The sequence below is a fragment of the Bubalus kerabau genome, chromosome 19, assembly GCF_029407905.1.
Source record: "Bubalus kerabau isolate K-KA32 ecotype Philippines breed swamp buffalo chromosome 19, PCC_UOA_SB_1v2, whole genome shotgun sequence".
NCBI classification, from domain to species: Eukaryota; Metazoa; Chordata; class Mammalia; order Artiodactyla; family Bovidae; genus Bubalus; species Bubalus kerabau.
Genome location: NC_073642.1, coordinates 65,621,608 through 66,145,595, shown reverse-complemented (window position 1 = coordinate 66,145,595; position 523,988 = coordinate 65,621,608). Strand labels below are relative to the sequence as shown.

General features: G+C 52.7%; 7 protein-coding genes, 6 long non-coding RNA genes and 1 pseudogene across 22 annotated transcripts; 10 read left to right on the top strand and 4 right to left on the bottom strand.

Annotated features, from left to right (window-relative positions):
- The first annotated feature begins 178,392 nt into the window (after positions 1-178,392).
- On the top strand, positions 178,393-186,851 carry BEGAIN (brain enriched guanylate kinase associated). 4 transcript variants are annotated; one of them, XM_055556062.1, is made up of 5 exons: positions 178,393-178,594; positions 181,602-181,668; positions 182,122-182,229; positions 184,536-184,619; positions 185,493-186,851. In XM_055556062.1, exons 2-5 carry the CDS (start codon positions 181,618-181,620, stop codon positions 186,849-186,851), a joined length of 1,602 nt encoding a protein of 533 aa, XP_055412037.1. In that variant the 5' UTR covers positions 178,393-178,594; positions 181,602-181,617. The 4 variants fall into 4 exon arrangements, with proteins under 4 accessions (XP_055412037.1, XP_055412036.1, XP_055412039.1 ...); XM_055556061.1 differs by having other exon boundaries at positions 185,475-186,851; XM_055556064.1 differs by lacking the exon at positions 184,536-184,619.
- A 6,606-nt stretch (positions 186,852-193,457) lies between these two features.
- On the bottom strand, positions 193,458-340,817 carry WDR25 (WD repeat domain 25). Of its 3 annotated transcripts, XM_055556676.1 has the most exons (8): positions 340,709-340,817; positions 332,940-333,787; positions 291,118-291,225; positions 249,901-250,048; positions 236,327-236,457; positions 197,797-197,967; positions 194,446-194,586; positions 193,458-193,929 (listed from the first exon to the last, which is right to left on the bottom strand). In XM_055556676.1, the coding sequence occupies exons 2-8, from the start codon at positions 333,744-333,746 to the stop codon at positions 193,708-193,710; spliced, it is 1,728 nt and encodes a 575-aa protein (XP_055412651.1). In that variant the 5' UTR covers positions 333,747-333,787; positions 340,709-340,817; the 3' UTR covers positions 193,458-193,707. The 3 variants fall into 3 exon arrangements, with proteins under 3 accessions (XP_055412651.1, XP_055412652.1, XP_055412653.1); XM_055556677.1 differs by lacking the exon at positions 291,118-291,225; XM_055556678.1 differs by lacking the exons at positions 193,458-193,929; positions 194,446-194,586; positions 197,797-197,967 and adding an exon at positions 232,528-234,230.
- LOC129634449 (ATP synthase subunit g, mitochondrial-like) lies at positions 253,845-254,941 on the top strand (annotated as a pseudogene).
- On the top strand, positions 319,931-324,406 carry LOC129634450 (uncharacterized). Its single transcript, XR_008705684.1, has 3 exons — positions 319,931-320,188; positions 322,742-322,888; positions 324,253-324,406. It is a non-coding gene; the product is annotated as an uncharacterized LOC129634450 (long non-coding RNA).
- A 7-nt stretch (positions 340,818-340,824) lies between the features above and the next one.
- WARS1 (tryptophanyl-tRNA synthetase 1) lies at positions 340,825-369,587 on the top strand. 2 transcript variants are annotated; one of them, XM_055556680.1, is made up of 11 exons: positions 340,825-340,950; positions 347,078-347,255; positions 352,787-353,000; positions 354,133-354,241; positions 360,255-360,374; positions 361,265-361,447; positions 362,257-362,357; positions 364,198-364,310; positions 364,477-364,650; positions 367,088-367,228; positions 368,318-369,587. In XM_055556680.1, the coding sequence occupies exons 2-11, from the start codon at positions 347,142-347,144 to the stop codon at positions 368,477-368,479; spliced, it is 1,431 nt and encodes a 476-aa protein (XP_055412655.1). In that variant the 5' UTR covers positions 340,825-340,950; positions 347,078-347,141; the 3' UTR covers positions 368,480-369,587. The 2 variants fall into 2 exon arrangements, with proteins under 2 accessions (XP_055412655.1, XP_055412654.1); XM_055556679.1 differs by lacking the exon at positions 340,825-340,950 and adding an exon at positions 341,077-342,026.
- A 3,474-nt stretch (positions 369,588-373,061) lies between these two features.
- SLC25A47 (solute carrier family 25 member 47) lies at positions 373,062-379,403 on the bottom strand. The gene is made up of 6 exons (XM_055555904.1): positions 379,343-379,403; positions 375,951-375,994; positions 375,602-375,673; positions 374,782-374,964; positions 373,670-373,997; positions 373,062-373,342 (listed from the first exon to the last, which is right to left on the bottom strand). Exons 1-6 carry the CDS (start codon positions 379,401-379,403, stop codon positions 373,062-373,064), a joined length of 969 nt encoding a protein of 322 aa, XP_055411879.1.
- Positions 379,404-389,041: 9,638 nt separating this feature from the next.
- SLC25A29 (solute carrier family 25 member 29) lies at positions 389,042-403,578 on the top strand. 2 transcript variants are annotated; one of them, XM_055555871.1, is made up of 4 exons: positions 389,042-390,545; positions 395,646-395,689; positions 400,643-400,726; positions 401,561-403,578. In XM_055555871.1, the coding sequence occupies exons 1-4, from the start codon at positions 390,512-390,514 to the stop codon at positions 402,293-402,295; spliced, it is 897 nt and encodes a 298-aa protein (XP_055411846.1). In that variant the 5' UTR covers positions 389,042-390,511; the 3' UTR covers positions 402,296-403,578. The 2 variants fall into 2 exon arrangements, with proteins under 2 accessions (XP_055411846.1, XP_055411845.1); XM_055555870.1 differs by lacking the exons at positions 389,042-390,545; positions 395,646-395,689 and having other exon boundaries at positions 398,791-400,726.
- Positions 403,579-413,207: 9,629 nt separating this feature from the next.
- YY1 (YY1 transcription factor) lies at positions 413,208-438,544 on the bottom strand. Its single transcript, XM_055556796.1, has 5 exons — positions 437,756-438,544; positions 424,262-424,424; positions 417,024-417,084; positions 415,180-415,338; positions 413,208-414,393 (listed from the first exon to the last, which is right to left on the bottom strand). The coding sequence occupies exons 1-5, from the start codon at positions 438,435-438,437 to the stop codon at positions 414,211-414,213; spliced, it is 1,248 nt and encodes a 415-aa protein (XP_055412771.1). The 5' UTR covers positions 438,438-438,544; the 3' UTR covers positions 413,208-414,210.
- Positions 438,545-439,085: 541 nt separating this feature from the next.
- LOC129634215 (uncharacterized) lies at positions 439,086-453,877 on the top strand. The gene is made up of 3 exons (XR_008705480.1): positions 439,086-439,217; positions 440,922-441,048; positions 453,327-453,877. It is a non-coding gene; the product is annotated as an uncharacterized LOC129634215 (long non-coding RNA).
- A 5,925-nt stretch (positions 453,878-459,802) lies between these two features.
- LOC129634045 (uncharacterized) lies at positions 459,803-468,105 on the top strand. 2 transcript variants are annotated; one of them, XR_008705388.1, is made up of 3 exons: positions 459,820-460,771; positions 464,850-465,023; positions 466,389-468,105. It is a non-coding gene; the product is annotated as an uncharacterized LOC129634045 (long non-coding RNA). The 2 variants fall into 2 exon arrangements; XR_008705389.1 differs by lacking the exon at positions 464,850-465,023 and having other exon boundaries at positions 459,803-460,771.
- Positions 468,106-485,237: 17,132 nt separating this feature from the next.
- On the top strand, positions 485,238-500,561 carry LOC129634274 (uncharacterized). Its single transcript, XR_008705504.1, has 3 exons — positions 485,238-485,916; positions 486,469-486,596; positions 500,083-500,561. It is a non-coding gene; the product is annotated as an uncharacterized LOC129634274 (long non-coding RNA).
- LOC129634276 (uncharacterized) lies at positions 496,601-498,143 on the top strand. The gene is made up of 3 exons (XR_008705507.1): positions 496,601-496,680; positions 497,334-497,414; positions 497,911-498,143. It is a non-coding gene; the product is annotated as an uncharacterized LOC129634276 (long non-coding RNA).
- A 35-nt stretch (positions 500,562-500,596) lies between the features above and the next one.
- LOC129634275 (uncharacterized) lies at positions 500,597-502,934 on the bottom strand. Of its 2 annotated transcripts, none has more exons than XR_008705506.1 (2): positions 502,848-502,934; positions 500,597-501,851 (listed from the first exon to the last, which is right to left on the bottom strand). It is a non-coding gene; the product is annotated as an uncharacterized LOC129634275 (long non-coding RNA). The 2 variants fall into 2 exon arrangements; XR_008705505.1 differs by lacking the exon at positions 502,848-502,934 and adding an exon at positions 502,473-502,612.
- A 710-nt stretch (positions 502,935-503,644) lies between these two features.
- Positions 503,645-522,653, top strand: DEGS2 (delta 4-desaturase, sphingolipid 2). The gene is made up of 3 exons (XM_055555503.1): positions 503,645-503,784; positions 519,601-520,343; positions 522,178-522,653. Exons 1-3 carry the CDS (start codon positions 503,703-503,705, stop codon positions 522,322-522,324), a joined length of 972 nt encoding a protein of 323 aa, XP_055411478.1. The 5' UTR covers positions 503,645-503,702; the 3' UTR covers positions 522,325-522,653.
- The last annotated feature ends 1,335 nt before the right edge of the window (positions 522,654-523,988 follow it).

Genomic DNA, 523,988 nt, shown 5'->3' with positions numbered 1-523,988 from the left:
AGGCAGTGTGCACAGCAGGAATGCCACGGAGGGGCCCAGCCAGGGGTGAGGGAGGCGGCCACGGGGCCTGGGGACCCGGAGGCCCAGGCCTCCCCCTGGATCGGAAGTCGGAGTCAACTCCCGACTTCCGGGGGGGGGACCTCCCCCCCACCTTTGGCTCCCTTGCCAGCAGGGCTCCCTCCCTAAGGGCCTTCATCCCACCACCCTGCTTTCCTTCCACGGGATCAACGGGGAGACGTGGCTGGAGAAGGCTTACATTTGCCCGAGGTTCCGGAAAGGCTGCGTGGCGTGGGCGGGTGAGGGCGGGGTGAACCAGGAGGTGGGGAGGGCCTGGAAGTTTCCAGAAGGTTGGCTCCCCTCCCTGCACATCTAGCCGGCCACAGCCAGCCAGCATCCCCCTGAAGGTCAGGGCCCCACCCCAGTCTCGGCAAACCCGCGGCGCCCCCTGCTGGCGCCGGTTGGAGGACTTAGGGGGGCCCCCCACCCCCGGGGGGCGAAGGGCATGCGCCTTCCTCCTCCCGCCAGCCAGCTGCCCTGTTTCTCTCGTCAGCCAGCGCGTGTCTATTTCCTAAAAGGACGGTACGTGCGGCAAAAAGATAAGGGGGAAGCCATTATTAATGAAAACAGGTGAGGGGAAGATATTTATTATCATTTTCAGCCTAATGAAGCCTGCGGAAGGCTCTCTCCGGAGTGATCAATCCGTCCGAGGCCCGCGTGCTCCCGGCCATGGAGCCACAGGCCTGTCATAACTCATGTCGCAGAAGTCACGGCGCTCCTCTGCGAGTCCTCAACGCGGCCCCCTCGCTCGAGGGGAGGACAGAGCGTGCAGCTGATAACAAATTTTGGAAACGCAGAATTTCACACCTCATTGGGCGAGCGTTAAGATGACAATGCCCTAGGATTTTTTCTCTCCCAGTCGCCCATCTCTATGGGCCCAGTGGTGGTGGAGGCCGGTGGAGGGGAGGCGGCGAACGGGTGCCTCTGGAAGGTGGGAGGGCGCTCCTGTGGGCACCCCCTGCCCCGTGGACGCTGGGCAACAGACCCGGCCAGAGGGGACCCCCAGGTCCAGGATGGGAGGGTGAAAGCAGAGGTCTTTGCGTTCTGAATCACAGAGTTCGGCGGCTCCATGAAGCCGGAAAGCGCCCTGGGGCCGCAGAGCTCTTCTCCCTCTGCCAGGCCCCATGGAGGCCCAGGCCTTCCAGGCCATCATCCTGACGTCCGTTCCCAGCAAGCTCGGCCTGGTGGCTGGATGCTCTCACCCCTCCTGGGAGCCCACACAGACAGCTGCGTCAGACGAAATCCAGACTGCAGGGCCTGGTCAATAAAACTTCCCATCAGGCCCCGCAAAGCCCGGCCAAACGGCTCCCCTGGCGTCACGATGGCCCCAGGTCCGGCCACTCTGGCGTGAGGGTCGCCGGGCGGGTCCCAGTTGTGCTGGGTGTGTGGGAGGACGGGGAGGGGAGAAGCTGGGGGCCATTCTGCAGTGTGGGGACAGGGATGGGGGCCAGGGGAGGAAGAGAGGAGGCCACTGCCTGGCCTGGGATCCACTCCCAAAGTGAGCGGAAAATCTCCCCACCTTTCTCCAGCAACCCCCTCCCCACCCCCGTGACACGTGTCCCAGACTGCTGACCTTCTCTGCTCAAAAGCGAACACGTTTCCAGCCCATGTCCCAGCACGTGGGGATTTGGGGTGCACAGGGATCATCCCATGCCCCCGCTGGGCCACTTTGAATGGAGTAAGGAGAGATGTTTCCAGGCGCGCCCCTCCACCCACCGGCCCCCATGGCTCTCAGGCCCTCAGCTGTCACCGGGCAGGCAGGACAGACGCTCCACATTCCAGGAGGTGCGCCTGGGTGGACGGGCAGGGACCATCTCCCAGGCTAGGGCAGGTGGAGCCACCCAGAGGCCTCGGCCAGTAACTGACGCCCGCTCTACCTCGGGGAGTCTCCTACCAGGTGACCAGGTGACCATGCGAGGGCAGAAAGGCCCAAACGCCCGGGGCGCTCCTGGAAGCCACGTCCTCGGGCTATGCCCTGAGGTTCCGTGACATTCGGAGACGGTCCCAGTGGGGGCAGTCACCTCTGGTTCCACTGGCTGTCCCTGCAGACAAAAAGCCTGTGCAGGCAGGAAGGAATGAATCCAGACCCTCCTGACTCCCTGTGTACCTGTAACACAGACAGGACAGGATGCCTTTGGGTGTGGGGCTCAGGACATCTTCTAATGGGCTTTGAAGATGGGGTAGGAGTTTTAAAAAATGAAGTAACTTGGGGTTGTTTTTCTTTCTGAAAGGAATATACATTGCTTAAAGAAAAAGTTAGAAAAGGCTGAAAATCAAGAAGAAGAAGAAAAACAAACAAATGCGTGGTTTCTCTACACAGAAAATACCACCACTGAAGCATTTCCTTCCAGTCTTTTTTCTGTTCATTTTCTCTTAGGTTGGCTTTGCATGCCAGGAATCCAACTTCATCTGTAATCTTGTTTCTTGACGGTTCCCATGCAGAAATATTTCCCTCTGTTTATATAAATGCAACCGAGAGAAAGTATCCATGGCTACATAATGGTTCATTGTGTGGTTTGCAGAACAGTTGGCTGGTAATTTTTTATTGGAGACATTTAGGATTGAAATTTCCACTCCTGATTAGTGGAAGCGGTTCTGCCACAATGTCAGTGTGTCTAACTGTATTCTCATTCTGCAGATGAGTTCCTTTCAAAAGTACACTCTCCACATTAAGATGATAGAAGTCTTTTAAAGGAAAAGAATAGGTCTTTTTGGGGGGTTGGTACAATATGTATTCATTTTAGAAAACTTGGAAAATAGAGATGAGTATGAAGAGGAAAACACAAGACACCAGGAACCTCGTGAATATTTATTTGTGAGCCAGATGTGAGTGTGTGTGTGTGTGTGTGAGTGCTCACACACTTATGGAGAGAGGAGACCGCCTTGAGCTTTGTCAGCCAGCATTTCACATGCCACGTGCCCGTGGCTTTGTTGAATCTGGAAGGCTGAGCCTTCCGGGTACCTGGGCTTCCGATGGCCCTCTGGGTGCCCACAGGAAGCGCCACCATCACCCGGGAAGCTGGAGGTGAGCTGGGCCCAGCTCGGCCATCACCATGCCTCCATGACCCCCTCATGACCTTCATGGGCCTCCCTGGTGGGGGCCCCACCTCCACACTCCTGTTGCTCTGGCCAGAAACCCCAGAGCCATCCTGACTGCCCTCCCCTCACACCCAGATCCAAGCCATCAGCAAGTCCTGATGGTTTTATTTTCAAAATGTGTCCAGAATCCAGTCACTTCTCCAGGCCCAGGTGGGTGACCTGAGCCTCCAGCGTCTGTCACCTGCAACCTGGCCACAGCCTCTCAGGGTCTCCCCTGCAGGGCAAGCCTGGAAAAGCCAGCACACCCGGACCCGCTACGAGCTGGCTGACCCCCGGCCGTCCCCAAGCCCTTCTGTCCTCCCTCCCTCGCCTCCAGCTGCACTGGACCCCCTGATAGTGCTCAGGCTTCAGCATAGACCCCTAACCCTGTCCTTCTCCAAGATGGCCACACAGCACACGCCTTCACTTCTTCCAGGTCAGATTCACTCTCTCAGCAATCTGTCAACATCCTTGTTTTATTTGCCTCTGAGCGCTTCTAGTTTATCTAATGATTCACTCATTTATTTAGCGCTTTGCGGCCAGCAAAGCTTCGTAGCTCACCAGACACCCACAGCCATCACGTCGGCAGGCAGGGCCGGGGTTTGTTCCCCCTTCCTGGGAAGGAGGAGGGGCCCCCAGGTGCCAAGCCCCTACCTTCGTGGTCCCCATTTTTCAGCAGAGGAAAGAGAGTCAAACCCCATCCTCCCCCTGTCTTTTCTCCCAGGACTCTGGGGGAATTCCAAAAGGCTGGGGTAGCCATGCCCCATCAGCTATACAATATTTCAAAGCCTCCTCCTCCGGCTCCCCCAGGGAGGGTGCCAGGGACTGTGCAGACACCTGAGCTCCAGGACTGCCCAAAAGCTGGTCGGCATCTCGGGTGCCCAGCCCACCGCACTTAAACAGACTCGATCCACCATGTAGACTCGGCCTGCGGTGAGAAGCCCATGTGGGCCCTGGCCCCTTGAAATCCATCCACACCAACGGCTTACAATGCACCACCCGATGGCCTCTGCACCTCGAGTCCGCCACGGGCAGTCCGCTCTTCCGCCTCAGTCAATGCCCACATGAGGTGAATCTGCTCTGTTGGATCAAGACTGACGCTGTCTCCAGCTTACAGACTGGGCTCGACACCCAGCTTTTTTTGTCCCTCGGAACCACACTGCGGCATCAGGAGGAGCCACCGGCAGGGCGCCCGGGGAGCATCAGCTTGGGGTTGGGATTTCCTATCCACCCGCTGACCCCGGGTCCACCCCCAGAGGAGCCCAGCTCCAGGAAACTGCCAGGACCCTCCTTCCCTGAAAGACCCAGGCCAACTCCTTCTCCCACTGCCCACCCCACACTAGGCTTACAGCTTGATGCTGGCACTGCCCCAAAGCTGCCCACACTGAACACTTACCACGGACTCCCCCATGCCAGGCTCACCTGCCCTGTCCCCTTACAACCGCCCTGCCTCATAGCAGCTCTACGTGTCCGGGACTCACAGGCTCAGAGAGGTTAAGAGCTTCCCTCCAGGACACACAGGCCAGTCCGTGGGGCAACGGCCCCTCCCTTGGAAGTCACCCTGCCTTGGCGGATGGAGGTGGACAGTCCAGCCTTTCACTGAATGCCACCTGCCCGAGAGGCCAAATCTCCGAGGTCTTAAGGGGCTGCCTCTCCAGGTGCCTCCCCCTGCCTCCCCTGGGCACTTTGGGCAACTGTGACATGCGATAGAAATCAACCCAGAAATAAGCAAATGGGACGCCCAGGCGCCACACTCAGGAGGCCCGGGTGAGGCTGAGGCAGTCCTGGGGCTTCTGCAGACTCGGCCTTGCTCCCTCTGGGCCCAGATTCAGCCCAGCGGCCCCCCGATTTTGTCCCCTGAGGTTCTGAGAAAGCAGCTGGCCTGCACCGGCCCCACCCTTGAGGGTGACTCATGGATGAAAGAGACCAGATCCCTTAGGCCAGGACGTCTAAAATCCTGCTGCGGTCAACGTGGGCCCAAATGGACGGACAGGCAGCCTTTATGAGCCCCCCCACCCCACCCTGCTCTAAACGCCCGGTCTTGCCTCCACCTGACCCCCAGGAAGAGGGCTATGGCGGGACAGCCTGAGACCGTCTGGCCCCTACAGCAGCCCTCCTTGTCTGGGGCCTGGGCCGCCTCGGGGGCCGTGTTGATCTCACAGGGCTTGCAGGCACTCACGAGACTCTGAGAGAGGCGTTCCACTGCCACTTTATGGAAATTATTTTATGGTCCATGTAGGTGTTGGGCAACTCCCATCCTGCAAATATTTCCAGGCTAAAAATACTGTGGTCACGCTCCACGGAGGAGAACTTTGGGGCCCAGGGTAGCAGTATAGATCTCAAGTCACAAGATTAGGCATGCAAGAAAGATAAGTTTGTTTTTCTACAGCTCAGTTCTTCTGAGGACCCGTCCAGTTGGTGTTAAAAACCAACCCTCAGGTCAGTGCTGACCCCCTGCCTCCCACACCCCATTCCCAAGGTTGGTATGGTATACCTGGCCTCGGCTCGTTCCACCTCCTCAAGTGAACCGCAAAAGTCTACTCTGAATTTCAAAAGTTAAGACTGAACTTCTAAGCAGTACAACAGGTCTCCTCAAAAATCAGATCATAGAGTTACCGTGTGAGCTAGTAATTCCACTTCTCAGTATATACCCAAAAGGACTGAAAGCAGGGACTTGAATAGATATTTTTCCACCCCTGTTCACAGCAGCGTTATTCTCAACAGCCAAACGGTATCTATCAGTGGCCTTTGATGGACGATCGGACGAACAAGACACAGCGTATCTATACAGTGACACATTGTCGTTCAGCCACTAAGTCGTGTCCGACTCTTTGTGACCCTATGGACTGTAGCCCGCCAGGATCCTCGGTCTATAGGACTTCCCAAGCAAGAATACTGGAATAGCTTGCCCTGCCCTTCTCCAGAGAGTGGAATATTATTCAGCCTTAAAAAAGAAATGAAATTCTGACACGGGTTACAACCTTGAGGACATTGTATTAACTGAAAGAAGCCAGTCACAAAAAGACAAATATTACATTCATTCTGTTATTTTCCCAACTCTATTGGTATGTAATTGACATATAGCATAGCATGGCTTTAAGGTGTACAGCATGTTTGCTTGACACACTTACATATTGCAGTGTAATTACGGACACAGTGTTAGCTAACATGTCCACAACGTCATGCAATTACCATTTCTTTTTTGTGTTGAGAACATCTAAGATCTACTCTCTTAGTAACTTTCAAGTATATAGTACCAGAATGGTTATCTATAATCAACATGCTATACATTAGATCCCCAGAACCTTTTCATCTTTCTTTCAATTTTTTTAATTGAAGTATAGTTGATTTACAACATTGCATTACTTTCTGCTGTATGGCAAAGTGATTCTGTTGTATACATATATACATTCCTTTTTAATATTCTTTCCATTACAGTTTATCATAGGATATAGAATATTGTATATCCATTAAATATATATATATGGCTCCCCTGGTTGTTAGCTGGTAAAGAATCTGCCTGCAATGCAGGAGACCCCAGTTCAATTCCTGTGTCGGGAAGATCCCCTGAAGAAGAGACAGGCTACCCACTCCAGTATTCTTGGGCTCCCCTGGTGGCTCAGCTGGTAAAGAATCTGCCTGCAATGCAGGAGACCTGGGTTTGATCTCTGGGTTGGGAAGATCTCCGGGAGAACAGAACAGCTACCCACTCCAGTATTCTGGGCCTGGAGAAGTCCATGGACAGTATAGCCCATGGGGTTGCAAAGAGTTGGACACGACTGAGCGACTTTCATATATATATATGTATGTACATAAATGAAAGCTTACATCTTGTTAGTTACATCTGCTAATCCCAACCTGCTCCTCCTTGGCAACCGTCAGTCTTTTCTCTATGTCCATGAGTCTGTTTCTGTTTCATAAATAGGTTCCCTTGTGTCATATTTAGATTCCACATATAAGTGATACTGTATGTTATTCGTGTTTTTCTTCTTGCTTGTTAATGCTTTACTCGGTATGATCATCTCTAGTTGCATCCATGTTGCTGCAAATGGCATTGTTTCCTTCTTTTTATGGCTGACTTGCTGTTAGTTGCTCAGTCGTGTCCAACTCTTTGTGACCCCATGGACTGCAGCACGCCAGGCTTCCCTGTCCTTCACTATTGCTCGGTGCTTGCTCAATCTCATGTCCATTGAATCGGTGATGCCATCCAGCCATCTCATGCTCTGTCGTCCCCTTCTCCTCCCGCCTTCGATCTTTCCCAGCATCAGGGTCTTTTCCAGTGAGTCGGCTCTTCACATCAGATGACCAAAGATTGGAGCTTCAGCTTCAGCATCAGTCCTTCCAGTGAATATTCAGGATTGATTTCCTTTAGGATTGACTGGTTTGATCTCCTTGCTGGCCAAGGGACGCTCAAGAGTCTGTCTCCAGCACCACAGTTTGATTGTGGGCCTTTTTTATGGTCCAACTCTCACATCCATACACAGCTACTGGAAAAACCATAACTTTGACTAGACAGAACTTTGTCAGCAAAGTGATGTCTCTGGTTTTTAATACGCTGTCTAGCATATTTGTCATAGGTTTTCTTCCAAAGAGCAAGCGTCTTTTAATTTCATGGCTGCAGTCACTGTCCACAGTGATCTTGGAGCCCAAGAAAATAAGCTATGTCATTGTTTCCATTTTTCCCCCATCTCTTTGCCATGAGGTGGTGGGACTGGGTGCCATGATCTTAGTTTTTTGATTGTTGAGTTTTAAGTCAATCTTTTCACTCTCCTCTTTCACCTTCATCAAGAAGCTCTTTAGTTTCTCTGTGTTTTCTGCCATAAGGGTGGTGTCATCTGCATATCTGAGGTTGTTGATATTTCTCCCAGCAATCTTGATTCCAGCTTGTGATTAATCCAGCCTGGCATTTTGCACGATGTATCTACAAGTTAAACAGGGTGACAAGATACAGCCTTGACGTACTCGTTTCCCGATTTTGAACCAGTCCATTGTTCTAATGTTGCTTCTTGACTTGCATACAGATTTCTCAGGAGGCAGGCGAGGTGATCTGGCATTGCCGTCTCTTTAAGAAGTTTTCACAGTTCGTTGTGATCACACAGTCAAAGGCTTTAGTGGACTCAGTGCAACCAAAGTAGATGTTTTTCTGAAATTCTCTTGCTGTCTCTATGATCCAACAAATGTTGGCAATTTGATCTCTGGTTCCTCTGCCTTTTCTAACCCAGCTTGAACATCTGGAAGGGTTCAACAGAACCCATATACTGTTGAAGCCTGGCTTGAAGGATTTTGAGTATGACCTTGCTAGCGTGTGAGATGAGCACAACCGTCCCGTGGTTTGAGCATTCTTTGGCATTGCCATGCTTTGCGATTGGAATGAAAACGGACCTTTTCCAGTCTTGTGGCCACTGCTGAATTTGCCAAATTTGCTGGCATACTGAGTGCAGCACTTTAACAGCATCATCTTTTCGGATTTGAAACAGCTCAGCTGGAATTCCATCACCTTCACTTGCTCTGTTCATAGCAATGCTTCCTAAGGCCCCCTTGACTTCGCACTCCAGGAATGTCTGGCTCTAGGCTGAGTAATATTCCATTGAATATATGTGCCACATCTTCTTTATCCAGTCATTTCTCCGGGGACATTTAGGCGGTTTTCATGTCTTGGCTATTGTGAATAGTGCTGCTATGAACATAGGGGTGTGTGTATCTTTTTGAATTATAGTTTAAAGCAAATGCTGTATGATTCTGCTTCGATGAGGTACCTAGAATAGTCTATAAAGACAGAAAGTAGAATGGTGGTTGCCAGGGGCTGGGAGAAGGGGAGTTAGTGCAGTGGGTACAGCATGTGTACAGAATGGGTACAGTTAGTGTAATGGGTACAGACCTTCTGGTTGGCAGGATGACAAAGTTCTGGAAATGGGTAGTGAGTGATGGTTGTATCACACATGAAAGTACTTAATACCACTGAATAGTACACTTTAAAACACTTTATTTAGGAGGACTTTAGGTGGTTCAGGGGTTAAGACTCTGTGCTCCCTCTGCAGGGGGCACGGGTTTGATCCCTGGTCGAGGAGCAAGATCCGCATGTTGCACAGTGCAGAACAACAAACGGAGCTGCAGAAGTTGAATGCCTCTGTGCAAAAAAACAGCAACAACCGACCGTGCCTCACACCACACACAGAGACGATCTCAGAATGGATCATAGACCTAAATGCAAAACCTAAAAGAATTAAAAAAAAAAGAAACTTAAAACAGCAAAGTTTATATTATATATGCATGCTAAGTCCCTCCAGTCGTGTCCAGCTCTGTGTGACCCCGTGGACTGTAGCCCACCAGAGTCCATGGGACTCTCCAGGCCGGAACACTGGAGTGGGTTCCCGTGTCTTTCTCCACCCAATCTAGGCATACTTCATGACAATAAAAAATCACACATACAGAAAAAATTAGCTTCTTTCTTTTCTCTTTTCTACTCTAGCTCCTGGTGTCTGTGCTGTGAATACAGGAGTCCCCAGGACAGAGGGGCTCAGCCGCGCAGTTTTGCTCCCCTCCTGGGACATTTGGCAAGGCTAGAGGCGTCTTCAGTTGTCATAACTGGGAGCAGGGAAGAACGTCCCTGGCATCCAGTGGGTCGAGGCCAGGGATGCTGCTAAAAGCCTCACAAGGCACAGAGCAGCCCCCGCAACAAAAGATGGTCCAGACCCAGATGTCAAGAGAGCCGAAACGGAGCAATCCTGCTTTGAGGGAAGGACCAAAGAGAGCTAAAAACAAAACATTAATGCTTTGAAAATGTCTAGATTCTCTCCTTCTCTGTGTCTTGCTAAAGAGACAAGATATTTTCTTTTTTTTTTTTTCATTTTATTTATTTAATTTTATTTTTTAACTTTAAAATATTGTACTGGTTTTGCCATATATCAAAATGAATCCGCCACAGGTATACATGTGTTCCCCATCCTGAACCCTCCTCCCTCCTCCCTCCCCATACCATCCCTCTGGGTTGTCCCAGTGCACCAGCCCCAAGCATCCAGTATCGTGCATCGGACCTGGACTGGTGACTCGTTTCATATATGATATTATACATGTTTCAATACCATTCTCCAAAATCATCCCACCCTTTCCCTCTCCCACAGAGTCCAGAAGACTGTTCTATACATCAGTGTCTCTTTTGCTGTCTCGTATACAGGGTTATTGTTACCATCTTTCTAAATTCCATATATATGCGTTAGTATACTGTATTGGTGTTTTTCCTTCTGGCTTACTTCACTCTGTATAATAGGCTCCAGTTTCATCCACCTCATTAGAACTGATTCAAATGTATTCTTTTTAATGGCTGAGTAATACTCCATTGTGTATATGGGGGAAAAAAATCATATTCTTTAAAAAATTTTTTAAATTGGAGGATAATTGATTTACAGCATTGTATTGGTTTCTGCTATACAACAACACAAGCCAATCATAGCTATATATATATGTAGCTCCCCTCCCTCCGGAGCCTCCCTCCCACTAACCCTAACCCTAACCCCATCCCGCCCTCTGGGTCATCACAGTGTTACACAGCAACTTCCCCCTGCCTACCCTTTCTGCACATGGTGTATATATGACCTTCCCAGGTGGCTCTGTGGTAAAGAATCTGCCTACCGATGCAGGAGATGCAGGAGATGTGAGTTCAATCCCTGAGTCAATCTCTGGGTCGGGAAGATACCCTGGGAGAGGAAATGGGAACCCACTCCACTATTCTTGCTTGGAGAACCGCATAGATGGAGAAGCCTGGCGGCCTACAGTCCATAGGATCGCAGAGAGTTAGACATGACCGCGTGACTGGGCACATGCGACGGACACGCATATATACCAATGCTGCTTTCTCAATGCGTCCTCCCCTCTCCTTCCCCTGCTGCATCCACAAGCTCATTCTCTACGTCTGCGTCTCCAGTCCGTCCCTACAGACAGGCTCATCAGTACCGCTTTTCTAGATCCCATATAAAAACTCATATTCTTGTTTCTGCACTAGCTAGCCTCCCCAGCCTGACTTGGGAGGAGAGGGGCCCACTGTTCTGGTGGGGTCTCCGTGACCCTTGGCCGCTGGCCTGTGAGCCCAGAGGGCAGCATCTGTCTGTTGTTGTCCTTACAGAGGGGCCCCTCCCCAAAGCTCACCTGTGTAGTGCCTGGCGAACAGCCAACCATCGGCAGTACTGACGCCAGGGTAGAATCAGCAGTGCCAGCCCCATTATCTGTGGAGTGAGGCCGATGATAGACCCGTGAACCAGTTTGTGGAGCAGAGCCAGGCCCCACCACAGCCCAGTCACCATGGAAAGTGTGGATGAGAGAAACAGGAGTTAGTAGTCACCCAAAGAGAATGTCTCCCTCACCCCTGTTCCTCTCATATCAGGTACTTGTCTGAGCCCAAGCTGCTACTGGCAAGAGAAAAATCTGTGTAAGAGAAATTTTTGAGGACTTGTTGACCCACTTAACTGGGAGGTCTGGGGCAAGATAATGGATGTCAGGCATGGCTGGATCCAGGAGCAGGAGGCATGTCACTGGGGCTCTCTTTACCCGATCACCCTTCCTTTCTGCTCAGCCCTGCTCTGCCTTGGGCCCTAGTCTCGTTGCTTCTTGAACCAGGTGGCCACCTCCTGGACGTCCTGACAGACAGATGGGCCAGCCCACTTACACTGTCACCGTCGATCACAGTCCCCCCTCGCCCCACGTGTGACGGCTCGTCTCTCCCCTCACCCTGGGCTCTGATGGGTCCCTCCGGTCACACCCTCATTCCTGCAGGCAAGGTGGGGCTTCAGGATGGGTAAGGAGAGCCTCCCAGAGGGAAAGACAGTAGCAAACACAGAAGGGACCATTCGTCCCCCATCCCCAGGCTAGATTTGGCTGCTCTCGCAGCAAGAAAGGGTCCAGCTTGAGGCTTTTTGTCCCAAGCAGCGCTGTGGCCCACACTCCTTTCCAGCTCCTGGACACAGCCCCACGTGACTCACGCCGCTTCCAAGTGCCCACTCCCTTCCCCACCCCACCCCGTTTCCCGGCCTCCCAGCCTCCAAGTGAACTTGCTATGTGGGTGTCACTGCTTCCCAAGCCACTTTACAGACATCTGGAACTGAAAGAAGGGAGGTGGGGGTAGAGAATAAAACAAGGCCGTCGAGGTGACGCTGCTGTGCCAGCTGGGCTCCCTCTCACTTCTTAGGCTCTCAGCACCAAGGGCAGCCTGAGTGACGGTCCTGGAGTCTGGGGGCTGACAGTCTGGAAGGGGCTCCGGCGGGCACGTGGGCTGAGGCTGTCGAACCAGGGCTGGGGGTGGCCGGAAGGGCCGGGGGCGACTGGAAGGACAGTTTGGTCCAGGACGTCGCTCAGGCTATGACCCACGAGCCCGTGGCCCCCTTGGGATCTCAGCAAATATGGAATGAATGAGTCATGTGATCCCAGGTTCCCCACTCAAACCAGCAGGAAGTCCCATTGCCTGGCCCCTGGAGGAAGCCCCAGTGCCCCCCACCCTCCCACTCCCCTCCTCCACATCCACGGCCTTCACCGCCAGCCACCAACCCTGCCACCCTCGGTAAGCGGATCCATTTCCTGTGGCCACCGTGACAAACCCCACAAACATGGTGGCTGAAAACAACAGAAGTCGATTCTCTCACAGCTCTGGAGGCTGGAAGTCCAAAATCAAGGGGTCGGCAGGCCACACTCCCTCTGGAATCTCCAGGGGCAACTCCTCTGGGGGTTCTTCCACCATCCAGTGACAATTGGAGCCCTTGGCTCATGGCTGCATGACTTGAACCTCTACCTCCTCGTCTGTGTCTCTCTCTGCGGGTCTCTATAAGGACCCTGTGGGAGACTGAATGCCCGAAGGGGCAATGAGCAGACCATACCTGGAAACAGACCTCTGAGAACCCACCGCTTGCAGCCACCAGCCTGGGGAGCTGAGCCGTCCCTCCAGCAAACCGCCCAGGAAGCCCACCTGCAGGAGGTCAGAGGGCAGAAGGCAGGGGGCAGTGACCCTGAAACCATCGCCGGGACTTGATCAATAACTCACTGCTGCCCCGATTTCTGTTCCTGCTTCCACCGTGGGGCCCGGCAGAGAGAGCCAAGTGCGCCCCTAACAGGTCCCCTAGGAATCCCCCTCCCATGAGCCCCCCACCATCCCAGACCAGCAGCCCCATGGGTCACGAGCCCTCCTTTCCCACCGTGAAGCCCCATCCATGAGGCTCCCCAGGGGTCAGTGGGGCACCACCTCCCGGCTCCAGCGGCTCTGAAGGAACAGCCTTGCCTTGACCCATCTGCTCGGTCTCCTTTATCTCCACGGCTGCCATCAGATTCGGGGCCTACCTGGATAATCTCCCCTCCAGATCCTGGCTGTATGACGTTGGCAAACGAGGCTACAGTCATGGCTTCTGGGGGTTCCGACGTGGACACAGCTTGGGGGGGAGTACCCATTCAAGCTCCTACAGCAGGGAACTCAGGCACACCCCTACCTCCGCTTTGGTGGGTGTGAGTCAGGGATAACAGGACCTGCTCCGTATGACCGCCGGGACAGTTACCACGTGTGTCCTCGGAAAGCCCTCGGAACAGGACCCGGCAGGCGGTACAGTACCCACCGAGAGCCTGTCATTATTCAGAGCGGAGAGGGTAGCCCCCGACAGTGAAGATCAGAAACGAATTAGAACTCGGTGTTTCCATTCGGTGATGGAAATGTTCTAAAATTAGATGCTGGCGACGGTTGTACAACTTTGCAAATTTACTAAACACCATTGAATTATGCACTTAAAATGGTAATTGTTATGATACATAAATTCTGTCTCAATAAAGCTGTTAAGGAAACAACGTAGGCCTCCAGGGACTGGAAAGTCTCCCCGCGTGATTCTAGGTTCTCTGAACTAATGCAGCCCGGGGGAAGGGGGAAAAAGGAGGGGCGGGGGGTGGGGGTGGGGGTATCCGGGGAAAGAAGCACAGCCAGGCCCCCCAGGCAGGAGGCTGGGCAGGACTGGGCTGGGAACTTACCTTCCAGAACGTCCTTCACGCCAAGGCTCAGGGAGAAGAAGGTCGTGACGCCATGCTGTTCTAAGCAGTGAGTCATAAGCACAGCAGACCCGGTGCCCGCCTGCTCTTCACGTGACCCAGCCCTGCGCTCTGGTCAAGGCCGGAAGGACTGGAGAACACGGGGCTCCCATGGGAGAGGGAACCCGGCTCTCAGTCGCAGGTGATGCCGTGGATCTGGCCGGTCCGCCAGCTCGGACTGGAGCCAGCCTCCTTGTCAATGTCCTACAGGAGCCTACGCGGCCCAGGATGCTTCTGAAAGACAGGGTTGTCATCTGGCCCTGCCGCCTCTCATGGACCAGGGGTTCCCCCATCCCCTGGCTCCCATGCCCCCAACTCCATTCTCACCCCAGCTGCCCCTATCTCAGCTCTGCCCTGAGCTGCTGTGTGGCCTGGGGTGAGCTGCGACATTTGTGCCTCGTTTTCTCAAGGAGGAAATGGGAGGCTCGTTCTTAGCCATCTGTCCAGAGTCTGGGGGGCCCTGCCCTCATTGGGCCTTACTCCAACAGGCAGCCTCTGTCACTCTTGCTGGCTGGGGCTGTGCCCACCCAAGGAGGAGCCCGGGGTGACCCTGCCCCCAGGACTGATCGTGGACTCCGTGGCCTCCGGCTGGGAGCATCGCTACACTCCTGAGGCCCCCGGCAACCCGGCTCCCATTCCCACCACCCCCAGCATCCTTCATCAGCCTCTGGGACTCACACCTTCCTGCTGAGGGTCAACCCCGCCAGTGAGACACATCAAAGACACAGGAGTGCTGACAGGAGGGGATTTGGAGACTCTCCAGCATGCCTGGTCTACCCTTCAAAGCGCACTAAGTCTTAGATGGTGTTTCTCGTGGGAACCAGGATCACAGCTTGGAAATGGAATGTGATGTGAAAGGCTGAAAGCAGGGAGAACGCCATGCATGTGATGAGGACCTTCAGACTCACAAGGCCGGGACCCCCATCTCCGTGGTGACCCCCAAAACCATCACTCTCCATGCAGGTCCCGTGCAGGTAGGGTGAGTCACGGGACCTCTTAGGACCTACCTTGGTCTTCTCATCTGCAGAACGGGGATGATGGGGAATAGCCCCAAACTAATACGTGTGCAAGCATCCTCGTGGCAGCCCTCTTCACAGGAGCCAGAAGAAGTGAAAGCGTGAGTCGCTCAGCCGTGTCTGACTCTGTGCGACCCCATTAGACTGAAGCCCACCAGGTTCCTCTGTCCACGGGATTCTGCAGGCAAGGATACTGAAGTGGGTAGCCATTCCCTTATCCAGGGGATCCTCCTGACCCAGGGATTCAGCCCGGGTCTCCTGCATTGCAGGCAGATTCTTTACCATCTGAGCCTCCAGGGGAGCCTTAGCAAGCAGATGGAAGCAACCCAAATGTCCATGGACAGAGGCTTGGATTAACGTAATGGGACCTATCTGCTCAATGGATGATTCCTCAGCCGTGAGAAGGAGTGAAGTTCTGATACAGGCTACAGCGTGGACGGAACTTGAAGACACATGAACTAGGAGAAGCCAGGCACAAGAGACCACATGCTGTATGATTCCAGTTGTATGTAAATCCACAGAGACAGAGGTAGACTGGTGGTTGTCATGCCATGGAATTGTTCCTTTTCAAAGGGTTCATTGTATGTTATGTGAATTTTGCCTCAATAAAAGAAAAAGTGGTCCCCTGCTGATGGGATTTTTGGAAGAACCAGGTGAGTTCCTCCCTACAGCTTTGGGAAGGGACTGGACACAGTTGGTGCAGGCTAAGCGCTGCTCTGGGAAAGAGCCGTCCTTCCAAACATGACCGAGTCCACAGGCGGCTGCCGCCACCTGAACGTGGAAGGCAGTCTCGGATGCTCGTTTAAAACCATTCAAGAAATCAATCCAGTACTTGGTTAAAAACAAACAAACCAACGTTGGGTGATTTCTCGAACAAGAAGCTACAAGAAACCAACCCCTTGGCGGTGACATTTACAAGCGGGTCATGCACGTTGGAAAGGACCAGCACTAGAGACCAGAGAGCACAGAGCGCCCTGCTCTGCTCAGCCCAGCGGAAAGCACAGTCTCTGCGCAATCAGATGGCAGATCAAAGACCACTGCCTTCAGGGTCATTTCCACAGTCTCCGGGGAGGGTGGGGCAGCGTGGGAACCCGCTGAGAAGCCGTGGACGCCAGATTCATACGGCTGAATGTGTCCCTGAGAGGTGGCGAAAGCCGCAAAGCCACCGCGGTTAACACCACCTAACTCTCCACTAAGCAGTCCAAGTGTGCCTTCACTCTGGTTGTTGATGAGAGGGTGAAAGAGATGCCAGTGATTCTGGGCCTTCTTTTTGATCTTTGGATCTTAGGTCCATGGCTGTGTTTAGAAGACGCTGATTTGAGGGACGCTCGATGGTAAAATAAGTAGGGGTTGAATTGTCAGTAGCAAGAGTCCAGGTTTATTTGGCTTGTTTGTTTGTTTGTTTAGTATTTATTTGGCTGTGCCAGGTCTTAGTCACAGCACACAGGGTCTTTGATCTCCGTTGAGGCATGCAGCATCTTTTAATTGTCACATATGGGACCTAGTTCCCTGCCCATGGATGGAACCCAGGCCCCCTGCATTTGGAGTGTGATGTCTTAGCCACTGGACCATGAGGGAAGTCCCTCGAGAGCTTTTTTAGGGCATATAGATGGTCTTGGACTAACCTTCCCTTGAATCCATCAAGAGACCCACTGCAGCCTCCCTTGGGAAGGGTGGGCGGGTAATCAGTTTTCCCAACTGTCAGAGTTTAGAACCCTCATCATTTAGAAAAATCTGGAGAGAAACTGGACACAGTCTTGGAAGTTGCTCTGCATTCAAGATGTGAGCTGGGGGTGGGGGCGGGTAGCCAGGGGTGGTGGGGGTGCCCCTTGCTCTCTAACCCAGGGTCAAGTGGCGCTTTTTATTTGGAGAGAGTGGAGGGGAAAATGCTATGCAGCAAAGGACAAAAATACAGATAAGATGAATGAATTCCCTCTTCATCTTAATGATGGAGAGTGGCTCAGAAAGCCAGTCGACGCGGAGGCCAGTTTCTCAAGGCTGAACACTCTTGTTCAACAATTTGACTTCCTCCACCACGTATATTTGTTTTTATTCGGTTTGGCAAACTTTGCGGGGCAGAAGAGGTGAGCTGTGGATAGGGATACAGTCTCAGTCCCCCGGCCACAGTAGAAAAATCGAGCCTCAGCTTGATTATGTTCTGAGTTTTTCTGGTCACCTTCTGGGCAGATGTGCCTGGGGTTGACGGCAGTCCCACTGGGCCGAGGCTGACGGCAGTGATGTTATTTATCCGCACTTCATTCTGCAGAGGCTTTAGGAGGGCTTAGGAAGTGACACCACAGCAGTCAGATAAATTAGAAGTGGGCGAGAGAGATGAGACAAGGGAAAACAAAGTCTGAGGCGGGTGAGTCTGGGCCACAAGGGTGTCTGAGCCTGCTCCCCTCCACTGGCAGTTTAGCTCTCAGCCTCCCCCCAGACAGAACAAAAGAGATGCTTCGTTTTCCGGCTGTGTCTCAGCCTGCCCCTCTCCTCCTTGCCCACAGGCTCCCAGGGGCACTCTCTCATCACGCCACTGGCTTCCTGGAGCCCGATGTCTGGGTGGCAACGTGAGCAAGGGACATGCAGTGTCTGAGTTATCCCTGAGTCCCCAGCGCTCCGTGTTCACTTTGTTTGGTGAAGGAATGAATGAATGGGTGGATGAACAAATGAAGGAATACAGATGGCTGAGAGAATTCACTTCTCTCCCTCACCAAGGGCTTCCCAGGTGGCACCGTGGTACAGAACCCACCTGCCAAAGCAAGAGACACGGGTTCCATCCTTGGGCCCGGAAGATCCCCTAGAGCAAGAAATGGCAACCCACTCCAGTCTCCTTGCCTGGAAAATTCCATGGTCAGAGGAGCTTGGTGGGCAACAGTCCGTGGTGTCACAGAGTTGGACACGACTGAGCACGCACGCAACCAGCATCATCAGGCCAAAGGGCTGGCTGAGAAGAAAGCTTCTGTCTCTGCCCCAGCACCCCTGGCCACCCTCCCCTTGTCAGAGGCATGTGGGGACAATTTCAGCCTGTTCACCCACATCTTGAACACTCTTGGGTCCTCTTCCCCCAGGGTTTGAACCCCCGCTCTGCCACTCCCTGGCTGTGTGACTTTGGCCAAGTTGCTAAACCTCTCTGTGCCTCCATTTCTCCATACATAAAACAGGGATACTAGCAGCCCCTTCCTTGGCATTCAGGAGTTTGCATACACGCAAAGGTGCCTGGACAGGTGCCTGGCATGTAGTAAGCCTGAGGTCTGGGTCGATTTGCAACTGTGTCATCATGACCTTGAGCAGAGGGAGGAGGCAGAGATGAACGGGCGTTCCCTCCAATCCCGAGCCCCCTGTTCCGGGCCCACCTCCATCAGTTACACGTGTTCCTGGCCTCATTTCCCATAGAGGTCCTAGACACGCACCATCACAGTGCTGGGAGCAATGGCCGGTGATGGGACCCCTTGTGGTTACTGCTGCCCTCTGGGGCCCCCACATGCTCTGGATACCTGGACGCCCCAGGCCCCCTACCTGTGCCTGGACCAGGCAGCTTCCCAGCCCAGAAGCCCATTCCTCAGACATCACAGCAGAGTCACCAGCCACCATGCGAACCCTGAGGATGCCTGCCCTTCCTGTCCCCCTCCACCCAGCGGGGCTGACTGTGAGAACTGAGGCGCCTGGCACGGAGGGTCTTCAGAGAAGCCCCCAGAAGCGGCAGAGGAGGAGACAGGAGGGGAGGAGGGGACGGGAGGAGGAGGCCGGGGAGCAAGAACAGGGCGCCGGCGGGGCAGCGGAGGCCACAGCAACCGAGGGCCCTGGGACCAGTGATGGGGCCTCCTGCAGGGCCTGGCCTGACGTTCTGCATCCGCTGCAGGCACCAAGTCAATGTTTGTTAAGTGGATCGAACCGAATTGTATCAACAGAGAGCGCGAGGCTCACCGCCCGGAAGCTTCCGGGCTCGCTGCACATGTCCTAAGGCAATGCTGCACCCCTGTGCATCTTGATGGGGTTTGCTGAATGTACAAGTGGTACCCCATTACCCAGCAGTGCCAGCACTGGGCTACCCTGGTGGCCGCTCCATCCCAGAGGTCGCGGCCCTGCTCTTGCCCTGCTGGTGCCTGGGGGCGGGGGGGTGGGGAGGGGTGGCGCCTGGCTTCGCAGGCTGGTGGGACAGTGGCTAAGAAGCCGCGGTGGCCTGCGAGTCCAGTGGAGGGGGCAGAGGGAAGTTGGGATGGGTGGTGGGTGGGGAGGCACCCAGGGTCCCCAAATTTCCCTCTGGACCATGGGGTGGGGATGATGCTGTTGGAGCAGGTTAGGAGGCAGGGGCAAGAGAAGGAGATTTTAATTTGACTTGAGTTATCCCAGGGATAGCCAGGGGGGCTGTCCCAGGGGAACCGGTGTTCGGAAGGGGAACATGAAATGGAAGTTTCCAGAAGAGAATCACGAGGCAGGGGCATGGAGAGCAGGCGGCTGACTGTGCCCATGTCCACACCACACATGACGAGGGGCAGAGGTAACAGGTGGGACAGGTCGGATGGGGGCCAGCGTCCAGCTCATCAGGTGGGGGAAGACGTCACCATAGCAAAAGAGCCATGGTTGGAAGCCTTCAAATGGAGCCGAGAGCTCGACTCCGTGATGGGCAGGGGGCAGGGGGCAGCCCTTTGGAGAAAGAGAGATGTTTCTTTCATATGCTCATTCATTCATTCCCCGCGTACTTCCTGAGTGCCCACCGTGTTCCACGGGACATCTAGGGCACACTGCAGGGACCACACAGACCCCGCCCCCAACTCCCTCCCACTCTGTGGCTCTGACATCTCACTGGTGGAGACTGGTACTAGCGGAAGTGCTAAGGGGGAAGTATAATATCAGAGAAGGTGATGAAGGAAGACCTGGGTTCAGACCTGGGAAGGGCATGTAAGCGTGGCTGGCTGTTTGTGATGGCTGCTGTGGAGTGAAGGAAGCGACGAGTATCAGGCCAGGAGGGGAGGCACAGGCACTCTGGAGGGTTTCAGAGACAAGTGGGTAACCCAGGAGACTTTGTGGCTTACATGTGCAAAGGAGTCCTCCAGTTGGGCTGAGATCAGGGCAGTGGTGGGGGAGGGCCACGGACAGAAGCAGGGAGACAAGGTAGGGACTCCCACAGTCTTCCAGATGAGGTGGGGCAGGCAGGTTGGGCCCAGAGACACGGCTGGAACCTGGTTGGTCTTGGGAGGCAGGCCCCGCGGGGCTTCCCAACAAGCTGGACGTGGGATGTGAGAGTCGGAGGAGAGTTCAGAGGTAACTTCCATTTCCAGCCTGAGCTGTGGGAAGCACCCCAGGTAGATCTGGCTGCCCCTGGATGCGGCTGGTTTGCGAAGATGCCCGTTGGACATGCTGGTGGAGATGCAGAGTGGGCCTTGGGATGGCAGGGTCTTCAGCGAGGAGGTCCTGGGCTGCAGATGTAAATTCTGGACTTGTCAGCAAGCGAGTGGGATTTACAGCCACGTGCAGAATGAGATCACCAAGAGTGAACGCAGACACTTGTCCCCGAATCTCCTCCTCACTTCACTGCAGCCCCTGTGAGTGACACCACTTCTGGGCTGCTTGGCACCCTTGGCCCCAGCCCGGCGCCCAGCAGGGACAGAGCAGACCCCCCACCCCTGGCTGACATGATGGATGACTCACTCAGGAGACAAATACACCAGGAAGTAATTGGGTCCGAGCTGGACACAGAACATCAAGGCTAGACTGCCTGCCGCGTGCCCTCTCACGCCTCTCTTTCCACTGGACCCAAACAGCCTTTATTAGCTTAACCGACACCGAGGCAAAAAGATCCCTGTGAGAAGCATGATTATAGAGTTCAAGGAATTGATTGCTTCTTCTGGTGGAGTTGTCTAAGTTAATGAATTTTAAGCAGATCTGTTTTGAAAGGATGCATTTGACTCCATCCCTATGGCGACCATATTTCCCAAACCCAGGGCCAGAGACACTGCCTGACACACGGGCTGATGGATGGCCGAAGGACACGACAGAATATTTGCAGTCAAGGCTGTCTCGCCTCCGTCCCTCATTTATTCCTCCTGCATGCCGGGCAGGATATTAAGAACTCACAGGCTTCTGTTATCTGCAAGCGTGTCCGCACTTGTAATGGGTTGACTTCAGTAAACCTATTTGGGAAGGTGTTATCTGCGGCTTGTGTTTCGGTGGTGGGGGAGGAGGAGGGGGACCCTAGGAAAGTAATATGCTAGTTTGACGAAGTTTTTCAATTTTCTGCTCATCACTGTGCTGCCGGAGAAAAAAGAGCTTCCCAGGGAAGGTGAGGTGGCTGCAGAAGAGGCTGGTGCTGCAAAGCGGGCGAGCCTGCCCAGGGCCGCGTGCCAGTCCCAGCCCTGCCACTTTATAATCACCACCGTGAACCCTGATGGAGCATTTAAAAGGGGCCAGGCCCCGTGCCAAGAGTCTTCCACGAGCCACCTAGTCAAGACCTCCTGAACACCCTGGGAAACGTTATCACAGCTTTGCAGACAAAAAACAGCGGTATCTCAGAGAGGCAGAGCTGCTTGCCCAAAGACACACAGTGAGCAAGAAAAAAGCAGCATCACAGCACATCTTTACCAAGTGCCTCCTCTGTGTCGGGCCCCGGGCTCAATGTACACATTCTCTTACTCAGCCCTGGAGGAAGGTGGTGACTGTGGTCCTTGAAAGGCCTGAGAAGTGCTAACGGTGAGAATACATGATGCTCAGCTATCACCAGGAGCCCCGCTTGCAGCAGTGGACGCGAAGGCACTCTGTTTGACCAGCTCTCCCCAAGTCATGGAGCGAACAGAGGGCATCACACCCAGTGACCTGAGAGCCCAGGGTCTGGGAAATTCATGCTCTGACCTGCTTGGTCCCCACGCCGTCCCTGGGAGGCAAGGGAGGAGGCCTGGGCCGAGGCGGCCGCTGTCCCTCTCCCTGGGCTTGCCCCGTCTGTGCTGTCGATGGACAGTACACCTAGACAGTGCGTCTAAAGAAGGGAGTCAGAGAGGAGAGGCAGGAGGTCCATGAGGTGTGGACAGTCATGGCAGGCAGTCAGGGTCCTGAAGATGATGCGTGCAACCCAGACTCTCGGAGGCCCCTTGATCGTTCTTTTTCTCATCTCCTCCCTAATGAATGCCAGGGTTCTATTGGGTCCATCTTGGAGGCATGTCCTGAATTTGACCACATCGTTCTCTCCTCTGCCATCACCCCAGCCCGACCACCTGCTCTCAGCCTCCACTCCTCGGATGCTTCTTCCAGGGCCTTCCTGCTTCCTGCAGCGTGTTCAGATCTGATCTCTCACGCCCCACCTGCCACAGGACAACGGTAAAAGGTCCAGCTTCAAAGGTCCAGCCCTTGTCCACCTCTCTAACTCAAGGGGGTAACCGAAACTGGGAAATCAGACTGCAGCCACTGGCCTGGGGTTGTAACCCCACCTTCTGTACCTAGAACCTGTGTGACTACAGGTGGGTCACATAACCTCTCTGTGCCTCTTGGCTACCCATCTATAAAATGGGGTGAAAATACCCCCTCATACCTTAAGCCCCCCGACACGTGGGGGCATACACCCCCTCTTGGCAGCCCACCACCCCACTGGAGGAGTCGTGATGGACAGGTGGACGGGCCAGAGCCTCATCCTGTTTCTGCAGCCCCGGGCCTCCTTCCTGGTTGAATTTTGTGTTTCCTGAGGCTTTATCCTTATTATGCGCTGTTCCTGGCATCCTGGGGCGGTTAAGTAACTCGCCGAGGTCACGAGGCAGGTGGGAGCCGAGCTGAGACTCGAGTCCCACCCGCGCCCCACTGCAGGTGAGCCAACAAAAGACATTTCTATTATGATAAACAGAGGCTGTGGCAGAGCCGCCTTCCCCGCAGAAAGAAAGGTCTAGAACAAGGAATAAAATCTCCATTGCTTAGTTTTTAAGATTCACTGAACCTTCCCACTTGCAGCAAAAACAGCTTACTTTCAAATTAGTCAATCAGAGGGTGAGTCATTTCTTTGCAGGCGCCTGTGCTGGGAATACTAATGCCAGCCGCCCTGGGGGTGGGTCCCTGCGTGGCTCACGGGTACCTGGCAGAAGCAGGGGAGGGGGAGCCTGCAGTGAGTGGCCCTCCTGCCAGGGACACAGCCCCCTGTCCCCAAGTGTCTTCAGGGCCCCCCGGGGGAGGTGACACCAGGTCACTCTCCTTGCAGCTCCTCACCAGCCATGAGGCCCCATCCTTCCTCCAGAAACAGGGCAATTAATCCTGGCCCCCCTCCCGGAGCCGGGGCGGTGCAGCCTTCAGGCCCACGCTGACAGGACGAAAGGGAAAGGGCTGGAGCCTTGGCCTTGCTGCAAGCTCCAGAGGCCTCACTTCCACTTTCCACTGGGGGAGAGGGGCTCCAGGGAAGGAGGCAGAGGCCAGTGTGGTCATGAGGGACCCTGGGGAGAAAGGCCTGGGGGCTGCACCCTCGCACCCCCAAGCCCTGCGGAGGCACCTCTAAGCTCAAGCATCCACATGATCATTCCCTCATTCATTCATTCCCTCACCCATTCATTCATTCACTCATTCATTTGTTCACTTGTTCACTCATTCATTCGTTCACTGCCACCTGCTCATCCTAACTGACTGCTGCTCCGAACTAAACTCATTCAGACTGGGGTGGAGGTGGGGTCACAAGGGGAGAGGATGAGGAGTTTTATGAGGATGGTGGTCAGAGAAGACTTTCTGGAGGAGAGGACAGGTGAGCAGAGTTTCTGGAGGATACAGGTAACCAGGCAGGGGAGGGTAGCGTGGGGTGGGGGATGTAAAGGCCTGAATGTTTGGATGACAAGAGGAGCCACTGATGCAGCTCGAGGAGGGGGCAAGTCAAGAGGGCCGTGGACACAAGCCCCAGGCCCGTACCCTGTGGCTGCTGGGTCAGGGGGCTGTGGGCAGGGCAGAGGCATGGTCAGAGTGGAGGTCTAGGCAGCTTGCCCAGGCTCAGAGTGGACCTGAGACCTGAGCTTGGTGGCCACCTGGGAGGTGGTCCAGGTGGGAAAGGATGCGGCCCCAACCGGAGGATATGTCTGCGGGGCTGGAGAGGCAGATGGTCAGTGGCACCCTGGAGGAAGGAGCTGATGGTGCTGTGCCTAACAAGCCAGAGGCAGGGACGTCTCCAGGTGTCCTCAGGGCTCCGGGCCTGGACAGGGGCCAGTGGAACCAGAAATGTTCCTGGGGAGCTTTTGGAACTAGTCACCCAGGCAGCCCTCGGAGCTGGCCACATCGAGGTCACTGGAGGCCACTGGAAAATCTCTCTGGCGCCTGCCTGAGAGAGACCCTTCATTCCTCACGGCTGACGATGAGCTCAGGCATGTCTGCAGCTGACAGGTCCTAAGGATTCCGTGTGCCGGCCTGGCCTCCCTGTTCTGCAGCCCTGAGACACACAGCGGCTGCTGCCACGGCTCCAGACACGGTGTCACAAGGGAGTGGGGGGCCTGTGGGGATCCTTCGCTGGGGGAGGCCCAGAGCAGCACAGAGAGCTCCCCGGATCTCAGTCCCTCCTCTCCCCCATCCTTGGCAGCCTCTCGGGGAGCAGCCCCCACAGAGGTCCTTTCTATTTCTCCCTTGGGGCTAATCCATCTCCCTTAGGATCAAAAAGGCATCGAATGTCAGATCCAGAAGGGAGGCCCGAGAGAGAGCGCCCGTGCCTGAACCCACCAGCCCACCCCGGGCTCCGGGACCCTGGGAAACGACTGGTCCAAGGCATCCAGGGAGGAAGAAGGGCACCCAGGACCTCAGGACCAGGAGGAGGCTGCCAGCTGGGGGCAGTCAGCCCACCCCTCCCCACAAGGAGCTGCAGGCCTGGAGAGGACGGCTGGCGGGGAGGAGACACAAGGTGTCACTGGCACAGGTAGGGGAGACAGCGCGTCCCGACCGTCGGGGGTAATCTCTGCACTCCAGACGCAAGCCCCAGGCCCCTCTGGTAGGCCCTCTTTCTCCCTCTGTCCCCTCCCCCGACGCCTGGTGGGGTCACGGCAGCAGTGGGGGGCACTGAGGCAGAAGGGGGCAGCAGCGTTCGGTCCCCTCGAGGCTCCGAGAGGTCCTAGGAGGGATCCCAGGAGCTCTGGCAGGGGTGGGAAGTATGAGGCCACTCCACAAGTCAGCACAGAGTGGCTGCAGCTTTCTTTTTTGTTTGTTTTTCACCTTAAAAAAAGAGTTATATGAGCATCAAGCACGAAAGTCAACTTTGACAAGAGGGAGAAGCAGCGGTGTGAGCCCCGCCCCAGCCTCCACCGCCTCTGATCCACTGCACCCCACCCGCCTCGTCTGCGCTCTGCCCTCCGTAGTCAAAGGCACGACCACGCCTGCTCTCTGCTTTTTCATCTTGTCATGTTTCATTAGCCATCTCCATTTTCTAGTTTATAAAAAAGTGTGCGGGCACACACACATACACACGCATACTGGTCTAATCCCTGAAGCTTCCAGTCTGGAGTAGAGAAACTGACGTATTTTAACTGCAGGGCAACCAACCCAAGTGACATTCTCTGGAGGAAAACCTTCCCGTGCCAGGGTCACCGAGGGTGGTGTCTTCCCTCCCCAGGGGGCTTGGGCACCACCCGGCTGTGAGCTGAAACACACCAGCGTCTGCTTCCCTGGGGCTCATTAGGGGTTCGCTTTATCCCCCTGCTTTTGGAAGTCAAAGTTGATGTCTGTTTTTTCCAGAGCCTGACTCACATTGCAGTGAACATCTTCATGAGAATGCAGTTCTGATTCTCTTGGGTGGTTTTCCTTTTTTTTTTATTGAAGTATAATTGATTTACAATATTGTGTTCATTTCAGGTGTATAGTGAAAGGATTCAGCATTTTTGCAGATTATATTCCATCATAGGTTATTGCAAGATAATGGCTATAATTTCCTGTGCTATACAGTAGATCCCTGTTACTCGTCTATTTTATATACAGCAGTTTGTATCTGGTAATCCCATACCCCTGTTTCTCCTTCCTTTCCTTCCAACTTTGACAATCACAGTTTGCTTTCTAGGTCTGTGCGTCTGTTTCTGTTCTGCATACACATTCAAATGTATTAGTTTTTACATTCCACATGTAAGTGATATTCTATAGTATTTGTCTCTGTCTGGTTTATTTCACTAAGCATAATATTCTCTAGGTCAACCCACATGACTTCAGTTGGCAGTATTTCATTCTTTTTTATGGCTGAGTAATATTCCAGTGTGTGTGTGTGTGTGTGTGTGTGTGTGTGTATGGCACCTCCTGGTGGCTCAGATGGTAAAGAATCCGCCTGCAAGGCGGGAGACCTGGGTTCGATCCCTGGGTTAGGAAGATCCCCTGGAGGAGAGCATGGCAAACCCACTCCAGTATCTTGTCTAGAGACTCCCGTGGACAGAGGAGCCTGGCAGGCTACAGTCCATGGGGTTGCAAAGAGTCGGACGTGACTGAGTGACTAAGCAGACGCAGCACACACAATATTCCTGTGTGTGTGTGTGTGTGTGTGTGTGTGTGGCGGGGGTGTGTGTGTGGCACATCCTTTTATCCCAATCATCTGCTGATGGGCAGCTGGGCTGCTTCCATGTCTTGGCTGTTGTAAATAGTGCTGCTATGAACATCGGGGTGCATGTATCTTTTCAAATTAGTGTTTTTGTTTTTCCCAGATATATACCCAGGAGCAGGATCGCCAGGTCAGATGGTAGCTCTATTTTTAGTTTTTTAAGCCATCTCTATATTGTTTTCCATAGTGCATGCACCAATTTACCTTCCCACTAACATAGTACGGGGTTTCTTGTGTGGGGGGCTTGTCTCTTAGGAACACATTTCCAAAAGTACAATCTCAAGACCAATAGGCATCAGCATGTTTATAACTCTTTGTACATATTTTCATATTCATCTCTATAAGGGCCATGTTAGTCTCACATTTCCTGGTGCCCTTCTGACAAGTGTGTCTCTGAGGTTGTCATTAAATGTATATGCAGTTAACCCTTAAACAACACAGGTTTGACCTTCGAAAGTCTACTTACTGGGTTGGCAAAAAAGTCTGACCAGAAAGTTCATTCGGGTTCTTCACTACGAGCAGAAAAACCCAAGCGAACTTTTTGGCCAACCCAGTAGATGCAGGATCTATTGACGTGTGAATGTGCTTAGGGGCTCAGTCATGATCAACTCTTTGCAACCCCATGGACTGCAGCCCGCCAGGCTCCTCTGTCCATGGACCTCTCCAGGAAAGAATATTGGAGTGGGTTGCCCTTCCCTTCTCCAGGGGATCCTCCCAATCCAGGGACTGAACCCTAGTTTCCTGCATTGCAAGCAGATTCCTTACCATCTGAGCCACCTCGGACGCCCCCTTTTTCAATAGTAAATACTATTTACTATGTGATCTGAGGTTGGTCATATGCTCTGATGCAGAACCTCAGATACAGAGAAACCATGGATACGGAGGGGCCACTAGGAGTCATATGCAGATTTTGCATGAAGGGTCGGCACCCTTAACTCTTGTGTTGTTCAAGGATTGACTGCATTTGGCTAATTCACTGGATGCAAAATAATCTATTGTGAATCTCAGGAATACTGCATCCCCCAGAAAGTAGATACAGAGGTATTTTTCTACCTTTTTCTCTGGCACAATATGCTCATAGTTATTTTGAATAGATAGAACCATATAAAATTGCCTAGAGTCTATCATCTCTGCGCTACTGAGAAGACAATTTCATACATTTCATCCCCAAACTAAACATTTGAGTGCAAGCTGCAGCAGGCTATCAAGACCTAGCAAGGACCAAATGGCCATTTCTCCTTCTTCCCTGGCAAGAGATCCTGAGGTGACTTGGCGACATAACTTTCAATTTTAGGAAATTAATTCCATCCTCCGGCTTGCTTGTTCTCTGAAGGCTGGTGTCAGCTGAGCAGAGGGACAGCAGAGGTCTCAGAAGCATCTGATATTGTTGGGGCCGATGAGACTGCATGACTCGGTCCAGCCAATGACTGTCTGGTTTGCACTGACCTGGGCCAGGTGGATGGCCATCCGAGAGTTCTGTGCGGTTTTCCGGCTGGAAGCGTGTCGCCAAGACCCCTACCTACTGCAGTTTCTCCCCAAGCCAGTCTCAGCCGGCCACTTCCCAGGATGTCCTGGATGCCAGGACATCCGAGCTTCGTTCTCAGACCACTCCCTAAGGAAGAGGTTTTTACCGGCAAGCGTGAAGGGAGAGGGCCTTCCCAGGTGGTGCTAGTGGTAAAGAACCCGCCTGCCAAGGCAGGAGACAAAAGAGACGCGGGTTCGATCCCTGGCTTGGGAAGATCCCCTGGAGGAGGACACAGCAACCTCCTGCATGTACTTGCCTGGAGAATCCCATGGACAGAAAAGCCTAGCGGGCTGCAGGCCATGGGGTCCCAAAGAGTCAGACATGACTGAAGCAACTTAGCACGCATGAATGGAGGGAGGAAAGAATGATATGCACACCGTGAGGCTCTCCGGACTGTGAGGTGCGCTGGTTTAATCAACGCTTCATGAAACACAAATCTTGATTTTTTTTTCAATTGTGGAGAAATATACAAATCATAAATTTCGCCATCTTAACCACTTTTACGTGTATGGGTTAGTGGCTTTCAGTACATTCTCATGGTTGTACAACCATCCCCACCACCCAACCCAGAATGTTTTCATCTTCCCAACCTGGAACTTGGTCCCTATTAAACAGCGACTCTCCACCCTCCCCCCCCCCCGCCCAGCCCCTGCAAACCACCTTGCTACTTCCTGTCTCTAGGAAATTGCCTGCCCGGTGTACCTCATGTAAGAGGAATCCTACAACATGTGTCCTTTTGTCTGCTTTATTTCACTGAGCATCACGTTCTCCAGGTTCATCGAGGTTGCAGCCTGCGTCAGGATTTTCTTCTCTTTTTAAGGTGGAACATAATGCACTGTGCGGATGGAGTACATTTTGTTTATGTTTATCTGGTCGATGGACGTTGAGCTGCCTCTGCTTTTCAGCTGTTGTGTATTCATAACAAGTGCTGTTGTGAACACAGGGATACAAACACAAAAGCGGGTTTTTACAATAGGTCTGAAGCTGCGAGCAGAGTCGAGCCTCTCGCACCGACACCCCTCTTTGATGCCGGAGAGAGGTGTCCAAAGGAGAAACCGAGGCACGGCGAGCAGTGACACCCAGCGAGGACAGGAGGTGGGGCCCCAGCTCCTTCCCTCTGGGCGGCTGTGCCGGGGGTCCCAGGGTCCTGGGGGGCCTGTCTTTGAGGTCGGCTGCAGGAAGACCCTTGCTTGGGACAAGACTCCCCAGAAGTCTTGGCAGCAGGCAAGGCACTACAGACACCCCCCTACCAAGATTCGGGGGCACGGGCCTCCAGTCCTGCTTTCCCATACCCAGAGTGCCCATTTACAGATGGTCACACTGAGGCCCTCCTGGAGGCCCGCTCAGCTTCCGCTCCAGCCACCCTGCAGGTGGGAGGGGAGGAACGTGGCTCCCAGCCCCTCAGGCACGTTGAGCCTGGGGACAGCTGCCAAGAGACTCAGGTAATTGATGGCTCCTCCAGCCTCCGGCACTTTTAATTTGATTGAACACGCACTTAGAGAAGGGCCAGAGCCGCGTGCACCGAGGGCCAGGCCCATAAATCAGGCTCCCGAAGCGGGCCTCCCACGCCGGAAGCGCTAAGTCCCCATCTGGAGCTATGGGGCAGCCCCCCAGGGTAGGGGTCCCTGACCACCTCCCACAGGCGCAGGGAAAACTGCGGGTGGGTCTTCACCACGCCTGGGGAGCACAAGCTGTTCTCCCGTCCTGCAGGGGACCATAGCACCCCCATCCAAGACCCCATCTGCCTCTGGGTCCTTCTGGGACCTCTCTGGGTCCTTCAGAGACCTGAGCCCCTGACAGAGAGTCCCTGGCAGTGGCTGGAGGGGCCAGGAGGGGCCGGAGTGAATCTTCCCCCCACAGGGGCTCATCTGAGAGTCAGGGTTACAGGGTGGGGTGCTTACCCCTCCTGGCCCCATTCTCCTTTCAGTGTTGCTTACACACCCTGTTGCCCCCCAACAAGGACGCCCGTGACCCCAGAGTCTGATGGATACCCCTCATGGCTCCTGTCATTGCCCACCCCCCAGGGGCTCACTCCTGCCTGTTCAAACACTCTCTTCTCTTGGCTTGGGGACCCACTCAGCTCTCCTCGGGCTTCTCTGGAGACCCTCCAAGACTCTCCTCAAGGGTCAGCCTGGTGCCCAGCCCTCTCTTTGTGACAGGCATCCTGCCCAGCATTTAGCCCCCACCAGGCTGTGTGCTGAAGAAGGCAATGGCAACCCACTCCAGTACTCTTGCCTGGAAAATCCCATGGACGGAGGGGCCTGGTGGGCTGCCGTCTATGGGGTCGCACAGAGTCGGACACGACTGAAGCTACTTAGCAGCAGCAGCAGCAGTAGCAGCAGACTATGTGCCCAGGAATCTCAGACTTCATCTGCGGCCCAGGCCCAAGCTTGCCCCGGGGCCCACCTACCATGTAGACCCTTCCACCACCAAGCACCGCAGAATCACACACCCAGCACCTGTGAGTCAGGACGCCTCTCTCCTAGGATCAGGGACCAAGCCTCCACTTACCCATCTCCCTCATCCCTCAGGTCCAGGCAATCCCTTTTGTTGTTGCTCTTCAGTCACTCAGTCGTGTCTGACTCTTTGTGACCCCACGAATTGCAGCATGCCAGGCTTCCCTGCCCTTCACTATTTCCCAGAGCTTGCTCAAACTCATGTCTATCACGTCGGTGATGCCATCCAACCAACTCATCCTCTGTCGTCCCCTCCTCCTCCTGCTCTCAATCTTTCCCAGCATCAGGGTCTTTTCCAATGTGTTGGCTCTTCTCATCAGGTGGCCAAAGCATTGGAGCTTCGGCTTCAGCATCAGTCCTTCCAATGAATATTCGGGGTTGATTTCCTTTAGGATTGACTGGTCTGATCACCTTGCAGTCCAAGGGACTCTCAAGAGTCTTCTCCAGCACCACAGCTTGAAAACATCAACTCTTCGGTGCTCAGCCTTCTTTATGGTCCAACTCTCACATCCATACATGACTACCGGAAAAACTCTAGCTTTGACTATATGGACCGTTGTTGACAAGGTGATGTCTGTGCTTTTTACTACGCCGTCTAGGTTTATCATAGCTTCTCTTCCAAGGAGCAAGCGTCTTTTAATTTCCAGGTAATCTCTAGTCTTGAAAATTCTGCCTCAGCAATCTTCCTCCAGCCCACCCACTCCCCCATCCCACCACCCTGCCTGACTCCCCTCCCTGCCTGTCTGCCCACCCCCTGCCCAGCCCCCATCCCTCCATCAAGGAGCAACCCCTCCCCTTAGCTCCCGGGACCGTAGGGGTGCTCGACCTTAGGGGCTCCAGGCATCCACGCTGCCTTCCTTCTCACCTCAACACCCCTTCCCCTTGTCTGGAGGCCGTCGGGGCACAGATGGATCACATTTCCCTTCCTTCAAGACCCCTGGGCATGAGAGACCCTCTGGGATGAGGTCAGGGCACCATCTCCGCATCCCTGCTGGCGGGAGGGAAGGGTACTGCAGACAAGGAACAGCACATACAGAAAGGCCTGTGCTCAGCAGAAGGCGCTCAGGGATGGGTTACAGGCAGCTTCCAGTAGGGAGCCCAGAGCTCGAGGTGGGAGGGCATGGGGGCGCCACAGAGGAGACCTTCCTGGGCCGCTTAGCAGGGCAGCCTTTCTCCGGAGAGCCATGAGGCGGGGGGACGGCCTGGGGCTGCAGCCTGAGGGACTGAGAGGGAGTGCAGGCAGGAAGCGGCCTCTGGCCGAGATCGCCGCTCCCCAGCCTCCATGCCTCCACTCTCCCACAAGGCTCCCGGCCAAGATTGTTCAGGCCACTGTGCACTTTTTTACGAGGCTGGAGGTTTGTAAAAATTATTAGTTGGTGGAAACTCAAGGGCTGCCGGCCAGGCCTCTGTGGCGGCGGCGGCAGCCTGCCCGTAGGACACCCGCACGGCCTCTGGCAGGGGCTTGGGGGGGGGGGGGGTGGCGGCCAAGCTGCAGCTTCGCACCGTGGAATGTTCTAGGCCGGGACTAAGGCCTGGGGGGTGGGGGTGTGTAGCCCCCACACCCACTGCCTCCTCGCGGGGAGCCTCGGGCCGGGGACCAGGCTGGTGGCAATGCAGGAAAGGCGGTCCCTCCCCAACAGAGTGGCCCTCACCCCCGACCGTGGAAGTGCTGCCCTGGCTCACGGACTCGGGTTCAAATCCCAGGCCTGCCAGTCCCTCGCCCTGGGGCTGGGGACGCTGACAGCGGACTCAATGGGCACCCACGGGCTCTGGGAGCTGAACTGGGCCCCTCTGTGACTTAAGTCTTACGTGGACAGTCCTGGGAGGAGGAGCCATCGTCACCCGCTGCCTCAGGTCACCGCCCCTCCCCTCGCCCCCAGCAAGGGAAGGAGAGCGTGGTGCCCACTTCCCCAGGTGGCACAGGAGAGACCCCCACCCCACCACCCAGGGGCACCTGGTGCACATTAGCGCCCGACGGCCAATGCGAGCTGCTTTCCTTTTCCCACCACAAACCCTCCTGGAGCTGGCCGGTGCCTCGCCACGCTTGCCGGGAGTTCCCTCAGCAGAAAGGAATGTGCAGGCCCAGCAATCTTGGAAACACCCAGAGCTTGCAGAACAAGCTGGACGGGGTCAGCTGTGCAGGACCTCGGCCCCCAAGCCCCTCGGCGCCACTGATTCCCTGGAACAGGGCGCAGGCCGTGGGGCCCGGGCCCCTTCTGCCCTGCGCTCACCCCTCCATCCGTGATCATGAGCATCTGAAGGCCATGGGCCTCACCTTCTCTGGCTCAGCCAAGAGGCTCTCAGGAAATGGGGGCGGGAGCAGGGAGGAAGGCGGGAGGCAGTTGGGGGTGGATGGAGGCCCTTTTGTGTCTCGATGAAGGACAGGCGGGAGGCCTTGTCCTTTCCCCAGTCCTGTCGCTGATGCCGTAAGGGGGCATCTGAGCGGGGGCCTTCTTCTCTGGGCCTCAGTTTCCCCAAGCAGCACAGGGAGGCCCCCTGCTCTGTCCACTGTCACCAGCTGAATGACCGATAATACTCTGCAGGACTCAACAGAGTGATGTGTCCATCAGACACACATACCGAGGGTTTCGTTAATAGGAGTATGGTCTTGCTAGCTAGGGAGGTTAGAGTCTGCTGCAGACTGTAGCTGGGGTACTAACACTCAGTCCTGGGAGAAGCTGACAGAGGACTCCTGTCCAGAGGGAGGCACCAACAGGCATCATGCAAGGAGCAGATAAAAGAAGCCTGGAGACTTGGTCTGGAGGAAAGAGGTCAGGAGGGTCAGGTTGCTGCTCCCAGATGCACTAGGGCCCAAGCGCAGTTCTGGAAAGTTCTTTCCTAACCATGAGAACTCTTCCAGGAAGGAACCGGCTCCCCAGTGAGGTAGTGAGCTCTCCATCCCGGCAGGCAAGCAAGTCTCTGTGTGGGCTTCTGGTCTGCAGAACCCTTGGTCCCCAAGGGGTCTGGAGGGAGTGATTGATTGGACCCTTCAGCCTTGTGGTTCCTGAGGCCTGGGCTATTGCTCTCGGAGAAGGGGCCATTCGTGGCCACGGAAATGCCTGGTGCACTTCACAGATGCTTTCATGGGCCACGTAGGTTGCTCCGAGCACCACATTCCTGGTTTCCAAGAAGAGAGGAGGCCCCAGATCATCTGCCTTTCCGGCCTGGGCCTTGTTTACTCCTCAGCCCAGCACAAACCCTGACCGCCGCCCTCATCCGGATCACTCCTGCCCGATGAGGCCCCAGTGACGTCTCCACTCGCCCTTCCCCGAGTGACCCGAGCTGCTCCCCGACCCTCAGAGCCGTCCCCCAGCCCCTCTGTGTGGGCCTGGGGGCTGCTGCGGGTGTAACCACCGGCTCCAGGGTCCCACAGACCGGCGAGAGGACCCCACCTCCCTTTCGAGATGGGATGCCCGCGGCCCAGGGACGCAGCACCCTACCAGGGACCACGTGGCAAGGCTGGGCCAGAGAGGCCCAGGGCCCCGCTGTCTGGGCCCCCGGCCTGGAGCCCCCCTGCTCCCCGGGCCCCCGCCCCCGCCCAGCTGCCGGGGCCTAATCCAGGCCTGTGGGAAGCAGGCCGGGTGCGGAGGCGGATGGGGACCAGGAGGCCCCCCGGTACCGCTGGGACGCCTTGATGTCACAGATGCGGCTCTGGGCCCCTGCCTCGGCATTTGACGAACTTGCTAAATTGCAATTCTCCGTGGCACGGGGGGGGGGAGCTGGGCGGGGGGCCAGGCCTCCTTCATTAACCTCAGCAGCTGCAGCTGTGGGGAGCCAAGGGGTGGAGGCCTGGCTGGGCAGGGGGCTCTGGGGCCTCAGGACCCCCACCCCAGGCCCTCCGCCCAGGGACCCAGCAACTGGAGGGAGGGGTAGCATTCCCGGGAGGTGCTGAGCAGAGCCACACAGGAAAGAGAGGGGCCCCAAACCCAGCGCGGGGAAGACACAGCCAAGGAAGGATTTCCGTCCAGAATGTAACTTTCCCAGGATTCTTCCACTGGAGTGGAGGGAGCAGGCTAGGCCCCGATGGGCGGAGGAGGAGCGGGGTGAGGGGGGTCTCATCTGGAGCCACGTGGTGAACCGAGGTGTGGGTGCCAGCATATGAACCCAGCTCTCCCTGCGAGGGCTGCGCCCATCCTGCTCTGGGATGTGCCCATGTCCCTAAGCTGCACACGAGTTTCCTTGACGGTGCCTCTAGTTCTAAGGTGAGGGGGGGCACCCCTCAAGCAGCAAGCTAAGAAGGAGCTGCCACGTAAGACTCCAGCTGCGAGAAGGCAGGACTATGCTTTGCCCCGGGGAGTCCTCTGTGCTGCAGGACGAAGGCCCGAGGACCCGAATCCAGCAGGGGTGGGGAGGGCACAGCCCATCAGCCCGGGCGCCTCCCAGGAGAGGCAGACCTGGTGGATGTCACCAGACTGGTGGGCCCTCAGGAGAACCATTTCCCTAAAAAAGCAAACACTGGGGGAAGCTTGAGGGTCAGTGAGCACAGACATGGACCCTGCTGGGCGCACAGTAGGTCTGCAGCAGGGGGCGTTCCCTGGGCCGGGGTCGGTACCCCCGAGGGAGCCAGCAGGAGCTTTGGCACAGGAGCCTCAAGCAGAATTCTGTGCTCCAGACAATAAATTTCCACACACGTACACAGAGAGCAGCGTCTCTGCTTCCGGCTGCCTCGTCTCCTGGAATAGCTGCCTTTTAATTACATGGAAAGGTCACCAGATAAAAAAAAAAAAAAGAAAGAAAAGAAAGAAAGGAAAAGTCAGAGTCGCTAGAAACTTCCTCTTCATGCCCAGAACTTTGCAACAAGGTAGCTTAGAGCCACGGGGTGAGCAGAGGCCCGCGGGTCCAGTGGGGCAGGGTTCACAAGTGCCCAGCCCCCAACCCTCTCTACTTCTACAGTGGGTAGACAGGTGGTGGAGACTGTGAACTCTGTTCTTCAAGCACTGGCCTCCTTGCAGGTAGGCACTGGGCTTGGCGCTGCGGACCATGAGCAAACGAGCCCCAGGGCCATGGGCTTAGAGTCTAGTGGTGGGGATAGCGGGAGAGACACATGTGAACCAATCAATCACGTGGCTCGGGCATCTCAATAGCGGTGAGTGCTGCAGGCCTGGAGTAGGAGAGCTTATCTCGGTCTGAGAAACCAAGGAGGGCTTCCTGGAGGAAGTGGTACTGGCGCTTGAAGGAAGAGTGGGCAGTCATCCTGGAAAACAAGTCTTTTTTCCTTCAAAGAGGGAGTTGGGCACACAAGATGGAAAACACCAGGGGAAAAAAAAGCAACCTGGGTTCCCAACCAGCTGGACTAGGGGCAGTCAGGCCTCCATGCTTTTGCTTAAACTGTCCCCCCCACACCCAGCCACCCCCAACCCAGAACGCCTTTCCAGGACAAAGGCATCACAAACCTTCGGCATGCCCCTGCCTTTCTAAGTCTCAGAGAACCACAGTTGGAAGGGAGCGTCCAGCTCTACCAGACCCTTGCAAGTCCCAGGGACCCTCAATGTTCCCACCAGCACTGTCTCTGCATCTCGGGACTCTGGAGCCCAGGGTAAGATGGGTCCTCTCCACGGCTCCCGGTAATCAACCCAGCCTGAGGGGCTCCTGCAGTGCACCCAAAAGGTCGACCTCCCCAGGTTTGGGGCCAGGGGTCTATAATGATTTTCTCTGTGTAAACTCTTTTCCTATCTCCCCTCATATATTGGATTTACTGGTCAAACGGACAGAATTTACATGATCATTCCAGCCCCACATCTGAGACTGGTCACTTACTTCAAAATACGTATTAAAAATGTAATGAATCATCTCCATAGCGTAAAAACAACCCAAACCAAACAGACAGCCACAGAGCTGTGGGGAGAAAACCACTGCAGAACATTCACCCCCGTGATCTGCCTCTGGATGGGGACTCAACAGGATTTTAATTTTCTTCTTTGTACTCGTACGCTTCCCACTGATTCTACAGTGAGCCGATCCCCTATTGCAATCAGAAAAAGAAGATACAATTTTTAATAAAAGGATGAGGCATCAATGTTACTAAGCACGGTTTTGAATTGTTCAAGAGCCCCTGCCTGTCCCCTCCCATCCCCACCTTGGAAGTGGCAGTTCTCCTGCGCACCCCCCACCCCTGTTTCCGGGCAAGCGTCTATGCCCATGGCTGTGCGCACACAGGCAGGGCATCTGGTCTCCTGCTCTGCTCACTTAACATATACGATAAGCATCTCTTTCCATGAAGACTTCATAATCATGGCGGTTAAGGGCTGCGGCATCCTCCCGCCGCCGGCGGCCCACACCCTCACTTTAAATTCGGAGGGGGGAGCAACAGCCTGCAGAGCTATTAGGGGCCGTGATTGATGGTTCCGTCCGCCTTCGGCGAGGCTAGCTTGGCTGCGCCCCCCCCAGGGAGAGCGTGTCGGCCTTATTAATCCTGTGTACCTGTCTGGCCTGGGGAATGGCTGTGTTCGTGTGCCCAGGAAAACAGCCTGGAGCTGGTCTTCTCACCACCCCTGCACCCCCCAGCCCCAAATGCAGGGTTGGGGGGCGTGCATCTCCGAGCCCCGCCAAGGGGTCCCGGCCAAAGGGCCCCAGGTTGCTCACTTTCAAACCCATTTTTCTCCCTGATATTCAAAGTCCTCTCAGCCTGGAGCTGTTCCGTGTCTCTGGGCTCCTGCATTTCCTAGCTGGTGTCAAGGGGGTACTCTCCCAGCACCCCGGCATGCTGGGACCCTTCGGCTCCCCCTCCCCTCACTCACACACAGATCCCTCCAGCACCTATCTGATCAGTTTCTCACTCATTTCCCTTCGAAGCAGATGACAGGCTATGGTCCTGAAACAGAACTTCCCAAGGGGAGAAGCCAGGAGGAGATGAGGGCCCAGGCAGGCCAGAGCTTTCTTCTTTCCCCCAGATCTTGCTCCTCCTCCCATTTCCACCTCCCATCCGCATCTTGGAAGAAGGTACCAGCATCCACCCAGGGGCCAGGCTGGCTGACCCTCCTGCCCCGCCCCAGCCGTGCCTGTCGTGGTCCTGAGCCTGCAACACAGCCATCTCAGTGACGCAGCCTACGTCCTCTCTCTCCCTCAGCCACGGCGGGCCACGGCCTTCCTGCCCCCCCTCCTCTCTGCACTCGGGGGAAGCTTATTAAAATGCCAATCTGCCGGGGCCCCACTTTAAAAGAAATAGCTTCACCTTGCCCTTGGTACAAAGGCCAAGCGCCTCTCTGTATGGGCACTGCCCACCCCCTGCACCCCTCTCCTCCCAGTCTTCATCACAGATGTCCAGACTCCCCAGGTCCTCCTTCTGGGAGTGACACCCTCCCCATCCTCAAGCCTCTGCCAGGCAAAGCTCCCTTCTTCTGGAGTCTCACTGGAGTTGTCCCTTCCTTCCTTCAGGCTGTCCTAACTGTCTCCGCCAAAGCTAGAGCAGGAGCCCCTTCTCTGACCACTGTGTCTTCCCCATCGAAGTACAATCATTCACGTCTATTGAATGGTTGTGCTGTTTCTATGGACGGGACCATCTGCCCCACCAGAAGAGCAGGTGATTAATACCTCTACCAGGGGACCAGCTCCCAGAGAACTCCTGAGAGGCACTGGTGGGGCCTCGGAAAACGCTTGAGGAGAAAAACGAAGACAGAGGAAGGGAGGAAACACGAGAAAGGAGGAAAGAATGGAGGGAGGGGAAGAAGGAAGGAAGGGAGTGGAAACGAGTTGTGTGCCAAAGCTGGCTTGTACTGGCTTGCAAGAACCAACTGTTAAATTTTCAAGCAATTTTGTGAGTTGGTGTTTGAACATCTGGCAGTTTGAAACTGGCCGTGGTGGGAGTATTTATACCAAGGAAATTGGCAAATGCTACACGTCAGGGCCTTTCATTCCCCAGGGGACCAGCCTCCTGGCTCATCACCAGCTGAATTCCCAACTTTGCCGACACTATCCCCAGTTTCAGCTAAGACTTACAGACTCCCAGGATGGGAAACGATGATCCCGTGCATTCAGGCACCTCATCCAGTGGTTCAGACAGCCTCTGATCTCCTCCCCACGCTGGCTCCGTGCTGGGCCCCAGGGCTCAGGAGCTCACAGCCTGATGGGGTGCTACACGAGTATATAGCAACGGGGTGAACTGGTCTGGGCAAGGGATGGCCAAGGTCAGGAGAGGGGACACGGAGGAGGCAGTGGTCAGTCCTGGGCCGCCTGAGGGCACCTAGGAGAAGACCTGCAGTGCTTAGGACATGGCTCAGTGCTTTAACTTCTACAATGTGTTCAGATCTCTTCTGTGGGCCAGTACATGAGCTTATAAATTAGGAATGATCTTGGAGGCAAGTTACAGCAAACCCAGCGAACATTGTCTACAACAAATGAGGCATGTTTGTTTTCTTCTCACTTAGCAAAAAGCCTGGAGGTAGATGGTACTGGTGTTGGTTCCACTGCTCAGGGGGGCCCTGGTGGACCCCAGGCTCTTTCTGTTTCCGCTCCCATCCCTCTTGACTTGCAATCTTTGTCACCGGATGACAGTTACGGTTCCCAGCTCTGAGCCTGCTGGAGGGAGCGGGGAGGGGTGGGCAAGCCCTTTCAGCGGTGACTAGGGGTCTTTGCTGGGGTCTCTCCTGTCTGCTAGGAGCTCTCGGAAAGAGCTGAACTGCTTCTGAGCCCCGCTCCCTAGACCCAGCCCCAGCCAGGCACAGAGCAGGTGCACCGCGCGTGCACATGAGCAGAGCCAACAGCAAAACAACACAGGTATGTGCAGAGCTGGCAGGGTGGCCTGGGGCTGCTTCGCGGCCTGAGAAGTGAAATAATGCCGCCTGCTCACCTACCTGCCACCTACCTAACGAGCTGCAAGTGGCGGCCGCCCCAGCTGCTCCCTGGCAGTTGGCCGGGAGCCCGCAGAAGCCCCATTAACCTTTTCAGCTCCTTCAAAGAGCACGTTTACAAAGGATGAGGGATCTCTACTCCAGATGGGCCAGCCCAGGACCCAGGCCTGCGAATCCATCTCCATTGTAGGCAGAGCGGCGCCTGGCAATGATGGAGGCTGGTGCCCAGAGCGGCGTGGGCCGGTGGGCCCGCCCTGAGCCTCTGCGCCCCCGCAGGTGAAAAGGCCACGATGAGAATGAGGGGGTCTAGAGATCTGCCAGCGTTCTCCATTGCCGGCGTCAGAATCCACCCTCGCGAACCTGATCAGGAGGGGTTCTTTAGGCGGGATTAGAAGTCCCGTGGAATCTCAAGGCAAGAAAGGCTGATCGTACCCACCAGGGAACCAAAATAGAGGGCAGATATGAAAGAGTTCTTTGGGGCTTGCAGAAGCAGACCAAAGACTTGAGGGCAAATCGTTTATTTGGGGCGGGGGGGTCGATGGCAGGACTTGTTGGGACAGGGAAGAAGGCAGGGAGGCCAGGAGTCAGCACAGCACAGGGGGTGGCAAGGGTCCCCCAACAGCGACCATGGCGAGCCTGCACTGGAGAGAAGGTGCCGCAGTGTCCTGCCAGGGGGTACCCTGGGGTCGGTGGCTGATGGAGGGCTCTCCCTGGGGCACTTGGACCCGCCCTGAGCACAGGACAGCTCAGGTGAAGCCCCGCTGAGACTGGCAGGGAAAGCCCACGTGCGGTGGGCTGTGGCATCCCCGGCCCCCACTGTCACGGCAGGACCCCCTGCTGCCGCCTCTCTCCATCCGGCACCCATGACTCTTGCCGCAGGCCTCCCAGAAAAGCCCTCCTCTTCCTTATCCTGTGCAGGAGCACCTTCAGGTCCCACGTACTCAACCTCATGCTCCGTCGTATCCGACTCTCTGCGACCCCATGGACTATATAGCCCTCCAGGCCCCTCTGTCCATGGGATTCTCCAGGCCAGAATCCTGGAGTGAGTTGCCATTTCCTCCTCCAGGGGATCTTCCTGACCCAGGGGTGGAATCCAAGTCTCCCTGCATTGCAGGGGGATTCTTTACCTGCTGAGCCATCAGGGAAGCCTTCAGGTCCCAGCTAGGACCTTAACCCCAGGACCTCGAAGAAGCATTGCTTCAGCTTTCCAGGCTGTATGGCACAAGAGGGCAAAGGGGTGGGGGGCAGTGGCAAGTGGGAGGGCGTCCTGTAGGGTCTGCTGTGCCCACCTCGGGGCCTTCGCAGATGCCATTTGCTCCACCTGAATGCTTCTGCTGATCTGCATGCATCTGGGTAACTCCTTGTCTTTCAGGCTCCACTTGGTTATCACATACTCGGAGAGGCTGTCATGATGATCTCTCTGTCTCACTGTACCTCTCTCTGGCCACCATCTGCAACCTCATCCTGTCTTAATTTTCTCCAAAGCAGCCACCCCCTCATTCCCTGGAACGATCTCATTTGTTTACATGTTTATGCTCTCTCTGTGCATCCTTCCCTCTCTTGTTCATCACTGCGCCCTCCATGCCTATAACCATGCTGGGCACACAGTAGGGCCTCAGTAATACTTGCGAGTGCATTGCGGATGGCCCTGCCCCTCAGGCTGCTGTGGCTTTCTCACCATAATGCACGTGAAGAGCCTAGCGTGGTGCCTGGCACACAGTATGTGCTCAACAAGAGGTCAACTCAGAAAAGAGTGATATCAGCATCGTTCTCTTGTCCAGTCCCTCCAGTCTTTGGGTAAGGTGACTGCGGCCCAGAGAGGGGCAAGACCACTCGGAAGGTCACAGAGCGTGCCCTGGCCCACAGAACCCAGCTCTCCTGCACCACAGCCCCTTCCGTTTCTACTTTTGCCAGCTGCAGCTCGGGCCCTGGGAGAGTCAGTCTGGCGGCTCTGAAATAATAGAAGGGAAAGTTACAGCTCTCCTATTCCTCAAGAAAAATTAATTCCACCGCCAGGCATTTGTCCCCGAAGCTTCGGAAGCTGGGGATCAAATCATGGCCCTGTCTTTGTAGCTGTCGCACTTCAATGTTTCAAAGGCGGATTCCCAGGTAAAATATTGCCGTCCCAGTGGCCCTGCACACAGCAACGCTCAGAGTAATCTCGCCCGGCACAATACAAATGGGATACAATGTCGCCCATACGGGTTTTAAATGAGAAAGTTAGAAAAACAAAATGCGGAGGTAGGAAGCGGTTCTGATTACAGGGAGCTCAAAGTAATTGCCTTCCCGCAGAAGCCAAGACGGCTCTGCCACCAAGGTGGGGGTGGGGGCAGCAGGGAGGAGGGGCTGCCTCCCCACCCCCCATCCATCATCCCATCACAGGGACTTTGAATATTAAGTAAAGTTTTATTTATGATTCTTCTTGCAGGCTTATGACTCTCCAGCGAGACAGGGATAATAACAAACCGTCTCACACAAAAGTTAGGCTATAAAAAAATAATTAAGGAAAATTTTCCCCACAGTCCATGCGGCTGGGAAGCTGAGTCCTTCTGCAAACATACTCGCGTGGCCTTCGTAATGAAAGCAAATTGCTTCTGGGCTGGAAGCGGCGGGCACAGCAGGCAATGGAGAGCCAGGCTGGTTCTCTGGTTCCAGCCTCCCTCGTGGAGACGGGGCCTCGGGGGGAGGTAGCGGGCAGGACCCTCCCCACCCCCGAGAAGAGGCCCACCTCTGGGTCCCGCCCACCTCTGCCCCTCAATGAGCCAACCGGAAAATGCCAGGAAGCCAGGAGATTGATTTCTTCTTTGCAGAAAATGAAAGATGGACTTGTAACAGATGGCCATAGAATCGCAGGCTGTTTGTTGGCAAATGTCAGCCTGTTCAATCGGCCCCAAATTACCGGGTGAGAAATCTGAGCTGGGGGTGGGTAAGAGTGATCAGGTGAGGACCAAGTGGCCCAAGAGTGAGCTCAGGATGACAGGTGCTGGGGGGAGTCCAGGGGTGGGCAGGCAGATTTGGGCTCAGAACCAAAGCCTGGGGCTGCAGGACAGTCAAGGTGGCCTGGCAGAGGTTTACCCCTATCTCCGAAAGAGAATGGCATCCCTGATTCCAGGTGGGTGTCCGCCCCCATGGCAGTAAACACTGCCACCACTTCTAGACCCCCTATTTGCCTGGGTCATCCTCACAGGGACCCTATGTCTGCATGGGGACCCTCTGCAGCACCCTCGTGCTGCAGATGAAGAAGCGGAAGCCAAGGGGTAGCTCAGAAAAAGGGCCAAGAAGCAGAGAACTCTGCAGGCTTACGGCGGCAGCCAAGGACCATTTCTCCAGATTTCTCAGCCTTGGAAGCTGGTTGCTAACCAGAAACACTGCATTTCCCCTTAGTTTGTCCCTCTCCTTGTCTCCCAACATCAGCCAGGGTCTCTGTGTGGGTATTCACACACCTACGCATTTCTAAATCTTTATTTAATACATGGTATTAAACATCTACTTCTGGGTATTGGCCACACGAATGAAAGCAATAAATATTGACCAATGGACAGCTCTGTACTTGGCCAAGGGGACACAAGGGGACCAAGACAGACACAGTCCATTATGAAGAATGGCAGTGGAAGTGGAGTGTGGAACAGCATGATAGGCAGAGGAATATGCAAAGATATGCAAAGTATATGCAAAGATCCTAAGGCCAGAAGGAGTATTTTCTCCCAGTTGTTCCTCTTTGTGTATCAGCCAGCATTCAACATTCTACTTTTGTGAGAGTATGTAGTACGTGTGTGTGTGTATGTGTGTGTAAGTGTGTGTTTGGGGGTTTGCATATTCATGTATTCAACTGATACTTCCTAAGCCCCACTCTATACCGGGCACTGCACCAGGCAGGAGAAGGCGGCAGTGAATACGTGGAAGTGTTTCCAGCCGATCCTCCTGAATATTAGCCCTTATTAGGGCTAGAAAAGGTTTCCCGTGTAGTTCAGTCGGTAAAGAATCTACCTGCAATGCAGGAGTAAAGTGAAGTGAAAGTCACTCAGCCACGTCCACCTCTTTGTGACCCCATGAGTTATACAGTCGATGGAATTCTCCAGGCCAGAATACTGGAATGGGTAGCCTTTCCCTTCTCCAGGGGATCTTCCCAACCCAGGGATTGAACCTAGATCTCCCACATTGCAGGTGGATTCTTTACCAGCTGAGCCACAAGGGAAGCCTGCAATGCTCAGGAAGATCCCCTGGAGAAAGAGATAGCAACCCACTCCAGTATTCTTGCCTGGAGAATCCCATGGACAGAGGAGCCTGGCGGGCTACAGTCCATGGTGTTGCAACAGTCGGACACGACTTAGCAACTAAACTATCACCACCAGGCCTAGAAACCCTCAATAGTCCTCCACAAAAGAGGCTGCATTCCCAAAGCTCCAGGGCTGTAGGCCTGCCTTCCTCTTTACCCTAATGCACAGTTTCCTGTGTCTGAAAGCCCTTTTCCACCTTGTGTGACCAACGGAGTCCTCTTCACCTGTCAGGAATCAACTCCAACGTCACTTTCTCCAGGAAGCCTTCCATCAGCTACCTGGCCTAAGTACTTGCTCTTCCTCTGTCTGCTCCATCTGGGTAAGATGTCTTATGGCTTCCTCCCCTGGGACTCTAGGGTGACAGGTAGAAAAAGAGGAATAGAGGCCTGTAGCAGGAACATAGCTTGTGCCAAGGCAAGCACGTGGCCTCACTCATCAGTGTAAGAGCTTCATGGCCGCATAATCCCTGGCACCTAATGGGTCTTAAATAATTATTGCTGAGGATGGGGTATATGCATGAGCCAAGACCCAGGAAGACACATCCCCCCAAACACTTTGCTTTGCAGCAAGGACCTTCTGCCGGGAATATGCTCATTCACATGGGCCTCTGCAACAGGCTTGGACTGCCTTTTAAAAAAAAAAAAAAAAGCCATTAGAGGCAGCCATGGAGGCCTCAGCCAGGCCTGTGCAGCACAGCCAGTTCTGAGACAGACTGAGATTCCAGGAACCGGGCGCAGACGGGGCAAACAGGCTGAGGCCAGTGGTCTCGTGTTCGATATCCAGGTTGTTACCCCGTCCTCACCTGAGGCCTGAGTAGAGTGTTGGGGTGCAGCCAGCACCCCTGGCAAGATCCCCTCCTCCCCAACTCATTGCATGTCCCGATGCATGAGGGGATGGGGTCTGCACCGTCCATGGCTCTAGGCCAGGCTGATTCCAGCAGTTTTCTCCTTGTCCACCCATCACCCCTGCTTCTGCACTGTCTTGGTCCATGACCCCCTTCCCCTTCCCATCAGTTGCCCCCCTGCCCCCTGCTGAGCAGTGCTCTCCAGACACCTTGACCGGAGTCTCCACCCGGGAGGCCGGGGCTCAGCACCCCTGCCTGTTCCCTGCCTCAGGCCCTGGGTGAGGCTCCCGGCCCAGACCCACTGGGGATGAGACCTGGGTGCGGGCACAACTGGTGGTCCGAGCAGGCCACGTAGGCCATGGGAAGATCCAGCCATGGCTGCCCTGGTCCTGCAGGCCAGGAGGCCCCCTCCGTGAGAGCCCAGCTGCCTGGCACTGCAACAGGGAGCGTTTTTTCGAGATGAGACAGGCACTCGGGGTTCAGGGGACAAGGGAGCACTAATCCCCGTGTCCGCCCGGCCCGGGAACACTTGCTCTGTTGGCGAGGAGCGCGGGGAAGCCTCCTGCCCGCCCCCCGCCCCCCAGGCACTCCATCTGCGCCGTGGCGAATGGCTGTGCCCCAGGGAAGGCCTGGAGAATCCGGTCCTGGGCCCGGTCGCCTCCCGGAACATGAGTGGTTGACCAGGGATAGTTCAGGCAGGGCAACTGTCCATCCCTTCCTAACACTGTGCAGACAGTCACGTCTGGTCCAGGCTGAGAGGGCCAACCCCACCTTCTCTATGGTCCAGGAAGGCTCCACACAATGAGAGTCTAAGTCTGACGACTCCCAACCTTTTCACTTTAGAATGTAATTTTTCAGACACGCTTTTACACACATGCCCCGAAATGCATAAAACAGATCAAAGTGGCCCAGGGGACCAGGGCCACACAGAGCCCCGGGTGGGTGCTGGGGGCCAGGCTCCTGCCAACCTCCTTGGGTGAATGGCTGAATTTCTCTTAGCCTCAGCTTCCCTCCTGAGAAATGGGCTGACATCTCCCTCCTGCTAGGTGATGTCCTGGGTCACACACACGTCCCCTTTTCCGGCGTCTCTCAGGTTTGACTGTGTCCTTGGACCCCCTGAGCACAGGTTCGTCATCTGTCAAATGGAGAGCCTCAGACACCAGCCACCTCTGTCACTGACACTGTGCTATTCAGATCCATGATGGTGGGTTCTGTCCGTGTAGGCTGCATGGAGAGAGGGGGCCAGGTTCGGGGTGAAGGAGTGGGCTTGGGAGGTGTCCCCACAGACTCCTTGAGACCCAGACTCTTCATGTTTGGCACATCTGCTTACTCCCCCAGTTCTTCCAAGTCTGTGAGGAAGTTCAGCCCCAGGAGGAGGTCAGTCTCACATCCTCAAGGCCAGAATGTTGACGGGGGCCTCTCTGACCTTGAGGTCTTTTTCTCCAACAGTAACACAAGGAGGACGCCAGCCTGTCTGATCCCAGGATCTATCACTTGGCAATTTCCCCTGAGTGGCTGCTATCCTTCACTCTGAAACACAGGGCTGTTGAGATAACAGGACCAACATGAACAGGGAGGAAGACATAGGCCTCTCCTCTACAGGACATAGTGCACAGCACTCTGGGCCTTGGACGGGGGTCCACAGGCTCCTTGGGCAGCACATGCTGCTCCAGAGCCTTGGGTACCCCTTGCACGATGGGAATCCCTGGTCACCAGGATATGCCGGGGGAGGGGCTGGAGAGTGGAAAGTGCGGGCCTCAGCCAGGTTAGTTCCATGACACCCATGTCTGCCCCTGTCTGCTCTGCCCATCTTGACACGACTGGGCACCCGTGTCGCTAAAGCACTAATATTTACAATCATTTATAAAGCGGACGGTCCGCACTTGCCATCCCCAGCCCTCCAGGACATCAGAATCACGGGCAGTTGTCCCAGAGAGCGAGGCAGGGCCCCTCCTGCCTCTCCCTAACCCAGGACGTCTGGGGCTGGACCAGGAGAACTGTACTTTCTTTTTCAAACTTTCCAGGTGTGATTCTTCTACAGCAGTGGTCCCCAACCTTTTTGGGACTAGAGACTAGTTTTGTGGAAGACAATTTTTCCGTGAGTGGTGGGTGAGGGGGACAGATGGTTCAGGCAGTAATTTGAGTGATGGGGAGCGATGGGGGGGCCACAGAGGAAACGTGGTTAGATCACCCCACCACTCACCTCCTGCTCTGCTGCCCAGTTCCTATCAGGCTGGGGACTGGTACCAGTGAGCAACCCGGGGGCTGGGGACCCCTGTTCTATAGCCAAAGAGAAGGATCCATACTAGGCTCCACGTCCACACTCCACCAGAAACACCTGGGAGAGGGTAGCAGGGAACCCACAGGCGTTAGAGTCAGAGGGCAAGCCACACAAGCTTCCTCACTGGGAGACTAAGTCACCTCTCTGAGCCTTGGTCCCTCCACTTTAAAAGCCTGCTGCAGCATCACCCTCTCTGCAATGGATCCATTCTGTCTTTCTCCCTCCATCCCCATCACCTCCGGAGAAGGCAATGGCACCCCACTCCAGTACTCTTGCTGGAAAATCCCATGGGCGGAGGAGCCTGGTAGGCTGCAGTCCATGGGGTTGCTAAGAGTCGGGCACGACTGAGTGACTTCACTTTTACTTTTCACTTTCATGCATTGGAGAAGGAAATGGCAACCCACTCCAGTGTTCTTGCCTGGAAAATCCCAGGGACGGCGGAGCCTGGTGGGCTGCCGTCTCTGGGGTCGCACAGAGTCGGACACGACTGAAGCGACTCAGCAGCAGCAGCCCCATCACCTCCAGCTCACACCCTGTCTACACAGACAAATCTCGTTTAATTTTCATTGCAACCAGAGCAGATGCTCCATATCATTAGGCCCACTTTCTTGATCAGTAAACTGAGCCTCATCGAGTGGAAAACCTGGAGGGTTGCAACTCTGCACCCCAGACTCTGACGCTGGGCATGTCTAGACCGTGTTACCCGCTTGAAGGAAGCTCCCTGGACCTCAACCCCTCACCCTTCTCCCTCCCCTCTCTTCCTCCCACGAACAGTTGTTCAAGGTCCTGTGTGTGCCAGGCATTGTCCCCAGTGCCAGGGGTGTGGAGACAAATTGGACACAGCCTGCCAGGGAAGACAGATGCTGAAGCAAATGGTTGCAGGACAGGGTGGCACGAGTCAGAACAGAAGTGGATTCAGGATGATTCAGATGATAGGAGGGTGGGGGGACGGGAGAGGCCACGGGAAAGACACAAAGGTTCAGGCGGGAAGCAGGGGCTGCCAGAAGCCCGAAGGACCATGCCGAAGCCTCTGGCCTGATCTTTGCTCATCTCGGTTTGTTGAAACCCATAACCTCATGACTCCACGGGCCCTGCATCTGTTTATGCGCTCATTGGAATCCGAGCTGACAATATATTTGTTTAATTTCCAGCAAGAGGGGGAAGATTTGTCAGGGTCAGGGATACGTCTTGCATAAAACATTTTGATTAAACTCTGTTGGCCAGAGAATTACTTTCCCCATCATACTCTGAGAAGGCTGGTTGTTTCCTAATTGGAGTCCCTGCCTCGCTGGCGCGTTCACCATTTACCGTTCGTTTCCTGCCAGATGTGGCTAGATGTAAATTCCTCCCTCGCAAAAAGACTAGGGGTGTCTTGGGAGAGATGTTAACCGGCACGGGCCTCGGGAGATGGTGCGCGAAGCACTTCGCTGGAAGAGAGCGGCATCCCACGGGGCGGCTGGGGATGGGACGTGCTTGTCTACAGTGGCCGGAAGGGAGTAATTAAAAGCATGGGGACTGGCAGAGTGTCTCAGCGCCACCAATCTTCTGATGGGTGTGGAGGCCCCCACTTGGAGCCGGCAATGGCGAGTCTGCCCCTGGAACCCAAGATACTGGGGCTCCTGTGCCGAGCTGCTGAGAGCTGAGGCCATCCTTGGCCTTGAAAGAGGGGCCATCCTAGGAGTGAGCATGCGGGAGGCCTCACTGGGTCTTGGGTGGGACAGAAAAATCTCTGGGCAGGTGCAAGAAGGAGCTGTGTGCCTCCCAAGAGGGTTTCAGGTGGGAAAAGAATGGAGGGCAGGGGGCACGGAATTAAAAGAAGGGAGACCAGGGAAGCTACTTTCTACTCCACACTTACTGTGCACCAGCCCTTCACACACTCCATGTCCTTTAAGCCTCACCACGGTCCTGCTAAGCAGAGAGGTTGCTAGGCCCATTTTCCAGATGTGGATGTTGAGGCTCCAAGAAGTAAAGTAGTTCCTCTGGAGTCACACGGCCATAAAGTAGACGTGCAGGGATCTGGGCTCGGAACCCAGGTTGTATGCATAGAGCCTGACCCGAGGCGGACAGTCAAAACCGTAGGCAAGCTGAGAATGGGGCCCTTATCAGACAACCCTCTGTGTGTGTTCCCTGCGGGCCTGCCCGAGCATGGGACCGCAGAGGTAGGTGGGCTCACTCCCCATCAGTAGACAAGAGGCACAGGCCCCTCTGGAGGTCCCTTCCGTGTTCACGGCAGGCATTGCTAATCAATCACAGCATTCTTCCTCACTGAATCCCGGCACTGTCTCAGTATCCCCCTGAACGCAGGCCTCCAGGTCGCTGGCATCGACAGTCAGGGCTGGCCGATGGGATGGACCAATTTTCCAACCCAGGCTAGTTTTTTTAAGTTCCCAGGTTCTGGGGCCAAAGGGTCCAAAAAGGTAACCACTAGCCACACTGAGCTACTGAGTACTTAGAATGTGCACAGTACCTTAAGAAGATGTGTTCTAAGTATGAAGAAGACACTAGATTTCAAAGATGAAAAGTGTTAGTCTCTCAGTTGTGTCTGACTCTTTGCGACTCCATGGACTGTAGCCCTCCAGGCTCCTCCGTCCATGGGATTCTCCAGGCAAGAATACTGGAGTGGGTAGCCATTCCCTTCTCCAGGGGATATTCCCGACCCAGGAACCAAAGCCGGGTCTCCTGCACTGCAGGGGGATTATCATCTGAGCCACCAGGGAAGCCCAAAGATGTAGCATAGAAAAGAAAAAAACAAGTGTGAAATATCTCATTATTAAGTTTTATGTTGACTACATGTCTGGATGGTAATATTTTGGATATGCTGAGTTAAAGAAAATATATTAGTAAAATTAATGTCACCCTTGTTTTTTGCTTTTAAAGATTGTGACTCCGTTCTTTCTATTGGACAGCGTTGGTCCAAGGCTTCAGAGGCTGTGAAGAGCGCCCCTGGTGGCTGGATGAGGACGTTCACCTCACAGAGGACCTGTCTTACTAGTTGTGACCGGGGCAAGTTACTTAATGGCTGCACCTGTTTCCTTATCTGTGAAACGGAGATAATAACATTAGTATCTCATAAAAGTGAGATTGAGAAATAGATGAACTAATGCGTGTAAGATATACAGGGCGACCCGCACAGAAATTTAAGTGATAAGCGAGGATTAGCTTTTTAACATCTAATTGACTGGGAAGTGGAGCCCCGACCTTTTTTCTCTCCTGGGCCTGCTGACTTTGGTCCCATGCCAGGGTGGCCTCCACTCTTTGCAGGAAGGGACAGACAGGTCCAGCCAGCCCCCAGTAGGAACAGAACGGCTTCCTGCCATGTACTCCCCAAAGTCTTCCCCATCCGGGCAAAGGTGTGAATGGAACCGATTCCTGTGTCACGCTGGCAGAGCTACCTGTGGCCCCCTCATTTGAGTTCCTGCCTTCCAGGGCCCTGAACTCGCACACCCTCAGCTCAGTTTCTAATTTTTCACAGTCTCAAAGCATTCTCCGCCCCCCTCCCCGGTTCTTCTCTGTCCCCCAGCCCCGTTCGCACTGCACGGCTGGCGACGCTGCCACCCCAGGGCAGTTTAGTTCCAATTCCCAAGGAGCCCTGGAGTTCATTAAACAATAGTAGCTGGATTATTACAGCAATGAAAATCAAAACTATAAGGAGGTAGCACCTCACACCGGTCAGAATGGCCATCATCAGAATGTCTACAAACTGTAAATGCTGGAGAGGGTGTGGAGAACAGGGGACCCTTCTACAGTGTTGGCAGGAATGTCAACTGGTGAAGCCGCTGTGGGAAACGGTATGAGGGACCTTAAAAACTAAAAATGGAGTGGCTGCATGACCCAACAATCCCACTCCTGGTCATGCATCTGGATACATCAAAAAGGTACATGCACCCCAGTGTCCATAGCAGCACTATTTACAATAGCCAAGATAACCTAAATGTCCGTCAACCGATGAATAGATAAAAGTGTGGTATCAGTTCAGTTCAGTTGCTCAGTCGTGTCCGACTCTTTGCGACCCCATGAATCGCAGCACGCCAGGCCTCCCTGTCCATCACCAACTCCTGGAGTTCACTCAAACTCACATATGCATACATATGTGTATATACATATATATGCCACATATATATGGAGCTTCCCTGGTGGCTCAGTGAAAGACCTGACTACGATACAACCTGAGTTCAGTCTTTCGATTGCAAAGATCCCTGGAGTAGGGAATGGCTATCTACTCCAGTATTCTTGCCTGGAGAATTCCAAGGACAGAGGAGTCTGACGGGCTACAGTCCATGGGATCACAAAGAGTCGGACACAACTCAGCGACTAACGCTTTCACTACTGCTTTCATATATGTTTATAGAGACACACACACGATTGAATATTACTTGGCCATAAAAAAGAACGGAATATCACCATTTTCGGCAACATGGATAAACCCAGAGATTATCATACTAAGTGAAGTAAATCAGACAGAGAAAGACAATTACCATGTGATATCACTTATATGTAGAATCTAAAAAAAAAAAAATGATACAAATGAACTTATGTACAACACGGAAACAGACTCACAGAGAGAGAAAACAAACTTTTGGTTACCAAAGGGAAGATGGGGGAGGAATAAGGTAGTTATTTGAGATTAACAGATACAAACTACTTTATATGAAATAAACCACAGGGCCCTACTGAATAGCACAGGGAACTATGTTCAGTGTCTTGTAATAAATCACAATGGGGGACTCCCTTGGTGGTCCAGAGGTTAAGAACCCTTCTCACATTGCAGGGGGCACGGGTTCGATCCCTGGCCCAGGAAGATTCCACAGGCCGCAGGGCGACTAAGCCTGTGCACCCACAACTTCTGAGCCCACAGGCCGCCACGAGAGAAGCCACTGCAAGGGAAGGCGTGAGCACCGCGACAGAGAGCAGCTCCTGCTTGCCGCAACTAGAGAAAGCCCGCAGGCGACAGCGAAGACCCAGGGCAGCCAAAGATGAAAGAAAAACTGAAATGGGAAAGAATGTGGGAAGAAGGGGTGGTGTATATATTGACAACGGAATGTTACTCAGCCGTAAAAGAGAATGAAATATTGCCATTCGTAGCGACACGCGTGGACCTAGAGACTGTCATGTTGAGTGAAGTAAGTCAGAGAAAGACAAACACCACGTGATATCACTTACATGTGAAATCGTAAAAAAATATACAGAAATGAACTTATTTATGCAACAGAAACAGACTCCACAGATATAAAACACAAATTTATGGTTACCAAGGGGAAAGAGTAGAAGGGATAAATTTAGGGGCATGAGATTAACAGATACCAGTGTATACGAAATAGACAAATAGCAAGCATTTACTGTATAGCACAGGGACCTGTATTCAATATCTTGTAATAGCCTGTAATGGAAAAGAATCAGAAAAATATATGCGTATGTATAACTGAATCACCTTGCTGTATTGTTATCATTGTTTAGCTGCTAAGTGGTGTCTGACTCTTGCGACCCCAAGGATGGTAGCCCACCAGGCTCCTCTGTTGATGGGATTTCCCAGGTAAGAATACTGGAGTGGGTTGCCATTTCCTTCTCCAGGGGATCTTCCCTGATGCAGGGATGGAATCCATGTCTCCCGCATTGGCAGGTGGATTCTTTACCCATGAGTCACCTATATGGCTAATACAAAATTGTAAATCACCTATGCTTCAATTCTTGCCTGAAAAATCCCATGGACAGAGGAGCCTGGTGGGCTACCGTTCAAAGCGTTGTGAAGAGTCAGACACATGACTGAGCAACTAAGTTTACACTTCAATTAAAAAAAAAAAAAAAACAAGAGTGGCTGTGGCTTTTGGCGTTACATAAAGCAAGACTGGCTAGTTTTGAAGGTTCTGCAAAAATTAGAAATTACAAAAAAGCATAAAAGAAGAAAAAAAAGTACTAAAGAAAATAAATTTGTGATTCCACCGTAAGTCAGTGGCTGTTAATATCTTCCCAGGCTCCCCTCTACAGCAGCACTCCAACCGAGATATAAATCAAGCTACGAATGTGAGCCACATGGGTAATTTAAAATTTTCTAGTGTGGCCACTTTAAAAAAGGAGTACCGGGTGAAATTAATCTTAACAGTATATTTTATTTAACCCAGTGTATCCAAGATATTATCATCTCAACACATAATCAATATAAAAAATGATTAGTGAGACAGTTTCCATTCTTCAAATGCCCTGAGTCTTTGAAATCCAGGGAGTCGTTTACACTCACAGGGCATCTCAGTTTGGACCAGCCACATGTCAACTGCTCCATAGTCCCACGAGGTTCGTGGCTACTGTATTGGACCACAGGGGTCTAGAGGGTTTCTTAAAGCAAATGGGAGTGGATGGAGCTCGGCAACATTGGACTGGCTTGTTCTGAAGGGTTTGGGATCCTGCGGGGCCACACTTGACTCTGAACAGACTTGCAGTCACAAAACTCTTCCTCCCTCTGGGCAGGCTGCTCCATGCATCATTCCAGGTGCATCGGATGCCAGGAACAATCCAACACCAAGGGAAGGAACGGGGCAAGATGGCTCTGCAGTATTGAGGGCCCCCTGGGGTCCTCCAAGATGAAAAACCTGGAGTCCTCAGAGTTCCTCCATCACCCTCGTTAGTGGTGCTCCCGCCCCGTTGTCCACACTTTCTGAAGCTTCCTCGGTTCTGTACTCCAGGGAGAAGCTCCAAGATGCCCAGTACTTCAGGCTTGACATCCTGCCAGCTTGGGCTCCCCGCACTTTCTGAACCGCAAGTCTCCCAAGATGAAAGACTGTAAAAGAAGATAAAAATAGTCCCGAGGAAAAGGACTGCTTCAGCTGGCCCAGTTTGCAGAGTCCCCGTTTCATCTCCGATGTGAATAATTCATCCCTGCTAAAGCATCGCTGTTAAGTCGGAAGCATCATTATTGCATCTTCTTTGATGAGGCCCTTTTTTAAAAAAACTATAAACACCCAGAACATTAGCAGGAGAACCCGAAAAGCATCGCTTCGACTTAACTCCACTGGCAGAAAGTGGCACCCCTGACCCGCTGTGACCTGCTTGTTCCCCAAGTCCACATATCAAAACTGCCTCTGGTTCCCTCCCTGGCCCGCAAGGAGGTATGACCTTGTTTCTTTTGAAAGGTCTGCCAAGGTGGCCCCAGGGAAGGCAAACAGCCTAGACCGGGAGGCTGGCAACCCAAAAACCTGCTCCAACTCCACCATCCAAAGCACTGTCCAAAGTTCAGTCATGTCCAACTCTTTACGACCCCATGGACTGTAGCCCACCAGGCTCCTCTGTCCATGGGATTTTCCAGGCAAGAATACTGGAGTGGGTAGCCATTTCCTTCTCCAGGGGATCTTCCTGACCCAGGGATCGAAGCCACGACTCCTGCATCGGCAGGCAGACTCTTTACCACCTGAGTCACCAGGGAAGTCAAAGCGGTAGGCCAAGGGATCTCCCCTCACAGCCTCCTGTTCTCAATATCCCCAAAAAGAAGAGCCCGAGGATCTCTGTAGTGAGGCTAACTGAGTCCTTGCAGAAGCCAAAGGACGCCCCATGGAGCTCTGGGGACATCAATAATGATGTGAATAATAGCCAGCACCCCGCCACCATTCACTGAGCACTTCCTATGTGACTGTCACCTACACCAAGAACTTTAGGTCCATTATCTCCATCCTGCAAGCCTATAAGATACTCTTATGATACCCATTTTCCAGATGAGAAAACTAAGATACTGAGGAGGGTGAGTCCTCTGCAGGGCTCTCTGCCCTGTCCTGCCCTTCATCTCTCAGGGGGCGCCCTCAGTGTTGACGGCCACTCCATTCTGATCTCTGGCCGTCTTCGCACCCCAGCCAGGGCCCAGGATGTATAGATCTGCAAGGAGGTCGCTGAGCTGGGTGACAGAGGCTAAGGGACATCCCTGAAACCAGGCTTTTCGTACCAAGCCAAGCTGCCCTCCCCTCGCAGACCGCTGGGCTTCTGCTCAAAGAGCAGACTTGGGGCAGGACGGCTGTGGGTGGCTACCCGCTGCCCGGCCCTCGGGGCCGAGACTCTCCCGCGTCATCCTGTGGTTCCCGCGGGCTCCCCCAGCTCCCAAACCTGGATTTCCGGGAGGCGGAGGTCAGAGGCAGGATGCAAACTTGCTCATACTCCCAGGCCCACAGCTGGGCCATCCCAGGCTGTCTCCTCAACTAAGACGGGCTTAATCTTCCATCTCCGTGATAGCTGATGGGTTCCAGATTTGCTGCTTGGTAGGAAAACAGAACCCAGAGCTTTGGTTTGGCTCCCCCACTCCACCCCTACAGAAAACCCTGAAGGCGGGAGGAAAAGGGGATGACAGAGGATGAGATGGTTGGATGGCATTCCCGACTCGATGGAGATGAGTTCGAGCAAGCTCCGGGGGGATGGTGAAGGACAGGGAGGCCTGGCATGCTGCAGTCCATGGGGTCGCCAAGAGTCAGACACAACTGAGCGACTGAACGCCAACAACAAACCCACCCTGCTGTTTGGCTGGCGTTGGTGGGGGCTGACTGGGAACTGCCTGCCTTGGCAGCCTCCCATCCAGTTACGGTGGAGCCTGGTGCAGGGAGGCCCAGCACATTAGGAGGCTCGGCAGGACCCAGGCTGGGCAGCGTGGCCCCCGGCTGCAGCCCAGGCCTGCCCCACAGTGGACGCCAGGCCCAGCTCAGCCCGGTGGGAAGCAGATTGGAGACTCTTCGCGAATCTACAGCCCAGATGAGTTCACTTGCGCCCCCTGTGGGAGGGGAGCAGAGGGACAGTGTGTCTCCTTACATGGAGCCAGGGTCTGGTCTGGGGTCCTGGAGCCCCTGTCTTGGCCACACTGCCTCCTCCATTTTGAGTCCTCTGTCTTCTTCTGAAGGCAGGTCAGCCCTTCCTGCCTTGGCCCTTGGATCTCAGACCACGGGCCAGAGGCTCCGTGTACAGGGCTCTCTGGCCGTCCTGAGCTGTGTGGGGCCTGGGTCCCAGCAACACTGAGAGGTGCAGGCGTGCTAAGTCGCTTCAGTCATGTCTGACTCTCTGCAACCCCATGGACCATGCCCGCCAGGCTCTTCTTCCACGGGATTTCCCAGGCAAGAATCCTGGAGTGGGTGGCCATTTCCTTCTGGAAGAGCTGAACAGAAGATTGAGTGATTTGGTCCTCGGCTGGCACGTGTGAGCTGTGCTCCTGGGGCAGCTAATCCTCTCAGGAGCTCCCTGCAGAGCTGGCCCCACCCCCCCAGGGAGTTGGGGTTGGCCTTAAGCTGGGTCCCCTGGGTAGCGGTCTGGGTGAATCTGAGGGCACGTCCCCACAGCAGGAGTCCTCCCCCCCGTCCCCACTGCCCCCACTGCCCAGGTCTAGACGTGCTGCACCCATCCAGCCCTCAGCCTCTCAGCCTGAACAGCGGCCGGTGGGCTCCAGCACCCACGTGTCTGCAGGCCTGCATGGCTTCCCCGCAGTCTGCACTATGACAGGTCTGCAGCCAAGACAGAAAACCCAGAGAGGAACATCCATGGTGTCTGGGCTCAGCTCTGAGGGCTGTGTCCTGCTTCCTCCCGTCCCTGCAGAGAGTCACTGGGTGCCCAGGCCTGGGAAGAGGCACACAGGTTGTCTGGGGTTCAGGGCTCCGCAGGAAGCCCCCTGGGCTGGAGGGAAGGGGGATAGTGGCAGACCCCTGCTCCTGAGGGAAGAAGGGAAGAAGGACTTTTGCTGTGGAGGGCAGGGGAAGGGGAGAAAGAAAGGGGAGGGAAGGCTGGAAGGAGAGAGGGGGAGAGGGAGGAATAGGAAATGGAGGAGGGAGGGCGGAAGGGAGGAGGGAAGGGAGGGTGCAGGAGAGGAGGGAAGGACAGGAAGGAAACCCTAGAAGCCTCCAAGCAGAGGCCGGCCAGTTCAGGAGCAGCGTGGAGCCTCCGACCTCTCCTCTCCGCCTTGACCCAGAGACCTCCTCTCTGGCCTCAGGCTCCAGCTCTTGCTCCCCACCTTCCCTGAGCCACATCATGAATGGAACTCTGTCTCCCAGCCAGACCCTCGGGCAGCTCCTCATCATCCAGGGGCTGGCCCCGACTTCTCCCACAGGGACAGAGCCCCAAACGGCATGACCTAGACGGCCCACCTGCTCCTTCCTGACACTCCGGAACACGCGGGGCACCTGGCCAAGCCGTCAGACCTGGCTGAGCCCCAGTGCCGGGGGCTCCGCACTCAGCTTCAAACCTGGAAGGATTTCCCGCTTCCTGTCCACCCCCAGGTCCTGTCTCAGTGTCCGTGTCGGGCTCCTCTCCACCCTGCACCCACCCCACGCTGGGCTTATCCACAGAAGCACCCCTCCCCCGCCTTGTCAGGTCCCACCCCAGACTGGACTGTCACACCCAGGATGGTGGCTTCTTGGGGGCAGGGACAGCCCCAGTGATTTTTTTTGGAGCTTTTCTGGGCCCAGCATAGGATATGTGTCTGTTGAATGAATACATGACCTAGAAAGGGGGTGGCTTGCCCTTTCACACCCAGAGCAGACACATTAACCCCCTCCGGGGCCAGTTTGCCTCAAATGCCACCACCACGGTCCTCCTGCCCGCCTCACCTCCCACTGTCCCCTCGGAGCGTCCACCTTGAAGTCAGCCTCACTCCAGACCAAGGGAACCCCAAAGGCAGCAAGAGAGCCATCAGACTCTTGGCTTCTGACTCAGCACCCCAGCGCTCCTCCCCAGGGCCCAGGTGCCCCCGCCCCCCTGTCCTGAGCTGGCACAGGGCCACCTGGCTGGACCCACCTGCGTTCCCAAGAGCATGGCCTCCTCCAGCACCAGGCTCCGCGTTCCTCCAGCTGCCCTGCGGCCCCTGCCCTGCCCCTGGGGAGTGGGCTGCCCACCCTCACCTCCCGGGGAGGAGCCCCGTGTTGCCATCACCTGGTTTCACTACTTAGCAGGACACGGCCCCCAAAGCTTCAAAGAGGTTTCCGTTTTTCCACGAAGGGCCTGCTCCCTCTTTCCCGGGGTCTTCTCTCCTCCCCTCTGTGGCGGCGAGGACCACCTTTGTTGTAAAATAACCGAGGGTACCTTCATCTCTCTGTGTCCCATTTGCCCTCCTCCTTGACGCAGGCTGTACAGGCTATTCCCTCCGACTGACTTTGATGTCGCAAAACGCCATGAAGCTTTATCTGCCTGGGGGAGCCGTGCCTTTCAGGAACCCAGGAAGGGAGCCCTCGACAGTGAACAGAAGCGATATGTAAATGGGCACAGAGCTCAAGAGGCTGTCTCGTCCCCCCAGATCCGCCCACCCTGTCTCCAAGCAAGAGCGATTCTGCCTCACTCCACTCCCCAGACGGGGAAGGCGCTGTGGAGGCAAGCAGGGCAAAACCATTTTGAAAGCCTTATCCACATCTTTGGTTCATTCCAGAGGCGAAGAAACTCATTCACAGAAAACTGAGTGCCGTACAGGGAGCTGCTGCAGCGGGAAGAGCACTAGAGAAGGAGTCTGAGATCTGGGTTGGAGTCACTGCCAGGATGATTTTGTCCTGGTAGGGAGGGCCTAGCGGTGTTGAAGTCTGTGATAATTGGCAGACTTCTAAAGTGGACCACTTGTTGGCATTTCTCTTTTTCTTCTGAATATTTGCCTTTCACTTGACTTTGAGGGACCCCCAAATTGCATAAGCTGAGTTGCCCCCAAGATCTGAGCTGCAACCTGAGCCTGCTGTGTGGCCTCAGGCCACGTGTCTCCATTTCTCACTTGTCCCCTCCCCCAGAGCACTGTGAGTTCTGAGTTACATCTCAGACACCGTCCTTCACGGAGCGTTACCGTCTCTAAACGAGTTCAGCATCATTGATTTGAATTCCCGTGAGAACACGCCGAGGTCGGCGGTCTCTCATTTCACCAACAAACCATCAGGGGCATCGGCAGTTCGATCGAGACCCGTGCTGGGTCGCTGCTTCCCTGGGAAGCCTGTAGCAGGAGCCCCACGGCTCAGGATAACGAGCCCCTTCTATTTCAAAGGAGCTGGTGAACCTACGTGTCTGCTTCCACGGAGCAGCTGCTCTCCTCCAAGACTCCAGTTGGGGAGGGAAAAAGGCCCCCATCTCCTTTCACCGCCCCCAGGCTGAGGGGCGCTCATCTCTGAGTCGGCTGCTCACAGAGATCTTCACCTTTCATCCTCACAAAAGCCCATTTCACAGATGAGGAAACTGAGGCTCAGAGAGGTGAAGTGACTTTCTCAAGGTCACACAGCAGATAATGTCTGGTCTGTCTAGTGAAACTCTTTCTCAGTGACACAGCACACATGGCTGTCTATGTGGCCCGTGATCATCCCCACTCCACTCTTTTTGGGCTGTCTCTCCATCTTGTTGCTAGATGCAGAGGGCTGGGGCGGGTGATCTAGACTCTGCTTCTGACCCTCCTTACTCTTCCCCGTGCCAGCAGATGGGCAGAGAACCTTCCAGTAGACAGGAGGTTCTGCACCTGGGAGGCAGGAAACTAGCCAAGCAGAGCGAGGGGCTGACCTCTGAACTCCCAAGGGCATGACCCATGGACATAGGATGTAGGCATCACTCTCTGCCTTCCCTGCACTCCCAGAGGTGGTCCCCGGCCACGACCACCTGGATGGGCCAGGATCCCTAAGGGGCCTTCTGAGGCCACATCCTGTCCCATACTATCCCATCCCATTGCCCAGCAACCCAGCACCTAGGTGAGCGGCAGGATGAATGGAAGCTTCCAGAAGCTCTGGGTGGAGGCAGATGCTCCTCCCAAAAGGTCAATATCCAGTAGATTCAATATTTTTCAACCAGGGAGGCATCTTATATGTATTTTTTAAATAAAAGGAAGGCCGTCCAAAGGCCTGTTTCCTGCGTGGAGCCACTGGCAGCTCACGGCTCATTTCTCCCGTCTCCTCCGGCTATAATTAAGCTCACAATACGGAGCATTTCTGCCTGCTCAGCTCCAGTTCCGGCACAATATTTCAACCCACAGTTAAATGAGGTGGATAAATAAAGACGCCCCGGACTCCTGCGAGGACAGCAACTGCCCCTGCCCACGTGCTCTGCGGACCCCACAACGCCCAGTCAGCTTGGACACAGCGACCATGGGCTCGAGACAGACAGAGCTTGCAGGGCCTTCTCAGTGGAGAGGCCATAGAAATGCCGGAGCGCTGTCAGGGCCTCAGTTTTTCCATCTGTAATATGGCAGAGAGACGAGTCCCTCTGGGCTCAGCCCTACCGGCTTTAGCCTCTACATCCTAACTTCTAAGTCAGACTCACAGAGGCAAGCGCGAGAATATGCATTCCCCCGGAGCCCAGGGGGCCCCTAGGTGAGACCATTTTTGGAGGCCAGCTGCCCAGAGACCGGGGGTGCAGGGCCAGTTTCAGGGTGATCCTAGGGTCCCTCTCTCTGCCTGACATGACTCCAAGCCAAAGGCCCAGCGGCAGGAGACCAGCCCCAGGCCGGCAAATGCTACGGTGCTCTCGGGCCACAAGGGGGCAGAGGCGCCCGGACCCAGCACCTGCCTCTGCTCCAGGGAGTCAGGCCGCCTGTCCGTCCATCTTTTTGAGGAGGGGACCAGGCCCCGGGCAGAGGCTGACCTCGCCCCCGTACCCCAGGTAGCCCTCAGGCCTCTGCCCACAAACTCATGTGGAAAGCTCATTAAAACTCAACCAGATTCCCGGCGTCCATCGGAATTCTGGCTGAGGGCCCAGGAGTGAGAATTTCACACCAGTCCCCGCCCGCACTTCTGATGTGCGCGAAGTTTAACCTCCACTGATTCCGAGCCAATCCTCAGCCGCCCCATTTTAAACTGAGGCCCAGGCATGGCAGGGGCCTTTAGCCGAGACCCTCCCCTCCCAAGCAGCGCTCCCCGCATTGGGCAACTTTTTGTTGTGGTGGGAAATGCTGCTGAGAATTTCTTAATTCCCTTTCTCGAAAAGACAGGTTGTGCTTTGTGCAGAAATCGTTATTCAAAAATTACAGACTCTGGTTGTTTCTATGGAAACATTTTTCACCTTATGCAAATGAGGCAAGAGGCATGAAAACAACGCCTTCCCTCTCTGCTCCGCCCCCCCTCCACACACACATGTCTTTCTTTTTGGAACCTTGAAAAGCAGTGGCTGAAAGTTTAGTCCTGGGCAGGCCAGACACAAGGTGGTCCTTCACCTTCCCAGCAGGCTGGCCCCTGATTGCTCGGGCCTCCACCCTTCCGGGGCCACCCGGGCTCCGAGCCTCCTGGTCACTTACTCCTGCTCTGGTCATTAGTGGACACAGACTGGCAAAGTTCTCTCCACGGTGTTCCCCAGCCTGCTGCCCGCCCAGACCCTCACAGGACACCCACCCAAAACGTAGTTTGCAGGCAGCACCCAACTTCCAACCATCTCCCCCCGCCCCCCTGCTTTGAGCATCTACTGTTTGCTGAGTCGGGACTGGCATTCCCTTGAGGGGCTTTTCCTCTGCACCCCTCCTGCCCCCAACTCTGCCTCCAGGGGGAGAGTGGTTGGGGGTCCCCAAGGCCAGGGGTGGAGGTGGCAGGCCTATCTTTTCTCTGACATTAATTCAAGTCCCAGCGCCCTTGCCTGCCGACCGTGTGGCCTTGGGCAAGTGTCTTGGCCTCTTAGAGCCTCATTTCCTCCCCCGCCTAGAAGAAGGGTGAGGGCCCCCATCTGGCAGGGTTGTGGTTCGGGTGAGATGAAGGCACACAGTGGGGTCTTTATCCACAGGAATCCCAAGCTGCTCCTTGGGAAGAGGGAGCCAGGATGAGCGTAGACCTCTGGGGGAAGGGGGCTTCCCTGGTGGCTCGGCTGGTAAAGAATCTGCCTGCAGTGCAGGAGACCTGGGTTCGACCCCTGGGTTGGGAAGATCCCCCGAGAAGGGAAAGGCTACCCACTCCAGTATTCTGGTCTGGAGAATTCCATGGACTGTATAGTCCATGGGGTCGCAAAGAGTCAGACACGACTGAGCGGCTTACACTGCACTGCAGGGCGTGTCGGGTGGGGTGTGGGCACCCCAGGGAGAATCCCCTCACCAATTGCTCCTGGCTGAGGAGGCCACCAGGAAGCAGGGACACCGAGTTTGGAGCCCAGACATCTGGGTTTGAGTCCCGACTCAGGGGTGTCCTCACAGCGTCATCTGAAGATCACTGGGCCTGCTTCCCCATCCACAGGGGGCCTTGTCCTCTCGCCGGCCGCCCCAAGGGCTGTGTGGGGCCTAGATGGCTGACCTCTGTGGGCGAGAGCTGGGGGAGGATCAGGTCCAAGGCCGGATGTGACCATCCGTCCTGAGCATGAGACACTGCTTTGCGGCCATGATCCAGCCGTGCAATCCTGACTCCGGGGCCGCTGAGGACACCCTGACCCTTCCTCTGCTGGCTTCTCACCCACCGCCTCTCCTGACCAGGCAAGCCTGGAGCCTCTGCAGCACGTCCGCTCTGTGTGGCTCCAGCAAAGCCCTTGTGTAAGTGAGTAGGTGTGGAAGCCTGGCGTGTGGGTACTGTTGCCATCCCTCTTCATGGGTGAGAGAACTAAGGTACAGAGAGGCTGAAAAACTTGCTCAAGGTCACACAGCGAGGGCACGGGGCAGGGGACTAGAAACAGCGAGTCCACCTTCAGCGGTCACGTGCGTCACCACACGATCCTGACCCTGTTTGCACTCAGGGGTTGTAGCAGTTTCCTGGTGTTGCCATAGCAACAGACCAGCAACTGAGTGGCTCCAGCAATAGAGATGCATTGTCTCACAGTTCTGGAGGCTGGAAGTCCAAGACCAAGGTGACGGCAGGGTTGGTTCCTTCTAAGGCTGGGGGGCGGGGGATGGGGGCTGTCCCGGGCCTCTCCCCTCGGCTTCTGGATGGCTGGCTTCGTGTTCACAGGGCCATTCCCTCTACGTGGGTCTCTGTGACCAACTCCCCCTTATGAGGGTACCAGTCTGATTGGGGTCACCCTGATGACTTCTTTTCAACACAGCACCTCTGTAAAGACCGTGCCTCCAAATCAGCTCATAGTTGGAGGCCCTGGGGGTTAGGAGGTCAACATAACGAATTTGGCATGGGGGACACAGTTCAACTCCAACAGGAGTTGAAACCGTCTGAGGTACAGGACCTAGAGGTTCAAGGGTGGGCGAGGATGGCGAATGAGGACTTGTCTCTCCTCTCAGAATAAGACCTTAACCCCCAAAGTCCAGGCAATTAGGCTGAGGGCCCCCATCTTCTAAAGAAGCCCCCTAGAAACAGCCCAAGGGGACTAGCATGGGGCGGGGAAGGAAGGATACATAGCCCCTCTCCTGACCCTTTGAGCAGGGCTGCCAAGTCCACGGCCAGAGAATCCTGTGTTCCACTGAGTTCAGCAGTTCAATATACCAGCTATAAGAACGTCATCTAGAGGAATAGAAGAAAACCCGTAGGAAAAATGAAAAATTATAATATCATGAACGAAACTCAGAAATGGGTGCAGAGGGAGACATGAGAGAATGCCAGTTTTCCGGCTGGGTGGGGAGGGGGCAGGGGCTGGTTATCACCTCACTGCCTTTCAGCTTCAAAGCCACCTTGATGCCTCTCCAGGTGAAGGAAGATGAGCCCCCGAGTCTTCCTGGGAGACTGGCACACATTGAGCTTGGTTCCAGAAGGTTCTGGAGTCTATGTGGGAGCGGGGGGACACCATCACCTCGCGGGCAGTGGGGCAGGTCCCACAGTGTGCCTGGCTTCCCTAGCATCAGCTGCGCAGTCTGGTCACGAACCATGCTTCTCCATGGACAGTTTCCCTACACCTTAGAGGGCAGATTTCCGGCAAGTCCCCTGTGATGGATTTCCAGCTTCTGCCAGCCTGGCAACACAGTGGCCCCTTTGCCATTCAGTGAAATATAACCACTCCCCCGACAGTAATATCTAGAGCTCAGTCCAAGAGTAGGTGGCATCTTCTCTGGGTGCCGTGTTAACCCTTAGAGCAGTGGTTACTCCTTATACTGGGTTGGCCAAAAAGCTGTTCAGATTTTTCCATAAGACATCTTAAAGGAAAATTCCTAATGAATCTTTGGGCCAATCCAATATCTACCATTCCTTAGAGGTCTCTTGATTTCTAACCAGCCAGTCTCTCAGGACTCCAATCCCTTGTTATAGGTAATAATTCTGTAGGATAGAATTTCCCTGTTCAAACGAATGTGTCCCCTCTGCCTCCTGATTGGACCCTGACGGATTCAAAACCTGTAATAGGAGTGCTCCCAGGTGGTAGGTGGGGATGGGATTGGTCCTGCCTCTGGGGGAAGCACACAGCGCTGAGGAGCAGGGCCACCATTAGCCAAACCGTCACCTGTGGGATTGCGCTGAAGTGGCTGGTACCTGAGGACTGTGAGTAGAGGTCTGAACTTGACCCTCACGGTGACTGGGAGGATGCAGATGAGCTTGGGATTCTCACGGGTGCAGCCGAGCACTTGCAAAGAGCAAAGGACAACCTCAGCCCCGTCAGCTCAAGGCACAGCCTGGGAACCAGCCCACTTCCATGACAGCTCCGAAGGAAGCGCGAATGTCTTTTTAGCTGCAAGCCTGATGTCGCCAGGAATCAAATACAAAATCTAATTGTGCAGGTTGCTGAAACATATCAATTGAATTCATAGTCTCAACAAATTTCTCATGGGACAGGTAAGGGCATTGATTAGCAAAGGATAGGATCCTGAACCCTGGAATGAGGACCTCGGATTGGATCCGAATGACACTGTCGGTCTGGAACCGCATCAGGCGGAGCCTCCCTCACCAGGGGAAATAGCTTTCCTTTCCGTGTCCTGAAAGACTAGCCTTCCTCCGCCTGAAAATGCTGTGAGAGCTCACCTGGGGCCCCGAAAGGGGCTGCTCCTTTCCCTCCAGACCCATCACAGCCCCTCCCTGTTGCCACTAGACACACACCGAGGGCCCATTTTCAATATCCTCCAGGAGCACAGGGCACGCTTTGGCCATGAAAAGCTTGCCTGGCAGAAGAATCACAAGGCTTTGCGGGTACATATTGGCAGAAACCCGGGGGACCATTGTGGGAATGGATTCTAAGGGGATTAGGCCAAGAAAGGAGCCATACAGGATTGTATCAGCACACATATGGTAGGCATGGCTGCATTCACTGAAGACTGAATTTAATGTGTTAGCTTATGTAACTAAGTATTAATTATATAACCAAGTACCACAAACTCAGAGACTCAAAACAATACATTTTTATTATCTCACAGTTTCCATGGGTCAGAAATCTGAACATCATGACTTCCGCCACGGTCCAGTGGCTAAGACTGCGCTCTCGATACAGAGGACTGGGGTTTGAACAGTAGTAGAGAATCCTCCTGCAATGCAGGAGACCCAGGTTCGATCCCTGGGTCAGGAAGAATCCCTGGAGAAGGAAATAGCAACCCACTCCAGTATTTTTGCCTCCTCATGGACAGAGGAGCCTATTGGGCTACTGTCCTTGGGATTACAAAGAGTCAGACATGACTTACCGACTAAACAGCATAGCAGCAGGGAACTAGATCCTACATGCCGCAACTAAGCGTTTGCACGTCACAAATAAAGACCCTGCATGCTGCAACCAAAGATTCTGAATGCTGCAACAAAGATCAAAGACCCCACGTGCCACTGCTAAGACCGTGCACAGCCAAATAGATAAAGAAATATTAAAAAAAAAAAAAAAAGAAATTTGGACCTGGCTTAGCCAGGCCCTCTGCTTCAAGGTTTCTCACAGAGCTCTAATCAAGGTGTTGGGCAGGACTGCAGTGTCATCTGAAAGCTCGACTCAGGAAGAATCCACTCCTAAGCTCCCATAGATGGTGGCAGAATTCGGTTCCCTGCAGGCCCCTGGGCTGAGGGCCTCGATAACCAGCTGGCTGTTGTCCTCATAAACCTCTTCAACGTGGTCACGTTATCCAAGCCTGCAAGCTGAGGAGGCACAGACTGAAGTTCCAGTCTTTTATAGCCTGATCATGGGCGTGACAGCCCAGTGGCTTCCTCATAGTCCACATTGGTTCTAAGTTTGTCCCAGGCCCCATCCACACACGAAAGGAAGGAATCTCACAAAAAGGTGAATGCCCAGAGGCTAGGGTCCCTGGGAGCCTTCTCAGAGTCTGCCCACCACCAGCTGAAGTGGCTGACAGCTTCTTTAGTTGGTTGACTGGAGCTTGGTCTCAACGGTCGTCCATGGCTCCTGAGGTTGAGATGCCAATGCCGCCCAGAATGATGTGGGGCGGGGGGGAATGCAGGGCTAAGTGAAAGTGTTAGTTGCTCAGTCGTGTCTTACTCTATGCGACCCCATAGACTGTAGCCTGCCAGGGAATTCTCTAGGCCAGAATACTGGAGTGGGTTGCCATTCTTTTCTCCAGGGGATGTTCCCAACCAAGGGATCAAACCCCAGTCTCCTGAATTTCAGGCAGATCCTTTACTGTCTGAACCACCAGGGAAGCCCTAGGCTTAAGGCGGTGGATCTCAAATATGAAACCTGCTGGTTGAAAAGATTAACTGGGTATAGCTGATCTTGTGCCTGACCCTGGGAAGCTAGTCAGAGAAGTTTAATCACAGCAGACACAGGACTTCCCTGGTGGTCCAGTGGTTGAGAACCCACCTGCCAATGCAGGGCACTTGGGTTCTATCCCTGATCCTGGAAGATTCCATACGCCATGGGGCAACTAAGCCCCTGTGCCCCGGAGCCTGTGTTCTGCATCCGGAGAAGCCTCTACAATGAGAAACCAACCAGAGAAAAAGTGAAAGTGAAGTTGCTCAATAGTGTCCAACTCTTTGTGACCCCATGGACTGTAGCCCACCAAGCTCCTCCATCCATGGGATTTTCCAGGCAAGAGTACCGGAGTGGGTTGCCATTTCCTTCTCCAGGGAATCTTCCTGATCCAGGGATCAAACCCAGGTCTCCCGCATTGTAGGCAGATGCTTTTGCCTTCTGAGCCACCAGGGAAGTCCAACTAGAGAAAGCCCACACACAGTAATGAAGACCCAGCGCAGCCTAAATAAGTAAATAAACGGAGCAGCCACAACAAAACCCAGTGAGACAGGCAAGGCAAGAATTCCTCCAAAGTCCATTTAAAAGAACAAGACCAAGGTTCAGAGAGGTCAAGCAAACTGCCCAGAGTCACACAGCACACACTGGTTCTGACTCCAGGGTGCATGCCTTCTCTGCTCCTCCTGTTGGGGGGCAGAGGGACCGAGGCAGAGCACATAGCCCCCTGCTACTGCAGCTGAGCCCCGGACTTTGATCAGCCAGCCCGGGGAGCATGGACCTCACATGCTTGGGGTGGTGCGGGCGGGAGTGACCAAGCGCTGGGCTGGACTGCCAGGGAGGGGGCAGCCAAGCTTTCGCTGGCCGAGAGGGACGCAGAGCAAGAAAAAATCATTACAGGTAGATGAATTATTCACAGCATCGTTGACCTCTCAGGCCCCGGACAGCCGGGAGCTCGCCAAACAGCTTAGCGCATCTTATTACCCAAGTGTAATGGCCTCTTTTTCTCTGTCTCAGAAGAAAACGGTTCAACATCATCAAATATTAACGCAGGGCGGCTGACGCGGTGGCTGCTCACACACTGGCCCTTCTGGGCTGGTCCAGAGGTCAGGGATGACGCCAACCTGGGGCCCAGAGACTCGGCCGGAAAGGGCCCGGGTGGCTGTGACTTCCCTCCTAAGCCCGCCGAGTGAGGCCTCACACAGCAGCCTCCCTCTGCCCCATAACCTCAGGTGCACCAGAAATGCTACACTTGGTCTTCCTGAAATGGGGGTGAACGTTCATTCTGCACACTGTCCCCACACTCAGTGGGTTTGGGGTCCCCGGGAGGAGGGGGGTGTCTGCCCTCCCAAGGCTGAGGACCTCGGGGTTTGTATTAGTGTCCCGTGGCCATTGTAACAGATTACCGCAAACCGAGGGTCGTAAGATAACAGATATTTATTCTCTCCAAGTTCCAGAGGCCGCAAGTCTGAGATCAAGTTGTCTGCAGGGCCACGCTCCCCCTGAGGCTCTGGGAAAATAGCCTCTTAGCCTCTTCGGCTTCTGGCGGCCACGGGCGGTCCTCAGCGTGCGGACACGTGGTTCCCATCCCTGCCTCGGTCGCCACGTGGGCTTCTCCCGTGGGTCTCTCCTCCTCATCTCATAAGGACACCAGGCGTTGGATTCGGGGTCCGCTCTCCTCCAGGGTGACCTCATCCTAACTGATACACCTACAACAACCCTGTTTCCAAGTGGGGGCACGTTCTGAGGTTCCGGGTGGATACGCCCAGGAGGACACTGTTCAGTCCATCACAGGGGCCTTCACGGCCACATTTCACCTGGGTTCTGATTTTCAGGTCCACAAGTCAGGCAGGCGAACCAACCCCAGAGTTTCTCCGAGTTCCTTCTTCCTCTCTTGTCCACATCCACACCCCTCCCACTGTTTCCACAGCCCCCCCTAGGGATGGGAAAGTTCAGAGGGCTTGTCCAAGACCTGTCCAGGCACCCCTCAGCTCACCCCCATCACTCAGAGGGACAGGGTCCTCTCAGTCCCCCAGACTGTGGCAAGTGCCAGGACCCTGAGCTCTGAGTTCTCAAGTTGGGGTACAGCCGATGTGGTAGACACCCTTCCAACACGCCCTAAGCCCTGACCTTCCCGACGCCCTGACCCAGCAGATTCCAACTCCGCACACCTAGGCCCTTCACCTGTGGCTTCTCCAGCCATCATAGTCCACCTCGCTGCCGCATGCGGTGGCCCAGAGCCAGGAAGACCATGTTCCTCCCGCCAGATCAGCCCTCAGCGGGCGGCCCCAGAGCCCTCACCCCCAGACTGGTCTGTTTGGCTGCTTGTTCCACGCTGTCTCAGAGACCCCCGGGGGCACAGGCCCCAGCACCTGCCTCCTGGATGACTCTGCAGCCGCCCCGCCTTCGCACCCAGTGCTTCACTCATCACCTCCCAGAGAAGCTCTCACTCGCATCCTTGCATGGTCTGCTGCTGAGGAAATCCGCCCTGAGACACAGGGTCTAACATTTTCCCTTGCTAGCTCAGCCCAGGTCCCACTCTGGAGACCCTCCATGCCCCAGCTCTTCTCTTCCTGATTCGATCGCCTCTCCTGCCTCACCAGGAAGTGGCTTCATTCATTTAAAAACCAGAGTCTGAATGTGAACTCACCAGCAGCCCCCAAGCAGGCCACCCACCCTCCCCGCAAACCGCTGTCACCCTTCCCCCAAACTGTTTTCACCCGCCCTGCGTCTGCCCAGGGCGATCCCAGGATCATGCCACACCAGCCCCAGTTCAGTCTGGCCCACAGTCTCCCTCTATTCTTTAGCTCAGGAGACCCCCACTTTGCAGGCACCCCCAGGAATCCCTCTGTCCATGCCTCAAGGCCAGCCCCAGCAACCCTCCTGCAGGAAGCGTCCCCACACCCTCCAGCCAGACAAGCCACACCCCCACCCCCCAGGCTCTGTGCAGGCACAGCCGATGGCCTTCACTGGTGTGTCCCCTCCACCAGCCAGAGACCTGAGCCACCCCTGTATCCCCGGCACCCTCAGAAGGCCAACCTGGGGCATCCTTGGGTATTTGACAATATGGATGGCCAATGCCCTAGTCTTAGTAGAGGAAGAAGGTGCGAGCAGACGTGCTGGCCTAGAGAAACTCTCCCGCAAACGTTTGCCGCGGCTCCCACGCTCTTTCCAGGCCCTGGGCTGTAGAGCACGTGCCAGGCCCGCCTACCCCCCAGGTCTGCGGCAACACACCTCTGAGCCACCGCGCAGGCTGATCCTTGCGCCTGGAACCCCACCTATCATCCAGGTCCCTCCAGAACCTTGGCCGGGGATAGGGACTCCTCCGCTGCCCCCCAGGCCCCAGGCCTTGCCCCATCACCGTCCTTGGGCCTCTGGATTGGAACGGGCCTGCTAACCAGGCTGTCCTCTCAGGGGTCAGCTCTTTGGAGCGGTGAGATCAGCCAGCAGTCAGCAGTGTCTCCCAGCCCACTCTCCTCTCCCCACGGCCCCCCACCCTGCCCCCTCACCCCCCCACCTCGAGCTGCCCGCGTCCCCTCCGTCCTCACATCATCTTGCCCTGAGTCCCCAGAGTACAGCCCATTTCTGCCTTGATGCTTCCTGGCTTCTAAACAGTAGTATCCACCGCACCCTCACCTCTTGCGCAGGACACCTCGATCCCACCCTGGGCCTGGCCTGGGCAGGGTGACCTGGTGACCAGGACACAGCAGGAGTCTGGAGCTGCTCCCAGACCAGTGGGAGCAGCCAATGCATAAACAGCCAGCACAGCTCAGGGCGCTGGGCGGTGGGTCCCTGAACAGTGTGAGACAGTCTGAGGTCTCCAGGGGTGACACCTGAAAGCTGGACACAGTCAGGCATGAGGGAGGTGTTGGAGGACCAGGGAGTTGTGGCTGGAGGCAGAACCACGGCCAGTGGTCCGGCTGTGAGCATTAGGGCCGAGGGGGGAGGCCGGGAGGGTGCAGGGCCTCCCGTGGGTCTGCCTGTACCTGGGAGGCGATGGGAGATGCTGCAGTCTGGGCCACGTGGTGATTCTCAGGAACCTGAGGTGTTTTTGCCTTTGTGGGCTCCTTCCAATATTAAAAGCTTTTTTAATTATATTTTACAACTGCACTGTATAAAGACAAATATAATCCAGGCTGGATTCATATTATTATATTTATCTTTTTCCTTTTGATTCTAAAAGAAATTAAAATGAAAACATGTTTGCAGGCCCTGGAGCATGACGAGGCCCTTGGTTCTGTTGCTTTTGAAGGGACGGGCCAGTCTGAAGTGCTGCGCCCAGCCCCTGCTGGAGGGTCCACTGCCTGGAGGGCTCACTGGAGCTAGGGGCGCAGGGGGAAGAGAGTTGAGTTCCTGCAACTGGAAGTCACCTTGAGGAGGGGAGTCTAAAGCCAGACCTGAGGCTGGGGGGCTGGAGGGGTCCAGCTCACCCACGGCTCACGGGACTGCTGCTTGGTCTCCCGTCTCGCCGGAGGGGCTGGGAGCTGGCAGCGAAGCTCAGCTGCCCAAACCCCCAGCTACTGGGGAAGTGTCCCCGTCTGTAACATGGGACCATTCAGGGGGTGTGAGCCACTCTTGGTGCTTGGGGAGTCCTTGACAAGTGTCAGCACCTTCCATTCTTGTCTCTGTTACAAATAGTTACCTGAAGGCTCTCCTTGGCTCCCAGCAACCCCCAGGATGATCGTCATTATCCCTACTCTATGGCTGAGGAAGCTGACCAGCAGAGGACAGGGAGCCGTCTGGGGCTGCGGGCTGCAGGAGCTCCAGTGAAGACAGGGATCTCAGTCCCCAGGGGACCGTCTAGACGCAGAGGTGCCGGGCAGCCCCCACCCCTCCCCGGCCACGGCACGCGCACCACACCACCCACCTGGCCGCCAGGGCTGCACGGGCCCCCAGGCCTCCCACCGCGTCCCCGAAGCTTCCGCAGTGGGATCTGTGGCTTGTTTTCTCTTTAAGTGGTGACTCATGATCTGGAGACATCATATTGCAAGAACAGTACATTCTCTGGGGCCCACACGGGAAGGATGTATTTATCAGGACAGCTCAGGATTGACTGAGCCTCGTGCCTGAGGGCCTCGCAGCTCTGCAATTCCCACATCCCCCGGAAGCAGCCAAGACCCTCAGAGCGAGCAGGCAGCAGGGAGGTCCTCGGGGCTGCCACAGCCGCTGCCTGCCCCGGAGGGACGGATGGGCTATGAAAGCACAGCCTGGCAGCCCACAGAGCAGCCAGCCCTTCACCGCGGAGCGTCAGCGTGCTGAACAGCACCCCAAAGGGTACGGAAGAGCCTTCCGCCCTGGGGTCTCCACCGGGTGATTTTAGCCACAGTCTGGCACAAGCCATAATCCGTTTTACCTATTATAGTTCAACATTCATTCCTTTACTTAAGTTTGCCGTGTGCCTATGTGGGGTAAGCATCCCTCTAGATACTGAGAACAGAGATGTGGACTAAACAGATCAGGTCTAGTGGGCGAAACAGAACTGAAGACATCATCACACACTTCGTTAGTTAACGATAGGCCGTGAGGGACAAGGAGCGCGGGGAGGCTCACCCAGGGCGCTTACCGGTGATGCCGAAAGCTTGGTTCTCTGTCCATGGGTGCCGAATCGAATCTCAGAGACAGAGTTTTGGGGGAAGCAGAAAAAGAATAGCTTAATTGCTTTGCCAGGCAAAGGGGGACGCAGTGGCTGGCTCCTGCCCCGAACACCTATGTGTCCCACCCTGGGAGGGTTTGATAAGGAGTTATATAGCTTCAGTCCATGGGGTCGCGAAGAGTCGGACACGACTGAGCAGCTGAACTCAACTCATTCAACTTCTATAGCCACAGTTCAAGAGTGAGGTTGCTGACAAGATTAGGGTGTGTGGAGGGTCTTGAGGGGTGGCTCTCCTAATCTTTATGAACTTCCCTGGCCCCTTTAATCTGGCCTTAGGCAGTTTGCTGGACAAGAGTGTGAGCAAACTCCAGGAGATGGTGAAGGACAGAGAAGCCTGGTGTGCTGAGTCGCAAAGAGTCAGACACAGCTGAGCGACTGAACAACTCAGCTGCTCCTCCTTTGAGCAGTAACTGTTGGAATCTGCCCTTTGGAACTCAGGGGAAGTCGTGGAGGCTGGAGTCTTGCCTACAAGAAATGGAGGACAGAAGGGCTTCTGTGCCCAGAAGCCCCACAGGGGCCTTGGTTTCACCGGGGAGGCCCCAGAAGGCTTCTCGGGCACAGAAATGCCTAGAAAGGGGACCAAGCAGAGTAAGAGATGATGGGTGAGGGAGCAGCGCGAGATGGGAAGGAGGCTTCCCATTTCCGTTCCAAGGCCAGTGATGTTCTAACAGCGGGCATGTTTGCTCTAGGACTCTGCCCCAGGCTCTGCCCGAGGCCCTGAGACACGCAGGTACACCCCAGTCCTGCCTCCAGCTGCCTGGTGTCGTCAGGAGAGGCAGACGTTTCTGGACCATCTCCAGATGCACCCACTCCCTTTTCCCTTCCTCTCTTAGGTGCCCTCCTGCCACACAGCTCAGCCGCGAGGATTCTTGCTTTAGGAGGGGTGTGGGGACCCCTGAGAACAAGGGCATCCTGGGGCCTGGGAGAGGGAGCACCTGTCCCCAGGGCTTCCCACCTGACCAGACGAGGGAGCTGAAAGCCAGCGGGGAGCGGTCACGGTGAGGGTCCCTGAATCCCCCAGGGAATCTCAGGAATGTGGCCAAAGCACTGGAAGATGTCCAAGAAGCTGCTGGGTGGGTCTACAAACAGCAGAGGGAAAATCCCAGGTTACCCGGCAACTGTCCCTCCCCTAGACCCTCCAAGAGCCCCTCACCACTCTGCCCACCCGTGCTCCACCCCATTCTCCACCCCAAAGCAGGGATGCTGTTCAAAACCCAATGTACACAATGGAATATTACTCAGCAATAAAAAAGAACGCATTTAAGTCAGTTCTAATGAGGTGGATGAACCTAGAGCCTATTATACAGAGTGAGGTAAGTGAGAAAGAGAAAAACAAAAATCATATATTAATGTACACACGTATATATATGGAATCTAAAAAGATGGTATTGATGAATGCAGGGCCACAGTGGAGACGCAGGTGGAGAGAACAGACTTGTAGACATGGCAGGGGAAGGAGAGGGTGGGACGAATAGGGAGAGTATCACTGAAACATATGCATTACCATGTGTAAAATAGACAGCCGGTGGGAATCTGCTGTGTGGCAAACGCTGGGAGCTCAGATTCAGTGCTCCATGACAACCTAGAGGGGTGAGATGGCCTTGGAGGTGGGAAGGAGGTTCAAGAGGGAGGGAACATGTGTGTGCTGGGCTGATTGATGCTGATGTAAGGCAGAAATGATCACAATATTGTAAAGCAATTATCCTCCAATTAAAAATAAATCATTTAAAATGGCAAAAATAAACAGATTAATTTTTTTTAAGTACAGAAAATCACACACACACACACACACACACACACACACACCCCCAGTCCCAGACTTTCGGTTTCTAGTCCAGCACAGAAGCGTGGAGGCTGCTGCTCCAGTCCTAACAAGTAAAAACCTGCACAAGCTGAAAAATCAACAACTCTTGTTAGATCTGCGAAAGAAGTGAGGCCACAGGGAAAACCGCTGTCCCCGCTTGGGAGGCAAGAGCAGGTGAGCCCAGAGAAGAGCGGCTCCCAGGAGCAGAAAGCCACCCAGGGCCCAGGACGGGGGAGGGAGCCCGAACGGAAGCTGATGGAGCACTAGGGCCTCAGTGGCCCTATGGCTCAGACAGTAAAGAGTCTGCCTGCAACGCAGGAGACATGGGTTCGATCCCTGGATCAGGAAGATCTTCTGGAGAAGGGAATGGCAGCCCGCTCCACTATTCTTGCCTGGGGTACTCCCATGGACAGAGAAGCCTGGCAGGCAACAGTCCGCAGGTTCACAAAGAACTGGACATGACTGAGTAACTAACACTCCACTCAGGGTGAACAAGACCCAGAACTGAAGCTCCAGAAGGGCCGGTGCAAGAGGGATCCTCACCTGTCTGTGAACTTCGCCTCCAAGAGCCCAAGCTGCTCTCACAAGGGAATATTGGAGGAAAAATCTCCGTGTCCTTCCAGCAGAGGAGGGGGAAAGGAATCATTGTGGAATATGCCAGAATATTCCATTCTTCACAAAGCCCTAGGGGAAACTGGTTTAACCTAATCTATCAGATTTAATCTATCAAATTATTTAATCTGTTAGCAGTAGTAGTAGTGTTAGTCACTCAGTCGTGTCTGACTGTGACCCCACGGACTGCAGCCCGCCAGGCTCCTCTGTCCATGGGATTCTCCAGGCAAGAGTGGTGGAGTGGGCTGCCACTCCCTTCTCCAGGAGATCTTCCCCACCCAGGAATCAGACCTGAGTCTCGAGACCTGCATTGCATGTGGATTCTTTGCCATCTGAGCCACCAGGGAAGTCCAATCAGAGCCTAACAGAGTGTTAGAGAGAAAGGAGCGTTATAACACAATTTCAAACCACTCTAGATGTCCTGTCCCATCTAAGGGGGAAGGGATGAGAAACATCCATGAAATTCACGTCCAAAGGCACGGGCTCACTGCAGGACTGAGACCTGGAATGCTGCCTTACCTCCACATTATTGAAGTCCTATTTCTAACAGTTTCTTTCTTTTATCCATCATGCTGCAGCTATCAAGAAAACATTACACTGCACACTTTAAAATTAAAAGGCAAAAGAACATAGTTTGAAGACACAGGACAAGCATCAGAATCAGATTCTGATACAGCAAGGAGGGCAAGAATCCCTTAGGAGAAATGGAGCAGCCCTCATAGTCAACAAAAGAGCCAGAAATGCAGTACTTGGGTACAATCTCAAAAACAACAGAATGATCTCTGTTCGTCTTCAAGGCAAACCATTCAACATCACAGTAATCCAAGTCTATGCCCCAACCACTAATTCCAAAGAAGCTGAATTTGAGCAGTTCTATGAAGACCTCCAAGACCTTCTAGAATGAACACCAAAAAAAGGTGTCCTTTTCATCATAGGGGATTGGAATGCAAAAGTAGGAAGTCAAAAGATACCTGGAGTAACAGGTAAGTTTGGCCTTGGAGTACAAAATGAAGCAGAGCAAAGGCTAACAGAGTTCTGCCGAGAGCGCACTGGTCATAACAATCACCCTCTTTCAATGACATAAGGGACCAGTCTTCACATGGACATCACCAGGTGGTCAATGATGAAATCAGATTGATTATATTCTTTGAAGCCGAAGATAGAGAAGTTCTATACAGTCAGCAGAAACGAGACTTGGAGCTGACTGTGGCTCAGATCATGAGCTCCTTATTGCAAAATTCATGCTTAAATTGAAGAGAGTAGGGAAAACCACTAGACCGTTCAAGTATGATCTAAATCAAATCCCTTATGGTTGATTATACAGTGGAAGTGACAAATAGATTCAAGGGATTAGGCCTGATAGAGTGCCTGAAGAGCTATGGATGGAGGTTTGTAATACCGTACAGGACACAGTGGCCAAAACCATCTCTAAGAAAAAGAAATGCAAGAAGGCAAAATGGTTGTCTGAGGAGGCCATATGAATAGCTGAGAAAAGAAGAGAAGCTAAAGGCAAAGGAGAAAGGGAAAGATACACCCACCTGAATGCAGAGTTCCCAAGAATAGCAAGGAGAGATAAGAAAGCCTTCCTCGGTGATCAATGCAAAGGAATAGAGGAAAACAATAGAATGGGAAAGACTAGAGATCTCTTCAGGAAAATTAGAGATAGCAAGGGAACATTTCATGCAAAGATGGGCTCGATAAAGGACAGAAACAATAAAGACCTGACGGAAGAGACTGAAGAAGAGGTGGCAAGAATACACAGAAGAACTGCACAAAAAAGGTCTTAATGACCCAGATAACCATGATGATGTGGTCACTCACCTACAGCCAGACATCCTGGAACGTGAAGTCAAGTGGGCCTTAGGAAGCATAACTACAAACAAAGCTAGTAGAGGTGATGGAATTCAAGCTGAGCTATTTCAAATCCTAAAAGATGATGCTGTGAAAGTGCTGCACTCAATATGCCAGCAAATTTGGAAAATTCAGCAGTGGCCACAGGACTAGTAAAGATCAGTTTTCATTCCAATGCCAATGAAAGGCAACGCCAGAGAAGGTTCAAACTACCATATAATTGTGCTCATTTCACATGCTAGCAAAGTAATGTTCAAAATCCTTCAAGCTAGGCTTCAACAGTATATGAACCGAGAACTTACAGATGTACAAGCTGGATTTAGAAAAGGCAGAAGAACCAGAGAGCAAATTGCCAAAATCCACTGAATCATAGAGAGAGGAAGGGAATTCCAGAAAAACATCTACTTCTGCTTCATTGACTATGCCAAAGCCTTTGACTGTGTGGATCACAAAAAACTGTGGAAAATTCTTAAAGAGATGGGAATATCAGACCACTGTACCTGCCTCCTGAGAAACCTATATGCAGGTCAAGAAGCAACAGTTAGAACTGAACATGGACCAGTGACCGGTTCCAAATTGGGAAAGGAGTATGTCAAGGCTGTATATTGTCACCCTGCTTATTTAGCTTCTATATAGAGTACATCATGCAAAATGACAGGCTGGATAAAGCACAAGCTGGAATCAAGACTGCTGGGAGAAATATCAATAACCTCAGATACGCAGACTATTCCACCCTAATGGCAGAAAGTGAAGAGGAACTAAAGATCCTCTTGATGAAGGTGAAAGAGGAGAGTGAAAAAATTGGCTTAAAACTCAGCATTCAAAAAACAAAGATCATGGCATCCAGTCCCAGTACGTCATGGCAAATAGATGGGGAAACAATGGAAACAGTGACAGACTTTATTTTCTTGGGTTCCAAAATCACTGTGGGTGGTGACTGCAGCCATGAAATTAAAAGACACTTGCTCCTCAGAAGAAAAGCTATGACAAACCTACACAGCATATTAAAAAACAGAGACATCACTTCGCCAACAAAGGTCCATATAGTCAAAGCTATGGTTTTTCCAGTAGTCATGTATGGATATGAGAGTTGGACCATAAAGAAGGCTGAGTGTCAAAGAATTGATGCTTTTGAACTGTGGTGTTGAAGAAGACTCTTGAGTGTCCCTTGGACTGCAAGGAGATCCAACCAGTCCATCTTAAAGGAAATCAGTCCTGAATATTCATTGGAAGGACTGATGCTGAAGCGGAAGCTCCAATACTTTGGCCACCTGATGAGAAGAGCTGACTCATTTGAAAAGACCCTGAGGCTGGGAAAGATTGAGGGCAAGATGGCATCATCAATTCAGCGGACATGAATTTGAGCAAACTCTGGGAGCTAGTGGAAAACAGGGGAGCTTGGCCTGTTGTGGTCCACAGGGCTGCAAAGAGGCAGACATTCAGACTGAACAACACGCAGGATGACTGGAATGATGAGACCAGGAATTGAAGACAACGATGGTGGATATGCTGGGGATTTAATGAGTAAAGTCGACAGCATGCAAGAACAGATGTGTGGTGTAAGCAGAGACCTGGAAATCCTGAGAAAGAACCCAAAAGAAATGCTACATATCAAACACACTGGAATGGAAATGCCTTCAGTGGCTTATTAGTAGACTGGACATGGCTGAGGGAAAAACCTCTGGGCTTGAGAATATCTCAATAGAAACCTCCAAAATCGAAAAGCCAAGAGAATAAAGGCTGGAAAAAAAAAAAAAAAAAAAAACAGAATATCCGAGGAATGCAGGACAACTACAAAGGCGAAACCCATGCATAAACGGGAATTCCAGCAGGAGAAGAGAGAGAGGCAGGAGAAACATCTGAAACAATTTCCCCCAGTTAACGCCAAACACCAAATCGCAGGTCCAGGAACCTCACAGAACACCAAACAGGATAAATGCCCCCTAAAATTACACCTAAGCATTTCATTTTCAAACTGCAGAAAAGCGGAAATAAAGAAAAAAAATCATAAAAGAAGCCAGAAGGGGGAAAAGCACATTGTCTATAGAAGAGCAAAAGTAAGAATTACTTCCAACTCCTCAAGAATGGAGTGAAGTATTTAAAGTGCTGAGAGAAAAAACCCCACAAATTTAGAATTCTGTACCTTGTGAAATTACCCTTCAAAACTGAAGGAGAAATAAAGACTTTCTCAGACAAACAAAAACTGAGGGAATTCGTGGCTGGTAGACTTGCCTTTCAAGAAATGTTCCAAGTAGTTCTGTAAAGAGAAGGAAAATAATATGGGTCAGAAACATTGGAACAGTGTAAAGAAAGGATGAGCACAGGGGAAGAAATAAGTGAAGGTAAAATAAAACCTTTAGTTTTCTTCTTCTTTTACCAAACAGATAACAGTTTGTTCCAAATAATCGTGCCGACAATATATTTGATTTTATACACAAACACACACGCATGATATAGGCTTATGAATATTTATGTATAAATAAAATGAGCGACTTCCCTAGTGGTCCAGTGGACTTTACCTTCCAATGCAGGAAGTGCAAGTTCAACCCCTGATCAGGGAACCACATGCCTTGTGGCCAAAAAACATAAAACAATATTGTAACCAATGCAGTAAAGACTTTTTAAATTTTTTAACTTAAAAATTAAAATGAATGATGGCAATGACACAAAGGCTGCTGCTGCTGCTGCTGCTAAGTCGCTTCAGTCGTGTCTGACTCTGTGCAGCCCCATAGACGGCAGCCCACCAGGCAAGAACACTAGAGTGGGTTGCCATTTCCTTCTCCAATGCATAAAAGTGAAAAGTGAAAGTGAAGTCGCTCAGTCATGTCTGACTCTTCGCGACCCCATGGACTGCAGCCCACCAGGCTCCTCTGTCCATGGGATTTTCCAGGCAAGAGTACTGGAGTGGGGTGCCATCGCCTTCTCCGGACACAAAGGCTAGGAGGGAGAAATTAGGATTATTTTCTTATTATAAGGGATTGGTACAACCCAAGAAATGATACAGTGTTATTTGAAAAGGATTGGATTAGCTGTAAATGTATATTGCAAACTCTAGGTCAACCACTAAAAAAAAAAAGAAAATACTGATAGGATAAGAAAGGAGAGGAACTGGAATCGTCTAAAATGCTCAACTGAACCACAAAAAGCAACAACAAGGATGAACCTTGAGAATATCGTGTTAAGTGAAATAAGTCAGACAGAGAAAGACAAGTACTGTGTGAGCTCACCTATACGTGGAATCTGAAACAGTTGAAATCATAGACACAGGACACAAGGCTGTAAGCTTTCGCGTGTAAGCTGAACAAGCTCAGGGGCTCCAACACACAGCTGGTGAGTCAGAATAACAACACTGTACCGTGGGGTGAAAGTTCTCAGCACAAGAAAAAAAGTGACTCAGTGAGGTGACGGATGTGCTAACCACCTTTATTGTGGTAATCATTTCACAATATATAGTTATACATCAAATCATCATTTTGTACCTTAAATTGATACAATTTCTTCTGTCAGTTATACCTCATTATAGCTGGGGGAAAAAAGAGAGTAGTTACTCTAACACAAAAATCTCCAAGTATCAAGTGCTTAACAGATATTTATTTCTTACTCAAAACACACACACACACACACAAAAGGCAGGAAAAGTAGAAGACAAAAATAGTAACAAAGAACAATGATAACAAATATAAAACAGTGACGAATGTGGTAGGCATTCATCCAACCACATTGCTAGTCACTTTGAACGTCAATAGTCTAAACTCATCAATTATAATAAAAGACAGAAATTGGTAGAGTGGATCAAAAAACAAGAGCCAGCTACAGGCTGCCTAAAAGATATTCACTTTCATATAAAGGTGCCAGCAGATTAAGCGTAAATGGATGCATGGGGAATTTCCTGGTGATCCAGTGGTTGGGACTCAGCGCTTTCACACCTGTAGCCCTGAGTTCAATCCCTGGTCAGGGAAACAAGCTCTCACAAGCTCTGCAACAAAGGCAAAAGAGAGTAAATGGATGTGGGGCTACCCTGGTGGCTCAGTGGTAAAGAGTTCTGCCAAGGCAGGACACACGGGTTCGATCCCTGGTCCAGGAAGATCCCACATGCCTTGGAATAACTAAGCCCATGCACCACAACCACTGAGCCCATGCACAGCACCGACTGAAGCCCGAGCACCTGGAGCCCATGCTCTGCAACGAGAGAGACCACCACAATGAGAAGTCCACACACCACAAGAAAGAACAGCTGGAGCCAAAGCCCATGCAGCAACAAAGGCCCAGCACAGCTAAAAATAAAGAAAGGAATAAATTTTAAGTAAATGGATGGATAGGGAATTTCCTGATAGTCCAGTGGTTAGGATTGGGCACTTTCATTCCTGTGGACAGGGTTCAATCCCTAGCCAGGGAACTAAGATCCCGCAAGCCAAAAAAAAAGTAAATGGATGGAAAAAAATATACCACACTAACACTAATCAAAAGAATGCAGGGATAGCTAATTAATTTCAGACAGAGCAGACTTCAAAGCAGAGTTTTATCAGGGATGAAGAAGGGTGTTGCAAAGTGATAAAGGAGTCAATTTTCCAAAAGGACATATCCTTAATGTACGTGCCCCCAACAACAGAGGATTACAATATATGAGGAAAAAACTAATAGAGTTTCCAAGAGAAATAGATGAATCCCCTATCACGGTTGGAGACTCCAACTCCCCTCTATCAGAAATGGGCAGATACAGCAGGCAGAAACTTAGTAAGGACATAGTTGAACCTAGCAACACCATCAATCAACTGGATAAAATTGACACCTATGGACGACTTCCTCCAAAAAGAGCAGATGAGATACTCTTCCCAAGCTCACACAGAAAGTTCACCAAAGAACAGAAAGCATACAATGTCTGCTCTCCAGACCACAGTGGAATTAAACGAGAAATCAATAATAAAAAGAAAACTGGAGAATCCCCAAACACTTGGAGATTAAGCAACTTCTAAATTACACATGGGTAAAAAGAGAAATTATAAGAGAAATTTTAAAATAAAGTTGACCATTGAACATGTGTTTGAACTGCACAGATCCACTTAAATGTGGAGTTTTTCAATAAACACGTCCTATAGTACTATACAATCTATGGCCAGCTGAATCTAAGGATGTGCAACAGCTGATACAGAAGACCAACTGTAAAGTTATATGCAGATCTCCAACTGAGGGGATCAGCACTCCTAACCCCTGCATTGTTCAAGGGTCAACTTTATTTGGAACAAAATGAGAGTAAAAGCATAACTTATCCAAATGTGTAGGATACAGCAAAAGCAGTACTTCAAGGGAAATTTATAGCATTGAGTGCATATATTAGAAAAGAAGGAGGATCTAAAATCAGTCATCTACTCTCCCTCAAGGAACTGGGAAAAGACTGATTTAAAACCAAAGTAAGAAGAAGAAAAGAAATAACAAGAATTAGAGCAGAAATCCATAAAATTGAAAATAGCTCAACAGAGAAAAATCAACAAACCTGGTTTGTTGAAAAGATCAAACTTGGTTCTTTGAAAAGATCAATAAAATCAATAAGCCTCTAGGCAGGCTAACTAAGAACGAAGACTCAAATCACTAGTACTAAAGATGAGAGGGGAAACATCACTATAAATCCCACAGACATTAAAACAAATACCGTGAACTACGAATCAGGGAGTTCTATGAACAACTCTGTACCCACAAATCTGATACCTCACATGAAAGAGATCAGTTCCTCAAAAGACACAGTCTGCCAAAACTCTCATAAGAATACACAGACAATCTTAAAAGTACCATATTAAAGGTTATTTTTGTGTGTGCTTAGTCATGTCCAACTCTTTGCAACACCACGGCCTATAGCCTGCCAGACTCCCCTGTCCATGGAATTTTCCAGGCAAGAATACTGGAGTGGTTGCCATTTCCTTCTCTAGGGGATCTTCCCGACCCAGGGATCAAACTTGGGTCTCCTGCACTGCAGGCGGATCCTTTACCACTAGTGCTACCTGGGAAGTAACAATTAAGAACCTTCCAAACATAAGACACCAGACCCAGGTGGGTTCACTGGTGAATTCTACCAAACATTTAAGGAAGAAATTATACCAATTCTCTACAATTTCTTTCACAGGAAGCAGAGGAAATCCTTCCTAACACATTCTATGAGGCTAATACCAAAGCCGGACAAGGAATTTACCAGAAAAGAAAACTACAGATCAATATCTCTCATAAATACGGCTGCAAAAACCCTCAAAAAAAATATTAGCAAGCCAAACCCAACAGTGCATAAAAAGAGTTGTAGACAACCAAGTGGAATTTATCCCAGGTATGCAAGGCTGGCTCAATATTTGAAAGTCAATTAATGTAATCAATCACATCTACAGGCTAAAGAAAAATCATGATCAAATTAACAAATGCGGAAAAATTCCTTGATAAAATCCAAAATCCACCTACAATTTTTTAAAAAAATCTCAGTAAACTAGGAATAGAGAGGAAGTTCCTCAGTTTGATAAAGAATATCTACAAAAACTCTACAGCTAACATCATACCTAAAGGTAAGAAACTAGAAGTTTTCCACATAAGATCAAGAACAAGGCAAATAGGTTCCTTCTCATCACTGCTTTTCAACAATGTACTGGAAGGTTTGGCTAATGTAATAAGATAAGAAAATTGAAATAAAAGGTATACAGACTGGGAAGGAAGAAATAAAACTGCCTTTTTCAACATGATTGTCCAAGCAAAAAATCCAGAAGAATTGACAAAAACAAAACAAGACAAAAACAGAAAACTGGAACAAGTGACCGTGTACATCAAGCCTGCAAGATACAAGATTAACACAGGCATTCCTCAGAGACATTGTGGGCTTGGTTGCAGACCACCAAAATAAGGAAAATACCATAATAAAGCAAGTCACACATTTTTCTTTGGTTTCTCGGTGCATATAAAGAGTTATGTTTACACTGTACTGTAGTCTATTGCATGCAATAGCATCATGTCTTAAAAAAAACAAATGTACCTACTTTAATTTAGAAATTCTGTATTACTAAAAAAATGCTAACCAACAGCTGAGCCTTCAGTGAGTAGTAGTAACATCAAAGATCACCAATCACAGATCACCATAGCAAATACAACAATAATGAAAAACTTTGAAATATGTTAAGAATTACCAAAATCCAACAGAGACACTGAGTGAGAAAATACTGTTTGAAAAATGGTGCCAACAGACTTGATCGATCCAAAGTTGCCTCAAACCTTCAATTTGGGGAAAAAAAAAATGCATTATCTGTGAAGCACTACAAATAAAAGAACAATAAAATGAGCTGTGCTTGTGTACAAAAATCAATTGGTTTCTTATATTCCAGTAATGAACAAGTGGAATTTGAAACAGAAAGTACAAACCACTTATATTAGCATTCCCCAAAATGAAATACTTAGATGTGAACCTAACAAGATATGCCTAAGACTTACATGAGGAGACCCTGATGAAAGACACTTTTTAAAGATTCTAAATAAAAGGAAAGATATTTCATAGTCATGGGTAAAAAAACTCAATATTGTCCAGATGTCAGTTCTTCCCAATTTGATCTATAGATTAAATGCAATCCCCAAAAGTAGAAACCCCAGGAGGTCATCCTGTGAACATCAACAAAGTGATTCTAAAGTTTATGGGAGGATTTCTCTGGTGGTATGGTGGATAAGAAGCCACCTGCCAATGCAGGGGACACAGGTTCAATCCCTGCTCCTGGAAGATCCCACATGCTGCAGGGCAACGAAGCCCGTGCACCACGATTACTGAGCCTTATCTCCAGGGCTCTCAAGCCACAACTACGGAGCCTGTGCAACACAGTTACTGACGCCTGCACACCTAGGGCTTGTGCATCACAAGAGAAGCCACCGCAGTGAGGAGCCGGCCCGCCGCAAGGAAGAGTAGTCCCTGCTTACCACGACTAGAGACAGCCTGGCAGCCACAATTTTTTAAAAGAAGCAAAATCATAAATTAGAAATAAAGTTTACGGGAGTTCCCTGGTGGCCCCATCGTTAGGACCCATGGCCCTGGGTTCAATCTCTGGTCAGGGAACTAAGATCCTGCAAGTCCCACAGCACAGCCAATAAACAAGCAAACAAACGAGTAACTAAAGTTGATATGGTGAGAGGAAAGACTCAGAATAGCCAACACAACATTCAAGCAGAACAAAGCTAGAGAACTGGCATTACCCAAATTCAGGACATGCTAAAAATCTACAGTATTCAAGACTGTGTTACTGGTGAAAGGGAAAGCACGTGAACGTTGCTCAGCCGTATCCAACTCTTTGCAACCCCCTGACTATACAGTCCGTGGAATTCTCCAGGATAGAATACTGGAGTGGGTAGCCTTTCCCTTCTCCAGGAGATCTTCCCAACCCAGGGAGTGAACCCAGGTCTCCCACATTGCAGGCACATTCTTTACCAGCTGAGCCACCAGGGAAGCCCAAATAGATCAATGAAACAGAATAGAGGGCCCAGAAACACACCCTTTATGTAAATAGAGTCAGCTGACCTTTTACAATGGGACAAAGACTGTCTCTTCAACAAATGGTGCTGGAACAACTGGACCTTCACATGCAAAAACATGAATCTAGACACAGAGTCTACACCTTCACAAAGGCTAATTCCAAATGGATCACAGACCTGAATGTAAAATGCAAAACATGAAACTCCCAGAAGCTAACATAGGAGAGCATCTGGATGACCCTGGGTTAGGTGACGACTTTTTAGACATCAAAGGTAAGATCCATGAAAGAAAAAAAAAAAACCTGATAAACTGGACATTATTAAAATTTTAAAGTTCTTCCCTATCAAAGACACTGTCAAGAGAATGAAAAGACAAGCCACAGACCAGGAAAAAATATTTGCAAAAGACAAATCTGAAAACAGGTTATCCAAAATATAAAAAGAACTCTCAAAATTCAATGATAAGAAAGTAAACAGTTGGATTAAAAAATAGGCCCAAGACCTTAACAAACACTCCAGCAAAGAAGATACACTCATGGCAAGCAAACATATGAAAAGATGGTCCACATCATATGTCATCAGGGAACTTCTAATTAAAGCAACAGTGAGATACTGTGCATGCTCAGTTGCTAAGTTGTGTCTGACTCTTTGCAACCCCATGGACTGTCACCTACCAGGCTCCTCTGCCCATGGAATTTTCTAGGCAAGGATACTGGAGTGGGTTGCCATTTCCTCCTTTAGGAAATCTTCTGGACCCAGGGATCAAACCCATGTCTCCAGTATCTCTGGCCCTAGCAGGCAGATTCTTTACTACTGAGCCACCGGGGAAGCTGCTAGTGAGATACCACTACAACGCTTTTCAGTTCAGTTCAGTAGCTCAGTCGTGTCCAACTCTTTTAAACCCCATGGACTGCAGGACGTCAGGCCTCCCTGTCCATCAACAACTCCCGGAGTTTACTCAAACTCATGTCCATTGAGTCGGTGATGCCATCCAACCATCTCATCCTCTGTAGCCCCCTTCTCCTCCCACCTTCAATCTTTCCCAACATCAGGGTCTTTTCCAATGAGTCAGTTCTTCACATCAGGTGGCCAAAATATTGGAGTTTCAGCTTTAATATCAGTCCTTCCAATGAACACTCAGGACTGATCTCCTTTAGGATGGACTGGTTGGATCTCCTGCAGTCCAAGGGACTCTCAAGCGTCTTCTCCAACACCACAGTTCAAAAGCATCAATTCTTCGGCGCTCAGCTTTCTTTATAGTCCAACTCTCACATCCATACATGACTACTGGAAAAACCATAGCCTTGACTAGACAGATCTTTGCTGGCAAAGTAATGTCTCTGCTTTTTAATATGCTGCTAGGTTGGTCATAACTTTCCTTCCAAGGAGTAAGCATCTTTTAATTTCTTGGCTGCAGTCACCATCTGCAGTGATTTTGGAGCCCAAAAAAGTAAAGTCTGCCACTGTTTCCACTGTTTTCCCATCTACTTGCCATGAAGGGATGGGACCAGATGCCATGATCTTTGTTTTCTGAATGTTGAGCTTTAAGACAACTTTTTCACTTTCCTCTTTCACTTTCATCGAGAGGCTCTTTAGTTCTTCTTCACTTTCTCCCATAAGGGTGATGTCATCTGCATATCTGAGGTTATTGATATTTCTCCCGGCAATCTTGATTCCAGCTTGTGCTTCTTCCAGCCCAGCGTTTCTCATGATGTACTCTGCATAGAAGTTCAATAAGCAGGGTGACAATATACAGCCTTGATGTACTCCTTTTCCTATTTGGAACCAGTCTGTTGTTCCATGTCCAGTTCTAACTGTTGCTTCCTCACCTGCATACAGGTTTCTCAAGAGGCAGGTCAGGTGGTCTGGTATTCCCATCTCTTTCAGAATTTTCCACAGTTTGTGGTGACCCACACAGTCAAAGGCTTTGGCGTAGTCAATAAAGCAGAAGTAGATGTTTTTCTGGAACTCTCTCGCTTTTTTGATGATCCAGCAGATGTTGGCGATTGATTTCTGGTTCCTCTGCCTTTTCTAAAACCAGCTTGAACATCTGGAAGTTCACAGTTCACATATTGTTGAAGCCTGGCTTGGAGAATTTTGAGCATTACTTTACTAGAGTGTGAGATGAGGGCATCACCCCTTTTAGAATGACCCAAACCTGGAACACTGACAACATCGAATGCTGGTAAGGATGAGAAGGGACAGGAACTCATGTTCATTGCTGTGAAGAATGCAAAATGGCCATATGATCCAAGATCACCCTCCTTCGTATTTACTCAAATGAGTTGAAAACTTACATCCACACAAAAACCTGCACTTAGGTGCTTATGGAAGTTTTATTCAAAATTGCCAAAAGTTGGAAGCAACCAAGCTGTCCTTCAGTAAGTGAACAGGTAAATCAACTGTGATCCATCCAGAAAACGGAATATTACTTAGCAAGAAAGAAGTGAGCTATCCAGCCATAAAAAGACACGGAGGAACTTTAAATGGATATTACTAAGTGAAAGACGCCAGCCTGAAAAGGCTGCAACTGCTTGATTCTAACCATACGACATTCTGGGAAAGGCAACACTATGGAAGGAAACAATAAAGAGCTCACTGGCTTCCAGAGGTTAGAAGGGAGGGAGGGGTGAATGGGCAGAGCACAGTGGATTTTTAGGCCAGTGGAAGTACTCTGAATTACACCATATTGATGGATACATGTCATTTCACATCTGTCAAATCCATAGAATGAACAGGGCTTCCCCGGTGGCTCAGACAGTAAAGAATCTGCCTGCAATACAGGAGACCCAGGTTTAATCCCTGGATTGGGAAGATCCCCTGGAGAAGGGAGTGGTTACCCACTCCAACTTTCTTGCTTGGAGAATTCCATGGACAGAGGAACCTGGTGTGCTATAGTCCATGGGGTCGCAGAGGCAGGCACAGCTGAGCGGCTAACACATGCAGAATGAACATCAGGAGTGAGCCCTAATGTAAACCATGGACTCTGGATAAATATGATGCTTGTGACGGTTAATTTTATGTGACAACTTGGCTAAGACAGGGACAAGAAGCTTAAGTGCTTTACAAGAACCCCCTGGAAACCCCCATCGCCCTGGACTAGAACCCAGCTCCTGCCACTGGCCACATCGCACACCTCCCTCCTCTCAGCAGCCTAGGGGCCAGCTTGCCAGGCAGAGGAAATGCTTGTCCTGCACGTCTGGCAACATTTCCCCCAAACATGGGACTGTGGTCAGTTCCCTTTGGGTCCAGGGTCCGTGGACACCCAGGGTGTGACCCATGGACCCCCAGACAAAGAAGCCAAGGCTCCAGGGTGGAATGACTCGCCCCATCTCACTGCTGGGCACGGCGGCTATGCATGTGGGTTTCCTAGTTGCACACACCTCGGCTTAAAGTTGACTCCCAGGGGACTTCCCTGGCAGTCCAGTGGTTAAGACTCTGCGCTTCCAAACAGGTTCAATCCCTGGTCTGGGAACTAAGATCCCATGTGCCGTGACGTGTGGCCAAAAATAAATAAATAAAAATTTTAAATAAATTTAATAAAATAAAATCTCACTTTGAAAAGGGACTTCCCTGGCGGTGCAGTAGTTAAGACTCTGAGCTCCTAATGCAGGCGGCACGGGTTTGATCCCTAGCCAAGGAACTAAGATGCCTCATGCCACTCACCTCGGCCAAAAAAATTAAAAGCTGCCCCCCCCCGCCCCCACCCAGCCTCAGTTTTCTCCCTTGTAACCTGGGGGGAAGGACAGCTTCCTCTGGGGCGACAGAGAACACTGACTGAAATCATCTTTCCTCCATTCTGTTGGCATGAATTGAGCACCTACTGTGTGCCAAGTGCTGGCCCAGAAGCATGGCATACATCAGTGAACAAAATAGAGGGGAAAAACTTGCCCTCGTGGAATGTACATTTCAGGGGAGGTAGAACGCAAACAACAAATCAAAAAACGCTACAGTGCCAGGTGGTGGTAAATGCTCTGAAGATAAATACAGCTGCTGAAAGGAGATGGGGCTTCCCAGGTGGCACTCGTGGTAAAGAGCCCGCCTGCCAATGCGGAAGATGCAAGAGAGGTGGGTTTGGTCCCTGGGTCGGGAAGAGCCCCTGGAGAAGGGAATGGCTACCCACTCCAGTAGTCTCACCTATGAAATCCCATGGACAGAGGCGCCTGACGGGCTACAGTCCACGGGGTCACCAAGAGTTGGACACGACTGAGTGACTGGGTACACACAGAAGGGGGTGGGGGAGGCGGCCAGTCCCTACCCATCGTCAGGAAAGGCTTCTCTGAGAAAGTACGGTTTGAGAAGAGGCTTGGAGGAGGAAAGGCCATAAGCCATGTGGCCAGCTAAGGAAAGAGCCCTAAGACAGCGGGACCAGGCCGTGCAAAGGTCCTGAGGCAGGAACAGAAGTGTGTACAGAAAGCGCAAGGGAGAGGGCAGGGGGCAGTGCAGGGCAGGGCATGCCAACCAGAGGAACAGCAGGGGAGCAGGGGCTACAGGACACGCGAGGGCCTCAGGATGGGCCCCACCGCGGGGTTTTGAGCAGACTTATTGGAGAAGCGGCTTCAGGGCCAGAGGCAGGAAGGGGAGATAATGGCTGGGACACGGTGTGTGTCTAGGAGGCAGAAGAGGCACTCAGATTCTGGATGTAATCTAGAACCGTGCCGTCCGATGGGGTAGCCACTAGCCAGAGGTAGCTACTGAAGTGAATTAAAATCCAACAAAGATGGGCACATCCCTGACCGTCCAGTGGTTAAGACTCCGCACTTCTGCTGCAGGGGGTGTGGGTTCAATTCACAGTTGGGGAACTAAGATCCCACATGCCACGCAGCCAAAAAAATAAAAAACAAAAACGAAGTCAGTTCCTCAGTCACACTGACCACCTATCCAGTGGGCAAGTAGCCACGCTGCAGAGCCCAGACAGTGCCCTTCCTTGTGGAAAGTTCTGCCAGACAGCACTGCCCGGGGATCCAGAGAACCAAGAGGACGACCCGTCATCCAGACACAGGGTGTGAAGAGACAGAGGAGTCGAGCGCGGCCCCGGGGTTGCCCAGCACCTGGCCCGCCCAGCGAGCCGGCTACTGTCGTCACTGCGACCATCACCCTTCGCTCGTCCCTTTACACGCTCCATCAAGGATGCTCTCAGCAGAACCCTTTCCCCTTCTCTCCAGCCCCTGAGAGCTAGAAGCCCCCCAGCAGACGCTGAAGCCTCCGCCCCCTTCCCCACACCCCTAGCCTCTTTGAAGGCAGCAGCCCCATCCTGGAGTCCGTGACTCCTGAGCCTGCAGAACACAGGCTAACTGGGGAAGCCGGCACTGGGCCCCCTCTGGTCCAGCTCCAGGCGAGTCGCCTCCCCACTCCTGGCCTCGGTTTCCCCACTGCGCAGTGATGGGCTGGTCACATTCCCGTCCTGCCGGGGACAGAGCAACAGCTCAGGGGCCGCGGTGTGGGTGGGGGTCTCTGGGTGCAGAGGCAGGGACAGAGACGATGAGGGGGTGATTTAGCGGGAGAATGCTCAAGGCCAGGGCTGAGTCATCTGCACCTCCAGAAGCCAAGAGGCCAACTGCCGCCCTTCATCGTGGTGATCTGCAAAGTATAGGCCCCGCCACTCAGGCACCCGCAGAACAAGGAACCCTCTCTCTGGAGCAAAGGACTCCTGACTCTTTCCCAAATAGCCCCGCTCGCCCTACGACAGAGAGGCCCACAGAGGCGGGCTCCACCACAGACACCTCGTTGCTGGGGCCAAGGTTTCTGTGTGCTTGGGCGGGGCCCACAACCCCAGAGTCTCTGCTCTACAAAAGGGCAACCGATGGCAGCGTGGACAGGCCTGCACCTGGCTGATGCCCGAACATCCGCTGCGTTAGCGCCCAGGCTGCAGCAAAGAGCTGGCCACTCTCCCCCCACGTGACACAAAAGCAAGTCTCTAACAGACCACCCTGCCCACCCCAGCTGCTCTGTCAGAGGGTTTGTTTGGGGAGTGGGAGTTTGAACCCCTGTAGAGATCCAGGGACAACCTCTGTTTACCTAACCATGGGCATTGAGAGGTCAAGGTCACCAGCCCTGCCTTGCCCCTTTCCTGCTTCTTCCCAGGGACATCCGTTGACCCCAACCTGGCCCTTGGTAAAGTAAAGGCCCTCACAATCAAACATTCAGAACAGGAGTCCAAACTGACTGTGTGAAAACAAGGAGACAGGCATTCTCTGACACCTGTAAGACGTAAGTGCATCATTTTATAAACCAAGAAAGCGCCTGGTTTTGGAGGTGTCTCTGTCCCTTGTTGACCCTCAGTCAGCAAGGAGGCAAGGACACACCCCAAGTTTATAAACCGCATTCCTGCCGAACCCAAGCACTCGACTACACGGATGAAAGAGGGGTGGGGAATTTCTTGATTCACAGGGAATGGTTATAGAGTTTTCTCAATACAATACCCTCTCCCTCCCCATTTGGGCTTCCCTAGGGGCTCAGATGGTAATGAGTCCGCTTGCCATGCAGGAGACCGGAGTTCGATCCCTGGGTCGGGAAGATCCCCTGCAAGAGGGCATGGCAACCCACTCCAATATTCTTGCCTGGAGAATCCCCATGGACAGAGGAGCCTGGCAGACCTCAGTCCATGGGGTCACAAAAAGTCGGACACGACTGAGAGACTAATTCATTCACTTTCACCTCCCCATTCGTTGTTCTTTGAACCCCAACACCAGCTACTCCTGCTCCTCCGGGCTGGTGGACTTCAAAGGCTCCCAGGAAGCAAAGGGCAGCCAATGCCCCTGGTAGAGGAAGCCTGGCCAGCCTTCCCTCCTGCTGCTGGGTGCTCTGGCAGGTAGAGACCCGACCTCTCGCTGCCTGCTGGCGTGGGCAGTGAGGTGGGAGGAAGTGTACCAGTAGTTCATGGGGGGCTCCTGGGGTGTCCGTGGCCGGCGGCCAGCTCACTTGTCTGCTGTGATCCTCTCCCTCCAGTGCTGGCTTCCCAATGCCTTTGCCGGGTTCAGAGCATAAGCCCGGCAGCTGAGAGGCCAGCCCTGGGCAAGAGTTGGCCTGAGAGCCCGGGTGGGCTCTTCCAGCAAGACTTTGACATGGCTGAGTCCAGCTGCAGGGGCTGTCTAATGAGAAGCAGTCCCGGGCAGGTGGGGAGGATCAGAGCGCTGTCCCCAGGGGAAACTGGCTCCAGCGTACCGCTCAACTGCTGAGCTGTCTAGTCTAAAATCCAAGCGTTGCCTGCCCTCACTGTCTGAGAAGTAAGCCATCTTCAGCCTGTCAGACATGCAGGATGGGAGGAAGATGGACACGGAGGCCAAGAACATGGGCCCCAGAGTCAGGGTGCCCTGGATTGGGGTCTAGGCGGCTACTTCCTGGCTGGGAAGCCTTGAGTAAGCTGCTTGCCCTCGCTGGCCCCTGTTTACTCAGCCATGAAACAAGGATCAGGGTCGTTGGGAGGTTTCAATCACCCGCCCAACAGGAGAAGGCAGTAGCACCAAAGGCACACTCAGAAAAGCCACCCGAAAGTGTGCGTGATAGCATACTGCACTGTTAAAGCAAAACCGGCCCATGTGCTCAGCTCCAGATTCTGCGTCTAAACATTCTGGGGGGACCAGAGAGTGGAGGGTGCTGGGGGTCAAGGGCCTCCGACGACAGGGGTCTGTATTTGAAGCAATCCTCCTTCAGGTCAGCGGGGCCAGTGAGAGGTGGAGTAGGGGAGAGGGTCCCGGGGCTCTTCTCCACTGTGTGGTCCGGAGCCTCCGGCCAGGGGCTGGGCCCTTCTCGGCTGACGGTCACTGCATTGCCTGTAGGGATCACGCTACCGGAGATCACCTTTGCCTTTCTCTTTCTTCCCAGTAGGAGGGCGCAAGCATTCCCTTCATGCCTCCCTACAGCCTTGATTCTGAAGGGCCCGGGGATATTTCAAGCACGTCCTCTGTGGCCGGAAGGTACTGACAGCTGGCCACGCCACCTCTTCTCCACAACTCCTCCCCCAAATTGGGAGCACAGTCAGAAAACTCCAGGGGCATCCTGGGAGACAAGAGGCAGCGGGCCTCAGACTTTGCTTGTGTTCTCTCTGCTCACCTGCTGTGTGACTCTGGGCAGGTCGGCCAGCCTCTCTGAGCCTCCACACCTCATTCCTGCAGTGAGGTGACAAATATTTATTGCAGGGTAACCTGGAGGCCAAATCAGCCAAAACGCAAAGTAAGACAGGGCTAAGCACTGACTGTAGGACCACGATGGACTGAATGCTTGTTTTCCCCAAAACTCTTCTGTTGAAGCCCTAATGCCTCCGTGTGATGGTATTTGGAGGCAGGGATCTTTGGGAGGTGATTAGGTTTCTATGGGACGTGCCTCCCTGGTAGCTCAGATGGGAAAGAATCTGCCTGCAGTGCAGGAGACCTGGGTTCTATCCCTGGGTTGGGAAGAGCCCCTGGAGAAGGAGATGGCAACCCACTCTAGTATTCCTGCCTGGAGAATTCCATGGACAGTCCACGGGGTTGCAAAGAATCAGACACGACTAAGCAACTAACACTTTCACTTAGATTTCTACGCGGTTATGAGGATAGAGGCCCCAAGATGAGATTAGTGCATTTATAAGAGACCAGGTAAGCTCTGTCCCCGCCCCTGCCCCCACACCACATCTCCAGCACCACGTGAGGTACAGAAAGAAGGCAGACACCTGCAAGACAGCCTTCACCAGGGACCAAATCAACCAGCACCTGGATCCTGGCCTTCTCAGCCTCCATCATCATGAGAATTTGCTTATTTGTTGTGGAAGTCACCCAGTCCTGGCAGCCCGAGCTGACTAGGACAGAAATTTGTGCCGAGAGGTCAGACGCTGCTGTAACACACACTTCAAAACACAGAGGCCGCTTCGGAACCAGGTAATGGGAAGTTTCAAGATGCCCGCTAGAAAAAGATGATATCGTGATGATATCGTGAGCAGACAAAGTGAAAGGTGATTCTAAGACCTCAGAAGGAAAAGAGAGCTGTTGAGAAAACTTCCACCTTCCTGGAAAACACACAGATAGTCGTGAACTGAATGCTGGGAAAAATGCGAAGGTAAAGGGGGATGCTGAGGAGGTCTCAGATGGAGATGGGGAGCACGTTATTGGAAAGTGAAGAAATGGTGATCCTGCAATACGCCGGCAAAGGACTCAGCTGAATTATGCCCATGTTCTAGTGTTTCACGGAAGGCAGGACTTGCAGGGGATGAAAATGGGCATTGAACTGAGATTTCTAAGCAGAGTGGTTCCTCCTGACTGCTTCCAGTAAAATTCAAGGAGAGAGAAGTGAATTGAAGGAGGAATTATTCAGCAAAAAGAAGCCAGCATTTAAGCATCTAGAAAATTCTCAGTCTACTCCATATCGCACAAAACGAGAAAGCGTGTTGGGGAGAGAGTCCTGAGAGTGCAGCTGACCGGCCCTTAAAGAAGGTATGAACCCCGCACCTCACCAATCAGCCCAGTTTGCACCAAAGAGACTGGAGCTGGGATGGAGCAAAGGGAAGCTGTGGACTTCTTAGATTCTAAAGGACAGGATGATAAAGCAGTTCAGCTGCAGACGTGCACTGTTCTTTGAGAAGAGAGGAGGGAGACTAGAGGAGGCATCAACTTCCAGTGACAAGATAAATAAGTACTAGGGACGTAATGACTGCACACTGCCCATGGCGAGTACTGCTGTATGATCCACAGGGGGCTTCCCAGGCGGCTCAGCGGTAAAGAACCCGCCTGCCAATGCAGGAGACATGGGTTCGATCTCTGGGCTGGGAAGATCCCCTGGAGGAGGAAATGGCAACCCACTCCCATATTCTTGCTGGGACATCCCATGGACAGAGGAGACTGGCGGGCTACAGTCCACAGGGTCACAAAAGAGTCAGGCACGACTTACCGACTAAGCAACAACAAAGATATACAGGAATGTTGTTAAGAGAAAATGTTTTTTTCTTTTTATTGTATCTGTATCCGATGATGGATATTAACTAAATCAAGTGTGGTAATCATTTCATAATATATGTCAAGCCATCATGCTGTACTCCTTAAATGTACACAGTGACGTATGTCAATTATCTCACTAAACCAATTATCCCAATAAACCAGTCATGGGAGAAAAGAAAAGAGGGTAACAGTGCCTAAGGTGATTCAGAGACGCTCAAGGCCACCACCTAGGTTTTGACGTGCCAGGGGGCCTCCTACCAAAGCCATGGGCACAGGGCTTCCAGGAACTATGAGGGTACCACCCCCTCCCGGCAGAGCTGTTGTTTCAGCCACCCAGTCCACGGTGATTGTTATAGCAGCTGAAGCAGACTAAAACACAGGAGCCACGCACTTAGGGTCCAAGAAAAAGGAATTCGGAATCAGCCAAAGTGGGGGCAGATGATGACCCATATATAAGTCAAAGATGCAGGTTCAGAAACCAGACTTCCTGGATTTAATTCCCTTCTCCATGACTCACTGACTGCTGTGTGACCCTGGGTAAATGATCAACCCCTCTGTGCCTCAGTTACCATATTAGAAAAATGTAAATCATAGTGGCACCCATCAGCAGGGCCTTATCTTATAAAGGACCCATTATCTTATAAAGGACCAACCACATGCCTGTCACCGCCATCCCCATCCCAGCCTCGGAGTTTCTCGGTTTATCATGATTCTGTCACTGGGGCCCCTGGCGGTCAAGTGTCATAAACTTAGGGGTAGTCACAGGCTCTGTGTTCTGGGATCCCAGATCTGACACCTCAGGACCTGTCAACCAGAGAAGTTAAGAGATTCAACTGGCAAAGGAACAACTTATTCCTTCCATAGACAGCAAAAACAAGAGTAGCTGATGGTTTCAGCTCCCCATGACTATCACAGGGGAACACCAAGAAAAGGGGCAATGAGTGCAACATGCAGGGTGGACCCCTGCCACCAAGGAGACTTTGGATGGCTTGCTGCAGTACCCTCAGGGGCGGGGCAAAAGGCTTTATACCCCATTGCGTGTGCATGTTCAGTCATGTCTGACTCTTTGCAACCCCCGTGGTCTGTACATAGCCTGTCCAGATCCCCTATCCATGGGATTTTCCAGCCAAGAATACTGGAGTGGGCTTCCATTCCCTTCTCCAAGGGATCTTCCTGGGAAGCTCCCTCAAAAGTACAAACGAGGCACAAAGAATCATCAAGGGAAGGACAAGTAATACTGAGTCCCTACCACTAGTGGGGCACTGGCCAGAGACAATCAAGTCTTCGTACATCCAGTGGAAACGCAAAGTGAGCTGGCACCACCATCCCCCAGGGCTGTCCCCGGGGCCCGAGTCAGGCAGGTCTGATGCAGCAGAGACAGACCCATTTGGATGAGGGGCACACAGCACCCTCCGGAGAGTCAGGGTAGGGGAGCAGACCCTTAACACCCTGACCGCCAAGGCCACCCTAGCCTCCGGGCCGCTGTCCCGGATGTGTCAGCTGGTCTCTGCCCTTCCCTCCTGGCACTGAAGGTCTCAGGGCTGGGTGTTTTTCTGCAGCTCCTCCCCTGAATCGGACTCATCATGGCAGACATGAATGGTGACTTGCACGGGAAAAGGGGACGAAACCATCTCTGTGCTGGCCTCCCTAATAGACGGGGAGGGAGGTGGGAAACAACCTCGTAGCAGCTTCCTCACAAGCCACCAGGCCTCCTGTTCCAGGCACAACACCGAGTGTCCTGCTGGGACTTAGCTCAGCTGTGGTTGGACTTTGCATACGTGGCCTCTGTGGATGTGAACGGGGTTGCCAGAGGGCCAGCGTGGAGCCATTCCCCTAAAACTGGATGGAGGTCAGCCTTCAGGAGGAGATGACCCAAAGAGGCCTTGAAAGACGGGTTAGGTCAGAAGAGGCCAAGCCTCAGGAGCAGCGTCACGTCACGGGGGCCGGCTACAGCTGGGGCCAAGGCATGGACAAGGAAAGGCTTCCCGGGACGTGCGGGGGGTCGGATCTGACTGCTTCCGCTGATGTGGACGTTCGGGGGTGTGAGCACAGGGACATCGGGAAGGGGGAACTAGGATTGGGCCGTGGGGTTTCCCAGTCCTGTTGGGGAGGCTGTACCGGCAATACAGGTACCGAGTGCCCAGGAAAACCCAAGCTCGGACAGAGAAAGGCACAGAGCGCAGGACAGCGGGCCTGGGAGAAAATCAACTGCCTTGTTTTCCATAAATCAGAAGAGTTTGGGGTCTCCATTTGGGGTTTTCCTTTTCCTGGGAGGGGTGGCGTGAGTCACAGCTCCCCCCTCACCCCACCTCCCCACCCCACCCCCACCCCACCCCACCCGCTCACCCCACCCCCGCCATTGTCGTCTGATGTACCTGACACACGGGAGCTCAGGGAAAGAGGTGACCCACAGGCACAGCCTCTGTGAGACCTGGGTTGGGCCCGATCAGGGAAGGCAGGGGGCTGCTCACAGGCCCCGCGAGCAAGGGCCAGGTCCCAGATCCCCGGTCAGCCTTCCTGCTGACCAAGGGTGCTGTCCAGGTCAACCCCATGGGTTACACCAACCCCAAGATGCATCAACTAAGGATTCCTCTCATTTAAGTAACTCCTGAAAGAAACCGCCCCCATCTCCAGCCCTCCTGGAAGGTCTCTACTCCTGCGTTCTTAAAAAGGCCTTTGGCCAAAAAGCAACACAAACCGACCTGAAATCCAACATTTCCCCCCACCTGGGCGGTGGCCTTGCAGCCTCACAGCGCTCCTGCCAACCCGCTGTCAATACAGACGCAGGGCAGCGGCTCCAAGGACCCCCCGGCAGCACGTAATCAATCCCGGCTCCCTCCTCGCCAGCCCAGAAGGCAGGCGATTATTTATTCTGTCAGCAGCACATCAGTCTTCCTGGTTTGGTTTTTCTGGATCAGTGTGAAGGCAAAAGTTTAAAATGCATGAGAAGCCTTCAAACAGAACTCCCCGCCCCTCTAATGCAATGCAGGCTGGCGGCAGGTGGGGCAGGGAAGGGCGGGGGGCCGGGCCGTGAGTCAGGGAGATCTCAGAGGAAAGACAGTGTTAGGATGGGCTCTGAGCCTTAGTTTGGGTTCTTCAAAGTCGTCTGTTCATTAACTCCTGCCTGCTGGCTCCTAACACCCTTCATTTCAGCCTCACGTCTTCCAGGGCGAGTCTTCATTGTCCCCAACAAGGCACGGGGACCTTAACGTAAGGACAATGGCTCCTCCTTCACCTGGCTGTCACAAGGGTCTTGGTGCGGCTCTTTGAGGTGTAGGGACAGAGCCTGGAGCCCAGGAGGAGAGGTGGGTGGATCACCTCCTGGGAACATCAGGAGAGGAGTTGCATTCAGCTGCCACCATGGAGCAAAGCCAAATGGGAGCCACACCGGGGCTCACGGAGGGCTGGGTGCTCTGCGCATCCAGCGGCATCTGCGGGCTAGGGGTGGAGACCGGCGGGGCAGCAGCAGGATGTCTGAGGCCCCAGGCTTCTCGGGGGCTGGAGAGGGGGGGATGTCAGGGTGTGATCCCTGTACCTGAGGTCACCTCCTCGCATCCTCGTTCTCAGCTGAACGGGCCGGCCAGGTTGGGAGTGGGCCAGCCTCCTGCTCTCCTCCCTTCTGCCTGGAGTTCTGGCTTCCTTCCCCTGCACCTTGGACCCTCTCTGCACTATACGTCCTCTGGGCATAGTCTGGGCCCTCTCCACTTCTCTCCATCAGGCCTGAGAGATGGAATCTGATTGGTCCTGCCTATCTCTGCAAGCCCCGCCCTGCCATGCAGATTGGCTGCCCTCCAGGCAAGTCTCTGTCCTAGGCCAATCAGCTGGGGCCATGGGCGGGGCTTAGTTCCTACCTGCGCAAGTAGAGTGTGGTGGGGCAGGGTGGGGCAGGTAATGGGGGGCGTCCCTTGCTGAGTTACGGGGGAACGGTGGTCCAGGCTGGTGTAGGCCAGCAAAACAAGGCAGTGGTTGAGGAAGTGGGGAGTGCTGCCAGACAGTGTGGCCTGGGAAAGGTCCTCCACCTTTCTGCACCTCCCTTTTCTTCTCTGTAAAATGGGGTGACAATGGGTCCATCCCATCAGGTTTGAAGTACAGAATGAGTGAGGAAATTCACTCAATTGGGCCTGAGTGTCGTGAAGGCTCTGGAGAGGAAAACGGGCAACCCATTCCAGTATTCTTGCCTGGACAATCCCATGGACAGAGACCACTGGCGGGGTCTGGGAGGGGTCGGACAGCCCGTGCAGTTGCAAAGAGTCAGATAGGACTTCACGACTGAGCACACAGCATGGATAGGGAGGGCTCAGAAAATACTGCTGCTTCTTGGTATCATCACTATTATTATTGGGAAGACTGGCCTGGCCTCTGACCCACCATCAGTGGTCCCCCTGGGACCCTCCTTGTTCTTAATCCCTGAGCCATTTTGCTCAGTCTCCTCTGGGCTCTGCCAAATAAAGGATTTGAGAGGAGGTGGGGCCGGGGTGCTGGGTGGGGGGAGGATAGTGAAAAGCTGTGATTATCGCTTGCTCGCTGGCTCAGCAGAAGAGAAAGCGTACGCCCAGCCCACCTAGCAATTACCCACAATGATGATGGTGATGGAGCCAGATGCGGCACTGATGGAGGGGGAGGGGCCGGGATGAGCTAAATCTCCTTCTTTGGAGAGGGTGCTGGAGGAGAGGGTCTTTGGGGAAGATGCCTGGGCCTCTTTTCCCTTGCCCAACCCCTGCAGAATCCCGGTGCTTTTCAAGTGAAGTTAGAGAGAAGACCAAACACCCGAGAAGGCCTCCAAGGCCCCGCTTAGACTGGTCCTTGCCGCCTCTGAGGCTCTGCCCCAACCCCCACATTCCTGTGCTCTAGCCACCCTGGCTTTCTGCCAGGCTCTTTTCTGACTCAGGGTGTTTGCAAGGGCTGCTCCCCTGCCTGGATGCTGTCCCCTTGGCCCTTTGCCTGGCTAACTCTGACTCCTACTTTGGGTTCCTGCTTAATTGCCACCATCCTTTGGACAGCAAGATCAAACCAGTCAATCCTAAAGGAAACCAACCTTGAATATTCATTGGAAGAACTGTTGCTGAAGCTCCAATGTTTTGGCCACCAGATGTGCAGAGCCGACTCATTGGAAAAGACCCTGATGCTGGGAAAGGTTGAAGGCAGGAGGAGAAGAGGGTGACTGAGGATGAGATGGTTGGATGGCATCACCGATTCAATGGACATTAACTTAGGTAAACTCTGGGAGAGAGTGAGGGACAAGGAGTCCTGGTATGCTGCAGTCCATGCGGTTGCAGAGTCAGACGTGACTTGGCAACTGAACAACAGCGAAAGTCACCTTATATAGGCCCTCCCTGACCCCAGTCCAAAGGCGGTCTCTCTGGAGGGTTTCTTAGTGCGTTGCCTGAGGCCCCTGGAAGCCTGCTGTGCTGTTCCCAGAGTTCCTGTTAGGCCCAATCTTAGGAACACCCCAGGTGGAGACTGCCTTTGGAACATCCTGTCTGGCAGGGAGGTGAGCCTGAGCTGGTGGAGGCTTTGGGACCCGCCATGGCCTTTCCGTCATTGCTGCCCGCCCAGCCGCAGCCCCACGATCTGACTTCCAGCAGCCAGCCGCTTGCCAGCCAAAGGGCAAAGTTATACTAACGAGGATCCTTTTTATGCTGCCGAGCTCATGTCTGAGCTAATTAATTTCCAGGTTCCACATGAACGCAAGAACTGAGAATTAGCACTTGCGGAAAGCCATTCCCCTGAATTACATGGGGGCTTGGAAGCCCAGAGGCGCTGACGGTTCCTGGCACGGGTGTCCCAGCAGAGGCTGCTTTCTCCTCACTCCCTCCCCGGCTTGCCTCCCCCACCCCAATCCCTGCCCCCTGGCTCTGGGCATCAGGGAGTGTATAGCATCAGGCCCCAGACGCCTCTAGTCTCCATATGGGGCCCAGATGCCCCAGTTCATGGAGCCCTGGGTCGAATCCTGGAGATGCCCTTCCCCTCTAACCCCCTGCTGGCTACATTCCCCTTTGCAGTAGACGGAGGGCTCCCTGGGGGAGGCCGCCAGGTCAGATCCATTCCTAGTCCCAGAAGCATCCAGAATTTAATCAGCCTCTCCTGACTCCTGGATGTGTCGGAAACTTCTGCCAACCATGGATGAAGCCCAGAGACCCGTTTCTCCTCCTCACTAGAGTCCTGGTTCTCCCTGTGAAATAATGTCACTGTCTCCTGGGCCATGAATGACCATGACCATGGTGACCGTGGTCACTTACTAATGTTTGATGGCTTTCATTCTCAGAAGAAAAGCTATGACCAACCTAGACAGTGTATTAAAAAGCAGAAACATCACTTGGCCAATGAAGGTCTGTCTAGTCAAAGCTATGGTTCTTCCAGTAGTCATGTATGGATGTGAGAGTTGGACCATAAAGAAGGCCTGAGCACTGAAGAATTGATTCTTTTAAATTATGATGCTGGAGAAGACTCTTGAGAGTTCCTTGGACAAGGAGATCAAACCAGTCAATCCTAAAGGAAATCAACCCTGAATATTCATTGCAAGGACTGATGCTGAAGCTGAAGCTCCAATATTTTGGCCACCTGATGCGAAGAGCCAACTCATTGGAAAGGACCCTGATGCTGGAAAAGATTAAAAACAGGAGTAAAAGGAGGTGACAGAGGATGAGATGGCTGGATGGAATCACCAGTTCAATGAACATGAGTTTGAGCAAACTTCAGGAGACAGTGAAGGATAGGGAAGCTTGGCATACTGCAGTCCTTGGGGTCACAAAGAGTCGGACATGACTGAGCAGCTGAACAGTAACAGCAACACTGAAATGTGTTCATAGTCCTTGCTCATCCTCTATAAGGACCACAGGACCTCGGCTCAATGGGGCTAGGTTATGCGGTCAGGCTTAGGAACAGGCTTAGTTTTCCGGCTTGGTGAATTTGGGAGTGGGGGGAGCTTGCTGGGGGTCTTAAAGCTGATGACTGAGTGCTTGGCAACAGGCCTGGTTCCCAAGCAGCTTCTGCATTTGCCACCGGTGCTCTGGAAGCAATTATAAACACGGTGGCATTTGCAGCTGCAGGTGAACTTGACCCTGAAACCCTTCCATGGGTGGAGGTGGCATAAGGGGGTCACAGGTAACAGATTTGGGGGAAGGCTTTACTGGTACCCAGAGTTCAATCACCCTTGGAAATCACCCTGCCCTTTCTGGACTCTGAGTCCTTTTTACAGAGGTGACATGAGCCAAACATCTGAATGCAGTGTCCTTCCAGGAAGGGCAGCAGAGACATGGCTTCCCCGGTTTTTTTCACCCTCGCCCCAGGGCAGAGACAGCCCTGTGAATTGCCAGCTTCGAGCCAGTGGTAACCCCCAAGAGCTCCGGGCAGGCAGCCACGCTCTGTAGTAATTGAGACCTCTCCCCGTGGCAGCTCGCTCCCCCTCCCAGACCCCAGGGTGCATGTGGGGCAGAAGGCAGCCTCCTGTCTTAGAAGCACAGAAGCCACCAAGTGAAAACCAAGAGTCGTTAAAACAGGAACAGCCCATTAAAAAGGATGATAGGCAGGATCTACACAGCCCATCGGTGCCCCGTGCGCGGCCTCCGGAGCCCGTTTCTGTGTCCCCGCATCCTTCAGAGAAGCCCCTGGGCGCTCCGGCTCCTGAATGAAGGCCTCATTCATGTCACTGCCCACCACCCCCCCCCCCCCGCCCCTGGAGCCTGGCCGCCGCGGCCAGCACGTGCCGAGCTGGCGGGGCGCAGGCGGGCACTCATGCTAAACTCCTCTGTGTTTGCACAACTGGGCTCTTGTCTGTCTTCTGAACGGTGTTATTTTAGGAAAAGTTCCCAAACAAATTAGGCTTTCTGAAAGCCCACCTTCCCTAAAAGGGCCGAGGTTTTTAGCTCAAACACGCTAAATCTGGTTCTACCCCCAGGGACCCAAATCTTTAAGGCTCTGCCCTCACTTATAAAGGGATGTGACTTTAGGGAGCTTAATGGCAGAAGGAGCCCCAGCACCCCTCCCACAGCAGACCTGCGGGACCTCCGGCGGTTTCCCTGCAAAGCGGCAGCTTCCCGACCCCCCCACCCCGCCTCCTCCCCAGCTCCCTCCCACACACACCAAGGGCAATCAGACGTCTCTTCTCCAGTTTTCCTAGAGCTTAGAGATCTTCCCAGTTGCTCTAACCAACGGGCAACGAGAACCTGTGAATGGTTTCTTCTCCCATCCATCCCCCACACATATGTTCAAGACGAGTGTTTTCAGGAGGCCTCTCTGAAGTCATTCCAGGAGACGGAACAAAGGCTGGGCTTCCTCCAGCTGCACAGCCGTGCACCCCCACCTAGGCACTTTCATTTTTCTCACTCCAACATTCTGGGAATGTATTCTATGTATTACCTATATATGTATATACATATAGGCTGTGCTTAGTCGCTCAGTCATGTCCAGCTCTTTGAGACCCTGTGGACTATAGCCTGCCAGGCTCCCCTGTCCACGGGATTCTCCAGGCAAGAATACTGGAGTGGGCTGCCATGCCCTCCTCCAGGGAGTCTTCCCAACCCAGGGATCAAACCCAGGTCTCCTGCATTGCAGGTGGATTCTTTCCCTATATATGATCTTATATATAATATATACAGGCATTGCCAATTCCCTGAAAGACCCCGGATCAACTTGTTCTGAAGCAAATCCAAGTGTCCTAGCTAATGGCACCAGCTACCTGGACAGTCTGTTAGGTCTCGGAAGAGGGAGTTGAGGAACAAATATCCCTAGGGGTCCAGGGTCTGGGCTTAAAGGTTTTAGTAAAAGTGTTAGATGCTCAGTCATGTCCCAGTCTTTGTGACCCTGCGGACTGTAGCCTGCCAGGCTCCTCTGCCCATGGGATTCCCCAGGCAAGAATGCTGGAGTGGGGTGCCATTCTCTTCTCCAGGAGATCTTCCTGACCTAGAGATTGAGCCCAGATCTCCTGCACTCTAAGCCACCAGGCAAGCCTTTCAACATAGGGGTTGGCAAAGGTTGTTTAGTTTTGTTTTCCCTCAGGATTTAAACTATAAAACTATACATAACATGGAGTTTACCATCTTCACCTTTTTTTTCTTTTTTGAAATTTTACTCTTATTTTTGTGTTTTTATTTACTTTCGGCTGCACTGAGTCCTTGCTGCTGTGCGGGGTGTCCTTGGTCCGGTGAGAGGGGGGCTCCTCCCTGGCTGCGATGCCCAGGCTTCTCACTGCGGCGGCTTCTCTTGCCGCAGGGTGCAGGCGTTAGTCACACAGGCTTCAGTGTTGGCCACATGTGGCTTCGGTGGCTGCAGCCCACGGGCTCTAGAGCTCAGGCTCGGTAGTTGTGGCCCACAGGCTTTGTTGCTCCACAGCATGTGGGATCTTCCTGGACCCGGGATCAAACGCCTGTCCCCAGCACTGGCAGGCAGATCCTTATCCACTACCTGGAAGTTCATCTTAACCATTTTTTAAGTGTTTGGTTCAGTGGGCTGACGTCCATTCACGTGCTTGAGTAGCCATCACCGCCATCTGCCCCCAGAACTCTTTTCACCTTCCCAACTGAAACTCTGTCCCCATTAAATGCTAACCCCATCTCCCTCACTCAGCCCCTCACAGTCACCATCCTACTTATGTCCCCGTGAGTCTGACTCCTCCGAGTGCATCGCATAAGCGGAGTCATACAGTATCTGTCCTTTTGCACCACCTTACTTCACTCAGGACAGTGTCTTTAGGATTTCCTCCATGTGGCTGTTCAGTCGCTAAGCTGTGTCCAGCTCTTTAGGAACCCGTGGACTGCAGCACGCTAGGCTTCCCTGTCCTTCACCATCTCCCAGAGTTTGTTCAAACTCATGTCCATTGAGTCAGTGATGCCATCCATCCATCTCATCCTCTGTCATCCCCTTCTCCTCCTGCCCTCAATCTTTCCTAGCATGAGGGTCTTTTCCAATGAGTTGCTCTTTGCATCAGGTTGCTAAAGTACTGGAGCTTCAGCATTAGCATCAGTCTTTCCAGTGAATATTCAGGGTTGATTTCCTTTAGGATGAACTGGTTTGATCTCCTTGCAGTTCAAGGGACTCTCAAGAGTCTTCTCCAGCACCATAATTCCAAAGCATCAGTTCTTTGGTGCTCAACCTTCTTTATGGTCCAACTCTCACATCCATACATGACTACTAGAAAAAAACGTAGCTTTGACTATACAGACCATGGAATGCAAAAGTAGGTCAAGAAATACCTGGAGTCACAGGCAAGTTTGGCCTTGGGGTACAAAATGAAGCAGGACAAAGGCTCACAGAGTTTTGCCAAGAGAACACACTGGTCATAGCAAGCACTCTCTTCCAACAATACAAGAGCAGACTCTAGACATGGACATCACCAGCTGGTCAATACCCAAATCAGATTGATTATATTCTTTGCAGCCAAAGATGAAGAAGCTCTATAGATTCAGCAAAAATAAGACCTGGAGCTGACTGTGGCTCAGATCATGAGCTCCGTATTACAAAATTCAGACTTAAATTGAAGAAAGCAGGGAAAATCACTAAACCATTCAGGTATAACGAAAATCAAATCCCTTGTGGGCTTCCCTTGTGGCTCAGCTGGTAAAGAATCCTCCCACAATGTAGGAAACCTGGGTTTGATCCCAAGTTGGGAAGATCCCCTGGAGAAGGGAAAGGTTACGCACTTCAGTATTCTGGCCTGGAGAATTCCATGGACTGTATAGTCCATGGGGTCACAGAGAATCGAACACATTGAGCAACTTTTTGTTGTGTTTTGTGATTATACAGTGGAGGTGACGGATAGATTCAAGTGATTAGATCCGGTAGAAAGAGTGCCTGAAGAGCTATGGACGGAGGTTCGTGACATTGTACAGGAGGCGGTGGCAAAACCATCCATGTTGTAGCCTTAGAGACCCATCGTATGTAGGTACCACATCTTGTTTATCCACACCCATCAATGGACACTCGGGACACTTCCGCTTCTCGGCTGTTGTGAATAGCGCTGCCGTGAACAGGCATGTACACACAACTCTTAGATTTCCTGCGTTCAGTTCTTCTGCATATATACCCACAAGTGTAATCGCTGGATCTGGTAATTCTATGTTTAATTTTTGGAGGGACCATTGCCAACGTTGTGCTGGGACAGTTCAGGATGGGTGGACCCAGTGGGGGGAGGATCTGAGAGCGGGTCTCTATGAGTAAACAGTAGGTCTATAAGCGAGTCGAGGGATCCACTGGCCTGAGAAGGAAACGTGGGTCCTTAGGGCACCCGCTGTCTCAGGAAGGGGGTGGTTTACGCGCCCCACCGTGTGGATGACTTCATGTTCACACATCGTCCTGTGGTTGACAGACTCTCCACTGATCCTGACGATCGCACCTCCTGGTGTTCACGCCTGCGAGTGTGGGCGGGACCCTGACTTGCTTATAAACAGTAGACAAGGCAAAGGAAGTGTGGAAACACATGAGGAAGTTATTCACTGGCTTGGTCTTCTCTCCCCCGGGCGAGAACGCCCTAGCGCAGCCCCTCCTGTGGATACGATGGTCTTAGCTCCTGGTCGTCATGGTTATGATGCGTGGATGCTGGCGGGGGCAGGGGGTTTCTCATCTTCCCCCTCCCCCACACGGACAAGAGACCTTGTCCTGCCCCAAACCTACCCTGTTTTGCACCAAACCTACCCTGTCTCAGCCCCATATCAGGACCCAGGCTTCTGCATGGCCAGGAGCCAGACACTGAGCTGAACTGGGGCTGCACTGGGCAGCCTGGGCGCGCTCCCTACTATCAAGATCAACAGATTCTTCTTCCCCAAACCAGCCTCACAGTCTTCCTGCTGCTGAGCACCCTCACTCGCTCGCTCACTTGCGGGGAAGGATGGTGGGGATGGTTGCAGGACGCTGTGAGTGTATTTAGTCCCACTGAACTGAACACCTGTAGATGGTTTAGATGGTACATTTGATGTCACAGAGATGCCTCCCCTGACCTCTGTCTCCGTGTCCAGAACCGTGGCAGGAGTGACCACCCACACACACACCCACCCGCCTCCCCTCCCGCCCCTAACACGATTGATTTGCTTGTTGACTTGTATCTGCCGCCCCTACTAACACATGAGAGCAGGGGCGCCTCTTCACAGGGACGTCCCCGTCCCCACAGCAGAGCCCGGCACACAGTAGGTGCACAGAGAACCTTTACTGAATGAATGAATGACTGAAGCAGAGCTGAACCTGGGAGGGGGCATCCCTTCCCCAGACAGGATGAAGGCCTGGAGCGGGGGCTGGACACAGTCTGCCTTGGGTCCCCCTGTCTCTGCAGCGTGTCAGCCACAAGTGTCCCAGTCCGGACCGTGACCCAGTGACCTCAGGCTTCCTCAGACTCACCACAGAGAGCCAGGGGGAGGGGCGAGCCCAGGAGGAGGCTTGGTTTGGGTGCTGAGACCCCAGAAGAGATGAAGGAGCTCATGGAGTCCTTCCCCCGAGAGACACTTCTAGAGACATCTTCTTCTCAAGACAACTGCTCAGGGTCCCCCTCCTGGGGTCAGCACCTGCCATGGAACAGCCGGCCAGTGTGATGATGTTGACAGTGGTGGGTGGGCTGGGGAGGGGGTGGGCACAGCCTGGGAATGGCCCCCAGCTCCACGCGGCCCCTCCCATGCCAGGCCACCTGACCATCAGCCCAGAGGAGAGGGCCTCCCTGCAGAGCTCCGGCTGCCTCCTCCTCGGGGTGCCCTCCACCTGCAGACTCAGACCTCCTCTCCTCCCCACCAGAGCCTCCGCAGGGCCTCAAGCTCAGCCCTGCAGCTGCAGCCCTGGTCACCCCCTGCCAGAAAAATGCCCAGGCCTCACCCAGAAGACGGGACGGGGAGTTCGGCTCCAGGAGGAGTGGTGGGTCACCGGAGGCCCACGGGCAGGCCTGATGGTGCCGGGAGCCAGGGCTCATGGCCACGCAGGGGCCCAGGCACTGCCCGGGGACTCGGGAAGTCCACCTGGGACCAAGGAGCATAAGGAGGGGCTTCCGGGGCCTTGGCCGGAGGCTCCCATTACTATCAGTCACTGATGACCCTTGACCTTCTCTACCCACCTCCATCCAGGCATGTGTTCCCTGGACCCTGCCCTGGGCTGGAAACCAGCAGGGTCCATACAGGCCCTGGTCGAGCTCCAGGAGGCCCATCTTCCACCCCCATCCATCAGTTACCCCCGAGATGCCTGTCACCCAGGCCAACTGGCCCTGGCTGTCTGGTGACCCCACTCCCAGCTTTGGGGGCCTGGGCGGAACCATGGCTCAAGGATCTAGCCTCCTGCGGATACAGAAGTCGAACAAGAGTTATGATTGGGTGAAGAAAGCGTCAGAGAGACGGCAAGCCCTCTCCTCAGGTGCGGGGGGCGGTAAGGGGGACGACCCCTCAGGTTCTTGGCAGGATCAGAGGCAACTTGCGAGCACAGCCTCTCAAGCAGAGGCATGGTGGCTGCTTTCCAAGGAACCTGCAGGCAGCCCCACCCCAAGGTGGGCCTGGCCCCGGGCCCTCCGTCAGACCTGCGGAGGGAGAGATACCGGTGGGGTCAGGCCAGCCAGCCCTCGGCCACACAGGGACACGTCTGTGTTTTGTGTGGACTCAGGCGGAGTAGCCATGAGCCCGCAGGGCCCAGGGGAGGGATCTTGGGAGGCATGCACATGGCAGGTACGGAAAGTGAATTAGGAGGGAGTCTTCCCGAGGCCACAGGGCTGGGAGTCAGGGCCCCCAGCTCTGCAGGAAGGTGGGCACCCAGGGGCCCTTGTCTGGTGGCTGAGGTCAGGTGGCTGACTCAGGTGTCCGTCTCGTCCCTGCTGGCACCTGACTCTGCCCATGCTCAGCTCCAGGGCCCCCTCTGCACGGTGGCTCCAGGACACACTTTCTCAGCTGCCGCCCTGATGAGGCCCCGGGCCCACCCATAGCTGTCACTGGGCCCCTCCCCGACAGCACTCAGGGCGGGCTTCGTGTCTCCCCTGACCCTCTCCCCGGGCAGCCCCACCCCCACACACCCATCACACCTCCGCACTGCCACGCAGTGCCCCTTCTGCCCAGCAAGCCCTCCTCCCACAACAGCCAGCAACAGCCAGCAACGTCCTCCTTTAGTCCAGCTCAAAGCCGGGAGGACGCCAGGTCAACTGTGACCCTTCTGCCTTCATCTGAGAGGCAGTGCAGAAGTGGGGCTGCTGGCTGCCTACATCACACCCCACTTCTTGCTGGCTTCTGTGATTGTCCCTCCACATCTGCTGAGGCCTTGAGGACCCAGAGGTGGCCCTGACTCCGACCCCCACTGACCCCAGGGGCTGGCACTCAGTAGCTGCTCAGTAAATATCAAATGCAGGAATTAATGAATGAGGCCCTAATGAAGAGCTAAAAATGAACTTCCCCCTCCCGAGGCCTGACCCACTTTCAGAGCCTTCGCCAGCTGCCCAGGGAAGCAGCTTTGATTCTTCCAAGCTCACGGCTGTCACCTCAATGTCCCTCTGGCTGTGGCCGGCTCTAGGCCTGGCTCAGGGAATGCTGGGTGGGCTGGGACTGGCAGGCCTGGGCCAGTGGACCCACGAGGACAGCAGGGAGAGCCCAGCCCGCATAGGCCCCGGGGCTTTAGGGTCATTTTGCCCACCTTGGCTGCCAAGTCTCTCACATCGTGCCACGTGTGGACTTGGAGTTCCCTGGCTCTGTTGGGCTTCAGTTTCCTCAACTGGAAGACGGGGTGACATTGCTCAGGGGCATGGACTAGTTGAGGGGCCGGCATGGTGTTTCTGTAACATGCAAGACAGTAAATATTTTAGGCTCTGTGGGCCAAGCCATGTCTGTTGCAGACACTCGTGCCGCAGTGGCATGGAAGCTGCTACAGACAAGATGTAAATGAATTCATTTGGCTATGCTCCAGGAGGACTCTATTTATGGACACTGGATGTTGAATTTCATATAATTTCACATGTCATGAAATCTTTTTTATTTTTTTCCCAACCATTTAAAGACATAAAGACCATTCTTAGCTTGCAGGATGTATAAAAACAGGCAGTGGGCTGGATTCAGTCGGCGGGCTCTCTCTGAACTCGATTGCGAAAGTGCTCCCTAACGTCTTTGTTCCCAGCTTTATCGTGTTTCTGGCTCTTTGCCTCCAAAAGAAGGCACTTGGAGATTAAATATTAAGATAATTGTTTTGTTAGTCATTTATCCGACACACAGCATTTGTGTGAGGAAGTTACTAGCAGTCAGGGCCATCGATAGATGGAGGTGGTGGCTAGAGTGGTTGTGAGCTCCCCATCCCTCGGGATATGCAAACAGAGTGGAACGCCCAGGGCAGGGAAGCTATACAGAGAATTTAGGCATCAGGTGGGGAGGGCAGAAGAGTGTCCACGGAGCTCCGTTTTGCCAGATTATGTGTGATGTGCAGGCCTGTGGCCTCAGCTGCACCCGGGGGGCTGGACCGTGTCCTGTCCAGCCACAGGCCCCATCGTCAGGTCCTGAGCTCAGTGCAGGGAACTGTCTTCCAGGGTTGAATAGACGCCAATGCCCACTGTGCCTGGCAGCATGTGGCACTGGAGCTCCGGGAGGGGCTCAGGTCCCAGCTGCTGCCATCTCAGTCTGGGCCCCCAAAGTCAACCCTGAGACAAGAATTTGGGTGCATGTGGCTTTATCCAGGCGATTCCAGGAAGCACGTGGGGCAGGGAGCAGGGTGGGCAGCAGGTTTATAAAGGCCGTGTTAATGATCCGTTGTTATTGTTTAGTCACTCAGTCATGTCCGACTCTTTTGTGACCCCAAGGACGGTAGCCCACCAGGCTCCTCTGTCCACGGGATTTCCCAGGCAAGAATACTGGAGTCGGCTGCCATTTCCTTCTCCAGGCAATCTTCCCGACCCAGGGATTGAACCCACATCTCCTGCATCAGCAGCCCGATTACCGCTGAGCCACCGAACAATGACTAATGATCTGTTGCCACTGGCTCAACTTGTGGGGGGCCCTCGGAGAGAGGGTGGAGGAACACCCTCGGGCTTGGCCCACGCAGGAAGAGGAGGCTGGGTGCTTATCCACCACTCCCGCCCCCCCAGATCCGGATGTCACCTCCAGCACCTCGCAGCTGCCCTGTGCCCCGAGGTCAGAGGCCCTCTGTGGGGTAACTCAGGTGCATGACAGGCACTGCCCACAAGCTCAGGACCACCCCCAGCCTGGGTAGAGGGAGGGCACGGCCAGGGCCACACTAAGGACTTAACTGATGATGCTTCTGACTCCAGACATGCCCAGGGCCCTGCTGTAAACAGAGAGCCAGGCCTAGGCTCCCCTCCACCCAACTCCATGCCTTTGGCTTGTGTGGCTGCGGCTGCGTGGCTTTCCCTTCTGAGCCTTAGCTTCCTCGCTGTAATACTCCACTACACACACCCTGCAGGGCTGTTGTGAGGATTAAATGAGATGATACGTGAGCACCGCAGACCGATCCTGTGCATCACAGATGCTCCAGACATGGCAACGCGTTGTCACTGTGTCCCCTTGGCCGCCCATCTCTCTGACCAACTGAGCCTCCATTTTCCACAACTGATCCCAGCCTCACTCTAAAAAGCAAGTAGGGTTGCCTTAAGCCAATCACCTGGCTATCATAAGTGGTCGGGAATGCTGCATGCCTGCTAAGTGGCTTCAGTCATGTCCAACTGGGGCCCGCCAGGCTCCTCTGTCCATGGGATTCTCCAGGCAAGAATACTGGAGTGGGTTGCCATTTCCTCCTCCAGGGGATCTTCCCAACCCAGAGATAAACCCGCATCTCTTATGTCTCCTGCACTGGCAGGCAGGTCCTTTACCAATGGCGTCATCTGACTCAGGGATGAGCATGAGATCTAATTCTAGCCAATAAGAGAAAAAAGAATTCAGGATGTGTTTCGTGCTACTGAAAATGACTGTCTCTGCCCCAGGATAGTGTGGTGGGGAAGTTTAAGCGTGTGGGGTAGACATTTTGCTACCAAAAGGCGAGTGGCTAGGGCCCCTAAGGGTACCATTTGGAGTCCAAGGATGAAAACAAATAGAGGGACAGAATACAGTTGAGTCAGGGTGATAGGCTTTTGAGCTGCTGGATCAAGCCTTACCTGAAGTTTTATCAACGTTTCAGTTACATAAGCCAATAAATTCTCTTTATGTTAAAGCCGCCAGGAGTTTCATTTCTTTTTTTCTTTTTTTGTCTTTTGCAATGTAAAGAGTCCTAAAACATATAGTGCATCCCTCTTGGTTGCTGGGGCTCAAGGGCAGGGCCATAAAAAATGGGGTTTACTGAAAAGATACAGAAAGCAAGACCTTCCCAGGCTGGACCAGTGGAAACCTCAGTTCAGCTTCTGCTCATCCCTGCAGCAAAAGCATTCAGTTCAGCTACTCTGAAGCTTTGAGGACATCATAGAGGCACCATGAATGACTGGCTTGGTGGCCAGCCAGGAGCCTCCGGGTATAACTATAGCCCCAGAGATAAAGAAAGGGTGACGAGGAAGGTGGGCGTCACCCACATGCACAGTCCCACGCAGCTGGCACGCCGCTTGGCAGCTGCAGCCCACAGAGGACAGGCAGGGCTCTTGCCTTCCCTCTCCATTTCAGGAGAGGAGAAAGCCTCCGGCGACACAGCCCACGAGCATCACTTTCCTCACTTTGCAAAGCCTCGCAGACCTCAGGCCCACTCCCAGCCGGGAAGCAGAGGGTGGGGGAGGAGGGAGGCACGTGGGAGGAAGACGGAGGCTGGGCATCCTGCGATTCGCTGGCAGCTGGAAATCTCCGACTTTGCTTTATCCGGTTAACACGTTTGTGCCTCCAGAGATGTGGCGAGAAAGACGGGTATGAGAACCGTGGGGCTTTTCTTTTTGTAGCAGTCATGGCGAAATAGCCACCAAAGGCTCAGCATTTAACCTGCACGGAAGCCAGTTCACATAGGAAGTCACACTCCTGTTCCCAAGGTGGCCGGAGCCTCGCTCGGTGTATGGATGACCTGGTGGCCAGGAGGCCCCGGACACGGTCAAACAGAAAACAAGTAAATGTCCCCAGTCAGAGGGCAGGGCCTGTTCACGGCTTGGTGCTTAGAACTGGGTGGCCCACGCCCCCCATGGAAGACAGAAGGGGATGGCAGGTACTGGGCAAGACAGGCACCAGGGTAGACATGTTACAAACCTGTAACTAACCCCCAAGTTGTCAATATTAGACCCATTTGACATAGGGGTAATAAACCCAAGGCTGAGCGGCACTGGGACTGACCCAAGGTCACCCAGATGCTCTGAGCCGGATGGAGGTCTGAACCTGGCTCCGAGCCCCCCAGAGCCCATCTCAAATAGCCTGGTCCTCCCTAAACCTGTTCCCGCTCAAGCTGTATGTCCCATCCCCTGCCCCACTGACATCAACACAGCCCCTCTTTAAAGTCATGCTCTGCTTAACCCCATGGACCTGGGCACCCAGGAGTGATGGGGACCCCGAGCACCTGGTTGGGGCAGCAAGACATGCAGAAGATCCCAAGGGGACAGGAGGGTGACTGGAGCCAGCGGACCTGCTGGGGCTTCCTGCCAGCATGAACGTGTCTGGATCTGAGAACTGCTCTTCGGGAAGCCACTGAGGGCATCCTTTGAACCTCAAGCAGTGAAGCAGACGCCCAGTTCCACGGGTTTGTTTCTTTTTTATATTGTGTCTCCTGCCCCGGACACACGTACACACAGCTGTGATCAGAAAGCTGCAGGTGGGGGAGCAGAGCAGACAGCCAACCTCCCCTGCCTGGACCCGGTCTCCCCGCCCCCGCTTCCAGGACCTCCGCGGTTCTCAGTCCTCAGCAGGCCTCGCCCGGCCTTGCCCGGGAGCTGCGGGAAGGCGGCGTGGCCCCAGGCGCGGTGGCCAGGATCAGGAGCGGGTTGGAGGGCGGCCCGGCGGCCGCAGAGCCACCATCTGCTCCTCGGCTCCGAGCGCGGCGGGCTGCAGAGAGGAGCGTGAGCTGGCAGCGCCCCTGGCGTGAGCGAAACCGCGGCCACTCCGTGCCCCGACCGTGGGCCTGCTGACCGGCTCTGGGGAGGCAGGAAGGGCCGTTCTCGCTGCCTCCGATTTCCTTTCAGAAAAGTACACAGAACAAAGAGCGCACAGCTGTGCACCCACCGCACAGAAGTGACAATCACCAGCATTTTGTGCCAATTGTTTCAACTCTTCTCTCTCTTTTAACGCAGAATATGGAAACATAACAGATAATGTGAAGTCCTCTGTGAGCCCCCAGGTGGGGTGGGGACCAGCCAAGCCTCAGACGTCTCTTGCCAGGGACACAAGCACTCGGAGGTACACACCGCGCCCAGGGGGGTCCTCACCATGGGCCCCTGGCTCCTCGTGACCACATGGCACGAGGTGACTCTAACCCCCACTTCTCAGCCAGGGACACTGACCTGCCGGATGCGACTACCTCTGCCCCAGGAAGATGGCCACCCAAGAAAGCATCACCTTAGCAGCATCCCTGGGACCCAGACTCCTCCACACATCAGTTCTCTCAGCCTTGGTGTGTCGGCCTGGCGAGATGGTCCTTGGTTCCCCCTGTCACTCACAAACACAGCACATCCTCAGGGAAAAGACGTGCTGTGTGCGCTATGTGCCTCTTATACGGGTCCCCACGGCGCCTTGCACACTCTACCCTGGTCTTCTCGGCCTGCCCCAGTGGGCTTCCCGGACCGCTGCTGATGAGGGCAATGGCGCTGCTGTGATTGGCTTGGAGGTCACGTGCAGGAAGCTAGGTGACCAGAGCAAATCAAGGTTCCCTTGGTAAGGAGGAAGGGCGGGAAGGGAGTGAGTAGAAGGGTGTGGGCAGACAACTCCAGCCAGCATCCGTCACCCTTGCGAGCGGACCACCGTCAGCAGGAGGCGGAAGCAGAAATGAGGTCAGACCATCCGCATGGAAGCCACGTCCGTGCACCGCAGCGTGCACGTGGCCTCCACTACCTCCGCCCCCTGCCTGTGCCACCAAATCACCAAACTCTCCCAGCTCTGCCACACGCCGCCCCCCCCCACTCTGCCAGCGCACCACGGGTCCACCCTCCCCACTGCAACGTGGCCACACCATCCTCACCACTGCACCTCGTAAGGTGAGTGGGGCCCTGGCGTGAGGGACCGCGGCTAGGGGTGGATCCGAGGAACACAAGCGGGGTTAGGAAGCACAGCCCGGAGCACAGGCCACCCTTGGGCCGGCTGCAGAGGGTGGGAGGGAAGCCCAGATCCAGGCTAGATGGAACGAAGGGTGACGCGGCGTGACACCAGCCTCATCACTCCTCACTGTGGAGCCACATCCTCTGGGCACTCTGGCTGGACGTTTAACAGGAAAATCGGGGTGGGCTGGGATGAGAGGGTATATCCATTAGAATTAGGCTTGGCTGCAAAGCAGAAAGCACTAAATAATGCAGGATTAAACACACAAGGATTTATTTTCTCAAATAACAGAAATTGAGAAGTTGTGCAGAGCTGCTGTGACTGGGCCCTAGGCTCCTTCCATCCATCTCTCTTTCCCTACATCCTTAGCAGGTAGCTTCCATCCTGTAAGTCACCTCCTGGTCTAAGAAAGCTCCTGGAGCTCCAGCCATCATGTCTTAATCCCAGATAATAGGAGAGAGGATCAGTTCAGTTCAGTTCAGTCGCTCAGTCGTGTCCAACTCTTTGCAACCCCATGAATCACAGCACACCAGGCCTCCCTGTCCATCACCAACTCCCGGAGTTCACTCAGACTCACATCCATTGAGTCAGTGATGCCATCCAGCCATCTCATCCTCTGTCGTCCCCTTCTCCTCCTGCTCCCAATCCCTCCCAGCATCAGAGTCTTTTCCAATGAGTCAACTCTTTGCATGAGGTGGCCAAAGTACTGGAGTTTCAGCTTTAGCATCATTCCTTCCAAAGAAATCCCAGGGCTGATCTTCAGAATGGACTGGTTGGATCTCCTTGCAGTCCAAGGGACTCTCAAGAGTCTTCTCCAACACCACAGTTCAAAAGCATCAATTCTTCGGCACTCAGCCTTCTTCACAGTCCAACTCTCACATCCATACATGACCACTGGAAAAACCATAGCCTTGACTAGATGGACCTTTGTTGGCAAAGTAACGTCTCTGCTTTTCAATATGCTCTCTAGGTTGGTCATAAGGAGACTGCAAAGGGAGACTTTGCCCAGTTGTCTGTCTGCCTTCTGAGAAGTCATACTAAACACCTCCATTTCCAGCCAAAATGAAGTAACAAATTTACCCTCCAGTCTTAAACTACACACACGCACACAGACACACACACACAGACACACACACACACACACACACGAAACTATGGTTTTCAGATACTGGATAAAATGCATCCCAGGACAGGGAGCTCTGACAGAAGGCAAACAAATGAGGTGAGCATGATGAACGCCCCCCAGAGAGAGCTTTCAGGCCACATCCGGAGAAGGGAAACCTAATCAGAGTCCAGTGGTGTCTCTCAGTTGGTACATAGAGATCAGAGCATCCCAGACATCTCTAATTCATGGTGTGGAACAACAGAGAAGAGAGAGCTGCACAGAGATAAAGAGCTTCAGTGATTTGCAGAGGGCTCTCCTCCAGTCTTTAGCTAAGTACTGAGTATGAGGAAATCAGCAAAGCTGAAGAAAGAGCAACCAGAATGGAAGAGGCAGAACAATCCCCTGGACGTGTACAGGGATAAGAATGGTTCATCTTCCCATCAGCCCAAGTGGAAAAACTTCATCACAATAGGGCATAAGTAGAGTCCTCACAAGAATATTGCCTTTACAGTGAGGTCAAATTAGCCCTAGACTAACTGCTGCTAAGTCACTTCAGTCGTGTCCGACTCTGTACAACCCCATAGACGGCAGCCCAACAGGCTCCTCTGTCCCTGGGATTCTCCAGGCAAGAACACTGGAGTGGGTTGCCATTTCCTTCTCCAATGCATGAAAGTGAAAAGTGAAAGTGAAGTCACTCAGTCATGTCCGACTCTTAGCGACCCCATGGACTGCAGCCTACCAGGCTCCTCCATCCATGGGATTTTCCAGGCAAGAGTACTGGAGTGGGGTGCCATTGCCTTCTCCAAGCCCTAGACTAAAGGTTGATCTTAAAAGAATCTGCCTGCAATGCAGGAGACCCTGGTTCAATTCCTGGGTCAGGAAGATCTCCTGGAGAAAGGATAAGTTACCCACGCCAGTATTGTTGGGCTTCCCTTGTGGCTCAGCTGGTAAAGAATCCGCCTGCAATGTGAGAGACTTGGGTTCAGTCCCTGGGTTGGGAAGATCCCCTGGAGAAGAGAAAGGCTATGCACTTCAGTATTCTGGCCTGGAGAATTCCATGGACTGCATGGTCCATTGGGTCACAAAGAGTCAGACACAACTGAGCAACTTTCACTTCACTTTCAAAGGCTGATCTGGATCTGCCTACAAAGCTGCCTACAAAGTAAATCTCAAAAGAATCAAATTGTCCCCAAGTAACTTAATTGCATATCAGAACAAAGCCAAGAACATTTAAAGAAATACGAAAAACTCTAGCACCTAACAAAGTGAAATTACAATGCCTGACATCTAATCAAAAATTACCAGGAATATAAAGATGGAGGAAAACAGGATCCATAAGAAGACAAATCAATACAAATGAATCCATATATGACCAGATGATAGAATGAGGGAAACAGATGATAAGATAGATGAAACGAGGTAGAGGAAATCACGAGCTTGAAAGTGAAGGAAACAGAACATATTTTTGAAGGCCCAGATTGAACTTTTAGAGTTAAAAATACAGTGTGCAACATGAAAAGATGCTCAACAGCACTAATTATTGGAGAAAGGCAGATCAAAACCACCGTGAGGTCCCACCTCATACTCATCAAAATGGCCATCATCGGAACATCCCCAAACAGCCAGTGCTGGAGACGGTGGAGCAGGGACGCCTCCTCGCTGGTGGGAATGGAAGTTGGTGCAGCCACTATGAAAGACAGTATGCAGGTTCCTCAGAAAACAAAAAGTAAAACTACCATATGATCCTGCAGTCTCACTCCTGGGCATATATCTGGACAAATCTATACTTCAAAAAAATACATGCACCCCTGTGTTCATAGCAGCACTACTCACAGGAGTCAAAACAGGAAGACAACCTAAATGTCCCTAAACAAACGAATGGATAAAGAAGATGTGGTGCAGATATGCAAAGGAGCAGTACTCAGCCACAAAGAGAATGAAATAATGCCATTTGCAGCAACATGCATGCAACTAGAGATGATCATACCAACTGAAGTCAGAAAGAGAAAGACAAATACCATAAGATAGCACTTATAATTTATTTATTTTAATAGAAGGATAATTGCCTCACGGAATTTTGCTGTGTTCTGTCAAACCTCAACATGAATCAGCCATAGGTATACATATATCCATTTCCTCTTGAATCTCCCTCCCATCTCCCTCCCTACCCCACCCCTCTAGGTTGATACACAGCCCCTGTTTGAGTTTCCTGAGAATCTAAAATATGTCACAGATGAACCTATCTACAGAAACAGAAGCAGCCTCATAGACATAGAGAAGAGACTCATGGCTGCCAAGAGGGTGAGGGGAAGGGAGAGGGATGGATTGGGAGTATGGGATTGGTAGATGCAAACTGTTACATTTAGAATGGATAAACAACAAGGTCCTAATGTATAGCACAGGGAACTATATTTAGTACCCTATGATAAACCATAATGGAAATGAATATTTAAAAAAAAGTTGTTCTCAAACCAAACAAAAAAGACATACAATATGCAAGACAGAAAAAATACACTAGGTGGGATTTAACAGCAGATTAAACACTTCAAAAAGGAAAGATTAGTGAACTGGAAGCTGTGGCAATAAAAACTATCCAAAATTAAACATAGAGAAGAGAAAGGGGGAAAAAAATAAGTGGGGACAACATCAACATATGTGTAATCGGTGTCAAGGGGGGGAAAAGGAAAGGGGACAGAAAAAAATAATTGAAGAAATAATCACCAAAATTTTTCTAAATTTGATGAAAAGTATAAATCTACAGAACCAAAAACCTCAATGATCCCCCCAAGCAGGGGGAAAAAAAAACAAACAAGGAATCTCATTGAATCCCAAGCAGGTAAAGAAAACTACACCAGGCCATATGATAATCAAATTGCTGAAAACCTATAAAAGTAGAATGAAAAGACAAATTATGTACAGAGAACAAAAGATAAGAGTATCAGCAGACTTCTTGCTGGGAACAATCCATGCCAGAAGATCATGGTGCAACAGCTTTATTGTAAGAATGAAAGCTGACCACCTTAAATTTCACACCCAGTGAAATTTTCTTTCAAATTTGGAGGACAGATAGACTTTTCCAGACCATCAAAATCGGAAGGAACCCATCACCAGCAGAACAGCTCAAAATGTTAAAGGGAGTCCTTCAGGCAGAAGAAAAATGATAGCAGAAGGAATCCGGACCTACAAAAAGGAGTGACAAGAACCAGAAATGGCTGTTATGTAGGTAAATATAAATGGCTTCTCTTCTAATTTTTAAAAATCTCTTTACAAACTGCTTTACTGTTTAAAGGGGAAAAATGAACTGTGGAGCTTATATATATATATGCAGAAATGAAATGTACGAAGAAATAATCTGAAGTCCAGAATGGGGGCAGGGAATGGAAGTGTATCATGGTAGATTTTATATTATCCATGACGTAATATAATGTTATTTGAAGGCAGAGTGTGATAAAGTGGGAAGTTCTAAACCAAGCAACACATATACTACCAAAGAAGCTCAGCTGCTAAGCTAAAAGAGGGTAAAATAAATATTACTCATTAATCAGAAAAGAAGGAAAGAAAATAGGAAAAAGAATCTAAGAACAGATGCGCCAAATAGAAAATCAGTATTAAGATCATCAATTTAAACCTAACCATAATAATCATCCTAAATACAAGTGGTCTACACTCACCAATTAAAAAGCAGAGATTGTCAGATAAGGTGAACAAGCAAGACTCAATCGTATGGTCTGTACAAGAAACCCACTCTAAGTATACAGCATAGGTAGATTAACAGTAACATATGTAAAGAGAGATATACTGTATGAACACGTCAAAAGAAAGCTGGAGTGTCTATACTAGTAACATACAAAGCAGATTTAAAAGGAAAGAATATTACCAGGAATAAAGAGAGTAGTTTCATAGTGATAAAGACTTTAATTCCTCAAGAATTCATCTTGAGAACAATCTTAATGTTTATGTACCTAAACTAAGCCATTAAGGTTTGACCTAAATCAAATCCCTCATGATTATACAGTCAAAAGTCAAAGTGTTAGTTGCTCAGTCATCTCTGACTCTGTGAGACCACATGGACTGTAGCCCATAAGGTTCTTCTGTCCATGGAATTCTCCAGGCAAGAATCCTGGACTGGGTTGCCATTCCCTTTTCTAGGGGATCTTCCTGATCCAGGGATAAAACTCTGGTCTCCCACATTGCAGGCAGATTCTTTACCACCTGAGCCGCAAGGGAAGCCCATGATTATACAGCGGAAGTGACAAATAAATTCAAGGGATTAGATCTGGTAGACAGAGTGCCTGAAGAACTACAGATAGAGGTTCATGACCTTAGACAGGAGGCGGTGATCAAAACCAACCCAAGAAAAAACGTACAAAAAGGCAAAATGGCTGTCTGAGGAGGCCTTACAAATAGCTGAGAAAAGAAAAGAAGCTAAAGGCAAAGGAGAAAAGGAAAGATATATCCATCTGACTGCAGAGTTCCTAAGAATAGCAAGGAGAGATAAGAAAGCCTTCATAAGTGAACAATGCAATGAAATAGAGGAAAACAATAGAATGGGAAAGACCAGCGATCTCTTCAGATGGGCACAATAAAGGACAGAAATAGCAAAGACCTAACATAAGCAGAAGATATTAAGAAGAGGTGGCAAGAATACACAAAAGAACTATAAAAAAATGATCGTAATGACCCAGATAACCACCATGGTGTGATCACTCACCTAGAGTCAGACATCCTGGAGTGTGGAGTCAAGTGGGCCTCAGGAAGCACCACTATGAACAAAGCTAGTGGAGGTCATGGAATGCCAGCTGAACTATTCCAAATCCTAAAACATGATGCTGTTAAGAGTGCTGTACTCAATATGCCAGCAACTATGGAAAACTCAGCAGTCGCCACAGGACCAGAAAAGGTCAGTTTTCATTCCAATCCCAAACAAAGGCAATGCCAAAGAAGGTTCAAACTACCCAACTACCACACTTTGCACTCATTTCACATTCTAGAAAAGAAACACTCAAAATTCTCCAAGTGAGGCTTCAATAGAATGTGAACCGAGAACTTTCAGATGTTCAAGCTGGATTTAGAAAAGGCAGAGGGACCAGAGATCAAATTGCCAACATCCGCTGGAACATAGGAAAATAAGAGAATTCCAGAAAAACATCTACTTCTGCTTCATTGGGGCTGCGTGGGCGCAGAAGGGCTGAGAGGAGCTACTCCACGCTCAAGGTCAGGAGGGGTGACCTCGTCCAAGGTAAGGAGCAGTGGCTGTGCTTTGCTGGAGCAGCTGGGAAGAGATACCCCACGTCCAAGGTAAGAGAAACCCAAGTAAAACAATAGGTGTTGCAAGAGGGCATCAGGGGGCCGACACACTGAAACATAATCACAGAAAACTAGTCAATCTGATCACATGGACCACAGCCTTGTCCAACTCAATGAAACTAGGCCCATGTGGGGCCACCCAAGACGGACGGGTCATGGTGGAGAGGTCTGACAGAATGTGGTCCACTGGAGAGGGGAATGGCAAACCACTTCGGTATTCTTGCCTTGAGAACCCCATGAACAGTATGAAAAGGCAAGATGATAGGATACTGAAAGAGGAACTCCCCAGGTCAGTAAGTGCCCAATATGCTACTGGAGATCACTGGAGAAATAACTCCAGAAAGAATGAAGGGATAGAGCCAAAGCAAAAACAATACCCAGTTGTGGATGTGACTGGTGATAGAAGCAAGGTCCCATGCTGTAAAGAGCAATATTGGATAGGAATCTGGAATGTTAGGCCCATAAATCAAGGCAAATTGGAAGTGGTCAAACAGGAGATGGCAAGAGTGAACGTCAACATTCTAGGAATCAGCGAACTAAAATGGACTGGAATGGGCGAATTTAACTCAGATATCTACTATATCTACTACTGCAGGCAGGAATCCGTTAGAAGAAATGGAGTAGCCATCATGGTCAACAAAAGAATCCGAAATGCAGTACTTGGATGCAATCTCAAAAACGACAGAATGATCTCTGTTCATTTCCAAGGCAAACCATTCAATATCACGGTAATCCAAGTCTATGCCCCAACCAGTAACGCTGAAGAAGCTGAAGTTGAATGGTTCTATGAAGACCTACAAGACCTTTTAGAACTAACACCAAAAAAAATATGTCCTTTTCATTATAGGGGACTGGAATGCAAAAGTAGGAAGTCAAGAAACACCTGGAGTAACAGGCAAATTTGGCCTTGGAGTACAGAAAGAAGCAGGGCAAAGGCTAATAGAGTTTTGCCAAGAGAACGCACTGGTCATAGCAAACACCCTCTTCCAACAACACAAGAGAAGACTCTACACATGGACATCACCAGATGGTCAACACTGAAATCAGGTTGATTATATTCTTTGCAGCCAAAGATGGAGAAGCTCTATACAGTCAGCAAAAACAAGACCAGGAGCTGACTGTGGCTCAGATCATGAACTCTTTATTGCCAAATTCAGACTGAAATTGAAGAAAGTAGGGAAAACCACTAGACCATTCAGGTATGACCTAAATCAAATCCCTTATGATTATACAGTGGAAGTGAGAAATAGATTTAAGGGCCTAGATCTGATAGATAGAGTGCCTGATGAACTATGGACAGAGGTTCATGACATGAACATGAACATGAACATGAACATGAACATGAACATGTACAGGAGACAGGGATCAAGACCATCCCCGTGGAAAAGAAATGCAAAAAGCAAAATGGCTGTCTGCAGAGGCCTTACAAATAGCTGTGAAAAACAAGAGAAGCGAAAAGCAAAGGAGAAAAGGAAAGATATAAACATCTGAATGCAGAGTTCCAAAGAATAGCAAGAAGAGATAAGAAAGCCTTCCTCAGCGATCAATGCAAAGAAATAGAGGAAAACAACAGAATGGGAAAGACTAGAGATCTCTTTAAGAAAATTAGAGATACCAAGGGAACATTTCATGCAAAGATGGGCTCGATAAAGGACAGAAATGGTATGGACCCAACAGAAGCATAAGATATTAAGAAGAGGTGGCAAGAATACACAGAAGAACTGTACAAAAATGATCTTCACGACCCAGATAATCACGATGGTGTGATCACTGACCTAGAGCCAGACATCCTGGAATGTGAAATCAAGTGGGCCTTAGAAAGCATCACTATGAACAAAGCTAGTGGAGGTGATGGAATTCCAGTTGAGCTATTTCAAATCCTGAAAGATGATGCTGTGAAAGTGCTGCACTCAATATGCCAGCAAATTTGGAAAACTCAGCAGTGGCCACAGGACTGGAAAAGGTCAATTTTCATTCCAATCCCAAAGAAAGGCAATGCCAAAGAATGCTCAAACTACCACACAATTGCATTCATCTCACACGCTAGTAAAGTAATGCTCAAAATTCTCCAAGCCAGGCTTCAGCAGTATGTGAACCGTGAACTTCCTGATGTTCAAGCTGGTTTTAGAAAAGGCAGAGGAACCAGAGATCAAATTGCCAACATCCGCTGGAACATCAAAAAAGCAAGAGAGTTCCAGAAAAACATCTATTTCTGCTTTATTGACTATGCCAAAACCTTTGACTGTGTGGATCACAATAAACTGTGAAAAATTCTTCAAGAGATGGGAATACCAGACCTGCCTCTTGAGAAACCTATATGCAGGTCAGGAAGCAACAGTTAGAACTGGACATGGAACAACAGACTGGTTCCAAATAGGAAAAGGAGTACGTCAAGGCTGTATATTGTCACCCTGCTTATTTAACTTCTATGCAGAGTACATCATGAGAAACGCTGGGCGGGAAGAAGCACAAGCTGGAATCAAGATTTCCAGGAGAAATATCAATAACCTCAGATATGCAGATGACACCACCCTTATGGCAGAAAGTGAAGAGGAACTAAAGAGCCTCTTAATGAAAGTGAAAGAGGAGAGTGAAAAAGTAAGCTTAAAGCTCAACATTCAGAAAACTAAGATCATAGCATCTGGTCCCATCACTTCATGGGAAATAGATGGGGAAACAGTGAAAACAGTGTCAGACTTTATTTTGGGGGGCTCCAAAATTACTGCAGATGGTGATTGCACCCATGAAATTAAAAGATGCTTACTCCTTGGAAGGAAAGTTATGACCAACCTACATAGCATATTCAAAAGCAGAGGTATTACCTTGCCAACAAAGGTCCATCTAGTCAAGGCTATGGTTTTTCCAGTGGTCATGTATGGCTGTGAGAGTTGGACTGTGAAGAAAGTTAAGCGCCGAAGAATTGATGCTTTTGAACTGTGGTGTTGGAGAATACTCTTGAGAGTCCCTTGGACTGCAAGGAGATCCAACCAGTCCATCCTAAAGGAGATCAGCCCTGGGTGTTCATTGGAAGGACTGGTGCTGAAGCTGAAACTCCAATACTTTGGCCACCTGATGCAACGAGCTGACTCATTGGAAAAGACCCTGATGCTGGGAGGGATTGGAGGCAGGAGGAGGAGGGGACGACAGAGGGTGAGATGGTTGGATGGCATCACTGACTCAGTGGACATGAGTTTGAGCAGTCTTTGGGAATTAGTGATGGACAGGGAAGCCTGGCATGCTGCAATCCATAGGGTTGCAAAGAATCAGACACAACTTAGCCACTGAACAACAGCAGCAGCAATATGAGATTGGTTTGACATTTGAAAATCATTGTGATTCAGCACATTGACAAACTAAAATATATATACATATATATAAATGATCATATATATATATATACATGGTCATCTCAATAGACGCAAAAAAAATTTTTTTTTAATTTCAGCTTTCATTCCTAATAAATCTCAGTAAACTAAGAACAGAAAGGAACTTTCTTCTTCTTCTTTTTTTTTTGGCCACATGGTATGACACGCAAGACCATGGATCAAACCCATGGTCACTGCCGTGGAGTTGCAGCATCTTAAATACTGGACCACCAGGGAAGTCCCAGAAAAGAACTTCCTTAACCTGATAAAATATATCTAAGAAAAACCTAATGGCTTAACACCAAGTTACATTTAGTAGTGAGGAATTCAATGTTTGCCTGCAATACAGAGAACAAGGTAAGGATGCTCACTCTTACCACTTCTATCCAGCACTGTAATGGAGGTTCTAGATAACATAGTAAGGCAAGAAAACAAAACAAGAATCACACTGATTGTAAAGAAAGAAGTAAAATTATCCCTACACACAGATGGCATAGTCACCTATGTAAAAATTTCTAAGGAATTTATACACAAAAAAGATATTAGAACTACTCTGTGAGATGAGCAAGATGGCCAGATACAAAGCCAATAGTATTTCTACATACAACAAACAATTGCTGGGAAAGGTATTTTAACCACAATAAATGCACATTATTTTAAAAAATTGATAATGTGAACTTAATCAAATATGAAAACATTACTCTTCAAAAGACAGTTTGAAGAAAGTTAAAAGCCAAGCAAAAGCCTGGTAAGGAGTATTGGTAAATAGCCTGGTAAAAAGTATTTGTAAAACAGGTCTCTGACAATGAACTCATGTTCAGAACATATAGAGAACACTTACAACCGAATAATAATAACCCAAACAATCCAACTAAGAAATAAACAACTGAACAGACACTTCACTAAAGCTGATTCTTAACATCATCAGTCATTCAAAAAGTGAGAATTAAAAGCACAAACAACTCATGCAGCTCAATATAAAAAAAACAACACAATCAAAAAATGGGCAGGAGACATCAATAAAGGTCTCTCCAAAGAAGACATGCAGATGGCCAACAAACACAAGACAAGAACCTCAACATCACTAATTATTGTTGCTGTTGTTCAGTCGCTAAGTCGTGTCTGACTCTTTCAGACCCCAGGCACTGCAGCACACCAGGCTTCCCTGTCCTCCACCATCTCCTGGAGTTTCTTCATTGAATCAGTGATGCCATTACCATCTCGTCCTCTGTCATCCCCTTCTCCTCCGGCCCTCAATCTCTCCCCTGGGCTTTTCCAATGAATTGGCTCTTCACATCAGGTGGCCAAAGTATTGGAGTTTCAGCTTTAGAACCAGTTCTTCTGAGGAATATTCAGGATTGATTTCCTTTAGGATTGACTAGTTTTATCTCCTTTCAGTCCAACGGACTCTCAAGAGTCTTCTCCAGCACCACAATTTGAAAGAATCAGTTCTTCAGCACTCAGCCTTCTTTATGGTCCAACTCTCACATCTGTACACGACTACTGGAAAAGCCATAGGTTTACTTATATGAAACTTTGTTGGCAAAGCGATGTCTCTACTTTTTAATACACTGTCTAGCTTTATCATAACTTTTCCTCCAAGTAGCAAACATCTTTTAAATCCATGGCTACGGTCGCCATCCACAGTGATTTTGGAGCCCAAGAAAATCTGTCACTGCTTCCACTCTTCCCCACTTATTTGCCATGAAGTGACGGCACCGGGTGCCATGATCTTAGTTTTTTGAACGTTGAGTTTTAAGCCAGCTTTCTCACTCTCCTCTTTCACCTTCATCAAGAGGCTCTTTAGTTCCTCTTCACTTTCTGCCATTAGGATGGTATCTGCATGTCTGAGGTTGTTGATATTTCTCCTGGAAATCTTGATTCCAGCTTGTGCTTCTTCCCGCCCAGCGTTTCTCATGATGTACTCTGCATAGAAGTTAAATAAGCAGGGTGACAATATACAGCCTTGACATACTCCTTTTCCCGATTTGGAACCAGTCCATTGTTCCATGTCTGGCTCTAAATGTTGCTTCTTGACCTGCATATAGATTTTGCAGGAGGCAGGTAAGGTGGTCTGGTATTCTCATCTCCTTAAGAATTTTCCAGTTTGTTGTGATCCACACAAGTCAAAGGCTTTCACATAGTCAATAAAGCAGAAGTAGATGTTTTTCTGGAATTCTCTTATTTTTCTATGATCCAATGGATGTTGGCAATTTGACTCTGGTTCCTCTGCCTTTTCTAAATCCAACTTGTACATGTATAAGTCCTTGGTTCACTGTTGAAACCTAGCTTGAAGAATTTTGAGCATTACCCTGCTAGAGTGTGAAATGAGCACAATTGTGCGGTAGTTTGAATATTCTTTGGTATTGCCCTTCTTTGGGATTGGAATGAAAACTGACCTTTTCTGGTCCTGTGGCGACTGCTGAGTTTTCCATAGTTGCTGGCATATTGAGCACAGCACTCTAACAGCATCATGTTTTAGGATCTGGAATAGTTCAGCTGGCATTCCATGACCTCCACTAGCTTTGTTCATAGTAGTGCTTCCTAAAGTCCACTTGACTTCACACTCCAGGATGTCTGACTCTAGGTGAGTGACCACACCATCGTAGCTATCTAGGTCATTAAGGCATTTTTTGGATAGTTCTTTTGTGTATTCTTGCCACTTCTTCTTAATATCTTCTGCTTCTGTTAGGTCTTTGCCATTTCTGTTCTTTATTGTGTGCATCTTTGCATGAAATTCTTCCTTGGTATCTCCAATTTCCTTGAAGAGATCACTAGTCTTTCCCATCCTATTGTTTCCCTCTATTTCTCTACATTGTTTACTTATGAAGGCTTTCTTATCTCTCCTTGCTAGTTTTTGAAACTTTGTATTCATATGGGTGCATCTTTCCCTTTCTCCTTTGCCTTTTGCTTCTCTTCTTTTCTCAGCTATTTGTAAGGTCTACCCAGACAATCACTTTGTGTTCTTGCACTTATTTTGGGGGGGGGGGGGTTGGTCACTGCCTCCTGTACAATGTTACGAACCTCCATTCATAGTTTTTCAGACATTCTGTCCCCAGACCTAATCACTTGAATCTACTCATCACTTCCACAGTATAATCATAAGGGATTTGATTTAGATGATACCTGAATGATCTGGTGGTTTTCCCTTTCTTCAATTTAAGCCTGAATTTGGCAATAAGGAGCTCATGATCTGAGCCACAGTCAGTTCCTGGTCTTTTTTTGCTAACTGTATAGAGCATCTCCTTCTTTGGCTGCAAAGAATATAATCAATCTGATTTCGGTTTTGATCATCTGGTGATGTTCATGTGTAGAGTCGTCTCTTGTGTTGTTGGAAGAGGGTGTTTTCTATGACCGGTTTGTTTTCTTGGTTAGCCTTTGCCCTGCTTCATTTTGTACTCCAAGGCCAAACTTGCCTGTTACTCCAGGTATCTCTTGACTCTCTACTTTTGCATTTGAACCCCTATTATGAAAAGGGCATCCTTTTTTTAGTGTTAGTTCCTGAAGGTTTTGTAGGTCTGCATAGAACCAGTCAACTTCAGCTTCTTTGGCATTAGTGGTTGGGGCATAGACTCGGATTACTGTGATGTTGCATGGTTTGCCTTGGAGATGAACCAAGGTCATTCTGTTGTTTTTGAGATTGCACCCATGTACTGCCTTAGGCCTCTTGGTGACTTTGAGGGCTACTCCATTTCTTCTAAGGGATTCCTGCCCACAGCAGTAGATATAATGGTCATTTAAATTAAATTTGACCATTCAGTTCAGTTCAGTCGCTCAGTCATGTCCGACTCTTTGCGACCCCATGAATCGCAGCACACCAGGCCTCCCTGTCCATCACCAACTCCCGGAGTTCACTCAGACTCACGTCCATTGAGTCAGTGATGCCATCCAGCCATCTCATCCTCTGTTGTCCCCTTCTCCTCCTGCTCCCAATCCCTCCCAGCATCAGAGTCTTTTCCAATGAGTCAGCTCTTCGCATGAGGTGGCCAAAGTACTGGAGTTTCAGCTTCAGCATCATTCCCTCCAAAGAAATCCCAGGGCTGATCTCCTTCAGAATGGACTGGTTGGATCTCCTTGCAGTCCAAGGGACTCTCAAGAGTCTTCTCCAACACCACAGTTCAAAAGCATCAATTCTTTGGCATTCAGCCTTCTTCACAGTCCAACTCTCACATCCATACATGACCACAGGAAAAACCATAGCCTTGACTAGACGGACCTTTGTTGGCAAAGTAATGTCTCTGCTTTTGAATATGCTATCTAGGTTGGTCATAACTTTCCTTCCAAGGAGTAAGCGTCTTTTAATTTCATGGGTGCAATCACCATCTGCAGTGATTTTGGAGCCCCAAAAAAATAAAGTCTGACACTGTTTTCACTGTTTCCCCATCTATTTCCCATGAAGTGATGGAACTGGATGCCATGATCTTAGTTTTCTGAATGTTGAGCTTTAAGCCAACTTTTTCACTCTCCACTTTGACTTTCATCAAGAGGCTTTTTAGTTTCTCTTCACTTTCTGCCATAAGGGTGGTGTCATCTGCATATCTGAGGTTATTGATATTTCTCCCGGCAATCTTGATTCCAGCTTGTGTTTCTTCCAGTCCAGCATTTCTCATGATGTACTCTGCATAGAAGTTAAATAAGCAGGGTGACAATATACAGCCTTGACGTACTCCTTTTCCTATTTGGAACCAGTGTCTTGTTCCATGTCCAGTTCTAACTGTTGCTTCCTGACCTGCATACAGATTTCTCAAGAGGCAGATCAGATGGTCTGGTATTGCCATCTCTTTCAGTACCATCCATTTTAGTTCAATGATTCCTAAAATACCAATTTTCATTCTTGCCATCTCCTGCTTGATCATGTCTAATTTACCTTAATTCATGGACCTAACTTTCCAGGTTCCTATGCAATATTGTTCTTTACAGCATCAGACTTTACTTTCACCCCCAGACACATCCACAACTGGGCACTGTTTCCACTTTGGCCCAGGCTCTTCTTTCTGGAGCTATTTCTCTGCTCTTCCCTGGTAGCATATTGGACAGCTACCACCCTGGGGGGAGCACATCTTCCAGTATCATATCTTTTTACCTTTTCATACTATTCATGGGGTTCTCAAGACAAGAATACCGAAGTGGTTTGCCATTCCCTTCTCCAGTGGACCACATTCTGTCAGAACTTTCCACCATGACCTGCCCATCGTAGGTGGTCCTGCACATCATGGCTCATGGCTTCCTTGAGTTACACAAAGCTGTCATCCATGTGATCATTTTGGTTAGCTTTCTGAGATTGCGGTTTTTGGGCTGGGGGTTGTGGGATTATAGTTGTTGCTTCTTCTGTCTGTCCTCTGATGGATGAGGATAAGAGGCTTGTGCAAGTTTCGTCTTTTAGAGAAATGTATATTAAAACTACAGTGAGGTTATCACCTTACAAAAAATTCAGCGAGAAGTCTACAAACGGCAGATGCTGGGGAGGGCGTGGGGAAGAGGGCATCATCTCGCACCATTTGTGCGAAAGTGAACTGAACAGCCTGGAGGCTCCTTGAAAAATTAAAAATAGAACCACCATGCATGTGTGCTAAGTCACTTCAGTCATGTCCAGCTCTTTGCAATCCTATGGGCTGGGGCCCTCCAGGCCCCTCTGCCCATCGGAATTCTCCAGGCAAGAACACTGGAGTGGGTTGCCATGCCCTCGTCCAGCGGATCTTCCTGACCCAGGGATTGAACCCACATCTCTCATGTCTCTTTCATTGGCAGACAGGTTCTTTACCACTAGCACCATCTGGGAAGCCCCTATATACCCAGATAAAGCCATAATTTCAAAAGATACATACACCTCAATGTTTATTGCAGCACTATGTAAAATGGCCAGGACATGGAAGCAACCTAAATGTTCACTGACAGAGGAACGTATTAACAGAAAAAGGTGTAGCACATATACAATGGAATATTACTCAGCCACAAAAAAGAACAAAATTGTGCCCTTTGCAGAGACCTACAGAACAGCACACAGAGTGAAATAAGTCAGAGGAAAACAAACATTGTATATTAATGCATAATGTGGATCCTAGAAAAATGGTACTGCTGCTGCTGCTGCTAAGTCGCCTCAGGCGTGTCTGACTCTGTGCGACCCCATAGATGGCAGCCCACCAGGCTCCGCCATCCCTGGGATTCTCCAGGCAAGAATACTGGAGTGGGGTTCCATTGCCTTCTCCAATGCATGAAAGTGAAAACTGAAAGTGAAGTCGCTCAGTTGTGTCCATCTCTTAGCGACCCCATGGACTGCAGCCCACCAGGCTCCTCCGTCCATGGGATTTTCCAGGCAAGAGGACTGGAGTGGGGTGCCATTGCCTTCTCCGAGAAAAATGGTACAGATGAACCTATTTGCAAAGCAGAAATACACACACAGACATAGAGAGCAAACACATGGACACCAAAGGGTGAATGAGTGGGGGATGAATTGGAAGCTGATACTGGCACATATACACCACAATGTGTAAAACAGATAGCTGATGTGTACCTACTATGTAGCACGGGGAACTCTACTTAGTACTCTGTAGTAACCTGATTTCAAAGTGGCTGCACCATTTTACATCCCCAGCAGCCGAAGGAAGAAATCCAAAAAAGAGGGGATATCCTTGGAAGAAAAGCTATGATCAACCTAGACAGCATATTAGAAAGCAGACATTACTTTGCTGACAAAGGTCCATCCAGTCAAATCTATGGCTTTCCCAGTAGTCATGTATGGATGTAAGAGTTGGACCATAAAAAAAGAGCACCAAAGAATTGATGCTTTTAAACTGTGGTGTTTGAGAAGACTCGTGAGCGTTCTTTGGACTGCAAGGAGATCACACCAGTCATCCCAAAGGAAATCAGTCCTGAATATTCATTGGAAGGACTGATGTTGAAGCTGAAGCTCCAATACTTTGGCCACCTGATGCGAAGAGCTGATTCAATGGAAAAGACCCCGATGCTGGGAAAGACTGAAGTCAAGAGGAGAAGGGGATGACAAGATGAGATGGTTGGATGGCATCACCGACTCGATGGCCATGAGTGTGAGCAAGCTCTGGGAGTTGGAGATTGTCAGGGAGGCCTGGCATGCTGCAGTCCATGGGGTCGAAAAGACTCGGACATGACTGAACAACTGAACTGAACTGATAGCTGATTCCCTCTGCTGTACAGCAGAAACCAACATAACATTGTAAAGCAATGATACTCCAACAAAAAAAATTTTTTTTTAAAAAAGCACAGTGAGATACCAGCACACACCCATTATGAATGCCTAAAATGTAAAAGACTGGCCTTACCCAACGCTAACAGGAATGTGGAGCAGCTGGATCTTTCATATTTGGCTGCTGGGGATTTAAAATTGTGCAGCCACTTTGAAAACAGTTTGGCAGCTTCTTAACAAATTAGAGATACACCTACCATATGATCAAGCCATTCCACTCCGAGGTATTTGCCCAAAAGAAATTAAAGCAATATGTCCACACACAAACTTGGACCCAAATATTCCTAGCAGCTTTGCTTTCATAGCCAAAAAGTGGAAAAACCCAAATGTCCATTAATTGGGAAATGGATAAACAGACGACAGCATATTCGAACAGTGAAAGACAAATCAACAATAAAAAGAAACGAACTATTGATATACCCAACAGCATGGATGAATCTCAGAATCATTATGCAAAGTGGAAGGAGCCAGAATTCCCCCAGCCAAAAAAAAAGGGAAAGAAAGAGAATATGTACTGTAGGATTCTACTTATATAAGACTCCAGAAAGGGCAAGCTAATCTGTAGCGGTACAGAGCAGATCAGGGGTTGCGTGAGGACAGGGTCACCCTGTGATGGATGGCTTACAAAGAGGCAAGAGGAAATGCTTGCAGCTGATGGAAACATTCACTATCTTGATTGTGGTGATGGCTTCCTGACATACACGTCGAAACTTACCAAATTGTGCGGTTTAAATGGGAGCAGATTATTGCAAGTCAATTGTACCTCAGTGAAGCTATAAGAAAACAACAAAATCCCTTTTAACAACTTCTTCCACTCAATTCCCCACACAACTCACCTGACCATTCCAGCTCGAGGATGGCTGGAACATGCTATCCTTCAACTGGGCCTGGACCGCCAACCCCTGGACAAAGTTCTGTTCGGGGGTGGAGGGAGGGAGTCATGGGGGTGGGAGGCACAGGTCGCAAGTCCAGTCTCAGAATGAACACTTCCTGGGGACTAGGGACAGGGTCCCGGGGGCTGACCGGGGGCTGGGTGCCGCCATCCAGCCCCTGCCATCTTGCTCAGCAATCCATCTTGCTCAGCAGTCTTCCATTTGTCCAAGCTCCTTTCTCCTGGACCTAATCTCCTGGGGAAGCTAAGCTCCCCCAGAGCCCCCTGGGCGTCCCAGGGCCTCCACAGACCTTGCTCCAAATCTTCCATCTTCGCAGCATCTTTGCAGAGAAGGGAACCCCCTTCCAGATGCAGAAACAAAAGCTGGAGCCACAAATGGCCTCTCCCAGGGTAAGGACAAGGCCAGGCTGAGATCTGAACAAAGCCCTGGCTGACTCCCCAGCCTGCACCCTCTCTGCCCTAAGTTGGGTGGGGGGTGCTCGTTTTGGCCAGACAGACACGAGCAATGATGGAGTGGATATCCAGGTCTGAAAGCCGGACCTCGTGTCCCAGGGGGAGGCTGACCTGAGGAAGAGAGGGATCTGAGACTGGGTCCCGGAAGCGCAGCTCCCCCAGGGGAACCCCCAGATCCCTCAGGAGTGTGCTCAGCTCCTGGCAGAACCTTGAAACAGGCAGACCCGACCTCCTTCCTCGCCAGCACTGCTTCCTCAGTCAAGCTCGCCCTCCCCTCCACTAAATCCCCTCTAGCCCTGAAGCCCCCACTACCTCCCAGTCTAAGTTTGGACTTGAACCATCCAAAGTTCTTCATCTGCCTGGGGGGGACCAACTGATCCTGGTTTGCCCAGGACTGTCCCATTTTAGACCCGAAAGCCTGCTCAGCCCTGTGCCAGGTGGGTCAGTCCCCCTAGGCATGTCCCAGTCTGCCCAGTCACTGGCTGCTCTGGCCAGGGAGGAGCACGCTGGGCTCCTGGACCTCAGCTGTGGCCCCTGGGCCCCTGCCCTGCCCCCTAGGATGGGAGGCTTTGGTGGTGTTCTCCAGAAGTCTGAGCACCTAGACATGAATGGCATCTGGGCCCTTCGAAACAGGGGCGGGCTCCATTGCTTCACCTCCCTCTGCTTGGCTGGTCCCATCTGGGGACATGCTAGGGGGGCTAAGGGGCCCTGCTAGAACGTGCCCACCCCTCATGTCCCCTGAGCACGCCGACCCGACCCTCTGAGGCTCAGTTTCCCCTCTAAGCTGGGCTGAGCCTCCCTTCCTTGCAGGTCTGCTGGGGTCTCAGCGATCACTTGTGGCAGACACATGTGGCCGCCCCACCTTGCTTTCCTTTGGGGCCCTCCTCTGTGATGTCCACAGCCCCGAGAAAATCCACCGCCCAGAGGGGAGGTGGGGGGCAGAGGGGCAGAGCCCAGAGAAAGACTGGAGAGGCTCGAGAAAACAAGCTGGAGATGCTCAAGGGCCCAGAAGGGCTCCGGCCGCTGTGGGCAGGCTGCCTCCCTCCACCTCCAGTCTCAGCCAGAGCCGGGGTCCCTGCTGCTGCCTGACTTTGAGGTTCACAGCAGCCCCTGTTCCAACCAACCTCTGGATCTCTTGCAGGCACAGAACCGGCTGGAACACAGAGGAATCAGAAGAAATAATTTTCCTGCCCAGTGGAGTGGGGAAAATTGGCGTCCGCCTCTGCCTCCCACTTTCACCAAGGGCAGCCTGCACACGTTCCAGCAGCCCCGGCCTGTGCGCCCTCCTCGCTGTCTGTGGGGCTCTGCACCTGGCACAGAGGGGTGTGCCCACGGTTAGGGTGTTCCAGGCCTTTGACCCCAGGGCTGAGGCTGCAAACGCCTCTGTCCCCGGACTCATGGCATGGTTCCCACCTTCTAGGCAAGGAAATCTCAGAGAAGAGATTGTCTCCCAGTTAATCCCAGGCAGACAGGACCAGATCCACAATCTCCTGGTACCCAGGTGAGAGGTCTAAGCAGGAGATTTAGAAGTCACACATACCTTGGCATCGTTCTGGGTGGAAGCCACAAAGAAGGGACAAGAGGAGACTCACGAAGGGGCACCATCTGGTTAAAGAAGAGGGTTTAGAGCCATTGAAGAATGAAATAGTGAAACAGTGTGTCCCAGGTGCCAGAAAGTGGAGATGTGGACTGAGCTGGCCGCATGCAGACCCTGCCCAAAGCCGTGGCCCCACCCTCACCATCCCAGGGGTCAGAAGCACAAGAACCTTTGTTTTACTGGAATGGTAGCTCAGATGGTAAAGAATCCGCCCGCAGTGCAAGAGACCCGGGTTCAATCCCTGGGGTGGGAAGATCCCCTGGAGAAGCGAATGGCAACCCACTCCAGTATTCTTGCCTGGAGAACTCCACGGACAGAGGAGCCTGGTGGTCGACAGCCCACGGTGTCACAATGAGTCAGAGATGACTGAGCGACGAACACTTTCACTTTTCACTTTTGCTTTTCTCCTGTTCTGAGCTGGGACCAGAGGAGAAGAAGCTGAGTGGGCATGGGGGTAGAAGGAGGCAGGGGGCCGTCTAGAAGGGACAGGAAGGAGCAGAAGAGCCTGCTGCATCTGTCAAGAGTCTAAGTCCCACTGGAGACTCCTTGGAAGGAAAGTTATGACCAACCTAGACAGCATATTAGAAAGCAGAGACATTACTTTGCCAACAAAGGTCCATCTAGTCAAGGCTATGGTTTTTCCAGTGGTCATGTATGGATGTGAGAGTTGGACTATAAAGAAAGCTGAGCGCCGAAGAATACATGCTTTTGAACTGTGGTGTTGGAGAAGACTCTTGAGAGTCCCTTGGACTGCAAGAAGATCTAACCAGTCCATCATAAAGGAGATCAGTCCTGAGTGTCCACTGGAAGGACTGATGTTGAAGCTGAAACTCCAATACTTTGGCCACCTGATGCAAAGAACTGACTCACTGGAAAAGACCCTGATGTTGGGAAAGACTGAAGGTGGGAGGAGAAGGGGATGACAGAGGATGAGATGGTTGGATGGCATCACCGACTCAAGGGACATGAGTTTGAATAGGCTCCAGGAGTTGGTGATGGACAGGGAGGCCTGGCATGCTGCAGTCCATGCGGTGGCAGAGTCAGACACGACTGAGCGACTGAACTGAACTGAACTGGAGACTCAGGGAAGCCCACAGAAGGCCTCGAGTGGCAGATGGGAGGCATTGAAGTTCTTGAACAATAGAGGGACAGGGTGAGAAAGGTACTGGGGACCCTGCCCGGGGCCCAGAATAGATGTCAGGCAGGATTCAGAGACAGTAGGGAAGCTGTGGGGACTCTGTGGAAGGAGACGGGAGCTTCTGGGTTGGGAAGGGTAGGCGTGGGCACCCCCATGCCTGCTCCAGGCATCTTCGGCATCCACATTTTTGGGCCAGCACACCAACTCAGCACTGCCCTGCCCTGCCCATCAGCCATGCCATTCAGCACAGTGCCAGACGCACACACCGGGAGCTGGCGCTCAGCCTCCAGGCAGCCTGGCCGGCGGCCATCCCTGACTTCAGTCTCGGCTTCTTGGTCTGTCTCCACCTCCTCAGCCACCACTTCCTCGCCCCAGCGCCCAGGCCCCCGCAGGACCCTCCGAAGACGACCTGCTCAATGAGCCCCAGGCTGACGCTCTTTGGAAACCACGTGCACCTCTGGGGGGGTCACACCTCCTTCTGAGAGGAGGCAACCTAGGGAGCTGAGAGGGGGAGTTTTCCAGCGGGACATGCCATGGAAAGGCATCCCGGGGTGAGAAGACGTCAGGTGCAAAGGCCCAGAAACAGGAGGGCGTGGACATTGACGGGGGATTTCAGTCCAGGCCCGGGGGCATGGCAGGAGCGCAGGAACAACCCACCCCGGGAACCCAGGCTGGGCCCAGGACCAGGCAGGTGGGCTGCTAGAGAAGCCTGGGTCTCCAGAGGCAGCCTGACCACACCTACGCCCGTTGGCAGGTGAGTCTGTCCTCAGCAGAGCTGCACGCAGAGTGGCCATTTCATCCCAACGAGGCCACCTCGGCGCCATCCCCTCCCCTGTGATCCTCACCACGCCCAGGCCTGAGGATGGAGGGCCCAGAGATAGGCTCCCTGGCCTCCTGCAGGGCAGCCTGGGGCAGGAAACTGGGCACTGCCCTTCCCCAGGCGCTACAGATTGTCCAGAAGGAGGGGGAGCCAAGCGCTGACTAGCCAGAGCTGTCCCAAGGCGGTAAGAAATGGCCCCGAAAAAAAAAAAAGAAAGAAATGGCCCCGATCTTCTGCTGCCTTGAAGCCCCTTCTTCCAGCGAGGCGTCTCTCATTTCTTTTCTCGGCCTGACCTGACTTGTCTATTTAGGCGTGAGAAGTACGTGCCCACTTTTGTTTTGATAAGGATTTGGTAAAAATGGTTTCCCCCGCTCACAGTTTCTGAGCCCACGTCACGGCGCCCAGCCCTGTGTGGCAGAAGAGCCCGGTGCAGGGCCGAGTGGTGGACAGACCACTGCCACTTCCCAGAGATGACCCAGGACAGGACGCAGCCAGGAGCGAGGGGCAGAGCCAGAGGGCGTCCCAGCCCGGGGGCTGGGGCCTGACCTGTGGGCTCATGAGTCCCGTGAGCCAGGACCACGGAGGAGGGGGCGTCAGGGTCCCACCTGGAGTCTTTACTACATGGCATTGATGCCCCTATTTTTTTTTAATGAATTGAGGAACATTTTGTTCTTTGGTTGCCCAGAAGTCTTGGATTACCCCCAGAAGCAGACGCTGATGACTCTTCAGAAAGTGCTCCCAGGAGGAACAAGTGAGGGATGGTGGGGGCAATGGGATGGGGAAGTGGTGACTTGGGGGGGATGGGGGAGGGGAGGGGTGCTAGCTCAGCAGAGGGAAGCTCCGAGGGATCCTGCAGGGCAGCCTGGAGGAGGCTACATCGCACACCTGTAGGAGCCTGTAGCAAACAAACTTCTCGGAAGGTCCAGAGCCCACATTCCTAGAACCTTCTCCATCCTAGCCTGAGATGGGGAAGGTGGGAAACACAGAAGGCTGGACTCAGACTGACGGGCCGACTCTGAAGCCCGAGGCAGAAAGGGGCTGGACCCCCACACCTGGGTGTCTGCAGGACCCGCGCTCTCTGTGACCCCTCCCCCGCTGCCCTCCCCCGCCCACTCAGCCACCACGAGCAGGAGCCAGGCGTCACACCGACTCCTCCAAGCCCTCCCTCTGTCCATCCTCCGTCCTTTTGTTCATTCCCCTCCCCAGCCCCGCTGCCCTCATCTCAAAGCACACACTCCAGCTGGGAAGATCAAGAAACAAGTCAACCAGGTAACAGCAGAGAGCCGCAAGAGCCACGAAAAGCAAATAAAGCCAGGGCACGGGATTGAGAGGTGGAGGGTGAGGACTGTGGTCAGGGTGGTCAACAGACACCCAGATGAGGGCAGGAGGCCAGGGGACAAGGGACCGACCCAGCCCTGCCACTTTTATCTCTTCTTCCCATCTGCAGCTGAAACCTCACCTCCTCCAGGAAGTCTGCCTGAACGTCACTGATGTTCCAGACTGTAGCTACGCCAGCTGCAGAAGCCTTTCCAGGCCAGCCCATCCTGTAAGCTTCTTCAAGGTTGCACCATCTTGACCTTCTCGGCAGAGATGCTGAGAGGCGGGTCCTAAAGTGAGACCTGAAACAGGAGTGAACATCTGACCAAAAGGACCAGGGTACTAAATCCCAGCTGAGCCCCTATTTGCTGAGTGGCCTTAGGTGAGGGACTTGGCCTCTCTGAGCCTCAGTTTTCCCATCTGCCAAAAGAGAGCTAGCGCCACCTCCCTCACAAGGCCATTATGGGGGTCAACTGAGACCACCACTGCCCCCCACCCCAGCATGCTGGCTTTCTCCCCCTTCTGTCAGCAGTGAGCGGGAGAGGGGAAAAGAGAGGGCTTGCTGGGTGGGGAGTAGGTGTGCAGTGTAGGCGAAGGGCTCTCCTGGGGCCCTCCCAAGCAGGCCCCCAGCTCAAGTGTGCAAGAGGCCTGAGCCTGGGCACCCCCGCTCCTACTCTGCCCCGCCCCCGCCCCCTCGCCCCCCCCCCCCCTCCCGCCATCTGCAGCATTGGCAGCAGCAGAGCCGGGGCTGATGGAGAATGTTCTGGCACCATCTGAGCAGGACCAGTGTCTGGGCAGGAAATGCGGGCAGAGCCCTACGTGTACCCTCCACCCACCTTCCACCATACTGCTGTCGCCCTGGGATCTGGGGAGGCCAGGGACTTTAGGGCTGGCATGCGGGAGGTCGACCCCCACTGCATCTCTGTGCTGCCCCCTTCCCTCTGCGCGGCCTGAATGGGGACAGAACCCTCAAGGGCAGGAGCAGAGGCCACAGAGCCTCCCAGCTCACCCTGGAAAACCCAGGGCCCAGGTGAGCCAAAAACAGCCCTCCAGGGGGGATTTAAAGAGCCCATGCCCTCGGCAGCACTTCTCACTTCATTCCCATCGTAGGCCCTGTGTGCCAGGTGGGAGGCTTATCATCTGATGCCCACCCCAGCCCCCGAACCTCCCTGCACCTCCTTCTCTCCATTTGTTCCTCAACAGGGTCCCCAGGGCCTGAGGGGCGGGAGAGAGAGGACTGTGCCTCCGCGCTAAATGGCTCGAATCGGTGGCTGGCTCCTTTTTGCTGTCTCTTCTTCACTGTTTTTCTCACTTCCCTTGCCATCAGTGCCTCTTCACAGCCCTGTCCTGTGCCTGAATGTAGCCACCTACTCCCCCGATTAAATGAGTGAATAGAACCCGCAAAGTTCACACACGTGAAATACAAGACAGACGGTGGTGGTGACCGCTCAACGAAGTGCAAGTACTTAATGCCACGGAACTGTAAGCCTCAAAGCGGCTGAAGTGGCCATTTTGTGTTATTTTGCAACGATTTTAAAAAGTTGATATATATATATATATAAAGTATTCATAGGCAGCATCTTGTAATCTGCCATGTGCTTGGGACTTACATAAACGCGGTGAACCACGAGCCCATAGGTCTCAGGGGAAGGCAGGAGGCAAGTGCATGTGCTTTGGGACCTCTCTCTGCACCAGCCAGGATCCTTCCAGCCCCCTTGTGTGTTTTTTTTCCCCAGGGTTCCAATGCTGGCTGCTGCAGGGCCCGCCTGGCTGGCAGATGTGTCCAGGTGCCCTGTGTAAGGCCCTCAGAACTGAGTCTGGTTTTGAAGAGGCCCCAGCCAGGCCTGGACCATGCGGCTGACCTCAGGGGGAGGGCCATGGCTCACTCTGTACTCCTCTTCAGGACTAAGACGGGGCCAGCCTGGGGCTCTGAGAGGGGTAGGGAGAAGGGTGCTGCAGCTGGAAGTTCCTGGGGTAACGCTGACCCCTTCAGAGGCCACCTCCTCTTCCAGATTGCTGAGGAAGGGGGTGACCCTCCGCCATCACCTGGCTACCTTGGCACAGGTGTGCTGGGTCAAGCAGAGCGGGAACGCGGGCCCGGTCTATTCTTTCCCTCAGTGTTCCCTAGTGCATTCCTTCCTCATTCATTCGTTCCCCCAGCTCGCACCGCACTCCTTTATTCACCGCGCTCCACCATTCATGCTCCCGCGGGTTCATTCATTCCCGGCCGGCGGCCATCCCCTCCCCGGCTCCCGAGTGCACGTGGCGCCCCGCGCCCCCAGGCCTGCCCCAGCGTCCCCCCGCCAGTGCGCCCCGCCTGGGCGCTGCGGGGGGAGCCACGGAATCAGCCGCGGCTGCGCGCGGGGCCGGGGCTGGCGGGGAGCCGGGCTGGGGGCGGGGGGCGGGCGCTCCCTGCGGGAAGCCGGGCGGGGTGGGGGGAGCCCCGGCCGCGCCGCGGCTCCGGGCGCGCTCGGCCTCGGAGGGGAGGGTGCGGGCCGGGGGCGGCGGCGGCGGCGGCAGCGGGACCCGATCGCGGCGGCGGCGGCGGCTGCGGCGGCGCAGGCGAGCCGCGCGGCTGCCCCGGGGCCATGTGGACGGGCGGCCGGCGGCCGGGCCGGCTCCGCCGGGCGGTGAGTACCCGCGAGCCCGGAGGGCAGGGCGCGGGCGCGGGCGCGGAGGCGGGGCGGGCGCCACCCACGCGGCAGCGCGGTCTCGGCGGCGCTGCCGGCGGCCCGCGTGCCCCCTCCCGCGAGGGGGGCGACTGTCCAGCCTCTGCTGCCCCGCCTGTGGCGCCCCCTCCGGTGCCGGTGCGCGGGGTGGGAGCGGGGGGCCCCGGCCATGAACGCTTCGCCGGCCGCGGGGGGCACTCGCAGGCCGGGGCGGGGACTCGGCCTAGGCGCGCCGCCCTGCCCCCCGCGAGGCCGGCCCGAGCACCTGGGACCTAGTTGCGGGGGTCCTCGCCCCCCTAACACGTGCATCCCTGCGGTGGGAGGGAAGCTGGGGCAGGGCGGGGGGAGGGGAGCAGGGCGGGGCCTAGGCGATCTGGGACCTGCCGCTGCTGTCCCGGGCGGGTGGCCCGCGTGCTGGCAGGCCCCCCTCCTGCCGCGAGTCGAGGCTCAGTGAGCACCCCCACCTACCCCGGGAAAGGTCGAGGAGCCAGAAGGAGGCTGGACCAGGGGCTAGTTCATTGAGCGATCGCAGTGCGTGGGCTTGCGCCGGCCCCGGACCCCCTAGGTCTCACTCTGCGCCTGCAGGGCAAGGGGCTCCCATTCCCCACAGTTCGAAGGGAGGAAACCGAGGCTCCGGAGGGGAAGGCGCGCCCCAGGGCCGCTCCACTGAAGCGTCCACCCTCCCCGAACCCCAGCACTGTTGGATGGGAATTGCTGCCCTAGCGTTTCCGCTTCCTGCCTGGTGTCGAGGTGTTTCCTTCCTCGTTTGGGCCCCACCCCGTCCCCAGTGTGGTTCTTTTGGGGCAGGAACAGCATGGGCAACATCCTGGAGTCTCCTGGACCAGCCTGATGGGAGCAGAGTAGGGACCCAGGAGTGGGCTGGTGGTGGCTGAGTACGCAGTGCCTGCAGAGGTGGAGCCCTGGTGGCCAAGGTCAGCCACAGACCTGGGCTGTTTGCAGACTGGAAACTGACCAGGGGTCAAGGCCTCGGGGCTCCGGGCCAGCAGGACAGAGTCTCTCCATGGGCTTGGCTCCTTTGGAGGTCCCAGCGCACTAGATCTCTGAGAGGCCATGGACAGGTCCTTGCCCTTCACTGGGCCCCCGTTCCCCTGCCCACTGCCTGCATCAGAGTCCCTTCCACCCCCAGGGCCGGTGAGGACCGGGGAAGAAAGTCCATCATACCCTGCTGTGCCGTCCGCCCAGTCCGGGTGGCATTGCCGGCTAGGGCAAGTGGCCGATAAGGGGCGGCTCCGCCTGGCATGTGTGACGCACAGGGCGGGGAGGCAGCAGCCTGGGCCCTGGCAGCGTCCCCGAAAACCCTTAATTTTCCCGACTCTCACTATAATCAGGGCGGCACAGAGAAGCAGGCGCAGTGGCAGATGCGGTTGCTGAGTGCCGGCGCCGGGCGAGAGGAGGCTGCCTGCGCTTTCGGAAGGACTATTGTCTCATATTTATAGATTCCTGCGCTCCGTGTTCCTCTTATCCTCAGACCCTGGAGCTTTTCGCACCTGGGATGCTGGGTGGGCAGAGGAGGGGCTGCCTGGAGCCTCAGTGCTGTGGGTCTGGCCTTCCACTGGGCCAGGCGTGGAGAGTGGGTCGTTTCTGGGTCAGAGAGTGGAAGCGAGGCAGGGCAGTGTGGAAGATCTGTCCACCCGCAGAGACCCTTGGGCACAGACTCTGGCCCCAGAGAGCTGCCATTTATCGAGCAGCTACTATGTGCCAGCCCTGATACAAACACTTTCACGCCTTGTCTCCACGGCAATGCTTTGAAGTAGCCCCCCACTCCCTTAGGCGCTTAAGAATGTTAAGAATGAGTGAATGAGAAGGGAGGAGAGCAGTCCATGGGTGACTGAGGGCTTGGTTGAAGACTGTCCGTGCATGCATGCGTGCTCCATCGCTGTCGTGTCCTACTCTCTGCGACCCCATGAACTGTAGCCCGCCGGCCTCCTCTGTCCATGGGATTCTCCAGGCAAGAATACTGGAGTGGGTTGCCATTTCCTTCACTAGGGAATCTTCCCGACCCAGGGATCAAACCCGGGCCTCCTGCGTGGCAAGCAGATTCTTTACCGTCTGAGCCACCAGGAGAGCCCCTGGAGACCGTCCACAAGTTCTTAAGTCCTCAGAGGCTTGTGAAGCCCAGGGCCCAGGTGGGAGTTGAACAGGGGAGGATGGAGGGACATGAGAGGTGAAGGCCTGGAGGTGAGAGTGGTCCTGGGTCTATAGTAGCTGGAAGCAGGGCTTCAGTCCCCCGGCCAGAGATCGAGATCAGACTGTGGCGGTGAGAGCAGCGCATCATGACCACTAGACCAGTGGTCAGTGACAAGGCCCTGGACCTTCGGCTGTACAGAAGAAAAGAATTCCCGCAAAGATGGGGGGTAGTGAAACAAGGAAAGTGCTTATCAGGAGGAAAAAAGTACAGGACGTGTGGACAGACACGGGCAGACTCAGACAGTCTGAGTTGCACCCTCCTGGCAGTTGGACTTACTTTTCTGGGGCGTTTCTTCCGGTTTCCCTCTGACCAGTCATTCTGATTTGCCTGGTGCAGAGTCCATATTTGGCGTGTCTCAGGGTCCTCCCGTGTGTGCGCACGCATCTCCCAGCCAAGATGGATTCCACTGCAAAGGCCTATGGGTGGTTGGCGTCAGTTAGCATCAGTCTCCTTTTGACCTCCAAGGAGCCTTTCCACGCATGTGTGGTTGGGGAGGTCTCCTGACTTTGCGAATGAGAAATACGTGGTCTGGGCAAGGCCTAGCTTCCTCTCTCAATTGTCCTACTATTGATATTTTAGAGTTTTGGTCTCCAGGGGATGAATCTCCAGTCACCTTACCCTGTGGGGTGGGGTCCGTCTACTTCCTGCCTCAGAGGCGGCTCGGTCTAGCTGAAGTGTGGAGGTCACGTGTGTGTGTATGTTGGGGGAGGACCTTCCCCTCATAGCAGGTAGAGATCTCTGGGGGCAACTCACTGGGTTGGCCTAGAATTGCTCCCAGCGTCCCCCTCCTGGCTCCCCTTCCTGCCCCAGAGCAGGTCACTAGCCTGCTAGGGGGCGAGGCCTAGATGGGAGTCTGGAGTCTTGGGTTCTAGTTCCTCCTCTGCTGTGTGATCTTGAGCAGGACCCTGCCCTCTCTGGGGCTCAGTTTCTGGGGCACAACGCCTCTCTCAGTCAGAGGAGTGGCTTCCATGGCCCAAGAACAAGCCCTTGGTGATAGCCAGTGGCAGAAAGAGCTGACCAGAGCTGTCTCTGCGGGTTCAGTACTGCAGGAATGAAGGAGTGAGTAAGTGGATGACTTCTCCATTCCCCCTTAGCATACTCTCCCCGTGTCCCCCACTCCGCCCCGTTCACTGGGACCACTTAGGTGAATCTGACACAAACCTCACCCTTCAAGATCTCACAGTCTGCCAGGAGACACAGACCTTGACTAGCATGACGGTGTTAGGAGGGTGATGGTGGTTTTCACGGCCCCCCAGCCAGGAAGGGGGCCCAGCAGTGGCTCCAACCCCAACAGGCCGTGGATCTGGAGGCTCCCACTGCAGCCCCTGGGGGCTTCTTGCGGGGGGTGGAGGGCATCAGCTCGTGCCTAGCTCTGAGCCAGGCCATGGGACTGTAGTCATCTGTTCAGCTAGCAGCCTTGAACTGAGTCAGGGATGTGGATGGGCCAGACCTGGTCCTGCCTGGGGAAGACAGACACCAAAATCTCCAGTCATGGTTCTAGTGGTCCATGCTGGGATCCCAGTGCATCCGGGTGGAGAAGCAATGTGGGGTGGACTGCAGAAGCCAGTGGGTGGATTGTAGGCGAATGGACATGGTGGGAGGCATGTGGCAGGGCAGACCAGTGATTGGATGGCTACAAAGCTAGAGGGATAGATGCACAGGAGGAGAGACTGATGGACCCAAGTGTTAAGAAAGGGATGGATGAGTAGATGAACGAACGAATTGATACGGATAGGACTGGATGGATAGAAGATATCAGTGGATGGCTATAAGAGTGGATTGATAGACGGATGGATTTTTCATTCATATGACAAGACTGATACATGTGTGGATGGAAGGCTCTAAAACGGATAGATAGATGTCAACAGACGAATGGATAAAGGGCTGGATGGATACAGGAGTCCACGTCAGAGGATGGATGGATACAGGCATGAGAAAGTGGATGGATGCTTAATGGGTTCAGTCAATGCGTGGATGCCTGGGTGGATGGATGGGGACTTGAATAATGTCAATAAAATGATGGATGTAAGAACAGAGGAGTGGATGGATGGATACAGGAAGAGCGCATGGATAAGTGTTTGAGGATATATTAGTGATGTATGGATACAGCTGTGGAAGGGCGGATCACTGCAGAAATGGACACATGTTGACGGGTGGCTGCATCCGTGGTGGATGGATGGATGTGTGGATACAAGACACAAATGATGATACATGGATGAATGGGTGGTGGGTGGCAGGTGCAGGCACGGAAGGATGCACTAGTGTGCGAATGGGTGGGTACCGGCTAGCAGATAAGTGGTTACTGAGGTGGGTGGGTGGAGCATCCAGGCTCACGTAACCCCAGACCCTCCCGTTGCATGATCCCGTACCAGGGAGGCTGCAGGACTGGGAGGAGGGCAGGGGGCCAGGAGGCCTCTCCAGTTAGGCTGGAAGACAGGCTCGGGGAGCCAGGAGGCCGCGGTGTGGCCTCTTGTAAAGACAGGCAAGCAATCAGGGACTCCTGCAGGGAGTTCCATGTCCCAGGAGACTTCCTGGAAGGTCTGGATGGCTCAAGTGCGTGCCCCTGAACTCTAAACTCGGCCCCAGCCCTTCCTCCTATGGATGTGTGGATGCGAGGATGGATACGTGGATGAATGGGTGGCAGACAGCAGGCGCGGGCCTGGAGGCATGTGGAGATTGGTTCATGCTAGCAGATGAATGGTGTGAATGCACGCCCCAGGGCACGGATGCCGGGGCTGCGGCTGCCCTCGAGGGTTCTCAGGCCAGCACAGAGACAGCCAGAAGCAGAGGCAGCGTGGTGAAAAGCGTGAGAATCCTCAGACCTGGAATGTCCTTGTCTGTGAAGGAGGGGGCTGTAATAGAAACTTCCGCACTGGAACGAGGGAGGCTTGGAAGGCAGCTGTGCTCCTGTGGGTGTTGCCTACGGCTTCTGGCGTGTGGCGGGCCGTGCTGTTTACCAGTCAGCCTGGGTCCTGCTCCAAGAGACGGCGTGGCACGTCCCAGCTTGGGGGTGGGGGTTGCCATGAGGGTTAGCAAGGTGATGTTTGGAGCGCTTAGTGAATGCTCTACCTGCCCTTCCCACCCCCACCCTCCCCACCTCCCACCCCCCAGCTCCGCAGGGCCCCACCAGCGCCCTGGGACCAGTTCTCACTGTTCCAGCTCCAGGAGACAACCGGAAGTTGGGTCCCCTCTCCCTCAGAGCTCACAGACCTTGGCCAGCTTCCCATCCTTGGGGGCAAGGTGGGGCTGGGTGGTGGAGGAGGGGCTGTGGGGGTCCCGGAGTGCAACAGGGCCTGAAGCCCCCACTCTGGGTCTGCCACATCTGAGCCCCGTGACCTCAGATGAGTCACTCGGCCCCTGCAAGAGCCTGCTCCTTTAAACATAAGACAGAGTTTACGGCTGTCCCACCTCACAGGACTGGGGGAGGATTTGTGGAGCTTGGCACACAGTAGGGGCTCAGGAAAGGAGGAGATGGGTGGAGCAAATGAGTCAAGAGGCAGGGGCTGGAAACCCTCTCAGGAGAGGCAGCCCAGGCCGCTGAGAGGTGAGCAGGCCCCGGCTGCGAGCCGCCGACAGCATCCTCTGGGGCCTCGGGCCCAGGCGGCTGAGAGCCAGCGGGTTGTTATGACAACAGGAACTTGTCTGATGCAGCCCGGCAACTCTGGGAGAGGCTCGGAGGACCGGCTGGCCAGGCCCCCGGAACATTCCTGTGACAGCATGTAGCAGGGGAGTGGCCACCTGAGAGCCCCCGGGCTGAGGGGTCCTGGGGTCCCACGAGATGCCGGGCTCCATGCCGAAGGCTCCCAGCAGGCCCTGTACACTCTCCTGCATCACTGCTCGGGGCTGGGTGCTGCTTAGTTGGCATTTGGCGATCGGGAGAGGATGTGACTTGCCCAAGGTCAGCTGGGGTGTTGGAGGTGAACTTGACCTGGGATCTGCCAGCCTCCAAGTTTAGTTCACACTGGTCATGGAGCAGGGCTGGATGACTGCTGCAGGGAGGGGGCTATCCAAGTGTAAAGAGGTGGCCTTCAGAGGATAGCAGAAGTGGACGGGGACACTATGGCCTTCCCAAGAGCCTCAGGCCCTTGACTCCCATGTTCTCCTGTCCCATGCCCAGCCAGAGGAAGTTCACACCAGGACACAGATGCTTATGAACGGACAGTCTGAACCCGGGATGGTGGTGGTGGTTCAGTTGCTAAGTCCTGCCTGGACTCCACGCAAGCCCATGGACTGCAGCACTCCAAGCTTCCTCTGTCCTTCGCTGTCTCCCAGAGTTTGGTCCCATCCATGTCCTTTGAGTCAGTGATGCTATCCAACCATTTCATCCTCTGCCTCCCCACTCTCCTTTTACCTTCAGTCTTTCCCAGCATCAGGGTCTTTTCCAGTGAGTCAGCTCTTCTCATCAGGTGGCCAGTGGATTGGAGCTTCAGCATCAGCATTGGGGTGCATTCACTCACTCATTCATTTGAGAACTGCTGGTTGAGTGCCTCCAACGTGCTGGGCCCTGTGTGGAGAGCTGGGGTAAAGTGGAGCTCGCCTTCTAGGGGGACACATGATAAGCAGATTCTTGTGAAAATGTCAGTTACAGTCAGGGGTCATGATACGAGGCTGCCGCAGGGGTACCTGATCTGATCTGGAGGGTGGAAGGAGTAAGGTAGATGGGGCCCTGAAAGGTAGATGGGAGTTAGGTGATGCCAAGGAGGGGAAGGGAGAATGCTCCCTGGCAGAGGGACCAGCAAGTGCAAAGGCCCTGAGACCAGTGAGGGCTTGGTACGTTCAGGAAGTAGATGGAAGTTCCTGGGGTGTTCTGTGGGTGAGGGTAGAGAAGACCCTGGGCCATCAGGACCTTGCAGGGCGTATGAATGTGTGACATCATCTGGTTATCTGGTCTGTGAATTTCAAAGTTCACACTAGCTTGTTTGTGGAGTGGACCAAGCTGGGGTTAGTGGCCCCAGGGAGAGGTGATTATAGGTGTCCAGGTGAGACGTGGTGGTACCTGGGACCAGCTAGGTGATGGTGAGGATGGAGAGAGGCAGCCAGTCTGAGAGAGGCTGAATGGTCAGGGCCTGGTGGTTAGGGGCACGGTGAGGGGAGGGGGAGAGGGAGGGTGCAGGCAGCTTCCATCCCTGACCTGGGCAGCTGAGCTCATGAAGTTTTTCAGACATTCAGTCACAGGTGCTATGAGACATTCAGAGAGGTGTTCAGCTGAGCTCAGAGAAGAAGAGGTCCCCAGCACTTGATGTGAGGCATCCAGTATTTGCCAGGTGGGCAGAGGCCCCAGGTATACAGTGCAGGCAGGCAGCGCTAAAGACAGCCTAGGCCATCCTCCAAGCGGCACCAGAGACCAGGGCTGGGGATCACAGCCAAAGGCCTGGGGCTGCCACCCGCTGGTGAGCCGTCCTTTGACTCACGCAGCTGCATCCCAGGAAGGAGTCCTGCCTGGACCCCTGGCTTCCTGAGAGGCATCAGTGAGTCTCCCTTCATACAAAAGAGCAAGTGCCCAGGACTAGCTCTGGCCCTTCTCTGGGGTAATCTTCCCCTCCCCACTCCCCAGCTAACTACACTCTGGGCCCCCATCTGCCAAAAGCTCTTGCTCATAGCATTATCAACCGTGATTCCTAACCTTATCCCCTGTGTATCAGTGAAGAACTGCAAACAGCTGCTAGTAACAGAGATTGGAAATACCTATGGCTTAAATAAGACAGGGGTTATTTCTCACAAGTTAAAGAAGTGCCAGTGCCAGAGGCAGGTGGTCCAAGGCTGGTGTGATGACTCAGTGGTCATCAGGAACCCAGGTTCTTCTGTCTTTCTGCTCCTCTAGCCTTTATATGTGGCTTCTGCCTCAACTTTGCCTCATGGTGCAAAATAGCTGCAGTAGCTCCAACCATCACTTGCATGTTCCATATAAGAAGTAGAGTTTGGGAGTGGGAGCAAAAAGGGCACAGGCAAGCTATCTGATTCCTTTTAAGAAGTGGTCACACCCAGTAATTTCTGTTTATATCTCATTGGCTACCTCTGGTTACAAAGGAGCCTGGGAAATCTTGCCTCCCAGAATAAAAGGAGGACTCTTCACTAACGAGAAGAGTGGGATGACAGTGGGGAGCCAGCAGTCTCTACCACACTCTCCCATTATGCCAGATGGAGGCAGTTCTACTTTCCCCTCCTTCAGGCCCCATGTTCACCCATGTCCCTGAGCCCAACTCACACCTGGCAGAGATGAGGAGACGTGGTGAGTGGCGTTTGTGAGGCTTGCCCTCCGACACACAACGGGTGTTCATTCAGCTCAGGCTACCTCCCCAGGCAGACGCAGAGCTCAGGACATGACCTTTGCTTCTCTAGCACTTTCTAAGCCCTGAAGCCCGGTTCCCATTTAGTAAGAATCAATTTAGGGGGCGGGAGGCCCCCTGCCACGTGCTGTCTGAATCGATGGGGGCGGGCGCTCAGCTGATCACTCTGGCCAGTGAGGGACCAGTGACCCTGCACTGCCCCCCCTCCCAGAGGGTGTAGGGCCCCCAGCCACGTGGCAAGAGGGAAGTGGGGGTCAGTGAGGTACTTGGAGAGGCTTGACCTTGGACTGACAGAGGAGGATGCTCTCGGGGGCCGGCTCCCAGGCACAGGGCCCAGACCCCGGGAGCCCCAGGCAGGATGGCCCCAGCTCCCTCACGGAGCCCAGGGCTGAGGTCCCCAGGAAGGAGGCCTGCAGGGAGGACCTCAGAGGCTGCAAACCGAGCCCCACCTCAGGTCGGAACCCCAAGGACCCACCATCTTACCCCGGCTGGGCAGCAGCACAGCCCGGCCAGGAGGCCACAAAAGCTTCAACCAGCCCCCTGTCCGCCGCCGAGCTCCCGGGCGCGGGCAGCAGACCAGCCCCCGGCCCCCTGGCCTGGCTGGGCCGCCGACGGGAGGCCAGACTGCCCTTCTCCAAGTTTCTGGATGAGGTCGCTGTGCGGGTGCTAGACCCCGGGACGCTGGAGGCCTTTCGGGGGCCCAGGGGCCGCAGCCCGGAGCCCTCCCCTGGTGAGCAAGACCCAGCCCCAGCCCAGGAGGCCCTCGCTGGAGCCGCCGCCCCAGAGAAGATCCTAGCCCTGAGCCCCCAACTCTCCTCGGAGATCACCCTGGAGGCTGCTGGTGGGGCCGGGCCGGGCCAGGCCGTGGAGACCACTGGGCTTCGCGTGGGCAGCAGCAAGCGTGGAGGCCGGGCCGCCTCCCCCCGGAGGCCTCCGGGCCGGGTGAGTCTCAGCCCCTGCCCATCCCCCAGTCGACAGCGGACAGAGGTCTGCTGGGCCCCCGCCCTGCTCCCTTCGGGGGCCGTTTCCCCACCAGCTCTGGCCGACCCTCCCGAGTTCCCTCCTCACCCCCCCTTTCACAGTCACTGGAATGGCAAAGGCCCTAAGAACCCACAGAATGGACCTCTGGGATGAAACCTCTGGCTTAAGGGCAGGAGGCGATTTCTGGAATATGCATGAGTAGACAACAAGGATATTCATAGCAATAATAATAATATCACTCCCCTATTGGCAGAGACCTCGCTGTTTTACCACAGGATTTCCTGATGTTTCCTTTGAGGTTTTGAACATCAGTCGTGTCCATGCGAGGTAGGATGTCACAGCCCTGTCAGGCAGACAGGTAGGCCCAGGTCCTTCACAGCTGCCCATTTGATGGAGTTGGAAACTGAGGTCCTGAGTTGCCCCGGGGCCTCCTGGGGAGTCTGGACTTGGACTGGGGTCTTTGAATTTAAATAGCGCATCAGCATGCCCTCCAGACACACACGCGCCCCACACACACACACACACACACGCACACACACACTCTGGCTTCAGACAGATGGGCAGGAAGACTTGGTGAGACCTCCCCAGCTGTCCTGGGGGGTCAGGTTGTGTGGTGCGTCAGGGCGGCAGGACCCCCACCGCGGGACTGACCTTCATCTCCCAAACAATCTGTGTCCCCTGGGGCCGGGGCAGGTCCTTACGGGCTGTTGAGAACATTGTTCCCTCCTGACAACTCCGGGCACAGGACCGAGGTCAGGCCACGGGGCCAGGGCAATGGAGATCTCGACCAGACCCCTCCCAAGAATGACCTCCCTTCGGGGAGGGGTTCTGTTTCTCGTTACATTTATTTCCTTCTTTTTGGCTGCACTGGATCTTCGTTGCTTCTTGGGCTTTTCGTGACCTCTCGTTGTGGAGAGCGGGGCCACTCTCCAGCTGTGGTCCGCTGGCTTCTCACTGCCGTGACCTCTCTTTTTGGGGAGCAGGGGCTCAGTAGTTGCGGTTTCCAGGCTCTAGAGCGCAGAGTCAATCGCTGGGGCACACAGGCTTATTTGCTCCAAGGCATGTTGGGAATCTTCCCGGACTGGGGATCGAACCTGTGTCTCCTGCATTGGCAGGAGGATTCTTTACCACTGAGCCACCAGGGAAGCCCTGAGGGGTTGTTGTGGAAACAAAGTCCTGGGTGGTAAGAGAGAGCTGATGCTTGCTGAGCGCTTGCCCACGCTGTTCTGTCTCTGTGCCTGACCTTGGTGCACCCCCACCCCCGTGGGTCGGTGCCATCCTTGTGCTCCCAACATATAGGGCGGGGCGTGGGAAGAGGTGAGGGGAGGTCACAGGAGGAGCCAGGGTTCGATACAGCCACCTTAACTCCCCCCTGCAGCCCTGCTCCCTGGCGTCATTGCCTCCAGTGACCTGACCTCCTCTTTCTCCAGGGAGAGCCCGGAAGCGGCATGGCTGTTGGGGGGTTCCGGGTGTTTGCAGCCCACCAGCCCTTCCCACCAGCTGGGCCGAGTGCAGCCGGTGAGCTCTCAGCTCAGGGTACAGTCACCTCAAGGACCTGGATAGGTCACCCGCCCGCTCTGGGCCTCAGTTTCCCCAGCCGAGGAAGGGCGGTAGTGGTCATGAGCTTTCTTTTGCCTTGTCCCTGGAAAGCGTCCAGCAGTCACCCAGTAAGCCTGGTGTCCCCAGCCTCCTCCACAAGGGCCTGGCAGTCCAGGACTCCCCTCTGCTCTGGGCTCTGCACACCCTGCCCCCTCACTCTGGGGACCACTGGATCCCGGGGGAGCCCCATGATGCTCAGGCCTCTGGAAGATTCTGTCTCAAGGCTCCTCACACATGCCTCCCGGGGCTGCCAGGCTGCACAGGGCCTTCAGGACCTGTCAGGACCCCGCAGCAGGTGCTAGGGGGCAGGGCTCTGTCCCGGGGCCCGGCCAGAATGTCCTTCCCAAGGAGCTGGCATCAGCGCCTTGAAGCGGGAAGTGGGCATCAGCCCCCCACCCCACCCCAGCGTCATGTGTGGTCACCTCCAGCCTTGCATCACATACTGCAAAGAGGCCAGTGAGACAGATGCCGGGATCAGGCCCATTCCACAGACCAGGATCTAGGCTCAGCGAGCAGAGCTCAGCAGAGTCCTGGCTGGGCTGCGCCCTGGCTCAGTGAGCCCGGACAAGCCGCATCCCACGGTGTCTCCAGGCTGTGTGCGTGGCGGGGATGGGAGATGATGCGTGCAGGTGCCTGCATGCAGCAGGAATCTGATCACCGGGCTGATGGGAGCCATGCAGGTGATAAGACGGCCCCTCCACCTGGCCTGGACAGGCTTGTGTCCCCAGAACAGTTCCCAGGGTGAAGCTGGAGCTTCAGGGAGGCAGACCCCTGGCTTTCTGGCATGGGTCTGAAAGCCGTTTCTCAAGGTCAGTGCCTGGAGTGACACCGTGAACCCCTTCGGGGAGGAAGCGGCAATCCAGGCTAGGGTTGGGGAAAGCGGGGTGGAGGTGAGGTGGACTCTAGTCCTGCCTCTGCCAGGTCTGGCTGAGGGGTCATGGGGGACTCTGGTCTGACGCTTCAGTGTCCAGCATACAAGACGCTATGGTGGAAGGTCTCTGGGACCCCAAACTATCACCATCACACACCTGGTACCAAGGCTTGCTCATACTAGAGTGTGAATGACTTGAGCCAGGGGTTTCCTGAGAACACAAGGGGCAGAAAAGAGCAGGAGGCACCAGCCAGTGGCCGGGAAGGAGAGGAGGGCTGGGGGCTCTGCAGCAGCCTTCAGGGGGTGGTGACAAGACCCCAGAGGCCAGGCCTGGGAGTCTCCGGAGCTGCATTTGGGTCCTGCCCAAGAGGTTCCCCCCGTGGGACCTCAGGCAAGCCCCTCCACCCCCTGGGTCCCAGGCTCCCGGTTGGTGCGGCCAGCCTAAGGTCTCACAGCACTGCTCCGCGGAGAGTGGGGGCCCCCAAGGTGCCTCTGGAGGGGGCAGCTGCTTGCTTCCCTGATCCCCAACTGCTGCCACGTGGGAATGTGGGCCGGAGTTGCCAGATCTTCCAAAATTTCAGCAGGAGCCAAAAATACGGATTTTAAAATGTAAACGCTCCCAATTTTTAAATGTTGGCTCAAACGTTTAAAAAAAAAAATTAAAACCCTCTCGCAGGCCAAATACAACACGCTGGCAGGCCAGATTTAGCTCAGGAGGCCAGTTTGCAGCCGCGGGCCTCGTCCATCTGCACTGGCACACGGCTGGGGGCCTGAGGCCCTGCCCTGGCCACGCGGAGAAGCATGGGACGCGGCTGGGGGAGGGGACAGGGCGTCTCTCGGCCCGCAGCGGGGTCCTCCCGAATCGCCAAGGGGAAGGACGTTCTTGGCCCCGTGTGGGGACAGCCCCAAGCCAAGGTTTGAGGTCAAGTCCCCAACTTGCTGAGGGGCCTTGGGCCAGGACCCGCCCCTCCCCTGTCCATCAGTGCTCAGCTCTGTTCCGACTAAGGTATCGCTGTGTGCCCAGCACAGCAGACCCTGAGACCGGCCTCTCTACCTCCCTGGCCGCCCCTTCTCAGTCTCTTGGACTGGCTCTGCTCCTCCCTGAACCCCCTCACTCAGCAGAATCCTTCCTGTCCCCGATCTGGGCTGGCTCCCTGGTGGTCTCATCCAGTGTAGGGGCTCAGGTGCTGTCTCTATGCGGACCACGTGCAAATCCACATCTCCTGGACCCTCCTCTGAGCTCCAAACCCCTGTCCCCTACCCTCTCGTCCACGCCCCCGCTGGGATGTCCAAACCTCCACCCTGGGCCTCATTCACCTGGACTGTGTGGGTGCCTCCAGCTGGACTCCCGGGGCACCGCACTCAAGCCTCAGGGCGTCCTCCACGCGGCAGCCCGAGGGGCACCCCTCTGTTTAGCTGGGTGGGGTCTTCCCACCCTCTCAAGATAGAAGCCAGAGTTCTGATGATGGTGCACGAGGCCCCTGACTCGATCTCTGCTCCCCGCTGATGAACGGATGCCCCCTGAACTCAGGGCAGGAGGGGCACCCCACGGTGCCCTGGGCAGTCTGCCTCCCACTGTGGGCATATCAGCACCATGAGGGCAGAGACGCTCCTCTGGTTTAGTTTGTGCGCTGCTGAGTCCCCAGAACAGGGCCCAGAGGGAATGTTTGTTGAATGAATGCAAGCAGGCAAGGAGTGATGGAAAACCTCTTCGAAGAGGGTCCACCTTGAGTGATGGCATTAAAAGGTTGGCTCGGGAGCAGCGACAGCCCTTCTCCAGCCCTGCCCCCAAGACAGTCCCGTGCACTCACAGGGCCACCATGCGCTCACAGCATCCTCTGAAGACTTTCCAGCCTCCCTAGATGAGGCATTGAGCTCAGAGAGGCTGAGGGGTTTTGCCCAAGGTTACATAGCTGCACGGGAGGCTCAAGACTCCATCAGTGGGAGGCGGGTGGCCACTGTCTTGACCACATCTGGAATCTGGTCCTCTCCGCCACCTCTGCCCTCTGTAGTTTTGGACTTGTTTCCTCCCCTTGAAGAGGGGCTGAGGGAGCAGGATACTGAAGAAACCAAGGGAGCTGGGGCTCAAAGTAGATCTCAGGAGGGCCCAGGGGACTGAGCACAGGCCTCATGGGAGGGTAGGGGCTCGCCCAGGGTCACGGGGCAAGTTGGAGGGGGGGCCTGAGCACCCGGCAGGCCCCTCTCTGACCTGGCCTCGTTTTCTTTGTCGCTGAGGTTTCAGGTATTACGGGCCGGGGGGGTGGAGGGGGGCCGTAATAGGACGGGGCCAGATGGTCCAGCAAGGAGTCACACATCCGCTTGTGGGGGCCGGAGCAGGGCTGACCCCACTTGGCAGAGGGCTTCCCTGGGCAGGGATCTGTATGGGTGCATATATGTTGCGTGCCAAGCAGGCTCAGGTATCCCCAGCATGATGGTAAGCTTTGGGGGGTGGGGGGGCATGGGCCGGCATGGGAGTGAGACCATGAGGGACCTTGAGAGCAGATCAGAGGCTGCTGGAAGCGGAGAGCAGATGCCACTGGCTGGGGAGAAAGAGCAACTGCATTCATTCGGGCATCACTGCCTGCTCACTGGAGGCTGCGGTACCGGGCCTTAGAGACAGAGACGCCGTGGCTGGAGCAGAGGTGGCCCTGCTGTCAGGGGTGTCGCTTGGAGTTCAGGGGCAGGCCAAAGGAGTGGAGGCCAAAGGGACAGGGTGTGATGAGAAACCCTGTGGTGGAGAGAGGAGCTCCTCTGGGTGGGTGGTTGGAGAAAGGAAGGCCCCAGCCCTGCAGAGATCCAGGAGGGAAGAAGTGCAAAGGCCCTGAGGCAGGAGTGAGCTGGGTGAGCTTGGGACCAGCACGGTGGCCAGTGTGTGCCAAGCGAAGGGCAGGGGTGGGGTGTGGGCAGAGGGTTAGGCAGGGCCAAGCCGTGTTTCCCAAGCCCTGGCTGAGGCCTGACTTGTGACCCAGAGTTCCTCCCTCCGTGGGCCCTTGGCCGTGCTGGCCACAGAGCGGGCACCTCAAGCGTAGAAGGGGCTGTACCTGGCCCTCCGGAAGCTCAGAGTCTTGGGGAACAGGAAAGGGAGGCAGCAGGGCTCCAGTGGTCAGCGGGGGGTCAGAATAGGGCTCAGGGTCTGGAAGGCGAGCAGTCGGGGCGGCGGGGACCAGCACGGGCAGAGACATGGGAGGAAGAGGCGGACTGAGGCAGAGATGTGTGGTACCGTCCAGTTTAGCCAGCAAGGAGGGCTTGTGTGAGGCTGGGAAATAAAGATGATGGCCACCCGGCTGGACCACCAGGAGGGTGGGACCACCCAGAGGGGCTGGACCACCCAGAGGGACAAGAGGCCAGTTCAGGGCAGACAGTGATAACGTCACAGGTCTGCTGCAGAAGTAGGCACGGGGCTGTGAGTTTGGAGTGAGCCGGAGGGATGGCACCCAGGGCAGGGATGGACTGTCCCTCTGAGAGACCCAGAGTGCCCACCTGGGCTCCCACCTGTATCAGGAGACCACTGGGGGCCTCCCTTGCCTGTGGGTCCCTGGAGGGGCCGGATGGAGCCTTGAGGCTATTTCCTGCTGCCTCACTTCACGCTGGGGACCGAGGGCAGCTCACAGGCCCCTCAGAGCTGTGGTCCCCAGCACTCTGCCCCTTCCTGTAACCGAGGCACCACTTCTGGCCCGAGGCCCGGGCAGTGCCCCTCGGGTCTCCTCTGCCCAGCCCATCCGCAGCCCTCAGCTAACCTCAGGTGACTCAGAGCCGGCCATTCACGCTCCTGCTGGGTTTCCTCATCTCAGGAATACCCCCCAAATCTCGTGGTTATGAACTGCAGAGTTAAGACTCTAACACAGGGCTCTGGCCTCAACTGCAAGACCGCCGCCAAAGGCACAGCGCCTCCCCATGGGGCCAGGCGCACACAGCTGTAACTGCTCTTGGCTCGACTTCCCAGAGCTTCGCACACAACTCCCACCCCCTGGGTGAGGTGCTGGGGGGACACAGCCAGGACATAGCTGGCTGGGAAAGACATAGACCCTGCCCCAGGGAGCACAGACCTGCTGTGGAAGCCAAACCCAACAACTCGGCTGGGTCTCCTCCACGGAGGGCTGCCTGGAGGAGGCGGTCTTTCAGGATGAGGGCAGCAGTGACCACATGGGCACTGGGTCTGGGGAGAAGGTGAGACTTGGTAGGATCAGAGCCAGGCTTCAGGGTCTGGATCATCGGAGTGAAGGGAGAGGCTGCTAAGGTGCTGGGGCTGGGCCCCCACCCCCTCTTCCCTGTCAACCTCTGTCCCACCCCCGCCAGCCACACCCCTGCCACCAGGGCGACTCAGCGTCCTCTCCTAGAGTCCCTTCGTGGGGGAGAAAAATCCCAGACAGGCCTTTTAGATGAGCTGAAACATTCAATATAAATAATAAATGCTAGATTTTTATAATTAAATTTTAATATAGCTTATTAATTTTAGACAAACTCTCTGGCAGTTCATTCACTGTGAGTGATGGAGGCCACCAGAGACATTTGAGGAGTGTCCCCAGCCTCTGGGTGGGAAAGGTCCCTGAGGCTTGGGGACCAGTCCCAGCCGGGCTGAGTCTCTGGGCTCAGCTCTCCTCCTCTGTACAATGGGAGAGACTGCTTCCCGGAGGAAGAGCTGGCCAGCGCGATGACGAACACAGGGCTGCTGGGTGGTGGTGTCCTTGTGACCTCAGCCCTTCTGCTGTGGGTGGACTCCTGGGACAGGAGCCACGGTTTCATTTCTCAACCATTAGCCCCTGGAGGGCAGGGCTCACCTCATTTGCTGCCGCCTCCGAACCCCAAGAACCAAGCCCCGAGCTAATGAATGAGTGAGGCACCCGTGGGTGGATGATGGAACACTTGGACTTTTGGGGTTGGGGCTGACCCTGGCAACGCAGGGCTCCTCCCACCCTGCGTTGGCGGGGTGGAGGCCAGGCCTGCCGGGTGCTGGGGGTGCCCTGGTGAAGGGACAGGACTCCTGCCTGGAACTCAGAGCCAGAAGGGAAGAGGCAGGGAAAGACACGCCACAGAGGAGTAGGATTCAAGCATGCCTCGCCCGTGTTTATTGAGCGCCTGCTGTATGCTGGGATCAAGTGTGCTGAGCGCGCTGATGGGAACCCGGGAAAGGTGGGCCTGGGTACATAGGGGGCGTCGGGGAGGTGTTGGCCAATCGGCCAGCTCCTTGTCTTGGGGGAGGAGGGTATATAGAGGGGTCTGGGCTCGTGGGCTCCGACAACTTTTAGAGCGTCGGGGACTGTGTCTGGCTGCCAATCCAGAAGCCTCGGGGATCCTTTCGTCTGAAATCCCTTCCCGCACCCCAGCCCCTCCGCAGTCTGCGATGCAGAAGGGCAACAGAACGCCTCGTCCTGCTCCCCCCGCCCCCAAATCTAGCTCGCAGGTGAGGAAACTGAGGCCAGGGGCATCTCGGGAGGGCCCGAGCGAGCACCCGGGGAATTGGTGACGGAGCCTGGAGGAGGGCCCCCGGCCGGGCCTTCCAGCTCGGCTCTGGCGGCCCGGGCTGCGCCCTCGCCCGGCGGGGCGGTGGGGGAGGCGGCGTGGGGCCCGGACCGGAGCGGAGCGCGCTCCCGGCGGACGCGGCGGCGGCGCCCGGCGCGAGGGGCCGGGATGGGCAGTCATCAGTCTTCCCAGGTGTGTCGCGTGGTCCCTGGGAGCAGCCCCCTCCCCCGGTCCCCCTTGAATCCAAGGCATTGTACGGGAAGACAGGGGAAAGCTCCCGGGAGCGGCCTCTCCCGGGCGACGGAGAGCCCTCCCCGCGCCCCCCGCTCCGCGCAGGAAGTGCGATCCCGCCCGGGCCGCTCGCGGTCCCAGTCTTTCTCTGGCGCCCGCAGGGTTAACAACAGCGGGTGGGCCCCCCGCCCGGCCCGCAGAGGGGCTGCCCGGCGGCGCGGGGCTGGGCGGGGAGGGTCTCCAAGCCGCGCGCGGGCGGGTCTGCGCAAGCCCGGCAGGGAGCCCCGCTGGCGAACCTAGTGCGCAGGGGTTAATCCCTTGGGCCCGCGAGGGGCGAGCCAGGCCCGGACCCCAGAAGCTGAGGGCAGAAGGGTCCCCGATTGAGGAGTCTGAGGTCCCGGCTGCTGGCACCCTCGGCTCGCGAGCGTGTCTGGTTTTCCACTCCTGTACGGACCCCAACTGCCCGGTCTGAACATTCTCCGACTCGGAGATTCTGCAATTCCGGGCTTGGCTTCCTCCCGGAGGGAACGTGGGGCTGGAAGGGTTAACGGGCGGGGTGGGGCGGGGTGGGGGGCTGTGCAGCGGGGGCCGCAGCCGCCGGAGAGTTAACGCAGTCGGGCCGGGTCCCTTCTTTTTCGGGCGGGCGAGACCGGGATCGCCTCGGGCAGTGCGGTCCCGAGTCCCCGGGCCAGCCCCTTCCTCTCCCCGGGGGGCGTAACTCGGTGCGCGGCGGCCCGGGCGGGCTCACCTGTTACTCGGCCGAGGCCCCGCGCACCCCTTGAGTCCCGGGGACCGCGGCCGGTGAGTGTGGGCTGGGGGCACGCGGGCCGGACTTCCCAACCACCGAGGCGCGCCCGGGTGCCCCGCCGCTGTGCCCGCGGTGCCCAGCCCCGCTCGGCGCGGCCGCGGAGCGCACGACTCCTGCCTGCTGACCCTCTCGTTTGGTTTCTCGCAGGCCTCTGCCGCAGACATGGAGAAACTCAGGTGAGTGGAGCGTCCTCCGTGCCGGGGCTCCCGGGGCCGGGGTCTGGGATGGGGGCGCTGGGGAGGGCAAGGGGAGAAAACTGTTGTGCCCGAGCGCATCTACGGTCCGCGGCCGCCCAGCGCGGCTGGCCCGGGCCGGTGTGCCTGTGTGTGGTGCGTGTGTGGGCGCGCGCGCGACTAGACAGCGGGGAGCCCCGCGCGGGGGTCCTCGGCGGGGCTGGGGCCACTGCGGCTGTGGGTGGGGGCGCGCCACCAAGGGCCGGGCCGGCGCGCGCGCGCGGGCCTCCGCGATCCCCCGGGCCCTGCCCTGGACTCTGGATTGTCCCCCGGGACCCTCGGGGTCTCTGCTCTGCGGTTACGCACCCAGTCCCCCGCGCCGGCCGCCCCCCACCATCCCCCAGCTGACAGTTTCTTGGTTCTGAGCTTTTAAGTTTACGCCTCAGTGGGGCTGGGGTGGGGGGGGGGGGAGGGGGATGGAGTCCTCTTTGCTGGCCAGGCCGTCGCGTCTTGGAGCCATTTTGGGGGAATCCCGCGACGGCGCCTGGGGAATGCTCCCCTCGGCCTCCCTCCTGGTGCTAAACTTTGAGCCTCGGTGGACTCCAACTGGGCGCCCTTCGTGTCAGGCCCGGGATCGGTCGATTTGAATATTCATAACTTCCCTCGAGCCCCCTGACCCCCACTTTGGGAATACTGCGCGCACCCCCACGACCCCCCCCCCTTGTTTTCCTTCCGAAGGCTGAGCCTAGACTTAGTGTGGGCAGGAGGCCCAGCTCGGGCTTCTGGGTTTCAGGACAGTCTCCTGGGCTTGGGGGGGAGGGGGTCTCTTGGCCTCCCCTCCCCCCACCTCTCCTCCTTCCCCCTCCTAAGACCAGGATCAGCATCCCTGGGGAGGACGCTGGGTAGCAGATGCACCCATTCCCCAAGGGGCAGGGAGCCTGCAGAGCCCAGCTTGTTCCAGGACGGGTCCCTGGGTCTCGGGGAGGGTCCTGGGGCCTTCCCAAGTGATCCTTACTGCCGTGGATGGGTCACTGGGGCATGCCCAGGTGGGAGCCTGGGGACAGGTGGGCTCACACGGACTGGCCCCAGGCTGGACATGAGAGCAGGGCCATCTTCTGGCCACTGGGCTGGAGTGCAGCCCTCCCCTGTGGGTCCCCGAGGACCAGAACCCATCTGTATGGGGATGGAAGGAGGGGTCCAGGCTCTTAGAGCTTAGGAGCTCAGATCCAAATGTCTCAAATGTCCATCGGCCAAGCCCACCTAGTCCTGGTCAAGGTCCAGGGGGAGCTCTGGGCCTCTGGCCATGTAGATGAGTTCAGATCTGAACCCCCCAGGACCCTCCCCGATAACCCCATTGCTGTATCTCGCCAGAACCCCCACTGGACTGGACTCTCTGTGGAGGAGGGGTCCCTACTTAGCTGAGACTTGGAAAAAAAGGCACCATTCATGGGACACCTTGAGAACAGGGTGGGGGGAGAGCCCTCTAAGGTCCTCTGTCTCCTTCCCTCTTTCTCCATGCCCAGCCAAGACGCTGGGGCACCTGTCCCTGTGCTCTGGGCAGTAGAGACAGAGACATGGCCCCACCTAGCTAGGAACACAGGCCGATAGGTCAGCCAGGTGGGCAGACCCACTGCCCCAGATGCTGAGCGCACAGAGCATCTCTTTACTGGGTGGGCAGAGGGCTTCCCTGAGCCAAATCCAGAAGACTGGTGGCAGTGGCCGGGGCCCAGGCTTGTGGGCTGCACTCGGGCAGTGGAAGCAGAGTTCCAGAACTGGTGGGATTGGGGGGTCCCATGTGGCCAGGATCCAGTGTAGCCTCCCAGAATTGGGGCACCTCCTGCCCTCTTCTCCCTCTCACCCCATGAGTAGTCTCAGAGCTCCCTCAAGGGCTTTTCCAGACTATTTCTTCCTGGCCAGAGCTGGGGCTGCCCCTGTGAGGTTCTGCCCTGCAATTAGTGTCAGGAGTCCAGGACCAAGAAGACCCAAGGGATGTAGGGGAAGTTGGTCAGCATGGCCCCCCACGGTGTAGGTCACAGGCTGTGGGGTCCTCTGGCAAAGTCCTGACCCTCTCTGGGGCTCAGTTTCCTCATCTGTAAAGTGGGTATTCTAGCCACCCTTACCTTGTAGGGCAGTTGGGAGGATGACCTGAGCTATTGTGGGTGACAGACCCCACCTGGGAGCTGGCCCACAGCAGGGATCCAGGTAAATGTTCGCTGTGGGGCATCTGAGCTGTACAACTATGGGTTCCCAGGCAGGAGAAGATTCATGCGTGGTCCAAGGGAAGGGGTCCTGTGTGTCCAGAGTGATGACCCTGGGCTGGGATCCTTCCTCTTGTTCCTAGGCGCACATTGCAGGCTGGGCCTAGGAATCTGAATTGAGCTCCAAGACGGCAGGTCCTTTGCCTCATCCAATGCTTGTCCCACAAGCATGCACACCACAGGGCCCAGAACCGCGGGGTTCATTGTCATCCTCAGGTACCCAGCTGGGGTGACCCTGCACTCACCCCTCTCTGCCTGAGTTCTCCTTCCTAGCACCCACCCCATACTGCACCCCACCTCTGGGTCCCGAACAAGTTGTCCCCTTCATGCCTCTCTGCCTTTGCCCATGCTGTTCCCTCTGCTCAGAATGCCCTTCCACCCACCTTCTTGTCCACGTGGCAAACTAGTTACCCTCCTTGTCATCTTTTCTCAGTGGCTTTTGTGACTCTACTCCCTCACCCCCCAGGTGGGTTCACTCCCCTCTCTGTGATCCAGCTCCTGCCCTGGCCCTGAGCGGGCCAGCCCTCCAGAACAGGGACCCAAACCCATCCACACATGCTCCCAGGGATGCCAGGTTGGAGACACTGGCTGGGGGAATCAGAGAGGACTTCCTGGAAGCAGGGACACCTGAGCCAAGGCTTTAAAGAATGAATAGAAGTTTGCAAGGAGGACAGATAGGACGAGCCTTCTAAGAGGTGCGGGGTCCTGGGGGCCTGAGGAAGCGAGGCTGTTTTCAGGGAGATCGGCGAAGTGTAGGGAACGGAGGTCGGGGAAGCAGGGTGTCCTCTGTCCTCCCCACCCCAGATAGAAGCCCCTGGAAGTCCATTTCTCCAGCCCCAGGTCCAGCACCTCTGCTCTGGCCCGATGCATGCCCCCTGCCTGTCGCTCACTCAGCTATCCTGCTTCTGCTTGAAAAACTCTTCCGGTGACACGCAAATATTTGCAGATATTAGCAAGTCCCAACTGGCTCTCTGCGTGCGAGCCGCTGCTTGGCTAATCCCCAAGTTAATCCCCTCCTCTGCCTTCCTCTGCACCGGTCCGCCCGCCTTGGCTTCCGCCGTGGCCACTTTGCTGCGTGCCTTTTGGCAAGCCACTTTGTCTGCGTGAACCTCAGTCCCCTCTTCTGTCACAGAGCGAAGTGGGTCCGTTGCCCCGCAAGGCACGCGGGACACAGAAGGGGCCCCGGAAACCCAAGCACAAACCTGTTCAAGCCTGAGCCTCTCCCCCACAACATAATTTTTCAAAGTTGTTAACTGTGATAGGCACCTAGAAAAATAATTCCCTGTGCAGGTTAGAGGTTAACTTTAAGAAGACCGCCACCCAGGTCAAGAAGTTGAGTGCGCCAGCCTCCCAGGGACACCCCCCCCCAACTTCCTGCAAGACCCTTCCCCCATCACAGCCCCCTCCACCTCCTCCGGAGGTCTCTGGGATCCTGGCTTTTGTGATGAAGGTTGCTTGGGTTTTTGTTGGGGTTTTGTTTTTTTTGTTTTTTTTTTTCGATCTGGCAGCCCGTGAGCATCCCTAACTGACTTGAGTTTTTTGTCTTGTCTGGTCTAGAACTTCACATACATGTGCCGTCTTTTAGCCTGTGCTTTTCAGGTTGGCTTTTTTTTTTTTAACGCCCCCCCCCCTCCAAAACAATGATGTTTTGGAGAGGCGTCCTTAGCTGTGCGTGGAGTTGCGGATGGCTGGCTGTCTCGAAACGGCGCGGCGGCGGCTGAGTGAAGTTGCTGCAATCTGGTTATTAGCTGATGGCTGTCCGGTCGCTTCCAGCCTGGACCGTAGCAAATGAAGATGCTGTGACCGTGCCTGTCCGGGGTTTGGGGGCTGGTCGGGGGCGCGAGGTGCAGCCTCCCCCCAGGGGACCCGGGAACCGCACAGCTGGGGTGCAGGGGGGCGGGTCCTGGGGTGGGGGGCGGCTCGCGCACGGCCAGCTTTCGGCGGGGAGGCTACACCCTCCCCGCGGCCGGGGACTTCCTGCATCTCCGCATCCTCCGCGCACCGGGCACCCGTGTACCAGCCCCGGCTCGCCAGGCCGCAGGCGGAGCGGCTGCTCCGGGCGCGGTAATTGCGCGGCCCTGGATGACAGCCGGCTGGGGCTTCCTCGCGGGTGACTTCTGCGTATTTTTCCATCAAGTTGCGGTATTGATTTGGAGCTCTTCAGAGAGAGCCCTCGCTGGTCACACGTGTGGCAGAGGCACCTCCCGCCGGCTGCTGGATTCCGGCTCTTTCAATGGTCCTCTGATGAACAGAAGTTCTTCATTTTAATTCTGTTGAATTTTTCTCAAATCTTTTAGACTTTTTACTTTCTTATGGAAGCTTTTTGTGCCTTGTTTAAGCAACCCTCCTGATGTCATGAACCTATTGAAAGAGGTTTTTGTGCATGGTTTTGAGGTTGGGCTCCTTTTCGTCGTGGGCCGCCACTGTGGCCCCCGCCGCCCCCACCACCACCCTTGGTTGGTTTGGTTGTGTGTGTGTGTTTGTGTGTGTGTGTGTGTGTGTGGTTTGCTTTCCGTGTTTTTGGGGGGGGGGGTTTGGGGGAGGTTTTGTTTCTTTGTTTTGTCATTGGGGATTTGGGGGGAGTTGTGCTTTTTGTTTTGGAGGTTTTAAATTTTGAGTTTTTTTTATTTTCTCGTTTTTGTGGGTTTTAAACTTTTCTGGTTGGGGGGCATTTTGGGGTTCAAAATATTTTTTTGCTTTTTGGATTGTTTCCTGAGTTTTTGTGGTTTTAAATTGGGGGGATTGGGTTTGTGGGGTTTTTTATTTTTGTTTGGGGAATTTTTTGGGTTTTGGATTTTTGTTTAGGGGTTTAAATTTTGGGGATTTGGGGGCTTTGGCTTGTTTTGTTTTCTGGGTTTTATGGTTTTGTGGGTTTAAATTTTTGTTTTTCTTGTTTGTTTTTTGAGTTAAAATTTTTTTTTTTTTTTAGTTTATGGATTTTTTTATTTTCTGGGTTTTGAGGGTTTTGTGTTTTTAATTTATTTTTTGGTTTTATGAGTTTTATGTTTTGTGAGGGGGTAGCTTATATAGTTTAAAATTTTTTTTTTATTTGAGTGATTTCTTGTTTGGGGAGTTTTGTGCTTTTTTAAAATTTTTGTGGGAGTTTTTTGTTTGGGTTTTTGTGTTTTGGGGGGATTGTATTTTTTTAATTTTGGGGGTGTGTTAATTTTTTGTTTTTTTCTTGTTTGGGGTTTTGTGGAGGTGTTTTTGGCTTGGGTCTTTCGTTGTTTGGCTTTGTGTGGGTTTGTTTTCTCTTTCTGCTTTTGTGGGGCGTGGTTTTTGTTGGGTTTTGTTTTTGGCTTTTTGTTTGGGGGCTTTGGTGGTTTGTGCGCTCTTCTTTCACACAGACGCCCAAATGCTCAGTCCCACACTCGATTCACTCGTATCACCGATGTGTGTTGCAGCGCTGCCTCTGCCAGACGCCACTCTCCATGCTGGAGACACTGTGCCAGGCGCCAGGCTGACGTCCTAGAGGTAGAGACAGACGGGTTTCAGGTCGCCTCACAGAGGTCAGATCACACTGACCTCATCTCCAGAGAATCTCCCAGCCCACTCCCCACGAGACACTAGGCCTCCCTGCTGCGCTTCAATCCCCATCAGACTGACACCTGCCCCAGGGCCTTTGCACGTGCCTTTCCTTTTGGAATGTTCTTTCCCAGACGTCCATGTGACTCCCTGCCTCCCCTCCTTTCGCATCTTGCTCAAAAGTCATTCATGGTCAGGGGGTCAGGGCTGGGGGGGCTCCTGACCACTCACTCCATTTACAGGCAGGTCCCCTCCCCCATGCTCCCTCTCCTTGCCTTCATTTCCATCTCCCTGATCCCCACCTGACTCTCAGTTTGTTTTACTCATTTATCTTGTCTATCGTCTGTCTTCCCCCGAGAACAGCAGCGTGCTGCTGATCCACAGCACTTAGAGCTGTCGCGTAGTAGCTGCTAAGTAAGTTCTCTGAAATGAGACCCACGGGTGATGCACAGTGAGGAAGAGGGATGGAGAAGAGCTCCTCCCCATGCTTCATGATGCCCATGATGGGGGCTCTCCACTCTGACCCCCAAAAAGGGGAGTGTTGGGGGACACTTGTGCCTCCCACCCTACTCCCAGGGTTTTTTTTTTTATTATTATTATTTTTTAAAAAATACCTTGTGAAAGCCTCCAGTGGAGGGATTTGGCTGGACGCAGGGAGATGCTTGGGTGGAGATGAGGTGGTGTGGGGAGGGTGCTCCCAGCAGGGGGTCCGACATGGGCAAAGGCCCACTGCAGGAGGGAACACTTTTCCTCCCATGGCACCTGAGTTCTGCCTTTCTCAGGCCCTCAGCATTCTGCCCCCTGCATCCTCCTCCAAGCCAGGAGGGAATATGGAGCTGAAGGGTTTTGGAGAAACGGAGGCCAGAAGCAGAAAGGGGCTTTTCCAGGCGTTTGAGCCTCCCGAAACAGCTGGTCACTGCCCAGTGGGAAGAGGCTTCTCTGTGTTTGGGCTAAAATTTACAGCCCAGTGGCCATCCTCCAACGTCCCCTCCTGAGGGCCACGCCATTGCCCTTCCTGAAGTCCAAGCTGAGGATGCACCTCCAAGACCTCCAGGCCCCGATTTACCCTCAGAAAACCAATGCTCTTGCGTGGCACCCAGTGCCCTCTTCTGTGGCCACCTGACCCAGCTGCTCCTCCCGGCTCTGCCTCACTTCTAAACATAATGCTGGGGGAGGAAGTCTTAGGGGCTAATTCTCACTAAACTGTGAATGACTATCTTGCTTCAGTTTCTCCCTCTGGGAGTCAGGGCATTATAAACGGACCTGCCACATGGATGGAGCTTCCCTGATAGCTCAGTTGGTAAAGAATCCTCCTGCAATGCAGGAGATGCTGGTTTGATTTCTGGGTCAGGAAGATCCCCTGGAGAAGGAAAAGGCTACTCACTCCAGTATTATGCCCTGGAGAATTCCATGGACTGTATAGGCCATGGGGTCGCAAAGAGTCCAACATAACAGCAACTTTCAGCTTCACTTTTCCACATAGACTGTTCTGTCTTACCTTCTTCTGCTCTGCCCTTCAAAGTCTCCTGTCCCTACAGCCCATCTGAGTCCCCACTCCTCTGCAAAGGCTCCCTGATGAAGTATGTGGGTTAGTAAGAAGGTGAACTTACCTGGATTTGAATCCCGTACCTGCCACTTACTGGTTGGGTAGACTTGGGCCAGTTTCTAAACATCTCTGCTTCTCAGTTTCTGCATCTATAGAATGTAGATCATAATAACAACACCTAACTTCGAAGGCCGTTTTGAGAATGAACTCATGAACGTGGAGCCAGGCACATGGCTGGTACTACGTGGACTGCTTCTGCCTGTTAACCCCCTGCCCCCCGCCCACCTCACATGGTCCCCTTTGTTCCCAGGCCCTGTTTCCCCAACCATCAGGCAAATGACAGTATTCCTATCATGAAAGAGAGGACCCGGCGAAATGGGGTGTCAGGATGTGACCTGCAGACCTAGACGGAGTTAAGACTGCCAGAGCATCTCAGAGTAGGGGCAGGGGGCCGGCCCTGCTGTGCCCCCAGGAGGCACTTTCCCTGCACATCCCCAGTCCCGGCAGTGACTGGGTGTTTCAGAGCAAGGATGTGTCCTGGGCCTGTTTCCCAGCCTCTGCCTCACCCCTGTTAACCACAGGCAGAAGACCGGCCCTGGCTGGCTGAGATCTCTGGGCCCCTCCGGCACCTTCTTACTTGACATTTGCAACAGCCTGAGAGCTGCCACATGGCCCGCATCCCTGGACAGGCCCTCTGAGTGTCCAGAGGCATTTCCATCGGGCGTCAATGATGAGGGCAAGGCCTGGGGGTCTTTCTTGAGCAATGGAGCTGAAGGTTCTGGAAATGTCTGCCTGAGATCACTATTCAATCATTCAATCACCCAGTGAGACCTACTGCATGCCTTTGACAGTCTCCTCACTGAGTCCTCACCCAAGGTTCTGGAAGGGATGGGGGGAGGCTGCCCATTGCACAGACGAAGGAATGGTGGCCTGGAAGGCCAGCTCCTTTCTCAAGAGTTAGAAAGCCTGGTTAAAGAGCCTGGGAGCCAGGATAGAAGGCCCCCAGGGCAGCCCCTCCAAGTGCCACTAGTCGCCCAGCCCTGGCCCTCTGGCCAGGACACAGCACCCCGCCCCGCAGAGTACCCCATGATGAGGGCTGAGGGTCCCAGGACACCTGTTCCCACCCCACAAGTACCTCGTGCTTTCCCACCTGCCCCGTCTCCATCCTCTGTGTGTCAGCTGACCAAAGGATTGAGTAGGGGGCGATCTCAGGGGAGACGCTTCCAGAGGAAGGCAATGGTCACAAGCGTCCCTTTGGGGTTCAATCACCGATGGGGAAACTGAGGCCCAGAAAAGCAGCCTCCTTCCTCAGCCTCCGTGCCTTGCACCCACCTGCTGCTGCTGCAAACATCGTCCATCATAACACCAGTTCTTTTCTTCCAGACTGGGGTTTGGCCCCCAGGACTGTCTCCCGTGGGTGTGGAAAGGTGCGGGGTAGGTGGGGAGGCAAGAGCAGAGGGACCAGGGACCAAGGGCATCCCTGAGGGGCCTGGGGCCATGCGGGGGGCACTGGGTGGGGGCAGGCACCTTACACCCCGCTCTCTAGGGACATCAGTGAGCCTCCCGCAGTCCTGATTACTTTTATGATCCCCAAAATTCCAGAAATCAGGCCCTCCACCGATCCAATGAATGCGTGCCCGAGCCAGTTTGCAGGGGTGAGCCAGCTGGTGGGTGGTCACATTAGTGGGGCCAGCATGGGCTCCATGGGGGCAGTAATGAATACCTGATCATCACAGTGCTGGACGGCAGCCCCCTCTCACCTGGGCTCCAAAGCCTCGTGGCAGGTGCTGAGAGGTTCATCTGGGAGCCCTGTGGGGAGCTGCTCACCCAAAGTGGGGACAACCCATGGTCATGCCACTCTCCCATCCTCCCCGCGGACACCCCCTGAACACCAACTCTGGGCAGAGAGCAGGTGTGACCTTGGGGCAGGGAGGGGCCCAGGGCCAAGGTGTGCACAGCCCCATCCTCCAGGTCCCCCCAACCCGCAGTCTAGAGGGGGTACGAGAGTAGACAAGCAACGGTGCTGGGCTGGGTGCTGGGAGAGAGGGCCCAGGCAGGGGAGGGGGCCCCCATCTCCTGAGGCAGCCTCCTTAGGTCTCCCTGTTCCGGTCCACCTACCAGAAGGACAGCCCCAGTCCGGGCCTGCCTCCCATCCTGCCTTCTGCCCTGGGGCTCCCAGTGCCCCAAGCGGCCGGGGAGCCGGGATGGGATGCTTGGCCTGCACTCAGAGCCAGGCTCTCGGGGCCTTCTGGCTAGCTGACCCAGGCCTGGGCTCAAGTCACACTCTCCTCCGGACACACCCTGGCCCCGCCAGGATCTTCTCACCCCCCAGCCTTTGCCCCATGCTGAGTCTCCCTCACAGATGGCCAGCCTGCTTCATGACAGGGGCATGGACGACCTCTCCTGCCGGGGCTGGAGGCCCGCCTCCACGGGATCACCTCTGCCTTCGTCCTGGGGCTGCCGGATGAAGTACAGGATGCCCAATGAATTAAATCCATCTAAATACATTTCACTGGGCATCCTCTGCTTTATTGGGCTGCCCAATCTCAACAAACAGCTGGATGCTTATTTAGCATAAGTGTGTCCACACCCCGTTCGGCACATTCTTAACACTAAATACTATTGTTGGCCCGAAATTCAGAGTTGACCCTCTCACTATCATTTCGGGCCTGGGGGGAAGCGGGGGCGGTCAGCCTTATGGAAATCAGAGAGCATCTCCTTTTGGCCAAGGCTGACAAAACAAAGCCAGACCCCTACAGCCCCAGACCTCAGAGGAGAAGAAAAGGCCGAAGCACCAGACACTGCCGAGGGGCATCTGGGTTGACCAGCGGGAAGCCTGCAGGCTGTGGACCCGGGGTGGGCACTGTCTGCCTCGGCCCCTCCACAGGCTCATCTGTAAAACGCGTTCACTCTGTTTTCCATTCATTCAGTGAATGCTTACTGGGCCCTTCTGGTTGCCAGGCTCTGCTGCAGGGTCCGAGGACACAGCGGGGAATGAGGTGGACAGAAAGCCCTGTCCTGGGGAGCTCCCACTCTGGTGGGGTGAGGCCATAGACGGACACAGGCCCAGCAGGGAAAGGGAGAGAGAGGGTGCAGCGGAATTCAGGAAAGTTGCATCTGAATGTTGGAGGAGGAGAGGAGCAGCCATGGGGCAGAGGGATCCGGGCAGAAGAACAGCAGGTGCAAAGGCCCCGGGGCAAGCTGTGCTGCCTGTGGCTGGAAGGTGAGGTCCAGGGGGCCAAGGGGAAGGCCATCTGCCATCAGGTGACCAGAGTGAACACATCTGGCTTGACCCTAGTGATATAGGGGCCGTGGGGGCAGGTTTTGAGCAGAGGGAGGGGGTGGATCCGACTTAGCCTTCCACAGGGCCTCTCTGCCTAAGCAGGTGAGGGCAGAAAGCCAGTTAGCAGGCTGTGCAGTAATCCCATGAGAGAAGCTGGTCCCAGGGTGGCGGGTGGGGCTGGAAGAGCCAGAGGATGTGTTTCGGAGGCAGGGCTGTGGCTGTTGCCGCTGGCCTGGGAGGACGGGAGAGAGACAGGAGTGGAGTATGCCTCCAGGTTTGGGGAGGGGCACTGGCCTAGCTGGCGAGGTGCGGAGAGAAAGCAGAATACGATATGGAGGGTCCTGCAGGTCTGTGCTGCCTGTGAGCTACCCAAGCAGAGATGGAGGCCGCAGAGGGTATGCACGCCTGGAGTCGGGGGGTGGGGGGAGGGACAAAAATTTGGGGGGGTCCTCCGTGAAGTGATGGTATCTCTGGCAGGGGTCACTATGGGGGGAGTGTACCCAGAGAAGGAGGCAGGACCCCTGGGCCCTGCCGGCGTTAGGATGTCAGGGAGACCAGGGCCACCTGCAGAGGAGGCTGAGGAGGTCTGCTAGGCAAGGGCGGGGTTTGCAGGAGGAGGGCGGGGTCCACTGCGCCCCTGGGTGCTAAGGGTTGAGGCCACGTGGGCACTGAGAAGGGCCAGGCAGGAGCCGGTTCAGTGGCCTCGAGGGGACGAGAGCCAGGTCAGGCCCTGGTCCTAGTGGGCCAGAAGTGAGGACACACGACGCGTCTCGCAGCCGAGAATGAGGATGGTACTGGAGGGCCAGCAGAGGGTTGTTCACCATGTGGGAAGCCTACCTGCATGCCTATGTGCCGAAAAAGGAGCCGGGAGAGAGGGCGAAATGGGCGGTTGGTGGGGGAGGGGAGACGGGCTGGAGCCACGCCTGGAGTGGGCGGAACGCCTGGAGTGGGCGGAGGGGCTGCCTGGCGGGGTGTCTGTAGTAACAGGCAGGCAGATGCTGGGGTGGGGGTGGGGGCCTGGCGGTGGCATCTGCAGAAGTTCCCTTCGGGCGGTTTCTCCGTCTTCAGTGGAGAAGGAAGCGAGGTCTTCAGCTGTGAGTGGGGCGGGGTGATGGGAGGCGTGGGGACATCGAGCAGAGAAGAGCTCGTGAAGACGTTTCCTAGGCAGGTGAGGGAGGGAACCCAACAGAGGATGTGGCGGCTTGCCCCGTCTGCTGACTGGGCTAAAAGCGAAGGCCTGGCGGCTCGGCCCCAGGGACGTCGTGTGTCTGTGCAGGGTGCCGGCACCCAGGCTAGGGAGAGGTGGCCCCAACCAGAGTGAGGTTAGAGAGGTCAGGGAGGGCTTCCTGGAGGAGGTAAACAGAATGAACAGAAGAGCAAAAAAGGGGGTGTTCTGAGCAGGAAGGGAAGCGTGTGCAAAGGCCCGGGGGTGACTCTGCAGCTGCTCCGTCCACCTGCCCAGAGGTGACCCTGCTTGGCCTGGCCCCCAGCACCCCTGGATCTGCCCGCCCACAGAGGGCTCCCAGGCCGGCTGCCTGATAAGATGCGGGGTAGGCGAGGTGAAAGGTCTCCTGCGGCATCTCCAGGTCTCTGGGCGGAAGAGCAGTCGTGTCACTGGCCCTGAGGACGGAAGCAGGAGGGTGCCCCTGGATGACCTCGGTTAGCGAAGCAGGAGAGGGCGGGGCCTGGGCAAGCATAGAACCCCTGCCCTCCGTCCGCTCCTCCTGGCTTGAGCAGGGGGACCCCTCCTGGCTGGGGGCCCCAGGCCAGCCCTGTGACAGTCCTCTCCCCCACACGCACACGCACAGACACACACACGCAGGCTCCTACAGGACCTGGCGCCTTGGTGGCCGGGTCCAGAGACCCCATCCCCATGCCCGTGGCCATGCTGGTGAGGTTGTGGCAGAGTCAGCCGAGGGGCTGCCCAGGGGCTGGACGGGCCTGAGACACGGAGAGCTGCCAGCCAGTCCCGGGGCCGTCAGCCTGAGTTCCAGGGGGTCCGCTCCCAGGGGACCGTGAGATGCTGGGTGGGGGAGGGAGCAAGGGGGGCCTCACCAGCCCCGCGGTGGAGAAGGGAGGACTTGGGAGACTTTTCCACGCCCCCCACCATTTACCCAGCCCCACGGTAGGCCCTAGGGATATGACCACGCCCCAGATCTTGCAGCCCCAGAGAGGAGACCAGCGTCTCTCCTCCCGCCGTCTGCACAGCCTTTGGTCCCCGGCTCCGCCGCCCAGACACAGTGCCCGGGCACTGGGGCAAGGGGGTGTGGGAAGGAGGCGGTCCCACGGGAGGGCAGGCCAGTCCCCGGGGTATCGTCCCCACGGGAATGAGACCCAGTGGAGGAAAGCAGGCTGTCCCGGGAGCCAGGGCCTGAGCTGGGAGCCCAGAAACAGCCCCGAGGGAAGGTCCCTGACCCAGCGGACGGCAAGGACAGGGTGGGAAGGAAGGGGCCCAGGAGGACTCCGGCGCAGCCCGGAGCCGGGCGAGGCGGGGCCACTGCGGGTCTGAGTGATGGACGGGACTGGGCGGCGGAATCTTGCCCGGAGGTGGGCGTGGTCTGGCTGGGTTTTGTGACCTGCCCTCCCGCCGATGGGGAAGCCTGGGCTCAGGGCCTGCGTGGAGCAGGACACCGCCCTGGAGCACTCAGCCCCGTGAAGCTCCCTGGGGGGCCGGCCGGGCTGGCAGGGGTGTCAGGGTCCCCCCTGCCAGGCCCTGGGTGGGGAGGGGTTAACCTGGACCGAGGGAGCGAGTGCCATCCTGGCAGAGGGGACGTGGGGACAAAGTCACCAAGATGAGAAGCCGCCTGCAGCCCGTGAAGAATGACAAGCAATTTGGTGCCACTGGAGCGTGACTGTTGGGGGGGAGCTGGACACGGGGGTGGGGGGCCTTTAGGGCACCACATGGACCGGCCGCTCCTGGCTCCGTGTACCCGGCATCCAGCGAGAGAGCGAACATTCGTTCAGCCCCGCCCTGCCCCATTCACCGCCTACCAGGGAGCACCGCTCCCCTCCGCTCCCTGGGTCCCCACGGCGCCTGTATCCTTCCCACCCTGTACCTGGCACAAGCATCACAGGTGTCGGGGGGTGGGGGTGGAATCTCATCCTCACCCTGGACTTGCTGTGTGATCTGGGGAGACTTGCTTAACCTCTCTGGGCACCAGTCTAATCTCTAGCAAGAGGTGCCCCACATGGCAGAGGCTGGAGGTAGTGAGAATCAGGGTCAGAACGAGAGCAGTTGTCAGGGACATAGATGCCCTGCGTGTGACCAGAGGTGAGGTCTGGGTCAGGTCACAGCAACACCCCCATTCCCTGTGTTTCCAGGCAAGCCCCCCGTCCCCTTCCCCTGGGCCCCAGTCTCCCAGTCTCCCTTCTACTCCCATGAGACCTCACCTGCCAGGGGTCTCCCTGCGGAAGGGCCTTCTGGGATGGGGACTGGCAGGCGAGGGCTGGGCAGGGGACTCCCCAGGAATCGCTGACCTCGGTCAAGCCACTGAGGGTAGACTGGGTCTCTGGCCGCTCCCACGAGAGCAGAACCGGCCCGTCCTGCCCCCACTGTCTGTTCACCCGATAGCTCTGGGGTCATTGCCTGAGAGTGGACCCCTGGCCTGGAATCCCAGAGTCCAGTTTTCAACTGGAGAGCCTGTCCGCCCCCAGTCCGGCCTGCAGAAAACCAGGGCCAAGGGCAGCCCGTTTCACAGAGGGTCACAGAAGTGGAGATCAGAGCCCAGAGCTTCCACGGCACCCCCACCCACCCCTTGTCAGATCAACGCTGGAAATCTTTCTGAGGAGGAGCAGCCAAATGTGGTCCTTCGTAAACTTTTTAAAAAGTTTTCATCCTCGCTGTAGGAAATACAATAAATCCAGCAGAGTGTAAAGGGAAACGGCGCAGCCGCCCCGAACCCCACCACCTGGCCCAAGCGACACCGGCCTTCTCCCCTTCCCTCACCTCGAGTGGCCGTCTGTGTGAGGTCATTTTGTCAACGGGATTCTGCGGCTCTTTCACACACACGCTTGCCCACGTCTACCAGCCTTGTTTGGACGCCCGACGTCCGGGGCAGCATCTTCCCATCAGAGTTCCGCTTTGGCTCGGGGGGCCGGCACGGCCTCCCTGGAGAGACCGTGGCAAGGGCATGACCCGGCGGACTCGGGCCCAAGGCATCCCCTTGCCCCCCAGCAGGGCGGTGCCACGGGGCTGGGCTGGGTCTTCCTCCACCCTGCATCCCGCCCACCCACCTGGCCTGGACAGGCCACGGGCAGGGTTGGTGAGAAGGGGTCCCAGGAGGGCCCTGTCTTGAACCGCTAACATCCACTGGGTCCCCCACTGCCTCCAGAATACTCCACTGATGTGCACACAGATCCGCCGATCACCACCTCCCAGCAGGGTCAGGGGGTCACCCTCCCGCCATCCTCCTCGCTTCTCAGGGTCTCTGACCAATGGATCCCACTAGGAAGAAGCAACAGCTGGACAGGAATCTGGAGCTGGGTGGAGCCTGCCCCCTGGGACTCCCCTCTGAGGCTGCAATGGGGGTGCAGGCCTGGGGGTGGGGACCCTGCTGCTGGTGGACACGGGGCCAGCAATGCATCCAGGCAAACAGGGCTGGCAGGTGCCTACACCCTGGCACACGCACAAGCACCCCGCTGCTGTGTTGGTGACAGCAAAGGAGCTCTCCTGCTGGCGGGGGGACGACCCCCCACATCTCTGTGACTGCGTGCCCCTGGCGGGCCGGCGTGCCCCCCCAGTCCCGGTTCTGAGCAGCTCTGTCCTCTTCGCCCACAGGCTGCGCAGCGCCTGGGTGCCCTCGTGCCTCGGGCAGTCCCGCAACCTGCAGGGTCGACGGGCCAGGTCCTCGCCCTCGCTCTGGGACAGGTAATACACCTGTTGTCTCCCCACTTCCTCAGCCTCTGTCCCCAAACATCCATCCGGCGTCGGCATCAGCTCCCCCCAACACCGAGAAGAGGCCCAGCGCCCTCAGCCCTGCTTCCCAGCCATCCTGTCTCAGAAGCCAGGCCCTGGTGCCCCCCAAGCCCAGCCCAGGGCTCGGTCCTTGGGCTCGGGCCTCTGCTGAGGCCAGAGGGGCCCCTGGTGGGAGGCTGGCAGGGTCCCTCCAGGCCCCACTCTGTGCCAAGCAGCTCATCTTTCTCTCCTGTGAGCTGGGAAAGCCTTCCAGGGACTTCTCACGGGCAAGAAGGGCACCATGAAACACCCACACACCCACACACACTAGATCGCAGTTCCAGTAGGGCTTCCCGAGCCCCCCACCAGTTGGGAGGGTGCCCCTGATTTGAGGGTGGCCACAAGGGGTTTCCACACCCACCCTGTGCACCTGTTACCGGGCTGTTTCTAGACTCCAGGGCTCCCTGAGCCACCTCCACACCCGGGAGAGGCAGAGGCCACAGTGCCTGCCCCCAGCATCATCTCCCGGTGGTTCTGATCACAGGGGTGCAGGGACCACAGGGACAGCCCTGCTCCCCGAGAGTGGGCGCTCCCGGGTGCGAGTGCACACGTCCCCATTTTACAGACGCAGAGACTGAGACTGAGGTCAGGCAGGTCTCGGGTAAATGCCCCAGGATGGTGGTACCACCCAGGTGACCGAAGACCCCAGGAGTGCCCAGCCCAGGGCCCTCCCTGGACCAGGAAGGGCGGGGACGTGTCCAAAGCTCTTGAGTAGTGGATTGGCAGGACTTTGGTGACGGGCTATGGAGGGTGACCACAAGCAAGAGGGGTCACCACGGCCTCTCGGGGTCTGACTGGAGACTGATGGGCAGCACAGGAGGCAGAGAGGGGTCAGCATCGGGCGTGCTGGGTGAGGGGTGCATGTGGGCCTCTGGGAGGAGTGGCTGGTGGGCGGCTGGATTTGGGGTGAGCGTGGAACCCTAGAGAGAGGTGGGGCCTCCAGATGGAGGCCTGGGAGGGGTTCGTGTGGGGCTGGACACAGAGGACGTGTGGCCCGAGGTGTGCGGGGAGGGGTGAGGGACAAACCAGGGCCCTGGGGTCAGCCGTCAGCCTGGGCAGTGGAGCTGGAGAAAGGTGGCGGGCAGCGAGGTGGGCGCAGCTGAGGGGCCAGGGAGGCATGTTCAGGCCCGGGGCCCGGGCACCTGCACCAGGAGGGGGTAGGGGCCAGGGGCTGGGGGTGCTGCCCACCCAGGGCTGGATGGGCTCAGGAGTGGGTGGGTGTGAGGGGCTCAGGGAGGGTGGGAGCAGCGTTTGAGGGCTGGTGGGGACACAGCCGCCCGGCACATCTGCAAGAGCATCCGGCGGCCACGGGTGAATGGAGGTGGAGGTGGGCTGCTCAACGGAGCCAGCTGCCTTGTGAACAGAGGGTCACACTGCCCCGGGGCAGGTCCTGGCTCTGCTTGGAGCCCACCCCACCACTCCATCAGGGCTTCTTCCTCCACTCGCCTTCTTGGGGAGCCTGTCCCCTTGCTCACTGTCTCCCCTCGAGATGATACGCTCTGAGGGCCCAGGGCCATGTTTGCCATTGCTGTGAGGTGCAGGGTAAATGGGGGGCACAGGGCAGGTGAGGAGGGAAGGGGGCAGGGTGGACGTGCCATAGTGGGGATAAGGCGGGGTAACAGGAATGAACAGTCCTGGGATGGCAGGGCCCCAGCTGTGGCTGCGGGCGGGTGGCCAGGGTCGGGGAGGTAAGGGTGCCGGCTCTGAGAGGTGGAGGGTGGGTGCTCTCACCTCTTTCCGGGGGGCGTAGACCCCCTGTGACCGAGGGCTGTGGGTGTACCTACAACCCTGCAGGCTGGCTGATTGCAGGGGCTGCTGCCCTGACCCCATACGCAGAAGGAACCCTTGGGGTGGATGTAGGAGAGCCCTCAGGAGGTCTGGCAGCCCACTGGAGAGACAGGCTTGGGCCAAGGGGGAGCCTGGGATCAATAGCTGCAGGAAGCTTGCAGTGAAATCAGTCAGGTGTGCTGCCTGGAGGAGGCGGCGGGGCCTGTGTGGGCAGCCCTGGGCACTCTGCCACTGGGCTCCCTGCTTGCTTGTCACTTGGCATCTTCCTTGGGGATCAACTCTTGGGAGGACCCGCCCCGCCCTTCTCTGAGGTTCTCAAAACATAGGCAACTCTTTATTTTTACTTATTTTGAAAAAATGTAGACCTGGGCAGGGGTCCAGGAATGCTTAAGGGAGGTTTGCTGGGTCACACGAGTGGTGTGTGTGATCAGGCTGGAAGCTGATGATCACTCTTCCCCAGGCGCTGGAGAAAGCCTCCTGCCCACCCGCAGGAAAACCCACCAGAAGTTACCATCCAAGGGGCCTTGGCTCCAGATGGTCCACTAAGGGGGGCTGTGCTTCTTCCAGCAAACGATGGGCATTTGGGCCCCTCCTCCACCTGGGCACCCCTCTGGAACCAGGGCTTTGTGTGTCAGGGCAAGAGGGGACAGGCACGAGTGCATCGCGGGGGGTGGGACTGGCAGCCAGGGCCAGGTGGCAGCGGGCCCCGCCTACCCCGTGACGCCATGGAGCTCTGGGCTTTGCTGTGACTGTAGCACAGGGGCTGACGGGGCACAGGTCAGGGGGTGACCGAGCAAAGCGCACGCCCGGGGCACCGAACGGCAGCTTGAATCTTAGCCGCACTCGTGGCTAACAGCCAGCAGAACTCCCCTGGTGCCCCCACCCACACCGTGCAGCTGTCCCTTCCCTACAGAAACGAGCCCTCCCAACTGCTGAAGGTGAGTCTGCCCCCCGCGGCCCCCCTCTGCGCGCTCAGCCAGCCCAGGGAAGGGTGCTTCAGAGGGTCAGCACATGGTCAGCCGTGGTTAGGTGCTTTCTAGGAGCCGGGTGGCAGCTGACAGGTGGGTGTGGCCAGTAACACCTGCCCCTCCTGCCTCATGCCCCAGGATAGCTCATGTGAATGGGTGGCATGGGGCTCAGGGGGGAGCCGCCCCCTGCTTTTCCCTGAGCAAGGGGACTCAGTGGCCGGGGTCCCAGAGGAGCCCTCAGTCTGTGGGGGAAAGTAGAGCCTATGAGCCAGGCTTGCCTCTGGAAGGCTTCCTGGAGGAAGGGAGACATGAGCAGGCCCGGGATTTTCTGAGTTTCTGGCGCTCCGTGCAGCTAGCTGGCCACTGTGGTGGACGCTGCCTGGGCACGGGGCCTCACACGGGACCCCTCTCCTGGGCCCAGAGGGCACACAGCCCGCTTGAGGAAGAGAGGCCTGCTCTAGGATGTAGCACTACTAACTCTGGGCCTCACCGGTCCGGGCCCCTGCTGTAGAGAAGCAAGACGGGGCCCTGTAAGCCGTGCCGGCTGGAGTTCGGCTCCCAGACCGAGGCGGGGTGCTGCTGCTGGGCGATCTTTAAACCAGGTCCTTTCAGCCGCCCCCAAACACTCGCCCCAGTGCCAGACTGGCTCAGTGTCAGGGACCGTGACCCCCCCAGGGAGGGGCTGGGGAGGTGTGCGCGCTTGTGTGTGTGTGTGTGTGTGTGTGTGTGTGCACGCCTGTGGGGTTTGGTGTGTGTGTGCGCGCTCGCGTATGGTGTGTGTGTGCCTGTGGGGTGTGGTGTGTTTGTGCCAGCGCGCGTGCAGTGTTTGTGTGCGGTGCGTGTGCGCGTACACTGGTGCGGCCGGGCGCGCCCGGGGCGCACCCACACGCGCCTCGAGCTCAGTGCCCGCGGCCTGGCCCGCCGCCGCCGCCTGTCGTTGCAGCTCGCTGCAGGAGCAGAAGGGCGAGCTGCGCAAGCGGCTGTCCTACACCACGCACCGGCTGGAGAAGCTGGAGAACGAGTTCGACTCCACCCGCCACTTCTTGGAGATCGAATTGCGCCGTGCGCAGGAGGAGCTGGAGAAAGTCACTGAGAAGCTGCGCAGGTGAGGGGGCGGGGCCTTGGCGGGGCGTGGTCTCGACTGGGCGGAGCCCTGGAGGGGCGTGGCCTCTACGGGGAGGAGCTCTGGGGCGGGGCCGGGAGGGCGGGGTAACCCCATTTGCACGTAAGGTCCGCGCAAGTGGCTCTTCGAGTCGCACCTTGTACCAGGAGCTGCCAAACCAGGATCTGAACGTGGGTCTGGCCGCTGCGAGGTACAGGCGCTTCCCTGATACCTCTTGGTCCCCTGCTCATTCTTTCTGTCCTCTTTACGTGGTGGGGTGGCATGGTGACACAGGAGCAGCCATCTCCAGACCCAGACTGGCCCACCAGGGCCCCAGCCACTGTCGCCTGGGTCTCTGATAGGAAAACGGTGTCTAGCCCTGGACATGAACCAGCATTTATTTAGAGACCGTTTCCTTCAGCGGCCTGGCGTGTGGGACCCTGAGGGATGACTCCCTTAAAAACAAAACTTCTGAAAACACCGTTTTCCACAGGCGCTAATGGTAAAGAACCCACCTGCCAATGCAGGAGACGTAAGAGATGCGGGTATGATCCCTGGGTCGGGAAGATTCCTGGAGAAGGGAATGGCAACCCACTGCAGTATTCTTGCCTGGAGAACCTCATAGACAGAGGAGCCTGGTGGGCTGCAGTCCAAATGGCCACACAGAGTAAGACACAACTGAAGTGACTTAGCACACAACACACACATTTAATATGGATATTTTTCTTTTTTCTTTTTTTTTGTTTTTTTTTTTTTTATTTTTAAACTTTACAATATTGTATTAGTTTTGCCAAATATCGAAATGAATCCGCCACAGGTATACCTGTGTTCCCCATCCTGAGCCCTCTTCCCTCCTCCCTCCCCATACCCTCCCTTTGGGTCGTCCCAGTGCACCAGCCCCAAGCATCCAGTATCGTGCATTGAACCTGGACTGGCGACTCGTTTCATACATGATATTATACATGTTTCAATGCCATTCTCCCAAATCTCCCCACCCTCTCCCTCTCCCACAGAGTCCATAAGACTGATCTATACATCAGTGTCTCTTTTGCTGTCTCGTACACAGGGTTATTGTTACCATCTTTCTACATTCCATATATATGCGTTAGTATACTGTATTGGTGTTTTTCTTTCTGGCTTACTTCACTCTGTATAATAGGTTCCAGTTTCATCCACCTCATTAGAACTGATTCAAATGTATTCTTTTTAATGGCTGAGTAATACTCCATTGTGTATATGTACCACCGCTTTCTTATCCATTCATCTGCTGATGGGCATCTAGGTTGCTTCCATGTCCTGGCTATTATAAATAGTGCTGTGATGAACATTGGGGTACACGTGTCTCTTTCCCTTCTGGTTTCCTCAGTGTGTATGCCCTGCAGTGGGATTGCTGGATCATAAGGCAGTTCTATTTCCAGTTTTTTAAGGAATCTCCACACTGTTTTCCATAGTGGCTGTACTAGTTTGCATTCCCACCAACAGTGTAAGAGGGTTCCCTTTTCTCCACACCCTCTCCAGCATTTATTGCTTGTAGACTTTTGGATCGCAGCCATTCTGACTGGCGTGAAATGGTACCTCATAGTGGTTTTGATTTGCATTTCTCTGATAATGAGTGATGTTGAGCATCTTTTCATGTGTTTGTTAGCCATCTGTATGTCTTCTTTGGAAAAATGTCTATTTAGCTCTTTGGCCCATTTTTTGATTGGGTCATTTATTTTTCTGGAGTTGAGCTGTATGAGTTGCTTGTATATTTTTGAGATTAGTTTTTTGTCAGTTGCTTCATTTGCTATTATTTTCTCCCATTCTGAAGGCTGCCTTTTCACCTTGCTAATAGTTTTCTTTGTTGTGCAGAAGCTTTTAAGTTTAATTAGGTCCCATTTGTTTATTTTTGCTTTTATTGGATATTTTTCTTAAAAAATATTATGCACTTTACAGCCTTCCTTTAGAAAAAATGTTTTTTTAAAAAAAACACTCAAACTTTGCCATTGGCTTCAGTTCAGTTCAGTCACTCAGTTGTGTCTGACTGTGACCCCATGGACTGCAACACGCCAGGCCTCCCTATCCACCACCAACTCCTGGAGTTTACTCAAACTCATGTCCATTGAGTCAGTGATGCCATCCAACCATCTTGTCCTCTGTCATCCCCTTCTCCTCCCGCCTTCAATCTTTCCCAGCATCAGGGTCTTTTCCAATGAGTCAGTTCTTCACATCAGGTGGCCAAAGTATTGGAGTTTCAGCTTGCTGTTGGCTTGGTTTGTTTTAAATATTTATCGAGGATTGTGTGCTCCGTCATGTCCAACTCTTTGTGACCCTATAGACTGTAGCCCGCCAGGCTCCTCTGTCCATGGGATTTTCCAGGCAAGAATACTGGAATGGGTTGCCATTTCCTTCTCCAGGTGGTCTTCCCGACCCAGGGACCTAACCCATGATTCTATAGAACACTGAATTTGCAAGGGGGCTCTTTGTCCCTAACTACTTAAGCACTTCTAGCCTCAGTTTCTCTGTTGGCAAGACACGGGCACTAACACTACACACAGGCTGTCGAGAGGGTGGGCACTGCCCCTTCCACCATCACACCTCAGGGCGGCCATCGATTCCCACCCCACACTTGCCTCCCCATCTCAGCCTCTTCTAGGGAAACCGTATCCTACTCACCCTGTGTCTCCAGCAGTCACCCCAGGGCTCACTGCATAGTCTTAAGCCTGTTCCCTGCTAACCTGCTGGTGAACTGGGAACCCCTTAGGCAGAGTTGTAAGGACTGTGTGTAAAATGTGAATTAACTGGCTCTGAGTGAGTTCCCGAGAATCTCTTCTGAATAAGAAACTTTCCTTTCTCATCAGTAAGGGTCCTGGGCCCTGGCAACCTGTTAGTTTAAATGAGATATTTTCCAGCACAGGAACAATTAGACCAGAGAGGGGACCTAGGTTCAGCCATCAGCGGGCCGTACGGCTGCAGGGGCCATGGGAGGGTCAGGCCTGGCACGGCAGTGACCTCACGGCCTCCACTCCAGGATTCAGAGCAACTACATGGCACTGCAGAGGATCAACCAGGAGCTGGAGGACAAGCTATTCCGCATGGTGAGGCCACGACCCCCTGCCCCACCCCAGCATGCCCAGCCCGGGGCCCCCAGCTCTGGAACCCTGGTGAGGACTGAGGGCCAGGCCGCCATACCCTTGCCCATGGAGCTGGGCCAAAGGCCTCATTTCCACCCTGCCCTCTCCCTGAGGGGCTGGGCCGGTCCCCTCCATTTCCACCCCGAATGAGAGGGTGCTGTCAAGCCCTCAGCTATCACTGTCCCCGCAGTACTGATGAGAAACAGAGGCTCAGGGAGTCAGTGACTTGCCCAGGGCTGTTCGGCTCCTCACTGGCAGAGCGGGATGGGAACCTGGGTTGCTCTGTGCTCTGACCCTTGCGTTCCCTGGACTCCAAACTCCTCCTCGCTTTCTGGGGAAGCCAGGAGGAACAACGGGGCTTGAGTCCCAGGCCTTGGCTGACTGCTGACCACACCCCTGCCTGTCCCCCAACCCCAGGGCCAGCACTATGAGGAAGAAAAACGAGCTCTCAGCCATGAGATTGTCGCCCTCAACAGCCACCTGCTGGAGGCCAAGGTGACCATTGACAAGCTCTCGGAGGACAACGTGAGTGTCTGGCCAATCTGAGCCCGCGCGGCAGCCCTGAGGGGCTGGCACAGGGCTGGGTGGAGAGACGGGGGATGGGGGCAGGACCTCAACAAGCACGTGGGCGGTCAGGGAACGACAAGGGCTGCCTCTCAGACCACGTCAGTGAGACCCTCCGCTGGAAGGAGACAGGACTCAAGGTGGGGAACACGAGGCCCCCTTGGCCCAGTCAAAGCAGGGTTTCCCGACCCCAAGGTTGGGGTGGGGCCACTCAGGACTTCTGCCTTTGGCCACCCCCACGGGGCATCAGAGCCCTGGGGCTGCCCATGGGTCCTGATTTCCTGGGTCCCATGAGAAGGGCGGCGCCCCCCTCCACAGACCTCTGACTGCTGAGCACACACTCGCTGATTAGCACCTGCTCCTCGAGGCTCTGAGAACAGGGTGTGAAGAGCACAGGCAAGCCAGGGGCCTGTGCACGTGGAATTCACATCTGAGCGGGGAAGGCGGACAGAACCCAGGATAAATAGGTAAACTGTGTAGCGAGTTAGAAGTGCTAAATGCTGCAGAAAAAATAAGGCAGCAAGGGGGCTGGGAGCCGCCAGTTGCAGGGTCAGGGAACTTCAGTCCGGTGCTTCTAGAAGGGGCTGCAGGAGCCAAGACCTGAAGACGAGCAGGGAGCTGATGGCAGGGGAGGGCTCCCATTCCAGGCAGAAAGCCACAGCAGCAGATGGGGGCTCTGAGTAACTCGAAGACCAGCAAAGAGACCGGAGGGGGCTCTGGTGGGGAGGAGGGCCCGAGGGTCTGAGGTCAGGATAACAGGAGGTGGCGTTTAGGCACCAGTAGGAATCTGGGTTTTATTCTGCGTGAAATGGGAGCCACTGAAGGTTCCTGAACAGGGGGAAGCCTGGCTGGACTCCCTCTTACAGGCTCCGCAGCTGCTCTGCTGAGGACAGACCGTGGGGGTTGAAGCTCTAAGTGGATGCGCGAGCAAGAAGCAGTCTGGGAGAAAGAGGACGAGTCTGCCGGGATGGCAGCCGGGGAGGTGGGGAGGGGGCTTCAGTTCCGGTTATGTACTTCGGATGGAAGCAAATCGATTGGCCGAGTAGGGATGTGGCGTCTCAGAGGATGACATGGGTCCAGTCTGACTGCAGAAGTTGAAATCTGCAGGACGGGAGCCACCTGCTGTGCTCTGGGCTGGGGTCTGGGGTTAGGGGGTGGGTAGGGGGAGGATGTAGCAGGAGGGTGCGGCAGGCGCCCTGGCCAGCCAGGTGGAGGTGCCATCGGTAGGAGATGGCAGAAGAGTGCATGCAAAGGAGAGGGGAGGCTCTGATGGAGCAGCACTCTGGCGTCTGTTCACGACTGAGTGGCAGGTCTAGGCTGGCCAGACAGTGCCCGCAGCCCTCTGGTGCCAGCGGTGGCTGGTCTGGGCCTCACATGGGGCTCAGTTCTCAGCTCTCGGCCAACTGTGCCCTTCCAAGGAAGCATTGAAGGAGTGGGGGACCTGGGTTCCCTCCACCGTGCCAGCCAAGTGGGGGACACCAGAGTCTCTAGGACCAGGGTAGCGGGGACTGGCAGGGGTGCCCATGGCTTCAGCAGTGCCCCCAAGCTGCAGGACACCTGGTTCTGGTTGAACTGAGACTGTGGGTGGATCTCAGGGCCAGGGCAACCCCATCAGAGCCCTGGCTGCAGAGGGTCCCCGAGCGGGGGCAGGAACCAAGGTCCAGCCGCAGGCACGTGCAACAGAGGTTTCCCAAAGGTAGAACCACGTGCCCTGGACTCCTCCTGTGTGCATCTGTTTTCAGCTCAGGAGGCTGAGCCCGTCCCTGTCTGAACCTGGGGTCACACAGGCCCTCCGGCCCCACTCGCCCTGACCCTTGCCTGGCCCTGCAAGCCCCCTCCATTGCCAGGCCTCACCCTGAGACCTTGGTTGGGGAGGTGGCAGGTCCACTCCTAATCGCTGGCTACTGCCAGCACTGTCCACAGTGTTCCCTTAGGAGGGACTCAGAAGCTGAGGGCGGGGAGATGGCTTGGTGTCCATGCCTGGGGGCCTCTGGGACTTTAGGGACCAATGGGGGGCCTTCCTCCATGGCCCCTGCTTTGTGGGAGGTTCCCACTCGGGTCAGAGGCAGGACTGCCTGCCAGGGGGCCGTCCACACACCAGGCTGTAGGTCGGGGCCGGTAATCCCATCCTACAGGTGAGAGGTGCAGAGAGGGTCGGCGTGCTGCCCACCACACGGCCAGCTCCGTGGCCGGTTACCACGTCGGCAGCGGGGACCTTGGCATGGGCCGAGCCTGCACCCAGTCAAATGGCTTCTCTTGCCCCCTAGGAGCTCTACAGGAAGGACTGCAGTCTTGCGGCACAGCTGCTGCAGTGCAGCCAGACCTACGGCAGGGGCCGCAAGATGGCTGAGGTAAGGTGAGCCCTGCCCCGGCCAGGCCCACCGCTGCCCGCGGCCACCGCGCTCCTTCCGAGCAGCTCCAAGACCCCGTGCCCCCGGCCCTCTCGATCTTGTCCGAGCCCCTCTGCATATGTGATGGAGGGCCCGCCCTGCACGTACCTCCCCACCAGCCTGGATGGCCTGCCCACTCTGCCTCAGTTTCCTCCAGGGGGCTGCTCCCAGCAGGGTGACCCTGTGTGAGCCTCTCAGAAACCCAGTGGTTTGGTCTGGGCACAGTTTCTGCAGAGATAAGAAAGCTGGCTTCACCCGGGAGCCACTCGGCCAGGGCCACAGGGCGAGCGCCACTTGGACCCGGGGCTCCCGTCCCAGCCAGGCTGTCCCTCCCTGTCTGGGCACGCTTCTCACCCAGGCCTTGTCCATGCCCTCTCCCGGAGCCTGGGCCACCCCCCAAGACCCTCACAAAACAGATCAAAGGGTAGCAGGCCGTCCCCCACCAGGCATCAAGCACTCATGTGGAAACCCCTTGCGTGCCTGGGCCCTCAGTCTCTGTTGCATCTGAGTCTGTCTGGTTTGAGCCAGGCCACAGGACTGGGTGTCCCCTGGAGACCGTGGGGCTGGGTCAGCGAGTCAGCCCCTCAGGGGGAGGCCTGAGTCAGAGCTGGGGGTGCAGCCTCAGGGCTCTGCGGGGGCCCCATCAGAGTGACCCAGGGGGGTACCGGGGCCATCCTGCGGCTTGCAGGATACAGCTCTGGCTGGTGGGATCAGACAGGCCCCGGGCAGGTCCCCTGTCTGTCAGCCTTGGCTGCCGGTTCTGGGCTGACTGTGACCCCCTCCCTCCTGCTCCTTGCATCGCCCCCCCGCCACCAGCTGCCCGCGGAGTTCCAGGAACGCATGAACCTGCACGCGGAGAAGCCAGGCTGCAGCCTGCCCGCCCCGCTCTGCCGCCCGGCCTACGCCGACAGCGTGCCCCCCTGCGTGCTTGCCAAGGTGCTGGAGAAGCCGGACCCCGGCAGCCTGTCCTCCCACCTGTCGGAAGCCTCGGCTCAAGACCTGGGCTTCCCTGAGGGGCTGGAGAAGCCAGGGTCCCGACCCCCCTACAAGGGGGACATCTACTGCAGCGACACGGCCCTCTACTGCCCTGAGGAGCGGCACCGAGACCGGCGGCCCAGCGTGGAGGGGCCCGGGTCCGACGTGGGCTTCCTGCAGGCCCAGAATTCCACCGACAGCACGGCTGAGGAGGAGGAGGAGGAGGAGGAAGATACCGAGGCCGGCGCTGCGGCCTATCCCGCCAGCTACCGCCACGAGGCCTTCGGCGGCTACGCAGCCTCGCTGCCCACTTCCAGCTCCTACTCCAGCTTCAGCGCCGCGTCCGAGGAGAAGGAGCACGCCCAGGCCAGCACGCTGACCGCCTCGCAGCAGGCCATCTACCTGAACAGCCGCGACGAGCTCTTCGGCCGCAAGCCGCCCGCGGCCTACGGGAGCAGCCCACGCTATGCGGCTGCCGCGGCTGCGGTGGCCGCCCCGCTGGAGGCCGCAGTGGCTCCGGGGTTCCCCAGGACTGTGTCGCCGTTCCCCGCCGAGCCCTTCCGCTTCCCGCTTTCCCCGGGCCCCCAGCCTGCCCTGATGCCCCCCAACCTGTGGAACCTGCGGGCCAAGCCTGGGTCCGCACGGCTGGTCGCAGGGGCCGGGCGCGGCCAGTGGCGGCCACTGAGCGTGGATGACATCGGCGCCTATCCCTTTCCGGCCGCGGCCGCGGCCCCTGCCCCCAGCCTCGCCTCGCCCGGCGGCTTCAATGACCGCTACTTTGGGGCCCGAGGCGGCCCCGGTGAGAATGCCGAGGGCCGCGCTAGCCCCCTCTATGCCAGCTACAAGGCCGATAGCTTCTCGGAGGGTGATGACCTCTCCCAGGGCCACCTGGTCGAGCCCCGCTACCTCCGGGCAGCCGGTGACCTGAGCCTTAGCCCTGGCCGCTCGGCTGACCCCCTGCCCAACTACGCGGCCAGTGAGGGGGACCGTGAGCGGCTCGGGGTGCAGCTCCTCGGGGCAAGCGGCAGCCCCGAGCCCGAGCTCAGCCTCCGCAGCTCCAGGGACTCCCTGGAGCCCAGCTCCATGGAGGCCTCCCCGGAGATGCACCCCGGTGCCCGCCTCAGCCCCCAGCCTGCCTTCCCTCGGGCGGGCAGCTCGGGGCTCAGCCGCAAGGACAGCCTCACGAAAGCCCAGCTCTACGGAACCCTGCTCAACTGAGCGCCCCGCGTGTGGGCCCCGCCACGGCCAGTCCCGCACACCGGGTTCCCAGGGGTGCTGCCTCGACTCCCCGACAACCCCACCCTCTCGGCCCTGCACACCAGGACCCCTCTCCACCTAACCCAGTCGAGCCCGAGAGGGGGACCCAAACCCGAGCGTCTTGTCCACCCCGCACCACCACTGTGCAATGTTTCCTGACTCAGCAGCAGCCTTCCCTGACTGAGATGAGTATCCTTCCCCCTTGCCACCCGCTCCACCCCCAGCTTTACCAAGTGCGACTATTCTTATAGAGCAGTGTCTTAACACACTCGGCCTCCAGCTCCCTGGACGGCAGCCCCAGGCGTTTTCAGCGCAAACGCTCCTGGATGTTTTCAGGCGAGGGCAGGTGGGGCCTGCCCCTGGGAAAGGAAGGGAAGGGTGGAGACATCCCCAGTGATAAGGGGACCAGAAGCTGTGTCCACAGAGAGGGGGACTGGAACGGGTGATGGGATGTGAAACGCTTCTAGCTGTTCTTTCCGTGTGGCCGACGACCCCTCCCCAAGCTCTACTGTGGTCCGTAGTCCCGTGTGTCCCGAGTGGGGCCGGTGCTCTTTCCCCCCCACCCCCGCAGCGTCCCGCTCCCCGGCACCACCTTGCGCTACCTCACACGTAATGAGGCCCTCTGACCCCGGTTTCTGTGACTTGCTTCTGTGTTGTCGTCTGTGATGCATGCCCTGTCTCGGTACTGTATTTTGCGATCATTAAATAAAGACATGGGTGGAAAAGAACTTGCGTTTGGGTGGTTTCTTCTCGCCACTGCCTTTTGCTCTCGGGGCATGTGGCCCTGGGTGTCTCCCCTCCCCGTCCTCCCCTCTATGCACAGCCTCCTGAAACACCCCCCTTCCCTGCCCTGGCGTCTTTTGTCGTTCAGCTTAGAATTCTTCCACTGTCTCAACCTCTGCTGAATGGTGTCATTGCCCTCATATGTTCCTTAGAGACTTTGCTTCTGCCTCAAGATTCCTTAGGATTTCCTTTATTTTGGCTCTGCTGGTGACAAACACTTCTGGCTTTTTTTTTTTTTTTTTTTTGTCCGCCCTCTGAAGATGTCTCTACTTTGCCCCATTTCTGAGGGTTTGTCTTACCTGGAAGAATGTCAGCAGGGGTCTCTTGCCCTTGGCTCAGGGGCAAGAGATGTCCGCTGGCTTCCTGCTGGGGTGGGATGTGCTGTCCGCCCCTCTGGGAGCTGTTCCTTTGGTGCTGTCTTTTTTCTCTTCAGCTGCATGAGCTCTTCCCTCTGACTTTGGTTTCCTGCAGTTTCCCTGAGGTGTGTCTGGCTGTGGATTTATCACAGGAAGTCTTGTATCTGTGGACTGGTGTCTTTCATCAGTTCTGGGAAATCCTCAGCTACTTTTTAAAGTAACTCTCTGCCCTTCCCTCCTCCTGGGACTGCCATCGGCACGTCCTACTGAGGTCTGCTTCCATGTCCCTCCCTCGTTATGACCCACATCTTGGGGTCAGCATGCCTGGTCTGCATGCCTTGTAGGTCACCAATCCCCTTCTGCTGCATCCATTCAGCTGCCAATCAGAGCCACAGATTTCGGTTTTAGTTATTAATGGTTTCCATTTCTAGTTCTTTCTATCTGGTTATTTTCAAAACACACCATGCCACTTTCTAACAGTTTCCTATACCCTAGAGATATTTCCATGCTTGTCTTTTGTTTCCTTAAACGGAGTGGGCACAGCTGGTTCACAGCTGGGTCTGACACGTCCGTCAAGTGGGGTCTATGGAGACCTGTTTCTCTTGGCTCCTGCTCACACTGCCTGGTTTCTCTGTGTGCCCAGTTATCCTTGAGCATACTCATTGATGCCCTTGAGAAAGTACCTGTAAAATTTCCACAAGGCCTAGGATGGAGGCCGCTCCTCCAGGGCCTTTATGTCTGCTTCTTCCAAGGGCTGGGCCCTTCCCACTGGGAGGGGACCACCTGGAGCCAGGTGATGCCTGAAGTTGCCCGGCCCACCCAGCTTTGCTTCGCTCCAGGGTGCCTGCCCTTGACCCTGAGGAACACCCCAGGAAGCGGACTGCTGCAGGGAGGGGCCTGTCGGGAGGCTCGGGAGTCAGCTCCCCCATCTGGGGCCCAGTTTCCCTGTGGGCAGGTGGGAAAGTAACCCTCACCGACCTGGAGGGGGAGGGAGGGTGGCGATGGGAGGGTGGTGGGGAAAACAGACAACCTCCGTTGCCCAGCAGGCTCTAGCTCAGAGATGCTCCCAGAGGGACCCTGAGGCTCATCAGTCCCACGCAGGCTGTGCAACAGGACAGCGGGGCTGGGAACCCCAAGGGCTTTGCAGCCTGGGCCCCCACATTGTCACCTCAGAGCCTGAGCACCTGTCCCCCAAATGGCCAACAGGCCTCACAAAGCTGTCCTGCCATGGCCTCCAAAGCCAGCCACAGCTGGGCGGGTGGAGGGCCTTCCTTCCTCCACCAGACACCCATCTTGTTCCACTCCAGTCCTACCTGACTCCCAACGGGACCCCAACGGGGCGCCCACCATCCACCGACCCTTCCATCCATGTTTCTTCTCAACCCACGGGGGACAGTGCAGGGCTGTGTAACCTTGGGCAAGTCCCAGGCCCTCGGGGCCTGTGTCCCCTCTGGAGCCTGTGGACACTGACTCGTGAGGTTCCCAGGGGCGCTTGGGACAGTGGCTGTCCCAGTGCATGAAGAGCCCCAGGCTGAGCTGGAGGCAGGTCTGGAGAGAGGAGACAAGCACAGACTTCCTAGGCCTGTCCCTCTGCCCTCCGAGCATCGGGGCTCATGGCTGCTTCATGGGGGCTGCAGGCGCCAGCCTCACTCAGTGTCACGGCCACACCCAGCAGCACACACAGCCACGCCTGCATCTCAAGATGGACTGCTCTCCTCCCACGCTGGCTTCAGAGCCCTGTTCAGATGTATGGGTGAGGCGAAGGTAAGCGCCCAGCCCCAGGAAGAGGTGGGTGGAGGGGAACAACCCACACTCCTTTTACATTCCAGCTCCGTACTTTCTCATTTTAGCTCTCTTGTTTCAAAATTGCAAATGGTGAACTCCCAGACACCTTGCAGAGGATCAGAATGAGTCTTGAATGCTCTTTGGAAGAAAGCATTTGGAGAAAGAAACAGATGAGGGTGCGAGAGCACCTGCCTTTCTTCCCCGTGAAATAACCTAATGAGGGGGTGGGGCTTGCAGGCGGAGAGTGGAGAAGGCAAGCCCGCAGGGGAGGACGCTAAGAAAGAGCCACAGTGTTTTCTAGTGACCCTGGATGTCCCTCTCCTGGGGGCGGGTGGGGGGAGGTCAGAGCTTCCACCAGGGTGTCCTCTTTGAGGACAGAAGTTTGGATGGAGTTTGCCCCAAGAGAATGTGAGACGGTAACAACCTACAAAGCCCTTTCCTCTGTGCTTCCTCCCTTGTTCACTCCAGCAGGCCCACTTTAGAGATGAGGAAACTGAGGTTCAGAGAAACAAAGTGCCCACAAAGGCCCCCTGGAAGCAAGGGATGGGTCTGGGACCCACAGGTTGCAGCCAGCTGGGGTGTGGGCTCAGAATAAGGGAGAAGCCGGGCAGCTTGGTGGACACAAAGGTCAGCCCCTGGTAATTGCCAGCGCCCATGCCAAAGCCCACTGAGTGCAGCCTGTGACTGATGTGCGTTAAACACGAGTGGTCATACTAGCACGCCACAGTGGGGAAAGCACTCAGCAAACCACGCGGTGAAAGTCTCACTCGGAAGACGCTCCACGTCAAGGAAGGCAGGAAAATGCCCGCTTCAGGCTGGGCTAGAAAGCAGACTCCAGGATCTGGGGCTGGATACAAGGCGGTGGGCAGGAGAGGTGGGCGAGAGGCACCTGGGAAGGCCAGGACCACCGCCCACAACCCCGGACAACTGCCGCCTGCCCTAGCGGCCTGGGTCTGACTTCATTCACACGTTGTCAGTCCATCCGACAAACACTGGCCACGGGCCCATTCAGACCGGACCTGGGGGGGATACCCCCTCGTGAAAGAACTGTGGGGGTCCCGTCACTCTCCCCTCCAGCTGCACAGTGGCAGCTGGGCCTGGTCAAGGACCCCTGGTCTGGGGCGGGTATGTGACGCAAACCAGCCAATCCAAGGCCTTCCCTGAGACTTATCGACTGAGAGCGGGGGAAGGAGCAGCCCCTCACTGGGGGCTGAGGATGGAACCCGACTGCAACCTCTGGCCTGAACGGGCTCAACCCCTGCACCAGTGGCTTGCCTGCCACCGATACGGACGTTAGCACGAACACTGACCTCCCCGCTGCCGGCTCCCGTGCGCCTGCTGCACACACGTCCTGCGTGAACCCCCACAAGCTGGGTACTGAGAGCTCTCCTTTACAGACAGGACACTGCGGCACAGGGCGGCTGGCACTGGTGGTGACGGCATGGCAACAGAAGGTAGGGACGGGCCTTAAACCCACGCTGCCTGATTCCGAAGCCCGTGTCCTGCGGGCAGGCGACACCTGCGGTTATTCCCGGAACACCCCCGTGTGTAGGGCCTGCAACCTAGGAAACTTACACCGGCCTGTGCACGTGTGCTGGGAGGGGCCAGGGCTCAGGGCACAGCTTACACACGGAGCCTGGACATGGAGGGGGGCGGTGCTGGGGGGGCTGGGGAAAGAGGGGTCGGCAGGGGCGGCGGCAAGGACAATGGGAAGGCTTTGCAGGTCACAGAGCTACCCACCCAGAGCAGAGGCAGCCACTCTGGGGCCTGAGTGGGGAGGCAGGAATGTGCACCATCTGCCTAGGCTCTAAGTGGACGTGCGCTCAGCCTCCCTTCTGCTGAGGCCAGGACAGCCCCTCGTGGGGACTCGACTTCTGCCAAAGGGCTGACCTGCAAGAGCTGGAGTGCGGCTATCTTTCTTTTCACCACAGCAGCCCTTCTTGAGCCTAAAAAGAGAAGGTGATTCTTCCCTGAGCTCCTACCACACCCAGCCCAACGGCATATGGGGTCACTGGGGCCCTGCTGCGTCCTGCCCGGGCCTGGGGAGTTCCCTCCCTTCACCCTCCAAGGGTCTCAGCCCCCCACCCACGCACTCTGGCCTCTCCAGCCCAGCTCGGGGACCCAGCATCCACTTGACACCAACAGCAGGCCAGGCTCTGTGCTGACTGTGGGGGGCGGAGGACGAGGGAAAGAAGAGGAGTCGGCCCTTGGGATTATTCCCACTTCAGGGCCTTTGCATGGCCCTTCCCTCTGCTTGGGATGCCCTGCTTGTGGACCCCAAGCTTCCAAGGGTCCAGAGGCAAAGTAGACACACTGAAATAAATGCTTCCACCAGCCCAGTTGTTGTTGTTCAGTTGCTCAGTTGTGTCCAACTCTTCGCAACCCCATGGACTGCAGCACACCAGGCTTCCCTGCCCTTCACTATCTCCTACAGCTTGCTCAAACTCATGTCCATTGAGTTGGTGATGCCATTCAACCATCTCATCCTCTGTGGTCCCCTTCTCCTCCTGCCCTCAAACTCTCCCAGCATCAGGGTCTTTGAGACAGCTCTTCGCATTAGGTAGCCAAAGGATTGGAGCTTCAGCATCAGTCCTTCCAGTGAATATTCAGGACTGATTTCCTTTAGGATGGACTGGTTGGATCTCCTTGCAGTCTGAAGGACTCTCAAGAGTCTTCTCCAACACCACAGTTCAAAAGCATCAATTCTTCGGCACTCAGCTTTCTTTATGGTCCAACTCACATCCATTCAAAACCATAGCTTTGACTAGACAGACCTTTGCTGGTAATGTCTCTGCTTTTTAATATGCTGTCTAGGTTTGTCATAGCTTTTCTTCCAAGGAGCAAGCGTCTTTTAATTTCATGGCTGCTCCCAATCTGCCCAATCCCCATCCCCAGATGAGCTCCCAGGGTGCCGACACCCACCACACACTTGACCTTCCTGGACCCTCACAGCAGGCCTGCAGCCTGGGTCCTGACACCGCTTCACAGAGGGGGCAGCTGCAGCTCTGAGAGGAAATGTGACTCGCTCTCAGCTATACCGACAGCAGAGCCAGACTGGGAACCCCGGTGCTGGAGAGGCCAGCTGGGCACTGCTTGCCTCTGTGGCCTCCTCCTCAGGTCCTGCGTTTCCTCGCTGACCCCCTGCCAGGACACCCTCCTCACAGGCTCGCGGTCAGCCTCCTCCAGGGAGACTTCCAGGACTGCAGGGATGCGCCTGTCCAGAGACGGGCACCTCTGGCCCCCTTCCTCACCCATCAGGGGACCTTTGGGCTCCTTGGGTAACAGCTCAATCGTGATCCCGAGGGGGCTTAGGGCTCCTCAGCCTGTGGGGATCCTCGAGGGCTCCTTGCTTCTTCACGTCGCTCTGTCTCCCCAGGCAGATGCACTTCCTCGGGCAGAGGGTGAGGAGGAGTGCAGAGGGCCCTGGGCTCAGGCAAACCTGGGGACCCCACCGGCCATGCTCTGGAGGAGGGAGGAGGCGCCTGGGCCTGAGCAGACCCTGTGAGACGGCAGGCAGGCAGACCTAGGACCCAGAGCCCCACCTCTCCAACCCCCACTTGCCCTTTGTCTCCGAGCTCCAGCAGGCCTGCGAGAAGGGAGGTGAGAGAAGCTGCCAATGCATGTTTTCGCTGAAACAACCTAAGAAATAGCAAAACGCTCACATTTATTGAGCATCACCCACAACCCGCCAGGTGCTTTTGCTAACGTGTAGTCCTCGGAACCCTGAGACACAAGGTTTTCGCCCCCATTTTACAGATGAGGACACTGAGGCTCAGCAGATGGGGAGGCAGCATCCATCCGAGCCTGGCCCTGAAGCCAACCTCAGGCCCTCCTCATCGCACATGCCCGCCCGCCCGTCCGGCCGGCATCAGGAAGCTTCCACACCGTGAGGCTCAGTGCCAGATCTTGACGTCGCCCTCCCAGGAGCAGGTGGCGAGCATGGAGGGCAGCACGGGGTGGAAGGTGGCACCCACGCAGGCCTGCGTGTGCCCGTGCAGTGTGCGGGCGCGGCTGGCGGTGCGGAAGCTGTACACCAGGATCCGGCCGTCGGCACTGCCCGTCAGCAGCAGGTCACCATCCGGGGAGCACTCGCAGCCCACCGAGTAGCCTTCCACCTGCAGAGAATGAACAACCAGCTGAGCGACAGCGCAGCTCAGTGCACGCGGCCCCATGGCCCTTCCCACGGAGGTGCAGCCGGGGCCTGGAGCCGGCGGCTGAGCTCCTGCCGTGAGCCGGGGGTCCCTGTGCCCAGGCCGGTGTCACCAGGTGGCTCTCGTGGGTCCAGAGAGCACAGCTCTAGCACGGGGACGGGCAGTGGATCCCTAGTGCCTGTGCCCTTGGGGCGGCCCGCAGGGAAAAGAGGCCGATGGAAAGGGGCCCCCAGCCCCAGGTCCATGTGAGCCAACAAATCAAGGAGACCGGCCCTGTCTGGCAGCTGGGGCCCAGGGAAGGGCCACATGTGGCCCAGGGCTTTGAGTGGACATCAGGCCACATGGTATGGGGTCACCCAGGAAACAGAAATCACAGGTTGCCTGGACAGAGGGTCCGTGCTCTTGGGGACTGCAAGTCCCTTGCCAGCGTGGGCGTGGGACAACTTTCCATCCCCGGGGGGACAGGACGAGACGGGGTACCTTGTGCCCTTCATAGCGCCGCCTTCTGCTCATCCGGTAGGGCCACACAGCGGAGAACAGGGCCAGGTAGTTGCCATTGGTCTGCGCCAGGAACACAGGCTCCCGAGGGTGCAGGGTGAGGCTGGGGCAGGTGTACCTCTCCTGAGAGACAGCAGGGCTCAGAGAGGGTGGGGCGGGCTCCCCAGTGGGCTCCTGCCTCTGATGGGCCCGCCACCCACCCTCTGCTCCCGGGGCCTCGAGCCCCCCACCCAGACCTCAGCTCAGGGGGCTGCAAGCTTCCTGTTGCTGTAACAAAATGCCTCCAATTTTGCGGTTAAAAGCAGCACACATTTATTATCTTACGCTTCTGGAAGTCGGAAGTCTGACACGGTCTCCCTGGGCTAAAATCAAGATGCCAGCAGGGCTCTGCTCCTTCTGGGGTCTCTGGGGGGTATCTGTTCCCTTGTCTTTTCCAGCTTCTAGGGGTCCCTACGCTCCTTGCCTCTTGGCCCTTGGGGTGGACTGAAAAATGTCTCCCCAAAGACTTCCTTGTCCGAATTACTGGGACCTGTGTCACCATCTGTGTTTTTTAAAAAAAAGCAGGGGGATGTTTACAGGGATTAACTTAAGGATCTTGAGATGAAGAGGTTACCCTGCATTACTGCATCCCTAAATCCAATCACAAGCATCCACAGAAAAGGGAGGCAGAGTGAGACCAGACACACAGAGGCGGGGACGTGAACACAGAGCAGAGAAAGAGATCTGAGGATGCTGGCGCGCGGACTGGAGGGACACAGCACAAGCCAAGGGTCACCAGCTGCCACCAGAAGCTGGAAGGAGCAAAGGACTGACGACAGAGGCCCCGCCAGCACCTTGATTTCAGCCGCAGGATACTTTTTACACACTTCCGGCCTCCATCACTGAAAGGACACATTTCTATTGATTTAAGCCATTGGATTTATGCTACTCTGTAATCTGTTACACAGCGACAGAAAACAAATCCACACGCCCATCTCCCCACCTGCACAGCGAGCCGCCGGGGAGCTCCAGCCCAGCCTAGGCTCCAGGCCGCCAGAACACGTAGTGGGCAAGGAGGTGAGTGGCCAAGCGCGGAGATAAATGCGTGCTCACGGGCTTCCAAGCAGGGGGAGAGGTCTCGCTGCTTAATGGACTGAGTCACACAGAAACACCCCTAAAAGCGCCCTTCTGCACTGCACCTGTCCTTTCGTGTTCTAAGTGGTGTCCTGAAGCAACAGCCTCTACATGAGCCCAAATTCACAGGGCGACACTGGGGGCAGTTGGAACCGCAGACCAACGTGATGCTGGAGGCGCACGGCGACCTCATCATGAGTTCCTGGCATGAGGCTCCAGGTGGAGCGCCTGCGCGCCAGCACGCAGGGCGAGGAGCTGTGCCTCTAGGAGGGCTGGCAGCTCAGGCACGCAGCACCATCATCCACCTCACTCGCTTCCCTGGTCTCCGCAGGGCCGGCAGAGGCAGGATGCCCCAGGGGCCAGACACACCCCTCCGGCCCCCTCCCAGGGCTTGCCTTTCTCATGGCATTGAACTAGAACTCTGAAGTGAAGGTCTAGAGATAGGTTTGTTCAGGGCCACTTAGAATCCTTTAAGAACCAGGGGGAAAAAAAAAAAACAGGGAGAGGGAAATGGTGCATACATACACCTGCTGCTGCTGCTGAGCGCCCAGTCGTGTCTGACTCTGTGACCCCGTGGACTGCACCCCACCAGGCTCCTCTGTCCATGGGATTCCAGGCAAGAATACTGGAGTGGGTTGCCATTTCCTACTCCAACGTACACCTGATATATATTTTTAAATTCTGGGTGGCAGCATCAAAGAGATTAGCCATAGCTAACTTGAAATCTTAAAAGATGATGGTGGTGGTGATGACAATGAGGATGATGGTGGTGATGGTCATGATGGTGATGGTGGGGATGGTGAGGAGAGTGGAGATGGTGATGATGGTGATGGTGGGGATGGTGGTGGTGATGATGGTGAGGATGTGATAAGAGTGGAGATGGTGATGGTGGTGGATGGTGGTCATGAGGGTGGTGATGATAGTGATGGTGATGGTGGGGATGGTGATGATGGTGGGGATGGTGATGATGGTGGGAATGGTGAGGAGAGTGGAGATGGTGGTGATGGCGGGTGATGGTGATGATAGTGGATGGTGGTGATGGTGGATGGTGGGGATGGTGATGATGGTGGGAATGGTGAGGAGAGTGGAGATGGTGGTGATGGTAGTGATGGTGATGGTGGGGAATGTAATGATGGTGATGGTGCGGATGGTGGTGATGGTGGGTGGTGGTGGTGATGGTAGTGATGGTTGAGATGGTGGTGGGGATGGTGGGGATGGTGGGGATGGTGGGTGGTGGTGGTGACGGTGATGGTGGGTGGTGGTGATGGTTGGGATGATGGTGGTGATGATGATAATGATAATGGTGATGACAATGATGGTGATGATGGTGGTCATGGTAAAAGAGGTGCTGTGATAAGGAGGGTGGTGATGGTGGGGATGGTGGTGATGGCAGTGATGGTTGGGATGATGTGGTGATGATGATGCTAATAAGATGATGGTGATGATGGTGAGGATGTGATAAGAGTGGAGATGGTGATGGTGGTGGATGGTGGTCATGACGGTGGTGATGGTAATGATGACGGTGGTGGTGGTGGTGGTGATGGTGATGATAGGTAATGCATTTATCGAGAACTCCCTGCACCTGGCACTGTGCTGGCCTAAGTATCTACATCTTTTAATTCTCAAAACCACACTATGAGGCAAGAAATATTCTCATCCTCAATTTTCTAAGGGAAAAAAAAAATGAGAGTCAAAGAGGGTAACTACTGGGCTTGGGCCCCTGCTTGTAGGTGGTGGAAGCAGGAATTTAACTCACGCAGGTGGTACACCTTCAGGGTCTGGGCTCCAACCCTTGAGTCACAGCCCCTATCGAAGCTACTGAGCAAGAGGTAAGGTAGACCCGCAGGCTGGCTGGGGTGGTGGAGGGTTAGACTAGGGTTTTCTCGGGGTGGACAGCCACTTTCCTGTGGACATGAATGAGGCTGCCTCCCACACCCTTACCCCGTGGCCTGGCTGTGCTGGGCAGAGAGCGAGTGAGAGGCCCGCGAGGGAGTCACCCCGATCTGGGAGCCCGTGGGAGGCACTCTGGGCAGGCCTGGACCTGCACGTTGCCTCCCTCAACCCTACAGACTTCAGGCAGCCCTCTCCCTCCAAAGCTCCTGCTGGCTGAACCACCTCTGCAGGATGCGACCTGGGACCCCAGACAGTCTGGGGGCCACATGGATGCACCTGGGGCTGGGGCTCAACCTGAAAGCAAGGCCCAATGACAGGGTTTCTCACGTGGAAGATCTGGTTGGAGATCTTGGCAGAGCTCTGGAAATCCCAAGCAATGATGGTGCGGTCGGCAGAGTCCCGGCTTGAAGCATCTGTGCTGCTCAGAAACTCGGAGCCTTCCCGGAGGAAGAGGATGTCCAGGGTCTGCTGGATGGTGGCCTTGTAGCTTCTCACCACCTGCAAGAGTGGGCACCTGTCACAGTGGGGCCCCCAGAGTCCACGGGCAGGGCTGGGGGGGTGCCGAGTACATGTGGGCTGCAGGGTCTGGGAGGGCAGTACGTGAAAACACGCCCCCCCTCCCCAGGATGAGCAGCCCAAGCGTGGGTGTGGGGGCTGCTGGAGGAAGACCTCTGGGGCCTCCCGCCCCCCAGCAGGCACACGTCTGTCTCCCTCGGGCCCTGCTCCCTGACAACCCCATGCCTTGCCTCTCCCCGTGGATGTCCTCCATGCCCACACCCTCCCCACACCAACTGGCACGTGGGCCCAGGGAGGCATGAAGATGCCCCCCAGCCTCATGACTGGTCCCCTAGAGAGCAGCAGGGGCCAATGAAGGAGAGCTTAGGGAAGGGCTCCACGCCCGGCCAAGGGCACGTAAGGGCACCATCAAGTGATGCCCACCAAAACCTTGGCCATATTTTGTGCTCTTGCTTCTGAAGAGTCCCACAATTCATAGCTTTCAAGGCCTCAGCCTGTAGCCCCCGGAGTGGTATCTGCAACATGGGAACCAGTAGTCTCCAGCTCATGGAGCCAGAATCACAGTACATTAGCTAGCTTTAAAGACACGCTTTCTTTCTTACATCATTGCCAACATTCCACACTCTCCCATCTCTAAACTAACGCAATTTAGCATCAAGCCGTTGTTCCGCTTTCTTCAGAGCGTTTTATCACATGAACTTTCCATTCTACAACAATGGGATGGTTAGGGCCAGGGTGGGAGTCAGAGCCGGGGTCAACAAGTACCTCCGTGCAACAAACTCCAGGATGACTTTAAATTGCAATAGTGAGCAGCAGGCTGTGGGCACGGCGCCTTGGGCCCGCCTGCCAGGCCTGGCGGCCTGTTTACCAGCTCCCAGGGCGCCACCACGTGGCCACAGCACAAACACAGCTCTCCGGCACCTCAGCCGCCAGTTGGGAAACCAGCTGTCTTGACATATATTTCAAAAACTGAAATTTAAAATCTTGCCAATGTTGCAGACCTAGATATGGTAGCATCCTCTTTCAAACATATGTAAGTCAAATTCACGTGAAATGCAGCACTCCATAAATCCAATTTAGACAGAGGGGTATTTTGTAACCCATTCTCCAGATGAGGAACACTGAGGCTCAGAGAGATGCAGGCATTTGCTCAAGAGTGCAGGGCCAGGGCGTCATGCTTCCCGGGGATGGAGGGGCCCCATCCAGGCCTCCTGCTGGCTAAGTCCTGACTTGGTAAATGTTGGGACAAATGCATGGGAGGAGGGTGGGCAACCAACGACTACCTTCTCTGAGCCTCTTCAGAAGCAGTCCCCAGTGAGTGTGATTTCTGGGTAGGCCCCCTGGAGCCCGAGGAGTGGTCCAGGGGCAGAAAAGAGAGGGTGGCCATATAGGCCTTGGAACCCAGGCCAGACTGTGCGGCTGCTCCCCAGACAGCAAGGGGCTGCCCGCCTCCTTGCCTCCCTCCCTTCCTCTCTCCCTGCACCAGGATCCCGCAGGCCCGCCCTGCCCTCCCAGACAGCCTTGAGTCTCCTGGAGTGTAAGCTAGAAGGAACGCTCCAACTCCCAGCCAGGAGGGGCACAGAAGCTGTTTTGCGGACGGATGCTCCGGCCCGCCCATTTGGAGCTGGGGCAGCGATCTAGGGCCTGTGAGCAGACAGGGCACGCAGCCTCAGTGCCCAACATCTGCCCCTATGAGGACATGCTATCCCGATTCACCAAGCACAGCGCTGTCTCAAGACAGGCTTTGGAACCTGTTCTGGTGGGAAGAGCAGGGAGGGATGGGAGCGAGGCCGTCACCATCACCAGGGTTCCCGACCCACGGCCCTGCCCATCTGTGGGGCCACGCCTCTCCCCTCGCTTACACACCCCCTCCCCACCACCAGCCACCCGACACCTCCACCCTGAGGCCACGTGGGGGCTACAATGCCCTCTTGCCCCCTTTCCTAAAGCTCTCGCCATCACCGCATCCAGGTGAGGAGCAGGGGACTGAGGATGGCCGGGGCAGCAAGGGGAGGAGTAAGTCTGACCCAACTCATGACCCTGGACGTGACCAGTGCACCGAGGAGTTTCTCCTCCCGGGTCGGGGGCACACAGCCCCCCAGAGCCCCACCGGCCCATGGAGAATGGCCGTCGGTGGGCACAACCGTGAGGCCCGTGGGCACCGGGACCATCTCCAGCAGCAGCACTTCAGTCCCCACACGCACTCAGGAAATGCACTGACCCAGGAAAGGACAGGGTATGAGGACCACTCCCGCAGCTCCAGCCAGGGCGGCGGGAGCATCAGATAATTCATCTCCTGCCGACACGGGAGAAAGCTTCACCCCGGAGGGCGGCACCGAAGCCCGGAGGAGCGAAGTGCCGGAGTGCTCGGCCGACCCTGGCAGAACTACCTGCGTGCCCACCAACATGCCACCTTGCCTCTCCAAGATAAACTTTTCCAGGAGAATGAAAACCCTCGTACTGTACACTTCCTGAGAATGCATGGAAATGGCCCAATTCATTAGGGCGTCATAAAATCCAACGGCCGGGAAACCAGCCGTGTTATGGGTGATCCCTGCCAATAACGCTGTTCTAAGTGGAAGGCTGACCTTTGGAGTGATGGCCGCCGAACATGATTGACTTGTCTTCCCAACTGCTCCTGCCTCGGGAAAGAGCAGGGAAGTCATTTGTGCGTCTAGTTGGTGGGTTTTATGGCGAACTTAATTACACCGACAGCTGGTGCGTCCTGTCGCAGGAGCCTGGGATGGCGCTACACGGGCCTAACTCGCTGGATCCAGAGGGGAGCCTCACTCAAACTCTTCTGGCAACCCGGGCCTCCATCAGCAGACGCTTGGAGACACTTGACCAAGAGTCTACGGCTCTGAGAGGAAAGGAAGACGTGATCAAGACACATTCAGTGCAATGAAAACCTCCTGATAACCCTTTAAAAAGTCTGCTTGACCCACCAGACAATCCTGGGTAACTGGGCTGCTCTGGATTCAACTGAAGGCTCAGCTTTCCCTTCCCGGGGCCCCTGCCATGTCCGAGGTGCGTGGGGTTGGAGGGGACAGGCGAGGCTCTGGTCTGGCCTGCTGACTCACTGTGTGCCCAGGGCAGTCCTGCCCTCACCGCGTCTGGTTTCGAATCGTCACCACCCAGGGACTGGCCTGGATGACAAGCTTCTACTCAGTGCTGGATCCCAGAGACAGGAAGGGCTGGGGAAGCCAGCTCCCCTCCTCCCACCCAGGCCCTTAGGGACAGCGAGGAAGCCACTGCTCTGGGCCCCACAGGACAGCCGAGGCCACCCGCCCACCCCGCAGGACGCGGTGCTCCTGTTTGTTTGTCTGGTCACCCTTGGCCAGGACTGGGACTGCCCACTGCAGGCGGCAGGAAGGTTTGTTGAATGAAGGATAAGTGAGTGAGCAGCTACGCAAATGGATGAATGAACAAAAAGACAAGTTGAAAAGCTGCGACCTGTGGCCTCTGGCTGCCAGGAGCATGCCGGCCCTTGGGCATCACGAAGTCCATCACAGGCCCCTCCATGGCCCTTGACATGGAGACAAGGACACTTCAACCTCCAAGGATCTCTGAGGCCGCGGCAGGGGGGTGGGGTGGCGCTCAGTGCATGCATGCACGGCATTGCCAGACATCCGGAGTTGGGAAGGCCAAGCTCTCAGGCAGATGCCCGGGTATCTGAGCATGATGGCCCATCTGGCTGCCTGGTCGAGGACAGGCAACTCACCTCTCCACGCCTCAGTCTCCACACCTGCAAGGTGGGACTAACAGCAGGACCTATGGCTCGGGAGGGAAGGATGGTGACAGGCCTGGCCAAGCGGCCAACACAGAGCAGCTGATCATAATCCTCTCCCCAGGCCAGACGGAGCTTGTCCCCGGGATGGGGCTGCGGGTCCTTGGACAAACCCCTCCTCCCCAAACCTCAGTTCCTTCCCCTTGAGAATAAACATATTGGTCTCTTCAGGTTCTAAGACGAGACAAGTCTCTGCACAAAGGCACGCTGGAGAGTTGAGCACAGGGCCCTTTTCCGTGGCTTAGAATCACACAAAGGAAAGTAGCCGGTCACACGGGACAGTGTACACCAAAAGTGCTCTGTGGGTAATTTTTTTTTAAATCAGAAATTTCTATTAAAGACAAAAAGCAATTATACAAATATGAGAAGAGAGTATGATTAAATTTTTCTACAACCTGAGACTAGGAGAAACTATCCTGGCTAGTGCTCCAAGGCCACAGCACCAAGAGAAAAGATGGCAAATCTGAGTACATGAAAATAACAGTAATAACAATACTAAACACTATTGCATGGCATGAGAAGCAATAATTAAGAGGAATAAAAAAGACAGATACATGAAATTTACATGAAATTACATGAAATTTACATGAAAATAACCGTAATAACAACACTAAACACTATTGCATGGCATGAGAAACAATAATTAAGAGGAATAAAGAAGACAGATGGGAAAGATACTTGAAATTTATAGGTCTTGTTCTTGTTTAGTTGCTAAGTCATATCCAACTCCTTGCGACCCCTTGGACTGTAGCCTGCCAGGCTCCTCTGTCCATGAATTCTCTAGGCAGGAGTACCAGAGTGGGTTGCCATTTCCTCCTCCAGGAGATCTTCCAGACCCAGGAATAGAACCTGTGTCTCCTGCATTGCAGGCAGATCCCTAACCACTGAGCCACCTGGGAAGCCCCAATTTATAGGTCACTACCCTTAACAGTCCCTAATACACAGTTTCTAAAAATCAATGAAAAAGACCAATAGCTCTACAGAAAAATGGGCAAGAGAAATGAACAGAGAGTTCATATGAGAGGGAATGTAATTGGTCCTTCAATCCTGCTCATAAGAAATAAAATTTTAAAATTACATGGAGATATCATCTCTTATCAAATTAGAAGATCCCAAAGTTTGACAACACACTCCGTTAGGTGGCTGTGGGGCATTAGTTACACTACACACTGCTGACAGAAATGTAAAATGGTCCTGTCCCCCCAGAGAGAATTCGGGCAACGCCAAGCAAAACGGCATATGCCTTGTTACTCGGCAACATGTATAACCCAGCACCCCGACTTGTAGGAACTGACCCCAAAGTTACAGTAGCAAATCCCAGAAAACAGAAGCATGAGGCTGCTGAAACCAGCACCACTTGTGAAATTAAAAAAGCAGAAATGACTCAAATGTACAAAACGTGCTAGTCACCCAGTTGTGTCAGACTCTTTGTGACCCCATGGACTGTAGTCCATCAGGCCCCTCTGTCCATGGGATTCTCCAGGCAAGAATACTGGAGTAGGTTGCCATTTCCTTCTCCAGGGGACTTTCCCAACCCAGGGATTGAACCCACACCTCCTGCATTGCAGGCAGATTCTTTACCATCTGAGCCAAATATACAAGAAGCGACCGGTTAAACAGATGTCAGTCCAGGCGTGTTCTGAATGCTGTGTGCAGTGCTGAGAGAGGGTGAGGCCCGCTGTGGGCCGGCCCCCAGGAGACACTGCTCAGTGCAGAGCCAAGGCAGAGAAAAACAGGGCGGAAAGGTTATGTTTGCCTCCACAAAAACAGCAGAAAATAAACCAGAAACTAAGTAAGTAAATAAATCAGTCAGGCTGCCTCTGAACCGGAGAGGACAGATTGGGGAATTCGGGGCTGGAGGTAGAACCCAGAGGATCCCTACAGAGGGGTAGACAGTAAATATATTAGGGTTTGGAAGCTACATTTAGGCACTGTTGCACACTCTGTATGTGTGTGGTGTGTGTGTGTGTGTGTGTGCGTGTGTGTGTGTGATGTGTGTTACAGTCATTTAAAAATGTAAAAACCATTCTTAACTCAAGGACCATACAAAAACAGTGTAGCCAAGATTGGGCCCATGGGCTGTAGTTATCCAATCCCTTCTCCAGAACCATGTCCATATTTTATAAAATTATACAACAAAATTAAAAGGCAGACTCTAAAATGTGAAAGCAAAATTAAGCAAATAAAATTAGCCATCTTGAGCTAGTAGCTTAACCACACAAATAGGATTCATTTTAAAAGACACGAAAGCACAGTAGTTGAAGGTAGATCCTCTGTTGATACACATTATAAACTGAAAAACAGTAATTTGATGGTAAATCTTAATTGGATATACTTTGCGAACAAAAAGAACTGTGAGAAATCTCACACTGTTTCCAGTCATTACATTGCTAGTGTCAATACATACCATAAAAATCGAATTAAGGCAGAGAAAAATAAAAATTTTCAGTATAAAAGAGATTAGAAAATGTATAAAAATAAAGAAGTTAAAGAAAAGCTCTGTAATGCTAAATCTGAATTGGACAAATCAGCATAAACAATGATATGTTTTTTCTTAAAAAGAAAAACATTTCCTAGCTCTGTCTGAAGGAGCCAGGAAACAATGAGCAAACACCACACTCAGATTTGGTCTCTAAACCAGACGAAACCCACAAGAGACACAGGTGACAAAGCAAGGCATCACACTAGGCATTACAACCACACATAACCTATGTTTAAGAAGGTAGAGGGAAGACTGGCCAAGGTTACAAGAGGCGTGGAGGATACAGGAGCCCCACAGAATTTCTAGTGGTGGAATACACAATGTTTGAGGGAAGGTGCGCCAGATGGGCTAACATCAGATGAGACACTGCGAAAGAGAACATTACCAAGCTAGAAGACACAGCAACTGAAAATTTCAAAACATACTGGAAAGAAAAAAAGACTGAATTTTTTTAAGTGAACAAAATCTAGTTTTAAATCCAAATGGAGCAAACCCACTAGGGCCTCTCACTCTCTTTCATAAATTACAGCTAAAAACTCTGGACACAATCCAAGAAGCAGCCTGAAGACTTTGCAAAGCAAACAACAGCTGGTAGGCTGAAGAGGGAATCTGAAATTTGAAGAAAGATCAGTACGACAGGTAAGGTTCTAGTCTTTGTTTGTTTTAGTTTTGGGGGGAGGGGGGCACTGGGGGTTTGTTTGGGGTTTTCTTTTTTTTTTTGGCCTTTTAACTCCTGATGTTGCCCCACAGACAGACTGAATTAAGGAATTACACAGCAGACATGGACAGCAAAAATTTTGAAATAAATCCATCATCCTGGCCACAGGAATAAGAAAATGGGTCCTTGTAAGTCAGAGAATATGGGGGAAAGTTTTAAAATATCTCCTTGCTCTCCTAGCCCTGCCCTGATGCCAACCCCCACAGCTCTGACAGCGCAGGACAAATACCTAAAAACCAGAAGGGAAGAAATCTAAATAGAAGAACTAGGAGAAGAGGGAAAATTCATGTTATCTTTTCATCTAATTTCTCTGGCCAATTTGTGTTGAAGGGGATCCCACTTACGGACATGGTGTGATGAGGCAGCAGGCTAACATTCTCAAAGAACCCCATCTCTGGGCAGGAGAGCCAGGAAGGGGAGTTCAGGAAGCCAGGCAAGCTGAGAAACGAATCCTCTGCTTCTGTATATGAACTGACCACATCCCAGGACAATCCTTAAGTTACGTGTGTGTGGAACACAACCAAAGAAGCACAGCTAAAGCCTTGAGAAGTGACATATGTGAGTGCTGGCCCAGTCTGAAACTAACCCTTAAGGGGTTCAGCAGAACGAAGGTTTTGAATATGGAACTGAAAATAGAGTTACTGCCTACAGGAGAGAAGGAATTCACGATCTGGATCTAACAGGCTTGGCTGCCTATTAGGACAAACAAATCACTATTCTCCATGGGATTTTAACAAGACCAGGATCTTACAACATAATATTAAAAATCACAATATATTCTCAATTTACTTGACATACAAAGAACCAGGAAAATGTAAACAGTACCCAAAGAAAAGAGAAATGATATATGCCAACCCCAAAATGACCCAGATGTTTGACCCATACTATCAGACACATTTAAACAACTATTAAATAAAAATCCTCAAATAAACATCTATTAAATACTAATCCTCAAGATATACACCCCTGAAATGAATGGACAGATGATCTCAACAGAGAAATAGAAATATATAAGCAGTACAGTGCACGCTCAGTAGTGTCTGACTCTTTGCAACCTCATGGACTGTAGCACGCCAGGCTCCTCTGTCCACGGGCTTCTTCAGGCAAAAATACTGGAGTAGGTTGTCATTTCCTCCTCCAGGGGATCTTCCCAACCCAGGGACTGAGCCCACATCTCCCATGACTCCTGCATTGGCAGGCAGATTCTTTACCACTTGAGCCAATTTGGAAGCCCAGAAATTAAATACACACACACATATACACACATATATATATATACACACACACATATATATACACACACATACATACATACATATAAGTGAAAGTGACTCAGTCGTGTCTGACTCTTTGTAACCCCGTGGACTATACAGTCCATGGAATTCTCCAGGCCAGAAGACTGGAGTGGGTAGCCTTTCCCTTTTCCAGGGGATCTTCCCAACCCAGGAATCAAACCCAGGTCTCCCACATTGCAGGTGGATTCTTCATCAGCTGAGCCACAAGGGAACACTGGAGTGGGTAGCCTATCCCTTTTCCAGCAGATCTTCCAGACCCAGAAATCAAACCAGGGTCTCCTGCATTGCAGGCAGATTCTTTACCAAGTGAGCTATGAGGGAAGCCCGTATATACATACATATATATACATATATATATACACACACACACACACACACACACACAACACACACACACACACACACATACACACACACACACATATACACTTTGTACCTTTAAGTAGAAATTTTAGAACAGAAAAAAAAATTTTAACAATGGGGTAAGCACCATAACAAAATGGAAGTGACAAAAGAAAGAACTGGTGAACTTGGAAAAGGATCAATAGAAATATTTCGACCTTAAGAAAAAATGAGGACTTCCCTGGTGGAGCAGTGGATACATATCTGCCTGCCAATACAAGGGACACAGGCTCAATCCCTGGTCCAGGAAGATTCCAGCGCCACAGAGAAACTAAGCAACCATGTGCCACAACTCCCAAGCCCATGCCCTAGAGCCTGCGTGCCGTGACCACGGAGCTTGTGCACCACAACTCCTCAAGTCCCACGTGCCACAACAAGAGAAGCTACCGCAAGACGCCCGAGCTCCTCAACGAAGAGTAGCCCCTGCCCGCCGCAACTAGAAAAGACCCACTCAAAGCAACAAAGACCTAGCACAGTTAATAAATAAATAAATTCATTAAAAGGAAAGAAAAGTTAAATCCTAATTTAAAAAGAAAAAATGAGTGAAGTCTTAGGGACTTGTGAGATAATATCAGAACTTAAATATTTTAGTCAATGGAGTTCCTAAAGGACAGGGATAAGAGTTGTGCCGAAAAGAAAAAATACTGATTGAAAAGTGTCCAAAACGAGCACACTGAACCTTTACCAAAATAGACCACATTATAGGACATCAAACAAGTTTCAATAAATTTAAAAGGATTCAAACATACAATGTATGGTGTGTGACCACAATGGAGTTAACGACTGATCTGATCTGATCTGAACAGATATATAGATACAGATAAAGATATAGATATAGATATAGATGGAAAATCCCCAAGTATTTGCAATCTAAATTCTCCTAAATAATCCATGGATCAAGAAGAAATACAAAATGTCGTTAGAAAATATTTTTAACTGAATGAAAATGAAAAACTGTATCAACAGTTGTGTAACGAAGCTGCAAAACTAGAGGAGAACTAAAAGCACTGAACATCTATAGCAGGAAAGAATAAAAACCCCAAAGAAAATAAACCTAAGTTTTAAGCAGAAAATAAAAAAGTTTAAAAAGTAAATGATCATTTCTTAAGAGAAATAGAGAAAAATCAGTGACACAGAAATGTATAAAGATCAACAAAATTGATAAATCTCTATCCAGACTGATAAGAGGAAAAAGGGAAAAGATGCAAATTACCAATATCACGAATGAGAGAAATGAGGTGATATCACTACATATTATACAGATATCTTTAAAATAATTAAAATAGCATGAAAAACTTCATACCAAAAAGATAATTTTGATGAAATACATGCATTTCTTGAAGGACAGAAACTACCAAAGGCCACTGAAACCGAAAAAGAAAATTGGAATAATCCTATATTTACTAAATAAATTTTATTTGAGGTTTCAAGTCTTCCCACAAAGGAAATTTCAGGCCAAGCCAATTTCATCTCTAGTCAGTTCTAGTAATCATTTATGGAAGAAATAATACAGTTATACACAAACTCTTCCAGAAAACTGAATAGAAAGGAACACTTTCCAAGTTATTTTATGAGGACAGAATTACTCTGATACCAAAACTAGACAAAATCACTGCAGATGGTGATTGCAGCCATGAAATTAAAAGATGCTTGCTCCTTGGAAGGAAAGTTATGACCAACCTAGACAGCATATTAAAAAGCAGAGACATTACTTTGCCAACCAAGGTCCATCTAGTCAAGGCTATGGTTTTTCCAGTGGTCATGTATGGATGTGAGAGTTGGACTGTGAAGAAAGCTGAGCGCCGAAGAATTGATGCTTTTGAACTGTGGTGTTGGAGAAGACTCTTGAGAGTCCCTTGGACTGCAAGGAGATCCAACCAGTCCATCCTTAAGGAGATCAGTCCTGGGTATTCATTGGAGGGACAGATGTTGAAGCTGAAACTCCAATACTTTGGCCACCTGATGAGAAGAGCTGACTCATTTGAAAAGACCCTGATGCTGGGAAAGATTGAGGGCAGGAGGAGAAGGGGACGACAGAGGATGAGATGGCTGGATGGCATCACCGACTCAATGGACATGGGTTTGGGTGGACTCCGGGAGTTGGTGATGGACAGGGAGGCCTGGCATGCTGCGGTTCATGGGGTTGCAAAGAGTCAGACACGACTGAGCAACTGAACTGAACTGAAAACTAGACAAAGATATTATAAGAAAAGCAAAGAATAGATCACTATCCCTCATAAATACAGATTTTAAAATTCTTACATTTTAGCTAGTAGAATCCAAATTATGTAGAGAAGATAATATATCATAATCAAGTGAGATTTATCCCAGGATTACAAGGTTGCTTTAATATTTGGAAATCTTTCAAGAAAATTCACCATATTAACACAATAAAAGAGAAAAACTACACTATCCCTTCAACAGATATAGAAAGGCATTTGACAAAATCCAGTGGTGATTCATAATAAAAACTCTCAACAAACTAGAAATAAAAGGGAACGTCCTCAAACTGGTAGGAGCATCTACCAAAAAACAACAAAATACTATAGTTAACATCATACATAACTATGGAAAAGAATATCCTTCTTCTAAGACTGGAAATAAGGCGAGTATGTCTTTTTTCGACGTTTCTAAGCCAACACTGTTCTAGAGGCTTGAGACAGTGCGGTAAGGCAGCAGGTGGTGGTGTTTTAGCCACTGAGTTGCGTCCGACTCCTGTAACTCCGCGGACTGTAGCCCACCAGGCTTCTCCGTCCTTAGGGTTCTCCAGGCAAGCATATTGGAGTGGGTTGCCATTTCCTTCTCCAGGGGATATTTCCCACTCAGGAACTGAACCTGGGTCTCCTGCATTACAGGCAGATTCTTTACCGACTGAGCCACAAGGGAATCCAAGGTAACAGGAGGAAGAAGGAAAGAAGAAATTACATCTAAATTAGGAAAGAAGCATTTCAGCTGCCTTTATTCACAGATGACATGATCGTCTTTGCAGAAACAGAATCTACAAAGAAAGAAGCAACTAGAATACATGAGCTTAGCATCATTGCAGAATTCAAGGTAAATATACAAATACCCACTATATTTTTATATTTTAACCATGGATAAGCAGAAACTGAAGTTGAGAAATACTTCTTACAATAACATAAAAATATATAAATATGGATCAATCTAACAAAATGTGAAAGATTTAATTATATGGAAAATATACAATGATTATGGATTGAAAGACTCAAAATTGTTAATAATTCAACGCTCCTCAAATTGATCTGCAGCTTAAATGCAACATCATTCAAAGTTCAAGCAGGCCTTTTTTTTTTTTTTTTGTAGAAACTGACAAAGTGTAAAATTGAAATGTAAATTCAAAGAAGCTAGAATAGTCAAAACAACTTTGAAAAAGAAAAAGAATTGAGAGACTTGCATTACCTGATTACAAGACTCATTGTAAGATGACAATAATGAGAACAATAGGCATTGGTGTCGAGACAGACAAAGGAAACATGGAATTGAAGAGACGGTACCAAAAAGACCTATATACATTCAGTCATCTGATTTTCCACAAAGGCATAAAGTCACAGATACTGTTTTCAACAGATGTTGCAACACTATTGAATATCTATTTGTAAAAGCATTAACTTCCATCCATACCTTGTACCGCATATAAAAATTAATAAAAAATGGACCACAGACTAATAAAAAGCCCCAAACTATACAATTCCTGGAAGTAAACAGGAGCAAATCTTTGTGCCCTTGAGTTATACAATTTACTTGTATTGACCACCAATAACAAATGTTGATAAACTGGACTTTACTAAAAAAAATTTTAATTTGCTCTTAAAAAACTGCTATGAGAATGAAAATACAACCTGTAGACTGTGAAGAAGTATCTACAAATCACACATGTGATAAGCGTCTTATGTTCTGAATATAAAGAACACTCAAAACTCAGTATTACAAAAGCACTCTGATTTTTAAAATGAGCAAAACATCTGAACAGACCATCAAAAAAAAAAGAAACAGATGGCAAGTAAGCTCATGAAAACACACTCAACACCATTAGTCATTAGGGAAATGCATATTAAAACCACAGTGAGATAACACATTACATACATTTTAGAAGATCTAAAATCAGAAAGATTGACCATACCAAGCGTTGGTTAAAACAAAGAACAATGGAACCCTCACACAATGTCAGTGGGAATGTAAGACTGCAACCATTTGGAAAACTGACAGTTTCTCTAAAAGTTAAACATATGCCAGACATGACCCAGACATTTCCCTGCCAGGTATTTATCCAATGCCTCCGTGATGCAGTACCACAGACTTACACAACAGACATTTATTTTCCCACAGTTTCAGAGGCTGGAAGTCCGAGATCAAAGTGCCAATGGAATTGAGGCCTATCTCTTTGGCTTGAAAATGGTGCTCTCTTTTGTGTCCCCACGTGGCCTTTGCTCTATGCCGCACACAGAGAAAGCTCTGGTGAACTTCCTCGTCTTAAAAGACACCAGTCTGTACTTCCCAGGCGGTACGGTGGATGAGAATCCACCTGTCAATATAGGGGACGGGTCTGATCACTGTCCAGGAACATTCCACATACCTTGGGGGAACTAAGGCCTGTGAGCCTCAACTCCTGAGCCCACATGAGGCAACTCCTGAAGCCCATGTGCCTAAAACCTGTGCTCCATAACAAGAGAAGCCACCGCAACGAGAAACCTGCGCACTGCAACAGAGAAAGCCTGTGCACAGCAACAAAAGCCCAGCGCAACCAAAACATAAATAAAAAGACACAGTTCCACTGGATTAGGGCCTCGCTCTTAGGACCTCATTCATATGATCTAAATCAACCCCCTTATGATTATACACTGGAAGTGACAAACAGATTCAAGGGATTAGATCTGATAGACAGGGTGCCTGAAGGACTGTGCCGAAGAATGTTCAAACTGCTGCACAGCTGTGCTCATTTCACATGTTGGCAAGGTAATACTCAAAATACTTCAAGCTAGGCTTCAACAGTACAGGAACTGAGAACTTCCAGATATACAAGCTGGATTTAGAAAAGGCAGAGGAACCAGACATCAAATTGCCAACATCCATTGGATCACAGAAAAGGCAAGAAAATTTCATAAAAAACATTGACTGAACAACAACTTAGGTCCTCATTTAACCTTAATTAGGTTGTTAAAGGCCCTATTTCCAAATATAGTCACATTAGGGGTTGGGGCTTCAACTTATGGATTTGCAGGGGGCACGGGGAAACACAGTTCAGTCGGTAACACCGAAGGAAATTAAAACACGTATCCACACAAAGGCTTGTTCACGTGCTTCGTTTGCAGTAACTAAAACCTGGAAACAACCCAATGTCCATCAGTAGGTAAGAAGGTGCACTGTGCAATAGCCTTAAAATGGAATACTGCTTAGCAACACAAAGGAATGAACTATTACTGATACACAGCAAAGTGGGTCCATCTCAAAATAATTATGCTGAATGGGAAAAAAAAAAAAAAGTCATGCAAAAAAGAGTTACCTGCCATATGACCATATTTACACAAAAATTCTAGAAAATTGAAACTAACTTCTAATGACAGGGAACAAATCAGTAGAGGCATTAAGAAGGGGCACAAAAACACGGGAAGGTTATGGGTGTGTTACAGATCCTGGTGATGGTTTCACGGATGCGTGTGCATGTCGCCACGGTATACTTCAAACATGTGCTATTTATTATGTGTCAGTTATACTTCCATAAAGGTAATTTTTAAAGGGCTGACATGGAAAAATGAAGGCAAAATAAAGACTTTTTTGATCAACAAAAACTTAGAATTCACAACCAGCAAATCTACACTACAAGAAATGTTACAGGCAGTTCTTCAGACTGAAGGGTAATAATAGTAGATTGGTACTCAGATCAACAGGAAGAAACGAAGACACTAACAGCCAACTAAAAAATAAATTGAAAGAAATAAGGATAAGAGCAATTTTATTTCAACAAATCTGACAACTTAGATGAAATGGACAAAATCTTTGAAAGAAAAAATTTACAAAAATGAAGAAGAAATAGAACACCTGAATAGCCTATATATACACTTTTTAAATTTACTTTTTATTTCATATTGGGATACAGTTGATACACAATGTTGTGTTAGTTTCAGGCATATGGCAAAGTGACTCAGTTACACATACACATATACCCATTCTTTTTCATAGAGAAAGCAAGAGAGTTTCAGAAAGACATCTACTTCTGCTTCATTGACTACGCTAAAGCCTTTGACTGTGTGGATCACAGCAAACTGTGGAAAATTCTTAAACAGATAGGAATACCAGACCTGCCTCCTGAGAAGTCTGTATGCAGGTCAAGGAGCAACAATTAGAACCAGACATGGAACAACAGACTGGTTCCAAATTGGGAAAGGAGCACGTCTAGTCTGTATATTGTCACTCTGCTTATTTAACTTCTATGCAGAGTACATTACACAAAATACCAGGCTGGATGAATCACAAGCTGGGGTCAAGATTGCCAGGAGAAATATCAGCAACCTCAGATATGCAGATGATACCACCCTAATGGCAGAAAGTGAAGAAGAACTAAAGAGCCTCTTGATAAAAGAAGAGAGTGAAAAAAGCTGGCTTAAAACTCAGGATTCAAAAACAAAGATCATGGCATCCAGTGCCATCACTTCATGGCAAATAGATGGGGAAACAATGGAAACAGTGACAGATTTTCTTTTCTTGGGCTCCAAAAGTACTGCAGATGGTGACTTCAGCCACGAAATTAAAAGATGCTTGCTCTTAGGAAGAAAAGCTATGACAAACCTAGATAGTATATTAAAAAGCAGAGACATCACTTTGCCAACAAAGGTCCATATAGTTAAAGCTATGGTTTTTCCAGTAGTCATGAATGGATGTAAGAGTTGGACCATAAAGAAGGCTAAGTGCCAAAGAATAGATGCTTTTGAACTGTGGTGTTGGAGAAGACTCCTGAGAGTCCCTTGGACAGCAAGGAGATCAAACCAGTCAATCCTAAAGGAAATCAACCCTGAATATTCACTGGAAGGACTGATGCTAAAACTGAAGCTCCAGTACTTTGCCCATCTGATGTGAAGAGCTGACTCATTGGAAAAGGCTCTGATGCTGGGAGAGATTGAGGGCAGAAGGAAAAGGGGGCAGCAGAGGATGAGATGGTTGGATGGCATCACCGTCTCAATGGACATGAGCTTGAGCAAAGTCCGGGAGATGGTGAAGGACAGGGAAGTCTGGCATGCTGCAGTCCATGGGGTCGCAAAGAGTCAGATAAGACTGAGCAAATGAAATGATCTGAACTAACTGATATACGAGAAACAAACAACTGGAAAATAAAAATTTTCTTAAAAACTCATTTACAATAGTTTTCAAAACCATGAAATACTGAGAAATAAATTTAATGTAATATGTGAAACCTCTGAATACGGGAAACTACAAAACCCTGCTGAGAGACACTAAAGAAGGTCTAAATAAACAAAGAAATATAATGGGCACGAGTCAGAAGACTCAATATCATTAAGATGTCAATTCTCCTGAAATCGATCTATATATTAAATATAATCCTAAGAAAAATACCAGGAGGCACTTTTTTTTGTAGAAAGTGACAGAATGACTACAAAATTGAAATGGGGTGATAAAAACCTAAAATAGCCAGAAAAATTTTGAAAAAGGAAAACAAGGTTGGAGGATTTAAACTATCTAATTTTAAGAACTACAGTATAGGGGAAAGAGAGCTATATTAATCAATGACCAGGACTGAGAACCCAGAAAGTGACCCGTGCTTACATGGACAACTGATTTTCAAACAGAGGTCCAAAAGCAATCCAATGGGAAAGGAATGTCTTTTCAACAAGTGGTGCTAAAACAACTGAGCTTGCGTGACAAAGCTAAACAAGCCTTACCTCACACTAGACACAAAATTGACTCAACATGGACCCAAGACTTAAAAATACAAGAAAAACTATGAAACTAAAAACACAGGAGCAGGTCTGTGCAGCCTTAGAGCAGGCAAAGGTTTCTTCACTAGAACACAAAAAAGCCAAGGAATGGGAAAAAACATACAAAGAACTCCTAGACCGTCACCATCATCATCACTATTATTATCACCTTAAATAGGCAAAAGACTTGAACTGACTTTCTGAGAAGAAGGTATTCAAATGGCCGGCAAACCCATGAAAAGGTGAGCAGCAGCATCCGCCGTTAGGAAAACGAAATGAAACCCACAAACAGGTACCACTTACACATCCACTACAACGGCTAAAATGGACAAGACTGACCACAGCAAACATCGGGAAGAGTGGGGGACAACTGAAACCTCCCCACACTGCTAACGGGAATGCAAAATGGCACAGCCACTGGGGAAACAGGATAGCAATCTATTACAAATGCAAACATATACATATGATACCACCTAATGGTTACACTCCCAGCTACACAAAAGAGAAGTGGAAATACATATCCATACAGAGACCTTTCATGAACAGGCACAGCAGCTTCACTTATATTAGTCATAACCCAAAACTGGAGACAACCCAGAATGTCCATCAGCAGGTAAATGGATAAACAGATTGATACAGTCATACCCTGGACTATGACTCGGCAATAGAAAGGAATAATGATACATAGAGCAATGTGGATGAATCCCAGACAGTTAAGGTAAAAGAAGCCAGGTACAAAAGAGTATCTACTGCATGATTCCATTTATACAGAAGTCCAGAAAAAAATGCAAACTGCTCTTTAGTGACAGAAAATAGATGAGTAGCTACCAAAGGGCTGAAGCAGAGGAAGAGATTTACTGCAAAGGGGCGGGAGGGAACCTGTGAATGATGAAAATGCTCTGTATCTTGATTGCAGTGGTGGTTCTGCAAATGCATACACCTGTCAAAGCTCACTGATTTGTGCACAGTAATAATATAATATAATATAATAATAATAATAATATAATATAATAATAATAAATGCATACACCTGTCAAAGCTCACTGATTTGTGCACAGTAATGGGTGGCAGTTGACTGTATTAAGTTATAATAAAGTTGATTTAAAAAAAAGGTTCAGAAGCCTACTTAAAGGAGGCTCAACTCACCAAATACTGGGCAATTTGAGCACTGGAATAATAAGAGCCACAACTGATTGAGACTTAATCAAATATGTTATAAAGACAAAAATTCATAATGATACCAAAAAAAAAAAAAGCCCATGAAAACCTAATTAGGTTCTTTTAGAGATGCTAGGGAAGCAACTCATTATTCTGAAAACTTGTAAATAAAGGAAAAGACTCAAGCTTTTCTCTTGCCTTTTCTGTCCTCAGGGTACCTAAGTTTGAAAACAAAGCTTTCTCTATAGAAGTAGTCCAGTATTTTACAACCTCTAATGAATTCACAGATCTCAACAACGATCATTAGTAACTACTGAGATCATTAGGTGAAAACCTGATGAGGATTTTATAAATGGGATGCCAGGCAGGCAACCCCTGAACTCCCTGATGAATCACATCACCATCAAAAGTGGTTCAACCAGACGTTGGGGGCCTCCTGATGGAAGAATGTACCATGACCTGTTCTTCAAAACACTGAGCCTGAATCTGATCAAATATTCTTGAAAAGGGGAAGAGAGAAAAAAAAAAATCCCTGAATCTTATCAAGCGTCTATCATAGGTATTACCTGGGAGCTTATTAGAAGTGTATCTTCTCTGACCCCACTCCAGAGCCACTGAGTCAGAATTAGAATCAGAGTAACAAGTTCCCCCGGTGATCTGAGTGCACATCGCAGCATCAGAAGCCCTGTCTAGCCTCGACTCCCAGTTTATATGACACACAGGGAACAGAGGAACGTGCTAAATGACACCACGGGGGATGCAGTGAGGAAAAACAAAGGTCAAGCAACCAATGTGTTCTCCAATAAATACATTACAAGGAAAACAAGGATGGACAGAACCCAGAGATTGAACAAGACTTAAGAGATTTATCAACCAAATGTTTAGTTCCTCATTTGGACAAGGCAACTGTTTTAAGAATGTTTAAAACCATGAGGCAATCAGGGCAACTTAAATATGGATTGAATATCTGATGATATGAAGGAACTATTGCTAAATTGTTAGACGGACAATGGTATTATAGCAATCTTTTTCAGTCTTTATCTTTTAAAGAAGTAAGAGTGTGTATAAATGAAATACTGGGCTTCCCAGGGGGCACTAGTGGTAAAGAAGCTGTTTGCCAATGCAGGAGACAAGAGATGTGGGTTCGATCCCTAGGTTGGGAGGAGGGCATGGAAATCCACTCCAGTATTCTTGTCTGAGGAATCCCCATGGACAGGGGAGCCTGGCAGGCTACAGTCCAGAGGGTGACAAAGAGTCAGACACGACTGAGCGACTTGGCACACACGCACGAATGAAATACTAGCATGTTTATGGGATTCGTGGCAAAATAATTCAGTAGTGGGGGTGGGGAGGGAGAGACTACTAGGGAAAATGAGTAGGATTAGAGCTAAAAGAAGCCCGGCCATATGTTTATAATTGTTTAAACTGGGTGCTGGAGGTTCATTAAACAGTTTCTCTACTTTGGTATATATTTAAATGCTTCAATAATACAAAGTTTCCTTAAAGTGCTCTGTGGGGAGGAATGAGCTTCACAAATGTTAATTCTTCTCCTCGTCAGTGGGGCCGGAAACAATAAGCAGAGTGAGGACCAGAGGAAATCTAGCAGCAGGCACAGCACAGGCATAATCAAAGCAAAACCACAGCTACAGCAACATACATCTGTCTTGTCTCGTCCGGAGCGTGGTCCCAGCCTGCCAACAGGGCTCCAGTGGTCTTCAGAGGCCAGGCCGAGTCACCAAGGCTGGAGGCAACGCTGTGCTGCGTAAATGAGACTCTGGAGCTCGGCGATGCTCCTACCTAGGTGCCAGTGGTTTCTATAGAAACCACCAGAGAATGGTATTTCGGAGAGCACAAAGCATCTCCACTGGTCTCCACCAGCTTTGTTCACACTTACCCATCAGCATCTGATATCCAGCCTATCAAAGCAGGCCTCGTGGCTCACTTTTTAAAATAGGTACAGCTCATTATAAGGCACCTGCTCTCAAACGTTTCCAAGGAAACAGAGGCCCCAAGACGCCCTTCTCTAAATTCATTAGCATTTAACAGCCCTTAATGAGGCTTAAAGATGGCGCGCTTTAATAACCATATGCTGGGGGAGGACACCTTTCCCTTTGGCATTTAGGTATAACTGATGAGCTGGCTCAGGCTCCCGGAGGACCAGCCTCTGCTCCGAGCCTTCCTTAAAGGCAGAGTCGTGAGCACTGGGGGTGTCTGCATGCCTGGGGAGGGCTCCTTGTCCCGAAAGCCTCCTTTGAGGTGCTCAGCCCTGGGCCCCAAACCTACACATGGCCAGGGTGGAGGCCCTGAACTGATATCCAGGCTAGCCTTGACTCCTAGACTCTCCTCTACACACACACACACACACACACACACCAACTTACACACTCACACACCCTGTGTGCACTTCAGTCACACAGACTTCTCACCATTCCCTTATGTGTCAAGCCCTTCCACGCCTCTGTGCCATGGTACATTCCTTATGCCTAGAATTCCTTACCCTGACTTGCTGCCTAGAAAACTCCTATGCATCCTTTAAAACCCTCTGCCAACTGAGCCTCCCAAAGAGCCAGACAGACTCAGCAGTTCCTTCCTCTGTTGGCCTTCCACCACCCCCCGCACGAGAACTACATCACTCTACTCTCTAACCGTCCGATTCTGTCTCCTCCCCTTGGCTGTGAGCTCAGGGCTAGGCGCGGGGATGAGCCGCTTTCCCCTCTATCCCACAGCTACTCACCATTCGACAGGCATTTGGTGAGTGTTTGAAGGCTCCCTGATGAATGGATGTAGACTGAACAGCTCCAGGGCCCTGGGGAGTCAGTCAGCAGGTGGGGGGAGGGGCAGCCCGTCTGGGGGGCTGCAGCTCCCCTTGGGGAGAGGGTGCTGACCCTTCACAGCATGTAGCCTCAGCCAAGCCTCCCCAGGGACACGCTGCGGAGAAGGGCCCTGCTCCATGCAGACCTCATCTCAGAATCCAGCCCCTGCCTGACAGATAGGGGGGACTGAGGCCCAGAGGACAGGGTGCTGAATGTGGGGCTCACCAGGGCCACTCGGGCCTTTCCCAAGGGGGTGGGGTGGGGAAGCAGAGGAGGAGACTGACCCTCGGACGACTTGGAGAGGAGGAAGCCGCCACCAGTATGGGGTGGGGGGCATGTGGGAGGGCAAGGGCCTCCCACCTCTCCCTCTCCACGCCCCCTGAAATTGTCAGGCTCACGCCGGAGGCTAGGCTCCTCTACTGCCTCCAAGCAGCAGCAGGATCTGCCTCCTGGGGACTGCCTTCCTCCGCAGACACCCACAGTGGGGCCCGAGGAGATGATGGAGTGAAGGGGGTTGCTGGTTCCTGAGGCAGGTTGTGGGCCTCGGGCCTGAGGAAGAGGGGGATGAGGGGACCCTGGAGAGAAGCAGCCTATTATGTCTCACTCTCCAGGAGATCCAGGGAACCCAGGAAACCCCCCCGCACCCCTGGCCACCTCTGGGTAGAGCCTGTGTGGCCGCCTTCCTCTGTCTCTCGGGTGGTTTAGTGGCCAGTCTCTTGGGAATCAAAGGACCAGCAACAGCTCCCGGGTGCCTGGGGCTGGGTTCCCACCGAGGCACCTCCTAAGGGCCCACTCTCCGCTCGTCCCTCCATTCCAAGCCTCCATACTCACTAGGCAATAATTAATTCATTTCTCTCTTTTAAAAATTAATCAAAGACACAGGGGAATGTATATCTGAGCCTCTGATCAGCCCGAGAGGACCCCTGTTATCGCACCGGGTTAGAACACCTTCGACCAAAAGCAGGCGCTTGACATTTTGGTCAGGTGCACTGCCTGGCTGGGGGGAAAGCATGACCTCCACCGAGCTTCTAGCAAAACTGAAGGCAGCTGGTGAATGCCAATCACTGCAGGCTCGTAGAAAGCACGGCCCAGCATGACTGTCTGAGAAGCCCCGGGACAGCAGGGAGCATTAGCTGAACACCTACTGTGTGCATGCACCTTGCCAGGTCCTTCCCCTGTGACCCCGCTCCATGCTCACAACCGCCCTGGGGGTGGGGATCCCCAGCCCCGCTGTGCAGACGAGGACACCAGGCCCAGAGACGTGACGAGCTGGCCAGTGATCACCCTGCTGGGTGGAGGCAAAGTCAACGCGGTTGACACTGGAGCCCCCCACCCCACCCCACTGCACCCCACAGGCTGCCCAGACAGGGGCAGAGAGTAGCTGCTCAATTAGTGCCTGCTGGATCTGAGCCGGATCTGAACGCGACCCACGGAGAGGCCGTCACGTTGGAGACGACTGTGAAATTTCAAATTACGGCTACAGAACGCGAGGGAAAGGAAAAAAAGCAGAAATAGACAATTACACGTGTATCCATGTCGCTGATCCTCTCAAGTGAAAAATTGGTTTTCCGCACTGTACAATGGAGGCATGAATTAAGAGCAGGTTCTAACAATGCAGCTGCCCCAGGGCGGCCTGGCTCAGTGGTGCCCGCGCCCCTCTGCTGTGCCCAGCGTGCATGCCTCTCTTCCAGGCATCTCAGACCCTCCGAGGGCATGGGGGCAGCACGCAGAGGCTCAGGCCTTCCCTGGGCAGGAGAGACAGAGAGTGTGGTGCTGTCCTGCCTGCACCTGAGAGGAGGAAACCAGAACACAATGGCCTTTGCCCCCCTGAGACCCAGTCCATGCCCAAGACAGGGGCCCTGGAAGGAAGCAGGCCCCCAGTTAGGCAGTCCCCTCTCACCCTGCCTCTCCCCAGCCTCCAGCGCATCCCTCTGAACCAGACCTTCCCTGAGGGTGGTGAGCGTTCATACTTCTCTCTTATGCCCCAAACAAGCCAGCTAACCCACCAGCCCTGTTCGTAGGGTACACACTGGTCATCCCTTATGGAAGGAAGTGGCCAGTGGAGTCCAGAACCTAAAACCACACACACCGTTAGATCAAGTCTGCATCTGGGGGGGGTCTCTCCTGGTGGTCCAGGGGTTAAGAATCCGCCTTCCAATGTAAACTGGTACAGCTACTCTGGAGAACAGTACGGAAGTTCCTCCAAAAACTAAAAATAGAGCTACCACACATGCGTGCTCAGCTACCTCAGTCCTGTCCGACTCTTTGCAACCCCATAGACTGCAGCCCACCAGGCTCCTCTGTCCATGGGATTCTCTAGGCAAGAATACTAGAGTGGGTTGCCATGCCCCACTCCAGGAGATATTCCCGACCCAGGGAAGGAACTCGGGTCTCCCGCAATGCAGGTGGATTCTTTACCGCTGAGCCAGTGGGGAAGCCCAGAGCACCATATAACTCTGCAATCCCACTCTTAGGCATATACCCAGAAAAAACATGATCTGAAAGGATACATGTACCCCAATGCTCATTGCAGCACTGTTTACAATAGCCTAGACGCGGAAGCAGCCTAGACGTCCGTTGACAGGGGAATGGATAAAGAAGATGTGCAGTGTGTGTGTATGTGTGTGATGGACTATTACTCAGCCATTAAAAAGAACCAAGTCATGCATTTTGCAGCAACATGGATGGATCTGGAGACTGTCATCCTGAATGAAATCCGATGGAGAAGGAGAAATATCATTTGACATCCCTTATATGTAGGATCTTTTTAAAAAATGATACAAGTGAACTTACTTACAAAACAGAAAGAGACTCACAGACTTGGAAAATGGACTTACCATTGCTGGGGGAAAAGGGATAGTTAGGGACTTGGGGAAGGTCATGTACACACTGCTACATTTAAAATGGATAACCAACAAAGACCTATTGTATAGCACATGGAATTCTGCTCAACCGTTATGTGCCAGCCTGGATAGGAGGGGGGTCTGGGGGAGAATGGATACATGTATATGTATGGCTGAGTCCCTTCACTGTTCACCTGAAATTACCACCACATGGTTAATCAGGTATATCCCAACACAAAATAAAAGGTTTAAAGAGAAAAAATAAAAAGAATCCACTTTCCAATGCAGGGGACGCAGGTTCAACCCCTGGTCGGGGAAGTAAGATCCCACGTGACATAGGACTGCTGAGCCCGCGCACTCTGCAACTCACGTGTCAAAACTAGAGAGCCCACATGCCACAGCTAAGCACCCCGTGCCTGTCACAGCCAAATAAATATATTAAATTTTTTTACAGTCTGCATCTGGGAACTTACATACAGAGATGTTTACATGAGTGTTGTAATAATGGAAATACTGGGAATATGATAAATACCCAATAATTAGAGGACTGGTTAAATCCATTATAGGATATTGGGTAACTATTAAAAAATTACATCATCCAAAAACTTTTTAACCATACAGAAACACTAATAATATATTAAGTAGGGGGAAATCATTTAAAGATGTAAATATATGCATTAGAAAACTGGAAGGAAGGACCCCACTGTGAATGGCGGATCTGGGTGTGTTGAAATTGAATGGTTATCTTCCTCATTATATTTTCCTATTTTCCAAGGAGGCTGCAGAGAGTGCAGATTACTTCTGTAATGAAAATGCATGTCCAGAGCACAGCCTGCCTCTCTGCTCTCATGTCACAGGCACACCCGACGCCCTTTTCTGTCCCCACCGATGCACGCTGCTGGCATCCTGAGTCCCCACCCCCAACAGCTCTCAGCCCTGGACCCAGATCTCCTCCCAGGTCTCTGGCTGCTCCTTTGTGAGCTCCTCATCCTCCATCCTCTTTGGAAAATAATGTGCCTGCTTTTTTATTCTTAAGAGTAAATCCCATGCGTGGCAGACAAGTCAAATCATCTGGGAAGGTGTGAAGTCCCCTGGGCATGTGAGGTGGTGGCTGCGGGGAGGGCTTGGGGAAGGCTGGGCACTCAGAGGCACAGCTGGTGACCGAGGCGGGGCTGGGCACTGCGGAGCTGTCCTCACCGGGAAGGCAGGCCTGGACCTGCCCTCATGGGCAGTGTAGAGTCAGGAAGGGCTCTGAACCCAGAGGTACATACATGGGTTTGGATTTGCATTTCCCAAAGATGACCTTGTGGTGTGGAAGACAGACAGGGTGGACGATGGGCAGCGCTGGGGTCCCCGGGGAAGAGGGTGTGGAGTAGACCTGGTGAGGATGAGAGACAGTGGATACAGCACGTGGAAGGGGAAGCGATGGGGCCACAGCTGGCCCACCTGGGCCCTGGTTCATATCAGGAAAAGACCCTCCTTCCGGTGAGATCATCCCCAATAAGGGCAGGGCTTGGCCAGCAGAACACTGGCCGGATTCCAGCACTCAGCCACCCCCTGACTGCGTGCTTGTGTGCAGAGACAACCTGCACGACCTCATGTGTCAGCCCCAGAGGAGGGAAGCACAGGGTATGGTGAGGGGTGTGGGGGTGGCGAGGGGACGGCAGTCCTAAAGCTGCCACCGAGGTTTCCCACTTGGTCCAGCAACTCAGTGGATTAACGATGCCAAGTGCAGGCGTGAGGCGTTTCCTGTAGCTTCTTTGAATCCAGAAAACTAGGGAGATGGCCTACACGTGATAGGTGCTTGGCTAATGTTCAGTGAATAAATGAATGAAACAAGCCAGATAACCAGACCTTTCTTTAAAAAAAAAAGTAAGTGATAGGCTGTAATTAAAAACTGAGAAATCTGCGTGATGTAAAAAGGACGTGCAGGGGGTGGTGAGGAGAGACGTCCACCGTTCATCTCCTCCCTGAGTCCACGGGATGAGTGGACCACTCAGCACAGTCTAATTACAGGAAGCCCTGTGCCATTTCCTCCCTCACAGTCCACCGCCTTTCTCAGCTAGCGCGCTGGATCCGCAGACAGACACCAGGCAGGCTTCTTGTCAGGGTCGGCGGGGAAGGTTGTGGCTGCCAGCAGAGTGGGCCCACTGGCGGGGTTCACAGAACATCCACATGCTGAGAACAGTGCTGCGGTCAACACAGCCCTTGGGGCGTGAACTTGGATTGCGTAAACGTAAGTCATAGAATCTCTGCAGAGTTCGGCTGCAGATTCACGAAGGTGGGTACAATCATTTGAGAAACATGGAGCCACTGACCCCATGCCAGCAAGACGGGGTCTGGGGACACGATGCCGGGTTGGATGAGCCCCTCGGCTCCTCCAGTCCTCACATTCCTGTGGAGCGGGAAGCTGACACCTGCCAAGAAGCTACAAGCCACAACGAGGGAGGGAAGGGGGAAGTGGGGCTTGAGGAAAAGGCCCTGGAGAGAAGACAGCCGTGGACACCTGCAGGACAGTAGGCATCGGGCCAACGGAAGAGGGGACATTCAAGGCCAGGAGGAAAACATCCGCCTGGGGCCACGTGGGATCCAGTAAGCCCACCAGAACCTCTCGCCCCCTGATTACAACTAAAACTCCGGGGAAAATGCAGAAAGCAACTCCCCAAGGACTCTGAAAGTAAACATAAGCAAATAGATCCCAGAGAGAGGGCGAAACCTGCAGACATGACCAGCACAAAGGTGAGAAGCTGTTTTCTTTTCCGGTTCTTTTTTTTCTTCTTACTTTCTCTAATAGCTTTGACCTACGAGCAGGCCCTCAGCAGGAGTTCTGGTGGCAGCTTCAAAATACACAGGGGAAAAAGGACACGACTGAAAAGAGAAACACACGAGCCCACGATCGTAGTTGGCAACTTCAACACTCCTCTCCCAATAACTGAAAGAACAAGCAGACAGAAAGATCAGCCAAGATCTAGAAGAACTAACTGAACAATCCCTTCATCTAACTTGATCAAACTGTCATTTGAAGAACACCCCACCCAATAACAGCAAGACACACATTCTTGCCAAGAGCGTATGGAATATTCAACGAAACAAGACATATTCTGTGACATAAAAGTATTGAAATCATACAAAGTATGTTTTCTGAGCATAACAGAATCAGTAAATAAAGAAGTTACTAACAGGAAGATAGCAGGAAAACCCCCTACATATTTAGAAGCTAAGTTTTGTTATTGTTGTCGTTTAGTTGCTAAGTCATGTCCGACTCTTTGCAACTGCATGGACTGCAGCCCACCAGGCTCTTTTGTCCATGGGATTCTCCAGGCAAGAAAACTGAGTAGGTTGCCATTTCCTTCTCCAGAGGATCTTCCTGACCCAGGGATCGAATCCGTGTCTCCTGCATTGGCAGGCAAATTCTTTACCTCTGAGCCACCAGGGAAGCCCAGAAGCTAAGTAATAAGTTCTAAATATCCCATATGTCAAAGAGGAGGTTAAAACTAAGATTAGATAATATTTTTTAATTGCATGAAAATTTAAATGCTGCACATCAAGATTTGCAGGGTGCTCTTAGAGGGAAATGTATAGCATTAAAATGCTTATGTTAAAAAGGATTTTGAATCAATAATCTAAATTGCTGCCTTAAGAAATAAGAAGAGGAAGAACAAATTAAACCCAAAGCAAGTAGAAGAAAATAAATCTCTAGCCACACTAAGGAAAAAAAAAAAAGGCATAAATATCTATATCAGGAATGAAAAAGCCAGAACCTAAAGACATCAAAAAGGGTAACAAAGGAATATTATGAACAAGTTGGGGCTTCCCTGGTGGCTCAGACAGTAAAGGATCTGCTTACAACGCAGGAGACCCAGCTTCCATCCCTGGGTCGGGAAGATCCTCTGGAGAAGGGGATGGCTGCCCACTCCAGTATTCTTGCCTGGAGAATTCCATGGACAGAGGAGCCTGGCAGGCTATAGTCCACGGGGTTGCAAAGAGTCAGACACGACTGAGCCATGATCACTTACACTTCATGAAAAAGTTTATGTATATACATTTGATAACATAGATGAAACAAACCAATTCTTTGAGAAACACAAACTACCAAAGCTCATTCATGAAGAAATACAGTCTGCACTGCTGCTGCTGCTGCTAAGTCGCTTCAGTCGTGTCCGACTCTGCGCGACCCCATAGACGGCAGCCCACCAGGCTCCGCCGTCCCTGGGATTCTCCAGGCAAGAACACTGGAGTGGGTTGCCATTTCCTTCTCCAATGCATGAAAGTGAAAAGTGAAAGTGAAGTTGCTCAGTCGTGTCCGACTCTTAGTGACCCCATGGACTGCAGCCCACCAGGCTCCTCCGCCCATGGGATTTTCCAGGCAAGAGCACTGGAGTGGGGTGCCATTGCCTTCTCCGACGGTCTGCACAGATCTATATAAAACCTGAAGGAGAGGATTTCCCTGGAGGTCCAGTGGTGAGACTCTGAGCTCCCAATGCAGGGAGCCCAGGTTCAATCCCTGTTCAGGGAAGTAGATCCCACATGCCACAACTAAGAATCTGTGTGCAGCAACTAAGTATCTTGCATGCCACAACCAAGGCTTGGCACAGACAGACGGACAGACTTTCAGGAGTCCACAGTGAGACACCACTTCACATCCACTGGGACGGAGACAAGCAAAAAGACTGATAACAAGTGAGGTGAGGACAGGAACACTCAGAACCTTCCTCGGAATGAAAAGTAGTGCAAACACTCTGGAAGACAGTCTGGCGGTTCCTCAAACGGTATGATCCTGTGTATATAAAATGTCCAGAATAGGCGATCTACAGAGACATCTGGAGAAAACATTTGAGAGTCCCTTGGACAGCAAGGAGATCAAACCAGTCCATCCTAAAGGAAATCAACCCTGAATATTCACTGGAAAGACTGATGCTGAAGCTGAAGCTCCAATACTTTGGCCACCTGATGTGAAGAGCTGACTCACTGGAAAAGACCCTGATGCTGGGAAAGATTGAAGATAGAAGGAAAAGGGGACAACAGAGGATGAGATGATGGATGGCATCACCAACTCAATGGACATGAGTTTGAGCAAGCTCTGGGAGATGGTGAAGGACAGAGAAGCCTGACATGCTGCAGTTAATGGGGTTGCAAAGAGTCAAACACGACTTAGCAAATTACCGACTGAACAACAAATAGAGACAGAAGGTAGACCGATGGTCCTTCTTCTCTGTCTCAACAAATAGAGACAGAGGAGTTGGGGTGACTGCTAAAGGGCACAGGATTTCTTTCTGAGGTGATGAAAATGTTCTAAATTGAGTGTGGTGATGGTTGAGTAACTCTGTAAATATACTAAAAACAAATGAATCCCGTGCTATACATGAAGGCATTGATGATCTGTGAATTTCATTTCAACAAAGCCACCACCAAAAAATTTTAGTAAGTATTTCAAGCACATTAAGACAAAGAATAACTAGGGCATCAAACCTATGATTTTTTGGATGCTATTAGTTATGGCAAACTAAAATAAGTGTTTAAGTAAGACAAAAACTGTGAAGCAATTTCATATACATATTAAATTTTTTTACATCTCGAAAAAATATCTCAAAAGAGAGATGTTCAGTGTATGTAACACAGCTTATTTCAGTGATAAAATGAATTGCAAATGACACATACATTTATTTATATAATCATTACAAATTTCATGAAAATATTAAATTTTTAAAAATCTCAAGGATAGGTGTTCAGGGTATGCAACACAGCTTCTTTTAGTGGCAAAATGAACTACAAACGACACACACATTGACATTATGCAAACACTGTATTTCTATAATCACTACAGGTCCATTCAGAATCTGCTTTCTATTTTCTGACAGCCCTACTCCAGCTTTAACGGCCCAAGTGCTCACATGGGGACAGGGTCCTCCCGAGTGGCACCTTCTCCTGTGGACACACACTGAGCTCCCAGTGGCAGGTCCATTTCAGGTTTTTAACCAGAGTCTGCTTGGCACCCTGAGGAAAGTGCTGCCGAGTGAAGGTGAAGAGAAGGATCCAGCTAGGGGTAGTCTCTGAGATTCTGGACCCCAGGAACCCTTTCTCCAGCTTTGCCCAAGATTTTGGACGACCCAGGAGACACAGAGAAACTCCCCGGCCGCTTGTGAAGGTAGCCGGTGAGGCCCACAGGTCCACCAACACCAAAGAAATGTCCCTTCTCGGGTCCTTCTTTCAGATCCTGAGCTCCTGGCCCTGGGACGACGCCTGGTGTCCAACAGGGGCTCAGTTACTGAAGTGTGTCCTCCTCCTGCCGTAGGGAGAGGGAGAATTCAGAATAAGATCTGGGTGCAACAATACTGGATGCTTGGGGCTGGTGCACTGGAACGACCCAGAGGGATGGTATGAGGAGGGAGGAGGGAGGAGGGTTCAGGATGGGGAACACATGTATACCTGTGGCGGATTCATTCTGATATTGGGCAAAACTAATACAATTATGTAAAGTTTAAAAATAAAATAAAAAAAAAAAAGAAAAAAAGATCTGGGTGCAGATGCCAGTCCGCAGTGGCTGCAAACTCCTTCCCTGAAAGCTGGACCTTCCAGGACTGGTTTCCTCGTCCACATGTGGGGCAGAGGGGCTGCCCGCACAGAAATGCTGGGCTTGTGACTTCTGACCTGAGGCCGCAGGGTCCTGGCAGTCTCCACTTCACAGCTGGGTCCTCTGACACCAGGCACCGGGCTGCAAGCGGCAAGGCTGAGCGGGCATCTGAACTCAAGGGCTGCCCTGTGTAGGCTTCCCTAGGACTCAAGTGCCCGGCTCTCACTGCCAAAGCTTTCCCTACACCCAAGACCAACGCTGCCCTCAACCTGTGAACAGGAGGACCTGCTGGGGTGTCGGAGTCCAGGCTCTGGGTCCAGGTCCTACCCCACTATCAACCGGCCCTATGCTGGCACCTCTGTGAACCTCCGGCTCCCTGCCAGGGGGACGGGGTGACAAGAGCTGCTGGCACGCCTCCCAGGATTGCTGTGTTGCTATGGGTGATACAAGAGAGAGCCCATCACGGAGTCAGCCGGGCAGTGCCTACCCAGTCCACACCACTGCGTGTTGGGGCTGGGAGGCTGCAGGGCTGAGAGCTCCCCACTGCCACTGGACAGATGGGGCCGCAGGAGCCCAGAGGCTGTGACCACCTCCCCTGGGCGCCAGGCTGCCCACGCCCCTTCCCCACCTCCACCTCCTCCTTTATCTCTCGCTCTCATCTGCATAAAAAGTTTGGTTTGAGGCAAAACTTAGTCAGAACTGCACAAGTACAAAGAATCCAAATAAAAAGGCTTTTTAACATAAAGCTGATGAAAGAGACAAATGGAGAGTAATCAAAACCTCATTAGGGCAAATAAGCCACCGGCCTGCAACACCGCAAAAACGGATGGTGCCCAGAACCCAGAGCCAAGGGCGCTGCGTCTCCCAGGCAGCCGCCCTCGTGGGAGCCAGCACTTCAGGACATCCTCACCAGCTGGCAGACACCCTGCACAGCACCATCCGGGGTTTGGGATTCTCACTGATGCACCCAAACCCTGGCTCCCAGGATGGTGGGTCACCACTCCAGCTCTGCATTAGAATCACCTGCAAACTTTTCAGAATGCTGGGCGCAGAGACCACTGCAGAGGGGCTGGGTCTCCTCTAAGGTTCTGGGTGCTCTGACCACCAGGTCAGCCAGTGAAGACCAGCAACCACTGGCTGAGTGACAGGCTGGTTCATCCCCCTGCCCCTGTCTATGGCACGATGCCCATGGAGGGCACCTGAGAAGAGCATGTTAACAGATGCTGGCTCAACTTCCGATTCAACTGGGAGGGCTCATCACGTGGGATTTTTTTTTAATTGGTCTTGATTTAGGCTGTTAGTCATTCCTGCGATAGTTCCTTCCCATCCGCCCAGCACTCGGCCAGGCACTGGGAATACAGCAGAAGTGAGCAAATTCTTGCCCTCAGGGAGTCTACACTCTGCAGGGAAAGCACACCAGAGTGAGAGGCTCTGACAAGGGGCAGAGATGAGATTCCAGGCGATGGGAAGGATGGTCCAGAACATCGCCCTGCCCGCCCCTCCTCACCGTCACCTGCATGAGGACACTCACCTGCAGTGGGTCTGGGACAAAACTCCAGAAGGAGGTCAAGACACCAACTCAAGATCTGCAAGTCAAGATGCCCCTTTACAAACTTAAAAAGAAAGAAAGGAAAGGGGCTCTCCCACTGGTTCAGTGGTTAAGATACAAGGGGCACTGGTTTGATCCCTGGTCTGCGAAGATCCCACGTGCCAAAGGGCAACTAAACCCCAGCGCCACAACTACTGAAGCCCACGTGCCCCAGAGCCTGTGCTCCGCAACAAGAGGAGCCACTGCAAAGAGAAGCCCGCCCGCCACAACTAGAGAGGAGCCCCCAGCCAGAGAAAGCCCGCGAGCACAGCAACGAAGACCTAGCAAAGCCAAAAATAAAGTTGTATTTTTAAAAATATTTTTTAAAAAAAGAAAGAAAAGCTGTAGAACAAGCATGGAAGGTTGACGATTCAGGTCAAACCAACACTAGAGCAAAACTGTGCGGGCCTGTCAGAGCGGATCTCATCCTGAGAATTACCCGAGCAGGTGCACTCGGTGTTTTTGAGGCCCGGGGGGCCTGAGTGCACCTGAGGCTCCTTCTTGGGCACAAAGTCCAACAATGCATCAAAGCCCGCTCAGCCCCAGCCCGCCCGGGGTTGGCCCTGCTTGCAGAAGGGAAGAGAAATGGGGCAGAGGCCGGGCTCCCAGTTCCGGGAGCCACGTGTCCTAGATTCTCCAGGCCTGCTCCAGTTTGCAGTGCCAGGACCTGCTCAGCTGAGAGGTAATTTGCTGAGGTTGGAGTTCCATAATTTACTCTTGTAAAAAGGATGATTCACTAAATCAGTTCAGTTCAGTCGCTCCACGCCAGGCTTCCTTGTCCATCACTAACTCCCAGAGCTTACTCAAACTCATGTCCACTAAGTTGGTGATGCCATCCAACCATCTCATCCTCTGTCATCCCCTTCTCCTCCTGCCTTCAACCTTTCCCAGCATCAGGGTCTCTTCCAATGAGTCAGCTCTTCACATCAGGTGGCCAAAGGATTGGAGTTTCAGTTTCAGCATCAGTCCTTCCAATGAATATTCAGGACTGATTTCCTTTAGGATTGACTGGTTAGATCTTTTGAACTATGGTGTTGGAGAAGACTCTTGAGAGTCCCTTGGACAGCAAAGAGATCAAATTAATCAATCCTAAAGGAAATCAATCCTGAATATTCATTGGAAGGACTGATGCTAAAGATGAAGTTTCAATACTTTGGCCACATGATGTGAAGAGCTGACTATTGGAAAAGACCCTGATGCTGGGAAAGATTGAGGGCAAGAGGAGAAGGGGGTGGCAGAGGATGGTATGGTTGGATGGCATCATCGACTCAGTGGACTTGAGTTTGAGCAAACTCTGAGAAACAGTGACGGACCGGGAAGCCTGGAGTGCTGCAGCCCATAGGGTCACAGTGTCGGACACGACTGAGTGACTGAGACAACAACTCGCAACAGCAGTCCCCAGTGTGATGATTTCTGGGGCTGAGGCCTTTGTGAGGTAATCAGGTTTGGATAAAGTCATAAGGGTGGAGGGCCCATGGTGAGAACAGTGGCCTTAAAAAGGTGTAAAGAGATCAGAGGTTGCCCGCTCTCCATCATGTGTGGACACAGCAAGACGGCAGCTATCTACCAGCCCAGAGGAGACCCCTCACCAGAACGCGACCACACTGACACCCTGATCTTGGAGTCCAGCCTCCGCAACCATGAGAAATAAGTGTCTGCTGTCCACGGCCGCGGGTTGCAGTGCTTTGTTCCAGCAGTCTGAGCTGACTAAGACATCATCCTGCGGAAACAGAATCCGCATCCTAACGAGAGCCCCGGCCGGGTGCTCTCCTACGTAGGGGAGGGCTGACAGGCCTGCTGCGGAGATGACCTCCTGCTGCCCCTTTCCTGCACTACTGGGGAAACCTGATGGAGGGAAGCTTTCGCCTAGAGATTCTCCTACAATCAGCCAGCTAAGCAAGTGGGAGAGGGGGGCTGGGAGCCCAGGTCTCCTGGAGCTCTGGCAGCCCATCGGGGCTCTGACCCCCACGGTAACACAAAGGTAAGGCCACAGACATCTTGGGTTCCAGACCATACCCACATTGGGGCAGATTGTCAGGAGACAAAAAGCATCAGAAAATCCCGTGCTGGCAGCATGGAGCCAGGGCCAGTAAGCAGGCTCAGAGGGCTAGTGCGGAACACAGCCTGCCGACCGGCCGGAAATGAAGTCAGGCACTGTGCAGAGATGAGGGATGTGCTCTGATCATCAAACCTGAGTGGAGAGAGATCGGGGGAGAAGAGGGAGAGGAGCCAAATCGCCCGTTTGCTGTAATGAATTGGGCTGGACCGGAGAAGCCCAGAATCCTGACATTGATTGTGCAGCTTAGCTTAAGGAATCATAAAAGTCTATCTATGGCTGGAAAGCAGCTTTAATGTCATCTGTTCCAACTGCTCCTTGGGCCGGCAGGAGGCTGCCTGGCCCTGCTGTCATGCTCCAATGGTGGGATCAGCCGTGGCCTTAGACACCCACCCCTTACCTTCAAAACGCAGACTTGCTTTAACCCAGCAATCTGAATTCTGGGGCCCAAGCTGCAGGAAATAAACTGCAAGTGTGGAAAACTCTAGACGCACAAATGCGCCTGACAGCAGAATGTACAATAAAGCAGACTGGGGTGGTTTGCCTGGGGACAGGAACAAGGGAGAGAAAAGGACCCGCATACCCGACCGAGGCATGGTTCTCTGGAAACAACGTTCTGTGTGCACACGATTTCCACAGGGTGCCCATAAAGGGGTGAGGCACGGGGGGCCCCACCTGGTCAGCCAGGTCAGGGGGATCAGCCACGACCAGACGTGGAGGGACACATGCCACAGCCAGACCCATCTTGGCAGGGTCAGCCAAACCCTAACTGTGCTGGCTCTACGGGCCATGCAGTCTTTGGTCCAACAGCCCAAGCCTTGCTGCTGTGCTGTGAAAGCAGCTGTGGCTGCTACGCAAGTGAATGAGCAGAACTGTGTTCCAATAAAACTTTATTTACAAACACAGGAAGTATGCCAGATGTGTTCCAATAAAACTTTATTTACAAACACAGGAAGGATGCCAGACGTTGCCCTAGCTTCAGCTGGTCGACCCCTCATCGCCACCTTCACCTCTACTAGCTTTAAATGGCAAACCAAAGGAAAGCAAATGTCCTCCAGACCAACCTCGGGAAATGGTTTAATAAGCTGAACCACTTGAAATATATTCATTTGATCCATATTTATTGAGTGCCTGCTGTGTCAGACACACATTCTCAGTACCGAGGACGAGGCGAGGAGCAAACCAGCCAGGCGTGCGGTGTCCGAGGGATATACTGAAAATCTACAAGAACTCATCTCACCGTAAGGAAAACCCTTAGAATGCCATGTGAAACGTGTGAAGCGAAATACAAAACTACAAGAATAAGACCAATCAACGTTTAAAAAACACACACAGTGGAAAAGAACACTGAAATAAAATCAAGTACACGTTACGAATGTTCACCTTCAGCTGGCTCGGCCACCCCTTCTATTTCTAGTTTCTAATTTTTTCATATAAAATCACATATTATATGAAATAATAAAATCCTTCCCATTGTCCTTTTCATATTCATTTATTTGGCTAAATCAGATCTTAGTTGACGGCACATGGAATATTTAGTTATGGCATGTGGGATCTAATTCTTTGACCAGGGATGGAACCTGGGGCCCCAGCATCGGGAGCGCCAGGGAAGTCCCCTTCCCATTTTTTTTAAAAGAGGAAATCTGTCATGATTTTAAGGTAAAGTCTGCGTACCTCCTGCAGTTTTCCTGGCTGGCCACGAAGGCAATAAGAGCCACACTGCTCAGCCCTAGGTGCCAGGCAGGGCTGGAGGGTTCAGCACGCTGGACAGAGCCCCACGCCCCGTGGGAGCACAGCAGGACTGCGGAGAGTCACCTTAAGCGGGCACCTTTGCCTCTCCTCTCTGGCCCTCCCGCTGGATCCACAGGAGGCGCTTGGGTCAAACCTCTCAGATGAAACATTCATTGAAGCGGGAAAGAGAGTGATCCCCTGAGTCTGGCTGGTGCAAATGTAACGAGCCCTGTGACCCAGCGAGGAGGACAGGCGGTCGGCTTGTTGGGGAAAAGGAAGCAAAAACAAACGCTGTGCAGTCCCGTTACCCACGTTACTAGCTTGGGAGAGGACTGGCAAACGTGCCAGTACCAGTCACAGCAACATCTGCTCCTGATTGCTTCTCCCCTAGCGTTCTGAGAGCGCATCAGCTGGCGTCTGCCCTGGGAGAAAATCCGATATTTTTAACAAAGTCTTAAATCAGATGGTGTCCTTGATGAGTAATTTCTTACGTGGTTGGTCTTCGGGGCTAAAAACAGTAAGCGCACCTCCGAGGGACGTGGCCGTCAGCAGGGGCTGGGTGACCAGGAGGCCTGGCTTCAAACGGCATGACTAAGAGTTTCCAGCTCCAACAGCAGTTCCCAGTGTTTTCTTTCATTCACCATGTATTTATAGCCCAAACATGAGTGTTCCAGTGCTTTTATAAGTCCACGTGTCCACTTCTTTATGTGTAGCTTTTCTCTCTTTTCCAAATATTTTTGTTTAAAAAAAAAAATAGTCTCTTTGTAAAAGAAAAAAATGTGTGTTTTTTCTTTTAAAAAAAGAGTACATCTCTCTATGTCTAATTCTCCCCGCTCTGTGTGAGGCACAATCCTGTAAGCAAGACACATACGGATGGAACATCCTGTCCTCTTGAAGGAAACTGTTTCTGGTTTTAGGTTCTCCTCAAAACACCAGCCTCCCCCGTCCACAGCCTGGTGGGAGAGCACCTTCCTGCAGCTGCTGATCCAAAGCACCAGCCTGCCTTCTGAGTCCAGCACTGGAGACCTCACCCCGCCACCTTCCACCCCAGCCATTCGGAACGGCCTCTGCTCAGCGCAGACCTGCGGGGCCGCTGCACCTGCCGGGACGGGGACGCCTCCAGGCAGCGGCTTTGGTGCCGCAGGCGCAGCAGGCTGGAGCCCTTCAGCACGGGACCACCAACTCCCCTGGGTCCCAGCCGGAGGACCGCAGTCTCTGACATTCCGCAAAGGTCAAGATCGATGCACGTTTCATCATGAATGACTCTGCAGCATTTGAGAGACTGGGTGCCTCCTTCAGACCAGGGGCGTTGCTTCTCAGGGCTTGAAACAGACATCCTGAAACCACTGGCTCCCCAGAGGCAGGAGCACTCAGGTTCTTCCTCACTGCCCCTCCCTGAGTCCTTCTTCAGTCTTGATCCCGGCCCCCTCTGCTCACAAACCTCCCATGGCTCCCCACTGCTGATCCAAATCCAGATGCACAGCATTAAAAGTCTCTCTGCCCGCCTGTCCCACTGCCTGGGGCCCATTCCCAGCCATATCGAGCAGGTCACTGGTCCTGTCCAAACCTTGTATCTCCCACAGTCTGCATGGTCGCCTCCATCTGCTCATTCAGTCAACCAAGATCTGCTGAGCGCCTACCACGTGCCAGGCACTGGTCTAGGAGCTAGAAGTCAGCAGCAAACGAAACAGACAGAAACCACTGCCCTGGAAGATTACATTCAAAGGGAGGGAGACAGACAAATAGACACGTACAGCCATGGCCAGATGATAATGAATGATATGGAGAGAAGTGAGGTGCGGGGGGACTAGTGAACACCAGGACTGCCCGGCACCTGGTCCAGGAAGGCCTTCCTGCAGAGGCGGCATTTGAGCAGGACCCTGGGGGGGTGGGGGGTGGGAACCTCTCCATAGAAACCCGGGAGGGGCGCATGCAGGCAGGAAAAGCAAAGGTGCAGAGGCCCTGAGGCAGGAATGCGCCGATGTGCTCTAGGTACGTCTAGGAGGCTGCTGGGACCAGAGCTGCAGAGAAGGGGCTGACAGGAGATCATGAGGCCTGTGGGCCACTGCAGGGACACAGCCCTTACTGCGAGTGAGACCTGAGCCTGGACGGTGCTGACCGCAAGAGTGACACATCCGACTTTCGCTATCATGGGCCACCTGGCTGCTGTGTTGAGAATACACTGTCAGGGGCTGGGGCTGGTGCGGGTGGGGTGGTGTTGCCAGGAAGACATTTATCAGAAAGGAAAGCGCTGCCATTACCCAAGCGGGAGACAAGGGTGGCTTAAAACCACAGTTATAAACAGATCTGCTGATGGTTCGGGTGTCGGGGGATGAGAGCAGGAGCAGAGAGCGTGATGATTCTGATGGGTTTGGCCTGAGCAACCAGAAGGATGGAGATGCCATGTCTTAAGTGAGGGAAGCAATGGGAGCAGCAGGTTGTGGTAACGGATGGGACTGGACAATTGCTTCTCTTATGGGACCGATGGGGACTAGCCTTTAAGCCCCAAAGGCAACACAGTCTCCTCTGTGAAGCCGTCCTTGCCCTGAGTGAATGCTGGCCCCGCCCCAAGCCCCCTCCCCTCACGCACACACATACACACACAAAGAGCACTCCTCCACACCACTGATCTGTATCCAAATATTACTCCCTTGAGTAATCCAAGGCTGATTCACTTTCTAACATCCGGAAGCATCTGCACACAGTAGGCGCTCCACAAATATTTTTAGCAACATGCTCGCAGAGAACTGCACCTACGATGCTTTAATATCTAATGACTCAAGACTGTTCTTTCAAAACATCTAAAAATTACGCTTTGCACTGATTACATATTAAGTGGTAATTACTCCATCTCGAGGGTCCTATATATAGATGCTGACCCGCCCCCAATCATTCAAATTGTCAAGGAAGCTCTCTTGGAAAGGCCAAGCGAGGAAGGTGGGTGTTACCTTGCTGGTCCTTACGTCCCAAGCTTTCATTTCAGAGCTGAAGCCGCCACACACAAAAACACTGTGGTCTCTCGGATGGAACTTGAGGGTGGTGATCCTGAAGTCACTCCGGCCGCTGAATAGCTGGGTTCCTACAACACACAAAACGAAGAGTCAGAAGATACTCAGATCACAAACTAAATATCTTAAAATTAAGACGCCACCTGGTACGGAGCCACAGAACACGGCCACCTGGGCCCAGGCAGCCAGGGGAGAATTTCTGGAAACACAGCAAGGGTAGTGTCTGCCCTCACTCTCAGGCTACCTGAGATCCTCTACTAGCTCAACCCCACCTCACCCCTACCCGCTGGGATAAGCAATGTGCCTGAATCCACGAACACCACGTGTTAGGTGCACAGTAAACCCAAGCACATCAACCCAGTTAAAGCACATGTCAACCCTAAACCCACTTTGCAGTTTGAAGAAACCAAGGCTCAGGAAGACTGAATAACAGCTCCAAAGCTACACAATTAATACCATAGATTACTCATTGGGCAGTGTAAAAACCAAGAGCAGGATGAGCCAAAGTGATTCTTCTTAGGATCAGCACCTTACAATCACACCCTTATGGCTTGCAATAGGATGCGGTGGGTGGAGTTTGCGGTAGAGTGTGGCAGGTGGGGTGCCATCAGACCCTGAGTGATCAATGAGTGTGACATCACAGTGACTCAGGCCACAGGTTGGAGGAAAGGCGTGTGGACCACCGTTTCTATCTGCCATGATACTGCGATCAAGCACCCCCAGGCACTGTGCAAATGTCTGCCTGTATGCACGTAACTCTGCTGTGGAAAATATCTTCTTCACCGAGATCGCTTAGAGGTAAGCCATAAAAATGCCAGAACTGTCGATCATTTAGAACAGGTCGGACTCGGTCGGGGCACGTGGGGAACGGAACTTCTGCGCTGAGCCAAGGTATACTGGCCTCCAAAGCCAGCCTGCCTTCCTCTGCACACTGCCACAGCCCAGGAGGGGCATCCTTGACCGCCTTTGGCCCTCAGAAACCCTCCCCTGGGCTGAGGTGGTAGGCAGTTAGGGACCTAAGAAGCCGGAAGCCAGTGCCCTGCCAAGATCTCAAGCAGAGTCTCCTCTCACAGGAACCCAGGAAATGCACTGGGCCCACAGATTTAGAAAGCACTTCCGGAAGACCGCCTGGCTTTGCGTTCAGGACCATACTTAATTAAATGCTCTACCAGCTCACCAGGTGAGGAGATAAAAGTCATCAACTGGTGCTCTTGAGAGTTACAGCAGAAGTCTTGATAAAGCCAATATGCCTACATCATTGGTCTCCCAACTTGTCTGACAGCACAGGAGACACCCTTAGGCATATGATGCCAACACGGGTGTATTTATTTAATAAATAAGTGACACAGTGTGCTACTGAACCAATGTATTATGAATATAAAAACAATTACCAAAAAAATAAGATGATTTTGAGACAAGGACAAAAGGATAAAATAACCCATATTTTAAAACACACTTTAATATGCCATTTACTAAGAGTACCAACAAACCTCTTGGAAATTATTAAACCAAATGAGTTGTGATATTTTTAGTAAGAGCAGCAGGACTATACTTATTCCATTTTTGTAATCTAGGGACCTTTCATTGACTCGGGGACTCGACAGCAGCTCAGTTACAGCCTCAGTTTAGACCCCGAAGTTTGCCAGAGCCCCAAAAGCCTCCTTCCAGAGATTCGAGGAGCCACAATGGAAGACATTTACCGCTGGAAACAGGAGAGACATTTCCCACTTTCTTCTACCACTGATGCAAAGGATTTTATGAACATTTTGCTAATAAAGCTCCATTTCCCCTAATGCCAAATAATGGCTCCTGCAAGTAATCTTTAACAACCCAATTCACAATCCATTGAAATTTTCATTTATAGGATTTTAGAGCAGATTAGAAAAACACTGTTCCTGGGTTAAAAGTGCAAAAATCAAAGTTTTAATAGGTGATACATTCACATCATTTGGGGCAACAAAAATTACAGAATAATACAAATGATTAAAAACATCTGTTTTCAAAATGTCCTCTCCATGGTACAAATTTTTTGGAAAGAGGCTACTCTCTTGTTCTTTGTTAAAGTATCACCTTTACCTTGATGGATGATTAAACATGTTGATTTTTTTTTTTCCCGAATATCTTCTAAGGGCCTAGAGTTGGCAGTCACTTGTCATCAGAGGAAATTCTGGAAACACTTGACTTTTTGTAAATGAAGACTCTATGCCTCCTTAAGCTCAATAAGCCCCTCCACTGTTTTGCTACAAAATGCAACGCACAGAGATCTCCGTGGTCGTCGTGTGTCATCACGACGTGCTGTCGAGGGCTGGGCAGTTGGGATCGCGCTGCTGACTATGGTGAAGGGACCATAAACAGTAGCCTCGCTGTCCAACCCGAGGAGAGCAGTTAAGGCAAATAAGGTTCTCTGCCTGGCGCCACATTGAAAAGCCATCTACAACTGGGACTGTAAATAGCAGTGTGGCAAGAACGACCATGCTGGGCACTTGTTCTCGAGTCACAGGAACATTAAAGAAGGACGCACGTGAACAAAGGTGGGGATTCGCCCAGGGAAATGCGTTGTTCGAGGCGTAGTAAGATAACACTGATATTGCTGTCATAATACTGCTTTTCTAATAAATAACTCCCCTGTGAAGCATCAGGAAGATGAACAGACTTGTAGTGTTCTGGGTGCTGTGCCCCTTTCATTAGCTCAAAAGACAAGCAACTCTCTCAAGTTAACCAAAAAAATTGCTTCCTGGGGAATGAATCTCATTGGAAACCTGGTACTTCTTGTTCTTCCTCTTTCTTTTCCTTTCCTGAAACTTGTCTGGAACCCAAACTCTTCCTCGCCTTTCTGCTACAGTTGAAACCAAGTCAGAAAACCATGGTCAGAAACCAAGAGTGGGACGTCCCTGGTGGTCCAGGGACAAAGGCGTCACAGCCCCAGTGCCGGTGGCCTGGGTTCAATCCCACGCTCTGCAAACTGAGAGTCTGCACGCCACAAGTCAAGATCCCGCGTGCCGCCGCCAAGACCGAAAGGTCCCACACGCCGCAACTAAGAGCCCGCGCGGCCGAGTACACAAATATTTAAAAGGAAGATGAGAGAAAGAAACCCAGCATTTAAGAGCCCAGTTAGCAGGCTCCCCGTCCAGGAAGGATGGAACAGAGGTGCCAGCCTGTGCACCCCAGGGCTGGCCTCAGGAGCCTCGCTCCAGCCAAAGGGCTGGGGGACTCGCATGGGGGCTCAGGGGAAAGACAATCGTCACGTTCCCTGGTGGGAAAAGGGGCGTCCAGGTGCCGCTGCAGCCCCCGCAACGCGAGAAGGCCCCAGCAGGCCACACGTCTTCTCTTCAGAAGGAAACAACTGTGCCTAATGCCGACTTCTTGCTCATTTGCAATTCACTGCCAACCCTTAAGTCCAAAAGGAAAAACAAACTATCTGCCTGGAGGAAAAAAAAATCCTCCCTGTTTCTTGGACCATATCATATAACCATATGCTTATTTCAGGAAAGGCAATGAATTAGCCATGTTTTTTCAAAAAGTGTAGTGATACAGTCTTGCCAGCAATGGTACGGGTGTGGGGGCGGGGGAGAGGAGAGGAAAAGTGAAAGTCGAGCTGCTAAAAGATAATGACTGAACATTTTTGCTGAAAAAAAAATGTATTTGACTATGTTATTCATTCTCCATTCCCTAAAGAGACTGAGAGAGAATCTATGTCTTTTAAGTACTAAAATTTTCCAGTTAGAAGACAAGCCATAATTAATCTTTTTTTCCTACTTTTACTTGTAATATCTCGGCCTCTGCTGTATTTTCTTTGTTAAAAGGGACCAAAACTAAAAAATGTTTCCATTTTTTAATAAGCTTCAGTTTCAGTTCAGTTCAGTCGCTCCGTCTTGTCCGAATCTTTGCGACCCCATGGACAGCAGCACGCCAGGCCTCCCTGTCCATCACCAACTCCCGGAGTTCACCCAAACTCATGTCAATTGAGTCGGTGATGCCATCCAGCCATCTCATCCTCTGTTGTTCCCTTCTCCTCCTGCCCCCAATCCCTCCCAGCATCAGAGTCTTTTCCAATGAATCATCTTTTCACATGAGGTAGCCAAAGTATTGGAGTTTCAGCTTCAGCATCAGTCCTTCCAATGAACACCCAGGACTGATCTCCTTTAGGATGAACTGGTTGGATCTCCTTGCAGTCCAAGGGACTCTCAAGAGTCTTCTCCAACACCACAGTTCAAAAGCATCAATTCTTCGGCGCTCAGCTTTCTTCATAGTTTAACTCTCATATCCATACATGACCACTGGAAAAACCATAGCCTTGACTAGACGAACCTTTGTTGACAAAGTAAAGTCTCTGCTTTTCAATATGCTGTCTAGGTTGGTCATAACTTTCCTTCCAAGGAGTAAGCGTCTTTTAATTCCATGGCTGCAGTCACCATCTGCAGTGATTTTGGAGCCCCAAAAAATAAAATCTGACACTTTCCAATGTTTCCCCATCTATTTCCCATGAAGTGATGGGACCAGATGCCATGATCTTAGTTTTCTGAACGCTGAGCTTTAAGCCAACTTTTTCACTCTCCTCTTTCACTTTCATCAAGAGGCTTTTTAGTTTCTCTTCACTTTCTGCCATAAGTGTGGTGTCATCTGCATATCTGAGGTTATTGATATTTCTCCCGGCAATCTTGATTCCAGCTTGTGCTTCTTCCCGCCCAGCGTTTCTCATGATGTACTCTGCATATAAGTTAATTAAGCAGGGTGACAATATACAGCCTTGACATACTCCTTTTCCTATTTGGAACCAGTCTGTTGTTCCATGTCCAGTTCTAACTGTTGCTTTCTGACCTGCATATAGGTTTCTCAAGAGGCAGGTCAGGTGGTCTGGTATTCCCATCTCTTTCAGAATTTTCCACAGTTTGTTGTGATCCACACAGTCAAAGGCTTTGGCATAGTCAATAAAGCAGAAATAGATGTTTTTCTGGAACTCTCTTCCTTTTTCCATGATCCAGCGGATGTTGGCAATTTGATCTCTCATTCCTCTGCCTTTTCTCAAAACCAGCTTGAACATCTGGAAGTTCATGGTTCACGTATTGCTGAAGCCTGGCTTGGAGAATTTTGAGCGTTACTTTACTAGTGTGTGAGATGGGTGCAATTGTGCAGTAGTTTGAACATTCTTTGGCATTGCCTTTCTTTGGGATTGGAATGAAAACTGACCTTTTCCAGTCCTGTGGCCACTGCTGAGTTTTCCAAATTTGCTGGCATATTGAGTACAGCACTTTCACAGCTTACAGATCCCTAATTTTCGAGAGACACAACCTATGGAGGTCTGGGGTGAGACTGTAACGCAATCAGGGCCCCAGCAACCTATGCAAAGTGAGAGGTGATACCGAGGAGGGGTTGAGGGTCACACAGACCCGGGGCTCATCCCAGCTCTGTCACTTTCAGGAGAGCGACCCTGGGCAGGCCCCTTCTCTGCGGGGTCGCGTGCCCTCAAACACGAACATCTGTCGGGAGGGCAGTAAGCAGCGTGGGATGCAGAGGATTCTAGAAGGCCCAGCAGACAGCAAACAACAAAGGGAAACTCTTACGGTTTGAAGACAACTAAGCCCCAAATTATTGAATTCATCCTTAGCTAAACTGAAAGCTAAAACCAAGGGATATGAGTTTTCAACAGCAGGAGACTTGAGAGATTACTGACTTAAGTTTTTGTTCTGAGGCTATGAGAATATGATGCCCTGGGCTGGCCTTTACATTTTCTTAAAGAGACATGGATAAGGCTGGCAAACATTTATCAGACACTGTCTTGAAGGTGATAGCCGTGATGGAAGCGGAGATCCTGGCCTGTCACATGTGCTCCTGCTCTGAAACTTCTCAGAAACAGGGCGGCATAGTTATTACATCCCTTCCCGGGGCCATGAGACTCTGAGCACGACGCTTGGTTATATATAACCTCTAACCATGAGATGCATCTGACTTGTTTACACATTTGTTATGGAAAATTCCACTTCTTCGCTGTATGCTGCTTATACGAAACTGAGTTTTAAAATATTTAATCCACTAACACCGACGTTATTGATCGTGTTGTAATGAACTCGACTGGTATAAGCACTGTTCAGACCCTCTTGGAATTAGGAAAAATCACTTCTTTGCCTCCGTGAATCAATAATGATACAAATAAACTATAACTCGCCGTTAAAGCAAAAACATGTTGGAAATAGAACGCAGAAATGCAATTTGTTCTCTCTACACTCCTGTTGCCGCCAGCGCGCCATCACCGATACTGCTGAGACAAGGCAGCTGGTCACGCCGGCCGGGGTCTCTTCAGGGAGCCCCCACCCCCCTTTCTCAGACAGACACACTGAGCTCCCCGAGGTGACCACCCGTGTGGCTGGGCAACACTATCTGTCCACCCTAACGCCTACTATGTAGGGCCCTTTCGTCATGCAGGCTCCAGGGCCCTGAGGGGCCTCTCCAGCGCCCTCAGTAGGTCTGCACCCCAGCCCAGGTCCTGGCACGTAACAACTCAGGTGAAACCCAAGCCTGGGTCCCCAAGAGACTGCAGGGAAGTTCAGGCCCTCTTCTCAGGGGAGAGGGCCCCTGCCTGGGGCGTGCATGGGTCCTACTGCAACTCTGCATGGACCTGTTTCACAGCGGGGTGCATGGAGGACAGAGAGGGGACGTCACACAAACCAGTCACGCTGGGACAGAGGCCGGACCCAAGCGACCCCAGGGCCCAGCCGGCTGCACCCCGCCTTGCCCGCCCACGGTACGCCGTGACCTTTCCTTCTCCTGGGCTCTGCGTGCACATCGCGGGCTGGGGAGCGGGCTGCGGAGACATTGACAAGGGATTGGCTGCGACTGCCGGCTGCGGGTGATGGAGCTCGTGTTCCCAGGCAGGCGGCATATGACTCATTCCACTAAAATCAATATCGTTACACTCATCCTCCGGGAAGTATTCAGCCAGCTGTAAATTTAACCATCCTGACTCGAAGTTAACGAGAACAGGAGCTTGCTAACTTTCAGATCAAACTCTGCAGATCAGAAACAAGGGCTGCCTTGGCATGCCGGGCTGAGTCCTGGGGAGGGGCCCGGGCCAGAGTTCAGACAGGCCACGTCTGCACGCTCTCCCCACAGATAAGCTGGCAGCCCCTGGATCAGCTGGCAATCCTCTCGGATCTGTGGGCTCCCGGTACAAGGAATCAGGATAACAGATCTGACCTTCAGAGGCTGTTGTGAGAATTAGAGACAATGCAGGTAAGACAGAGAGCCCCAAACAAATGGCAGGCCTGAAGACGGCAGCTGCAGCAGCCGCAGTAGCAGAAGAAATGGCGGTACTTCTAGAAATTTCTCCTACATCAAGCTTGGCCACTGCATTTAATTAACTGGACAGGGCTGAATTTTCCAAACTTTTTTTTTTTTTTTAAATAGTTCTCCACTTGCAAAAAGAAAGGGTCCATCCCAAAGGTATAACTTAAGTTGGTTTTCTGGGACTCAGAGGTCACCGCTCGGACATGAACAAGCCGTGACCATGTTTAGGCTCCGGGGTCAATCAACAGAGGTCATCCTACCTGCGAAGGGAGCCAAACTGCAGTGCAATTAAACAATTAAACAGAGGTAAAGCCACCACTGCTGTGCGGTAACGGTCATGAATGAAATAGCACTGCTGATTAAAAACCACCTTTGATTTATCCAGAGGGCTGGCATGAGCTTAACTAGCGGATGACAAGATGGACGTCTGTGGAGGTGGGGAGAGGCCTCAGAGGCACATTCCAAGTGTGAGATACAGGGCTGGCGGGGGCCTACTCAAGCATGGTAGCACCCGATTTCATATATATCCACAGTTAGGGTCAGCTTCTCACCCCAAAGCTGTGTGGAAAGAGGGGGAGAAATCAAGGTTGGGACTGGAGAGAGATACTCCTGCAGGCGGAAGAGAAGAGCGTGGGTGGGAACGGGGACAGGTGCCTGGATCAGGAGGGCACAGCCTCCATGTCTGGATCTAGGGCCAAAGGAGTGATGACACGAACATGCCCGCACCCTCGTAAGCACCGTATCCATGCCCACTGGCAGCAGGCCTTCCTGCTCGCCACGGGCACGGGGAGAACACTTAACCAGGGCCCTCTGAGATGCTCTAGAAAAGTCAAGGTGCTGAAAAGCCCGGGACTGGAGACACCCAGGCCCCTCAGGGCAGCGCTGCTCTGCAGGCTGTGGCCCCACAAGGAGCCTCCCCTTGGGCCCCTTCTCCAGAGCTGAGCGAGCCCCTGACACTCTCCTCGGGTCTTTTAATTTGGAGGCTTATCAGCCCTTCCTCTGCCAAGTGTTCTAAAATCATCAGGGCAACGTTCCTCCTGCCGGAAGGAGGCGTGCGGCCAGTGCAGCCACTCACTTCGTCAGAGGCATGAGTCCGGACCGGCCTGGGTGCGGCTCCTTCCCAGGGGCCCGCCGCCCCACGCCCACCACCGAGAGTTATCCTCCACTCAGCAGGCGGGGAGCCAGCTGCCCGGGAGAGGGCCAAGCAGGCTCTCCTGGACTCAGTTTACACAAACTGTTGGCCTGCAGCCCAGAAACAGACGTGGTGAGGGAACCCACTCCTGCCCTTCAAACGCCAGAGCCTCTGCCAGTCTCACGGGCTGGGGCTGAGCCCGGGTTCCGTCACTGCAGGTCCAAACACCAGGCCTCGGCTTCTGAGTCAGTGAAATGGGGGTAAAAATATCTCACTGACTGGTCAGTGTGGACACTAAATACATAATAAGCAGAGAGCCTAATATCCACGTATTCATTTCAGCTTGATACAGGCCAAACAGGGTGCCGGGAACCAGGGCTAGAGGGCCCACGGCCTGGCCCACCATGAGCACTGGCCACTCTGTCATTCCCTTTTTCCATGTTTCTGTGATGGAGGCCCCAGTCATGATGCAAAAACGAGGGAAGCACCAGCCAAGACACTTTCTGGAAAACAAGAGCAATGATTATTGGTGGGGCCAGTCCCGGTTGACCACTTGGGCCCACATACCCATGCCAAGTGACATAGCAATCCCAGAGCAGGAAAAGCCAGGCAGGGGCTAGGGACAGCAAGGCTGTGGGTGGTGGGGTCTGAGCAAAGAGGACACCCACCCCAAAGAAAGGGCAGGTGCCAACACATGACGAGCAGAAAGCTGCTACCCCCCACCAGGCCATCCGGTCATGGAGTAGGAAAAGATGGAGAAGCAGCTGGGAGACCCTGAAAGGTGGTCTTCCCATCTGTCTGCCCCTAGACTCACACGTGGGATCAAGGCCATGCTAGGAAGCTGGCTCAGGGCCTCTTGGGAGGCTCTCGGAACTGAGCCACCAAAGCTGCCCCATTTGGAGAAATCGTCCAGCAGCTGGGTCCAGATGCTCAGAGGAACAAGGCCATCATTTCCCACCTTCTGTCAGGTCTTGTAGGGCAGGGATGGAGCGGGGCAGGAGCTGCTTTGCTGAGTGGCCTCCATGCAGCAGGCACTCACTCTGTACATGTGATCTCAGCTGTGCCCCTCGACGAGCCCACCCGCTGGGCACTGCTGTCCAGTTCACAGATGCAGAAAGAGAGCTCAAGGACCATCCCCCAAGGACACCCAAGCGCACCCCATCCAAGCTCCTTCAGTCCCACCGTGCTGCCTCCAGTATCCGGGAGCTGGGACCAGGTGGCACTGCCCGGATGCCCCAGACGGGCTGGTCACACATTGGGAGAGCTGACTGGGCACAGGCAGGAGAATAAGGGATCCTGACCACCCAGCGCCCTGGGGGCTCCAGGGAAAGGACCACCTCCCTTGCAGTCAACAAATGCATGCCAAGTCCGAGGCCTCACCAGCCAGGCTGCAGGCTGGAATCTGCAAGAAACCAGCGCCACTTGGAAATGAACAAGCACAAGCTGGCCGGGGGCTTCCGAGGAATCAGGCTGACCTGGTATGCCGGACACTGACTCACTTGCGCCCTGGCGGAGTCAACCAGCGCTCCCCAAGACCACCTCAGCCGAATGTACCAGAGACGTTTTGTTAGGAAGACTACAGACTGAAATGAGAGCACCAAAAATAATTAATCTGTGAGCAGATTTTAAGTGTTGATTCATGGTTGTTCTATAAGCCAACAGCCCGTCAGAACTATAAATTAACGAGATAAAATGTGGCTGGCCCTCCATATTTCAGGCCAGGTATTGACGTTTCCGAATCCACAGATTTTTAACTGTATTGATTGAGGACACCAGGATAAATGGCCTTGGCGCCAAATTCCCATTAGCGACAATGGGCACCAAGTGACTAATTCCCAGAGCGCGGCAGTGAGAACGCCCTGCGTTGCCTTCTCCTGGCAGGGAGTTCTAATTAGATTGAAATGAAAAAGCCAAATCACCAAGGGCGGAAAGAGGCAGATCAAGTGAAAAGGAAGATCAGACTCGGTGGCAAGAAAGGACAAGAGAAGTCAAATGAGGTCGTGAGCCACAGGACTGCAGGCAGAGAACATCCCCGCACACGCTGGGCCAGGGCACGTGGAGCCCCCAGCCCACCCTGCGGCCCCCGTGAACCCAGCCCTGCCCAGCAAGTGCCAGCCTCAGCCCGGCCTCGTCCACACATCCACTGAGCAGCTGCTCAAGCCGGCCCTGGCCGGGTGACGGAGACCCAGGGACCACCAGGACAGGCCCCCCCGCCCTTCTCAGGGAGCTCCCACACTAACCGGGGGGGACGGACCCAGAGACCCAACAACCCCTCAACAGGAAAGGCCCCGTCCAGGAGCTAGAGGGCTTCCCCAAGGGCAAGGGCAAACCCCTGGCCCCTACCTGGTCCCCTCAAGGCACAGAGCGCGTGCATGCTGCTCACCAACGCGGCCCCGGCACGAGGGCCTGCATACAGCTGGTGCCCAATAAGTAACAGCTGAATGAATGAGAGGGGGCCTTCAACAGGCGAATCAGGTGGTGAGCCCATTCCCAGCAGAGGGGTGCAGAAGAAAGTGCCCCCTCACCACCCCGAGTGGACAGCAAGGCCCGGGGCAGGCGGGGCGGGGCAGGGCAGGGTGGGGCGGGGCCAGACCTCCCCCGTCCCACCCCACACACCGCAGCTGGGGCAGCAGACGGCATTCCCTCCAGCACGGTCCAGCACAGACCGGGTGGGGCGGGCACATTCCCCTCCTGTGGCTCCCACTGTACTGCCGGTCACACCTGCTGCCAGGGAGACCTGCCATGACTCCCTCCTGCTCCAAACTCAGCAACAGCCCCCGACCGCCACCGGCTATGGCAGGCCCTAACTCGGCAGGCGGGAGGCCTCCCGGAAGGCCTGAACACGTCTGAACCCCCCACACTTGCTCCCACCCACACTCACACCCAGAGACCGTGGCAGGGCCTGTTTAACATCTGTTGACTGAGGAGACAGATCATTACAAAGGGCCACCAGGAATTCACTAATGTTGTCAAGCCGACTTGCATTTGATTAACCCGCCAGCATCACCTGCGTGGGAAACTCATCCCACCTCCACCCCTGGGCAGGCGACACAGGCACCCGTGGGTGCTCAGTGATGCTGGTCTGGGGAGCAGCATGTGGGGAAGGCACGCCCCATGGTCTAGGATGCGTGTGGAGCTGGAGCTCCCATTCCTGCACCCCCAGACTCACCTCCCCCAGCTCCCTGCACCCCCCACACTGCCACACACACCACGTGGTTCATGCTCCCATGATGGATCCATCCTCGTTCCATCTGCTGAGATTCCACTTCCCTCCTCCTCCTCACCAGCTCCCCTCCATCCTGATTCTCTGTCTCCCCTATTCCTGCATCAGCTTGGGCCCCACTTCCTCAAGGAAGCCTTCCTTGATCTTCCAGGCTACATCATCTCAGCCTTTCACTGTTCTCTGGGACTCTCTGCATGTCTGTCTCTCCCAGCAGATGGGAGCTTCTCCAGGGTGCATCCTGGGGCTTATTCACCTCTGTGTCTCCAATACCAAGCATGGCTTCCTGGATCCACGGGCAACACGGTGTAGCAGTCAGGCCACCAGCCTCGGAGCCTGGTAGACCTGTGATCATCCTGGCTCAGCCACTGCCCGGCTGTGCCTCTGGGTCTGTGTGACAAAGGGGACTCTGGAGGCGCCAGTCTCAAGGAGTAAGTGGGGCCTCACCCCGAACAGAAGGCTACAGAAGACCCTGTACACAGCAGGTACTTGGTGACAGGACCTCCTACTGTCACTGACTCAACGGTCACCATCACCCAGCGGTACCAAACCCCCGGAGCCGCAGCTCCCTCTCGGCCCGGACGGGCTCCCAGGAAGGTCACGGTCTAAGGAGTGCACACACCCAGCCCGGTGGAACGGGCATGGAGTCTGAAGTGGCACAGGTGTGGCTCCAAACCCCACCTTCCGTGCACCCCTGGAGGCCCTGAGCCAGTCCCTCACCCCTCCGAGCCTCAGTTTCATCACCTGGGAAATGGGGAGAACAGTGGCTGGCAGGATCGATGTGTCACATGCAAAACCTGAAACACTGCACCCACCGCCCTCACGGCTGTCAGCCTGGTCACCACCCCTACCGACTGACAGCCCCCGGGCCTCGGTCACAGGTGCTGCGAGGCACGCATAAGGCCACCCTGCACGACCCAGCAGGAGACAAGGACACTCGGGGTGAGGAACAGACCCGCTGCACCCGAGCTGCGGGGCAGAGTGAGGGCCCAGGCTCTGAGGGTGCTCACCCCACTGTTTGCTGGACTCTGGGAGAGGCCTGGGCCCCCAGCGTCTCCCCAGCTGGGCCAGGCAGGCAGGGGTGTCCCAGGGATCAGTGTGAACCCAGGCCTCCCCTCCTGGCCCTAGTGGCGGTACCCAGAACAAAGTGAGCCAGGAGGAAGCCAGGGAGGCACCAAGGGCAGCCAGCCTGGGGTCAGGGGGCTAGGCTGGAAGCCAGCTCCGTCCTCACTGGAGAACCACGGCCAGGCCCGTGGTGCTCCCAGCGCCTGCTGCCCAGGAAAGCTGGGGAGTGGAAAAGTTCCCTTGCTGACTTCTCTCTCCTTCTCGCCCTGCTTGTCAAGCACCCCCTGAGGACCCAGCCAGCACGAATCCATCTCACCCAGAGGCCGGTGCGGGGCGGGCGGGCATGAAAGCAGAACTCGTTTGCAGACTTCCCTTATGAGCTGGAATCGTTCCTTACAGCCTTTCAATGGTAATGAATTGACAGGAATTCTAAACTGATTCCAACCAAAGGACACTGTGATAAAGCTAAATCTATTTCAGTACAAATTGCATGTCAGAAGTTGATTAAAAAGCCACCTCTTTATCCAGCCCCACAGCTTGGGGCCGAGACAACCTTGGGGCGCTGTCCTCCAGGCGAGTTGGCTGAGGCCCACCGTGAACCTCTCCTTGGAGAGGCTCCATTTCAGCCAAATGGCCTGGAAACACACTCCCCAAGCTGCATCTCCCCTGATCCCAGGTGCCCCAGCCCTGAAAATGGCTGCAGCTTGTGGCCCCGCACCCCAACCTGGCCAGGAGAAGCCTCCCCAGAGAGAACGTTGGCTCGGCTGCCAGCTCGCAGGAGGGGGCGCCTCGGGGGAAGGATACAGAGAAACATACCTGTTTCGAGGTCTGTGAGGTGCAGGGCGAAGTCGAAACCGCCACTGAGGATGCGCCGGCCGCAGGGGGACCACCGGGCGGCCCGCACTGCCTCGCTGTGCAGGGAGTAGGTCTGCAAACAGCTCCCTGAGTCCACGGCGTTCCACACCTACGAGGCAAACACAGCGACACACGTCATGAACGGGACCCCAACCTCAGGGGCTCAGCTGAGCCCCCCTGCACGCGGAAAATGCTCCCGCAGTGGAACCAGACTCCCAATATTTGACCATCCAAACAGTATCTAGATGTGAAATTCTCTTGGTGGAAATATAAGAAGGCCTTGGGACTGGCAGGACACAAGGGAGCCGTTCCCAAAATTTTTTCTGGGGTTAACGGAGCCCACAAGGAAACAGCCTGTCCTGTGTCCTGCCACACACCTGCCCAGCCCTTCTCACCCGGTTCACACCTGCTCGCCACCAAAAAGTTCCAGCCCAGCCTTGCCTGTGCCTCTGACCTCTGTCCTCTGAGACAGGACTTTCTAAGCCCTGCAATGGACATGGCAGCAGGCCAGGCCATCTGCATACGTCCCACTTTAAGACTAAAATTCAAACTAGAGCCTGCCACACAGGTGCCTGCAACCAGACCAGGAGCAGACACCTGCCCGAGGGGCACGCTGTCCTTTTTTCTGGGAGAGAAGGTACCATCCCTCCCTGGCCCCCTGCTCTCTGTGGAGAGTGATGCTCATGGCAGAAAGCCCTGTGTGCACTTAATGACCTCTGAAATGTGTTTTTAAGCCCTCAAGTACAGAACTGAACATTCCGAGAGCAGGGACCATTCGGGCGTGAAAGAGCTGCATTTGGATTCCCACCAGCTCTTGCAGCAAACTCCGCCAACCACCATGAGCCCCTGGGGAAAGACTGGCAAGCAAGGAGCCTGAGCCGGCTAGCCCTACGCCTGACACAGGGGGGTGCTCAATAGTGCAAGTATCCCCCTCTCTGGTGTCACCCCAGGAAGAAGGGGACACTCTCACCGACCCTCCGAGCTGGGTCAGAGGCGTGAACACAAGAGCCAGAAGGCACCTGCCACGCCTCCCATGTGATGCTGCTGCTCGCAGGTCATGTGACTTGGCCAAGAAGCTTGGCCTCTCCTGGCCTCAGTCTCCACCTCCACATAACGGGGGTAAGCAGGGCCCCACCACCAGGCAGCAGCGGTGGGGAACGAGAGAGGGTTGGGCACGCTGCACTGTGCCTGGCGCCCGGCAGGAGCTGCGGTGCTGGAGGCTGTGCTTTCTTGAGGCGTGTAGAGCATGTGGTTTTTAACAGCAGGATTCCCTGACCCTCTCTTGTTTCCTTAGTAAGAGTAAACCCAAAGCATGCCCACACGCATCCACAAACTGGATGTGAGCAATAACCTCCCCTTTCAAGATGAGAAAATTCACCCTGTCACATTCTGAAGGTTCTCAAAATGCATAGGATCAGAGTTCTGAAAGCATTATTTCCCAGGCATATGTAAATATCTAAGATTAAGAAAACAAGAGGTCAACAGTGGCCTTCAAAGGATGTTGAGAGACCTCGGTTCCTTTCTTCCTTGTGAGGGGCCAACAGCTGGGGTTTCAGACTGAAAAGCAAAAACCAGCAGCATTTACATTTAGAAATATGAACAGAAATAACAGAGGAGGCAGCCAGAAGACTTCAAAGTGAAGTGGGAATTCATGGTGGAAAGGCAGAGCACAGGAAACTGCTGTTTTTTCAAAACTATGTACAAGTATGACTTGAATAGAAAAAACAAAGTAAAATTAATGAACTAGATCTATAGGGTTATAATCCTGAATACATAAGACAATATACACTGTTGCATATACTCAGTATGATGTCATCTAAGCTTTAAAAGCACATAAAAACACCACCTCACATCCATTAGAATGGCTTCTATTATTTAAAAAAAAAGAGAAGAAGATAAGTGTTGGCAAAGATGTGGAGAAATCAGAATCTTTGTACATTGTTGATGGAAATGCAAAACGGTTTGCTCACTAGAGGGAAAAAAAGTATAGCAAAACCTCAAAAAATTAAACATAGAATTATAATATGAACCAGCAATTCCACTTGCGTATAAATGCTCAAAAAAGTAAAACCACGGTCTCAAAGACATATTTGTACCCCAATGTTCATAGCTGTTGATGGATGGGGCTGTGTTCCCTCCCTGTATTTTGGCTGAGGCCAAACTGTGGTAAGGGTAAGGGCGGTAATGGTGACCTCCTTCAAAAGCACTTATGCCAGAACTGTTGTATTCAGTGCCCCTGACCCCACGGCAGCCACTCAACCCACGCCTCCACCACAGACTCACGCAGGCAGGTCTGACTCAGTCTCTCGTGGGGCCACAGCTCCTTTCTCCTGGGTCCTGCTGCACACAGGTTTTGTTTGTGCCCTCCAAGAGGCTGTTTCCCCAGTCCTGTGCAAGTTCTGTAATCAAATCCCACTGGCCTTCAAAGTCAAATTCCCTGGAGGTCCTCAGCCCCTTTGCCAGATTCCTACATTGGGAAATCTATTGTGGGCCCTAGAACTTTCACAACAGTGACAAAAATCACTGCAGATGGTGACTGCAGCCATGAAATTAAAAGACACTTGCTCCTTGGAAGAAAAGCTATAACCAACCTAGACAGCACATTAAAAAGCAGAGACATGACTTTACCAACAAAGGTACGTCTAGTCAAAGCTATGGTTTTTCCCACAGTCATGTATGGATGTGAGAGTTGGACCATCAAGAAAACTGAGTGTTAAAGAATTCATGCTTTTGAACTGTGGTGCTGGAGAAGACACTTGAGAGTCTCCTGGACTGCAAGATAAAACCAGTCAATCCTAAAGGAGATCAGTCCTGAATATTCATTCAAAGGACTGATGCTGAAGCTGAAGCTCCAATCTTTTGGCCACCTGATGCAAAGAACTGACTCATTTGAAAAGACCCTGATGCTAGGAAAGATTGAAGCCAGGAGGAGAAGGGGACGACAAAGGATGAGACGGTTGGATGGCATCACAGACTCGATGGACATGAGTTTGAGTAGGCTCCGAGAGTTGGTGACGGACAGGGAAGCCTGGCGTGCTGCAGTCCATGGGGTTGTGCTGCAGTCCGTGGGGTCACAGAGAGCTGGACACGACTGAGCGACTGAACTGAACTGGACTGAATGTCCATAGCTGCATTCATTATTCATAACAGTCAAAAGATGGAAGCAACCCAAGTGTCCACTGATGAATAAATGGATAAACAAAAGGTGATCTATATATATACACATACATGTATATCACATACATATACACTTACACAGTGAAATATTACTATCTTAAGAAATAAAATTCTGACACATCCCACCATATGGATAAACCCTGAAGACCTCACGCTGAGTGAAGTGAGCCAGTCACAAAAAGTATAATCTCACATACAAGAGGTTCTGAGAGCAGTCAAAATCGTGGTAGAAAGTAGAGCAGTGGTTACCTGGGATTGCCGGGAGGGGGAAATGGGGATCATGTTAATGGGGACACAGTTTCACTTTCGCAACATGAACAGTTGTGCAGATGCACGGTGGCGAGGGCTGTACAGCAATGTGAATGCACTTAGACTCGTTGTCTCATCACTAAGTGGCGACCAACTCTTTTGCGACCCCATGGACGGTATAGCCCAACAGGTTCCTCTGTCCACAGGATTTCCCAGGCAATACTGGAATGGGTAGCCATTTCTTCCTCCAGGGGAATCTTCCTGACCCAGGGATCAAAGCTAGGTCCTCTGCATCGGGAGTGCGGAGTCTTAGCCACTGGACCACCAGGGAAGCTACCTTAGTGCCAATGAATCTACACTGAAAAATGGCTACATCTTATGTAGCCATTACATATTATGTAAGTCTTATGGGTATTTCATCACAATTTTAAAAACACACAGAAGGGCAGTCGGGGTGACAGGCTCTCCGTCCTAGGACCATGGCCCAGTTTGTCTGTAACCTTGCGGAAAAGGCCCCGGCGCTGGTCAACGCTGCTATGACTTACTCGAAGCCTCGATTGGCCACGTTTTAGTACTATGCCAAGGTTGAGCTGGTTCCTCCAACCTCTGCTGAGATCCCTACAGCAATTCAGAGCTTGAAAAAAATTATCAAGAGTGCTAAAACTGGTAGCTTCAAACAGCTCACTGTTAGGGAGGCTCTACTGAATGGTTTGGTGGCCACTGAGGTGTGGATGTGGTTTTACGTTGGTGAGATCATAGGCAAGCATGGCATCATTGGCTATGATGCTTGAAGACCAGTTTTTAACATGTGATTATATTTGCTTTATTACTCAAGTGTTCTTGGACCATGTGTGAGCAGACTGCTATTTGAATAAAATAAGACAATGTGTCAGAATCAGTGTTTCTCTATCAAACACTACATGGAAGGTCACAATTTCTCTTGATATTAAGTCGGTTTATCTTTCGCTTTAATATATTAATACAGTTCTAAATGCATGCCTTTGCTTAGCCTGCAATTGGAAAAGATATATATGAGTACACCAACCTGGTACCTGTATAAATGAGGTCAACTTTATTCTGAAAGCTTAAAATAAATGATATTTAAGCTTTATTTCTAGAAAAGCTGGGGGGAAGGCCTTGAGAAAATGAGAACTTGCTCCAGTAGGAGAAATAATACCATGTGCCAAGCATGATACAGTTAAATCATGTAGCATTAAGAATACAATTTGGGCTGTTTTTCTTTGCAAAAATCAGAGAACAATCCCTTTGACAACACCTTATTGTCAGCTTGAATATAGGCTCCCAAAAGAACAGCATGATGATAATCTGTATATCTTTGTAACATCTTTAACATTAGGACAGAGTGAATGAGAGCAATAACGTATTTTTCATCTGATTTTGATATTTGTTATATTATTAATCTGTCCAGTTTTTAAGGACCTATCTTTGCAAAAATAAAATATCCTGTAGGTATTTAACAGGGTTATGATTTAGTACTGTCCTTGGGTCTAAATAGTATATTATGTCCTGAAATAAATGTAAGTGATTGGTTAAAAAAAAAAAACAAAAAAAAAAACACACACACAGAAGGGACTTCCCTGGTGGTCCAGAGGCTAAGACCCTGCACTCCTAATGCAGAGGACCTCGGTTTGATCCCCAGGCAGGGAATTAGATCCCACATGCCTCAACTAAGACCCAGCACAGCCAAATAAATAAATTACAAGTATTTTTAAATGTTTAAAATAAATAAAAACTCACATGAAGCAAAACTCTACCATGTTTATTTGCACACTGAAGGGTAAGCACCAAAGAATTGATGCTTTTGAACTGTGGTGTTGGAGAAGACTCTTGAGAGTCCCTTGGACTGCAAGGAGATCCAACCAGTCCATTCTGAAGGAGATCAGCCCTGGGATTTCTTTGGAGGGAATGATGCTGAAGCTGAAACTCCAGTACTTTGGCCACCTCATGCGAAGAATTGACTCATTGGAAAAGACTCTGATGCTGGGAGGGATTGGGGGCAGGAGAAGAAGGGGACGACAGAGGGTGAGATGGCTGGATGGCATCACTGACTCAATGGACGTGAGTCTGAGTGAACTCCAGGAGTTGGTGATGGACAGGGAGCCCTGGCGTGCTGCAATTCATGGGGTCGCGAAGAGTCAGACACGACTGAGCAACTGAACTGAACTGAATAAGACTATAAAAGTCTTCATGGAAGGCCTTTCCTGGTGGTCCAGTGGTTGAGATTCTGCGTTTCCACTGCAGAGGGTACAGGTTGGATCCCTGCTCAGGGAGGAAGATCCCATAGGCCTCTCAACCAAAAAATAAATTCAAAAAGAAAATACACATGGAGAGGGTGGTCGCTTCTAGGAACTGAGGGCGAGGGGCAGGGCTGGGGGAAGGGAGCTGTGAATACCACCCTGTATTTCCCCTAGAGAGAGGCAGAGAGAGGGTCAGAAAAAGAATGTGTTCTGCAGCAAATGTGCCCAAATGCTCCCATCTATTAAATGCATTCATTTATTCATTCATTCAACAAACATCTCCTGAGTACCAGACGTTGGAACGGGAAGGAAGGGAAGGAGGAGGAGGAGGGGGTAGAGGGAATCCCAACCAAAGAAAGAAGAGACTCTGAAGCCTGTGACACCAAGGCCAAATCAGCGACCAGAGAGGTCTGATTTCTCGGCCACCGCCTCCTGAACCAGTCGTGGAAACGTTTCAGGAAATTCAGCAATCCCTAAGCTGCCCAACAACTCCCCTCCAAAGTGAAAAATGCGTACTCGGCTCTCCTGGTTGATATATACACAATGGTAGCATCAGAATCAATGCAGACCAGTCAGCCGCTTCCCAAAGTACCCGGAGTGAAGGAGAGAAGAATCTTTGCTAATCGCTCTCCCTAATTGAATTTAATGTTCACTGTCAAGTTTTAAAGATTAATTCCCAAACACTGCAGCAATCTGACATGTGTACCTTTTTTCAATTAAGTAATTAAGAGATCCCAATCTACCTCCGTGGAGTTAAGGAGTTACGGCTTCTGTCAAATGTGCTAAGATGACTTGATGTGTTAACTGGAGACACTCTGTGTGTCCAACGAAAGTCAGATTTAGGAAGAACGTGGCAAGTGAAGTGTGGTGCTGTAGCTTGCTCATCCCGCGTTTCCTGAGGCTTCCGTGTCCTGGTTCCTGAGTTGTGGCCCCACCAGGAGCTCCCGCTAGTCTCTCAAAACCTATTGCTTCAGCCACAGGTCATGTTCTTTCGGTCTGTCTGCCTGCCTTTTGTTCTTTGTTATAAAACAAATACAATCTCCATTTAAAAATACCCAAATTCTATAAAAGTACTGAAAGGAAAACCCCATAGGAGCCAACAACAGGACTGCTGTTTCTCTGATGATATTGGAAATAGTTGTGTTCTGTGACATTTTTTTTCAAAAAAAAAAAAAAGAGAGAGAGGAAACACAAAGAAAAAAAGAAGCGTCTGCCATCATCCCACCACCTGGAGACAACAGTTTCAGACTTGTGGGTGAATCTTCGTTTGGCCTGGTCCTGCCAGCTCCTGCCTTGTGGCTCTTCCTGGTTTTAAGCCCCAGCTCCTGACCTCCTGTCCATCCTTGAGCCCTTGCTGCCCCCCCCCCAGGATATCGTTCTAGAGACCACCGTCAGGCTTGCACAGCTTAGCAAAATCCTGTGCAGCCAGTGCCCAAGCCTTCACCATGCCATTTGCCTGCAAAAGCTTTGAGAATCCTTCAGGGTGAGTGTGTTCAAGGGCTGGAATCGTGCTGGATCCACTGACTAATTTGGGGAGATGACTTAACAACACTGAGTCTTCTGATCCATGAACAGGATATATGGCTCCTTTTATTTAATTTCTCTTGTTGTTGTTCAGTCACTAAGTCATGTTCGACTCTTGCAACCCAGTGGGCTGTAGCCCTCCAGGCTCCTTTGTCCACAGTATTCTCCAGGCAAAAATACTGGAGTGGGTTGCCATTTCCTTCTCCAGGGAATTTTTCCAATCCAGGAATCATCTAAGCAATGGTTTAGAGTTTTCTGATGAAAAAATCTTAGACACCTTTTGTCAAATTTATCCCTATTAATTTCATGTTTGGATGACATTATAAACGGTATTTAAAATTTTGTCATTTCAGGTTCTTCTTTTCTAATATGCAAAAATACAATTAATTTTTGTATATTGACCTTGAATTCTGCAAACTTGCTAAACTATTAGTCCTAGAAGCTTTTTCTGTACAATCAGTAGAATTTGCTACATGAACAATCATGTATACGAACAAAAACAATTTCACTTCTTTTCCAATCTAGATATCTTTTATTTCTTTTTCTTGCCTTATTGCACAGGCTATAATCTCCAGAACAATGCTGAATAGATGTGGCATGAGTGAACACCCCTGTCTTGTTTCTGACACTACAGGAAAAGCAATCACTCTTTATAGTTAAATAAGATGTTAGAGGTAGAGGTGGGAATGGGTGGGAGGTGGGAAGGAGATTCAAGAGGGAGGGGGACATATGTATACCTATGGTTAACTCATGCTGATGTATGACAGAAATTCAAGCCAATATTGTAAAGCAATCATCATTCAATTAAAAACAAATACAATAAAAAAAAACCAACAAAAAAAGATGCTAGAAGTAATGTTTTCATAAACGTGCCTTAACAGTTTGAAAAAATTATCTTCTATTTCTAGTTTGCTTAAAGTAAAGGGATGTATGTAGGATTGATTTGCTAAATTTTATTTAAAAATTTTACATCCATGTTCATGAGATACTAGTCTATTACTTCCTTCTCTTGCTTTGGTACCAAGGTAGCCTCATAGAACAAACTGGAAAACGTTTCCTCTTCTTTGATTTCCTGGAAGAGTTTGAGTAGAATTATGTGTTAATTTTCTAGGGCTGCCTGTAACAAAGTACCACAAACTGGGTGGTAGATAGATAGATATGTACTGTCTCACAGTTTTGGAAGCCAAAAGCCTGAAATCAGGGCAGGACTGGTTGCTCCCAAGGGCAGTGAGGAAAGGATCTGTTCCAGACCTCTCTTCTTGACTTGCAGATGGCTGTCTTCATGTCCATCTGGTGTTCTCCTTCTATGCCTGTCTCCAAATATTCCCCTTTAATGAAGACGTAAGTCATATTGGGTTAGGGTCCATTCTGAAGATTTCATTTTAATTTGATTACCTCTGTAAAAATCCTATCTTTAAATAATGACATATTCTGAGCCAATGGGGGGTTAAGACTTCAAAATACAAATTTTGAGAGAGACACAATTCAACTCATAACAAATTGCTACTACTTCTTCCTTAAATATTTGGCAAAATCCACTAGTGAAGTTTTGGGGCATGGAGTTTTCTTTATGGGAAGGGTTTTAAATAGGAATTCAATTTCTTTAATAGAGACAAGGCTTTGGGAGTTATCTAACTTTGTGGGTGAGCTTTAAGTGTCTGAGTCTCTTATGGGGTTTATCCAGGTCATCTAAGTTGTAGAATTCCTTGCTAGAAAGTTGATCACAACATTACCTTTGTTGTTGTTGTTTAAGTGCTAAGTCATATCCAACTCTTGCAACACCATGGACTATAGCCCACCAGGCTCCTCTGTCCATGGGATTTCCCAGACAAGAACATTGGAGTGGGTTGCTATGTCCTTTTTCAGGGGATCTTCTTGACCCAGGGATCAAACCCATGTCTCCTGCATTGACAGGTGGATTCTTTACCACTGAGCCACCAGAGAAGCCTAACATCACCTTAGTACTCTCTTAATATCTTTCGAATTTGTAATTAAGTCACTTCTCTCATTCCTAATATTGGTAATTTGTATCTTTTTTATTCCTGATGAATGGTTAAAGTTTTATCACTTACATTGATTGCAAGGAACCAGTTTTTTATTTCACTGACTTTAGTGTTTATCTGTGTTCTATTTGAATTATTTCTGCTCTATCTTTATCGCCTTTCTTTTGCTTATTTTGGGTTGAATTTTCTTTTTCTGTATGTCTTAAAGTGGGAGCTAAGACCATTGATTTAAAATTTTCTTCTTTATTAATACAGGCATTAATGCTATAAATTACCATCTGAGAACTGCTCTAGCTACAGTCCACAAAATTTTATATGTTGGGTTTTCATTTGCATTTGGTTCAAAATGTTTTCTAATATTCCTATCAGCTTCTCCCGGGACTCAGAGATTATTTACATATGTGCTGTTTAGTTTCCAAATATTTGGAATATCTGTTATTGATTTTTAATTTAATCCTACCATCATTAGATAATATATTTTGAATAATTTCAATCCTTTTAAATTTACTGACAGCCTTGTTTTATGGCCTATAATATGGTCTATCTTGGTAAACATTCCATGTACACTTGAAAAGAATGTGTATTCTGCTGTTACATGGAGTATTCTATCAATGTCAATTCGGCCAAGTTGAGTGATAGTGTTGTTCAAGTTTTCTATACCTTTACTGTTTTCTGCCTACTTGATCTATTGATTATTGAGAAAAGGGTATTGAAAGCCCCAGCTATAATTGTGGATATGATTGACTCTTCATGCAGTTCTATAAGTTTTGCTTCATGAATTTCAGTGAATTCATACACTCTTATTAGGTGTATACATATTTATGCCCCTAATGTTAAGCACCTCATGTTACATCCTTTGATAAATGAACCCTTTATCATTATAAGATGAGATTCACTGAGGTTTTGGTTACATGGATTTCTAATTTCTCATCAGATTTGGAAAACTTTCAGCCATGATTTATTTAAATAACTTGTTCTGCTCTCCCTTCTTCTGAGGACTCTGATCTCATGAACGTTGGGTAAGCATGACGTTGTCTCACAGTTCACTGATGCTCTGCTTATTTTTCTCCTAAACTTTTTACTATCTGTGTTCCACTTTAGATGGTTTCTGGTTTTCAAATTTGCTATTTTACAGTTAATGATTTGCAAATAATTACATCTAGTGTATTTTTCCTCCAAAACATTTTTCACCTCTAGAGTTTGATTTGGATTTTTCTTCTATCTTCCTTAACATGCTCAAGCTTTTCTCTACTTCTTTGCATATATGGGGCATATTTATAAAAGTTGGTGCAACATTCTTATTTGCATCATCTGTGCCATTTGTGGGTGTGTTTCTATTTTTCATTTTTCTTCTCATCATGGTTCAGATCTTTCTAATTCTTTCACATGTCTTACAATCTTTGTTCAGAAGCAAGACACCATGAATTTTACTTTAGTGGATTTTTTTTTTATTCCTATAATACTCTTAAGGTTTGCTCTGGGACACAATTAGATTACTTGGAAAATGTTCACTTCTTGCCAAGATAGTCTCTAAGCTTTGATAGGAGGAACCACGGCAGCATTTATTTAGGGCTGTTTCACTTCACTCCTGAGGCAATACCCTTGTGAATTACAAGGGTTTCCCACTCTGGCTTATGGGAATATGAAATATTCATGGTCCTGTGAGCTCTGGGGATTGTTCATCTTATTCCTTTCAAGTGGCTCTTTCCTCACCTGGGGGAGCTTCCTCATACACATGTGCTGATCAGTATTTCACTGAAGATACTGAAGGGAGCTCCTACAGATCTCTGGAGCACCCCCTCTCGCCCCAGGCAGCCCTCTAATGCCTGATTCTCTATTTTGAGAACTCTAGCTGCCGTGACGTTCCTGGATTCCAGCTCTGCCTCCTCAACCCAGGAAGATCACTGGGACCCGTCTGGGTGTCTTCTCCCTGTGCTATAGGCCAGAAACTCTCACCTGGCGGTAACCTGAAACAATCTCAGGGACCATGTCATTTTTCCTTTCTCAGGGATCACTGTCTACAGTACCTGGTGTTCAGTGTCTGAAAATCACTGTTCCCTTACATTTCCTCTGTTTTTCTTTAAGCTTGAAGCATAAATCTGGCCCCGTATTACTCCATCTCTGCCAAAAGCGCAAGTTCTCTTAAGTTATTTAGAAGTGTGTGATTTAATTCTCAAATGTTTGTCGAGTTATTTTTTTTATTTTTCAGTCATTATTATTTATTAAAAATTTAATTCCATTGTGATCAGAGACTAGGCTATTGTTTAAACCCTTTTAAATGTATTGAGATTTGCTTTACATCATAGCTCATGTCCTACCTTAGAGAAGTACTATTTGAATTTGAAAAACATCTATACCCTGCACTTTATGTATTGTGTTCCCTAAGCGTTAGTTAAGGTAGCTGACAATGTTATACAGATCTTCTGTCTTTACTGATCTGTCTAGTTGTTCTATCAATTACTTAGAGAAAAGTATTATAATATCCAACTATGACTATATATTTGTTTATTTTCCCTTTAATTCTGTGAAAACATCTTCATGTATTTTGAAGCTCTGTTATTAGGTAGAGATTGCTATATCTTCCTGATGAATTGATCCTTTTATCATTATGAAAAGTCCCTCTTATCTCTGCTAATACCTTTTGTCTTGAAGCCTATTTTATTGTTCAATACTATAATACTTTCAGTCTTCTTAAGCTTACTATTTGGATGATATCCCTTTATGCCATGCATTTACTTTTAGCTTCTTTCTTTTTTGCTTGAAGTGCACCTCTTGCCAACAATATACAATTTAGTCTTGCTTTTGTATCCATTCTAACAATCTCCTTTTTGAAGATTCTTTTTTTAAATCTTAAAATTTTAACGTGGACCATTTTTTAAGTCTTTATTGAAATAATTTTTTACAATATTACTTCTATTTTATGTTTTGTTTTCTTGGCTGACAGGCGTATGGCATCTTAGCTCCCTGCCAGGGACTGAACCCACATCCCCTGCATTGGAAGGTGAAGTCTTAACACTGGACTACCAAGGAAGACCCCTGACAATCTCCTCTAATTGTAGCATTTAATTGATATACATATAATGCAATTGTTAATATGAGCAGATTTACATCTATCACTCTGCCCCTTTTTTTTTTTCTGTCTTAACCTGTGCTTTATTCCTCTTTTCCTCCTTTGAGCTATGCCTCAAGTTTTTTTAAGTGTTTACACTAAGGATTACAATACACATGCTTAATATTTTAAAGTCATCTTAGAGTTAAACTGTACCAGTTTACATAAAATATAAGAAGCTTGCAACCATAAATATCTTTTCTTGAACCCTATCCTTTATGCTATAGCTGTTATATGTATTATACCCACATGTTATAAACCCCACAATGTAATGTGATAATGTTTGCTTTAAATAGTCATGTATTTTTTTAATGTAAGAGGAAAACATAGTCTTTTATATCTTCCCACATATTCACCATTTACAGCCTCTTCAATTCTTCCTAGAGATGTGAGTTTCTATCCGGTATCATAGTTCTCTGTCCTAAAGAACTTCCTTAACATTTCTGCAGTGCATACCTGCTCAACAAATTCTCGCCTACTTTTCATTCATCTGAAAATGTCTTTATTTCACCTTCATTCTTAAAGGATACAGAATCATGAGTTGAAATGTTTTTAATGGCACTCTAAAGGTGCCATTCCACTGTCTGTGAACTCTACTGTTTCTGATAAGAAGTCAGTATATATATTTTTATATCATTATTCCTTTCCACATGACATTCATTTTTCTCTGGCTATTTTTAAGATTTTCCTCTTTATCTTTGGTTTCCAGAAGCTTAACTATGCTAGGTCACAGTGTGATTTCCTTTACATTTGCCTTGTTTGGGATCTGCAGGGTTTGGCTTTCTTTTTCTTTTGAATCTGGAAATGTACATATTTTCACCAAATTTGGTGAGATTTTAGGCATTATTTCTTTAAATAGTTTTTTCTTCCCCACTCTCTCTCATCTTTGACTCCAATTAGTAAGCGACAGTTAGAACCAGACACAGAACAATGGACTGGTTTCAAATTGGGAAAGGAGTACGTCAAGGCTGTATATCGTCACCCTGCTTATTTAACTTAAATGCAGAGTACATCATTCAAAATGCTGGGCTGGAAGAAGCACAAGGTGGAATCAAGATTGCCAGGGGAAATATCAACAACCTCAGATATGCAGATGATACCACTCTAATGACAGAAAGCAAAGAGGAACCAAAGAGCATCTTGATAAAGGTGAAAGAGGAGATTGAAAAAACTGGCTTAAAACTCAACATTCAAAAAAACGAAGATCATGGCATCTGGTCCCATCACCGCATGGCAAATGGGTGGAGAAAAGGTGGAAATGGTGACAGATTTTATTTTCTTAGGGTCCAAAATCACCGTGGACAGTAACTGAAGGTATGAAATTAAAAGATGCTCGTTCCTTGGAAGAAAACCTATGACAAACCTAGACAATACACTAAAAAGCAGAAACATCACTTTGCCAACAAAGGTCCGTATAGCCAAAGCCATGATTTTCCCAGTAGTCATGTATGGATGTGAGAGTTGGACCACAAAGAAGGCTGAGCACTGAAGAATCGATGCTTTCTAACTGTGGTGCTGGAGAAGACTCTTGAGAGTCCCTTGAACAGCAAGGAGGTTAAACCAGTCAATCCTAAAGGAAATCAACCCTGAATATTCACTGGAAGGACGGATGCTGAAGCTCCAATACTTTGGCCGCCTGATGCAAAGAGCCGACTCATTAGAAAAGACGCTGATGCTGAGAAAGATTGAGGGTAGGATGAGAAGGAGGTGACAGAGGATGAGATGATTAGATGGCATCACTGACTCAATGGACATGAGTTTGAGCAAACTCTGGCAGAGAGTGAAGGACAGTGAAGGGAAACCTGGTGTGCTGCAGCCCATGGGGGTCACAAAGAGCCGGACACGACTTAGCAACCGAACGACAACAATGCACATACGAATACTACTATATATTACACATACACTATGCAGTTCAGGTCAGTTCAGTCGCTCAGTTGTGTTCGACTCTTTGCAGCCTCACGAACCGCAGCACGCCAAATCCTCCTTGTCCATCACCAACTCCTGGAGTCCACCCAAACCCATGTCTATTGAGTTGGTGATGCTATCCAACCATCTCATCCTCTTAAATACTACACAAATATCTCTGGCTATTGTCCAGAGGTCCCTGAATATCTATTCCTTTTCCTCTCTATTCTTTTTCTCTGCTTTCAGGTTGAATAATTTCTATTACTCTATTTCCAAATTCACTGGCTCCTTCTTCCATCCTCTCCATTCTGCAATAGAGTCCAAAGCACACACTCTTTATTTCAGACACTACTATATTTTTCAGTTCTAGACTTTTTATCCCCTTATACGTTTCTATTTCTGTACAGAGATTTCCTAGTTTTTTACTCATTGTGACTATATTTTCCTTTGTGTCTCTGAGCATTGTCTTAACTGTTTTAAAACAACTGTCTGCTAATTTTAACACTGGGATTATCTTGGAGAGAAACCCTTTCTCTTGAATATAGGTCCCCTTTTCCTATTTCCTACTATATTGAGTACTTTGGAGTGAAATACTAGGTATTATTGGGCTTCTCTGGTGGCTCAGACGGTAAACAATCTGCCTGCAATTCAGGAGATCTGGATCGAGAAGATCCCCTGGAGAAAGGGATGGCAACCCATTCCAGTATTCTTGCCTAGAGAATTCCATGAATAGAGGAGCCTAGTGGGCTACAGTCCATAGGGTCACAAAGAGTCAAACATGGCTGAGTAACTCACACATATTAGATATTATTAATACAAAATTTACATTGTATAAGCTCTGGATTCTATTATGTTTCTCTGAAGAACATCAACTTAAATTTTTTTTTAAACAGGGAGCTAACTTGCCTCTATTCAAATTTCAAACTCTGTCTCCTCTGTTGTGTGCAGCAGTAGAAATTTCTATTCAGTTCTCTTAGTATAACCTGAGCTTCTTAGAATCTGCCCCATTTGTGGATTCAGGAGTCATCAGAGATTTGGGTAGAGTCTATATACAGAACTTGTGGTTTCCCCGCTCTCCTTCCTTTCTGAGATTTCCCTCCTCACTCTTGAGCTGCTCTCGTTGCCCCAAATTATGTCCTGTGGCTCTTCAAGTCAGTAACACTGCAGGCTTTCTATCTGAACTTCAGCTGCTCTGCCTGGTACTGACTGGAGCCTACTCTCATGCAGAAAAGCATAAAGCAGGGAATTCACCAGTTCCCTTTTCCTCTTCTAAGGGAAGCCCCCTTCTAGGTCTGCTTGCTTTCTGTCACTCTCCAATACACTTAGGCACTTACTTGTGTTTTGTTCAGTTTATAATTGTCAGCTGCGGGAAAGTTAGTCTGATGGGAACTGCTGCTTAGCTCCTGGAAGTCAAATCTAATATTCAATTTTAAGCATCTGGTTTGCAGTAATAGAGACTAATACCCCACCCTATCTCTTCCCCTCCACCCTCACACCCGACATATACATACTTCTTTGCCCCAGTACTTCAGTCAAAATCTCCCTACATCCTGAATCCTGGTGGGAGTATTTAGAAGAGTGAGGGGATTGGACCATTTGTCCTGCAGGTGAGACACTGTGTCACAGAGATGACAAAGCAGGCCAGTGTGATGTACAAGCTGATGTCATCTACTGCAGGCATGAAAGAGGAGCCAGGAATGATTTGAGGAGACAGTCCCACCCACACAGATCTCCCCACCCTGTCAGCTTCAGGAAAACTTGAAGAGGGCCTGAGAAGCCTGCAGCATTCCTACCATATGCAATTAGAGGAGTCTGAACCAATTTCAATGCAATCGCTAAGAGCAGGGTAACTTGGCTGGCATCTGTATTACAAGGGGTTCACATGTGCAGAAATAGTGAGAGCTAAGGCAGCATTTTCATCTTACACCATCCTTCTAAGTGCTTCCTAAAATTTTTTCTGTACCAAATGATGCAAGTTCCCTCAAAGTAAAGGTTGAGGAGAAACTTGACCAGAATCTGTAAGTACATGAGCATTCATTATACAGAGAATTCCAAGAAATTATGCTCTCTATTCAATAAGGTCAGAACAAAGGGAAGTAGTTTTAAATGTCAACAGAAGATGTAAAAGGGCAAAAAAGAGTTTTCTTTGGGTAAAAAGGATTAAGAGCAAGACATCTCACAGAGGTTGCTGAGGGGCGCGCGGACAGCTGGAGATGGAGACTCTGGAGGCTATCAGTGCCGCCCTCCTGGCAGAGTGGGGGTGAGCCCTCGGCCTGCAGGGTCCCCAGCAGGGGCTGCCACCTGGCCAACGGCGGGGAGCGCGGGCTCCAGGAGGTGCCAGAGCCCCTTCTGAGAGCACTGCAATCTTGGACATTATTCTGAGACAAAATACCACCTCATCTCCCACCTCCAGGTAAGAGTAATCACGCATTCAGCAGTCACCAAAAAAATAAATAAATAAAATGCTTCTAAGCACAAGAACTAACTCAATCCTTACCACCAAGTATGAAGTAGGTGTTATGATAAACATCATCTGACAGATGACAAACCTGAAGCGCAGGGAGGTTATCCACCCCAGTCACAGGGTGAGAGGTGAACAGGGACTCAGACACAGGCAGACTGACTGCAGAGCCCTCAGGTCCAACCACCAATGCTTATCCACCTCTCACCTACAACATGCTCCTATCCATAGCTCCTAACCCTGCTCTCTGGACTAACACAACACAAGGCCAGACTGACCCCTCTTCCCACTGACAGCCCTTTAGGGGTGGATGGACGAGGGACAGATGAATGGACAAAGGTAAAATGACTGAAAGAATGGCCATCCTGGGTTTTAGTTACCTACAGGACTGATGCTGAAGCTGAAGCTCCAATACTTTGGCCACCTGATGCAAAGAGTCAACTCATTAGAAAAGACCCTGATGCTGGGAATGATTGAGGGCAGGAGGAGAAGGGAGCAACAGAGGATGAGATGGTTGGATGGCATCACCAATTCAATGGACATGACTCTGAGCAAGCTCCGAGAGATGGTGAAGGACAGGGGAGCCTGGCATGCTGCAGTTCATGGGGTCACAGAGTCGGACACGACTTAGTGACTGAACACAATAGCTTGGACAAGCAGACCTCACTTCTATGATGTTACAGGATTTATTATTAAATTGTGGAACAGAAGAATGCTAAGCTTAATGCCCTTTGATCATGAGAAACTTCTCCCAACTCTAGGAGTAAATCATTAATTCTTTGAGATGGGTGCTATTTTTCAACAAGTCATGGTCATCCAGTTGGACTGTATCACGTGGCAGACGCCCCCCTCTCTCTCTCTCCATGCTCACAGAACGAGCCAGAGATTCTCTGCCACCAGGAGGATCTGGGGTTCCAGCTCTTCTGCAAAACAAGGATGAGATGGAATCACCAAGGTTCTAAAGGCCTGTGCCCTGGGAGTGAGAGGTGCCTTTCCAAATCAAGATACACACTGGCTCTAGCTTCAATACAAACAGATCCTGTGAGTCTAAGAACTCAGAAAAGAGTGAATGGTTTGGGGGGAGTGAACGCTGGCTCCCGGCAAACACACAACTGCTTTTTAGCCCTGCAGCGCTGTGGTTTCTACTGGCTGCCCAGTGTCCGTTCACCTCCTTCCCTGGAGAACCATCCGTGCCCCACGCAGTCAGCACGTTACTGGCTCAGAGCTCCTACGGAGGACACGTCACCCAGGCCTGGCCAACTCGAGGCCACGAGGCGCCAGCCCTGGTCTGCAGCAGGCAGGAGAGGGGAAGAGGCATTTCCTCACCAGCTGGGCTGCAAAGCAGATGAGAGAACGGCTGGGGCCGGAGCTGAAAGGGGGTCACCGCAGGGTAGCCAAGAGAGACAGGAGGTAGGATCGAGACACCGGGATATCTGACCGCAAGGACAGCCACACTGGAGCCGGAGCTGAAAGGGGGTCACTGCAGGGTAGCCAAGAGAGACAGAAGGTGGGACCGAGACACGGGGACATCTGACCATCACACCGGAAGCTGCACGGTCCTCGGCCTTTTCACCCCTAGACCAATGGGTTCACTGTTTTTGCTTTAAGTTACTAGGAACTGAGTATTCTGTCACTCGCAACCAAGAGTTCTCTCACAAACCCCTTGTAGATTCTTCCAGAAGTCAACGTTAATTTTGTTGATAGCGGGCTTCTAACACCACCTGTTTTCTCTCCTGGAAAGCCCATCTGGTCTCCTCAACCCTCCCCCGCTCTTCACAGCTTCCAGGCACCAACGCAGCCCACCAGCAGGGGGAATGCTCTAGGTTTCAGGGCTGGAGCTCACTTAGACACTGCCAGGCGCTCCTTCAGTCCACACCAGAGGGGACCAGGAAGGGCACTCGGGGACCCTTCCAGGCTGAGGGTCACATCTGCCCTTGAGCCGCAGGGCTCTCACCTCCCTGCTGTGCCCACCCTCAATGCAGATTATCAAACGGTGCTTCAACCTGCTCCCCAATCTTTTTATCCTAAGAAGTACTCGCTCAAAAATTGGAGGGGGGAAGTGGAGGGTATGACCTTGTTCAGGTCAGTTCAGTCGCTCAGTCGCGTCCGACTCTTTGCGACCCCATGAACTACAGCACGCCAGGCTTCCCTCTCCATTACCGACTCCCAGAGCTTGCTCAAACTCATGTCCATCAGTGATGCCATCTAACCATCTCACCCTCTGTCATCCCCCTCTCCTCCTGCCTTCAATCGCTCTGACCTGGTCAGAAGGAGTTATGACATTATATTTTAACTTCTGTGCATCCCATTCCACGTTATGGCATCACATGAGCCTCACGCAGACCCAGGAGGTCAGCGGGGGAAGTTCTCTCCATTTCACAGGTGTGCAAACACAACCTTGGAAAGACTGGGCAACTCTCAGTCATTCATCAGGTTTATTCCACAGATATTTACTCAGGGTCCACTACGTGCCAAGGACATCGCTCACTGCCTGAATCTCTGGGGAACAAAAGAGCTAACAAGAGTCTGATGGAAGAGAAAGATATTAAGCCAACGTATAAGCAGGTAGTACCAGTGAAGACACCATGAGAGGAAAGAGCTGGCCTCCGTGAAATAATTGGAGCGGGTGAATGGGGCTGCCCTGGTGGTCCAGTGGTTAAGAATCCGCCTTGCAACGCAGGGGACCCGGCTTTGATCCCTGGCCCAGGAAGATCCCACATGCCACGGGGCAACTAAGCCCACATACCACAAGTACTGAAGCCCGTGCACCCTAGAGCCTGGGCACCGCAACAAAGAGGAGCCCTCACTCGCCGCAACTAGAGAAAGCCCACACCCAGCAACAAAGACCCAGCATGGCCAAAAGTTAAATAAACAAATTTAGATAAATAAGTAAAAGAGGTGAAGCTTAATTTCGACTGGGGAGGTGGGCAGGCTTCTGAGCAAGACGGGAGGCAAGAGGTCGGGGAAGAGCCTGAAGGGGACCAGGAGCCCGTGAGGATGGACGCAAGACAGGAGTGGGGGAAAAGAGATCGGAGAACTTCAGAGCTGCCTCCCTCCATGAAAAATGGGGGTGGTGGGGGCAGCTGAAAGGGTTAAACATAGGAGAGCAAAGCAATAGTCAAGATTTTCCTTCCGAAAGAACACTCAGGCTAAGGCACAGGAGGCCAGGGTACTGCGGGAGACTGGTGACGAGGACGTCCACCGGGGCGAAGGGCACGCTGGACATCATACAGGAGAGGGGGCGCCAGGGCCTGGGGGGCAATCTGAGCGGTGGCGAGGAAAGCAGCTGGGCTGCTGCAGGCAGGGGGGGCACCACTGGAGGAGCAGCGGGGAGGACGGAGTGAACGGCAGGGGCAGGGAGCAGGGACACCCGCCACCTGAGCGGGCGTGAGGGGCCGGCTCACCCCCAGGCCGGGCCGGGGTGCCCCCGGCAGTCACTGAGCGGGCGCCCCAAGAGTGCGGCCTGACCCAGCTCCAACCGAACCCTCCTGCGGGCCCGGCCTGGGGGCCCCCGTGTCCTGGGCTGTCACACACACACTCCTGTCCCAGCAGAGCACCTCCTGAGCGCCTGCTCAGAGACCCAGCCGAGATGACTCCCCCCAACCTGACAGCCAGCCAGAGCACATGCCCACGATGGGGGCAATCACTCTAGGAAAGTGAGGGTCACTTGGGTCCTGCTGCCATGGCAACCACCACAGGCCAGCGCCAGGCTGTCTCCACTCCCCAAAAAGGCCTTCCAGGGCAGTCCTGTGGGCGGCTCCATCAGGCCCACACTGACGACCAAAGCCACGGTTCTCACCAGCCTCCCCGAGCTGGGTGGTCATTTTCGTTAAGACTTCTCAAAAGAACCCGGGCCCCTGATCCTAGAACTCATCCAGAAAGCCAGCAAGAAGGTACACCCGGTGCCTTCTGGCCATAAGGCCTTATCTGGCTGTGGGCTCCTGCCAGACACACTCAGGGACTCAGTGGGGTTTGTGAGCGGACCCCCGTCAAGCGGGGAAGCCTTCAGTTGACCTGAGAGACCCACACTCACCCGCCAGGCTCACCTCCCACCACCACCTCACCTACACATGACCTTCCATCACGGCTTCCCAAACCCACCCTGCTCTTTAACCCCCCTCCCTCTACTTGAAGTGAATTCCTCCCTCTCCACCGACTGACCCTCACATTTCCTTCCGGTCTCAGCTTAGATGTTCCTTCCTCCAGGAAGCCCTCCTGACTACCAGGGGTAAAATCCCAGCAGACGTTCCCAGCATGCTCCACGCTGCCCCTCTGGGAGGGCTGGATGCACCTTGCGCCATCGATTGCCAGCCAACTTCCTCTTTCCTGAAGACAAGAGCAGTCAGCGTGGTCAGGACAGAGTGGTCAGTGGAGGAATCGTGTGGCCAGGACTCCACTGCTTTCCCATTTTCGGTCGTTACTCCCCTCCCCTGTGATTTACCTCGTTTTGTAGATTCTGACAGCCACACACATGCACTTATATGATAAGGCCCACAAGAGCTGTCGTTTCTTCAGACCCCCACAGACCCCACACTGCCAGGCGCTGAGTCAGATGACAGAGTTACCACAGCACCCCTGTGAGGGGGACGCCACTGGGCCCCTTTACAAGTGAAGAGACCGAGGTTCTGGGTATGAGGAGAGTGGCCCCAGGCTATACTAAGACAGGGCTCAAGTGACAGTCCCAGAGTCAAAGGCTGTGTGCTCCTCTCGGGGCGCCCCCGGGGCAGTGGGCCGTGGGTGAGGGGCTGGGCAAGAGCAGAAGGTGGCGCTGGGTCTGCTCCCTGCCCTCGGACGGCGGAGCCGCCATGGACCCGCAGGCGACGTCTGCGCCGTCTTTTTCTCTGTGTACCTGCTTTCTCCCGAGATCCTGCTGAATGTATAATTTGGCATCCTGCTTTCCTCACTTAACATTTTCCAATGTTCTTAAAAACTTCATTTTCAAAAGTGCAGTTACTCATCAATTCCAGAAGAGCCGAGCACGGATATGGCAGGGGCCTTGAACTTGACCATTTTTCCCTGGTGCCAATAGCTATACACACACAGCAAGAGGGTTTAACAGCCTGATTCAGCACGGTGGGAAGGAGTAAACTGCTTGAGTCTGGGAAATACATTACCTCAATCTTGCAAATGGTTTTTGAAAATCATTAGGCCACAGAAATGTCATTGTGCAGGCCCGGCTTCCTCCGCCTCCCCCACCTGCCCGGCTGCGCCCCATGGAACCGCATCAGGCATCAACAGACTCAGAGCACTCGGACCTGGAGGTGGGGAGGGGTGGCAGGCTGAGCCCCTGGGCCCAGACACCCCCAAATCCCTCCTGAGAGACAAGGAGAAAGTTTCAATCTGCTCAACTCACAGACACCCAACAAGGAACAACTCTCATCTCCCCCTGGAGGCTCGCAGGCCCACCCGCAGCAGAAACCAGCTCTGCTGCCCAGTGCTATTGCCCACTGCCCAGAAATGGCATCTCCAGGCTGGTGCCAAAGTCAAACCGTAGTAGATTTATGGGTCTCCAGTGGTTCCAAACAGGAAAAGGAGTACATCAAGGCCGTATATTGTCACCCTGCTTATCTAACTTATATGCAGAGTACATCATGAGAAACACTGGACTGGAAGGAACACAAGCTGGAATCAAGATTGCCAGGAGAATTATCAATAACCTCAGATATGCAGATGACACCACCCTTATGGCAGAAAGTGAAGAGGAACTAAAAAGCCTCTTGATGAAAGTGAAAGTGGAGAGTGAAAAAGTTGGCTTAAAGCTCAACATTCAGAAAACGAAGATCATGGCATCTGGTCCCATCACTTCATGGCAAATAGATAGGGAAACGGTAGAAATGGTGGCTGACTTTATTTTTTGGGGCTCCAAAATTACTGCAGATGGTGATTGCAGCCATGAAATTAAAAGACACTTAGTCCTTGGAAGGAAAATTATGAGCAACCTAGACAATATATTGAAAAGCAGAGACATTACTTTGTCAACAAAGGTCCGTCTAGTCAAGGCTATGGTTTTTCCAGTGATCATGTATGGGTGTGAGAGTTGGACTATAAACAAAGCTGAGTGCCGAAGAATTGATGCTTTTGAATTGTGGTGTTGGAGATGACTCTTGAGAGTCCCTTGGACTGCAAGGAGATCCAACCAATCCATCCTAAAGGAAATCAGTCCTGAATATTCATTGGAAGGAGTGATGCTAAAGCTGAAACTCCAGTACTTTGGACACCTCATGCGAAGAGCTGACTCATTTGAAAAGACCCTGATGCTGGGAAAGATTGAGGGCAGGAGGAGAAGGGGACGACAAAGGATGAGATGGTTGAATGGCATCACTGACTCAATGGACATGGGTTTGGGTGGACTCTGGGAGTTGGTGATGGACAGGGAGACCTAGCATGCTGCAATTCATGGGGTCGCAAAGAGTCGGACACAACTGTGTGACTGAACTGAGCTGAAACTGAGTCCATTTCTCAGAAACAACCCCTAAGTCTACTTACTTCTAAAAGGGCCAGCTAAGGACCAACTAACCAGTTTCTGGTAGCTTTCAGTTAACTCAAAACCTCAGCGCCCTGAGCTCTTGCTCAGGCTTGGGGTTCTTGGGGATTGAATAGTCATCACTCCCTAACAAACTGTACCTGGAATGCATTGTGCTAAATCGTTCAGTCGTGTCTGACTCTTTGCGACCCCACGGACTGTAGCCCGACAAGGCTCCTCTGGTCCATGGGATTCTCCAGCCAAGAATTGTGGAGTGGGTAGCCATTTCCTTCCGCAGGGGATCTTCCCGACCCAGGAATCGAACCTGAGTCTCCCGCATCTCCTTCACTGGCAGGCAGCTTCTTTACTACTAGCGCCACAGGAAGCTTTCAGTGAACTCATGCCCAGGCCTGGGGTTCTTGGAGGCTGAAAATTCATCACTCCCTAACAAACTGTACCCGGAATGCATTAGGTGGTCTTAGAAACGGAGCCCCCAAAATTTTTCTAATAGTTTTGAATTAGTCTATATAATTACATTACTTCAATGAGTGCAAAATTATTTTACCTATGAAAGTTTAACAAGTGATTCTGAAGGATTAAGAAGAGTTATATAATCGGATAATAATGATAAGTCTGCAGCACTTAAGTCAACGATTTTTGTGGTCACACAGCCTGTAATTTACAGAAGCTGCCTGGCTGTGAGTTTAGCAGCCAGAAATCCCTTTACCTGTACTCATGCTGACAGCAACAAGCACTCATACATCAGAGAACAGCAGCTCCCCCAAGAGCCAGGTGTGATCAGCAATGCCTGTACTGATTACAGAAGGCCCGTTCGGCCATTAGTCAATCTGTCTCTCCCACACTCTTGCTCACGAGCTTCCAGATATGGCACATGGCTTCCAGCTTTTTTTTAAAGAGGAAAGCAGCTCAACTGCTGCTTAGCTTACAAGCTGTTCTTTTATTGTGGTGTGTGGGCTTCCCAGGTGGCGAAGTGGTAAAGAATCCGCCTGCCAATGCAGGAGATTCAAGAGACGCAGGTTCGATCCCTGGGTCGGGAAGATCCCCTGGAGTAGGAAATGACAATTCGCTCTAGCATCCTTGCCTGGAGAATCCCATGGACAGAGGAGCCTGGCGGGCTATAGTCCATGGGGTCGCAAAGAGTCGGACACGACTGAGCGACTGAGCAAACAACAGCACGCCGTATACTATGTGTTATAATCTATATGCATCTTTACTGATGCTGATCGTCCGCATCAGCAGGGTACCTGCTGCGGCTCCGAGTCACTTGTGAAAGGGAGCCCAGGAGCAGGTGTACATGCCAACCCGCTTCCACTCTGGACTCTGATTGGGCCTCCGGCTGCTCCTTCCCACCCCACCAGCCGGAAGGTGGCCCAGGGCAGGCACAGTGCCAGGGATGGGCTACACGCAGCTGTTAACTGAGGGCTCCAAATCCTCGTGGTTGAGCCTCCTTCTCCTTGGCCGGGACGGCCAACCTAAAGTCCTTCCCCCCAAGGCGGGTGTCACCCAGGCGGCCTGTGACCAAGTCGGAAGTGCACCCCGAGGTGAGGGGGCCGCTCCCCAGCACCGCCTCCAACACTCAGGTTAGGATGGAACACGGTGTCTTTCTCGCCTGGACCCTCTCTACCCAGATGCTCCAAGCCGGACTCCAAGCCCACTCCTTCTCAAAGAGGAGTCAGGAGCTCAACAAGGCAACCCGGGGACTGAGAACAAAGGCAGAGGGGAGGTCCCCAATAATCCGAAAATGAGAAGCCTGCCACCCAGCAGGCCTCCCTTTCAGCTCTGGCAACCGGGGAAGTCTCCAGTGATTTCGGGGGCCAGGTCGGCCGGCTTCGGCACGTTCTGCCGCCCCCGCCCCCGCCCCCAAGCCACAGCACTGCTAAGCTTTCTTTTCATCCTGACGACGGTAAGCCTCAAGATCCTCTTGTCGCACTCTAAGTTTTTATGATAAACTAGTTTAAAACCTCTTCTGGAAGTGTTCGTGGCATAAATTATAAATAAAGATCAACAAAGCGAAAGCTCTGAGGTGCAATCTTATTACCACCTTGAAGGTGCTTGGTGTCATTTTTCTTCCAGTAAACATGTAAATCTGGTGTCCAAAACAATACAAGTTGCCTTATCCTGTGGCTTATTTGCATGATTTTTAATGGCAAACAATAATAAAGTGCAACTAAATCCTCTCATCCTAAATTCATCTAGTCGTCGCTGCAGAGAATGCATTCACACGTTCCCATGTTCACCGGGAAGCCGTGGGGCGGGGCTCTGCGTCCTAGGGGGTCTGAGAGCAGGCAGGCAGCCTGGGGGACTCAGGGTGAAAGCTATGGGGACGTGAAGGCCCAATCCCACGGGGAACTTCGGACACCCCAAACCCTAACCCCGCGGTGCCCTTCCATCAACGTGGCCTGAGCAGGCAACCCCACCTCTGGGCCGCCACTTCCACAGCTACAAAATGGGGCCAGCCCCCTCGCTTCCCAGAGCTGCAGGGAGGCTCAAAGAGAATTACAGTAACAGAGTAGAAGGTACAAAGGCAGATGCCGCCGGCTGGCCGCCTGTTCTCTTTATCATCCTTTACCACCTGCCACCAAAATGTCCTGGGGTTGGAGCAAACAGGGCTTCAGGCTCTTAAAAAAAGTTAAAGCATAGCGTGAGCGCCTCCCTCCGGTAGGCCGGGCAGGCCAGACGTCTCGGCTGCACACGGGAGAGCACCAAGTGGCCGCCTTAGCTCAGTCCTGGAGCCCCAGGACCCGAGCAGACACGATGGACGTGGCCATAGACGCACAGACCGGTCCAGAGGTCTGGCGGGCCCTGGGGTCAGTGTGCGGAGAACGAGGCCTGGGTCACGCACGTCCGAGCAAACGCAGCTGCCCTGAGACCGCCGTCTTGGCTTCGGCAGCTGCCCTGGCCTCAGCCTCGGCTGGTGACGAGACCTGTCCTAAGCCAGGCAGGGCTGGGCCGGGCCCTGGCTGGAGGGGAGCCCAGGCCAGACAGAGCCTCACACACCTGGGCTCCACCTCGCGCCACGGGCTTTAGAGCAACACGCCCAGCGTGGTTCCCTGGGGCGGCTTTCCTGACCCACAAACCAAATGGGACGGGCTGGGCTTGCAAGCACGCCTCTACTCACCCCCCGCCGCCACTTTCTTAGTTGACAAATCGTCATCGGCCTCCATGGAGCATTGGCCCCCTCCTGTCTGTCTCGCCTTTCCTTTTCATGGGTCCAGCCTCAGCACTCAGCCAGGCACCGGTGCAAGCTTCTCAGGCCCGCCTCAGGTCTTCGTGGGGGCAGCCCCTCATGGAACTGAGACCACTGCTGGGGCCCAAGAACCAGACAGGGGCTTGGGGTGAGGGGTGCTAGACCCAGTGGCGGGGGCGCCTGGCCCTCCCTCCGGCTGCCTGGGCGGACTTGGCTCTGTCCTTCCTTTCTGGAATCTGTGGCACGGAGCAGCGGGACCCCCTCCTCCTCAAGGTGGCCAGGAGGATAAACTGAGAATGTGCAGGAGGAGCACCTAGCCCAGTGCCGGGCGATAAACGACAGCCGTGATCATGACTCATGATCCAATCACTCAGCTCGCGCTCCTCAACGCTTCCCAAACGCACGCACTCCACATCAGCCCCGAGCGCTCCCAATTAATGAAAGAACAAATTAAACTGTCATTACTTTGGTTTAATTCTGTAATTAAAGAACTTCAGGAAGCGACAGGCTCTAAATAATGCATGCTTTTATTAAAAAAAAAAAAAATGTTGAGTTCTGGGCAAAGAGGGAAAAAAAAAGGTGGGGGGAAGCTTCGAGAAAAAGGAGAAGAGATCCAAGGCAGGAGCAAAGATATGTATCCCCAAAGATCGGAGGGAACAATCAAGTGACAGCTGAAGGACTTAATTTGTTTTTGAATTAAGGCTTCAGCTATTAGCGAACACAAGAAAATAGACGGCCCCCACCCCGGGCTCCCGCCCCACATCTGCCATCCGCAGAAATGGTGTCGGGAGTAATTCAATTGGTGGCTTTTCCAGTTGATGAGGCAGAGCACGGCAGTCGTTCTGACATCTGCTTGTGTGTGACTCTCCTTTTTATGTCAGTTCAGGGTGCGGGGAGAGAAATAAAGAAAGGGAAGCGTGTAGCACGTGAATTTGGCTAAATGTGTGTTTCTCATCCAGCAGATCATGTGGCTGCCACATGTTACAGACCTAACGAGGTTGCCCTGGCAGGGATGGGTTCCTGAGTCAGGAGGACGTGATTCCAACCCAGCTCCGCTCTGCCCAGCCCGCACCCCCGCCTCCGAGTGAGGGCCTGTGGGCTGACAGCAGGGCTGAGTTAGGAACCGGCCGCCAGGCCTGCAACTTCAAATTAAATAACTTATTGAGATGTTTGCTTCTTGTTAGGCATTAATGTTTTCATAAATCTCATACGCGGGGTAATTGTAGTGTCCTGGTTCTCTGAATCACATAAAGAAATGGCTTTCAGACACGGCTCCCATCTAGGCTACTATTAGCTGCAGAACCCAAAGGATGAAATGTTATTAAATATAACTTTTTTTTTTCCCTGCAGTATCGCCAAGTTCCAAGAACAGCTTGGAGATTTCCCTGAAAAGGTTGGCAAATGTGCTTAGTACACAGAATAGCAGCTGCTTTACAAACTGCATACTTTTTATTAAATTACTGCCCCTGCAACATCCTGCCAGCTGCAGGATTAAAAGGCAGAAGAGATTAAACTGATGGGAAAGGCTCCCAAGCAACAGGTCTAAGTAAGTCACAAGGGGTAAATCTTCTAAGTCTGTGCAATGGCGGGGGAAAGGGGGGGGGGGTGGTCAGTTGGGGTTGGCAGGGGGCCAATATACAAAACTTTAATGACATGGACTCACTATTTCAAGGTTGAAATGGCAATTATCCACATTGCTAGACATGTCATAATTTTCTTTTCTTTCCTTCTTTCCCTACCACGTACCCACCAGGGTACTCTGGATCTCACAGAATGCCTGGAACACAGTGCGTCATGCTAAGTCATTCAGTCATGTCCAACTCTATGTGACGCTATGGACTGTAACCCACCAGGCTCCTATGTCCATGGGATTCTCCAGGCAAGAATACTGGCGTAGGTTGCCATGCCCTCCTCCAGGGTATCTTCCCATCCCAGGGATCAAACCCACGTTTCTTGTGTCTCCTGCATTGGCAGGTGAGTTCTTTACCACTGAGGCTTCCCTGGTGGCTCAAACAGTGAAGAATCTGTCTGTAATGCAGGAGACCTGGGTTTAATCCCTGGGTTGGGAAGATCCTCTGGAGAAGGAAACGGCTACCCACTCTCTCCAGTATTATTATTATTAATACCTCTCCAGTATTCTTGCCTGGAGAATCCCATGGACAGAAGAACCTGGCAGGCTACAGTCCATGGGGTCGCAAAGAGTCGGACACAATTGAGCGACTAACACTTAAGACTTGGACTTCACCACGAGTGCCACCTGGAAATCCCACGTGGCTCAGACAGAATGCAGTAGGTGCCTAGTAAATACTGCTCAGTGACTGAGTGAACCTGTGTACCCCCGGCAGAGAGGTGCTCGGGAAACGCCCGATGCATCGCTCCACTGAGGGGCACTGTGACTGTCCTATTCTCGCCATGATGGGACCACTTCCTAACCCCCTCGCTACACAAGGTCGCTCCTCTTAGAGGAGTCCCCTGCCCTCTCCCAACCCCTGCCCAGCCACATATGACCCTGCACGGCTGCCTGACCCTCTCAAGAGGAGGCTTCTCGGCTCTAAGATGGGAAGCCAGGGCGGTGGCTTCCGCCTAGCGCTTGGCACCGTTGATGGGCAACTCTGCACTCCCACAAGCCCCACCCCTCCACCGTCAGCAACCCTGTGGGATGCCCACTGCCTGGTGCCCTGCCCAGGACCAGCGGGTCAAGAGCTTTACTCCAAGTGCCACTTCATGGTCACAGCAGCCTTGACGGATATGAGGCCATGATGACTGCTTCTGCTTTGCAGGTGAGGGGACTGAGCACAGAGAGCTTCGGTGACTTCAGCAGCAGGCGAGGCAGCAGCAAGCCCACGGTGGTCTCCACTGAGCCCCCAGCCTGTCTGCAGGGCCGCACCAAGCCGCCCCCGGGGGATGCTCCTGCACGGCATTCACTGCTCCCTCGAATTCACCCACTTCTATGTGCCCTGACACTGGTTCCACCTCCGCCTGGAAGGCCCCCGAGGTTGAGCTCTGCCTGGTGAGGGGACGCCCTCCCTTTGGGACCCGCGTCAGCCCCATGCCACCGTCCCTCCTTCCCCAGCCGTGAAGGCAGTCCCAGTCCTGCTCCCAGCACCTGGGCCACACAATTGCTCCCGTGGACGTCTACCCATGCGCCCTCTGCAGGGACGGCTCCTTCGAGGGGCGGGGCCCCCAACCTGCCGCTCTGTACGTCTTGGGACCCACCGCAAAGCAGGGGCCCAGCTAACGCCTGGCGCTCAATGAACAGAGCGCCTTCTAAGTGTCCATCATGACGCTAGTGCCAGAACATTCTGAGAACCTGAGCCAGGAAGCAGAGCCTGGGCTCCCGGACCTGCTTTCAAGACCAACTCAGGCAGAGCTCGGTGTGCTTGCTTGATGGAATCGATGAGCAGGAAATAAACACAAGGCTGCTCATTGCCTCCAACGTGGAAGCCTCACTCGGAAGGCCAGGGACCTGGCACTTTGACACAAATTCAGCGGCAGCGTCTTTAATCATTTCAGGGTTAATAAAAAAAATGTCAATTACATTTGTCATCATGGCCACCCTGGGGGAACAATCCCGGCGCAGACGATCTCTGGTCAAATGACAGCCTGGTCTGCTTGTCACACGTCCCTCCAGCTGCCTCACTGACGAGTTAATCGAGTTGGTTACCTCCCTCCTGGCCTGTCCCTTCGTAAATAATCAGTGGTAATATGGATCTTCCAAATAATCTGACCTGAGAGTTGTTGCTCCAGCTCACCCAAAACGAGAAAAGGGGACAGACACAACGACTGAGCTTCTAAATGCCCCAGAAGGTGGAGGCCGCCTGGAGAGCTGGGCAGGGTGTAGCCCCGAACGCACGAGCTTCTCCTGCCTCAACGGGCCGGGGCCTGTCCTTCCATCCCTGCATCCTTCAGTGCCCAGTGTGGTCCCCTGCCCCCGAGAGCTTACCCTGTATCACACTGGCCAATCTCCATGGTCCCCATGACCTTGAGGGGTCCCGTCCTATCCTCCTTCTATAAGCTGGCCAACGGCAGCTGAGAATGGACTGAGCAGCAGGCCCAGCAGGGCTCAAACCCAGGTGTCTGGCAGCACCCCACTGCTGGTGGCGGCCGACCGAGGGGCTCCTGAGTGCGGCTGCCTGTCTGCATTTTTTGAGAGCAGCTATTTTGCAATCAAGGAATTCCTGCACAAATTGCCAGGTGCAAACGCATCCAAGAGGAAAACGCTCCCCTGCTATAAACTGACACTTAACACACAAAGATAGGAATGAAGTCAGGTTGAAATGGAATAAGAAAAACATTGCTTTCTACCCCAGGACTACACCAAATGCTCTGAAACCATTAAATTTGCCTAAATTAACCGTTCTATCTTTATCAGAGAATGACTTGAAAATGACTGTTCAGGGACTGTTATGCACATTTGTTTTTAAACAATGGATCCTCTCCTTGACGTAAACCTGGCCTCGGGCCAAAAGTCGGGGGTCCTCGTTCCCCCAACCAGAAGTGAAGCTTGAACGAACCTCTTGGCCTCACCCCCTGCACCCCCCCCTCCCCCGCAGCACAGAATATGTTGTGCTGGTTCTGTTCCAAGCCCCAGCAATGTACTGCACAAAGGAGAGGCATTTCTGTCACCAGAATCTCAGACATTCAAGATCGCTTTTATTTGCAGAGAAAACATGAGGAGTATGAAGAATATATACAGCTATTTCCTGGATTCATTTTAAAGCTGTTGCAACTCAAAGGGTTAAGCTGAGCAGGGCCGGGGGTGGGGTGGGGGGGGGGGGGCGCTCCTTGGAGACCACTGCTAATTTCTCCAACTCACTGTCATGTAAAATGCGTCCCCCGCCCCCACGAGGCGATCAGGGGCTTCCCGGCTGCCCTTCCGAGAGTTCTGTCTCCACCGAGACATCCAGATGACACTTTCTCGACAGCCCAGCAGTCATTAGGTTTGCAAGTTAACTTCCATCAGACAGGCGAAGGCTCTTATTTTGATGGCTTCCCTCCATTTGGGCAATTTTATCCCCTTCATAAACACTAATGGCTCTTGAATACCTGCTGTGGGTGTGGTGTGCTGTGCCAGGCTGAAGTGCACAATGCCACACAAAATGCCATCGCATGAGTCACCTGTCTCCACTGCAGTCAGCTCCATGACGCACAGGAGCCCGGGGCTGAGGCAACTTCTCGGCCGTGGCAACGAGCAGGTCTCCAGAGGGCAGGGCTCCTCAATGCGGGGCCCGCCACGCAACATACGCTGCCAAGCGCCTCCCACGTAGCGCAGGTGACCCTGCAAAACCCAGGAACCAAGCGCCTCCCACATAGCGCAGGTGACCCTACAAAAAAACCCAGGAACCAAGCGCCTCCCACATAGCGCAGGTGACCCTACAAAACCCAGGAACCAAGTGCCTCCCACATAGCACAGGTGACCCTACAAAAAACCCAGGAACCAAGCATCTCCCACGTAGCGCAGGTGACCCTACAAAACCCAGGAACCAAGCACCTCCCACATAGCACAGGTGACCCTACAAAACCCAGGAACCAAGTGCCTCCCACATAGCGCAGGTGACCCTACAAAAAAACCAGGAAGTTTTACGATGCCCACTCACTCACCGGTAGGAAGAGTGATGGTCAGAGAGGAGGCCTGGCTCGGGCTCGGGCTCAGAGTTAGAAAGTGCCCGGGAAACTGAAGACCAATCCACCTGCGCACCACCCCTTGCCTCGGTCCACAGGAAGGCGCCTTTGTGACTAAGGGGCCACTGCCACCAGCAGGTGGTCAGTCACGTGCTGGCAGAAACGCAGACGCTCCTCCCGGCCCCAACTGCACACTCCCCACGCCTGCCCCCTGCACCAGGAGTTGTAGAAAGAATGATGGCCTTGGACCCAGAGGACTCCAAGTTCAAATCCCCAGCTCCGTCTCTCACCAGCTCTGTGACCAGGCCCAGCACTGCCCGTTTCCAGCCTGAGTTCCCTCAGATGTAATGTAAGGGAAATGCAACAAACTTGAATTTCAAGGGGTGGTTGAGAAGATTAAACGAGATTAAAGGAGATAACATATGCAAAGCCACTCAACCTGTCTCTTCTTCCTAATCAGCTGGGGATGAAAGAGCATAAGCCTCAGCCCTAATTCCAAATCCCACCTCTCAGACAGACCCGCTGGACGCCCTGAGCTCAGGACGGCACCTCACTGGGCCTCCCTGGGCTGGCTGGCTCCCCCTCGCCACCATTCAGGCGGTGCATGGGTTAAGGAGACTGTGTCTGGCAGGGAGTGGGCGCTCAATAAAAGCTCATTCAATTCAATTTGACTTAATTAAAAAACCCTACTCATAGCCTCGAGAATGGCAGGAGCTCAGAGGGCTAAAACTACAAACTCAAATCCATTTGAAGCCCATAAATTTTATATTCTGCCGATGAATGCATTTTCTTATTAAGCAACAATATTATAAACCGCTTCTGAATTCCTGGCACTGTTTAAGAGTAATATCTTCATCGGGCTAAAAGCGGTTGTCAAATCACAAAGAACTTGAAGAGGTTCTAAAAGAACTGATGAAAAGGAATAACTGAAACCAAGTTTACTGAACAAATCAAATTATTTCACTGCTGTGCCTGACTTTGCAAAGCTTCTCCAAATTACACTTCATTATGAGACTCAGAAATTAGACACCAGTAACAAAATGAGAAAGCCAGAACGCATAAATATTTACATAATCGTCAGAATAATATTCTTCTGTGCAAATCCACCTACTATTTTGTTTATTCTTATTAACTCAAGTTTAGAAATGGGACAATCGTTTGAAACAGGGCCCTGGGGATTTCTCTCCCTGACTCAAACCACTTCTTTTTTTTCCTTTTGAGAAAACAATGGTGCATCAGGAGAAAAGAGAAAGAGAAGGCGGGGGAGGGTGGGGTAGCCGCTCCCCGGAAGCCCCTTCGAGCTTCAGTGGTCGACTTGGGACTCGGAGCAGCTCTGCAGACGTACACGCTGACTGCGGCACCGCTCTTGTCCCACTGAGGGAGGGGTTAACACACCAGGACTGTGGGTGGCCACGCAGCAGGGACAGCAGGCTAGCAGAGGGCAGCAGACGGTTGCTTTGGGGTGGAACAGGAAGAGGGATCGCAATCAGGACAGTAGCCACTAGTGACCGCATGTCAGGGTGCTGGGCAGGACGCACAGCATCCACCTCCCTACAAGAGCTCTCTGCAAACGGGGACACACCTCCCAACCTAGAGATAAGGGAACCAGGTGCCAGAGCCAGCAGCCGCCTCATTCAAGCCCCCACGGCCTACGAGCGCCAGAGCGGGTACCGGCCCAGCTCCGGGGGCTTTTCCTGGCGCTCGAGCACTGGTGCGGACTCCACAGGTGCAGCAAACATCCGGCAAACGAGCGCCGGATGCTTCCACGGAGGTGGGTCCTGCAGAAGCCAAGGAGAAAGCGGGGCTGAGCCTGGACGGCGGTAGAAATGTTGGATACCTGCTCTCTGCAGCGGGTGTTATGCCAGGAGCAGGGCCGATGACTGCGCAAGTCCTGGACAGGGCTCCAGGGTTGAGTCTCACCGCCTCCTTTCTTACCGCGGTCATCACCCTGCAGCCACATGAATCAAGGCTTCATTCATTCATTCAGCGAGCAGGCACTGGGCCCCTGCTCCGGCTCCTGCCCATGCCAAGCGCTGGGGGGGACCCAAATGGCTGAGGCCCAGCCCAGCCCTAAAGCCCTTCTGTGCTTCACCGGGCAAGACTCGAACTGTTGTGTCACATTTTCCAAAACAGAAAAGCAGAACAGATGCTTCAGCGTATGGGGTGGCGCAGGGACAACGGAAAGCAGAGCACCGAGGCCATCCGACGCCCTCTGGGGCCCGCGTCCCGGCCCCAGGGGCTGTGGGCAGGGACCAGCACTTCCGCTTCTGCACAGGTGATTCCTGGTCTGACACTCGTAAGTGGGACACAACCCCAGGAACGACCCAACCATGTGGCAAAGTGAGACCCCAGTGAGAGGGGAACCGATGTTCCCTTCTCCTCTCCTTGGGGATAAAGGCCCCCTTGCCCTCAGAAGTGGACACCCAACACAGAGGCTGCCCAGTGGGCCTGGAGGGGAGCTCAGGCCACAGCTCACAGCCACACTGCTGCATGGTGCCGATCATCAGGCAGGGAAGTTAGGATAACAAAAGTATCAGTCGGCAAATCCATGGAGACACCATTAAGATGCCATTAAAACACCATTAAAACATGTAAGCTCAGTGTAAAACTATTTCATTGCAAATTATACTGCTGTAAAATAAACAAAGGAAATGGATTCCAAAAAGCATTAGAGTAACATTAAAGCAAACAGAACCCCTCTCTGAAGTGCAAGAGAAGTCTAAGCAAGAAAAGCACACAGTCCATCCAGCTGAGCCCAGACTCGGCAATAAGCCCTGCGTTCCAGCCGAGCCTCAGTCTCCAACTCTCTGTGTGACCCTCCACGAGCATTTCACCTCTCTGAGCCCCAAGATCCCGTATAGAAAACATGCTGCGTTAATGAGAGGGTTAAAAAGGATGAGGGGAGAGATAGAAAGTTACACACTCAGACACTCCACATCTCAAGCTCACGTGGCCGGCCAGGAGAAGAGTTGGGAAGTGTGACGCCCAAGTCTGGGCTCTGAGCATCTGCACTCGTCTGAGAAGAGCTCGCCCTGGGGCTGGTGGTACAGAGAAGCCACCTGAAGTCCAGGAAGATGCAAGATCTATGCACCGTGAGCTCCATCCACAGCCTTAGTCCCCTCCTCCATGCCCTCGTTGGCTCACAGGCATCTCCTGCACTGTTTCTTATTTCCCCCTGGAAGTCCAGCCACCAAGTCTCACTCAAGAGCCTCTCTGGGGTGACCCAGGGCCCCATGTTCTTCCTTGAGGGGCTGGAAGCTCCCATCTGGACTGGAAGCCTCTGGATGAGGTCTGGGCAATGCACTCCTGTTCATTGCATTAACCTCACTGCCCGGCCAGCGAGCAAATGAATCAGTGAATGCCCAGCTGTTCGTCCCATGTGGCGGGGGCTGGTGGGGTCACAAGAGTCACCCCTGGACCAAAGGCCCACTCCAGCTTAGAGAGCAACTCTTTCAGAAGCCTCCAAACTATTTTGATTACATATCACTATCACTTTAATTAAAAAAAAATTTTTTTGAGCATACAACTTTGAGTACATAAATACTATTCTACCCATACATTAGACACATTATAAAACATACACACACACACACAGAAATTTCACAAAGATAATGTGAAAAGTAGCTGTAAGTGGAACATTCAACAGCTTCTCCTGGGTTACCCCTCCCTGCTCCGGGATCTTTTTATGTAGCACCCAGGGATATGGCTTCCCGGGTGGCTCAGAGGTAAGCAATCTGCCTACAATGCAGGAGCCACAGAAGACACAGGTTCGATCCCTGGGTCGGGAAGATCCCTGGAGAAGGGAATGACTACCCACTCCAGTATTCATACCTGGAGAATCCCACAGACATAGGAGCCTGGTGGGCTACAGACCATGGCGTCACAAGAGTCAGACACAACTGAGCAACTGAGTGTGCTCACCTGCTGAGAGACAGGGCAGGGCTGGGAGGAGGGCGGCTGGGACAGGACAGGGTGTTGGGGGTGGGGAGATGCTGCTCTACACAGAACTTTTCTGTACAGACTTGACTTTTGTACACATGTTAGTGGTTTACACCGAAGGAAAGAGGGAAGGAAGGTAGGGAAAGAGAGGGGGGAAGGGAAGAAGGGCAAGTGGAACAGAAAGAAAAACAAGCGCACCGAATGGTATTTCAAACAAACAACAAAATTACACTTGAAAGGGACAGCGGAAAAGAACTTAGCTCAAGGAACATCTAAATGTTTGGACAATATGCCCTCAGGCTACAGGCAAAAAAAAAAAAAAAGAACTCTAATAATGTATTCTAATTAGTAGGGGTTTTGTGTGTTTTTTACAGAGGTTAACAATTCTGAAATGGTGTTTTGACATTCTAGAAATGAGCAAGTAAATAAACACGCTGTGAAAATAGGAGTCAAGTTTCACATTACTGGAGAAAGGAGACACAAATACGGAAATGGAAAAGGGCAGGATGAGCTTCACAGTACTGGGTGGGATTTAGAGAGATCCACGTGAACTCATGGGTGTGACAGTAAGGAGTAGGTAGAGGTATATATGGGTATATGCATGTGTAAATCTACTGATCTGTCTTCTGAGAAGCATTGACAGCCCAGCATTAGCAAGCATACTTAAAACCCAAATGTTGGCTTCTAAACACCTTTCTCCACTGAAAGAAGGCAGAGGTCCTTAAAGGTCCTTTGTAAACAGCTCCTTGGAGACAGGGCAAAGATAGAGGAAGACAGGCCTGGGATATGCTGCTGAGCCAGAAAGTAAGCAGGTATTCAAAGAATGGTGGAGACATCTCAAGTGGACATGGGAGACAGCTCGAAGGAGCTTCCACCAGTCAGATGGTAAAAAAAGACTAGAATTTATAGTAAGAGTCCGTGAATCCACACTGATATAAAATAAACAGACTTATGGGGGGGGCTCTTTATAGTAGGGGGAAATGATAGGATCAGAAATCACCGTTTTCCAACCACCATCATAGGAATTGATAATCAGAGGAAACACCAGTTCAGTTCATTTCAGTCGCTCAGTCGTGTCTGACTCTTTGCAACCTCATGGACTGCAGCTCGCCAGGCTTCCCTGCCCATCATTAACTCCCGGAGCTTGCTCAAACTCACATCCATCGAGTTGGTGATACCATCCAACCACCTCATCCTCTGTCAGAGGAAACATCAATGGACATGAAAACTGGTGGGTAGAAGTTCGAGGAGTAACAGGCTATTTGCAGAGTCTCAAAGTGTCTCGCCACACGATACTTTTGCATGACAAAAGGTAAAACCATAACTATACTGGAGAGACCTGGCAGACACCTCCCTAACCAAACCATCAAAGCCAGGATCTCCAACAACAGGACTAGTCGACAGCATGTGCCTCCCGACGTGGGGGACCAAGAAGGACACAACAGCACCCCTGGGACATTCCTGCCACAAAGTCCACAGCCTGAACCTAACCAAGAGGAAGCACCAGACACACCCAAAATGCAGGGCAGTCTCCAGAACACCTGGCCTGCACTCTTCAAATATGTGACTGTCATGGAAGACGGGAATTGTTCTAAACTAAGGGAGACTGAAGAGACAGGACAAGGAAGGTGACACATGATCTCGAAGTTTCTTTTGCTATAAAAGACATTGTTAGGACACTGTTGAAAAAAAAATCTCCACGAGGTATATTATAGGAGATTAGATAATAATGTTGTTTCAGTATTATTTTCTTGATTTTGATAAATGCACTGCGGTTATGGAAGAGAATTTGTTGTTTTTAGGAAATCTACACTGAAGTATTTAAGGGGAAATTACCATCAGTCTGTAACTTACTCTTAAGTGGTTCAGGAAAAAAAACGTACCTAAAGATGCGTGTAAGAACGTATATACATGTTGTTGCTGTTGTTGTTTAGTCACCAAGTCGTATCCGACTCTTTTTTGATGCCATGGATCACATGGAGTGACTCCATGGAGTCTGCCAGGCTCCTCCGTCCATTGGATTTCCCAGGTAAGAATATGGGAGTGGGTTGCCATTTCCTTCTCCAGGGGATCTTCCGGACCCAGAGATCGAACTCTCATCTCCTGCATTGGCAGGCGGATTCTTTATAGCTGAGCCAACAGGGGAGCCCTCTATGCGTATACATCCATATATCAAGACAGAAAAAGAGAGAGACTATAGAACGGCACTGACAGCATCTGGGGAATCTGGGTAAAGGGTATCTGGAAAATTTTTGTGCTACTCTCACAACTTTTCTGTAAGGCTGAAATTATGTCAAAACTTTTAAAAAAGGAAGGAGAAAGGAGAAAATAATTTTTGTGTTTTTCTTTTTGTAGGCTGGTAAAATTTGGTGGAGGTATTTGCAAGGTCTCCTGCAGGCTATGCTTGGCGGGACCTCGGCGCTGGGACAGAGCGCTTCCTGAAAATAACTTGTGAGGGGCCGACTCTCACAAGCTGGGTGGTACCCACGTGCTGCGTCTTCTTCACCCTCGATGCTTCTAAAGATACCTTCCCTTTCATGTCTCCCCTTTCTTTGCTTTCTTTTCAAATTGCTACCTCTGGCAGCATCCTCACCTGAGTGAGATGAGAATAAAACACCTGAATTCTCCTCAGCTCGCCCATTTCCAACACTGTCATAATTCACAACTCACGGATGCCAAAGCTGAGACGCACGTGGGGTAACAGATCTACCACACAGAACAAGCTCAAAGATGAGAAGCACTCATCCTGGAGGGAGAGGCGCAGAGGAGGCTCTGAACAGAAATGGGCTTTCTCTGGGCCAAATAGCTCTCCAGCTGTCAGAGGCTCTCACATCATCCTCAAAATTAATTCAGCTCTTACGGATGTTTTTCCCCCCCAATACATAAAGAGGGAGACTTTAATAAATAATCCTTTAACTGTTTTCATCAAATGTGTATTACTTTTAATTCGTATTAAACAAAACCAAACGAAAAACCAATTTCTTTCAGTTAACTAGGGAATTGAAGTACCGTGCCAGGCAGTTATATGATTCCAGAAAAATAAAAAAAATCCTTTAGAAAATATAATTAAGTCTAAATGTTCTAAAGCCGCTAGTCTTACCAAAAGTTGTTTTATTAACTGAAGCTCCAAGGATACAGATACCGAAATCAATCCCCGTCAATATTTTAATGTCATGCATTAATTAGCCACACTAATAAAAGAAGAATGCACCTCAGAATGAATGGCAGGGGCCAAAGGGAGTAACAGGTCACCCAGCTGAGCGAAATGGCCTTGATTTAAGCCTATGAGGCTGGTTAATGTGTCCTTCCATCGACTCACTCAGTCACTCACTCACTCACTCCAGAAACCCCAGCCGTGGAGACCCAAAGCAGGTCAGGAGGCCAAGGGTTTGCTCCCACAGGCTGAGGCCTGGGGCACTTCGGAGCGGGCATCTCCTAGGCCCCTCCCCGCCTGCCAGAAAGGTGCCTGCTAGGTAGGGGGCCCGAGGAGCGAGCCCAATCTGTGCAAACCCACACAGCCTGGTCCTCCCGGGACTGTCCTAAGCTCAGCAGGGCCCGGACCCCCTCACTGGCTCACCTACACGGGTCACCAGTCCCCTCGGCACCTCTGCGTCCTCACCTAGCAGCGGGGATGGCAGCCCTCCAGGCTCGGCGGAAGCTGCCAGTGCAAGAAGCAGTACGTGGTCATAAGGGCCCTACAACTCTAACTACCTGTGCCGGGCATGATACATGCTGGTCATAAAACTGTCAAACTCCGTGCGCTCCTACAGCTAATTACTCGAAAATAAGGTATTATGATTAGCAAAGACACTAAGAATTTGGGTTTCACAGTACGTGGCCCCATTAGCATCCTCCTCCCACCCTGGCCAAACCTGGCGACTCTTCCACTTCTCCAAGAAGGTCAGGACGTCAGAGACTGGGGATCTGGAGGTGGCTCAGATGAAAGAGCGGAGGTGGCCCTCCCCTCCTGCCTCACACCTGACACTGGCCGATGGTCACGACGTGCCCTCCTGCGAACACACACCACTCCCCGGGGCCTCACGGTCTTCAGGATTTGGCGAGAGCCTTTGGGCCCATCTAAGACCTTCCAGATTCACATGCAGTGAGTGCTCACTGAGCAGGCCCCACCGTGTCAGGCAAGGTGCTAGGCCTGTGGTAGACTGAATCGCATCCCCCAGATTCATATGTTGAAGCCTCAACCCCCAGGGTGGCTGTATTTGGAGAAAGGGCTTCTAAGGAAGTCAGTAAGATTAACTGGGGTTACGGATGTCCTTGGCAGTCCAGTGGTTACAACTCTGAGGTCCCAATGCAGGGGGCACAGGTTCGATCCCTGGCAGGGGAATTAAGATCCTACATGCTGCATGGCATGGCCAAAAATAAAGGTTACCTGGGGTCCTAACAGTGGGGCTCCGACCTGATAGCATTTGTGTCCTCGTAAAAGACACGAGACAGCTTGCTTGTGCTCTTTCAAAGCAGCAGAAAGAGCCATGTGAGGATACAGCAGGAAGGCGGCCGTCCATGTCCCAAGGGAAAACCTTCCCCAGACACCGACCCTCAGCACCTTGATCTTGGACTTCTAGTTTCCAGAACAGCGAGAAAACACATTTCTGTTGTGTGAGCGACCCAGCCCGCGGGATTCTGCCACAGCAGCCCAAGCAGACTAAGACCCGGCATTTCACATACATCACTGCTTGAAGCCTTCATTTTCTTAGGCTCCGAGAAGCTGGATGTGTACGACCGTGAAGGCCTCCCCCAGGCCACAGGAGCCTTGTTTATAAAAGGCATCTTGACAGATAAACAATGGATTCTCCTGCAAGAGGACACGCTTGCATCTGAACCCCTCGAGCCCCTGAGACCCCGGGGGATGACTCCATCTCTTTCCTTCCACTCTGGGTTCCGCTCACGTGCTGGTAGGTCGGTCTCCTGTGAGCCCCAAGCGATGGGAGCATGCAAGGCCCCCTTCCCTCTGCTGTGCTACCCTGCCCCACACTTCCCTGGTCCCCAAGGAGAGCAGGAGCTGGTGACAAGCTGACAGAGTTCTAGAAGGTGGGCGGACCACGTCTGGGAGGACAGAGCAGGGAGGTGGGGACAGCCCTGCTCTGCAGCCCAGACCAAAGCCTGAGGACAAAAAATACAAAGTGCCAAACAGAAAAACAAAACGTCCTAAAGTTTCACAAACGAGTACCTGCGGCTTGGTAAGAAGTTTCCCGTGACAGCATCACTCACTGATTCAATAAGTGCAGGATCTGAAATGACTTACGTGGAAGTGAAGCTGACACGCTCTGGAAAACTCTATTAGATGACTCAGAGTGGCCCGGGGGAGCGCGATGACTCGGGTGCCAGAGATGCGAGAGAAAGCTCGATAATACTGCTTCGTGAAAGGCGAGAAGAGAAACAAACCAATATCATGAAATAAATACACATGAGATTTTAAATATAAATGTGCAGCTAAATTAAACTTACAAAGTAGAATAAAAACTAAGGTGCAGTACTTTTGAAAGGGGTATTGGATTAAAAAAGAAAAAAATACACACACATCCACTGGATTCAAGAGAAGTGAGGGAGCTACTCCTGGGGGCAGCTGCAGGCCCGGCGCTGCACAGGAAGCAGCCACGGGGAGGGGTCTGCCCACCGGGAGGGGCACAGGACCCAGGGCTCAGAGGGCAGGCACCCTCCGCGGTGAGGGGATGGAGCCCAGAGGGGCCGGTGAGGACTCCACACTGGCCACCCCCCACCACGCCGGAGCCTGGTGGTCCCGGCCTCCTGCCCCTGGACCCTACTGCCCAGGCCACCCTTGCCATCTGTCTGGGGGGCCTAGCTGGCGTCCAGGGTCCCACAGCACAGCCTCCAATCTCATGGCAGGGGCACACATTAGAGGTTTCCTCAGGAGGGAGACGTGGCCTTGGGAGGCACTCCCCAGGGAGCCAGGCTGGGGAAGGAACGAGAGCCGCCTCCCACCCAGTCAGCGGGGAGGGGATGGGGCTGGGGGTCAGCAGAGTCCCCACAAGCGCCGGCTGCCCATCGGGGCAAGGAAGCCCACTCCTGCCCACAAGCCCCACCTTGCTGCCTGCTCAGCGCCCTTTTCTCCCCGGAGAAGCAGCAGGAAGGAGCCCTGGACCCGGAATCAGGAGGCCAGGGCCGCAGCCCCTGCCCCTGCCCTCAGGGTCCCACCAGGCGGGCAGGGAGAGGAGGCTGGTCCCAGGGCCTAACAGCAGCCCCGCCCGCCCGCCCACCCGGCACTCTTGCCAGGAGTCATTTTTCTCCCCAGCGGCCACAGCCCCGACACCCCTGAACTTGTCCTCAGAAACAGGCTATTTTTCCCTCGGTGGTGAAGGATGTCAAGTGATAGGGCCGGTTTAATAAAGGAAGTGATGACTGGGACCCGCTGCGCATCCTTCACCATCACGCCATCTCCAGCTCCTGCCTTTCGACCCCTGCTTGCACGCTGACAGCTGCCAGCCGTCACCCGGGGCACCGGGTGTGGCTCCTCAACACTGACCAAGTGCCTACTGCGCGGTGCCCGCCGTGCGCACACCGGGGACGCCACCGTGAGCCGGACCCGCGCCCCTGCCCCGTGGTTAACCAAGGGGACACGCTAGGAGGGGGGCGCCCCTCCCAGTAGGAAGTGGGGGGGAGGGATCCTGGGGAATTACTCCGTGAAGCCACGCAGGGGAAGAGGGAGGCCCAGGAGGCACCGGGGGCACCGGGAGCAATCAGGACTCTCTTCCGAAGACAGACAGGAGCCTCTGCAGGGTTTGAAGCAAGACTCGAGTCATTGAGGACCTGGGAGCCCCTCTGTCCACAAGTTCAGTAGCTGCCGTGGAGAAACGGGGCCCGGCTGGCAGGTGAGGCTACTCTGCGGGCAGGGCGCACCCCCCCAATCCTGCACGTGCGACTGCCCAGCCCCATGCCTGGCACCCAGCAGGTCCCAGTAACTTGAGTGTGGATGACAGACGTGTGGACCAGGCTGCCCCCCCAGACGGCTGGGGCCCAGGCGATCACGCTCTAGGATGGGCTTTGGGGAACACATCCTAGCGTGTGGGATGTGCACATGAGGAAGGCTGCCCACTTAGGGAGGTTGTGGGATGAGAACCGCTAGGGAACTCACTATGACACCACCTCCTAATCCCGCGCAGACTCCACACGCGGCGCTTGACAAACGCTGCCTGGGTGCACGCCGGCGCCTGAGGACTTCATTGGCTTCTGCCAGCTCCACACACCCGCCTGAAATATCGCGCCAGAGCGCCATTGTCTAAGATTCATGCTTTCTTCAGAGAACTTGGAGCACAAATTTATAACTTGTTGTCAAATAGATGCCCACTGTTCTCTGGAAGGCCAATCCCATTTGGGGAAAAATAGCCAATAACTCTTCTGAGTTGGAAGACCATTCTCAGGTTGATTTCCCCAAGCACAGGGAGAAGAAAGGCAAAGCAAAGTGTAATTGCAGAAACAATAACCCTATAGACATAACCCAATATCTTCCCCACACTGACTTTTCAATAATTTTATGATGGATTCTCCCAGAAAGCTTAATTTGTACTTTTAACCACAAGAGTTAGTGGGCCAGAAAAAATTAATTCCCAGCATTGGCTCACGGAGAGAGAAATAAAGGCCTGTCTATTAATTTTTTAAACCACCCCACGTGCAGCCCCGGAACGCGTACGCAAGGTGACACCGTGTGGAGAATAACCAGGGGCTGCTTTGTGCTGATACTGACCCACTTTGGGGTGGAAACATCAGCCCAGGCCCCGGGCAGGCTCCAGGTCGAACCCTGGCCCCATTCAACAGCCCTGGGCTCGTGTTGAGGGTTCCTTCCCCCCAGGCTGCACACTGGGCCCAAAAGGAAGCCGAAATTGTTTTAATTCTGCCCCGAGCTCATTACCGGCAAGAGCTTTAGTAAACAGTCTGCACATTTCAGCCGGGGAACACTGTTAGATTAACAAAGACCCCTGAAATGAAACCTGTCATTTTCGAGAAGTCTTTTTAAAACAAAAACCTGCCAAGGCCTTCATACGGCCTGCCGAGTACGCGTCAACACGGGCGATCTCAGCATCGCCGGCTTGTGACAGCACTTCCTAATGGGTTTCAGAGAGGCGCGCCGGGCCGCCAGGGAGCTTACCGCGAAATGCACGCGTCGGGTTTCAGCCGGGGTACCGTTCCCCCATCAAGCCTCGAATCATCAACGCGAGCGGACAGAGAGGGTGGGGAGTTCTGGAATCTAGCCTATGTGGGTCCAAATCCTGGTCTCCCCGATTTTAGCTGTGCATCCTCCGGCAACACGTGTATATCCGCCCAACCACCAAGCAGAGGCTGGGGGTCAGCCCCCAGGGGGTGCAGGCAGGAGGGACAGGTGTGCGGGGCAAGGTGCTGCCTCGCTGGGCCTCGGTTTCCCTCCCAGCACGATGGCATGAGTCAAATCTTGCTCTGCGTGACGGCGAGGTGCCTGGCAGACCTGGTCCCTCACAGGTGCACTCCAGGTGGTCACAGCGTCAGCTGCTGCGGGGAGGAACTCGGGATCCGCCCAACCCCCAATCTCACGGACGAGGGAACGAGACCAACCCCCAATCTCACGGACGAGGGAACGAGACCCAACCCCTAATCTCACGGACGAGGGAACGAGACCAACCCCCAATCTCATGGACTAGGGAACAAGACCAACCCCTAATCTCATGGACGAGGGAACGAGACCCAACCCCTAATCTCACGGACGAGGGAACGAGACCCAACCCCCAATCTCACGGACGAGGGAACGAGACCAACCCCTAATCTCACAGACGAGGGAACGAGACCAACCCCCAATCTCACGGACGAGGGAATGAGACCCAACCCCTAATCTCACGGACTAGGGACCGAGACCCAACCCCTAATCTCACGGACGAGGGAACGAGACCCAACCCCTAATCTCACAGACGAGGGAACGAGACCCAACCCCTAATCTCACGGACGAGGGAACCGAGACCTAAGCCCTAATCTCACGGACTAGGGAACGAGACCAACCCCTAATCTCATGGACTAGAGAACGAGACCAACCCCTAATCTCATGGACTAGGGAACAGACATCCAATCCCTAATCTCACGGACTAAGGAGCAGAGACCCAACCCTAATCTCACGGACGAGGGAACGAGACCCAACCCCTAATCTCACGGACTAGGGAACAGAGACCCAACCCTCAATCTCACGGACAAGGGAATGAGGCCCAACCCCTTATCTCACGGACTAAGGAACCGAGATCCAACCCCTAATCTCACGGACTAGGGAACAAGACCAACCCCTAATCTCATGGACCAGGGAACAGATATCCAACCCCTAATCTCACAGACTAGGGAACAGAGACCCAACCCCCAATCTCATGGACTAGGGAACAGATATCCAACCCCTAATCTCACAGACTAGGGAACAAGACCCAACCCCTAAACTCATGGACTAGGGAACAAGACCCCAGGTGGGAGGGCTATCCCAGAACCCAGGGTTTCAGGCTCCTGGGCACAGAATGGGGGTAGGGGGGAAGGGGTGACTTTGAGACCCACAGGAGGTTGGGACCCCTGGCAAAGCATAGGCAAATCTCACATGTGTCATCAGATAAGGAAGCCCCGGCGTCAGTGGTAGGTCCCCAATAACTAAGGACACACCCCGCTGATGTTCCTTAAGCAAATGAGGTCTCAGTGTAATTAGGATCGTAGGCGCCTGTATTTGCTTTGGCGAGATGCAAACTGTTAGGCTGTGAACAAACCTGTCACGGAAACAGAGCTAAGGCCCTGCCCTTGTTAGACTCTCGCCGGCACCTAGAATGTGGTGTGAAAACTCCACGGGCTCTGAAACTCGGCTCCCCAGAAGTGGGGTGGTCGTGGGAGCGCCCGGGCCTGGGGGCTCCCACCCTGCCAGCCTAGGAGGCCTTGCCAAATAGCCTCGGATGACCCAGTGGCTCCACAAAGGTGCGAATGAACCACCCCAAAACCTCTTCCCCCTGAAAAAAACAGATAATGGATTCTTCATCTACACACATGCGCGCGCACGCGCGCACACACACACACACACACACATACTTGGTCAGCACAGGGCGAGCCCGGCACTGACCGTCCGGCCTGGCCGCGCTGTTCTGGGAAGTGACACCCATCAGTGACCTCCCTAGGACCAGGTGGTGCTGGGCCAGGACAGGAGCCCCCCGGCGTTTCCTGTGGTGACCCGTGCCCCCACCGCAGGATCTGGATGGCAAGGCACCAGTGACGTGGGAGGACACGCTGCGGGCACCCCATCTAGAAGCTTCGGGCAGCGGCATGCGCCATTCAGCAGGGGCCCTGTTGTGGACGCAGAGGCTGCATCTGCAGAGGACCTGAGAGGCTCTCGGCACACAGGCGAGGTCTCGAGTCCAACACAGAGGCTCTGGTTCTGAACACAGATAAAAAGCAGTGGAGCGTCCTTCAGGACAGAGATGGGGAAGACCATGTTCCCTGGCAAGCCGCTGACAGAGTGTTTCACCAGAACCTGATCAAATTAAAAAGTAGCCAAAAGTTCGCTTTTCAAGGAAGGCTTAGGAATTCATTTTGAAACCTGTGATTCAGACGTGGCTGTTTTTCCAGACGTTCTTGAGAGAAGCCGGTAGGTTGGATTGATCATTACAATAATTGAACATTCGGAATTACTTGGTTCAGTGAGTAGCTGCTGAATGCTCCCAGGTGTCAGGCTTTCTGGAGGTGATAGATGCCTTCTGCAACCTCACAGAGCCGTTAAGCAAGGCGTGATTGAGGGGTGGGGTACCAGGCAGCCTGAGGAGGACCCCAACCCAGCCTGGGGGTCCCACTGAGTCTTCCAACCCAGCCCAGGGGTCCCGGTAAGCCTCCTAACCTGGGGCCTGCCGACTCAGACAGCGCCCAGTCCCGGGAGGCCTTCTCCCCGGAAGCTTCCCCCACACTCTGTTCTAGCAGGAGACGAGGGTGGCGGGGGGAAACAGTACCAGAAGTAATTAAATGACCGAGGAGACAGCAAGACTCGAAGACAGACACGTACTGGCATCATTTCTTATTACTATTATTGTGATAACACATAGCAAGAACAGGACTCCCAGACAAGGAGAAAGCAAGCTTCGGGGCATTTTTAAATTGGGCAAATTATAGAAAGGTGAGAGATTAAATGAAAATCCATCACATTACAAATACAGCCTGCAGTTACTGAAATCATATTTTTTTCATAAGTGAGTCATACCAATAATAACTCCAAGGTCTTCATAATAGTTTGCAATAAACTCTGTGGGATACTCACCACTTCCCTTTTGAAAAACTGACATCATAAGCCAAAAAAAATAACACTTTGGCGTTTCTGTCTTCTTTAGGGCAACCAGCTGGGGAACGGAATATGACACTCCCCAGGGGGCAGCGTGGGGCTCGGCCTCACCCCTGGACAGGCAGATTAAAACCACCAGATCCTATTTCACACCCACCAGAGGGGCAAGAATCAAAATCCCCAGCACCAAGGGCTGGAGAGGGTGTGAAGAAATGGAATTCTCAAGTACTGTGGTGGCGTCTGGAGAACAAACACCCAGGTCAGCAGACCAGCAACATCGGGGTGGCTTAAAGGGAATGCATGCCAAGGAGCGTCAGTCCACCAGGAGGGGCCCAAGAACTTCACCCAGGGGTGCACAGGAAGAACAGCTAAGGCCGTTGGTTTTAAAACAGCTCTAAACACTGGGACATTTGTCCCATTAAAAGTGAAAGTGTTAGTTGCTCAGTCATGTCCAGCTCTTTGCGACCCCGCGGACTGTAGCCCGTCAGGCTCCTCTGTCCGTGGGATGCCATTTCCTTCTCTAGGGGGATCTTCCCAACCCAGGGACTGATCTCAGGTCTCCTACATTGCACCAGCTTCCCTGTGCCTCAGAAGGTAAAGAGTGTGCCCGCAGTGTGGGAGACCTGGGTTTGATTCCTGGGTCGGAAAGATCCCCTGGAGAAGGAAATGGCAACCTACTCCAGTATTCTTGCCTGGGAAATCCCGTGGATGGAGAAGCCTGGAGGCCTACAGCCCATGGAGGCCCAAAGAGTCGGACACGACTGAAGCGACTTCACTTTCACTTTCTTTCACTCCTGCATTGCAGGCAAATTCTGTACCGTCTGAGCTATCTGGGATGCCCCATTAAAGAGGGAGCCTGATCCCCCTGAACAGGAGCCAGTCCTGGTGACTCACTTCTGGTGAACAGAAGGCAGCAAACAGCAGGCAGCAAACTGTCTGATTTCTGAGGCAAAGTCATAAAAGCCACCCAGTTCTGGCCTGGCTCTTTCACGCGCAGACCCAGACGCCACGTTGCGAGGAAGCCGAGACCACCTGGGGTGGTCACACATGGTGCTCCAGGGGACGGTACATCAGGGGCCCACCGGGGCAGCCAGGGGTCACCCTCGGGCGTACGAGTGAACAGCCCTCAGAGGGCATCATCCCACACGATGCCCAGCAGAGGAGAGAGGAGCTCTCCCTAGTGAGCCTGGCCCAAAGTACAGATTCATAAGCAAAATGAATGTGACTGTTTTAAGGCTACTAAGTTTGGAGGTGCTTTGTTACACAGGAGTGGACGACTGAAACAGGTTCACTGAAATACTATTTGCTGAGAGATAAAAAGTGAAAACTTTCCATGGGTAGGGAAAATGAAAAAACAAACTCTAGTTTATTCCATCTGGTGGAATACAACACAGCAGTTAAAAGTGAATAATCTAGAGAAACACATAGACGTGCGTGTGTGTGTCTCTCTGTGTGTGCGTGTGTATGGAAAAACTGCAAAAACATCACGTTTAATGCTTCACAAATCACAAAAGGATCAAGAGTGTGGTCATAGTTCTCTAAGTCTTTAAAGCACAAAGCCGATACTCCACACTGCTTACGGACAACCACGTGTAGTAAGGCTGGAGAGGGAGGCAGGGCTTCGGCTACGTCAGTAATTTTTGTTGTTGTTGTTTAGTCACTCAGTTGTGTCTGACTCTTTGCTGTAGCCTCCAGGCTCCTCTGCCCATGGGATCTCCCGGGCAAGAATACTGCAGTGGGTGGCCATTTCCTTCTCCAGGGGATCTTCCTGACCCAGGGATCGAACCTGTGCCTCTTGCACTGGCAGACAGATTCTTCATCCCTGAGCCACAGGGAAGCCCTCAGTAATAATTCACTCTACAAAATAAAAAGAGGGACCCAACACAAACACGGCAAAATGTCAGCAACAGTTAGACCTGGTTGGGGGTGGGAGGGTGGTCCATGGGGATCTTTTATTATCTTTAATTTTCTGGAGGGTGGAATGGGTCACAAACTGCTCATTTCTATGCTTGGCCTGGCTTACCTGGTGATAACCGGGTGATGGCCTCTCTGCCTGATTCCTCCCCTCTCCCGGGAGCTCCCTGAGGCAAGGCCTGTGCTCGCGATCATCCACTGCACACAGTGGGTGCTCAACAGACTCCCCTTTGCCAGATCAACCGGAGGAACCAACAGGCCCCAGAAGGCATGCAGCCTGCCCCTGGTGCTCGGGAGCCAAGCAGAGAGCAAAGGAGACCTGCTCCCCCAAGGGACCCAGCAGGCCTCGAGACACGGGATGCAAGACCAGCCCACCAAACAGGAAGACGAGCCCTTCCCCAGGCCTGAGGCGCACGGCGCCCCCTCCTCCGCCTGGACGCTGTGAAGATTTCAGCTGTGGCCAAACCGTATGCCACCAACACACAGGCAAAGGCGAGACATGCAAGAAAGAGCAGCAAATGTCTTGTTATAATAACAGCCCAAACACAGGAGACGGTCTGCAGAGCAGAAGCGGGCGGAAATCAAAGGCCCCTCCAGGGGAAGCGGCGGGCAAGGCTGCAGCCAGGCCCGCAGGAAGCTGCCACGTGGGAAAACTGAGCGGAGGATGAGGGACGGGGGTGTGGACGGAGGCCAGGCCACCGAGGACCGAGGGCAGAAGAGAGCAGGGGGCTTCTCCAGGGAACCAGCCGGGGACCCCCCTCGAACATCCTGTCCCCTGAGTCACACATCTTCACCAGGGCGCTTCCTGTGACTTGAAGTCCAGGGCACTCCTAGTTGACACGGTGCGAACTCCAAGTAAGGGGATGGCCGGTCATCTTTATTTTCCTTTTCTTCCCTTTTCCTATTTTCCAAATTTGGCTCGGATGGTAAAGAATCTGCTTGCAACACAGGAGACCCGGGTTCAATCCCTGGGTCAGGAAGATCCCCTGGAGAAGAGAATGGCAACCCACTTCAGTATGTTTGCCTGGAGAATCCCATGGACAGAGGAGCCTGGTGGGCTATAGTTCGTGGGGTTGCAAAGATTCGGACACGACTGAGTGACTCACACACACACACACGACACATTACCATCATAGGAAAATGTTTATGTTTTTCTCTAAGTTGATCTGAGTCTAGGCTAGTAATTCCAGCCCTAGGAATCAAGCCTAAGGAAATAACTACACAGAAGCTAAATATTATGCATACAAAGATGATCACTGCAGCCGCGCCTATAAAACAACAATAAAAACCTGCTGGAACAAACCCCAATGCTCAGCAACAGGGACACAATCTAGTAAGTTGTGGTGGAACCACATGAAAGAGGATGACTATTTTGAAGGCTATAAAAATAGGGAGAGACATTAAGCTTTAGGAACAGGATCCAAAATGATATATGAATAATGCCTACAGAACTGTAGCAGAATCTGTTCACAGGGGAAAGGGAAAACACAAAACCCAGGTTATCTGCTGTGGGCGGTGATGGCCAAGGCAGCAGAAGGAGGTGAGAAGAAGGGGAATGGCCAGGGCCTGACGCCGTAAGTGGGGTACATGGGGGCGGAGGGGAGGGTGTGGAGGTAGGAACGGCCGGCTGGCCCAGAAGGTGGCAGCCCCGGGCCACCAGGGGCTGTCAGAGGTCCAGACAACAAAGCCAGGTGAAGGAGGCTCTCGTGGGACTCGGTGGGTGCTGCCCCCCTGCCCAGGGACATCCTCACGGAACCCCAGGGCACAGGGCCATCTGATACGAAGAGCCCAGGAGGAAGTTCAGGGCAAAGGCTCGTGTACTTGAAATTCTTCAGCAAAGAAAGTTTCCCCCTAACCTCAGATGTGCACGTTCCCTGAGAACTGAGTGCAGGAAGAATTTCTGAGCGTTGACCTCCCTGGCTCCAGACACAAGGCCTCGTCCTCAGACGTGACCCGGTTTGCCTTGGCATGCCAAATTAGATGGGGGTCTTCACCTCTTTACCTGAGATCTCCTTCAGCTATTAAAAAAAAAAAAAAACACACTCTGGATGTCAGGGTCTGAAATGACGTGCTCACAATTATAATTATTACATTCATGTGGATGACTGTAAAACTACACCTCGGCTTGCTAAATGAAAACACCAGGCTGCCAAACCTTCTCAAAGAAATTAAAACTGTTAATGTGTTAAAGACTATTACAGCCCCAAAGACATTACCATAGAATTCTCCCCCCGATTTCAACAAGGCAAGATGCTGGACTATATTGGAAACCTCTGTGAATTGCCTAATTATAGTTAATAAGGTCATCATCTTCCCATGAAATAGCCTTTTCTGTTTTCCAACAGAGCTTTCGACAATTCTAAAGACTGTTTCATTTGAAGGCTCCCTGAGAAGGCGAACACATTACAGGGCAGACAGCGGGGAGAGGCAGGCGAGAGGCGAGGCCCCGGGAGGTCAGAGAGGGCACCCCTGGGGAGAGGGGAACACAGCTGTCCTGCAGCTTAGCCTTCCAGGGCCGGCGTCGCACGCGAGAAACAGGGCTAGGGGATGGCATTCACCAGAGCTGTGGGCGTGGGGACCGCTCCCCGGGCAGTGTGGTGACCCCAGGGCTGTCCAGGAACGCCCCCCACCCCACCTCAACACATGCCTGCCCTTGACGCTGGTGGCTCAGACGACGGCACCGTTGCTCAAAGCTGTCCTTTTTAATAGATGCAGCGAAGTTGCAAAGTGAGTGCAGAGCCGTCCCCACGTGCATAATGCGCAAACTCACGGACAGTGAGGAGGTCAGTGATGACTTACGTGCCAACCTAAAAGTAACACGCGCGGAGTTTAAGTGTCCCGGCCCGGTGTGGGAGAAAGTCACCGTGACAGAGATGACGGAAGGTGGACAGCAGGGGCCAGGAACAGCTCAGGGTCACTCCTGCGGCGGCCGGGGGGATGTCAGGTGGAAAAAGCGACGGCCGCTCGCTGTCTGCCGCCCAGACAGACGCGGCAACCTCAAGGTAAGGCTCGCACTCCCGCCTGGCCCGGCAGGGCGGCCGGCGCGAGGCTCGGTCTCTAGCGCCCCTGCCGGCGAGCCGAGGGACTGCACGGCGCTCCCCGCGGCGGGAGGGAGATGCTCGCCGCCGCCTGGGGAGGGGGCAGGGCCGGGGCTCGGGCCTGCAGGAGCCGCAGCAGCACCGGAGCCGCTCATCCAGGTGGGTAGGAAAGAGCCTGGCTCCAAATCTGGCTCCATCTCCGCAGACCTGAGGTCCTCTGCCTCCCCAACTCGCTGGGTGACGGGAGACTGAGGACCTTAAAGCCCCCAGGGTGCTAAGTGTCCTGCTAAGGTGCTCCTGGCTCGGCTGGTGTGGGCACGGGCCGGGCCCAAGAGATGCCCACAGGTACCCGGTCACACCCCTGCTCAACACAGTCAGTTTTCCTACACAGCTGGACACACAATGACCATAAAACCCAAGGTTCCAGCCCTAGATATTTACTTCAGAGTCATGAGAACAAATCGCCACACACGAATGTTCATAAAAGTACGATCTCTAACAGCTCCAGGCTGGAAACAAACCAAATGCCCCTCAACAGAAGAACAAGATAAAGACACTGTGCATATTCATGTCTTGGAATACTACTCAGCAATAAAAAGGACGGTGCTACTGACAACACATAGCAACGTGGATGAGCTTCAGAAACAGTACGTTGAGAGAAGCCAGGCACAGAGATTACAGGCTGCATAATTCCACTTATGAGAAATTCTAGAACAGGCGAAACTAGTCTATAATGACAAAGCAGATCAGTGGTTGCCTGGGGCTGGGGTTGGAAGGAAAAGGTGGACTGATAAAGGACACTTGGAACTTTCTGGGTGGTGGAGGCCTTCTGTATCTTCATGGTGGAGGAGGGTGGTTGATTGGAGGCATAAACTTGTCAAAACTCACCCAACGGCACACTTAAAATGGGTGTGCTTCACGACATGTAAATTGCACCCTGTGATTCATGGGATCGCAAAGAGCTGGACACAACTGAGCGACTGAACTGCTGAAAATGAATTCATTTTTTTTTTTCAACTTAAAACCTTTCAACTTCATTATGAATAAAATCCTAAGGCCCCATCAGGTCCATGGAGGCCCCTCATAATCTGGCCCCTGCCTGAATTGCCAGCCTCAACTCAAGCCACTCTCCCAGCTGCTAACATTCCAGATCTAAGGCAAACCAGCGGGACCTCCCTCGTTTCCCAGGGAGAAGACTAAAAACAAAACAAAAAGGTTAGAGGCCATTGTGAACATACAAACTTGTAGAGATATTGGGGAAATGATCAAACATCTGTATTTATCTTTAATTTAACACACATGCATATTTAGAAATACTGTATTCTTCCACTGCCATTCCTTTTCCCTAGGCATCCTCAACATCAGTGGCTTCCCCACTATAGAGACAGAGGCGTTTCTACACGTGTCCAAGCAGGGAGCCCAGTGGCTACTAAGCCCTGAGGACAGGGAACGGTCTTGAGCATTTGTATCAAACATCTCATTTAACCTTCACGAAACCACCAGAGGTAAGTACCACTACAGTTTCCAAACTCCGCACCAAGGCACCTCCGGGCACCTCGCAGCGGTGTCAAGAGAGATTTTAACTTTCTAAAGGAAACACAGTACTATCTGTTGACACCATGCAGACTGCAAGCTGAGAGAGATACCCATTTCAATGTTAGATAATTCTGCATCTTCTGTATTCCATGATGTCATATCTAGGTAAAGCTGGGTTTTCAGGGGTTCTATGATGAAAAGCAAGTATCACATGAAGATTTGGAAAAGGAAATGGCAACCCACTCCACTATTCTTGCCTGGAAAATCCCATGGACAGAGGAGCCTGGCGGGCTACAGTCCACTGGGTTGCCAAGAGTCCGACGCAAGTTAGCAACTGAGCACACACATGAAGTTCGATGTGGGACAGGAAATGAGGATGGCAGTGCCCAACCTTCCTCTAACAAGCTGGAGAACTTGTGCGTGCCCGACAGGTGCCAAGCTGTTAGGATACACACACTACGTTGTCTGGCCCGAACTCCTTAGTAAATAGCACCATGGAGGGGCTTCCTCTGGCCTAGAGAAACATGAGCGATGCCACTGTCGGCACGAACGCTGTTGGAAACTGACACCCTCTGTGCCATTTTCTCTGTTTACAGGTGAAGAAACTGAGGCATCAAGCAACTGCTCACCCAGCATCACAAGCTGAGAAGCTGCAGCTGAGGACCAGCATAAAGTAACATGGCCTTCATAAATGCATTGAGCGCTAACTGACTTGCCAGGGACTCGTGTGTGTGTGTGATGGGCAGATGGTTAAAACAAATTATGTGGTAGACAAAATACCAAAAGAGCTGCTTAAACTTTGTGCTCCAAAATTAAGAGTGTTCTATCATTTAAGAAACCTGACAGACTTGACTGTAATTGAAACGCCTACTTCTCTGAGGACAACCTGGGGCCCAACCCAGCCTCTCGTTCCCCTTCTTGCCACACCGATTCCCCTCCCCACCGCCAGGCCCAGCCCTCCACAACTATAGCCTGCTCTGCGCGTCCATCCTCAGTCCTGGGTCCTTCCCTCACATCTCCAATCTCAGCCTGCACATTGTCTCTTTATGGTTCTCCCCTTGTTGTTGTTCAGTCGCTCAATCCTGTGCAACTCTTTGTGACCCCATAGACTGCAGCCCGCCAGGATTCCCTGTCCCTCGCTATCTCCCAGGGTTTGCTCAAACTCATGTCCATCCAACCATCTCATTCTCTGTCACCCCCTTCTCCTCCTGCCCTCCATCTTTCCCAGCAACAGGGTCTTTTCCAGTGAGTTGGCTCTTCACGTCAGGTAGCCAAAGAATTGGAGCTTCAGCTTCAGCATCAGCCCTTCCAATGAATATTCAGGGTTGATTTCCTTTAGGATGGACTGGTTTGATCTCCTTCCTGTCCAAGGGACTCTCAAGAGTCTTGTCCAGCACCACAGCTCAAAACCATCAGTTTTTCAGCTCTCAGCCTTCTTTATGGTCCAACTCTCACATTCGTACCCACAGGCCATGTTTCTCTATTTCCCAGTAAATAGCACTTCACTACATATAATGACCTTGTTAATGAATGAATTTATTAGGCTGTGAGCTAGGCAGGGCAGCCCTGGCATGAGGTCTGCCCCCCGCAGGCCCTTGGTGGGCAGTGGCTACCTCTACCAATGGCTGTGTCCCCTGGGCCTGCAGGGTCAGGAGCTGGGCCTCGGCGGCGCGGCGTGGTGGAGGCCGCGTGTGTGGCCTCCAGCCTCCCCTGGGAGGCCCGTGGCATCTCCAACTCCAAGAAGCAGTTCCCAGAGAGCTCCCGAGGCCAGGGGTTGGTTGTCCCACGTGTGACGGAGGTGGCCCTTTTCCTGATCTCAGTGGCTGCCATCCTCAGAATCCTCAGAAAAACATAGCTTTAACTCTCTCCTTCTGGAAGCCCAGAAGGGCTCCGGCCTGGAGTCTTCTTATTTTGAAACACTTCTTTTCTAAAATAGTGAACTTTTTTTCGGCTACTTGCAAACAATTAAAATCGAAAGCGATCCATGGGGAGATGGAAGAGGGGGTGGGTAATTATTATCAACAAAACCAATGAGAGGGAGCGAATGTATTGGGCCAAAAACCTAATAAAGTAAGTGGAGAATCTGGCGCGGCTCTGCGGGAAGCAAATTACTCTTCGGCGTCTTCACAGACAAATACACGGGAGAGGCAATTTATTAACTTGTGCCATGTTGGCCTCAACATTAACCTGTATCCCTAAAGTACTTAACTCTTACCCGGCAAACGGCTTCCTTCACTTGCATTAGGACACGCAGGGCCAATGTAGGCTTGCTATTCACAGCTTCAAATTCAATTTAAAGGGATCCCTGTTCCAATTTCCTGTAGAAAGTTACTCCGTGTTCTAATACATCAGTGTCAGGAAACACGGCCTTTACTTAATTTCTTCTCATTATTCATACAACCAGGGATCACCCGAAGCAATTTCTCCTCCTTTGTGGGCCTAACGGCAATGATGGGGCTTTTACTTTACATCTTTTCAAGCACCAGCTGCTCCGAGGTCTCCCCTGCCTTCCAAAGAGACCCTTGCTTTGCCTCCTGAGGGGGGCGGGTCTCTGCGTGGCGACAGAGCTTATGACAACGACATTCAAGCCTGCCAACGTCTGTGATTCATATTCTAAAAGGCAGTGCGGAGTCACAAACCATGGAGACGAGCCCCAAGCCCCCATGTCACCTTAGGCCAGACACATCTCCCCCCGAGCTCAAACTCCGTGCTCGTGAAATGACAGGCTGGACCCAGATCACTGAGCCCCCAGCCTGATAAGTCACAGAGCCATTTGCTCCAAGGCAGCCATGTGAGAAAGCCCAGTCATGAGACAGATAATGCAGAGCTATGGGGTGGGGTGGGGGGAGAAGGTGCTGGAGCCCCCCAGCTCACCCTCCCTGGAGGGAGCCCCCGAAAATTTCCACGAAGCCCTTGGAGCTCCCCCCACCCAGCCAAAGCACAGGTTGCAAACCAACGATCTGAGTTATCTCGACAGGCCCCTCTAAGAAAATAATTCTAGCGCTCTGAATTTTCTTTGCACAAGCAAAACGCTCTTAATAAGACTGTAATGGAAAAATAATTCATGCATTTTATTTCCTATTTAATGCATTTATGTGTTTTCTACGATAAGCATACATTATTTTAATAATCAGAAGAAAACAAACATTATTAAAAAGACAATAATTCACATGGCTTTAAAAAAAAAAAGCAAAAGAAAACACCCAAGGCACAGAGGAGACAAGCAGGGAAGGTTTTGTACTCTTCCAGCGTCATCTGCCAGCGTTAACGGCTAATTGCTCTCGTCCCTTCAGAGCAGCAAAATACCACGGTGTCTAGAAAGGTCTGATGAGTCACCCAGCAGCTCTGCGGCTCTGCTGCGTCACCGAGCCCTGTGCAGGCTGCGTAAACACTCATCACCCCGGCTGCCTTCGGCTTCAGAGACTGGGGGCGGGGGGGTGAAGGGGGTGGGCACCGGAAGGAACAGATCCAGCACTGGGGGTGGGGGCTCTGTGGAATCTTCCAGACAGATCTTGACCTCCCCACACCTCAGATTTCTTCATCCCTAACAGCCACCACACAGGGCCAGGCAATATCGGAACTCAATATATGTACAAGTGGGTTTTCAGTAAATGCAGGCATTTTTAAGCCCCTAAATTTTAATTACATTTATACTGAAATCTTGGGAGTCTACAATAAAGGAATGGGTAAAGCTATCTGAGGTTGGGGTTGACACAACCCTCCCCTATCTATTCCATCTTAATGGTCTAACTGATCACAGGAGTCTCAGAAGGGGTCTCTGCAGGGGGGCTTCCCTCAACTCCACACGCACCAGTAAACAAACCCCCCAAGGCTCCCAGTGCTTATGTGAAAAACTCAAGATCCTCCCGTATTCCCCACAAAGCCCCGATCCCCCACTACAGGTCACTCCCCTGTCCACAGCTCCCCACCCCAGACCCTTCCTCACCACCTGCTGTGTGGGCACCTCTGCTCTATACCCCAGGATCCTCAGCCTGCCCTGCCTCTCTCCCACCCCAATCATCTCCCGACCCCCAGGACCAGCCCGAGTGTCCCCTCCACCCCCGTCAGGACTGGCCCTCTTCCTCATTGCTCCAACACCTGGTTTACACCAGCCAAGGGCCCCTCCTACAGCCCACCTGATGAGAACTGTCTGGACACTGGCCAGACACCATGAGCTCTCAGGGGAGGGGTGGGCCACACCTCTGTCCCCACTCCAGTCTCTGGCACCCAGACTCAGTCTAGCAACACTGGCCATCGGGGCCTGTTTGGGCACCAAACTGTGAGACTGTGGTCCCCACTCTTAGTAATTTTATGCTTTAGGGGACAGCTGCCTCCAAAACCTCTAGGAAGAACATAGCAGAGCTCCTAGCGTACATGTGGCCTCAAAGGTTTCTCTGATTTGCATGTAATAAGCAGCCACCAGCAGCAGCTGCCCTGGGAATGCACTGGCTTCCAACGAGGGCTCCCTGAAGCAGGAATCGGGGAACTGAAAGGCAGCCATCTGCCCTTGCCCACGACCAATGCCCAGGAGGCCAGCCTCGCTGCTCTGAGCCAAGCTGACTTTCTAACACCATCTCACCTGACTTAGGAAGATGAATAGGGCTTTGAATTAAAAGCTCTTCCTCACTGCCTCCTGGACCAGGAGAGGTATGTGGGCCTGAGAGTCAACAGGAGGGGAGGGTTATTCATGTCAAAGGAGAACAATTACCCCCCAAAATGTGAACACATCAATAAGAATCTGAAAGCGACTCCTCAGGAATATAGGACACAATGCAAATTAAACGTCTGAGTGCTGCGCATACATCATTGCCTAACCTCTCACACACTCCCTGGTAGTATTAAGATGCTAACTGCAGGCTCAGCCTGGCATCGATCTTTCCCTGAAAGGACTTCTGAAAACTTTGTCATCTGTGCTTAACTCACTCCGCTCCCAAATGCTGCCACCGTCTTGCTGAGTCCACCCGGCGCAAGCCCTGGGGCTCCCCTAACAAGCTGGGCCCGAGGTGCCATCAACATCTCAAGGTTTGGGGAGGAGCGAGCATGTGTGTTATGCCATGCACTGAGCCAGGAACGTGGTGGGGTCTCAGCAAATAGACTTGTCCTCCCACCGGAAGTCAATCTCCCCTTGAGCCTTTGTGGTACGAGATGCAGGCCATGGTCAAGTCCACACCAGCGTGGCCCCCAGTGCCCCAAGACACTTTCTCAGGCAGCCAGAAACCAAGCCAACGGGAATTAACTTCATGCTTCCCTAGGTCCGTCATCCACTCTATTCCCCGGAAGCTGCCAACCAAGCAAACTGGAATATTGATCGCTGCAATCATCTCGATGCAAGTCTGAGGGCCGAGCACTTTATGTGCGTTTCAATTAGAAGGGGAGGCTGGCCGTTCTAATTCCACTTCATTCCAGCCAGCTTCACTCTGGGCAACAAATGAGCTCCTAAAAAGTTGAGTTAATCAGCAATCTATTAATGGAATCACACCTCCACATTGATTTTATATTATCGTTGCAGAACGGTGCATATTCATTCTCCACCCTTAATTTTAAGCACAGGGAAGGAACCAGGAGTTACCACAGCTGTGCCAAGCTCCGGGTGTTCACTCATGACTGCCATCACGCTGAATGTGAAAAAGTGTGCCGGTGGAGTGACACGGGAGAGAGGCCGACGATCTTCCCGAGGCCCCGGAGAGAGAGAACACAGCTAAGGAACAGCTTGGCCAGCTTCTTCCAGGAGCCCCACTGGTCCCAACAATTCTGAAGCCTTTCCCTCCGATTCACTCGCTCAGTATCTGGTCACACGTGCTCTGGTTGGAAAGGCAGCCGGGTCCTTCTAATTCGACTGAGCCCAAGTCCATTTGCTTCTGCAGTCAGGCTGCAGACCGACTGCAGGTGCACCCCAGGATCTAGAAATGAGTGAGGAGTGGCTCCCCCAGCCCACGACAGCGGACCTGGGACCACAGTGGCCAAGAGGAAGAGACCTGTTTTGTTCTGTACATCCTTTGTCTGCCTTGATTTCTTTTAATTGCCTTTTTTTTAACTTACTTAAACTAAAAAAAAAAAATACAAATAAAAAAAAGCTCACCCATTTCTTTTTAATGTTACACCAAACTCATGTATCGGGTTGGCCAAAAAGTTCGTTTGGGTTTTTCCATCCCATCTTACGGAAAACCCAAATAAAACCTTGAGGCCAAATCACCCTTTTTGGGAACAGTGGGGCATGGCACCCAGCCCCACTGCACCCCTGTGGGTGTCAGAACAGCCTCTTCTTTGATACACATTTTCAAAAATGAAAAATTCTTACTGACTACTTGTAACTTGGTTGTATTTTGTAGTAACAGCCTTTAATAAAGCCATTTAAAATTAAAAAAAAAAAGTTTGTTTTTTAATGAAATGAGTGAAAATGGTTTCTTCCTCCTGAGGAGGCTTACAAGCAAACAAGGGAGATGAGATCCAATCCACAGGAGACATTTTCATTCACCCCAACAACCATCTTTTGGGTCCTTGTGCTGGAGAGGCCCTGAGGTTCGCAAGAAAGGTCACAAATGCGGTGACACTCAGCTGTCAGTTCCTCGGAGAGCGAAGGACCCGCTCCACGCTGCTGCCTCGGGTCCAGTCCCCCGGCATTTGATTGCATGTGGTGGGGGGACGGGATCACAAGGTGTTAGCACCTTCCCTGCTTGCTCAGTGACTTCCTCGGGAGGTCACGTGGAGAGAAAACCTACTCAGAATCGGGAAAGCGCATTTCAGCAACTCTGCCCACAGGAGCTGGGGTGACGCCTATAATCCTCTCGTTTTCTCACTTAGCCGAAGTTAGTCTGCAGATCACACCACCACCCAGCTTAAAAAAGGCCTTGGAGAGCCGTCGAAGCCTCCCATTTTCCCAACGAGAAATCAGAGCCAGAAAAAATAAATAAATAAATAAAAAAGAAATCACAGCCAGATGTGGCCTGATGTGCTCAGGGTCCCAGCTGGTACACGCTGGCCCCCCACAGCCGGCTCACCGCACTCCGCACCCACGGCTCACCTGTCTGTGCCCATCCACAAGGATAACTGCACAGAGAGATGAGTCGCTCGCTCACCCAGATCATGCCTGTAAGATCACAGCATTGTTTTCCTAGGAAAAAAAGTAATAACAAAGAAAAGGTGAGGGGCGGGGGAGTGTCTTAAGTAAAAGCTGTCCTTCCTGACGTGATGGGTGGAAAGCTTTTCAGCATGAGATGGAATGGTGGATGATTATACCAAGGTAATAATGCCTGTCACCTGTCAGGAGAGCAGATGTCACTACCTTTTGACAGAGGGCACTTGGGAAGAAGAAGTTACAAAGAGAAAGCTTTGCTCCCTTTCCTTTCTTGGGGGCAGAATAATAAAGCACCTGAATCGTCAAGACCTGCTTGGGGCAGCACGCGTGTACCAGGCGGGGGTTCCTAAGCCTCACGCCGCCAGCGCACACCGCAGCAGCAGGGAGCGCTGGGCTGTCATTCCGTTTCCTTCATTTGGCTGTGCCGGGTCTCAGTGTCGGCACACGGGTTCTTTAGTTGTGGCGACGTGACCTCCTAGTCACGCCATATGGGATCTAATTCCCTGACCAGGGACTGAACCCCAGCCCCCTGCAGTGGGAGCGTGGAATCCTTCCCACTGGACCACCAGGGAACTCCCATGAATCAGCGGGTTTAAAAGCCTCACACGCTCTAGCACAAGTCCCATCCAACACTTAACTACTCTGTCCCCAGTGCCGACTAATGCCAGACCCCAGGAAGGTGCACCAAGGAGAGTGAGCTGGAGCCCCTCCCAGGAGTCTGTACTAAGATGACACCCCAAATTCCAGGGGGGAAATGGCAGGTGCCTGAATACAGAGGATGCGCTGAGCTGAGAGGGCAGAGGGCATCTCAGGAAGAAGAAGAGAGCCCAGGGTGTGAGTTACGAGTGAGTCACTGTCTCCCTGCTCCTTGTCCTCTCCCATACCCTCCAACTCCTCTCTACAAACCCGTTTAGAGTCAGAAACAAAATGAAAAGCTAGAGAAACAAAAAACTTGTAAACTAACAAAAAAAAAATATTGTTTTTGGCACAGCATGCGGGCTCTCCCTTCCCCGACCAGGGATGGAACCCGCGCCCCTGCTACAGTGCAAGCGTGGAGTCTTGACCACTGAACTGCCAGGGAAGTCCCCGCGGTTGTTTGTTTGCTTTTAATGGGCCACAAGAGCCTACTGGTCCAGAGCGATGAGGAGGAAGGAACAGTCAATTCTGGCAGAGGGTGAGGGAAGGCCATTCAGCAGAGGGAATTTGGGACAGCCCAGAAGTGCAAGGACCTGCCCCGTGAGGAACTGGGGGGCACAGGGACGTGGCTTGGGCTATGGGGGGGGGGGGGTGCAGAGAAGGCAAAGACACTGCAGGAAGGAGAGGGGTCTTGCCCCCATGACACTTAGGGCTCACAGGCAGGACTGGACTGAGACCCCCTGAAGCAATGGGAAAAAGTAATAAGCAAGCAGTGTTTAGTTAAGCAGCACAAGGAGGGGTACTGTTTAACTACCCACCCCGAGGGCACCAAGGAAGCCACGTAGATACTCGGAGGAGCAGGGGCTGCGTACAGGAGGGAGGGGGACCTTCCCCCCGCCCCCCACCCGGGGAATGGAAGCAGCCGCCGACGCGCCCCGGAGGCCCAGAGGAAATATTATTGCAAGACAAAAACTGAATTATGAAATCCGCAAGCAATAATTAGTTTAAATTACTACTTCTACTTGAATAATTAAACACGCTTATTTTCACTCACTGATGTTTTATTCATTACCATACATCTTTCCTGAAAGTTGTTTTTAACGTGAATATTCTTTTATTTGCAAAGATCCCACAGAGATTTACTATGCTAATTTCAAACCTTTCTTCTAAAATAAAAACAACAATAACAAAAACACTCCAGATTATCATCCATTAGCGACTGCTGTGTGGGGTACATTATCAACTTAAGCTACAGCAACTGGCTGCAGGTACTGCGGGCTGCCGTAAAGTTATTCACACACCAAAGCTCCCTTCCTTTAAAAGTCACTGCTGAAAGGACGATATTTAAATAAGCTCGAAATGACTATGAAAATAAAAAGACCCAAGTGCAGCAAGACCATTTAGGCACCAACAGGAAGAGCCTTTTGCTTTTTATCACACCCTCTATTAATGAAAATGATTTTGCATTTCCACAAATAATGTTTGGATTTTATAAGTCTTATTTTTACACCCCGGAGCTAAGATACCCATAAGCACAGTAATAAAGGCTTAAGGTTTTTATTAAGCAAAGTTACCTTTGGGAATAAGTACTAACTTAAATGTAATCCATGAACTAAGTCTCCCCTGCTGGGCTATTAGCTGGTATTGGCTGGATGGCAAAACTCCAAGTCCGAGCTAATGCCAACAAGCTGGGCCGAGTCAGACCCTGAACAAACAGAAGGAGCAACAGTGCCATCGCTATAGACACCAGCTCCACGAAGTCCTCTGGGCGGTGGGGGGAGACCACGAAGCCTACTTAATGTGCGGGCATGCCGGCCACGCACAGAACTGCCAACAGCTGGACCCGCTGGACTGCTAAGACAAATACCAGGGCGTGTGACTCTGCAGTGAGGCATGTGTGTGTACACGAGCGCACACGCACACGCACGCGCCACTCCACAGAAGTGACCACAGCCAGACCCACTGGACTGCTATGACAAACAGCAGGGCGTGTGACTCTGCAGTAAAGCATGTGGGGGGTGTGTACACACATGCGCACATGCACACATACACATACACACTCTGTTGCTCAAGCATGGGCTTCTCCAGGGGAGCAGCACCTGTCCTGGAACTGGCCAGTCCTTGATGAACATTTGTCAAGTGAAACTGAGTATCAGACTTTTTTTTTAAGGCCCCAACTACATTTCTCTTTCTCCCAACCTCCTGGAAGAGCAGTCAGCCATCCATGCCAGGAACGCAACTAGTGTGGCGCACCCGCTTCCCACGGGGAACCTAAAAGTCACCCTGGGAACCTGGACACCCCCCCACTACCTCTCTTTCCCTTGTGATTCCGCCCTCCCCCCCCCCCCCGCCCCGTTAAGTAAATTCAGCCAAAGATTTTTCACACAGGTTGCAACTAGTCTTCTGGAGCCATGGGAAAGTGGATTACTCAAATTTAGAAATTGCCATATCAAAAATGACCATCTACTGAACAGATTTATGAGCCATGGCACTAGCTTGGCCTTTGGAAAATGAAGGGGCTCTGGAGGCCACAGGCTGGGGGCTCAGCTGATTCTAGAACTCAACATTATCTGCGTCATCATCGTTAGAAGCATCCGGACCGCAGAGCAGAGCTTCTGCTGGGGCTCCTGTTTCCGTGGCAACAGCTTCACTGGCCTGTCACAGAAAGGAGGAGGAAACTGGAGGGGGGAGAGGCAGGAGGAAGCGGAGGGTAGAGACGAGGAAAAGCTAGGAAGAGGGCAGCCGAGGACGGGATGTGGAGGAAGGCAGGGGAAAAGTACAGAAAGAGATGAGAAAGAAAGGAGGGGAGGGGAGGGGAGGGGCAGGAAGAGGAGACACGGGACGTCGGTCAGGCCAAACCACCCACAGGTGCACTTCTATCTGCATGCAAAGAGCCTCCTGGTTCCACTTGTTAAATGCAACCCATTTCAACTCCCAGTTGCTGCCTCAAGACACACTCAATTATCTGATAAACCCCAGGAAAGCTGTGCCAGAACGTGAATGTGGTGAGAGGTCTGACTCCAAACTCTCAGTAACGTCAACATCCGCCCAGAGGTCTGGCTGGGTTAAATCCAGAAGGGAAAAAAGGGAAGAGAAAAGCAAAGGCCCGGGAGACCTGTTATCACTAACCTGCAACCATTAGGACGCGGCCCCACTGGCGCCTGATAAAGCGAGAGCGTTTGCGGAGCCTCATTAGCAGGCAAACCTGCTGGTCCTGCTCGCGGCTGCACGACGAGACGGGTCTTGAAAACCAAAACGTGTCCAGCCAGAGCCTGGCTGTAGGGCCCTAACATGGGCCACCAGTCAGGTCTGGAGGTCGGGGGCGGTCCTCAGTACAAGGAGCTCAGAATAAGTGGCCAGGACAAGATTCAGTCCACTCAATTCAGTCCCCCCCCCAAAAAAAAAACAATAATTAACACGTAAAAATTACAAGAGCTCTAAATGCAACCTGCGATCCTGGTTTGGATCCTAAAATAGAGAAGGACATTGGGGGAAAACTGGTGAAATCTGAACAAAGTCTACAGTTTAGCAAATGGAGTTACACTGATGTTAACATGTTGGTCTTGGCAAACGCATCAGGGTTGTATAAGATGCCGGGGAAGCTTGCAGACGGGAACCTCGGAACTCTCTGAATTACATGCACGACTCTTCTGTAAGTCTAAAATTATTTTTTTTAAGTTTTAAAAGAAGAACAACAAGGGCTGTTTTTAAAGTAAGACTCGTGCTTTTCTAACAGTGATTTATGTTTTTCATATAAAACCAATGCCCTTGATAGGGTTTAACTATCATAAAGTTTCACTGGAAGGCTGGCTGAAACATTACAGCGAAAGCTGGGCTCCTGCAACAAAAGTGAATTATTAAACTCGGAAAGTGTTAGCACTGCCGCTGTGCTCTGGAACTGGGATGCAGGGAGAGACGTGCCCCATGCACCTAGGAGCAAGGGCTCTGATCCGCAGAAACGGAGAGGCTTGCTAGAACCTGCCTTTACAGCCTCTTCACACGCCGCACTCCTGACTTCCTGCCTCCCATGTCTTCTCCAGAGAGCCTCGCTCCCCAGCTCTCTGGGTCCAACCCACCAGCCCTGCAGTCTGCATGTTCCTCCATGCTTTCCAGTCTTCACGTGGTCTATTCCCTCTTTCCCAATGCACTTCCACCTCTTTGCTGCGGAACGACTTCTGTGTATCCTCTAAGACCCCACGTGACTCTCACAGAAAAGGCACCCCCTCCAGGGCTATCCTGTGTGCCCCGGGGGTACCTTCTCCTCCACCCACCAGAGCAGTTATGATGGAATGGAAGTACATGTCCACCTGTTTCTTTTTCCCAAAGAGACCGAGCGTCTTTCAAGGAAGGGTGAGATGCTGAATTCAGCTCTGTATCCACGCTCACCCCCAGCACCCAGGTCTTGCAACAGATGCTCAATGAATGAAAGACTTGGGAGTCAAGGATGAGGGCAACTCTTTTAAAAGAGAAAATACCAGTATAAAACCTTCCATCTTCTGTGAAAGGGTCAAAAACATTCTATTTGTGAGACGCAAAAGCAGCAAGCCCTTTTAAGAGAAACAGATTTTGTTACAGAATGACGGGTCCATTTCCACAGACAACATGAGCCCTACGCGAGTATCCTCTTCCAACCGGGAAGCTGAAAAGCTTTTCAAAGGTTTCGGTTTCCTTGACAACAGCATTGCTGGAGACAAGCAGGGAAATAATTAAAAAGTATGTTCTCTTCACTTCGAACTCCTTGAGTGTTTATAAGCAATAATGAACAGGCCGGGCTCAGTGTCCACAGCGTCAGTACGGACGGAGCCGGGGGCACCGGGGGGGCATCCCGTCCTGCCACCCCCTCCGGCGGGGCCTCCTCTGAACCTCGGTGAGGACCTGCCCAGGACCACACTTAGCCCCGGGAATCACAGCCCACACAGGTCAGATTCACAACAACTGTGCTCGCCAAGGGGCAGGTCTCAGGCCACGCGCTAAGGCCTTACAACAGTCTGCTGAGTCTTGGCACCACTTGGTAGGAGGGTAACTGAGGTGCAGAAAAGCGAGGGGCAGCCCAGGCGGTCAGCCCAGGGGCCCCGGGAGAGCATGGCAGCTCCTCAGACTGACCCCACATGACTGCCCAGGGCCTCCGCTCTGACCCTCCAATCTTACCACAGGGCGGCTAAGGCCCTGGGGGAAAACGCCTGCCCTGGCACTGCCAGCGCCCAGCCCACATCCCCAGGCAGGGCCGCTCGCCGTGGCGACAGGCTCAAGCAGCAAGCCTGGGCAGCCCACGCCCCCGCCCGGCAGCCGCGAGCATATGCAGAGCCTGGCCGGCCCCGCAGCGGCGCTGGGCCCTGAGCTTGATTTATGAGCCTGCTTCTCCTTCCAGGGTGGCTTTTCATGGTCTGTTCTATCTTAACAGCTTCACCATGTGTGTGTCTTTTATTGTAAGCCCCCTCAAATCTTTTCTGGATTTATGATTTATAAATAAATAACATAAACAAATGCACAGGCTGCGAGCATCGGCCCGGACACGTTACCCGAGAGTGGAAACGCAAACATCCCGACAGATGGAGAGCAAGCCTCACTCTGACTTAGTTTCCAGCTCCACTCTGGTCTGCAAAGACCCTTCCCCAGCCCGGCCGCCTCCACCGGGGCGCTTCCTGCTCAGATCAGAGGTGTGGAGGGCATCAAGGTCTGTAGACAAGACCACCCCCGAGAGTCTCCGTGCCCCCAAGATCCAAGGGGCCCACTAGGGTGTGGGATTGAGTAGGTGTTATTCATTCATTCCCAGGTGCTCTTAAAGCACCTACTATGTGTTCAGCCCTCTTCCTAAAGGGGAGATACAACAAAGGAAAAAAATAAATTCCCTGCCATTATGGAATTTACATCAGTTCAGTTTAGTTCAGTTGCTCAGTCATGTCCGACTCTTTGAGACCCCATGAATTGCAGCATGCTAGGCCTCCCTGTCCATCACCAACTCCCGGAGTTCACTCAGACTCACGTCCATTGAGTCAGTGATGCCATCCAGCCATCTCATCCTCTGTCATCCCCTTCTCCTCCTGCCCCCAATCCCTCCCAGCATCAGAGTCTTTTCCAATAAGTCAACTCTTCGCAAGAGGTGGCCAAAGCATTGGAGTTTCACCTTTAGCATCAGTCCTTCCAAAGAACACCCAGGGCTGATCTCCTTTAGAATGGACTGGTTGGATCTCCTTGCAGTCCAAGGGACTCTCAAGAGTCTTCTCCAACACCACAGTTCAAAAGCATCAATTCTTTGGTGCTCAGCCTTCTTCACAGTCCAACTCTCACATCCATACATGACTACTGGAAAAACCATAGCCTTGACTAGATGGACTTTTGTTGGCAAAGTAATGTCTCTGCTTTTTAATATGTTATCTAGGTTGGTCATAACTTTCCTTCCAAGGAGTAAGCATCTTTTAATTTCATGGCTGCAATCACCATCTGCAGTGATTTTGGAGCCCAGAAAAATAAAGTCTGACACTGTTTCCACTGTTTCCCCATCTATTTCCCGTGAAGTGATGAGACCAGATGCCATGATCTTCGTTTTCTGAATGTTGAGCTTTAAGCCAACTTTTTCACTCTCCTCTTTCACTTTCATCAAGAGGCTTTTTAGTTGCTCTTCACTTTCTGCCATAAGGGTGGTGTCATCTGCATGTCTGAGGTTATTGATATTTCTCCCAGCAATCTTGATTCCAGCTTGTGCTTCTTCCAGCCCAGCATTTCTCATGATGTACTCTGAAGAGTCTTCTCATTTCACAGAGGAACTAGTTAAGGCTCACAAAGAGGACTTCCTTGGTGGTCCAGTGGCTAAGACTCTGTGCTTCCAATGTAGGGGGCACAGGTTTGATCCCACGTCAGGGAAGTTCCACATGCCGCAGGGTGTGGCCCAAGAACAAAACAAAACCAAACAAATAAAGGACTCATAAAGATTAAGGGCCTTGCCCCCCTGCCCCACTCTGCCCCGCTACCGCCACCCCACCCACACACCCATACACCCACACCCACACAACTACTTTCCGGAGTTTCCAAGCAAGAAGTGGACAGGGAACAACCCCAGAATGCAGAAGCAGCAAGAAGGGAGCTCAAACACCAGCCCTGTGCTGGGGAGCTACACATCTTTCAGCACCCCTCTCTGCTCAGTTTTCTCATCTGTAAAATGGGCATAAAGATGGGGCTAACAACGGTGCCAGCCGACATTAGGGAGCACCTGCTGTATGCTCTCAAAGAGTTTTCCATGAGTTTTCTTGTTTCATCGTCAGACTGAGATGGATGCTATGATTATCCTGCTTTACTAATGGAGAATCTGGGGCCCCAAGAGTTATATAACTTACCCAAAGCCACACAGAACGGGGCAGGGTGGACACCCCCCACCCCCACTGCAGTGGGACCTGAGCTTAGCTGATTGCCCTATGACCCAGCTGGGGGTCATTAAGATGCAAAAGCCCAGTGTGGGGCAGACCCAGCCAGCCTCTTGCCACTGACTGTCCAGGCCTAAAGCTCACAAGAGACCCCCCTACCCAGCTACCTTCGCTAGGCCCCAACACTGCCCAGACCCGTCCCCCCCGCCCCCCTGCCCAGCACAGCACCCAGCACACCCGTGTCATCCATCCTGAGACCCAGCTCAAGCGTGTCCTTCCCTGAAGCCTAGCTGGTCCTCTGCCCCGACCTCAACAGAGCCACCCCGCTCCCCAACACCGGTGGGCCCTGGGCCCGTCACACCGTCAGTTTGACACCTGCCACCCACGGGCCTTCTTGACAGCAAGGGTGTCTGGTCCCCTCTGAGCCTGTAGAGAGCCAGCGTTCAATCGATGGCTGGACAGACGCCCAGCAGAAGAATGCAATGGGGGAAGCAGGTCTCCCGATACAGACCCGGAGGGGCCACTCATGGACTCTGACACCCAGGCCCCTTCCAGGGCCCTCGCTGCTCACACCGCTGACAGAGCCCCAAACAAGGCCTGAGCAACGCCCCCGGCCACGCAGCAGCGAGTCCAGAAGGCCTGGCTCGCGGGCTGCGCCGCCCCCAGGTCAACACCCCAACTACGAGCGGCCGACGTCACGCTGCTGAGCCGGAAAATAGGCAAGCACGTCCCGGGCGGCCCAGGTGCCCGGAGCAGCCTGCTGCTGTCAGCGGGCGCACGCCGGATTATTTGTTCAGCGAATCAAGGCAACTGGAGGCAAATTGGATCGCAAGCCTCCCGTGCTTAGGAACGCGGCTTAGGAGGCAATTACAGAATAAACCCGGACTTGGAGTTCTTGATAATACCTTCCATTTGTAAGGGTTTAGAGTTTACAAAGTGGTTTCACACGTCTAACCTCATCTGATCCTTACAGCCCGGTGAGGTAATTATTTCACAGATGAGAACACCGAAGCCCCGACGAGTCCCGGGAGGACACGCAGCTTCGTTCGGAACCGGAACCGGCGCGGGGGCCAGGGGCACCACAGGTCGGGACCAAGCCAGGGGCTGTGCACCCGCCGTCCAAGAAAGGGGCCTCGGAGCCCCTGGCCCAGCCTGCAGCGACCTCCCTGCCCACTAGCAGGGCGGGCTCCAGCCTGCCCTGAACCCTTCCAATCCTCGGCGCCCCCCTGAGGAAGCCGCTCCTGTGGCGACCCGGCTCCAGGTGCCGGAAGGTTCTTCCTCACCTGCGCTGAGGGGCCCCTGCGAGCCCCAGGGCAGACCTCGCCTTCCCCGCCCTGCCGCGGCCCCTGCCAGAGCCGGAGGGCAGCCCCGCGCCGCCCGCCCGGCCCCCTCCGCCCGGCTCGGAGCATCAGGACATTTCAGAACACACTCGAAATGAGAGCCAAAGAACAGGAAGAGAGATGGGGGACGAAAACAAACAACTTTTCTATCCGAAGGTGACAATGAAAATGAGTTTTAATTTGTGTTTTTGTGCCTTTCAATATAACACTTCAACTAGTTCAGAAAAGAGACCACTTCTGTTTATAAAAGCTCTTGAGTTTTCCCTCTGGTTGCCGGGGCTTGTGTAAATACACTGCGAGCAGGGAGAGAAAAATTGCTACTTGGGAAACTTTTAATGCTAGCATGTATGCGAATCAGAATCCTAGACTCAGCAGGTTAAAAATGTTCTCAAAGCAATTTTAGTGTTAGTCTAAATAATTATAGATCACATTCACTTAGATAAGGGCCTTTGCCCCCTTGGGGCTCCAAAGGAAAATTCTAGGCATGATAGTTAAGCAAAATACTTGGTTATTACACAGGCTTTGCAGTGGCAGTGCAAATTGGTATAATCCTTTTGGAAAGCAATCTGACAGGAGATGTATCTGGACCCATGGAAATGTACAACCCTTTGACCCCGCAGTCCCATTTATGGGAATCAATCCGAAAGAAATAATCCGACAGAAAAGGTTCCATGCATGAAGATAACCACTTCAGCATTAGCTATAATAGCAAAAATTAGCAACCACCTAAGTGTCCGAGGACAGCTAAGTAAATTACAGTTCATCAACTCGATAGAGCATCACGGAACCCGCGGAAATTGACGGCCCTCCAAAGACGCGGAGGCGGCCGGTGGCACTACGGCGGGAGAGGCTGGGAGAGAATGTTAAGTGGGGAAGCGGGCTGCAGAACGGCGCGCTCGCCCCGTGAAACACACAGGCCCGTGCGGGCCACAAGCTGACAGGAGAGTGTTAAAAGGATAATCATACTCTTAGTCTAGGTTGGCATTGGGAGATTTTCCCCCATCATCCTGTAATGCTGTCGCATCATCTTCGTAAAGGGCAGAACAGAGGGGCAAGGAGGAGGGGGAAGGGGGACCAGGAGAGGTTGGGAGCCTGTAGGATCGTGCGGGGGTCACACAGTTTGGAAAGCCGACCAAGCAGTGTGGAGGCGGTGGAAGAGCCTGGGCTGACCCGCAGGCACACATCGGAGCTGGGAGGCAACACTGTCTTTAACAACACAGATAGACCCCCTACCCCCATGAAATTATAGATGTGAGTGAAACGGCGGCTCGCAAACCCTTCGGTCCCTTTGACGCTCTCTAAAGTCAGGGACCTTTGGGGTCGCAAAGAGTCAGACACGACCCAGCGACTAAACTGAACTGAAAGCCAGGGAAGGCTCCAAAGAGCTGCTGTTTACACGCGGTTCACCCCTCGACATTTAGCATATTAAAAATTATAACAAGGACATAGAAAAATACTTATTAATTTATGTAAAAGGAACAATAATAAAGCTGCTACATGTTAACATAGATAACATATTTCTTATGAAAAATAACTGTCTTCCAAGATAAAAAATAAACGAGTGAGCAAGCACTGTTTACATCTTTGCTATCTCGTTAATGGCTGGCTTAATACAAGACAGCTGTGTTCTCATAACTGCTTCTGTATTTAATCAATTGCAACAGCACACATACCCTAGCCTCTGGAAAACTCCACGCACGCTCACGGGAGAACGAGGGTGAAAAGGCAAGGAGCTTCTAGGTGTTCTTAGGAAAATGATCTTCACCCTGTAGGCCCCATGAGAGGGTCTCAAGGACCCCCAGGGGCTTGCAGACAGACTGAACGCCACTGCAATAAACACTATTAAAAGCTGCTGCTGTCATGGGGGCGGGGGATTTAACATTATACCTGCAGTTGGAATTCAACAGGGTTGCTTTTTTTTTTGAAGAGTAGATGGAAATAGACTAAAATGTCTGCAGTCATTGCTTCTGGGTAGAAAGACAATGGGCAATTGTTTTCTTTATGCCTTCCTGTTTTTGTCGTTTTTTTTCCCTAGTGTGTGCGTATTTCTTTTATGGTCAGAAACAACATTTCTTTTTTGAGGAATGGTTTGGGTGGCTGTGGTGTATCTGTGCCCTGCGGAACCAGCCAATGGTAAAAAGGTCATTTTAAACTGTCAGTGGCGGGCATCGGCTCGGGGTGCGGCGGCTCCCTGCGTGCCGTGGATCCCTGGCACCCAGTGCACATCCATCACCCGCGCTGCCTGCCCGGGCCCGCGGGGAGCCGGGGAGAGATGATGAGAACTGAAAGTGGCTCCCGCTAATCACTGCAAGATGAAGGTCGAATATAGGCGACTGTTCCTCAGTACCTGGGATCGGGGAGAGGGACACGCTCCAAGGCCAGGGGACAATTACAAAGGGAGAGGCCTCAGACTGGACCATAAAATAATATTAGGTCCAGGACCAAAAAATAAGTAATGAGATACTAAAGTCACACAACGCACGGTGCGGGGAGGGGGCAGGTTATGACGACGGGTCAGTATTGTTAGCATGTAAATTGCTCGGGTAAGAGAAATGCCAAGACTCCAGGAGCTTAATGGGTGAAAACCACAAACACTTATTCAGCATTCACGAGGTGCCAGGCTCCGTTCTAAGAGAGTCGCCGGTAAATGAACTCATTTGGTTCTCAAACAATAAACCCCTCGCTTAGCCAGTGTTGTAACCATTTTAGTGCTGTCGAGGGTGAAGAGACGCAATCACGTCTCCACAGAAGTGGTGGTGTGGGCCACGAGCGGAAGGCTACGGAGCTCCTCAAAAGAAGGACGTGGACGGCACGCGAGTGAGAAAACCAGCTGGTGGACGGCCCCAGGAGTGAAGCGTGCGTGCTAAACAGAGGCCCCGGCCTCCACTCAGCCAGGACGCAGGGGCTGAGCGCATCACAGGGGCCGGGAGGTTCCTGACCCGGCCTAGAGACAATCAGCGGAGATGTGCACATTCGGGGGTCTAGCCTACCTCATCATTCTGTAACACCCTCACCGTCACACACTCACACACTCACACTCACACACACACACACAGTCACATCAGCTTTTTCAGGATCTCCCTCCTGAATCAGAATAAACAGCAGAATGTTTCTCACGTAATCACAGACACCGGAACAAGAAGACAAGGGGCTGGAGACACACAGGAGCGTCTTCGGCAAACTTTCAAAGAACTCAGCCAGGAAAAGACCTTATCAGTAGGCAATAAAAATAATCTACTGTAAACAGGGTTAGAAAGGAATATCCAGAAAACAAGAAACAACTCTTGGAATGTAAAAAGAGGATAGAAGGGAACACTTCTCTGAGTACATGGAGGAAAAAGCTCACGCATAGAACAGCAGAGATAACAAAATCACAAGCAGGTGGGGGGGCTGGTGGGTAAGGACTGAAAAGATAAAAGTGCAGGAGAGTGTCCCCCAGAAAAAATAAAACAGGAAGGCAAAGCAGTAGAAAACTAGATACAAAAACATTAGAAGCTCAATCCAGAAACACCCGGATAATCCAATTAATCAGAGTGCCAGAGTCAGAGCCCTTGCCAGGCAACAGCCCGGGGGCTCTCGCTATCTCTGCGCGGCCCCTGTTCCCTGGGAAGCGCTGAGGTCCGCACGTCTCATCCTCGGGAGGGAGGCCGGGCCTGGATCAGCTCCAGGAGCCCTGGCCAAGCGGAGCTAACGGGTCAGGGCATCTTGGGTGGGGGTGGGCAGGGGGGAGGTAGCTGAGGCATGCCTGCTCTCTCTTATCTCGTAAAGAAACTTCGGGAAGCTGGCCAAAGGGAAGCCATGTGAAGGAAAGCTTCCAGGGGTGCTGGGCCGACCCCGCTGGCCTCAGTCCAGGGCTCTGGTCCCCGCATCCTGCCCAGCTCCCCCAGTTCCCGGGGTCTTCGCTAGGGCCGCGTCCGTCTGTCTGGGAGAGGCGCCAGACGGCAGAAGCAGGGGTTGGGGGGAGAGGATTGATTGGAGTGACTTACCCACTCCTTCTTTTCAGGGATAAAAATACTAGCGACTGGGAGAGGAAATGACCTCCATGGAATTTTTAATTGCTGGTTACAAAAATAAAGTACCTAGGGGTATGATTAAAATCGGTTGACGCACGTGGGAAAAAGGCTGGACGCGCTACCGGTAGAGTGATCGCAGTCACTATGTCTGAGCAGAGGGTCTACGGTTACCTCTTAAATTTCTGTCATTTTTTTTTTTCTTTAAAGGAAAAGGACAATGCCATCCCTGGGCACGAGACGGGCCTTTTAAGAGTCTTCTGGGTCCAAGTTTTAAAAGCAGCAAGAAATAATTTGCTAGGCTCAACTCCTAAGTGTGCCAATTTTGCAATCTGCATTTTTCAATTACATTAAAAGCATTTTCCCCAATTGCTCTGTTCTTCCCTTAATGACGTGGGTTGGGCCTGGATGAGGCTGGTTCCCCAAGGACAGAGGCTGCACCTTCACACACAGCTGTTTTCTCCCTGTCAGCATCGGCACCAGGGACACTGAGCTGTTTAAGTCTAAACCGAATGAAGTTCTCCAAGAGCAGAAAGCACAGCTTGGGCTCTGCCACAATTTTCTTTCTTATTCCTCTTTCAACCCAGGGTTTTTTCCTGTGAGGCAGGCACAAGCTTACAAGGCCCTTCTGGCAAGCACAGGAGAAGTGGGAAATGTCTCATTTGTTGGCCCCAGAAACGCCGCAGCTTTCATATGGGGGAGAGGAGTGTCAAAACTTCACTTCCCACGAGGAGAGGGTTCCAGCCCGGAATCACAGCTCTTCCTGGAGGCTCGGCAGCCCTGCTGGCCCAACCAGCCTGAAGCCCTCGCTCTCCGCCCTGTTATCACTGAGATGGTGGTGAACTCTCCCTGGAAGGAGAACACTCCAAGGGTAGGAACAGAGAGCCACAGACACAGGGTGCAGAGAGGGAGGTGGCTGAACGCTTCCTACACCTGACCCCGCTGTGTGCCCCCGGGCAAGTGTGTTCCCCTCTCTGGGCTTCCGTCAAGTGCAGATGAAAGAGATGATCTCTGCGTGCACAAGTGCGCACGCACACACACACAGGCACCCACACACCACCCATTCTCTCCTCACCTTCACCTAATTACCGGGGATGCGCTGTTAACCGTTCAGCCCCCGAATACCAGACGCCCACCGCCACAGCCCAGCCCTCCTCCCCAGCTGTGCGGCTCTCGTTTCCAATAGATTGGCCTCGTGCTCGGAATAAATTGCCAATCATCTACATAATGCCCCGAGACTCCTCACTCTACACATCAAATCATTTCTCAATCTCATTTTGTAAAATCCATCAAGAATAATTCTTCTAAAACTGAAATAAAAACCATCACTCTGGCACTTGAATCCATAAATTCCTTGTCTTTGTATCTGAGATATATTACTTTCTACAAAGCACATCTAAGACACCTTAATATAATCAGATACGCTAACAATGATAAATCAGCGGGGTCCTGTAATACATAAAAATGCAAATCCAAGCCCCCGTGGAAATCACATCATCTCCTCGTGCCCCTTTTACAGGAACCATAAGGCTCTGAGGCTGGACAGTGCTGGGGGACCACCCAGGAGACGGGGTCTGCTTTTCCGTCCTTTATTCTCAGGGGCAGAGCAGCAGAGCAGGCTCTCTGGCTCTGTGAACTCGGGTTCTGGAGCCTGACAGCCAGCTGTGTGAGTGTGGACAAACCCCTTAACCTCTGGGCCTCGACTTCCTCACCCGTCAAATGGGAGGAAGAGCAGCGCTGGCCCCATACACCTGCTGTGAACACGAGCTGGAGGCTCTAGGGCTGTGCCTGGTTGGGGGGTGGGCACCCCGGGATGGTCGGCTCTCCCCTCCCTCTCATCTGTGCCACAGGCAGGGGTCTGTGGCCCACCTTGCGGGCACGCCCGCCCGGCCCTCACCCTCCTGGGTTCCCTCGGGCACGATGACACTGCCCCCCACCCACCGCCCTGTCAGAGGCTCAGACACAAAAACACTCCGCGGACTGGCAGACGCAGCTGGGCCTGTTCTCACCCACGAGACACTCGGATGCCAGCAGTTCGGAGACAGGGAGCCAGCCCTCCAGGAGGAACTTCCAAGTGCGCAGTGCATGAAAAGGGAGCGGCTGAGTGGCTGGGTACAGACAATCTCAAAAGCTTTTTAAATTTTAAAAGTATCTACCTCGGGAACAGTAACATCGAAACTCTTGAAAAATACATTATCGATAGACAGACTGGGAAAAGATTCACAAGAACGAGAGCTGCACCCAGTCGGAGGACTGGGGGTGACTCGTCGCTCCTCCGGTTGCTTTTTAATGAACAGATCCGGGGGCAGGGAATTCGGGAGCCTGTCTTCAGCCCTGCCCACTGCTAGGCACTGGGCCGTATCTCCTCACCCCTGTTCCAACAGCAACAACCCTAACAGGTAGCCATTATCCCCATTTTACCAGTGAGAAAAACAGGGGATCAGAGAGGCTAGGTGATTTTCCCCCAAGTCAGACAGCTACCAGGCAGCGTGGGGATCAGGAACCCAGGAGTCTCCTGTAACAAAGGCACAGACAGAGGCTGGCCCACCTAACCGGGGTCTACTCAGCAACACCTACAGGGCTGTAGCTGCAGACTGGGTGCGGGGCAAAGCCCACCTTTGCTGCATGAAGGCAGCAGAAAAGCCCGCGCTGCCGCAGGGCCGTGCTCAGTGCAGCTCGATATGGAAAACAAAGGCAGGAAATGGCAGCACGCAACACGGAAGTGAGCAAACAAAGTTCGGAACCTGAAGACGGTCAGAAAAACATGTTTGGGGAAAGTTTTTAACGAGGCATAAAAATGCTCCGGCGCAAAAGACGGGGCGTGGGGTGGGGGGGTGGGGGCGGCGCAGACTCCAAACCACTGAGACGTGTGCTCTGGGCACCAGCCCAATGCCGTAAGCAGTAAACACCAGGGACATGCTGGCCCCAACCAGGGAGGGCCCTGTGCTAACGAGCTGCTGGCTGGGGAGAGGGCTGTCAGGGATCTCTGCTTTCGCCTTCCCCCTTCCTGCTTTCTGCATTTCAAAGTCGGTCCCAGGCAGCAAGAAACACACCCGGATGCCTCTGGGGGTCTTCCCAGTGTCTGGCAGAGGGCTCTGCCAGGGGGGCTGCCAATCGGGGCTGCCCAAGTTTGGTCAAAAACACAACACGTTTGTACTTTTCCCTTCAAAAAAGGGCCTCAAAGTCTGAATTCTACCTTAACATGCAGTGGGTATTCAAGCTTGTTGAGCCAAACGAGGGCACAGGGAAATGAACTGAGTGCACAGGAGGGTATTCGTGCTGGGACCACCACCACGGAGAACAGAGGCGCGGGGAGGGGCCGGAGGGCGGGCAGGAGAGAAAACAGAGCATCCGTCGGAGTTATGAGTCACTGTTTTGTTTTACTCAATTTCTCTAGCTGTAAATTTTTCAAAACTAATACAAGTATATTTTACAGCTCACAGAACATTTAGAACATATTAAAATGAGTATCTTTCCGCTGTAATGTGCCCAATTGAAATTTATGAATTCTGAGGCTACGTTTTTAAGGAGATGAAGGAACTGGCACTCCACGTTCTTTAGATTAATCAGATGGATTGTGTTGTGTTTTTCCTCCTGATCAGAAAATAAACCGTATTTCAGTAAATGTTACCTTGAATCAAGGATTCTTCCACGTTCTAGAAGCTTGGGAGAGCGACTCACCCTGTCTTACTGTGCCCCCTAGTGGCAAAGAGCATGTGTGCACTTTAAAGACAACTCCTCTCCCCAAAGGCTGAAAGGAAAACCCAAAAGACGTTTTCAATCTTTTTTGATCACTTAACAGGTACAAAACCTAGTGCCAGGTGCTATGCAGAAACTAAAAACAGATTCCACACAGTTCCCCTGCTCAAGAAGCTTAAAAATCCACAAGGTGTAGCAGGCACAGTTCCACGGCCGGGTCGCTGGCATGAGATACCATGGCATGGTGAGGAAGGGAGAGCATTCCCGGAGAGGGCAAGAGTGAGCACCCAGCAAGCGCCCGCCAAGAGCCGGGAGTCACACCAGGTCATTCAGAGCCAACATCACTTATTTTTTCACAAAAACCCAACAGGTTATGCATCCTTGGGTCCACTTTACATACAGAGCTTGAGGCTCAGAGAAGGTGAGATCACACAGCCAGTCGGCAGCAGGGGGACAGTCAGAATCCAAGTCCTGTGACCCAGCCCTCCTGACCAGGTTGGGGACAAGAAGGCACTCTGGCAAACTTTAACCAAAAAAGGTGGGTGGGGGGGAGACTTCCCTGGTGGCCAATGGTTAAGACTCTGGGCTTCCACTGCCGGGGGGGCATGAATTAGGTCCTGGCCAGGGACCTAAGATCTGGCATGCTGCGAGACACAGCCAAAGCAAAAGTGGGGGAGGCACCCTCAAAAGGGAGCACAGGGCAGGGACTGCTTCGAGCAGTCCACCTCTTCGAGCTCCTTCCCTGCTCACCCACCATCTGCTCTCCACCCCGAAGCCCCACCTGCACCCCTGCCCCACTCCAGACTCCACACCCACACACCTCCCATGCGCCCCTTGATCTCATACCAGACCACAAGGACCTCCACGCTGCCCACCTGCTGACACCAGGGAGGGAAAATAACACCATCCTGCCAGGACTGCCTGCTGCCACACACACACCCCTGGGGGCCCAGCATGACCAAGGTCTCAGCCAGGAGGGCCCCCAGCCCCCAGTTGCTCCCCACCCACCTTCCATCATGGCTCCTCCAGCCCTGCCACATCGTCTCCACACGGAACAGTTGCTTAACGTCCATTTGCCATTTGACTCCGCCACTGAAAACTGCCCGATGTCATAAAGCAGAGAGGACCCTGGACCCTTGGCCTCTAACGCTTATAAACGCCCTGATTTTCAAGATACCACAGTACGAAGGTCAGGAGACATGGACCCCCGTGTCTCTGCCCCCGGGCCACCTCTGTTGCCACCCCGCCGTAAGAGATGGACGGCGCAGTGGACGGGGCTCCTGGCCGCCAGCAAGTGGCCTGAGACTATGTCATTGCCTGCAGCACACACCACCCTCCCCGGGACGGGACTGACAGGCAGCCTGGCAGCCAGGGAGGGGGTCTCGGAGAGCTGCCCCCAGCAGGTGGGTTTTCCAGGAACACAGTCCCTGCGCCTGAGCAGCCTCCCAAGGTGGACCAACTGCGCCCCCGTGTGGTCATGCGGTGTCACTGCCGGCTGGTGGCTCCCAGCTCCCCTCCATCCGGCCTCTCCCACGCCCGGCGCAGGGCGCCCTCATCTACCCCACTGACACCCACTACGCGACAGAACCACGGCCCAAGTCAACGGCTTCACTCAGACGCCCTCCGTTCCAAAACTCGTGGGATGGCCTTAGGAAATCTAAACTTCCTGGGCAAAAGAGACCAGGGCAGAAGCCATGGAGCACGCCACCGAGGCCAAGTGCAGACCAGTCTCCGCAGGGCCCCAGGCCAGGAGACATGACCCCGAGGGCAAACGGGAGGCAGACACCCACCAGGACGCACCTACCTCCACCACAGCCCTCCACCCAGCTCTGCCTGCCTTCTGAGACCCCCAGGAAGCCTGCCCACTCGAGCCTGCGCTGCCAACATCTGCTAGTCTGGTCCCTCCCTTCAGGGTCCCAGAAAGGGGCTGCCCACGCCCTTCAGGCGGCCCACCTGGACCCATGCCACCCTCCACGAAACACCGCACCACGTGCCCAGCATTAAACTGGGAGCTTTAGACAGAAGCCTCAGTCATAGGTCTCAGGAACTTGTCAAGAGGAAAGAGGCTCAGAGAGGTCAAGTGCGTTGCCCGAGATCATGAAGCTGTTGGTATGGAGCCAGTACCAGGCCCAGTTCAGTTCAGTTCAGTCAGTTGTGTCTGATGCTTTGAGACCCCATGGACGGCAGCACACCAGGCCTCCCTGTCCATCACCAACTCCCAGAGCTTACTCAAACTCATGTCCATTGAGCCAGTGAGGTCATCCAACCATCTCATCCTCTGTCGTCCCCTTCTCCCGCCTTCAATCTTTCCCAGCGTCAGGGTTTTTTCAAATGAATCAGTCCTCCACCGAGCCCAGATCATTCTAAGTAACTCCAGGGGCCAGCCCACCAGGGACACGGCCCACCAAGAACCCTCCGGGGGGGCTCCTGACCAAAGCAACAGGCCCCCACAGCCCCCTAGAGCTGCAGGCCCCCTGGAGGGAGGCCAGAGAAGCCCCTGGCCTTGCGGTGGGGGGTGGGGGGTGTCCAGTGCACACCAGGAACGCCAGGACCTCCTGAGTCAAGCACAGGGCCCCAACCTCTCGGAGAAAGCACAAGAGATGTGTGTGCAACCCCAGGGCTCCAGACTGCAGACAGGACCCGACACTGTCCCCACAGAACTCCATCAGCCTCGCAGATGTGAAAACGGACACGTCGTTTCAGGACTCAAACACACCACCTAAAGTGATACTCCTGATGGAGCTCCTAGCCAAGACCTCACTGCACTCGGACTTCCTGTCTCAGCTTATGAAAATGCCTCCTATGCGAAAAGCTCGAAACCAACCTTGCAGATACAATGTTCTGGGTAGGAGGGCTCCATAGCCGTGAGGACAATTTTGGGGGTGGGGAGCCCATGACTAGTGAGCGCCTATGGGGCTCCTGCCCTGTGCCAGGGGCTTTGGAAGGGAGTTCTCACGTGGTCTCATGGCCCAGGTACTGAGCACAATCAGGCCCCCACAGAAGAGACTCTGGAACTTGAACTGGGTGGCCAGGCCGCTGACCAGCTCCTCCGCAACCGTGACCCACAACTCCAAAGCCACCTTCTCCCCAGGTAGCTTTTGTTCGGATCGCGTGTATTTGGCACCTACTATGTACTAAGACATTACTTTGCCGACAAAGGTCCACCCAGTCACAGCTATGGTTTTTCCTGTAGTCATGTATGGATGTGAGAGTTAGACTGTGAAGAAAGCTGAGCGCCAAAGAATTGATGCTTTTGAACTGTGGTGTTGGAGAAGACTCTTGAGAGTCCCTTGGACTGCAAGGAGATCAGTCCTGAATATTCACTGGAAGGACTGATGCTGAACCTGAAACTCCAATACTTTGGCCACCTGATGCAAAGAACTGACTCATTGGAAAAGGCCCTGATGCTGGGAAAGACTGAGGGTAGGAGGAGAAGGGGATAACAGAGGATGAGATGGTTGGACGGCATCACTGACTCGATGGACACAGGTTTGAGCAAGCTCCAGGAGTTGGTGATGGACAAGGAAGCCTGGCATGCTGCAGTCCATGGGGTCGCAAAGAGTCGGACACGACTGAGTGACTGAACTAAACTGAACTGATGTAGTGCACTTGGGCTTCGCTTCCCAGGTGGCCCTAGTGGTGAAGAACCCGCCTGCCAATGCAGGAGGTAGAGAGATATGGGCTCAATCCCTGGGTTGGGAAGATCCCTTGGAGAAGCAACTGGCAACCCACTCCAGTATTCTCGCCTGGGGAATCCCATGGACAGAGGAGCCTGGCGGGCTACAGTCCATGGGGTGGCAAAGAGACAGACACGACTTAAGTGACTTAGCATGCACGCACATATGCTGTGCTTTGCTAGGCGCTGAAGAGAGTGAGGAGGTGCAGGGGTGTGCAGGTCCATTAAACAGACCTTCACCTTTGAAAGCGCCAATTAAAAGTAAAGCTCTCCGAGGTGCCCCTGGGGGCGGGGACAGACAGAGGACAGTCCGGGGGCCAGGGGCAGCTCCTGGAGGGTGGGACACAGCTGCCACACTACCCACCTGTGAGCCTGGGCGCCGCAACCGTAAGTCTGCCTTGCTTCAGGAGCTTCCCGTGTATATAACTTTATTTACTTACTCATGTATCTTTGGCCGTGCTGGGCCTTCGCTGCTGTGCGTGGGCTCTCTCTAGTTGTGGGCTTCTCACTGCAGAGGCTTCTCTCATGGCAGAGCGCAGGCTCAGTAACTGTGGCCCACGGGCTTAGCTGCCAGCTGGCATCTGGGATCCTCCCAGATCAGGGATTGAACCCCCGTCTCCTGCATTGGCTGGAGGGTTCTTTACCACTGTGCCACCAGAGGAGCCCAGGAGCTTTTTTTTTTTTTAACGGAGCTTTTAAAATAAATAAATAACAACCCAAAAAGTTTCTGTGTAAACCAGAACTCCCCAGTAGGGCACCCGAGGCCCTCCCTGGTGTGACGCTGCCTTCTTTCCCAGGGCCTCCCCCCACCCCCTGCAGGCCCCTCACAGCCTCCCCTGTTTAGAGCCAAGAACGTCTTCCGCCCGACCCACCTGAAGGCCCACCCGAAAGCCCACCCACTCCCTCCTGGAAGCATTCGCCAAGCCCTCCCTGCTGAGCGGCTGCCCCCACCTCCAGGCACCTGCAGCAGTGGGACCCTCTGGGGCTCCAAGCTCACAGCCCCGACCCAGGCTTGTGAGCACCTCTCCGCTTCTCCGCAGCCCCTACCTCCATGTACCGGCCAGGAAGCCAGGGTCGAGTTCAGGGGCCTTCCCATCCCCTGCACCCAGCACAGCACCGGGAACAGAGCTACCGCCACTCTGCACTCAGCGGGGGTCACCGAGGATGGCCCAGAGTCCCCGGAATCTGGGTCTGCTTTCCTCCCTTCTCATTCAGCGATCTCCCCCTCCCAGGGCGGGAGACGGTCTGGGCGTCCTTGGTGGCCCCCATGGGGGTGACCCACGTGGGGTCTGCACTAGTTACCACCGGTGGCCTGGGCAAAGCAGCCTTGGAGGGGCTGCAGGGGGTAGAACAGACCAGCCATCCAAGTGGGCAACCGAGAGCCCTCTCCCGAGGGCAACAAAGAGAATCCCAGGAATTCCTAGAAAGAAACATCCGGCCTGCAACTGGGCCGACCTCGCCGTTGGGAAAACAAAACATCCCAGTGGCTCATTCCCAAGAGCCGCTTCACTCAAGGCCTCACCTTGAAGGTTTTATCCATAGACGTCGACAGAAGCATGTGGCTCCTGGCAGACACCGGACACCACTGGACGCTGTTGACGGGGCCCCGGTGGCCCCGCAGGTGGAAGAGCACCGTCTTGGGAATCTTGGTTTCCTTATACTGACTGTCCAGATACGGCTGGATAAACTCAGACACTTCGGGGGCCACACAGAGCGGGGCCGGAACACGGCCGGCAAGGGGACCCTGGGCCTCCGTGTCCTTACCGCTGTCTGATTCTGTGCTTAGTGCCTGCAGCGGCCTTAGTCTCTTCGGGGTATAAGGTACAACACAGTCCTCACGCCGCTTCCTCTGCAGGGAGCTGCTGCCTTTCCCTGGGCCTTCAGACCCCGTATGGGCATCGAGAGATGGCTCGGGGGAGCTGGAAGGTTCCCAGCAGACTCTCACCTGCTTCGATCGGGCCGCTGCCAGGGGCACGTGGCCCGCAGGGGCCTGGCTGGTCCACAAGGAGGGGCGAGCCGGCGGGCTGGCGGGGAGGGCGGCCTCGGGCTCCGGCCTGGGCCATCGCAGTCTCTGGCTGGGGCAGGACCCCGGGTCCTGGCTCCAGAGCCGAGCCAGCGGGAGACGACACGTGGCGGGGTCGTCACGAGAGCCGCACACCAGGGACGGCGCCCACCTGCCTGTCGCATCCAGGCCCCTGGATCCAAAATCCTGCCCCGGAGGTCTGAGCACAGTCCAAGAGTCTTCCATCTGGCCAGCAGGATGGAAACCGCCTGCAGGCTCGGTCTCAGCCTCTGAGTCCGAATCCTCGTAGGCCACCAACGAAGCCATTAAAGACACAGTTTCACGTTGTCCTTCAAGGGCAAACTTCCCTAAGGCCAAACAAAGTCAAGTGTCAGAGGATGTGTGTGGCAGAACGCTTCCTACCACATGCAGTTAAAAGCCAATGTGCCACCGAAAAAATCTAAGACTGAAATACCCGTGAAAGTGATGCTGCTGCTGCTAAGTCGCTTCAGTCGTGTCCGACTCTGTGCGACCCCATAGACGGCAGCCCACGAGGCTCCCCCGTCCCTGGGATTCTCCAGGCAAGAACACTGGAGTGGGTTGCCATTTCGTTCCCCAGTGCAGGAAAGTGAGAAGTGAAAGTGAAGTCACTCAGTCATGTCCAACTCTTCGCGATCCCATGGACTGCAGCCTACCAGGCTTCTCCGTCCATGGGATTTTCCAGGCAAGAGTACTGGAGTGGGGTGCCATTGCCTTCTCAATGGCAAGAGGGAGGGACACAGGTACACCCACAGCTGATTCGTGCTGCTGTTTGGCAGAAACCAACACAACGTTGCAGAGCAATTATCCTTCAATTAAAAATAAATAAATTTAATTTTTTTTTTTTAAATGAGGGCTTGGGACTTCCCTGGTGGTCCAGTGGTTAAGAATCTGCCTCCCAATGCAGGGGACATAGGTTCAATCCCTGGTCGGGGAACTAAGATTCCACATGCCACATGGCAACTACGGCCACTTGCTGAAAATAGAGAGACCCGCCCCACAGAGAAGCCTGCACTCTGCAACAGAGACCCGGGTGCCACAGTCAAGACCCAGCGCAGCCAGAAAAAAAGTGAGACCTCGTCTATGCACCAAGTATAATCAGCTAGAAGATACCAGTTTTTAAAATGAAGACTATGGAATATCTGGGAATAAATCTAACAACAACAATAACAAAAATAGCAAGACCTACACAAAGAAAACTAAATTTACTGAAAGACATAAAGGAGGACTTGACTCAATGGACACAGGATGCCTGAACAGAAAGACTCATGGTTTTAAGGAGGCCTTTTGAAAGGTCCATCCAGGAGGACCCACAAATTTAAACAGATAGTTTTTACTGCAACAACCCCACGTTAGAACTCGATCCTGCACAAACACTAGCACACGTGTGCAGAGACAGGTATACAGAGGGTGCAGCGCGCTTACCGGTAACAAACGAGAAGAGCAAGCGCTCGGCAACGCGAACGAAGCTAATTCTGAACATGCTGGAACAGAAGGACCACCAGGACCTGTTGGGGGCCAGAGTGAGGCACTCCGCCTGTGGCAAAGGTCATAAGGAAGGAGGCTCGACATACGCAAAGGCGGGATCGAGCCTCAGGAGTCCCCCTGGAAATCCTCGAGCATCTACCCCCATGACCAGAGCCTGCCTGCTTTACTACTTTGTGCTCCCACCTACACCTCTGACTTTACGGGGGGCTGTCCCCCACCACCTCTTTCGGAGAAGGAGTTAACCTAGAGCTCCAGTTAATAAAAACTCCTGGGCGTGACAAGAGTGTTTTAACCTACAAACTCCTCTGAAGGTTCTCTAGCCTGCCTGACAGGCTTGTCCGGCCACATGTGATTGCTCACAGCCTCCCAACCGTGAGAGGCACGAGATGCTTTAAACCTTCTAAAAACAGGTTCCTTAGAAAAGTTAGAAAGCTATTAGTGTAAGTATAATGGGCTGATTAGAAATTGTATTGGTGAAGGGTTTTTCATTTGTTGAGCCCATGTTTGTTGCTAAGTCTCCACATCCCCTGCCCTTACACACATTAATGAATATACAGAAGAAATAAGTATTAACCTTTGATATTAATCACGTTAGACCTTAGGCTAAGTAAATTCTGTCCTTAACTAAAACCCACTACACCCTCAACCCTATAGGAATGTAACTTTATTTGGGTGGCGTCTGTTTTAAGAAAAATCACCCCTGGAGAAATAAGTGTCCTGGTTGACTGACCGCTGTCACAAGGAGAGGGTCGTAAATTGTCAGCAGGCCCCCTGGCCAGAAGATGATGTAACACCCCTAAGACCTCTGTATACATTTGTATGAAGCACCTGACTTTGATAAAAGTCAGGACTGCTGACCCCACGTGACTTTTGCATAACATCTCAGTGTATAAAAGTAGACCACGGAAAATAAAGAATTGGGATCAGTTTCTCGAAATACTGGTCTCCTCATGTCGCGCTCTCTCTCACTCTGGCTGAGTCTCCATCTGGAGCGCGGAACCCGCCATGCTTACTAATTGTGCCTGGGCTTCTAAGATCCGACCGGGGAGGCCTCAGTGTCTCCTCTCCTTCGGGAGAACGGAAGGATGCCTGCGGCCTACATAAGTGGTGCAAGCTTCTTGTCTTGAAGTTTTATTGGTCTCCCGCGTAAACCAAGCTACTCAGCCTCTTTTCTCCACTGAATTTTCCTACTGAGCTATCCTCATTCTATTACTCTTTACATCTTTAATTAATATCTAATTGAAGCTATTGTATCCTGACCCTCGCCGACGCCATCCCCACTTCGAATACCCTGGATCAGCCGGGGCTGGACCCTGGCAAGGACCCGCCACGTGGCAAGAGCATGCCCTCCTCACCTGTGTCCTCCCCCTGCGCTCCAGGCCTTCCTTCTATTCTCTCCGCCTAGAATGCTCTTCACCTGACATCCCGTCTCAACTACAAGCCAGTGTAGACAGACAGACCTCCAGCACAGGGCCGAGGTACTCGAGGCATCAGTTCAGTCAGTCAGTTCAGTCACTCAGTCGTGTCCAACTCTTTGCGACCCCATGAATCGCAGCACGCCAGGCCTCCCTGTCCATCACCAACTCCCAGAGTTCACTCAAACTCACGTCCATCGAGTCGGTGATACCATCCAGCCATCTCATCCTCTGTTGTCCCCTTCTCCTCCTGCCCTCAATCCCTCCCAGCATCAGAATCTTTTCCAATGAGTCAACTCTTTGCATGACGTGGCCAAAGTACTGGAGTTTCAGCTTCAGCATCAGTCTGTCCAATGAACACCCAGGACTGATCTCCTTTAGGATGGACTGGTTGTTTCTCCTTGCAGTCCAAGGGACTCTCAAGAGTCTTCTCCAACACCACAGTTCAAAAGCATCAATTCTTCGGCACTCAGCTTTCTTCACAGTCCAACTCTCACATCCATACATGACCACTGGAAAAACCATAGCCTTGACTAGACGGACCTTTGTTGGCAAAGTAATGTCTCGCTTTTCAATATGCTACCTAGGTTGGTCATAACTTTTCTTCTAAGGAGTAAGCGTCTTTTAATTCCATGGCTGCAGTCACCATCTGCAGTGATTTTGGAGCCCAGAAAAATAAAGTCTGACACTGTTTCCACTGTTTCCCCATCTATTTCCCATGAAGTGATGGGACCAGATGCCATGATCTTCGTTTTCTGAATGTTGAGCTTTAAGCCAACTTTTTCACTCTCCACTTTCACTTTCATTAAGAGCCTTTTTAGTTGCTCTTCACTTTCTGCCATAAGGGTGGTGTCATCTGCATATCTGAAGTTATTGATATTTCTCCCAGCAATCTTGATTCCAGCTTGTGCTTCTTCCAGCCCAGCATTTCTCATGATGTACTCTGCATAGAAGTTAAATAAGCAGGGTGACAATATACAGCCTTGACGTACTCCTTTTCCTATTTGGAACCAGTCTATTGTTCCATGTCCAGTTCTAAGTGTTGCTTCCTGACCTGCATATAGGTTTCTCAACAGGCAGGTCAGGTGGTCTGGTATTCCCATCTCTTTCAGAATTTTCCGCAGTTTATTGTGACCCACACAGTCAAAGGCTTTTTGGCATAGTCAATAAAGCAGAAATAGATGTTTTTCTGGAACTCTTTTGCTTTTTCAATGATCCAGCGGATGTTGGCATCGGCCCCCCCTATTCCCAGGGTGCAATCCAAATCCTCCTGTTTCACTCCAAACACACAGACTCACACAACAATCTACTTCCCCTTTCTTAAAAACTCTTCTTGTAATTCTGAACCATCACACACGATCAATTGAAGCCAAGGAATTTCTACAAAGAAGCACCTCCTGGAATTCAATGCTGGGCAGTTAACACCAAGCAGAGTCAAGAGGAAAACAAGGGTGCTGTGCACGTCCAGCACAGCAGAGGGCGCGGTGGAGCAGCGTCCAAAGCTCCGGCAGCAGGCAACTTCTGAGAAAGCCCGAGTGTCCTACCTTAACATACCATCCTGAGCTCCTCTTCCCACATGTGGGGACAGGTGAGACCGGAAGATTCCCTGGGGGGCCTCGGTTACACCATTCCAGACAGCCTATCTATCACTCACGTTCTCCCCTGGACGGTGGGTTTCATGTCCCCTGGAATCAACCATTCCCACCTTTCCCGTAACGGGTACAGTTTGCCTAAAGGGCTCCACTGCCAAACAAGTTACATCATCATCCAAAAACTGTTCTGTGGTCTGCCTCCTCCAATAATCCAACTTCATCTGCAGCCCAATCCAGGCAGGTAACACCTACACACAGAGCCACTGTCTAAATAAAACTTCAAACCTGAGCCAGCCCATCTCAAATGGAGCTAATATAATACAACGGACTCAACATTCAGAAAACGAAGATCATGGCATCCGGTCCCATCACTTCATGGGAAATAGATGAGGAAACAGGGGAAACAGTGTCAGACTTTATTTTTGGGGGCTCCAAAATCATTGCAGATGGTGACCACAGCCATGAAATTAAAAGACGCTTACTCCTTGGAAGAAAAGTTATCACCAACCTAGGTAGCATATTGAAAAGCAGAGACATTACTTTGCCAACAAAGGTTCGTCTAGTCAAGGCTATGGTTTTTCCAATGGTCGTGTATGGATGTGAGAGTTGGACTGTGAAGAAAGCTGAGTGCCGAAGAATTGATGCTTTTGAACTGTGGTGTTGGAGAAGACTCTTGAGAGTCCCTTGGACTGCAAGGAGATCCAACCAGTCCATTCTGAAGGAGATCAGCCCTGGGATTTCTTTGGAAGGAATGATGCTAAAGCTGAAACTCCAGTACTTTGGCCACTTCATGCGAAGAGCTGACTCATTGGAAAAGACTCTGATGCTGGGAGGGGTTGGGGGCAGGAGGAGAAGGGGATGACAGAGGATGAGATGGCTGGATGGCATCACTGACTCGATGGACGTGAGTCTGAATGAACTCCGGGAGTTGGTGATGGACAGGGAGGCCTGGCGTGCTGCGATTCATGGGGTCGCAAAGAGTCGGACAAGACTGAGCGACTGAACTGAACTGAATTATAAACTAATGGGACAGTTGTACTGCGAAAGCTTTGGCATTACCTTAATGACTCAGTCCGGTCCTACAACCTAATCAGACATCTCATCTGTCTCAATTCCTATGCACAGCTCAACTCACCACAGTATCCCATGCCATCCCGCCAAAGGAAACCCAGCAGGTTCCCACTGCAAAGGCACCCTTTCTCAGCCTTTAGGATGGACTCCTACCCACCAAGCTGTCCAGTCAACGGAGAGGCAGGTGGCCAGAACTAAAGATGAGGTCTGTGGGAACAGATGAGAGAGTAGAGGCCATGAGGCCCACCTCCTATGAGGCCCACCTCCTATGAGGCCCACTTCCTACTAGGCGAGGCAGCAAGGACTGAATGAATGCAGGCACATGGATGTTGCTGCTGCGTCACTTTAGTCATGTCCGACTCTGTGCAACCCCATAGATGGCAGCCCACCAGGCTCCTCTGTCCCTGGGATTCTCCAGGCAAGAACACTAGAGTGGGTTGCCATTTCCTTCTCCATTGCATGAAAGTGAAAAGTGAAAGTGAAGTCGCTCAGTCGTGTCAGACTCCTAGCAACCCCAGGGACTGCAGCCTACCAGGCTTCTCCATCCATGGGGTTTTCTAGGCAAAAGTACTGGAGTGGGGTGCCATTGCCTTCTCCGCACATGGATGTTAGGGCTTCCTATCTGCTTACATTTCATTCCGTCCTTCAACAAATACCAACAGCACAGGCGCTACTAGCCAAGCCCCAGCTCACCATGCCCAGATGCCAGTGCAGACAGATAGACCAGAACCAAGTGAAACAGAGCATGTCCGGAGGTGAGAAATCCTAAGGAGAAAGGCAGGATAGAAAAGAAAAGGAGGAGCGATGGTTGGCTTGGGATTGCAGTTTCACTGCAATTAGGAGGCCAGGGCAGGCCTCAGGCATAAAACGATCATCTTAAGGCAAGAAAGCAGAGGTGATAAACACGGAAGATGGAACCAACAAAACTGATCAAAATGGGGTGGGAGAGAAGAAGGCAAGGATGAGTCAAGTAAAAGAGGCAAAAACGGAGAACAAAATAAACTCTAGAGAAAACTGTTTGCTGGCTTTTTTGTGTCTAAGGCAAAGAAGGGGGAAAGGAAGTTTTTTTGTTTTGGTTTGGTTTTTTTATGTTAATGAAGGAGCCATTAAACCAAGAAGAACAGCCAGAAGAAAAGGTCAGGTCTTTGGAAAAATAAGGCTACAAAAGGGGGGGAGAGTGCCATGGACAGTCATCAACATGTCAGTTCCATCAAAACATAGGGCTTTCTGTGTTTTGTTCACTGTTTAAATCACCAGCATCTAGAAATATTTGTGAAATACAACCCGGTGGGAGGGGGGACACAGAGAACATAAAAGGAATAGGATGTTGTCATTCAACAAATATTTCCTGATTACCTACTCTGTGCCGAGTCTTATGTTAGGTCTTATGGACTGAGATGAAACACAAAACTCAGATCCTGCACCGGAGGCTAAGACTGATGAAGGCCACTAACAAGATACGACCAGGGATGGGTTTTGAAGAATGAATAGGAGTTGGCCGGGCTATCCAGAGCGAGAGGTGAGGATCGTCAGGAGGGAGCAGTGAGGACCGTCCAGGGCACTGCGCGCTCGGAAGGAACCGGAGACACAGGGAGACAGATACACGCGAAGGGGCGGGCAGCGCTCGGGCCACCGTCAGATCGCAGTCCCCTCCCGCCCCCGGCCCGCCGCTCACCACACGCACCGGAAGCTCTCGGTCCTCTGGAGGGTCGTCCGGCCTGCGCCCTGAAACCCAGTAGCGTTCCGCCGGTGCTGGAACCGCCAGCCAATCAGCGGCGGCCTCCGTTCGGCACCCCCCCCCCCCGCGCGAACGGCCAATAAGGGCGCAGCCTAGCCGGAAGTTGTTCCAGCCGGAAGGCGTTTCCACGGACGCCTAGGAGGCCACCCGTGGCTGAGCCGGCAACGCTGACGGGCCCGGCTGGGCCGGTAAGTGAGGGGAGGAAAGAAGCGGGGGGAGGCCGGGGCGGAGCCCAATGATCTGGCCCTCCAGGAGCCGCTTGCACGCCAAGCCCTGATGTATTTTCAGAGCCCGGCTCTCTGCTCTCCGGCTTCTGGCCCCTCGCCTCCTTTTCCCTCAACGCCGCCGACCCTGCCCTGTCATGCACTCGCGCCAGCACCGGACCTTCATCATCTCCCTCCTGTTTCGTTTCCCTAAAGGATGAGGCCCCCACTTTTAACAAGTGTCGGCCGTGTGACGGGCTTTGCCTCCGGTATCGCACCTAGTCGCCTCCTTGGTGAAGTTGTATGTTTAGTCACTTCAGTCGTGTCCGACACTTTGCGACCCCCACGGACTGTAGCCCACCAGGCTCCTTTGTCCATGGGATTCTCCAGGCAAGGATACTGAAGTGGGTTGCCCTGCCCTCCTCCAACGGTGAAGTTAGGAGGCTGCTTTTTTGCCCATTTCACAAGTGAAGAAACGGAGGGTGAAGCAGAGAGGTGATGTGATTTGCCCGAGGTCTTGTAACAAGGAAACGCCCAAACTGGGATTGAAAACCCAGGTCTCATCCCAGAACTCAACGGTCTTTCCAATGCACTGCGTCGCCTCTGTGAGCAGCGGCGGCAGCGAGGAATTTGCCATCTGCTTTTCCGCCCCGCCTTCCCCTGCTGCCACTGCATAACAGACACAGTTCTTCACACTGATGCCAAGAACGGGGAACAGAAACAGGGCGAGGAGGTTATGGGAAGGCCAGACTGGGCTGTAGGGTGGCTGATGCAATGACCAGGTAACACCTTGGTTCTCAAGAGAGTTCCCCCGCCCTCCAAGAGGTTGATCATGGGGTTAAAGTATTTCTGAGAAACTGGGTCGTTTATAAGAAACTCCTACATGCAAGTGTTAGAGGGTGGGGCCAAAAGGAAGCCAAAAAGGGAGAGAGAAAAGAGTCTTTTTTGAAAAGGAAACTGAAAGAAAGAGGGCAAGACTATTTAAGAGCTGGAGCTGCACTGGGCAGTCTCAGCTCCCGGGCGTGACCAGTGGCCATCTCTGCAGTGACTCCTGCCACCGGGTACGTATTGCCATCTTTTGCTAGGCTTAGAGTTTATTGAGTATTGTTGCCAGCTTTTTCTCAGAGTGTTGGAAACCCTGGCTTCGGGGATGGGGAGTAGTCTTAGGACCACAGAGTTGTGCGTTTCATTTCATCTATTGACCCAAAGCCCTGGTGACTCACAACTTCTGTAAGGAATAGAGATCCTGGATGAGCCACTGCCTATTTGGAGTCATAGTTTGACTTTCAGCACTTTGATGTTGGCTGTCCTGTTTCTCACTGATGAGGTCTCTTTAAGTAGTCCATATCCATCAAAAGTATCTCGCCTTGAACTCCTAAGTAGCTTATGCCTTGCTTAATGTAGATTAATGTCCTCTTTGTCTTTTAAGATAATGTCCATCTTATCATTTAGAGGGGAAAGTAAGCTTTCCTCTTAGTATTTAAAAGACAGGGGAGTTCCACCTGTTCCAAGGTTTGAAGCGTTAAAGGACTCATTGCTGGAAAGAAATCATTTTCTTGTCCTCTGGAAACCTGACAGTCCAAGGCCATTGTCATCCACACTCAGGTGCCAGGGTGTGGTGGGTGATACCCCACCTTGGTAATATTCCAGGCACCCAGAAGCCCCCTGCTCTTCTCAGCTGCTCCAGGGCTGGCTGTCGTGCATGATGCCACCCTCCCCACAAACTGCAGAATCAGTGTATTCCCATCTAATCTGTGAAATGACTTCAGAGTGGCCCAAGGGATTGTCATGTTGTAGTTCTGTAATTCCTCTTTCCATTCCTCATCCCAAAACTGTCCCCGGTTTCTTCAGGGCCTCTTGTGCTCCTCAGGAACAGTGGAACCTTTCAAAATGAGCTCAAGGTTCAACTTCCTTAAAAAGAGAGAGCAAGAGTTTGTTTATACAATGCTTTTCGTTTTCCCCTAAACTGTCCTACTCTGCTGTGGAGTAGGCAGTTCTTCTCTGCTCACTCCCAGCCCTTTTTCTGCTGCTGCTGCTACGTCGCTTCAGTCGTGTCCAACTCTGTGCGACCCCATAGACGGCAGCCCACCAGGCTCCCCCGTCCCTGGGATTCTCCAGGCAAGAACACTGGAGTGGGTTGCCATTTTCTTCTGCAATGCATGAAAGTGAAAAGTGAAAGTGAAGTCACTCAGTCGTGTCCGACCCTCAGCGACCCGATAGACTGCAGCCTTCCAGGCTCGTCCATCCATGGGATTTTCCAGGCAAGAGGACTGGAGTGGGGTGCCATTGCCTTCTCCGAGCCCTTTTTCTAGAGGAGGTCATAGATTACCTCACAAATGATAGCGTCATTCCTTTGCTTTGAAAAGTGAAAGTGAAGTCGCTCAGTCGTGTCCGACTCTTTGCAACCCCACGGACTGTAGCATATCAGGCTCCTCCATCCATGGTATTTTCCAGGCAAGAGTGCTGGAGTGGGGTGCCATTTCCTTCTCCAGGGGATCTTCCCGACCCAGGAATCGAACCCGGATCTCCCGCATTGCAGGCAGACGCTCCTTTGCTTTAGATTGTAGTATATGTGAAATAGATAAGGCACTTTCCCTTAACAAAGACTTAGAGCCCTGTTTGCAGTTTACATGGTAAACACTGAGGACAATGGTCCTTAGCCTTTGGGCGTCTTGGGCCCCTTTGAGAAAGTAGCAAAACCTGGTTATTCTACTTGGAACCACATGTCTGTGTGTAGGCAGACTGTTCACTTTGTTTCAGAGGTTCTGAACTCTGGGTTAAAACCCTCTAAAGTTAAGTTAAATTCTAAAAGTTATTTAACAAAGAAATGAAGGAGAAAGTTGACTAGATGGGAAGGGAAACCGAGAATATATGCCCATAAGTGGGCTAAATGGATGGATGCCTGAAATGAGGGCAATGGTAGTTCCATTCTCTTTGTCTCCGATCACTCCTGAAGTTCTGTACTCATTCAGGAAGTTGCATCATATACACATGAGATTTATAGTGTGGCTGATTCCATGCAGTGAGTGTATGCCTCGAGATCCTGACAGCAGGGAGAATGCACCTGCTGTTTCCTCAGTCTGCTTTCTCACTTAAATGGGATTCTGATATTTAAGGTACACGTGTTTCCCTACAACAGGGATCCTAAATTCAGGCTCAGTTCATCTAGCTGATCCTCTGCAGTTGTCTGCTCCATGGCAGGGGGAGATTGGCCGTCCGGGGCTCACTGAGTCATTCTACCTGGCACTTTCGCTAGGACTTTAGTAGGGTAATTTTAATCTATACTTGATTTTGGTCCTGCTCGCTTGTGTCCTTTCATGCAGAACACCACATATTTGGAAGGACAGGGGGAAACCAAAGGGAATTCTAAAAAGAATGACCAGGATAGTGGGCAGGTGTTCACAATGATTGAGCAAACCAGACGTAGGGTAAAACTAAGGCTGTGTGCACTGGCAGGACATTTTAAGAGGCCTTCTGAAGCCCAGATTGGGGGAATCTACCTTAAACTGGAATAAGTGCTTGCAGAGATATTATAAGAGGATATAAACCAGAGGGGGAAATTGAACTAGTTGATTTATGAGATTTAGTCAGTAACCTGTACTCATAAATCGTCAGTCTGTTTTATAAGCTACTCTGTGCCAGGTACTTGAAGCACGTGAAAGACTAAAACCCAGGGCTTGCGTTCTCTGTGGGTGGGTTTTCATAAATCACTACATGCAGCGTGAGTGCTCTCACAGCCTCACTAACGAGTCCCAGGGATCGCCAAGGACAGAGCAGCCAACTTGGCCCTGCAGGCTCAGGGGCCAGGAAAGCTGCAAAGAGGAGCCAAGGTTTGAATTAGTGAGACAGCGGGCAGAGGAGGGCGGGAAACACGCCAGGCAGGGGGAGCAGTAGAATTTGAGGGAGCACGACACGGTCGAGGGGCCTTTGGCATCAGATCCTGGCTCAGCTGCTCTGGCGTGGAGCCTCAGAGGGTGGTTCTCACTTGCCTGAGCCATCTGCCTCCGGTCGCTAATGCAGAGCAGATTCTGTGCCACCCAGGTTTGCAGCTTGGGAGAATTGGGGATCCCGTGTAAAGCATCTGGACATGATGTTTGATCATTTGTGCCTTGAAGTCACTTTGATTGCTCTTTGATATGGGCCTGAGAGTTTCTCCTCTCCAGCGCTTGTCCACATTCTTTCTCTTTCTTACAGGCCTCCCTTTCCGGGAATTGAGGCAATTCTCAGAAAGGAAAGGAAAGAAACTGGCTGCTCTCCCACCCTGGTTTCAATATTATGGTTTCATTGACTTTAAAGATTGGTTTAAATATTACATATTTTTAAACAGATACTTAACAAATGCAAAGAGTCGAACATGACTGAGCAACTGAACTGAACTGAACAAATGGATAAGTAAAATAAATTATCCCCTCAAATTCGTGTGTTTTGTTCATAGAGCTCCTAGAAAGAAATTTCTAGTGAGTTAAGAAACAAAATCATCCTTCATTAAACCTCTGCTCTGCGGCTGATGCTGTGCTAGGCTGTTTACTTACCGAGTTATCCCACTTAATCCGTGACTGCAAGTCAGTGTCATTATTGTGCTCCCATTTCACAGCTGAGAGACTGAGGCTCATGACAGGTAAATACATAGGGTAATGTTACAGAGTGTGGGCTCTAGGGTCAAACTGCCTGAGTTTGTGTCCCATCTCGACTGCCTACTTAACTGTGTGGTCTTGAGCAAGTATTTTAGCCTCAGTTTACTGGTCTGCACGACAGAGACAACAAATCTGTCCCATAGGATTGCTGTAGGCATCAGTGAATTGATTATCAGTGTTATGTAAGGTGCTTGCAAGGGCTTCCCTGGTGGCTCAGCTGCTAAAGAATCTGCCTGCAATGCAGGAGACCTGGGTTCAATCCCTGGGTTGGGAAGATCCCCTGGAGAAGGGAAAGGCTACCCACTGCAATATTAAGGCTACCCACTGCAGTATTCTGGCTTGGAAAATTCCATGGACTGTATAGTCCATGGTGTCACAAAGAGTTGGACACAACTGAGTGACTTTCAACTTCACTTCTCACTAGAAGAACACCAGACACAGGACTTCAGTTCTGGAAGTTAGCTGCTCTGGCATAGCCTTGTTGTCACTGGCATCCTCCTTGTTCAAGGCATATCAGCAGGTTTCATATGGGGCTGGGGCTCAGCCGATCTCTGGAGTCCTGACATGTAACACTTGCAGTGGGCTTGTTCCTTGCTTTACAGTCTGTAAAATGCCACCATGTCACTTTTTCCTCCTTTTTCTCATAACAGCCCTTGAGGTAAGTGGGTTCTGCTTTATAGATGAGGAAGCTGACACTCAGAAAAGGGAAGTAACCGACCCCAGAGGGGCTGATCCTGGCCAGCCTCAGCCCCAAGGCGACCTCAGGTAGCCTGACCTTGGCCCACCTTTTCCAGGGTTAGCAATAAATAATGACTAATAGGAGGCCCAAGGACATCTTCTTCAAAGGTTTGCAGTTAATTAAGGCAGCCTGTGGAGTGAACAGGCTGTACGTGGTTCTTGCCTCACTTGCAAACCAGAAGAGATAAGGCCCTGCCTCCTCCCCAGGCTCCCCTTCTCCTGAGAACAGGACAGCTGGCCAGCAAAGGAAGCTGTTTGTTCAGTAACATGTGGGTTATGACTGCAAAGGCCTAGGAATTCATCCCCTAGAGCAATTAAGATAAAGAGTAATGGCAGTTTACCAAGTGTTTCTAGCCATGGTGGACCTAGGTTTGCTAAAGCACTCTGGTATCTGCTCCCTGAGCAAACACGAGTCCTTCCCGTGTCCTGGACGCTGGTTGAGGCACACGGACGCGTCAGCACATGCTCACTTGCCCTTGGTTGGGAGGGGTCTTTGTTTGCCCTCCCTAAGCCTATAAATCAGCAGTTCTTTTCAACCCCACCATTAACATTTGTTCTTCCTCTTTTCTCCTGTTTCCTGGCTCCATATTTCTGTTTATATTTTTATTAATGTTATATCATCTATGCCCTTTATCACAACTCATCTCCAGCCTTTTTGGAAAGAAGAACCAGGTAACAGTAAAGGGAAAACAGCTGCCGTGGTTTGTTCATCTCTTTCTGTCCCTCTTCTCTGCCCACAGTCTTGTCTGGACCACTGAGCAAATCTGCCAGCACCCCAACCAGCTGTGAACATCTTCCCAGAAGATGGCAGACATGTCCAATGACGAGCAGGGCTGTGGGTCCCCCCTGGAGCTGTTCCACAGCATCGCTGCTCAGGGGGAGCTCGTGAGGGACCTCAAAGCCAGAAACGCAGCCAAGGTAGGTCATTTTGCCAGTCCTCCACACGTGTCCCAGCCAGTCTGTAGGACAGTCGCCTGTTTCTGTCCCCTCATCACCTGAGGTCTTTTGGCTCTCATGCTAAATGTATTTTCTCCTTACTCGGCATCGATGCCTGTGGTCTGAAGGGAAGCCGCTGGGAAGCAAAGCCGCTGTCCACCCTTCCTCTCCACATGTCCTGCTCACGGAAGCAACCACTTTCAATTCTGTTAGCCGATTCTTTTGATATGCAATGCCCACATCTCTTAGAATCACACATCATTTTGCTCCTTATGGATGTTCAGGTTTGGGGCTTCCACTGTGGAAGACAAATTAGCCGTCTCGTAGCACTGCCCACCCACCAGTCCCCATGTAAACGACGGCTAACCCCCCTGAGAAGAGCACGCGTGCTGCTCCTCTCCTGCCCAACTTTTGTTTTTTCCAGGGTTGTTTTAATTGCTCCTTGCTTGGTTTGTCTTTGTTTTGGCCATGCCTTGCTCCCCGTGGGATCTCAGTTCCTCCACCAGGGACTGAACCCAGACCATGGCAGTGAAAACCCAGAATCCTAACCATTAGGCCATCTGGGACCTCCCCTGCTTAGCTTTCTGTGTATTGACGCTCATGGACCTCCAGGTGCTCCCCCCGTTGGGTCAACCCCCTCTTGAGCCACAGCAGGCTGCCCATCAGGTCCATCCTCCCGAGCACTCTCTCCCAGGATGCCCTGCCCACTTCTTTCCCGGTGGTGACCCGCCTCCCACACAGCCCATCTCAGGACCCACCCTCCCTGTCCATGCAAGCCTTCCACGCACTCTCTTTGGGCTCCCTGTTCCTGACCCCGTGTCTCACTCCTCCTTAGTTTATTTTGGCAGAGCAAATCCTCCAGAGGTTTCTGCAAAAATCAGTGCTAAGGAAGTGTTTTTTGAGCTTTTTCCTGGTCTGCAAGCATTTTACTTCATATTTGGCTGAGAGCTAGGCTCGGTAGAGAATTCTCAGGAGGACGTGACTTCCCTCAGAACTCTGAAGCGTTGCTGCATCCTCCCAGCACCCAGGGCTGCTATGGAGAAGCCGGTGCCACTCCTTTGCCCCCTCTCCTGGGTGTTCAGGGCCTCTCCAGCTCTGAAACACCCTGTGTTGGGTGCTCAGGACTCCTTTCAAACTAGAAATACATGCCCTTTAATTCTCAGAAATGTATCATATTTCTTTGATTTATTCTGGGTTGTTTTTTTATTTTTCTGTTTGTGTATTTTCTTTTTAGTTCAAAGACTGTGTCCTCTGAATTTCTTAGTTTTTTATTTATTTTCCTTTTATTTTTATTTTTTTCTTCTTTTAGGTATGTTTCCTCAACTTCTAACCCTGCTGTTGTTTTTCACTCATTCTGCCACTTTCGATTTCCAGGAGCTCATTTGTTCTCCACATGTTCTTTCCTCGAGGCTCTCTGTTCTTATTTCACAGGCACACTAGCCTTCTGCCTCTGAGCCCGTGGTGACAGCTTCCCCGTGTTCTCTCCGCAGCTATGCACCGATGTCCTCCAGCTTGGCTTGTGTTCCTTCCGCCTTTCGTAGTGGACACCACGGGCAGGTGTTTGGTGACAGCTGTGTGCTCACGCTTTGGAGGGCGCACTCAGAGCTGGGGGAGCCTAGGCTGTGGCCTTCCCTTCTCTGGATGGCGCCCACAGCACTCCTTTGCCTCAGGAGGTCTCCAGTGCCGGGTCTTTAGAGCTGCTCTTTGAGGCCAGTAGAGTCCCCAGAGAGGGCTCCTCCGGTTCGCTCTCCAGAGGGTCCCGGTGTGGCCGCCCACGGTGCGAGCTGAGTGGGGCTGAGGAGCTGACCGCGTGGTCCTTCGCTGAAGCCCCTGTTCGCAGTGTGCTGCCCCCCGCCTGTCCCCCTCACTGTGCACAGCACTTCCGCGTGGACACTTGGCTCTCCTTGTCGAGACACTAAACCTCTGGATGGGGCAGGGGGCGTGTACCGGCTATGGGTGGGGGCTAGCATGGAGATCTCAGTAGCTGCTTGTTAGACTTCCAGCTAGTGCTCCTGATCTTAGAGCCCACTCTTACCCTCACTTGTGTTAGTATCTAGGGCCACCAGTGCCCGAGCCTCTCGGGGATCCCAAGCAATACGAGTCCAGCCGCCGCCCCGACTCCTGCATGGTCTCAGCCTGTGTTGCTCTTCTGTGCTCGCGCAGGGCGCTCACACCTCTGCTCTCCAGCTGCTGAGGCTTGTCGCTGCCAGCCTCTTTCTGTTTCCTTTGTCTTTGTGGGTTATGCCTTTTTTAAAGATCTCTCTGTAGTTGCTGCTTTGGGTTTCAGAAGCATAACTCAGTCAGTCTACATCTATAACCAGCCCTTCCTTTCACTCTGGGTCACCCAGCTTCCTCAGCTCCACAGCTTCCTCATCCATCACTTCCAACCCCTGTTGTCGTCTTTTCAAAATTCTCTTTCTAGGTTCTCACCAGATGGGGTCAACCGTCTCACACTCGTTTCAGTAGTTTACTTTGACTCTTGGGACCCTAAGTAATACATTACTTTTTAAAAGAAATAGTGATGTCCAAAAAGGGAGTTGATTATTCACAGAAAGAGGTTTACACAGCAGATAGGGCTCAATAGATAAGGCTGAATTATTTTGTTTTTTTAATCTATAAACCTACAATAAATAAAGAACTCGTGTTGATCATTTACGCTATAAACCCATCTTAGGAACCTAACAGTGATATTTTTGCCATTTAACATTAAATTTGAATGACATTAATGAATACTTTGAGTTAGTAGTTCTTAGTGACCCCGGAGAAGGCAATGGCACCCCACTCCAGTACTCTTGCCTGGAAAATCCCGTGGACGGAGGAGCCTGGTAGGCTGCAGTCCATGGGGTCACTAAGAGTTGGACACGACTGAGCGACTTCCCTTTCACTTTTCACTTTCATGCATTGGAGAAGGAAATGGCAACCCACTCCAGTGTTCTTGCCTGGAGAATCCCAGGGACGGGGGAGCCTGGTGGGCTGCCGTCTACGGGGTCGCCCAGAGTCGGACACGACTGAAGCGACTCAGCAGCAGCAGCAGTGACCCCAGTCACATTCTGCATTTTAGCAAACAAACAATACTTGATGCACTTTAGAGTTAAGTCTTCCAAGCATAGTCTTTGACTAATGCTAAGTCAGATGGCATTCAACAAAAGACAGCAGAGGTTACACAATGAAACCATGAGAGGAGTCAAGTGAAGTAAACTTGTACCAGTGTATCATACTAGAAGCACCTGATGTTTTAGAAATTCACTTTAGGCGAAATAGATGAGCTGCTCGGGCACAGCTGGTCCAGTGAGGGTGCCTTGGGCTCTTCCTCCGCATCTCTGTGCCATCGAGGTCATGGTCCTCAGTGTTCTTTCTGCTCCATGTACCGAGAGAAGAACTCCCATGGCTTTCAGAAGTAGCAGCTCAGTAGAGGTTCTCCTGGAGGACAGGTTGGAATCTGGGGGCTCTGACGGGAAGACAGTTTGAGCAGGATTCGAGAGATGACACTGGATTATGGGGCTGAAGATAGGGAACAGAGCCTTTTTTGTTTTCCTTTCAGTTTAAATTAACTTTTAAAATTGGAGTACACCATTCGTTCAGAGAAATATGGAGATCACAGACAGGCAGCTCACTGAGTTTTCACAAGATGACCAAACCTGTGTAACCAGCATTCCAATGGAGACACAGCCCAGAAACCATCTCAGGCCCCTCTGCTTCTCGCCTCTTCCCTCCTGAGAGAGGTCTCTCCCTCCCTCTCCTTCCACGGAGAATTCCTGTGCAGGAACTGTATATAATCACCCATTGTGTATATAGAGTCTTCCGTGTCTGGCTTTTTTCAGAACATCAACTTTTAAAATCTGTTTCAATGTCCAGGTCCGTGTTAGATTGAGAACAGGAGAACAGACAAGGGAGCCTGCTTGTCTCTTCAGTCCCATTCCAGATGACAGACGGTCCTTGAGTTGGGACTCTGGTTAGATGTTTGACTCTCAAAGAGCCACCTGGCTGGAAGCTGGGTTACCCAGAGAGAGTGTGAACTGTCACGCCAGTGGCGACTAAAGGGCGGTGGCAGCAGGGCGCTCAGAGCAGGGCACTGCTTCCTCAGATAATAGCTCACAGAGCAATAGATCGTGCTCTCAGAGCCTGTGTTCTGCTGCAAGCGCTCAGCCTAGGCAGCGCTGAATGAGGGGAGGAGAACACGCCTGCCTGCCTAAGGTGGGCCAGCACCCAGCCTCTTGCATGAGCTATATCCATGGGGCCACTGATTGCACACTCTGCCTCATTTAAATGACAAATTCCAGATGGGTTCAGCTTGAAACACAAACCTGCATCTGAAATCACCCCACAGTAACAGCCCTCTGTGGCCCAGGCGTGCCCGATGGAAGGGCTCTCTGAATGCAGTCTGGGACTGCGAGCGTTGTTCCTCCACTGGGAAGCCCAGCTTATAGCACGTATGTCTAAAGTCTAAATGGAAGTGTTTGTATTTCCCTTGGCAAGCAAATTGGACTGTGTGTATTCTTTGTTTGCGATCAAATCCAGCAAGGCCAATTATGGGAGTGGAGCTTTAGGGCATAGCGTGACTAATCTGCTTAATTAGGTTTGCTCTTTTAAATGCCAGGCTTCCAGGGATGGCTAGTGTGGGCTCCTGCAAGAGGAAATCTTTAATAGGTTTCCAGCGGACCCACAGATACACTTTATGTTTGTTTGTTTGTTTATCTTATTCTCATTTTAAAACACTAAATATGCAAACACTTTGGACAGCTGGATAAGACTCCAAATGCTGTGGTATAACTGTTTCCCAGTGAATCCCCCCTTGTTTTCTGAAAGTCTGCATTTTTTCCTTGCCCTTATCTGTTAAGTTCCAATGTAGAACTCACTATAATTGATTAATGGAGCATGTCACATATATTCACTGGCATCAGTGAAGTTTAATATTTAGCCATTAACTCTGTCATAAATTGTGCAAATTGTGTCGCTACACATAGCCTGTAGTGTTTGTGGTAGGAACCCACGACACTTGACCCCCAGATAAAAATAAAATACATTCAGGCCCACGACTTGCTGTGTGTGCATGGGCAAGCTCCTTCACATCTCTGAGTCTCAGACTCTTCAACCAGAAAAGGCCAGTGATAACACTGCCGTCCTTGTAGGATTATTGTAAGAGTAAGTGGGAGAGCATTTAGCACACCGCCTGCCACCCAGTAGCAGTAACGTTCAGGAAATGCTACTGCTGCTGCTAAGTCGCGTCAGTCGTGTCCGACTCTGGGCGACCCCATAGACGGCAGCCCAGCAGGCTCCCCCGTCCCTGGGATTCTCCAGGCAAGAACACTGGAGCGGGTTGCCATTTCCTTCTCCAATCCATGAAAGTGAAAAGTGAAAGGGAAGTCGCTCAGTCGTGTCAGACTCTAGTGACCCCATGGACTGCAGCCCACCAGGCTCCTCCGTCCCTGGGATTCTCCAGGTGAGAGCACTGGAGTGGCTGCCGCTAGTGGTTGTTAATCCTTTCCGCCTTCACCCTTAATTCCTGTGTACAGGATGAAATTGATTCTGCGGTGAAGATGTTGTTATCCCTAAAAACGAGCTACAAAGCTGCCACAGGGGAGGATTACAAGGTGGACTGTCCTCCAAGGGACCCGGCGCCCGAGAGTGGTGAGGGCCTGGATGCCACTGAGGCAGACGAGGACTTTGTGGACCCCTGGACAGTGCAGACAAGCAGTGCCAAAGGCATTGACTACGACAAGCTCATTGGTACGTTTATGAGAAAAACCTCAACTTTTAGAAGTGATGTTATTGATGTTTTCTAATTTGAATTAATCATAAATCCAGTCAAACTTCAATGTCAAGGGAAAAAAGATCCTTAAATCTTTTGGTGGTCCATTATATTCCCAGAGGTTTGTTTTTAATTAACGTAACAATATAAAATATGTTTTGAAATAATAATCTATAGTAGACAGCTTAACGGGCTTCCCTGGTGGCTCAGACGGTAAAGGACCCACCTCCCAATGCAGGAGACCCGGGTTCGATCCCTGGATGGGAAAGATCCTCTGGAGAAGGGAATGGCAACCCACTCCAGTACTCTTGCCTGGAGAATCCCATGGACAGAGGAGCCTGGTGGACCACAGTCCACGGGGTCGCAAAGAGCCGGACACGACTGAGCGACCGAGCACAGCACAAACAGCTCGGTGTTAGCTTTTTCCTTTTCTTGAGCAGTTCAGAATTCGGGAAAGGCCCATTGCAGCGAGTATTTTCACAGTGGTTTAAATTGTCTTTCACTGAGTGGGTACAGTTCAGGCATGGATTGTGTAAGAAGTAAGCCTTCTCACAGATGGCATGTCCTCGATGCCCAGCTCTGCCCTGGAGGGCTTCCTGCTCAGGAGCATCCTTTCCCTGAGGTCATTGGTGGCTGTCGAAGAAGAAACAGAGCTAAAGCTCTCTCATCTGAGTCTAAGCCGTTTTCCATGATGTATGCCCAGACCATCAGGGAGAGAAAACTCACTGGAAGACAAACATTAATTTGGTTATAGGCTCTAAAATGATGGTTGTGAGCATATATAAATTATACTGCAGTAAGTAATAAGCAGCTGTGTGTAGGAGGCGAGGCGGGGGGCTGGGCAGGTTATCTGGAGTTCCTCACTAGGCTGCATTCTGGATCTGTCCCATCAGAATCCAGTCCCAGACCAGAGAGTCTTTAGCCCTGCGTTTATTTTCTGGTCTGCTGGTGGTGACGTCTGCTCTGGACTGATGGAAGGGACTAGAGCCAGTAGCCCAAAGAGGCCTGGTTCTGCTGAGACGGCGTGTGATCGTGAGTCTTTCCGTCTGGTCTCTGCAGCGTCCCCAAGCCTCCCACCACCTAAGTTCAGCATCTCTTCTTTTCTTCCAGTTCGATTTGGAAGCAGTAAAATTGACAAGGAGCTGGTAAACCGAATAGAGAGAGCCACGGGCCAGAGACCACACCGCTTCCTGCGCAGGGGAATCTTCTTCTCACACAGGTCAGGCGCTTTTCGCTGCAGGACCTCCCCCATCCTCTTGTCTTAGAGAAGGAAGCGATCAGGACATGGGCCCTCCAGCCGCTGGCCCTCGGGGGACCTGGCTGCCAGTTGACGGAAGGCCAGTCCCGCCTCCTGTCCTGCCAGTGACTGCCTGTGGGGTCACACCTGTACCTTCCCCTCTGGCCCTTAGTTTATTCATCTGTAAATCTTGCCCGTCTCGCAAGGTGGAGGTCAAGTACACACCAGAGGAGATTCATGCCAGATTATGTGCTAAAAACCATAGCATGTCACAAAACAAAAGAGATTAATGTGTCTAGGCTCAGCATTTCCCATGAGATAAGCAGGAGGCTTCCTGAAGTTACATACGTCTTCCTCCTATTGTACTGGCCTGCTCATAAATCGTGTCCAGAGAGAAACTAGTAGAGCGAACAGGACACAGAGTATCCCGACCTGAGACCATAAATTCCATGCAGATAACATCAGAGAATGGGCAGGTTCGGAGCCAGCTCCTGCCTCTCCCACCCCACACACCGCCTCCGGCTGGGTTCGAGGGGTCTTGGAGCTTGTAGTCCGAGGCCAGGCTGTTCTGTTCTGCCCACACCAGGGTTACGGACAGCACACACACGACAGAACTCGGCACTCCACCGAACATTTGATTTGATTTTTTTAATTTGAAGGATAATTGCTTTACAATGTTGTGTTGGTTTCGGTGGCGCTAGTGCTAAAGAACCTGCCTGCCATTGCAGGAGATATAAAAGGCACGAGTTCAGTTTCTGGGTTGAGAAGATCCCCTGGAGGAGGAAATGGCAACCCACTCCAGTATTCTTATATGAAGAATCCCATGGAAGGAGCCAGGCAGGCTGCAGTCCGTGGGCTCACAAAGAGTTGGACTCGACTGAAGCGACTTAGCACACCATACAACACTGTGACTCAGCCACAAGTGTGCAGATGTCCCCTCCCTCCTGAACGTCCCTCCGTCCCACCCCCTGGGTCATCCCAGAGTACCAGGTTGAGCTCCCTGGTTACACAGCACACCCAACACTTTAAATTCTACATGGGGAGAAGAGGCCCCCCACTCACCCCTCTTTCTGGGCAGAATACACTCACAGTTTTTCCTTAATTGAGATTTAGTTCACGTGACCTAGGATTCACCTTTGCAAAGGACATAGTTCAGTGGGGCTTTTGGTCTCTTCCAAGTTTGTGCATGCATCGCCATGTCTGGTTCCTTACATTTTCATCGCCCCAAACAGTAGCCCTCTACGCATTAGCAGTCACTGCCTGTTCCTCCCACCACCCCACCCCGCCCTCACCCGCAGCCCTGGCCACCAGAAATCATCTTTCCATGTCTGTGCATTTGCCTGGGATGCAGCATGTGCCAGTACTTCATTCCTTTTTATGCCTGAAAGCTGTTGAGTGGATGCAGCCCCATTTGACAGCTGACGGGCTTTGGGGGGTTTTCCCTTTGGGGTTAGCATGAGTGCTGCTCTGAGTGTTTGTGTACAGGGTCTGGTTTCTCTTGGGTGTGTACCCGGGAGTGGAGTTGCTGGGTCCTGAGGTAACCTTAACATTTTTTTGGAATTGCCAGTGTTTTCCACAGCAACTGCATCATTTTGCATTCCCACCAGCAAAGTGCAAACAAGGATTCCAATTCTCCACATCCTTGCTAGTTGTTATTTTCCAGTTTGTGTTTTTCTGAAACCATGTGTAAGTGTGAGGTGGTATTTCATTATGGTTTTGATTTGTATTGCCATAATGACTAAAGATCTTGAGCATCTTTTCATGTGCTTACTGGCTGTTCTTATGTATTCTTTAGAGACATGTCTCTTCTGATCCTTTGCCAACTTTTTAATTGGGTTATTTACCTTTTTATTGTATTATAATAGTTCTTTATATACTCTGGATACTAGTTTCTTAACAAATACTTGATTTGCAAATATCAGCTCTTTATTTACAGTGTTCTTAGAAGCATTTAGAAGCTTTAATTTTGATGAACTCCAGTTTGGTTTGGTTTGGTTTCGGTTGCTTGGTGTCATATCTAAGAAACCATTGCCTAATTCAAGGTCGTGAACATATCCAGGTATGTTTTCTTCTAAGAGTGGTATTTTTTTAGCTCTTACACTTGGGTCTCTGATCCATGTTGAGTTAATTTTTGTATGTGTATGAGGGGGGATCCAGCTTCCTTCTTTCTGATGTGAATATCCAGTTGTCCCAGCCCCACTTTTTGGAAATTGTTGTTGAATTTTCTTGACACCCTTGTTGAAAATCAATTGAAAATATATTTAAGGATTTATTAAATATACTGCATAGTCCTGATGTCTGTAGCTTTGTAGTGAATCTTGACACTGGAAAATATGAGTCCTCCAACTTTGTTCTCAAGATTATTTTGGCCGTTAGAATTTAGAATGTTTGGATTTTAGAATCAGCTTGCTAATTTCTGTACAAAGACAGCAGTCAGGGTGTCCATAGAGATTGCACTGCATGTGTCGGTCAGTTTGGAGAGGTCTGCACCCTAAGATGGCGTCTGAGGTGGAATACTAAGCTTCCAGCCTGTGCACAGAGCACATCTTTCCGCTCATCGCTTTGGTTCCTTCATGCAGTGTTTTATAGTTTTCAGTGAACACGCCTCACACCTCTTTGGTTAGGTTAGGTTGTGTTCTTTCTGGTGCTCTTGTTTTATAGTTTTCAGTGTACACGCCTCGCACCTCCTTGGTTCGGTTAGGTTTTGTTCTTCTTGGTGCTCTTGGAAAGAGTATTTTCTGAGTTTCCCTTCTGAACATTTCACCGCTGTTTCTGAAGGGGAAGTGTACCTTGCGTGTCTGCTCTAGCTCAGCCTCACTGCAGCTCTGCTTCACTGCTGACACCGGAAAGGTAGGGTTTTCACACATCAGGGGGTTGGTTTTTCACCCATCAGGGGTTCTGCAGCATAAGTTGGGTCTCTTACAGTTTAAACCAATCCTGACACTGTCCACCTGGAGATAGTGTCCAGTCCAGTCCCACATGACTACCCCCCAACCCCCTACTTTAGACACAAATCAGAGTCTAGGTTCTTACCTGTGCTTTAAATCCCACAACTGATCTGGAATTAATTTGCTCAAGCAAGGGAAACATTTTACTCACTAGATGGCCAGTTTATTGTAAAGGATGTAAGTCTGGAGCAGCCAGGTTGGAGGAAGCATGTGGGGACGCTCAGAGCTCCCCGCCCCCCTGGGCACCACGCCCCTGTCTCCATGTGCTCACCAACCCAGAAATTCTCTGACACTGTCCTTTGGGTTTTTATAGAGACTTCATTACACAGATTATTTTTATCACTGGCCACTGATGGTTAAATTCAATGTCCAGCCCCTCTTCCCTCCCCAGAAAGAGGGACGGGGGTTGGGAGCTGGGAAGTTCCAACCCTGTAATCAGAGCTGGTTCCCCAGCAACCAGTCCCCTTCCTTAGGGTATCCAGGGACTTTTCCAAAGTCACTTAAATAACATAAACTTTGATGTAGTTGAAAGGGGAACTTTTTATGTGAATAACACTCTATCATTCTTATCGCTTAGGAAATTCCCACAATGGTTTAAGGAACTCTGTGCCTGATATAGGATAAAAATAAAGACAAAATATATGATATTTCTTATTATCAACCACAATATTGCTCTACTGTACAGAAATACAACTGATTTTTGTTTGATCCTACATCCTGCAACTTTGTTGAGTTCATTTATTCTTATGAAAAAAAATTCAAAGATATAAATTTGAAGATTTAATTGTATAAGGGACATTGGTCTGTAGTTTTCTTTTGATGTCTTTGCTTTGGGTATCAAAATAATACTGGCTTTATAGAATGCGTTGAGAAGTATACTTTCTTTCATTTTTTGGAAGTTTGTGAAGGATTGTTGTTAGTTCTCTTGAAAATTTGATAGAATCCTCTAGTGAAGCCATCTGACCTTAGGCTTTTCTCTCTGAGACTTTTTTTATTACTAGTTCAATTTCTTTGCTTGTTCTAGATCTGTTCAGATTTTCTGTTTCTTTTTGAGTCAGTTTTGGTGGTTTCTTTCTTTGGGAATTTTGTCTGGTTCATCAAGGTCATCTCACACACTGGCCTGCAGTTCATATTACTCACTTATAATCCTTTTTATTCTTGTAAGTTGTTAGTTGTTCAGTCACTAAATCCACTGTTTGCGACCCCATGGACTGCAGCGCACCAGGCTCCCCGTCCTTCGCCATGTCCCTGAATTTGCTCAGACTCATGTCCATTCAGTGATTCCATCCAACCATCTCATCCTCTGTTGCCCCCTTCTCCTCCTGCCCTCAGTCTTTCCCAGCATCAGGGTCTTTTCCAATGAGTTGGCACTTCGCATCAGGTGGCCAAAGTATTGGAGCTTCAGCATCAGTCCTTCCAATGAATGTTCAGGGTTGATTTCTTTTTTAAGATTGACTGGTTTGATCTCCTAACTGTCCAAAGGACTCTCAAGAGTCTTCTGCAGCGCCACAGTTAGAAAGTATCCATTTTTCCGCACTCAGCCTTCTTTTTGGTCCAACTCTCACATCTGTACATGACTACTGGAAAAACCATAGCTTTGACTACACAGACCTTTGTCAGCAAAGTGATGTCTCTGCTTTTTAATACACTATCTAGGTTTGTCATATTTTTTCTTCCAAGGAGCATCTTTTAATTTCATGGCTGCAGTCTCTGTCCTCAGTTATTTTGGAGTCCAAGAAAATAAAATCTGTCACTAATTCCGTTTTTTTCTCCATCTATTTGCCATGAAGTGATGGGACCAGATGCCATGATCTTCGTTTTTTGAATGTTGAGTTTTAAGCCAGCTTTTTCACTCTCCTCCTCAGGGCTTGATGAGATCCGCTGTGCACTGTCGGGCGGCAGCGCCAGGCAGGTGACTAGATCCCTTGGCGCTGAGGGGTCCCTGCTGGGATCTGCCTTCACAAAACTGCACTCAGTGAGGGGCCTAGTCAGTGCCCTGCCCTCAGGATAGCACCTCGAGTGCTCAGAGACCTCCTGCAAAACCACCCACAGCAGCTTGCCTGACAGCCGCACCCTTGTTTCTTCCGTAAGCTGATAAATGTTCGGTTTGTTATTTGTAAGAACCGAGAAAGGACTCTTTTTCTCCCAAACTCAGCCATTCCATCTTTCCTTATTTCAGAAGCGGTGTGCCACCATCGAAGCAAAGCAAAGCACACAATCCAGGCTAGCCCTGATCCTCTCAGCCCACAGATGAGCACTGCTCGCCCCTGGTCAGGAGTAGAAGTCACTTTCAGAATGCTCTTGTCTGGGTTCTCCTACCCAGGCCTCTGGGAAAGGGAGCTAGTCCTCTTATTTGGCACACTTTAACGATACAGACTCCCAAATGCCACCCCAGACCCACTGGATCAGAGGCTGGGAAGGTAGGGCGTGGGCAGGTGTGATGTGGAGACGGCTGGTCAGGTGACTCTGATGGACCGCCCCGCAGGAGGCCCCTTGGTGTGCGCTGGGTGCCGGCCCCAGTCCTCGTGGTGGTGCACGATAACTCCCCAGATGGAGACCCCTGGTCCCAGTGTGGCTGAGGAGCCCAAAGCAGATCTCCAGCTGGGGACATCCCCCGCCACCCCCCGCTGAGTTCAGACTGTGGGGAGCCCTGCGATGGCCCCCTCCTGAGCCAGCAGAGTTGGGGCTGCGTGGTTCTCAACAAGGACTGGGTGGTGTCGGCCTGGTTCACTCCCAGGAAAGCATGTGAAGCAGACAGTACATCAACATCGAAATTTGGAAGAATTCCGAAAGAGGTCCAGTGGCTGCCCAACCATATCCACCCTTTAAACACGTTGTTCCCAACCTGCACGGCTTACACTTTCACAGCAGGCACGGGAGGAGCCGTTTAGAAGCAGTTTCCTGTCGTCCTTAACAGCAGGAACAGCAAGGATAACAAGCTCTTGTGACTGGATTGTCTTGTCTCGTTTTCATTCCCAGTTGAGCATTCACACCCTGACTCTTCTTTCAGAACACCTCACTGTTTTCTTGTCCCCTCTGTCCTTTAGAGACATGCATCAGATTCTGGATGCCTATGAAAACAAGAAGCCATTCTATCTCTACACGGGCAGGGGCCCCTCTTCTGAAGCCATGCACGTGGGGCACCTCATCCCATTCATCTTCACCAAGTAAGTATTGCGCCGCGGGGCTGTGCTCACCGTGCCAGTGAGTTTTGAAATATGGAGAGAACAAACCAGCAACATATCTGCCAATTATAGGTAATAAATATATTAGTAGTAGTATTATTTCCCCCCCCCCAAAAAAAAAGGAAAAGAAATGTTAATCACAAACTTTGTGTAGAGCTGAGCAGACAGTACCAGATCACATCTGCCTGATCAGCCAAGGTTCGGGGAACTGGTGCCCTTGTGGCTTCTCCCCACCCTGTCCCTAGGGTCACTTTAGCAGGATTGGGTGGTGGGGAGAGCACTGCTGTGGACTCAGTGGACCTGTGTCCTCCTGTCTCTGTCCGGGTGACCGTAGAAGAGTTACCTCTCTGGGCCTTAGTCTCCACTTCTGCCAGAGGAAGTACCAGCGCCCCGCCCTGCCGTCCCTGTAAGACTTCAGAGTAGAGTGTGCAGAGCGGCCAGCTCGGAGCCGACATGCATCGCCCTCCAGGCTAATAATTGGTGGTAGCCTGCAATGCAGGAGACCTGGGTTCAATTCCTGGGTCGGGAAGATCCCCTGGAGGAGGGCATGGCAACCACTCCAGTATTCTTGCCTGGAGAATCCCATGGACAGAGGAGCCTGGCGGGCTGCAGTCCATGGGGTCTCACAGAGTCGGACACGGCTGAGGGTCTAAGCGCACATTGCACAGCCCTTGCTAACAGGAACGCACATAGAGTCGAGCTCAAGGTGTTCCTGTTTACAGGAGCTAAGTTCACAGTATGGTCAGAGGGTGAGACTTCCTGGGCAGGGGAGTTTTGACATACACTGTTAGTAGGAGCTGTGGTTTCAGAGGCACAGCAGTATTTCTCTGCAGAAAAATAAGACGTGGGCCTCCCTCCCCTGTGTCTCCCAGGTGGCTGCAGGATGTGTTCAACGTGCCCTTGGTCATCCAGATGACTGATGACGAAAAGTACCTGTGGAAGGACCTGACCCTGGATCAGGCCTATGGCTACGCCGTGGAGAACGCCAAGGACATCATTGCCTGCGGCTTTGACATCAACAAGACGTTCATCTTCTCTGACCTTGACTACATGGGGTAAGGGGCAAATGCCTGGCCGCCTTTTAAATGAGTGAACGCAGGCTGTAGACAGGCCATCGCGGCCAGGGCTGCTTCAGAAACAGCTGAAGCATCTTGAGGTCTGCAGAGTGTTTTCTTCCTTTATTGAATGTTATGGTCTGGTTTCCTGGTTTATTGACAGCTAAGACTTCCATCCTCAGCTTGTGGAGGGGGTAGCGATGGCCAGATGCAGCCCGGAGCAGCTCACAGAGACAAACCCTCCTTCCGGGGCCCATCAGTTTCTACCCAGATACTCTGTCCGGCTGCACGTTGCCAATACCCTTGAATGATGAGAAGGTTAATCTGCCTCTAACTCACCACTGGCTCCCCTAGCCATGGTTTCCCTACTTGCGCAGACTCAGCCAGCCAAGCCAGTGCCGCGCTGCAGTACTGAAAAGTACCGTGTGTAAGGACCCGCGTTGGCCAGGGTCAGCAGTTATCACCCACGACAAAGCACAGTCCGTCCCAACGGATAAGCTGCCCTGGAGCCCCCAGACTTGAAGCCCCGCATGCTCAGCCAGCGATCCTGGCAGAGCGGACACCCTTCCCGTGAGCCCCTGAGTCTGCATCGGCTGTGCTCCTGCCTCCTGTGCTGCTCAGCTTCGGGCTGACTTCCTTCCACAGGCAGGGGAGTGTCCGCCTCGCCTGCCACTGGCCTCTCTGCCCACAGGGGGCGTCAGAGCGCCTTCCTCCCCAGCTGACCCGGCCCACGTGTGGCTGTGCTGTCTGCTGCTTTGCCCTCGGCCAGCACCCTCCAGTTCTGGGTTTGACTCTGACCTTCTTCACAGGATGAGCCCGGGCTTCTACAAGAACGTGGTGAAGATCCAGAAGCACGTCACCTTCAACCAAGTGAAAGGCATTTTCGGCTTCACAGACAGCGACTGCATTGGTAAGCCCACACTGCCCACAGCGCCCGCTGGCCCCTCAGACAGGAGCCGAGCACAAAGGAGGGGTGGGCGTGCCGGGTGCCTGCACGAGGCTGCACTGTCTCTGGGGTGGTAGCGTTTGCAGTTTGTCTCTTTAAAAAGGTGGGTTTTCCCTGAATGTAAAGTGATGCATTTGGCCCCTTTTCTGGGCCACGTGGAGTATCCCCTCAGGTCACACTCTGTCCCTCTCCTGCCTCATCCGTTTTGAGATTAGAAGGAAAAGGAGGCTGTGGATGTCTTTGACCTTCCACTTGTTCCTGGGAACCCGTCGGTGTGGAGGCCTTGGCGGGGCGCAGGTTGCAGGAGGGCTGCTCTGTGGCTGGAACCAGCCGTCTTTGTCTCCCTGGGCCTCACTCCCCACCTCCGGGAGGAGCCACCCTGCCCACCTGCCTGCCTTGCTTTTCTGCCAGGCTCAGTGCCCAGCAGACAGGCCTCTGTGCACACGCTGACCTCCCTTTCCCATGTTTCTGCACCCCTTTCAGATGCAGTGACCATCTCTTCTTTCAGACCCTAGCTCCTTGAGCTAAGAGTCAGTCCTGACACCACTGGCTGGGTCTCCTGACCCCTCCCTTTATTTTAGGCGCCCAGCCCCTGGCCCACTAGCTGCCAGCGTGGAGCTCCCAGGATGTATCTGTGGGCGCCTGTACCAGACATGCCCCACTGTGGGGGGGCACGTTCTGGGGCCCAGCTGGGGGGCTGTCGGAAGAGAAATGCCACAGAGGCCCTGCTGGGAGGCTTTTCACAGGAGCAGAACCCTTTGATGCCTCAGTCAGATTCATTCCTGACACTTGGGGCATAAACCTTTTGCTTTTGAAATGGTTTTCAGGGGTTTGTTTGTACTTTTTTCTACTTTGAAATGGTGTTTTAATCCTGGAATCCAGGCAGCGAATGGGGAGACTTCTCTGAAGCTGCCCCGAGCCAGTGCAGAGATGGGGCTGTGGCGAGTAGCCGCACATTCTGTGCTGCTGAGACCCAGGTGTGAGTCCAGGCTTGGCCTCTCAGAGCTGCACCCTAGCTCTGGGAACCCAGTGGTGACCCGGGCTGGTGTCCAGTACATAAAATGGGGACGCGGTGACACTTCGTCTGTAGAGTCGCGGGGTGTAGACGGGAGGCCCCGAGCCCAGGATGCTCAGTGCTGTAAAGGAGACACGGGTGCCGACGGAGCTGCTGCGTGGACCCCCAGAGACAGGCAGGAGCCCAGAAATGAGCAGTGTCTTTCCGCAGAGGGGAGAAAACAGGTGCCAGGAACAAGCGTCACAGAGACGGGACTCCAGGCTGGACCCACCCCAGGCCGTCCCGGAAATGTCCCGGCCTGGCCTGCCTCCACGTGTCAAGGGTCACACCAGGATCCATGCCCTTTGACCCCAGAATTCTGCTTCCTCAGGTCTGAGCAAATACAATAGCAGTGTTAACAGCAGCAGCATCCAAAATATTAAGAACAGTTTTACATCCCAAAATGTCATAATTTATACTAATTGGCACTGAGGAACAACCTGGACACCCAGTGGCTAGAGAGTGGCTGAGGCACAGGAGAGAACGTGGGTAAGCGTCACAAAGTGGAAGCTGTGAAGAGCAGAGCAGAGGAGAAGCTCGCTGAAATGGGGGGAAATGAATGAGAAAGACACGAACTGGCACTGCAGATTTTTCTTCCTTCATCCCAGCAATCCTTCTCTGTAGGTTTCAGATTTTCTTTAATGAATGTTACTTTTCCATGGGGGAGAAAAGCCCGTTTTTGTTCATCCCTTCTACAGTTCCAGGCAGGAACCAGTCTCAGGTATAAAAATGTTTTGTCCTCCCTCTCAGGGAAGATCAGTTTTCCTGCCATCCAGGCCGCTCCCTCCTTCAGCAACTCATTCCCTCAGATCTTCCGAGACCGGACAGACGTCCAGTGCCTCATCCCGTGCGCCATCGACCAGGTTAGGAGGCAGAGCCAGGGTTCCGTCAGCCTGGATGTTAGCAGGGGTCTTCACCCGCTTCAGGGGTGGGACGGAGGGTCTGACGGTGGTGCGGGGCAGAGTTACTTGGGAGGTGCCCACCAGCTGATGGCAGCCCTCGTCTTCCCCTGCCCCTGCCTCCCCACAGGACCCGTACTTCAGGATGACCAGGGACGTGGCCCCCAGGATCGGCTACCCCAAGCCAGCCCTCTTGCACTCGACCTTCTTCCCTGCCCTGCAGGGGGCCCAGACCAAGATGAGCGCCAGTGACCCCAACTCCTCCATCTTCCTCACGGACACGGCCAAGCAGATCAAGACCAAGGTGAGCACGGCCCAGGCCTCGGGGGGATGCACGCACTACCGCTCTGTCCTTTGGCCACCACGGGCACCCTGAATTCCAGGGTCCAGGCAGCCTGCCCCGTTCCCAGGTACGAAGTGAATGTGTTTGTGTCTTTTCATGTAGGCAAAACTTGGGAGTTTTGTGGTTTTTTTTTTTCTTTTTTTTCTTCTCTGATTTCCTCACCAATGTTGTTCTGAAAACAAAATCATGGCAATTTTCTTTAGTTACAGCTAAACAATAGAGAAAATTTAGTGTACTTCTGAGCACCAGTTGTATTCCAGGAGCTGGACCATGCACTCTCTGTATGTTTTGGTTTTGATTCTCACTGGTGTGTCCCTTTAAGATGAGAAGGATGAGGCCCAGCGAGGATGACCAGCTCGACCCAGTTTTCCCCAGAAATCGAAGGTGCCCTCCTAGCCCACGCACCGTGTTCCCGCACCAGGGTGTAGGGGCTGGTTCTCTCCGGAGCATTCCCGCTGAGACTCAGTATTGACAAGTGTCCTTCCACAGGCTAGTCAGGTCCTGGCCAGGAGTGCTGCTCCCAACCCACGTGCAACAGGAGCTCAGTAAATATTTTTCAAGTCACCAGAGAAATGAGAAATGGGAATTCGTTGGAGCTTCCTTACTTTTCAGGCCCGCACTTCTGTTGCTCGGTTCTGAGCTGCCAGTGTACGTACAGGCCCCTCACTGTTGCACAAAGCTGTGGACATTTTAGTTGGAACTGTGTGTGTGTTTTCGGTCTGGAAGATTACAACAGGAGTGACCGAAACTACATTTGGGGCGTGTAATGCCACCATGAGTCAGTCCAGGCCCCTGCCCTTCCTGGAAAGTCCCGCTTTCTGGTTGACAATGGGGAGCCCTTAGTATCAGAACAGTCCTCTGGGAAGTGGCAGCCGCCAGCTTTCCCAGCCTCAGGTGGAGGCTGGTGTGAACAGGGCTTTTTCTTTCTCTTTCACTTCTGGCTAAAAATTCCAGTGCCTGAAATGCAGAAGGGGAGGGACACTCCTGTTCCCTCCTGCAGAGAAGTCATCTCCTTTCATTTTTTTGAGAAGTTGTTATAAAGGAAGGGGCCAGCAGAGACCCAAGGGTCAGGAACCACCCTGGCTGCCAAGATCGCAAGCACCTTGGGGGACAGGACAGGGTCAGGCCAGGCCCTTGTCCCCAATCCCTAAGTCCCGCTTCAACTCCAGAAGCAGAATCTTCAGCCCAGAGAGGGGGCATCTGCTCCAGCCCTGTCCCAAGAATTAAGAGTAGAGTGCTAGGAACACTGTGGCCTGACTGTGTGGTCGCCTGCCACACGCTCACCTGTGTGAGCTCATGGAGTTCTCAGACCCTCCTGGACGCTGTGTCCACTGCCTGGGCAAGGGGATAGGCCTAGAGTGTCTGGCAGCTTCTCTGCGTTCACACAGCTGGGTCGCAGAGGGCCAGCCGTAACCCAGGTTGGCCCGTGGCCTGGCGTCGGGGCCCTGCCGCTCACCTGCTGTTGGTAAGGGACCACGGTCGTCAGGTATCACTGTCCAGCAGGAGCCGCTCTACAGAACTGCAGACTAGAGGCAAAGCTCACGTGAGATCGCATGTACAAGTGGTTACTGCCTGTAGAGTGTGGCCCAGATTTGAGATTTCAGTCCCAACATGGATCACTGAACAGCGGCCTAGTAGCGGGGGCCTTGTCAGAGCTTCCAGTGTTTTTCAGAGCCACTTAGCATCCCCACCAGAAAGGCCTTGCCCCCCAGCCTCTGCCCCCATATTCTTCTGGGCGATCCAGTCAGGAATCTGCCCGGAGTCCTTCTGGGAGGCTTACCAGACATCTCCTTGAGACCACTGACTCTGCGCACTCTTCTCCCCGCGGGAAAATACGTTTGTACATGGAAGGTTTCTCAGACACTCGCTAAAAGAACATTGGAGGAACTCTCCACTTTTGGGCTTTTCTTCTCTCTGCTCTGGACCCTGACTCCTCTAAGGTTATCTTCAGTCCTACAAGCCATTTTGTTAGTTTCTGAACCTGTCTGTCGTCAGCTTCTGGAAGTGCCTGTTAAGGTGGGCGCTGCCCGCAGGCCTGTCCACCTCCCGCTCCACCCAGGCCCCGCGCAGGCTCTGCCCCCTGGGGCTGTCGCTGGGCCTCCTGTCCTCGTCCCCAGGGAGGGCGGGTGGCTGTGTCTGTCATCCAGGTGAGCCTGCAGACAGGTGAGGACATTTGCCCAAGCTTCTGCAGGGGCAGTGCTGTGGTTTTTCTGATTCTGTTCTGTTTCTGTGGGTCGGGGGAGGGGTCAGAGCTCACCTGCCCTCTGGAGCCCCCTTCTGTGCAGTGAGCCCCGCGGTGGCCAGTCCCCAGGCTCCGCAGGAAAGGGCGGTTTGTGGGCTCCCCTCACCACACAGGGCAACCGCGTGGCGAGCATCCGTGTGCCCTCTCCTGGTGCAGGTCAACAAGCACGCCTTCTCCGGAGGCAGGGACACCGTTGAGGAGCACCGGCAGTTTGGGGGCAACTGTGACGTGGACGTGTCCTTCATGTACCTGACCTTCTTCCTGGAGGATGACGACAAGCTGGAGCAGATCAGGAGGGTAAGGCGGGGCTGTGCCCGTGCGGGCCCTGGAATGCCCGGTGGCCAACGTTCCTGGGGCCTGGGTCTACGGGGCCGGCGCTCAGCTGAGACGAGATCAGAGCTGAGTAGGTTGGTCGTCTTCATGACCACGTGCCTGGAAACCTCGTGAACGGATGGTTCCCAGAAGAGAAAATACAAGCTGGTAGTAGCCACACTGTAAGATTAGATCCTCCTGGTCATCAGGGAAGCAGAAGGTAAAATGAGACCCGTCAGTGCTGACACCGTCCCCGGCCTCCCCCGCGGGTTTGTGTCGTATTTACAGTGATTGTAATTCCGGGGCACAGTGAGCCCGAGAGCCGGGGAGCATTCATAGCCTCTGCCTCAGGATTTCCAGTCCTTGGCATCTTTTCCAAGAAACTAATCCTGAATAAGAAAGAGCTCTGTATGCAAGTATGTTGAAATGGTGTTAGCAAAAGTTCAGAACAGACTGTACAGCCTAGGAAGCCTTAACTGAGAATCGTCAGGAGGGATTCTCAGGCAGGCTGGAGGCTTTGATCACGCAGGAGGATTGGCCAATGCTAGTGGCAGAAGGACCCCAAATTGGCCGTGCAGCGAGATCCACCAAGTCTAAATACACCGCAGAGAAAAAAGTCTGACAGAAAACATGCCAGGATGTTAGCTAGTGGTGGGCTCAACCTCTGGGCCCTGAATTTGCAGGGGATTTTTTTCCTTTCCTTTGCTGCTTTTTGTCAGCTTTAGGTACTTTGTTAAGTTTGTTCAACAAGTACATTTTACTATCACAATCAGAAGATGAAAACAAATTCAGCGAAGATTTTAGAGACGCCAGTAAGGTTGAAGGGCGCAGCCACGGGTTCGGGTCTTGGACTCCGCTGACCTGGCGCGCAGGTGCCCGGCCCTGCTCTTCGCCCTCATGTGTCAGCTGAGTCACCGCTGCCCGCAGAGCCCAGAGGCGTTTTCAGAAAAGGGTGGTTTAAGGCCCTTGTGTTTCTGTGTGGCCAGTGTGCCAGGCTCTGCATGGGTGCTGTTGAGGGAGGGAGGTGCCCAGGCGCACACAGCCGCCTCATGTGGCCCATCTCCTCCCGCTCAGGACTACACGAGCGGGGCCATGCTCACCGGCGAGCTCAAGAAGGAGCTCATCGAAGTCCTGCAGCCCTTGATCGCCGAGCACCAGGCCCGGCGCAAGGAGGTCACCGACGAGATCGTGAAAGAATTCATGACCCCCCGGAAGCTGTCCTACGACTTTCAGTAACGCTCACTTCCTCTATGCTTACTCAGAGATGTAATTTACCCGTAATCCCAGCTCAGTCAAATCCACACCTCCCTGCTGCTGCCCTAGGCTCTATCAAATGGTAATTACTGGCCCAGGTCTGTAAGTTCTGTGTTTCTCTCAGCGCTGTTTCTTCCCTTGAATGTCATTCCGGCCCCTGTGGGTAACTGGGTGCTGGGTAGTATCGTGTGGTCACACAGGCAAGTCCAGCTGGAGTTCCTCCCACAAAGCAGCCCCTTGGGCTGGATGTCCACCGACCAGCCTGTTGTGGTCCACAGGACGACTCCCTGTTTGAAAGCATCCTGCATCTAAACACATTCTTCCATTTGCTCTGTAAAAGAATATATAGTCCATTTATACATACCTGGAATCAACATGGTGTTGCCATAAAACTTTTTTTTTTTAAGTGCTTTGAAACAGTAATGTAAGAAAGCTTAATGGGCACAAGAAGCATTTCCGCCCATGCCCCTCTCCCATCTTATTGAAGAGGAAATGATAGCCAAAGGCTTTGCTAAACTTTAAATTCCAAGATCTCACAGCTTAAAAGCTGCCTTTAACGTTTCTGAGTATTGGCCTGAGTTGGCCAATTTTTACTAAATTGAGTTTTTGTGGGTGAAACTTTCCAGTTTACTTACTAAACTCCAGGCCATGCATGTACTGTACTCCAGAAGTGACACGCCTTTCCCTGAGCGAACTAATACTCTATCCACCGAGTAATCCTAGACACTCCATCTGGGGAACCAGTGGCTGCTCCAGTCTGACCGAGCCGGACGCTGAGGCCAGCCTGTTGCCTTTGCAGATCCTTTTGTTTTGACACCTGACTGGTGTGGAGGTCTGTCTGCACAGAGCAGGCCCTGCCTGTGTCTCCAGACGGGCGGACGTAGCTAGATAGCGCAGCAGCCCTCGAGGCCGCGGCCGCGTGTCCATGGGAGGCCTATTTGGTGGAGCGCCCTGTGCAGCTGTGGAAAAGCGCAGACCTGTCCCAGGGAAAGCCCTTGGTCCAAGTATCTGTCCCTTCTGGAGGCACAGGGTCCATTCCTGGGCACCCTACTCCGGTCTCTCTCATGACAGTAAACTTCCTTTGGTCCCACCTGTGTCGCTGTGCTGTCTGGGGTTTGAGGAGCGAGCAGGGGCCTCACTCTGGCCCAGGGCCGTGCCGTGGATGCCCTTGAGCCTGCAGAGGTCCCCCTGGCACGTGTGCGGGATGGGATCACAGCCCTGGTAGCCGCCACGGCGCAGAGGTATGGCTCCGGGAATGAGCCAGACGTGGCCCGTCCGCCTTCCCAGCCCTCAGCCCTGCGTGGCGCTGGCTCCCACACTCACTGGATGTTCCCGACAGCCTTGGAGAACGCAGACAGATGTCCACATTTTGTAGTCGAGGGAGGCGGCCATGGAGGTGGTCTGAAAGGTGCTGTGTAGGCAGTGGCCCCAGGCCATTTGCAGAGGTCGCAGAGCAAGGGCCCGGCCGGATGAGCCCGGGACTTGTGCTGCCTGCCCGCCTCGTACTGCAGGCGGGAAGACTGAGGCCCAGCAGACAGCACGGCGGCTTGTCCGAGGCCGCCCTGTGAGGTTGTGTCAGACGGGCCTGCCCTGTCTTGTGCTGTGCCCGCACGAGCTTCCCACCCGGGCAGCGCCAGGATCTGGAGCACGTCCCGTCTCCTCGCCCAGCCTCCACTCCCTCCGGACTGGAGGTGAGCCCCCAGCAGAGGGTGGGGCGGTGTGGCTGGACAGCTAAGGTGATCTCTCTGCTCCCCTGTGCCCATCTCTCAGGAGGGACCACAGCCAAGGCCCCAGGGAGGGTGGGCGTTGTCCTGGGTCTCAGAGGACAGGGCTGCAGCCCCACAGCAGCAAATGACGGAAGCGGGGCGCAGGGACCTCACCCCCACCCCCTGATGGAGCAGAAGCAACAACAGACACCTCATGTTTGGGTCAGCTGGGCCTTGGGTCAGAGGTCAATGCCCAAAGTCACTGCTGGTAGGGGCCACAGACACTCCCACCCCCCACGTTTTGCTAAAAAACAGAGGATTCTTAACAGTTCCCGAGAGAAGCCCTGAATCAGGATGGGCAGGTGTGCAGCCCAGCGCTGTCTGAGGGGTGAGGTTGGATTCGGTCCCCAGCTGCCATGACTGTTACTGTCCATCCCTCAGACCTCACGGCACCTCAGGGGTGCCCAGTCTGGTGGGCCCGATGGAGCTGGGTCTGAGGGGCAGCAAGAGCCCACGCAGGTGGAGAGGTGGGCCAGGCCCAACTGGGCTCAACCCCGCGTCCCCACATCTCCTGCATCGGCAGATGGGATCTTTACCACTTTGCCACCTGGGAAGCGCCCTGTCGACTCTGGGCCAGCCCTTCTCCCCACCCTTCATTTCTGCGCTCCAAAGGGCCTCGCCTCTCCACGGCTGTGGCCCAAGCAAGGCAGAGCCACTTCCCCAGCACGGCAGGGCCAGTGCCCGGTGACCACCGTCCCCTGGAGGAAAGCGTAACCCAATTTCCAAGGCCAGAGCACCTGAGCAGGCTAGCAGCGCTCTTGTCAGGAAGATGACACAGGGTTCGACAGCTGTTGAAACCTTTTGTTAGCTGATCCCCTTCTGCCAGCACCTGGCCAGGACGCCCCAGCATCTTCACCAGCTTGCCAGTGAACCCCCAGGAATGCTCTGCAGGGCCTCATTCACTCACACATTCGTGCATTCCACACACACACACCACCCCCAAGCACTGGCTGTATGCCACACACACACACCACACCCCGAGCACCAGCTGTATGCCACACACACACACCCTGAGCACCAGCTGTATGCCACACACACACACCCTGAGCACCAGCTGTATGCCACACACACACACCACACCCCGAGCACCAGCTGTATGACACCGGTATCACACACACACACCGTCAAGCACCAGCTGCATGACACCAGTATCTCACACACACACACCCTAGCACTGGCTGTATGACACTAGTTTCACACACACACACCCGAGCACTGGCTGTGTGACACGGTATCACACACACACACACACACACGAGCACCAGCTGTATGACACCAGTATCGCACACAAACCCTCGAGCATCGGCTGTGTGCCGGGCTCTGACCTGGGTATGATCCACACCGAGCATGCTGCCCATAGGCAGCTTGCAGTCTCAGGTGGGGTGGGGGGTGGGGGCAGGACATGGATAAGTGACCAGCCGGTGAGCGGGGGGCCCAGGGGCTCAGAGCAGGAGAGACCTTCCCACAGCCGAGGGCAGGCAGGGAGAGCTTCCTGGAAGAAGTGCCATCTGGGACCTGTGGTCGTCCAGGCAGAGGCGGGGAGAGGTGCTCCCATAGAGAGCACAGGGGTAAGCAAATGCCTGGGTTTTGGGACAGGAGAGGCCAGAGGAGGGTCCACCCATGTTTTCTGGGAACAGGAAAGAGTTTTCCGTTCATCCAGAACCCTGGATGTCCTTCAGTCCAAAGTCACAGTCAAGGCTGGTGTCCGAATGAGTGAGTGTCCAGGCAGGGGTCGCCTGGCTTTATCAGAGGGCTGCTTCAGTAGGCACCTAGCTGTTCATGCTGGACCATCCCTGGAAGCCACGTGGTGCCTGAGAGAGGGCTGGGATCTCAGAAGTGCGGGTGTGAGGTCCCCCGTCCTCCATGCTGTGTGGCCTTGGGCAGGCCTGGCTCCCCCTCTGAGCCGTCATGATGACCTGCCTGAGGACCCAGCGGTGCTGAGGATACATGGACCGCCCCTCCTCCGGGCCCCGTCTTGACTCAGAAAGCGGGTGGGTTTGGGACAGGGTGGGGGGGTGAGGAGAACCGGCTTCATGCTGCGGCGGGCTCCTCGCACACACCGGGGGAGTCAGGGGGAGCTGGGCTGGGCCTCCATGCACCGTCCGCCTGGTGGGCACCTCGGCCACTCAGTTGGCGAGGGCCTTGGCCTCTGAGGACCAGCTGACAATGGGGAAAACCAGTCACCAGCCCCACAGACCACAGAGCAACATGCCTGAGCAGCCTGAGAAAAACATTTTATTAGCAACAGCTCCCCGCTGAGTCCTGGTTCTGCAGCAGAACAAGGGGGACCAGACCTCACACAAAGCTCCCAGGGCTGCCTGGTGCAGGGACCAAGCAGGCAGGCGCCCGACAGCTGTGCCCGGGTCCCAGGCCTGAAGGGCGGCCCGCACAGCAGGGAGAGCTGACTGAGGAGGGGTGGGGTGCAGGAACAGGTGTCAGGCGGACTCAGGGGCGCCCTGAGGACATGAGGCGTCGGGGAAAAGCTGAAAGGGAAGCCAGGGATGGCCCCACCAACCAAATGCACAGACGGCCCCAGGCCAACACATCCTCATCCCTGGGGGCCCACCCGCCCCTCCCTGGCTTTGACCCTCAGGTCAACCTGGCTGTGGCTGGGCGGGCCCCCCGGACCTCCCCTAGTGGTCCATCGCCGGGCGGGGAGGCCCTGGCCGTGCTGGGCGGTAGTAGCCCCCTGGGTCCAGAGCCTCGCACTCCCCTCCGCCGCCTCTAGCTCCTGCAGGCCCCTCTGGGAGCTCTTGGCAGGTTGGCGCCCCACCCCCGGAGTGGGTGGGGGTCAGCAGCTATGTGAGCAGGCCCCGCGTGAGCCTCAGCACGGCCTCGTAAGCCACGAACACAACCATGTTGACGGGGAAGGCACGGCAGCAGTTGAGCAGCAGCCCCTTGAAGAGCACGCGCGGCCCCTCCTCCCGAACGCTGGTCAGCACGCAGTGCAGGAGGCCGCGGTAGCGCTGGCGGCCCCGGCCGTCCGCCTGCAGGCGCGCCTTGATCACGTCCATGGGGGTGGCCACGGCCCAGGCCAACGCCCCGGCACAGCCACCGGCCACCAGCACGCCCGAGACATCTGCGGGGAGAGCGCATGGGCACCTCGGTTAGAAGCCGCACCGGGGAGACTGGGCAGGGTAGGACAGGCACCCGAGGCAGGGCCTCCTGGCCATGAGGGTGCCCTGGGCTCTTGCCACCCGTGTGACCTGTCCACCGCCACCCAGAGCAGGCCTGTTCTGACTCGTGTTGGGGGCCACGAGCATCCCACCTGGGGGCCCCGGGGCCAGCATGGCCTCAATCCGTCTCCTCTCCAGGCTGCAATGCCGGCTGGGCTGACCACCCAACTACATACCCTCACGTGCACCGTCCCAGGCCCCAGGCACCACCCCCCCGGCCCCCTGCTCACCTGGCCGGCTTTGGCCGGCGGGAGTCAGCCACTCACAGAGGATGGCGTACGAGAGGAAGTAGGTGGCGAAGGAGTGCCCGTCCCGGAAGAGCAGGGCCGAGCTGCCCTTGTAGAGGCCGCACAGCCCCTCCTCCCGGGCCACCGTGGCCAGGCAGTGCAGCGGCCCGCGGTACCTGGGCCCGGGCAGCGGACCCACGGAGGGCGCGGGGCAGGGGGGAGGCGCAGCCAAGGGCACCAAGGGCCCCGAGGCTGAGGGCCGCCGCTGCTGCACCTGCGTCTGCGTCTGCAGGCGGACCTTGGCCACCTCGGTGGGTGAGGTCAGGAACACCTAGGGGAGGGGGGCACAGTGAGGAGGCAGCGCCGCCTGGGAGCCCTGCCCCGGGGCTCCCTTAGCCTCCGCGGCCCACAGTGCTCTCCAAGGGAGCGTGAGCCCCGGGAAGCCCCGCGCTGGCCAACGGGCCACGGTGGGGCGGGCTCGAAGCCGGCTCTGCCCACCCGGCCGGAGCCAGCCCTTCCTTCAGCTGCACATCCCCTGCTGGCAGAGCACCCGCCACACAGTAGGTGTCGGGTCAGTGTGACTCCAGTTCATGACAGTACTCAGTCACACCATTCATCTGCTCATGACTGCCGCTGCTCAAGCGCTCAGTCATGTCCCACTCTGTGAGACCCCACGGACTGTAGCCCGCCAGGCTCCTCCGTCCATGGGATTCTCTAGGCAAGAATACTGGAGTGGGTTGCCATTTCCTCCTCCAGGGGATCTTCCTGACCCAGGGATCGACATATTAATGTGTTATTTAACTAATGTTAAGAGTAATGCAACCCTTAATGTGAACACTGACAATACTAACATATATGAATAACACAGGATCGTTTTACTCATACTATTGGCTGCCATCTCGTGGGTGCTCCCACCGGTTAGCCCCCCGGGCTGGGGGCTTCACATGTGTGACCTCAGCACACCTCTTACAGATGAAGAGACAGAAGCTCAGACAGGCCCCCTAGCCTGCCCTCAGTTACCGAGTCAGCTGCATCCTCAGCCACAGTACCCCCGCCTCCATCCACCTGTCCCCCGATTTGTGTCCCCCGGACTGCCTCACCCCTCCCCTACTCACGCGGACGAGGCCAGAGGCAAAGCCCGAGAGCGTGATGTCGGTCTTGGCGGGCTTGGCGTCCGCGCTGCCGTAGCGGACCCGGCAGATGTGCGCGAGGCAGTGGCGGTAGGTGCCGAAGGACACGGACGAGACCAGGGACACGGTGCACACGGGCAGCGAGAGGCCCCTGTAGAAGCCCCGCACCTGGCGACAGGGGCAGAGGCCCCGGGGCCCGAGTCAGGCCGGAGGCCCGGCCAGCGGTGGGGCAGGAGGGCCAGCTGCCCTTGGGGCCCCTGGACCAAGGAGCTGGCTCTCACCTCACCCCCCGCTGCGGGACCTCAGCAAGGCGGCCTCAGCTTCCTCAGCTGGACGACGGGGCTTGTGACGCCCCGGAGGCCAGGCCCGCCTGGGGCTGCTGGACGGTAGTGGTGCTGGATTAGCAGGTGGCCGCTGCTCTTTCTCGTTCGCTCCCCTCTGGCCAGCACCGACTCCCAAGTTCACTTTGGCAAGTGTCCCTGAGACCCCTCCTCCAGATGGGGCTCTGAGCTGGACCCCTGGTGACTCCACCCAGCATTCTTTGGAGGGGTGCCCCGCCTGGTGGGTCCTCCCCTGAGCTTTGAAGTCCCCAGATGCCCCCTCCAGACCCTCTCCTGGAGGCAGGACCTCACTCTGAGCGCCTCCTATGTGCCAGAACCCCAGCTCTCATCCTCAGAGGAATCGGGGGCCTGGTACATCTATTCCCACTTGGAAGGCTCGGAGAGGAGCTCAGGATTGCCAGGCTGGCTGCTGAGTGGCGGCCCCGGAGTCCACCCCCTGCCCATGACCCTGGCCCCAGACCTACCCGCTCTCGGTGATACGTGTCCCGGACGCAGTCCCAGATGCCCGTGTACTTGGCCTCTGTCTGGATCCTGACCTATGGGAGAAGTGGGCTTCAGGAAGGGGTGACTCCAGGCCTGGGGTGAGGTCGGCAGGCCCCGGGGAAGGGCAAGAGCCAATCCCTGATGGTCACAGCCATGCTGTGACCCCCTTCAAGGTGAGCGACCTGAGTCTCAGCAGGGAGAAAGGGGCGCTGATGGTCCTAAGTACACGAGGGGAGGTGGTGGGGAGAGACAGGGTCTGACCAGCAGGCTAGAAAATTCTGGCCATAGATGGGGACCCAAGCCCAGGCAGGGGCCTGGCAATGACCGTACCTTCACCGTGTCCAGGGGGTAGCCCACAGCAACACCGCAGACACCTGTCAGAAAACCAGGGGAGCCGGTGAGGGGAGCAGGAGACTGAGCTGCCTCAGTGAGAGGGGGGCCCTGACCACGCTCCTGCAGAGAGACCCCACCAGGCTCTTCTTGTCCACACCACATCTCAACAGAGCAGGAGTGTGACCCCCATTTTACAGATGAGGAAACTGAGGCTCAGAAGGGTAACGTGATGTCAGCCAGGCTGCCAGTGGTCTCTCCTTCTGAGTCTTGGCCCCCTGGACCCTCCTGAGAGGCAAGGGTGCTCCACGGCCTCCCCTCCAGCATCAAGTTCCGGAAGAACTGGCCCGTTTGCTGGGCCCTGTCTCCTAGCCAGGCCGAGCTCACGCTCAAGCCTCAGTCTGTGAAGGGTCTGTCTGCAAGCAGGAGGCCACTGCGCCTTGCAGCTGCGGGGGGTGATGGAGGGGCCACGGCCCAGGCAGAGGCTGGGGACGGAGAAAGCCCAGGGCACCAGGCCTCTGAGAGGGATTGCTGGAAGCACAAGTCTGCATGAAACAGAGTAGAACTCGAGGCTTCCGGGACCAGGGCTCTCCGCCTCCTGCCAAGAGGACAGGTGCCACCTTCCTTCGCTTTCTCCTCTCCTAACACCGGGGTCTCAAAGTCCAAGCCCCTGGCACTACCACACGGAAGACAGTGGGCAGGTCCCTGGGGTTTCATCCAGGAGGGGGGGGCTCATGAAGACCACCTGAAAACAGTAAGGTGTGGGGGGGCTGAGCCCTATTTATTACGTATCCCAAGACTCAGTAAATATGCACAAATGAAATAATAGTGACCGAACAAGTGAAGGAACAAAAAGAGTGAAGCCAAAAAATGACTCCCTGACTTGAGAATTACCTTCCTCGACCCTTATATATGGACTTCCCAGGTGGCTCAGTGGTAAAGAACAGGCGTGCCATGCAGGAGATGTGGCAGGAACCACGGGTTCAGTCCTTGCGTTGGAAAGGTCCCGTGGGGAAGAAAAAATGGCAACCCACTCCAGTATCCCTGGGAAATCCCATGGACAGAGGAGCCTGGCGGGCTACAGTCCATGGGGTTGCAAAAGGTCAGACACGACTGAAGGACTAAGCGCGCACGCAGGCACAACCCCTTACATATACCACCCCAGGCTCCTGCTCATCCATCAAAACCCTGCCACACCATCACCTCCTCTGTGGAGCCTTCCCTGACCCCCATACTCAGGGCTGCCCCCGAGCCAGAAAACACAGTGGTCACATGGCTGTCACAGGGCTCTGCTGCTATCCAGAACTCAAGTTCTTCAAGGAAAAGGCCCAGGTCTTCCTCCCCGTGTCCCAGAGCCAGGCACAGAGAGCAGGAACCCTTTCCACCCAGGCTTTCCCAGGGCCCTGGGGCAAAGATGTGGGACTCAGGAGCCCTTCCTGCTGTGCGATCCAGGGCAGGTCAAGCCCCGGCTCCTTAGGGGGCTGATGACCAGGAAAGCCTCAGGCCCGGCCCCCAGTGGGAACCTCAGACAGCCCACTGGTAAGGCCGGGGCCCGGGTCATTTCCATCTCAGCACTGCCCACCCCTTCTGAAGAGAACACCCCACGCTATTCCTAGAAGTATTGATGAGCAGTCCCTGCCGTTTCACAAGAGGACAGAGGTCAAGGGCGCCTCACCCAAAATAGCCTGTGTGAGCCTAGCTGGGAGGAGCAGATCCCCTTCCTGGATCCAGCTTTCACAACAGCCTCTCCAGAGGTGAAAACAGCCCAGCCAGGTGGGGACGGGCCCACGGGTGCATACAGCCAGGGAGCCAAGGGGGTGCCAGGCTCATCCAGGACCCTCCCCCACCACACCTCTGCCCTCGCAGTTGGTCCCCACCGTCCACCCTCTCCTGGAGCCTCTCATCCTATCCTTCTCCATGCGCATGGCTCCCAGCCTCCCCCTGGCCAGGCAGAGAGACCACCCACCCTCTGCACCCCTACCCCTGCCCGCCCCTCGGCCTCCAGGCCGAGTCCCCGGGCCAGAGTAGAGTCACCCCCACCCAGCTCCTCCTGGGCTCTGGGCCGCCTGCCCCGTCGTCTCCGGGGAAACTCCTCTCTTCTCCCAGCACCTGTGGCCCCCCCGCCAGGCACCGGCCACCTCCTGGAGGCTCAAACCTCGCTGCTGCCCTGGGACAGAGCGCCCCCTTCCAGCCCCCCAACCCCACCCAGTTCCCCCGGGAGCAACCGCCCCCTCTGAGGCCCCACGGTGCCCACTCTGACCTCCGATGGCTCCAGCAACAAAATCCATGGACAGCGCGGGTGGCGGGGAAGGCGCAGGGGTCAGGCTGCCTGAGAGGTCGGTCTGGTGCCACCACCAGGGTGGCTTCCGAAGCTGCCTGCAGGCTCCTCACAGACCTTAAATAACTGCGGTGGGGGCGGGGACAGGAAGCAGAGCCTACTGACCAGTGGCCCCAGGGGCAGAGGCCGTGCCAGGCCGCAGGCGGGTCAATGCCCACCTGGACTCCCTCCCACCTACCCCAAAGGACCCTTGTCCCAGTGCCCTCGGGATCCAGGTGTCGAGAAGTGTGTGAGAGGCCACGGGTGACGTCAGATTCAGAAAGTATGATCACTACTCCCACCGCCTGCAGGCCCGGGTTTCAGACCACCCCCTGGAAAGGCTCTGACGCCCCCCACCTCTCCAAACCCAAGCTCAGCCCTTATCCATCCCTGGGCCTCCCTGACTCCCCTGGAGTTGCTCCTGCCCGGGTAGCCATCAACGTTCCCTCACTTATTCATTCAATAAATACTCTCTGAGTTGAGGCTGCGCTCAGGCAGCCCAGTCCCATCCCCAGGGAGCTCCAGCTAGCAGGGAGGGAGTAGGGATGACGGGCCACCAATGACACAGCCTCAGGGAGGCTGGCCAGGGCCCTCCTGTGAGCAACCCAGCCACAGACCAAGGTCTCCACGTCCTTCGTATCACCCTGGGCCCCACTCCCCTTGCTGCTTCCACATCCATCTCTGTGTGCCCAGGGCTCCAGCCAGATCCAACTCTGAGTCCCCAGCACCCAGCACGGACCCAGCTCTGAGCAGGGCTTGCTGAGGAAGGGGACCAGGGGCCAGGGCTCCCGACCTTGCCTCCAACCAAATCAGGGCGCTCCTAAAGGGGAAGCCACTCCAGTGAGAGGCTGGACACTGGGAACCACTGTAAAGGATGGTGACCTCTCACTGGCTGTGCCCTTGCTTTAGTTAACCAAGCCCTCTTCCTTCACCATCTCAGGGTGTCCTCGTCACAGCCCCAGGAGGAGGCAGAGCTGATGGTCCCATTTTACAGATGGAGCCACTGAGGCCCAGAAAAAGGACTCATCCAGGGCCACGCAGGCAGCAGGGCCGGATTTGATCACCGGATACTTACCCAACCAGATGCTCTCTGATGCTGCGGGCCAGGCCCTGAGACCCATGGGCCCTGCCCTCATGACTCTCACCCCCCATATGACACCAGAACGCAGCCCTTCACGGACACTGAAGTTTAAGGAGGCTGTGTACTTGCCCAGGGAACATGGTGCGTGTTTTGCCAACCTGGAAGCTGGCAGGAGTGGGAGAGGTGTTGGCACGGCAGCACCCAGGCAGCCCCCTCTAGGCAGCCCTGGGGCAGGGGTTGTGTGTGGACCGCAGGCTGACCCTGAGCAGGTCACACTGACAGAGGGGGATCCCCACCTCCTGCCCAGGTGTTTGTGGGGTGGGTGGGGGACACAGACTGGCAGTGGCCGCTGCCACGACAGAGGACAAAGGGCAAGAGGCAGCCTGTCCAAGGCCGGTCCTGAGGCCAACCTTGACCTTTAGAGAGATGCAGGCCAGCATCCTGTTAGGAGCCAGGCCGCCGCCCTCAGATCCCAGCCCCGAGACCTCGGGCAAGCCCTCGACTCCTCCGTACCCCAGTCTCTGCCTCCACGAGAGGAGGACGGCACCCGCGTCGCGTCGGAGACCACTCGGGCACGCTCCGGGTGTGTCCCCGGGGGAGTGGCCAGCCAAGCATGCAGGCTGCGTTAGTAGGAGTGCAGGTTCCCGAAGCAGGGAGTGGACAGGCCTGTTCTGAGCAGGCCACATCCAGCTGGGACGCTACACTGCGGAGGCCAGTCCTTCGGACGGTGAGGGAACTTGAGGCATGCGGTCTAACTGAAGAAACAGGGAGAGGTCGAGTTCCATGTTTCCTGCAGTGTCGGCCCTGGGCACCCGAGCCAGAGCCCAGGAACCGCCCTGGGTACCTTTCCTCCTGCACCCTGCATCCTGTGAGGCACCCAGTCCTGAGGGCAACCCCTTGACGTTCACATTCAGATCCACTCCCTCTATCCACCTCCACAGCCCCCAGCTTGGTCTCCTGACAGCCCACCCTGCCCATGCCCCCCACCATCTCCCCCAACCATCCCCCCAACCATCCCCCAACCACCCCCCAACTACCCCCCAACCATCGCCCCGCCCATCCCTCCCACCCACGCCACAAACATGTCGTGCCTACTGCATGCCACATCCTAGGCACCGGGCCACTTCAGTGAACACAGCAGTAAACACAGGCAAAAGTCCCTTCCCTGTGGATCTTATGATCCAGGGGAGGAGACAGACAACCAACACAAAAAATAATCTAAACAATGAGTCTGCCAGAGAGCACTCTGTGCCAATGAGAGTTGGAGCAGGAAGGGTTGGGATGGGGGTGTGAGGGCAGCCCTAGAGGTGGCATTTCAGATGAACGTGCTTTCTCGGTCACTGTCGCCAAGTTTCACGCACCCTTTGCCTCCTGAACAAACATGCCCAAACTACCCTTCGCCGCAGCAGAAACAGAAAACCTGCCGCCTCACTGTAGAGGCTGCCCCGTGCAGGTCTGAACACGCCCCCAGCCAGCTCCGAGCTGCATCTGTCTCTGAGACCATCGTGCCCGGCCCGTGGTGGGCACCCTGGGGAGAGTGGATGAATAAATGCGTGAGAAAAATGAGTCAGTGAGTGGATTGGTGGATGGACGGATGATGGTCAGAACGACTGACAGACGGAAGGACAGACAGATGGATCGAAACGTGGGTGGATGGGTGGGTAGATGCTGGATGATGGTTGGACAGACAGATGGATGAACCCGGGGCAGGGCCATCTGCTCGCACCTGACCCAGGACACAGCAAGGAAGCCCCCTGGTGGCAGGTGGGGGTTTGGGCTCAGGAGGAGTTGTGGCTCACCCCCCCCCCGTACGGTTTGGGGGAGACAACAGGAGGCCGTTTCAGCCTGGATTTGGCTCCTGGCTCCACCCCTCCCAGCTGTGTGACCTTGGGCCAGTGGTGTGACCTTTCTGAGTCTTGCATGCTTGGCAGGAGTCAGAGCCCAGGGCACCCGCTGGGGCCACTCCGAAGGGTCACTGTTGAAGCTGCAAGGTCGGCTTTTGGCTTTCGGCTTCCTCCTCCAACAGCGGGGCCTCACCCCGCGCGGCCCCAGGAGGCCCAAGCGAGGAATTCTGAGCCATCCTGTAGGGGGCGACAGACACGGCACAGACACCAGGGGCCCCCGGGACAAGGGGAAGTGGGGCGCAGGCCTCACCGGACATGGTGGCGGGGGTTGGGGGGGAGCTGCAGGCCGAGGTGCAGGGGAGGAACCTGATATCCTAAAAGGCGTGCTTACGCTTTATAACAAGAGGGATAACTTCAAGTTACTAACAAGACATCCAGACCAAAGATACGCAGCCAGCATCAAGGCGAAGGCCCCGCCTCCCGGCAGGACACAGACAGACACCTCTGTTTTCACTATTTTGTCACTTGCTGCCTTTCCTTCTTAACCCCTCTGGGACGCCGTGCACCCGGGGACTCACTCCTCCTGCGCGTCCACGGTGCCCATGGGGTGGACCAGGAGGCTGAGCCAGGCGCCTGGGCATGGCCCTCACCCTGAGGGGCTCTCTGTGAGGTCCCCTGGGGCCTTAGTGTCCTTGTCTGTAAAATGGCAGCTCTGTTGCCGTCCACCCGTAAGGCTCTGGGAGGACTAAAGGGTCAGCAGGCCCTAGGCTCCTGGAGCCAAACCTGTAGCTCTGAGTATCACCGTTATGGGATTTCGTGGGAGGCCCAGGGGTTAAGACTCCCTACACAGGGGGGGCACAGATTCGATCCCTGTTTGGGAAACGAACATCCCACAAGCCGCACGGCGCAACCGAAATAAAAGAATAAATATCACTGTTACCGTGTAACTTGCGGGTGATGTCAAGGACAGGCACGTGGGATACGCCTGTAAAATACAGAAAGTGCTCCAGGAGTTATGCTTTGAGGTCTTTGTGTTTCAGTGGGTACGTTCTCAGAGGGGAGTTCGCTGGGTCAAACCCCCCTGAATGATTCACATCTGTTTATTTCTTTTTGGCTGGCCTGGGTCTTTGCTGTTGAGCCCAGGCTTTCTCTAGTTGCGGCCTAGTGGGGGGACTCTCCCTGTGGTGTCTTTCCATTGCGGCGGCTCCTCTTGTTGCGGGGCAGCGGCTGCAGGTGCACAGGCTCCGTAGGTGCGGCTCACAGGCTTACTGCCCTGCGGCACGCGGGATCTTCCTGGACCAGGAACCTAACTCGTGTCCCCTGCGTTGGCAGGCAGATTCTTAACCACCAGACCACCAGTAAATCCACCTGAACTATTTTTACCTATCATGCACTTTGCCATTTTGGCAGGATTTGGAAGGGCAGGGATGGGGGCAGTGGGACTTCCAGGCAATGAGTCCAGAGTGGGACACTGGGCCAGCTCCAGAGATGGGCATTTCCAGAAAATGAGGCTCCTTGGCAAGACTTGGATGAGTTCAGGAGACTCCGGAGTCACCTGGCTCACTCTGTGACACTCTAAGCCTCCGTCTCTTCATCTGTAAAATGGGACAGGAGACAAATTTGTACGCTCAGGGGCTTGGTGCCTGCCACGCTCTGCCTGCATCTCACAACACCCCGCTGGGTGCTGCAGACCACACAGCCACAGGCGGGAGCTGAGGCTGCACCCACCTTGCGGTGGGGGAGCATCTCTAGGGTGTAACTGGTTTGCAGGGAGGATGACCCCCCACCTCAGACCTCCGAGACACCTTGGCCTCCCTCTGACATCCTGAGGGGTTAGGGCCCTGGCTCCCAGGGTCTCAGGGTTGCAGAGCATACAACAGGGCGTCCCCAGCCTGTGCCTCCACTGGGGCAACGGGGCCAACAGGAAGGGCTGCCCTCAGCTCCCCGCCCCATGCCCCCCAGGAGCGGTATTTTCATGTCTGAGCTCAGCACAGAGCTCCAGGCCCCTGGAGCCACCCCCGTGTGACAGACGAGGACACCGCGGCCAGAGAGCAAGAGTGACAATTAGGGGAAGACCTGGAATTTGAGCGCTGCCGCGGGGGACGCTGATTAACATGACCCTGAGACTCAGTTTTCCTATCTGCAAACAGGGACGACAGCCACCTGAAGCAGGGCTAACGAAGGTAAGGACTGTGAAGGCTCCCCAGCACTGGTCATCAGACGGAGCAGAAGCGACCCTTGGAGTGCCAGCCAGCAGCTTCAGGCCTGAGCCAGCAGCCTCAGGCCTGGGCCAGTGGTCAGGTGCCTCCAGCCCTGCCCTGTCCCCACCCACTCCCTGGCCCATCTCTTCCGTTCCCAGATGCCCAAGCCGTAACCTAAGCCCTTCTGGTCACTTCGTGCAGCCCCTCCTGTTTTCCAGGCCCCTGTGACCCCTTAGCGATGCACAGGAGGCATTCCTGGGGCCCACTGGCTGGGAGGTTCTCTCCAGGACAAGGTAACCTCTGACACCACGAGATCCAAGGCCCCGGAGGGTGGAATTGAGGAATGAGGCTCTCGTCAAGGCAGGGCCTGAGGCCTATCAGATCTGCTGATCTGGGAAGGGAAGCTATTGACCGCTGTCAATAATTCATTCCTTCATTCCAGCGCACACCTTCTTGTGCAAAGCCCACGCAGGCATCCAACAATGATTCAGAGGCTTGCCCAGCCTCCCTGCAGCCCTGGCCTGCCTGGGGAGCACATGCCTTCTCTGGTACTGCCTGAGAAATCGGGGAAGCCTCTGACACCAAACATTCATGTCTCACAAGTTCTGCGGGTCGGGACTCGGGACCAGCATAGACGTGTGGCTCTGGTTCAGGGTCTCTCATGCTGAGGCCATCTGAAGCCATCTGGGGGGCTGGAGGAACCCCCCGTCCAGAGTGACGCACTCACAGGGCTGTTGGCCGGAGGCCTCAGTTCCTGGCCTCATGAACCTCCCCACGGGACTGCCCGCATGTCTGCACAAGAGGCCCAACGTCCCCCGCAGTCGGGGGTCCCAGAGACAGCATGGTGCAGCCATGGTGTTCCTGAAGGGGGAGACCCCAATCACAGGCAGAACTGGAGTGCCCGCCGGGGGATGGGGGGCCGTTCCCAGCATGGCCAAGACCCGCAGGCGGGCAGCACCAGGTAAGGCTGAGAAGTAGATTGTCGGGACTGGGGGAGGCGCCTGGAACACCCCAGCTGGAGCATGTGGACACGGCTCATTGGTGCGGGCACGGCACGTCCAGCGGAAGCAGTGGCTGGGTGGGGCAGAGGCTGGGGAAGGATGGGAGGCTGGGACAAAGTGTCACGGAGCCAGCTGGGAAGCAAAGGCAGGCACTTCTTTTTTATTTTTATTCTTTTTGCTACACCGTGCAGCATGCAGAATCTTAGTTCCCTGACCAGGGATGGAACCTGGCACACTTTAACAGGAAGTGCCTGAGGGCAGGCTCACGGGGGACCAACCCCCACACACACGCCCACCCCCAGCAACAACAGACGCTCAAAGGGGTGGCAGAGGCCTGCCTTTGACCCTCCCTTTGGACAGCAAGGCCCCGAAAGGGCTTCATCTGGGAGGTGAGCCTAACCCCCCCCGACCCCCGCCAGGGGCAAGGCACGGGAGCCAAGAGTCATGCACCCAAGGGGGCCAAAGATGGGGCTGTGGTGGGGGCTCCAGGGGGCAGAGCCCAAAAGAACAGGACGGGAGATCGTGGCGTGGGCAGAGGTGTCCATGCCCCCTGCTGGGCCGCGGATGCCTGCCCGAGGCTGGGCCATCAGGAAGCCACAGGAGGAAGGAGGAACACAGAGCTAGCGAAGGCCTGTCCCACCAGAGGGGTTCTGGGAGGGGAAGCTTGGGCTTGGGTTCCAAGAACCACAGCGGGCTCCTGAGTTCCAGGAGGCCCTTCTCTCAGCCCTTTCTCTGTCCCCTCCAGCGCTCCCCAGGGTACCCGCCTGCCATCCCAACACACATTCCCTGCCCGGGGCAGCGCCCCGCCCACTCCCTCCCCACTGCCAACTGCACCCACAGGCCTCACCCTGCTGCCCCGACCCTGGCCCCAGGCAGGGGCACACTGCCCTCCTCCGGCCACTGCCCTGGGTGCCCACTCACGCTGCCCGACAGCCCTGGACCATCTGCTGGTCCAGCCATCCCCCCACCATGACAGCGGGTGCCCCCAGAGGGCACTGCCCTAGGCCTGTCCGCCACCTCACCCCGCGCTGACCCAGGGGCCTGACTCCATGAGGCCCGTGGGCAGCAAGCACACCCCATGTCCGCGCTTGGCCGAGCCCCTCTGCCCTGACCAGTCGAGCCAACCCCAGCTGGGGTCCACCTCTGTGGCTTTCCGGGTCTGGGGCACCCCTGGGCTGATCCCTTTAACTCTATTTTTACACCAGAAGCACTTGCCGCATCTATTTATATCACGCTCCTTCTTGAGTTTCTGGTCATATCTCCATCTGGCCAGAGCCTCCCTCGCTTCGGCATCTCGGTCCACCCCCTCCACGGCCAAGTGGGTGCCAAGCGAGCGGAGGCCACATCCGCCCTGGGGACTCAGCCCCGGGACCACGGTGACTGTGTCCAACTGAACGAAGGTGCCAGAAACCCGTACGGCGTGGTGGCCCCTCTGGGGCTGACGAAACTCAACTGAGAGACATGAACTCTGTAAAATCCACCCAATAGGAGAGTGCTGAGCATCTCAGACTCAGGAGGGGCCACCAGGACAGGGACTGGCTGTCCCCAAGTGGTCTCAGGCCCTCTCCCCTTTGAGGCACAGAGCCAACTCACTCACCAGGGAGGCTGAGTTACTCCCAAAGTGGACCGGACCTGAGGCCGGAGGGACATCCAGATGGAAGACGTTTATCCGCGGGGAGAAAGACCCGTGGGGCAGAGCCAGCTCATCAGCACCCAGTGCTGGGTCCAGGTGGACCCTCTGGCACAAAGCCACCCCCATCCCACCCCACCGTGTTCCTTGCAGGGTCTTCCACGCAGCCAGGAGGGGTGCAAGTGGAGACTGGAAAGCAAAACTGAGCCAGAGATCCCTGAACCTGTCCTGGGAGATGGTCTCCATCCCTGAAGAGGCTGGTTTCAACGCAGGTTTTACCCCTACCTGCTCCCTGAGGCCAAGGTGGGGCCTTGAAATCTGCACTTTTAGCTTGTCCTGGGAGATGCCAATTCCAGAGGTCTGGGGGGACCCGTGGCCACAGGGCAGGACAGTCCAGAGCCCAGGTCCCCTCACCCAAGGGTGCCTGCTCACCCCCTGCTGTGTGCCAGGCCAAGTTTAGTGTTACTTAAAGATGATAAGGTCCCTGCCCTGGTGGAGCAAACATTCGAGAGGAAGAGAGGTGTTAAACATTTAGAGGAACATGCAAAGTCATCCTAGGAGCTGGGGCAGAACAGGGCATGGGGTGGGGTGGGGGGCTCCGCAGCCAAGCCCCTTTTGAGGAGCTGAGAGTTGAGCGGGGCCTTGAGCCCTGGAGAGGACTATACCAGGCAGGGAGGAGGAGCGCACCTCGCCCCCACCCCGGCTCGGGGACACAGCCAATTCAAAGGCCCTGGGGCAGAATGAGCTTGCAGTTGTAAGGATTCGGCCAGGTACCTCGGGCTCTGAGCCTGGGTTTTATTCCAAGTGGGGGGTGTGGGAGGCAGTTAGCAGCCCCACCCTCCCCACCGGTCTGTGCCCAGGAGCTTTGGAACCTGTTCCAGTGGCTCCCATCCTAAAACTACACCTGCCCTGGCTCCCAGGCCCACCCTGCACACCCTCCAGCTGAGCCCAACTCCCCACAAGGTCTACAGTCCACCCCCTATGCCACAGGCCCTGAGACATCTCAAGCTCCAGCCTTGCTCCCCACCCAACCCCGGGGGCCAAATAGCCTCCCACCACTGAATTCAACAGATTCCAGGGTGAGAGACTGCTGTTATTAATTTTCCCACACCCAATCTGTCTTGTGTCAGGAATTACAAACGCCCTGCAAGACAAAATCTCTGCCACACACTCTCAGTGACCTGGCCTGTCCCCTGGTGCCCCGTGGCACGTTTCCCCTCCCTTCTGTCCCCTACTGCTCTGGCCTTGGGCCCCTCCCACTTCTTAAAGGCTGGGGTCTGAGTCCCCCTGCAAGGCAGCCTCTCCAGGAAGGGTGGGAGGGACCCGGGGCCCTGTGGAACCTAAGAAGTTTGAAAAAGCACAGACTGTTGTAATCTCAGGAAATGAAGCAGAACAGATATGGACCCCAGCAGCTGATGTAATGACGCAGGCCCATTGCCTACAAACTCATTTCCTTGGCTAAGGCGTCTTCACTTCTTTCCGGTCTCCCTGCCAGCTGCGTGGGAGGCCCTGGAGGCCAGGGAGGTGGGTCTGCCCTGTGCCCACTCCAGGTGCAGAGCACCACCCAAGTGAATGATTCTCAAGCAGCAGGAATCACTTTTTTTTAAATGCATGATTCTTTTTTTTTAAAAAATGTTACTTTGTGGCATCAGGTCCTAGTTGCAACTCTCGGGATCTTTCTTTGAGGCACACGGACTCTCTAATTGCAGCGTGCCAACTTGCTTGCCCTGCGGCAGGTGGGCTCTTAGTTCCCCCATCAGGGATCGAACCTGTGTCCCCTGGGTCACAAGGTGGATCCCTAACTACTGGAACCACCAAGAAGTCCTTGCATGATTCTTTAGGGAGGGACGGCTTTCAGTTGTTTAGTAAGCCAGTAGTATGTACACCCCAGTGACCCCAGCCCCTACCAGTGCCTGCCTTCACCGCTTCCCCACTGCCTCCCCCGCTTCCCCACTGCCTCCCCAAACGCTGTTTCCAGCAGACTCTGGGATGCACCAGCACCTGCCCTGGGGTGCTCCCGGTTGGAGGTCGACCCCCAGCACCCCCCACGGGCACACCTGCCCCAGAGCCCACCCCTCTATGCTCACCACTTGCTGGACCTCTGTCCCCAAAGCCAACAAGCCTCAGCCTGAACACTGGCTCCCCCAGTCCAGCCCCTCTCCAAGTCCTCCCTGCAGGGTGCACAGCTCACCGCCTGCCTGAAGTGCAGGATCCAGGATCCATCCCACCGCTACCTCTGCGGATCCCCCGCCTGGATGCCCACAGGGTCTGCCCAAATGCAGCTTTCCCCAAGGAGCTTTCTAAATACTGAGTGCTTATTGTGTACCAGGCTGCTGGGCTGGCCCAAGGACAGGAGTCAGGGCTCATGCAAGCTGCCCCAAGGACAACATTAACTTAAAGGCACTTGTGTTCTCTTTGTCTCCTTATTAATCGGTCCATAAGAATTTTCTGACTTACTGCCCTGTTAAGGTTCTTGACTCTCCTCTCAAACCTCCAAAAACAGATACGGAGGCTGCAGGCATCTGTGCTTCCCCCCTTGAGGCCTCAGCAACCCAGGGACCCCTGTTTCTAGAGGTGAGTCACCTGGATGTAGGTTGTCCAGTTTAATCACCGTGACCTCGAGGCCTCCGGCCAACTCCCACCCGGGTTTTGGGTCTGGGCTTCTCCTAGGGCCCACACCCTTTCCTGGCTCATGAGTCTTGTCAGAGGCTGGTGATATTCAAACCCAGGCCTCCAGACCCCTAGTTCAGGGCCCACCAGCCATCACAAGCACTGGACTAGGAGTCAGCAGACCTGGGTTTGGGTCTCAGATCAGTGGATGTTCTCTTTAGATTCTAAGAATAAAAGGAAACCATGCGGAACCATTGGATTTAGAGTGGCCTCTGATCACCACGATAATTAATGCACCCGACAGGTATCCCCTAGTAGCAAGTATATATGATCTTTAAAACCTGTCCGTGAGGTATATATCCATGGTAACCTCCTTGTCGATTTCAGAAATAGTAACATGCAAATAAAAGAACTGTGTGATCTGCAACCCGGAAACACTGGACTGTGTGTCCTGATCGCAAGAGCGTGAAGGAAGTTGGGCGAAGGCCTGAAGTTGTCATCTGACTCACGGTGAGGGAGAAAGCGCCCGGCCAAACCGAGTCCCAACCGTACAGTCCGGACTTCACGAGGTGCTGGAGAAGGGCAAGTGGGAGTCTCTGACCCGGACGCTCCCCAGAGAGGGGTCCCTGGCCGCGGCCAATCCTAGGGATGGGGGAAAGCGGACGCGGAGCAGAATCGGATTCTGCTCTTTCTTAACCCACCCCCACCTCCCGCCGCCCAGCTACCTGCGTAGACCGGAGCCCAGCGCCCTCCCACTTGGCCTTCTCACATTCCCTCCCCTCCGCCAGGCGGTCCAGGCCCCGAGGCCTTCCAGAGCCGCGGTTTCGTGACCACACCGCGCCCGATCTGGCCGCTCTCGCCCCGCGGCTCCAGGACGAGTCCAGGAACCTCCCCTTCGCACAGCTTTCCACGGCTCCCCAAGTTTGCGCCCCGAGGTCCTGGCCACGCCCTTCGCCCCTCGCGCCGTGGGCCAGGAGGCCGGGAGCCCCAAGCCCACCGGCCGGAGGGCGCACAGACAGGAGGCGTGGGGGTGAAGACTCCCCCGAAGGGGCGTTCCGCCGCTCGAGGAGTGTTACAATTAGTGTTCCAGCCTGCAGGCCTTGGAGGGTCCCGGCGCTCCACCTCCGTTAACCGCGGCGCGTCCCCATTATGCAAGCAAGGACCCTGAGCTTGGGCGGTGGAGTTGGGATCTGAACCAAGGCCCCAAGGATCCCAGGCTTCCGGTCCAGAGCGAGGGCACGCCACCTCCCGCCCCGCTGATCCGCGTCACGCACGCCGGGAAGTTCCCAGACTGCGCCGGCCCGGGACTCCCCGCACGCACCGGCCCCACCGTCCCGCCGCGGCGGCGAACGACCGCCTTCCTCTCCGCCCGGGGCGGCGCGGGCGGGCGCACGAAGCGCATTCTTTGTCTGCAGCGCCTCCGCGCCTCCCCCGCCCGCCGGCCGGCTACGTGACCCCGCCTCGCCCGCACCCCAGGTCCGCCCAGCCAATGAAGCGCCGCGGCGGCGCGCGGGGCCCGGGGCGTTGTCCGCGCCTCGCCCGCCCATTGGCTGAGCTCTGCCCCACGCCCGAGCCCGGCCGGCCGGCCCGAGGGGCGGGACGCGCGGCCCGAGGTGAGGGACCACGGGCGGCGCACGGAAGATCGGAAAGGCCGGCGAGCCGGCCAGCGAGGGACAAGCGCCCGGCAAGGAGTCGCGCGCTGAGCCGCCGCCGCCGCTGCCGCCAGACCCCAGCCTGCGCGGGGCTCCGTGCCAGAAGGCAGCGGCCAGGCCGAGTGCCAGCCCAGCAAAGCAGGGAGGACCCCCGACGAAGACCAGCCCGGCGAGGGGCCAGCGAAGGAGGACCCGGAGGAAGGCGGCTTCACCGGGGACCCGGCAATGGCGCTCGACTTTCTGGCTGGATGCGCTGGGGGTAAGGAAGAGGGCGGGTCCTGCCCGGGCGCGCGCGGGGGCCGGGGACGCCCGGTGCCCGGGGAGGAGGCGTCCGGCCTGGGAGGCCAGCACACCTGCGACCTCTCGGCCCCGCGGCTTGCCCTGTGGCTGAGATTTCCTCCTGTGTAAGATGGGTTAGCTGTGCTCCTGTTTCACGGGATTCTTGTGGGCGTGAATTGACATCAAGCCCGAAGGGCCCCTAGGGCGCTGTCCACCAAGGCAACTGTCTTTTAAGTCTTTCGCAGCTCGTTCTGACGAGCGATCTGGGGCTCGGGGACATTACCGTGGCTGCCAGGGGACCGCCAGAAGGATGCCCCACCACCCTCCTCGCCGAGGCCAGCGGACGGCGAGGATCCGAGCCCATCTCCCTCATGCCGTCCCCCAGCCTGCGCCGACCCGGAGCAGGGTCCCTGGGCACAAGAAGTTTGAAACTGGCTCCACCCCGTCTCCCGCAGCCGTGTGGGTGGGCTGGGGCCGGGGGCCACCGGACGACCCCCTTGTGAGATGGCCTAAAAGGCGTGGGCCTGATCCCAGGCGCCTAGTCACGCCTTGGCGTCCCGCCCCCTTCCTGCGCGGTTCTTCTGGGGAACAGACTGGGGGCGGGGTGGGGGGGGGCGGGGAGCCGTGAAAGTGAAAGTCGCTCTGTCGTGTCCGACTATTGGCAACCCCATGGCCTATACAGTCCATGGGATTCTCCAGACCAGAATACTGGAGTGGGTAGCCATTCCCTTCTCCAGGGGATCTTCCCAACCCAGGGATCGAACCCAGGTCTCCCACATTGCAGGCGGATTGTTTACCAGCTGAGCCACCAGGGAAGCCCCTGGGAACGGGCAGAGTAGGCTTGAATCGTCGCAGGATCTAGGTATTGGGCTCACGCGTGCATGTCCCCGATGTGGGGCACCTTCCCTGAGGCCGGGCTGCCCCGCAGCCCTGAGGCCCCGTGTGTCCCCCCACCCCACCCCCGCGGACCTTGGGTCCGCGTTCTGTCTGGGCTGGCTGTGGCCTGCCCGTGGGCGTCGGGCACTGGCACTTCCCTCTTTGGCCTTTAGTGTCTCTGTTTTTTCTTGTAGAGTTAATTTATTCAACAGGTATTCACTGGGGGCCAGGTTTAGCAGTCAGGGACTCAGCAGGAAGAGGAGTGTGGAGAGCAGCCTTAGGCACATAAAGCCTTGTGGTGCTAGCTTCCTGAGAGGCTGATGCAGAAGGGAGTGTGCTGGGAAGTGACCCAGACGGTTACCCAATCAGGCCTCCAGGCCCCAGAGCTTTCCGTCACGTTTCTTCCAAGCCCAGGTGCCAGAGGAGACAGGAGGGGCCGACCTCAATGGACCAAGCTGTCCATTTCCCCCTGTCCATTCCCCTCTCTGCTGTTCCCGCGGCCCCCACCCCCCACCCCCGCCACCTCCAGGGACCTCCCCTTGTGTCCTGCCACCAGGCCGTGGGCTCCTCCGGGGTGGGGGGTGGGCAGACCCTTCTCTACCCCTCCCCCAGTGGGCGCTCAGTCCCAGGGCCAAGGGCCCTTTGCAGCTTCTTGAGGAGTGTGGGTTCTTCCCCCAGAGAAGCAGGATTCCTTCTGTATTCACACAGGTGTGCTGGGAGCCGTGGGGTTCGGGGCGGGAACACTCTTGATAAAGTCAGACCCATCCCTCCAGACACACACGGCCAAGTCACCCTGGGCTCTTGCTCACCAGGGCCCCTGCCCATCCTCACCACGCCCAGCCGGGAGAGATCCTGGCCGGGTCCTGGGTTGGCGAGCAAAAGGTTCTCCACGGCCGCCACACCTGTGGTCCTACCTGGGTCCAGGTGGACGCCTGGGGCTAGAGGTGCTTGTGCTTCCCCCGTGGTGTGAACGGAGATGGGCGAGGGTAGAAGGGACCCTCTCTCCTGGTGTTACTTGACCCAGGAGAAACCTAGGCCCCGAAAAGTGCAAGGGGGCCGCCAGGCTCGTCCCTTCCCCCAGCCTCAAGGCGCTAGGGACAGTGACCTGACTGTCCCAGGCTCAGCTTTCAGAGCAGAGGGGCCGTCCAGGAACCATGTCCGGGTGGCACCCCGAGCCTGGGCCCCAGCGGTTGTCTGGTTTCCTTGGGTTTGAGCGGCTCTTCATTCAGTGTCCCGGGAGGAAGGAGGGTAGATCCCTTCTGATTGGCTGCGTGTGAACCACGTGTCCAACCTCCCCCTCTGGGAGGCGGGGTGGGGCCTTGATTGACAGCAGCCCTGAGGCCTTGCAGGGGACTGAGTTAGAAGGGTCTCAGTACCGACTTCCACTCCCCCAAGAACTAGAATTTCAAATTCAGAAAATTCAAAACATGAAATGAAAACGGGGGTGGGTCTCAAACGATCAAAACAAAGTGTGTCTTGAACACCAGAAACCCAAAGGTGGAAGAGCTGGGGGAAAAGACAGGCTGGGGTATGTTTTCACCCACCTGTGAATGTCAGGGGTTCCAGAAGGAAGAAGAGGTCTGGAGGCGATGAGTATGATGAATAAATAATAGTGGAAATTTTCTCTGATCAGGAGTCTGCTGCGTGAAAGGGCTGAGGGCGTACCAGCCAGAGTTCTTTAAAGAAAAAAAGACACACCCTTGGTATCTCCTGGTGATATTCCCAAAATCTACAGATAAAAATCTCAGCGGCTCTCTGATAGAATAAATAAATTATTGACAAAGGTGAACAGACATGATGCCCGCGGACGTCTCATCTGTGGTGCTGGAAACCAGAAGATTCGTGGCTGTGGCCAGAGTTAATGGCCTGGGCTCAGTCCTCCCGAGAGCTCAGGACTGTCTTTCCTGATGGCATTAAAGAAGCAGGTTTTGCAGATGAGCGGGAGTTCAGATGTGTTACATCTGAGGGTCGTAATCAAGAGAGGCTACAGGGATGCGAGTAGAGACCCCAAGATGGACTAGCCCTGGGTCTCGTGGGTTTTGAAGGTGAAGGTCAGTGGAAGATGGGCAGGGTGGGAACGTGCTTGGGGGTAAAGTGGGGAAGTAGGGGTGAGAGAAGGCCTCCTCCTCTCACCCCATGGCAGGGCGGTGATAGTTCTTAACCCTGTTTCTACACGTGGGTTCCCTGATAGCTCAGTTGGTAAAGAATCTGCCTGCAATGCAGGAGACCCTGGTTCAGTTCCTGGGTTGCGAAGATCCCCTGGAGAAGGGAAAGGCTACCCACTATAGTATTCTGGCCTGGAAAATTCCATGGACTATATAGTCCACGGGGTCATAAAGAGTCGGACATGACTGAGCGACTTTCACTTTTAAGGTCTGAAGCATTAAACAAGGCGAAGAGGACATTATATAAGGATTAAAAATACAATATGTGAAGAAGCATAATAACTCCTATTTACTTGTGGACATCCACTAACGCTGGTAACCAGCTCTGATGGGGAGCAGGAGAGATGAGTGGTTAAGGAGGGCTCCAGGCCCAGAAGGTTTGGGTCCAGATCTCGGCTCCACTACTTACTGTGTGGTGTGGACATACATCACTTTTCTATGCCTCAGTTTCCTCATCTGTAAAATGGGCTAATGGTCCTTTATTTACATAAGAGGGAGAGTTGGTACACATACAAAGCTGAGAATGGTAACCAGCAGGTAGAAACGTGACTGTGACTCAATGAATTTTAGCCTGTTTAATTGCTCTATTGTACATTGAAATATAGCAATAAATACAGTAATAAATCACCAATGCAATGGACATGAACTTGGGCAAACTTCGGGAGATGGTGAGGGACAGGGAAGCCTGGCGTGCTGCAGTCCATGGGGTCACAAAGAGTCGGATACGACTGGGCGACTGAACAACAACTTAGCAATAAAAGCAGCGCTGTAAGACGCACACGCGTGCAGTTCCAGGGAGGACAGCATGGGAGTCAGTGGGGCGGTTTCCTGACCTCTGTGAGCCTCACTGTTCTTCCGTGAAGTGGCCTAACAAGACTGCCTGACTCACAGCGATGCTGTAGCCCACACAGCACACAGGACGCTGACAAGTGCTCATGAGCCATTCGGGGTGGCGGGGGCGGCGGGGCTTGTCCTTTTTTGGGAGGGTGAATCTTTACAGGTCCTAGACTGATACATAACCAAGCGAACAGAGTCACAGGCTGCCACCATGGGCACAACGTGGCTCCGTGCAGGGCAGGGGAGAGATCAGCCGGCAGCTGCGATGCCTCATGTCCCGGTCAGCACTTTGGGACCGGGGGCAGCCCTGGGGAAGTTTAACTCTCAATCCTGTACAAGTGCGGAGAGTAAGGCTCAGACGCTGAGTCCTCTGTGGGCTCAGCCAGCTGGTAAATGACAGAAGGCAGATTCAAAGCTGGGTAAGGGGCTGACCCCAAATCCAGAACCCCTGGAGCGCCTGACCACGCCAGGCATTTGGGGCAATGGGAACACCTGAGAAATGGCATCAACAGCTTCCCAGGGGGCACCTTCTCTCTCTTTTTTTAACTTTTTATTTTATATTGAAGTATAGCTGATTAACAGTGTTGTGAGAGTATCACATGGACAGTGAAGGGACTCAGCCATACATATCCATGTACCCATTCTCCCCCAGACCCCCTCCCATCCAGGCTGCCACGTAACGTTGAGCAGAGTTCTCTGTGCTCTACAGGCGGACCTTGTTGGTCATCCATTTTCAATACAGCAGTGTGTGCACACGTCCATCCCAAACGCCCTAACCATCCCTTCCGCTCACCCTTCCCTCTGGCAGCCCTAAGAGCATTCTCTAAGTCTGTGAGTCTGTTTTGTAAGGAAGATTATTTGTATCATTTCCTTTTAGATTCCACACATAGGGGAAGTCATACAGTATTTCTCCTTCTCTGTCTGACTTACTTCACTCAGTATGACACTCTCTAGGTCCATCCATGTTGCTGCACCAAGGGGCACCTTCTGTTGTCCCCTGCAATGGGCAGCCGGGAGGAGAGAGAATCACCAGCTTTGAGTCTGACAGATCCTGGCTTGGCCTTGGGACGGCCACCCTCCCCTCGCTCCACCCCAAGGATCAAGGGGCTCCCGGGATGTGGCAGGCACATCCTTGCTGGACCCAGCCCCCACATGGCGGTTTCTGAGGCGTCTGGGTCACAGGCTGTCCTTTCTCCCCCCAGGTGTGGCAGGCGTGCTGGTGGGACACCCGTTTGACACGGTCAAGGTGAGTCTCATCTCCATTTTATCCTCAGGCCGTGGTGGAGGCGCAGACATTGGAGGGAGGCTTGCAGGGTCGGGGCGGCGGGGTACCCCTTTCTGGTGACCATCTCAGGAGCCCCTCAAGGTCCTCCCACAGGTCAGAAGGTAGAATCAGGCTTCTCCCTGATGCCCAGGTGAGCAGCGGCCTGTCCAGCGGGCCTGCCCGGCCTTTCCTCCCAGTCTGTTCCTCCATCTCCCAGCTGAGGCTAAACTTGGAGGCCCATCCTGACGCTTGATGGAGGGACTGCCCAGACGGGGAGCATCCACCCCGTCCTCACCCAGAACACCTCCAGACTGCTTCATGCAGGCAAGGATTCAGAGAGAATTGTAGAGAAATCACACATCAGCCTTTCCCGTGACTGCGATCCCCGCAGAGTGGTGGGCCTCGAGGCTGACACATTGCCTGGGCATTTCCCAGGGGGCTGCAGAGTACAGCTCCGGGGAGGCGCCCTGCTCCCCTCTCCGCGAGCCCATTCCTCTGCACGGTGTCGGGTCCCGGGTTCCCCGACACCTCAATGGAAACCAAGAGTTCCGGATTCCCGGTTAGAAACTCCCAAATAAGATCTGCCCTCTGTTGTTGGGGGTTTTATCCTTAAACTAGCTAAGTCAGGCCCCTTCCTTGTGGGCTTCCCTGGGAGCCTGGTGAACTGCAAGCAGTGGGCCCTAGGCCAGACCCTGTAGCCCGCTGAACCCTGAACCTTGGCTTCTCTTCTTCGGGGGTGAGGGTGGAGCAAAGACAAGGATGTCACCCTTGTGTAGGCAGGTTTGAGAGACCCCCGTCTCCTCCTTTTTCAGGAACCCAGGTGTCCCTGGGCTGAGAACAGGTCCTGTGAAGTAGGGCTGCGTTTCCTCCAGCACAGGCCCCGAGCACTGTGCTCTGACCTTAGAAAGGTCTGTGCCAGGAACTCCCTGGTGGCCCAGTGGTTAGGACACTGCGCTTTCACTGCTGTGGGCTGGGGCCCCATCCCTGATCGGGGAAATAAGATCCCCCAAGCCACTCCAAAAACAAAAAGAGGTCTCTCTCTGGGCCTTGCGCAGCTAGCTCCAGGCCCCCTGGCAGCCCACCTGCCGGTCACTTTACCTCCGGGCCAACTGTTCTTACTGCACAGTGAGGGGCTGGCGAGATTTCCCAAAGCCTTTGGGCCCGGCACTCAGCAGTGTAGTTTGTGCTGGATTGAATTGTTAGTTCCAAAGGGCATGGGATTCATTCCATCCCAGAAGGCAAGGCCTGGCTTTCTTGCCACGCAGCGGCCCCCGAGTCCCTCCAGGGCTGGCCACCCCTCTGCCCAGCTGACCACCCCACAGCACCTGCCCAAGGGCCAGAGCAGCCCAGGACAGCCCTGCAGGGTCCACATCACGCTGTGTTTCTGCACTGTGGCCCTGTGCTGTGCATGCCTCTCAAAGCTGCATCTAGCCAAGAAGTGTCTCTGATTCATTTCCTCTGCCCAGCTCTGCAGAGGCTTCTTGGGGTGCCCGTCCCGCCCCAGGTCAGTCCCTCCAGGCTGGGGACCACTTTGTTCTGGTGCCTCCAGCTCCCTCTGAGCTCCTGAGCCATGGCCAGCGCCCCAGGAGTAGCCTGAGCTCAGGAACCTGTCCACCGCTGGGTTCCTGCCCTGCCCCACCTTACCTGGCACCTGGAGGTGGTCTTTGAGGAAATCCATTTGTAACTGTTTTTGTTTTTCCCACTGTGGCCAACCAGCATCACCTCTGCGCAAACCTATCTTTAAAAAGCCAAGCCTTTTATTCTGAAGGGGGAGAAAACCCCACCCCTCGCAAGTCCCCACTGTCACCCAAGCTTGTGACTCTTCTTGTCCACCGCCCCCCCGCCATGCGCTCAGACACTGTGACCTTGTTCTGATTGGAAGTAGAGCCGCTTAGCTCATTTGGTTTAATTTTAATGCCAATGGCCTTTTTTTTTTTTCCTGGCTGTTGTCCATTGTAAAAGTTAAGCATTCTTGGGACTTCCCCGGTGGTCCGTGGTTAAGCTTCTAGCGCAAGGGGCCTGGGTTTGATCCCTGGTCGGGGACTAGATCCCACATGCCACAACTAAGACCTGGCACAGCCAAATAAATAAATATTAAAAAAAATGATAATAAGCATTCTCAGTCAAAGAAAACTGGAAAACGCTGGGTTTTTTTTTTAATGTGTTTTAATTAAAACACATACATACACACTTTTTTTGGTTCGCTTTCTATTACAAAAGTAATGTAGGGTGTAAAAGAATGTTCACCATAATAAACACATATAAACAAAACAAAAACAAAACTAGTCCTTTATGTAGCCTTTCCCCCAACCCTTGTTAATGGTTTCTACCAGAAAACAGACATGCACACAGGCCCATATATATTCCTGGTTTTTGGCAAAAGTGGGATTTACCTGCCAGCTCTGCAAGTGGGCTTACCGCTGAAGCGGACCACCGGGGAAGTCCCAAGAATGCTTAACTGCACGCCTGGGAGGAGAAACAAGGCGCCCCTCACCAGAAACCCCCTTCCCCTCCTAACACCTCGGCCCTCCCCTCTTCTAGGCGGCCAGCTCCCTAACTCGCATCCACGGTCCAGTTTTCCCTGTTTGTAAACCTCGTGAACTTGGACCTGGGCTTCCAAATGCGTGAGGGGATGCCCACGCTGCAGTGCCATCCGCACCATCTCATGACTGCGACCTTGGCAGCGTGTCCCCCCAGGTCCTTGGAACTGAAATTTGAGTCCAAAACGTGGTTCACCTCTGTGGCGCCCAGAACCGCAGCCGCTGCCCTAGGGCACAGCGCCTTCACATGTGTCTCTCTGGGCGGGTCGTCTCCTGTCCCATGGATTCCACTGTGACAGTCACCAGGGGCGACTGAGCCCTCTCTCACCAGGGAGCAGCCGGCCCCGGGCGGGGGTGGGGGCGGGGAGGCCGGGGCTGGCCTCGGGGTCCCGGGCCTGGATGTGATGTTGAAATTTTGTGTTGCTTTAACTGCCTTTACTTTCTGAGCTAGGGGCTGTCTCCGTCCATAGCAAAATGTAACTTTGTTGTAGATGAGCGTAAGCCTCATCCCGGAGAGCGCTAGTAAGTACAGACCAGGTGAACCCAACGCTTCTCTTCTCTGTCCAAACCAGGCCCCGGGCCTGGACCCCACCCCACCACCCCCACCCACCAGACTGCCCTCCCAGACTGGCAGGGGCAGGGAGGGTATGAAATGAGCTTGGGTCCAAGCACAGGTCCCGGGGTGGGGGCCCTGGGGGCTGGTTGAGAAAAAGTAGCCCCGTCTCGATCAGGGGTTCTTTGTGCAGGGTCTCCCAGCCCTGGGGGGGAAGCTGGGAGCCTCCTGGGGTTGGTGTGTAAATGACCAACTTTTCCAGGGGTGGGTCCGTCAATCTTCCAATGAGATCCTGCTACCCCCAAGTGTTAAAAACCTCAACTCTAGATTCTGTAAGGCTCAGGCCACATTTTACCCCACACTCCCAGACGGCGGGTGCCCATCCCAGCCCCCGGGGGTCAGACACAAAGGGGAGATCCCCTGCAACCTCTCGTGGGACCCGAGCTGGCCCAAGCCTGGGCATGAAACCAAGTCCAGCCTGCTAAGATGTCACTGGGGTGTCTGAAAGTCTGACCCACGGAGGGCAGGGCCCAGCTCCGCTTCACATCATTTCTGCTGACACGGCCTCCTTGGTGCCAGTGTCAGGGGCCACAGGAGGAAAAGCCAGTCCTCCAGAGACCACCAGCCATCGAAGGGGAAGTGGGAAACCTCCCATCACAGAAGCAACCCGAGGCAGAGCTCATGGTGTTAAGATGCCCTCGGTGTTCTTGAGTGGCTGTGCTTTTCTCCTCCGAGCTGGCAGCCAGGGTGAGGAGGGGTGCTGGGGTGGGCAGCGGCCTCTCAGAGCGGTGGTCGCCAGCGTTGAGGTCCCCGTGTGCAGACATGAAATTTCTTTTTTGCTTACAACACATTTTTTTTCTGTAAGTGCATTCGCCAGCACCCTCAACCCCACCCTGGCCCTGACCAACACAGCCACTCATGTCCCTGGAGAGGACAGCCTTGACCGAGTTGCAGGATCTCTCTGAGCCTCAGCCTTCCCATCTTTGAAACAGGAGTGACCCCAACCCCACCTTGGCCAGTGATCACAATGGAGCCCCTCTCCACTGCCCCACACAGAGGGGCGCGCACACCACGGCCAGGGCTGTAGTGGGGATCATGTCTGAGTCAGAGCTGAGCCTGGGGCCAAACCTAGCTCACCCGCCTCCCCCAGACACAGGAAGAAAAGATGCTCCCACTCTGACCCTGGGGAATGAGTATCAAGGACTGAGATAAGCTCTCTGTGGACAAAGACTGCTTTCACAGAGAGGCTCTGGGCCGCTGGGGTCCGAGGGCCCCCGAGCTGCAGACGTGGTCCCAAGGAGGCGGCCAGCAGCTCTCCAGTCGCTGCTTTACTAACTCATGACCACTGCCCTCCCTAGGGGCCACCGGCAGAAACCAAGGGGAAGGCCCGCAAGGACAAGGCTCCTCACTGATAGCACCCAGTGGGCATTCCCAGCCCCAACGCGGAGAGCGCGTGGTGGGGTGTTAAGCCTGGACACCCCTTGGGCATCGGCCAGGACTTGCTTCTGGGATGGTGGGAGGTCTGGGGAGATGCCTTAGGCCCCACTGTCAGCACCTTGTGTGGAGATAGTGAACAGGGGTCTTGAGGACCCCCACCCCTCTGCAGCTGGCTGTCTCCGTGACTGTTTGTCCATGGACAGCCCTCCCTAAAAATGGCACAGACACCCAGCCTCCCTCCCTGGGATTCCAAAAGCCACAGAAAGCTCCCTGGCTTCCTGCCTCATGGGTCCAACCTCAGGCCTCCTGGCGAGAGTCTCCCCGGGGGTTCTGCGTGCCGACCCCAGAGAGCTGGGCACTCTGACTCCACGCGGCCACCTTACTTACCTTGGGCCCTCCTTCCAGGTGCGGCTTCAGGTCCAGAGTGTGGAGAAGCGCCAATACCGAGGGACCTTGCACTGCTTCCAGGCCATCATCAAGCAGGAGAGCGTGAGTGCCTGGGGGCTGTGGGGGTGGGGTGGGACGCCGGCCTCAGCCTTGCCTCTGCAGTGGTGCAGGCCTGGACCACAGGGGCTTCCCTGACAGCTCAGTTGGTAAAGAATCCATCTGCAATGCTGGAAACCCCAGTTTGATCCCTGGGTCGGGAAGATCCCCTGGAGAAGGGAAAGGCTACCCACTCCAGTATTCTTGGGCTTCCCTGGTGGCTCAGCTGGTAAAGAATCCACCAAAAATGCGGGAGACCTGGGTTTGATCCCTGGATCAGGAAGATCCCCTGGAGAAGGGAAAGGCTACCCACTCCAGTATTCTTGGGCTTCCCTGGTGGCTCAGCTGATAAAGAATCCACCAGCAATGCAGGAGACCTGGGTTTGATCCCTGGATCAGGAAGATCCCCTGGAGAAGGGAAAGGCTACCCACTCCAGTATTCCGGCCTGGAGAATTCCATGGACAGAACAGTCCATGGGGTCGAAAAGAGTGGGACCCGCCTGAGCCACTTTCACTTGCACTTTCTTTCACTGGCCCACAGGAGGTGGAGCAGGGCACCCCGCCTCTGCGATGCTGTGGTCCCTGGACCACAGAGCTGGGAGAGGAGGCGGTGGGCAACTCTGGGGCACATCCAGACTTGGGAAACAGGAGGGTGGGCGTGCCCGGGCCTCTCAGACTGAGAACCTGGGTTCTGATCAAATTCTGCTTGGTCCTCATGAGCAGCTGAGGTGGGCCGAGGCAGCCGCCACCTGCATGGAGGGTCCTGGGGGGAGGTGGGCTTGGGCAGCTCTATAGACTCCAAGCGGGAGCGCACCTGACGCCTCTCCGTGTGCCCCGCAGGTGCTGGGCCTGTACCGAGGCCTGGGGTCGCCGCTCCTGGGGTTGACCTTCATCAACGCGCTGGTGTTCGGCGTGCAGGGCAACACCCTGCGGGCGCTGGGCCGGGACTCGCCGCTGAACCAGTTCCTGGCGGGCGCGGCGGCCGGGGCCATCCAGTGCGTCATCTGCTGCCCCATGGAGCTGGCCAAGACGCGGCTGCAACTGCAGGAGGCGGGCCCAGCGCGCACCTACCGCGGGCCCCTGGACTGCCTGGCGCAGATCTACCGGCAGGAGGGCCTGCGCGGCGTCAACCGGGGCATGGTGTCCACGCTGCTGCGCGAGACGCCCAGCTTTGGCGTCTACTTCCTCACCTACGACGTGCTGACGCGCGCACTGGGCTGCGAGCCGGGCGACCGCCTGCTGGTGCCCAAACTGCTGCTGGCGGGCGGCACTTCCGGCATCGCGTCCTGGCTCTCCACCTACCCCGTGGACGTGGTTAAGTCGCGGCTGCAGGCCGATGGGCTGCAGGGCGCGCCGCGCTACCGAGGCATCGTCGACTGCGTGCAGCAGAGCTACCGTGAGGAGGGCTGGCGCGTGTTCACGCGGGGGCTGGCCTCCACGCTGCTGCGCGCCTTCCCGGTCAACGCCGCCACCTTCGCCACCGTCACCGTGGTGCTCAGCTACGCCCGCGGCGAGGAGGCCCGGCTGGAGGGCGATGCTGGGTCCGCCGCCCTGGCCCAGCCCTCCAGCCTGTGATGCCCCCCGCCCCACCTTCCCCCGGGGCGGCTTTTCCAAAACGCAGCCCAGACTGTTCCAGAACTGTAAGTGGGCCCCCCGCCGATCACCCTGCCCCAGACACCTGAGACCCCATGGACTGTGGGCTCAGTCAGACCTGGGTTGAATCCACTCCTCGGCTGTGTGGGCCTTGGCCGCAGTATTTGACCTCTTGGTTTTCTCCACTGCAAAATGCGGAGCCTGTTCCACCTGTTGTACCATCAGGAAGCTCAGAGATGCTGCCTGTGGGGCACCCAACCTGTCACTGTTACTGGCTTCTGGAGTCTTCCAGAAGCCCAGCCAACACTCCAACCCTTCCCTGGGATCCCAGCCACACCTCCTGGGGGGAGGGTCTCTGAAGACCCACGGATGGGCTTGCCAGTGACTCATTAACTCTGAACTCCTCCATCTGGCAGAGCTCCAGGGACACTTCTGGGCCACCTGTCCAGTCTGCATTAGGGACAGAGGGGCAGCTCGGGGCCTTCTGGGGTCCCAGAACCAAACCCTCTGCCAGCACACCCCAGCTTCTCCAAGCTGCAAGGCTGGGAATACCCCTACTCCTTCCACTCCCATTGGAAGGTAATCTGGGGACCACTAAGAAGCCATGGAACCTTCTGGAAGTTCTACATTAGCTTAGGAGCTGGGGTTGGGGAGCAGGCACAGGTCAGTGGAAGGGGAGATCTCTGCAGTTAAACAGAGCCATGGCAAGGGGGAGTCTTTCCACTCTCTGGGCCTCAGGCTGCCCATCTGTAAAGTGGGAACATGACTCAGCTGATGTCTTCGGCTCAGGCCCACTGCCAACAGCCGGGGTTCTCCGAAGTTTGCAGAGGGGTCGGCAGGGAGAACCCTGTGGGATCCCTGAGCCCTGTGGGAAACGGTGTCTTTCCCAGGCAGTCAGTCTCAATGCTCTGTTCCCATGAGTCCAAGCGGGGCCTGTAAGTGGGCACAGCTCTGACCAGTTTGGGCCCCTCCAGGCCAAAGGGCATCTGCACCCACATGACCGGGGCCGTCACTAGAAGCCAGACGGTGGTGTGAGCTCCGGCAGCCTGGGTACAGCTGGCACATCGTGGCCGTGAGACCGGACAGGGAAGTGAGTGCTTTCGCACAAGTTGGAGGTGACTGTGGCCTCCACGGTGACTGGAGTTGACTGGCCCTACTTCCGGGAGGTGGGCTGTGGTCAAGGAAGCCAGGATGACCCTCCCCCCAACACACCACCCCACCCCACGCGGCATCATTGTTGTACAGGAACCTCCAAGGGAATAAAGTGCTCTTTGTTTTTTTAAGAGAGTGAGGTTTCATTTGTGTATCACAGAAGAAGGGGGTTCACCCCCGCCCCCTCGCTGGAGTCAGAGGGACCAGCTTGGTGGTTGGCCTGACCTGGGCCAGCGACAGGGCACCTCCAGACCCTCAGTTTCCTCATCTACAAAATGGGGCTAATGGAGGCGTGAGGGGCGGACTGAGCGAAGCCCACAAACGTGCTGAGTGCAGCCTCAGCCAGGCAGCGAGCGCGTCTCTGTGTCTCTTGTGACCCAGGGAGGGGAGGCCGGGCCCCTGCCCAGTGGGAGGGTTGGCAGGGCAGGCCCTGTGTGCCTTGAGCTCTCTGGAAGGACCGAGGTGGGAGGGCTTCGGGTACCCTAGCTGAGGCCAGAATCTGGAGGAGGGAAGGGTGGAGCGGAGCGGAGCTCTGCGGGAGGATGGACTTGTCCTTCTGAGCTTGGACCTAGACCAACCTAAGGATCCCTGAGGGCTTCCTGAAGGAGGCCTCGCGTGCCAGAGGGGTGTCTTCCTGTCTGCCCACACCCACCTCTGCTCAGCCTCCCAGATTCAATCTGGGCCACCCTGGGTCTCCACAGCTCTGAGCCTGGAGACTCCTTCCAACCGCTGAGCCAAAAACCTCTGCCCCCGGCAAAGGAGAGAAGACAGCTGGAGAGAGAGGCCCAGCTTCCCCCCAAGAGCGCTCCAGGGCTCCTGTGCCCTCACACCCCGCCAATCCCCCACACCAGCCTGTGACGACAGGCTTGTCTGCAGTTTCCAAGGACAGGAGGGCAGGGAGGAGCTGGCTGGTGACCCCAGGCCGGGTGTCCTCAGACAGGTTAACCCAGGAGGGCCCCCACGCCCCGGTCCTCAGCAGCGGCTCCTTCCCCAGTGAGGTCCCCCTGCCTCTCATTTTTCTTTCCTCTGAAAGAGACCAGGCAGATGCTAAAGGCAGGGTCCCCGCTCCCACCCTTGCTGCCGATGGTTAAACAGCAAGTCAGGTGAGAGGAGGGTTAGGAGAGGTGGAGGTTTACACGGGTCTTTTGACATTTTGTTTTCTCCCTGATCTGAATTTTATTTATTTCCTTATTAACGTGGTAAAAAGTAAAAAATGCAAGCGGAACCCAGGCTGTGCAGTGAGGAGGAAGACCTGGCTCCTGCCTCTTCCTGGCTGTGCGTCCCTCCCGGGGCGTTTCGGGCAAGTCCCAGCACGTGGAAATGTCCTCCTTCCCGGGGCAAAGCCTGGCCCAGGTCCTGACCGTTCCGTTCTTCACTGTCTTCAGTCGGCAGTTGTCTTGGAGACTGGAGATTGTAGCAGTTTCCAGGGCTGCCGTAACAATGGCCCACAGACTGCGTGGCTGAAACAACAGACATTTATTCTCTTAGCTTCTGGAAGCCCGAAGTGTGAAATTCAGGCGTCAGCCATGTTGGCTGCTTCTGGAGGGCCTGACGGGAATCTCTCCTGGCCTCTTCCAGCACCTGGTGGCCGGCAGTCCTTGGCTCATAGGCAAGTTGCTGCAGTCTCCGCCTCCATCCTCAAGTCGCCTTTTCCCCGTGGGTCTGTCGTCTTTTCTGTTGGTTTTTTACCCTCACCACTTGGCTTGCAGAATCTTAGTTCCCTGACGGGGACTGAACCCAGGCCCCCCAGCAGTGAAAGCCTAGAATCTTAACCACTGGACTTCCAGAGAATTTCCCTGTCCTCCTTTCAGAAGGACACCAAGCGTTGGCTTAAGGACCCACCTACTCCAGGATGACATAACGAATAACAGCTGCAAAGACCATTGTCAAATAAGGTCACATTCACGGGCACCGGGGGGGAGGAGCTCACTGTGTCTTGTCTGGGGACTCAATTCAACCCACAACAGACATCTTTCCTTATCAGTGTGTTCCAGCTGGCCACGTTTTTGTTAACAGCTGCATGGCGTTTCATCCAGTGACCATTCCTTACTTTATTCTTCCAGCTACAACAAAGGTCCGTCTAGTCAAAGCTACGGTTTTTCCAGTAGTCATGTGTGGATGTGAGAGTTGGACTATAAAGAAGGCTGAGCCCCGAAGAGTTGAAGCTTTTGAACTGTGGTGTTGGAGAAGACTCTTGAGAGTCCTTTGGACTGCAAGAAGATCCAACCAGTCTATCCTAAAGGAGATCAGTCCTGGGTGTTCACTGGAAGGACTGATGCTGAAGCTGAAACTCCCAATACTGTGGCCACCTAGTAAGAAGAGCTGACTCATTTGAAAAGACCATGATGCTGGGAAAGATTGAGGGCAGGAGGAGAAGGGGATGACAGAGGATGAGATGGTTGGATGGCATCATCGACTCAATGGACACGAGTTTGAGCAAGCTCGGAGAGTTGGTAATGGACAGGGAGGCCTGGCGTGCTGCAGTCCATGGGGTCCCAAAGAGTCGGACACGACTGAGTGACTGAGCAACATGGGCAAAAGCCCCTTGTCCCACACAGAGCTAGCTGGGGCCCTCACGGCCCTCGTGGGTGGTGGGTTCTTGTGGCCGCAGGGACGATAGGTCAGCCCTTGGCACACACAGCCCCTTTAATGCTCCTAACAGCTCTTGGAAGTTGGCACTGGTGCCCTCATTTTGCAACAGAGGACACCATATGGGGGGCCTGTCTAGGGTCAGGAGACCAGGGGGTGCTGGGGCCGGAGCCCCAAGGCCCTACAGGTCCACAGCCCCCACTACACACCTGCCCCTGTCTGGGCTGGCCTCCACCCACCAGCAGGAGCTTCACAGGAGCCAGGAGCAGCCCGGGCTATGCCCTGGCCACTGATGGCCAACTCCCCGGTTCCGTGGCTGGAGTGGAGTTCAAGCCACAGAGGCGCCCAGGACAGGTCCAGCTCCACTCTGTGTCAGACTTGGCCTCAAGTTCTGTCCTGCAGGGGCGCCCAGGCCTCGACCTCCTGACGCCTACCTGTGTCCCCGGTCACAGGGTCTGTGATCAGGGCACACCCCTGAAGGCAGCTGGGAACACAGCCTATGCAGACCCTCGCTCAGCCCCTGGAACTACCCTCTCCCCATCCCCCCACACACATATACACACCGGGTTGGGTTTTTCCAGATGAGTCAGGGGTGAAGGAAGGCAAGGATGCCGGAGAGAGTGAAGCCCAGACATGGGGCTGAGAGGCCAGTGGTGATGGGTGATCTGCTGGGAGCCTGCAGGCTGAGGAGGAGTGACCATCACAGAGCAGGACCCCCAGGGCACAGCCTGGAGGGGGCAGGTGTCCCTGCAGACAAAGTTTGGGGGCAGCCACAGGCAGGGGCGGGGTCATCAGGAGGAAGCAGCCAAGGCACAGGCAGGCTGGATGGCGACGGACAGACCATCCCCAGGCAGAGGTCCCCGGCGCTGCTGGGAGCAGACTGCCACAGAGTGGGGCTCGGAAAGGGATGATCAGCCCACCCCCTGGCCTGGGTGTTTCTCCGCCCCCTCACTGAAGCCTCCACCTCTCTCACCCTCCCGGTACTAGGTCCTGACCTCATCCAGGGTGACCAGGCTTCCTGGGGCCACTGCTCCCCCTGCTGTACTCTCCATGGACAGGTGTCCCCACTCCCTGATCTGGGGGCAGCCCCAGGCCTTGATCAGATGGCCCCTCCTGTATGCCTATGCTCCCCTCCAACCCAGGCCGCCCTACATGGGACATCCTCCTGGAGGACAGTCCAGCAGCCCCAGCCCCGCCTTTGCCCCCACCTCCAATCCCCTGTTTGGCAAGGGTCTCTTCCTCCTAAATTCTCCGAGGTTGACTTCCGGCCCCCAGCCACCCCTCCTCCTGGCAAAGAGTTCCCCCATCTTCCGCTGAGGAAAAGGAGGCTCCCAGGGCCAAGGTCATGTGCCCTTGGTTAGGCAGAATGCCCAGGCCTGTACAACCAGGCTGCCCTCCCCCCGCACCGGGCTTTGGTCCTCCTGCAGGCCGGGGGCTAGGCCGCAGGCGGGACCGCTGGAGGATGGGTGAGCACCCACATCCCTCACCCGGGGCCTCATGGGCCCGCAGGCCGGCCCCGGAGGGTCCATACCTGTGCTGAGGCGGAGGGTCCCTAACCTGCCCGGCCGTGTTCGGGCTCCGGAAACCACCCTACGTCTCCACGGGGGCGGTTGGCTTTCAGGGGGTCCCAGCATCCCGACGCCGCGCATCCGCGCGCACTTGGCCCCGCCCTGCCCGCTGGAGTGAGGAGGGCACAGTGACCCCTACCCCCCACCGCCCACGGCTGGGATGCTCCCAGGCAGAGACGCAGAACTGAGCGAAGCCCGCGTGGGATGTGGGCCCAGAGCCGAGCTCTACCAGGGCAGAGCCAGGAGGCGCGGAGAGTTAGCGGGCTGAGCTGCAGACGGGCTCTGGCCACCAGCTCCTGGGACGCTTGCTACCCCGCAGAGGTGATGGAAGGAGGTGATGGAAGCCGCGGGGTTGGACCAGGTGGCACGCCCTTCCTCGGGGGCCTGCTCTGAGGCTGCGCTCCCTCCCGGCCCCTTCCTCTTTTCACAGCACGTCCCAGATCTCTCTCCTGCCCTCTCCTCTACCAGATGTAATTCAAGTCCCGTTAGTGCCCTGCCGTCAGCACCTGACCCACCACCGGTGCTGTCTGTCCGCTGAGTAAAGCTGCCAATTCGACAGGGAAGCTTTGGAAAAGAGAAACTCCAAGAGGGAGGGGAGGTGAGGGTGGAAAAGTAGGTCGAGGCTGGGGCTTAGGATTTTATCGGATTGGGTAGGAACAGGGAGTCACAGTAGCTTCTGGTGAGGTGGCAACCCCCACGCTGGAGACTGGCATAGTTGCCGACGGCAGGCCAGAGAGGAGGGACAGGGGCCAGACCTAGGAGCTGAAACCTCTGGCAGTGAGAGCCAGACCCAAGACCAGGACATGCTCTAAGAGCCAGAGAGGCTGACAAGCTGGAAGCCAGGAGGCCGTGGCATCCCACCACAGACAGGGATCAGCGATTCTTTTGAAAGGGAGGTGGAGATAAACTGTGGCAAGCAGAGTGCAGTGGAAGGCAGGTAGCCTGAGTCACTGACATTGCCAATGACCCTCATCCATGGCACGAGTGACCTACGGAATTCCTCCAAGGGCAGTCTGGAGGAATTAACTCAAAAGGTGTTCACAGTGCCGGGTATGGTCCTGAGCCCAGCCCTCAGTGTTATTACAGCCGGGTGGAGGTATGGGCCCAAGCAAAGGAGGGACGCCCGTCTATTATCTGGGGGGACCACAGGAAGCAACTCCAAAGCCCCAGCAACCCCAGGTCCTTCCCACCTCAAACCTGAAGATGCACACACTCTTTCACTATGGCTGCTCCTCAAAACAGCTGGACCTCAGACCTTCCCTCGGCAGTTCTAGGCCTCATGTGGGCCTGGACTCGCCCTCTCCAAAGAGGAGGCAAAGTCATGTGAATTAAGGAGTAATAATAAACCCCGATCGGCAGTCCAGCAGTCACCAGGACCCTAGGTGGACGAGGGTAGGGCTGAGTATTTTGTTCCCCTGCCCCCAAATCCTATCTAGCTCTCTATTTGTTTACCAAGCTTTAGAGTCTATCCCAGTTAGGAATAAGGTTTGTCTTTTTTTTTGGCAGGGAGCTTCCAGAACTAACACCGGGGGTCATGGGTCTAACTGCATGCAAATTTCATTTGGTTGTGCTTTCTAAAAAGTGGGTGAGGGGGGCTTCCCTGGTGGTCCAGTGGTTAAGACAGGAGCTTACAGCCACTTGTACTGTGTAATGAAACTCAGCAACAGGCGGCTTAGAGATCCAGGAACAAACAAGAACCACAGGCATTAAAAAGCTTAACAACATTATGCGTTTATTATATTTTATAGAGCCATGTTACACATGCTTGGTGCTTCAAACGGAGTTTATCATTAAATGTTTTTCTGGATGCAAAGCCATCTGATGCTTGATGCGGATGCCTTAAATACTATAATATTTCTGCATCTATGACCTATGAGCTAAGGAAAAACCAAGGACAATTCCAGAAATGGCAAACAACATTTAAGAAAAAGATGTACATGAGACGCAATGCCAAGTCCTTGAGCCAGGGCCCACAGAAGTTACCAGAAAGTGAATAAAAACAGAATTGTTTTATGAAGATAGCTTGACCCATCACCATCTGTAGATAACAGAGCCTCATACCAGTTATGGATGTTGTAGAAAATAGCTGTTTGGTACTGATGCCCTTTCCACCTCCATACTGTATGCAGTGAGCGAGCCCCCAGACAGAGCAGCAACGAGAAGACACCAACAGCAGCCAGCCCCTTCCTGTGACATCCCAGTGCTCCTTCTTATGGCGTCTGAAGGTCTTTAATGAATGAAAAGCAATCAATCTGATCAAACTTGACATTTTGCGGAAAACCAATCATCTTGCTTTAGATGGTTGTGATGCCACCACGCTCACCTCCCTGCAGACTCCCCGAATGTGGGCTAAAGACATGAGGGCCGGCGCGACAAGTCTGGAGAGTTTGATCTGCCTCCTGACCTAACGCCCATATTCTACTTCAACATTCCCTTCCGGTTTCCATAAGGAGAGGGGCGGATGAAGTGTGTCCACGGTATGCTGCCCGCCCCTCCCATCAGGTCTCCATCTAGCCCAGTCTCCAGCAAACATCCTCTCTGACAAGGCACTCCCGGGGACACGGCCTTCCGCGGGACACGCCCACTCGTGAAGGGCCCGCCCCTCCTGCCTGCTGCCAAGGCTCTTAAGGGCCCCGCACTGACTGCCTTCAGGCAAGCCAGGAACCTAAGCACAGCCCACATGGCCCAGGCAGTTAACAAATCAAGGCGCATCAAGGTCGGGAAGCTGGGGTGCAGACCTAGCCAGCCATGCAGTCGAATGCTTCTGTGCAGGCACAGGGGTTCCCGCGGGCACGTTCTGGAAAGCCGAAGAGCAGACCGTGGAGCGCGTGACCACGGCCGCGCAGCTCAGGGGTCGAGCCTCCTCTGTGATCTCCTGGGGTTAAAGGAGAGCAGCCCCGCGGTCCTGAGCTCTGACAGGTGCTGTACCGGCAGCGAGGCCAAGGGAAGCCAGGACAAAGGGCTCTGCCGTCGACAGGCGCGGGGGAAGCTAGGCGAAGGCCGCGTGCACTGGACAGAGGCCTTGCGGGCTCCGCGCGGGACGCGGGGAAACCGTTTCGGCTCTCACCACTGCTCTGACCTCTGGGATCCTTGTTTCTGCTGGTGGTCAGATGTCAAGAAGATGGAACAGAGGACTAATAATGTGGCCTTGCTAAGCATGCTGACCCCAAAATTAGAGGAAACAAGATACAGGAAGCGATCCTCGTTCTCTGCCTGTAGCTGTCCTGGGGTGGACTACCAGGTTCCCAACTCAAAACCGGAGAGGGCCAGGTCTTCCTGTGCCGCAGACACACATCCCAAGGTGAAGGTACAGTAGGTAAGTCTGGCTAAGGAGTGCGTGGGGCAGTAAGCCTACCCACAGCACTTCAACAGAGCCTCGGCCTCTCGAGGCCTCTTGCTGAATGAAGGACTCTCATCTATTGCGGAGAAACGAACTAGAACTCACCAACACCCGCAGGCCTCCAGCGGAGTATCGCAATGGTTTTCATTTTACTCAAATTTAACAAAATAACTGACATTTAAAAGAATGTACATGAAAACCAAATTAAAAAAAAAAAAATCTCCATTTCCCTCAAATCCACAGGCCTTGAATCTAGGTACAGCACACACACCGTATGAAACCAACAGCGAGCTCAAGGTCACCTTGGAAAATAGATGTCACTCTGGGGTGACAGTTCTTTATACAAATACTATGCTTCCCCCTAAACCCCCACCACCAAAAAAGGGGGGAAAATAATATAAGAAATCCAAAAATAGAAAACAACATCTTGTTAAATGTAAACTTACCCTCTGAAGTTTTTATATTACATATGCTAGAAACATGCATTTATTTCAGCTCAGATGTAAGAAAATATGTATCAGTATTACTTATAAATCAGATTAATCAAGACAATCGACTGTTAGAACACCATTTCAAATTTTAGTAGATTACATCTTCAGCAAAATTATAAATTCTAACCACAAGCAGAATGGGTGTTGTTACACCCGCTGAGAACTACCTCTATAAGCTGTCACTCACTCGTGTCCTACGCAACTATTGTAAATTCAGAGTGCTATGTCAAGGAGGAACTCGGGCGTTAAACTTGCTTCAAACGCCCAATGAAATTCCTTTCAGAAATTAACTCTGCAGCTTGAGAGAAAAACACGTGAAAACACAGAAGAGTTAACGGGAGCAATGGCTATTCCACTCAGAGACAGAAAGGGACAGAAGAGATGACGGAAGGCATCCCCAAGGGGTCAAGGCACAGAGGAAGAAGAACCTCCCTCCAACTCAGGGTCATGGCATGGCTCTTGCGGCCGCTGGGAGATGTCCCCACGGCCTAAGTCTTGTCTCGCCGCGGGCCCTTGGGCAGGAGTCCTGAGGATGACGCCAGGACCAGGCTCCAGTGTGGCACAGCGCTGGGTGAGGGCGTGACCCAACACAGCCCCTCGGGGGACTGCTGACCCGATGGTGGGGAGGGACACACGGGCACCAAGTCGCGGGCAGCGGTGGAGGCCTCTGCCCCAGGTCTAGGCAAAGCAGGACAGGTTCGCGCTGGGGTGCTCAGCTTTGCAGGGGACATCCACCGCAGGCTTACCTCTCTCCTGACTGCCAGATACAGCAAAGCCTGGCTTATCCAGAGAACAGCTGGGTCTTCTGATTAACTCAGTTCCATCAAACTACTCAATGGATAACAGATTCTGAACAACAACAAAAAAAAGTGTCTCAAGTTAAATTTTTCATTTATGATTCAGAAGGCACTTCAAAATTCCGGAGGGCCACAGGGTCCCTGTCATTAGATCGCCAATCCTCCTGGACAGGACCGATGGAGAAGCTGAGAGAGACAGGGCTGTGTTCTGGACCTGATGGTGTCCTGGACGTCTGTCTTGTACCTGAATCACTGGTATAAGCTAGCCTGTCAGTTACTCTGCAGAGTCGAGCATACAGCACAAAGACATACAGTATGTTTGCATTTTGAATAAATGGGATTTTGCTGTATCATGGCAGTTTATAAAATAGTCTCACGAGTCTGATATTTGACTCTAAGTAAATTCCAGAAATTATAATGGTACATTTAAGAGGTCACAACATGAGAGGTCAAGTACTCACTGAGTACAGTTTTCTTAATAACCGAATCACCTTGCCAGTCTGCACTCACTATCCATTGAGAAGCACGGAAGGAAGGAAGCTGCTGGCGTTCAACTGCTACAACGTGCTGACATTGGCAGAGTCCACTAGATGGAGGAACCAAGGCTCTCCAACCAAACAGCCAATAACCTTAGCGTTTCCTGTTAGACCAGTGAGGACCTGCGGGCGCTGCCCTGAAGGCGGCCTGAGCAGTGGAAATGCCTGGTCTCCCCTCTGCTTGCGCCCCCTGCCAGGTGACACCTTACCTTGAGAAACACACACAGGCCGGGCACAACCGCTTCAGTCACGCGTTTGCTGGGGGAGCTAAAACCAAAATCCTGTTACCAGCGGGCCCAGTGCGGGGTACTCTGAGGTAGTTCCTTAACTCGGGGTGCCTGTTACCTACTCTTTCAAAATTCAGTACATGTGGGAAGTTATTAAAATATCCATGCATCGCTTTAATCACAAGTCACTGTAATTGAGTGCAAAATAAAGGAAACTTGAGTTGCTTTATTTAGCTTCCAATTTCTGGGAGGCTCAAGAACTGTAATTATTCTGGACAACAAAAGGAAATAAGACTGTGCTTACAGATCTTTTTCTGCCATATTCTTTCTGTAGGACTGCTATTTTATTGTTGCCCTTTCTGTTACACGGGATGTACACATCAGGTGTTAAAAGGTACAATACATTCTACGACTGAGCACCACTTTCTGTAACTCAACAGGCAAAGAAATTACACTGAACATCAGCATCTGGCAGTATTTTTCGGAAAAGAAAAAGTGACTAAAATGGGTTTAAATTGATTAACACTATTAAATCACATCTAATATTTGATACTACATGATTCAATACAGCTATACGATACAATTATACAAAATGTGTTAACATCAAAGAATACAACCAAAATTAAGATAGCAAACAAAACCTATATAACTTTTTTTTTGTACAGGAAAAATACTTTTGAAGTATGCATGTAACTGCCCATTCTTTTAAAGAAAATCTACTGCAAGCAAAGTTATCAACCTCCAGAAAAATCACACATAGCATTACTAAGCATATCCCCAAAAAGTGTACAATATGCACACTTGGAAAATACAAAATTAAAAAAATTGTAAGCAACAGGTGAGCTTCATATTTATAAGAATGTGAAAAGAAGTCCCATTTTTAGCACTGTTGTATAAAGAATTGTCTTTTGATGTGAAGTTCATGAATCGTCCTCCTGTTGGGACCACACTTTACAAAAACACCGTGTTTTTGAAACGAGATTACAGAGCAAGATAGAGCATCTTAGCAATGTCATCTTATTAAAGTTTTTTTTTTTTTTAATTTTTACTACTTTATCAAAACATGTCCCTTGGGTATGTAGGATTCATTTTTAAAATTCTTTTCTAGAAACAATATACAAAGGAGAGGCGTGTTTATTCCCAATCACACTCCTGGAAGATGCTTCCCGAGGCTGAGGAGGGTCTTCTCTCTTCTTCTCACTGGTTGTTTTTGGCCTTAGCGTGTGTTAAGATGTGAGATTTCAGGTTAGTTGACTGAGCAAACTTCTTATTACAACCGTCGAAGGGGCACACATAGGGCCTGTCTCCGGTGTGGATTCGCACATGTGTGCGCAAATTGAAGTCCAGTGAAAAGCGTTTCCCGCAGCCTTCGAACGTGCACTGTCAAGGAAAACCAGAGATCGCCCACTCAGACTCACGGGGCCAGGAAGGGGGCGGCTCGGGGCTGTGGGGAGGTGCCTGCTTCTTCTGCCTCACTCCCTTCTGCCCTGCCCTGGGCGGGTGGAGAGCTTTCTAGACACATTCTAGAAATAGGGGCAGGGAGCTCTAACGCTGCCGGGATAGCTCCTAGGACGACCCGTGGATAGCCCTCATGAATTGTTTAAATACAACCTAAGAGAAACATTCAGCAAAATAGCAAGAAATCTTCCTAAATCTTACATGAGGGTCCTAACACTTCTGCAAATATTTCAAATCATAAGAGACAAATGGTTAGAAGGTTTCTGATACCAAGTATTAAAACAAAAAGAACCATGCCAGATTTAGTGGCATTGCTAACCCATTCACTTGTTCATGGGCTTATAAAAAGGCAGAAAACTACTTTAGAAGTTACTCTCCTGGATTAAAATTTTAGAAGCTCCCTGTCAATATTCTACAAAAAATATATTAATCACACCAAGCAAACTGCTTTAATCCCAACACACAGGAAGTGCTGTTTTGGGCTTGCTCTTGAGCAATCCTGTGTTTCTCCAGACATGAAGTCCAGCCCAGAAGCACTTGCCATATCCTGTCTCTGGTGCCACACAGATACGAGCGGTGGAGCTGAGAGCGAGGGCAGCCCCGACTGAGTCCCGGGGACCCCACGGCGGGACCCTGCAGTGGACTTTCTGGGCAGCCGCCGTGCTCACATCTGCGGGGAACGCGGAGGGCAGAGGGAACGGGCTCTACCTGAAAGGGCTTCTCTCCAGTATGGACCAGTTGGTGTCGTTTTAGCTTGGAGCTCTCAACAAAAGCTTTGCCACACTCTGCACAGACGTGGACTCTGGGGCCGTGGGTGTGCAGATGTTTTCTCATGGCAGAGTTATCCCTGAACATCTTTGTGCAGCCCTTTGAACAGAGAGAGAAGCTTAGTGGTTCACACTGCAAACTGTTACCCATGATTCTTCCACTAACAGCCTTCACTTACACAGTACAACAAACCCCCACCCTCCCCACTTAAATGTCGCTTCATCATCACAGCAGAAATAACTAAATTATTTAAGACAAAAGCAAAAAAAAACCTCAGCTGAGAAAGGCCTTATCATGTAATGTTAACTTCTGTTTTACAGTGAGGAAACTGAGGCTCAGAGATGTCTTTAAGTAGACTTGCCCAAGGTCACGCTACTAGCAGGAGCCAGGCTGGGAGGAGCAGCCGACGCCGGCTCCACGCCCCACGGCCGCCTCTCCCGGCCGCACCCCCAGATGAAGAGCAGCAGCCTTGGGAGAAACGGAGCCAAGGTGACGGCAGTCCACCGCCACCCAGGGCCGTGCTCTGTGCTGCAGCAGTGGGCTGTCCCTCTCCATCGCCTACTCCCTCTCCTCTCTCTCTGCTCTCTCCCCTTCTTGACAGAGAAAGAAGCCAGAGGGTCTCCAAGGAATGCAACTACAGAAGAGATGTATTTTGTGAGACACCCGGAAGAGCAGCAGGGAAAATGACAGCAGGCAGGGCGGGGCGGTGTGCAGGCTGGGGAGATGGCCTAACGCCGCTTCTTCTGCAGCTGTTGCCCAACAATGGAGCGAGTGGGGAAATGATCAGACAGCAGGACAGAGGACAGCATGAGCCAGCACCGCACAGCGTCACAGGCAAGGGGCGTGTGGGCGGGAGCCAGCTTCCACCGAGATCCTTAGGCTGAGCTTCCACTCAGAAAACAGAATTTTAAGAAAAATCTAACTGGGAAAGAAATACACAAGGAAGGTAGAGAGACGATGAGCACTTAAGACAAAACTGTTTTCAAATGCGTATTGGTATTTGGTTTCAACAGAAACGCCTTTACGTTTTAAAATTTCCACATTAACAACGTTTTTTCAAAAAGATAAAAATAAATTTGTGGGAGCACAGTCATCAGAGGTGAGATGGTGAAACTAAATCTATCCTTCAATTGCTGTTGTTTTTTAAAAATTTACTCCATTCCAAACCTCTCACCGTTTTTCTGTGCCTCCTATGCGATATTTGTCAGTTTTACCTCCATTTAAGTTTTAAACAGACCCAGGCCATATCTCAAAGTACTTTTTAGGCTATCATTAGAAACTAATAATAGTTCTACATTTGAAAACAATTAAGGGTTACCCCCTAGCAACAAACAGCTAACAGGTAAATTAAAGAAAATTGTGGAGGAAATGATGAAGTCTTAATAGGCTTACTCTAGCACTAGGCAAAATCAAATTTCCATAAGGAGCCACAGTCCTAGAAAGGTCCACGGGCGAGACAACCCAATGTCTTAAGATTAGACTTGTTTAACAACTCAAAAAGAAGAAAAAAAGAAGAAATAAAACCCTAACAAAGTATATTCAGTATATAGGGACAATAAAAACACTGGCGCCCTGCAGGAATCCCATTTAAGAGTGTGTGAATTTAAGTGGCCTTTAAGGAACAACGAACCTTTCATCACAAAATACAGTCTCTTGAAGTTAGAACCCAGATTCTAGTTCCTCAGTGAGTCTCAGTTATGAAGATGGAAATAAAAGTGCGATTTCTTATAAGCTCTCTACAACTTCTTTCACAGAAATGAACACTTTCCCCTAGCATTACTTACTTTATGAGGGCAAGCTATTGTTCTTGGAGCATCATCTTCTTTAATTTTTCTTGGCTTCATTCTTACCAAAGGGGGGAAAAAAAGAGAGAGAGAGAAAGATTTGTAGGAATGGGTAGATTCATCTGGCAAAAATCATATAGTCCCTAAAATGCTTTCCCTGTAAGTACAAAAACTAAGATTACAACATGGTGCCGTGAGGGGAAGGGAGGAGAAAACTCACGTTCACGGAGGCCCTGGGACTGAAGCACTCTCCCACCTGCAGGTAAGGACGCTTAAGCACAAGCACAGGGGAGGTGCTGCCTGCGGTCTCAACGCTAACAAGCCGGTGCATCTTTAGGGCAGCACTGGGATCTGTGTGATTTAACTATCTGCTCCTTCTTCCCAGCTCCTTAAAATTAAGATATGGGAGGGTCTTAAAGGGGGGTGTCCATCTTATGATGGCAGAAATTATCTGTAATAGACCATTTTTAAAGGGTTACAGAAAAGTCCTTTTAAACAGAGAATTATCTATCTATATATACCTTTTCCCACACTGCTTAGTTTTTATCATACTATTATTGGTGGTGGTGGTGGTGGTGGTGGGAGGGAGATACAGTCTCAAGCACCTGGGCAGTCCAGGAGAGCCTCTCGTGGAGTGACTACCCAGAGCTTACTCGGTAACTTACCCACCTGCTATTTTCACTGAACCAACCTTTGGTCTTTTGTCAAAATTTTCTCTCCAAAACTCCCTACAGATCTGTGTGTGGTAGAGGGGTGAGGAAACAAGAGCTTCTAGAAACACTATATGAGGATGAACATTCAGTGAGCAACTAAATGAGGATGAACTCCTACACGAGGATGAACGTTCAGTGAACAACTACGCTGACGTCGTCCCGAGTGCGCGGCTGACCGTCACTCTTCCAGGACGCAAGACTGTGAAAGACTGCTGCGGCCATCTTTAAGTTAGCAAAGGCCCTAACAATACCACCCCTCTTCACTCTTTATCTGAGCTCAGATACTCCTTTCCTCCGTCAAATCTGAACTTCAGCAATCATCTCATGAAACTTGCCATGCCCTGGATGAGCAGAGGTGAAACAATTTTATCTGCTAGCTATAACTTATCTCTAAGGAGTTTGTTCAAGATAATACACATTTCCTACTTGGAATTCTAAGAAGGTTTTCACTCTGGTATCCTCCCCAGGCCAACCCTGCAGATACCTGTTCTTTCTTGTACTTGGAAGATTACACATCAGTCAGCAAACATTTTCTAAGTGCCTGTTGTTTACAGGGTCTGAACTAGCCTTTGTTATCTTAAATACTATTAAGTCTTGGAGTCTGGATCTGAGTTCACAGAGCTAGGTAGGGCAAAACTGGTGCCACTGCGCCACCTGGAGGTTATAACAACAAAAAGTGTACATCAAGAACCAAGCTTCAACCTTCCCAACTAAGATGCTTCCTCTTCAAAGATTCCACTCAAATGCTGTCTTGGCTGTGATGGTAAATACATGATTGTCTTTGTCCAAATTCACAGAATGGTACTAACCTAAGAGAGGGTGAATTTTACTGTATGCAAATTATCTCAAAAATAAAACACTCTTTGACTTTGTGGGTATGAACATGGGGACAGTGGTAGCGAAATGCCTACATCAGTAGGTAGAAGGTGTCGCCCAGTTACCTCAGCAGGTCCCTGACTCCACAAGAATTTTTAATTCCTAGGAATTTTTATTATGGAAATTTTCAAATATACCTAACAGTAGAGAACTCTTGATTTACCATTCACCCATCTCTTGATTATTTTTAATGTTATTAAGTGGCATTTGTTTAAAATGTCATTTTCAAAATGTATGCTAGTATTTAGCAATATAATTAAGTTTAGAATGAGTGTTAAATGTATCTGGGCAAACACCCTTGGACTCAAGGAGGAAGTGAAGGTATTTAATTGCAGCCACTCTTAAGCTTGTTGGCAAGTCACTCTTCGTCACTACAGAGAGGCAAATGAGGCAGTATATTCCGGTACCTTTTACATTATATTCGAATGCAAACACTGAAAAGGTCCTTTTCCAAACAAGTATGCTTAGAATGAAAGTGTTCTGTTTTTGTGAGTAAAGACTAAAATTTCTGTGGCAACAATAGGTACATAAACCTACAAAATAAATCCTAAAAGAGATGAATTTTCTTACAAGACTACAAGACTTCTACTTAGAGGATCTTCTTGACCGGCCCAAACGAGCCAGAAATCACTGAGACCTGGGCTTCCCCTCGGCTGACTTGGACCTGGAGGCGTGACAGCAGCAGAGGCGTCATGAGCGAGACAGGATGGGGTGTGTGACTGGTGCCGCAAGACCTTGAGCAAATCACTTAACTCCCCAGCCTCAGTTTCTTATTCTGTAAAAAGGTGAAATGCTACCTGATCAGAGCTGTGAAGGTTAAAAAAGAGATGCTATGTTAAGCTTTTAAGAAACAATGGCTATTATTACTGCCAGCCTGTGCTAAATGGGCTTAGCCAAAAATGAGTTTATTGCTTAAAAAAAAAAAAAAAAAAAAAAAAGTCACTGTTGTATTCAACAACCCAGAAGGTACCGGGGCCTCCAAACCACCATCATCAACTAAAGAACTGTGAGACTGAGAAATGATAGCAAAGGTAAAGCGGAAAGGCCCCCTCCATGTATTTGAAATTTACAGACAAGCCAGGGAGCCAGCAAGGTTCCTGTTCAATTAAAACTCTAGTTTTAGTAGTTTTCTCTGTGACATCTATGACGTCCCTGCTGATCTCACACGATGTCATCCTGTGTACACAGTAAAGGTTGGATACCAGGACCACAAACTGCAGGAAATTCCTGGACAATTTTCAGCAGGGTATTAGGTAAACCGAAAGTTCCAACTTAGTTAAACATGCAAATATCCTAGAAGCTAAGAGGAAAGATTCCTGAAGAAGTGATTCTTCGGACTGAAACCACCTGTGCTGACGGGACAGTGGGCCCTATGTAACAGAGCTACCATTCGCAAGCACAACTCACCTCTCTTTGTGTCAACTGAGACAAATGGCTTAAAAACCAAAGTTTTTTAAGCCAATTCTCTCTTGGGCAATATACATTCATTCATGAGATATTAAAGAGTTTCAAGGTACTTTCAGCTCCACCATCACATCTTTGTATTAATCCAGTGAAAAAAACCTCAGGGGCGGGGGGGGGGTAGTAAACAACAACAAAAACCCCCACCAACTCAGGACTGACTATTGGTTATTCTGATCTTCCTGGACAGAAGGTTTCCTAAGGGCTAAGGTTAATGAAAAATGCACAAATTTAACCAGGAAACGATTCTCCAGGTCGGTCCCACCCACTATCCAATTTCTGAAATATTTATTTACTAAAAGGACATTTCAAGAAAGAACAAAATCACCACAGTCCCACCTCCCCAATACCATGACTTTCAAGTAACTGTGTCTTGTGCCTGTCCACACACACCAAGTGACTTCCTAAGCAGTCTGGGCTCAGTGCAGCTGGAACCTGAGCGTTCTCTGTCAGTTTCAAGTTCAGTCCAGAGCCCCATCACCCCAGTATATGGAGAAGAGGGAAAAGCAGCTCACGTGCCTCCTTAAGCCAAGAACTGAGCCACATGGTGGAAGTGGGTGGAAAAAGGAGGCCAGCGGAACAAGTTCTGTGCATCTTTATCAACCAAGAAGATGAGCTCTGGTCCCCAACAAGTGTGAAATTCGGTGCTTCTCTGTCCCAGTCACCAATGCTGGGGCCTCTTCTCAAAATGTGAAGACTGAACAGAAACAGGGCACCCCAGCTCAGCTCTTCCTCACCACCACTGCCCAACTAGCCACTTCCTTTTACATCATCTTTTCAAGAGCCCAGAGATACTATGGAAAATGGAGGTGAGGATGAGCCCAACTGCACAGCACCCCAATCCTACGCTTTTACTTTGCATATGTTGTCAAGAGGAGCAAGATTTCATTCTATTCCATACACAAAATGAAATCTTTAATGGTTGATTTAACAGAAAAGAAAACACAGACCACATTCAGACAATTGCATAAGTACTGCTTACTAACGAATCTGTGTGTAAGGATCACACTTCCTGAGCTCTAAGGCCAATACAGCAGCTTCAGTACCAAAGAGCGAGTTTTCTTAGTCAAGTCAAAGGAGTTTTCTCTCTCTAAACAACGTCAAAATACCGTTCCATTTTTAGGCCGTGGTTTTCATAACCCTGCCACCCTTGTCAGGATGTTTCTGATTATCTTTTCTTCTTTAGAAAACTCTTTCTCATACCACCACCATCTTCTATCCTCTTGATCATTCTATCTACTGCTAAATTAAATGGACTTTTCTTAAAGAAATGCTTACAACCCACTGATTTTCTATTCTAAATTGAACGAGTTTTCCAGTCTGCTGCATGGCTGTCTTCTTGGTTTCCTTTAGGAAGTCTTCCCTGATACTCATCCTCATTTTACCAGAGCACACCCCTAAGTAACCTCTCCAGAAGGGCTGCGTGCAACATAAAACGAATCCTTTAGGCATCTGAAATTGTCATTGTTTTGCCCTTGTGTTGGACAGACAGCTTTGCTGGATCAAGAATCCTATGTTATAGTAATTTTCCTCAGAAATTTGAGAACATTGCTCCTCTGTCTTCTAATTATCTATTGCTGTTGAAGAAAATTCTCATCCGGGTGTAATTATCATTCTTTTGTAGGTGACCTATCTTTTCTCCCTGGAAGCCTTCAGGCTCATCCTCAGTTTTCAAAATGTCCCAAATAGATTGATACCTGGGTGTCCCTGGGTCCCTGTCCCTGTGGGTGGCCTCTTCCTAAGGAGTAGGGTCCAAGGCAGCTTGACACAGGGTGGAAAGGCCTCATGGGTGCCTCCTGAGCTCAGAGACGAAACATCCTGGAGTTTCTTTCAGAGGGCTGAGGACAAGCTTTAAGATCAGCTGCCCCAGTTCTCCAGTAACAGGAACACGCAAAAGGTCAACACCTAATTACTTCTACTGCTCACTGCCCAAAAGTCCCCACCTCTCTGAAAACCTTGCCTCAGCCCTCTGCTCCTCCACCAAAGCCACTTCATAATATATAATTTAGAGGAATATTTACTCTTCCCTCTTGGCCCGTCTGGATTTCCACCAGCTCTTGCAATGCTGCGCTTTCTTTTCTTCAGCGTACTAAACCAGATTCCGCCTGCCCTGAACTGCAGACCAGCACCCTCTCCCACTTTCCTATCGCCTAAGGAGCAAAGCTTTTTAATGTGCATTTAAAAAAAAAAAAAAAAAATGCACATCAAAATGTGCGTTTTGATGCCTCTTTTGCCCCCTCCCCAAGACAGTCAAGCTGCTTCTCAATCTTCCACCACGCCCTGCCATCTCAGCACATTTCTTCACACCTACAGTCTGACCTCTAGCTCAGGCCTTTGCGAGCTCTTTTCCCACTTTCTGGCTGTACCTGCACCCATCCAGCCTGGATACGGCTGAAAAGTATCTCTGATCACACAGCCCCCTTTCTCTGCTGCTCAAACCCTTCACCAGGTAGCTGCTACATACAAGGAAGCACGCGTCTTGGCCCACTTTTCAGACTCCAGTGATCTGGTTTACATTCACCTAAACGCAATCATTTCTTGGTCTTGTTCAGTAGCTCCGTCGTCCCGGACTCTTTGCTACCTCATGGACCGTAGCACTTCCCTGTAAGCACCCTAACTCACAGCGAAGCTCGGCTTTTCTGTTTTCTGAATAGGTACTGGATACTGAACGTGCGCTGTGTGCAGCCTGTCCCGGCATGGAGGCCGCGCAGACAGCCACCCACCTATCAGAACTTCTTTGTTCCTCAAGGCCCAAATCAAATGCTCCCTCCCCAGAGCTCTCCTTGACTCCGTGTTCCACCTGTTCATCACTGGGACAGCAGCCCATGCCCTCAACAAATCTGAGTACCTTAAGTTACAACAAACTTTAGCAACTCTGTGACAATGTTAAACACAGGCATGATATTTGGCTCAATCTGTCCAAAAACTCTCGGCCTCACTGCTGACTACGTATCCTACAGATTCCATTTTTAGTTGTACTTCGGGGTGGGATGGGGGCACAGCAGGGCACTTAAGTTATCTAGTTCACATACCTATATTTAAAATATGAATAGCAATAAGAGCTGGAACATGATGTCAATAACAAGAGGATAGGGATTTACCTTTTTTAAAGCCGTGATAAGTCAGAAATACATTAATTTTTATATTCCCTACCATTACAGTTTCACTGGGAAGGAGAAAAGGGTACAGACTCTTTTATTGAAGCATGATAGGATTCTTATATCCACATGACACGTGGAGAAACAAGGTTTCAAATGGCTGGAGGCCACCCACCTTGTCTCTGGCAGGCAGGGAGAAACCAGGACACCCCAGGGTCTCCAGCTTTTCTCTACTCTGCTCTCCAGAAGAGGAGAGGGAAGAAGTGTCCACTCTGTTAGAACAGGCGTGCAGACTTCTTTCTCACTCTACAATCCTGTCCTTGCCTCAATCTCCTGGGCTGTTTCAGGCTCCATCCAACCTCAAGTACGTAAAAGGAGACCACCTGCTCCAGATTTTATCAGTTTATTTCATTTAAAATTTTACATCTCTGCAGGTTCTCTCCGGTCCTTGTAAAAACTGCCAAGCAGCACTAGAAAATAATGTAAAAGGGGACCAAGGTTTCTCTAAGGACCCGGCTGGTTTCAGTCAAAACAAATAAACAGTCATTGGGTTCACACCTGCCTTCCTGCTTCTTACCTTGGACAGTTGAGCACAGGGTCCTAGACCTAAATCTGTGATCCCTTCCTGTCATGCCAGCTAAAAATCAACAAAACACCAGTAGCCTAACTGATGACACATTGAAACTGGAGTGGATGAAGTCCTTCCTACTGGTCAGTTGCACAAACCAGGTATAGACTCAGGGCTCCAGCAGCTTCAGACCAGGACAATACCCGCAAATTTAAAATGTAGACAAAGAAGCCAGGAAGTAGTGTAAAGACATCCATTTCCAAACAAAATATTAAAACGTGCAACTGTGTTTATTCACAAGCAACATCAATTACAGAATTTAGAAGTATGTATTTGCTTCCTCTCATTCAAATCTGAAACGCTGCCACTTAAAAGCAGTCACCACTGAAAATAAAAGCCAACCGCTTTTGTTTTCAGAAGCTTCCAGGCAGCAAGAACAAACCACTATTGTTATTTAGGCACCAAAAATCACCGCTGGCAACACTCAAGCACTGTCTCTAACCAGAAGGAAGGGTAACTTACCTAGCAAATTCTGCTAGTTGTTTGGGATCTGAGAGGTCAATGCCAGGTATCCCTCCAGGAGGAAGTTTCTTTCCTGTCATATATTCTGAATAATCAGGAGGTGAGTTCTCTCCAATGATCTGTTCTTCAACCACCGTCTCATGGTCGATATCTTTTTTTTCATCTGAAAAACATAAGATGGACCGTCTTAGCTGAGTAAAGAAGTTATATGAGCAAACCACATTTTAGAAACTATAAAAAGTGCTTTCATCAACAGCTTCTTAAATGGGGTGATTTATAGCCACTATCTCTTAACCACTCAAGCCAGTCTTTCCCCTCAATCTCTTAAAATCCTGTTTCAGCCTGAAGGTCACCAAAAATCTCAAGGCCAAAGTCAACAACTCTTCCCTGTGTTCCTTCTGAGCCTGGCGGGAAGAGCTGGCCATTATTATTAAAGTCCTCAGCACCCACCTCTCTCCTTCTATGCCCACATCTCTAGCTGGCTTACTTTCCGCTTCCCTACTTCTCCTCCCTCTTCTCGGAGTTCTGCTTTCTGTCCACCACACACTTCCTGTTAACCACCAATTCTGCATGGCTGACTCAAATTCGATTTTCTAGCCTTCCCCTCTTAGCGAGCCTCTTGCCTACCTCTCCAGCTCCACATCCTTCACTTCAGCTACACTGGCCTTTACCTCAAATGTACCTTGGCCCATCCACCTCATGGCCTTTGCCCATGAGATTTTTATTACCTATAATGTGCAATCACAGCTGTGTGATTTTTGTCACCCACTTCCACTAGACTGTAAACTCTATGAGGACAGGGATATTTGTCAGTTTTGACCCCCATGCAGCCTTCACAGCCTGGCTCAGCGCCTGCATATAGGTTTGCATGTGTGCTAAGTCGCTTCAGTTGTGTCTGACTCTTTGTGACCCTATGGACTGTAGCCCGCCAAGCTCCTCTGTCCATGGGATTCTCCAGGCAAGAATACTGGAGTGGTTGCTATTCCCTTCTCCAGAGGATCTTCCCAACCCAGGGATCAAACCCAGGTCTCCCACACTGCAGGCAGATTCCTTGCTGCCTGAGCCACCAGGGAATGCTGGTTCTCAAATGTGTTCAAAGAATGTAGCACAACTCCACTCATGCATCTTACCACCACTGCATCCAACAGGTTAAAAAAAAAATGAAGACTGACTACCACCATCAGTCTCCTAGATTCCAAACACCAAGTCCTGTTTATCATTCCAGGTTCTCTGCTGTCTGACCCCACTTTACCGCATCTAGTCTTTTAATCCTCCTTGGGTCAAATTCTCTCAGGGCCGGTTGATTCTATCACTCCAGCCTCAAGAGTCTTACCTTGAACTCCTGGATTATTTATGAATAGTAACACTGACAAACTCTAAATCATGCTGTTTTGAACTTTTGTTGGCCTTGTCTCTCAAATTAGAGTGAAGCACCCGGAGGGCAAAATCCCAGCCTCCTCCTACTTCCGGGACTAAAGCAGAAAGTGCCCAACTCTCAGCGCCCACTGAGCTCGTGCTTCTCCATGGGACTGTTTCACAACGAAAAACACAGGAGACAACAGTTTCAAACTCTGAGTGCTTCTCCCTTACATTACAAGGAACGTTAAAAGTCATTACAAGGAACCACAGAACATCACAGCAGCTGACATTTTATTGAATGTTTACGAGAAGGCACTATTTTAATCACTGCACATACCCTATGTAGGGGGCAAATTAGCAAGCTCATTTGACAGAAGAGAGACCTGAGGCACAGAGAGCTGGGTGACTTGCTCAGGGTTAACCAGCCACTAAGTGACAGGCTGAACTCACGAAGCCTAAGATCCCAGCGTTGAGCTGTTAAACTCGGCCACCTCTTGTTTGGAACGAGAAAGAACCAGACCGTGTATCCTGGGTTGCCCCATTACATAGGAAGAGGCCTAAGAAAAAGCAGCTGGCTGTATTAAGGGCAGGAAATGTAGTTACCAATCACCAGCTACAAAGCTGGGACTCCACACCAACCAGATTCTTTCATTTCTCTCCTCAGGGCTGTGATAATTCCTATACCCTCATCTCTCCAACTGAGGCACAGATACTGGGACATCAACCTTCTACTGGTACCAGAATGAACTGGTGTGTGGGGAGGCTACTTCCCCCTCTCCCACTGAAGCTATTTTTCTTCTCATGAAGAAACATTCTTGTTTGTATCTTTTTCATACAAGAAAGATGGCAAGGCTGAGAATCACTGCTGCTCTGAGAGAGCCACTGATAAGGATTATGGAAGAGTGCCGGGGCAGAACGACGGCTGGATGCTTGGCATAATGGAATCACAAGCTCAAGCATTCCTTGTGTTAGCGCAACACATATGAACACTCGGGCACTGTTCTCGGCAGCACAAACAAAGCCAGCTCTCTGCCCTCATGGGACTCGTATTCTGGTGAGGGCAGTTGTCTCAGTTTAGGCTGCTGTAACAAAAATACTCTAGGGACTTCTCTGGTGGTCCAGTGGTTGAGAATCTAACTGGCAATGCAGGGGGCATGAGTTCAACCCCTGGTCGGAGAGCTAAGATCCCACAGGCCATGGGGCAGCCAAGCCCTCGCCGCAACTGCGCAAGTCCATGTACCGTAACTAGAGAGAGGCCATGCGTTACAACCAGAGGCCCCATGGGCCGCAACTAAGGCCCAATGCAGCCATGAACAATAAAGAAAGGTTTAAGGAACACTCCAGACTGGGTTGCTTAAAAAGAGATGGGCTCCTTACATTCCTGGAGGTCAAGGTGCCAGCTCATTCAGTCCCGTCTTCATCGTTCACCACCAGATATCTCATTGTTGTATCTTCACATACACGTCTCATTCCATTACGTAACTTCCATCTCTTCTTGTAAGAGCACTAACCCATTCATGAAGGCTTCACTCTCAAACCTAGTAACTTTCTAAAGGCCTCAACTCCTAATAACACTGCATCAGGGATTGGGGCTTCAACACATGAATTCTGGGGTGACACTGAAGTCCAGCGAGGAAATATTAGATCAGAGCAGTTATCGGTTCCAACAGTCAACACAGGGCACCCAGAGAACAGTCAGATAATTAAGAATTAGAATACAAAATATGCATAAAATAAACCTAAAGTAGAGGCTGACAAGATTTTTATGTCTATTTTGGTAAAATAGACATTACTTATCATTTTGAATCATCCATAACTTCACAACTGAGCAGCATCAAGTATACTTATAATGTTGTATAACCACTGAGCTTGAGCTTTAGCCACTCACTCATGTCTGACTCTTTGTGACCCCATGGACTGCAGCCCGCCAGGTTCCTCTGTCCATGCAATTCTCCAGGTAAGAACACTGGAGTGGGTTGCACTGTATCTCCAGGGCATCTTCCCAACCCAGGGATCAAACCCAAGTCTCCTGCATTGCGGCAGATTCTTTACCATCTGAGCCACCAGGAAGTCCATGTATAACTATTACCACCATCTATTTCCAAAACTTCATCATCCCCAACAGACACTTGCTACTCATTAAACAACAACCCCTCTTCCCCTCAGTCAGTGGTAACCTCTAGTCTACTTTCTGATTTCATGAATTTGCCTACTCCAGATAACTTTTGTAAGTGGAATCATATATTCTTTGTCTATCCGTACCTGGCTTGCCTCACTAAGCATTTTTCAAGGTCCATTGTGTTGCAGCAAATACCAAAATTTCCTTTTCACAGGTGAATAATATTCCTATACGACACAAGATGACCTTTAAGCCTATCCATTCATCTACCGATGGGCACTTGCATTCTTTCCACCTCTTGGCTTGTGAACAATGCTGCTATGAATGAGGTTGTGCACATACGCCATCTATTTTAGAAATACAGTTTTATTGTAAACACAGCTATGGTCATTTGTGAATATACTGTCTATGCTGCTTTCCTGGCTACATGAACACATGGAGTTGTTCAGCTGCATCTGGACCTACAAAACCTAAAATACTACTTATCTACCCCTTTACAGAAAAAGTCTGCTGATCTCTGGTCTATATGATGGGATTTCACTCAGAAAATGGGATTAAACTATAGTGGAATTTTCCTCTTTGAAACAAGGAATGATTTCTGGAATCATTGGAAATCAAGGAATCAATGATGGGATTTACTACCAAAAATGACATTTATCAATAGGTCTTTAAAAACTCCACAAAAACAAACTTCTGTTGGTCTAAGTTCTAAATAATTGCTATGGTTACTGTACAATTTCACAATGTATGTTTATAAATTTGTATGTCTTATTTATTCCCTAACAAACAGTGTATTTCATAGAAGTTAATTTAGAGAACTCCTTGAAGGCCAGTGCACAGAAACCATAAAACAGACAATTGTTAACTATTTAACAACATTTAAGAAAATCAACTATTCACACAGGAAGAAAGCCACATTTCAAAGAAGACTGCTAGAAAAACGACAAAGACGCTAGACCTACTGCCGGAAGAAATCAAAGGCAGCGTATGCCTCACTTACAGCAAGAACTGGACACATATTACAGCAACAGATCACATTATGTCAATGTTTGCTATGGTTTGGCCATTGTATCTGATTTTTGCAACGAAAAGTCTTCAGAAGCTTTTGCCTAACAGAAAATTTATGATGCTCTAAAAAGAGAAAAGCTGCATTTACAAACCACATGTACGTAACCTACCCTCTTCAAAAAGTGTAAGTAAAAGGGAACGAAAAAGAACAAGAAAAAACTCCAAAATACAAGTATTAACTCAGGGTTTTTTTGTACAGTTTTATTTAAACATGTTTTACTGTTATGTATGTATTCAAACAATTTCACTGTTTGCAGTGGCCATTATTACTCCTTCCATTTCATAATCACTGCTGAAATAGAGTCACTGTATAGAGGGGGAAAAAGATGTTAACTGATCAGCTCGGAAACATGAATCTAAAAAAAGCCTGTTCATGAAGTGAAGTACCTAAATCTGCTTTTAACATTGTGTGTATTGATTCTTCTCTGGAGTCTCCCTTGAGGGCAGCACTCAGCTCATCTTCTCACTGTTGCAGGAGACAGGGTTAGTCCACACTAGAAGCGTCATCAAAATCAGTTTCTATGCACCTGAATCTAACACAACACGTAAATTAAAATGAAAACAAGTCTCAGTATTCTTGTTTAGAAAACAGCTGAGAAAACAAGTCACCAATTCAAAGAAGCAAGCTGGTAGGGGGAAACGCTGTACTGGGAACTTCCAGACAAAACTGTGCATTAGATGACGCTTGTATTCACTTATACTCCAGCCAGAGGCAAACGATCTACAACAGCAAGACCAAAGCTAAATGGCATGAGATGGAAGGTGTGGAAGAGCAGACTCTAGCCAATACCATCCATGAACGCGGTGGCACACTGTGCGTTATTTCAGCAGAAACAGCTCTTCTTTCACATGTTAAAGACGTCTTTAGTTTCTGAGTTACCAAAGCGATAGCCACTCCTAGCTTAGTTCGAGAGACAGAGACTCAAAACATTTAGTCAAAAACAAATGACTACGGAGCTAAACCATGCCGCAGGCCCAGAAAACAGCATCAGAGGTGGAGCTTCACGTGCCCTCCACGCTTCAACCAAACTGCTTTGCTTGCAGTGTTACTCAATGTCTGATAACAACTTTCCTCTCCTCTCTTGCCCACCTCTCATGCCCGATCTGGGCTTTCCAAAGCCCATGTCAAGATCTCTTTCCTTTAAGAGGCCTCTCATTCCTACCGCTGCCCCGTGTTTGGCTTCCTTAATTTATCAAAAGGCAGACCACCTATCTTACGTTGTTCAGTCGCCAAGTTGTGTCTGACTCTTCACGACCCCACGGACTACAGCACGCCAGGCTTCTGCTAAAACAAGGTAACACATTAAATGGCAACCAGTGTGTCTGGAAAAGAGGTGTGTACCTTTATTCCAAAAAAACAAACCTTTATTCCCCTTTGCCCTCCCTCTTGGGCCTAAGGGGAAGAGTAGGTCTCATGCTTAATAGTTTTTAAAGAATGCTGAATAAGCAAGTAAAGAATCACCTTCAATTACATTGCTTAAATGTAAGTCTTCTGGCCGTCCACAGACAGTAAGTGAGCTCTGACACTGTACTAGCTGGAGTCGGTGCGCTGCCGTCACTCATGGCTCCCTTCATAGAGAAAACAGCTGATTTTAGAACCCAGTCTTGACTAAGAAAAGCTTGATTCCCCTAGAAGTCCATCCTGTCTTGGGATCAGCTGTCAGCAGTATGGTTTCCTTTTTATCTTGATTGCCAGGAAGCTCATTAAGGTTGACACTAATATATCCTTTTTTTCTGTGATCCTAAATTTCTGTTCTCATCCATTTCTCTACTTATTTATTTGTGGGTCAGCTGGGCTGGATTTTGTTTCTCCACACCTTCCATCTTAGGCCATGAACTTTGGTTTGACCATTCCAGGTAACTTTTGGCCATTATTTACTCACCACTGCCACCAACCCAAACTTCACCAAAATGCACGTATGTGTCACGCTAAGGCGCTTCAGTCATGTCTGACTCTTTATGACCCTATCAACTGTAGCCTGGCAGGCATTTCCATCCATGGGAATTCTCCAGGCAAGAATACTGGAGTGGGTTGCCATGCCCTCTTCCAGGGGATCTTTCCAACCCAGGGATCGAACCTGCGTCTCTTATGTCTCCTCCACTGGCAGGTAGGTTCTTTACCACCAGCGCCACCTGGGAAGCTCCAAAATGGAGCAGAACTAAACAACTGAGATTCATTGCTAAGCAACAAGCAAAACTCAGACACAGGCTGTTTTCCACATTTCTCCACTAACAGAGGCCTCAAGTAGGGATGTTATCATTTACTGAGTACCTATTTCATGTCAGTAACTGTCACATTAATTCAAACAAAACTTTATATTAACCTCTTGTTTTTGGTCAAAGAAATCAAGCCTCAGAAATGTGAAGTGGTAGGACTTCCCTCGGAGAAGGCGATGGCACCCACCCGCTCCAGTGCTCTTGCCTCGAGAATCCCAGGGACGGGGGAGCCTGGTGGGCTGCCGTCTATGGGGTCGCAGAGAGTCGGACACGACTGAAGCGACTTAGCAGCAGCAGCAGCAGGACATCCCTGGTGGTCCAGTGGTGAAGACTCTGGCCCTGCCACTACCAGAGCACAGGTTCGATTCCTGGTGGGGGGACAAAGACCCCACATGCTGCAGCCCTGCATGGCCCCCCCAAAAAAAAGGAAAAGAAGGAAAAAAAAAAAAAAGAAATGCAAAGGAATGTATTCAAAGAAGCACAGTTAAGTGACAGATCCAGGATGTCAACCTAGAACTGATTAACGTCCATGCTTTTTCTGACTCTTTGCGACCCCATGCACTGTAGCCTGCCAGGCTCTCCGTCCATGGGATTTTCCAGGCAAGAATACTGGAGTGGGTTGCCATTTCCTTCTCCAATGGCTTTAATAAATGGTTCTTTACTCTCGCCTCACCCTTAACTACTCCTTTTCTTAAAGCAGGATTAAGATCAGAGTGGCACTGTGGATTCCAGGCCAGGATTCAGCCTGACAGCGCAATCTGCAAGCACTCATTCAGTTCTTCACTGAGACTCCTCCATGTGCCCTGGACCACCTGCAGGGTTTCCCCAAGACTTACCACTCCACAGAAAGTAGACAAACAGCAAGTTAAAAGATAAACACAAGCAATTTCAGACGGTGCTACAAAGAAAATAAAACAGGGTTACGAGATAAGAGTGATAAGCGCTAATTTGAAAGGATGAAAGGGCAGGCCTCTTAGAGCTGAGACTTATGGACATCTGGGATCAGAGCACTGGATGCAGAGGTGCTGCTTCCAGAGAACAAGTGCAAAGCAACAAGTTCAAGAAACTTGGGAAGGGTGGAGCATAATGGGAGCAGAGGGATAAGAAGGAAGTCTGGAAGGAAAGCAGGGGCCAAATCATGTGTGGCCTGGCAGGATATGAGAAGTCTGGATTTTACTGAATGCAATAATGTGTCTCTGGGATATGTGTGTAGATATAAAATGTTAAGTTTACCAGTCTAAAAATCATTTTTAAATTTACAGTTCAGTGGCATTAAGTATATCCACACCTGTTGTGTTTGTAGAATTTTTAGGCAAGGGAGTGAATTCATATAAATCTTAGAAATCAAATTCAGAAAGGAATAATGTGTGACCCAATCAAATCCCTAGAAGTGAAATCCATAGTCTGTATTTGGTCCTTGTCAAGTCTATAAAAATGTATTCAGTCTAAGAATCACATGTAATACTACAAATTACAAGTGAGATACTGAAAAAATGCAAAATTCAAAACCAACTGTCAATTCAGAGTTGTGGCAGCAGTGTCTCTCCCTCAATTTTTTGGTGATGCTTAGAAGCGAGAAGAAAGGGGAAAGAAGAGGGCTGAGCTGAGAACCGTAACCCCGTGGAGTGTCTGAAGAGTGTGTGACGACGCTCTGTGAGGCACTAAAATTCTACCTGGAGTTTGTGGCTCTCCCAGAAGAGGAGACAGGGTCCACCACACAACAGCTTCCACAAAACAATGCCTCTCTCCCTGCCCCTCAGCTCTTACACTCAAGGGGAATAATTTACACAATAAAGAAGAGTCCCTCACAACCATTTACATTAGCTTAATGTTTAATCCTATCTGAAACCACAGTGCAAGTCTAAAGTAACTGAATAGTTACCAAGAATTTTGCCCTACAGAGTTCCTATTATCTCACCGTGTCATGTTAAAATTGGGTCGTTTTGCTTTAAGAAATTGAGTCTAGTGCTTCCTTTTCTCACAAAGGAATTCATAAAGTAGAATGTCTTTGCCGTAAAGGAAATGAAAAATGCCTTCAGGGGTCCTCCTACCCCAACAGGGCGTTTTACAAAGACCCCAAGGGCAGAAGCTGAGACACGCCAAGGTCAGATCTCTGGTCACTGCCCTCTAAAGGAAAATTTGATGCTCCTACTAACAAGATTCTCAAAAACCACTGGGCTTGCTGTTATTGATAATTAATCACTAGGTTAAACACAACGGGACCTACTAACACAAGACCCTTAAGACTAAGAAACAGCTCCTCTCCCGACCTGTTCACCATAAACAGGAGGCACAAGTTCACACAGTATAGTCAACAGCTCCCAAGACCTCCCTGCATCTTCCTAACCATCTGCCAACAGTAAAGAAATACTTGTTTTTTTCCAACATCCATGTGGTGTTTCAGATGCCAAATTTTGAAAATATTGAGTACAGCGAATGCTTAATACTGTAGAATACAACTCACTAGTAAAATTTAAAAGTTACAAAAAGTTTTCACTTTTACCCTCTTCCTATGGAAGTAGTAAGGGCAGTTTATAAACTGGTCACCAAATGTAGATCTTGAGAAATGTTCATTCTTAATAATTGCTCTTGCTAATAACCTGTTATGAGCCCTAAGTTTCCCAACCTTAAAACAAACTGATCTTACTAAAGGAGACTTCAAAATAAATAGAAAGCCTTTTTGTAAATATTTACCCAGAAGTATAGCATATTTAAAAAAATTATTCTTTATTCTCTCCCCAAAGCCTGAAATGTTAGTTTTAGGTAGGTCAGGAGTCCTGACCTTTCTGATTCGGATTTTTCTTTTCCTACTGGAGGAGACAGCTGTTGACTAGGGGTGGAAGGGAGGTTAATAACCAGGAGACAAGAGTCTGACAGCACAGAGGCTTCTAAGTAAGCCAGGGTTCCAGAGCCACCAGGTCAGGAAGCAGGATCTATGAGTCAGGCTGTCCTATGTAGGTCATGGGGGTGACACGATTGCTTTGGAGGGTTCTCTGGGCTTGGCTCCGTGGGAGTTTACATTTACAGCTTCTTTCCTTAATGATAAACAGCATGTTAAAAAAGGAAAAATAGTGGATTGTCAGGACTAGTAATTTTTGGCAACCTTGAACGTTCTGAATATATAAAAGTGAGAAAAAATTTAATACTTTTTGACTCTCTTTCAATTTGCTGCTTTTAATATCAGTGGTTTTCTGGTCTTAGATATTTTACTCTATCTAGCACAAAGCACTTCTATATTCTGTCTAACAGAAGATAATTAAAATACTTACAGCCTTGAGTGAAGGTCACATATTCTAACTACCTGAAACCTCAAGATTCAAAAGCCTTTTTAGTTCCTCTCAAAACTAAATGTTTTAAATACACAGATTTTACTATCAGCTTTCCTACTCAACCCAGTGATTTTGTTAAGTGGTTTAAGTTTTAATATATTCTACAAGACAGGATGTCCCTCCTAAACTATCGTGATGAACATCTCGGGGGAAAAATACATAATACCATGCCTTAAATTTAGCAATAATTAAATGTTCATTAATTATACACTAGGAAAGACGCAAGAACAAATATGGACCTTAAACAAAGGATTGCGGATATTCAAAACACAGTTAAACTGTGATTAAATGCTAAAACACGTTCAGTCTTAACTAGACCTTAATTTTCTCATCTGCAAAAATATGCAGCTTCTGTGGCATAGTATTCAGCTGTAAAAAGTAACGAAGTTCATTCTACAACTTGGAAGAATCTTGAAAACAGACTAAGCCAGACACAAAGGCAATATAGTGTATGATTTCATGTAAATGAAACATCCAGAATAGGCAAATCCAGGGGAAAATCAGATTAATGGCTGGGAGCGGGAAGTAATAGCCAGTTTTTCTGGGGTGATAAAAGCGTTCTAGGATTAAGACAGTGGTGATGATTCCACAACCTGGTGAACAAAGTAAAAAGCCACTGGACCAGGCACAGGTGATGTCAATTAATTAAAAAAGAAGAGTGGGGGGGGGGGGGAGCATATCTCCAGGGACCCTTTCAGAGCTAAAACTACTCTCCTACAGGAATACTAGACTCCCCTCTGCCATCCCATTCAAAAGATGCAACCGCACAATTCAGTTCCTCTGTGGGAAGTTTAAATGAAGATGGCAACAAGCAAGAGCAGCCCGTAAAGTCCAAGTGCTTCGTTTCTCATTACTTTTTTTTAGCCAAGAGGTGCTACCAATCAAAGAGCCCTGATATACCCTATGTGTATTGTGATTTTTTAAAAAGAACTTTAGGTTAACTAAACTTGAGCTTAGACCAAGGGACTGTTTTAAAAATTCTCTTGCCTAGGATCAGATGTAATGAAGTACACGAAAGCACTGTGCATAATGCCTACCAGTCAACACACAGAAATTAAGCCTAACAATTAACCCACTTTGATTTCTTCATCTGTTATCAGTTATCCTATTTCATTTCTGAAGACGAAACCAAACGCAGAATTTAAACCTGGGACATGTAGAGTTAATCACAAACTATTTCACTTCTCTTCGGTAATGATTCCAAACCACAAGGACAAGGAAGGGGCATAGTTTACCACAAAACATGTCAGAGAAAACAAGCATTTCTATGTTACTGCCATCAAATGTTTATAACCACCTTTATGCAGAGTACTGCAACAGGCCAAACAACTCTTTAAAGAAGGGGACTTTAATATCCCTAAAACTGTACAAGCCTGGAGCAATCACTTGCAGAGGAAGTAATGACTTTTAAGCTAACTTGATACATACCACTTCAAGTAAAGTCTACATTATTAAGTATTCGTTCTGGGTATGGCGAAGTGGGTCAGCAATTTGGTAAGATCAAATGCAGAATACGTAAAATATCCTGGTTTGCTAAATTACTTAAAGCCAACATAACCATACTGTGAGAAAAAGAAAATATAGCTTCATGTGGTTAATGCATCTTTACCTAAATACCTAATGATATCCTGAATTCACCAAGTGGTGGTTTAAAACGTAACTAAATCATGTCCAACTCTTTGCGACCCCATGGACTGTAGCCTGCCAGGCTCTTTTGTCCCTGGGGTTTTCCCCAAGAATACCGGGTTGGATTGCCATTTCCTTCCCCAGGGGAATCTTACCCACCCAGGGATCGAGCCTGGGTCTCTTGACCAGCTGAGCCACCGGGAGAAGCTCTGAATTCAGCAAATTCATCAGTAACCAGCACAGCCTCCCAAAATCCACTTCTATTAATAATGGAAAAGCATGGCTTCTAGTTCCTACATGACCACTGTGCAACCATTCTGCACTACCAGAATGTATACAGAAGGTATCTTTGCATAGCCTCTTAAGTACTAAGATATGTCTCATTTAAATACACAGCTCCTGCGAAACTCAAGCTGCTCAGAGTTCCACAAGGCCCTCAACACCCAGAGCGGCAGCGCTGGGAGACGCGCTGTCACACTTTGAGGGCACCTCCGCTCCCCTGGCGGCCCTGAGTCACACATCCACAGAAACCTGGAACTTCCACAGCAGATACAACCAAACCTGCTTCACCAGTCTTTCTGCCTATTTCACTCGTTCTCGTCAATTTTAACAACCCGAAACACGCAACGTTCAGATTTCGAGGCTTCATCTAATTCTGAGAATATATATTAAACAGAGTGGGAGCAATTGCGGTGAAAAGGGTTCTACCACTTTAATTATCCACGCACTAGGTTAACTCGTTACGGCAGGACTATTCTCAACCTATTTACTACTTCAACCAAAATTTAACAAGATGGCCTGTGGACAAGATAATAAGATAAGGACAGGAAAACACCAGTTACAAAGTAGAATCAAAACAGATTTATACATGCAGACACGTCTTTTCTGCCCTAGATATTTTTCCTGGTCCTCGTTCAGAGCAGTGTTGAAAAGCAGAAAAGACCCTTTTCTAGAACCCCTTCTTTTCACTGGAAGTTTTCTATCAAGACACGTGGAAACTTAAAAAACACTCGATTTTACCAATTTAATGGCAAGCGTGCAGAGCCAAATAACTTTAAGAAAACACAACTCCCTCAAGTGCGAAGGATTCAGTCCTCTGCAAAACCCCGCGACCCCTCCCTAGGCGCCGTGGGGGAAGCAGAGGCGAAGGCGCCGCCGCCGCGCGGTGACAGCGGCCGCGCCGCAGCCGAGCCCGCACACGCGAGCCCGACGTGCCGCCCAAGTCCCGCCCCGCGAGGCGACGGGAGGCGAGCCGAGGCAGCGCCGCGCGGCCGCAGGGCGAGCGCAGGGCCGCGGCGCGCGCCCCCCGGGAGCCGCGGCGGCTCCGCGCAGGAGCGGGGGGCGGAGCCGGGCCCGCGGCGCCCCCCAGAGGAAGGCCCGGGAACGGCGGCGAGGGCGGCCCGGGCCGGGCGCGAGGGCCAGGCCGTGCCGCGCCGCCAACGCCCTCCCGCCGCCCCCGGGGGCCTCGCGGGCAGGCGGGCGCCGCGGACAACGGGCCCCGGGCCGGCCGTTGGCCGTGCGCGCCCCGCCCCGCGCGCCCCGCCCCGCGCCGCGCGGCGCGGCCGCCCCGCCCGGGGAAACTACGCCATTGCGGCCTAGCGGGCGGCGCCGCGCCGCAGCCGCCATCTTCGCCGCGCCGCCGCCCGCCGCCCCCGCCATCTTTTGGGGCCGCCATACTTGCCCCGCGAAGAAGATGGCGGCGCCCATCACACACATAAAACATGGCTTCCCTTCAAAACAAAAACATCCCCGGGGCCGGCACGCGCCGGCGCTCACCTGAGGACCACATGGTGACCGAGAACTCGCCCTCCAGGGTCTTGATCTGCACCTGCTTCTGCTCCCACTTCTTGTTGCCCGCGTCCGCGCCGCCCGCCGCCCCGGCCCCGCCGCCGAGGTAGCCCTTCTTGCCGCTCTTCTTGCCGCCGCCCTTCTTGACGCGGCCGCCGCCCGACGACGACGAGCCGCCGCCGCCGCCGCCGCTCTTGCCGGCCGCCGCCACGGTGACCAGCGTCTGCTCGATGTAGTCGTCGTCGCCGCCGGCCGGCGCGGGCACCGGGATGAGGATCTGGTCCTCGAAGCCGTCCTCGGCGCGCAGCCCGTCCGAGTCGTCGCCGCCCACCACCTCCTCGCGCGTCTGCACCAGGATCACCTCCTGGTGGTGGTGCACCTGGGTCGGGTCGTCGGTGACGAGCGGCTGCAGCGCGATCATGGGCGGGTGGTGGTGGTGATGGTGGTGGTGGTGGTGGTGGTGGCCCGCGTGCCCGTGGCCGCCCCCGCCGCCGTGGTCGCCGCCGCCGCCGTCCTCGTCGTCGTCGTCGTCCTCCTCCTCCTCGCCCACCACCGTCGTCTCGATGGTCTCCACGGGGATGGTCTCCACCTCGATCTCGTGCAGCTCCACGATCTCGGCCGGCATCTCCGAGCCGTCCGTGGCGATGTAGAGGGTGTCGCCCGAGGCCATGACTGAGGGCTCGGCCGCCACAGCCGCGGCGGCCTCAGCTCCGGGGCTGCGAGGAGGCGGCCGGCCGTGGGGAAGGAAGGCTAAGGGAGGAAGGCGGCGGGCGGGCGGGCGGGGGGGAGAGGGGGCGGGCGGCGGGGGGAAGGGGCGGGCGCGGCGGCGGCGGCGGCGGGCTTCCCCGCCTCTTCGCCTCGGTGCGCCCCGCGCTCGCTCGGCCGCTGCTCGCCCCGGCGCCCCGCCGCGCCGCGCCTCGGCCTCCCGCTCTGGCCGCGCCTCCTCCCGCCCTCCGGGGCCGGCGCTCTCCGCTTCCCCCTTTTCCTCCTGCGCCTCCGCCTCCTTCCACACAAATACCAACTCCTCACCCCGAGCCCAGATCTCGCCGCCGCCGCCGCCGCCACACTCCGCTCAGGCTCGGCCTCGCGAGACTTCCGTGCTGCCTCGGCCCGCCCCGCCGCCTCGTCCCTACTCGCCTGCTCGCCTGCTCGCTCCTCCTCCTGGGCCAATCGAGCGGCCCGTGCGCCGCGGCGGCCCCGCCCACTCAGCCCGAGTTCCTCCCGGATTGGGGGCCGCCGGGACGGCTCCCCCTCCCCTCCCCCCGCGCGCGCGCGCGCTGGCTGGCCGCTGCGCGTGACGTCAGCGCGCCGCCGCCTTCGCCGCCAGTCGCGCGGCTCCCGCCCTCCGCGGTGCAGCAGCAGCGAAGCCCGCCGGCCCGGGGGGCCCCGGGCCGCCCTCTGGAGCAGGGCGTCGACGCTGCAGCCGCCGCAGCCGCCGCCTCGGGAGCCGGTGAGCCGTCCGCGCGGCCCCCCCGGCGCCGCGGGGGAGGGGGCCTGCGGGGCAGGGCCGGCCGAGCCGAACGCGGCGTTCCTGCCGGCGGGCCACGCGGGGGGAGCTGGAGGCGCGCACGGGGCGGCCCCGGCGGCCCCCAATAAAGTCTGGTTTGACGAGTAGCGCCTGTGCCTCGTTTTTCGCGTCAGGTGGCGTTTGCTCTAGGCACCCGGCTCCGGGGGGGCGACGGCGGCCGAATGAGGGGGGAGCAGGGCCAGGCGAACAAAGGCCGGCGGCGAAGGGGAACGCCGGCGGGCGGCCGCGGGCCCACATCTCGCCGCGAGCTCCGCGGTCGCGCGCCCTGCCGGGTCCCGGGCGGCTCGGGCAGGCGGAAGCGGCGCGCCGCGCCCCCGGGCCCGCCGTTGGGAGGATGTCCGTTATCCTTTCGTGACCCGCGGAAACCTGCGACTTAGCCGTTGGGTGCCTGCTTCCCCGTAGATCTTAGAACTGGCTACAGGGTCCCGGCCGCCAGGCTGGTAGCTTGGCTTGTGGCTTCTGAGCATTTCCTTCTCAGCTTCCTTTTCTTCGCTCTGCAGCCGGTCGTTTCCCCTCGACCACCGTCTTCACCTCATTCTCATCCGTGTAGGCGCTCCTCCTCACGCTCGCCAGGCTTTGCATTTGTCTCTTTGTTGAAAATGCCACAAATTTTCCCGCCCAGTTCTCCTTTCTACCTGCAGCAGAGGTCCCCCCTCCTTTTTTTTTTTTCCTGGCGCGAATTGCAAGTTAAACCTTCCTAAATGGTTATCTATGTTGCAGCGATGTGGTCTTGCCCTTGTTCGTTGTTTTGGTCGACCTGACTTTGGGTTGGAAGCAATAGAAATAAAAACTAGTTTTTAAGAAAGAAAATCACGAGAAACAGAGAGTGTGTCTTTTTTGTACTCCTTTTGCGGTGTGAATTTCTCAAATATATATTCACTTTTACCCTGTCTTTCGGAGCAGTATTCTCGCAGTTGAACACCGTGGTTATTCTGAACTGTAATACATCAACCTTAGATCCAACTTGTTAAAACAAGCAGGTGTCTTTTTTAAGAACCTTTACAGGAAAGTTTGTGTATTCTGATTAAAAAGTGATTTTGTCAGTCTCATTTAGTCCCCACTTATTTTGAAATGACATGGGCTTAAAAAGGTTAGTGTGGGGAGTGAAAAATTGGATCATTTTGTCTTTGCATCTGAGTTTTAAATCCTGAGTAATTCCCTTTGGAGTGTTGCACCCACACAGTTTGAGAAAGTCAGCGTCTGTTGAAAGAAGTCATTTCTGGCTTCATAGCATATAAATTCTGCATAAATGGTTCATAAGTGAAAACCCAGTTGTGGTAGAATTTGTATGTGGCTTAATTAATTTCACTTTCCCCACTCTCTAGTAATTGGTGGGAGGGTGTCTTTGCAAGTAGTTGATACTTCCCCATAGAGACCAGAAATGGGGGAAGTACCTAGTTAGGTCACTTAGCTTCTGAGTCATGGGTCTGCAGAGTTCACAGTCAAGTGGAGGAGGCTGGAAGGGTTTAACTATCAGGAATGGTGATAGGTGGGAGACAGCACCGAGAGGGCCCAGCTGTTCCCCTGCTGCATGAATAACTTTTAAAAATTGCCCTAGAGTAGGTGACCTGTTGGATTAAGCCTTAAGTTTTTCTTGATGGGAAACTCTTGTTTTCTGCTCTTTAGCTTATGAATAGGCATCCAGAGACAAGGTGCTGTATTTGCTCTCGCCTGCTTCCATTGGCTGTAAAGGTGAAAAATCCATTTAAAAGGACAGGTTAAAGTGCAGTTCCAGAGCCACAGGCCTCTAAAGGTAGGGCCAACTTTATTGCTTTTATTTTGTTCTGTCTGGGCAGAGTAAACTGAACCAGTAAACCTTCTCTCTGAACTTCTGTGTGCTTAGTTGCTCAGTCATATTCAGCTGTTTGCAACCCTATGAACTGGAGACCACCAGGCCCCTTCTGTCCATGGGGATTCTCCAGGCAAGAATACTGGAGTGGGTTGCCATGCCCTTCTCCAGGGAATCTTCCTGACCTAGGGCTCGAACCCAGGTCTCCCGCATTGCAGGCGGATTCTTGACCGTCTGAGCCAGAGTCCTGTTCTTTTGGCAGCAAGAAAACTAGCTAGTGCCCCTTAATTAAACTGGGTATCTTACAGCCATGTTTGCCTGCTTCTGTTCTTCGGATCGTGAGGACAGACACCATGGCTGGGTCCATCGACAGCTTAATGCCTTGTGCGTGGAATGATTGTTTGGGTTTTGGTTCATCAAAAGACGAAGGCACCGTGGCAGGACTTGGGTGTGAAAATGCTCGACTATTTTATGTGTCTTAAGAACTCCAACGAAACTTCCTGTCCACGGTGAAAACGAATGTCAGCAACTACATAAGAAGGTAGAAGACTGGAAGACTCAGGAGAGGTATGTGAAGTGAGTCCGAGCTCACTAGTGGCTAAGGAGACGTGGCGACAGGCAGCCTGCCCAGAGTGTGTCCCTTGGCGGGACGGCCCTGGACAAAACGTGTGGACTGTGGCACACGGCCCTGTGGATGTCGCCGCCCGAGCCCCGCGCCTCATGGCTCCCTTCCCGCAACCTCCATTGGGTCTGCAGTGGGGCCGTAAGACCACGGGGGTTAGGGAGGGACACGTGTGGCGAGGGTAGAGGGTGGGAGTGGGTGGAAGAATAAAGGATACGAATTGAAAGACACCAATATTTCTTTTTCTCCTTTTTTCAGAATATCTTCTCATTTATTAATTATAAGGAGCCTAACAAAACTAATTCTACCTTATTTCTATTTCTAAAAGATAGGAAACAGTGCAGGCAGTGAACTCATGCTAAGTTAACTTCCCTTACTGCAAACTAGTTTGGCTGCCCTATGAAGTTGCTCTTTGGTTATGTCTAATGTTAGTTCTTTTGGAGTTGGTATTCTGCATCGGTAACAGTATTGTTGTTAAGTTGTCCTACTCTTAGGACCCCATAAACTGCAGCATGCCAAACTCCCCTGTCCTTCTTTATCTCCCGGAATTTGCTCAAACTCATGTCCACTGAGTTGGTGATGCCGTCCAACCATCTCCTCCTCTGTCGTCCCCTTCTCTTCCTGCCGTCAGTCTTTCCCAACATCAGGGTCTTTTCCAGTGAACTGGCTCTTCACATCAGGTGACCAGAGTATTGGAGCTTCAGCTTCAGCATCAGTCCTTCAGTGAATATTCAGGTTACAGTGTGGAGAACACTAGCTCTGAGCACTGGCCCAGTCCATTTGGCCACTAAGGAAGCCAGCTGAGAGGCACTGTTGAAGGTCGCGTTGCAAGGTGTGTGATAGGGCTGCAGCTAGAGCTAAGTGTTCACCTTTTGTTAGGCTGCGGAGCCTTTGTAAATTTGGGGGTCGAACCCTGTTTCAGAGCCAAACTAAGTTGCCAATGAAATATTTAGAAAAAAATCAGGGCGAAAGTTTGTGTTTAAGCACCTAGTTAGTCCTAGCTTGTCTGTTTTGGGGTTTTATGTTTTTGGAGGAGAACAGAAGAGTGGCTTTATTGCTTTGCCACACAAAGGGGGACCACAGTAGGCTAGCACCTCAACAACTGTGCCCCCCTTTCTGGTGAGTAGGGAGAGGCTGTATAGTCAGGCAGAGGTATGGGGCAGTAGCAGTCTTTATTCCTTCTGGAAAGTTGCAAAAGGGTGGATTGCTGACAAGATTAAGGTGTGTGCAGGGTCTTAGATGGTACCATGAGCTGCTCTGGTCCCTTGCCTACGGTAGGTCACCCCTCGTTTGAATCAGTACAAATTAAATAAAAACTGTCAGTGTGTATGGGCTTCCCTGGTGGCTCAGTGGTAAAGAATCCGCCTGCCAATACAAGAGACGCAGGTTTGGTCCCTGGGTTTGGGAAGATCCCCCCCCCGGAGAAGGAAATGGCAACCCACTCCAGTATTCATGCCTAGGAAATCCCATGGACAGAGGAGCCTGGTGGGCTACAGTCCATGGCATTGCAGAGTCAGACACGACTTAGGGAGTAAAGCAACAACGTAGGCAACGTACGTGTTTTTCTTAATCATCAAACCTATAGTGTGTTCTTGATTGTGGAATCTTTGAAACTGGGCCTGTTCAAGGGACCCTCCTCCCTACCCCCAAAATCAGTGCATGTATTAGACTTAGAGCTTAAACTGTGGTGATAGATCCTAATTGCACACATCTATAAAGCTGACACACATCTATAAAGGCTTCCCTGGTGGCTCAGACAGTAAAGCGTCTGCCTACAATGCGGGAGACCCGGGTTCGATCCCTGGGTCGGGAAGATCCTCTGGAGAAGGAAGTGGCAACCCACTCCAGTACTCTTGCCTGGAAAATCCCATGGATGGAGGACCCTGGTAGGCTACAGTCTATGGGGTCGCAAAGATTCGGACACGACTGAGTGACTTCACATAAAGCTGACACCATTGATGCAACATTTTATGTTCTTGAGTTTTGTAAGGTCTTAGACTTTTTCTGGGGCTTTCCTGGTGGCTAAGAGGTTAAAGTGTCCGCCTGCAATACAGGAGACCCAGGTTCAATCCCTGGGTTGGGAAGATCCCCTGGAGAAGGAAATGGCAACCCACTCTAGTATTCTTGCCTGGAGAATCCCATGGACAGAGGAACCTGGTGGGCTACCGTCCATGGGGGCGCCGAGTCGGGCACGACTGAGGGACTTGACTTACTTAGGCTTTTTCTGAGGCTAAGTGGTTTAGTCCAGGAAACAAATCTGGTTATTGCCCATGACCCTAAGGAAGGTTGAGCTCTCTAGTGATGAATTGGCCTCGTTTTCCTCTCCTTGGCACTCTGTCTGTCCCTCCAAGTCGAAGTTAAATCGACCTTCTGCTGCAGTTGCTCTGCCGTCTGCCCGTCCAAACGCATGCGGCACGTGCGCGTGAATGGAAGCAAAGCTCTGAGTCTGTGGCAGCTCTGCAGGCACACGTGTTGCACAGCACGCTTACTGCAGGGTAGAAGTACAAGAAGCCAGCCCCCTCCTGCATCTGTGTGAGAGGCCCGTCAGTGCTGGAACAGGAGGAGCTTGTTGAGAGGGGGCTGAGCCGCCGCGTCTGAGCAGGACTCTCTCCCTTCGCTAAAAGGCAGTGACGTAGCAGATGAGATGAGCCCAGCTGTTCATCCCTGTTTGTCAAGCACCTGCTCTATGAGGCCAGAAGAAAGACGATGTGCCCAGACAGGAGGCAGGCCATGACTAGAGAGCTCAAGGTACTGGTCTCACTTCCATTGGCCATCCTGGCACCAAGTGGAAAGTCGGGGGATGAGAGGACCCTAGCCCAAGCTGGTCAGATAATGGCCCTCCTGGGGAGGGGATATTTCACCTGGGTCTTGAGAGTTAACTACCCAGTGCCCAAGACTGCATTTGGCTTCAAACTTGCCTTAAAAAAAAAAAAAAAAAAAAGTTAATTTCTAAGTGAAAAGGAAGTAGATAAAATAAATTGGATGATAAATTTGTAAATATTTGTGATAAAGGCATAAGGAGTACTCAGGGGCTTCCCAGGTGGCGCTAGTGGTAAAGAACCTGCCTGCCAGTGCAGGAGACACAAGAGAAGCCGGTTGGATCCCTGGGTCTGGAAGATCCCCTGGAGGAGGTCATGGCAACCCACCCCAGTATTCGTGCCTGGAGAATCCCGTGGACAGAGAAGCCTGGTGGGCTACAGTCCATGGGGTCGCAAAGAGTCAGACCCAAGTGAAGCGACTTAGCTTGCACTCACAGCACTCAGTGTAAGAGAGCTATAATTTTGCCTTGGAAATTCATCCAATTACCAAATGAATCCCCCGAAACTGCTATTGAGATGCCTGAGGTTTTTCTCAGTACTTCGCTACTGACATCATGTCCTACTTTTTTTTGTTCTTTTTACCATTTTTCATGAGCCATTCCTTATTCAGAGTTTCCACTTGAACTTAATAGCAGAAATGGGTTTGGAGTTCCAGGCCTTGGAAGGTGCACCAGCTACAAAGGTACTTAGGCAGGCGGAACTGAGGCTGGCAAGAGTCATCCCAACAGGCGAGGGCCTGACTGTGCCCATTGTCATGCAGGACACCTCCGTGAGGCCTTGTAGCCTTTTAAGTCTTCATTTCCTTGGCTGTAAATCAGGCTTAGCAATGCCAGTCTTCAGACAAACAGGAATCAGCTGTGGTGATAGGTGACCTGCGTGAAGTGTTGACGCCCCCAGGACTGTTACACGTCCTTCCTACCCACTCATTCTAAGTGAACGCGCCTCTTCCACTCATCTCTCCGCTTCTGGGCTGGTTTTGGTTATTGTTCAGTCGCTCAGTCGTGTCCGACTCTTTGCGACCCCATGGGCTGCAGCACGCCAGGCTCCCCTGTCCATCACTGGCTTTGCTTAAACTCATGTCCACTGAGTCTGTGATGCCATCCAGCCGTCTTATCCTCTGTCGCCCCCTTCTCCTGACCCCACCGTGACCACGCAGTCACCAAGCCCGCCTCAGTTTAGCCTTCCCAGCCAAAGCATCTCTGTGTCACAAGAGGAAAAGTGACGATGGTAAGACACGAGCAGCTGGGCTCCAACGTAGACACACTTCCAAAAGGAGCTCCTGTGTTGAAAACCTGAGTTCTGGTTGACAGAAAACACAAAAGGAGTTGCTTTATCCTACTTTTAACGGACAGTAATCCACTCCAGAGAGACTCAAAACTTAACCACTGATAATGGCAGATGTCTTTAAGAAAAGTCTGGCTAGCAAATGAATTCTTTCGTGTGCAGGTAAGCACACGTAAGGGCCTAAGGATGAGCCCTAAAACCAGCCCAACATCCAGTGTCAACCCTGAATATTCATTGGAAGGACTGATGCTGAAAGTGAAGCTCCAATACTTTGGCCGCCCGATGGGAAGAGCCGCTTCACTGGAAAAGACCCTGATGCCGGGAAAGATTGAAGGCGGGAGCATGAGATGGTTGGATGGTGTTACCAACTCAGTGGACATGAGTTCGAGCAAGCCTGTGGTGGGGTCAACAGCTGGCACTCGGAAATGGCAGTCCCGGGAGGCCTCCTGCCTCCACGTCCCAGGACAGAGTTCCCAGCGAACTTCCTTAGCGCTCACAGACAGCTTTAAGGGGTGGCAGGCAGAGGAAGGACGAGCATACTCTAAACCGTCCCTCCCTCTTCCCCCCAGGAACGGGCTGGGTGTGCCCTTGCACTGTTGTGAGTACACGGAGGCGCACTTGTGGCAAGAATGCAGTTGAGGATTGCCTGCCTCTTTCCTTAGTGACCGTCTGACCAAGTCCTACCCAAGGCAGCGCTGGCCCTGAGGCTGAAGCCATCACCCCACGACGTCCGTCTCTGTCATCTGCTCACCCTGCCCTGTGCTCATTGAAGACTCGGCACTTAAACTCCTTTCTCTCTCGAACCCAGGCCACTCCACCCTTGCATCGTCTCAGGCGCGGCAGCCTCTTTATATCTTGGCCTCCGAAACCCCAGTCACCTCCCCTCCCACCTCTTCAGCCACCACATCCTGGTCCGCGTCATCCCTGGGAGCAGGGCCACCCTTGGCATCTCAAACTCCCAACATCCTCTCGTCTCCAACTCTCGTCCCCTCTTCCCTGTTACCCCTTCGTTTCAGCCTCAGACCTTCTGTTTTCTAATCCCTCTTTTCCATCCCAGAACCCCATGAGCAGTTACCAGCATCCTCCGGTTCCCTTGGCTTCCCTGGTGGCTCAGACGGTAAAATGTCGGCCTGCACTGCGGGAGACTTGGGTTCAATCCCTGGGTCGGGAAGATTCCCCTGGAGAAGGAAATGGCAACCCACTCCAGTACTCTCCATGGACTGAGGAGCCTGGTGGGCTACAGTTCATAGGGTCACAAACAGTCAGACACCACTGAGTGATTTTCACTTTCACTTTTTCTTCCAGGTTCCCTTACTGCTTACGGCACATGAAACGTCCCTGTTGGGTCCATTCACTTCCGACCCTGTACTTCTGCAGGGATCTTCTGGGGGCAACGCCTCTCACGAGTGTAGATTTCTGCCATGACTTGCGTTCCCCGGTGTCGCCTGAGCATTCGATGCTGCTTGACGTTTCTTTTCCCTGGTCCTCACTCTGGCACCTGCGCCACCATTTTGCTCAGCGGATTCTCGAAATGACTTTTCTCAAAGCTCATAAGAAATCTGCCTGTGTCCTCTCTGTTCCCTCGCCTCCCCACAGTGGCCCAGCGCCAGCGTCCCCTGCCTCAAGGCAGTTGGAAGGATCCAAATTCGTTCCCTCAGACGCCCAGGGTCCCCTCGTGGCTGCTCCTGGCTGAGCCCGCGTTCCCGTCTCCACCTGCGCTCCCCCTCCTCCCATCCCGGGGACCTGCCCTGCGTGCGCCCCGGGCTCTCTTCCCGTGGCGACGTCTCTCCCTGTCTTTAGAAACAGGGCTCTCTCTTGACCCCATGTCCCCCAGGAGTCACTGCCCGTCTCCTTGCAGTCCCAGCCAAGCCCTGAGAGCAGGTCTGCGCTGACCGTCTCCGCTCCATCTGTTGAGCCGCAGGTACCGCATCATCACGTGCGGTGGAGCCCGCACAGGTGAGGCCTTTCTGACCTCGCTTCTCATCCTCGTGCTCATGAGGTTCCCAGACCCCCTCCTCGGCTCTGCCATCCCGTTCATCCACCTGGTCTGCCTTCTGGCCTCTGGCTTCCCCTCCTCCTGCCTGCTGCCCTGTGTCCCCCTGAGTCGCCCGTCCTCGTGGCCTCGACAGCCGCGGGTGGCTGGCGATTCTCAGCTGCCTGTGGCTCTCCCCGGAGCTCTAGATCCACATGCACTGTCTGTCCTCGGGGGTCCCTCGGGGTCAGTCCCTGCACCTGCCCGCTCACCAGTCATACCCACTTGCCCGGGACGGAAACCTGGAAACCATCTTCGACTCCCTTGGCTCCGTAACCCCCACCGTCAGCCATCAGGTTCTCCTAAATCTTTCTCACACCAGCTTTTCTCTTTCCCCGCCATCCCTGCTGTGCTGCAGGCCCCATCCCACCGTCTCACCAAAACCTTTGCCAACCAGCTGCATGACCTGCTCCAGCCCTCCTTTCCCAAGGCTCTCCGGAGGCTTCCTAACCTGCAGGTGGAACCACATCATTCCAGTCGAAACTCAAAGTTTGGAGCCGCTCCTCCACCAGGCGTTTCAAACGCGCAGCCTTGTTTTCCACCCCTCCTGCCTCCCCCAGCTCCAGTGGTTCAGACCTTTGTTTTCAGGCTGGCCATTCTCTGCCCGGGAGACCCTTTCTCACCGCCTTCGACATTCCTCCTCTTCCAAAGCAGCTCAGGTGGCATCTCTTTTTTTAATTTTATTTTATTTTTAAACTTTACATAATTGTATTAGTTTTGCCAAATATCAAAATGAATCCGCCACAGGTATACATATGTTCCCCATCCTGAACCCTCCTCCCTCCTCCCTCCCCATACCATCCCTCTGGGTCGTCCCAGTGCACCAGCCCCAAGCACCCAGTATCGTGCATCGAATCAGGTGGCATCTCAAAGAAGCCTTCCCTGGAAGGGCATTTCCGTAGCATTCCGCCCAAATTGCTATCATCGTCCTCACCGTGCAAGTGACCTGTTAACCTTCCTGCTTGTCCACCAAGCTGCGCCTTCTTTGAGGGCAGGGGCAGTTTCTCTTCTGCCTCCAGCCTCGGAGTGGACCAGGGCCAGCCCGACGCAGGACGTGCAGTCGGCCCCACCGGAGCAGAAATGCCCAGCGCTGCCCCTCCCAGTTTCGTCCTCCACCTGCACGGCCTGTGGAACGCAGAATGGTTGCATGCCATGTACAACTGAATCACCTTGCTGTACGCCTGGAAACTGCCACCACACTGTTAATTAGCCAAACTCCAGGACGAAATAAAAAGTTTTCTAAAAAGTCCCATCTCCTTAGCTGGGCTAAAAGGGAAATGTGGCATAATAGGGGGAAAAAAAAAAGAAGTTTCCATGAGACAGACCCAGATTTTAATAGCGTTTCCACTACTTATCGGTTCAGTGATCTCGGGTGAGTGTTTTCACTTCTCTGGGTCAGTTTCTTTTAAGTCTTCCTTGTTTATCCGAAATTCAAATTTAACTAGGTGTCCTGTATTTTGTCTGGCAGCCTCATTGTGGAATAATACCTCACTTTTCAGTCCTCTTCTTTTTCCCTCTGTTAAATTTCTTTTTTTCCTTGTTTTTAAATTTCTTTTTTGGGGGGATGGGGCTGGGGGAGAGGGGGGCCACGTTGCTCAGTTTCCCCAGCAGGTTTTGGCCCTGGCATTGAAAGCCCAGAATCCTAACCACTAGGCGACGAGGAAACTCCCTCTGGGCCAGTTTCTTGATCTGCAAGATCAGAATATTACTATTCAGGATTGTTGGAATGTTTGAAATAGTACATACAGTGCTCCTGGCGTGTGTTTGTGTGTGTGTGTGTGTTAGTCGCTTAGTCGTGTCGGACTCTTTGCGACCCTATGAACTGCAGCCCGCCAGGCTCCTCTGTCCATGAGATAGATTCTCCAGGCAAGAATCCTGGAGTGGGCTGCCATTTCCTTCTCCAGGGGATCTTCCCAACCCAGGGATTGAACCCGGCTCTCTTGAGGTGCAGGCAGCTTCTTTACCATCTAAGCCACCAGGGAAGCCCCCTGGCATGTAACAGGCACTAACTAAATCTCCTCATCTATGACTGCTTTTCTATCTCCCTTCTCCGTCCTGAGCCCCTCCCCCACACCGCCTCACAGACGTGTCTGTTGATGGAAACACCCCTTCATTTTCTACACCTTTGTTCACGCTCAGTTCATTGAGGAGTGCCTTCCTCACATCTCCCAACCTCTCCACTCCCTTCCAATCTTGCCTCAAGGCCTCCCAGGCCCTCCAGTTGCAAAGAACCCCCTCCCTGGTCTTCTGTTTCCCCAGAGCACGTAAAAGTCCCAACCTGCTGCACTGTCCAGTTAGCTGGCTTTCACTTTTAATTCCTTGTAGACAGTTCCTGGGAGAAGGCAATGGCAACCCACTCCAGTACTCCTGCCTGGAAAATCCCATGGATGGAGGAGCCTGGTAGGCTGCAGTTCATGGGGTCGGGAAGAGTCGGACATGACTGAGCGACTTCACTTTCACTTTTCACTTTCATGCATTGGAAAAGGAAATGGCAACCCACTCCAGTGTTTTTGCCTGGAGAATCCCAGGGACGGGGGAGCCTGGTGGGCTGCCGTCTTTGGGGGTCACACAGAGTCAGACACGGCTGAAGCGACTTAGCAGCAGCAGGAGCAGCAGACAGTTCCTGAGTTGGAAGCTTCTGGAAGGCAAGGATGTTTCTTCTGCTTTTTTGTGGCTGTTCATGCATCTGAGTGCTCAGAGCCTGGAACATCCTAAGTGTTAGATAAACAGTGGTTTACTCAGATGGGAGATGTGGGGGACAGGAAAATGCTGCTTCACAGGCTAAGCAGTTGGCAGAGTCTTAGCGTAATCAAACTCTCAGGGAGCTCTGAATTTAGCTTATTTCGTTGTTGTTCAGTCACTCAGTTGTGTCTGACTCTTTGCCACCCCATGGACTGCAGCATGCCAGGCTTCCCTGCCCTTCACTATCTCCTGGAGTTTGCTCAAATTCATGTCCAATGAGTCAATAATGCCACCCAACCATTTATCCTCTGTTCACCCCGCTTCTCTTGCCTTCAATCTGTCCCAGCATCAGGGTCCTTTCCAGTGACTCGGCTCTTTGCATCACGTGGCCAAAGTATTGGAACTTCACCATCAGTCCTTCCAATGAATATTCTGGCTTAATTTCCTTTAGGATTGACTGGTTTGATCTCCTTGCAGTCCAAGGGACTCTCAAGAATCTTCTCCAGCACCACAGTTTGAAAGAATCAGTTTTTCGGCTCTCAGCCTTCTTTATGGTCCAGCTCTCACATCCATACATGACTACTGGAAAAACCATAGCTTTTACTATACAGACCTTTGTTAGCTTACTTGTCCTTGAGATTTTTTGAGTACTATGAATTTCCATACATGGAAGCAAGCAAAAACTGTCTGGAAATTAGATGTTCTTGGAAGTTCAAACAGTGAAAAATCATTAGTTTATCATGTGAAAAAAGTAAAGAGTATGTATAGCTTGTCCCAAACTGTTGATTCAGCAAAAACAATTGTTCAGGTTTTTCTGTAACATCTTACAGAAAACCGGAACAAACTTTTTCGCCAACCCAATACCCAAAAGTGTATATTTCTAGTTATTTCTCAAAAGCATATTGAAACATGAAACCCTTTAAGGAGACTGTGCTTTGGAAAAATAGCCTTATTTTGACCTGCCGGGTAGAAGCTCATACAATCTTTCCTCCAGCCCTCTCAGAGCAAACGTTACTACCACAAGCAAAGCCCTGGTGCCACTGCCACAGCCAAGAATCCACATAAACCATTTCCTGTCGAAGTAAATGCCTTATTGATTCATGTATTAACTCAGTGGTCAGCAAGTAACAATGCTGCATGCATTACAGGCAGACAGAGGTGTTTTATAGATCTGCTCACACACATCTCTTCAGCCGTTAAGTAGTAGCTTCCCTTGGATGCGATGCTGCTCATCCTTTCCCCCCCCCCCCTCCAAACCACTGAATTCTAGATGCAGAGGCTACTGGATGGGAGACTCAAGCCCAACCACTTCTGGCTCCACCCAGAGTGGGCGCAGCCATGCTCCACTGTGACTTCATGGGGTCAAGGGTTCCCAGGACTCCTCCCTGTCTGTGTTCAGAGCTGCAAGCCAGTCCCTGCTTGCTTGCACGTGTGTGCATCTCTTAAGTCGCCTTTCCCCATCCCCTGTTCAAACTGTGTGTTTTTTAGGATCCAAATGTAGTCACTTACCTATTACGGACCAAAAGTAGTAGTTCAGTCTTCACCTGATTGGCTGTGTCTGTCATAGGAGCCTATGGAGGTGGGAGGCGTCTGGACTGTTATCCATCACGTTACTCCGCCAGCTCGATATTGGCAGCCGACTCACGTAGCCTTTACACAAACTGGGGTTGCACATCAGAAATCCCTTCCAGAAATAGCCTCGAGGAGTACTTGAACACGTGGCTATATGTCACACGGACATACATGTGTGCATTTGTTTAGCAGAAGACATCGGGTTTCCCTGGCATCCACTCTGGTGTCCGCTGGCAACCACCCTCCTCCCAGACCCTGTGCCCTGCCCTTTCAGAGCCTCAGTATCTTCCTTCAGTTAACAGGTAGAAATCTGCTCTTTTGGGATAAGGGGGTGGAACGACCTTAGCTCCGGGGTTAAGTTATGATCGGCTAAACAGTCTTACTTCCTGTAGCCAGTGATGGGTCTGAGGCATTGGGGAGAGGGAGAATGTGTCCCAGGTCTGGCCAATGAAATGTCAGAGGAAATGTATGTCATTAGAGAGGCTCCTCTTCCCTAATAGAAAGGCAAAGCCCCAAGAGACAGCCCCTGTTCTTCCTTCCTGCCCAAAAACCGGCGTGATGGCTGGGACTGTGTCTTCATTTCATGACTGTGAAGAAAAGGCTAAGGGGATTGCAGAGTCAGTGGTCAGGCGGCCCTGTGGAGCCGTGAACCCACAGCGCTCACTGGACTTGTATAAACCCTGGTCCTGGGGTACGAGGACCTTGCAGGGGTGAGACTGTAAGTCATTCCCTTGGGGAGCAAGAGGAGGGGAATGGGATCAAAGGACGTATTACTCTCTGGGTGTCTAAAGTGTCATCTCTAGCGGGAGGTGGGAGGAACTAGAAGATTGGGGTTGACAGGTATACACTGTTGATATAGTGATACTATGTTCAAAATAGATAAGTAATGAGAACCTGCTATACGTGTTATTCTTTTAGTGATTTCAAGGTCCATCCGTATGGGGCCCACGGAATATTATTAAAGCACAGGTTTTGTATGTATGGATTTTTTAAATTTTGTAGATGTTTTTAATATGAAAAATGCTATGATATATTAATCAAAAATGTAGCACATATAAGTACATACTATAACCCGAACTTTTAGAAAAAGTGGAAAGTAAACACGTCAAAACTGTCGTTTGCTTCTGGGAAGGAGGGTTTTGGCCCGTTTTTATTGTGTGTGTTTTTTTTTTACTTTGTGTACAGTTATCACATACGCCTTTTTACATTTAGTTTTTTTTTTTTATTGTAGTAAAAAGGCACAAAATTTGCTGTCTTCACCGTTTTTACGTGTGCGGCTCATTGGTGCCGAGGACGTCTGTGTAGCCACGCATCCCATCACCGCTGTCCTTCCCCCGGGCTTTTTTCATCTTGCCAAACCGAAGCTCTCTTCCTGCTGAACAGTAATCCCCGACTCGGACTCCCCACAGCCCGCCCCCGACACCCACCTTTCCCTCTGTGTCTCCTACCACCTTTCTGTCTCCGTGAACTTGACTGTTCCAGATAACGTCGTTCGTATCAGCGAATCATGCAGCGTTTGTCCTTTTACGTCTGGCTTATTTCACTTCACAGAGTGTCCCCAGTACTCATCCGCGTCATGATGCATGTCAGAACTTCCTTCCTTTCTAGGGCTGAATAATGGTCCATTGTATACGTACATACACACACACACACACACACATATCACATTTTACTAATCCATTCATTCCCTCAGAGGATAATTGAGTTTCCTCCACATTTTAGGTGTTATGAATAATGCTGCTGTGAACATGGGTGTTCAATTAAACACGTATTTTATAAGCATGTTTTGTTTTTCTTTTTTTAATAGCAGATGAAGAAAAGCTTATGAGAGCCAAATCATGTATTTTGAATTGGTGCTTGAATTTTTCACTTGGTATCAGATCTTTTGAATATTTTAGCCAGCCGTAACCTTTCCCTATCAAGAGGAAAAGTGATGGCTGGGAGCTTTCTCCCCATTTAAAAGAATAGTGAAGTGGTTAACCGTTTTCAAGCATTCCACCTACTGCCTCCTTCCCTCGTAGTTGAAGAGTAAGTTCTTTGACGTCTCACCACCTGGAAATCCTCCCCTAGTGCATGCTAGCCCCCCACCCCTGAGACTGTCCCTGGGAATCACTCGCTGGCCCCACACCTCTGGGTGTTGCTCTGGCTGTTCACCAGGTGCAGTGGCATCATCACTTTCTCAGCAAACTACACAGAAGGCGAGAAAACATCGAGTCAGGTCACTGGGAGGTCCTGGATTCCATCCCTAGTGGAACCATTCCTCAGGGTATGTCTTAGGCCTCCCTGGTAGTTCAGCGGTAAAGAATCCGCCTGCAATGCAGGAGACCCCAGTTCACTTCCTGGGTCTGGACCCCTGGAGAAGGGATAGGCCACCCATTTCACATTCTTGGGCTTCCCTGGTGGCTCAGCTGGTAAAGAATCTGCCCGCAATGCGAGAGACCTGGGTTCTATCCCTGGGTTGGGAAGATCCCCTGGAGAAGGGAATGGCTACCCAGTCCACTATTCTGGCCTGGAGAACTTCATGGACTGCGTAGTCCGGCAGGGAGTCCCAAAGAGTCGGACGCAACTGAGCGACTTTCACCTTCAGTTTGAGGTCACTAGATCAAATGCTCCCACATAGCAGTCACGCACCCTGTTAAGCACCAGAGGGTCAGGGGAGGACAGGCCCAGCGGGTACCAGACGCTGTCCAGGGACCCTCTCATTTCAGGCGGCGTTAGAATTCACTCACTTGGTGGGAGTTGCAGAATTTGAGTCCAGAGAGGACTTCCCTGGTGGCTATTGATTAGACTTCCAGGCTTCAGTCCCTGGTCCTCAGGCATCTAAGATCCTGCAAGCTTTGTGGAGCAACCAAAACAAATAAAAAAAAAAAGAATTTGAGTCCAGAGACCCTAGAACTGATTTCATCCAGCCACTTGAGGCGTTCAGGCAGTAGAAAGGGCTTTTTCCGCGCTCGTCCTGGTTAATGGCCATCCTCCGTGAGCTCTGATCATCAGGCCAACCCAAGTCAGCCCTGGCCCTGACCTCCTCTACACACAAGCCTCCCCTCAGCCCCACGCCTCCACTCCAAGAAGCTCTGCAGTCATGTCAGAGGTGCCCCACCCCTCCCCAAGCTCCATCTCTGCACCCTGGACCCTTCAACCTCCCCTCAAAGGCCAGCGCCAGCATTCCAGCAGGAGGGAACCCCTCCATTCTGATCTGTTTACGTTAAGTGGAGCCGCAGGCTTGGGGTTGTGCTGTATTTGTGGAATGCTCCCCTTCCTCCCTCCCTCCTGCTCTCCGTCCCATCCCCCCCACCACATCAACAGAGACAATCTGTCTTATGTGAGCATGAAGACAGGAACAGGGAGTACACATTAGTGATGGTTACCTTAGGCGAGGCAAGGGAGAGCCTAAAGAATTGGAAACAAACTTATCTACTGAACTCTGAGCAAGTGGGAAGATAAGAGGCAGCACACAGCTGGGGCACCAGGAAGCGGGGTGAGAAGCCAGTGCTTCGAGGCTCTTCCCGCCGGATATGGGTTACATCAGCCGCTCCGGGCAGAGTGGGAGCCTGCTTCCAGAAGCTTGGCGTATCTCTTATATTCACTGCAAAGGAAATAGAGTTCTTATGGGAGAACGAACCCAGCCCTCCCTTCCCCACTCCAGCCGCTCGCTGCCCGATGGGGCTATGGCCCCATCGCCTGCCGCTCTCCGTACCAGCTCTCCATCCTCGGTCCCTTCCTCTCTGCCTCTGTCTCCCTGGCTTCTTCCCCTGCTTTCCTCTCCTCGTTTGCCGGCTTCCCTTTTCCTGTCCCCATATGTTGTCCCCCCACCCTCCCCTGCTTCACTCCTTTCCCCACTTCTCAGCATAATGTATACACTTCACACTTGTTCTATTTATCGGCTGTGGCTTTGTGTGTTATTAATAGAGCAGTAGATGAGTTATGGCTTGGAGCTTTTCTTCCTGCTAGAAAAATTCCAGCCCAAGTTATTTCTTCAGTCAATGGGCTTTAATTGATTTTTCTCCCCTGGATCAATGGTCTACAGGAAAGCTCCCCACCGCCCCGGGAGATACAGGCCTGGGAAGGGGACCCAGAAGGTCTGAGCTCTGCCGGAGCTGAACTCTGGCCCCCTCGCCCCTACCTCCTGCTGCCCCCACTGCCCACCCATGGCATCAACGGGTCTTCTCCCTCCCCACCCAGCCCCTAGACCAGCAGCGGTGGGTCTTTGGGGAGCTTTTCTCCTTCTCCCTCCAGCCTCGGTGCTAGAAGGGAGGATGGACTGGGAGCCTCCTTTCTTGCTTCCCAGACTCCCTGGGAGCTGGGCTTCTGAGTGATAACTGATGCTCAAGTTTGGAAGGCGAAAGTGTCAACTTTGGTGTGTGCAGGCATATGCAGTGTGTGAACGACAGGCTGAATTTAAAGTAGGGGGTGGCAGTGCAGTCAGGTGGTTAGCTGGCTTGTTCATTCATTCATTCGTTCTACCCCCTCCATGACGCTGAGGGCCGTTTTGCTTTGGGAGTTGGAAAGACGGGTTCCGGACGGAGACCATGTCCAGTCTGCTTCCCATATTAAGCACTCCTTCCCCTGTGTCCCTCCAGCACCACCCTCCCACCCCTCCCCACTCCGTGGAAGGCTTCCAGGACTTGGTTTTCTGGCACCAAGATCACAGAGACACCAGCGAGTCTATGTCCTTGCCTCTGTTTCCTGGGTGCTGGAGGCAGCAGTCACCCTGCTTCCTGATCCCTGGGTCACCTCCCTGCTGAGTCACCTCCCTGCTGGTCACCTCCCCGATGCACACCCTTGAACAGTGCTGGTGGTGGCCTCCCAATTCCCCACCTTCCTGGTCTGGGCCCTTGTTGGTGGGTCCCCCAGTCGTGGATTTCTGGTCCATTGCTTTCAGTCCATCAAGTGATTTTGTAAACTAACCACTGCAGAGAACCTGCTAAGGAATAACTATTTCCCTGACCAAAACCCATGTGCTGAAATCCAGTCTCCAATGTGCTGGGAAAGACTGAGGGCAGGAGAAGGGGACGAGGAAGGACAAGCTGGCTGCATGGCGTCATCGAGTTTGAGCAAGCTCTAAGAGATGGTGAAGGACAGGGAAGCCTGGCGTGCTGCAGTCCACGGGGTTGCAAAGACTCAGACGTGACTGAGGGACTGAGCAACAACATGCCGGTGTTAAGACTTCGGGGCGGTGATTAGGTGAGGAGGGTGGAGCCCTCCCAAATGGGATTAGTGTCCTAATGGACCCCAGGGAGCCCCTCTGCCCCTTCTTCACCTTCTGCCCTGTGAGGACCAAGAGGAAACAGGCATCTATCTGCAGCTTGGAGGACAGCTCTCAGAACCCGACCATGCCAGCACCCTGATCTCAGACTTCCGGCTTCCAGAACTGTGGGAAACGAGTATCTGTTGTTTACAAGCCGGGACTGTCAAAGCGGCCGGGACACTAACTGTCCACGTGGGGCAGCCCTCGCCTCCCCAGTACTCCTCTCCCCTCCCCCAGGGTCACAGGGTGCAGTTCTGTGCCGCCTTGGGTGCCTGCTGTTTCTCTCTCCTCCTTGCATTGTTAGCAGACGGCGAGTTTCCCAGGCATTGCACGGAGAGGTGTTGAATATGGGAACTGGACATCTTCCTGATTCCCCACGGGCCCTCAGCATTGGGAAGGGGGTAGAACTAACTAACCAGCTTGTCACTCACTGCTTTAAACTCAGCTGATCAGTTACATGCTGCACATGACTGGGTGGGTGGTTGAAGCTGGCCGGGCCCCTCCCTTGAGCCTAGTTGCTGGTTGGTTTTATGAGGCTCTGATCCCACATGCCACCCAAGCCCTTGGAGGAATTCTAGCAGGACCTGAGTCAGGGGTGTGGCTCTGTCCTCAGGGCAGGTTTTAGGTCGACCTCAGGGACAAACTCCTCCTTCGCCTTAAATGAGGCTGGAATCTGTATCAACCCCAAAGTTGTAAAACAAACAGGAGCTATTTCTGGAACGGAACAACAGCCTCGAGATGCAGGTGAGGGATGCTCTCCCGGATTTGCAGGAGAGCCAAGTGGGGCCAACGGGGAGGGAGGCAACTTCCTGGAGCTACTTCACCAGGCAGCCCTTCCATTGGGAACCTGCAGTTTTGAGCTTTGAAACCACCTTAAAGCCTGTGATCCAGGCACAGGAGTTAACTGGGACAGAGGCTGGGAGGGCCGGGGGAGAGGAGGCCGAGAGGGCCAAGCAGCCAGTCTGAGTGGGCTCGGGCCTGCCTGACCTTCTGGTGGTGGAGGGGAGTGCTGCATGCGAGTCATGGGAAGCCCTGCATCTGCTGTGCTTTTCTTTTAGTTGAACAAAAAATCATAAATATTAACATGGGCGTTTGGGATCTTAGTTCCCCAACCATGGATCAAACTAGGCTCTTGGCAGTGAAAGCGCTGAGTCCTAACCACCGAAACTCCAGGGAAGTTGTTCAATCACCAAATCATGTCCAACTCTTTGTGACCCCATGAACCCCAGGCTCCTTCACTATCTCTCAGCGTTTGCTCAATTCATGTCCATAGAGCGGGTGATGCCATCCAATCATCTCCTCCGCAGCCGCCCCCTCCTCCTGCCTTCAGTCTTGCCCAGCATCAGTGTCTTTTCCAGTGAGTCGGCTCTTCACATCAGGTGGCCAAAGTATCCGAGCTTCAACTTCAGCATCAGTCCTTCCAATGAATATTTAGGGTTGATTTCCTTTAGGATTGACTGGTATGATCTTGTAGTCCAAACTTTATTAATTAAAGTGAAAGTAAAGTTAAAGTGAAGTCGCTCAGTCGTGTCCGACCCTTTGCGGGCCCCATGGACTGTAGCCTACCAGGCTCCTCTGCCCATGGGATTTTCCAGGCAAGAATACTGGAGTCGGTTGCCATTTCCTTCTCCAGGGGATCTCCCCGACCCAGGGATCGAACTCGGGTCTCCTGCATTGCAGGCAGATGCTTTACCCTCTAAGCCAGAGTAAATTCTTCAACTTTATTAATAGATACCTAAATATAGTATGTTTTTTTAAATGAAATGTGTATGGTGTTGTATTCATAAAGCACACTCATCAAAAGCTACACATTAACAGCAAATCCCCATACAAATGGAGATAGTCCTCTGAATTCCACGTTGTATCGCCCATCAGAAACTAAAGCTCTCTACCTTAGACTGGGGCTTGAACCTAGCCAAAACCCAGTTTGGGATCTAACCCGCATGACTTGGACTCAAACCCAGTCAAAACCCACAGTACCTGGTCTCAGGACCTAATGAGGCCCAGGTTCTTGATGTCTCATTGCAGAAAGAATTCAATGAGAAACAAAGTGATAGGTAGGAAGTGGCTTCATCTAGAGAGAAACACACTCCACAGACAAGAGTGTGGGACCAACACAGAGGGCAGCCCTGGCGGCCTCAGTATCTGGTGTGGTTAGCTTTTATGGGCTGGGTGATTTCACAGGCTAATGAGTGGGAGGATTATTCCAACTATTTTGGGGAAGGGGTGGAGATTTCCAGGAACTGGGCTACCACCCACTTTTTGATCTTTTGATCATGCCTTGGAACTGTCCTGGTGCCTCTGGGTGTGTCATTTAGCTTGCTGATTGAGGATTAAGGTCTAGTGAAGTTGACTTGTCTGTCATCTTGCACCCATTTGATTATAATTGGTTTATGCTGTATCCTTGGGCTATATCATTCTCTCAAAAGTTATGCCCTGCCTCCTTCCTTCCTGTTTGAAAACCACCAATCTTTTAGTCCTTCTCTTGTACATTCTTTTTTTTTTTTTTTTTTTTATTGTTCTGCATGGCTTGGATGGCATCACCGACTCAAACGACATGAGTTTGAGCAAGCTCTGGGAGATGGTAAAGGGAAGGGAAGCCTGGCATGCTGCAGTCCATGGTGTCACAAAGAGTCGGACACAACTGAGCGACTGAACAACAATGGCTTGTGGGATCCTAGTTCCCCAAGCAGGGATTGAACTTGGGCCGCAGCAGTGAGAGCTCAGAGTCTTGACCCATTGGACCACCAGGGAAGTCCTTTGGATAATTTTTTATTGATACATCTGTTAGGTAGGTAGAATAGGGAAAAGGAGTCCAAAATGGCGGTGGCTAAAAGACAAGGAAGGTCAAAGGAAGGTCCAAGGACCAGAGTGAAAACTTCAGGCAGAACAAACAGCACTTCTGGCTAAGCCCAATTTGCATAGGGCAGGCCCAGGTGGAGGAAAAAACATATAAAAGGAGGAGCCAAAGTGCTTTCTCTGGGACTCTCTCTCCCGTGTGCATGCGTGCGCGCTCTCGCACTCTCTCTCTCTCCTGCTATCTTCTAAATAAAATGGAGCTGTAACACTGATTTGCCTAAGAGCTGTAACACGGTTTGTACAAGACCCAAGAGGAGTGACGCGCCGAGGGCTTTAATGTCCATTGTTCCAAATCTTTGTTGTGACGAGACAAAGAACCGAGGAACATACACTCGCGTGACATCTATGGTGCCGTGACTCGGATCAAACTTGGCTGAAACAACCTCCGCGTGGAAGAGGCCAAGCACAGCAGGAGCCCAATTCAGCAAAGCTCCCGCGCTAGAAGCAGAAGGCGAAGAAACCCAGCTCAGGGGAAGGCCCATCATGCTGGAAACCAGGACAAGCGAAAAACGAACTCAGCAGAAAGCTCACGCAGCCTAGTCTCAGATTCCAGAAGACCTCCGGTTAAGGTAAGAGGTCCTCGCTCCTATGCCTGGAGGGACCTTATCAATCTCTCGTTTCTTGTTTCCTCAACCTCCCACGAACAGGCGGGCGGCAGGGGGCACAATTGAGGGACTCTGGAGAGGCTACTCCTCAGTATGTCCCAAAGGCGCTATCTGCTGAGCCCCAGTATCTGTTACACAAGCCGGTGGGGGTTCTTCTGTCCTTTCTCTTCTATGCCAAAGATTAGACCAATGAAACTGTGAGCACCGGTCAGATATTTAGCAAATTTTCCAGCGGGCTATGAAGGGGATTCCTTGGCATGTTTTTCCCACTGCTTTTTCTTCCTGTCCTTCAGCTCTCTCCCAAGACTCAAGCCCGGCCAAAACTAATGAAACTCAGGCTCTGATGCCTCATTGCAAAAATCCATTGACAGACAAAGCGATAAGAGGTAGATTTGTTAGGATCCAGAGAGAAGCTACCCTTCAGGGTGTGAACCATTGCCGAGGGCAAGGGCTGCAGCCATAGAATTAGGCCTGGCTAGGTTTTGTGAGGGGATGGAATTCATATGCTAATGAATGAGAGGATCATCCCAGCCATTGGGGAAACACCCACTCCTCCCTCTTCTGACCTTGTGCCTTGGAGCTGTCTTGCCACCTCTGGGTGTGTCTGTTGGTTTATAGATTGGGGATTAAGGTTTACTTGAAGTTGACTTGTCGTCTTGGACCCAATTGATTTTAATTGGTTTACATTATACCCTTGTGCTATGTAATTCTTTCAAAAGTTGTGCTCTGCCCACTTCCCTCCTGTTTCATGCTCTTTTCCTGAGCCCCATCCAGACCCACAAGGCTGCCTCTACATTCTGGAGAAACAACCAGAAGATAGTTGGCCTTGGGAGGGAAATACTCTATAATATCCAACCCCCTAATCCTACCCAATACTGGTCACACTGGAGATCTTGGGGACGCCCAAACTCCAGTCCAGGGGGTCCCAGGAGGTCATCACGCCTTGACCTGCCTAGGGATCGGTCTTCAAAAGGTTGTCACGCCTCAACCTGTTTGGGTATCCTCTAGTCCCAGGGGTCCCAGGAGGCCATCACGCCTCAACCTGCCCGGGGATTCGATCTCTAGGAGGCTGTCATGCCTCAGTCTGCCTGGGGATCTGCACCCTGACCCGGGGACACCTGGCTCTCAGGTTGCAACAGTTCTGGGTAAGATGAACTTATATCGTATCTATTCCCATCCACGGTGGGCAAACTAGCAATGAGTTACAAATCTCTTAATTCTACCCAGCATTGGTCACACTGGAGATCTTGGGGACGCCCAAACTCCAGTCCGGGAGGTCCCAGGAGGTCATCACGCCTTGACCTGCCTAGGGATCGGTCTTCAAAAGGTTGTCACGCCTCAACCTGTTCGGGGATCCTCTAGTCCCAGGGGTCCCAGGAGGTCGTCACGCCTCGACCTGCCCAGGGACCCAATCCTCGGGAGGCCGTCACGCCTCGACCTGCCTGGGGATTTGATCTCTAGGAGGCTGTCACGCCTCAGTCTGCCTGGGGATCTGCACCCTGACCCGGGGACGCCTGGCTCTCAGGTTGTAACAGTTCTGGGTAGGATAAGCTTTAGAAAGACTCACCCCTAAGGAAGTCCACCCATGGAAACATAAAGAAGCCTATTACTTGTGGGACTGTGCCCAGTCTCAGCAATAACTCAGGAGCCCAATGAGAACCCCATTGCCTTTCTGGAGAGGCTAAAAGAGGCACTCCAAAAGTTTACCAACCTGGACTTAGACTCTTACGAGGGATGGGTGATTTTAAAGGACAAATTCCTGTCCCAATGTGCATCAGATATCAGAATTAAGTTACAGCAGCTACAACAGCAGGACCCTGCTGCCTCTTTAGATGAGATGGTCCAGACAGCCACCAATACCTTTTATAACAGAACAGGAGAAGGAGGCCAAGGCCCAGGAGAAGGAGAGAAAGAAAGAGACAAGGCATGCCCAGATGCTGGCCGCCCTCCAGAGAAGCCCTATGGCAAACCTCGAGTCCTTGAGGGACAAGGCACGAGACAGATGCCTGATCTGTAGACAGGCGGGGCATTGGGCCAAAGAGTGTCCAAACCGTGACAAGTGTCCTAGAACGAGTCTCCTAGAACGGCTTGCCACAAATGCCATCAACTGGGACATTGGGTGGCACTCTGCCCTTGGGACCCAAGAGCCTCAAGGTGAAGCGCCAAGCCTGCCCTCACGATGGTTCAAGAGGACTGAAGCAGCCCGCTCCAGCCAGCCCGCCTGTCACAGATAACCATCACGGGGCTGGAGCCAAGGGTGCAGCTGGTGTGGCAGGTAGGTCCAAGAATTTCTTGGTTGACACAGGGGCTACCTACTCTGTCTTGATCTCCTACTCCGAAGCCTTCTCCTCCCAAACCTGTACCATTTTGGGTGCTACAGGAAAAGCGACTACTAAAAGATTCACCCGAGCATTTCTTTGTTGCTGGGATGGGGAAATATTTTCCCACCAGTTTCTGGTGGCCCCTGAGTGTCCTACCCCCTTATTGGGAAGAGATATACTCACTAAACTGGGGACCACCCTTGTGATGGGAAGTTTTTCAGCCCCTAGAGCTCTACAGCTCCTGGTTACTACTGAAGAACCCATTACACTTTCAACAGAGAGGGATCAAAAACTATGGGAAGACAAAATTAACCCCCAGGTGTGGGACCAGGGGATTCCTAGACGAGCCCACCAAGCTGAACCGGTCATCATTGTCCTCCGAGATCCCACTTGGTTTCCTAACTGGAAACAATATCCTCTCAAAAGAGAGGCTCGGGAGGGACTACAGCCTTTAAGAAATAAATTCCTTGCTTGTGGGCTACTGGTCCCTACCAGTTCGCCATGTAACACCCCAATCCTTTCAGTAAAGAAAAAAGATGGAACCTGGCGAATGGTTCAAGGTCTCCGAATTATAAATGAAGCTGTAGTCCCCCTCCATCCCACAGTACCCAATCCCTATGTAATCTTGGGAGAAATCCCACCCAGTGCCAAGTGGTTTACAGTCTTGGATCTCAAAGATGCATTTTTTTGCATACCACTGGCTAAAGAATCCCAATACCTTTTTGCCTTTGAGTGGGAGGCCCCAGGAGAAAAACACCAACAGATGACTTGGACAGTATTACCTCAGGGGTTCAGAGATAGGCCCCACCTGTTTGGACAGGCCCTTAGCCGGGATGTCCTAGATCTGGACCTGGGACCTAATGGGAAAACATTACAATACGTAGATGACCTACTAATCTGCTCTCCAGATGAGAAAAGCGCCCAACAACATGCAATTCAGGTTCTAAACTTCTTGGCAGAAAGGGGATATAAAGTCTCCCATGCTAAGGCACAGATGGTCGAGACAAAGGTCACTTACCTGGGAGTTCAGATTACACACGGGTCCAGGAGGCTGTCCTCTGATCGGGTACAAGGAATCCTCCAGTTTCCCTCCCCCACAACTCGAAAACAATTGCAAGCTTTCCTGGGGTTAACTGGTTATTGTAGAATCTGGATACCCAATTATGGTCTAATTGCCCAGCCTTTATATGAAAGCTTAAAGGGACAAGATGACCCCACATCAATCCCACTGATGTGGGGACCTCCTCAAAAGGAGGCAGAGGCTACACTAAAATAGGCCTTAACTCAGGCACCTGCCTTGAGGTTGCCAGACCCAGAAAAAGCATTCCAACTTTATGTCCATGAAAGAGAGGGAATAGCCTTGGGAGTGTTAACTCAAAGGTTGGGATCTGAGCCCCAGCCTGTAGCTTACTTATCCAAGAGGCTCGATCCAACTGCCCCAGGTTGGCCCCCCTGCCTTTGAAATCTTGCAGCTATTGCAATCATGATAGAAGATGCTTTAAAACTCTCCTTTGGGGGCGAACTAACTATTTTTACCAGCCACCAAGTAAAACAACTCCTAAATGGGAGAGGCCATTTATGGATGTCTGATCAAAGAATCCTCAAATATCAAGTAATGCTGATGGAAAATCCAGGCCTCACTATATCCCCTTGTGAGGTTCTTAACCCAGCCACCCTCCTACCTACCCCCGAGGGCTCTCTCCCATTTCACTCTTGTCTAGAAACCTTTGAACACTGGACAAAACCCCGAGAGGGATTGTCAGAAGATCCTCTGACCAATCCTGAGGAAATCTGGTACACTGATGGAAGCAGCTTTGTCTTGGATGGAAAAAGAAGAGCCGGATATTCAGTAGTCTCCAATTTTGAGACCATAGAGGCTAAGCCTCTGCCACCAGGTACTTCAGCCCAATTAGCTGAGCTCATAGCCCTGACTCGAGCTTTAGAGCTGGGAAAAGGAAAAAGAATAGCCATTTACACTGACTCCAAGTCTGCCTTTCTGGTGCTACATGCACATGCGGCTGTTTGGAAAGAAGGGGGCCACTTGACCACCCGAGGGTCCCCAATCAAATATGGTGATCAGATTCTTCAACTCTTGGAGGCAGTCCACCTGCCCACTGAGGTTTCAGTCTCCCACTGTAAAGGACACCAAAAAGGGAACACAGAAGTGGCACAAGGGAACCAAGCAGCTGATCAGGCAGCTAGGAGAGCAGCATTACAGAACCATGACCTAATAGGGATTGCCACCTTAGTTCCACAGACTAATTTGCCAGAAACGCCTTCATATACCGAAGGTGAGACTCTTAGAGCTAAGAGCGAGGGCTTTCAAGAAGATCATATGGGGTGGTTCCAAAAGGAGGGACTCCTTTTTCTGCCTGGAAACCTCCAATGGAAGTTGGTTAACTCCTTACATGCCACTACTCATTTAGGAGAAAAGGTCCTCCAAAGATTACTAGAAAGGTCCTTCAGAGGAACAGGCCTCCAAACAACTATAAGACAGGTGGTCTCCTCTTGTCCCACTTGCCAATTAAACAACCCTCAAGGAGCTCGAAGACCCCAGCTGTCCCAGCCCATCCAACGACGTGGGGCCTACCCAGGAGAGGACTTGAAGATGAACTTCACCCAGATGCCAGTTTCTCAAGGATATAAATACCTATTAGTTATGATAGATACATTCACAGGATGGATTGAAGGCTTTCCCACCCGGACCGAGAAGGCTGAGGCTGCCCAGGTCATTACAAAGTGACAATGGGACATCATTTACTTCTAAGGTCACCCAAGGAGTCTCGAAAGCATTGGGCATTACTTATTATCTCCATTGTGCCTGGAGGCCTCAATCTTCAGGAAAAGTAGAAAGAGCCAATCAATTCTTAAAACCAGCGATAAAAAAGATAACCCAGGAGACCTCCCTGGGATGGAAGGAGGCTTTACCAATAGCTCTCCTCCGCACCCGCATTGCCCCTAAGGAACAGGTTGGTCTTAGTCCTTATGAGATGCTATATGGGAGACCTTTTGTTTATGTCAATGACCTCTTCCTAGATCCAGAGGTTCAGACCCTCCAGTCTTATACCATGGCCATTGGGCAATTCCAACAGGATATATGCTTGTGGGGTATGAACCAGGACCCAAAAGATTCTAAAGAGTCACCAGTATATGCTCCAGGAACTCAAGTCCTAATTAAAGTCTGGAAAGATGGGTCCCCAAAGGCTCAACTCCAGCCCACATGGAAGGCCCCTACCCTGTAATACTTTCTACCCCCACAGCAGTCAAGGCACCAGGACATGACTCCTGGATTCACTACTCACGAGTCAAGCTGTAGAAGAAAACAGAAGAGGACACTTGATACACCTGTGAGCCCTGGGAGATCTCAGATACCTATTCAGAACTACCAATGAGTGCCATTCTAATGAAGACCCCCAAAATCTGGTTTCTGGGGATAAGATTTCTCAGGATAACTCTAAGGAGCCAACACAGCTTGACAGAGAATGTACTCCAAGACAGACAGGAGATAGATCTTCTGATCTCTGAACAAGGAGGGACTTGAGCTATCCTGGAGATATGAATTTAAAATTGACCAATGTCCCTACTAGTCCTCGTTATGCTATATTGATGATGCCTATGATTATTCCATGTACTGTCAATTGTCTAACCTGTTTTGTCTCTGCCCAGGTCAACCAGCTACAACATGCAGTGCCAGTTCAACAAAGATATAAAACTACAGCTGACCATGGAAAATATCACACACCCTTGGACACCGCTATAAGGACTCAGGATTGAGACTAGCAAGAGGGGGAGGCCCAATACCCCTCGCCGCCCCAGTTCAGCAGGAAGTAGCCAGAAAGACCTCGACGCCCCTATTCCCAAAGAATTGGGCCTCCCATCTCTTGAGGGGGGAATGTTAGGTAGGTAGAATAGGGAAAAGGAGTCCAAAATGGCGGTGGTTAAAAGACAAGGAAGGTCAAAGGAAGGTCCGAGGACCAGAGTGAAAACTTCAGGCAGAACAAACAGCACTCCTGGCTAAGCCCAATTTGCATAGGGCAGGCCCAGGTGGAGGAAAAAACATATAAAAGGAGGAGCCAAAGCGCTTCCTCTGGGACTCTCTCTCCCGCATGCATGCGCGCGCTCTCTCTCTCTTTCTCTTTCTCTTTCTCTCTCTCACTCTCCTGCTATCTTCTAAATAAAATGGAGCTGTAACACTGATTTGCCTAAGAGCTGTAACACTGTTTGTCCAAGACCCGAGAGCTGTGACGCGCTGAGGGCTTTAATGTCCGTTGCTCCAAATCTTTGTTGTGACGAGACAAAGAACCGAGGAACATACACTCGCGTGACACATCCATTCAGCCTCCAGCTACTCAGACAATTTTGAAGTGAGTATTAAATCGTATATTATCTCACATTTGTTGTTTATCGGTTGCTCTGTCATGTCCAATTCTGTGACTCCATGGACTGCATTATGCCAGGCTTCCCTGTTGGTCACCATCTCCCAGAGCTTGCTCAAACTCATGTCCATCGAGTCAATGATGCCATCCAGCCATCTCATCCTCTGTCATCCCCTTCTCCTCCTGTGTTGAATCTTCCCCAGCATAAGGGTCTTTTCTAATGAGTCAGCTCTTCGCATCAGGTGGCCAAAGTATTGGAGCTTCAGCTTTAGCATCAGTCCTTCAATGAATATTCAGGACTGATTTCCTTTAGGATGGACTGGTTTGATCTCCTTGCAGTCCAAGGGACTCTCAAGAGTCTTCTCCAACACCACAGTTCAAAAGCATCAATTCTTCAGCACTCAGCCTTCTTTATGGTCCCAACTCTCACACCCGAACATGACTACTGGAAAAACCATAGCTTTGTTGGCAAAGTAACGTCTCTACTTTTTAATACACTGTCATAGCTTTTCTTCCAAGGAGCAAGTGTCTTTTAATTTCATGGCTGCAATCACCATCTGCAGTGATTTTGGAGCCCCCCAAAATAAAGTCTGACACTGTTTCCACTGTTTACCCATCTATTTGCCATGAAGTGATGGGACCAGATGCCATGATCTTCATTTTTTGAATGTTGAGTTTTAAGCCAGCTTTTTCACTCTCCTCTTTCACCTTCATCAAGAGACTCTTTAGTTCCTCTTCGCTTTCTGCCATAAGGGTGGTGTCATCTGCATATCTGAGGTTATTGATATTTCTCCTGACAATCTTGAGTCCAGCTTATGCTTCATCCAGCTCAGCGTTTCTCATGTACTCTGCTGCTGCTGCTAAGTCACTTCAGTCGCGTCCGACTCTCTGCGACCCCATAGACGGCAGCCCACCAGGCTCCCCCGTGCCTGGGATTCTCCAGGCAAGAACACTGGAGTGGGTTGCCATTTCCTTCTCCAATGCATGAAAGGGAAAAGGGAAAGTGAAGTCGCTCGGTCGTGTCCGACTCCTAGTGACCCCATGGACTGCAGCCCTCCAGGCTCCTCCGTCCATGGGATTTTCCAGGCAAGAATACTGGAGTGGGGTGCCGTTGCCTTCTCCAATTATGTACTCTGCATAGAAGTTAAATAAGCAGGGTGACAGTATACAGCCTTGATGCACTCCTTTCCCGATTTGGAACCAGTCTGTTGTTCCATGTCCAGTTCTAAATGTTGCTTCTTGACCTGTATACAGGATTCTCAGAAGTCAGGTAAGATTGTCTGGTATTCCCATCTCTTGAAGAATTTTCCAGTCTGTTGTGATCCACACAGTCAAAGGCTTGGCATAGTCAGAAAGCAGAAGTAGATGTTTTTCTGGAATTCTCTTGCTTTTTCTATGATTGACAGATGTTGGCAGTTTGATCTCTAGTTCCTCTGCCTTTTCTAAATCCAGCTTTCTGCCATAAGGGTGGTGTCATCTGCATATCTGATGTTATTGATATTTCTCCTGGCAATCTTCATTCCAGCTTGTCCTTCATCTAGCCTGGCATTTCCAATGATGTACTCTGTATATAAATGATTATCTCACATAATCATTTCTAAAAAATTACTCCCACTGCTCTGTAGAGACTAGATTGTTGAGGAGTTCAAATGGAAGTGAAACAGGGGAAGGGGGCAGGGCATAATTTTTGAAAGAATAACAGCCCAAGAACACAACATAAACCACTTACATTCAAATGGGTCCAGGATGGTAGACAAGTCAACTTCGACTAGGCCTTAATCCACAATCAGCAAGCTAAATGACACACCCAGAGGTACCATGACAGTTCCAAGGCACCATCAAAAGACCAAAAAGTGGGTGGTGGCCCAATTCCTGGAAACTTCCAGCCCTTCCTCAAAATAGTTAGAAAAATCTTCCCACTCATTACCCTATGAAATTACCCGCCCATAAAAACGAACACATTTCACACTGTACTAGCCCTCTGCGATGGCCCACACTCTGTCTATGGAGTGTGTTCTCTCTGAATACATCCACGTCTTACCTATCACCTTTGTCTCTTTCTGAATTCTTTCTAGGATGAGACATCAAGAACCTGAGATTCATTAGCTCCTGAAACCAGGACTGGGATCTCAGTTGGTAGACTGTGGGTTTTGGCTGGGTTCCAGTTCCAGCACGTTGGTTCAAGTCCCAATCTAAGGTAACCGGTTTCAGAAGCAGGGAATGGAGGGGCACGCATATTGATATAATATGATAGGCTACTGCAGGAGTCCACAGAGGGAAGATGAGCTGCCCCGCCGCGGGAGTGGAAATGGTGACGAGCAGTCAAACTGGGGCTTCCTAGGTGGCTCAGTACTAAGGAATCCGCTTGCCAGCGTAGGAGACGCAGGTTCGATCCCTGAGTCAGGAAGACACCCTGAGGAGGAAATGACAACCCACTCCAGTAATCTTGCCTGGAAATCCCATGGACAGCGGAGCCTAGTGGGCTACCGTCCATGGGGTTGCCAAGAATCGGACGGGACTGAGTGAGCACCATGAGTCAAATCAGTGTATTTCAGACATAGGACTCACAGGACTTGCTGACAGATTGGATGTGGAAGATGAAGGAAAGTGAGGCATACCAGATTTTTGGTACTAGCAGCTGGGTGTTTGGGGTGCCTTTCCGCAAGACGGGGAGGCTGGGGAGGAGGTGCTGAGCATGCAGTTGAAGGTGTAGGTCTCCCTTGTCCATTCTTCCATATCCAGATTCTCTGCCTGAACTTTATTTCGTCTTCTGTGGGATGTTCTCAGCAGATGTCTCTCATGGGCTGCTGCTTTGAGGGTTGAACGTTTTGGGTGTCCACTGTTGTCCCCATGTAGCATGGAGAACCGTGTCTGTGCCTCCCAACAGATTCCAGCTCACCTCTGCGTCCTGCTGGGCTTTGACCACAGACAAGCTGGACTTCTCCAGAGTCTGCTCCCTCCAGCTCAAAAGTGCTGTGCTTCTGTGGCTGAGCCCTAAATGCAACCCAAGCTAGAAACCAAATAGGAAGAACAGAGCAGCCTTTGCCTCATCACTCCTTACCAAGTAGCTGTGTGACCCTGGGCAAGTGACAGAACCTCTCTGAGCCCCAGTGGGAAAACAGTCCTGGCTTTCAGGGCAGTTGTAAGAATGAAGTGAAGTTCCTGATGTAAAGCACCTTAGCTTGGAGCCAGGGGGAAGAGGGGGTGAGCCCTGGCCCACAGTCAGATACCAGGATTCTATTTAGCTCTGCTGGTAACTCCATGTGACCTAGGGTAAGTCCCCTCTGAGTTGAAATGGACTTATTCTGTGCTATCTAGGAAAAATATCCAAAAAAAAGTCCCAGTGTGACCCATCCTGCTAGTTCCTACATGGTCTTCTGTCACTTTGCAATAGCATCCACGGGCTCAGCACGCAGGACGTGGAGACTCCGAGGAGCACTCCTCAGCAGGGCCGGGCCGGGATCTTAGACAGGGGGCCTCTGCGGCGGGTGGGCTCAGCTGATCATGGAGGCCATCCTCGTGGAAGACAGACACCAGCCCGGAGGCTGGTCACTGACTTACCCAGGAATTCATGAGCCCAGAGGCCAGGGGTCGCCTCTCTCTCACCAAGTCGGCCAGAGCACAGGAAATGCCGGAAATGGTAGTTGATCCAAACAGACGTGAGTGACAGTGGGCGGGCAGGCAGCTGCGCCGAGGCCAGGGCTAGCCCAGGGCCAGCAGGTGTGTGAGCAGGTGCTGAGCTGTGGCCAGCTGCTGCCGTCTGCTCGGGCAAGCTGTGGCAGTTGGATCTGGCTGGGGCACGTAGGTGAGTGCTTGGGAATCGGAAGTGGATGGTAGAACAGAGCTAGGGTGCAGGAAGCCAGGTGGGGGGTTGAAGAGGGGAGGGAAGTGCTGAGCAGAGCAAAATGGGGGTGGAGGGGCTCTGGGGCCATGGGGACGTTGCCCAGCCAGGGTTGCCCAGCCCAGCTGGTGGCATCAACCTCAGGAGAGCCATTCCCCAGGAGCACAGAACTTGCTTACTCTAAAAAGGCTTCAGGGGGCTGCTGGCTTGGTGCCAGGTATCTTCCAGTCATCCCAAGGGCTGGGCACCATTCCCTCCATTACATGCAGGAGGAAACGGAAAGCTAGAGAACAGAGGTTTGCCTGATGTCAAGTAGCTAGTAAGTGGCAGAGCCAGAAATCCAACAGCATGGCTGGATATTGAGGGGCTTTTTCCTCCCAGTTTTCAGTATTATTAATAAAAATAACATTGGTAAGGAATAAATTACATTTTTTTCTTTTGAATTATTCTCAGGAGAGCAATTACAGGGCCAAAGCATTAGAGCATTTTCATAGATCTTGATATATGAAATTTTACCCCCAAGGAGATGCATCAATTTACAAGCCCAATGGCAATGGGCCAGTTTCACCTGAAAACGATCCCAGAGCCCCTCCCCACTCAAACACTGCTGAACCCCAGAAGCCGTGACCTGTCCTGCCCACAACCCTCCCTTCTCCCAGGAGTAAGCCCAGTGCAGGGTTCTGTGATACAGCCCATTGCAGTTTTAACTGGGATGGCATTGAACTCATATATCATGAGGGGAACGCGGACCTCTTTATAAGGTTGTTTTCCAATCTATGGACATGGTATAGCTCACCACTCACTGAAGCCTTTTTATCTAACTGAGTCTTATGATTTCCTCCCAAGAGAAAGCCTGCATGCAGCAGTGAAGACCCAGCACAACCATAAGTAAATAAATAAAATTTAAAAAAATTAAAAGGTTAGGGGTATACAAATCCATTTTCAATTATGTTAGAAAGAAATGATGGAGGAAAAACTCATTAAATGGGTGCCCTTAGGCTTGTGGGTTGATGTAGCTGTAGCTGATTCATCAGACTGTTGAGTTCTCTCTGCTTTTGTGGATGTTTGAAACTGCTTGTAATTTTAAAATATACCTGAACCACTCAATGGTATTTATCAATGAAGGCCTATAGTTATTGAGCACCCGCCGCGGGCCACGCACTGTTTGAGTGTTGCTAGGATCCAGGAGGTCATATTAGCCTCACACCAGGCCTGAGGAGACAGTACCTGTCACAGGTGAGAGAGACCTAAAGGGCTGTGATCGCCCTGGGAGGACAGAGCAGGGGAACAAGTGTGGGGGGTGTCAGCTCTAACAGAAACAGGTCCTCATCTTTCAGCAGCAGGCAGTCATTGGATTCCATCTGGTGCTGCTGTTAAGTCGCTTCAGTCGTGTCTGATTCTGTGCAATCCCATAGACGGCAGCCCACCAGGCTCCTCTGTCCACGGGATTCTCCGGGCAAGAACACTGAAGTGGGTTGCCATTTCCTTCTCCAATGCTGCATGCATGCTAAGTCGCTTCAGTCGTGTCCGACTCTTTGCAACCCCAAGGACAGCAGCCCACCAGGCTCCTCTATCCAGGGGATTCTCTAGGTAAGAATACTGGAGTGGGTTGTCATTGGATTCTATCTAAAAGTGAAAAATCTATAATTGTCAGTACAAGCCTATCACACATAAAGAGGTGAGAGTCAGAAGAAACAGCTAGCTCATATGTCTGCCTCTAAGGGGAGGACTTGAGGTGGGATGGGGTCAGGAAACTGCCATTTTTTTCATCATAAGCCTTGTAGTTCTGTTTGTCCTTAAAAAATGTGTACCTGTTACTAACTTCATTGAAAATAAAACTTAAAAGCAGAAACAAAACAGAGGATCAAAGAGTTGAAATCACTTCCCCAAGGTCACACAGGATGCAGAGCTGAGCCAGAGTTCAAACTTGAGATGGTGGTGAGCCCCACGGCCCCCCGGGCCTGCTGCTGAGGATGGGTAGAAGGCCATGTGGTCAGGGCGACCCGACCCATGCTGAAGACTGGTTCTTTTCACTATCAGATGGTGCTGAAGTTTGAGCCTAACAGAGAATGTTAATAAGTCCTTAATGAACCTCTTTTCACGTGTCTGACCTTGCAGGGAGGGCAGCGGAGGTTCAACGTCCACCAAGCAGCCCCAGCTCATGCTGGCAAATCAGCAGCGTTCTCCCAAAGCAGGCTGGGCTGTTTTGCAAGCACACCGATGGGCTGATCTCCCAGGGCGGCCACAGATGTGTCCGTTAGAGGGCTGGGTTTGAACTCAAGGCTCCGCATCTGGGGTTCCTCAGGGCAGTGGTGGGGTCAGAGCTGAGCCATTGGAGTCCTGGGAAGTAAGGCCTGTTCTTGATCACATGACGGGGGGTGGGGCTGTGGACCCCGGAGGCGGCAGCGAGCGCCAAATTTCCCCCGGGGCCTTGATCTGGGAGTTGGCCCGGGTGCGCGGAGCCGGGGAGGGCAGCTGCAGCAGAGGAGAGAAGGGGGCTGGAGAAGGCGGACGGGGAGCGGGGGGTAGGACTGGCTAGGCCCGGGGCGCAGGCTGGGCCAAAGCCCGGGGCAAGGTAGGATGCGGCAGAAGGCCAGGATGGCTGGGGCGGAGGGGCGGGCGGGGAAGAGGAGGGGGGAGGCCGGGAAGCCGCAGGGCTCGGGTCCCCAGGGCTTCGGGGCCCAGCGAGGATTTGTGTCTTTATCCCCCAAAAAAGCCACTGACGAGTCTGGAAAGCTTGCTCCGCCGCTAAGTGAGGAAGAAAAGGCGGGAGCTGCAGCTCCAAGGTGCGGGGGTCTGAAACCTGGGGGCGCAGCGAGGAGGCGGAGCTAACAGCTGCGTCGCCCCGCCCACAGCCCCGCCCGGCCGGAGACGCGCAGCGCGAGACCCCGCCTCCTCCGCTGGTTGGCTCGGGGCGGTGGCACGTGACCCTGGGAGGCCAATCCCCGCGCTGGCCGTGTCCCCGGACCCGGGCGGTTCGCGAGCTCGGCCGCGTGGAGAGGCGCGGACAGATCGGCCGGCAGGGGGCGGCAAAGGGGCGGCTCGGGCCTTCGGGGAAGTCACCAGTGTGGCCGGTCGCGGGTTGACCGTTAGCCATTCTCCGGCCGTCCACTTGGCCAAATGACCCATTTCTGTGAACTTACTCTGACTCGTGTGTTGACCGAGGCGGTCCGGTGTCCACGGACAGTGGTCGTTTCCCGTGTGGTCTGTCAGGGTGTCCCTTGTGCAAGCCTGCTCTGCTGGGCCCGAGTTCCAAGGCCCTGCGAGTGGGAGTGTAGGGGTCTGTGGGAGCCTTTGGAATTACAAGGCCTCTGTCCTCCCCCCTAACACTCACCCTGCCCCTTTGTGAGGTCCGGGACTTCTGAGTCTCAGCGTCGTGCTCGCCGCGTCCTCTAGGAAGCCTTCCCTGAAGCCCCATGGCTAGACTCCCTGGGGCTCCCCAGGACTCTGCGCTTTCCTCTTCTTCTGGAAGCATCCTTATTTGGGGAGGTTTCTTCTGGCTCAGCCGGTAAAGAATCCGCCTGCAGTGCGGGAGACCTGGGTCCGATCCCTGAGTTGGGAAGATCCCCCGGAAAAGGGAAAGGCTACTCCTCCGGTAAGAGTCGGACTTGACTGAGCGACTGTCACACTCATTTACAGAGGGCAGGGGTCCCTTCCCCAGCCAGGGGCCCAGGCTCGTTGCGGGTCCATGAAGACGAAGTAAAGGGCTAGTTTTTCTGTTCAGTTCAGTCGCTCAGTTGTGTCCGACTCTTTGCAACCCCATGAACTGCAGCATGCCAGGCCTCCCTATCCTTCACCAACCGCCAGAGTCTACCCAAACCTATGTCCATTGAGTCGGTGATGCCATCCAACCATCTTATCCTCTATGGTCTCTCCTCCTGCCCTCAATCTTTCCCAGCATCAGGGTCTTCTCAAATGAGTCAGCTCTTCGCATCAGGTGGCCAAAGTATTGGAGTTTCAGCTTCAACATCAGTCCTTCCAATGAACACCCAGGATTGATCGCCTTTAGGATGGACTGGTTGGATCTCCTTGTAGCCAAGGGACTCTCAAGAGTCTTAGGGCTGAAGTTGGCCCACTGGCAGCTGACCGGGAAGAGATGCAGACAGGGAAGCCTCTTCCAGGGAAGTGGTGCCTTGTGAGGGCTGGGAAACCGGCCGCGTCCTCTGACCCCTCTGAACCCCCATCTGGACCAATGACTGGTTACGGAGGGGGACCAGTGACTGGCCTCAATCTGTCAGGCGGCCCCAGGGTAAGGAAGATGTTCCTTAGAAAGCATCCAAGGGAGGATTCTCTGTATTCAGTATTCATCCTGTGAAAATGGCAGGCAGCGTTTGAGAATCAAAACTAAGGAAAGCGCAAGGCAAAGCTTGGCTTGTTCTGCTGCAGAGGCCACTCACCCCGGTGGGAGCAACGCCTTTGCCAAAACACAACACAAAAACTGATGGTTACTGAGTTGTCTCACTGTGGCCTCTCTCCAGGCAAAAGGGTAGCTCCAAAGTCGCCAAGGAGGCCCTAGTGTAAAGAACCACCTGCAGATGCAGGAGACATAAGACATAAGAGACGCAGATTCCATCCCTGGGTTGGGAAGATCCCCTGGAGGAGGGCATGGCAACCCACGCCAGTATTCTTGCCTGGAGAATCCCATGGACAGAGGAGCCTGGTGGGCTACAGTCCATGGGGTCCCAAAGAGTCTGACACAACTGAAATGGACTTAGCACGCACACAAAGGCACCAAAAGGTGTGCAGTGAACAATTTATCTCCACTTAACCACTTTCTGTAGTGTTTTTGTATTTTATTCCTATCTTTTCTTGACTAGACCAACTACTGATTTAAGCTGTTTTCACTCATGTGGGATCTTAGTTCCCTGATCAGGACTTTAACCTCGGGCCCTCTGCAGTGAGAGCCTCCATTTCTAACCCCTGGACTGCCAGGGAATTCCTACTATTTTCAATTAAAAAAAAATTATTTCTACTGGATTTATTTTACTTGAAGTAGTTCTACTTTTCTTTTTCCTTCAAAATCATTTTACACTTTTATCTTTATTTCTGTCCTTCTATTTCTATTGGGATTTTGTTGGTAGTGTTTTTTAACCTCTAGTTTGAGATAGATACTTAGTTCATTACTTTCTATTCATCCTTATTAATAGAAATATTTAAACCCATGTATACCTATGGCTTGGAGAAGTCGATGGCACCCCACTCCAGTACTTTTGCCTGGAAAATCCCATGGACTGAGGCGTCTGGTAGGCTGCAGTCCATGGGGTCGCTAGAGTTGGACACGACTGAGCGACTTCACTGTCACTTTTCACTTTCATGCATTGGAGAAGGAAATGGCAACCCACTCCAGTGTTCTTGCCTGGAGAATCCCAGGGATGGGGGAGCCTGGTGGGCTGCGGTCTATGGGGTCGCACAGAGTCGGACGCGACTGAAGCGACTTAGCAGCAGCAGCATACCTGTGGCTGATTCATGTTGCTGTATGGCAGAAACCAACACAATATTGTAAAGCAGTTATTTTTCCATTAAAAATAAGTTAAAAATAAAAAAGAAGTATTTAAAGCTATGAATTTCCTTCCGAGTACTCATTTAGCTGTCAGTTCTTAGGTTCTCATACGCAGTGTTTCAGTTGTAATTGTTTTCTAGATATTCCAAAATTTTGACCTGATTTTTTTTGTAAGAACAATTTGAGGGTTTTAAAATTTATAGGTAGTAACACCTTTTTGTTTTGTAGTTTGGTTATAATTTCTACTTCTATTTACATTGTGGTTGGAGAATGTTGTCTGTTCTATATTTACTTTTTGGAATGTATTAGTTTTTTCAAAAATGTGGTCTAATATGTGGTCAGTCTTTGTGAATGTTGTCCATCTGCAAAGCAGCAGCCTGGTTTTAAAGTATAGTTTTATATAAATTAAATCTATCTTAATAATTATATTATTGTCTTCTCTAGTCTTAATTTTTTGTACACATATCTGTGTGAGATGAATTAAAATTTCCTACTACTGATGTGCATTTTACTCTTTCTCCTTCTATTTCTTTTATTGTACGAATTTGGACTCTGTTGCTTGAGGCAGGATTATTCATGAATGCAGTTTTGTGCGTATTAGATATGTGGTATCTTCATTGGGACTCGTACTCTTTCTCATTACAAGATGCGCCTCTTGACCCACTTAACATTTTGCCTTGAACTTGACCCCTGCTTTCTGTTTGTTTGCATTTGCTTGTTATCCCTTGCACCTTCCTTTTATTTGCATTCTTTCTGAGGCTTCTGGTTTGGGAGTCACTTTTACCTCCAGCTTAGAGTTGAATGTGAACTATCCAACAGCCATGTCCCTTTCCAGATGAGTTTATATATATTGATGTGACGAATCTTAGATTCAGTGAAGTCATCTTATTTTATGTTTTCTATTTTTGTAGTTTATAAAATATTTGCTTAATTTAAGTGCAAGCGTTTCTTCTGATATTTTGGAAATTTTGTAGCTGTGTACTTACGATTACCTCTGTAAGTGTATATAACACACTTAATCCTTTATTTCTCTAAGGAGATCTATTGACGCCCAGCTATGAATAATGACGACATTTACAATTTTTATTTAGTTAGTTATTTGGCTTCACCAGGTCTAAGTTGCCACATGTAGGGTTTTTTAGTTGGAGCATTCAAACTCTTCCCTGATAGCTCAGTTGGTAAAGAATCTGCCTGCAATGTAGGAGACCTGGGTTCGATCCCTGGGTTGGGAAGATCCCCTGGAGAAGGGAAAGGCTACCCACTCCAGTATTCTGGCCTAGATAATTCAATGGACTGTATAGTCCTTGGGGTCGAAGAGAGTCAAACACAACTGAGCGACTTTCACTCATTCAAGCTGTTGCTTGCAGCACGTGGGAGCTCGTTCCCTGACCAGGGATCAAACCCAGGCACCCTGTTGGGAGTTTGGAGTCTCAGCCACTGGACCACCAGGAAAGTCCCAGTGATGACACTCTCATGTCTTTCCTTTCTCCTTCCTTCTCTCCCCATCCTTATCACAATATAATTTTAAATGAAAACAAATATCAGGATAAACACATCAATTTATATCATATACATGTACACAATGGGCTTCCCTGGTGGCTCAGATGGTAAAGAATCTGCCTGCAATGCAGGAGACCAGGGTTTGATCCTTGGGTAGGGAAGAATTCCTGGAGAAGGAAATGGCAAGCCACTCCAGTATTTTTGCCTGGAGAATTCCATGGACAGAGGAGCCTGGCGGGCTACAGTCCATGGGGCCACACAGAGTGGGAACACGACTGAATGACTGACACAGCAGCAACAACACTGTGTCTAACATGTCATGGGTTTTAAGATGCCCCCGGATGTAGTGACAGCTTTCTAAATCAAAACAAAAGTCTTTCCTATCCCACAGTCCCAGTGGTCACACCCCAGATGGACATCAAGGGCATCTTGATTTTTTAAAATTTTCCCTCTGAACCATAAGTCCTTGCTGGGGCTGCCAACAGAGTCCCTGTCCTCTCCGGGGCCAGTTGGAGGAGGTGTCCCGTGTCCTTGCCAGTGATCGCAGCAGGAGCTGCCTGGGTGGAGCAGCTCCCATGTGTCGCCTGGATTCCGGGCACACGCAGCTCTGTGTTGGTGTGGGGTGGGGGCGGGGGCGGGGGCGGGTGGGTAGTGGAGGCAGGCGTCATCCTGCCTCGGTGCTCATCTTTCTCCAACCTCTTCTGTGCATCTTGGCGGGGCTGACACTAGCTCCAAACAAATCCCATTTGATAACATCTTACTAAGGCCTTCTGGAAGGTTCTCAGGACCCCGGATTTCCCAGAAGTTCCCAATGCAGGGGCCCCGGGTTCAATCCCTGGTCAGCGTCCTTGGTCAGGGACCTAGATCCCACATCAGCAAGTAAGACCTGTGCCACCAACTAAGTAAATAAATAAAAATAAATACTAACCATAAAATAAAAATGGAAAATAAGCCTCACCACTGGTCTAAACGCTCAGCCTGAACAGCACCTCCTCCTAGAAACATGAGTCCTTCTCTCCTCTGGCCCCCCACAACCTGGCTGGGCAGGCAGGGGTACCAGGCCACCGGAAGCCCAGGCTCCATCCTCGGACCCAGGTCTCTGCCACCCTTCCTAGGGGAGCAGTGGCCACAGAGCTTCCTGAGAAGAGCGCCGGGCTCAGACAAGGCCCCCTTTCGCTCAACTGCAGTCTCCACGGTTGCAGAAGTTGTGAAGACAAACGGAGAGTCGTTGCCAGGCAGCTCCCCTATGCTGGGTAGCAAGGAGTCGTTGGTGGAGACAGTCCTGCCTGCCAGCCCTGGAAGGGGCTCAAATACAGGGAACGAGCATTAATGTTTTCTATACTGTTATTATATTAGCGTTATTGGTGTATTTAGATTAAAGTGTAAAATCTTAAGTGAGCAGTCAGATGAATTCTTCCACATGTCCACACTGTGATTCCACACCAGTCAAGTTAAAGTACATTTCAGCCCCAAAAGTCCACTGAGAGCAAATGCTATTCTGACTTTTACCACCATAGATTAATTTCCCCTGCTTTTTGCACTTTATATCAATGGAATCACACAGTCTGCTCTCTTGGGTCAGGCTTCTTGCACTCAACATTATTATGTTATCCATATGTTATTATGGGGCTTCCCTGGTGACTCAGATGGTAAAGAATTTGCCTGCAATACAGGAGGCCCAGGTTCAATCCCTGGGTCAGGAAGATCCCCTGGAGAAGGGAATGGCAACCCACTTCAGTATCCTTGCCTGGAGAATCCCATGGACAGAGGAGCCTGGCGGGCTACAGTCCATGAGGTTGCAAAGAGTCGGACACGACTGAGCGACTCACACTTTCACACTCATGTTATTGTACTAATAACAATAACAACAACAGGCGGACTTCCCTGGTGCTCCAGCGGCTAGAGGACTCTAGAGCTCCCAATGCAGGGGGCCCAGGTCCGCTCCCTGGTCGGGGACCTAGAGCTCACAGGCCACAACTAAGACTCAGAGCAGCCAAAAAATATATTTTTTTAAACAATAACAACAATAAGGATTGTACCCCCGTCCCTGGGGCCTGGCACATGGCATGTGATTAGTTAATAGTGAGTCTTGGTTGAGGGAACTTGACCCATTCTGGTTTTTTTTTTTTGTAGGAAAATGTGACCTGACTCAACTCCATTGTCGGCAGCTGCTCTGAAAGTGGAAATCAGGACAGCAGAGAACGTCAGGGAGTTCATTTCACTGGTCGCTGGTGTCTGTGGTTTGGCTTGGCTGTTTATAAATGCCCCTGGCAGCATCTTTGGCTCATCCCAGACGGGTGCCTTCTGTTGCCTCTTGGAGTCCCGGGGCCCTGGCCCACCACACCCACTCCTGTTCCGCCCAGGTCACCGACGTGTCTGCTCCTTGCCTGGCCTGGGTGTCCAGGACTCCGCTCTCCTCCCCTGCAGTCTGGGGTAGATACTCAGGAGGTAAGACATGCAAGGTGCCCCTGGGCTTGGCCTTTTTTTTTTTAAATAATAATTTTATTCATTTATTTATGGCCATGCCGGGTCTCCATGCTGCATGGGCTCTTCTCTGGTTGCAGCGAGCAGGAGCTCCTTTCTCGTTGTAGTGTGTGGGCTTCTCATTGCGGTGGCCTCTTTTTGTGGCAGAGCGCTGGCTCTAGGCTGCGCGGGCTTCAGTAACTGAGGTGCGTGGGCTCGGTCATTATGACTCACAGGCTCAGTTGCCCCTCAGCATGTGGGATCTTCCCAGACCAGGGATCGAACCTGTGTCTCCTGAATTGGCAAGTGGATTCTTTACCACTGAGCCGCTAGGGCAGCCCTGGGCTTCGTTTTGATGTGGGGAAACATTCCCCCGTTGTAGTCCAGAGCTCCCATGTCGAAATCTCCGGCTGGTGTCTCAGTCCCTGGGCTCCTAGGGGGTGGGTTCTCGGTGGTCCTGAAGTCCCTCCTGAAGTCCTTCTTTTTCCCAAGATCCCTTCCACAGATGGGAGACTGAGGCTCCAAGTACAGGCCGAGTCTTCATTCAGGGAGTGGATGAGAAATGCACTCTGCCAGCACCTGTTAGGCAACTGCTGTATACCCCGTGTAGGCACTGAGGACCCAGAGATAAGCTGACCTGTCCAGGCCAAGGAGATCCCAGCTCCAGGGAGGGGTCTAGGGAAGCTTCACCAAGGGATTGGCCTTAGACAGGTCAAGGGGACTTTGACCAGGTCTAAGTGAGGGTATTCCAGGCAGAGGGAACCGCCAGAGCAAAGGCTTTGCATTGGAGCGTTCAGGGCCCACCGTGGGCGGTGGCTGGATGGGAGAGGCAGTCTGCTAGTGAGCCCTGGAGACACCTTTCAGAGCAGGTGCAGGACGTGGGCTCTGGGCCTTCAGTCCACCCTCGACAAGACCCTGTGCTGACCCCTGAGTAAATCTCTCCCTGTGGCGGAGAGATGAACAGAGTGAGGGTCAGCGAATCTGTGAACGAGGTTTGAAACCCGCAGTCCATGCCAGGGAGGCAGGGAGGGCTGAGTGAGCCAGGGCCCTAGGCCCAGGGGTGAGGAACTCAGCACAAGGATTAGTCTTGGTTCTGTTGGTCATGCTTGCGGCTTTTGCCCCCTCAAGCAGGCCATTTCTGCACTCCGCTGGTGACCGGGCAAGCTCAGCTTCCCTGGCAGGGCCAACCAGAGGCTTGACCACCTCCCCTGATCCAGTCATCGACGGGCTTGCCGGGTGCGCTTGTCTCCTTCAAGGTCTCAGGTGCCGCCCCCTTTGCTCTTTGCTGAAGTACAGGTGTCCCTGTTTCAGCCCCTACGGAGTTGGCCCCAGGAGCAGGGGCCCAGGAAGAAATGCTGATGGGGAATTCACTCTTAAATGGATTCCTGTTGTGATTCAGTCACTAAATTGGACCCGACTCTTTGGGACCTCATGGACTGCAGCACGCCAGGGTTCTCTGTCCTTCACTGTCTCCTGGTGTTTGCTCAAACTCATGGCCATTCTTTTGACATTCTTGTTTTAACCCCTTCTCTGCCGGCCCATCTGTCCTCATCTGGGGGAGGGGGACCAGAGGCCCCTCCCTGGGCCATGTTCAGGGCTCTCAGCTCTCCAGGCCCCAGTCAAGGAGATGGGGAGAGGGGCCCCCAAAGCAAATTTTCTATCTTCCTGCAGTACCCTCCTCCCCCCACCACTTCCCCCTACCCCTCTACCCCTTCCCCCACTCCCCAACTATGCACGGGACCAGGGATTCTGCCCTCTGGAGCCTTCTTACCTCTGGCTGCTTGCTTGTGGGAAGGTAGGATGGGGGGCCCTCCCCGCAGGGAAGCCTCCAGGTGAGGACCCAGCGAGGAAAGGGCAAAGGTTCAAGGCACAGGCTGGGCTGGGTTGCCTCTGTCCAGGGGCAAAAGGCCAGGGTCCATGATGACCCAGCAAGAGCAGGGGAGGCTGGCTGCCTTTCCGACCAGCAGGGGGCGCAGGCAGGCCTTGGGGGTGAAGAAGGGCGAGCCTCAGCCCTGGCTTTAAAACATTCAATTAGATGACAGTGGAAAAAAATGCAAAACCTAAAGGTTGAGGATTCTGTTATACAGCATGGGAGATAACTCAGTGCCTCTCAATTATATTATATAATTATATACAATATATTATATATAATAAATGTATTATGTATATAATGAGTATAAATAATATATATAATTATGCATTATAGCCTCAGATAGCCCCAAGGAACTGTTCCAAAGGGGTAAGGGAGAAGCCAGGCTATATAGGAGTTTTTAAAATAAAATAGAAATAAAATAAATAAAAATGAAATTTTAAAATGTGAAATTTTTATTTTCAGATTTTATTTGTGAAAATAAAAATGTAGTCGAACATCAAAAGATTACTGCTAGTAACAAAAACCAGGCCTCTCAAGTTAATGATTTTAGTGCCTTTCTGTGTATAGGAAGGTGCAGCAGTCTGGGCTCAATGAAATTATTCTTTTGATATGCATCTTGACTACCTCAGGCCAATATCCAGTTTTTCTCTATCTTGAATCCCCTCAAGGCGCATTGTATGGGGCAGCTGCCGGGGCTGATCGCTTAACGGTGGGCAACATCCCTTGTCAGAGGCTTCTCAGTTGGCACTAGTTGGAAAGAATCTACCTGAAAACGGAGGAGACTTAAGAGACATGGGTTCAATCCCTGGGTTGGGAAGATCCCCTGAAAGAGGATATGGCCATCCACTCCAGGAGAATCCCATGAACAGAAAGAGCCAGACACGACTGAGCACTGAGATTCTTTGTTTGCTGAAAAGGCCAGCAACATTTTGCCCATATAGATTTTTTCTAATGTATTTTTATTTCAGTTGTATTGAGATATAACTGACATACAGTATTGTATAGTGATTTGACTTACATTATGAAATAAACATCTATCCTCTCATAAAGATACAAAATTAAAGAAATAGGAAAAAATCTTTCCCTTGTGATGAGAACTCTTAGGATTTATTTTTCACAACTTTCATATATAACACGTTATTGTTTAGTCACTAAGCTGTGTCCAATTCTGCGATCCCATGGATTGTAGCCCACCAGGCTCCTCTGTCCATGGGATTTTCCAGGCAAGAATACTGGGATGGGTTGCCATTTCCTTCTCCAAGGCATATAGACATTTTTTATTGTTTCACTCGGGGCATAAGCATTAAAATAACAATCCTGGAACCACAGCCGCTCCTCCTGGAAGTGATCCCCGCCCTCCCCTCTTGCAAAACATCCTTCCAGCCCTTCTTCAGAGCATTCGCTTATGCAAGGACACGGACACACACACACACACACACACACACCGCCCCAGCAAGATGCCAGGCTCCCAGATGCACTCAGAGACACACGTTCACCCGGACACGCAGGGACACGCCGACACGGGAACTCTTGCAGCGCGTAGGGAAGTTGATCAGAATACTCTCTGGTGTGGGTGTATTTAGGCAGACACATCTCTAGAGAGGAATCTAAATACGTTTTATTTTTACAGGTTTTGCATAAGAAACCTCGCCTCCTTTTCCGATCCTCTTCCTGCCACGCCAACAACAGGCATTTCACGTTTCCAGCCAATCTTCCACACTGTGGGTGAGGCCAGCTGCTAGGTGCAAGGTGGCCCACGTCTAAACTCTTCACAGCTGATGGCACATTGCTGGGGCTGTTTGGGTGGTGATGGGGTGCCCTGGGTGTGGGCATGGGGTTCAGATTTAGGAGGATGCCCTGGAAGTAAGGGCAATGTCAGAGGCCAATGGCTGGCCTGTAGCCCTTGACCTTCTTTAGGGACATGTCTGAGGCCTTGGGGACTCTTTGAATTTGTGTGGGCCACAAACATTGACTGGACTCTGAAAATCCAACCACGATGAGCTGCAGATGGACCCTGGAGAAACCCCTAAGGAGAGTGCTCTCCCACACTCGGGGTTTTGGGTCTACCTGTACGCATGAGGGCCCAGCCACTCTGCCTCCAATTCCACCGTTACCCCCACTCTATTGAATGCTAGAGAGTTCTCTTCAAAGCCACTCTACCCCAATGGGGGTGGTCCTAGCCTCAGTAGAGCCCGTGGGGGCCTGACTGGTTGACACTGATTTCTGCAGTCTGTGGGTGGGTGTGTTGTCATGGGGAAGCATTGTGACACCCAGCTCCAGGCCCAGCTCGGAAGGTGTTCCTGTTGGGTGGTGCTGGCAGTGGAGGTGAAACCTCATGACTCAGATGGAGTTTGCACCCAGCCAAAACCCAGATAGGGACTTGAGCCCACTGTCCTTCAATTAAAATTGCATACCTGGTCTCAGGACTTAATGAAGCCCAGGTTCTTTATGTTTCGTCGCGGAAAGATTTCAGTGCGAGACAAAGTGATGAGTGGATTTAGAGAGAGACACATTCCGTAGACAGAATGCAATCTGTCTCAAAAAGCAAGGTGGGCCTTGGGAGAAACACAAGCCACAGAGTGTGGGCCATCTCAGAAGGCAAGAGGCCCCAGAAAAAGGGGTGGTTAGTTTTTTATAAGCTGGATAATTAGTGGGAGGCTTCCCAGGTGGCTCAGTGGTAAAGAATCCACCTATCAATGCAGGAGACCTGGGTTCAATCCCTGGATCGGGAAGACCCCCTGGAGAAGGAAATGGCAACCCACTCCAGTGTCCTTGTCTAGGAAATCTCATGGACAGAGGAGCCTGGTGGGCTACAGTCCATGGGGTCTCAAGAGTCGGACACGACTTAGTGACTCAACAACAGCAACGAGTGGGAGGTTTATTCCAACTATTTTGGGAAAGGGGCAGAGGTTTTTAGGAATTGGGCCACTGCTCAGTTTTTGGCCTTTTATGGCTGGCCTCTGGACTGTCGTGGCGCCCCTGGCCATGCCGTGTAGATAAGGGGCACAATAAGCATATAAAGAGGCTCAAGGTCCTCTGGAAGTTGAATCTTCCACCATCTTGGACCCAGTTGGTTCTAACCAGTTTATGTCGTGTCATCAAGGGCGGTGTCATTGTTTCAGAGGCTGTGCCCTGCCCCCTTCTCTCCTGTTTCAAAGGCATTTAGAGGCCTCAGGCCCTGAACAAGATCTGAGCTTCAGAAGGCATCTCTGCAGGCTGCCAGCTCCGAGAGCAGGTGAGCCCCGCAGAGAAACCTGAACAGGACGTACAGACAGGTGTGGATGGAGATGGGAGAGGACTGAGTCTGCAGTGTGTCTGCCCTGGGATGCCTCTGCGCCTGGCTGCCAACCTGTCACACCCGGGCCTGGGCTGGGGATCCGGCCCTGGAGACCAAGAACCTTCCAGAGCTTCGATTAGAAGCCTCAGCCCCAGGGAGCGTGCACAAGCCGTACAGGCGTGGGTCAGAGCTCGTGTCTCTGCTGCACCGAGCCTGTTTCCTCAGCTATCCCGTGGTGGCGAGGTGTTTATTATCAGCTCTTGGGAGGCATCGCCGTGGCCTGGGGCAGAGTCTGACTTCTGGTTCGGAGTTGACTCAGGCCCGAGGGGCTGGCACTCCCTCCCAAGTCCCAAGCATCCATCCACCCTGATAGGGCTCCTCTGCCTGTGGTTGGAACCCTCCCCCTGTTGAATCAGGGCAGATGTTTCCAATGGGTTTTATTTTTATCCTTCAGCCGCATGTGTCTGAAACCACCGAATCAGGAAGGTGTCATAAATTAAATCTCTACAGGAGTCCTTGGAGCCTGGCTCCCTGCCCAGAATGCCGAGGGCCCCAGGAGGAGGCTTCTGCCAGTCCCATGAGTAGCCTGGCTCTCCCAGCTGACGGGTGCTGCCCACGGAGGGTCTACAATGTGCCAGGTGAGGTCTTGGGTGCTTCCCACACAGGCTCCCACCTATAGCCAAGTGGAGTAGCTATCCCCACTTTACAGATGGGGAAACTGAGGCTGGGAGGTGAGGCTTGTCCCAAGTCACCCGGCAGGTGAGAGGCTGAGCTGCCACCCCAGCTGGGTCTGCCTGTGTCCAGAGGCTGTGCCGCCCCTTGTGCAGAGCGGGAAAGACAGAGGTCCCAGAGGTCACTGTTGCTGAGTCTTACTGCTTGCAGCAGGACAGGCCAATAAATGGGGAGACGAACTGCTGGGGCAGAGAACAGCAATTTTTTTGGACAGCCAGCACACCAAGAAGGTGGTGGATTAGTGTCCCAGAGAACCATCTTCCCTGAGCTAGAGTTCAGGCTTCTTTTCCTTTTTTATTTTCTGGCTGTGTTGGGTCTTAGGTGAGGCATATGGGATCCTCGTTGAGTCCTGCAGATCTTTCATTGAGACCCATGAACTCTGTAGTTCAGGCACAAGGGCTCATTTGTTCCGTGTCACATGCGATCTTAGTTCTCTGACCAGGGATCGAACCCATGTCCCCTGCATTGCAAGGTGGATTCTTAACCACTGGACCACCAGGAAGGTCCCTTCAGGCTTCTCTCATACTGAAACGGGAGGGGTAAAGTCCTGGTTTCCGCCAGATGCTGGAGGGGACACGTTAACTTTCTTCCTTCCCGCAGCCATTCACTGGTGGGCCTGGTCAGGATGTTTCCTGTGAGCTGAGCAAAAGTTTTTTAGCTTAACTCGCATTACCTGGGAAGCAGGGTTCCCAGAGATGGGCTGTGGTGTATCATTTAAGCTGATAGGCATCATCCCTTTTGTGGTTAACTTGTGCATGCGTGCATGCTAAGTCAGTTTAGTCGTGCCTGACTCTTTGTGACCCCATGAACTGTAACCCACCAGGCTCCTCTGTCCATGGGATTTTCCTGGCAAGAATATTGGGGTGGGTTGCTAATTCCTCCTCCAGGGGATCTTCCTGACCCAGGGATAGAAACTGCATCTCTTATATTTCCTGCCTTGGCAGGTGGGTTTTTGACCTCTAGCGCCACCTGAGAAGCCCCAATTAACTTCTATCGTGACCACTGCTGCGGGGGGGAGGGTGCAAGAGAGGTGAGCCTCCAGCTCAGGCTCACAGATCCAGCAGCTTCTGGAGGAGGTGACGCTTGGGCTTGGCGTGAGGGGTTTGGAGAGAGATGGGGAAGGCACGTGAGGTGAGAGACGGGGGACACAGGGTAGGGGTTGGCATTGGGGGGTGGCCGGAGGAGGGGCTCAGACTTAGCTACGTGGGCAGAGCTGGCTTGGTCTGAGCCCGCTGGGTGGGCGGGGGGTGCCCCAAGGTGGGAGAGGCCCGAAAGTGTGGGCACGGCAGCCGTTTCAGGACTTCCTCTGCACAGCGTCGCTGAGCAGTCTGTGGCCAGGCTGACCACAGACTTTTACAGGCAGTATCTTTTCTGTCTCTTCTTGGATGCTCTTGGCATTCTTCTCTTCATAGTGAGTGTTCAGAAATTTCTTGATGGTGATGTCTGGCTTTTCTGTTGTAACTATTTCCTCTTTTGTTCACTTTTTAATTCAAATGTGACATATATTAAATGCAAATGTTTTCGGAGTACAGCTCCAGGAATTTTCACATTCGTCTACACCTGTGTAACCCCCACCTGGTCCAAATGCTGACCACGACTTCCAGCCTTCATTGGACTCCCTGGCACCCCCAAAGGAAGCCGCTATTCTGACCACCAACCCCACTGATTGGTTCTGCCTATTCTCTTTTTTAAATTTATGATTTTATTCATTCGTTTTTGGCTGTGCTGGGTCTTTGCTGGGCGCACAGGCTTTTCTCTAGTTGCGGCGAATGGGGGCTGCTCGTCATTGTGGAGTGTGAGCTCCTCGTTTTGGGGACTCCTCTTGTTGGGGAGCACGGGCTCGAGGGCCCTCAGGCTCAATGGTTCTAGCGCATGGGCTTATGCCCCACAGCATACGGCATCTTCCCAGATCAGGGATCACACCGTGTCTGCTTCATTGGCAGGTGGATTCTTAACCACTGAACCACCTGGGAAGTTCGGTTTTGCCTATTGAACGTCACGTCAATGGAAACATACAGTCTGTATGCTTTTGTGTATTTTGTTCTAAATAAACTTTAAAAATTGTAGATCAATTTTAGATTTACAGTTACTGGGAGGAGAGCCCAGATCTCCTGTAGACATGCTCATTAATGTGGTAGATTCGTTATGATTAGTGATCACACAGCGAAACTTTATTACTAACTGGAATGCGTACCTTATGCAGATTTCCTCTATTTTTCCCTGATGTCATTTTTTTTTTTAATTTATTTATTTGGCTGCACTGGGTCTAAGTTACAACAGGTAAACTCTCAGTTGCTGCATCTGGGATCTAGTTCCCTGACCAGGGATGGAACTGGGCCCCCTGCATTGGGAGCCTGGAGTCTTAGCCACTGGACCACCAGGGAAGTCCCCCGATGTCATTTTTTCTGTTCCAGAATTCCTTCCAGGACACCACATTACGTTCAGCTGTCGTGTCTCTTCAGGCCGTGACAGTTTCTTAGACTTTGCTTGTTTCTGATGGTCTCGGCAATTTTTTTTTAAATGTAGACCATTTTTAAAGTCTTTATTGAAATTGTCACAATATTGTTTCAGTTTTATGTTTGATTTTTTGGCTGTGGGGTGTGTGAGATCTTACCTCTCCTACCAGGGATTGAACCTGCGCCCTCTGCATCAGAAGGCGAAGTCTTAACTATTGGACCACACCGGGCAAGTCCCCTCAGCAGTTTTAAGTAAAGTCAGACATTTTGTATTAATATCATATTTCTCAGCTGGGGTTTATCCAACATTTTTCTCATGATTAGACTCGAGTTATAGGTTTAGGAGGAAGACCGCAGAGGTGAAATGTCATTTCCTCACATCAAGGGCACATGTAATCAGCGAGGTCCATTGCTGCTGATTTGACTTAGATCGCTTGGCCGGGGTGTATCTGTCGGGCATCTCCTCCGTGAAGTGACTCTTCCCCTCCCCTCCCATGCTGTCCTCTTTGGAAGGAAGTCATGGTACAGCCCACACTTGAGGAGTGCGGGGTTGTCCCTGAGGGTGGGGCATCCTCAAGGAATTCTAAACTCCTTGGAATTCTTCCACATAGGAGATTTGTCTCTTCTCCTCCATTTAGTTACTTCCTTAATCATTTATTCATATCAATATGGATGCATGGGTATTTATTTAATGCCATGGGCTACAATCCAATGCCGTTTTGTTTTTCTTCTTCTGAAATATAGTTGATTTACAGTGTTTGTTAGTGTCTGGTGTATAGCACAGTGAAAAAGAACGTATATATGTATTCTTTTTAAGATTCTTTTCCATAATAGTTTATTACAGTATATTGAATATAGTGCCTGGTGCTATACAATAGGACATTGTTCTTTGTTTTATGTATAGTAGTTTGTATCCGCTAATCCCAAACTTCTAACTTATCTCTCCCTCACTCCCTTCCCCCTTTGGTAACCGTAAGTTTATTTTCTCTGGGTCTGTTTTGTAAACAAGTCCGTTTATATCATATTTTAGATTCCACATATAAGTGGTATCATACGTAATTTGTCTTTCTCTGACTTCACTTAGTATGATAATCTCTGGGTCCATCCATGTTGCTGCAAATGACATTATTTTTTTTGTATTTTATGACAGAGTAAAGTTCCATTGTACACATTACTGTATACCACATCTTTATGCACTCATCTGTCAATGGCCAGTTAGGCTGCCCCATTCCTGGCAACTGTAAACAGTGATGCTGTGAATACTGGAGTGCAGTTAGAATTTTCATCTTTTCTGGATCTATGCCCCGGAGTGGGATTGCTGGGTCATATGGTAACTCCAAGTTTAATTATTCAAGGAGCTTCCATACCGTTTTCCACAGCGGCTGCACCAATTTACATTCCCACTAACAGTGTGGGGGGCTTCCCTTTCCTCCGCACCCTCTCCAGCATTTGTTATTTGTGGACTTTCTGATGATGGCTGTTCTGAACAGTGTGAGGAGATACCTCATTGTAGTTTGGATTTGCATTTCTCTAATAGTCAATGCTACTTTATTTTGTTGCTCAAATTATCTACACTTTGGCCATTGGGAACTCCTGCAATTGGCTCCTGGGCCTCTGTCACACCCCGTCACTGTGTTGTGTGTATATGGGTGTATGTGTTGAGCACTTCCTTACTTTCTGTAACTTCAGGGTGCTCCCGGTTCATCTTGTATAGTTCTTACCCTAGTCTTGCTGCTGCTGCTGCTGCTAAGTCACTTCAGTCGTGTCTGACTCTGTGCGACCCCAGAGACAGCAGGCCACCAGGCTCCCCCGTCCCTGGGATTCTCCAGGCAAGAACACTGGAGTGGGTTGCCATTTCCTTCTCCAGTGCATGAAAGTGAGAAGTGAAAGTGAAGCCGCTCAGTCGTGTCCAACTCTTAGCGACCCCATGGACTGCAGCCTACCAGGCTCCTCCATCCATGGGATTTTCCAGGCAAGAGCATTGGAGTGGGGTGCCATTGCCTTCTCCGCACCCTAGTCTTACCATCTGCCTTTTCTCCAAAGAGCACCAATTCTTTTACTGGAGAAGGATATTAGAAATGAAAATCAACTGTGATCATAGTTACTGCTGTGTCCTTGTTAATACTAGGTGTTCTCAGCTAACAAAGCAAGGCGATCAATAGATCTTTGTTAAGCTAAACGTAAGTTTAGACTGATTGAAATCAGTTACTATATGGAATATTTCAGCCTCTTGCCCTTGTTTATCTCAACCTCCCACTCCAACAGCAAGAAACCTGGCTCTCACGATCGGCCACCTATTTTCTTAATTGTTCAATTCCAGGATACCTCTAGAGTGGTTCTAGAATTGTTAACACCTGTCCCCATGGGAAACTATTAACTGGACCACAGTTCTTTTTTTTTTTAATCTTATTTTTGGCTGCATTGGGTCTCGTTATGGCATTCGGGATCTTCTTTGTGGTTTGCAAGATCTTTTCTTGTGGTCTGGGGGCTTCTCTCTAGTTGTGGTGCAGGCTCAGTCATTGTGGCTTGTGGGCTGAGTAGTCCCGAGAAGTGTGGGGTCCTAGTATCCGACCTGGGATCGAACCCTCCTCCTCCACAGCCTTGTCTAACTCAATGAAACTAGGCCATGCCGTGTGGGGCCACCCAGGATGGACGGGTCATGGTGGAGAGGTCTGACAGAATGTGGTCCACTGGAGAAGGGAATGGAAAACCACTTCAGTATTCTTGACTTGAGAACCCCATGAACAGTATGAAAAGGCAAAAAGATAGGACGCTCAAAGATGACATGAGTCTGGGCAGGCTCTGGGAGTTGGTGATGGACAGGGAGGCCTGGTGTGCTGCAGTCCATGGGGTCGCAGAGAGTCAGACACGACTGAGCGACTGAACTGAACTGTATGAATGTACCAGTTTCTGTTGCCCCACATCCTTGCCCAGTTTATCATCTCCAGGAACTGGCTTCGCAGGTGGCGCTAGTGGTAAAGCACTCATCTGCTAATGAGGAGACGTGAGGGATGCTGGTTCAATCCCTAGGTCAGGAAGATCCCCTGGAGGAGGGCATGACAACCCACTCCAGTATTCATGCCTGGAGAATTCCATGGACAGAGGAGCCTGGTGGGCTACAGTCCATGGGGTTGCAAAGAGTCGGACACGACTGAAGCAATTCAGTACAGGAACTGGCTACCGTGGCAGGGGTAGTCTCTTCAATGTCAACAGGGCCCCAAGATGTCAGAACATCAGAAGTATGGAAAACAAATAGCTGTGAATAATACAACCGGCCCCGTGATGTTGTGACGCCATTTTAAGGTCTCCTTGGGGGTGATGATAGAGGAGGCTTTTAGAGTAAGGCATACATTTCCCTAAACAGCATGGAAAATATTTTATTGTGAGAATAGGAAGGAAAGGGCACAGGTAGCAAGTATTAGGTGTCCTGAAACCGTGTAATCCTCACTGGGACTTGAACATGGTCTTTTAACTGAGGTCATACCCCTGGCCTTAGTACTTAATGAAGTTCAGGTTCTTGATGTCTCATCGCAGAAAGAATCCAGTGAAAGACAAAATGATAGGTGAGAAGTGGATTTATGCAGAGAGAAACACACTCCACAGACAGAGTGTGGGCCATCTCAGGTGAGAACAGCCCTGGGGGATGGGGTTAGTTTTTAATAGGGGTGGGTAATTCCTTGGGCTAATGAGTGGAGAGAATATTCCGGCTACTTTGGGGAAGGGGACGGGGATAGCATGGGCTTCCCAGGTGGCGCTAGCGGGAAAGAACCCACCTGCCAATGCAGGAGACATAAGAGACTTGGGTTCCATCCCTGGGTCGGGAACATCTCCTGGAGGGGGGCCTGGCAACCTACTCCAGTATTCTTGCCTGGAGATTCCCGTGGACAGAGAAGCCTGGTGGGCTGCAGTCCGTGGGGTCACAAAGAGTCGGACACGACTTGGTGACTGAACAACAATAACACCCAATAAAACAGATCTGAAATTTCTAGCATCTCTAACGATATCTCTGTGGAATTCTAGAGTGTGTTAAAAATACGAGAGGTGCATATGTTTTGCCGCTATTGTTGTCTGTTTTTTAACAATACAATCTCAGTGTGTTTGGGGGGCAGTCACGTTACTAGGGGCATGAGCTGACGGTAGATAAAGTCTCTGTGAAGGAGGTGAGCGGGACTGGTGTTGTGTGTAATCAAGAGGAAGAGGCAGTTGTCATGGTCCTGCTCGGCAGCTGGAGGGCTTCTCTCTTGCAGGGAGAAGCCCATTCTGACTCTATGCTGGAACTCTTTCTTTCTTTCTTTTTTAATATTTGTGTATTTATTTGGCAGGATCTCTTTGCAGTCCAAGGGACTCTCAAGAGTCTTCTCCAACTCCACAGTTCAGAAGCATCAATTCTTCGGCACTCAGCTCTCTTTATGGTCCAACTCTCATATTCTCGTACAAGACTACTGGAAAAACCATAGCTTTGACTAGACAGACCTTTGTTGGCCAAGTAATGTCTCTGATTTTTAATATGCTGTCTAGGTTGGTCATAGCTTTTCTTCCAAGGAGCAAGTGTGTTTTAATTTCATGGCTGCAGTCACCATCTGCAGTGATTTTGGAGCTGCCTCTTGAGAAACCTGTATGCAGGTCAGGAAGCAACAGTTAGAACTGGACATGGAACAACAGACTGGTTCCAAATAGGAAAAGGAGTACATCGAGGCTGTATATTGTCACCCTGCTTATTTAACTTATATGCAGAGTACATCATGAGAAACGCTGGGCTGGAAGAAGCACAAGCTTTAATAATTCTTCTCATTAATTTAAATTTTTGTCAAACAAAGTTCAGTTTAAAAGGCTGTTAGGAACGTTTTATATGCACCATAAATAAAAGAAGTAATTTAATTTGAGCTCATTTATCATAATAATGAGCTGACACTTGTCCATGACTTGCTTAAGCACATGAGATATCAGACACGCAGACGACACACCCTTACAGCAGAAAGTGAGGAAGAACTAAAGAGCTTCTTGATCAAAGTGACCGAGGAGAGTGAAAAGTTGGCTTAAAGCTCAACATTCAGAAAACTAAGATCATGGCATCCGGTCCCATCACTTCATAGCAAATACATGGGGAAACAGTGGCTGACTTTATTTTTCTGGGCTCCAAAAGCACTGCAGATGGTGACTGCAGCTATGAAATTAAAAGACACTTGCTCCTTGGAAGAAAAGCTATGACCAAACTACACAGCATATTGAAAAGCAGAGACATTACTTTGTCAGCAAAGGTCCGTTTGGTCAAGGTTATGGTTTTTCCAGTGGTCATGTATGGATGTGAGAGTTGGACTCTAAAGAAAGCTGAGTGCCGAAGAATTGATGCTTTTGAACTGTGGTGTTGGATAAGACTCTTGAGAGTCCCTTGGACTACAAGGAGATCCAACCAGTCTGTGCCAAAGGAGATCAGTCCTGGGTGTTCATTGGAAGGACTGAGGTTGAAGCTGAAACTCCAATACTTGGGTCACCTGATGCGAAGAGCTGACTCATTGGAAAAGACCCTGATGCTGGGAAAGATTGAGGGCAGGAGGAGAAGGAGACGACAGAGGATAAGATGGTTGGATGGCATCACCAACTCAATGGACATGGGTTTGGGTGGACTCCGGGAGTTGGTGATAGACAGGGAGGCTTGGCATGCTGCAGTTCATGGGGTCGCAAAGAGTCGGATACAACTGAGCGACTGAACTGAACTGAACTGAAAAAATAAAGTCTGCTCTAACTTTCATTGGGTCATATTAAGTATTTTAATTGAAGGTCTGTGGGTTCCCATTTTATAAAATCAGTTTGTAGATACAAAAGACTTATTTTAATTTTATTTTATTATTCATAATGTTAGAGCATCTTTGCCCAATATGGGATATTTTAGAGCAAAGAGTACTATGAGCATGGGAAATTTACATAAGGCTAGTGTTAAAGTGAATTATGTCTAGCTCCTCTCTATTTTATATTCAGTTTCTTCCCTAAGATTATAGGGGTCACAGTGCTCAAAGTTGGTGGGATCCCCAGGTATGACAATCTTTTGAGCCCCAGTAGTAAGTCCCATGAAGTTTTCTCAGGGGGTGATGTTATTAATAGCAAGTACTAAAGCTAATTTAGAACCTGGGGCTTCTCTGGTAGCTCAGCTGGTAAAGAATCTGCCTGCAATATACAGGAGACCCAGGTTCAATTCCTGGGTCAGGAAGATCTGCTAGAAAAGGGATAGGCTACCCACTCCAGTATTCTTGGGCTTCCATGGTGGCTCAGAGAGTAAAGAATCTGCCTGCAATGCGGAACACCTGAGTTCGATCCCTGGGTTGGGAAGATCCCCTGGAGAAGGGAATGGCTACCCGCTCCAGTAACTTAGAACATACATAATAGAATCGTGCATGCATGCTCAGTCCTTAAGTCATGTCCGACTCTTTGTGACCCTGTGGACTATAGCCCGCCAGTCTCCTCTGTCCATGGGATTTCCCAGGCACGAATACTGGATTATAGCAGCACAAAAGCTAACTGGTGCGTTTTAAATCTTTTTGTTAGATAAATTCTGTGGTGTTTTTGTTAGTATAGTTATATATATATATATATATATAATTTATTATTTTCTAAATTTTGTACCTCTAGTTGGGTGAAACTATGACTTTTAATTTAAGTATATATGTAAAAATTATTATATATTTTATAAATTATTAAAATATTTAATATATATACTTTATGGGAAAATTATTATATATTTTATAGATATGTATAAAATATATAATTTATGTATTCACCTTTTGTTTTCTCCCCCTGTATCTAGGGCTTTGGTTTTTCTTCCTTTTTTTCCCCTCTTCTCTACCACTCCTCCTTTTCTTTTCTTTGAGGCTTTTATTCTGGTTCATTCTGTGATTTTTAGTTTCTGGTTTGGGCTGATAGGAATAAGGAGGGGCAGGAACAAGGGCCCAGTGGTCACCCTCAAGGCTGCAGCCCCTGCCTGGGATGGGTCTTTAGGGATCCCCTCCCCTTCCTCCCGTATCTCCACCAGTGTGGTCCCTCCGATTCTGCTGGGTCAGGGGGAAATTGCAGCAAGGCAAACCACACAGCCACGGCCCTTCCCCAAGGCCCTGCAGGGTGTCATGGTCCCTGGGGTGGGTGCTCTGGCAGGGTGATTCTGAAGAGGCCTCCCCTGCTCTGAGGGCCAGGCTGAAAGGCAGGGGACCCTCCAGGGCAGCTCGGTTTGCCCACACGCATCAGGGCTGCCAGGTTGGGGCCCCGGCCACAGCACTTCGAGGGAAGTCACATCTCTGTATTTTAGGCCACAGCACTTGGGGGCCTTTGGAAACTTAGCTGGTTAACCATGAAAAAGGGGGAACCCGGGGAACGTCCTCTGGCCTCTGGGCAAGTAAGGGTTCAGACTCAGAACAGCAGCGACACCAACGCAAATTTGCCAGCAGGTGGCGCCACGCTCCCGGACAGCCCCCGCCGTCTGGTGGGACCAGTGAGTCCGCCAAGAGCACCTCCTTCCATCGGAGGCCCAACCACCCCGCTTCAAAATGTAGGTTTTATCGTCATTCAGGTTCGGTGAAGCCAGCAGATCAGGGAGCCACTGCCCTGAATGAGACAGTCCGTCCTGCATAGTCTGCAAGAGCGGGGGCGGGCCACCAGGGCAGGTTCGAGAGCAGAGGGTGTGAGCGCGAAGCAGGGCGGGAGCCTTTATTGTGGTTTCCAGGAAGGAACGGGTGACGCGTGGTCAGCATGCTTAGGGTTAGTTAGTTTGAATAATTTTTTTTTTAATATTTTTGTTTCTTTTTGGCTGCGCTGGGTCTCCCTTGCCACACGCCTGCTCTCACTAGTTGCAGCGAGCAGGGGCTATGCTTCCCTGTGGTGTGAAGGCTTCTCATGGCGGTGACTTCTCTTGCTGCCGAGCACGGGCTCCAGGCGGGCTCGCTTCAGCAGTCGCGGCTCCTGGGCTTTGGAGCGCAGGCTCAGCAGCTGTGGCTCCGGGGCTTGGTTGATTCGAGGCATGTGGGATCTTCCCAGACCAGGGATCGAACCTGTTTCCCCTGCGTTGGCAAGATTCTCATTGGCTGTACCACCAGGGAAGTCCACTTTGAAGAACTTCTAAGCTATTTAAAATTTTATTTTTAATATATATATATATTTTTTGGCTGTGCCATGCAGCATGTGAGATCTTAGTTCCCCAACCAGGAACTGAATCCGTGCATTGGAAGCCTGGAGTCTAGACCATCGGACCGCCAGGGAAGTCCTCGTTTGAAGAGTTTTATTCAGGTTGTATGTCAAGTTGTCTGGTATCTGGCCTTGGGGTGATCCAGGCAGGGGAACACTGGCCCTGAGGACAGAGCAGGCAGGCCCCCACATAGGTGAGTTTGCCCTGTAGAAGGGGGCTTCCCTGGTGGCTCAGATTGTAGTCTGCCTGCAATGCGGGAGACCCGGGTTCGATCCCTGGGTTGGGAAGATCCCCTGGAGGAGGAAATGGCAACCCACTTCAGTATTCCTGCGGGGAGAATCCCATGGACAGAGAAGTCTGGCAGGCCACAGTCCATGGGTCGCAAAGAGTCGGCCACGACTGAGCGGCTAACACTGGACTGGCCCTATAGGAAATGCATGCCCCTGGGCTAGGCTTTCACCATCTTTAGGAACTGGCCAGCCCTGGAGGGTGGTCTCTTCAGGGTCAGCAATGCCCCAGGATGTCAAGACATCAGAAATACAGAAAATCGGGGCTCCCCTGGTGGTACAGTGGATAAGGACCCACCTGCTAATGTAGGGGACACAGGCTCCATCCCTGGTCTGGGAAGATTTCACATGCCTCGGAGCAATGAAGCTGCTGCACCTCAGTGAACCCGCCCATGAGCCGAAATTGCTGAGTCCGCGCTTAGAGCCTGTGCTCTGCAACAAGAACTGCCACTGCCGTGAGACGCCTGGACACTGCCATGAAGAGTAGCCCCCACTCACTGTGATCGGAGAATAATCCACGCAGCCACAAAGACCCAGTGCAACCAAAACATAATAAGTGAATCAAATATAAAATAAAATAAAAAGCATTATAAAAAAAGAAATACAAAAAACGCAAAAGCTCAGATGAGACACATGTTGCTGTAAGTTTCGGTGCTCTTGTTTGATCTCGTCACACCTTCCAGCGGGTGAATTGGCCCTGAGACCTCTGTCTGTTCTCCTGTGGTTGGAGGCTGGGGTTGCCTGCAGGACTGGGCTCCTGCCACTGAAGCTGCTATGAACATCCCTGCACACATCTTTGGTGAATGTCATTTCCGTTTCTTTGCACGATGTCCCCAGGAGTGAAAGCCCCCCCATCATGATGGAGGTTGAGCTTCGGTAGATTTTGCGGCAGAGTTTGCCAAACTGGCTGAACCAAGCTTTCCTCTTGTCGACGGCCTCTTCAGTCTGAAACTCATGTCTTTCCTTTGTTCTGGGGAAATTTATCACAAGTTTGATGTGACTCATTCATTCTCTCATTTAACAAATTGTTATTAAGGTCATCCCCTATGCTAGAAACTCTTTAGGGCATTAGGGGTGAAGAGTTGCACCACAGGGAGCTAGACGCTCTGGAGGAGGGAGCAGATAATAAGCAAATTTGCACATGATGTAACAGTGTATGTCAGGCTGGCAGAATCGCCCATACATACAATTACATTACCATTTCAGTGGGAGATTATTTCTTCGAAGAAGAAAAGGCAGGGGAAGGGTAAATGTTACCTCTCCTTCATTCTCTGTCTCCGTCTGGAAATCTCATTAGGAGGATGTTGGGTTTCTACTCCTGCTCTTCAGTTCTCTTCTTTTACCTGCCTTCCTTTCAACAGAGGTTTCCCTCCCCACAGGCGGCTGTGCTGTCTGGCATGTGAGATCTCAGTTCCCTAGCCAGGGCTGGAACTCTGCAGTAGACACACACATTCTTAACCACTGGCCTGTGGGGGAAGTCCTGAGATTGGTTGCTGCTTGTTTCTTTCTTTTTAAAGAAAAAATTTGCACCTACCCATCTCTTGTGTGTTTATTGATTTTAACAGGTTGGAATAGACCTTTATATTTCCTGGGAGACGTTACTCTCTTTCCTCAATCCAGTTCTCTTCCCCAACCTGGCTCTGTTTTCCCGTGTGTGAAGTTCCTCCCATTCTTGGGGTGAAAAGTGAAAGTGTTAGTCGCTCAGTCGTGTCGACTCTTTGTGACCCTATTGTAGCCCAGTCTTTTCTGTCCATGGAATTCTCCAGGCAAGAATACTTGAGTGGGTAGTCATTCCCTTCTCTAGGGAATCTTCCTGCCCCAGGAATCCAGCCTGGGTCTCCCGCACTGCAGGCAGATTCCTTACCATCTGAGCCACCAAGAAAGCCCTTGGTTGCCCTTTTTTCATGGAGTGATTTCCCTCGGGTGTTGGCTGGCTCTGAGTCACGGGCTGATAGACTGCTGGCTTTGGGGAGGGCTGGGAGGTGCAGGGTGGAATGCATTCTGGCCTGTTTTCTGAAAACATGGGGCGGCAGAGGATTTCTGCTGGGACAGCAAGCACTATGTTAAGACTTATGGGCCTACGTGCTTCCTGCTCCTCACAGGCAGCTGAAGACGCCAGAGCACCCTGACCAAGAGCCTCTGGTCAGGGTCCCTCTTGGGGGTCGCTGAGCCCCCCTACTGGGGCTGGCGCCCAGCTTAGAGGAAGTGGGGGCTGAAGGAGGTGCAGGAGTCATGGAAGAGTGGCTGGCCTTGCTGGCTTTCTTTCAGTTACCACCCGCAAAAGTCTCTGTTTTCCAATGCTGTTAGGGATTTAACAACAACAATTACATATATATGTATACACATATATATGCATATGTATGTGTGTATCTGTATATGTAGGTATGTATAGGTATATGTGTATATGTAGATTTTATACTTCATTTTTATTTTAATTAATTAATTTTTTTTTTTTTTTTTTGCCACACTGTGTGGCATGCAGTCTCTTAGTTCCCCGATCAGGGGCTGAACCTGTTTTCCCTGCAGAGGAAGAGAGGAGTCCTAACCACTGGACACCAGCAAGGTCCCTACACTTCATTTTTAAATAAACTTTACATCTGGTTTGCTGCTGCTAAGTCGCTTCAGTCATGTCTGACTCTCTGCAGCCCACCAGGCTCCCCCGCCCCTGGGATTCTTCAGGCAAGAACACTGGAGTGGGTTGCCATTTCCTTCTCCAATGCATGAAAGTGAAAAGTGAAAGTGAAGTCGCTCAGTCATATCTGACTCTTAGCGACCCCCTGGACTGCAGCCTACCAGGCTCCTCTGTCCATGGGATTTTCCAGGCAAGAGTACTGGAGTGGGGTGCCATTGCCTTCTCCAAACATCTGGTTTAGATTTACAGAAAACCTGTGAAGAGAGTATTGATGGTTCCATAGCCTCTACACCCAATTCTCTTTATATCTATAAGATATTAATATAATTTAATGTATAAGAAAAATGAACATTTTTAATGTTAATACATTATCATCAACTAAAGTCCATACTTTATTCAGATTCCTTTAGTTTTTACCTAATTCCCATTTTTTGGTTCAGGATCCCACGGAGGATACCACATTGCAAGCAGATATGCAGTTTCTTTCATTTCCAGGAACTGAGACGTGGTGAGCAGGCTAGGGCACGTGCTCTGAGTGCGTTCACCATCTTGAAGCTGAGTCTCTGTGGTCCAAGCTGACCTCGGGGAACTGGAGATTACTCAGGAATGGAAAAACCTGGTTTAAAATTCAACATTCAAAAAATAAAGGTCATGTCATCTGGTCCCATCATTTCATCACAAAGAGATGGGGAAAAAGTAGAAAGAGTGGTAGATTTTATATTTTTGGGGTCCAAAATCACTGCAGACTGTGACTGCAGCCAGCCACAAAATTAAAAGATGCTTGCTCCTTGGCAAAAAAGCTATACAAACCCAGACAGCGTATTAAAAAGCAGAGACATCCCTTTGCCAACAAAGATCCATATAGTCAAAGCTATGGTTTTTCCAGTAGTCATGTAGGGATGTAAGAGTTGGACCATAAATAAGGCTGAGTGATGAAGAACTGATGCTTTTGTGGTGTTGGAGAAGACTCTAGAGAGTCTCTTGAACAGCAAGGAGATCAAACCAGTCAATCCTAACGGAAATCAACCCTCAATATTCATTGGAAGGATTGATGCTGAAGCTGAAGCTCTAATCCTTTGGCCACCTGATGCGGAGAGCTGACTCATTTGAAAAGACCCTGATGCTGGGAAAGACTGAAGCCAGGAGGAGAAGGGGACAACAGAGGATGAGATGGTTGGATGGCATCACTGACTCAACAGACATGAGTTTGAACAAGATGGTGAAGGACAGGCAACCCTGGTGTGCTGCAGCCCATGGGATCACAAAGAGTTGGACACGACTTAGCAACTGAACAAGAACAAGACTGAAAGTCATGAACTTTTATTACACTGCTAGGCTCTCTCCAGTCTGTCCTTTGACTTGTCCCCTTTTCGGCCTCAATTTTCTCATCTGTAAAATGAAGCCACTGGGCAAGTGGCAACTGGACAGGCGGAGTCCTGGGGTCCATCTGTGAGTGGTTTTCTGATCTCTGTCCTGGGCAGAGGGAGCTGGCAGGCATGGTGGTGCCCAGAGGGCAGAGCTGGGACCCAGATCTCACTGGTTGTAACATGGGGCTGACATTCCGACTTTGGGCTTTTAAAGTCGAAGATCAGGGGCGTGTCCCAGCTTTCCTGCTTATTCTGAAAAGTGAAAGAAAGTAAAAGTGTTCATTGCTCACTGGTGTCCGAGTCTTTGCGATCCCTATGAACTGCAGCCCACCAGACTACTCTGTCCATGGAACTGTCCACACAAGAACCCTGGAGTGTTGCCATTCCCTTCTCCAGGGGATCTTCCCCACCCAGTGGTTGAACCTAGTTTCCTGCATTGCACAAAGATTCTTTACTGTCTGAGTCATCAGGGAAGCTTATTCTAAGGCTCTCTTTATCTCTGAACCTTGGTTTACCCATCTGTAAAGTGGCCACTGTTGGGATGTCTGCTATGGCTCCCTCTGGCTGTGAGCAGAGCAGGCTGCCCTGGGAGATGCTGAGCTCTCGGTTCCCAGAGGCGTGCAAGCCAAGAAGATGACACTGTTGGGTGGCGCAGGGGATGGTGGTGACCCAAGGCTCTAAGCATGTCCCTTTTGGACAGGGAAGCCAGCCTCCGCACTGGCCCATTTTCCAACCCTGGACTCTGGGGCAGGTGTCTGGCTGCCACGGTGTGCCCACATAGTTGCTTCCCATGCCATCTCATGCTAGGACTGCCTCTGGCCCTAGGCTGAGGGTGGTCTGCCAAATGTACTACACCCCTGGCCACAGACTCACAGGAGACTGGGGGCGATGCTTGCCATCATCTCCTGCCTGCTTTGTGGTACCTCTGACTTCCAGGTCAGTCTGCTTCCCCAGGCGGCTCCTGGAGGTCGGGCTCCAGTACACAGGGCACACCATGCAAAGTCCCAAAGGAGCAAGAGGACAGGGGGGATCCCTGGGAAGGAGGAAAATGAGGAGCCCTGTGCCCCGACTCCCCCCAAACCAGACTCTCCATTCTGACAAGGTTTGGGTTCTTCCAAGTCCCAGCCTTTGCATCTTGCATTGGCTCTACCGCCAATGCCCTTGGCCTTCTTTAGCTGTTGAACTACTCACCCTCTGAGACCTAATACAAAAACCCCTGGACTGTGCCCTGGCTGTCCCAGAACCTACCTACGTCCGGGCACGTATCATCCTGAGTTGTAACCGGCCTCGTCGGTGTCCCTGTCCCTGTCCCTGGCTTTCCCTGAAGGCGGGGATGGGGCTGACTCATCTCCCTGAAGCTGCAGACGCCTCATCACCTGCCCTCTTCCTAATTGCGTGAAAGGAGTGGGTAGGGGCAGGGCGGATCGCTGTGACGAACCTTTCCCGAACTCCTGTGTTTGTTTGCTTTGGCTGTAAGGCGGGGCATGCGGGCTTGCGGGATTGCCTCCACGCCTTCTGCAGTGGAACCGCGGAGTCAACCCCTGGACCGCCAGGGAAGCTTCCCCTCTTTTCACTTGCACAACGCAGCCATCTAATCCCTACCCTCCAACCCCTGCCCTGGGCCGGGGGACGGGGCGGGGGGACGCTCCTCACCGGCGGGTCCGTCGGGGCAGGGGCGGCGGGAGCGCAAGTGGCTCTGGGCCGCTGAGAGAACAGGCGCCCAGCCGCGATGGAGCCTCCGGGAAGCCGGGGACACGGACGTCCCCGTACACCCCGGGGTCCAGGGACTCCCCCGGGGTCACATTAACAGCCCATTTTCCAACCCGAGGCAACTGAGGCGCCCAGAGGCCCGGGGACTCACCTCCGCCCAGCCCGAGACCCCGCCCCCGAGGGCCTGCCCCTCCTGCTGGCCCAGGCGCTCCTTGCCCCGCTCGAGGCCCCGCCCCTCCCGGTGGCCCAGGCGCTCCTGGCCCCGCCCTAGGCCCCGCCCCCGCCCCGCCCCCGAGCCCTGAACTGGTCCTCGCGCGGCGCACGACGACAGGTGCCGCGGAGTCGAGCCCTGCGCAGCAGCTGGGCGCTCAGAGCCGCGCTCCCAGCCCCACCATGGGCAACAGGGTGGGCCGCAGCGACTTCGAGTGGGTCTACACGGACCAGCCTCACACGCAGCGGCGCAAGGAGATACTCGGTGAGCGCGGGCCCCAAGTGGGGACAGCCCTGGGGCCGTGTGGTGTCCCAGGTCAGCCCGAGCCCGGGGAGGCGTCGCTCCTGCGCGGCCCGGATGCCCAGCAGGCCTTCCCCGACCTCTGCTTCAGAGGGTGGGGGCTCCATTCCCCGTTCGGCAGCCTCCCCGGCCCAGGGTCCCCAGCTCCGGTCTGAGACTCCCTTCGCGTCTCTGCCTCTGTCCTGAGATTGGGGACCCGAGGACCCGAGCCCAGATCCGTGCGTTGGGGGAGCGCGTCTCGGCTACTCCATCCCGGCTGTGGGAGGGGAGCCCCTCCCGGGACTCGAGGCGCACAGGTCAGTCCCAGCGACTGTCTTTGTGAGGGATGCGCCGCCCCCGCCCGCGAAGGCAGCTCCATGGCCACCTGTCGTCCTCCGCACCCTGGGCTCCCCTGTGCGCCGAGCGCCAGGTCCCGGCGGCCCCGCCCGAGAGGCCCCAAGCCCAGCCCCCAAACCGGGCTTTAAGGCAGAATGAACTCCTCGAAGGAAGCAAAGCTGAACGAGAGACAACTTATTTAAAAACAGCAAACAAAGGCTTACCAGAGTCTGTCCTTTATTTTGTAGCCCAATGTCCGGTGGCCCCTCTCTGTTATGTAGTGTCCTGGAAAGTCATTTTCACTTACATGGTCACCCATCCTGTGGACTCACCCACCTGCGGGCTCCATCAGTCTCTCAGAAGGACCCAGAATGTACGGTTCCTTTACCCACGATAAGGGGTTCAGGGACTCACACCTGCAGAGCAGCTTCTGCTCGGTGCCACCAAGTCGCCTCTGCAGCCGGATCAGCTTCCAGGTGAACACGGTCCCTCTCCCTAAAGTCGGCCACCATTCCACACCCTCACCCACACCTGCAGTTGGCAAAAGTCTTTAATCTTTGCAAAACAGGTTGACAAAACAATAGTATTTCATTATGACTTTAATATTTGATTTGATGATTGCTTTCAATGTCTAATTGGTCATTTAAATTTGTGTTTTGCTTTCTCTTGGGTTGGTGTTTTGCTTGTTGCGTTGTTAGAGCTCTTTGTATCGAGGTTTTTAACCCTTAGTCTTATACAATACATTGCAAATCTTCTTCCCTTTATAATCACAGGAGCTTTTTTTTTTAATGCATTTGAATAGATTGGATTGTTTCTTTAGAATTTTCTCTTTTTTTTTTTTTTTTTTTTTTTTTTAGAAATTTCTCTTTTGTGTCTTCCTGCTCCACCCCAAGACTAGGGAAGTATCTTCCTATTCCTTTTAAACCTTTCAGACACCGGATGCACTGAGTGGTTAATGCAGGGCTGTACCCTGCTGTAGCTGGGGTTCCAGGGCCTGGAGACCCCTGGGTGGGTCTGTGGTTTTTCTCCTATGAGGTGAGCGATAACCCTGTACTGTGTGTGGCCCCAGCATCGTCTGCTGCACTTGCGAACTTCCTCCAGGTGGCGCAGAGGGTCCTGCAGGGCTGTGTCTCCTTCCCCTCCCTGGGCTCTCCCCGCCGTCCCCCCCACCACCCCTTACAGGACTCACTGCACACCTGGCCCCAGGTGGAGAAGGCTGGGGGATGTAGCCTGGCCCACAGAGGTGCCTGGAGGGATGCAGACACTCTGGACTGCAGCCTTACTTCCCCAGTCTGCATAATGGGCACAGTCATCCTTTCTGGCAGAGTGGGTATGAGGATAAAAGGAGATGTTGAGTGAGAAGGTGCTCCAGTGTGGTACCCAGCATGCCAGGACTTGGAGAAGGATTCCTCTCCGAAGAGAGAAGCCACGGGCCCTGGAACCAATCCAGGAAGCATCCTGGACAGGATGGCTGGGAACCCTGGAAGACCTAGAGAAGAGGGCGGTGACTTGGGCCAGGGCAGGGACAGCACAAGTTCTCAAGGGCTGACTCTCCAGGGCGCTTTGCAAATTCCCACTCTGCACTGGGTGCTGCGGGTTCCTCCCCACACAGCCAGTTTTGAGCTAACGAACTTGGAATGTGTCTTCCTCCCTCCCTCCCAGGCATTGCATTTGCGGTTCCTCCACCCCGAGTCCTTCCTGCCTGCCCTACTCGCTCGAGCTCAGCTCTCCCTCCTGCAGAAACAGCCCCCTCCTGGCCTGGGTTGAGGGAGGGTGCTCCAGTGGGATTCCCCTTCCAGCCCATCAGGTCTTTATCTCTTGGAGGCAGGTTTCCAGACCTAGAAGGTTTGTTGACCTTGATTGTGAGCCAGGACCATACCCACTCATCAGCTTTGTGACCCTGGGCGAGTCAATAAGCAGTTGAAGAAACTGATGTCTGATTGAGTTAAAGCGGTTAATTGTAGTGCTTTGTTTGTGGAGGGCTTCCCTGGTGGCTCAGAGGGTAAAGTGTCTGCCTGCAATGCGGGAACCCTGGTTCGATCCCTGGGTTGGGAAGATCCCCTGGAGAAGGTAATGACAACCCACTCTGGTACTCTTACCTGGAAAATCCCATGGATGGAGAAGCCTGTAGGCTAGAGTCTATGGTAGGCTACAGTCTATGGGGTCGCAGAGTTGGACACGACTGAGCGACTTCACTTTCACTTCCACTTTTCTTTGTGGAGATGCTGTGCAGATTAAATGAGGTGGTGGTAACTGTTTTGCCACCACTCAATCAGTGTTAGCTTCTCTCTTGCAGAAAGGCTCTGTGATTTCCCCAAGGACGAGGAGTGAGTGCTCTTCCATCTCTGATTTCCTGTTTTCTTCCATCTGCTGTTTCCCAGCCTGAAAAACCCTACGTTTAACTGTCGGCCTGTCTTTACAGCCCCTGAGTGGGGCTCAGAGAGGGGAAGTGACTTGCCCAGGGCCACACAGCTCAGAGGCCACAGAGGCCAAGTTGGTGTTCAGGCAGGGATATGCCCCAGGCCCAGCCAGCTGGCTGCCGTGGCCCAGGCCCAGCCAGCTCCCTGGGGGCCAGTGGATGCTCCTAAAGAGCCTCACCTCTTGGAGTCGTGCGTGCATGCTAAGTCACTTCAGTCTGTCTGACTCTTTACAACCCCATGGACTGTAGCCCGCCAGGCACCTCGATCCATGGGATTCTCCAGGCAAGAATACTGGGATGAGTTGCCATGCCCTCCTCCAGGGGATCTTCCCAACTCAGACGTCTCTTACATCTACTTGCATTGGCAGGCAGGTTCTTTACCACCAGGGAAGCTCAATCCTGGAGTCAGAACCCAGGAAGTCCTTGCGTAGAGCCAGCTGCAGTGCTCTTTGTGCAGGACCAAAGTCCACCTCCAGATCCTGCCTGGATGAAGGAGACATGCCTCCCAGGCCAGGGCTGAGGTTCCCTGAGCTTCGAGGGCCGGAGCAGAGAGCCAGTGGGGCTCTGTCCTGTTGGAGATCAGAGCCCAAGCCAGGCACTCCCAGAGGGTAAGAGGCAGCGTTTGAATTTGTCTTTTCCAAAACAAATAGCTTTGTGATTTTGTGTTTTATTTATGAAAGGGCACACACATAGTTTAAAAAAAATCAAATAATCAAAAAATAATCCAAGTAAAATAAGGAAGTAAGGCTCCGGCAATTGTTGACTTATTTGCTTAGGAAAAGCCTTTACTGGGGCTCTCTCAGTGGCAAGTGGTTAAGCCCAGAACTGAACTGGCTGACAAGCTCGAGGGAATTCATGGAGACCACAGGAGAGGAGGGCAGGCTGGCCACAGGGCCGTTCTCTCTGCCCCTGATCCTGCCTGACCCGCCTTCTCCACGTCCACCAGGCGGGCTGCAGCCTGCGTCCACCCAGCTCTGAGATCCCACAGAGGGAACAGGCGCCTCCTCCCCTTCTGCCCTGAGCAGTGCGTCCTCCCCTTGAGCCAGCTCACCTCTGGCCAGAGCTGTGAGTCCTCTGATTAGCCAGTGGGCAGGGGCTGTGATGAGCTGTGTGCAAGCCACACAGCATCACATTGTGAGGGCAGAGGGAAGGGATGCTGTGCTCCGGCGAAGTTGGCTGGGGAGGGAGGGGCGCTTGGGTCCATGGCCACACAGACAGTAAGTGATCCCTAGGGCCCTATTTGACCTAACTGTGTCCTTCCTGGCTTGAATCCTCCAAGGCAGCGGTCCCCAACCTTTTCAGTACCAGGGAACGAGTTTCATGAAAGACAGTTTTTTGCTGGACCTGGGATGCGGTGGGGTTTGGGGATGATTCACGAGCACGACATTTCTTGTACACGTCACTGCTGTTATTACATCAGCTCCACCCCAGATCATCAGGCATTAGATCCTAGAGGTTGGGGGATTTCCCTTCCTAAAAATGTCATCTCTGCTCTGCATCGACACCCCAGTACTCTGGTACCCTTTTCCCCTAGCTCCTGCTCTCTGACCACCCTTGCTCCCCAGCATCTCTAGTCACTCGTGCCAGGACTGTCCGGGGGCTTTATCCCCTTTCCAGCAGTGCCCAGGTGGCGCTGTGGTAAAGAACCCACCTGCCAATGCAGGAGACATAAGATACACGGGTTCCGTCCCTAGGTTGGGAAGATCCCTTGGAGGAGAGCTTGGCAACCCACTCCAGTGTCCTTGCCTGGAGAATCCCATGGACAGAGGAGCCTGGCGAGCTACAGTCCATAGAGTGTCATAGAGTCAGACACGACTGAAGGGACTTAGCACACAGCGGTGCCAGGGAGCACGGGGCATACAGGTTAATCCTTGCCACTGGGGAGCAGGAAGCCCTGTCTTTTCACTTAGGGCGTTTTTTTCATTCTTTTCTCACCTCCTCCCCACTTTTTAAAATTTAATCTTACAGACATTTACATCTTTTTTGCATTTTTTTTATGCAGGGCGGGACCCTGGGAGGTTAGTCGCCCTGCCCAAGGTCTCCTGGCCAGCCGGGGGTTGGGCTTAGGACAAGTCTCTAACCTGGGGACACGGCCCACACCTCTGTCCCACCCTCTTCTCCACCCGGGACCTGAGAAGAGCCTGTCCCCCGTCCAGTCCCTGGCATATGACTCGTGGGCAGACTCCGGTTCACGTGGCCCCTTCCTCTCATTCTTTCCGACCTCTGTACTGATGTGTGTGCTGCGCCTTCCTGCCTGGCCTGCTTCTAACCTGCATTCTTTAATTTGTACCCACTTTTACGAGGCATGATTTACATGCCATAAAATTCGCTCATTATAAAGACACAGTCCAGTGAGTTTTAGTAAGGTTACACAACCAAGTTTAGAGCGCTCCCCTCACCCCAGAGGGCCCAGGACCACTTGCAGTCACTATCCTGGACCCACATCCCGATTCCGTCCCTCGAGTGCCCACCTGAGGGTCACGGGGCCTGGTGTGCGTCTCCTCCTGGCACATCCTCTCGGGGACACACTGTGCCCCCTCTCCCGCCTTGGGGTCTGGGGCCTGGCTCGTCCCGGAGCTTTGGCAAATATTTGTCAATGAATCAGGAGCAGGTTCAGCGGGAGGCAGGTGAGGGGGTGGGGTCGTGACTCCTGGAGGTGCTCTGGGCGCCTCCCCCGTCCCCCGCCCCACCCCCAGTGCCTCCCACACTGACCAGACAGGCCTAGCTTTGCCTTTTGGCTCGGAAACCGAAACCCAGGTGGGAGAGACAGGGCTGGGGGTGGGGGGACGGAGAAGCCGTCGGAAGCAGGGCCGCCCGGCTGTGTGTGTGTGTGTGTGTGTGTGTGTGTGTGGAGGTGGGCAGGGAAGGCACTGCACCCGGAGCAGCGTGTAGGGGGGGCGGCAGGGAACTGAAAGACGTCAGGGAATGTTCGAGACTAGGGAGTACCTGGTGGGGAAGGGACCCCTCCACCCCGAGCTAGTGGGACCGTCATGGCACTTGACCTCCCTGGGGGAAGCGGTCAGTCAGAGAGAAGGGACCTCATGGCTGGCCAGTCGGCAGGGCCAAGGTGGGGGCCTGGGGACCACCCTAGGTGCCCACCCCCGGTGCCCGAAGAGGGTAAGGACCTGGCAGCCTTCCCTGCCCGCTGCCACCTGGCACAGCAGGGTTCATCAGGAAAGCTTCTGGGAACAGCCAGGTGGGCATCCATGGGAGACTGCTCTGTGGGTTGCAGTGGACCCGGGCCCAGCCTGGGTCCTCCCTTCCCACAGGCTGCTCCCCTGCTGGGCCCTCGGGGCCTTGTGAACAAGTCTTGTATGTAAATGCATGTAAAGCATGGAAATTCCCGCCACCGGCTCCCGACACCTCAGGGCCTGCGGCCTCCTCCCTCTTCCACACCTGTGGCCCCTTTGCCTCGGGGAAGACCCCCACCCCTGGGTGCTTATAGCCCGGGCCTGTCAGAGCAGGTGCCTGAGGGATGGAGAGCGAGGAAGCTGGCCCAGAGAGGGACAGGGGCTTGCCCCAGGGCACACAGCAGCTGGACTGAATCAGGCTGCAGTGTGGCTCTCCTGACTGTGGACCCAGGGTTTATCTCTGGGCACTTGGCCCTGATGACTGCAGCCCAGCTTCAGGAAACAGCTCCTCTGGGACTGAGGGATCCTTGGGGACAACGAAGGAGTCAGAGAAAATCAGGTGTGGTGGAACCTCTGTGTGCCCATCTCTAAGATGGGGGCCCAGTGCCCTCCTAGGTGGACTGGTGAGGCCCCAATGAGTGTGTCAGACGCCGAGCACGTTTCACCTGCTGAGGTCCGGTTCCACACCCAGGCCCCGGCTTGCATCCAGCAGGCCCAAAGTCGAGGGTCCTGAGGTCAAGTCTTGCTCTGTCGGCCTTGCCCTGCCTTGCCTGGACCCTTCCCTGGGCCCCCAGCCCTCCTCCTGTGTCGTGCCTGGACAGTGTGACTTCCAGCAGTGACTGTTGTTCATGGCCCACTGCCTCGGGCCCCACCTGAGTTGCTGCTGGAAAGCCATTGCATGGGTCTGGTTCCAGGTGGCAGTCCATGCCCGGCTCCAGGCTGCCCAACTGGACCTGAGAACCCTGAGGCACATGTGTCCTTCGCCAGCTTCTGAGATGCTCTGCGCTGGACGCCTGGGTGGGCAGGCCTCTCCCCTGCTGTCAGCTGAGATCATCCGGGGCGGGGGGGTGGGCAGAGCCTGGTCAGGCTGGGCCAGGGCTCTGCTTTGGGGGCTGCTGGGCGCTCTTGTCCTCCTCCTCGGGCTTCACCCCTCTCCTGGGACCCAGAGAAGATGGAGCCAGTGGCTCTCCCCTCCCTGGCCGCACCCCTGAGCCCTGGAAGAGGCACCCCTCGGTCAGGCCAGCAACCCCACCCCGCACCTCCATCCCCTCTTTCTGCTGTCACCCCGCCGCCTTTCCCCCATCTCGACCCCCCAGCCAGCCCTCTCCCCCCTTGCCCTCACTCGGCCTCACCTTCTCACCTGGGGCCCCCAGGGCCCTTGCTAAGTCCAGCAGGCACCTGTCCTGCCTTTCATTCTCTGACCCTCTTTGACCCCCGCAGTGGGACACCCCAAGCCCACAGCTGCAGCTGCCCAGAATCTGACTGTGCCCAGTGACCTTGTTAGGCCTGCGTGGCTGGAGGTCCCCAGAACATCTTCTCAGGGAGGACCCCAAGCCTCCCAAGCTCCCCTGGGGCCCGGAAGCCCTGGCATTGAACAGGTTCAGTGTTTGCCATACCACCTGTCCAGCAGGTGGTAGATGGAGAGTGAACCAGCTTGACCCGCTCACCAGTGCTGCGTGGGTTGGTCCAGAGTTGCTGCAGTTCAGTCGCTCAGTCGAGTCCGACTCTGTGACCCCATGGACTGCAGCACTCCAGGCTTCCCTGTCCTTGACCAGCTCCCGGAGCTTGCTCAAACTCATATCCATCGAGTCGATGATGCCATCCAACCATCTCATCCTCTGTCGTCCCCTTTTCTCCTCCCACCTTCAATCTTTCCCAGCATCAGGGTCTTTTCCAATGAGTCAGTTCTTAGCATCAGGTGACCAAAGGACTGGAGCTTCAGCTTCAACATCAGTCCTTCTAATGAATATTCAGGATTGATTTCCTTTAGGACAGACTTGTTGGATGTCCTTGCTGTCCAAGGGATTCTCCAGAGTGGCCCCACTTAGATGGTGCCTTTCTGGGGTCTTTACTGAAGGCTGAGTCTGTTCAGTGAGGCCTCCCAGCTGTGCCACCCCTGGAATCTGCTGCCCACCCGCCCCCAGCTGCTCTGCTGTCTGAGCTCACAGGGTCTTGCCTGGGTCCGCCTTGGGCTGTAGCGCTTGCTATGCCCATCCCCCCACTGTCCCAGCTTGCTGGGGCGCCTCCCCCGTCTCTCTGGGCTGGACGGGGCTCTGGGCAGCGGGGAGGTGATCTGGAGCTTGGCCCCTTCTCAGATTGCCCCTGAGCTACCCAGCGTCTAGCTTGTGCATCGGTCCTTTTCCTGTTGCTTCCAGCAGGGCGGCCAGGCCCAGTGGTGTAGTGGTCTGGGAGTCTGGGGCCTGTTCTCACAGGTTAAAGCAAGTCTGGGGCCAGATCGGCTTCCACCATCAGCCCATGGCCCCAAGGGTCAGAAATGGGATGTTTTTACTCTCAGGTCAGGAAACTGTGTTGAATAACAATAGTAGTAACAACTCCTAGGGCTCTGAGCCATCATCCCGGGCTCGCCACAGTCTGGATGCGGGGGAGCAGGGAGGAGCAGGGGGGAGCAGGCATCACCCCCATTTCCTGGATGCGGAGACCTAGGCCGGGGCAGTGTGCATCCAGGACTTGGTTGGCCAGGGTCGGGGCCTGGGGACCGGGCACTCCCGCCCATGTTGGGGCCACGGCCAAGCTGAGGGCAGTTGGGTCCTTGGGGAACTGTCAGGAAAGCAAGAAGGGGGTGCCAGGCCAGGCAGGGGGGACCCCCAGGGCACTCCCCTTTGTTCCACTCACTCAGGACTTAACTGGCCTTGTTCGACAAGACGAGGCACTGGGGACTCCCCATTCAAGGTCACAGCCCTGGCCTCTGAGCAGCACAGGAGTGGCCTGTTCCTGGGCCTGGATCCCTGAGCTGGGGTTCTGGTCCCTGCTGGCCCAGAACTTGCCAGGCTGTGCTCACCTGGAACAGGTGTGGCCTGCCCCGCCCTCCTGCCCTGGGCCTGGCCTCCTTCCAAGGGGAACGGGGCAGCGGAGGGGGGTGGGTGGGGGCTGGCCCTGTAGAGGCTGGTGGCCCCTGGCCACCTGAGTCAGCTCCCAGGTGTGTCCGGGCAGGTAAGGGCCCAGTCCCTGATTGCTCAAGGAGGGAGGCTGGTGCCCAGAGACCCGCTCCTGCTGGTCGGGAGACTGGTGGAGCCCCGTGGGGCCTGTGGCCCCAGCCTGACATCCAGGTACGCAAAGGCCGGGGACCTTGCATTTGATGAAATGCAGGCCTGGGCTGTGGGTGAGAGCTTCCCCACTGCTGCGGTTGCAGGCGCGTCCTTCTGGCCCCAGCTGTCACGCAGACACCTCTTCCTCCCCTGTTCCACCCCGCCGTGGCCGCTGGACCCCCTCCCCAGAGGGTCCCTCTCAGCCCCCCACCGGAGGCACCCATCTTCCTGGGGAACACTGAGGCCCACCCTCTGACATGTCCCTGCTCACCCTGACCCCTTCTCGGGGCTGGAACGAGCTGGAACGAGGCCTGCCCCCTGCACCCCCTCCGGAGTGGGTCCCACACGCCAGCCCCCACCCTCCGGCCGGGTCCTTGGTCTCCCTGGCCCTTCCCGGCAGGGTGATGCTGGGCTCACGCCATGCTGGCTGGTCCGCCTTGGCCAAGGCGGGCGGGCCGTGCGGCCCTCGATGGACAGGGGCAAGCGTGAGTGGCCGCTGTGCCCAGCGCCAGGCTGGGCAGAGGTGGGGCCCAAGGCCATGTGGGCTGCTGGAGCCCCGGGCTTTCCTCATCCGCCGTCCAGCTGCTGCGAGTCTCCTAGGGCTGCAAACACCACACTCTTCCCCTCACGGTCCTAGAGGTCCGATGCCTGACCCGGGTCTCATGGGGCTGCAGTTTCCTCCGGGGGCGCTGGCGGGGGAATCTGTCTCCCGGCCTTTAGACCTCCCGGAGCCACCTGCTCCCCTCGGCTCGTGGCCCTTCCTCACGGCCCTTCCGTCATCACAGCCAGCGAGGGAGGTGGAGACCTTACGCATTCTAGAACCTCCTCTCCTGCCAGCTTCCCCACTGTCCCCAGCCTGGGGTGACGCTAAGCCGCTGGGATAACCCAGAAGCTCCTTGCTGTCATGAGGTCTGCAGACTAGCACCCCGGGTGCCATGGAAATAGGGAGTAGGAGGTGGGCATCTTTGGGGGCGCTGTTCTCTGCCCACCCCCCCCCCCCAGTTGCCAGTCTCTCCCTCCACCTTGGGAGCTGGTTTCAGGCGGCAGGGCCTTGCTCTCCTGTCCCTGCCTCTTCTGCCCGCTTGGGGCAGTGGGCATCACATGGGGGCCTCTGGCCTTCCTGGGGAAGCCAAGTGGCCTCCCACAACAGGGGGATGACCCACGTGGCTGCTGCTGGGCCACGTGGGCAGGCCTGGGAGGAAGCACCCACTGGCCTAATCCCACCACCCCCAACCCCGGCATCCCCATCTGCGGGGAGCACCCTGGTTGCCTGTTAAACCTGCTGGGTCTCCACATGTTGGCCGCTTGTCACAAAGCACAGATTAATCTGGGTGCCTGCTCCCAGCCAGTCAGTCCGAGGCTCCGTACCTTATCTCTCCATCCTCCCAGTGGCCTGTTTATGGTTCAGAAAGGAACCCTTGGAGCTGAGGTAACCTGCTTGGAGCTGGCATTTTTTTTTTTTTTTTTTTTACTTTTTTTCTATTACGGGAAGCTCTAACATAGAATCTGTCATTCTAACCATGAGAGCTGTGCTCAGTTGCTCAGTCGCGTCCGACTCTTTGTGACCCCATGGACTGTAGCCCGCCAGGCTCCTCTGTCTGTGGGGGTTCTCCAGGCAAGAACACTGCAGTGGGTAGTCCATCCCTTCTCCAGGGGATCTTCCTGATCCAGGAATGGAACCAGGGTCTCCTGCATCGCAGGCGGATTCTTTACCAGGACACTGCACGCCTCCGGGTCACTGCGCTGCCCCCGCAAGCCCTGGCAGCCTCTGCTTTCTGCTCTGTGAACTTGCCTGTTCTGGGCACTTCACTTAAGTGGAACCATGCAGTCTGTGGCCTTTGGCTGCTCTCACCCTGCGTAACGCCTTCAAGGTTCATCCTATTTTAAGTCGCCTGGGTCAGTCCTTTATTCCTGGTTTTGGAGGAGGAGGTGCTGGTAGTTTATTCGGGAGTCAATTCCCAGGAGCAGGATTAAGGACGCTGACATTGTGAAGTGGGGAAGTCGGAAAGTCAATATAAGGAATTTTTATTTTTCCCGTAGCCCCCTACTTTACTATTTGAATATTTGCAACTCTGACTCTATACATAAGTTTTATTTGTTATTTATTTATTTATTTATTTATATATTTTATACATAAGTTTTAATTTCTTACAAAACTCTACATTGCATATTGCTAGGTCACTTTGCTGTCCATCTTACATCACATTTTCATCAAGAGGTATCAAGAGTTATTTCCCCAAATGACAACGGCCTGACTGTGTGCTTGCTGCTGCTGTTTTCAGTTGCTAAGTTGCGTCTGACTCTTTCAACCCCATGGACGGTAGACTTCCAGACTCCTCTGTCCATGGGATCTCCCAGGCAAGAATACTGGAGTGGGTTGCCATTTCCTTCTCCATGTAAGGATTTTTTAAATTGAAGTATAACTGACCTATAACATTATATTTACATTAGCTTCAGATATACAACATAATGATTAAAAAATTTTTTTAATGGAAATACAGTCGATTTATAATGTGTTAGTTTCACATATACAGTAAATGGTTCCGTTATATAATATACATGTATATAAATATATATATAATTTTTTTACATTCTCTTCCATTATAGATTATTACAAGATATTGAGGATAGTTCCCTGTGCTTCACAGTAGGTCCTTGTTGATTATCTATTTTATATATAGTAATGTGGATATTTTAATCCTCAACACCTAATTTATCCCTCCCCCCAACACAATGATTTCATGTATTTCAAAATGACTCCCATAAGTCTAGTTAACATCTGTCATCTTACAGTGTTACAATTTTTTATCTTGATGAGTTCTTGGATGACAAATTCCCCCCCTTTTTTTTTTTCCAGTTTTGAGATGTAATTCACAGATAACATAAGTTTAAAGTGTACAACATAATGGTTTGATATGTGTGTATACTGCAAAATGATTACCGTAGTAAGCTTAGTTGGCCTGGGATGACAAATTCTTGGTGAGAACTTTCAAGACCTGCTTTTGTAGCTGTAAACACCATCCTGGGTATTACGTCCCTATGTCCTCTTGTTTTATAACTGGAAGTTTCGTTCCTCCCTGAGGCCGAATAATATTCTATTGTGTGGCTGGACCTCATTTTTGTTTATCTGCTTATCAGTTAATGGACACTTGGGTTGTTCCTACTTTCTGGCTGTTGTGAATAGCTCTCTGAACATGGGTGTGCATGGTATCTATTGTGTCCCCGAATTTAAATTCTTTAGGAGTGGAATTGCATGGTCTTATGGTTAATTCCATTTTTAACTTTACGAGGAACCTCCCGATTGCTCTCCGCAGCGGCTGCACCATTCTGCATTCCCACTGGCAACATACAGACAAGGGTCGCTGTTTCTCCGCAGCCGCGTCGGCTGTCATTTTCTGGTTTTCTGAGCGGCTCGGAGTCGGGACCGCACTGTGGTGCTAGCGGCACCCCTGGTGACGGACGATCCAGCGTCTTCTCACGTGCTTAGAGGACCAGGTGCGCATCTTCGGAGAAACGTCTATTCAAGTTCCTTTGCCCATTTTTCACTGGGCTGTTTGTCTTTTTGTTTGGGGGTTGAATGTGATCTTTATACATTCTGGTTATTAGACCCTCTTTCCAGAGCTGGAATTTGAACCTGTTATGAACGCTGCTCCCTTCCAACCCCACCTGGGGATGCTGTGGTCCTTGGGGGCCCATTAAGCAGGGCTGAGATTTATCATCCATCCTGGGCTTGCTTGTGCTTTCCCAAGTTCAGGTTTGACACTGTGCTGTGACCACCATTCTCTTGGACCTGATTAGGTGGTGTCCTTTGCAGATTCAGGGAGAGCTCTCTGGATCAAAGGACCCAGGCAATTGTGCGAGGTTTGGAAGCCTGGGAGTGGCCCCAGCGGTAGAGGGAAGGAGGCCGGAATAAGAACAGGGGCAGGAGGGCTTCCCTGGGGTTCAGTGGTAAAAAAGTAAGTGAAGGTCACTCAGTAGTGTCCAACTCTGTGATTCCATGGACTGTAGCCTTCCAGGCTCCTCTGTCCATGGGATTCTCCGGGCCAGCATACTGGAGTGGGTAGCTGTTCCCTTCTCCAGGGGATCTTCTCAACCCAGGGATCGAACCCAGGTCTCTCACACTGCAGGTGGATTCTCTTAGCATATGAGCCACCAGGGAAGCCCAAGAACACTGGAGTGGGTGCCCTATCCCTTCTCCAGGGGATCTTTCTGACCCAGTGATCAAACCAGGATCTGCATTGCAGGCGGATTCTTTACCAGCTGAGCTATCGGGGAAGCCCCAGTGGTAAAGAAGCTGCCTGCCAATACAAGAGATATGAGTTCAGCCCCTGGTCCCAGAAGACGGTAGGTGCCATGGAGCAACTAAGCCGCGCCACGGCCATTGCACCTGTGCTCTAGAGCGCGCAGACCTCAACTACGGAGCCCACGCTCCCCAGAGCCCGTGCCCTGCAAAGAGAAGCCGCCACAACGAGAAGCCTGGTCCCATGCCCAGAGGGTAGCCCCTGCTTGATGCAATTAGAGAAAAGCCCTCGTAGCAACGAAGACCCAGCACAGCCCAAAATAAAGAAGTAAAATTGTATATTAAAAAAATAACAGGGGGCAGGGGTATGATATTCAGACCGCACCCTGGCCCCCGGCCGGCTGTCTTGAGGCCACGTGTAGCGCGACTGCTCACTTGCTTGGAGCCCAAACCCCTGCAGCTGCCAGATGAGGTGACAGCTTGGTGGGAGTGTTGCTGTGTAGGCAGCAGGGGTGTAAGTGCTGCCAGGGAGATTCTGTGGGCTTCCTGGGCAGAGGTTCCAGGACGTGGGGACCCCGACAGTGACACCTGGCATCTCCAGCCGACGCGAGCTGGCCCGCCATCAGGAGCCAGGACCAGTCTGGGGGACACACACCTTGCAAGGCACATCCGGCCCATGCATGTCCCTCTGAGACTCAGAGGCCCAGGGAGGGTGGCACCACGGCTACCCTGCGAGATCAGGGCCAACCTCGAGATGGGCTTGTGGCGCCGCTGCGGCTCCGGTGGGGGGACTTGGAGCGAGCTTCCCCCCTGACTGGACAGAATTCCTTGGCTCTTGTGTGTTTCGCCTTGCATACCCCCAGGGACATGCAGCTCACCACCTCTAAAACAGTTGATTCCATTGCTGAGCGGCTCTGACAGGAAGTTCTCTGTGTGGGGAGGAAGGAGGAGCTGTTACCTGCTTCCTATTCTGAGCGCAAAAGGGAAGCGACTTCCTGGGTCACTTGGAGGGACAAGCAGCCAAGATCTGACGCTGACCTGGCCGATTCGAGTCAGGGCCCAGCCTCTGCTGCAGCCCTGGAGACCCTCTTCCCAGGCCAGTCTGAGGCTGCCCAGCTGCTGGTTGGCAGGAGGGGTGGACATGGGCACACTGGAGTCAGGCACTGATGGTCCTAAGGGCGCCTGAATCCTCACTGGCCTCAATCCCCACCCGTGTGCCCAGGCACTGGCCCCACCTGAGGAACCCAGGGACAGAGCGGACCTGGGGTGGACGCATGACTGTCCCCTCGAGCGTGCGTCGCCCCTGCCCTGTCCCTCCCGACCTCTGGACACAGCACCAGCCAGCTCGGCAGCCTTGCGCCTGGCCCTGCCCACCCCCTCCAGCCAAGCAGAGGTTTCCAGCAGGTGCTGCTCTCTAGACCCAAGGGCCCCGACTCCACCCTTTTCTCTCCTAACTACTCCTGAAGGCCCTCTTCTGCGTGGGCAACTCCCACTGTCATTGTGTTTTCCTTTTTCTGTTAAACAAAATACAGAAAGTACAAATGATATGATAACACCCCCACCCCCACCCCAATAAGCATATCCAACGTTTTATCGTATTTCCTTCAGATCTTGTTTAAAAGAACTGAAACACAGAGACAAAGCCAGAGCCCTCCACATTCCCCTCCCCCAGCTCCGCTGCCCCCTCCCAGGGCCCAGACAGTCTGCCGGTGGCCCCCCCTTGAAGACCCAATCACTCACAGCACCGCGTGGGTATCGAACAGGCAGTTCCCGGCAGCTGCTTTGATTTCGGGCATCAGAAAATCTGTGACCCAGGCTGACACCTGCTCTTTACTGAGGCTGGTGACCAAGACCCCCCACTCCGGGAAGTCTCCCCAGAGCCTCCCTGGGGTGGGGGGTGGAGGAGGGTCTGCAGGTGCACAGAGTTTGCAGGACTCTGGGTCACTGCCTGGGGGCTTGATGGTAGAGGGGAAAGGCTGGAGGGAGGGAGGAGAACAGGAAAAATGGGAGGAAGAGAGGAAGGGGGAGGGGGAGAGGAGGGGGAGGGGGAGAGGAGAGGGAGGGGCGAGGAAGGAGGGGGAAGGGGAGGAGGGAGAGCGGAAGGAGGGGGAGGGGGAGGGCCGGTGGGGGGGGAAGGGGAGGAGGGAAAGCGGAAGGAGGGGGAGGGGAGGCCAGCGGGGGGGGGGGAAGGGGGAGGGAAAGCAGGGGGAGGGGGGAGGGCCGGTAGGGGGAGGGGAAGGAGGAGAAGGGGAAGGAGGGGGGAGGGGAAGGGGAAGAAGGGGGGAGGGGAGGGTCGGGGGTGGGAGGGGAAGCAGGGGGAGGGGAAGGGCCGGCAAGGGAGGGGAAGCACGGATTTGGGACCCAGGCGGCCAGTGCCCACCTCACCTTCTCCCCCGCCCTTCCCTGCAGCCAAGTACCCGGCCATCAAGGCTCTGATGCGGCCGGACCCCTACCTCAAGTGGACGGTAACGGGAATGGTGTTGGCGCAGCTGCTGGCCTGCTGGCTGGTGCAGGGGCTGGCGTGGCGCTGGCTCTTCTTCTGGGCCTACGCCTTCGGGGGCTGCGTGAACCACTCGCTGACGCTGGCCATCCACGACATCTCGCACAACACCGCCTTTGGCACGGGCTGCCCCTCCCGCAACCGCTGGTTCGCCGTCTTCGCCAACCTGCCCGTGGGCTTGCCCTACGCCGCCAGCTTCAAGAAGTACCACGTGGACCACCACCGCTACCTGGGTGGCGACGGGCTGGACGTGGACGTGCCCACGTACTTCGAGGGCCGGCTGTTCTGCACGCCGGCCCGCAAGCTGCTCTGGCTGGCCCTGCAGCCATTCTTCTACACGCTGCGGCCGCTCTGCGTGCACCCCAAGGCCATGACCCGCATGGAGCTGTGCAACACCCTGGTGCAGCTGGCGGCCGACGCCACCATCTATGCCCTCTGGGGGCTCAAGCCCGTGGTCTACCTGCTGGCCAGCTCCCTGCTGGGTCTGGGCCTGCACCCCATCTCGGGCCACTTTGTGGCTGAGCACTACATGTTCCTCAAGGGCCACGAGACCTACTCCTACTACGGGCCCCTCAACTGGATCACCTTCAACGTGGGCTACCACATGGAACATCATGACTTCCCCAGCATCCCCAGCTGCAACCTGCCCCTGGTAGGCGGGGTCAGGCAGCTGCGGGGATGTGTTGGGGGGTGAGGCGTGGGGGGGTGAGGCAGGGAGGTGTGTGTGGGGGGGCGGGGAGGGCTTTGGGCTGCACTGTGGCCTCTTTTTCTCTCCTGCCGATCACCGGGTGGCCACGTTCTCCCTTGTGGTCCCCAGGGCAGGAGGAAAGGCCACGAGGCACCCGGAGTGCCTGACTGGAGAACAAGGAGGTGAATTCAGGGTGGGCAGGGGCTCGAGGGGCATGTTACAGTTCCTCTTGGTTTAATGAGACCCTGCTTGAGCACAGCGGTGGCAGTCACGGGCGGGCTGTGTCTTGGGCCCACCCGCTGGCTCTCTCTGTGCCTCAGAGGGTGCAGCAGCAGCACTGGTGTGGGTGAAGCAACCCGCCTTTTGACCCTGTCCCTCCTCGTTCTTGTCCCTGCCCTGTGACCCTCCAGGGCCCCCTCATGGCACAGAGGACAGAGAGCCTTGCCTTTTGTGACCCAAGGGGTCTGGCCTGAGCGGTCTCAGAGCAAAGCCTCCGGCCTGGGCTGGTGCCTGCGTCCTGGGAGACCTGGGGTTGGAGACTGTCTAAAGGAGCAAGAGGGAGGCGGGAAGGAGGGGGCCTTCTGCTCTGCTGCTGGCTGGTTAGAGCAGAGGTGCCGGTGCCCAGGGAGGCTGGAGGTTGCTGTGCTGGGACGAGTGAGTGTGCGAGTCTGTGTGTGTGTGTCCCTGTGTGTTCACGTGGTTAGGTGTGCCTGTATGTACATGCATGTCTGGGTGTGCATGTCCACCCACCCACGTGTGTCTGAATGTGTGTGAGCACTGGTCTGGGTGTGCAGGTGTCTGTACCGTGTCCACCCAGTGACTCCTCCACAGCACCGAGGTCCTGCTCTGTGCTGAGCACTGTCTCATGGGTGCCTCACCACAAGCCCATGTGACATTTCAAGGTCATCATGCCCATTTCATAGATGAGAAGGCAGAGGCTCAGGTTGGGGGGTGGTTCCCTGCTCCCAGGAAGCAGCAGAGCCAGACTCTTGACTCAAGATGCTAACAGGAGCATCTGGTGTCAGCTGTGACCCTTTACTCCTCCCAAGCAAAGTCAAAGGCTCCCAGCTCCCGCCTTTCGGGTCCCCTCATACCCCGGAGGGCGCCCCCCTCTCGCCCCATCTTTGGCTCTAAAGCAGGTCCTGCGCACCTGGTGCGTCCTGGGGGGGGGCGGTGGGGGGAAGGGGAGGCCTTTCCTGCGGTTGGAGAGCAGGGGAGGTGCTGGTGTGGATGTAGCTGCTGAGGCTGGAGCACTTCCTGGAGGAGGCGGGCTGAGGGTGTCAGGTGCAGAGGGGGTCAGGGAGCTGGAGTGGGAAACGACAGGTACTGAGGCCAGAGAGGAAGGTGATGGGGTGAGGGCGTGGTGGGAGCCGAAGTCAGAGGAGAGTCTGCAGGTTCACAAGGGCATCTTGTGCCGGCACGGAGGCGTGGGGACAGACTGTGGTTCAGCAGAACTCAGAACTCCGGCCCACCCCAGGGCTCCTGGAACGGAGACTTGGAATGTGGGCCCCCGGGAAGGAGGGGAGTGTGCATTTTAATTCCTCACCCTACTTGGGGCGGGGTGGGGGGGGGCGCGGAGGGGCAGAGGGTGGGAGGGTGCGGAGCTCAGCGCCTCCTGGTGCCAATGGCCCCTCCGCCTTCGGGCAGCGCCTGCCGCCTCCTGCTTGGCTCAGCTGGAGCACACGGGTACCCTCATCGCGCGGACAGGGCGTGCGCGTGCTCATGTAGTCTGTGTGCTCGCACGTATCTGCGTGCGTGCGCGCGCGCGGCCTCAGACCCGCTCGTCCCTCCCCTGCAGGTACGGAAGATCGCGCCCGAGTACTACGACCACCTGCCCCAGCATCACTCGTGGGTGAAGGTGCTCTGGGATTTTGTGTTCGACGACTCCCTGGGACCCTTCGCGCGGGTGAAGCGGGTGTGCAAGCTGGCGGAGAACCGCCTGTGAGCCCCACAGCCGGCCGGCACCCTGGGGCCCGTGTGCCCCGCTGGATGCAGGGCTGGCTGTCACCGTCCCACGGCCTAGTGTCCAGAACTGGTTTGGCGGCATTTGGTTCCCGCGCCCTGAGCCACTGCTCTTTTCCCCGAGTCCCGAGACAACACCTGGCGGCAGCAGGCACGGATGGCGGCTCGGGCTGTACATGGACTGGTGACCTCAGGCCGGCCCTCCCTTTCAGGGCTGGGCCTGACCCTGCCCTGGGCACTCTGCGCCTAGGGAGCAGACCTCCGGCGTCCCCATGGCCTAAATTAAATCCAGCGTTGGTTTTCAAGTCCCCAGAGCCTGCTTCCCCTGATTGGGCCTGGCTCCCCGCCGGCAGGGCCTGCCCTGTGCCCCCTCGTGGGGACCACACTGAGGCAGCATTCTGGCTGGCCCCAGGTATGGGCAGAGGCCCATGCGGCCCTCGGCCCATGCTCTTGCCTTAGCCCGCCCCTGCCCCGGTCTGCCTCACCCCTGCTCCAGCCTGAGCCCACACCCTCACCGGCTCAGATGTGAAGATGAAGGGGTACCATGGGCCGGGGAGATGGCGGGTGGACAAGTGGCCGGACCAAGGGGTGACAGCCCAAGTGAAGGGCAGCTCTGATGGTGTCTCCAGGACGTGGGGCACAGCCTCTCCTGGCTAAGCCAAGGGCTGATGGCACAGGTGAGGGGGGGAGGCCTCAGCAGCCCCTGGCCCAGGGAGGGGCTGTGTTGGGATGGGGGTCCAGGTCTCCCAGAGGCAGGCAGCAGGAGGGTGCCTGCGTGAGAGAAACACAGCCCCCCTTGGAGATGTGAGGCTGTGGAGGCCGAGGACCACCCTGGGGGCGGGTGTGGTGGGGCTGGGAGTGGCCCTGAGTGGTCTGACCACTGGGATGGCCCAGGGAGGAGACCCCTGCGCTCGATGCTGGAGGGGAGCGCCGCTGGGCAGGGAGCTCCGAGAGCCCAGCTGAGCCCTCCCGGTTGCCAGGCGCTTATCTGACCCTGCCCAGAGCTGAAGGTGGGCCCAGGGCTGTCAACCGTCCTGGGAGGAGGCAGCCCAGCAACCGGGAACACCCCGTGGACACCTGCCAGCCCCCGTCCCCACGGCCCCAGGATTCCTGGACTGTGGGAGGTGGGAGGAGCTGCAGAGAGTGCCTCTTGGAACTGTGGGTTGAAGCCACTCCCCTCCTGACATGCAGAGCAGGCTTCCTCTGTCTCTCAGTTGCTGGGAGCATGCACTGAGATGGACTATGTCCAGCCTGGCCAGCAAGTGGTCCTGTTGTCCTGAGGCAGGCTGGGGGGTGGTGGCGAGGGCTCCTCCCATGGCCCCCAGAGTACGGCTGGGCCAGGGCCTGGGCACACTGCTGTCCTGGAGGCCGGGGGATGGTCACAGGATTTCAAAGCTTTCCTACTAGCTGGGGCCACTCTGGGCGCAGGGGCAGCAGTGGCCAGCGCTGAGGGCCAAACCCTTTGTGGCTCAGCCCTGCATGGTCTGAGACATACCTCTGATGGGCACAGGGGCTGCAGGAGACTGGGGGCACGGCAGAGGCCACACCTGCTTGCCTTGCCTTCCAGTCTGGCTGAGCCCGAGTCACAGGGTCCCATCTGTGAGGTGGGGGTGGGGGTTTGAGCAGGTGCACCTTCCTGGCCCCTTT

Coding starts and splice junctions, on each gene's coding strand:
- WDR25 (XM_055556676.1), bottom strand. CDS start 333,746: ATGGCTTCGTTGGTGGCCTACGAGGATTCGGACTCAGAGGCTGAGACC. Junction 250,049..291,117: donor CGTGTCAGCTTCACTTCCAC/GTAAGTCATTTC, acceptor TTTGCCTCGTAG/GTGTGGAACGCCGTGGACTC. Junction 236,458..249,900: donor CCTCACAGACCTCGAAACAG/GTATGTTTCTCT, acceptor TGTGTGTTGTAG/GAACCCAGCTATTCAGCGGC.
- YY1 (XM_055556796.1), bottom strand. CDS start 438,437: ATGGCCTCGGGCGACACCCTCTACATCGCCACGGACGGCTCGGAGATG. Junction 424,425..437,755: donor GGTCACCATGTGGTCCTCAG/GTGAGCGCCGGC, acceptor TATGTTTTTCAG/ATGAAAAAAAAGATATCGAC. Junction 414,394..415,179: donor CTGGAGAGAAGCCCTTTCAG/GTAGAGCCCGTT, acceptor TTTCCTTGACAG/TGCACGTTCGAAGGCTGCGG.
- BEGAIN (XM_055556061.1), top strand. CDS start 181,618: ATGGCACTGCAGAGGATCAACCAGGAGCTGGAGGACAAGCTATTCCGC. Junction 182,230..184,535: donor ACAAGCTCTCGGAGGACAAC/GTGAGTGTCTGG, acceptor CTTGCCCCCTAG/GAGCTCTACAGGAAGGACTG. Junction 184,620..185,474: donor GGGGCCGCAAGATGGCTGAG/GTAAGGTGAGCC, acceptor CCCCGCCACCAG/CTGCCCGCGGAGTTCCAGGA.
- SLC25A29 (XM_055555870.1), top strand. CDS start 400,523: ATGGGTCCAACCTCAGGCCTCCTGGCGAGAGTCTCCCCGGGGGTTCTG. Junction 400,727..401,560: donor CCATCATCAAGCAGGAGAGC/GTGAGTGCCTGG, acceptor TGTGCCCCGCAG/GTGCTGGGCCTGTACCGAGG.
- DEGS2 (XM_055555503.1), top strand. CDS start 503,703: ATGGGCAACAGGGTGGGCCGCAGCGACTTCGAGTGGGTCTACACGGAC. Junction 503,785..519,600: donor GCGGCGCAAGGAGATACTCG/GTGAGCGCGGGC, acceptor CCTTCCCTGCAG/CCAAGTACCCGGCCATCAAG. Junction 520,344..522,177: donor CCAGCTGCAACCTGCCCCTG/GTAGGCGGGGTC, acceptor CCTCCCCTGCAG/GTACGGAAGATCGCGCCCGA.
- SLC25A47 (XM_055555904.1), bottom strand. CDS start 379,403: ATGAGGGCAGGGCCCATGGGTCTCAGGGCCTGGCCCGCAGCATCAGAG. Junction 375,995..379,342: donor ATCAGAGAGCATCTGGTTGG/GTAAGTATCCGG, acceptor GTTTTCTGACAG/GTGTCTGCGGTGTTGCTGTG. Junction 373,998..374,781: donor TTGCCTCTGGCCTCGTCCGC/GTGAGTAGGGGA, acceptor CCCCTCCCCTAG/GTGTTCCTGACCTCACCCAC.
- WARS1 (XM_055556680.1), top strand. CDS start 347,142: ATGGCAGACATGTCCAATGACGAGCAGGGCTGTGGGTCCCCCCTGGAG. Junction 347,256..352,786: donor AAGCCAGAAACGCAGCCAAG/GTAGGTCATTTT, acceptor TCCTGTGTACAG/GATGAAATTGATTCTGCGGT. Junction 364,651..367,087: donor CCAAGCAGATCAAGACCAAG/GTGAGCACGGCC, acceptor CTCCTGGTGCAG/GTCAACAAGCACGCCTTCTC.